Source organism: Aotus nancymaae, unplaced genomic scaffold (genome assembly GCF_030222135.1).
Source record: "Aotus nancymaae isolate 86718 unplaced genomic scaffold, 86718_ANA_hifiasm-v0.15.2.pri h1tg000076l, whole genome shotgun sequence".
NCBI lineage: Eukaryota > Metazoa > Chordata > Mammalia > Primates > Aotidae > Aotus > Aotus nancymaae.
Genome location: NW_026988491.1, coordinates 10259909 through 10785917, shown reverse-complemented (window position 1 = coordinate 10785917; position 526009 = coordinate 10259909). Strand labels below are relative to the sequence as shown.

General features: G+C 42.0%; 6 protein-coding genes, 1 long non-coding RNA gene and 1 pseudogene across 43 annotated transcripts in view; 4 read left to right on the top strand and 4 right to left on the bottom strand.

The window, feature by feature from the left end:
• Nucleotides 1-30587: 30587 nt before the first annotated feature.
• Nucleotides 30588-43395, bottom strand: LOC105733771 (apolipoprotein L2-like). Of its 2 annotated transcripts, XM_012476390.3 has the most exons (4): nucleotides 43241-43395; nucleotides 38129-38217; nucleotides 34297-34423; nucleotides 30588-32402 (listed from the first exon to the last, which is right to left on the bottom strand). In XM_012476390.3, exons 2-4 carry the CDS (start codon nucleotides 38214-38216, stop codon nucleotides 31523-31525), a joined length of 1095 nt encoding a protein of 364 aa, XP_012331813.2. In that variant the 5' UTR covers nucleotide 38217; nucleotides 43241-43395; the 3' UTR covers nucleotides 30588-31522. The 2 variants fall into 2 exon arrangements, with proteins under 2 accessions (XP_012331813.2, XP_012331814.2); XM_012476391.3 differs by lacking the exon at nucleotides 34297-34423.
• A 10310-nt stretch (nucleotides 43396-53705) lies between these two features.
• APOL3 (apolipoprotein L3) lies at nucleotides 53706-61491 on the top strand. Its single transcript, XM_064367993.1, is given in 4 exon segments — nucleotides 53706-53986; nucleotides 56549-56595; nucleotides 57456-57582; nucleotides 59840-61491. Coding segments are annotated over 4 exon segments (1041 nt in total). The 5' UTR covers nucleotides 53706-53942; the 3' UTR covers nucleotides 60663-61491.
• Nucleotides 61492-125615: 64124 nt separating this feature from the next.
• Nucleotides 125616-415880, top strand: RBFOX2 (RNA binding fox-1 homolog 2). 34 transcript variants are annotated; one of them, XM_064367958.1, is made up of 15 exons: nucleotides 126017-126202; nucleotides 213341-213391; nucleotides 353045-353269; nucleotides 373609-373752; nucleotides 376175-376228; nucleotides 386604-386696; nucleotides 389472-389532; nucleotides 393237-393290; nucleotides 393412-393504; nucleotides 394666-394798; nucleotides 398515-398554; nucleotides 404023-404099; nucleotides 408059-408147; nucleotides 408623-408695; nucleotides 410352-412206. In XM_064367958.1, the coding sequence occupies exons 1-15, from the start codon at nucleotides 126017-126019 to the stop codon at nucleotides 410404-410406; spliced, it is 1428 nt and encodes a 475-aa protein (XP_064224028.1). In that variant the 3' UTR covers nucleotides 410407-412206. The 34 variants fall into 34 exon arrangements, with proteins under 34 accessions (XP_064224036.1, XP_064224035.1, XP_064224044.1 ...); XM_064367960.1 differs by lacking the exon at nucleotides 404023-404099 and adding an exon at nucleotides 403826-403857; XM_064367956.1 differs by having other exon boundaries at nucleotides 393412-393506; nucleotides 394656-394798.
• LOC135271239 (uncharacterized) lies at nucleotides 372521-446362 on the bottom strand. Its single transcript, XR_010339352.1, has 7 exons — nucleotides 444886-446362; nucleotides 402651-402717; nucleotides 388646-388788; nucleotides 383689-383730; nucleotides 379399-379581; nucleotides 374427-374600; nucleotides 372521-372635 (listed from the first exon to the last, which is right to left on the bottom strand). It is a non-coding gene; the product is annotated as an uncharacterized LOC135271239 (long non-coding RNA).
• LOC135271238 (adapter SH3BGRL-like) lies at nucleotides 429776-432416 on the bottom strand. Its single transcript, XM_064367994.1, has one exon. It carries the CDS (start codon nucleotides 431449-431451, stop codon nucleotides 431107-431109), a length of 345 nt encoding a protein of 114 aa, XP_064224064.1. The 5' UTR covers nucleotides 431452-432416; the 3' UTR covers nucleotides 429776-431106.
• Nucleotides 446363-446461: 99 nt separating the features above from the next.
• On the bottom strand, nucleotides 446462-463000 carry APOL6 (apolipoprotein L6). The gene is given in 7 exon segments (XM_064367991.1): nucleotides 446462-449392; nucleotides 449394-449991; nucleotides 449994-450097; nucleotides 452530-452638; nucleotides 454353-454502; nucleotides 457198-457306; nucleotides 462439-463000. Coding segments are annotated over 6 exon segments (1299 nt in total). The 5' UTR covers nucleotides 457262-457306; nucleotides 462439-463000; the 3' UTR covers nucleotides 446462-449118.
• Nucleotides 463001-478154: 15154 nt separating this feature from the next.
• Nucleotides 478155-479233, top strand: LOC135268105 (myb/SANT-like DNA-binding domain-containing protein 2; annotated as a pseudogene).
• A 37796-nt stretch (nucleotides 479234-517029) lies between these two features.
• Nucleotides 517030-526009, top strand: part of MB (myoglobin) — a 17175-nt gene continuing 8195 nt past the window's right edge. The window contains exons 1-2 of one of the 3 annotated variants that reach the window (XM_012434301.2): nucleotides 517030-517083; nucleotides 521935-522037. In XM_012434301.2, the coding sequence (XP_012289724.1) occupies nucleotides 521943-522037 (95 nt within the window). In that variant the 5' untranslated portion in view covers nucleotides 517030-517083; nucleotides 521935-521942. Of the gene's footprint in view, nucleotides 517084-517353; nucleotides 517592-521698; nucleotides 521839-521934; nucleotides 522038-526009 lie in introns of those variants that run through there. The other 2 variants (XM_064367953.1, XM_012434300.2) reach the window with 2 other exon arrangements.

Here is a 526009-nt window from a genome sequence, read left to right as displayed (position 1 = left end):
TTCTAGGTCAGGTTCCAGCTCCACCACTTCCTGTGACACTGGGCAAAGGGCTTTGCCTCTGTGCTTATTTCTCGCCATGGCTCACGTTTCAGGGGTCGGCTTTGGTGGCCTGAGGTTTGAGTGCCCTTCTGCTTTCTCCTGGGCACAAGGGTAGTTCATCTGCACCGCTGACTCAGAATAGTTTAAAAATCTGACCGGGCACAGTGGCTCATGCTTTAATCCCAGCACTTTGGGAAGCTGAGGCAGGTGGATAATCTGAGGTCAGGAGTTTATGACCAGCCTGGTGGCCAACATGGTTAAAACCCTTCTCTGCTAAAAATGTAAATTAGCCAGGCGTGGCAGATGCCTGCAATTCCAGCTACGAGGGAGGCTGAGGCAGGAGAATTGCTTGAGCCCAGGAGGCTGAAGTTGCAGTGAACCAACATCGTACCATTGCACTCCAGCCTGGACGACAAGTGAAACTGAAATAAAGAAATAACTGCCACCCACAGATATTTTTGAAAGAAAAAAGTATTTTCTCCCTTTCTCGTAGTAAATGATGAAATTCCAAGTCTTTCTCACTGCCTTTCCTTTCGAACCATGTTTAGAAGAGCGTAGTGTGACAAGTTCTAAGCAAATATTTGTTATCACCTAACTTGTCAGTGGATTTAGGTGCTATCTGCTCATTGTCTCCACTGAGCGAGACACCCTGTTGGAGGGAGAATGGCCTTGGTGGGAGCACCTTTCAGTTAACTTCCATCTCCAGATTACTCAAGCAGACAGCACACGAGACGCTATTTTTTGGCGAGGTGTGGTGGCTCACGCCTGTAATCTCAGCACTTTGGGAGGCCAAGGCGGGGATCACCTTAGGTCGGGAGATTGAGACTACCCTGACCAACATGGCAAAACCCCATCTCTACTAAAAATACAAAATTAGCTGGGCATGGTGGTGCATGCCTGTAATCCCAGCTGCTCAGGAGGCTGAGGCAGGAGAATTGCTTGAACCCAAGAGGCAGAGAGGTTGCGGTGAGCTGAGATCATGCCATTGCACTCCAGCTTGGGCAAAAAGAATAAAACTTTGTCTCAAAAAAAAAAAAAAAAAAAAAATGTTTTTCTCCTAATATGCTGTTTCCATTATCACACATCGGCTCCCTTGTAAGTATCAGGTCATGTCCACTATCCCTTGGTACATATATATATGTATTTGCTTTTAGACCATTTCTTTGGTTTTAATAAATAAATAAAGCTAGTTCTATTGAAATGCAAAAATAAAATAAAAAGTGGGCTGGGTGCGGTGGCCCACGCCTGTAATCCTAGCCCTTTGGGAGCCTGAGGCAGGCAGATCACAAGGTCAGGAGTTCGAGACCAGCCTGACCAAAGTGGTGAAACCCCATTTCTACTAAAAATACAAAAAAACTAGCCTGTGGTGGCACACGCCTATAATCCCAGCTACTCAGGTGGCTGAGGCAGGATAATCGCTTGAACCCAGGAGGCAGAGGTTGCAGCGAGCTGAGATTGTGCCACTGCATTCCAGCCTGGGGGACAGAGTGAGACTCCGTCTCAAAAAAAATAAATAAATAAATAGTGGACACTATCTGAGGTCAGCTTAAGGAGGCGACCGACTTTTGGCAAAACAGCTGCATGCATATTCCCTGGCCCTTAGCTTCATATGTGCCACCCTGCCCTGTCACCCTGGACAAGTAACTCCCTCTCTGGCCAGCTTCCTTGTCTGCTAAGTACACTGGATCTTTGCTGCTAGATGGCGGTCCTCGCACCGGCAGCGCTGGCTCCATGTGAGAACTTCCTAGAAAGGATCTCAGACCCCACCCCCAACCCTGACTCAGACTCCACTTTAACAAGATCTGCAGATGATCTTCACAGCATTTTATCAGAATCTTCCCCCCACCACCAAGACAGAGACTCACTCTGTTGCCCAGGCTGGAATGCAGTGGTGCTATCTCAGCTCACTGCAACCTCCGCCTCCCAGGTTCAAGCAATTCTCCCGTCTCAACCTCCCGAGTAGCTGGGATTACAGGCACACGCCACCACACCCAACTGCTTTTTTTTTGTTGTATTTTTAGTAGAGACGGGGTTTCACCATGTTGGTCAGGCTGATCTCAAACTTCTGACCTCAGGTGATCCACCCACCTCGGCCTCCCAAAGAGCTGGGACTACAGGCATGAATCACAGCACCCGGCTAGAAGGGGAGGTTTTTTACCTCACCACCAGATGCCACCTTAACAATAAAATTAATTACAGATATGCCTCACAATCTGACTATTCTTATCTACACCTAGAAACCAAAGAGACATGGATAAATTTGAGATACCCCTCATTATCTGAAACTCAGAAAATACGTGTATTTGGATTAACACTTTACTGTCTGAACTTACTATATCCAAAATCTTTCCATCCAAATTCAGGAGCTCAACAGATTCAACAGCACGGAATGCTCACGTGAAGCGTTTGCTGTCGCAGTGAGAAATCTTTAATCTACTGGAGCTTTCATGCTGCCTTTGTCTAGGAATGACTACTACAAAGCAGAGCAGCACACTGGTCTCACAGAGCTTTAAAAACTCTCTACGTCAGACTTGTCAAGTTCTTTCAAAATATAAAATGAGAAAATACCCCACCACATTCGGAAAACATCTCTAATCCAAAGAAAGAAAGTGGGATGGAGTGGACCTGCGATCCCACAAATCTATCATTGAGTAAAATCAGGAGCTGAGCCAACTTCACTTTGCAGCCCACAGGAAGCCATCAGGAGTGCTCAGCAAGGAAAGCTGGACTAACTGGCACCTCAGAAAAAGACAAGACATACGAAATCAATAGTTCATTCTTGAGGATATCAGAGGCAGTTAATTGACTAAGCACCACTTACAGACATTGTAAAGCTAGAATCGTTATTACTAGAATTATTTCCTACAAGAAAAGTGTGAGGTGACACAAAACAGTTCAAAGAGCATTTCCTGAGGTTACAGTCACTTGGGTAAACTAACAATAAAGATTTAAGACCTGCAGCATGACCGTTCATGCTTATGTTGTTCAAAGCAGTTTACATTCAAGTTGCAAGATAGATCACAAGCATTTCTCTCTACTGCTATGCTCTTCAGGCCAAAGACCGATTTGATTTCAAAAATGAAAAAGACTAGGAGGAAAGAATTCTGAGTTTTAATTACCTCCAGCTTCTTTGAATAAAGTAATCATCAGCATGAGAAAACGTTTTAAACTCTGACCCCAGGATTCTTCATATGTTAAATGGCAGAAAATGACAAACACCTTCAAAGAATGTGAGGTATTAACTAATTGTGAAAGCAAAATCTTGCCACCCTAAAGAAATCTTAATTTCAGTACTTTCTTTTTTGATAGAGTTTTGCTCTGTCATCCAGGCTGGAGTACAGAGGCACAATCTCAGCTCACGGCAACCTCTGCCTTCTGGGTTCAAGTGATTCCCCTGCCTCAGCCTCCCTAGTAGCTGGGACTACAGGCCTAGCTAATTTTTCGTACTTTTAGTAGAAACTAGGTTTCACCATGTTGGCCAGGCTGGTCTCGAACTCTTGACTTCAGGTGATCCGCCCGCTGTGGCCTCCCAAAGTGCTGGGATTACAGGCATGAGCCACTGCACTCAGCCTCATTAATTTCATAAAATAAATAAACAAAATACATTAATCTAGTGGAAACAGATGTGCTACTAAAGAACTATCTTTGAAGTAATCATTTTAAGATGTCGCCGACCTATCAATTCTATGGTCTCAGGTATGGCAACATTGAAAAATCTCCATCCCTTGGTTGAGATTCCATTCACCATTCATTCACACAACCGATTATGAGTGCCCTTACTGTGTACATGATATATGCTAGGTGCTATAACAAAATTTAAAATCTCGTTGTCCTGCAGATGCTTACGTTGCCCTCGAGGATGTTACACTACAATGACATGAAGCACATTGCATTATCAATGATAAAACCTGCTGTGAGTTCAGACAAAGAGCAAGCACTTCCGAAAGGAAGCAATGTCTGAACCATAAGCCTGAAAGCTGGATCAGGTTCCAGTGAAGTCAGAAACATTAAGCCTTCCAGAGTGAAGAAACAGTTCGAATGCAGAAAGATAAACATTCTTTCTCCACTTAATGTTAAGTACAGAAAATTAAGAGTACCAAATAAATCTAATCAAATTTGAGAAAAAGAAATATTTTGTAATTCTCTAGAAATAATTTTTTCTTATCTACACAATTGTTAAAAAACTAAAAAAAAATTTTGTGTGTGTCTCACTCTGTCAGCCAGGTTGGAGTGCAATGGTGCGATTACAGGCATGAGCCACGGCACCCAGCCAATTTTTTTTTTTTGGAGACAAAGTCTCACTCTGCCAACCCAGGTTGGAGTGCAGTGGCACAATCTCATCTTACTGCAACCTCCACCTCTTGGTTTCAGGCGATTCTCCTGCCTCAGCTTCCAGAGTAGCTGGGGCTACAGCTACTCTGTGCACCACCACACCCAGCTAATTTTTGTATTTTTAGTAAAGATTGGATTTCACTATGTTGGCCAGGCTGTTCTCGAGCTCCTGACCGCCTTGGCCTCCTAAAGTGCTGGGACTATAGACTTGAGCAACTGCGCCCGGCTGACATTAACATTTTTAGCAACCATCTGAGGTGATTTTGGTTGCACGTGGGTTAGAGGGCCAGAATTCTTGGAACACTGTCGAGTACAACACCAGACATATAAAACAGTAATAAATACTTACTGTGAAGAATATTAAGTGCACTGACTTGACATCTATTAATCTGATGTTGCCATTCACTAAAAGCACTTCATAAATAACCAGACTTCAAAACTCAGGATTGCCAGTTGAGTAACTACAGTAAACTATAGAGTATTTCAAAATAGCTAGTGGAGAATAACTCAAATGTACCTAGCATAAAGATAAATGTTTAAGGTGATAGATATTCCAATTACTCAGATTTAATTACTACACATTATGTGTATGCATCATGTACACTGAAAACGTGCATCTATTATGTACCAGTTTTTTAAAATCGTGATTAGCTAGAACAAAGAAAGCAGTGTTTATCTTTACCTCCTTTCTGAAATCTCCTTTGTGTGATCCTGTGCTATCCAACCAATCAGCTTTTATACCATCAAAATAACTCTGGACCCTGGATTTCGGTGATTCATATTGCCAAATAGCAGCTGATGCAAATGCACAGGCTGTAAACTATATAAAATTAGAAATATTAAAAAATTTAAAAGGGAAATAGATCTGTACATATTTCTAAGGACAATACTTCATTTTCATCGCTTTTGATAAACCAGCAGAAGGAAGACCTGGCACAGTGAAATCTAGTAAGTGAAAAGGATTTTTTTTTTTTTTTTTTTGAGAGGGAGTTTTGCTCGTCTTCCAGGCTGGAGTGCAATGGTGCAATCTCGGTACACTGCAACCCCCGCCTCCCGGGTTCAAGCAATTCTCCTGCCTCGGCCTCCAAGTAGCTGGGATTACAGGCACCTGCCACCACGCCTAGCTAACTTTGTATTTTTAGTAAAGATGGGGTTTTGCCATGTTGGCCAGGTTGGTCTCGAAATCCTGAACTCAGGTGATCCACCTGCCTCGGCCTCCCAAAGTGCTGGGATTAGAGGCGTGAGCCACCATGCCCTGCCGAAAAGGACATTTTATTGTTTCTCATTTTATTAAGTTCACAGTATGCTGGGGCCTGTTTCCAGCTATAAATCCTCAAACAAAACTGAAAACACCAACTTAGCACCACTTGAAATGCTGTACCAAATGAGGCCCATAAGTTTATTCTCTAAGGCTTACACAGTGAGCCAGATTCTAAAAGCAAGTGTTCAATTCAGACTCTATAATCAGAACTCATGAGCCCAGCTCCCTTTGATCCCCCTCCACCTGTCCTTACTTTAAGGGATCCCAAATGGGACAAAGTATTTTAACACTGCATTTGTAGCAAGGTCGGTAACTCCTAGCGAAGTGTGCTCTTACCCCAACAGTAAAAAATAATGGTTTTATGAGAGTCCTTATAGGATAGGGAGAAGGATAAAAGGCTGTTTCTTCCACAGAAGGAATCAAAGCACTTCTCTTATATGCTTCACCACTTGTCCCTGTGTCTAATCTTCGAGGTTCAACCTTCCTGGGTGCTTTTCTGAATCTGCATTTTTGCTGAATAAAGAAGTTAAATCTATGGGGCAAAAATAGATTAGAAACACAGTGGCGTCTTGCAAACAGCACCTTCTGTGACCCTCCACCTGGCCTGCATCACCACCGTCTCGGTCCTGCGACCCTCCACCTGGCCTGCATCATCACCATCTCGGTCCTGCGACCCTCCACTTGGCCTGCATCACCACCATCTCGGTCCTGTGACCCTCCACCTGGCCTGCATCATCATCATCTCGGTCCTGTGACCCTCCACCTGGCCTGCATCACCACCATCTCGGTCCTGTGACCCTCCACCTGGCCTGCATCATCACCATCTCGGTCCTGCGACCCTCCACCTGGCCTGCATCATCACCATCTCGGTCCTGTGACCCTTTACCTGGCCTGCATCATCATCATCTCGGTCCTGCGACCCTCCACCTGGCCTGCATCATCATCATCTCGGTCCTGCGACCCTCCACTTGGCCTGCATCATCACCATCTCGGTCCTGTGACCCTTTACCTGGCCTGCATCACCACCATCTCAGTCTCTTCTCACTCTACAGTCCAAAAGCAGCCAGGACTCCTACTCTCGAATTCTAAGTCACAAAATTCAACCTTTCTGGAAAAGCTGACACACAGACTACAGCAACTTCAGAGGATACTACCTTGGGCTCTTAATTTGTATCAGTCAACAAAATAATTTGTATCTATCCTCCACACAGAAGAAATGAGAAAACCTGGTAAAAAGCTAGAGAACCCTAAATTATTATTTTCTTTGAGACAGAGTCTCCCTCCATCACCTAGGCTGGAGTACGATGACTCCCTCCATTTCCCAGTGGTATAATCACGGCTCATTGCAGCCTCCATGTCTCAGTCTCAAGCGATCCTCCTGCCTCAGCCTCCCAAGCAGTTGGGACTACAAGCGTGAGCTACCACACTGTTAGAATTTTTGTACCTTTTGTAGAGATGGGGTTCTGCCATGTTGCCCAAGCCGATCTCGAACTCTTGGGCTCAAGCAAACCTCCTGCCATGGCTTCCCAAAGTGCCATGACTATAGCATGAGCCACAGTGCCACACTAGTTGTCACTTTTTTTTTTTTTTTCTGAGATGGAGCCTCGCTCTGTCACCCAGGCTGGAGTGCAGTGGTGCAATCTCAGCTCACTGCAACCTCCACCTCCAGGGTTCAAGCAATTCTCCTGCCTCAGCCTCTCGAGTAGCTGGGGCTACAGGTGCTTGCCCCCATGCCCAGCTAATTTTTGTATTTTTACTAGAGATGGAGTTTCACCACATTGGCCAGGCTGGTCTCGAACTCCTGACCTCATGATCCGCCCACCTCGGCCTCCCTAAGTACTGGGATTACAGGCCTGAACCACAGCGCCCAGCTGCCAGTTTCAATCAGCACAGAATGACTTCTGTTTTTTTTGTTTAAAGTTTGGTCAATTTCTGAAACAAATATATGTATTGTCCTTGAAGACATTCCAAATTCAAATAATTATTTCCTTTTATAAGTGTTGATCATTATAAATTAATACACTCCTCCCACCTCTCCCCTTCTTTATTTCACTGTTTTGGAGACATCCGCCAAATGTATTTGTTAGTTCTTACCTCAACAGTAAAAAAAAAAAAAAATCTTTGTTGTTTGAGTCCTTACAGCTTGACCTCCTCAAAACATCTGACACTACTGATCATGCCTCGCAGTCCTAGCTTCTGTAACAGCATTTCCTATTCTTCAACTTCGCCTTTAACTCCCAGGGTCTTCCCCTTTTCCTCTACCCTAGTTCCTCCTCTACCCAATTCAAACTCAACCCGTATACATTCTTGAAACATTCTTCCTCTTTTGTAAAACTGTAACTTTCCCAGGTCACAAAGTAAAGATCCCTTCCTGTTTGCACCCTACATTATCTCTTAGTATTATTATTTTGAGATAGAGTCTTAGTTTGTCACCCAGGATAGAGTATAATGACACAATCTTAGCCCACTGCAACCTCTGCCTCCCAGGTTCAAGCGATTCTCTGGCCTCAGCCTCCTTAGTAGCTGGGATTACTGGCACCCACCACCACGCCCAGCTGATTTTTGTATTTTTAGTAGAGATAGGGTTTCACCATGTTGGCCAGGCTGGTCTCAAACTCCTGACCTCAGGTGATCCGCCCACCTCAGCCTCCCAAAGTGCTGGGATTACAGGGATGAGCCACCATGCCCGGCTATCCCTTATTATAAGGGATAATAATGTACATATTATTATATAAGGGATACTATATCCCTTCTAGAAGGGATGTGTTCAGGGATAACATTATATATAATGCATAATATTCAGTGAGGAATATCATGACATATTATCCCTACTAGCCTCAAAGCTCCTCAAAAGCAGAGATCGGACACGTCTTTTGTCTTTGTATCCCAGCCCCTAAAACAAGCACACATTTGGTTGAATTTTGTGTGGCCTGAATGACTTCTAAGCAGGTAAATGATTCAAATTTGTTTCTTTAGTCCTAACCTCAACTTTCTACTCTGGTATTTCCAACTGTGTATTGAATACTGCTATTTGGATATGCTCCCCATTACTTTAAAACCAATATATTCAAAATAGAACTAATTCATTCTCCTCTACAAACACCTCCATCTCTGACATACTCTTTCAGTAGGACCACAGTTTTCTCAGTTACTGAGGTTAAAAATCTAGGCTGGGCATGGCGACTCACACCTGTAATCCCAGCACTTTGGGAGGCTGAGGAAGGCAGATCACTGAAGATGAGGAGTTCGAGACCAGCCTGGCCAACATTGGGAAACCCCATCTCTACTAAAAATACAAAAATTAGCTGGGTGTGATGGTGTGCACCTGTAATCCCAGCTACTCTCGAGGCTGAGGCATGAGATTCTCTTGAACCCGGGAGGTGGAGGTTGTAATGAGCCAAGATGACACCACTGCACTCCAGCCTGGGCAACAGAGACCCTGTCTCAAAAAAATATATATCTAGAAGTCATTTTGGAGTTCTCTTTCCTTTATTCTTATCCAATTAAAAGCCAACTCTATCCAAAATACTTCTAAAATTCCTGGTCTAGTCCCTTAGCTCATGGCCCCTTAACTTTAAAACGTTAACCTGCTGGCCGGGCACGGTGGCTCACGCCTGTAATCCCAGCACTTTGGGAGGCCGAGGCGGGTGGATCACGAGGTCAAGAGATCGAGACCATCCTGGTCAACATGGTGAAACGCCGTCTCTACTAATACAAAAAATTAGCTGGGCATGGTGGCGCGTGCCTGTAATCCCAGCTACTCAGGAGGCTGAGGCAAGAGAATTGCCTGAACCCAGGAGGCGGAGGTTGCGGTGAGCCGAGATCGCGCCATTGCACTCCAGCCTGGGTAACAAGCGAAACTCCCGTCTCAAAAAAAAAAACAAACAAACAACAACAAAAAAAAACTTTAACGTGCTGCATATTTTTCTTGCCCGACACTCCTTTTCCTCAACATTCACTAGTTCCTCAAATGTCCTCTTAGCCAAAAATCTCTTCCTAATTCCAATGCCACTCCTTAGCTCCTCCCTTCTGGCCTGGAATACGCCACCGTTTCCCAGCAGACCTCCTTGCCTCCAGTATTGCCCCACTCCAAGCGCACCCTTCACACTGTATTAAGCACAAGTGTGACGTCCCCCTGCTATCACCCCATCAGAGTCAGCACACAGCCTTAAACCTGACCCCTTCCTCTTGCCTGTCTCCCCCTCTGCCACGTCAAACCCTCTCTGTAGCCGTGATACCGACTTTCTCGCAGCTCCTGTGATCTCCCTTGCTCTCTTACCTCTGACAATGCTACTCATATTTTGGTATATACGTCCCTTTGTTTAACTTGTTTGGGCCCCTCAGATCTCAGTTAAAATATCTTCTCCTCCGGGAAGTCTGCCCTAGCTGCCCCAGGCTGGGAACTTCTCTCCTTTGCACTTCTAGAGTTCCAAAGCAACTTTTTAAAACTTATCTCCATGATTGCCCGCACCTCCGTTACAGTTTATTATATCTCTACCACGAAGTCTAGTCCCTAATAAAAGGTCAATAATTATCGGTTAGAATAAAAAGATCAAAAAATGATTGTTTTATTTTGAATAACTCAAAGTACGGTGGTGTGATAAATAGGGTGGTGCTATTCTCAAAGGAAGCCGGGACTATTCAGTAAGACGAGGAAAACCGGGAGCCTCAGAACAAGCAACTGAAGGTAAGAGACGAACAATTCCATCCGGGGTACTGCTCGAAACGCTTGCAGTCACGGCGGCTTTATTCCTCTAGCTAAAAACTGAAACTTACGTTTCCATTAACCGGAGAAATTCTGTGGTATGTTCATATAGTGGAATATTACACTTGGCCAAAAAAAAGGAAAGAAACTAAGAAAGAACTAATTATCCATCATGGATAACTCTCAAAAACACTGTTGAGCAAAAGAAGCCAAACACAAAAGAATACGTAATATGTGATTCTGTGACTTCCACTGCTAAGATGTTGACAGACACATCTGTTGTGATAAATACCAGAAAAATGATTGCCTGGAATGGGTGGGGCTTGGCTGGAAAGCAGCAAGAGGAAAGTTCTGGGATGATGGCACTCTTTATCTTGATTTAGGTGATAGTCACACAGGTGTATACATTTGTCAGAATACACTGGCTGTATATTCAATACTTACACGTTTTACTCTATGTAAATTATATCTCAATAAAGTATTGTAAAGATGCTCCTATGATGTCCAGGCGGAGTATCTTACTAGGCATTTTGGACACGAATGAGACTCAGAACAACGGTATAGCTCCCACCACTATGACTTGCCTAGAATGCCCTTTCTCTCCAACACTGAGACCACTCTTCAATTCAACTCAGAAATCACATAGTGAGGAAAGTGATGATAAAGTAATTTGACATGAGATTTTAAATTCAGAATTTATACTTCCAAATAAGTGATATGCTTTTCAAAGAAATGTATTACAGAAAAAGCAGAAAAGGTTTGAATAAGTTCATCTATTTTGGAAAGTTATGAACTTATTCAACCAATGGTCCTGTTGCTCTAAATGGCTCTTAACTCCCTTCAGAGCCTGTGACCAGTCTTATAAATTAGCTTTAAATTAGCGATTTAACAGCCTTTAGCAAATCCCATTAAATAGCTAATTCCAAATCTATTTCCAACCCTTTCCTTGCTTGCTTTTTCTGTAATAGGAAATATCTTCACTTTTCCAGCCTCCCCGATAGCTAGTGGTAACCATGTCACACAGAATTGTGGCCAAATGAGACTTAAGAATTTTTCAAAGTCCTCTTGGAAAGGTTTTGCTTACCTGATAAAAATGGTCACATCACTCACGTCAAGCACACCCCCTTCTTTCCACCTTAAATAAGGATGCAATGCCTAGAGATGGGCAGTCTTCTCAAATGCCAAGAGAAAGGCCAACGGCTTCAGACACTAACCTTGGCATTTTTGAGCCACTGAGCAAAGACAGCAGCCACTTACCTCCCATCATTCTAAATTTGATAAATAACTCTCCCTCTTACTAAAACCACCAGTTTATTTACAGCCAACTATATTCCTGGTATAATTTTTAAAGTGGCAGATGTTAACTTTGCAATTAGATTTAATTTTTTTTTTGTTTTTTGAGACGGAGTCTTACTGGTGTCGCCCAGGCTGGAGTGCAATGGCGTGATCTCGGCTCACTGCAACCTCCACCTCCCAGGTTTAAGCAATTCTCCTGCTTCAGCGGGAGAGATCCGCCCACCTCGACCTCCCAAAGTGCTGACATCACAGGCATGCCACCGTGCCCAGCCATTTTTTTTTTTTTTTTTTTTTTTTTGAGACGGAGTTTCGCTTTTGTTACCGAGGCTAGAGTGCAACGGCGCGATCTCGGCTCACCGCAACCTCTGCCTCATGGGTTCAGGCAATTCTCCTGCCTCAGCCTCCTGAGTAGCTGGGATTACAGGCACGCGCCACCATGCCCACCTAATTTTTTGTATTTTTAGTTGACACTGGGTTTCACCATGTTGACCAGGATGGTCTCAATCTCTTGACCTCGTGATCCACCCGCCTCGGCCTCCCAAAGTGCTGGGATTACAGGCGTGAGCCACCGCGCCCGGCCCTGATTTTTTATTAAAGATACCAAAGTAACTTGGAGATAGGTCTAGTTAGTAAAGTGGCAATTAATCAAAACAAGTAATGCCACTTGGGCCAAAACAAAGGCGTATCATAAAGTAATAGGAATATATTTACCATAAAGATGACAAGTTGCCAGTCAGACACGGTAATCCCAGCACTTCGGGGGCTTAGACAGGAGGATCACGAGAGACCAGGAGTTCGAGACCAGCCTGGTCAATGTGGTGAAACTTGTCTACACTAAAAATACAAAAATTAGCTGAGCGTGATGCCACCTGTAATCCCAGCTACTCGGGAAGCTGAGGCAGGAGAACATTTGAACCCAGGAGATGGAGGTTACAGTGAGCCAAGATAGCACCACTGTACTCCAGCCTGGGCAACAGGGCAAGACTCCTATCTCAATCAATCAATCAATCAATGATGGCAAGTCGTAACCCAGTATTGTTGATTCCTAGCATTTGTCACGTACTAGACCAAGAAATACAAAGGATGAGCATCTTTGACATTTCCAACAGCTTAATAGTACTCAATCGATTCAAACGAAAGTTAATTCCACCTGTCACCAATTCACTTGTAATTTTGATGCACAAGTTTAAAAACGAATATAAACACATGAGGTTGGGAATCTGGACTTGCCTAAAATATTTACCACGAGGATCTCACCAGAAATGTGTGTCAGGCTGAGTACATTACACAAGCTGGCCCCAGGGTTAAGTTCAGAGCTTATCAGATGCAGCACACATATGCTGAATACACTCCCCACACAGGCACACCTCGATTTACTGTGCTTCACAGATACCCCCAGTTTGTTACACACATTGAAGGTTCATGGCAATCATACATCTAGCATGTCTTCTGGCACCATTTCTCCAATAGCATGTGCTCACTTGGTGGCTTGGTGTCACCTTTTGGTATTTCTTACAACACTTCCAATTTTTTCCTATCTGTTATGGTGATTTGTGATCAGTGACCTTTGATGTCACCCCTGAAATTGTTCTGGGATGCCACGAACCATGACCATATGAGACACTGAACTCAATGCTGTGTAGGTTCCGACTGCTCCCCCAACCGGCCAGCGCCCATCTTTCCCTCTCTGGGCCTCCCTGTTCCTTGAAACATGACAATTTTAAACTGGGTCAATTAATAACCCTCAATCGCTTCTAAGTGTTCAAGTAAAAGGAACAGTCACGTCTCTCACTTGAAATCACTACATTTTTTTTTTTTTTTTTTTTTTGAGACAGAGCCTTGCTCTATCACCCAAGTTGGCTGGAGTGCAGTGCCACAATCTCGGCTCACTGCAACCTCCGCCTCCCGGGTTTAAGCAATTCTCCTGCCTCAGCCTCCCAAGTAGCTCGGACTACAGGCGCCTGCCACCACACCCAGCTAATTTTTGTATTTTTTCTTTTTTAGTAGAGATGGGATTTCACCATGTTGGCCAGGCTGGTCTTGAACTCCTGACCTCAGGTGATCCGCCCACCTCGGCCTCCCAAAGTCCTGGGATTACAGGCATGAGCCACCACACCCAGCCAACTAGAAATAATTAAGCTTAATGAAGAAGGCATGTCAAAAGCTGAGATGGGCCAGAAGCTAAGCCTCTGTCACAAATAGTCAAGTTGTAAATGCAAAGAAACAATTCTTGCTGGGCATGGCGGCTCACACCTGCAACCCTAGCACTTCGGGAAGCTGAGGCAGGAAGATCGCTTGAGTTCAGGAGTTTGAAACCAACCTGGGCACCATAGTGAGATCCTGTCTCTACAAAAAATTAGCCAAGAGTGGTGGCTTGCACCTATAAAACTAGCTACTTGGGAGGCTGAGGTGGAAAGATGGCTTGGGCGCAGGAGGTGAATGTTGCAGTGAGCTACACTCCAAACTGCATTCCAACCTGGGTGACAGAACTAGACCCTGTCTTAACAATAGCAAAACTATTGAAGGAAATTTAAAGTGTTACTCCTGAGAACAGATAGAAGGCCAGGTGCCGTGGCTCATGCCTGTAATCCTAGCACTTTGGGAGGCCCAGACAGGCAGATCACCTGAGGTCAGGAGTTGGAGATCAGTCTGGCCCACAATGTGAAAATCCGTCCCTATTAAAAATATAAAAATTAGCTGGGTGTGGTGGTGGGTGCCTGTAATCCCAGCTACTGGGGAGGCTAAGGCAGGAGAATCGCTTGAACCTGGGAGGCAGAGGCTGCAGTGAGCCAAGATTGTGCCAATGCACTCCAGCCTGGGCGACAGAGCAAGACTCCATCTCTTTCCCCTAACCCCCTCTCCGCCCTCGGAAAATATAAAATAAATAGTAAGAAAGCAAAACAGCCATACTGCTGACATGGAGAAAATTACAGTAGGCTGAATAGAAGATCAAACCAGCCACAACATTCCCTTAAGCCACAGCCAATCCAGAGCAAGACTAACTCTGTTCCATTCTGTAAAAGCTGAGATAAGTGAGGAAGCTTCAGGAAAACAGTTCGAAGCTAGCAGAGGCCGATTCATGAGGGTTAAGGAAAACAGCTGTCTCTATAACATAAGTGCAACCCGAAGCAGCAAGTGCCAATGTAGAAACCACAGCCGCTTATCACCAAGATCCTAAGAGGAAGGTGGCTCCAGCAAACGGATTTGCAACGGAGATGAAACAGCCTGCTATTGGAAGAAGAGGCCATCTAGAACGTTCATTGCTAGAGTGTAGGCAACGCCTGGCTTCAAAGGACAGTCTGACTTTAAGAGGCACTAATGCCGTTGGTGACTAAGTTGAAGCCAATGCTCATTTACCATTCTGAGAATCCTAGAGCCCTTAAAAATGACGCTCAATGACTCTGCCCGTTCTCTTGAAACAAAGCCTAGAAGTCAGCACAGGACATCTGTTTACAGCATGATTCACCAAATATTTAATTTTACTTTATTTTATTTTTGAGATGGAGTCTCGCTCTGTCCCGCAGCCTGGAGTGTAGTGGCACGATCTCAGCTCCCTGCAACCTCCACCTCCCGGGTGAAGTGATCCTCCTTCACTGGAGAATGTAGCTGGAATTACAGGCACCCGCCACCACGCCTGGCTAATTTTTGTATTTTTAGTAGAGACGGGGTCTCCCCGCGTTGGTCAGGCTGATTTAAACTCCTGACCTCAGGTGATCTGCCCACCTCGGCCTCCCAAAGTGCTGGGATTACAGGTGTGAGACACCATGCCCAAATATTTTAAGCCCAATGTTGAGACTAAATGCTGAGAAAAAAAAGATTCCGTTAAAAATATTACTGTTCGTTGAAGCGTGTCTGGTCATCCGAGCTCAGATGCACAGGTACAAGATGAGTGTTGTTTTCATGTCTAACACACCATCCATTCTGCATCCATATGAATCAGGGAGTAATTTCACTTTCAAGTCTTATTATTTAAGAAATGCGTTTTGTTTTTCTCCTAATATATTTTGTAAGGCAACAGCGACAGAGAGTGATTCTTCTAACGGATCTGGGCAAGGTAAATTGAAAAGATTTACCATTCCGGGAACATTCATGATTCATGAGAGGAAGTCAAAATATCATCATTAACAGGAGTTTAGGAGAAGTTGATTACAACACTCAAGTACGACTTTGGGGGGCTCAAGACTTCAGCAGAGTAAGTAACTACAAATGTGGTAGAAATAGAGAACAAAAGGCTGGGCGAGATAGCTCACACCTGGAATCCCTATACCTTGGGAGGCTGAGGTGGTGGGGGAGGGATCACCTGAGGTCAGGGGTTCGAGACCAGACTGGCCAATACAGTGAAACCCCATCTCTACTAAAAATATAAAAAAATTAACCAGATCTGGTGGTGGGTGCCTATAATCCCACCTGCTTATGAGGTTGAGGCAAGAGAATCACTTGAATCAGGGAGAAAGAGGTGGCAGTGAGCCGAGGCTGCAGTGAGGCAAGGTTGAGCCACTGCCCTCCAGCCTGGGCAACAGGGGTGAAACTCCACCTCAAAAAAGAAAGAAAGAAAGAAAAGAGAAAGAAGAAAGAAAAGAAAGAAAGAGAAAGAAAGAAAGAAATAGCAAAGTAACTAGAATTAGAAGTGGAGCCTGAAGATGTGACTGAATTGCTAAACCTCATTATAAACCTTGAACAGGTGAGAAGTTACTTCTTACAGATAAGCAAAGAAAGTTTCCTGAGATGGAATCTATTGCTGGTGAAGACGCTGTGAACACTGGTGAAATGACAAATGATTTAGATTACATAAACGTAGTTGATACAGCAGCAGCACAGTTGGAGAGGATTCACTCCTACTTCAAAAGAAGTTCTGCTGTGGATAAAATGCTATCCATCACATGCTACTGAGAAGTCTTTTGTGAAAGGAGTCAATCAATGTGGCAAACTTCATGTTGTTTTAAGAAACCGCCCCGGCCCCAGCACCTGCCCCCCAACCTTCAGTAACCACCGCTCTGATCAGTCAGCACCATCCACAGAGGCAAGACCCTCCACCAGCAAAAAGATTGCAACTCACTGAAGGCTCAGATGATCATTAGAATTTTTTAGTAATAAAGCATTTTTAAATTATCTCCATTGTCTTTAGGCATAGTGCTATTACCTACTTAACAGACTGGAGTATAAACATCACTTTTATACACACTGGAAAGTCAAAGAACTTGTGTGACCTGCTTCCCTGCGGTGGCGTGGAACCAAACACACACTATGTGTGAGGTACGCCTGGACCGGGAGTTACATGCGGACACACAGAGCTTGTTGGATAGAATGAGATACTCTGTCTTGGCTCACTGAACTTATTAGCTCAGGTGCATTTACATGCTGCAAGGATTAGAAAGTCAAAACTATTTCCCAGGCCTCCTTGTAGTTCGGGTTCCAGGTGTGATCAGGGGTGCTAATCACGTATACTGGTATTGGTATCACACTGGAATTCAGAATGGAGTCTGTGAAGAGGTGAGGCGCCAATTTTGCTAGCGGGAATAGCGGAGGCAGTACAGACCGTTCTTTGATTAGCAGATCCTGATCGAACGGCAGCTCTCCCAGTTGTCTCACTTATTACTGCATAACAAGCCACTCTAAGAGGCACTGGCTTAAAACCGTTATTACTTTTTTTTTTTTTTGAGACAGAGTCTCACTCTGTCACCCAGACTGGAGTGCAGTGGCACAATCTCGGCTCACTGCAACCTCTGCCTTCCGAGAACAAGCAATTCTGTGTCAGCCTCCCGAATAGCTGGGTCTACAGGCGCACAACACCACACCCGGCTCATGTTTGTATTTTCAGTAGAGACAAGGTTTCACCGTATTGGTCAGGCTGGTCTCGAACTCCTGAGCTCAAGTGATCCACCCACCTCGACCTCCCAAAGATTACAGGTGTCAGCCACCGTGCCCAGCCCTTTTCTTTTTTTAAAAAAGATGGGGGTCTTGCTATGATGACCAGGCTAGTCTCGAACTCCTAGCTTCAAGTGATCCTCCCATCTCAGCCTCCCAAAGTGCTAGGATTATAGACATAAGCCACCATGCCCCGCCTAAGACTGTAATTCCTGATTTCTCATGATTCTCTAGCTTAGCTGTCCTCAACTCACAACTAACCAATTCCACTGGTCTCCCCTGGATCACTCCACACAGCCAGTACTGTTGACCGCTTAACAGAGCTGGAGCGTCTAAGATGGCCTCGCTCCTACCTGGAGCCTCAGTGCTGGTTGTCTGCTGGCTCGTCCTCCACCTGGTCCTTGGTATTCAGTAGTCTAGCAGGCGCTTCTGCCACGACAGAGGGAGTGTTCCAAGTGGGCAAAGGCAAAAGCTACGGGGTCTTCTGAGGCCGACTCTGGACCCTGCATGGTATTACTTCCACCACCTGCTCCCGGTCAAACCAAGCCACAAGTGCAACCCAGCTCCAAGGAATAGGGAAAGGTCGACTCCTACGCCGGGTGAGAAAAACTACAAAGTACTGTGGCCACGGTTGTGTATCTGCCACACTAGACGTGGCGGAGGCAGCCATGCTTCCCAGTCCAGAGCAGTCATCCTCAATTCTGGCTCTACATTAGAATCACCCCGTGAGCTCTTAAAAATCTGCACCGTGGCTCCACCCCGTCTCAATCACATTAGAGTCTCTAGGAGGGGGCCCAAGGCCTCGGTAGTTGTAAGACCTCCCCAGGTGATTCTCATGTGCCGCCAGAGTTGAGATCTATTACTATCACGGGTTTGGGGAAACTTCAGTCTACATACAAATCACCTGGCAACCTCATTAAAAGCAGATTCTAATTTAGTAGGTCTCAGAAGAAAAGAAAGAAAAGAAAAAAAAGAAAGAAAGAGAAAGAAAGAAAGAAAGAAATATCAAGATAACTAGAATTAGAAGTGGAGCCTGAAGATGTGACTGAATTGCTAAACCTCATTATAAACCTTAAACAGTTGAGAAGTTACTTCTTACAGATAAGCAAAGAAAGTTTCCTGAGATGGAATCTATTGCTGGTGAAGACGCTGTGAACACTGGTGAAATGGCAACAAACGATTTAGATTACATAAACGTAGTTGATTAGGCAGCAGCACAGTTGGAGAGGATTCACTCCTACTTCGAAAGAAGTTCTGCTGTGGATACAAAATACAAAAATACAAAAAAAAAAGGTGGTGCGTGCCTGTAGTCCCAGCTACTGCGGAGGCTGAGGCAGGGGAATTGCCTGGTGACACAGTGAGATTCTGTCTCAAAAAGAAAAGAAAAAAAAAGATATATCTATATATATAATAAATACACAGAGAGAGGGAGAGAGAGACTATCATCTCAATATAAATTTTGACGCAAACAACAAGCTTTTTAAAAATGTAAAATGGTAAGTGTTACAATTCACCTCTTTTCTTCCCTTGGATAGTCATACAATTAGCAAATTATGCAGGTTTCCACTTTCAGGACTCAAAGCTTGGTAATAGTAAAGTTTGCAAAGAGCCCAAATCAGAATTTTTTTTTTTCCTGTTTGTGTAAAAGGCCAGACAAGATATTTCGGTCTCTGTGGACTAGTGAAATGTGTCACATATTACTACTTTTGTTTTACAATCCTTTAAAACTGTATTCTTGGCTGGTGGGCTGCCTTGGGCCTGCAGTTTTCAGACCCTAATATCACCACCCAGAGTACTTGTAAAATGCAAATTCCTGGTCCCACTTCAGGCCTACTATTAATACATCAAATGACATGGATTGGGTCATTCTTGTTAATTTCAGAGCCATAAGAAGTCAGCATACAGCTAATAAAGGTTATATATAAGGTGACTGATTCTATTACTTTTAAGAGCTTATTTCCAGAGGCAAATGCTCTATTTCAGGTGTATATTCTCATGTAATGTCTATTTTTCTATGCAACCACAAAAATGTCATTTTCAAACTTTCTATATAAATGGCAGGCTTTTCAAACATTAAATCTGAATCTTTAATATTTCATGTGTTTCTTGTTCACTGTCGTTTCAAATGATCTTCATGCCCAATTTTTTTTTTTTTTTAGAGATGGGGTTTCACCATATTGGCCAATCTGGTCTCGAACTCCTGACCTCAAGTGATCCACCCACCTCAGCCTCCCAAAGTGCTGGGATTACAGGCGTGAGCCACCACACCCAGCTAATTTTTACTGGAGGCTCATGAGTTTTCTTTTGCTTCCCCTTCCTAAAACCAGTACAGCGATGTGCACATAAATCTTAAATGTTTAACACAGTTTCTGTTGCTTCCTAATACATGTACAGTATTTATTTATTTATTTTAGATGGAGTCTCACTCTGTTGCTCAAGTTGGAGTGCAGTGGCACAATCTCGGCTCAGTGCAACCTCCACCTCCCCCATTCAAGTGATTCTCCTGCCTCAACCTCCCAAGTAGCTGGGATTACAGGCGCCTGCCACCACAACCGGCTAATTTTTTGTATTTTTAGTAGAGACGGAGTTTTGCCATGCTGGCCAGGGTGGTCTTGAACTCCTGACCTCAGGTGATCCACCTGCCTCGGCCTCCCAAAGTGCTAGGATTACAGACGTGAGAGGCACCGCGCCCGGCCAGTAGTAATCTTTTCTTCCCCCTTAAACCACATAATCTCAGATGGGATTACCACCTCCTTCTGTCCTCATTTTCTACCTCCTCAGGAGTTTAAGATTAGTGCCTGACAGATCTGTTACAGTGTATGAACATACAGTGTTTGTAAGGTTTTTACAAGTTCCTGATAAAATTCACCTGGAATGCTTGTAGGATACAGGTTCTTTTACTCCGCCACCCCTCTCCTGATTGTGATTTGGTAGGACTGGGGTGAGGCCTGGGATATAAAATGCCATACAAACTCTCTAGGTGATTCTTGAGATCAGGCAATGGCTCTACCACATTAGGGCCTCCATTATTTACCATTGGCTATCCCACGTGTGATAAACACTTTTTTTTCTTTTTCTTTTTTTGAGATGGAGTTTTGCTCTTGTTGCCCACGCTGGAGTGCAATGGCACCATCTCCGCTCACCGCAACCTCTACCTCCGAGGTTCAAGGGATTCTCCTGCCTCAGCCTCCTGAATAGTTGGGATTACAGGCAAGCACAATCACGCCTGCTAATTTTGTATTTTTAGTAGAGACGGGGTTTCTCCACGTTGGTCAGGCTGGTCTCGAACTCCTGACCTCAGGTGATCCGCCTGCCTCGGCCTCCCAAAGTTCTGGGACTACAGGTGTGAGCCACCACACCCGGCTTTAATGTTTCTTATTACCAGGAATCAGGTGGGTCAAGGCACCCATGTAACCAAGTCAGAAACTGGTAGGAGTGAAGCTCTGAACAAAAGAGGAAAATTTTCAAAGACAAATGCACATCAGATTCTTCAACAGTTGAGGGATTTCTCTCTCCTCTCTCAAATAAGAAATGAATTACCATAATGCAAAAATCAGCAAATACTGATAGACCTTACGCTTCACTCTTCTACTCGGAAGGTTCGGTAGTTTTCTTTGCAAATCAACCGGAAACCAAGTCTTCCACTGTCTCCATTCAACAGAAAAGCCTGTCCTACCACTTTGCAAGACACAAAGTGATACCCTCCCGCCCCCTTCGTCCTCCGTTAGCTCACTAGAAGCTAAAGAAGGCAAACGGTTTAATGGAACACAGCCTTTATAATCAGATGGAAAGAGAAGCTCCGTCATTCTACCAGCTGCTTCACTTCAGAAACTGGCTCAACAGAAGTCAGTTCCCGTCACGTCCTTCCCAACGGGAAAAGAGAAAGCGCATGTTCAAGGAGGGCCGGGCAAGGGCGGCGCGGCGAGGAGGAGGACTTGACAGAGCCAGAGAGGAGAGAGCGGGGCAACCAAAGTCATCCACAGAACTCTTTTGCAAAACTGATACTTTGTACCCAGTAAACAGTAACTCCTCATTCTCCCTCCCGCAGCCCCTGACAACCACCACTCTGCTCCCTATCTTTATAAATTTCACCATCCTAAGAACCTCACATGAAGGGAATCGATCATACAGCATGAGTCATTTCATGATGGGCTTATTTCACGTAGCAGACTGTCCTTAAAGTTCATTCCTGTTGTAGCATGGGTCAGAATTCCCTTCCTCTTTAAGTCTGAATAATGTTCCCTGTGTGTACATGTCACATTTTGCTTATCCATTCATCTGTTGATAAGACACCTGGGTTGCTTCCACCTTTTGGCTATGGTGAACAATGCTGCAATGAGCATGGCTGTATGGACATCTCATCAGGACCCTGTTTTCATTCTGTTGGGTATATTCCCAGAAGTCGAATTGCGGGATCTTGTGGTAATTCTGCCTTTAAGTTTTCAATGAACTGCCCTATAGTTTTCCAAGCAGCTAAGTGCTATTATTTTATTTATTTATTTATTTGAGACAGAATCTTGCTCTGTCATCCAGGCTGGAGTACAGTGGCATGATCTTGGCTCACTGCAACCTCTGTCTCCTGGGTTCAAACGATTCTCCTGCTTCAGCCTCCTAAGTAGCTGGGACTTATAGGTGCCTGCAACCATGTCTGGCTAATTTTTGTATTTTTAGTAGAGGTGGGGTTTCACCATATTGGCCAGGCTGGTCTCGAACTCGTGACTTTAGGTGATCCACCCTCCTCAGCCTCCCAGAGTGCTGGGATTACAGGCATGAGTCACCTCACCCAGCCAAGGTGCTGTTATTTTTAAGGTCATGCTTTGGCACCACAATGACTCCAGACAAGAGTCTCTTTTGTCTCCCGGCTGCTAGAAGGAAGAGGACAGAAGTTGGTGGTGTCCCTTGGAGCATGCTCCAGAGATCCTGGTGCTGTGGTGCTCACAGCCCCCTCCCCACCCTCCACTCCTTATTTCTCCTGTTTGGGATCCAGCAAGCTAGAGGCGACTCCCTCTCCTTGGGCTAAAGCTTATTTGCAGCACCCTCAGTACTTAGCAGAGAGGCTTTCAACCTCAAATCCTGCATCTAAATCAGTTACTCAATTACCTATTTCAAATCTTTGAATCCAAAAATGACTCTTAAATCCCTAAGTGTGTCCAGTTCTCTTAAATGTGATATGTGCATCAAAATGAAATGCACATTTGTCTTGACTTCAGCAGGAAAATATTATGGGTTTGATTGTATTTGTCTTTTTTTTTTTTTTTTTAGACAGAGTCTTGCTCTATCACCAGGATGGAGTGCAGTGGCAGGATCTCGGCTCACTGCAATCTCCATCTCCAAGGTTCAAGCGATTCTCCTGCCTCAGCCTCCCGAGTAGCTGGGATTACAGGCATGTGCCACCACACCCAGCTAATTTTTTATTTTTATTTTTATTTTTTGTATTTTTAGTAGAGACAGAGTTTCACCATGTTCGCCTGGATCTCCTGACTTCATGATCCTCCCCCCTCAGCCTCTCAAAGTGCTGGGATCACAGGCGCAAACCACCGTGCCCGGCCGAATTTATCATTTTTATACCCACTTCTAAATCTTCCTAGAGCTGACACATGTTACTCAGGGCCCAATTCTTCCATCTGAGGAAAGACTAAAAGGATTGTCCATGAGATGCTGCTGGTGGCCGGGCTGTGAGTGGCCAGGACTAGTGGCTGCTCTCTCAGCTTCCCATGGGGTCACCAGGGGCTGTGAGCATGCAACCCAATTCCCTTTCCCTGCACTTTGCAGTCCTAGGCTGCTTGTCTCTGCTAGCCACTGATGCCTTCAGAAGCCCACATTGTCAAATGCCCAGCTTGAAGCTCGTCACCTCCTTCCAGGGTCCCTAGAAAAAGGGAGCACAACAGGGCACTGGGATTCCTGTCCTGGAGCACACAGAAAATGTCATCGTGCATGACCTGGCCGAGCACACCTCTCCGTTGACAGGGCAGGGCGGGGTGGTGGCCGAGAGCCTTTGGCTGCCGACACTTACAGCATCCACTAGGTGGTGCTGGTGATGTCATCGTACGTCCTCCAAAGCAATTTCAGGGTTCATTTCCCTATGGAGTTGGATTTGTCTTCTCAATGGCTAAAACTGCTTCTAGACCCAAGATTTTGGCCCAGCCCCCTCCTCTGGAGCTGCAGACATCCCGGGTGTCTTTTCCTGTGGTGTTGATGTGTGAAGCTGAGCACTACTCATAGTCACTAGATCCTTGGAATTCCAAATGCAGTGGTCTCTGCTCACATCCCTGGAGTTAAGAGACACCTGATTCTCACCTGGATTTGAGTCTGCGGTCCCCTTTCTTGTTGCTCCAAGGAGACGACGTTCAGATAATAAAGGGAAATTGGCATAACGGGTATGCAGTAATTGATGGAGAGACTCTTAAAGAAACAGAATCAGGAACACTACCTAATAGTTGGTCTGCACAAGCTTGTGAGCTACTTGTGCTCAGCCAAGCTTTAAAGTGCTTACATAACCAAGAGGGAACCATCTATACTGACTCTAAGCACGCCTTTGGAGTAGCTAATACATTTAGAAAAAATTTGAGCCGAACAGGGTCTTGTTACTAGTAAAGGCCAGAACCTGGCTCATGAAACCTTAATTGTTCATGTCTTAATCTCCAACTTCCAGAGGAAATAGCAATTGTACATGTATCAGGACATCAAAGAGACTTCTTTCAAAGTCAAGGAAATAATCTTGCAGATCAGGTAGCTAAACAAGCTGCTGTTTCTTCGGAAACGCCTATCTTTTGTTTAACCCCTTGCCATCCTTCTCTTACAGTAGCTCCCCTTTTCTCTCCCATTGAAAAAGAAAAAAATGAATAAAAATAGGAGCTAAAGAAAATTTAGAAGGTAAATGGGTATTGCCAGACCAAAGAGAAATGTTGTCTAAGCCTCTCACGAGGGAAATCCTCTCTGAACTACATCAAAAAACCCACTGGGGGCCTCAAGCTATGTGTGATGCAGTTCTCAGAGTTTACGGGTGTATTGGAATTTATATCCTGGCAAAACAGGTCACAGAGAGTTGTTTAATATGTGAAAAAAAATATAAGGAAGTCTTAAGGAAATCACCCCTTGGGGGGAAAAATCCAGGGTAAGACTATTTCAAAGTGTTCAAACTGATTATACTGAGATACCCTCAATCAGTTAACTAAAATATTTATTACTAATAGTAAATCACTTTACTCATTGGGTAGAGGACACTCCCTTTCCAAATGGAACTGCTTGTGATGTAAGGCATTAATTAAAAATATCATACCCAGGTTCGGGTTAATAGAAAATATTGATTCAGACAATGGAACCCATTTTACTGCACATCATTAAAAAGCTGACTCAGGTGTTAGATATAAAATGGGAATATCATATCCCTTGGGATCCATCTTCCTCAGGAAGAGTAGAAAGGAGGAACCAAACTCTCAAAGTTACCTAACTAAATTACTCCTAGAGACCCGGTTACCCTGGACTAAATGCCTTCCCATTGCTCTGTTGCAAATCAGAACAGCCCCTCACAAGGATGTTGGCCTATCCCCTTGTGAGATATTGTATGGGCTGCCCTATTTATATTCCACCACTATGTCCCTACATTTGAAACAAAAGATCAGTTTCTCAGAAATTATATACTTGGTATCTCTTCCACCTTTTCTTCTCTTAAAACCAGAGGTCTTCTAGCACAAGTACCACCTCTGGAGTTCCTCATACACCAGCACCAGTTTGGACACCACTTGAGAGGGACCCTATCTTGTGCTCTGGACCACTGAGACTGCAGTCCACACAGCAGAAATAGGATGGATGCATCACAGCCGAGTTAAGAAGGCATCATTGCCTCCGGAGTCATGGCCTATCGTTCCAGGGAACAGTCCTACCAAACTAAAGCTAAGAAAAATCTAAACCTCCTGTATTTACTCTACTATTCTGTAACCTTGCCCCATCCAACTGTTAGCCATCTTATCATTAACGTAACCAGATCAAGTTCACCCCAAAGTGTTGCTTTTGATGCTGTGTCGTGCCCTGTGGTAATTTACAGAACCAAAGGCAGCTTACCGCTTCCGAGAAATATCTCTGTCCCTCTTTGATTTCCTCAAATTGGAAGGATATATTAAATTCTCGCATGGATAATAATCCTGAGAAGAGTAGTTGTGTTAACTGGTGGAAATGGGATTCTTGTCCTTCCCGAACAGATTCCCTCTGTTACACTTGGTCCAGTGTCCTATGGAATACCAAAGGTCCCGGTTGGACTGCTCCCACAAGTCTTGCCAGTCCTTAAAACCATTTATCCATTTCACTAAAGGAGTCGCTCCTCCCAATTGTCAATATAACCAATGTAATCCCGTATAGCTTACTATCACTATTGCCACATCCTGAGACTTCTCCTTCATTAGGTCATGTTTATGGTATAGGGGCTGACATCTCAGGAAAGGATCCTAGAGGATTATTTGAAATATGAAATATGTTTTGTTGCCGGGGGCAGTGGCTCACGCCTGTAATCCCAACACTTTGGGAGGCTAAGGAGGGCGGATCACAAGGTCAGGAGTTCAAGACCAGCCTGACCAACATGGTGAAACCCCCGTCTCTACTAAAAATACAAAAATTAGCTGGGTGTGGAGGCGTGCACCTGTAATCCCAGCTACTCAGGAGGCTGAGGCAGGAGAATCGCTTGAAGCCGGGAGGTGGAGGTGCAGCGAGCCGAGATTGCGCCACTGCACTCCAGCCTGGGAGACAGAGCAAGACTCCATCAAAAATAAAAAAATAAAAATAAATAAAGAATACGTTTTGTTGCTCCTTCATCCCCTCCATCCCATCATCCTCAGACTATTCCCCCTATACGCAAAAACAAGACCAAAATAGATATGGTAGAGGTAAAAATTTAAGGCAAACTTAAATTGAAACAATTGAAGCAATTGATACAGGGTACCAGGATGCAAATGCCTGGCTGGAATGGGTTAAATATTCCATCTGCACTGTAAACAAAAGCAATTATTACACTTGTGTGCATGGTAGACCAGAGGCCCCGATTGTCCCCTTTTCATTCAGATAGTCCTCTAGGAGATCAGATATAGACTGTATGATAGCTTTTTTTCCCAAGGCCACACAGCCTGGGGTAATAAATTGTGCCAGACTCTCTCCCTGCTATTTCCTGAAGTCCAGCACCCTGTGGGTCAGCCCCTAAGGGCCATCCAGCCTCCATCATCCAAGGCCAAGTTTGCCTCGTGTCTGACGGGGGAAACTTGGCATTCCTTGGAAACCTAATGGAATGCAGTAGGAAAAAGCATTTTCAAGAGCTTACCCATCAGTCTGCCCTTATCCATCCTCGAACAGATGTTTGGTGGTATTGTGTTGGACTTTTTTTTTTTATTTTATTTTAAAGACGGGGTTTCACCATGTTGGTCAGGCTGGTCTTGAACTCCTGACCTCAGGTGATCCACCCGCCTTGGCCTCCAAAGTGCTTGGATTACAGGCGTGAGCCACCACGCCCGGCCTTTGTGTTGGACTTTCATGAGACACTCTGTAACTGGAGTGGTACCTGCACTCTAATTCAATTGGCTATCCCTTTCGTCCTGGTGTTTCATCCACCAAAGAAAGTAACAGCTAAGCGCCATAGCACAAGAAGGGCACCTCGTAAGTCTTTTGATCCTAATGTTTACATAGATGCCATTGGGGTGCCAGATAAATTCAAAGCTCAAAGTCAAATAGCTGCAGGGTTTGAATCATGGTCTGGGATACTATTAATAAAAATGTAGACTGGATAAATTATATTTACTACAACCAGCAACAATTTGTTAGCTACACAGGAGGTGCAATTAAAGGAATAGTAGAGCAATTAGGACCTACCAGTCAAATGGCTTGGGAAAATAAAATAGCATTAGACATAATATTAGCAGAAAAAGGTGGAGTCTGTGTCATGATTAAAGCTCAATGTTTTACTTTTATCCCTGGTAATACTGTCCCCGACAGAACTATAACAAAGTCACTACAAAGGCTTACTGCTTTGTCCAATGAGCTAGCTAAAAATTCTGGAGTAAATAATCCTTTCACTAGCCTGACAGAAAAGTGGCTCAGCAAGTGGAAAGAAATCATAACCTTAATCTTCACCTCACTTGTCCTTATAGTCAGTGTGCTTATTCTTGTAGGATGCTGTATTATACCCTGTATCTGAGGCCTTACACAAAAACTTAGGGAAACTGCTGTCACCTAGACCTTTTTCAATTCTCCCCCACCTTATTCAGATAAGCTCTTACTTCTAGACCAAGTGGAATGGCAAAGTCAAGACATGTTAAAAAGGTTTAAGGAAGAAAAATTAAAAACAAGAGGGGAAAATTGATAGCTACAGTGAAATTCTTCCTCAAGTAAAGCATATGTCTCCCTGTTCTTTGATTTTTAAAAGGCCTAATCCACTTGTTCCCTATCTGCCAGGGCATGCCTGGACATGCCCAGGCATGTCTTAGCTTGTAGAATACACTCCTTTCCTTATTTGGATATGTTATTGCTTTCCTAGCCTTTTCCCAAGACACACAAGCCACTTCCTCCCTTCCTTTGATCTCCATTGCTTTTATCTATTTAGGAAAGTTTTAAGCTTTTAACCAATCGAGTTTAGTTTAGAATGTGTGGTCCAGCTCCAGCCAATGGAGACTGGACACAGTGGTAGAAGCCTCAGGTATTAGGGATAAAAAGCCTTCCTCTCCTTTGTTTGGCGTGCTCTCATGGCGATCAGGCTCACAAGCAGCACTCTTCTGCAGAAGTAAAATTGCCTTGCTGAGAACTTCTTTGAGTGTTCATTTCCTTTGCGACTCCAAACTTTTACTTCCAACATACCTGATTCTAGATCTACTCCTATGTAGGAGGAAGGCAAGTCCACTGGCAGGATTACCTGTGGGGTGACTGAATGGGAACCCCCTACAGTGTCAGAATACAAAGATATTATTTCTGGGGCTTTTTGATTGAGTCATGAACTCTGATTTTTTATTGGTGTAGACTCAAGGCTGCCTTGAATCCTGGATGGATCATGGGGCTGGTGAACTTCTCCCCACTCTGAGGCTCTGCCTAGCCTCACTCTTCTTGGCTGGATATCCTCTTGGCATTGCTGTGGATTGCAGCTCCCCTCACCTGTCTCTATTCAGTTGTCACTTCTTCAGCCAGTTCTGTCTTCCAAATATCTGTTGAAACTTCTGATCTTCTGTTGGTCTCGTTCAAGTTTATATTGGCAGCAGAGAGGGTACAGAGGCAGTGTGTGGGTTGTGGAGTCCATATGATCAGGTTGGAACCCAGTCTTTAGCCATTAATAGATTTCTGACTTTGGCCAAGTCACCAAACATCTGTTTCAATTTCCTTATCTGTTGATGGTGATACATATGATACACACTTCAAAGGTTCTTGAAAGAGTACAGTGAGTGTTTTCTAACATGTTAGAGCAGTTAGTGGTGCAAAGTCAAGTCCACACATGTTCACCACTATTAGCATTAGTGGCTGTACTAGTCCATTCTCACACTACTGCAAAGAAATACCTCAGACAGGGTAATTTATAAAGAAAAGAAGCTTAATTGGCTCACAGTTCTGCAGGCTGTACAGGAAGCACAGCAGCATCAACTTCTGGGGAGGCCTCAGGGAACTTCCAAACATAGCAGAAGGTGAAGGGAACTTTAGGAGAAGACCCTGGAAGAAGGCTCATGACAAAAAAGGCAGGCACCCAGAGCCCAGGGGAGCCTCCATTAGCACCACAAAGGCTCAACCATCAGTCAGTGTTGATTGAAGCCAAGTCTCCAGAACACAAGATAGGGAGAGCCAGGTGAACATGAGATACCATCTTGTCCAGCCTTCCTTCTCAGCTGATGAGGAAACTGAGGCTCAGACAGGTGGGTCTCATGACCACAAGCAGGGTTGAACTCCTGGACACACCTCAAGATTCCTTGACCTGTTCCTGGCATCATGTTTCACTTTTTGTTTCTTCCCAAATTAAACTCTTTCCAACACAGCATTTCAAGTTCCCTTAGAACTTCTTCAGTCTATCAGCGTCCCTTGGCCTGAAGGAGCTCCGGCCCCTGGCCAAGGTGTCCCCCGCTCTGCTGTCATCACCACCACCATGATCAACGTTATGAGAAAAACTTGAGACCGTAACAACCCACAAAGCTTGGAAGCTGTGAGACCACAAAATGACTCGAACAAGTCCAGCTTGGCAAGTGGGTGAGTTTATTAGGACTTACACACAGGGCACTCCTGGGGGGCAGCAGGACAGCTCTAGAGATCTGCGCTTCCTCCCAATGCTCAACTGCTCTTATGCTAATTTTCTGGTTGTTTACTTACTGGGTATGAGTGATGAGTCTACTTTCATTGGTTGGTTCTAAGATACTCTCTGGGAAGTTTGGGTTCTGACGGACAGCTGCTTCTCAGCTGGGCACCACGGCCATGGATCACCACCTGCCCTTCAGGGTTCAAGCAGGGGACATGCACCCTTTAGTAACCTGGAGGGGACCCATCACACGGCAACCACCACTGCCACCACCGTCAAGAAGCCACTGCCTGACTGAGATACGCCCCAAGGAGGACAAGGCGGAGTGGGTGCTGGAAAGACAGAGTGAGAGACCACCAGGGAAAGACTTCATTCTCGGAAGGACATCAAACCAGGGTGCGGGTCGACAGTGGAGCCGCTGTTTCTTCTTCTGTATCCAATACTTCTAACTTTTTTCTTTCTCTATTCTCAGCTTTCTTTTCCTGACCTTCTCATTGCTGGTTCCTGCACGCCTCCCTCTATTCCTCCCCGCAGCACATTCTTCAGTCTAAAGTAAACGGCTTCTTCCCATTCCCCACACTTTCCAGTCCTCTCTCTTCCCTTATTCCAGGCTCCAGCATTCCTGCCTTCTCCTTGGTGCACTTGCCATCTGCATTAACCCCTTTCCTGCTGTGTTCAGCTACAGGAATGCCAAAGTCCCTAACGCTCGGTTCCTGTTGGGGTCCGTGAGATCAGCACGTCTGCCAGGGATCTCTTGACCAGCAAGAGGGTCCTAATACCTGGAAGAGAGAGTGCGCGGAAGAAAAGAGAGATAGAGAAAGAAATGGGTCTGGAGGTCTGATAAAAGCTATGCTCAGATCAGCGATTTATTCTTTGTGCAGTTGCTTATATACGTTTTTTCATACAGTGTCTGACGTAGGTCCCATTACAAAAGTTTTATCAGGAGGGAACAGAAAATTACAAAGTAAGTATGGGAGGGGGTAGCATACAGGTTAAGCTAAAGATCACTAAACCCAAAACAAACAAGATCCTAATCCTATTAAGATTCTTATCCTCTTATCAATGACTACAGTTACGGTAAATAACATCAAGGCCAGCGATAATTTGAGGGGGTAGCATTTTTCTAGTAACATGTGAGTGATCATGGGATTTAGTGAATGCAGGTAAACAGAGTCATAAAACCAGCCCAGAATGGGAACTTCAAGAGACAATAGTCTCATAGATAGTCACGCAGGCCTCACCCAGACATGCCATTAGCTCAGTGGATCAAGAATAGGCTTCTGCAAACTCAGGCCTCTATCACTTCCTTCTTTTTTCCTCAGCTCGACTGCCCTCAGCGTGGGGAGAATATGTCCGGGCTCTAACTCCGTCATGGCGGAGACACGGAGGGGTCTCTACGCTGGTGGAGCGATCTCCATAGGTTCCATCAAATTTACCTCGTTCTCTTTATCCATCTAATAAAATGTTTGTATTTTGGCCAGGTGCCTTGGCTCATTTGGGAGGCTGCGGTGGGCGGATCATGAGGTCAAGAGATCGAGACCATCCAGGTCAACATGGTGAAACCCTGTCTTTACCAAAAATACAAAAATTATCTGGACCTGGTGGTGGACACCTGTAGTCCCAGGCACTTGGGAGACTGAGGCAGAAGACTCACTTGAACCAAGAAGGCAAAGGCTGCAGTGAGCCAAGATCACACCACTGCACTCCAGCTTGGGTGACACAGTGAGACTTCAAAAAAAGGAAACAAGTTTGCACTTTGTGCTGGCCTGTGCCTGCTCTGGGGTCACTGTTCTTGGCCCGCCTGCAGAAACTCATACCACTTGGTCAGTGTGTTTAGCTTCTCCTCCAGCTCCTGAGCCTGCTTATTTAGCTCCTCAGCTAACTCTGACTCCGCCCCCTCACGCAAGTGCTTTGCCTCGTACACAAGTTGGAACACATCCAGCACAAGCAGGATGCCTCCACTGGCCGCACCCGCAATCATGGTTCCTCTGCTCAGTGCCAGGGCGGGCCTTTCAGCAACCCTCTCCACCAGTTCCTCGATTTCAGCTGAGGTTCGCCCAATGACCTGCGGGGGAGGGGCAGATGGTGCTGATTGAAAGTTGGCTCTGGCTTGTCTGATGGCACGGATGTCCTTTCCAATGCCTTCTATGAGTTGGTAAGCATTGTCAACCATAGAAAGCAAGTTGGGTGTGTTCTCACTCATGAACTCCTTCATCACCTTTAGGACATCAGTGTTGCTTTTCTTGATCAGGTCTTGGGCTTCGGATTCTGCCCGCAACTTCTTTGCATATTCCAGGGCACTGCTGATAGTCCCGGTCCCAGAGGCTGCTAGTCCCAACCCCATCCCAGCTTCCAACAATAAAAAGCCAGCTCCGTCTGTGATGATTGCCAGACCCAGGCCGGCAAGGAACGTGAGGTCGGAGATAGCACCGACAAAGCTGGAGAGCACATTGGCGATGGTGGTGCCTCTGTGGACACCCTGAACCCCGTCTGCAAGGGCACGGAGCTTCCTTATGTGATCCTCAAGCTCCTTTTTCAACGGAGGAAAGAATTTCAAAAAAAACTCCCCATACTGCTGGTCTTTATGGTCCCACTTTTCGTCCTTCACCAGCATGTATTTTGTAATCTTGTACAGAGCTTCACGGAGCTCATGTTCCTGATGCCTGCACAAGAAAACATTAAACGATTAAGAAATGCAGTTTCCCTATCTGTGAAATGAGCTCGATGAGATCTCTATCCTGTGTAAATTGCAGAGCTTTCACTATCAATCAAATGGAAACAAATTTTACAAATGGAAAGAACTCTCTTTCAAACTCAAACACGTTTTGTTCATCATAGACACTCCTCAGTACGCATTCAATATGCAAATAAATAACCTAAAGGCATCTCAGGTGCTCTTTCATGGTAGGTGTTTGATAAAGATGCCTCCTCACTCAAGGGCAGCTCATCACCATCCCTGCCACAGTGTTTGGAGAGGGGAAACTGCAGATGAAGCAAGGACAGTGAGAGTGGGACAAACACACCTTATTCCCAGGATGGCAGCAAAGGGCAGCATGAACTTTCCCAAAGAGAGCTCTTTCCTTTGTCCTCAGCCCCTGGGAAGTGATCTCCAGGCCCCTGGAATGTCCTGCCTGGTAGGAATGTCTTTCTTTGCCTGGTGATTTGGCCATGGGACAGAACAGCAATGTGATGGATGATGGGGTTTGGGGCTATTTGGTGTCTTTCCTGACTTCCAGAGGACCTGGAGACTAAAGGGTTAGACCTCACGGAGGGACTGGAGACTCCGTGTCAGCCATGAGGGCAGCTTGTGATCCAGCCAAAGCAACTACTCTGGACACTAAGGCATGGGTTGAGAAAGGCTTTCTCCTTGACCAAACTCCAGCTGGGCTCTTCTAAGCCTCTTCTCCATGAGGCACCGGCCTTGGCCTTCCATGCCCACCCAATGCTTCCTGGGCCTGCATGGTCTCGGCTCTGCAAGACTCACTCCAAGTCGGTTTAGGGACGGTCCTCCCCCGTTGCTGTCTGATCACCCTCTGCCATCTGACCATGCTCCTCACCCCCAACTTTGATGGGTGAGTGTCTGACCTGCCTTTAGGGAGAATCCTGTCAGGCCAGTTTAGCACCAGCCCCCACTCTGGTGTCTCCTGTCAGTCCTGTTCCATCTGTCGTCCCTCACTCTGGTGTAGGCTGTGACTCCACCTCTGTCTTCACTGTATTCCGAGCTGGGCTCAGTCTCCCTCCCCTCTGACAACAATCCTGAATAAAGGCTTCCTTCCTGATTCAATGTGATTCACAGGAATTTTTTCTTAAGTGGGTGAGTTTCCCTGGTTGGCAGCACCCCGTGGGTTTGACCCCACATCAACAAGGTAAAACAGAATCCTGAGGACAATGGAGCTTCACACCAAAACCCTCCCAGACTCTGCCCTGTGTGTCTCTCTTCCTTAGGCTGATTTTAATCTGTCTTCTTTCCCTGTGATAAATCACAATCGTGCAATGGCAGTTTTCAGTGAGTTATGTGAGTCTTTCTAGTCAATTATAAAATCTAAGGATGATTTCAGGAATCCCCATTAATTTGCAGGTGGTGTGAAAGGTAAGCGTGCCTTCAGACACTGCAGCCTGGCTACCTCTGAGTACTTTGAACTTAAGCAAAAACCTGGTTTCTTTCCACAAAGCTTGCTAGACGTCAGCTGTTTTCCACCAAGCTGTGCACTTACTATGTGTCAGTCATTATGCTAAGCGCTTACATGTATGATCTTATTTTTCTCACAATAAAACTCCATGGATGAAGAAAGGCTGAGAGTGATAAAGTAACTCATAAAGCTCCCATCACCAGCAGATGGCAGAAATGACCCTGTCCCTGTGGGCTTCCTTTCCCCTCAGCCTGAGGCTACTCATTGCCAGCGAAGGACACAGAGCTCCCAGACTACTAAGAAGGTCATCCTCAAGCCCAGCAGAGGGGGCTGCCTGAAGGAGGTGTGCCTGTCAGGGAAAACTACCCCAGGGGAGATCGGGGAACATCACCGGGGCACCCCACAGATGTAACCCCATAGTGATTACCCAGGCAGTTGAGCAGCAGCCACGAATACCTCCCAGGCTTTATCGTCAGTCAGCAGGAGGAGCAGATAAGATGGGTTCACTTTGTCCTGAAAATACTTGCAGGCATCCTCAATAAACCTGCTAGTCTCTAGTCAGAAAGAAAACAGGATAATGTTGAAAGCAATTGTGGAAGAGCGTAACAGCCACTGCGTAAAAAGTGGTTACACGGTAATTTTCCTGGACAGCTGTGAGGTGGGATATGTTGGATGGAGTCGTCAGTGCTGTAGATGGAATTGTGCGCCTTCAAAATTCACATACTGAAGCCCTAAACTCGGGTGACTATATTTGGAGATCAGGCCTTTAAAGAAGCAATGGAGACTGAATGAGATCACAAGGGTAGGGCTCTAATCCTAGTAGAGGGCTAGCGTCCTATTGTAAGAAGAGAAAAGGACACAAGAAGGCCAGGTGAGCACACAGCACAAAGGCAGCCTCCACAAGCCAGCAAGAGTGCCCTTCCCAGACACCAACCCTGCTGGCACCGTCACCTTGGACTTCTTGCCTCTGGAACTGGGAGAAAATTAAAGCCAGGCGTTGAAGTCACCCAGCCTGTGGTATTCTGCTATAACAGCCTGAGAACACTGAAATGCCAGGGGAGTGCCACAGTGCTTTAGGGAGGAATGAATCCTGTTCAGTTCGGACGCAATAAAAAGTGAGCCTCCAGGCCAAGGAAGTGGAAACATTCCACTGATCACTTCCATCTGCCGCATGCCTGTTTGGTGTCAAGCACTTTACACCAGTATCTTCAAAATATGAGTTTTAACACATCATTGGGGTATGAAGTTTGTTTATTGGTTCAAGAGCAACGTTTTAAAAAGAAAATCGAATGAAAATATCAGTGTGCCGAGCATAGCAGGGGTGAGTGTGGTTTATGTGAGTTATTTCAAGTATGTAAGCCTTAACGTAAATTCCTTGTTTCAACAGCGAAACAAGCAAATATTCACATTCAATGGGATCAATAATTGTATTTCTACAAAGAACTCAAGGCAGTACAGAGCAGGATTACTGCCGAAGTCAGCTGCCCCAAAAATGTGTGCTCTGCAGGGATATGGAAATTATGGAATGGCAGATAAGGGACTGGGGACCAGTATGTACATGTGTGTGCACTGAGACATGATGTAAAATTGTTTCCTGCTGTGGATGCACAAGAGGCCTCATTCTTAATTCACAGAAGAAGAAAGTAAAATCCAGACAGCGAGAGTCACTGCCCAAAACCCGCAAGCAGGAAGCTCAGGATCTGACTCCAAGGCCAACGTTTCCGTGACACTGCTTCGAAATGCCTCTGACTGTGGCATTCTCCCCTATAGCTTACCTGTGGTGCTATTTAAAGTTTGTTCAAAAATAATGTCTCAAACTTCACAGCATTGAGTACAACTACCACGCAAAGGAGATTTCTCCTGCTGGTCGTGGGTGCTCTCAGATGGGCAGTGGAGGGGGTTCTTCCATGGGTCACGGGGGCGGGACCCTCAGCACGGATTCTTGTGGCCCCTCCATGTTGCCTCTGTACCCTGCAGGCTGGTGTAAGGAGACATGACTCCACACTGACCCCCGTGAACCCAGCTGGGCCCGTTTTTAAACCACAGATCATCTCGTTTTGGAGGGAGCGTTTTCCTCAGCCCCCCGGGACAGCCCTTCCTAAGGATTCCTGGGTCAGCTGGGAGGTCCTGGCTTCTAATCTTCCCTGTCCTCCCCTCGTCTTGGACAGGACTCAGCACAGCCCAGTTTGCTGTCCAGGGCGGCTCCCCAGCAGATCTGACTTGGTTGCCAAGGCAACTCTGTGAGGAGAGGAAGCCTTCCTGAGGAAATGGGCCTTAGGGAAATGAACGCAGCGCTGACTTGGCTGGGCCAGGGCTTGTCCTGTTTTTTCTTTTTCCTTCTTCACCAAAAGGCAGAGGGAAACCCAGGGTTGGAAGGAGGGAACCCCAAGCATTAAGTTTGTGTTTTATTGATGGGGTGCGGTAGTGGCTATAAAAGCAAAATAAAAGTAAAAACCAGGCCTGAAACATTCCTGAGCAAACAAAACCAACCAGGCCTTCAGAATGGCTGTAACTCCCCTTCAGCTGCAAGCTGTGGAACCTCACTGGGTCATGTGAGATGGGTGCTTGTTAGACACAAACAGAACTTAACCTCGGCCAGTCACGAGCAGCCAGCTGACAGGGCCATGCTGAGATGGGATAGTGGGAGGTCACAGAAGAAACAGGAACTCCAGGCAGCAGGTTCACATGAGGGACACAGAAGGAGCTGCTGAAACCAGCTGCAGGGAATGGGGAGGGGACGGGCCCACGGGGCCCTGACAAACGCATGTGGCCAGTCCGGCTAAGACCAGTAAGATCTACCTCGGCGCTGGGTCTGGCCCACGTTTTGCCCCACACCCAACCATATCCTCCTTGTCTCACTAAACCCAAGCCACCCACGCCACGGCAGTTCCGTGTTTGCTACAGAACTGCGTGGCCCCCCAGTTCCAAGAAATCCCCGCCTCTTCCCAGAAATCCTCCTGCTGACTCCGCCCCTTAATTTAGTAAACCCACAAAGACAGAAACCCCAAGCCCACTGGGCCCGACTGGCCCTTCCGAGTCCGCCCGCACTCCCACCCCTGAGCCTGCACTGCCGCTTTGCAATAAAAGCCGTTTCGCTTTTGCTTTCACTCAAATTTCCTCTCTCAGCGGTGTCAGAAACCTGGACCAGGCTAAGGTCCGGTCTCACCTGCTCTCAGAGACCTCCCTGAACCCACCGGCTCTGACATGACCGGGAGTTTTCCAGCGAGGTCAATCACAACAGGCAGTTTTGTAACTGGAACCGATCGCACTTCCATATTCACCCGATAAACACTTGTCTCCGACACTTTCTCATCATAACATCAAACCTCCTCCAGTGTGGCTTTCTCAAGTCATGAATTCCTGCTTATTCCAATCAATGTGATTGTGCCTCAGATGTTTCTTTGACAAGGGGTTTTTGAGATCATGGGAATGAGGCCCTGCCTGAGGCAGTCATCCCTGCTGAGCAGCCGCTTGTGATGAGCAGTGCAGGGCGGGTGCCCCAACACAGCTTAGGGGAGGGGGTGGCTTCCATCTGAAATCAACAGGAGACAGGTAGAGGGGATGGGGGAGGCCCTACCGTGTGGCAGGCTCTGGCTGGGCCAGGTACCCGTGTAATATTTGATCCTCATGACAACATGGGGAAATAGTATCGTGGTGGTGCAGGTGAGGGGGAGTAAAGAGCTCCAGGCCACACAGAGGGGACATGGCCAAGGGCAGAATGGGGTCCAGTTCAGCCGGGTGCTAGGTCACTCTTCCCACAGGGGCACTCAGAGCAGAGGGGCTGGTGGAGGCCAGGAGCTGCAGGGAGGGGACCTGCCTTTGCTGGAAACACCCCAGGGTCAGCCAGAAGCAGAGCAGGAGGTGAGAGGTCAGGGCTGCTGGTCAACCTCCTCTTCCATCCCTCCCCTCCTCCTGGCCCCTGCCCTCCCCTCCTTCTGGCCCCTGCCCTCCCCTCACTACCCAACCCTGCTGTTTCTACTTCCCCAAGGTCGTCCTGCCCCACTTGAGTCATTTGCTAGCTGCCAGGGCAGGGAGAAAGTGGGCACCTGAGCCTGTTCCCCCTCAGGAGAGGTTAGGAGGCAGATGTCCCCATGGACCCCTGGGTTGGGGAACCCCACGTGGCCTCTCTTGGGGTTCGGGGCAAACTCATCAATGTCCTTTTTCACCTGGGTTACTCTGGGGCTCACTCAGCTCTGGAGGTGCCACCCCTTATTTTAGGTGTGAGTAGGAAGCAGCCAGGGAAGAGGATTCCAGCCTACCTGACTTTACCCATTCAAGAAACCTGGCATGGACAGAATTGCCTGGGAGCTCTTCAGCCGCTCTCTCGCCTGGAAGGTTCTGCTGCATCCTTGAGGAGGAGAAAACAATTGTGAGATCAAATGTGAGCCACCTGTGGACAGAGGGAGGCTTAAGCAGCTGGGCTCTGCAGATCCCTCTGGGGTGGCAGCAAATGACAAGGCCAACCCAACCCAGATGGTTTCTCCGTCACCTGGCCCCCATCATCTGCCATTTACAGACACTGACCTCGCTCCAGCTCCCTCTGCCCTCACTCCCACACCAAGGCAAAGGCAGCTTGTCCAGCTGGACTATGAGGAGAAGGTAATCAGAGGACGGGCAGCTATCTGACAATTACAGAAACTACAGAGTCTATACACAGAAAGAGAGATGGAAAGGAACGTTGTGACAGTGACCTGGGCCTGGGCACGTGTGTGATAACTAATGGATGACAGCCAGTGTGTGCTGAGTGTCTGTGGTGCGCAGGGCGTCTTCCACGTGTCTCATTAGATGTCACACACAGGCCAGGAGGTGGGGGCAGCTTTCCCACTTGAACACAGAGGAATCCACAAAAGTTAGGGAACTTGCCGGCGTTTTCACAACAGTGCTAGAGCCAGGACTCCTGCTTCAATCCCATGTCTTCAGTGACTCTGCTCTACTCCCTTAAATAATCCATACGGAGTCATGTATTCGTGCTCATTGTAAATGACGCCTCACTGCAAATCCATGTCTCGCAGCTGTGCCTAACTCTTCATCTTGGTGAATTCACTGGTGCTGCAGTGGACAGCCGGGGCCCCTGTTGCTTCTCTAAGATCCTTCGTCCCACAAAGGCCTGGATCCTGCCAGATGCCGGCCCAGCCCCTGCTGTGGCTGCTGCGCCCTCCTGGTGCTGCCCTGTTCCCTCTACTCTTCCCCCAGCTGATGGACCTCACAGTGTATCTAATTCTTCATATCAATTTCGCTACAAAGAACATCCTCTTTCCCATGAAACTTTGCCCACATCTGAGATGATTTCCTTAAGATATTTGTAGGAGGAGAGTGACTAGGTCAGAGGCTATCAACATCTCAGAAGGTTTTACACCTAGAGCCACACTGTATGCAAATTGTGCCAGTTCACACTCAGACTGGCAGTCTATGGAGATGCCCATTCATTCAGTCTTACTAGCTCTCGGCAGTCTCTTCTTCAGGACGAAAAATATATACACAAGACATACATATGAGAACTAAATATACTTGTTACCAATACAAATTAGGACAAAATTTAAAGCACAAAGGTAGCAGTTGGGATGGGAAGCATTAAATGAAGGAGAAGGAGGATGAATATTGTCATTTTTTAAAGAGCAGGGTCAGGAAACACTGGGTACAACTGAGCGTATAGGAAAGTTGTAAGTAAATTGTTTACAGCTAGAATGTTGCTCATGGAAGACATCAAACTGGTGAGACAATGTCAGAAAAAGGTGGAGAGGAGAGGTAGAGGCAGTGTACACACAGGATGAAAGTGACTACTAATGATACTGTGAGTAATAACACTGACACCGCTTCAGCCCGTCACAGCTGGGGCGGCTCCAAGCACTACCATTTTCCTTTCCTCACCTGTGTCTCTGCTCACTCCCTGGCACAGCCAGTTCCAGCAGCTGGTCATTGCAGCCTTTATTTTAACGACACAATGACACAGTCGTTCCCAGGGCCTCCTGACGGAGTTCCATCCTCCAGCATTCACACAAAAGCCCCCTCCTCAAAAGCCAATGGCCTCCCTCTTTTTCTTTTCTGCCTTTGTCTCAAAGTTCAGGCACTCAGATGTCTGTCTTCTGAGGCCCCCATGCAGCAACTGTAAAAGGGGGAGCCAGTCCTGGGCAACAGGTCACCAGGGGAGTATGCTGAGGGGTGTCTGGGCGCTCGTTGCTGTAAGGGACAGGGGTGATAGGAGTTCAAGAGCAGCCTGACCAACATGGTGAAACCTCGTCTCTACTAAAAATAAGAGATTAATGGGGTGTGATGCTGGGCACCTGTAATCCCAGCTAGTCGGGAGGCTGAGGCAGAAGAATTAGTTAAACCCAGAAGGAGGTTGTAGTGAGCTGAAGTCCCGTCATTGCACTACAGCCTAGCAACAGAGCAAGACTCTGTCTCAAAAAAAAAAAAAATATATATATATATATATATAATACATACAGCCAGTACATCTTAGGCTGTATACCTACCTTATTTCTTTCAGTTCACGCATCTAACCCCACAGAGTAGTATCTTGATTGCCATATTACACGTGAGCACATTGAGGCAATGAGGCTATATGACTTGCCTAAGGTCACAAAGCTAGTAAGTGGCAGGGTCAGGTTTTGAAATGTACTTCCTGCCCCAGCAGGCAGAGATGCTGTTTTATGCTCAGTAAATTAGGTAGTTTGTTTAATTAAGACGACACACAGATTTTGTTATTCTAAATATTTTTGGAACATGATGCTTAGGAGGAAGCTGTCAAGACACAGATTTTTTTTTTTTTTTCCTTTGCTTTGGGTTTCTCTTTCTCCCCCTCCAAGAGAAGGGTAGGGCCAGGCTCGGAGGAAAACAACAGCCAGCCCCTCAGCTCCTTTTGAAATAAAGATGTCAAGCTGGTAAGGGGTGTCTTAAGTACTTTACTGAAGGATTAGCTAGAAGAGGAAGTCAAGGAAGCACAGCCAGCCTGGTTTCTAGCAATACCCTACCAGGCTACACAACAATGCTGCATTTTTTGAGTATGTTTTTCTTCTTTTAAAGAGCTAACACATCCTTGTTTTGTTTTTTCTGGAGCAAGAGCGGGCAAAAGACAGGCTGTGATTAACATGCGTCCTTCATCCTACAAGAGAGAAGCTGTCCCATCTCCAACCCCTTAGGTTAAAAAGTTTAAAAATAAAAGCAAGAAAGCCAGGGCCCTGATCCTCCCTCTCCTCTACCCTCCCGGACCTTTCAGATGAGCAGCCCCACAGAATGCTGCTCTTCTCTCCAGGGCTGGAGAACTCCCCAAACAGAGTCTGCCAACGCCCGGCTCTCCAGACACCTGGATCTGCCCACCTATACTGCCAGGGCTTGCTGAGCGTGAAGAATGAAGCTCTTTGGTGTCTCCCCACAGTCATGGAGGGCACAGTGGCTCTTAAATTGAGAAATCGCTCCATGTTTTTAATTATCCCCCAATTACCCACTAAGAGGCTCCTCACTTTCTAACACCGCGTGCTTGCCTCAGTTTGCCAAACCTGCAATGTGCTGCTCCCTCAAAGCAACTTCCTCCTTGTCCCAGAGAAGTGGCCCCTCTCAGCCTTGAAATTCCTCGAGTACATCACAGGCTGCCTTTGTATTTCACTCGTTCTGCCACTTTCCCCTTGAGGACTGTAAACTCCCCAAGGGCAGAGGCAGGGCCCCGGGATTTCACAGGGCAGTCTGGTTCCCTTCTCCCAATCCCCATGACTCACGGTACCTTTCCGGGGTCCCTGTCATCTCCACCTCACGATAGACTCATCTACAGATTTGTCTCAGTTCTCTTCTAAGTGCCCATGGGCACGGGCCAGGTCTTACTCAACCTCCCACCCCCCACCACCTGGCAGAGTCCCTGGCACAGAAAGGCCAGTTAAATATTTGCTCAATTACACATCTGTGTCCCCTTCCCCCCACACAGCAGCCTTGTATATAAACTGACTATTATTAATTGAGTGATTGTCTCAACAGGCCTCCCTCCTTACCCAAAAAGGGACTCCTAAGCCATCAGGTGAGGTGATCAGCCCTGGCCCAGACAGTGGAGTTAGAATGGCCACAGTGTTGCCCCGCGTGGAGAGGGAGCTAAGGCTCTCTTCCCTTTCCACAGTTACTCAACAGTTACTTTGAAATCCTGTTAAGCCCAGAAAAGGGCGCAGTGAACCGAGAAGTGGCTGGGCCTCTCAGCTGCCCGGTGGAGAGAGCCGCCAGTCTCCAAGACCTGGGGCTTCCCAAGGAGTCTTCTCCCCACACCAGCTGGGTGGGGCTGCGCGCTCACCCTGCCCACCCCTCCACCTCAGGACAGCCGGCAAGCTAGTGCTGGGGGTGCTCCATGTCAGTTTGAAACAGCGGGGCTTCCCAGGAGGAATAGGGGTGCCGCGGTCCTGTGTCCTGGGCGTGGCCCCAGAACAGGATGGGGTGAGGACCCCAGCACAGGGAAGCGGGTGCGGGGAGTGGAGAATCGAAAACTCCGATCTGGCTCAAACACGAAACAAGCAATCGCTCAGGCCTGGTGGTAACCGCAGGGCCAGCTGCCCCCGCGCCCCGCCCGGGCGGGACGGCCCCCGGGTGTGGTGGAATCAGGTGCACGCCCGGGAGGCCCCGACGGCTGCCGCATTCCGGGCCTTCCTCCCGGGGGGAACAGACGTCGGAGGTCGAGGGCTGGAGCCGGGGCTGGGGTGGCCCTTCCTGCCTCGAGCCAGGATCCCCGCCGGGTCCCCCTTGTCCGGGCAGCCCCCGCACCTTCCCCCGGGCCCTCCCCGGCCGGCCCGACCGCAGCGGGCGAATGAGGAAGTCGGCCGCGGAGGCGGAAACCCGGCCGGGTGCAAGGTCTGCGGCGGGACGGGCCGACTCTGACTCAGGAGGACGCCCTGACAGCTGCCAAACGGTGCCCGCTGCCCGTTACCTCCGTGCCTCCGACGCCGGGAACTTCCACGGGAGCGGCTGCCCCGGGCTCCCAACCCGTGCGGCTGCGTCCCGGGGGCCGCGGCTACAGAGCGGGTTAAAAAGTTTGCCCGAGTCGGGCCTGGGCGAGGCGAGGCGAGGGAGGGGCGCGTGCCCCAGCGGCAGGGGGAGGTCGGCTCCGGTGCCCAGTCCCGGGAACGCGCCGGGGGGCACGGAGGGGCGCCGGGGAGTGCCGGGTCCCGGGGCTGCCCCTGCACCCCGAGGCCTCGCAGCCGGCGGCGCCCTCCCCGAGCGCCCGCGCGGGGGTCCCGGTGCCCCTGGGCAGGATGCGGTGCCAGGCCCCGGTCGCCGGCGTTCGCGCCCGCCCACGAGGGTGGCGGGCCGCACCGAGGCCAAGAACCACAAGTCTACCCGGCGGCCGCGGGTCTCGCCCCCGCCCGCCTGCCCGGGGCGGGACCGCGGTGGGGCTCGCTCACCTGAACCTGGATCTTCCCGGGAAACAGGCGCTGCTTCTCCTGAGACGACTTTCTCGAGAGCTCGGGCGGCGGCAGGGTGGGGCAAGCGCACGAGGCGGGAGCTGCAGCAGGTCAGCCTCGCTCAGACTTCCGTGCCCTGCCCAGGAACCGCGGTGATCTGCGCGCCTCACCGCAGCCAGCTCGGCTCCTCGCCGCCTTCCCGCCCCGCCCTCGCAGCCGCGGGCCCATTCCCAGCAGGGAGCCGGCTCCGAGGCGGAGCCTGGGGAACTATCCCGCCCCACTTCCTGCTTCACCCACTGCAGACCGCGTCTGGTCTTGATGGGCAGACATGTTGGCCTGTGGGAACGGGGGGTGGGCGGAGCCTCTGCGGCCAGAGGGGTGGAGATTCATCCTCCTCTTTCGCCCCCACCTTCGTCCGCTCCACCTTCCCCCGCGCTTCCTAGGCGGGAGCTCCGCCCCCCGAGGCGTGTCCAACGGACAGCCAGGTTCTAGGACAAGGATTGACACAGGGGGAATCCAATCAGCAGGCGGCGACTCGGGGCGCGGAGGGCTCCGGGCCGGGATTTTGGTGCCTTGCCTGGGCCGAGCGAGGCCCGGCAGGAGGCGACTGGGAAGGTCTGGAACTCTGACACCCCGCCCCGCGAGCTGTGCTCTGAGACTCATGTCGTCCCACCAGAAGGACAGATATTAAGTACCATATATGGAAAAGGTGGTATTTTACATAATTATGATGCCTTTGGGGGGGCATGGACTCAGCCCTGGATTCCTTTGTGGGCGTCCTGGGTTCGATTCCTGACCCTGCCTCTTTGGAGTCCCCACGCTGCTGCCTTTCAGCCCCCAAACCTGGAATAATACCCTTCCGAGCCTCTCTTCACTCCGTGTCATTAACTCGCATACATCCTCTCAAGTACTTATTAGAAACTGCACTTGTTTCTTACTGTCCACTACAAGAGGGGACAAATGTTTTCATTTTTAAATGAAAAATCTTCTGATCCATTTGGAATTTATTTTTGGAGAAAGAAGCCTAACATAATTTTTGTAATAGCCACTTGTCCAAATACTGTTTTCTACAGTGATTTTAGTTGGCACCTTCACCTTTGAACTATTTTATACTTGAAGCTGTTTCTGACTTGGATACATTTATCTTTCTGTGTGCACCTGTGCCAGTCCCACAATGCTTTAATGATGATAGCTTTATAATACATTCTATATCTATGAGGGCAAATTTCTCATCATTACTCTTTCTTACTGGAATGGTCTTTCAAATTAACTTTAGAAAAAAACTATGTTCTACAGGCAAAAGAAAGCTGGGATAAAAAAGATTTTGCAACTGCGTGACAAAGAATTACTATCAGCAATATATAAAGATCTCTTCCCAGTTCATAAGAAAAACCTCAAAGACTCCAAAATAAAAATGGCCAAAAACAAACAGGTGACTTTAAAGAAGAATTATAAATGGCCAATAATTATTTTTAAAAAGTCATCAGTGCAACAGCTGGGGCTGCAAAAAAGAAAAATAAAATTTAAAAAAAAGTCATCAGAAATGCAAACAAAACAACATAGAATGCCATTTTTCACCTATTTCATTCAAAAAATTAAAAAGAATAAAAATGCCCAATATTGATCAGGTTTATAGATACAGATGAGAAAGTATATTGATCAATTCTGTCTGAGAATTCATCCAAAAAGTCATTAGAAAAGTACACAGATATTAACTTTAAAGTTTTTTACAACATTGTTTACAGTCACTAAATGTTAGAAATAAATGTAAGATATATTAGACGATTGAATACATTGTGATACATTGTGATATATTTGTATGTCAAAAAGTACAAAAAAAGTCATTAACATTTTTATGTAGATTGTATTTTTTTTTTTTTTTTTTTTGAGACAGAGTTTCACTCTTGTTACCCAGTCTGAGGTGCAATGGCACAATCTCAGCTCACCACAACCTCCGCCTCCTAGGTTCAAGCAATTCTCCTGCCTCAGCCTCCCGAGTAGCTGGGACTACAGGCGCGTGCCACCATGCCCAGCTAATTTTTGTATTTTTAGTAGAGACGGGGTTTCACCTTGTTGACCAGGATGGTCTCGATCTCTTGACCTCGTGATCCACCTGCCTCGGCCTCCCAAAGTGCTGGGATTATAGGCATGAGCGACCGCGCCTGGCCAATTGTATTTGTTGATTGAAAATATACTAAGTGGCCAGATGCAGTGGCTCATGCCTGTAGTCCCAGAACTTTGGGAGGCTGAGGTGGGAGGATTGCTTGAGCCCAGTAGTTCAAGACCAGCTTGGGTAACACAGCAAAATCCCATCTCTACAAAAAAATACAAAAATTAGATGGGCATAGTGGCACATATCTGTATTCCCAGCTATCTGGGAGGCTTAGTCTGGTGTGTGCCACGTCCAATGCTGCACAAGGATTCAAGGACCTACGAGGGAACGGCGGGGGATAAGAAAAGACACAGGCACAGACATAGAGAAAGCTGGGCCAGCCGGTCTGGGAGGTGAAGGATGTTGGTCTCTCTGGCCCCAGCCTGTCTCAGAGTACTTTATTTTGTATGTTCACAAAGCACATAGCAGAGGGAGGGTGCAGTTACTTAGAACAGCCTGTGGTTATTATTCTCATACTTCAGTTAACATACTTCAGCTAAAAACTATCTTGCAGCAAGGTCAGTGAAAGCTGGTTATCTCTCTCTAGATCTGTCTGTTCTTCTCTGAGACATACACATCCTCCTACTGTGGTTTCACTTCCCTGAAGTTCAACCAAAGTTCACAGCAGCCTTGCTGCTGATCCCCTCAGAGGGGGTGGGCTACTCTGGCTCCCTACAGCATAGGTGGGAGAATCGCTTGAGCCTGGGAGATAGAGGCTGCAGTGAGCCTTGATCACACCACTGCACTCCAGCCTAAGCAGTGAAGTGAGACCCTGTCTCAGAAAAGAAAAGAAAAAAGAAAATCTACTAAATGAAGAAGAGCAAATTAGAAAATGCTCTTACAACATGATTTGTCCTGGTGCAGTCACTCATGTTTGTAATGCCCGCACTTTGGGAGGCCAAAGCAGGTGGATTGCTTGAGCTCAGGAGTTGGGAAAAAAACAAAACAAAACAAAAACACTTCGTTGGGCATGGTAGTGCTTGCCTGCAGTCCTAGCTACTCAGGAGGCTGAGGTGGGAGGATTGCTTGAGGCCAGGAGTTTGAGGCTGCCATGAGCTGTGAGCATGCCACTGCACTCCAGCCTGGGCAACAGAGCAAGACCCTGTTTCTGGAAAAAAAAAATAAGAAGAAGAGGGGCTGGATGTGGTGGCCCATGCCTGTAATCCCAGCACTTTGAGAGGCCAAGCGGGCAGATCACCTGAGGTCAGGAATTCGAGAGCAGTCTGGCAAACATGGTGAAACCTCGTCTCTACTAAAAATACAAAAATTAACTGGGCATGGTGGGTGCGTCTGTAGTCCTAGCTAATGGGGAGGCTGAAGCAGGAGAATTGCTTGAACCCAGGAGGCAGAGGTTGCAGTGAGCCGAGATCACACCATTGCACTCCAGCCTGGGTGACAAGAATGAGACTCCGTCTAAAAAAAAAAAATAATAATAATAATAAATAAAAAGACTCATTTCGATGTCACCACTTCTAAAACATCTTTCCTAACTCTCAAGGCCAGTTAGAAGCTCCTCCTCTGTACTCCAGTCTCTTGTATCCATTCTCTCACTGTACTTACACACTGAGCTTTAATCATTCATTTACTTTGTGCTTTTCCTGCCCAGGCTGGAAGCTGCCTGAGGACAGTCAGGGACTGAGCCCTATTTGTCTCTCTGGGCCTAGAACTAGCACAAGGCTTGGCATACAATGGCCTTTAGTGAATGCTTGAGCAGGACTCAGAGAGCCTGTTTCCTTACCTGCAAAATAAGTGTAATTACAGATATGTAGACCAATGGAATGGAACAGAGGCCTCAGAAGTAACACCACACATCTATAACCATCTGATCTTCAACAAATCTTACAAAAATAAGCAATGGGGAAAGGATTCCCTATTCAATAAATGGTGTTGGGAAAACTGGCTAGCCATATGCAGAAAGCTGAAACTGGATCCCTTCCTTACACCTTATACAAAAATTAACTGAAGATGGATTAAAGACTTAAATGTAAGACCTAAAACCATCAAAACCCTGGAAAAAAAAAAACCTAGGCAATACCATTCAGGGCATACGCAATAAACATTGTGTATGGCATGGGCAAAAACTTCATGACTAAAATACCAAATCAATGGCAACAAAAGCCAAAATTGACATATGGGATCTAATTAAACTAAGGAGCTTCTGCACAGCAAAAGAACTATCATCAGAGTGAACAGGTAACCTACAGAATGGAAGAAAATTTTTTCAATCCATCTATCTGACAAAGGGCTAATATCCAGAATCTACAAAGAACTTAAACAAGTTTATAAGAAAAAAACAAACGACCCCATCAAAAAGTGGGCAAAGGATACAAACAGACTTTTCTTAGCAGAAGACATTTATGCAGCCAACAAACGTGAAAAAAAGCTCACCATCACTGGTCATTAGAGAAATGCAAATCAAAACCACACTGAGATATCGTCTCATGCCAGTTAGAATGGTGATCATTAAAAAGTCAGGAGACAACAGATGCTGGAGAGGATATAGAGAAACAGGAACGCTTTTACACTGTTGGTAGGAGTGTAAATTAGTTCCACCATTGTGGAAGATAGTGTGGCGATTCCTCAAGGATCCTGAACTAGAAATACCATTTGACCCAGCAATCCCATTACTGAGTGTATACCCAAAGGATTATAAATCATTCTATTATAAAGACACAGCACATGTATGTTTATTGCAGCACTGTTCACAATAACGAAGACTTGGAACCAACCCAAATGCCTATCAATGATAGAATGGATAAAGAAAATGTGGCACATATACACCATGGAATACTATGCAGCCATAGAACAGGATGAGTTCATGTCCTTTGAAGAGACATGAATGCAGCTGGAAACCATCATTCTCAGAAAACTAACACAAGAACAAAAACCAAACACCGCATGTTCTCACTCATAAGTGGGAGTTAACAATAAGAACACATGAACAGAGGGAGGGAACCATCACACACTGTGGCCTGTTGGGGGGTGAGGGGCTAGGAGAGGAATAGCATTAAGAGAAATACCTAATGTAGATGATGGGTTGATGGGTGCAACAAATGACCATGGCACATGTATGCCTATGTAAAAAACCTGGACACGCCTCACATGTAATCCAGAACTTAAAGTAAAATAATAATAATAATAAAAGAAGTGAAACAGTTATTACAACTGATACCACAGAAATGCAAAAGATCGTTCAAAGCTACTGTGAACACCTTTATGCACACAAACTAGAAAACCTAGGGGAGACGGATAAATTTCTGGAAATATACAACCCTTCTATATTAAATCAGGAAGAAATAGAAACTCTGCACAGACCAAAAACAAGTAACTAGACTGAAACAGTAATTTTAAAACATTGTCAACAAAAAAAGTCCAGGACTAGATGGATTCACAGCTGAATTCTATCAGATATTCAAAGAAGAATTGGTACCAATCTTACTGAAACTATTCCAGAAGATAAAGAGAGAATCCTCCCTAAACCATTCTGTGAAGCCAGTATCACCCTAATACCAAAATCAGAAAATGACATAACAACAACAACAAAACTACACACCAACTTCCTTCATGAACATAGATGCAAAAATTCTCAATAAAATACTAGCTAAGTGAATCTAACTGCATATCAAAAAGACAGTATATCATGATCAAGTGGGTTTTATACCAGGGATGTAGGATTAGTTTAATATATGTAAATCAATAAATGTGATACATCACACAAACAGAATTAAAAACAAAAATTATATGATCATCTCAACAGAAACAGAAAAAGCACTTGACAAAACCCAGCATCCCTTTATGATTAAAACCCTCAGCACAATCAGCACAGAAGGACATACCTTAAGGTAATAAAAGCCATCTATGACAAGCCTTCAGTTATACTGAACAGGAAAAAGTTGAAAGCATTTCCCCTGAAACCTGGAACAAGACAAGGATGCTCACTTTCACCTCTTCTATTCAACATAGTACTAGAAGTCCTAGCCAGAGCAGGCAAGATAAATAAATAAAGAGCAACCAAATCAGTCAAGAGGAAGTCAAATTGTCACTGTTTGTGGATGATATAATCATATACCTAGAAAATCCTGAAGACTCATCCAAAAAAGCTCCTAGATCTGATAAATGAATTTAGTAATATTTCAGGATACAAAATCAATGTACACAAATCAGCAGCACTGCTGAAAATCCAACAACAATCAAGCTGAAAATCAAAAAGAACACTCAATCCCTTTTGGAACAACTGCAAAAAAAAAAAAAAAAAAAAAAAAAACACTTAGGAATACACCTAACCAAGGAGGTGAAAGATCTCTACAAGGAAAAGTACAAAACACTGCTGAAAGAAATCATAAATGACACAAACAAATGGAAACGTGACCCATGCTCATGGATTGGTAGAATCAACATTGTGAAAATGACCATACTGTCAAAAGCAATCTACAGATTCAATGCGATTCCCATCAAGATATGTTATTATTTTTCACAAAACTAGAAAAAACAATCCTAAAATTCATAGGGAATCAAAAAAGAGCCCGAATAGCCAAAGCAAGACTTTGCAAAAAGAACAAATCTGGAAGTATTGTATTACCCAACTTACAACAAGGTTATACTTGTAAACTATATTATAAGACTATAGTTACCAAACAGTATGGTATTGGTATAAAAAATAGCACACAGACCAAGGAAACAGAATAGAGAACCCAGAAATAAGGCCAAATGCTTACAGTTAACTAGCCTTTGACAAAGCGAAGAAAAACATATAGTGGGAAAAGGATACCCTATTCAACAAATGGTGCTGAGATGTTTGGCAAGGTACATGTAGAAGGATGAAACTAGCCTCATACAAAAATCAACTCAAAATGGATCAAAGACTTAAATCTAAAACCTAAAACCATAAAAATTCTAGAAAATAACATTGGAAAAAACTCTTCCAGACCCTGGCTTAGGCAAAGAGTTCATGACCAAGAACTCAAACACAAATGCAACAAAAACAAAAATAAAGAGCTGGAACCTAATTAAACTAAAAAGCTTCGGCATAGCAAAATAAATAATGAGCAGAGTAAGCAGACAACCCACGGAGTGGGAGAAAATATTTGCAAACCATGCATTTGACAAAGGACTAATATCCAGAATCTACAAGAAACTCAAAAAAATCAGCAAGAAAAAGAATAAATAATCTCACCAAAAAGTGGACAAAGGGCATGAATAGACAATTCTCAAAAGAAGATATACAAAAAGAAATGGCCAACAAACATATGAAAAAATGCTCAGTATCACTAATTATCAGAGAAATGCAAATTAAAACCGCAATGTTACCACCTTACTCCTGCCAGAATGACCATAGTTTTTTAAAAAAAAAAAAGATGTTGATGTGAATGTGGTGAATAGGGAAAATGTTTACACTGGTGGTGAGAACAGAAACTAGTACAACCACTATGGAAAACAGTATGGCAACTCCTTAAAGAACTAAAAGTAGAATACCATTTGATCCAGCAATCCCACTACTGGGTATCTACCCAGAGGAAAAAAGTTATTATATGAAAAATATACTTGCACATGTATGTTTATAGCAGCATAATTTGCAACTGAAAAAATATGGAACCAGCCTAAATGCTCATCACCCAACAAGTGGATAAAGAAAATGTTATAAATCCCAGCACTTTGGGAGGCCAAGGCGGGTGGATCACGAGGTCAAGAGATCGAGACCATCCTGGTCAACATGGTGAAACCCCATCTCTACTAAAAATACAAAAAAAATTAGCTGGGCATGGTGGCGCGTGCCTGTAATCTCAGCTACTCAGGAGGCTGAGGCAGGAGAATTGCCTGAACCCAGGAGGCGGAGGTTGTGGTGAGCCGAGATCGCGCCATTGCACTCCAGCCTGGGTAACAAGAGCGAAACTCCGTCTCAAAAAAAAAAAAAAAAAAGAAAATGTTATATATGTCATGGAATATTACTCAGCCATAAAAAGGAAGGAAATAATGGCATCTGTAGCAACCTGAATAAAGTCAGAGATGGTTATTCTAAGTGAAGTAACTCAGGAATGAAAAACCAAATATTGTATGTACTCACTTATTAGTAGGAGCTAAGCTATGAAGATGCAAAGGTATAAAAAGGATACAATGGGCTGGGTGCGGTGGCTCACACCTGTGATCCCAGCACTATAGGATGCCAAGGCGGGTGGATCACTTGAGGTCAGGAGTTCAAGACCAGCCTGTCCAACATGGCGAAAACCCATCTCTACTAAAAATACAAAAAATTAACTGGGCGTGGTGGCGCAAACCTGTAATCCCAGCTACTTAGAGGCTAAGGTGGGAAAATGGCTTGAGCCCAGGGATTTGAAGCTGCAGTGAGCTATGATTGTGCCACTGCACTCCAGCCTGGGCTACAGAGCAAGACCCTGTTTTGAAAATATAACAAAAAATAACCCCAATGGCATTACAATAAATATGTAATAAGTATCCACTCGGCATGTGTGAGAGACTGTGCTAATGCTGATGGCATGTGTGGGACTAGGGCAGGCATCAGGGGAGGGTGGGGATACGGGAGGATGGGGAGTAATCTGGAGGGTCCCACAATCCGTCAGTGGCTGATCTTTCTTGAGCTTACAGAGGCTAGGCAACTGGATTAGGTAAGACAGGAAAACGGTGGCAGAGCCTGTATTTGCACCCAGGCTTAAGTCTGACTGCTCTTTCCCTCCCCCTGTGCCCTTAAACTGCAGAGAGGGAGGGCAAAGTAGCTCAGTCGGGTTCAAAAAGCTCCCAGGGCTCAGCTCTGGTTCTGACTGCCTGAGACATGGCCAGGTGATACAGCAGCCCCCTAACCTAGGGTGTGAGACAGGTGGGTCGGACCAGAGGGACTTGAATGTCTGGTCTGGGGCTGCTCCTCTAAGTGCAGCAGCAAGGAGGGTGAACCTGGACTGAAGGTGGTGCAGGGGAGCAGTGTGTTTGCTGTGCTTGATCACCAGCTGCTGGGAAGTTGAGACTTTCACTTTCTCTTTTGAATTCCTGGGTTTATCTGGGAGGCTGGAGGACCTGTCTGGTTATTAGACAGAGGCACAGCTAGAGTTGGGATCCACACAGCTCAAAACATCTGGATCTTGCTCAGTCTCTGTCAGGGGAAGATTCCTTGGTAAATTGGGGACAGTTGACCTCCCCCCGCATCTCCTTATTCTCACAGCAGCTCTGTAAGAGAAGGATCATTCAGCTTTTGTAGATGAGCTCAGAGAAGTTAGGTAACTGGTTCAGATCAGTCAGAAAAGCAGTAGCAGAGCTTGGCTTTTTACCTGGGCTTGAGTGTGACTGCTCCCTCCCTACTGCTGTGCCCCTAAACTGTAGTGGGGGAACGAAGGAGGAGCTGAGATGGGTTCACAAATCGCCCTGAGTTCAGCTCTGTTTTTGACTGCTGAGACACAGCCGGGCGGCCCCATAAGGAAGGTGGGTGTTGGGAGTGCCCATCTCTTTGGGAAATTTGAGGAACCAAAGAAGGTGGAGGAGGGGAGATGACCCGGAGCCTAGCCTTTCCATGTGACCTGGCCACACCCAGGCTGACCCCAGGGTGCTGCTGCTGAGGCCCAATGGGGCAACAGATTTCTTTTGAGATACAAGGAACCCAGAGGTCATCTCACCCACCCTGAGTCTGAGCACCAACTTGTGCCAGGCTCTTTGGCAAAACTGAGGCCTGGGAGGGGAGTGACTTGCCTAGGGTCCCGTGTCAGGAGGCTGAGCAGGTAGATCATAGGACTCCACGTCTCTAGCCCTCACCTCTGTCACTCTGTTCAGACCTCTGGGGTGATGGAGAATAAACAGGCTGTGCCGTGTCTCTAATGGGACACATGGCTGAGACAGCGGAGTGAGAAGGGTACATTGCAGAATGGTGCTAGTGGCATGATGCCAGCTTTGCAGTCATGAGATTCAAAAGCCATGCTGTGGAACTCTGAGTATAACATAGGAGTGTGAGCTTAGATCTCTGTTTCTAGAAGCAGAATCAAACCAGGAAACTTTGGATTATTAAAATCACAGATTTTTGCTTCAATATCAGAGTCACAAGGCCAGATGGTCACCTCCCTCCCAGCCCAAGTTTTTCCCCTCTCAAAATCCTGATAGAGCTGCCAAAAGTACACGAAATTGGGGGGGTAATTTCTGTGAAATCTGAGTCCTGGTTTCATTTGTTCTTCACCAACAAGAGATGCCCATCAAGGTGGAAAGCACCGTGGCTGGCTTGTAATCCTAGTGCTGCGGGAGGCGGGGGCGGGAGGATCACGTGAAGTCAGGTGTTCAAGACAGCCTGGGCAACACAGGAGATGATGTCTCTATGAAATTAAAAATGAACAAATTAGCCCAGCGTGGTGACGTCTAGTCCCAGCTACTCAGAAGGTGGAAGGAGGATCACTTGAGCCCAGGAGCTCTAGGCTGCAATGAGCTATGATGGCACAAGGCACTCGAGCCTGGGTGACAGAGCAAAACCGTTGGTCCAAAATGAAATGAAAATGGTGATTTCTCAGGAGGAGCACACCGTCTCAATCCCTCTTTTCCCGCCCAAGGAGGAAGCCCCACAGCGACATGGACGGAGCTGCTTTGCAGAGAATCTTTGTCCTCTGCATCTGGTGAGCTTGGCTCAGAGGACTGAGGCGGGAGGGAGGGCTCCCTGTCTGGGCTGCACAGTTGGGCAGGGCGTGGGCTGGACCAGGCACCATCTGGGCTTCTTCCAGGAACCAAAGTTTCTTCCGAGAATTGACCAACTGGCAGACTCACCCAGGGAAAACCCGCTGTGTCCTAGTCGAGACTCAGACAGACCCAGCCTCAATATTCAGCAGAAGCCCCAGATGAGGGTCTCAGCCAGGCCAACAATGACCAGGGAGGATAGGATCCCGGGTGCAGCTCCTCACAAGTCTGGGGCGTGTCCAAGGCCCCAGCTGTCTCTGCCCTCCTGCTCCTCTGCTCTCTCCTGGTCCTCCTGGCTCATGGTGTTGAGACGGCTGCCCTGGCCTAGAGGGTCACACAGAGAACAAACAGGAGGAAGGGGAAGAAAAGCCCCTCTCCTAAAGGACCCAGACACCCCTCAGCATACTCCCCTGGTGACCTGCTGCCCAGGACTGGCTCCCCCTTTTACCCTTGCTGCATGGGGGCCTCAGAAGACAGACATCTGAGTGCCTGAACTTTGAGACAAAGGCAGAAAAGGAAAAGAGGGAGGCCATTGGCTTTTGAGGAGGGGGCTTTTGTGTGAATGCTGGAGGATGGAACTCCGTCAGGAGGCCCTGGGAACGACTGTGTCATTGTGTCGTTAAAATAAAGGCTGCAATGACCAGCTGCTGGAACTGGCTGTGCCAGGGAGAGAGCAGAGACACAGGTGAGGAAAGGAAAATGGTAGTGCTTGGAGCCGCCCCAGCTGTGACGGGCTGAAGCGGTGTCAGTGTTATTACTCACAGTATCATTAGTAGTCACTTTCATCCTGTGTGTACGCTGCCTCTACCTCTCCTCTCCACCTTTTTCTGACATTGTCTCACCAGTTTGATGTCTTCCATGAGCAACATTCTAGCTGTAAACAATTTACTTACAACTTTCCTATACGCTCAGTTGTACCCAGTGTTTCCTGACCCTGCTCTTTAAAAAATGACAATATGAATCCTCCTTCTCCTTCATTTAATGCTTCCCATCCCAAGTGCTACCTTTGTGCTTTAAATTTTGTCCTAATTTGTATTGGTAACAAGTATATTTAGTTCTCATATGTATGTCTTGTGTATATATTTTTCGTCCTGAAGAAGAGACTGCCGAGAGCTAGTAAGACTGAATGAATGGGCATCTCCATAGACTGCCAGTCTGAGTGTGAACTGGCACAATTTGCATACAGTGTGGCTCTAGGTGTAAAACCTTCTGAGGGGCAGGCACGGGCTCATGCCTGTAATCCCAGCACTTTGGGAGGCCGAGGCAGGTGGATCACGAGGTCAAGAGATCGAGACCATCCTGGTCAACATGGTAAAACCCCGTCTCGACTAAAAATACAAAAAATTAGCTGGGCACGGTGGTGCGTGCCTGTAATCCCAGCTACTCAGGAGGCTGAGGTAGGAGAATTGCCTGAACCCAGGAGGCGGAGGTTGCGGTGAGCCGAGATCGCGCCATTGCACTCCAGCCTGGGTAACGAGAGCGAAACTCCGTCTCAAAAAAAAACCTTCTGAGATGTTGATAGCCTCTGACCTAGTCACTCTCCTCCTACAAATATCTTAAGGAAATCATCTCAGATGTGGGCAAAGTTTCATGGGAAAGAGGATGTTCTTTGTAGCCAAATTGATATGAAGAATTAGATACACCATGAGGTCCATCAGCTGGGGGAGCAGTAGAGGGAACAGGGCAGCACCAGGAGGGCGCAGCAGCCACAGCAGGGGCTGGGCCGGCATCTGGCAGGATCCAGGCCTTTGTGGGACGAAGGATCTTAGAGAAGCAACAGGGGCCCCGGCTGTCCACTGCAGCACCAGTGAATTCACCAAGATGAAGAGTTAGGCACAGCTGCAAGACATGGATTTGCAGTGAGGCGTCATTTACAATGAGCACGAATACATGACTCCGTATGGATTATTTAAGGGAGTAGAGCAGAGTCACTGAAGACATGGGATTGAAGCAGGAGTCCTGGCTCTAGCACTGTTGTGAAAACACCGGCAAGTTCCCTAACTTTTGTGGATTCCTCTGTGTTCAAGTGGGAAAGCTGCCCCCACCTCCTGGCCTGTGTGTGACATCTAATGAGACACGTGGAAGACGCCCTGCGCACCACAGACACTCAGCACACACTGGCTGTCATCCATTAGTTATCACACACGTGCCCAGGCCCAGGTCACTGTCACAACGTTCCTTTCCATCTCTCTTTCTGTGTATAGACTCTGTAGTTTCTGTAATTGTCAGATAGCTGCCCGTCCTCTGATTACCTTCTCCTCATACCCCAACTGGACAAGCTGACTTTGCCTTGGTGTGGGAGTGAGGGCAGAGGGAGCTGGAGCGAGGTCAGTGTCTGTAAATAGCAGATGATGGGGGCCAGGTGACGGAGAAACCATCTGGGTTGGGTTGGCCTTGGCATTTTTTATCACCCCAGAGGGATCTGCAGAGCCCAGCTGCTCAAGCCTCTCTCTGTCCACAGGTGGCTCACATTTGATCTCACAATTTGTTTTCTCCTCCTCAAGGGTGCAGCAAAACCTTCCAGGCTGGACAGTGGCTGAAGAGCTCCAAGGTAAGCCTCTCAGTGACCTCGTTGCTGGCATCATAGACTCAGGTAGGTTCACCTCCTCTTCCCTGGCTGGTTCCTACTCACACCTAGAATGAAAGGTGGTGCCTCCAGAGCTGAGTGAGCCCCAGAGGAACCCAGATGAAGAAGGAGGCCGACGAGTCTGCCCCAAGCCCCAAGAGAGCCCAGCTGAAATAGATGGGCTCCTCCCCAAAGCACCATGGCATTTCCCTGGTAAATTACTTTTCTCAGGCTGCCCTAGTAAAATGCCACAGGCTGGATGGCTTCAACAACCGACTTATTTTCTCAAAGTTCTGGAGGCGAGAAGTCCAAGGTGAAGGTGTCACAAGGGTTGGTGTCTGGAAAGGACGCTGTTTCTGGCTTGCAGAAGCTGCCTCAGTGCTGTGTCCTCACATGGTCTTCCCCATGTGTGTGTTTGCCTGTGGGTGTGTGTCTGTGTGTGTGTGTGAGAGAGAGAGAGAGAGAGAAAGAAAGAGAGAGAAAGGGAAGGAATGAGGGAGAGAGGGCTAGAGGGCAAGACAGAGAGGCAGAAAGAGAGAGAGAGAAAGAGAGAGAGTAGAGAGATCTTCTGTCTCTTTTTTTCTTTTAATTGGACACCAGCCCTACAGGATTAGGGTCCGACCCATATGACCTCCTTTAAGTTAATGACTTCCCAAAGGCTCAATGTCCAAATACAATCACTCAGTAGAAGAATTTGGGGGGGATACATTTCAGTCTATAGCACTGATCAAAAATACCTCATGTGACAGCTGGTCAGGAGGATTAACACTAAAGCACCTTGTACTCAATGCCATTTATGCTGTAGCAAACTTCCTTCTAATATTATCTGTTTTGCTTCCAACTAGAAATTAGATACTTTACTGAAAACATCACCGAATTCTTCCAGAAGGTAGTTAATCCAGTGCATCTGGAAATCCTGCAGACTGACAGTGAAGCCTGACAGAGATTTGTGGCTGTGGTTGGATTGCCCAGGTAACTTTCAGGGGGTTACCTCTGTGGGGTGCCCTGGCGATGACACCCAGATCTCCCCTGGGCTAGTTTGCTGTTTCAGGCACACCTCCTCCAGGCAGCCCCCTCTGCTGAGCCTGAGGTTATCCCTCTCAGTAGTCCAGGAGGAATATTTCCTCCAAGTCCTTCACTGGCAGTGAGTGGCCTCAGGCTGAGGGGAGAGGAAGCCCATAAGGGCAGGGTCATTTCTGCCATCTACTGGTGATGGGAGCTTTGCAAGTTACTTGACTACTTTCTACCTTTCTTCATCCATTGAGCTTTATTGTGAGAAAAATAAGGTAAAGTGCTTAGCATGATGACTGACACATAGTAGGTGCTCAGGAGACTCACAAGTCCCCAACCAAAAAGAAAAACACTTTCTCTACCATCTGGTCCAAATTTGGGTCTTTTCAGCATTAGTGACTGACAGAGATGATTTTGAAAGTCTCATGAGTCCTCAAGAGGGTCCATGAAATTGCACATGGCCTTGGCATGCACACAGGTGAAGCTGTCACTTGCCAAGGCATTAGTTTGGCTGGTGACATGTGAGAGGGAGTCCCTGCAGTGTGGAGGTGCCAGGTCAGGAGGCAGTAAGGTGGCTTGAGAGTGCGTGTGGAGCCAGGATTCACAGCCAGGTCTTTTACTTTTCAGTCAAAAAGGACATTGACTGGACCCAGTGGCCTTCAGTCGAAAGGTCAAAGGGCATGAAGCATTGGAAGAGAGAACACACCAGGCAAAGTGATGCCTCCGAGTCTGAGGTTTTGTTTGAATTCTTAAGTACTCACATTTAGCCAAAATGCAACGTCTGAGCACACCCTTACTTCTGACACCAGTTGCAAACTTGAGGGGCTTTCTTAAGCCCACCTCAGGCTGGATAATTCACTACAAGGACTCACATAACTTACTGAAAACTGTTATTGCACGATTGTGGTTTATCACAGGGAAAGAACACAGATTAAAATCAGTCTAAGCAAGAGACACACAGGGTGGAGTCTGGGAGGGTTTCAGGTGTGAAGCTTCCACTGTCCCCAGGACGCTGTTTTCTCCCGTGTCAGTGTGGGTCAAAACACGTGGGGTGCTGCCAACCAGGGAAGCTGACCCAGTTAAGGAAAAGTTCCTGTGAATCACATTAAATCAGGAAGGAAGCCTTTATCAGGATTGTTTTTACAGAAGAGGGAGACTGAGTGCGGCCTTGAATACAGTAAAGACAGAGGGGGAGTCACAGCCAACACCAGGGTGAGGGGCGGGAGATGAAACCTGACTGACAGGAGACAGCAGAGTCGGGGGTTTGTCCTAAACTGGCCTGAGAGGATTCTCCCTAAAGGCAGGACAGACACTCACCCATCCAATGAGCGGGTGAAGGCCGTGATCAGATAGCAAGGGTGCTCAGACAGCAACGGGGGAGGACCCTCCCTAAACTGAGTTGGGGGAATCTCCGGAGAATCTTGCTGGGGTGGTGCAGGCCCAGCATGGGCGTGGAAGGCCAAAGTCGGTGCTTAGAGGAGAAGAGGCTCAGAACAGCCCGACTGGAGTTTGGACAAAGAGAAAGCCTTTCTCAACCCGTGCCTCAATGCAGAGCTCTTCCTGGGTCTGGAGCACAAACTGGCCTCGTGGCTGACACGGAGTCTCCAGCCCGTCTCCGAGGCCTCACTTCCTTAGTCTCCACTTCTTCTGATGGTCAGGAGAGAAACCCAGGATCCCCAAACTCCCATCATCCGTCACATCGCTATACTGTCCTGAAGCCAAACGAGGGAATTAAAGGTGTTCCTACCAGGCAGGACATTCCAGGGCCCCAGAGACCACTTCCCAGGGGCACAGGACAAAGGCAAGACTGCTCTTCTGATGAAGTTAATTTCTCACTGTTCTGTGATACTCTGAATGAAGGTCTTTTTGCTCCCATCCCACTTCTCTTTGTTTTTCTACAACATTTCCCCTCTCCACACACTCTGGTAGTGACGGCGTTGACCTCCCTCGCGTGGGGAGCTGTCTTTATCCAATACCTACCACTAAGGTGCATCTGAAGATGACTGTAACTTATTTCTTCCCATACTGAGTAAGTACTGTGGCGTATCTATGATGTACAAAACATGTTTAGCCTTGAAAAAATTATTTACATGTTAAAACTTTATTTCCATTTGACTTCTAGTAACAGTTCTGTGATTTATGTAGAATGGATCTTATTAAGCTCATTTTACAGATAAGTAAGCTGCCTTTCCTAATCATCTGTCCTTTATTGGTACAGAGATGAGGCAAATGCTCTCTATGAAGCTCTGAAGAAGCTTACAACACATGAGGTTATTGACGACGAAGACAAGTGGCAAAAAGACCGGCAGTTTAGAGAGTGGTTTTTGAAAAATTGTCCTCAACTCCGCAGGGATATTCGGGGGTCCATAAGGGAGCTTTATGCCCTTGCAGATAGGATTGAAAAGGTCCACAGAGACTCCACCATCTCCAATGTGGTGTCCTCCGCCGCTGGCACTGCCTCTGGCATCATGTCCATTCTCGGCCTTGTTTTGGCACCATTTACAGGAGGGACGAGTCTGGCCCTCACTGCAGCTGGGGCAGGGCTGGGAACACTGTCTATTGTGGCTGGGGTCATCACCAGGGCCGTGGAGCACTCACACACATCATCAGCACAAGCTGAAGCCAGCAGGCTGTCTGCGACCAGCATTGACAAACTGGAAGAATTTAGTGAAGTTATGCATGAAATGACACCCAACTTGCGTTCCCGCGTTATTGATTTTTACAAAGCCACAGAAGTTATTGGGAAGCAGGTCCGTGCCATGAGGGGAGCCAGAGCCGGTGCCCAATACCCTGAGCAAACCTCAGCTGAAAATGGTTTTGAGTTAGTCTTAACAAGTGGACGCACCAACTGGCTGGCGGGCAGAGGAAGCCAGATGGTAAATGCGGCCCCTACAAGCATCCTGCTTGTGCTGGATGTGGTCAACCTTGTGTACGAGTCAAAGCACTTGCTTGAGGGGGCAAATTCACGGTCAGCGGATTTGCTGAGGCAGTGGGCTCAGATGCTAGAGGTGAATCTAAAGGTGCTCTCTCAGAACTGTTAGCATCTGAACCTATAACGTAGTGGGGAACTCCAGAGCAGCGCAGCCACAGGGGAGAGGAGCTGAACACAGGCCGGGACAAAATGCACACATTTTATTAGAGGGATAAAGAGGATAAGGCAAAATTGATGGAACCGAGCGTTAGGGACTTTGGCGTTTCTGTAGCTGAGCACAACAGGGAGGGGTTAATGCAGATGGCAAGTGTGCCAAGGAGAAGGCAGGAATGCCGGAGCCTGGAATAAAGGAAGAGAGTGGACTGGAAAGCATGGGGAATGGGAAGAAACAGTTTGCTTTAGGCTAAAGAATATATTGGGGGAGGAATAGAGGGGAGGCGTGCAGGAACAACCAATGAGGAGGCCAGGAAGAGAAAGAGCTGAAAATGCAGCAAGCCAAAATGCAGACCCGCCCATTTGTTTGATGTTTTTCTAAGAATGAAGTCTTTCCCCGGTGATGGGCTCCCACCCTGTCTCTCCGGCATCCACTCCTCCTTGTCCTTCCGGGGGCGTGTCTCAGTTTGACAGTGGCTTCTTGATGGTGGTGGTTGTAGTGTGACGGGTCCCCTTTTAGGTTATTTAAGGGTGTATGTCCCCTGCTTGAACCCTGAAAGCCAGGTAATGAGCCATGGCCATGGTCCCCAGCTGAGGACCAGGTACCTCTGAGAATCCAAACATCCTGGAGAACATGAGAAACAACCAAGAAAAAGTGGCTCATACGCGGTAGGCAAAGAGCCAGAAAGTCAACTGAAAAGCAGTTTGGAGACTGAAGGCGGAATGGATCTCTAGAGTTGTCCTGCTGAGCACCCCGCGTGGACGTCCTAATAAACTCACCTACTGGCCAAGCTGGACTTGTTCGAGTCATTCCTCAGTCTCACGGCTCCTTTCCCACTTTGGGGGCAAGTTACCGTCTCAAATTTTTGTCCTAACAGTGGTAAAGCTGATGGTGGTGATGTCAGCAACAGTGGGAGGATTTGACATGTGCTTGGTTCTGCTTGAGAACAGGGTACGCTAAGGGACCAACGACATTCCAGTGAAACTCCAAATGCTGTATTCGAAAGGTAGTTGATTTGTGAAGGAAAATAAAAGCAAAACCAGATGCCAGCAACAAGTCAAGTAACTTTGTGGTGCATTGAAAAGATAACCCAGCCTGCAGTCAAGAGATCCTGCCTCTCTGAGCCTCCGTTTTCTCATCAGCTGGGAAAGGGGGCAGGATGAGATGATATCTCAGGTCCACCTGGCTCTCCCCTCTTGTGTTCTGAGATTTGGGTTTAAGCAACACTGACTGATGCCTGTACCTTTGTGGTGCTGATGGAGGCTCCCCTGGGCTCTGGGTGCCTGACTTCTTTCCTCATGATCCTTTTTCCAGGGTCTCAGGGAGCTAGGTCTCCATGGCCCCTTCTGCTTCCTCTCCTGGCCGGTCGTTCTTCCAAGACCCCAGTGCCCAGTGTCCCCTGAGGCACTCAGAAAAAGCTTGTAGGGCTTGGACTGAGCATATGCGTGGTTCCCATCCAGCAGCCAGGGCCTGGGACTGACATGGGTCACATGCGGATACTAAAATCAGAGGAACCTGTGTGTAGGTTAAGACAAAGTCCACGACACATAAAGGGACAGAGACAGCCAGACAGCAAACACCCTCATTCAGTCTGCAAACATCCTTATCCAGTGTGCCCTCTCATCTTGCCCAGACTCCTGCAAGAGCTTCCAGAATGGTATTCCCTGTTGCACAGCTTTGGCCGCTATCCCAGCCCATCCTCCACCCTGGGCCAGGTTGGCCCTTAAGAACATAGATTTCTTCAACACCTGCTTCCAATTCTTCAGTGGCTTCCCATTACTTTTAGCACAAAAGCCCAGGGCCTTCATGTTGCCTAACTGTGGCCTGGGGTCCCCGCAAGGGAGAGCCGTAGGCAAGGCTCACATGCAGAGAATATGTTTGGGAAGTGATTCTAGCAGCAGGACTTGGGGTCTGGGAGGAGTGATACAGAGAAGAATGAAAGACAGGTGCCTGGGGAAGCGTTTGATAGGGTGATTGGAGACCTCCTGACGAGGCTTCAAGGAGCATCCTCAGAATTTTCCCCTACAGGGAGGGGAGGGGGAGGCCTCTAACCACTGCTCCTGTTCTTGATGGGCTTGCTCCAGCGGGCATTAATTATCTGTATTTCCATGTATAGAACCTGTGGACACCTTGGCTGGAGCCCAGAGCAGGGGCGAGAGATACAAGACACACAAAATCACGGCAGAACCTCTCCTAAGTGACTCATAAAGTGCCTCCAGGGCCTACCTAGTTTTTTTGTGTGTAGCATGGAGCAGACGGCTTGCCTCAGTCCCTGTAACTCCCCGTCAGCCGAGGTTCCCCTGACATTCAGTTGATTCACCCATTTCTTCCTGAAGAAGTCAACAGAGCCACAGCCACTGACTTGCCTAACTCGGGAACAATGTGTGTCATTTGTCAACTATTCATCAGTTCTTGGATAATTCACATTTTTTCATCCATTTCACTGAAGATTTCCAGCACTGAGCAATTTACTTCTTTAGTGATCCACCAACCATTTGCCCCTGACACTTATAGTGAAAATGCCACCATGTTTTCTGCATTTGATGCAATTCCACTCTACTGCGAGTATCTGTTGCAAGCGACAGAAACAGAGTCTAGTTGTCTTAAGCAAAGTTGAAGATTTCATTGGATGTAACCCAGGGCGGGTCAGAGGATGGAAGGAAAAACATTTTGTTTTTCCCTGACATCCAGGGCTCTAGACAAGGCTTAGGCTGACTAACTGGCTGCTTCCACATGGGATCCTGAATCCCGAGCAGGTGAGGCAAACCCCAGGGTGCTTAGAACCCATTCTCAGTGAGAGCAGCAGGACCGCCCCGGAGGGGAATGGTGATGGGCGCGGCACAGTCCTGCACTGGCAGAGATGACGTCCGCAGGTGGTGGGCAGCGCTGTGGCCGCGTCACTCCTGACAAAGCAGGGCTCTTGTGCTTGCTGCCTTGGACACCATGTTGCTGTCTTAGTGTCTATTAATTTTCTAAGCCAATCTCCAGACTCCTGGGCAGGTGGGGTTCTTCTGATATCATTCCAGTGAATTTCATGTTGTTTCCTGCCCTAAAAAACCAGAGTTGGTACCTCTGCTTGATCAAGAAGCCTGGTTGATACAGACTGAGAGCGGCAGGCTGCGTTTATTTGCTTCATTAACAGGAACACCTCAGGAATTGCAGCTTCCACTGATGAGCTTCCTACTTTGTTCTGCTGTTGGAAAACAAACAGTAGTTTCCCTGCTGAGAACTGGTCATGCTAGAGAGGGGAACAGGTGAGTCACAGGAATCACTGCTTGTGATCCCTTTAAACTCTGATTCAAGCAATTCTCCTGCCTCAGCCTCCAAGTAACTGGGATTACAGGGGTGTGCCACGATGCCCAGCTGATTTTTGTGTTTTTTTGTAGAGACGGGGTTTCACCATGTTGGCCAGGCTGGTCTCGAACTCTGACCTCAGGTGATCCACCTGCCTCAGCCTCCCTAAGTGCTGGGATTACAGGCGTAAACCACCGTGCCCGGCCATGGGAAGAGAATTTCTTTTGAGATACAAGAAGCCCAGAAATTGTTTCAACCACCTTGCCTCTGAGCACCTCCTCTTTCCTGCGGGGAAACTGAGGCTCTGGAAGAGGAATGACTTGCCCAGGGTCCCGTGATGGGAGACTGAGCAGGTGAATCGCAGGACTCCGCCTCTCTGGCCCTCTGTTCAGGCCTGTGGGGTGATAGGAGAAAGAAAGACACTATGCTGTGTGTCCTGAATGGGAAAGATGGCCATTCAGGGGCTTGCGTGTGGGCTGGGTTGGTGGGAAGGGTACATTGCAGAATGGTATCTGCAGCATGATCCCAGCTTTGCAATCAGAAGATTGAAAGCCAAACTGTAGGGCACATGTTCTCAGGATCTCCTGGAGCTACATCATGGGGAAAAAAATAGAAAATAAAGTTTTTTAAAATGTAAAAGAGAAAAAGTGTGAGCTTAGACCTCTGTTTGTCCAAGCAGGAGACAAACCAGGCTGCCACCAGTGGTTAGGAACAATGCTGGGGATGGAATAGAATCCCATTTCTTACTTCAGAAACTTTGCGATTGGCCGGGCGCGGTGGCTCACGGCTGTAATCCCAGCACTTAGGGAAGCCGAGGCAAGAGGACTGCCTGAGCCCAGGAGTTTGAGACCAGCTTGGGCAACATGGTGAAACCCCATCTCTACAAAAAATACAAAAAATTAGCCGGGTATGGTGGCCCATGCCTGTGGTTCCAGCTACTTGGGAAGCTAAGGTGGGAGGCTCCCTTGAACCCAAGGAAGTCGAGGCTACAGTGAGCCGTGATCACGCCACTGTACTCTAGCCTCAGTGACAGAGTGAGGACTGAGACTCTGTCTCAAAGAGAGAGAGAGAGAAGAAAAGAAAGAAAGGGAAGAAAGGGAAGGGAAGGAAGGAAGGACAAAGGGAAGGAAGGAAGGGAGGGAGGGAGGGAAGGAGAGAAGGAAGGAAGGGAGGAAGAGAGGGAAAGGAGGGAGAGAGAGGGAGGGAGGGAAGAAACTTTGAAATTATTAAATCACATTTTTTTCCTTAAATCTCAGAGTGGGAATGTCTGGAGTTGGCCTCCACTCTGCTTACTAAGAGCTGTATGTCCCTAGGTAAGTCACTTTCTGTCTCTGGGCCTCAGATTTTTCGCCTGATAGATGGGCTTAGCGTCTCCTCCCCTGATGATCCCCAGGGTTACAGGCAGCCAATGAGGTCTGAGTAGTGGAGAGACACACTCTCAGTAGTAGTGGCGGTGGCAGGGAGCTAGGATTGCAAACCCAGAGGCCTGCAGAGGCCAGGCAGGGACTGGGGTGAACTGGAAACACAAGCAGCCTACTTGGATCCAGCCAGGATGGCTAATGATAGAAGTGGGAGTCTTGGCCAGGCATGGTGGCTCAAGCCTGGAATCCTACTGCTTTGGGAGGCTGAGGTGGGCAGATCATGAGGTCAGGAGCCAATACAGTGAAACCCTGTCTCTACTAAAATACAAAAATTAGCAGGGCATGGTGACGCGTACCTGTTGTCCCAGCTACTTGGAAGGCTGAGGCAAGAGAATCACCTGACCCAGGAGGTGGAGGTCGCAGTGAGCCGAGATTGTACCACTGCACTCCAGCCTGGACAACAGAGCAAGACTCTGTCTCAAAAAAAAAAAAAAAAAAAAAGGCTGCTTTTACACGCCTGTAATCCCAGCACTTTGGGAAGCTGAGGTGGGTGGATCACAAGGTCAGGAGTTCAAGACCAGCGTGGCCAAGATGGTGAAACACTGTCTCTACTAAAAAATACAAAAACAATTAGCCGGGTATGGTGGCACATACCTGTAATCCCAGCTACTCAGGAGGCTGAGGTAGAGAATTGCTTGAACCCGGGAAGTGGAGGTTGCAGTGAGCCAAGATCACACCACTGTGCTCCAGCCTAGGGTATAGAGCAAGAGTCCATCTCAAAACAAACAAACAAAAAAAAAGTAGAGATCTCATGTTGCCCACCTCATGTTTAAAAAGATCCTATAGATTATTTGATGTGAAATTTCCTGAAATGTAAATGTTGGTAAATAAAGTATTTAAACGATACATATGCAAACACACACTTGCACACACACACACCTTACACATAATGGCTGGTCAGATTTAGTGCATAGCCAGCCAGCTGGTTTTCTGCTTTGGAATTATAGGCTGCTAATTTTTTTTTTCGAGACAGGGTCTTGCTTTGTCACCCAGGCTGGAGTGCAGTGGTGTGAACACAGCTCACTGCAGCCGTGACCTCCTGGGCCCAAGCGATCCTCCCACACCAGCCCTGCTAGTAACTGGGACGACTGGCATGTACCACTGTGCCTTGCTAATTTTTGTATTTTTTGTAGACACAGGGTTTTACCATGTTGCCCAGGCTGATCTCAAACTCCTGAGCTCAGGCGGTCCACCTGCCTTGGCCTCCCAAAGTGCCGGGATTACAGGTGTGAGCCACCTTGCTCTGCCGAATTGCATTTTATTATACCAAATGCAGTTTCTTTTGCCTTCTGTATCTTGTCAAAACCTGGGTGGTATTCCCCCAGTAAGAGTGAATCCCAGTTTACCTACTACATATGCCTGTATGCTTACACTTTCACTGAATTTCCTTACTTTTTAAAAATAACATTAGGAACAAAATTGGGCTGATGACCAGTTCTTGGGGCACTAGGGGCCTCTTGGGTAGCTATCATGCTTGAACATTTCTTGGGGGTGCCTTCTCCAGCCTCCAGTGAGCACTAGGTCTGCACTGGCAAGGAGATGGCCACTCTCCTGGGCACAAGGAAGATGTGAGTCCTCCACGGTAAACAAAGAAGGAAGTCGATGCTCCCTTTCCTGTATCTGCTTATTGGGATAAACAAGAAACCCACAGAGGTTTTCTCACCAAGGCCAGCATGTTTGATAGGCCTTCATCTCTCCTCGGAGGATCACAAAGCGTGTGTGAGTAGCTTCTCAGTGGGGAGGCATCGATGCTCACAGGGTTCTGAAATCTCTGTTTGCTGTTTGGAAATGCTCTTGAACCATGAGTGTTCCTCTTTCCAGATCTGGCAGCATCGCCCACCTATCCAGCAAGAAGGGGAGATATCTCATAGCAGGGAGGCTTGACTAAGTCTTAGGAGTCGAGGGAGTGACATTTCAGCTAAGACTTTTTTTTTTTTTGAGACAGAATCTCGCTCTGTCGCCCAGGCTGGTGTGCAGTGGCTTGCCATCTTGGCTCACTGCAACCTCCACCTCCCAGATACAAGCAATTGTGTTGCCTCAACCTCCCCAGTAGCTGGGAGTACAGGAACTTGCCACCACATCCAGCTAATTTTTGTATTTTTAGTAGAGACAGGGTTTCACCATGTTGGCCAGACTGGCCCTGAACTCCTGACCTCAAGTGATGCACCTGCCTCAGCCTCCCAGAGTGTTGGGATTACAGGCATGAACCACGTGCCCAGCCTCGGCTAAGTCTTCAAGGTCGGCCAAGGGATGAAGAAGTTTGGGGAGAAGAGTGGTGATGAGGGGATCCCAGCTGCAGCCCAGCACATTCAAAGGCCTGTGGCTGGGAGGGAGGTCTAGAAAATAACTAAGTTCTAGAATCTGAAAGAAGGCCAGCATGGGTCAGAATGGAAACTGGCCAGACCCCAGTGTCAGCCGCTCAAGCTCCCCTAGCCAGGCCTCCTGCTGAATCCTGAGGACTGCAGCAGAAAAAAGGGCGCATTGCGAGCCCTGCGTGTTGCGGGCAGCCTTGGCAGGGCCAGGAGGTGGCACTGTCGGCACACACATCGTGCTGGTAGCGCTGCGCAGCCGCAGTCCCGGACCTGGGAGGACAGGCAGGCAGAGCTGCTGCTTCTGACATCAGCAGTTACAGAGGCACAAAGCCTGAGCAGGGGAGTAAATGGCTGCACTAGGAAGGAGCCAAGGAGGCCAAATTGAGAATGCTTCGAATTAGTGAATAGGTCCAGGAATCCAGCAGAGCCGAAGGGGTGGAGCTAGGGAGATACAGGTGACAGTTTTGCTCATAAAGTGGAGTGCCAGGAAAACACAGCATCTGGCTGGGCGCGGTGGCTCACGCCCGTAATTCCAGCACTTTGGGAGGCCAAGGCGGGCGGATCACTTGAGGTTGGGAGTTCGAGACCACCCTGGCCAACATGGTGAAACCTGGTCTCTACTAAAATACAGAAATTAGCCGGGTGCAGTGGCGCGCGACTGTAATCCCAGCTACTCGGGAGGCTGAGACAGGCAAATCGCATGAACCTGGGAGGCGAGTCAGCCGAGATCATGCCACTGCACTCCAGTCTGGGTGACAGAGCAAGACTCCGTCTCAAAAAAAACAAACAGGAACAAAACAAAAAATAGTGTCTGCCAGGCGCAGTGGGTAGCTCACACCTGTAATCCCAGCGCTTTAGGAGGCCGAGGCGGGTGGATCACAAGGTCAGGAGTTTGAGACCAGCCTGGCCAATATGGTGAAACCCCATCTCTGATAAAAAATACAAAAGTTGGGCTGGGCGCGGTGGCTCACGCCTGTAATCCCAGCACTTTGGGAGGCCAAGGCGGGTGGATCACAAGGTCAAGAGATCGAGACCATCCTGGTGAATATGGTGAAACCCCGTCTCTACTAAAAATACAAAAAATTAGCTGGGCATGGTGGCGCGTGCCTGTAATCCCAGCTACTCTGGAGGCTGAGGCAGGAGAATTGCCTGAACCCAGGAGGCAGAAGTTGCGGTGAGCCGAGATCGCGCCATTGCACTCCAGCCTGGGTAACAAGAGTGAAACTCTGTCTCGGAAAAAAAAAAAAAAATACAAAAGTTAGCCGCCTGTTGTCCCAGCTACTCTGGAGACTGAGGCCGGATAATTGCTTGAACCCGGGAGGGGGAGGTTGCAGTGAGCCAAGATCACACCATTGCACTCCAGCCTGGGCGACAGAGCAAGACTGTCTCAAAAAAAAAACAAAAAAAAAACAAAAAAACAAAAAACAAAAAAAAAGTGTCCAGGCAGCTTCACCGTCCATATGGAAAGCCTGTGACTGCCACCTTCTAACGAGACTAGCTTGTTTGCCTGCAGAACAGAATGGCCCAGGGTCTGTCTGGGTCTGGGTCCACATAAGAAAGGCACCCGCCTCAGCCCTGCACATTGACCTAAGAATGGCTCTCCATACCAGGTACCCCTGGCTCCTCCCCATTCCCCTCTGGCTCCTCCCCATTCCCCTCTGGCTCCACCCTTCCTCCCACCTCCATGCTGAACCTCCCTCCCTCTGCTCTGGACAGTGGTTTTCGAAAGCACTGTGGTTGTCACTGGGGCTGTTGGCCACATTTGTCCGGCTTTCTCCCTTTCCAGATGCACGGTGGGATTATTCCTCTTGGTCTCCTTATGGTTGGGTGAGAATATGTAGCCAGCTCTGGACAAAAGATTTTTGAATGGAAATAATATGTGTCATTTCTAAGCCATAGCATCGAATGCTGATATAAGACCCTTTTCGGCTGGGCTCAGTGGCTTAGGCCTGTAATCCCAGCACTTTGGGTGGCCGAGGTTGGCGATCATCTGAGGTCGAGACCAGCCTGACCAACATGGAAAAACCTGTCTCTACTAAAAATACAAAATTAGCCGGGCATGGTGGCACATGCCTGTAATCCCAACTACTCGGGAGGCTGAGTCAGGAGAATCGCTTGAACCTGGGAGGTGGAGGTTGCAGTGAGCCGAGATGGTGCCGTGGCACTCCAGCCTGGGCAACAAGAGTGAAACTCCGCCTCAAAAAAAAAAAAAAAAAAAAATGACCCTTTTTCTCTACTGTGGCAACCAGCAATCTTCCAGAAACTGGTTGCTCCATGATCCTGAGTCCAGGAGGAAAGACAACGGGAATAGAGCTACACCTGCCCCATGAAGGACACATAGTGTGAGCAAGAAGAAACCTTTGTTTTTGTGAACCACTGAGATGGGGGGCTTGGTTGTTTTTCGTTTGAGACGGAGTTTCGCTCTTGTTGCTCAGGCTGGAGTACAATGGCCTGATCTCAGCTCACTGCAATCTCCACCTCCTGGGTTCAAGCGATTCTCCTGCCTCAGCCTCCCAAGTAGCTGGGATTACGAGTGTGTGCCACCATACCCGGCTGATTTTTTTGTATTTTTGGTAAAGACAGGGTTTCACCATGTTGGTCAGGCTGGTTTGAACTCCTGAGTTCAAGTGATCCACCTGCCTTGACCTCCCTAAGCGATAGGATTACAGGCATGAGCCACTACACCCAAGCTGGGGGCTTGTTTTTTACTGCAGCATAGCCTAGACTATCCGGGCTGATATAAGCAAAGCTCCTAGGAATCGGGGAGCGTTTGTAGAGCACTATGAAAGGTACAGAACTTTAATTCCTTAGATAAACTAGAATTGTTACTAACAATGAGTATCACTTACTGACCAGGTGTGGTGGCTCACAACTGTAATCCCAGCACTTTGGGAGGCCAAGGCAAACTCCTAAGGTCAGGAGTTTGAGACCAGCGTGGCCAACATGGTGAAACCCCATCTCTACTAAAAATACAAAAAGTAGCCTTGAGTGGTGGTGCATACCCATAATCCCAGCTACTCAGGAGCCCGAGGCAAGAGAATCATTTCAACCTGGGAGGTGGAGGTTGCAGTGACCTGAGATCATGCCACTGCACTCCAACTTCAGTGACAGAGTAAGACTCCAGCTCACAAAAAAAAAAATCAATGAGCATCACTTATTGGGCACCTACTATGTGTCAGGTATTATACTAGGTATACTAGGTTTATTGGCGAGTGTTTTCTCATTAACCCCCATCCTAGCACTGCGATTTGGCAATACTGGCCTATTCAGTGTAATTAGTCTCAGGCAGTGAAACTCAGGGAGACGGACTAAAGGTCATGACCATAGCCCGTAAGTGGTGGAATTAAGATTCAAATGTAGGGTTCCCTGTCCCCCAAACTCTCACTCTTTCCAACCCTAAGCTGTTATCATATTGTTGTACCGGAGCGAGCATAGAAAGTCAACACCAAGACAAAAGTATGCCAAATTGCAGGGTCATTTATTGCCAGGGGCCACGGAGGACTCGCGTCTCTCTAACCTGTGGCCCCGAAAAGAGGGTGTCAAGATTTTTTATGCCCGTAAACCACCTCCTGGGTGGAGGTGGGGGCGAGGGGCTTTGGACATTCCGAGGGCCAGTGGGCTTTGGACATTCTGTAAACCACCTCCTGGGCGGGGATGAGGACGAGGGGCTTCAGACATTCCGATTGTTACTTAAGTGGTTCACAGAAGTCAAAATAAGCGTTAGTTTACACATTGCCTGGGTATGGTGGAAATTACAGACCTTAGTTACTTATTACAAGCCGCAGGGGCCAAGATGGCGGGGGTTTGGACTGCTTGCCCGTCACATCAGGGTTACAGAGAGCAGTTTCAACAGAAAGCCGAGGTATGGTTGAGGCATGCAGTTTTGTGGGGCTTTTACCATGTCACAATATAAAAAGCAGGACTAGGCATACCAAGCGGGGGGGAAACCAAACATTTTAAAAACATTAACACCTGCACTTTTCCTAAATTGAATGGGAAAGATGATCCCGATAGACCAAACAAAGACACGTGCTCTCCGATGTGATGTTGGACAAGGGAATCTTCCTTCATTTTCTCCTCTGATGAGCCTCTCTACTAGATAAGCAGCAGCAGGAACCAAAGGTTTAAGAAACATGTAAAGACGTCATTTTGTCTGTCACTTAGCATTTTATATTTTCCAAGACAGACTCTGTTCTGTCACCCAAGCTGGAGTGCAGTGGCACCATCTCAGCTTACTGCAACCTCCACCTCCTGGGTTCAAGCAATTCTCCTGCCTCAGCCTCCCAAGTAGCTGGGATTACAGGCACCCGCCACCTGTAAAGGCTAATTTTTGTATTTTTAGTAGAGACCGAGTTTCACCACGTTGGCCAGGATGGTCTCGAACTTGTTAGATATCGCGAACCCCAAGTTTCTCTTCAAAGAATCAGTATGTCCATATGTTCAGCTCTCTTATTCTTTAATTCTCTATTTTAAAGCTTAACTTCCTTGTAGTTTCAGTTCTAACCAGTAGTTCACATCTGCTCCCCTGGTCCTCTGCCCTGCCCTGACTCACCCCAATCACCTGGTTTGACACCCACTTACCTGTTCTGACCTGCCTATAACCATCCTTCCGGCCAAACTACCCACCCCACCTCGGCTCATACCACTGCTCCCTTTAAAATAGCCAATCAGAATTAGACTAGACTGTGCGGTCTAACCCTAGCGAATAGGGGAACAACCCAGCAGTAGGGGAGACCTCCGTCAGGCATAAGTACCCCTTCCCCTCCTTGTCCAGGCGTGCGCTCACCATTGTTCCATCTGTGAGCCACACGCTTCTATAGAAGCAAATTGCCTTGCTGAGGAAATTTATATTCAAGTGCTACTTCTTTTGCGGCATCAAAAATTCTACTTCTAACAAACTCCTGACCTTGTGATCCACCCACCTTGCCCTCCCAAAGTGCTGAAATTATAAGCGTGAGCCACCGAATCCTGCCTGTCACTTAACATTTTTATGAACAAGCTGGAAGACAACCTGCATTAATGCATCTGTGCAATGGAATGAATGGCTCAAGATCTCACCACCCCAGGGTGACTTTGGGGAAGTAAGATCCAGGCAGCCCACTGTCACATGCTGTCCTGCCTGCCTCAGGCCTCCTGTCTTTCTCTCCCTTCTGACCTGCAAACTAACCTTGAGGACTCATGTCAGCTGTCACTGCACTGGAAGCCCTCCATGATAGCTAATATTGAGTGTCAACTTGATTGGACTGAAGCATGCAAAGTATTGATCCTGGGTGTGTCTGTGAGGCTGTGGCCAAAGGAGATGAACATTTGAATCAGTGGACTGGGAGAGGCAGACCCACCCTCAGTCTGGGTGGGCACCATCTGAGCAGCTGCCAGCACAGCTAGAATCAAGCAGGCAGAAGACGTTGGAAGGACTGAACTTGCTGAGCCTTCACTCCCTTGCACAGCTTTTCTCCCGTGCTGGGTGCTTCCTGCCCTTGAACGTCAGACTCCAAGTTCTTTGGCTTTTGGACTCTTGGACTTATACCAGTGGTTTGCCAGGGGCTCTCAGGCCTTGGCCACAGACTAAAAGCTGTGACTAAAAGTCCGCTTCCTACTTTAAAGGTTTGGGGACTCAGGCTGGCTTCCTTGCTCCTCAACTTGCGAACAGCCTATTGAGCGACCTCCCCTTGTGGTGGTGTGAGTCAATACTCTTTAATAAACTCCCCTTCATGTATACCTCTGTCCTTAGTTCTGTCCCTCTAGAGAACCCTGACTAATACAACCTCCCTTTCCTGCCAGGCTGGGCTCCCCCCTGCCTCATTCTCTTGCCCTGTTGCCCAGGCTAGAGTACAGTGGCACCATCACAGCTCACCACAGCCTCGACCTCCCAGGCTAAAGTGATTCTCCTGCCTCAGCCTCTGGAGTAGCTAGGATTACAGGTATACGCCACCATGCCCAGCTAAATTTTTTAGTTTTTTGTAGAGATGGGGGTCTTGCTATGTTGGCCAGGCTGGTCTTGAACTCCTGGCTTCAATCGATCCTCCCACCTTGGTCTCCCAAAGCTCTGGGATTACAAGCATGAGCCACCACACCTGGCCTCACTCTATTTTTTAAATTAACATTTTTGTTTGCATTTATACAAAGTAATCCAGAGAGTTCCCATGTACCCTTCACTCAGTTTCCATCAATGGTAACATCTCGCAAAAATGCTAAATGTCGGCATATAAATTAAGCATTTAAATGTCATATATGCAAACATACAAAGATTTAATACACAGCAGGCCAGTTTTCTCCTTTGGGGTTATAGGCTGCTAATTGTATTTTTTTTTTTTTTTTTGAGACAGAGTTTCGCTCTTTTTACCCAGGCTGGAGTGCAATGGCACAATCTCGGCTCACCGCAACCTCTGCCTCCTGGGTTCAGGCAATTCTCCTGCCTCAGCCTCCTGAGTAGCTGGGATTACAGGCACACGCCACCGTGTCCAGATAATTTTTTTTGTATTTTTAGTAGAGACAGGGTTTCACCATGTTGACCAGGATGGTCTCGATCTCTTGACCTCGTGATCCACCCGCCTCGGCCTCCCAAAGTGCTGGGATTACAGGCGTGAGCCACCGCGCCCGGCCGCTAATTGTATTTTATTGGACCAAATGCAGCTTTAGCCTCTTTAGTATCATAGCCAGGACATTGACATTGATATAATCAAGATATAGAATATTTCCATCACTACGAGGCTCCCTGTTGCCCTTTTATAGCCACACCCACTTCTCTCCCACCCCAATCCCTACTTAAGCCTTGGCAATTGCTAATCTGTTCTGTAATCAGATCCATTTAAGAATGTTATATAAATGGAATCAGCTGGTCCAAAGGTGGTGCATTATCTTGATTGAAGATTCACAGAGCGGGTCAAACTCCTTGTTCCACTCTTCCCCTCTTCTCATGACTACACTTGACAAGTCTTAAAAATAAATACTTTGCCAGGCAAGGTGGCTCACACCTGTAATCCCAGCACTTTGGGAGTCCGGGGTGGGTCGATCATCTGAGGTCAGAAGTTCAAGACCATCCTGTCCAACATGATAAAACCCCATCTCTACTAAAAATATAAAAAATTAGCTGAGCTTGGTGGTGCACCCCTGAAGTCCCAGCTACTTGGGAGGCTGAGGCAGGAGAATCACTTGAATCCAGGAGGCGGAGGTTGCAGTAAGACGAGATCACACCAATGCACTCCAGCCTGGAAGACAAAGCAAGACTCTGTCTCAAAATAAATAAATGGACTCATAGAGTGTGTAATTCTTGGGCATTGCCTGTTTGCAGTCTGCATAATTCTCTGGAGAGTCATTCAGGTTACTGTGTGGGTCAACAGTGCTCATTCCTTGCTGCTGCTGAATTGTATTCCACGATGTGGACGTGCCACAGTCTGCTTAACCATTCACCTGTTTAAGGCCTCATTCATTGTTTAATCGCCAGGGCCTTGTAGACAGTTACTGGACTTGCGTGCAAAGCCCGTCCTGAAGAGCAACACTACTTGTGATTAGGAGTGTCTGCTCCGAAGTTTGACTCCTGACTCCAGAACTTACTGTTCACATGGGGTTGAGTAATCTACTTAACCTCTGTCTGCCTCAGTTTTCTCATCTGTAAAATTTAGTTAATTCTCATAACAAGTCTGTAAGTGTCCATCTTACAGACTTGTCATGAAATTAACTAAATCTGCATGTTATGTGTTTAACCCAAAGTCTGGCTTATGGTAAAAACTCAATTACAGTTAAGTAATAACAACAATTAACAACAATATAATAACAGTACTTAGTAATAAACATTCACTGAACTGAATCGAAAACCAAATGAGAACATTCAAATTTGCAAAATGTTCAAATCAGGGGGTTGTGGCACATTGTAAAAGGAATAATTTGGCCAAGTGTGGTGGCCAACGCCTGTAATCCCAGCACTTTGGGAGGCAGAGGAGGGCAGATCACTTGAGGTCAGGAGATCGAGATCATCCTGATTAACATGGTAAAACCCCGCCTCTACTAAAAATACAAAACTTAGGCAGGTGTGGTGGTGGGTGCCTGTAGTCCCAGCTACTTGGAAGGCTGAGGTAGGAGAATCACTTTTTCTATAGTCTTCACACATTTCTCTCTAAATAACAAGCTTCTCCAGACTCATTGAAGTAGAAATATTTGAGGCCAGGCGTGGTAGCTGATGCCTGCGATCCCAGCACTTTGGGAGGCCGAGGCAGGTGGATCATTTGAGGTCAGTAGTTTGAGACCAGCCTGACCAACATGGTGAAACCCCGTCTCTACTAAAAATACAAAAATATTAGCTGGGCGTGGTGGCAGGTGCCTGTAATCCCAGCTACTTGGGAGGCTGAGGCAGGAGAATCACCTGAACCCAGGAGGTGGAGATTGCAGTGAGCCAAGATGGCGCTATTGTGCTCCAGCCTGGGCAACAGAGCAAGACTCACTCAAAAAAAAAAAAAAAAAGAAAAGAAAAGAAAAGAAATTAAAATAGTTGAACAAAACTGAATCGAACTCACTGGTGATACTGTGCCCACTCAAATATGGTCTGCAGCCTCACTCTGGAACAGTGGTGATTTGATTCACTCAAACAATATTGACTGAGCTTCTAGTGTAGGTATGCTAGGCGTGGGTCTAGGTGCCAGGGATGTAGTAGGGAAGAAATAGACAAGCCCCTGCCCTCATGGCAGGTAACAACACAAAAGAGGAAGCTTACTCTGTCTTCTGATTAAAAAGTGGTAGAAACGCCTCACGTAGAAAGAAGGAAAGTTCTGATGTCAGAAGCAGGGAGCCATGCCGTGGGTCACCTTGAGAGAACGTGGACGTGCGCTCTGCTTTAGATTGTTTTTGTTTTTGTTTTTGTTTTGAGACAGAATCTTGCTCTATCCCCTCAGGCTGGAGTGCAGTGGCACGATCTCAGCTCACTGCAACCTTTGCCTCCCAGGTTCAAGCAATTCTCCTGCCTCAGCCTCCCGAGTAGCTGGGATTACAGGTGCCTGCCACCACACCCGGCTAATTTTTATATTTTTAGTAGAGATGGGGTTTCGCCATGTTGGCCAGGCTGGTCTCGAACTCCTGACCTCAGGTGATCTGCCTGCCTTGGCCTCCCAGTGTGCTTTAGATTTAAAGATAGAATTGGTTCTCATCTCCTGACTCGACAGGTGTGGGTGTACTTGCAGGTACTTGATGAACCACCTGGTCCTCTCCCTACCCCGCAACCTACACACTCCTTGAATCCCCCCGGTATGTTGACGTGAGCCCGGACAGGCTTTCCTGCAGTCACAAAGGGTATCTGGGACCTGGGCCCCGAGCAGCTCCTATTGGAAGTGATAACTTGAAGAATCCAGCTTTGCTTTTGTCCTTCCCTCTAGGGCCCACCTCTACCTGAGCCCAGTGACTGGTCAGGGAGCTACAGTCCGGCTGAAAAGCCACAGTTCCTCTGGGAGACACTAACTGGACCATGACCTTGGCCTCATTAGCTTGGTGCTCTCCACCTGAGCTGCCTGGATTGGGGCCAGCCAGGAAAATTAGCTCAGGTCCACAGGCCCCTGGGAGAGGTATCAGGCAAAAATAGATCAGAAAGAGGCAGAGAATTCTTGTGCAGGAGGGCCTGTGGAGGTCATCAGCTCCGGCATTGGCCCAGCTCTACAGATGGAGGCTGAGGCCAAGGAGGGGAAGGGGCCTGGCCAAGGTCATGCGGCAGTTTGTGCAGAGCTAGGATGAGAATAAGGGTCCCCCAGTTCCCAAAGCCACATTCTTTGCTTGCCTGTGCTCCCATCAGGCTGTGGTCAGCGAGGAACAGAAGCATCCAATGAACAATAAGAATCGCAGATAATAAAACAATTCATCATGGGCTATGCAGTGTTCCTGGTTTTTTTGTTTTTGTTTTCATTTTTGTTTTTTTGAGATGGAGTCTCGCTCTGTAACCCAGGCTGGAGTGCAATGGCACAATGGCTCACTGCAACCTCTGCCTCCCATGTCCCGGTTCAAGCAATTCTTCTGCCTCAGCCTCCCGAGTAGCTGGGACTATAGGCATGTGCCACCACACCCAGCTAATTTTTGTATTTTTAGTAGAGACAGGGTTTCGACATGTTGGCCAGGCTGGTCTTGAACTCCTGACCTTGTGATCTGTGTGCCTCAGCCTCCCAAAGTGCTAGGATTACAGGCGTAAGCAACCACGCCTGGCCTGTTTTATTTTTTATTTATTTATTTTTTTTAGATGAAGTCTCCCTCCGTCACCCAGGCTGAAATACAGTGACACGGTCTCAGCTCACTGCAACCTCTGCCTCCCGGGCTCAAGCGATTCTCCTGCCTCAGCCTCCTGAGTAGCTGGGATTACAGGCATGCACCACCATGTCTGGCTAATTTTTGTATGTTTAGTAGAGACAGGGTTTCACCATGTTGGCCAGGCTGGTCTCGAACTCCTGAGCTCAGGTAATCCACCCACCTCTGCCTCCCAAAGTGCTGGGATTACAGGAGTGAGCCACTACACCTGGCCCCTGTTTTTTTTTTTTTTTTTAAGCATGTGAAGAAGAAGAAGAAGAAAAAAAGGACTATAACACAGAAAACTGCTTTGACTTTTTAAATATATAAAAATAATACATTGGGAGACAGTGTCATGTAGCAGCTAAAAGTAGGGACTCCAGACCTCCACTGCCTGAGTTTGAATCCCAGCTCCACCTCTTGCTTGTCACATGTCTTTAAGCAAGTTACATAACCTTTCTGTGCCTCGCTTCTCTCCCCTGTAAAATGGGGCTCACGGTACAGCCTGCTGAGTGGTGGTGTCAGGCAGAGCTGATCCAAAAAAAAGAGAGACTCACACCTGCCTTCCCAGCCAGCTCGGACACAGAGGAGATGAGGGGCAGCAGAACACAGACCCGAGGAGTTACCGTGAAGCCCAAATGGTCCCCCCGGGATCTCACTCCCTACAGGAGGATTATCCTTCCTCTTACAAAGGGGCACAAAACACCTGCATATTCACTGGGTGTCTGTGGAAGATACAATGAATTGATAAGTCATTGCCTCTGGAAAGGGAAACCGGGGGATGAAGAAGGAAGGCTAGAGGATTTTTTTTTTTTTGAGATGGAGTCTCTGCCTCCCGGGCTGGGATGCAATGGCACCATCTCAGCTCACTATAACCTCCACCTCCCAGATTCAAGCGATTCTCCTGCCTCAGCCACCCGAGTGGCTGGAATTACAGGCGCACACCACAATTTGTTTTTCATTTTATACACTTAATTTTATTTACTTATTTATTGAGATGGAGTTTCCCTCCTGTTGTCCAGGCCAGAATGCAATGGTGCAATCGCAGCTCACTGCAACCTCCACCCACTGGGTTCAAGCGATTCTCCTGCCTCAGTCTCCCGAGTAGCTAAGATTACAGGCACACACCACCACACCTGGCTAATTTTTGTATTTTTTAGTAGAGATGGGGTTTTACCGTATTAGTCAGGCTGGTCTCGAACTGCTGACCTCAGATGATTCACCCACCTCGGCCTCCCAAAGTGCTGCGATTACAGGCATAAGCCACCATGCCAGGCCCATTTTATACACCTTAGATTTTTATTACTTGACAAAAAATATATATATTTTTTCAATTGACCTAACCAAGGTCACTTAGTACCAAAAGTCAAAGACAGGACTCAAACGTAGATCTGCAACCACAGTGCCTGCGCTCTACCTCACATCACAAAAGATTACATAAATCCACAGTTTTAACCCAAATCGATCCACCTGGGCACAGCCGAGACATAAAAGAAGTAGCTGCGATCCAAGGGAAGAAACAGACGCACCTGCAGCACAGCAGTGGCGTTCTCGGGAGCCCGCTGGGATTTGAGCTGCTTTCAAAAGGCAGCAAAATCTATAAGGCCAGAGCACGGCCAGAATCCTCAAAGAGACTCCCTGAGTCAGCGAGATGAGCACAGTCCCTGGGGCAAATGACCTGGGCTTGTTGTATAAACCAGACCTTGTTGACCACTAAACTTGACCTTTTTGAGGTCTCCCTGACCTTCGATTTCTTCATTGGGAAAATGAGAAAGGCAATCTGTCCTATTCTACGGGTTGGCATTGCCATGTGTCTAGCAAACTCCCCAAAGGTGAACTGTCAATCATAGGAAGTCCTTTGGACCCCCAGCCAGCTTGCTGGGGGATGATGGCAGGTGGCTGGCTCTCTCTATCCTGCCAGGTGAGATCAGGCTGTGTGTGTGGACTCTCACATATGGTCAAGTGCTGACCTTGGGAAAACTTTGAAATGGCTGAGCAGGGGGCAGGTGCCCTCTGGGGTCCCTCCCAGCTCTGGCATTCTAGGGTTCAGACACACTTGTGGGTGGCGTATTCACCTGTAAATTCCTCTTATCAAAGTTGTCTTCAGCCTGGACAAGGTGGCTCACGCCTGTAATCTCAGCACTTTGGGAGGCCAAGGCAGGTGGATCATTTGAGGTCAGGAGTTCAAGACCAGCCTGGCCAACATGGTGAAACCCCATCTCTCCTAAAACTACAAAAATTAGCCAGGCATAGTGGCACACGCCTGTAATCACAGGTACTTGGGAGGTTGAGGCAGGAGAATCGCTTGAACCCGGGAGGCAGAGGTTACAGTGAGCCGAGATTGTGCCACTGCACTCCAGCCTGGGCAACAGAGTGAGATTCTGTCTCAAAAAAAAAAAAAAAAAAAAGGGCTGGGTGCGGTGACTCATGCCTGTAATCCCAGCACTTTGGGAGGCCAAGGTCAAGAGTTCAAGACCAGCCTGACCAACATGGTGAAAGCCCGTCTCTACTAAAAATACAAAAATTCGCTGGGCATGGTAGCATGCACCTGTAGTCCCAGCTACTTGGGAGTCTGAGGCAGAAGTATTGCTTGAACCTGGCAAGCAGAGGTTGCAGTGGGTAGAGATGGCACCACTGCACTCCGGCCTGGGTGACAGAGCAAAAAAAAATAAAAAAAAAGTTGTCTTCAAAGCATGCCCAGTGAGAGGAAGGAAAATGGCACTGGCTTGGCGACCCCAGAGCTGGGTAGGGGTGTCTAGTACAGCTATTACCTCCAGCCCCACCTCTGCTTCCCACTTCCCACTGGAGTCTGTGAAATTGGGGTTGGCCTCCTTTGGGTCTGTTTCAGGAATGTTGGTAACTGGAGATTCCTAACAGCAAACCTGGCTCCAAAAACACACCCCCAAGCAGAAGAATTCCAGGCCAAGGCAATTTCCCAGCCTGGCAGGAAGCTGCCTGCCTGGGCAGAGGTGGGAGGGCAGTTTGGACCCAAAGAAGGTCCACAGCCTGCCGGCCGACACACGTGGTCCCGACCCCAATCTGCCTCCCGCTGGGCCCATCCTCCTTCCCTCCCATCCATCTCTTTTCTCTGGACCCCAGCCACTGGGGGAGGAATAAGAGAGGGTGGTCTTCTGTCCACTTAACCCTTCCCTCCCTCCTCCTCCAGGGTCCCAGCCCTCCTCTCTGCCCACAGCAGTCCCAGGCTCCTCGTCCCAAGCTTCTGCTTCCTGCCACCAAGAGTTAGTAAACAGCTGCCCTGTCCCCCCAACCACCCTGCACGGTAACTCTTATTAAGGCTCCCCAGTTAATAACAAGGGGGACCTAAAGAAGGAAAATCCAGGCCGGGCGCGGTGGCTCACGCCTGTAATCCCAGCACTTTGGGAGACCGAGGTGGGTGGATCACGAGGTCAAGAGATCGAGACCATCCTGGCCAACATGGTGAAACCCCGTCTCTACTAAAAAATACAAAAGTTAGCTGGGTGTGGTGGCGCACACCTGTAGTCCCAGCTACTCAAGAGACTGAAGCAGGAGAATCACTTGAAGTCGGGAGATGGAGGTTGCAGTGAGCCAAGATTACGCCACTGCACTCCAGCCTGGGTGACAGAGCAAGCCTCTGTCTCAAAAAAAAGAAAAAATCTCATGAAATAGAGTGGGAAGCACCCATGTGTCATGGGAAGTGCGTTCTCCAGTCTCCTGTCTTGCTTTCCTGCTCCTCCCCTCTTGCCCAGTCTCATTCCAAACCTGCATGGTTTGGAGGGAGTGGGCACTGCATGGCAATGGTGCCTGGACTTGGCTGGGTGGGGGACGAAATCCTTCCCCTGTTAAACCCTAGCCATAAATACCACTGGTCTCTTTCCAAAAGACAAACAAGTATATTAATAGAAATTGCATATATTGTCACTGCAGAGAATTGCTTAACAAATATTGCTTGGGCCAGGAGCAGTGTAATCCCAGCACCTTTGGGAGGCCAAAGCAGGTGGATGACTTGAGGTCAGGAGTTTAAGACCAGCCTGGCCAACATGGTGAAACCCCATCTATACTAAAAATACAAAAATTAGCCTGGCACGGTGGCTCACGCCTGTAATCCCAGCACTTTGGGAGGCCGAGGCGGGCAGATTACAAGGTCAGGAGATTGAGACCATCCTGGCTAACAGGGTGAAACCTTGTCTCTACTAAAAATAAAAAAAATTAGCCTGGCATAGTGGTACCTGCTTGTAGTCCCAGCTACTCAGGAGGCTGAGGTAGGAGAATCGCTTGAACCTGGGAGGTAGAGGTTGTAGTGAGCCGAGACTGCACACTTCGCTTCAGCCTGGGCAACAGAGGGAGACTTCATCTCAAAAAAAATTATAAATAACTGGGTATGGTGGGGGGCGCCTATAATCCTAGCTACCCTGGAGGCTGAGGCAGGAGAATCACTTGAACCCAGAAGGCAGAGGTTGCAGCAAGCCATCACGTCATTGCACTCCAGCCTGGGTGAGAGAGTAAGTCTCTGTCTCAAAAAAAAAAAAAAAAATCACACACAAATATTGCTTAAACACTGACTAGCATTTTGTACCTCCACTTAGAACCTTCTGTGCTATTTATTCATGCCTGGAGTCAGGTAGCTTCCATGTTCAAGTGCCTGCTCTGCCATTTCTTGGCTGTGTGACCTCAAGCAAGTCACTTAACCTCTCTGAGCATCAGACTTCTCATCTGTAAAATATAAAAAAACAATGATTCCCTTCAATCCTCTCTCAAAGCATTGCTGTCAGGGCCAACTGAAATGTAAAATGAATGTGCAGACATGCTTTGTAAACTCCACCATGTTGTATGTCTCATATTCGTGCTCCATTGTGTACCCCAATTTTCAAACTAGTTTTCACTTGTTGTCTGCCATTAGCGCTAGTCCTAATTCTCCAGTTCTTCTCTGTTCTTCTTCACACTGTCCTCTGAATCTGTCCTACTCATTTTCTTTTTCTTTTCTTTTTTTTTTTTTTTGAGACAGAGTTTTGCTCTTGTCGTCCGGGCTGGAGTGCAGTGGTGTGATCTCAGCTCACTCCAACCTCTGCCTCCCAGGTTCAACTGATTTCCCTGCCTCAGCCTCCTGAGTAGCTGGGACTACAGGCGCGCACCACCACACCCGGCTAATTTTTTGTATTCTTAGTAAAGGCGGGGTTTCACCACATTGGCCAGGATGGTCTCGATCTCCTGACCTCATGATTCGCCCACCTCAGCCTCCGAAAGTGCTGGGATTACAGGCGTGAACCACCGCGCCAGGCTTGTCCTGCTCATTTTTAATCTCTGGGCTTTTACTGGTTGACCAGAGGTGAGACATGATGCTTCAGAAAGGCAGTACAGTTAAAAACAAGAGCAAGACTGTCTGGGTCAGAACCGCTCACCTGCTGTGAGTCCTTGAGTTACTTCCCTTCTCTGTGCCTTGGTTTCCTCATCTGAAAAATGGGAGGAATAATTGTTCTGCTCCCATAGGACTGCCATGAGAAGCAAATTCATTAATCCACATGAATGGCTTAGAAAACTGCCCAGCTTACGTGAGCTCCTGATGAACCTTCCACCTTCTTGGCTCCTGGTTTTGATTATAGTGATCAGAAGAAGGAGCACAGGGAGCAGCTGGAAAAGCCACAGAGCTCAACGTCTGCAGCATAGGAAAGAGCTGAGGGGTGGGAGAAGGGAAAAACAGAGCTGGGAAGAGGGGAAAGGGGAGGAGGAGAGGAGAAAAGTGATGGGTTGAGCTTTGGGACGGTGTTGAGAGTGATTCAGATGGGAAAAAAGAACACGGCAGCAGCAGGGATGCCACACTATGGGAAATGAGAGAGATTGATTTCTTTAAAGCTCAGTGAATATTTATTGATGATGTATGATAGGGTCCTTGTTATTGAACATTTCTAATCTAGGCAGGAAGACAATGCAGATACATGAATAGGGAAGCTGCAATACAAGAGGGAGATGTTTGCTGTATCAGTAAAGTGATCTCTCCAGGTGGTGTGTGATTAAATGTCAAATCGGCAGAACAGGAAAAAGGAGAATCCACCAGGGCAGCCTCTGTGGGACCCCGTGAGAGACACCAGCACGTGGAGTTATGAGTCAAGCAGAGTCCTGGGGGAGGGTCGGGACTCGGATCCCTGCTTTTTGTCCTACAAGTCTTGCTCTTGAATTCATTTTTCATTTTGATTGAAAGGGACTGTGGGTCTAGGCCCTCACATGTCTAGAAATGTCTTCATTTTCCACTCTCATACATAATTTTCAGTGAGGCATAGAATTTTAAGTTCCAAATATTTTCCAGACAAATAAAAGATGTTTTCATTGTTTTTTAGCATTCAGTGTAGCTAATGCAATTTTTGGCCCCATGAAAATTCATTTATTTGTAGGTGACCTGCTTTTTCACCTTCAAAAACCTCTAAGACTTTCTCTTACCTTTGGTGTTCATCAATTTCATAGGATGAGTTGTTCATTCATAGCCCATTCGATTTGAAGATTTGTGTTTTTCTTCAGCTTGGGGAGATTTTCTTCTATAACTTCTTGGATTATTTATGTTATTTTTAGACAGGCGTTGAAATCTCTGGATCTATCATCCATGTCACTTAACTTTTCTTTCATGTTTTCCATATTTTGCTAACTCTTTCTCCATCCGTGTTCCTTATGTTTTTCAGTCCATTGCCTGATTTCTTTTTCATAGCTGACTCTTGCTTTCGTAGCTGACTGACTGGCTTAGCTTGGGTTCTCCAATAAGCAAATCCCTAAAAGCAATATGAGTGCACGTGGGAGATGAGTACATCTGGGAGATGATACCAGGAGCCTTCTGTAAGGGAGTAAGGAAGTAAGATGGAGAAGGGAAGGCAGCCAATGAAGGATGTGTTGTCAAGTCATTCTCCATGGTTCATCACGCTAGGAACTCTGGAAGCCAGTGTACAACACCTATCTCATGGTCGTTCCACCCGGGGGGTCAGGGAACTGGGGTATTCCTACCAGATCCCACTGGTCATTGGTTGAGGGCTGCTTCCGGGATAGAGGATGCTAATTCCTCAGCACTTCAGCCATGCCACACTAATTGGCCCTAGATAACAAGAGGACAAGGAGGGGGAATACCTCAGGGAAAGAAATGCAGGTACTGGCCATTGGAATCAGCTCACTGTGAACCAAAATAGAGAGAGCAAGGGGACATGGGCAGGGTGTCTATTACGTCTTATTTCATGGATGCTCTATGATCTTGTATTCCTGGGCACACTGGACAACGCTTATGAAACTCCTATTTCCTTAAATGCTAGTGCAGCTTCTGTAGAGCTTGGAGCTTTTCTTTTTTTTGTTTTTGAGATGGAGTCTTGCTCTGTCTCCCAGGCTGGAGTGCAGTGGTGCGATCTCGGCTCACTACTACATCTGTCTCCTGGATTCAAGTGATTCTCCTGCCTCAGCCTCCCAAGTAGCTGGCATTACAGGTGCCCACAACCATGCCTGGCTAAGTTTTTTGTATTTTTAGTAGAGATGGTGTTTCACCATGTTAGCCAAGCTGGTCTCGAATGCCTGACCTTATGATTGGCTCACCTCGGCCTCCCAAAGTGCTGGGATTACAGGCGTGAGCCACCGCACCTGGCCAGTTTTTTTTTTTTTTTTTTTTTAATGGTTTTGCTTTTATTGTCTTGAGGGAAGTTTGTCGCATGACTGGGGCCAGTGATGGTGAAAAGAAAAACTGTGGGAATATGATACAGAAGCTGTCTTTTGAGATGAGGGGGCCTTCCATTATTCCTGGGTTCCACCAGCTGCCTAGGACACTGTCCCATATTGTCCTGTATCTTGCTTTTCCCACCCAAGTCCAAGACAACACAGCTCTGGTCTGGGGCCAATTACCATTGCTGTTTGCTGCTTGCTGCTTGGCAAAATGGGTAAAGGAAAGGGTTAACCTGTCTTGTTCTAAATGTCGCTACTCAACCACCCCCATGATAACTTCAAAGTCTCATCTTGCTCTTCAGATTCATTGCCTCTAAGTTGGGAAGCTCCCAGAAAAATTCCTGTTATTCACGGCTGTCCCCTTCTGTGCATGTTTTGAGCTGTGTGTGTGTGTGTGTGTGTGTGTGTGTGTGTGTGTCTAAAAATTGATTCTTCAACAAATTGAGGCTTTCCTTTTTTTTTTTTTTAAGAGACAGGGTTTCTCACCATGTTGGCCAGGCTGGGCTTGAACTCCTGACCTCATGATACAACCGCCTTGGCCTCCCAAAGTGCTGGGATTACAGACATGAGCCACCGCGCCCGGCCCCAGATTGAGGCTTTCCGTCCTTCAGAGATTCTTCAACATTAGTGGTTCACTAACATCTCCAGTTTTCCAGCCCTGTTATGAGTCTGTATTTTAAAGTATTTCTTTTCTGTCATTGCTAGGGATGGGAAATAAAAGTAGTGGTAAAAGTGGCCAGGCACCATGGCAAACGCCTGTAATCCCAGCATTTTGGGAGGCCGAGGCAGACAAATGACAAGGCAGACAAATAGATTGAAACCATCCTGGATAACCCAGTGAAACCCCATCTCTACTAAAAATATTAAAAAATTAGCCAAGTGTGGTGGCGCGTGCCTGTAGTCCAGGTTCTCGGGAGGCTGAGGCAGGAAAATCACTTGAACCCAGGAGGTGGAGGTTGCAGTGAACTGAGATCGTGCCACTGCACTCCAGCCTCGGCGACAGAGCGAGACTGTGCCTCAAAAAAAACCAAAAAACAAAAAACAAAAGAAAGTAGTAATAAAAGCAGGTGCTCAGTCTACTATCTCCATCCCACCCCCAAGAAAGACAATTTAAGGAAGTGTTGCTGAGTATTACGAATTTAACCCCAATCACAACTGCCCACCCTGTCTAGAAAGATAGCACAGGAAAGATCTGGATGTGAGATTTGTATTTTCTTCGAATATGTCAATGAGATGCATTGTAGCAGGTCATATTTATAAACAATGGATACCAATATCTACCATTTAATCTACGTCTTCTCTCTGCTTGAGTCAGGGAAGATATTTATGACTGCCTCGTGGCGGAAGAAAAACTGTGACTTCTGAGGCTTCTGACTTCTGGGTTATAAAAATGCTATGTATTTCCACCTTGCTCTCTTGGGACACTCACAGAGCCACCATGTTCCGAGGAAGCCCAAATTTACCCATGTGAAGAGATACATAGAGAGGCCGTGTGCAGCCTAGCTGACCTCCCACTTGGCGGGGTGCAGTGGCTCATGCCTGTAATCCCAGTACTTTGGGAGGCTGAGGTGGGTGGATCACCTCCTAGCCAAGAGTTCGAGACCAGCCTGGCTAACATGATGAAACCCGATCTCTGCTAAAAACACAAAAATTAGCTGGGTGTGGTGGCACATGCCTGTAATCCCAGCTACTCAGCATTCTAGTTCTCTGGGGACACGTGACATGGTATGGTGAAAATAGAGGTGGAAATCTAGTTCTGACATCAAAAATGTCTAATCCCAGCTCTACCACTTACTAGCTGTACGATCTTGGGCAAGTTGGCTCATCAACAGAATTGTTGAGAAGATTAAATGGGATAATGTGTGCTACCTCTATCCCTCCAACAATCACAGATTATCAACAATCATAGGCAGTCAACAAATATTTATTCAACATGGTTGTGACCATCTAGTGCTGTTTCACACTCTACCCTAAAACTCAGTGGCTTGAAGCAACAATCACCATATATTTTATTCCTGAAATTATGATTTTGGGAGGGCCTCATGGGGCAGCACATCTCTGCTCCGTGCAGCGTCAGCTGCGGTGGCCTAACTGGAACTGGAATATTCACTTTTAGGATGGTTTACTCACATGACTGGTGAGTTGAGGTAGGCTGTTGGCTGGGACTATCTACTAGGAACCTCAGTTCCTCGCCATGTGGACTTCTCCTCAAGGATACTTGAGTTTCCTTCTGGCAAGGAAGCTTAGTTTCAAGATTGAATGTTCCAAGAAACCAAAAATGGAAACAGATGGTCTCTTAAGACCTGGACCTTGAAACCATACAGCATCACTTACGCTGTATTCCATTAACCAAAGCAGTCACAAGGCCCATCTGTATTAGTCTGTTCTTACGCTGCTAATAAAGACACACTTGGCCCAGCACAGTGTCTCACGCCTGTAATCCCAGCACTTTGGGAGGCTGAGGTGGGTGGATCACTTGAGGTCAGGAGTTCCAGACCAGCCTGGCCAACATGGTGAAACCCCGTCTCTACTAAAAATACAATAAATTAGCTGGGTGTGGTGGTGAGCACCTGTAATCCCAGCTACTTGGGAGGCTGAGGCAGGAGAATTGCTTGAACCCAGAAGGCGGAGGTTGCTGTGAGCTGAGATCACGCCGCTGCACTCCAGCCAGGGTGACAGAGCATGACTCTGTCCCAAAAAACAAAAAGAAAAAAACCCACAAAAACGAAGATAAACAAATGGCCAATAAGCACATGAAAAGATGCTCAATATACTTAGTCATTAAGGAAGTGCAAATCAAAACCACAATGAGATATCACTTCCCATCCACTAGGATGACTATAATCCAAAAACCAGAAAATAATCAGTACTGGTGAGATGTGGAGAGACTGAAACCCTTGCATAGTATTGGTTGGAATGCTAAATGGTGGTTGCTATGGAAATCAGTAACTGTTTTGGGCCTGGCGCAGTGGCTCACGCCAGTAATCCTACCACTTTGAAAGGCCGAGGTAGAAGGAGGTAGGAGGATCACTTGAGGCCAGACTGGGCAACATGACGAAACCCTGTCTCTAAAAAATAAAATAAATCAATAAATATGTATATATATGTATATAAAATTAGCTGGGCGTGGTAGCATGCACCTATAGTCCCAATTACTTAGGAGGCTGAGGTGGGAGAGCTGCTTGAGTCCAAGAGGTCGAGTCTACAGTGAGCTGTGATCATACCACTGCACTCTAGCCTGGGCTACAGAGCTAGACCTTGTATCTAAATAAATAAATAAATAAATAAAATTTAAAAATAAAGGAATGGGCTGGGCACAGTGGCTCATGCCTATAATCCCAGCATTTTGGGAGGCCGAGGCAGGTGGATCACCTGAGGTCAGGAGTTCGAGACCAGTCTGGCCAACATGGTAAAACCTCATCTCTGCTGAAACTACAAAAGATCAGCTGCACGTGGTTGCACATGCCTGTAGTCCCAGCTACTCGGGAAGCTGAGGCCAAAGACTCGCTTGAACCCGGGAGGTGGAGGTTGCAGTGAGTGGAGATCACACCCCACTGCGCACCAGCCCGGGAGACAGTGTGAGACTCCGTCTCAAAAAAATGAAAATAATACAAGTAAAGCACAATACCCGCCACCCATGTTCTCTTACTGTAAGGACTATAGCCATCCTAGTGGATGTGAAGCGAGTCCCACTATGGTTCTGATTTCCCTTCTCCTTGATGACTAATTATGGTGAGCGTCTTTTGTACTTGAAGGTATTGTTTGCTTATTGGCCATTTGTTTATCTTCTTTAGATATTCAAGACCTTTGCTTACTTTATTTTATTTTGAAAGAGAGTCTTGCTCTTGTTGCCCAGGCTAGAATGCAATGGCATGATCTGGGCTCACTGCAACCTCCATCTCCTAGGTTCAAGTGATTCTCCCGTCTCAGCCTCCGAGTAGCTGGGATTACATTTGCCCGCCACCACGCCTGGCTCAATTTTGTATTTTTAGTAGAGACAGAGTTTTGCCACGTTGGCTAGGCTGATCTCAAACTCCTGACCTCAGGTGATCCACCCACTTTGGCCCCTCAAAGTGCTGGGATTACAGGTATGAGCCACTGTGCCTGGGCTGCCTTTGCCCATTTTTAAATTCTTTTTTTTTTTTTTCGAGATGAAGTCTTTCTCTGTCACCCAGGCTGGAGTACAGTGGCGTGATCTCGGCTCACTGCAACCTCCACCTCCCGGGTTCAAGCGATTCTTCTGCTTCAGCCTCCTGAGTAGCTAGGACTACAGGCACGTGCCACCATGCCAGGCTAATTTTTTGTATTTTAGTAGAGACGGGGTTTCACCATGTTAGCCAGGATGGTCTTGATCTCCTCTCCTCGTGATCCGCCTGCCTTGGCCTCCCAAAGTTCTGGGATTACAGGGGTTAGCCACGCCGGCCCTTAAATTGATCTGTTTTCTACTTGTTGCAATAAGAGCTCTTTATATGTTCTGGATACAAAACCCTAATCAGATATATTATCTGATTATTTGCAGATATTTTGTAGCAACTATTGCTGCTTTTACTGTGGTTTGGTCAGTGTTACTGTGGCTCTGTCCTTCTGGTGCACCCAGAAATAGATGTAGGCTGTTAAAATGACTTGTGAATCTTAGCCCATGAACTTGATAGTGCAAAAAAATGTGACTTTCTTCATTTTCCAATATCTAAACTAAATTTCTTTATTGATTCTCCATTCCTGTTGATGATGGAAATGTAATCTTAGTCAATTTGGGATTTTCCCACTGTCCTCAGGGTGGGACAGATAGCCATTGGAGGGACTCACAAGGGACTCAGATTGAGCTAAATCCTAGGAGAGGTGTCATAAATGCCCCCTCGGGCACCTGCCTGTTATTTGGTCATTGCATCAGTCAGGGTTCGACTACAGAAATTAAAGACACAGAACCAATAGGAGATATATGATATATATATATGACTTTTATATTCTCTCTCCCTCTCTCTCTATATGTATATATATATGGGGGGGCAGGGTGAGGGTGGGGGTGTGATTATTGCAAGGAATCGGTTTATACTCACGGGGCTGGCTAGGCAATCCTAAATTTGTAGGGCTGAATGTTAGGAAGGCTGGAACTCTCCAGCACAAGCTGAAACTGCTGTCGGCTGGCAGAATTTCTTCCTCTTCAAGGGCACCTCAGTTCTACTCATAAAGTCTTTCAGACCCACCCAGATTATCTGGGATAATCTCCCTTACTTAAAGTAAACTAATTATAGACCAATCACATCTACAAAATACCTTCAAGCAACATCTAGATTAGTGTTTGAGGCTAGGCATGGTGGCAGATCACTTGAGCCCAGGGGCTTGAGGCCAGCCTGTGCAACATGGCAAAACTCCATCTCTACAAAAATATAGCTAGGATTTGTTTATTTAATTATTTTTTTAAATAAAAGGAAAAAATAAAAAATAAAAGGAAAAACTAGATTAGTGTTTGATCAAATACCAGGAGACCATAGTGTAGCCAAGTTGACACATAAAACTGACACAAAACAGACCATAGTCAATTTGCAATCTCTGATGTGCCCCACTCCACACCCCCACCACCTCACCAACAAGCACAGTGCGGGGGTGGGGAGGAGCATAGGGACCACCACTGGGTGGCTTGTGTTTTTGTTTTGTTTTGTTTTGTTTGTTTTTGAGACAGAGTCTCGTTCTATCGCTCAGGCTGAAGTGCAGTGGCGTGATTTCGGCTCACTGCCACTTCTGCCTCCCGGTTCCAGTGATTCTCCTCCCTCAGCCTCCCGAGTAGCTGAGATTACAGGCGCCCACCATGACTAATTTTAGTATTTTTAGTAGAGACAGGGTTTCACCATGATGGCCAGGCTGGTCTCGAACTCCCGACCTCAGGTGATCCACCTGCCTCGATCTCCCTAAATGCTGGGATTAAAGGTGTGAGCCACTGCACCCGGCCACATGGCCTAAGTTTCTATTCTCCTCTGCCATCCCTAGCGGGGAGACATCACCAAGTTACCTAACTAACCTCTTTTTGCCTCAGTTTCCTTACTGTGCAACGGGATAATCATAGTCTCCACTTCATATAGTTGTTGTGAGGAACAAATCAGCAAGAAAAGAGAAAAAGTGCTTAGAACGGTGGCTGGCAGGGCACAGTCGAGCAATATTCTCTCTCATCCTGCTCCCGCTCCACTCTGGATGCAGGAGTCTTCCGAGGTCATTGAGATCTCTGCTCTCAGATCTCCACCTGTAAGGGAGGCTGTGTAATTTTCCTGACCCCCTGCGCATCGCTAGGCAAGCAGGGTGGCCTGGAGAAGAGCCCACGCGCAGCACGTGGGCTGCAGACCCCAAAGTCGCCCTCGCCATGCGCGCGCGCGCCCCCTAGAGGAAACCTGCAGTGAAGGAAAAACTAGGATCATTGGGGAGGACCCTGGCAGCTTTGCTGGCGGCCAGAGAGTCGCATAAAGGTAAGACGTTTTCTTGTCCCTCTCACTTCAAACGATACCTTTAACAGGCACGTCCTGGGCTCCCACAGCGCTCATCCAGAGGGAGGCGCGCAACGGCCTTCACACCCAGCGGGGACGGCGCCAGGAGGGCGGCCTCCAGGGGGCGCCACCGAGCTGCTGCTCCGGCCGCTGGAGAGCAGGAGGCGGCGGGACTCAGGCCCGTGTCCGCGTCCTTGGGCGTTCTTGAAAAGCCCTAGGAAAACACTGATTTCCTGCCATGAAATGGGCGGAGACCTCGAGAGTTTGCAATCCGGGATATTGCTAGGGCTGCGACTCCATTTGCGCGGCCAGCCGGAGGGACACCAGTCACGTGACCGGGTCCTGCCTGTAGGCCCCGCCGTGAGCTCCTCCGAGCCAGGCTTCTTTCTGCGCCTCCCTCGCCTGATTCCCGGACAAGCCTGTCTTTAGATTTGGTGGTACCTGTCTCCCTTCTCCCTGAGGCAGCAGAGGGAGCTTTAATTAGCCTCAGTGCTCCCTGATTGGAAAGCAGTCCGATGGTGAAAGTCACTGCTGTCAAATTATCTGGGGATCCTGGCCTGGCCTCTCTGCTGATGTGGCATGATATTTGCCGCAGTGGTTGACGCTGGCCACAGCAGGCTGGAGGGAAAGTAAAGGATCAGTACAAAAAAATTCACAAATCTCGTGAGGGTTTGCGAATTCTTGCCCCTTTATTAATTTCCCAGCCAGGGTTTCTGGACCAAGCTGATGCCCTCAGGCTCTGAAATCCTGCCTCAGAGGTGAAGAGGCAGCTCCTGTCCCCTGCCCCTGCAGGCCTCTCTCTGAGTTCACTGAAACTTCATGCACCTAGGCTCCCTGCAAGCTGGAAGAGAAGCAGGCGAGGGTCAGGGGAGGAGCTTGAGTTTTGAAAACAAGCAGACGTGAGACCAGGCCTGGAATCTTGTTCCTGCTAATATGGGGAACGCTGGATAAATTCTTAAGTTCTGTAAGCCTCAGATTCCTCATCTATAAGATGGGCGTCATAATTCCTACTTCTCAGGATTAAAGAAAATATGTGAGAAGTGCCTAGCACAGAACCTAGCGTGCAACCAATAGCTAATAAATACGTGTTGAAGAAATGAATTAGCTAACTAATTCAAGTAACGGAATATTCTGAGTAATCAATGAATATTCAAGTAATCAATAAATATTCTAAGTAGGTAGAATCTCAAGCTGACAGATCCATAGAACTGGAAGCATCTTAGAGTTCATGGTCCAACCCCTTTATACTAGATGTTTAGGGAGCTCCCAAATCCAAGTATCATGGCAGAGTGGTTAAGAATGTGGACTAGGCCGGGCGCAGTGGCTCACACCTGTAATCCCAGCACTTTGAGAGGTGGAGGTGGGCGGATCTCCCTTAAGTTCAGGAGTTGGAGACCATCCTGGCCGACATGGCAAAATCCCGTCTCTAATAAAAATACAAAAATTAGCCGGGCATGGTGGTGCATGCCTGTAGTCTCAGCTGCCCAAGAGGCTGACGCAGAAGAATTGCTTGAACCCGGGAGGTGGAGGTTGCACTGAGCCGAGATCGTGCCACTGCACTCCAGCCTGGCTACAGAGCGAGACTCTGTCTCAAAAAAAGAAAAAAGAAAAAGAAAAGATGGGGCTAACAGGACTGGCTGCTGGATTTAATGCCTCCAAGGTTTTTGGCCTAAGCAACTGGAAGAATGGAGTTGCTATATATGTATTTATTTGTAAGATGAGGAAGACTCTAGGAATAAGTTTAGATTGAGGGAAATCAAGAATCTGTTTTGGGACACATTAAGCTTGAGGCCCATTAGACAGGATAGCCAAGACTACAAGGAATTTAAATGAAACTGATACTGCTATGGGGAGGAGCAACGACTGGGTGAGTGTGGGCGGATAGCCAACGTGTTCTGTCATTTCTACTTATAGAATGTTCCTTGCAAAAATCCTCTCCTCTCCCATCCTCATTACCACTTCCATTCTTTTTTTTTTTTTCTGGAGACAAGGTCTTGCTCTGACACCTAGGCTAGAGTTCAGTGACATGATTTTGGCTCACGAGCAGCCTCAACCTCCCGGCCTTAAGTAATCCTCCCAACTCAGCCTCCCGAGTAGCTGGGACTACAGGTGTGTACCACCATGTCAGGCCAATTTTTGTATCTTTTGTAGAGATAGGGTTTCGCCATGATGCCCAGGCTGGTCTTGAACTTCTGTGGGCTCAAGCAATCCTCCTTCCTCTGCCTCCTGAAGTGTTGGGATTACAGGCATGAGCCACTGCATCCAGCCCAGTTCCATTTTTATGTCTCACTCTCTGACTGGGGCACCTGCCTGCAACCTAGTTCCACTCTGGCCTTGCTTCCATACTGCCTTTAGAAGGATCTTTCTAGAATAAAATCCCTCCTCTCGTTCAAATCTGGCACTGAATTTTCTTTCATCGTAGCTCATTGTAGCAAAGGTTTTCAAACTTTTTGGTCTCAGGACCCCATTACAGCTATAAAAGTTACTGAAGAGCAGGTGCAGTGGCTCACGCCTGTAATTCCAGCACTTTGGGAGGCCAAGGCAGGTGGATCACTTGAGGTCAGGAGTTCGAGACCAGCCTGGCCAACAGGATGAAACCCCGTCTCTACTAAAAATACAAAAATTAGCCAGGCATGGTGGCGAGCACCTGTAGTCCCAGCTACTTTGGAGGTTGAAGCAGGAGAATTGCTTGGACCCCGGAGGCAAAGGTTGCAGTGAGCTGAGATTGTGCTACTGCACTCCAGCCTGGGTGATATAACAAGACTCCATCTCAAAATAAATAAATAAATAAAATAAAATAGTAAGCCCATTACATGTAAATATTTTTGTGAAAAATAGCTAAATCTTCCAAGACAAAAATAATTAGTGAGCAACATGGCTTTGTTTTACAGCTTTGCAAATCTTTTTGTTGCTTGGCTTTAACAGAAAACATCTCAGTTTTCATCTTTGCTTCTGCAGACCATCTTGCAATTTATTGTTTTGGTTGAAGTTTATGAGAAGATTGGACCTCACACAAATATGTACTTGGGGTAAAATGAGGACTCGTTTTTTTTTTTTGAGACAGAGTCTTGCTCTGTTGCCCAGGCTGGAGTGCAATAGCGCAATCTCGGCTCACTGCAACCTCCACCTCCCAGGTTCAAGCAATTCTCTGCCTCAGCCTCCCGAGTAGCTGGGATTACAGGCACCTGCCACTGCACCCAGCTAATTTTGGTATTTTTTAGTAGAGACAGGGTTTCACCTGTTGACTAGGTGGGTCTTGGACTCCTGACCTCGTGATCCACCTGCCTCGGCCTCCCAAAGTGCTGGGATTACAGGCATGAGCCACCGCACCCGGACAAATGAGGACTATTTTTATAGACTTTCAGATAATTGTCTTCTTTAATTCTACACCAAAACTCAACTTGTGATCGTTCAAGTGATAATTCCTTAAAGGTTAGTTGCAATGTGGGATAAGATTTCAATATACAAAGACTTTTCTTACTCTGTTACATTAAAATCCATTGATCTAGCTTGCGTTTTTAATAGATATTTCATCCATGGATGATTTGACAGTATCATACATTGATCTTGTGGAAGATATTGATTCACTAACTTAAGCACAGCTTCCAAACATTGATATATTTCATTAGACTGTTGAATGTTGAGAAATTTTATTAGTTGAAAAATCTCATTAATGTTACCAAATGTTACCACTGATTTTTTTTTCTTTTTTCTTTTTTTTTTTTGAGACAGAGTCTCACTCTGTTGCCTAGGCTGGAGTGCAGTGGTGTGATATCAGCTCACTGTAAACTCCACCTCCAGAGTTCAAGTGATTCTCCTGCCTCAGCCTCCCAGGTAGCTGGGACTACAGGCACACACCACCATGCCCTGCTAATTTTTGTATTTTTAGTAGAGATAGGGTTTCACCATGTTGGCCAGGATGGTCTCGATCTCTTGACCTTGTGATCTGCCTGCCTTGGCCTCCCAAATCACTGGGATTATAGGCATTAGCCACCGTGTCCAGCCTCTTTTTCTTTTTTAAGAGTCAGTCTCGCTCGTGTCCTCCAGGCAAGAGCAATGATCATGCAGTAGCTTGACCTCGGCTCACTGCAGCCTCCACCTCTCGGGTTCAAGGGATTCTCCTGCCTCAGCCTCCGAAGTAGCTGGGGTTACAGGCACCCACCACCACATCTGGCTAAGTTTTGTACTTTTAGTGGAGACAGGGTTTTACCATGTTGGCCAGGCTGGTCTTGAACTCCTGACCTCAAGGGATCTGCCCACCTTGGCCTCCCAAAGTGCTGAGATTCAGGCCTGAGCCACCAAGCCCAACCCAAAACTCAATTTCATTTGAAACAACAGAAAGTTTCTGCACATCAACAGTGTGCAAATTTGATGCCTAAAACAGAGACTGTCAAAGAATCTTGAAATGTCTAGGCAGGAAGTTTAGGCCAAGAAGTCAACTAGTGTATCCCTCTGATGATGTTATTTTGTGGGTTTTTTGTTTGCTTGGTTGCTTGTGAGGCAGAGTCTTATGCAGTGGTGGGATCTCGGCTCTCTGAAACCTCCACCTGCTGGATTCAAGGATTCTCCTGCTTCAGCCTCCTGAGTAGCTGAAATTATAGGCACTTGCCACCACACCGGGCTAATTTTTGTATTTTTAGTAGAGACGAGGTTTCCCCATGTTGGCCAGGCTGGTCTCAAACTCCTGATCTCAAGTGATCCACCCGCCTCAGCCTCCCAAAGTGCTGGGATTACAAGTGTGAGTCACTGCACCCGGCCCAGCTCAATATTGCTCTGGCACCATCATTACAAATGTCAACAAAGTTAAAAGAGCAAATAATGTGTTAGGATTATTGCAAAAATGATTTTGACCTCTTGGACTTCTTGAGAGGATTTGGAGATCACACTTTGAGAAATGATGCCTTACAGGCGCCAGACTTCTTGGTGTGGCCCAGATAGCTCTCCATGACCTGCCCCTGCCAACCTCTCCAGCCCGTTCTCTCAGACCATTCCATCTCTACTGAAGCCCATGCTTCAGCTGGGAAGAACAGACTCATTCTACAGAGAAAGAGACCTGGCTCTAGAACCGGAACCAAGCTGCCCAGTTGCTCAAGAAGTGACATTCTTTTTAAATTTTTATTTATTTATTTATTTATTTATTTATTTTGAGACAGAGTTTCACTCCTGTTGCTCAGGCTGGAGTGCAGTGGCGCAATCTCAGCTCACCGCAACCTCTGCCTCCCAGGTTCAGGCAATTCTCCTGCCTCAGCCTCCCGAGTAGCTGGGATTACAGGCATGCACCACCATGCCTGGCTAATTTTTTTTGTATTTTTAGTAGAGAAGGGGTTTCTCCATGTTGGTCATGCTGGTCTTGAACTCCGACCTCAGGTGATCCGCCCGCCTCGGCCTCCCAAAGTGCTGGGATTACAGGCATGAGCCACCGCAGCCAGCAAGAAGTGACATTCTTTCATGCTTCCAACCTCTGGGTGATATGGTGTGGCCCTTTGTCCCCACCTGAATCTCATCTTGTAGCTCCCACAATTGCCGTGTGTTGTGGGAGGAACCCAGTGAGAGACGATTGAATCACGGGAGTGGGTCTTTCCTGTGCTGTTCTTGTGATAGTGAATGGGTCTGAAGTGATCTGATTGTTTTAAAAAACAGGAATTTCTCTGCATAAGCTGTTTTTTTTTTTGTTTTTTGTTTTGCCTGCTGCCATTCATGTAAGCGGTGACTTGCTTCTCCTTGCTGTCCGCCATGATTGTGAAGCTTCCCCAGCCAGTGGAACTGTAAGTCATTAAACTTCTTTCTTCCCTTCCTCTTTCCTTCCTTCCTTCTTCTTTCTTTCTTCCTTCCTTTTTTTGTTTTGAGACAGAGTTTCACTCTTGTTGCCCAGGCTGGAATACAATGGGCGATTTCGGCTCACCGCAACCTCCTCTCCCAGGTTCAAGTGATTCTCTTGCCTCAGCCTCCCAAGTAGCTGGGATTATATGCATGCGCCACCATGCCCAGCTGGTTTTGTATTTTTTAGTAGAGACGGGGTTTCACCTTGTTGGCCAGGCTGGTTTGGAACTCCTGACCTCAGGTGATCCACCTGCCTCGGCCTCCCAAAGTACTGGAATTACAAATGTGAGTCACCGCACCCAGCCACCTCTTTCTTTTGTAAATTGTCCGGTCTCTGGTATGTCTTTATCAGCAGCGTGAAAACGGACTAGTACACTAGGCCTTGGCTTGAGCTGCTCACTCTGCCCAGAACTCCCTTTCCCTTCTGGTGAGCTCCTATTCAGTCACCAAAATCTAGTTCAAATATAACTTCTCCTGTGAAGCCTCCCCTTTCCCTTCAGTATACATTTATAGTATTTTGTACAACCTTCATTTATAAAACTTAATACAGGCTGGGAGTGGTGGCTCACGCCTGTAATCTCAGCACTTTGAGAGGCCAAGGCGGGCAGATCACAGGGTCAAGAGTTCAAGACCAGCCTGACCAACGTGGTGAAACCCCTTCTCTACTAAAAATACAAGAATTAGCTGGGCATAGTGGCGCACACCTGTAATTCCAGATACTCAGGAGGCTGAAGCAGGGGAATCACTTGAATCTGGGAGGCAGAGGTTGCAGTGAGCCGAGATTGTGCTCCTGCACTCCAGACTGGGCAACGGAGCAAGACTCCGTCTCAAAAAAAAAAAAAACCACAAAAACGTAATATATTGTAGAGTTCTGTGGTCTGAATGCATATATTGAGACTTAGTCACCAGTGTGGTAGTATGAAGCGGTGGTGTCTTTAGGAGGGGATTAAGTCACGAGGTCGGAGCTCTCACAAATGGTATTAGTGACCTCATAAAAGAAGTTCAAGGCTAGGTACAGTGGCTTATGCCTGTAATCCTAACAATGGGAGGCTAAGTGGGGAGGATCACTTGAGCCCAGGAGTTTGAAACCAGCCTGGGCAACATAACGAGACCCTGTCTCTTAAAAAAATAATAATAATTTAATAAAAAAATTTTTAGCCTAAATTTTTAAAAAATTTATTTCCAGAAAGCTGCCTTCCCCTTCCCCCATGTGAGGATGTAGCCACAAGGTACCATCTATGGAGCAGGGAACAAGCCCTTACCAGACACCGAAACTGCCAGTGCCTCTGTCTTGGACTTCCCAGCCTACAGAACTATGAGAAATGAGTTTCTATTATTTATAAATTATGCAGTCTAAGGAATTTTGTGATAGCAGCCAGACAGACTAAGACATTCCGGTTCATAGGGCCTTACCAACAACTCAGAAATCCCCAAACTGAAAACTGGACCTCATTTATTAATGTATTCAGTTTTCAAGCTTGTCCTAAATGGATGTGAGGTTATTTATCATCTTTTCTAAAAAAATCTTATTTAGGCTGGGTGGGGTGGCTTATGCCTATAATCTCAGCACTTTGGGAAGCGAGGCGGTGTATCACGAGGTCAGGAGTTCGAGATCAGCCTGGCCAAGATGGTGAAACCCCATCTCTACTAAGAATACAAAAATTAGCCAAGCCTGGTGGCACGCACTTGTAATCCCAGCTACTCGGGAGCACGCACTTGTAATCCCAGCTACTCTGGAGGCTGAGGCAGGAGAATAGCTTGAACCCGGGAGGCGGAGGTTGCAGTGAGCCAAGATCATGCCATTGCACTCCAATCTGGGCGACAGAGTGAGACTCTGTCTCAAAAAAAAAAATCTAATTTAGTGTGAATATCCATACATTGCAGCAATATTGTGTTTGATACTAAGGTGTTGCTTTGGTCTCCCTGGAGTGCCATGAGAATCATGATATATGTATGCCCCATATTACCTTTCTAAAATCTGATAAATTCTGCAATCCAAAACCTATATGACTCCCAAGGATTTGGGTGAGGAATTGTGGGCTTGTATGCTATTCCCTTGACTATGTTCACCTCTTCTGCTTAGCTGATATCTGTTAGGAGGGTACCATGCCCTAAACACATCTGTATCCCAGATTCCAGCAGAGTGCCTGGTGTGTGGTCACATGCCGCAAAGTCTGTGGCATAAGTTGAGCTTATGAATTCCCATAACTCTATGGGAAAGTCCCACACCAAATTTTAAGGAGCAGATTGGATTTTGGAATTGCAGGGTAGAGTTCAGGTTACAATGACAGATTGCACATATGCATCTAATTTTGCTGCCTCCTGAAACCTCACTAGAACTTCTGGAAGAGGAATTCTTTTTTTAAAAAGACATAAACCCACAATGTTGAGAAAAGCAGGATGGGAAAGCACGGCCACAAGAGGGGAGGGACGGGGGTCACTGGTTGTCAAGGCCTGGGAAAGCCTGACAAGCAAGTCCCAGGCAGCCGTGGGAAGGCTGAGCATGGATGCGACTGACACGGCAGACTCTGGCAAAGACAGAGGGCGCTGGGTCGCTCTGCGAGTGAAGGGGGTGGGGATGGTGCTAAAATAAGAAGAACTGGTCGCAGGAGCTATTTAGGAAGTTCTTAGATCCCTAGGTCCCCTCCCACCACACACCCCCCCATGCCCCCACAGTGGAAGTCTGGAGGATTATTTTCAGAGAGGGTAAAACAGAGCTGCTCTGAATCAGGGGACGCCAGGCATATTGAGGACATGAGTATTGCTCTGAAAAACCAGGGATAAAGAAGTCAAATGGGCCGGGCACGGTGGCTCATGACTGTAATCCCAGCAACTTGGGAGACCGAGGCGGGCAAATCACTTGAGGTCAGAAGTTCGAGACCAGCCTGGCTAACATGGTAAAACCCCGACTCTACTAAAAATACAAAAATTAGCTGGACGGTGGTGGCATACTCCTGTAATCCCAGCTACTCGGGAGGCTGAGGCAGAAAAATCACTTGAACCTGAGAGGCAGAGGTTGCAGTGAGCGGAGATGGTGCCTGCACTCCAGCCTGGGCGACAGAGTGAGACTGGCCAGGCACGATGTCTCACACCTGTAATCCCAGCATTTTGGGAGGCTGAGGTGGGCGGATCACGAGGTTAAGAGATAGAGACCATCCTGGGCAACATGGTGAAACCTGATCTCTACTAAAAATACAAAAATTAGCCAGGTGTGGTGGCTGCACCTGTTGTTCCAGCTACTCGGGAGGCTGAGGCAGGAGAATCGCTTGAACCCAGGAGTTGGAGGTTGCAGTGTGCTGAGATTGCGCCACTGCACTCCCCTGGTGACAGAGCCAGATTCCGTCTCAAAAAAAAAAAAGTAGTCGAATGTATCTTAATGGCGAATGTGGCCTTCCAGGTCTGCCACTCTGCTTGTTCCCTGGGACCCTGACAATCGAACTCTTTTTTTAAAAAAAAAAAAAACGGGTTTCACCATGTTGGTCAGGCTGGTCTTGAACTCCCGACCTCAGGTGATCCGCCTGCCTTGGCCTCCAAAGTTCTTGGATTACAGGCGTGAGCCACCGTGCCCGGCCTGACAATCGAACTCTTATCACCACTCACCCCACCCCAGAAAGAGGACTGGAAGATGACTGGCTTAAAGGAAAAACAAAAACACTGGACTGGGTTTTCCAGCAAATGGCCACCCCCCGGACCACCCTGCCGTGAAGTTTGAGTGGATGGTGCCTGGTGCTCAAGCTTCCAACTCACTTTGGTGGCTTTTCATCGAGAAGAGAGCTAAGAAATACCTCACATTGAAGGAAAACCTTGAACATGGAAGAGAGACCAAAATAGATAAGATCAGACAGGATGAAAGCAACCAGGAAGAAACAGACACCATGGACCGGGCACGGTGGCTCACACTTGTAATCCCAGCACTTTGGGAGGCTTGAGGTGGGTGGATCACCTGAGGTCAGCAGTTCGAGACCAGCCTGGCCAACATGGTGAAACCCATCTCTACTAAACATACAAAAATTAGCCGGGCTTGGTGGTGTGTGCCTGTAATCCCAGCTACTTGGGAGGCTGAGATAGGAGAATCACTTGAGCCTGGGAGGTAGAGGTTGCAGTGAGCCGAGATCACACCACTGCACTCCAGCCTGGCCAACAGAGCGAAACTCCATCTCAAAACAAAAAAAAAAAAAAAGGAAAAAGAAAAAGAAAGAAACAGACACCAAACACCATGCCTGAAGTTAAAAAAAAATCATTTTGTCTTCAGGGAGATAACACATTCCTGCATCCCAAAACTGGAACAAAAACAGGGTTCCATTTGATAACATTCAAAGATTTAAAAAGGGCTTAGAAATCAAAGATAGGATCATTGAAATTTTTAAAACTCAATAACAGAATTGGGAGATCAAGTTGAGGAATGATTAAAAAAATTAGAGCAAGGGCCAGGTATGTTGGCTTGCACCTATCATCTCAGCACTTTGGGAGGCTGAGGTGAGAGGGCCACTTGAGCTCAGGAGTTCAAGACCAGCTTGGGCAACATAAAAAAGCCCTGTCTCTATAAAAACAATAATAATAATTTTAAGTTAGCCAAGCATGGATGTATCTGCAGTCCTGGCTACTTGGGAATCTGAGACAGGAAAATCACTTGAGCCCGGGAGTTCGAGGCTGCAGTAAGATGATGTCACCACCACTCCAGCCTGGGTGACAGAGCAAAAAGCAAAAGAAAGAAGAGAAATGAGAGAAAAAAGGACAAAGAGACTGAAAATAGGAAAGAAGGCTGGGTGCAGAGGCTCACGCCTGTAATCCTAACATCTTGGGAGGCCAAGGTGGGAGAATGACTTGAGCCGAGGAGTTCAAGACTAGCCTGGGCAACATAGTGAGATCCTGTCTCAAAAGAAAAGGAAAGGGGAGGGGAGGGGAGGGGAGGGGAGGACAGGGAGGGAAGGGAAGGGAGAAGAAGGGAAGAGAAGAGAGAAGGGAAAGGAAGGGAGAAGAGAAGGAAGGGAGAAGGGAAGGGGAGGGAATCCAGTCTGGGAGATCCAACATCAGAATACTAAGGATTCTAGAAGAAGAGAACAGAGAAAATGGGGAGGAAATCATTAATGATCAACTTAAGAAAATCTGCAGAATGCAAATTTCCACACTGAAGGAGCCTCACAAGTGCCAAGCAAGATGGATGAAAATAGACCCACGTTAAGGTACGTCACTGAAATTTCAGAATGCTGAGGGGAAAAAGGAAGATTCTATAAACTTCTAAAGAAGAAAAAACAGAATCAGAATAGCTTCAGCCTTCTCATAGCAACACTGAGGGCCAGATGATGACCCAGTGCTGTCAAAGGTCAGAATGAAAATGATCTGTAATCTATAATGTAAAATTCTATTCTCAGTGCAGGTATTAACCAGGTATGAATATTTGAAAACGTTTAGACATAAAAACTTCCAAACATCTAAGATCTCAAGATACCTTCCCAGGCAGGTTTTTGTCAGCAAGCTAAAGGAGGAGTAGCTCCACTGAAACAGAGTACAGGTTAGGGAATGGGAAGATGTGGGTTCAGTAAGCCGGAGATCTATCACCTGACGAGTGACAGTCATACCCTAGACAGTGTGGAGGGAGGGCAACCAGTCCAACCAGTCCCCAGGAAGTCCTATGACTCAGCAGATAGACAGACATGTTTGGGTGTTACCACCAAGATCCTAGCTCGAGTTTGAGGAAGAAAATGCTCAGAGATGGCTGTGCGCGGGGACTCATGCCTGTAATCCCAGGACTTTGGGAAGCCGAGGTGGGCGGATCACCTGAGGTCGGGAGTTCCAGCCTGACCAACATGGAGAAACCCCATCTCTACCAAAAATACAAAATTAACTGGGCGTGGTGGTGGGTGCCTTGTAATCCCAGCTACTCGGGAGGCTGAGGCAGGCGAATGGCTTGAACCCAGGAGGTGGAGGTTACAGTGAGCCGAGATTGTGCCACTGCACTCCAGCCTGGGCAACAAGAGTGAAACTCTGGCTGAAAAAAAGAAAGAAAGAAAGAAAAAAGCAAAGAAAAGAAAATGCTCAGAAATGTGGAGTTCTAATTGTTGTCCAGGTCTGACCTGCCTTTACCAGGTGCTAGTAGTTTCTGTTCTCCCTGCAGGCATTTCAGCTCTGTGTCAGTCTTCAGCTTTGGCCTGCTCCGGAGACCTGAAGATAGGCCAAAACAAACTAACCGAAAAAAGGAGCAGGCTCCTCCCCTTGACTGTTTTTCTGCCACACTGCAGTTCATGGCTCACCCTGCAGCACTTTCAGATGCTCCCATATGCACAGACTTCCCTGGAAGCCCCTCTTGCAGACAGCTGGAGCCAGACCATGATCCACACTTTCTGCTTGTTTTTCCTGGGAAACCTCATCTAGTACTAGCAATATCGCCTTTTCCTTACTACGGTTTGAACTTGCTTCTTGGTTTTTTAAAACTAAACAAGATATAGATACACATGTAGATGGTAAAATTGCCCAGGAGTGCAAGGGAATGAGGAGTGCAAGGGAATGTTTAACTAAAAAAAAGGGGCCTGGTGCAGTGACTCGCACCTGTAATCCCAGCACTCTGAGAGGCTGAGATGGGAGGATCACTTGAGGCCAGGAGTTCAAGGCCAGCCTGGGCAATATAGCAAGACTCTTTCTCTATAAAAATATAAATTAGCTTTTTTTTTTTTTTGAGACAGAGCTGGAGTGCCATGGCACAATCTTGGTTCACTGAAACCTCTGCCTCCCAGGTTCACGCAATTCTCCTGCCTCAGCCTTCCTAGTAGCTGGGACTAGGGCACCCACCACCACACTTGGATAATTTTTTTATGTTTGTTTTTTGTTTTTGAAACCAAGTTTCACCCTGGTTTCCCAGGCTGGAGGTATGATGGCATGATATCAGCTCAATCTCTGCCTCCTGGGTTCCCTTGATTTTCCTGCCTCAGCCTCCCAAGTAGCTGGGATTACAGGCACTTACCATCATGCCAAGCTAATTTTTGTATTTTTAGTAGAGATGGGGTTTCACCATGTTGTCCAGGCTGGTCTTGAACTCCTGACCTCAGGTGATCTGCCTGCCTTGGCCTCCCAATGTGCTGGGATTACAGGCATGAGCCACTGTGCCCGGCCAGTGAATTAATTTTTAAAACCTGAATGTGGTTACCCTTCTGGAAACCGAAAGTGATGCTATCTTGGAGGGCTCATAGTAGAATTTTTAAGTGCTGGAAATATTTTTATTTTTATTTTTGTATAGAGACAGGGTCTCCAGGAGGCTGAGGCAGGAGAATCACTTGAGCCCTGGAAGCAGCAGTTGTAGTAAGGGGAGATGGCACCACTGCACTGCAGCCTGGGTGACAGAGCGAGACTCTGTCTCAGAAAAAACAAAAAAAAGTCTAGGCATAGTGGCTCATGCCTGTAATCCCAGCAGTTTGGGAGACCGAGGCAGGCGGATCACCTGAGGTCGGGAGTTCAAGACCAGCTTGACCAACATGGAGAAACCCCATCTCTACTAAAAATACAAAATTAGCCGGGTGTGGTGGTGCATGCCTGTAATCCCAGCTACTTGGAAGGCTGAGGGAGGAGAATCGCTTGAACTCAGGAGGTGGAGGTTGTGGTAGGCTGAGATCCCGCCGTTGCACTCCAGCCTAGGCAACAAGAGTGAAACTCCATCTCAAAGAGAGAGAGAGAGAAAGAGAGAGAGAGAAAAAGAGAGAGAGAGAGAAAGAGAGGGGGCCTCCTTATGTTCCCCACGCTGGTCTCGAATTCCTGACCTCAGGTGATCCGCCTGCCTTAGCCTCCCCAAGTACTGGGATTACAGGTGTGAGCCACCACACCCCTTTTATTTCTTATTTATGTTTTAATTTGTAGCATGGGGTCTTGCTTTGTTGCCCAGGCTGGTCTCGACTTCCTGGTCTATCGATTCTTATACACTTAAGATTCAATTCACAATAAAAACCTTTAAATTTAGGATAAATGAGGGGATTTTAAGTGACAACTCAGAGATTTTTTTTTTTTTGAGACAGAGTTTGGCTCTTGTTGCCCAGGCTGAAGTGCAGTGGCACGACCTTGGCTCACTGCAACCTCCACCTCCCAAGTTCAAGCGATTCTCCTGACTTAGCCTCCCAAGTAGCTGGGATTACAGGCACCCACCACCATGCCTGTCTAATTTTCATATTTTTAGTAGAGACAGGGTTTCACCATATTGGCCAGGCTGGTCTCAAACTCCAGACTTCAGGTGATCCGCCCACCTCGGCCTCCTAAAGTGCTGGGATTACAGGTGTGAGCCACCATGCTGGGCCAGATATTTGATTTATAGGTTTATTTCTCTTATCACTCTGTTTAATACTGCTAGCTACTCCTCCCCACATCACTCACACCTATCCCAGGCCCTTTCAATTCCTCTTACTCTGCTCTAACTTTTCTTTTTTAAAAATAGTTCTTATTAGCTTCTATCCCCTAGAATAGTGGATCTCAACATTTTTGGTTTAAAAATATTATGCTATTAAATATTATTGAAGACTTCAAAATAACTTGTTATAATGGGTTATATCTATTCATATTTAACATATTTGAAATTAAAGCAGAGAAAAATATCAAAAAAACATAATGACCTGCAACCTCTGCCTCCTGGGTTCAAGCAACTGTCCTGCCTCAGCCTCCCAAGTAGCTGGGACTGCAGGCACACGCCACCACGCCCAGCTAATTTTTGTATTTTTAGTAGAGACAGGGTTTCACCATGTTGGCCAGGCTGCTCTTGAACTTATAAACTCAGGTGAACCACCACCTCAGCCTCCTAAAGTGCTGGGATTACAGGCTTGAGCCACCGCACCTGGCCAGGCACAGGTTCTATAAGCTGTTGAACATCGAGTCACCTTTGGAACGCTCCATTGTACACCCAGGAAAGAATGACAGTCAAAAAAGTAAATAACAGCTTTTTTTTTTTTTTTTTTACCTTGAGGCTCCCCTGAAAGGACCCAGGGGCACCCAGATAATACTGAGAAACATTGTTTAAAACAATACCCAGCATGGAGTAGGCACTGCTCAACGCACACGTACTTGGTGTCTGTTACACAGAAAGCCTTTTGCTAGGTGCTATTGGTGATACAAAAATAGGACAGAGCCAATTCCTCTCCTTGACTCACATACCCCAGATTTCCTTGCTGGGATTCTGGTAGTAGAATATTTGTATCCAACCCAATTCTCTGTTTCTAGAGAAGCCCTTTCAGGGTAGCAGTCCTGGTGTTAGTCCAAGAGTCTATAGCCAGACTCCAACGGGTCTGGAGGCTTATAACATACTTGGGCGTTCCTTTGAAGACTAGTCGCTGCCTTGGAAATGGTGAAAGATGAGTACATATGGCTCCCATCTGAGCAGAGCCAAAGAAAGCAGTGGATGGAAGAGAGATGGCCTCCCAGAATATGTGTCCTTGGGTAGGTCACTTTCCCAATCAGTTTCCTCCTCTGCTAATTGGGGTTGCACAAGTAGAGTCTAGTCTAGTACACCGGGCAGGCTGCAGTGAGCCGAGATCGCACCATTGCACTCCAGCCTGGGCAACAGAGGGAGACTCCGTCTCAAAGCAAAAAAAAAAAGAAAAAAGAAAAAGAAAAAGCATATTGTGGTAGTACTCTCAGCTGTCATTCATTCAACGAATATTAATGTCAGTGCAACATATCTAGAGTCTAAGTGCTTAGTCGTGAGTCCTCTGTCTGATTCGTGTATGAACCCAGCTGAGCCACCTGTGGAAATTAGCCTGTTGCAGAGACATTTGAGCTCCTTCCCAGAAAGCCCCAGGGCCACTGGAGTCATTTAGGGTAGTGAGGCAATAAAAAAACAAACTAAAACCCATCACCTGATATAAAAAAGAAAACTAAGCCTACCTTCCATTTCATCTGGAATCTGATCTTGGCTAAGCCAAATGATGACACTAAGTCACAGATGGACTCCAGCGAGAAAAGCTGATCTGATTCATTGTCATTTGTTTGGTTTATTCATTCATTTAACAAATATTCTTTTTCTTTTCTTTTTTGTTTTATTTGAGACGGAGTCCCCCTCTATTGCCCAGACTGGAGTACAATGGTGCGATCTCGGCTCACTGCAGCCTTTGCCTCCCGGTGTACATACACGCAGCCAGCAAGCATATGAACAAAGCTCAGTACCACCGATCATTAGAGAAATGCGAATCAAACCCGCAATGAGATACCATCTCACACCAGGCAGAATGGCTAATATTAAAAAGTCAAAAAATAACAGATGCTGGCGAGGCTGCAGAGAAGAAGGAATACTTATACATTGTGGGAGAGTCAATTTATCTATTGCCATAATCATGCACTTACCCTGCCTGGCCCCTGTAAGCATCTGAATTTGCCACCCTTGGTGTTCAGTTGAAAGGGAGGCTATACATGTTAATAAGTAAGGATGTGGCCAGTCGCCGCAGCTCATGCCTGCAATCCCAGCACTTTGGGAGGCCAAGGAGGGCGGATCACCTGAGGTCAGAAGTTTGAGACCAGCCTGGCCAAGATGGTGAAACCCCCTCTCCACTAAAAATACAAAAATTAGCTGAGTGTGGTGGCAGGTGCCTGTAATCCTAGCTACTTGGGAGGCTGAGGCAGGGAGAATCACTTGAACCCTGGAGGTGAAGGTTGCAGTGAGCCAAGATTGCGCCATTGCACTCCCGCTTGGGTGACAGAGGGAGACTCTGTATCAAAAAAGAAAAAAAAAGTAAGAATGTGTTTAGTACTTCACTGGAACTGTTGAAAAGTTCTAAGGGGGCAATGAGGAGGGTAGGGGGTTTCATGACACACTTACTGCATGTCCCAAACATTCCATTCCTAAACTGGGGGTGGTGAGATGGGGATGGAGAGAATGAGGGAGAGATTCCAGCCGGCACAGAGCCCCCAGTCTAGGAGGGAGGCAGAGAGCAAAAATAGAGTGTAGAATTCCAGTACAATGCTTGTAAGGCATACTACAGTGCCACAGTAGGGTCTTCTAAAAAAATTATTATTTAATTTAATTAATTTATTTATTTTTGAGATGGAGTCTCACTCTGTCACCCAAGCTGGAGTGTGCGCAATCTTGGCTCACTGCAACCTCCGTCTCCCAGGTTCAAGCAATTCTCATGCTTCAGCCTCCCAAGTAACCGGGACTACAGGTGTGTGCCACTACACCCAGCTAATTTTTGTATTTTTATTAGAGGTAGGGTTTCTCCACGTTGACTAGGCTGGTCTTAAACTCCTGACCCCAAATGATCTGCCCACCTCGGCCTCCCAAAGTGCTGGGATTACAGATGTGAGCCACTGCGCACAACTAATTATTTTATTTTTATTTTTTGAGATGGGGTCTTGCTTTGTCACTCAGGCTAGAGTGCAGTGTTGCAAACATGGCTCAGAGCAGCCTCGACCTCCCTGGGCTAGAGCAATCCTCCCTCCTTGGCCTCCCAAGTAGCTGGGGCTACAGGTACATGCCACCATGCCTGACTATTTCATATATTTTGTAGAGATGGGGTTTCACTATGTTGCCCAGGCTGGTCTCGAAATCCTGGGTAAGCGATTCCCCTGCCTCAGCCTTCCAAAGTACTGGGATTACAGACCTGAGCCACCGCGCCTGGCTTGTCTAACATTTCTGTTGCTCATTTTTCCTCTTTCCTCACTAGAACATACATTTTAGGAGAGTAGGGATCTGGTCTGTCATCTTCATGGTCACATTCCCAGTCCCTGGAACATTCCTGCCAATAGGAGCCACTCAGCGTTTGTTGAATGTGAGTGAACTATGCATGAAGCATGCTGATGGATACCAAGGGACAGTTGAGAACTTTCTAAATTACAGGCTAGGAAGAAAGGGCTCCCGAGACATCCAAGATGGAAACTGGCTAACACCAGCTGCGATGGCCACAAAGCCAAGGTATTGACGAGAAGCCAGAAGCCTCTCCGTGAGCATGGGTGGAGCCAGCACTGGGTGTCAGAGGCTCAGTAGCCAGAGATATCAATGTTATGTTTAAGAGTAACTGGCACTCACACTGCCTATTTTGTGCTGTAAGGATGAGTAGGCAGAAGAAGAATTGCTCAACAGAGTAAACAGACAACCTACAGAATGGGAGAAAATTTTTGCAATCTATCCATCTGATGAAGGTCTAGTATCTGGCATCCACAAGGAACTTAAACAAATTTACAAGAAAAAAAAATCCCATTAAAAGGCGGGCAAAGGGACATAAACAGACACTTTTCAAAACAAGACGTACATGAGCCAGGAGCAGTGGCTCAAATGTGTAATTCCAGCCCTTTGGGAAGCTGAGGGGGTGGATCACTTGAGGCCAGGAGTTCAAGACCAGCCTGGCCAACATGTGAAACCCCATCTCAACCAATGATGCCAAAAAAATTAGCTGGACACGATGGCACGCACCTGTAGTCCAAGCTACTCAGGAGGCTGGAGCAGGAGAATCGCTTGAACCCAGGAGGCAGAGGTTACAGTGAGCTGAGATTCTGCCACTGCACTCCAGCCTAGGCAACAAAGCAAGATTCAGTTTCGAAAAAATGAAAAAGGTGGGACACGGTGGCTCATGCATGTAATCTCAGCACTTTGGGAGGCTGAGATGTGGATCACCTGAGGTCAGGAGTTCGAGACCAGCCTGGCCAACATGGTGAAACCCTATCTCTAAGAAAAATACAAAAATTAGCCAGGTGTGGTGATGAGCACCTGTAATCCCAACTACTTGGGAGGTTAGGGCAGGAGAATCACTTGAACCTGGGAGACAGAGGTTGCAGTGAGCCGAGATTGAGCCACTACACTCCAGCCTGGTTAACAAGAGTGAAACTCCACCTCAAAAAAAAAAAAAAAGAAAAAAGAAAGAAAAAGGAAAAGACATACACGCAGCCAGCAAGCAGATGAGAAAAGCGCAACATCACTGATCATTAGAGAAATGCAGAGACACCATCTCACACCAGGCAGAATGGCTAATATTAAAAAGTCATAAAATAACAGATGCTGGCAAAGCCTCAGAGGAAAAGGAATCCTCATACACTGTGGGAGTGTAAATTCATTCAACCATTGTGGAAAACAACGTGGTGATTCCTCAAAGGCCTAAAAACAGAAATACCATTCAACCCTACAATCCCATTACTGGATACATACCCAAAGAAATAGACATCATACTATCATAAAGATACAGGCCTGTGTATGTTCATTGCAGCACTAGTCACAATAGCAAAGATATGGAATCAACCTAAATGCCCATCAGTGGTAGATTGGATAAAGAAAATGTGGTATATATACACCATGGAATAGTATGCAGGCATAAAAAAGAATGAGATTATGTCCTTTGCAGGAACATGGATGGAGCTGGAGGCCATTATCCTTAGCAAACTAACACAGAAACAGAAAACCAAATACCACATGTTTTCACTTATAAGTTGGAGCTAAGTGATGAGAACACATGGACACGTAGAGGGGAACAACAGACACTGAAGTTTATCAGAGGGTAGAGAGTGGCAGGAGCGAGAGGATCAGGAAAAGTCACTGACGGGTACTGGGCTTAATACCTGGGTGATGAAAGACTCCATACAGCAAACCACCATGACACAAGTTTACTATATATACAAACCTGCACATGTACCTCTGAACTGAAAAGGTTTTTTAAAAAGAAAAATAGATCTTTAAAAAATTATTTATTTATTTTTAAAATGACAAATAAAAATTTGTCAGTTTTTAGATATATTTATGATATACAATGTGATGTTTTCATATATGTATACATTGTGGAATAATTAAACACATTATACACTCATCACCTCATATACTTATTTTTGTGGTGTGAACATTTTAAATCTACTCTTCAGGTATATAATTTCTAAGTACATAATACGTTAGTGGCCAGGTGTGGTGGCTCATGCCTGGAATCCCAGCACTTTGGGAGGCCAAGGTGGACAGATCACCTGAGGTCAGGAGCTCAAGAGTAGCCCAGCCAACATGGTGAAACCCCGTCTCTACTAAAAATACAAAAATTGCTGGGTGTGGTGGCATGGGCCTTGTAATCCCAGCTACTCAGGAGGCTGAGGCAGGAGAATGGCTTGAACCCAGGAGGTGGAGGTTATAGTGAGCTGAGATTGCGCCACTGCACTCCAGCCTGGGTAACAGAGCGAGACTCTGTCTCAAAAACAAAACAAAACAAAAACATTAGTATAACTATAGTCACCATGTTGTGCAATACATCTTCAGAACTTATTCCTCCTGTCTAACAGAAACTTTCTACCCTTTGACTAGCGACTCCCATTCCCTTCTCCCCCACCAGTCTCTGGAAACCACCATTCTTCACTCTGCTTCTCTGAATTCAACATTTTTAGATTCCATATAAAGCGAGATCAGGCGCTGCTTGTCTTCCTGTGCCTGGCTTATTCTATTTAGTGTAATGCTCATTCATGACAGGATTTCCTTTTTTTTTTAAAGGCTGAATAGTATTCCATTGTGTATACACCCCACAGGTTTGTTTTTTTAAAATCCATTGCTCAGGAAATAGGACTTTGAGAGGAGAAACTTCCATTCCTGTTTTAGCTGGGTTCCTTCAAAACAGAGCCTGACCCAGGGATTTGGGTGCAGTGGTTTATTTAGGAGGTGATCCCAGGTTGCTCAGTGAGGCAGTGGGGAAAGAAGATAGAGAAATAAGAAAAGAGAGGAAAAGGGACATTAATGGTCAAGTTACCATTGTGGACAAACAGCGCTCATTCCCACTGAGTCCTCTGAGAGGCTGTGTCTCTCAAAGCTGTCCTACCACCAGGTGTGGTGGCTCATGCCTATGAGCACTTTGGGAGGCTGAGGCGGGCAATCGTCTGAGGTCAGGAGTTCGAGACCAGTATGATCAATGTGACGAAACCCTGTCTCTATACTAAAAATACAAAAAAGAAAAAAAAAGTAGCCAGGTGTGGTGGCACATGCCTGTAATCCCAGCTACCTGGGAGGCTGAGCAGGAGAATTGCTTGAACCTGAAAGGCAGAGGTTGCAGTGAGCCGAGATTGTGCTATTGCATTCCAGCCTGGGCAACAAGAGTGAAACTCTTCGGAGGATAAAGTGTCCTCACCCCGTTGAGGGCAGGTTTGGCCAGGTCACTTGCTTTAGCCAACAGAATGAGAGCGGAATACCAGTGTGACCCTTGTATCTTCTATTGTGTCTCCTTCTCTTCCCTCTGCCACAGACCAGCAGTGACCATTAGCCTCGGTCCCAGAGTGAAGACAGTATATAGCCAATCAATAATGGATGGGTGAACAAGAAACTTTGTTCTCATTCTTTTTTCTTTTCTTTTTATTGAGACAGAGTCTTGCTCTGTTGCGTAGGCTAGAGTGCAGTGGTACCATCTTGGCTCACTGTAACATCTACCTCCTGAGTTCAGGCTTTTCTCCTTCCTCAGCCTCCTGAGTAGCTGGAATTACAGGTGCACGCCAACGTGCCCAGCTAATTTTTTTTTTTTAGATGGAGTTTTGCTCTTGTTGCCCAGGCTAGAGTGCAATGGTACAATCTTGGCTCACTGCAACCTCTGCCTCCCAGGTTCCAGCAATTCTCCTGCCTCAGCCTCCCGAGTAGCTGGGATTACAAACTAATTTTTTTTTTTTTTTTTTGAGACAAGAGTCTCACACTGTCACCCGGGCTGGAGTGCAGTGGTGCAGTCTCGGCTCACTGCAACTTCCGCCTCCCAGGTTCAAGTGATTCTTCTGCCTCAGCCTCCCAAGTAGCTGGGATTACAGTCACCCATCACCATGCCAGGCTAATTTTTGTAGTTTTAGCAGAGACAGGGTTTCACCATGTTGGCCAGGCTGATCTCCAATGCCTGACCTTGTGATCCCCCCACCTCGAACTGCCAAAGTGCTGGGATTACAGGTGTGAGCCACTGCGCCCAGCCTAGTTTTTGTATTTTTGGTAAAGACAGGGTTTCACCATGTTGGTCAGGCTGGTCTCGAATTCCTCGCCTCAAGTGATCCACCCCCACTTGGCTTCCCAAAGTGCTGGGATTACAGGCATGAGCCACCGCGCCTGGCCTGTTTTGTTCTTTCTGGTTGTAAGTCACTGACAATTTGGGGCTGTTTATTCATGCTGCGTATCTTAGCCAAAGCTGACTGATGGAGTGATTTCTGGAAATGGCTTGGCTCAACTCCTTCCTGACCCTTTCCTTAAATTTGCCTGACCACTGAGAAGGAGACTTCTGGTTTGCTTTTTGTCATATGGTTAGGTCTCCCCAACCATGCTAAATTGTGAGTCAATTAAGCCTGTTTCCTTTATAAATTACCCAGTCTCAGGCATTTCTTCACAGCAGAGTGAGAACAAACTAATACAGTAACTCTGTTTGGGGCAGCTTGTGGTTTTTCAGCTATGCCATGACTTGGTCTTTGAGTCTGTCTAATGCAAGAGTGAAGGTTCATAGTCAAGGTTCATTTTTCCATCAGAGCACATCCATTCATAGCACAGCCTAGGCTGTGCGCCCAGTTTAGCTGCATAAACTCAAACCTAGTGTTTCTTGGTAATAAATCAAACATTTTTATTTCCTCTCTCTGTCTCCTGTGTCTGTCTCTAAATTTGTTCCTGACCTGATGGGGAAGAGAAGTATTATTCATTGAGCTCCTTCAAAACCCAAAAACCTTTCTGCATGATTCCAGTCTTAGCAATTGAAATGGTTTGGCTGTGTCCCCACCCAAATCTCATCTTGAATTGTAGTTCCCATAATCCCCACGTGTTGTGGGAGGGCCCTGGTAAGAGGTAACTGAATCATGGGAGCAGTTTCCCCATGCTGTTCTCGTGGTAGTGAGTCTTACGAGTTTACTTTGAGATGGATTCTCATTCTGTTGCCCAGGCTGGAGTGCGGTGGTGTGCTCTCAACTCACTGGAAACTCCATCTCCCAGGGTCAAGTGATTCTTCTGCCTCAGCCTCTCCAGTAGCTGGGATTTTAGGCACCTGCCACAGCACTCAGCTAATTTTTTTTTCTTTTTTGAGACAGAGTCTTACTCTGTCATCCAGGCTAGAGTGCAGTGGTTACATCTTGGCTAACTGCAACCTCTGTCTCCTGGGTTCAATCAATTATCCTGTCTCAGCCTCCCAAGTAGGCTAAAAGTATAGGCACACACCACCAAGCCTGGCTAATTTTTGTATTTTTAGTAGAGATGAGGTTTCACTATATTGGTCAGGCTAGTCTTGAACTCCTGACCTCAGGTCAGCCATCTGCCTTGGTCTCCCAAAGAGCTAGGACTACAGGCATTAGCCACCACACCTTGTTCCACAGCAAATTCTCTTGCTGGCATTCATTCTGTCTTCTGCCACCCTGTGAAGAGATGCCTCCCACCATGATTATAACTTTCCTGACCAACACTCGGCTAATTTTTGTATTTTTAGTGGAGACAGGGTTTCACTATACTGGCCAGGCTGGTCTTGAACTCCTGACTTTAAGTGATCCACCTGCCTCAGCCTCCCAAAGTGTTAAGATCATAGGCATGAGCTGCCATACCCAGTGGTCTGATGGTTTTATAAGGGTTTTTTTCTCCCCTTTGCTCTGTACTTCTCCTTCCTGGTGCCATGTGAAGAAGGACATATTTGCTTCCTCTTCCATCGTGATTGTAAGTTTCCTCAGGTCTCCCCAGCCAGGCTAAATTGTGAGTCAATTAAATCTGTTTCCTTTATAAATTACCCAGTCTCAGGTATTTCTTCATAGCAGTGTGAGAACAAACTAATACAGTAAATTGGTACCTTAGACAGTGGGGTGCTGCTATAAAGAAACCTGAAAATGTGGAAGCAACTTTGGAACTTGGTAACAGAGTTGAAACAGTTTGGAGGGCTCAGAAGAAGACAGGAAAATGTGGGAAAGTTTGGAACTTCCTAGAGACTTGGTGGGCTCACAAGACAGGAATATGTGGAAAGGTTTGGAACTTCCTAGAGACTTGTTGAATGGCTTTGACCAAAATGCTGATAGTGATATGGACAATAAAGTCCAGGCTGAGGTGGTCTCAGATGGAGATGAGGAACTTGTTGAGAACTGGAGTAAATGTCACTCTTGCTATGCAAAGAGACTGGTGGCATTTCGCCCCTGCCCTAGAGATCTGTGGATCTTTGAACTTGAGAGAGATGAGTCAGGATATCTGGTGAAAGAAATTTCTAAGTGGCAAAGCTTTCAAGAAGAAGAACAGCATAAAAGTTTGGAACTATGTCCCTGCATTCACAGAAGGATGTAGTGCAAACATTGTCATTGCCACAAATATTAACATATGTTCTTCCTCTCCTCATTCTCCCAGGTATCTTCCCTCGTTCTCACCCTCAGGAATAAAAAATTATGGTGGAAATGCAAAGAGAAAGAAGAGTCAGAACACAGCTTTTGAATTTCAATATAGGTTTTCAAATGTGTGGCTAGAGAGAAAAGTCTCTGTGTTTCAAAAGCTTCATCTTTTATACTCCAAAAGTTTGAATCCTACATGATTCTGGACATGAAGTCTATGTTCTACAAAATCTAGAGGGTCAAAAGAAGCAGAATCTGCCAGGATGGGTGTGGCAGCCCCACCTAGGAGAGGCAAAGCGGCTGGGGCTGAGGAGAGAGAGGAGGTGAACCAGAGCCTGGTATGGGTCTCTGGAGGATCCTTGTCACCTGCCTCTTTCCAGATGGAGCTTCAGGGAGCAAAGAGGGAGAAACAGAGCCCAGGGGGTCGCTGTGGCATCTGGAAGGAGTGGAGACCTGTGCCTCGCTTCTTGTCACAGGCCCTGGAGGCGGTGGCTTTTGCAGTGTTTCCCCTCCCAGCGTGGGATGCCTTTTCTGTGTCTACACCGCAGGGGCCAGAGACAGCCTCTTGGAGATTCCCAAGGCCTCCAGAGCAGTGGGAACAGCCAGGGTTTTCCATGTCCTTGACAAAGGCAATGTCAGTGGCTCAACAACAAGAATCATATGGGACAGCTGGGTGGAGCCCAGCCTGGATCAATACTGACAGCAGGACAGGGACCCAGAGGAAGATACCTGAGCAGGTGCCAGCAGGGACAAGAAAGACAGTGAAGACCTCATGCCTCAACAAAACAGAAATCCAGCAGCTTATACTCCCAATGGAAAGCAGGATGAAGAAAGTTAACTTCCAGTTCAGAGAAAAAAATGGTCGGCTTTTTTGTCCCCTCTTCCCTATGAGATTTGTATCTCCCCAAATCAAAACACCCTAAAAAGTTCTGAAAGGCAGGGTGAGGCACTGGAAGGAAGTGGACATGGAGTGAGGGGACAAGAGTTGCTTTGTCACTGACCATCTTGTGTGACCTTGAGCTGGTCGTTTCACCTCTCTGGTTCTCAGTTTTCTCATCTGTAAAATAAGATGTAATACTACCTGCTTCTCTGGCTGCTTGTGAGGATTAAATGCAAAAAAAAAAAAATTTTTCAAAAAACAAAACAAAAAAAAAACCCCGCTTAGTTCTGCACCTGGTAGTTGTTATGGGCTCAGCAAATATCTGAACCTTCCCTGCCTTTCCCTTTCAATTGTTGCCCATTTAGAAACACCGTAATTCTTTGCAGGAAAGATGGATACATGAGGTTATTTATACCAGTGAAAACAAAATGAAACAAAGCCTTCTTCCACTCTGTGAAGAAGCAATAAAAACCTCAAGGCACAAAACAGACAATGAAAACGACTTGAGAGCAGGGGTGGGGGCGGTGGACAGGGTGAGGGCGGTGACTGCACTAAATGAAAAACAACAACTCAATACCCTGCTATCATCCTTCATCAAACTACAGAAATAGAAACCAGACAAACACATTATGTGAAGGGCAAAAGGGCTGGCAAGGTTCTGGCCTATAGGAAAAACCCTGGTTCAATAATCCCACGAACAGAGGGAGGTAGGGAAGGGAGGTCAAAGTCAATAGCAGGGTTTTTTTTTTTAATCATTTGTCAGAACGCTGGTTTTACAGTCCTAATGAGGCTTAAACATCACACGCTCCTTTTTGGCTGAATTCAGTTTCTCATTAGACTCTGTATCTGCTCCCAGATCAGCCAGGCACATGCCAGGAGTTGCTTCCACTTCCTTTGGCCAGTGAATTATCAAGGGTATTTCTGCCTGTTTATTTTTTTTTTTTTTTTTTTCTTTTGGTTAAAGAAAGCTTTGGAGTCGAAATGGTCTCTTCTATTTATATCTCCTCTCCTCTCTCTGATTAGAGAGGTGATCAGTTTTGGGGAAAGACCTGGGCTCTGTCTTTCTTCAGAGTAGTGCCTGGTTAAGATAGTATTATCTACTCTGGGTCTTTTCTGTTTTTCCAGAGAAAATCTCAGGCCGGCAGCTGTGTTTTTTAATATCTTCAGGAGCCTTGGAATAGATACGCTTTATGTCAAGCTCAGTGCTAGCTGCTAGGAACGCAGAAACCAAAAAAAGGAATTAAGAAAGTGCTCATGTTCTCAAAGAACGCAAAGAGATTTACACCACCAGCTTGTAGGTAACCAGAGTACTGTGTTAACTGCAACTGGCTCTTGAATAGATGTTTCCCTAAGATCTCTTATCTCTTAAAGACCTCACAATAGCTCTGTGGCTAGGTACTCTGGCTCCATTTCCACAGATGGACAGCCTACTTACCGCTCCCAGTCTTTGTTCCATTGAAGACCACAGTGGACTCCAGTCCTGGTCCTTTGACGCCAAGCCCTGTGCTGAGTTTCCTCTTGGTAGCAACCCAGCGGGCAGTGCCAAACTCTTCCAAGCCCATGGAAGGGCACACAAGAATTTACAGGAAACACAAGAATTTACCACCTTTTATCAGATAGCATACCCTGGGAAATTCCTCCTTATTTTGAAAGACCCAGGTCAAATGTAACACTCTGGATGAAACTTGTTCTGTCTCCCCCAGGCAGAGGGAGTTACATCTTTCTGTAATACCCCTATTGCTTTTGGCACATATAATAATCCTATTAATAAAGATAGTCGGTGCAATAACAGTAGTAAAAAGGTCTAAGTTAACACTTACTGTGTTTGTGAACCCGGTGTCATGCTAAGAGTTTGACATGCATTATTTTCATGGTCAAAAGAATGTCAGGGGAGATAGTATTATTGTGTTTGGTTTATAGATTCTGTCAGTTAGGAGTTAAGTTTGGCTGCATGTTGAAACCTGTCTGCAGTGGCTTAACCAAATGGGCACTTATTTTTCTCAAATAACAATAAATTAGTATAGACAGGCTCGGGCTTATATGGTGGGTCTACTATATATATATATATATATATTTTTTTTTTTTTTTGAGAGAGTCTTACTCTGTCACCCAGGCTACAGTGCAGTGGTGTGGTCTTGGCTTACTGCAACCTCTGCCTCCTGAGTTCAAGTGATCCTTATGCTTTAGCCTCCCAAGTAGCTGGGACTACAGTCACGAGCCACTACACCGGCTAATTTTTGTATATTTAGTAGAGATGGGGTTTCGCCATGTTGCCCAGGCTGGTCTCAAACTCCTGACCTTAGGTGATCTGCCCACCTTGGCCTCCCAAAGGGCTGGGATTACAGGTATGAGCCCCACGTCTTGGCTGTCATACTGTTCTTAGCATGTGGCTTTTGCTATTTTGAAGACAAGATGTCTGCCGTTTTTCCAGTCTGTGTTCCAGGCAGGAGAAAGGGTGAAGGGCAAAGGGCAAAGGACAAAAGGCAAAGAGCCTTTTCTTCTTGTGGTTTTGGTTTGGTCTTCTTCTTTTTTTTTTTTTTTTTGAGACAGAGTTTCATTCTTGTTGCCCAGACTGGAATGTAGTGGTGCAATCTTCGCTCACTGCAACCTCTGCCTGTTGGGTTCAAGTGATTCTCCTGCTTAGCTTCCCAAGTAGTTGGGATACAGGCATATGTCATTATACCCAGATAATTCTTTGTATTTAGTAGAGATGGGGTTTCACCATGTTGGTTAGACTGGTCCCGAACTCCTAACCTCAGGTGATCTACCTGCCTCAGCCTCCCAAAATGCTGGGATTATAGGCGTGAGCCACCACACCCAGTGGTTTTGTCTTATTAACTGGGAAGGAATGCTAGCTTCCACCCACATTTCATTGGCCAGGATGGTGTTATGTGGCCACCCTTAGCTTCCAGGGAACCAGAGAATTCTTGTTTCTTTTCTTTTCTATTGCTGAGCAGATTTCTGTCCTGAACAAAATGTCCTGTCTGCTATGATGGAGTAAGAGAAGAATAAGTATTGGGTTGGCAACTACCAGTGCCTGCCACATAAATGAAGAAACCAGGCCTCAGAGATGCTAAGGGTCTTGTCCAAAATCAGATATATGGCAAGGTCAGACTCAGACCCATGTCTGTTTGACAGAGTCTGTGTTCTTGATCACTGTGAGCGCTGACTTCCTTATCATAGTGCATTGCAATTGTCTTTGTATTTGTTCATCGCTTCCTCCCTAGATTGTGAGCTCATTGGGACTAAGAATAATTTTTTTTTTATCTCAGTATTCCAGACACCCGCCCATAGTTTGTTGACTGAATAAGTGAATAAATGTTAGGACTGCAGTAGTTTCTGCAGCTAAAAATTCTTTCTAGGAAAATATTCTCTTTTTTTGAGACAGAGTCTTGCTCTGTCGCCAGGCTGGAGTGCAGTGGCACAATCTCAGCTCACTACAACCTCTGCCTCCTGGGTTCAAGCTATTCTCCTGCCTTAGCCTCAGGAGTAACTGGGATTACAGGTGCATGCCAGCATGCCCAGCTAATTTTTGTATTTTTAGTACAGATGGGGTTTTGGCCAGGCTGGTCTTGAACTCCTGACCTCAGGTCATTTGCCCGCCTCAGCCTCCCAAAGTGCTGGGATTACAGGCATGAACCACTGGCCGAAAATATTCCTTAATGTCCTCTTGCTCTGTAATGTTTCATAACTACCTGTTTCCAAACAAGTGGCTGCAGATGTATAGAAAAGAAATGATCCTGGTCTTTGTGCTGCCATGGATGCATTTTGCCTCTTCTATGATTTGTAGGCGTTTAATTCTCCACTTTCTCCCTAAATTCATAATACTTGTTTACAGGGCAAGGTCCAATTTCTCTTTGTTCTGTCGGTTCATTCAGATATTCCTGTACTGCATTGCTCTATTTCTTAGGGACTTGAGCACTACTTGAATAACAATAATTTGAGTCACAGGCAGCTCTGGTCTCAAATCTCATTTCTTGCTGGGTCATGGGGCAGCCCAGGAAGGATCTAACATCATTTAGGTTTAAGTGATTTCAGTATTTTGGCAAGGTAAGTACTGAAGGGAGAATTTCTTTTGTTTTTTTTTTTTTTTTCTTTTGGAGACAGAGTCTTGCTCTGTAGCCCAGGGGCTGGAATGCAGTGGCGTGATCTTGGCTTACTGCAACCTCCGCCTCCCAGGTTCAAGTGATTCTACTGCCTCAGCCTCCTGAGTAGCTGGAATTACAGGCATCTGCCACCATGCCTGGCTAATTTTTTTGTATTTTTTGGTAGAGATGGGGTTTCACTATTTTGCCTAGTCTGGTCTTGAACTCCTGGCCTCAAGTGATCTTCCTGCCTCGGCCTCCTAAAGTGCTGGGATTACAGGTGTGAGCCACCGTGCCCAGTTGGGAAAGGAGAATTCTTATGCTATCAGTTCAATAAATAAAAATTTCAGAAAACCAACTGCTAAAGTTCCTAGGTTAAAGAAGAGAAACAAAAACAAAAAAACACTGTTGTTTCATAGGCCACCAGGAAATATCCTGGTTATCCTTCAAAGCCATACTTTCTGGTTGAACAGGATCAGGTTACGGGGTACTGCCAACTGGAAACCCCTGACTTAGGTTGGGGCTGTCTAATTCAGCACAAAAACAAGCTTGCAAGCACTTGGACTTTCACCTTGGTGGTCCAAATAATAATATTAAGAGATGTTTCTGGGCTAGGTGTGGTGGCTCATGCCTGTAATGCCAGCACTTTAGGAGGCTGAGGCAGGAGAATCACATGAGGCCAAGAGTTTGGGACCAGCCTGGCCAATATGGCGAAACCCCATCTCTACTGAAAATACAAAAATTAGCTGGGCATGGTGGTGAGCACCTGTAGTCTCAGCTACTTGAGAGGCTGAGGCAAGAGAATCGCTTGATCCCGGCAGGTGGAGGTTGCAGTGAGCTAAGATTAGGCCACTGGACTCCATCCTGGGAGACAGTGAGAACCTGTTTTAGAAAAAAGAAAAAAAGACTTTTAGGCTTCTCTTTCCAAGGCTCCTAGTTAACAGCTTACTATCGCTATATCACTAACCAAATTAGATGATGAATAATTACCACCTATTAAGCAGTTACTACTATATGTTAGGCACTATGCTAGGTGTTTAATTTTGTCCCATTTAAACCTTTGAACAGCACTGTGACTATTATTATTGTTATCCTACAAATGAGAAATGGAAGCCTTAGTGAAATAAAATAATTTGCCCAGCATAGTGGTTGCACCAAGGGGTTACTCAGGTGCTTTGTCTGCCCCATGTGAATCTCTAGCAGCCCCACTCAAGCCATCTTATAGAATAAAAAATAACCCAATGATAATGATATTCTTTGATCTTGACAATGAATGTTTTTTCACTCTCATTTAAAATGTGAATAAAGGCCAGGCTTGGTAGCTCATGCCTGTAATCCCAGTACTTTGGGAGGCCAAGGAGGGGGGCACATCACTTGAGGTCAGGAGTTTGAGACCAGCCTGACCAACATGGTGAAACCTTGTCTCTACTAAAAATAAAAAAATTAGCTGGGCGTGATGGTGGGCACCTGTAATCCCAGCTACTTAGAAGGTTGAGGCACAAGAATCACTTGAACCCCGATAGGTGGAGGTTGCAGTGAGCTGAGATCTTGCCACTACACTCCAATGTGGGTGACAAGGCAAGACTCCATCTGAAAAAAAAGTGAATAAAATGATAATGGTAGTAATAATAATAGCTGGCCAGGCATGGTGGCTCACGCCTGTAATCCTAGCACTTTGGGAGGCCGAGGCAGGTGGATTTTCCGAGCTCAGGAGTTCGAGATTAGCCTAGGCAACACAGTGAAACCCCATCTCTACTAAAATACAAAAAAATTAGCCAGGCATGGCAGCACGTGCCTCTAATCCCAGCTACTCGGGAGAGAGGCTGAGATAGGAGAGTTGTTTGAACCTGGAGGCAGAGGTTACAGTAAGCCAAGATCTCACCACTGCACTCCAACCTGGGCACAGAGACTCCATCTCAAAAAAAAAAATAATAATAATAATAGCTAATATTTATGGAGTGCTTATCTTAAATCATTCTTTCGATGTTCTAAACACGTGATAACATTGCATTCTTACAATAATCTTTATAGGAAGGTGTTGTTATCCTAATTTGCAGATGAAGAAATTGAGACACAGAGAGGGTAAGCAGTTGTCATAAGGCATCATGACTTGTAGGTGGCAGAGCTAAAACTTGGCCATTTTTATTTATTTATAACACAGCCTAACTAATACAAGCAATATGCTCACTACAACAACTCACCTTCAAGGCAAGTCCTCCAGACTTCCCTTCTAATTAGTCTATAATCCCTCAACACCTTTTATATAGAAATTCTTAGTCCTGGCCGGGTGCAGTGGCTCACGCCTGTAATCCCAGCACTTTGGGAGGCTGAGGTGGGTGGATCACGAGGTCAGGAGATTGAGGCCATCCTGGCCAACGGGTGGATCACGAGGTCAGGAGATTGAGGCCATCCTGGCCAACATGGTGAAACCCTGTCTCCACTAAAATACAAAAAATTAGCAGGGTGTTGTGGTGCGCCTGTAGTCCCAGCTACTTGGGAGGCTTTGGCAGGAGAATCGCTTGAACCCAGGAGGCGGAGGTTGCAGTGAGTGGAGATCGTACCACTGCACTCCAGCCTGGCGACAGAGCAAGACTTGTCTCTTAAAAAAAATTTTTAGTCACCACTGGTCCCAAATTACATGGGCAGGAGGTGGTGAAGCCTGGGTTCTCATTTGGCATCTGGGTTGGTCTGACTGTAAAGCAGGGATATTTACTGCTATACTGTTTCAGCCCTAGCCAGGTTAAACCCAATTTCAAAGGCCAAATCACAGGTTGGAAATGACCTTGGAAATCATCTAACCCAGCGTTTCTCAACCTCTGCACTATTGACATTTGGGGCTGGATAACTCTCCTGGAGGGACCGTCTTGTGCATGATGATAGGATGTCAAACAACATTCCTGGCTTCTACCCACTAGATGCTGGCAGCATCTCCCAGTTGTAACAATCAAAAATGCCTTCAGTTGGCTGGGCTCGGTGGCTCACTCCAGTAGCTCACTCCTGTAATCCCAGCACTTTGGGAGACTGAGGCAGGCGGATCACTTGAGGGCAGGAGTTCGAGACCAGCCTGGCCAACATGGTGAAACCCTGACTCTACAACAAATACAAAAATTAGTTGGGCAAGGTGGCGCGCACCTGTAATCCCAGCTACTGGGGAGGCGGAGGCAGGAGAACCGCTTGAACTCAGGGTGTGGAAGTTGCAGTGAGCCGAGGTCACCACTGCACTGCAGCCTGGGCGACAGAGGGAGACTCCGTCTCAAAAAAAAAAAAAAAAAACAACAACAAAAAAGGCTTCAGTCACTGACAAATGTGGCAGCGGAGGTGGTGGAATGGCAAAATTCCTCCTTAGTTAAAAGCCACTGATCCAAACCATCTAATTTTACAAATGATAGAGCTTAGGTCCAAAGAGATGAAGCAACTAGTTTAAGCTAGTTAGCAAAGCCAAAATTAGAATCCAGGTCATTCACGCAATATCCTTTTATTCCTATAATGTACAGGGCATGATGTGGAACCCACAGAAAGTCAATGCGGTCCTTGTCCTCACAGTCTGGTAGGGCAGAGAATCTATTGCACAGATATCTTTATGTGCACTAAGTTAGTAAGTCATAAAGTGCTTCTCAGGTAGCAAAGTGTAGAGAAAGAGAATATGTTCTGGTGTTCTGAACTACGGATCTGCCACTTTTTTGCTGCAGGATTTAACTACGGTTCAGTTTCATCATCAATGACATGGAGATCATGGTATCTACCTATATCACCAGTTTGATAACGGGTCTGTGGATACATCGTGCAAACCGTAAAGCTCTTGCAAACATCGGGTATTATCACTAAGTTCATTAGGAATGTGATAGTTATGATTAGAGTAAAAGCTCTCAAAACCGGGGTGAGATATAGAGGGGTGGTTTCATTCCTCGACCTTCGAACTCGAGACCTTTCTTCTTCTGCGGGCGGGGAAGCAGGCAAATAGCCCGGCTCTCACAGAGTGCCTATTTCTTCCCCGAGAACCAAGGTGCTCAGGTGGGTAAACTCAGGCCACAACTCTGCAAAACTAGTCCCGCAAGCAGGAGCCGCTCCCTGGCCCTCGGGTCTCTCAAGCCCCGCCTGCTCCATGCTACGGCCCCGCCCAGAAGGAGAGAGACCCCGCCCGCTCCGCGCTGGCAGACACTCCAGCTGCTCTGAGCCTCCAGGACAATCCCGGGCCCGTGCCGGAGATTCCCGAGCTTCCCCGATCGCTTTCCAGCCTCCCTCCGGCAGCTGATGTGGAGGCGGCGGAGATTGCCGAGGGGGGTGGCCCCGCCCCCTCAGCGGGCCGCCACCGCTCCCCTCACCACAGACTCCCGCGCGGGCTGGAGTCCTACATCCCGGTCCCTCCCTCCCTCTTTCTCTCTCCCCGCCTTCCCGGTGCTGCCACAGTGGCGGGTCGGAGGATCCCGGCCAGTCAGCTCGTTCCTGCCTCGCGCCCCTCCTCCCCACAAATAAACAGCCCTCCCCACGTCTTCGGAGCCCGGACCGCCCCCTTCCTTCCTCGGACGGCGTGTTGTGAGGGAGAGTGTGAGCCAGCGCGGCCGGCGGGCGAACTCTGGGAGTGCGAGAGGCGGGGCGGCGCGGCGGGCCGGGCCGGGTGTTGCGTGTGCGTGCGAGGGCGCAAGCGAGTGCCCGTCGCGACCCGCCAGTGGCCCCGCGCCGACAAGCCGGCGGGCGGGCGGCCGGGCTAGCAAGCCGCCAGGCGAGGAGCGGCGGGCGCGAGCCGCAGAGGGGCGCGGAGTCCGCCCGCGCGCACGCACGCACGCACGCGGGGGGCGGGGGCAGGCGCGCGCCCGCCTGTCGCGACAGTCGGGGGCGAGGCCCAGGGGGAGGTGGCCTGTCGCGGGTCGCCCGGCTCCCGGAGGCGAGGGGGGCGCGGGCGGATGGCGGAGGGCGCCCAGCCACAGCAGCCGCCTCAGCTAGGGCCCGGCGCCGCCGCCCGGGGCATGAAGCGGGAGTCGGAGCTGGAGCTGCCGGTACCCGGAGCGGGAGGAGACGGAGCCGAGCCCGGCCTGAGCAAGAGGCCGCGCACTGAGGAGGCGGCGGCCGACGGCGGCGGCGGGATGCAGGTGACTGCGCGGGACGAGGCGCCCAGTTATCGCACGGGCGCGGAGTGGGGCCGTGAGGGGCGGCCCCGGGCTACCTGGCTTGGAGAGAGGGAGGGCCTCCGGGGGTCCTGGGTTGGAGGTGGAATGGGGGGCCGGTCGGGGCCTGGTTGGAAGGTGGGGCGAGGTCGGGCTAGGAACGAAGGTTGCAGGAGGATCCCGGTGTGCCCGAGAGGGTCCTGATTGCTGAGGGGCGAGGAGGCGCGACGAGCGGATAGGTTTTTGGGGGAAATCGAACATGGTTGAGATGGATTCCATTTCTTCAAATCCTTCCTTACTGCCTTGGGATGGAGTGGAAGCCGGGATATCCTGGGTCCTCTGGACTGAGTCGAGGAAAAGGGGACCTGGTGGGAAACCTCCCAAGAAGAGGGAGTACCTTTTGGCAGCCCTGGCACACGCTGGGATGGGGAAGGGAAGTGGCGTTTGAAGGAGAGGAGTGAAAAGCAAGAAAACTCGAGAGAGCCCTAAGGAGATGTGGCTGGGATTGTGGGTTAAATCAGTTACACAGTGAAGTGTGAGAAGTACAAGGAGTTTGGAAGTGTTGTGGGAACACGGTGGTGCTCAGTCTCATTAACTTTGTGGAGCATACTAATGAGTCTGAAGGGAGACACCAGACATGTCCCTCCTGTACTTTGCCAACTGGATCCTCCATCGCCAGGACACAAAATAGCTCTTTAATGTCCTGGGTAATAAAAAAAATTTTTAGGGCTATTAGAAGACTGGATTCTCAATTGTGGTTTCAAAGATAAAGCTGGTTAATTTGGGTAGGGAATGGGAAAGGTATTGATCATTTCAGCCGACTTTATAGTTTTGAGGAAGAGCTTGAAATCTTTGTAGGTTTTAGGGTTTGGTCTCTGTTCAGAAAATACTGCGATGAAATGGTGAGGCTCATCAGCAGTTGCGCAGACATGTACCTAGTTCCCTCAGTCATAGGATGTTTGAGGTAGGACTAGACATCATCCTTTCCAGGGGTTCTTAACCTGGACAGGCTTGGAAGGTTCTTAGGATAGTCGATGTGCACTTTTCGGTGGAGGAGAGTCGATAGTTTTCATCTTTGTTTTTTTGGGGAGGGAATTCCAGTCCCAGCTTGTTTTAACCACCTTATTTTATAGATGGGGAATCAGAAGTCCAGAGAAGATGAGTGACTTGGGTAAGGCCGCCCAGTTAGCTGATAGTAAAAGGAGAACTGGAAGCCTGGTCTTCTAATTCCTATTCCTGTGCTCTCTCCATTACACCACTCTTGGAAATCTCTGCAGTGCTAAAAGACTTCCTGTGCTCTGCTCCCTGCTTTTCAAGCCTCTGCCTGACTTCCTGTGTTAGGGAGCTGTATTTAAGCCTAGCGTGTTTGGTGTGTGCTTCTTGCTCTCCTTTGTAGAGTTTACCCTGTTACTTCTGTTGGTTTGGGTAAAGTGACCGTCTTGGTGTTTGTTTTTGAATTCTTTTGTTTCGTTTGCCTGCTTTTATTTTCCATTAGAACTGTCAGGCAGAGGGACTGTGAGAAGTGAAAGCTCAGGACCATGGAAAAAGAGACAGGAATGTGGGAGACTTCAGGTGAGGTGAGCTAACCATTGGATGGTAAGGAGGGAAGACTGGATGTAGGTGCTGGTGAGCAGGTTCTCCTTCGTGTGTATATATATATTTATCTATGTCTGTATGTATTCATTTATCATTTCTGTCAATCATAGTTAATAGTGAGACCCCCATCCCTTTCCCTCCTTTACTCTTGGGGCCTGTTATCTGCTGCCTTCAAATTGGCTAAAGAGAGTGATATTTGGAAATGGAGCAGTGTTTAGGGACTTCGTGGGGGTGTGCAGAGGAAAGAGTGGATTAGGTCCTTGGGGTACAAATTGGCAACTGATGTATCCCTCAGAGAATCCTTTTTTCATTCTGTGTATTTGTGGGTGTTCTTTATTTTCTTTCTCTACATTCCCCCTCTTTTTTTTTTATTGAGACAGAGTTTCGCTTTTGTTGCCCAGGCTGGAGTGTAATGGCAGGATCTCAGCTCACTGCAACCTCCACCTCTGGGTTCAAGTGATTCTCCTACCTCAGCCTCCCAAGTAGCTGGGATTACAGGCGCAGCTAATTTTTTGTATTTTTAGTAGAGACAGTGTTTCACTAGGTTGGCCAGGCTGGTCTCGAACTCCTGACCTCAGGTGATCCACCTGCCTCAGCCTCCAAAAGTGCTGGAATTATAGGCGTGAACCACTGCACCCGGCCTTCTATATATTCTCATTGTAGTTTCATTCCCCTATGTTATATAAGTATTCAAATCATTATTAATTTAGCCCTTGCCTTCAACTAGCTGAATGGTTCTGAAGAAATCTCTCATTCTGAGGCCTCTTGTTTTCCTTAGTTGTAAAATAAACTATGTGTACAGATGATTTCTAAGTTAACTTCTAAAAGATGTAAGCCCAGTTCACTGTCCTTAAGGTACATGCAATCTATGTTAGGAGACAAATGGGTGAAAGGTTTTTTTAAAGAAGTGTACATTTTTAAGGAAGTGTGAGTATTAAATGAATATATTTAATGTTTATTCATTGAGCTAACATTTAGTGAGCAGCTGCTACATGCCAGTCACTGTTTTAACCCTAAGAGATATAATAGTGAACAACAACAACAAAACCCCTTGCTCTCGTGGAACTCATATTGAATGGGAAGAGACATCTAATAAATCAACAACTATAACTGTGTGGTGATAAGGGCTGAAAAGAAAAATAGAGCATGGAAAGGGAGAGGTGGAAAGGGAGAGAATGAAGATGAAGACCTCTGATAGATGGCTTATGAATGAAGTGCGGGAATGGGCCATTCAGTTGCTTTTGGAAAGAGGGTTCAGGTAGAAGGAGGTGAGGGTACAGAGGCATTGAGAAAGAAGATTGCTTTGTTTGGTAACAGGAGACCAATGTATTAATAGCTGGAGCAGAATGAGCAGGGGCAGGGAGTCTTAGGAGATAGTATCAGCGGTGTAGAAATACCTATAGGCCCCATGTAAATACACACTTTAAAAATCTTAGTATAGGGCCAGGCTTGGTGGCTCAGCCCTGTAATCTCAGCACTTTGGGAGGCTGAGGCAGGTGAATCACAGAGTGTGAGACCAGCCTGACCAACATGGTGAAATCCCATCTCCACTAAAAATACAAAAATTAGCCAGGTGTGGTGGCATGTGCCTGTAATCCCAGCTGCTCAGGAGGCTGAGGCAGGAGAATCCCTTGAACTCAGGAGGCGGAGGTTGCAGTGAGCCAGGATCCTGCCACTGAACTTCAGCCTGGGTGACAGCGAGACTCCGTCTCAAAACAAACAAACAAACAAATAAACAAAAATCTTAGTGTATCCAGTGTTTTGGGTATGTGGTTTGATTTAAAGTACATGTTTTTTCTTTTTCTTTTTTTTTTTTTTTTTTTGAGATGGAGTCTCACTGTTACCCAGGCTGGAGTACAGTGGTGCGATCTCAGCTCACTGCAACCTCTGCCTCCTGGGTTCAAGCAATTCTTGTGTCTCAGCCTCCTGAGTAGCTGGGATTACAGGTGTGTGCTACCACACCCTGCTAATTTTTGTATTTATAGTAGAGACAAGGTTTCACCATGTTGGCCAGGCTGGTGTCGAACTCCTGATCTCAGGTAATTTGCCCACTTTGGTATCCCAAAGTGCTGAGATTATAGGCATGAGCCACCACGCCCGGCCTGTTTTCTTAACATGTTTTCTAGCTCCTTCTGTGAAGCCTTCCCTGACAGCTTAGTTCACTGCATTCAGATTCTACTCTTTGCCTCCTGGTATATTAATGCTTAATTGTGTGTCATCTTTTATTGTCCCTTAATTGTTTTGTTATTCTTGTTTCACTACTAAGATTGCAAGCTTCTAAAAGATAGAAACTATGTTTCCTTTGTATTTATCCTTTGTAATACCTAACAGTTTTGGGTAGGTGGTAAGAGCTTAATGCCTATTAAATTGAAATTGAAATTTACCTTTTACAAATAGTTAAGTGTTAAAAAAATTATGAAATTCCAGAGTGAGAGTATCATCACAGAATTTTTTAGACCCTTCGAATGTCTAAAGATTAACCCCATTTTTGTAGAATAGGGTCATTTACTGGGGTCATTCCCAAGACTGCTTACCAAATGGAGCTGTAGTGCTGAGCTTCAGATTCCAAAAGTGAACCCTGTTAAGTTCTAGCACTGAACTTTTGGAGTAAATCATCACTTCCCAAAATGGAGTTTAGGAAACTCCAGAGAGTCTGTGATGCTGTTATTATAATTGTTAGGCTCAGAAGGAACCCTGGGAGAAAGAGAGAAAGTGTCAGTGCTTTCAAGGACAGTATATAGAATCTTGATGTGAGTGAAAGAGGAGTCAGTGCAGCCCTGGAAATAGTATAGAAATAGAGAAACCTGAACCACAGAGTAGGAGAGAAGTGACAAACTCAACTGGAAAGTTGATGAACAGTTTGAGAAATGTAAAGAGAGTACTTAGAAATACTGTACTCAAACTTGGGGGGAAGTAAATTGAGTTACATATAGGGCTATTAGAGCTACATTTCACTTTAAGTCTAATATGTATGAAATTTAGGCTGTATGAAGCGTACTGGGGGAACGAATTCTTTTGGTCAGCTTTTCTAGTGAACAATTTGATTAACAAAAATTTTGTTTTTGTGCGGTTTTCTAAGTTTAGCTGCTGTATAAGGTAAGGTATACCTTATTATAACTTTCAGCAAAATTCTTTATGTCAGTGAATTGTTGATATGGTATAATTATTATATGGCTGAGTAACCACTTCTCACCATAGAATCATAAATCCAGTTTAGCCAAGTGGGTTCAGCAGTTATTCCTATTAGCAGCTGACTCTAGTAGTAAGATGACTTTCAGGTTTCAGGGAAGGGGTTCCAGATAGCCTGTAGTTGCTTTGTAGATGCTGTATTTATTGAAGTAGTTTATTTTTCCATTTGCTTTTTTATGGCTTATTTCCTCATAGGTGGATATCTCTTTGTACCTTCGTTTGGGTATTTGGTGCTGAAACTAAGCCTGGTGCTACCATTTGAGAAGAGTTATTAAAATAATGTGCTTTCTTTTTTCTTTACAAGTAATTTCATGTATTTCACTGAAATTACTGAATTTTTCATCTCTCCTTGTCCTACTTCTTGGGCTGCCACAGCAAAATACTATAGACTAGCTGGCTTAAACAACAGACGTTTATTTCTTGCAGTTCTGGAGGCTGGGAAGTCCAATATCAAGGTGCCAGCAGATTTTGTGTCTAGTGAGGACCCACCTCTTGGCTTGTGGATAGCTGCCTTCTTGCTGTGGGCTCACATGGGCCTTTCCTCAGTGTGTGCTCTTGAGGAGGGAGAGTCAGTGGTCTCTTCCCCTTCTTTTTTTTTTTTTTTTGAGACGGAGTTTTGCTCTTGTTACCCAGGCTGGAGTGCAATGGTGCGATCTCGGCTAACCGCAACCTCCGCCTCCTGGGTTCAGGCAATTCTCCTGCCTCAGCCTCCCGAGTAGCTGGGATTACAGGCACGCGCCACCATGCCCAGCTAATTTTTTGTATTTTTAGTAGAGACGGGGTTTCACCATGTTGACCAGGATGGTCTCGATCTCTTGACCTTGTGATCCACCCGCCTCGGCCTCCCAAAGTGCTGGCATTACAGGCTTGAGCCACCGCCCCCGGCCTCTTCCCCTTCTTATAAGGGCACTAATTTTATCGTATGGGTCCCACCCTCATGGCCCAATCTAAACCTAATTCTAGAGGCCTCACCTCCAAATGCCATTACATTGTGGTTAGGGCTTCAACATAGGAAATTTGAAGGGACACAGACATTAAACCCATAACACTTCCAGAGTGGTCAATATTGTAGATGGAGAAACTGAGGCACAGTCATGTAAAAATTGATGGTTTTTTTCCTCAGGTCTCACAAGGAAGTCTGCAAATGTAAAACTGGAAATGTATTTGAGAAGGAGAAAGTCAGATCCGATTTCAAAATAGAATTATTCTTCAGGGTGACTCGAGATTAGCCTGAGTTGAATTTGTCTCCCAACTCCTTCCCATTTTCTAGCTACTGTCATTTTTTTTCACTATCACACTGACATGTGAATACAACAGAAGCTAACTAGAAATTTAACTTTCATTTTGTTATAAAGCAGACTGGTGCAGACAGGCCTCAAGATTATAGGACTGTGGAGAAATTCAGTTCTGCTACTTCTTATAAACAAAAATGTTACTAGTGAATCTCTAGTTTAACATCTCTCAGGCCTTCAGTTTCATGTCAGGCTTTAAATAATTTGTAGAAAAAGACAGTCATTTTTGTAAGCAGATTTCTTTGAATTTTTGTTGATATACATTTGGTGTAAAGCATAGAAGACATCTTTATTCTGGGGCAAATGTGCACTTCCTTCAAAGACAGGAGGGAAGAGCCACAGACATGATTGGAAGGAAATGGCAGTAATTGGAACATGAGCAGACAGATGGAGTGAGGGATGGTGAGTGCATTTGGTGTTTTAGGTGGCCCCTAGGAGTATTGAGTTTCTTATTCTTCCCTACAACCCCAATACAAGCAGGCAACTTACATGGCTAAGGTTTCATTATCTAATCCATCACAGATCAGCTTGAATAAACCCATTGGCTGATGCTGATCTAGTTAGGAAAGTAGTGCAAAGCTGCTTGAGCCAGGATTGGGACAAATCGGATCAGAACTGCCATGTGAATCCTGGATGCATTTCTGTAATTTGGGTGGGCAAAGTAGTCTGGGAAATCATTTACTCAAGAGAATGAGCAGTCAGCCATGAGTTTTTTCATATATTGTCTTAGAGACTCTTGAGGGGAAAGTATGTGGAGGATTTGATACATTTCTCTAGAGTATAGCCAGATTGCTTTGATTGTTTGAGTGTGAACATTTTTTGGTCACTGATGCTCAGAAGTGACCTTTTTTTAGTAGCATTTGGAGATACCATAATTTTTTTTTTTTTTTTTTTTTAATAGAAATGGTGTTCACTATACTAGCCAGGCTGGTCTTGAACTCCTGATCTTGTGATCCATCCACCTTGGCCTCCCAAAGTGCTGGGATTACAGGTGTGAGCCACTGCGCCTGGCTTTTTTTTTTTTAATTGTGATTGTTTAATTGTGACTTTTGTGAGTGGTCCCTTAATCTGAGACCATAGCGGATGTGTCCCTTCTTTGTTTTAAAAGAGGAGATATTTTTATTGCCAAACTTAATATGTAATTGTATTTGTTATCCATATATACTTGAAATATGATGTAGTAAAGAAACACCATTTAGAGTTTCTCATATTGGATCTGAATCCTGGCTTCTCCACTTACCAAATGAAAGACCTATTCAGCATTTCTCAGCTCCTGCTCACACATCCGTGAACTGGGAGAATTAACATATACTCTTATAAACTGCTATCATGAGTAACTGAGATTCTTTAAAGTGTTTATCAAGGAACCCAGCACTGCATGTTTATTTCTTCCTTTTCTTATATCCTGCTATGCAGCACTCACTAAGTTCTTGCTTACTGTTTAATCTGTATGGAGTGGTTAACATGCTTCTGATTGATTAAGTGCCAGAGTTGGGAACTACTAGAGATGAGCAGTGTGTTAAAGGGGAAATCTCATTTGCTCATCATCCATGGTGGAGGAGCGGAATGAATCTGGTTATTGTGGTCTCTCTTGTCAGAGGGAGGGCAAACAATTCTTTGCTAAGGAGTAAAAGGACTGCTGCAGTATCACAGTGTCTACATTGGGGACATAGGTTTCCTAGAACCCGTGGGATCTCTGCTGGGAGGGTGGGTGACAGATTCACTGTTTGTTTTAGTGGTACGTGGAATACAGGAACAGTGAAAATGCTGTGTTTCAAATTTTATAGGTTTTGTTAAATATGCTGGTTCAAAAGTGGCACTTTTTGTTCTTATTTTGTCTATGGAAATTGAGCTGGGATGCCTTTGTGTTGTTTCTCATTGTCTCTTTTCAGTCTCTTCAAACCCACTCTCCAGACTGCTAACACAGTGATCTATCTAAAAGAGCCAATCTGGCCGGGCGCAGTGGCTCATGCCTGTAATCCCAGCACTCTGGGAGGCCGAGGTGGGCAGATGACTTGAGTTCAGAAGTTCGAGACCAGCCTGGCCAATATGGTGAAACTCTGCCTTTACTAAAAATATAAAAATTAGCTGGGCGTGGTGGCGCATGCCTGTAATCCCAGTTACTTGGGAGGCTGAGTCAGGAAAATTGCTTGAACCCAGGAGGTGGAGGTTGCAGTGAGTGGAGATCGTGCCACTGCACTCCAGCCTGGATGACAGAGTGAGACTCTGTCTCCAAAATAAAATAGCCAATTTGTTACTCCTCGCTTAAAGATTATCGACTGTTCTCTTGTTTGGGCTGACTTCTGCATAACTTTCAAGCTCTACCTCTTTCTACACTCCCAAGTCCATGTCTAGGGGCTTAAAGTTTTCTGAGCAAATCGTGCCACCCAGGTTAATGAATACTTCTGTGCTTTTGTTTCTTTTCCTTCTACCCAAAGTTCCTGCTTCATCTCTTCTATCCCACATTCGTAAGGCTCAATTTTCAATAATGAGTTTGGATATTGATTCCTCCTGGATGCCTTTTGTGACTACTTTCATGTCTCTCACTCTCCTGCTGTCTTCCAAAACATCATGTCCATAGCTCTGTTAAAGGACTTTTTAGATTGATACTTGATTGAATGCCTGCCCCACCACACTTACCCAGACTGGAAGATCCTTAGGAGGCTGTAGGATTTAGCACCATGCCTGGGCCCAAGTAGTGAAGAAACTGTCCATTTTTGTTAAATTGAACTTTGTCTTCCTGCTTCTCAGTTGGGGCCTGCAGATGGCTTTAATTGTTTATCCAAATTTTCCCTGGGGGGTCTGGCCCTTGGTCTGCTTTCCATCCCCTGTGAAGACTGCATGTTGTGTGATATGTGAATGTTACCTGATCTTTTCATGGATATCAGGGTTAAAGGTGAGAGAGAGGTCTCTGAAAACAGAAGCTGGAGTAGAATTTAACTGCTGAATGTGTTGGGTAGGCATAGCAACCTGATATTTAGTTTCCTGTGTTCAGATACTAATTGAGTGCACGTGTGTATGTATAAAAAGCTCCTTTGTGTTAGTGTGGTTAAGGAGAAAAGAGGAGCAACACAAGTGAGAGGGGCAATTAGAGCCAACCTGTTTCAGTTCACTGGAGCAGGCTGTTGATTTACCTTTTTACAGTGCTGCTGCAGGTTTCTGGAGTATAGTAGTTTGCATATATTACCACGATTTGGGGTGAGAACTATTTGATCAACTAGGGACTTTAACCTTTCCCTTCTCAACCAGTGAATTTCGTCAGATACTATAACTTGTTTTTTGTTTGTTTTGTTTTTGTTTTTTTGAGACGGAGTCTCGCCCTGTCGCCCAGGCTGGAATGCAATGGTGCGATCTCTGCTCACTGCAACCTCCGCCTCCTGGGTTCAAACGATTCTCCTGCCTCACCCTCCTGAGTAGTTGCGATTACAGGCATGTGCCACCACGCCCAGCTAATTTTTGTATTTTTATTAGAGACAGGGTTTCACCATGTTGGCCAGGCTGGTCACGAACTCCTGACCTCGTGATCTGCCTGCCTCCCAAAGTTCTGGAACCGTGCCCAGCCTCGTAGCTTGTTTTCATGGATCTGGGGAAAATACCAAGCGGAGACACTTCACAATACATGGTATTTTTCACATCACTCATATTGGATGTGTTTGAAAATAAGGAAGTTTGGTATTGTTCTTTTAAATCTCAGTTTTGGAGATAGATTTATAGAAGTATTTTGTAAGAATTCTCTCTGGCCCTTGTTCTCCCCTCCCGCTTTACTTTCAGCTTCTGGTTTGGGGTCCTGTATAATCCTTGTCTGTTCTAGCCAGTTTAGTAGGGGCCTCTTTAGCTGTAAATGATTATACTTTATAGTGCCTCTGGCATTTTTTATTCTAAATGAATAAAGGTAATTCTGAGAAGGGAATGAGAGACAGCAGACTATATCACTGCCTTCTGATGTGTCCTGCACTTACGTGGCATCTAGAAATTTCTGCCAGAAATTCAAGGCACAGGACACATGATAAATACCACGTATGAAGTAGATGACATTCTTGAATTATCAAATGATAATGATTGAATAACTGCTTAAAAGCCTGTTTTCCCAAGGGTGGAAAACAGCTTTTGAGGTTTAGACTTCCACATGGGTGTGTTCAACCATAAGACTTGAGTTGTTTTAGGGACGTAGGTTCCTAGACAACACCTTGGTATGTGGGTTTTTCCCATGTATAGGCTGGTTCCTTGGTTTCTCCTTTGTTGAAGAGGAGAGATTTTGCACTGGGTATTGGGTATTTTATTCCAGGCATGTGGTTTTTGAGGAGACATACTGTTTATTTGTTTATTTATTCTGGCTTCATTGATTTTTTTCAGATTCTAATTGGAAATACCACAAGCAAAGCATGATTTGTTATGAGGGATGGGCGGTGTGACTGTGGGACTCTCCTAGCTCTGGGGATTGGGGTGGAGGCAGAAGCTACACTTGTAAAACTAGGGGAACTACAGACAGGGCCTGGAGAGTGGTAGTGTCCAAATGTGGCCTGCAGCTATTACTTGAGTTGGAATACTTTTGGACAGAAGCTCATGGGAATTTCTTTCAGTTGATTTTTTTTTTTTTTTTTTTTAAGAATCTTTTCCCTGTACAAATTGGCAGTTGTTTGAAGGAGTGGGCCATTAATTGCTGTCAGCCAGAATGATTTTCAAAGCAGATCTATATGGATTTCATTTAGGGGTTACTTTCAGGGATATGTGGCTTGTTCTGAGACAGGAGGACGTTGGTTCCATTTTCCTGGAAGTTGTTGGGACTCCTGGATGGGCCTGCTCTATTTATCTTGGGCCATTAGGCAAGTGGAAAAGCAGCTACATAGTTATCCCTGTTGCATGGAGTTTAGTTTCATAGTTCATCCTCTCTTGGGGATTTTTATACAGTCATACTTAACAGCCTAAAGTTTGTTTGCCCCGTTTCTTTTTTTTCCTTCTTCAGTTCAGTGGTCCACAAAAATTCTTGGGAGGGTGGGTAATAATTTCGGCTGGAGAGCAGGAATTGTAGATCTTTTTTTAGGGCCCACCTCTCCCCCACCTCTCATTCAGCTTCTCCCTCATCTGCAAAAGCATCTGCAAATGAGGTCGCTATCCTCTAGTCAGACTGGCTTGTCCCCTAATTCATCTGAATATGTGGCTTTGACAGCTTTCACCTGCTGTTTCTTAGTTTCTAGCGGATGAGGTAGTAGGATTGTGTGATTTCAGAGTGAAAACTGGCAAAATTGAAAGATGTTTTGTGGTGGTTCTCAACATCCACAAAGCTTAATTCATTGGTTTGCACCTCATACAAGCTTCCAGGAACATGGTCACTGTTAGTGGCTGGCACAGTGGGTTTGAGGCTTTGTTGGAACTTCAGGAAGTCTCCCCTTTGGCAAAGCTTACAGGGAGTTGATAGTACTTGTTCTGCAAATCTGAGCCTGGTCTTATGCTATGCACACCTTGTTTAAAATAATGCAGAGTACTATTATACAGCTATTGCTTAAGCAGGCCATTTCATATATATCTGTATTTGTTATATACTTACATAAGATTTTACTGTATGTTTTGTGTTATATTTGAACTTGAAGTCATAGTCTTACTCATGACTCTTATTAAGCTGATAGTAAATTGGCAAATTTTGATACCATCCAAGACTTTGTGGTAATGCTGGTTATATTCAAAAAGTCTGTATTTGGGTTTAGAAACTAATTTTTCTGTTAGCTAGCTCCTCTTCATTCCCAGGTGCTGTTCACTACTTATTATAGACCTCTTCTGTTTCTCTACTTTGTTAAAAGTCTTTAGTTGCTTGTGCTACTGAATAGATTTTTTGCTGCAGCATTTTAGCTTTGAGCTGGCTGTATTGTACAGTGTTGGAGATCAGTTGGTTAACTTTGGCATTTCTTACCTTCAGACTTCAGCATTAAAGTGTGTTAAGTGCATGTAGCAGCCCTTCAGAAAGGTGCTTATCAGGGACTCTTAGTGATTTTTGTCAGCTGTATAAAAATGCTGTAATTAATAGATAACCTGTATCTGTGTGTGCATGCACTGTTTTCTTTTATGCTTACTCTGCATTTCTCTCTTTAGGAGTAGCTTGCTTTTCAATCCTGGGGAGCCTATTTTAAGAATCCCTTATTTGACTTTCTTGAGTTTGATGTATGTATCATTTACCCCATCTGGATTTTAGCTTTACTATGATTTATTTTTTGCAGTATTAGAGGCAAGTAGTAAATACTTTGGTTTAGCAGTATCTCAGAGCTTAAACCTGAAAAATTTGATTCAGCATTCTAAGATAGGAAATTATTTAATTTTCGCTGTGTTGTATGGATTACTCTTTGAGAAATGATAATAGGTATCATCCTGCCCATGCCCCAGCCCCTACCCAAAAAAGTTACATAACTTTGGACATTAGAATTGAACATATTTAAAAAAAAAACCTATCACACTGTACTTTTCATAAGCAGATGCTGTGATGCTGAGATATTATGTAGCATTTTCCAAACTGACTTTTCCAAACCAGGATTTACACCCAGGTTCTCTACCTGTAAGTTAATTCCTAACTCTAAATTCATGAATATGTATGTAGTGAAATGTCTCACTCTCATTTATGCTTCCTATCTGTCCCTATCCCCTTTACCAAACAAGTAACCACTATTATTAGTTTGTTATCCCTCCTCCTCTCTCTTTAACACAAACAGTAGCATACTTTATATGTTCTTTTTTGTTCCTTGCTTTTTTCCATTTACTGTATCAGAGGCTAATATTTCAAATGTAATAGGGTCTATTAAAGTTTTCATTTGTGTGTTTGTGTGTGTGTTGCTTAGTGAAGGTTTTACCACTCTGAGATTTTAAAAAGTAGAATGGACTTGCAGACAGACAAACCTGAGGTGATGCACCAGCATTTCCACTTCACAGCTGTGGGATCTTTGTTAAGTTACTTAACCTATCTAAGCCTCAGCTTTCTTTGTAAAATATGTTATAGGGTTAGTATAAAAATAAAAAGGAGATACTGTATGTAATGTGCTTAGTTCAGGGCCTGACACATAGTAAGTATTCTATTACATAATAGCCATTTTTATTATTATGACTCAGTCCTATTTTCTTATTCTTGTCCCCAAGTGCTTTTTGAATTCTTCTTAAAGGCAGGAGCAATTTTTTTTCTTTTAGAGGGTCTCACTCTGTCACCCAGTTTGGAGTGCAGTGGCACTATCATAGTTCACTGCAACCTTGAACTCCTAAGCTCAAGCAGTCATCTACCTCACCCTCCCAAGTAGCTGAGACCATAGGCATATGCCACCATACCCAGCTAAGGAAAAATCTCTTAATTTTTGTAGCCTTGTGCCCAGGATATAATATAATAAGAACTGAGTAAATGTTTGTTGAAAAAGATAGATCAACTTTTATACAATCTATTTTTAAAAATCTTCTTAATAATTTGTGTTGCTTTTTCTATAGTCATCCTCCAGATTTGAAGCATGGTGACTAAAATTGCACTTGATACTCAACAATTAAATTTATGTTGTTATTGGCCGGGCGCGGTGGCTCACGCCTGTAATCCCAGCACTTTGGGAGGCCAAGGCAGGTGATCACGAGGCCAAGAGATCAAGACCATCCTGGCAAACATGGTGAAATCCCGTCTGTACTAAAAACACAAAAATTAGCTGAGTGTGATGGCACGTGCTTGTAATCCCAGCTACTTGGGAGGCTGAGGCAGGAGAATGGCTTGAACCCTTTTAGGTGGAGATTGCAGTGAGCCAAGATCGAGCCACTGCACTCCAGCCTGGTAACAGAGTGAGACTCCATCTCGAAAAAAAAAAAAAAAAAAAAAGTAGCACCCTAGCCTGGTAACAGAGCGAGACTCCATCTCAAAAAAAAAAAAAAAAAAGTATTTTATTATTTTTAAGAGATATTCTTATTCAGTCACTCACTCAGGCTAGAGTGCAGTAGGATCATAGCTTAGTGCAGCCTTGAACAACTCAAGTGATTCTCCCACCTCAGCCTTCTGAGTAGCTGCACCCAGCTTCCATGTTACACTTTATAAAATGCATTTTACAGTTTATAAAATGCTTTCGTGCAGGCCCTTACTTATTCTCTACAACAACCCTGAAAGATAGGTGATGAGTATTCCCATGTTTCAGCTGAAAATATACCTCTTTAAGCCTCATGACTGGGACGTGGCAAAGCTGATGCTCTTACGCAGCTCTTCAGGCTCTTTATCCAGTGCCTTTTCATGATGCTTAAGACTGAAACAGTATGACTGATGAGGAATGGAGTGAATATGGACTTCATTGGTTTGGCATGCCAAATATTTAATATGGAAAACATTTTACCTGTTACCTGGCAGCTGACTAATGTAGAACTGGGATAATTTGTTGTGGTATGCATGATAATTTGTTGTTGTTTGTTGGTTGTTTTTTTTTTTTACCTCAAAGTTAATTCCATTTCTAATTTTATTGTTAATTGAACAATAGATCGACAGCAGATCAATCAATGGATTGATAATGGTTGGTAGTAGAAAATCAACAGAGCTATCTCTTTGCTCTGTACAGGGGAGCTTCTTCCTTCAGTCTTCTCTCTTCACTTCTTGCCTATTAAACTCTCCACTCCTTAAAACCAAAAAAAAAAAAAAATCAGAGCTGAAGGCCTCTAGAAATTATCTGGACAAGCCCTCTGTGTTAGTCATGGAAAATAGTCAGTATACTCAGTTTTATGGACAACATATCTCAGGCTGAGAGAGAATATGTGATAGCAAACAGTAAACTCAAACTTTGGCTTTAAGGCTCAGTAGAACCTTTCATTTCTTAGTCTTCTTGGTGTGATTTTTCTGACAGTTTCTTGTATGGAGTATTTTCTTCTTCCTTTTACATTTTCTTAATGCATATATATTCACATGGTTAATGATTCAAAATATGCAAAGCGTAGAAGAGTCAAAAATCTCTGCTTTCTCCTAGCTGCCCATTTTATTTTTTTGAAAGTAACTAGTATTATTCATTATGTGCATATCCTTCCAGAGATAGTGCCTACATAATATATTTTTTAAAAACTTTATTGATAGTATTAGTTTGCCTACTATTTTGCACTTTGCTTTGCTTTTCTATTTGAAAATCATTTCGTATCAATTTGTAGATTTTTCTTCTATTCATTAGCTTTCTGGACTGGTTAGTACAGGACCTCAATATAGTATGATTCTGCATTTTAATGGAATCATGAAATCACAGGTTAGGAGACCTAATCTACATCTCTATTCTTTCACATGAATACCCTACAAATACCTGATGGTGATACCTTTTAGAGATGTCTGAGTGAAAGGTTGGTATCCTCATCTCTCTATGTGCCCCAGTCAGCTGTCCCTGGTCTCTTTGCCACTGGTAGAGCACATTGTGGGTGAGATATTGTATATGTCATTGAGTTACTAATTATACTCAGGATCTGCCATGAGTCATTGTACGTGGAATCTAACTGCAGTGTGATTTTTATTCATGATAACATCTTGTATACCAGATGTTTCCCAAATGCCTAGGTTTATCCTGATTGAATGCCACTGATTTCAAGATGCTGTTCAGTGAACCAAGTTTTGTGTTGAATTGTGAGAAAGGAAGGTTTAGTTTCTAATAGGTGTTCCCATCTCAGCAGCCATAATTGCCGCTGGCTACCCTTAACCCCTTGTCTGTGGAAAGTCCTAGGATTGAGTGAATGCTCTTCTTCCCTGGGCTGTGGCCTCTCCGTGACTCAGACTTGATGGGAAGTAAGTAGATTTGGTTCAACAAATAGAGAATATAAACACACACACACGTGTGTGTGTATACTGAACAGTGTGTTTGTGTATACTGAACAGTTATTGGATTCTGATTCAGATGTTGAATTAATGATATCAAGCGTAGGCTTGACTCCAGTTAACCTTTATAGACTTCTGTATTTAAAGATTTGAAATAAATTTGCTTTTTAGAGTTGGCTTCTGCAATAGCCCTTTTTCTCCATGAAAATATTATAGAAGAGGTAGTGTTCTAGCTGTTTAGAGAATGAGAATGAGGTCAGTAGGGTTGTGTCTCACTCTCTAGGTGAATGTTGACCTCTACTCATTTCTGATCTCACCATACAGTCTTTGTGGTCCCAAGGCTCTGCAGTAGATGAATTAGGCCCGCTGTCTCTGTGGCCTGAGTCGCACAGGTTGGTGTTCCTTCCCCAAGTAGTGAATGGAAGCAGGCAGGGCACCAGATGCTGTGTTGTTTCCTCTATTGCTTTTTCCTTCACACGCGGTATAAGGTTTCCAGGCATTTGTGCAACTTGATAGCAGAAAGCGCCTGTCCTAGCAGTCCAGAGATGGGTTGGCAGGTGGCTCGGGTTACTCCCGTATTCCTGATAAGAGCCATCGATCTGGGCTGGTGGCTGCTGAGGAGTGGGAGCTATACTGCCTGCATTTTGCCCAGCAGGAATGATGTGGGTCTCAGTAGTGTTTTAGGACTCCAAGAATGAAACCAAGGCAATTTGGGAGGTCTGGCCAGCATCTCTAGGGCAGCAGCACACATTGAGATGTAGATTTTACCTTAGAAGAGAAGGGTTTTAGGGAATGGTGGCACACAAGAGTGAAAGAAGTACCAGCATAGGAAAGGTGAAGTGTGGACCTGAGAAATGGAAATGGTATTTTCTTATCCCACCTGGTAACCTAAAATGCAGTTGAAGAATTTATCAAGTCTTACATTGCTAGGCACAGTGACTTAAATTTGCCGGGGACAGTGGATATGTACATAGATAATTTTAATACACTGTGATAATTGCTTGGATGGAAGTATTCACAGAGTGTATGTGAAAGTGTAGTGGCAGGTGGCTCTGTGGTAACATATACTCTGTGAATACCTCTGTCTGAGAAGTTATCTTTAATATTTTAATACAGTACACTGTATTAACATACACTGTATTAAAGTACACTGTATTAAAATATTGGATCATGAAGGCCCTTTTTGTCTGGGCACAGTGGCTCATGCCTGTAATCCCAGCACTTTGGGAGGTCAAAGTGGGTGGGTCACTTGAGCCCAGGAGTGCGAGACTAGCCTGGGCAACATGGTGAAACCCTGCCTCTACAAACAAAACAAAACAAAACAAAAAAAACCCAACATGGGTATAGTGGTGTGTGCCGTTAGTCCCAGCTACTTGGTAGGCCGAGGTGGGAGGACTGCTTGAACCCAAGAGGCAGATGCTGCAGTGAGCCATGATTGCACCACTGTACTCCAGGCTGGGCAACAGAGCGAAACCCTGTCTCCAATAAAAAAGGAAGGCCCTTTCTGGTAGCAGAAATTCTCTCTCTAGTCTTACTTAGCTGTGTGTCCTTTAGGCAAGTTACTTAACCCCTCTGTGCTTCGGTTTTTTATTTGTAAAATGTAGATGATAAATGAGGTTGTTGTATTAAATAAGTCATTACAGTTTTGTGTGTTATCTGTTGTTATGGTGGTTGTTATAGCACAAAGAACAGGCACCAGAGACCATGGCAAACACATGATGACTGGAGGGCTGCGGAGTTCAGTATTTATTGTATTCACTGGAAGACTTTTAGTATTAAGTATGCTGGGTACATACAGAAGCAAATGCGTGAGATATTAACTGTGTGACTGTGTAAAATATATGATGAGAGTCAATGTTTTCGAAGCTGTGTAAAAAGAACATTGATGTGAGACGTTTCAGTATCCTATGGCAGTTTCAGAGAAGGAATCTGCCTTCCGTCCGTCCGTCCGTCCGTCCGTCCTTCCTTCCTTCCTTCCTTCCTTCCTTCCTTCCGGAGGCCCTTCAGCTTTCTTGGCATTTTGAAGATAGATTGTGTATTTTACTTTAAGGTAGGACAATACTTAACTATTTCAGACAGGTATGAATCTTTCCTTTTTTTTTTTCCTTTGAGGTAGTGCCTCACTCTGTGGCCCAGGCTGGAGTACAGTGGTGTAATCTCACTGCACCCTCCTTCTCCCATGTCCAAGTGATTCTCGTACCTCAGCCTCCTGAGTAGCTGGGATTACAGGTGTGTGCCACCATGCCCACCTATTTTTTTCTTTTTTAGTAGAGATGGGGCTTCATTGTGTTAGCCAGGCTAGGTCTTGAACTCCTGGCCTCAAGTCATCCACCTGCCAAAGTGCTGAGATTACAAGTGTGAGCCACTGCTCTTGGCCCCTATTTTTTGTTAAACCTTGGCTCCTATTTTTTGTTAAACCTCTAGGAGAAACCATTTTAGATCAGAATCAATCCATTCATCCATCCTTTCTTCCTTCTCTCTGTTCCTTTTTCTCTAAAAGGGAAAAAGTGCTAACATTTTAAACACTTTCGTTATTTATATTAAATGTAATCCTCTCTTACTGTGTAAGAGCCCTTGCCCTTCTTTTGCTTGGAGACAAAATTTGATTTAACAAAATTTGAATGTTTACCACATGTTAAGCACTACTAGATGCTGGGGTTAGTTATAGAGTTAATGGAGTGTTCTTAGGAAACTTGAGTTTTAGGAGAGGTTTATAGAACAGCTGTAAAATTAGAATAAAAATTTGATAACAATGTATTGATAAGGGTGTAAGTAGAGAAACAGGAACTCATATTGCTTGCAGTGGTGAAAAGTCACATAACTTCCATGAAGAACTATTTATCAATGTCTTATTAAAATGTAAAATGCACATACTCCTTGACTCAACAGTTCCACTTCTAGGAATTTATCCAACAGATACTCTTGCATCTATGTGTAAGAATATGCATTATAGCATTATTTGAAATAGTAGAAGGTTGAAGAAACAAAAATGCTCTTTGACAAGAAATCTGCTAACTAAAATAAGGTACCGGTGATTGGATTATCCTGCCACTTCAGGAATATATCCGTAAAAGGGTAGGTGTAGTAGTATAGTCTTTGTTCATTAAGAAAAAAAAGAGAAAGCAGAAAAGAACAAAGAAAATCTGTATTTGGTTATGTTGTATACATATAGTTGTGCTCACTTCCAGCGGACAATCTTATTTTCTTTTTCTCATCTGTCTGCATCCTCCAAGAAACTTTCCCTCTGTTTGGAACCACAGGTTGAGTGCCTCCTAAAAACAACTTGAAACTTATGTTTTGTTTTATTATATTTGAGTTTACATGAAGCACTTTCTACCATGCGGGCATTTTGTTCTTCATAGCATGGAATGCTGTAACAACATTGTTTTGCCTATTAGAGGCTTTCAAAAAATTTTATCAACATTTAAGTGCTTAGTTTCTACAGTATACTAGGGCTGGCAGCAGGTAAGCAGGTGATATTATTTTCACATATCCTACATATTTGCACATTTTGGTTGCTCGTTCTGTTAATTAAGGAGAGAATTTCTCCTTTGAAGCTGAAATGTTTTATGCTTTAAATCCACTCAAAGACAAATTATTCTGGAAAGCTTGAGCTAAACCTGGTCAGATGCTTCTGAGTTATGAGAGAGGGATTGAAATAAACTTTTTCAGCTAAAAATAATTTTGCTCACAAGTTACCAAAAATGGCTGACTAGAAATGCTTTTAAGATACTTGTTTAAGCTACCATAAGCTAAAGGTCAAGAAAAAAGTTTAGAACACATTATGAGAAACGATTGGCTCTATTTTGCTAAAGCCTTTGCCAAACCTCTTATTCTGTAATTACCTCATGAGACAAAAGCTGTTGAAAGTGATATGTCTTAGATTCATTGGGGACCTAGAGAATCTTTCAGTGGAACACATATGCTGCCTATCTCTTCTGACAATGAATTTGTACCTCTGGAAGGCCCTAGGTTTAGGTGAAAATTGGACACTTAATTCTAAAGCTGTTATACAATTGCCTATGCCAATTAATTATTTAAAGTCCTTATCTTCTGTTGCAGAGCAGTTTTTGATCTCAGAATATTTGTCAGACCCCACAGAGTGCCAAGTGACGGGTGTTTAGCATGTGGAGTTGTCGTCAGTGTTCTGTCATTTTGTGTTGGTTTTTTTTTGTTGTTCTGTCATTTTGTTAAGTTACTTCTTTGCATCTCACTGAATTGTAGAATTAAGAATCACTCACATTTGTGAGCAGCACCTTCTATTTGCAGTGTGATCATTTATCATTGGAGTTTATATTTTATACTTTCTTCTAAACCCTCAGTATGCTTTAAAGATTATCCAGAGGATTCCTTTGCAGCAGCAGTGTATGCCACTGATTGGTGGTAGTAGCCTTGAGAAACTAGAGAGGCATGTTGACTTTCCTTAAGGTTGCTTAGTATTGTAGAATAAAATCTTGAATTAGGATGAAATTCAGAGAGCTGTTTTCCCCTGTAAACGTTATTCTTTTGAATACAGCCAGTACTAAGCCAGGATGTGTTTTCTTCCTAAATTTAACGCCTATATATTGAGCATCTAATATGTATGGGGTTATGAGAAGAGAAGTTGAATGGGCTTATGTTAGAGGAACTCAGCCTTTCTCCAGTTAGAGAATGGGAGTCTGCAGGCAGAGGTGGTATTGACCCTTTGAGGAGAGAGAGAAGTTTTAGAAGTAGCTGCTATTCCTGTGTAATAAGGATTCGTCAAGACGTGGGATGAAAGGATTGTTAAGTCTCAGTGAAGTGCCAGCTGGGCTTGAGTTGATCCTGATAGTACTTAAATTTTTTTTTTTTTTTTGAGACAGAGTTTTGCTCTTGTTGCCTGGGCTGGAGTGCAATGGCATGATCTCGGCTCACTGCAACCTCCACCACTCAAGTTCAAGTGATTCTCCTGCCTCAGCCTCCCAAGTAGCTGGGATTATAGGCTCCTGCCACCATGCCCAGCTAATTTTTATATTTTTAGTAGAGATGGGGTTTCACTGTATTGGCCAGGCTGGTCTCAAACTCCTGATGTCAGGTGATCCATCTGTCTCAGCCTTACAGGCGTGAGCCACTGCACCTGGCTGTTTCTTGACTCGTATCAGACAGTACTCAGAAGTCCATGAGTGTAGCTGAGTGCACATTACCTAGGGCCAAGTGTCGGTAAACTGGGTTGAACTGATTCAGGTGGAATAAGGGGGTGGGAGAATACAAAGGACAGGAGGAGCTTTTCATACGAGTTTGAGATCTTGACGTTGGAAGAGTTTGGGGTAGCAATGAAGTGTAAGGATCCAGTGGTTGAGTTTGGTTTAGGTAGAGCCCCCTGGAAATAAGTAGGTTGAAGAACTTGGAGTCTAGGTTTTGAGAGTGTTGTCACCTTGAGTGTTGAAATGATCTAGGTCTAAGCACTGAAATCACTGGGCAAATTGAGAGAAAGTCATGGAGGCTGGGGAAGTGGAAAGAATGAGGTATAAGTGGTTAACTCAGTGACTCTCAACTGGGGGTAATTTTGTCCCCTCAGTGGACATTGGCAATTTCTGGAGACATTTTTGAGTTTTATAATCGTGGAGGACTCGCTGGCATCAGGAGGGTGGAAGCCAGGGTTGTTATTTTAACACCCTCAGATGCACAAGATAGTCCCCTACAATGAAGAATTATCTGGCACAAAATGTCAGTAATGCTGAGGTTGAGAAACTCTGCAGTAACTTTAAAAGAGCAATTGTGAAGTAAAGGGAATGGTTGTTGAATGTGACTGTTTCTCTCCCCTTCTACTCTGCTTTGTAGAGCTCTACACATCCATTTGTTCTTTCATTTAATGACCATTTATGGAGCTCCATTTATGTGCAAAGGCACCATGCTAGATAGTCATTAGGAGTATAAAATTAATTAGGCATCACCTCTTTCTTAAAGTTTATTTTTCTTTTTTTCCCCCTTAGTGGGGGAAACTTTTGTTCTGATTAAAGTTTATTTTTAACTGTGAACTAATATGCAAGTATATTCTTAGAAATAAAAAGCCAAAAACTCAAATGTATAAGGCCAGTGGCCACTTTGACTGCCACCTCCAATCTCTGTTCTTTCCCTAGAGGTACCCAGGGCTGTCAGTTTAATACGTGTAGCTGGACATTTGAAGGTTGCTTCCCCACATCTAGTTTTTTTCCCCCTCTTTTATGCCATGCTAAGAAGTTTAATTTTGAAAATATGTCCTAGGCTGCAAGTTTCTTACAATAGGGACCAGGTTTTTGGTTTTTCTTTTTGAATTATTGTAATACATGGTACACAGTTGTCACTCAATAAATGTTGCTGAATATTGAATGAAATGAATCAATAAATGAATGAGGAGCAAAAATAATGCCAACTCCTAGTAATGGCCTTCAGGCTTTGGAAAGCTGCAAAGTATGTTTATGGGAAGAATGAGTTGATGTCAGGATGTGAAAGAAGAAAAGAGTGAAGAAAAATTCAAAGTTGTAGGAACAGAGAAGGGGGTGCCAGCAGGCCCAGTTAATAAGCTGTCAGAAGACAAAGTTGAAGTTTGAGAAGGAACAGAGATCTTCATTGTGTAGGGATTCAAGGAGTGTCTTTTGAAGAAAGGAGAATCTTTTGAAGAAAGTAATTGCAACTTAGTAATTGAAAAAACTTACTAATAGTAGGAGCTATTTAGAACTAGAAGAGTCCTGCTGGGTGTGGTGGCTCATGCCTGTAATCCCAGCACTTCGGGAGGCCAAGGTGGGGGAGTCATCTGAGGTCAGAAGTTCGAGACCAGCCTGGCCAACATGGTAAAATCCCATCTTTACAAACATACAAAAAAAATTAGCTGGGTGTAGTGGTGCATGTCTGTAGGCCCAGCTACTTAGGAGACTGAGACAGGAGGATCACTTGAAACTGGGAGGCAGAGGTTGCAGTTAGCTGAGATTGTACCACTGCACTCCAGCCTGGGTGATGGAGCGAGACTCCATCTCAAGAACTAGAAGAGTCCTGAAGTTCTTTTTGGAGTGTTGGTGTGATAGAAGCATTAGTAGTTTCTTTTATGTTCTGGAGAAATTCTGTGCACATAAATATTTATAGATATATACCTCGTTTATATACCAAAAGATTCTTCGTTATTTTTCACTGAAGAAAATGTCTTAGAGAACATTTTGTTTATTTTGTTACTCAACCTAATTCTTTTAAATGACTACATAGTATTACATAGTAAGGTTTTTTGTTTTTTTTCAATCATGATTTGTTTAAGTATGTTCTGTTGCTCGACATTTAGGTCATTTCCAGACTTTTGCTATTAGAAACAACACTGCTTGTATATATATTGCTGTGCGCATAAGGTAAGTACAAGAGGACAGATTTTGAGAAGTGGAATTGTGTTTTCTAAGGGTCTGCACATTTAAACTTTTGATAGGTATTGCTGAGTATTAGAGGGACATTTTTCTATTATGTTGCCATACTTTGATTTCTCACAAGCTGAAGTAAAAATGGTATCTTGATCCTGGCTTTTTAATTTGTTGTTGTTGTTGTTTTTCTTTTTCTTCTTTTTGTTTTTGAGACAGTCTTGCTCTTGTCCAGGCTGGAGTGCAGTGGCGCGATCTTGGCTCACTGCAACCTCTGCCTCCCGGGTTCAAGCGATTCTCCTGCCTCAGCCTCCCAAGTAGCTGGAATTATAGGTGCCCACCGTCATGCCTGGCTAATTTTTGTATTTTTCGTAGAGACGGGGTTTCACCATGTTGACCAGGCTGGTCTTGAACTCCTGACCTCAGGTGATTCACCCACCTCGGCCTCCCAAAGTGCTGGGATTACAGGCGTGAGCCACCACCTCTGGTCTGGCCTGTTTTTCTTTTTTTTTAGATAGGGTCTTGCTCTGTTGTCCAGGCTGGAATGCAGTGGTATGATCATAGCTTACTATAACCTTGAATTCCTGGACTCAAGCCATCCTCCTGCATTGGCCTCCTGAGTAGCTAGGACTAAGGCATGCACTACCATGCCTGGCTAATTTTTTTATTATTTTTTTGTAGAAACAGGGTCTTGCTATTTTGCCCATGGTGATCTCAAACTTCTGGCCTTAAAGTGATTCCCTCTACCTCAACTTCCCAAAGTACTTGGATTACAGGTATGAGCTCCTATGCCTGGCCTAATTTGCATTTTTTTTAGTTTAAGGGGATCTTTTAAGAAACGTTTCTGCAAATCATTTATTTTTCTTTTGTCATAAACTCAGGTTTGTTTTTTTCTTATTGTTATGTAGGAACTTTTTATAAATTAAGGAAAGTCGTGTTTGTCATTCATGTTGCAGTTTTCCATTCAACTTGTCACTTGTCTTTTGTATTTGTGGTGTATGTATGTGCACATATATATACATATATATGATGTGTGTATATGCGTGTGTGTGTATGTGTTGGGGCCAGAGAAAAATATTTGGATGTAATTAAATATATAAAGTATTTATTTTAAAACTCTTGGATCTTATTTTTTTCTGAGAAGGACCTTCTTTACTCTGAGGTTTAAAAATAGCTTTCTGTGCTTTCCTTTAGTACCTTAATGGAAAACCTTGGTTTTAGTTTTGATTCTATCATTTATTCGTTTTCTTACTCTGTGCAAATCATGTAATCTGTCAGAACCTCAATTTCCTAAACTGAAAGGGTTAGGTCAGGATGATCGATACCATTGTAAAGAACTTTCAGTTCTAAAATTTCTTCTTTGCTTTTGAGTAGGATTTAACTTTTGTGTTCTGTGCAGGTATGGAGTTAGAGACAGGTTAAGGGAAAGATGTCAAGAGGCAGGCAAAAACACAAAATATCAGGACTGTGAACAAATGAACAAACAAGCAAGAGCCCAGAGAGCATAGAGGAAAAACAAAAGAAAACAGACAGAAGGTAGATACTGAGAACTCAAGTGGGATGCTTTTTTCCTATGACAGGAGATAAAAAACGTTAACGGGTACCTTGTTCATTTACCCTCCCACCCTTCCTCTCTTTTTTTTCTTTCTTTATTCCATCCCTCCCTGATTTCCTTCCAGTTTTTCTTTTTCTTAGAATAAAGTCAAGTGTAATACAAAGGTTGTGAATTAGCACATATCATAAAATGCAAAAGTTAAAGCTTCAAGGTCTTATTCATGTTGCACATATATAGTATTTAAAGCCAAGTACTTTGAACTCCTTGGATACAGAGCGTGTTGGAATTGCTATTATATTGATATATTGTCGAGTAATCCCTTTGAGGTCTGAAACTATGTTTAAACATAGTGTATTTTAGCACTGTTATAAGAAATACAACTTTTGGTCCAGGCATGGTGGCTCAAGATCCCAGCCCTTTGTCAGGCCAAGGTGGGCGGATCACCTCAGGTCAGGAGTTTGAGACCAGCCTGGCCAACATGGCGAAACCTCGTCTCTACTAAAAATACAAAAATTAGCCAGGTGTGGTGGTGGGCACCTGTAATCCTAGCTGCCTGGGTGGCTGAGGCAGGAGAATCACTTGAACCTGTAGGCGGAGGTTGCAATGAGCCGAGATCGCGCCACTACACTCCAGTCTGGGCAATGAGAGCGAGACTCCATCTCAAAAAAAAAAAAAGAAAGAACTGTAACTTATGTATTTCTTAGTTTTGGATATCAAATATGTAAAGTTAATGATGCATTCCTGTATGTTTTATATTTCATGTCTAAGACGAAAGTTCTCCCCATAAATTATGCTTTCAAGAAAATCTAGTTTATAGTTTATGTCTTTGGATACATGTCCTCTGTGAAACCTTGAGATAGGATTTTTAACTTCTTTCCTGTCTTCCTCTGTCTGCTGAGCATGGACAGTAGTACCTATGCAACAATGTGTGTAGTTAACCAAAATTCCCTTTTTTTCTTCGTGAACATGTGCTATCTTTCTGTTTGTTTATGTCTTCTTCAGTTTCTTTGATCAACATTTTGTAGTTTTTAGTGTATAGATCTTTCATTCCCTAACCAAAATTCTTATATGAGAAGTCCCTGTAAGGTATAATCGTGAATTATTTTCATCACTTACTTTTTTTTTTTTTAGAGACAGTCTTGCACTGTTGCCAGACAGAGTCTTGCTCTATTGCAATGGCATTATCATAGCTCATTTTAATCTCCAACTCTTGGGCCCCAGCGATCCTCCCACTTCAGCCTTCTGAGTAGGTAGGGCAACAGGTGTACCACTATGCCTGGCTAGTTCTAAAAAAATTTTTTTTGTAGCGACAGGGCCTTGCTATGTTACCCAGGCTGGTCTTGAACTCCTGGCCTCAAGCAGTCCTCCTGCCTTGGCTTCCCAAAGTGCTGGGATTACATGTCATCACGTATTTTTTAAGATTTAATTTATATGTTGCCATTAGACCCTAATTATTATTTTTTTCTTGTTATCTTGGTTGGAGAAAAAAAAAAATCCCATGGTTACTACCCTGAGCACATTTGAGTTGAATACATTCTGACCTTTTAGCTCATGGTAATCTCCTTTCACAGACCCCTTTTTACGTTTTCAACCCCATGGATACTCCAGAGCTGGCCTGAGACATTCTCATCTGTTGGCTTCCTCTAGTTGCCCTTGAATACAGATGCCTAGACTTATTAAAATCATTGCTGGTTACCATGGCAGTGGCTGCCACTGTGGCTATTTGGAAAGGAAGTTATTGTGGTCATCAGAAATACTGAAGAAGAAGAGGATGAAAGTACAAGTGGCTTTGGTGGCTTAGCTGTGTTACTGATAGACTTGGCTCTTGTGGCAAGGTGCAGAGGCTCTAGATGTCATCTTCTCATAAGATTTGATCAAACACTTTTTTTCTTCCTGTCTTCTGGAGGATGGCTCACCTTCATTGCTTTCTAACTTTGTGCATTGTAGGTTGAATCACTGTCTGACTCCTGCACTGATTTTATATGAAATATAACCTAATCAAGAAGTATTGTTGGATGTTCTTCTCTTTGTGAGGTAGTGTGGGCAGGAAATGTAAGATCTAGGGGATGGTCTGTAAGGGCTTTTGATTGCATTGGTTAGATGATACACAAACTCAGCCAAAATTAAATAAGTTTAACTTAATGGTATAAAATGGGGTATAGGGTCATACCCCATTTGCCATTGTATTGGTGGGAAAGATAAGACTATATATAGTATAATTGTACCAGAATTTAGTATAAAATTCTAGATTTGCTATACACTTGGAAAAGAGAAGCATAAAGGAGAAAAGAGGGAGATGCAAAATGTTAGCTAAGGCAACTGAAAACCTTTTTCTGACTTTTACGTTCTTTTTTTTTTTGTTTTATTCTGTTCCGTTCTATTCTATTGTATTCCATTCTAATTTTTTTTTTTTTTTAAAAGATGGGGTTTCTCCGTGATGGCCAGGCTGGTCTTGAACTCCCGACCTCAGGTGATCCACCCACCTTGGCCTCCCAAAGTGCTAGGATTACAGGCGTGAGCCACCACGTCTGGCTGACTTTTACATTCTTTTTAACAAAGATGTCGTTCTTTTATTTTTTTGAGACAGGATCGCACCCTGTCACCCAGACTGGAGTGTGGTGGTGCGATCACGGCTTACTGCAGCCTTGACTTCTCAGGCTTAAGTGATCTTCCTACCTAAGCCTCCTGAGTGGCTGGGACTACAGGTGTACCACTATGCCTTGGTAATTTTTTTTTTTTTTTTTTTTTTTTTTTTAGACATAAGGCACTGTAGCCTAGGCATTATGTGGCCCAGGCTGATTCAAACCCCTGGGCTCTAGTGATCCTCCTGCCTCAGCCTCCCAGAGTGCTAGGATTATAGATGTGAGCCACTGCACCCGACAGTTATTTTAATCTTAAGCTTGGGAGGCCAAGGGAAATGTTCCTTTGGCTCTGGGAGCTGACTCAGACTTTCCTCTATACTCCCTCCCCATCTCAGTTCCCTCCACTCTTTGCAGGATCTCCAGTGGCTCTCTTTGGCAATTAGTTGCAAGAGGTCTTACATATATAGATATGAGATGGAATGTAAATACAGTATTTAAAAATTATTTGTGGAAGAAATAATCGAAGTTCTGTAGTGACGGGACAATACTAGTGAGCAGAGAATGTATAGAGGGATTTTGAACCTTTGTATCTTACTTTAGGAACAGTGTTACTGATGGCAGTTGGGCAGCTGAGAGAGTTAAAGGAGCTTTTTGTTGGCATTTAAATATCTCTAGACTTCTGAAGGCAGCAATTCTTCTATTCTCATGCATGGTTTGGCTGGTGAATTTTAACGTATAGACTGCTTCTACTGTCTGAAAGGACTGTAGAATCCAAGACCGACCACCCAGGAATACCTGTTAATCAAAACCATTTGAGGTATAAGCCCAGGGATTTTGAAGGGTGGATGTCTGGGTGTGTTGAGACCAGGTAGAGGAGAATGCTCATTAGTTCTCTAAGTCTTATATTACCAGAGCCCATTAGATCAATATTAGTTTGTATCAGATGCCAGTAAATCCCTATTCTTCCCTTACCTATCAAACTCTGAGAAGTTCTTTTATAGGAAAGGTACCTGTTCTTCATTTTACCACAGTATCTGGACCTGTGGTGTCAGCTACCATTTTCTTCAGGACCTCAGGATTGATGTGTAGAGATCTCCATCCTTTTGGCTGGTTGGAAAGAGGATTAGACTTCCTAAGGCTGGTTGCCCTCTATTTGTGCAAATAAACACTCTTCTGACATTTCTTTCTTAATCAACAACATGTTGATAATATCATTATCACATAAGGAACCATAGAGCAACCTCTATTTCCTTGGGGCTATTTTTTTGCTAGATCTCAGCAGCCTATTTCCTGGTGACTTTTTTTCTCTTTTTAAGAGTTTTATTCAAGTCAAAGGTGTCTTGCCTTTACAGTAGTCTTTACAGCTTTTTTTTTGAGACAGAGTCTTGCTCTGTCACCTGGGCTGGAGTGTTGTGGCATGATCTCGGCTCACTGCAACCTTCACCTCCCAGACTTAAGTGATTCTCATGCCTCAGCCCTCTGAGTAGCTGGGATTACAGGCGCACACCACCATGCCTAGCTAATTTTTGTGTTTTTAGTAAGAGACAGGGTTTCACCATGTTGGCTAGGCTTGTCTTGAACTCCTGGCTTCAAGTGACCCAACCATCTTGACCTCCCAAAGTACTGGGATTACATACATGAGCCACCATGCCCAGCCCTATAGATATTTTAAAAATAATTATTTCCTCACCTGTTGGATTCTTGTTTATGCTGTATTGTGGGAGACATATGGGTGAGGGGAGTGGCATCACCATAATAGATTGGATAATAGTCTCAGGGATTCTTTATTGGTGAATCAATTATTGTTTCCTTTGTTAGAAGAAGAATCTTGAGTAAGAAGGGAGAAGAAACGTTTCATTTGGGAGAGAAAATAAAAACCAGCTTTTCTTAGGCCAGAATGGGATCATGTGTAATAAACTATGAATTCATCCTCTTTTTCCTCCTTCCCTCCTAGTTGCAGATGATCTCACAACAGCTGTTTCCAGCTGTCTTCTGGATTTTGCCCAGGCCCCCTGGGATGGCTGCAGTGACTCACACAGCCGGGCTTTTTTCCATAATTGTCTGAATCTAACTCCTCAAGAAGGAGGAGGCGGAGGAGGAAAAGGGTGACTTGGTTGCATTGGAATAGAGTTTCTTGTTGGTATATTAGTCTATTGTCACACTGCTATAAAGAACTACCTGAGACTGGGTAATTTATGAAGAAAAGAGGTTTAATTGACTCACACAGTTCCAAAGCCTTAACAGGAAGCATGACTGGGAGGCCTCAGGAAACTTAAAATCATGGCAGAAGGTGAAGGAGAGCAAGCACATCTCACCATTGTGGAGCAGGAGAGAGAGAGTATGTGAAGGAGGAGGTGCCACACGCTTTTAAAGGATCATATGAGAACTCACTCTTCCTGAGAATATCAAGGGGGCAGTCTGCCCCCATGATTCAGTTACCTCCCACCAGGCCCCTCCGCTGACACTTGGGGATTAGAATTTGAGATGAGATTTTGTGGGAGACACAGAGCCCAAACCGTATCAGTTAGGATCACTGTCTCCTGGCAGGCCCTGGTTTGGTTTGTTCTCCTTTAAAGCTGTGATCCTAGGAGATAACATTGCTGGCGGAGAGGAGGCAAATGTGTTAACTGGGGAAGGTTTTTGTTTTTGGAGAAAGGCAAATGTTCTTTCACTCAGCGTTTTTTCCCCTTTATTTCCTTCCAAACCTTCTTCTGCAGAACAAACTACATCTTTCCATTTCAAATGGATGTAGGACTGTGTATGAGATGAATGGATGACTGAATGCTGAGGGGAATATCAGTAAAAGGTAGATGATATTCCCTATACTCTGATAATTGGTTTTGATGTTTTCTAGGAAGAATTAGTTTCATTTTAAATATGGCTACTATAAAATTTTGAATTACATAATGGTGTATATTTCTAGCTCTCATATTTCTGTTAGCTTGCTTAAACTGGAAGAGGAAGTTACTGCAATACTGGTGTGCTTCTCTTGGGTAGCCCTTGTTTTTGGAACCTTGGAGAGACCTTTTATGATGTTTTGTTTTTTTGTTTTTTGAGACAGTGTCTTTTTCTGTCACCCAGGCTGGAATGCAGTGGCACGATCTCAGCTCATTGCAACCTTTGCCTCCTGGGTTCAAGTGATTCTCCTGCCTCAGCCTCCTAACTGGGATTATGGGCGTCCACCACAATGCCTGGCTAAATTTTTTATTTTTAGTAGAGACAGGGTTTTACCATGTTGGCTAGGCTGGTCTTAAACTGTGATCTGCCTGCCTTGGCCTCCCATAATGGCAGTTTGGGATTCATCACTCAGTGCATTACTGCATACCCTCCCTGTTAGTTATTTCTTGCTATGTAACAAATTAGCCCTACACTTACTGGCTTAAAACAACAAACACTTATTATGTCATAGTTTCTGCAGGTCAGAAATTTGGGACAACTTAGCTGTGTAGTTCTGTCCCAGGATCTCTCACGAGGTTTCAAGTCAAGCTCTTGACTGGGCTGTATTCATCTGAAGGCTTGACTGAGATAGGAGGATCTGCTTAAATTTTTGCTTTATACTATCTGTTAGAAGAAAGTCCAACACCTCTCAAGGGGAGGAAAAGCAGGATCTACCTTTTGAATGGAGTAGTATCAAATAATTTGTGAGCATATTTTAAAACCTTTATATCCACGTATATTTTTCTGCTATTTTCCCCTGTTAACATACCTATATTTTAATAACTGCCTCTGATGATGGTCAGAGTCCAGTGGCTAAAGTTCATTTTAACCTCAACTGCTATTTCAATATTACTTAGAACAATTCGATTCATTTTGATGATGCAAACTCTGACCTATAATCAAAATGGTCCTTTTGAGGGGCAAAGATGAATTTAGCTTTGCTTGGGCTTTAAATGCCTGTATTTGCATAGGTTTATGTCTGTTCTGTCTTATGTGTTCCTTCGAAGTGGAATAAAGCTGTTTGGACATTACATGGTAAATATGTTAAAACCAGTAATGTATTATGTTTTCGTATGTTATATTTCGCTCGAGAGTCAGAGCACTTAAAAACCATTCTATATCTCATTCTGCCTCTGAGAGGTTTGAAAGTAAAGGTATCCTGTTTTCTATCTCCGAGGAGGGAAATGGATGGGAGTTCATTTACATATGAGGCTGAGTGGAAGATATGAGGGAATTTCAGAATTGTAAGGCAGAGACATAACATAGATGTTTCCAGAAATGGGTTCATTCTTACTAACCACCATCTTGTAGCTGTTTTGTTTTTGGCTTAGCTTCAAACTTCTGAAGTTTGTACTGAAGCAAAAGGCAAGACTTACTGGAAAAACGACCCAGGAGACATGATCAGTAAAGGTAAATTTCTGTCTGCTCTGGGTCAAAATGGAGCTTTAGTATAAGGAAACTAGGTATCGTAGTGGGAAGTGGTTGGGTTATGCGAGGATTCAAGAATCAGGAGAGCAAGTATTCAGTTAAAACCATTTGATTTCTTTTTTATTTTCTGGTTTCTTAGTATGCTTTAATCAGGTATTTCTTAAGGAATTTAAAATTATCTCAAGTTTGAGAAGTCTGAAGGGCTAGATGAATGGATTGTTAGAAAGTTTGTTGCCTTGGACACAGAACTAAAGAACTCTTGAATCTAGATACTGTTATCTTTTATATTCTTGTCATCTTTGTAATTAGTTTAATACTTAAATGTCATTTTGAATTGTTGCATGTGTGTGTGTGTGTGTGTGTGTGTGTGTGTTTAATCTATTGTCTCTAAGCAGACTTAATTTTCTTGAGGACCATGCCTTTTATTTCTTTGTGTTCTCCCTGCTAATATTGATACTTTGAGTTGTATATTTCAGAGGATATGTCTTAAGCATATTGGCAAACATGTGGTAAGTTAAGAGTCAAGTGGAGCTCAGTGGTTAAAAGTTTAGGGTTTAGAGTCCTACTGACTTTGCTGTTAATAGATTTATTACCTTGGGCAAGTTTCTCAATTTCTGTGAGGCTCAGCTCCTTCATCTGTAAAATATTAATAATAGTTTCCACCTCACAGAGTTGTGAGAACTAATGATATATTGCAAATGAAGCACTTAACAACAGGAGTGGTTACATTAGGTTTGTAAAAAATTAATTTTTGATTTGTTAATTTTTATTTTTGATTAGAGGTATCCAATTTCTTGAATCTTGAGGCCTCATTATTTAGTGGTTTATCAGTCATTATTGGAGGTGCCAGAAACCTGAATCCAGTTCTCGTTCTTGTCACCCTGAGTCGGTCCACATCATAAATGACTTCATTCAGAGAGTTTTCTTGTCTGCTTTGGCAAAATAGGTATTTCAGGCGTTGGTTTCTTCCTTCCAGAGTCTCAGAGTTCTCTCTCCAGTGACCAGAGCTGCCATACTTTTCAGTGGTAGGTGACATGGCATTTGGATAACTCTGTTCTCCTCTGCTTTTCAGACTGTGACTCTTAAAAGCTCAGTTAAAAGGTGCAAGTCCTCCTGCCTCCCTTGAATTTTCTATTAAGGAATTCTTTGGACTAATTTTTTTTCCCTTTTAAAGAAACCTTGCAGTAGCCAAATAGATCATTCTTTCGACTCTGAACTCCTTGGTTAGCATGCAGAATGTAAGTACCTGTGGCCATCTGTATATTCCTCTGTTGTCAGGCCTAACTGACTTCATACTTTTTCTCTTTCATCCTGATCTCCCAGTGGCTCCTTCCCTCATAGGCTCTCCCATTTTTTCCTGTCGCATAGTAAGCAAACTTCCTTTGTCTTCAGCCTCTTAACTGCATGCTATTTTTACTCCTTCCTCTTAACTAAATTTGTTTTCTTTCTTAGGACATTGCAGCCCTTCTAATGGGTTTAAAAAAAAATGTAGACATGGGGTCTTGCTATGTTGCCCAGGCTGGTCTAGAACTCCTGCACTACAGTGATCCCCCTGCCTCAGCCTCCCAAGCATCTGGGACTACAGGTGTGCATCACCATGCTTGGCTTAGTGGGTGTTTCAGTGTTTCTAGTTCTCCTGTATTAGGGAGATTAGTGTTCTGTTGTCCTCTCTCTCTCCCCTCTCCAATCCCTACATATAATCTTATACCCTTGGGTGAAATTCCCTGTTCTTTAAAAGCTCATGTAATCTGGCTAATCTAACCTCTTCCCTTAAGCAGTGCTGTCATTTATTGTTTGTTTTGTCCCTCCTTCATTGAAAAAACAAACAAAAACTTGTGGCTCTTGGATTGTGGGCTTTCTTCTTAAGTGTTGCTATTCAGAGACTCCAGTGTCAGTGTGGAAGACTGAGCCAGCACCTTAGCTTGTCTTATGTCTGATTCTTTAATTAATCTGCTTCATTGCCTTTCTTCTCTTTCACCAACTATTCTAAGGCCACATCCTGGGGTTAGTCAATTTAGAACTGCTTAATTTCTGAAAATTTAAAGGCAAATGTCTCATTTTCTCCTTAAGACTCTTCCAGTTCTCTCATTTAGTTATCCCCACTGCCTCTTTTCTCCAGTGTCATTGAGAAAGCCAATCCATTGGCCCTTTCTGTATTCTCTCCCTTTTTGCTAACTCCCCTGTCTTTGCTCCCTTCCCTGTCTTGTTTAGACTTTGTCGTCTTCCTCTTAAACAGCTCGTTGGCCAGTATTCTCTCCTTATTTTCATTATGTTTTTCCTACTTGGCAAAACTCAGTACAGCTGTCCGCCTTCCTAATATCGAGCCTTTCCTAAACCCTTGACTCCTGCCTGGTAGTATTTTTTTTTTCTGAGACAGAGCCTCACTCTGTCATCCAGGCTGTAATACAGTGGCATGATCTCTGCCCACTGCAACCTCTACCTCCTGAGTTCAAGTGATCTTCATGCCTCAGCTTCCTGAGTAGCTGGAATTACAGGTGCCCGCCACCACGACTGGCTAATGTTTTGTATTTTCAGTAGAGTCGGGGTTTCATCGTGTTGGCCAGGCTGGTTGGTCTTGAAGTCCTGACCTCCAGTGATCCACCCACCTTGGCCTCCCAAAGTGCTGGGATTATAGGCATGAGTCACCGCCCCTGGCCAGTATTTCTGTTTTTAAGTGGCTTCTTGGGGATTTGTCTCAGTGGCTGTTTAAACAGCCCTCATTGTCCTACATTTCCTTTCCTTTTGCTTCCCTCCACTTGATCTTGCCTCTTAATTTATAGAAGCCCTCAGATTGGAACTCTTTTACCTTTGTGCCACCAAACTTTGCATGCCACTTTTCATCCTTTCTGTAGTGAGTTCTATTTGGATCTTTTTCCAAGATTTAAAATCTGCCCTTATATCTTTTTTCATCAACTTTAAACAAAATAAATAAATAAAATCTAGCACATTTAATCATCTTTACCCTCCAGCTGCTTTTCACTCTCCTTGTTTCTACAAGCCACCTTCTTAAAATTGTTGTCTGTACCCTTTGAGCCCATTGCAGTTCTGGTTTTCTCCTTAACCTCAGCATTGAAATTCTTTTCTCCAGAATCACCATTAACCCCCTTGTGACTACATCCAATGAATATTCCTTTCTTTCCTCTATTTCCTTGGAATGCCTCTCTTCCCCTGGCTTCTTGTATCATGGTTTTTAGAATTGCCCCCTCTGTCTGCCAGTGAATTTTTGTTATCCCTTCCTCAGCCCACCACTTAAAAGTTGGTGCTTGAATGGATTCTGCTCTAGGCCTTTTTCTTTCTTTTTTTTTTTGTTATGTATATTTCTCCTTGGGCAGGCTCATCTATTGCTAAGACTTTGTTTATCATCTATATGCTGACAGCTTCCAAATTTCTCTAGTGTAGATCTCTTTCCTGCAGTTAAGATGTCTGGATCCACCTGCTCAGTGTGCATCTGTGCTTGGATACCCCATAGTTAAGTGCAAACACAGCATCTAAAACTTATTCCTCCTTATCTGGTCTTTTTTTTTTTGTTGTTGTTGTTGTATTTTTAGTAGAGATAGGGTTTTGCCATGTTGGCCAGGCTGGTCTTGAACTCCTGACTTAAGGTGATCTGCCCACCTTGGCCTCCCAAAATGCTGGGATTACAGGCATGAGCCACCATGCCCAGCCCTTATCTGCTCTTTCTGCAAAAGTCTGCCCCTGTGTAACTCAGCAACCAGTCCACTATTTACATAGCTGCTGAAGCTACTGTTATAGCCTCTTAAATGGTCCTTCTGCCTTTAATTTTGTCCCTCCCATCCCATATCATTGGGTTGCAGTAATTTTTTTTAGAGCGATCCTTCTGAAACAAATTTGATCATCTCACTGCCCTTTAGTCCCATTAAAAGCCATTGGTGGTCTGGCTCCTACCTCATCTCCCAACCCTTGACCTGCTCTTGCATACACCCTGCAGCTTCACTTTGTTCCCTCTATAACATGTCTCCTTCCACCTTTCATGGCACTAACCCTCATCTTTGAGATCTTGGTTTATTGGTCTCAATAAACCTTTGGGAATCTTTTACTGGATTTCTAAGATAGAGTTAGGAACTCTCCTGACTGCTTTCATAGCACCTTGTGCTTTTCTCTATTTAGGATTTATTTGACTATATTATAAGAGCCTATTTACTTTGAGTTCCTGCCAAACTCTAAGTTCCTTGAGGGTCGGGACTCTTTTAAAAATCTTTATTTTTTCTTTTTAAATTCCCCTTATGTAGCATAGTACCCGATTTATAGTAAGCTCACTATTTTTTGCCAGTTAATGGTTATATAGATTATAGGATTTTAGAACTGAAAGAACCTTGTCTATATGGAATATAGATCCTAGATTTTCAGGATGAATGATTGCTGTGTGGTTCTTTTGCTAGAGATAATCATTTCAAACAAAGTCATATTCAAAGGCCAAGGTGGCCCCCCTTTAGTGTTTTACCTCTGGCTTTCACTGGTTAAGTAGCTTTAGTTTGTCTCAATTGCTTAGTTAGACCAGTGTTTCTTAATCTTGGCTGCCCATTAGCATCATCTGGGGAGATTTAAGAAAAATACTTTTGCCCCATACTCACCAAATAATTTACAGAATAAGTTTTATTATTCTTCTGGGAAGTTTGTCATCCATTTTCCAACATTAGAGTTTATCAACAGTGGCTTTATTGTTTTTTGACAAAAGAAAAGGCATATCACACTTTATATTATCTCATTTTTAGATGCACCAGTCAGTAACCATTTGGCAATTGGGGGCCCCCATCTGTGACCATTTGGAGCTTGCCTTATGAACCCTTGAATCCTGATCTGTGACATAGAATGTGAGCAGAAAGTTCCATCTGGTGTGGTTGCTGTCTCCTCTCATAGGTTCTTTGGTTTGAGTCACTGCTGTTGTATCACATGCTTCTTTATGACAGGCTGACAGATTAATTCCTTAGAGGCTGGCCTGCTGTAAATAGGAAAATTTGGTTATTATCACTAGAAGGAGCAGGTTATTTAATTACTATTCAATTTCAGTGCAGTTTATTCTTTGCTTTTAGGGCTGAAATATCTCCTGTTCAGCCATTTGAATTTTGAAAAGTTAGTTGCTTTTGGTACCTTTGAAGAATCAGATTAATTTTTAAAATGGTTTTAAAATATATGAGCTCATGCTAAGTGCATTTGTTTGTGGTAGTAATTGCTTTCTAAAATCTGTTTTCTGCTACTCAACTAGTATAATATTTAGAACCTGGTCACTGTGTCTTTATATAGCCTTAGAAGGAATTGAAAAGAACAGCCCAAATTTGTTCTTTTCCCTTGATTTTTGTGCAAACACAATTTTGGTACTGTGGCATTCAGAAGTTAATGCATTCTTGGTGTGTTGTTTATAAGTAATATTTTACAAATGTAAGACTGAAATAATTATTTGCATCAGTGAGTATCATAGCTTTTAGAGATTTAAATGCTGTATTATCACAAATATTTTATTCTTGTCATTAAAAAAAAATGTGAGATAAAACACCAAACCTGTCATAAAGACACGTGAAAACAGGTTGGACTCTTTACGTTTTTTTTTTCTTCCCTAGATCATTTATGTAACAGCCTAAAAAAAAAAAATCTTTATACAAAACTCTGTTTTCCAGCAAAATAAGAGTTTATGGTGACTGATTAACACTTGGTATAGAGCTGGATCTATTTTCAGAATAGGCTGGCATCTAAAAATCATGAGGAACTTAGGTTAAGCAGTTGATGAATAGTCCATAAGTCCATAGTCATCATTGCTAGCTTGAAGATAGTTGTGTTGATAACTGTCTTTAACACTGGGGTGAGGGGGTAAGGGTTGGGAAGATGTCTATACATTTAGCTCTTCTGGCTGATACTTCTTTCTGCCCTTTCCATTCTCATTTACTTTGGGTTTGTTAGTCCAGTGGAGGCCTTCTTAAAGAGGGTGGGCATAAATAAAATATGCATGTTCTTTTTCCTTTGCTGATGACAGTATGAAAACATTGTCTGCTTTCAAGTTTGGTCTTTTATGATGAATTGGCTCTCAGAAGAATAACTTGACTTCTATTCTAGGTGCAAGTTTTTCATTTCTTCCTTCTCCCACCTTCACAGCAGGCACACTGAGCTTTCCATTCAGACAATGAGCTCGTGTTGCCTTTTAGCCCAGGGAGCTCAGCTCACAAACCGTGGGTCTCAGTTTGTGCTTGACAGGACTTTGTTAAGTGAATCAGGGATTCTGAATTATTCATTCTCCTTCCTCATCCTGCTGTTCATATCAAATTCCTGCTGTGTCTTTGGGGCATCTTGCCAGTCTTCAGCATAATTGATTTCCTCGCTTTGTGCTATGTGGGGTGTCTATGTCTGTGTGTGTGCACATGGGTTGTGCCTCTATTTAAGCATTCCTGATTGCCTGTAATTGGGATATTTATTAAGCTCGTGTGGGCAGAAGCACAACAGTTCAGCCCCAGATGACTAAAAATACAGTGGACTGGCTGCTTTTGTAATTGGAAGGAGAGGTTAGAATTGGTCTTTTCATTATCCAGGCTGCATTTTGGATTTTCTTTCCAAGTAACAAGGATTTGCTGTCTGATGAATTATGAGGAAGACTTTCCTGATTGATTGATTGATTGATGGATGGAGTCTTGCTTTGTTGCCCAGGCTGGCCTTGAACTTCTGGCCTGCAGTGATCCTCCCACCTTCTGTGATCTGATTGGAACACTTGGGAAGAAGACTGCCTTTTTCTCTTTCTATTCTCTAATCCTGTTGTCTCTTCTTAAGTGTTTTTTTTTTTTGAGAAGGTATTTTGTTTACAGCCATAGACTGTTAGGAAGGACCTAAAGATTATCTAGTCAAGAGGTTGCAAACTATAGGCCTTCGGTGTGGCTCCCACACGTGGAGTTTTGTTTGAATAACACAGTATTTTAAAGGCCTTTGGATTTGATGTTTAAACATTGGGAAAGCTCACATGAAACCTAGATTTCTGGCTTCACTTGGAAGCACGGGGCCCACATTCCTACATCTGACAATCTGCAGGAGCTAAATAGTGGTTGTTCCCTTTTGGAATGGCCTGTTTGCTTCGGTATTGCAGTGTCTACCTGTGCACTTCACTCTTTACCTCTGGTGAGTGTTACAGTTCCTGTCTAATCCAGTCCACCTATTTTACAGAAGAGAGGAAGAGATTTGCTGAAAACCTAGTAGTTAGTTGGAACAACTTAGGGTTTGTGTCTCTGGACTTTTAGTTGATTATGATTATTTCTACTAGTATTTTAGTTGTCTTTTTTTAACCCTTTTTTTGTTGTTCATTCAAAATATTCATTGTCTACCAAGAGTCAATTCTGAGAGTGTGAAAAGAAATATGATAAAGTCTCCTTTCTTGATTTGGTCTTGAGGGACCAAATGAGTCTACTTTGGATTAGTCACCACCCACCATTACTCTGTCACATTATGTTGTCCTCTTTTCTTCTCAGACAGAATTTTAAAAATTTGTCTCCTTGTTTACTGGCTGTCTTCCCAAATACTTGAGTATAAGCACTGTGAAGCCAGTGACTACGTCTCGTTTGATGTTGTATCTCCATTGCCTGTCACTTAGTGAATTCTCAGTATTTCTTGAATGAATGACTAAAGGAGGCATTTGAACTGGGCTTTGACAGATGAATAGGACATAGATAGTGGGGTGAGCAGAGTCATGGAGGCACGAAAATACAGAGCATATTCTTGTGCTTCTTTCGGGTTGTGTTTGTTCATGTGCCACAAAAAGCTATTTTTGATACAGAAAGACCATCTGGATTTGAAAGACTCTAGATCTTTTGTTTAAAAAAAAGTTGAGAAACTAAATGTGTTTCTCAGTCAACTTCAGCTTTTTCCCCTCTATAGTCTTTTAGCCAGATGCTGGGCATTTATTATCCTTAATGATTTATAGAGCTCTACCAACATATTTACCACAGTTTTATTATATAACAGATGTAAAACAAGGGTATGGTTCCAGTGTGCCTTCAGTCTAACAACACACTCTGCTTTGGTGCAAAGCAGTCTAATGTTTTGCAAGTCCAGAACAACTGGCTGTACGTAGTTATTTTTAGAGTATATAATAGATGAAGTGGTGAGTTTCTGAGGGCATAGGGCAGAGGTTCTCAGTCTTAGCTAACTGTGCGTTAGAATCACCTGGGAAGCTTTTAAACATTTCAGTGCTTAGGCCATACGCTACCCAGACCAATTAAATCAGGAACTCTGGGGGCAGGACCCAGGAATCAGGTTTGTTTTTTTAAACTTCTTCAGATGATGCTAGTATGCAGTCAAGATTGAGAACCATTGGCTTAGGGGGACACAAACAAGGGAAGGAGACAGATTTTTGTAGTTTGTTGTAAGTTGTTAAGGTATAAGGAGGGATCCCCAAGAGGTCGATCATTAAGAAGATTAGTCAATTGAAGGTAATTATTTAAAAAAGTATCTGACTGGAAGAGGAGGGATACTTTTAGGAAATCAGTTTAAAAATGTATGACTTTTAGAGCAGTTGAACATAAAGAGATTGGAAATCTTACAGATGGTGTCAGAGATAAACAGAGTGTGCCTGGTTGTTGAGGAGGAAGAGGGCTTGGATTCCAAATTATCCATAGACTCTAGCTTTCTAGTCACATGTCATGAGAAAACATTGTTTTTGAAGTAAAATGGTCATGTGTCATAGTAAAACAGCCAAGTGCTGAACACTGTTGGACACTGGAGACAAATTAGATACAGGTCTTGCCATCCAGGATTTGATGATCTAGGAAATTTTTTTTGTGTAACTATAGTTAAGCAGTTACAAACATCTCTGGGTCATTCTCCATTTGCAAAATGTAGGGATATGATGAGGTTGTTTCTCAGATTGCTTTTAGCTCTCACATCATACGACAGTGATTCAAAGTAAAATCTAATAAAAATCAGCATCTCCCCAAAGTAATCATTATACTTTTCTTCAATAGAAAAAAAAAACTAGGTAAAAATATGACCAAAGGGTTTAAATGGAGACAATCTCAGAATCTTATTACATCCCTTTCCCGTCTTACTTTTCTATCAGGTTCTGTTCGATTTTGACAAGTATAGTTAGTAAGGAAGGTTCAAGAGCAGATGCCCCTGGTAGGGGGCCGGCAATTGCTGGTGGATCAGAGCTAAAGAAGAGCTGGTAAAAGCTTCTGGTTGCAGAGCTGAGGGCAAATGGGGCAGTGCATTTCTAAACTATGTTTTTGAGATCTTCCATGGTTTCCAGCACCTTGTTGAAAAGTTGGTAACTACATTCATCACTCAGGTGAAGTCTACCATAATTAGGAAAAAATTGCTTATTTTGCCAGCAGCCCTCAGGATAAACTTGGGAGAACTGGGGAGATTTGTCTTCCTGAGGATTCTTGGATTTTGTAGTGCAGTTGTTTTCTTTGCTGCCTTGTAGGGGAGGAAAGGAAGAGGCTAAGGGGAGAAGGTGGGCAAAACAGCTGTCAAAGGAAGAGGAGTCCTGAAAAGCTATTTGTTTTGGGAGTTGGAGTTGTGGTAGTTTTGTAGGCCACACTCTCTTGTTGCTGTTTTGCTTCTGGGGACATAAAACTAATAAGTGGGATTAGTGGGTTTTTTTTTTTTTAAAGATACTCTTAGCTTGTTAGAGTTAGAACAGCTTTTGTTCTAAAACTCTGTTTCAGAGACTATTAAAGGATGATTTTTCTTATGTAATTGTTGCACTCAACATGTTCCATTGTAGGTACTGTGGCATGGTTTCTATTCAGATATCCTGGACCCTCAGACCTCAAATTACTGTTCAACCATTTTCTTTTCTGCTACCCACTTCCCTGTTCATTTAGCAGTTCTTGTAATCACCCAGCATCTTTATTTAGCACCCATATGTCCTGTACCAGGCTGGCTGTTGAGGATGTGGAGGGAGGCAGAGAGAGAGAGACAGTCCATGACCTCAGGGGCTCCCAGTATAGTGTGGAGACTGGTACCAATTAGACCTATAATGTGATAAGTGCATTTTGAGAGAATTGAATAAATGGGGACATGGTGGGAGGAGGGTCTAAACTAGCTGAGACTGGTGGAAGTCAGGGAAAGGTACCTGGGGGATGTAACAAGAGCTATGTTTCTGTGTTTTAGACAGTAAAAAGAATAGGGATATACTGGTTTAATGGGTAGAACACAGACTGGGGGAATTAGCACTCTTCCTTTTCGATTTTTTCTGTTCAAAAGTACAGCAGCTTTCTTTGCTTCTTGCTCCTAGCATCAGATTATTCCCCTGGAATTATGTGGGCTGGAGAAGAATAGAAAGGAATTTGCCCACCTGCATGGAGAGAGAGGGAGGCAGTAGGGATGTGGGTGTTTAAAAGCCCTTGGCATGATTGGCTATAAGTACAGATGGCTATTTGTGTTACCATTATTGTAGCTGTTGTGCCTACATTCTCTTTGGTGTGCCTCTCTACAGGGATAATTGTGGGGTCCTAACTTATAAGTCTTCCTGCTGCCGGATAAAATAGATGCTGATGTGTTGTGCATTACAGGGTATACAGTGAATTTTGTGTGGGCTTTTTACTGCTGCCTTAATCTTTTGGGGCCTCAAACCTAAGGGGAAAATGTTTAATTTTTTGTATGCAAATTCACATTGGTGAAAACCAGTAAAACCATAAAAATGGTAATATTCAATTTTACTAAGGGATTGACCTCCAAATGAAGCTAAAATTAACTTTGGTGAATGCTTGGAGTTTTAAATTTTTAATTCTAATTTTTTATTTTTTTGAGACAGAATCTTACTCTGTCACCCAGGCTGAAGTGCAGTGGTGTGATCTCGGCTCACTGCTTTCTCCAGCTCCTGGGTTCAAGGGATTCTCATGCCTCGGCCTCCTGAGTAGCTGGGACTACAGGTGTGCACCACTTCACCTGGCTAATTTTTGTATTTTTTGGTAGAGACAAGGTTCCCATGTTGGCCAGGCTGGTCTTGAACTCCTGGCCTCAAGTGATCTGCCCACCTTGGCCTCCCAAAGTGCTGGGATTACAGGTGTGAACCACCAAGCCTGGCTAAATGTTTGGATTTTTAAAAGTGTTAAATACCAAGGTCTGAGTATCTAGGGAAAAGGTGATTTGTTTGTGAAATCCAAGGAACTGGTAATCTATGTATAACTCGGAGGGAAATAGAACAGAAAGAGGATTGGTTTTACAGTTAATCTGCAATTTTTTTTTGTCGTGGGACCTTGTTCAATCTACCTAACTGTTCTCAAGCCTTGGTTTTTTCATTAGTAAAATGAAGATAATAATGACTATCATAAAGTTGTTTTGATGATTGAATGTTTATTATTTCACTACTAAAAGCCTTTCACAGGCTTCTTTCTTAGTATTTATGTCCCTGCAGAATGGAATCACTTGCTATCTTTTTCTCCTCGATGCCTTTATACCATTTTACTTGTATCACTTTTTAACTCTCTACTGAGAAAATTCTCGATAAAGTAAAACACATAACATAAATGCACAAGCGTGCAAAGTCAGGTTGCTCCTTAGCTCTCAGCAAATGGTATTTTCTTTTTCAAGGAAGCCTTTCCTGACCCTGATCCCATTCCAATCTGGAAGGTTTCCTTCGTTTTAATTTATCTGTCCCCCTTGCTAAACTATAAGTTCTCTGAGGGCAGAGATTGTCATATTTACTATTGGGTCTGACTCTTTGTTGTCTAGTAAATGGTGTATGGTCTGTAAGCAAGCTACTTGCAAAAACTCAGGACAATACCAAGAGACATAGGCCCCCCCCCCAATTGATTTATAACCAGAAGAAAACCACTTAATTTGCACATAATTGATGGTAAAGCCTGGTTACTTTGTGGGTAAATTTGGCTTTGAAAGTAAACCTGATGCTTTGTGCTTTGGTAGAGATTTAACTTTTGCTCTCTTTCATACACAAGAGTTGTTCCTTTGCTCTGAGTAGAAAATCATTAGAAAACCAGGGTAGGACTTTTGGCTATAATCCAGTTTAGTAATTGGGCCAGCTAGTCCTAATCACTACTTTTTAGGAAATGATCTCTTTAAACAAAACATGGAACATCTCTGAGGATGAAAACCTAAGGCGAGGAGTAGTTGGAGACCCCTCAAATATACTCATATAGATTCCCTCCATTCTTTTTCCTGTTTATGAGTATTCTATCCTTGGAGAGGTGTATGTGTGTGTTGATCACATAGGACCTTTTGCCTACATGACGCAAGTATATTCCATTGTGGCCATTGGTCTATTTGTTCTATACATCTCAAATGTTAACTTCTAAGAGGTTATAACGAATTTGTGGTGGAGTAAAGGCCCAACATTCCCTGTACAAATAAAGGCAAACCATAGCACCAATAATGCTTTACTAGTTTATAAGTAAAGGCTATTTCTGTTAAGCCTGAATTCCTTGAGGTCAAGGATGGTCTGATTGATTTTCCATCCTCAGTGATGAGTAAAGATATTGTTGGCACATACTTTGTTACGTGGTGATTACCGTTTGTCAAATGAGGTAGCATGGTGTCATAGAAGAGTAAAGGCTCCAGAGTTTGGCAGACCTGAGTTAGTATGACTCTGACACTTGTTGAACCTCGTTTTAACCTTTCTGAGCTTTAGGATCAGCTTTTGTTGTGAGAATCAAATACATTGTACTCTTAAATTCCTGGCAGTGGATGGCAATTAGTTTTTCTCCCTTGATTCTTTATTTTGAAATAATTTCACAATTAGAGAAAAGTTATCAGAGCAGCCAACAACCCCCAGAACACCCCAGACTCCTAGATTTTCTTCACTTGGATTCCCCAGTTGTTAATATTTTGCTGCATCTGCTTCATTGCCCACTCTGTATGTTTGTGTGTGGGGTTTGTGTATACATGCATACCATTCTTCATTGTTCCTTTTCTGAACTTTTTTGAGAACAAGCTGCAAATGTGATATTCCTTCACTCTCTAACACTTCAGTATGTATTCCCCAAAATAAGACTTTCCTCTGTAACTAACATAGCTCTCTAGATCAGGAAATCAATATTAGTACAACGTGACTGTCCATCCACAGACTCCATTAACATTTTGTCAGCTGTCCCAGCAATGTCTTTCTCCTTTTTGGTCTAGTATCTCGTCTAGGAATATGCGTTGCATTTAGTTGCATGTCACCTCAGACCTCTTCAGCCTGCAGCAGTTCCTCAGTCTTTACCTTTCTTTCATGTCCTTGACATTTTGAAGAGTCTAGATCTGGGTCCATCTGTTTCTTCATGACAGCAGTAATATCATTTTTGGCAGGAATACCACTGAAATGATGCCATGCTCTTCTCGTTGCATCAGATCTGGAGGCAAATGCTGTCCCCCCACCCCACCGTCAGTAATATTGTTAACCTTAAACAGCTGGTTAGGCTGATGTCTGCCAGGTTTCTCCACATCAGATTCATCATTTTTCCTTTTGTAATTGATTATTGTCTTGTGGAAAGGTGAAATTATACTACTATCCTGTTCCTCAACAGATCTATACCTAACAGCCTTAGCACTATTGACTACTCTTTCCTGAACCAACAAGTTTTATTCTGTCAAATGCTGGTCCTCTATTTCTGTGTCTGCCTGTATTTGTTAGATGTCATTCTATTATAAAGAATTTCCCTTTTTCATTTGTTTATTTCTATCAGATGGACTCATGGATTGCTATTTTATTCAGTGGGCTGTAGTCCGTTTCTATAATTACTATGCTCTTCAAGCTTGAGGGAGCTTGAAAGTTTAGCCAATTGGACCTGCTTTATGCTGGTGTCTTTGTTCTTTTGATCTGTCCCCATCATTCATGGGACATTTCCTTATCTTCTGACATGGGAAGGTTTTCCAAATTTAATTTTTTTCTTTCTTTCTTTTTTTTTTTCTTTTTTTGAGATGGAGTTTTGCTCTTGTTACTCCAGGCTGGAGTGCAATGGCGCAATCTCAGCTCACTGCAACCTCCGCCTCCTGGGTTCAAGCAATTCTCCTGCCTCAGCCTCCCAAGTAGCTGGGACTACAGGCACGCACCACCATGCCCAGCTAATTTTTGTATTTTTAGTAGAGACGGGGTTTCACCACGTTGACCCGGATGGTCTCGATCTCTTGACCTCGTGATCCGCCCGCCTCAGCCTCCCAAAGTGCTGGGATTATAGGCGTGAGCCACCGCGCCCGGCCTTCCAAGTTTATTTTGTACTTTTTCTACCAAAGCCCTGAAATCAGCCATTTCTAAGAACCTCTGTTTTTTTTTTTTTTTAGTGGAAGATAGTAATTAGAAACCCAATATCTGGGTGGTGTGTATGCATGTTGCTACTAGAGTGTCATTGCCAATAGGCTGTCCCAGCAAACAGCTAGAAATTGTATGTGTGTATATATATACGTACATAAACACATACATACCAGGTATACATCTATATTTCCGTATCTCTGTATGCTACCTGTGTATGTATACATGCATGATGTTTGTGTGTGTGTTATGTGAGTTCACAGTGATAACTCCATCAAATGCAGCCAACCTCTTTCCATGTTTGTAAATACATTCTCTAGTAGGGAAAAACTTGGCTCCCCTTATCCTCGATATGTTTACTATTTGCTTAGTGTAGCCAGTTTCCCAACCACAATGGCTGTCTCCACCACCTCTGTACCCCACTCCTCAGGGTCTGGAATCCTTAGTCAATGGGCCCCTTTGGCTCATTCTTCCCTGTGGCTTCCCAGCCTCCCTAGAGTTTCCCAGCTTTACCCATGGTCCTCCAGTGCCCCCTGACCCCCAGCCACTCTTGTCTTTGGCCTCTGGGCCTGCTGGCCTGTGCATCCTTGATTCCTCAGCTCCTCACCCACCTGGTCCTCAGCTGCTGTGCTCAACTCCTCTGTGATGGAAGGGGGATGGGGCTATTTCTTTTTTTTTGAGGGGGGATTTTATACGTATGCGCTCGCATGTGTGTGTGTGTGTGTGTGTGTGTTTGTATATAGTTTAGGTATAATTTACTTGTGTGTATGTGTATTTGTATACAGTTTAGGTATAATTTATGTGCAGTAAAATTCATCCTTTTAAGGTTACATTTCTGTGAATTTTGACAAACGTAATATAGTCATGTAACCACTACCACAATCAAGATATAGAGTGCGTCACGTCCATTACCATAGAAAGTTCCCTCAGGCTCGTTCATAGTCAGTCCTTTCTTCCTATCCCCTGCCACTGTCATCACTGATCAGATTTCTGTTCCTGTGATTTTGCCATTTCTAAAATGTTATATAAATGGAATCATGTATTATATAACTTTTTGAGTATGGCTTCTTTCACTTAGTGTAATTCTTTTGAGATTCATCTGGGCTGTTTTAGGTATTAGTAATTCATTCCTTTTTATTGTTGAGTAGATTCATTTCTCTTGGGTAAATACCTAAGGGTGGGATTGCTGGGTCAAGTGAGTGTATATTTAACTTTATGAGAAACTGTTTCCCAAAGTGGCTGTACCACTTTGGATTCCCATCAGCAGTGAACATATCTACATTCTTTCTACTCTTTGGTATTGTCAGTTCTTTTTTAAAAAAATGAGAGTCCTTCTGTTAGGTATATAGTAGTATCTCTTCATGGCTTCAGTTTATATTTTCCTAAATATTAATGATGTTTAGTAGCTTTCATTTGCACATTTGTCTTCCATATCTCTTTGATGGTGGGTCTGTTTAAATGTTATGCTAATATTTTTTCAATTTAGTGGTTCATTTTCTTTTTTTTTTCCCCCTTTGATTTAGAGTCTTACTTGGTTGCCCAGGCTGGAGTGCAGTAGCACGATCTGGGCTCCCTGGAACCTCTGCCACCTGGGTTCAAGTGATTCTCCTGCCTCAGCCTCCTGAGTAGCTGGGATTACAGGCACATGCCACTGTGGCTGGCTAATTTTTTTTTTTTTAGACGGAGTCTTGCTCTGTCACCCAGGCTGGAGTGCAGTGGCAAGATCTCGGCTTACTGCAACCTCTGCCTCCCAGGTTCAAGTGATTCTCCTGCCTCAGCCTCCCAAGTAGCTGGGATTATAGGTACCTGCCACCACACCTGGCTAATATTTGTGTTTTTAGGAGAGATGGGGTTACACCTTGTTGGCCAGGCTGGTCTCGAACTCCTGAGCTGAGGTGTTCCACCCACCTGGGCCTCCCAACGTGCTGGGATTACAGGCGTGAGCCACTGCGCCTGGCTGGGTGGTTCATTTTCTTACTGAGTTCATTTTGAAGTTCTTTATATATGTAGCAAATCCTTTTTTAGATACACCTTTGCAAGTATTTTCATTCATTCTTTTATTACTTTTATATATGTGGCTTGTTTTGTATGTAAAAATGTTGGATTTAATTCTTGGGAGCTTTCCTTTTAGCCCTTATTCTTTGAATACACAAGGGAAATATTCGTGAAAGGATGGATCTAGATGTTGAGGGAGGTGGAGATCTTGGAGGATCAGGTGGAATTGTCTCTCCCCAGTGACTGGAGGTACTTGTTGAGAAAAGGAAGGAAGGACTGAGGGAAAAAATAAGGGGTGGTGGTGGTGGTCAGAGTTTTTGGTTGGAGGATTTGGTATAGTAAATTCAGGGGTGGGATAATGGCTACTAGAATTATCTAAAATAGAAAGATAAGGAGTCAGGGATTTATCATGAAATGTGTTAAAAGTTGGACCTAGATAAAATCAAACAGGGAGCTGAAAACAATGTTAGCAACCATGGTGTTCAGCCTTTTTCATTTGATAGGTAGGAGAGAGCCTTAAGAGAGAGGATGCGATTTATTGAAGATTATATGGGTCATGAAGTGGCAGAGTTAGGACTTAAATTCAGATCTTTAAGAACAGTAGTGAAGGAGGAAAATACATTTAGGGGTAGAAGCAGGAGGTGGAGGAAAAACTAGAATTCTAATGGCATATATTTTTGTTATTCTTTATATCCTTCACATAATTTATAAATATTCTTGTATCTACTCAATATTTAGTTAAATAACAAGTCTGGAATGACAGCAGAATTAGTGATTGAACTGGTAATAGTTTGATCAGAAATCAAATTGGACTATATCTTGGGTCAAACAGGAGACACTAGATAATCAAGTGGGAACTCATTTTTTGCACAACATAAAAGTTTGATATTTTTTTTTTTGTTCCTGAAATCAAAAGGGAAAAGATACTAAAGACAATAAAAGATCATAGATCTGAATTTTGCTGGTTACAATTAGCTATGAAAATACTAACTCCCAAGGTTAGGATTTACTGGGATTAGAATTGCCTTTGAAAAGGAAATATCTAGAAAACGTGATAGTAATAGTTCATTGGATTCCTAGTTTAAATCGGGCACTGTGTTAGGCTCCTTGGCATTACATTTTCTTAATCTTAACTTTGCAAAATATTTGGTGACATTATGTTCCTATTTTATATATGCCGAAATTAAGAGATTTCAGGGATTCAGAGAAATTAAATGATATGCCTAAGGTCATATGACTAGTTAAAGTGATTGAGCTGTGTTCAACTCTAGGGTTGTGTGGTGTCAGAGCTTGTTCTCCTTTCATTTTAACAGTGCTTATTAAAGTGTCGTATATAGACTGATACTAGTTCGCAGTTTATTACCAATTCATACAACATAGGTGCAGAGATTGATTGTATGCACTAAGAAACTTCTATAGCAATTTGACAGAATACTTTTATGAATGTTAAATCTAATAATAAACAGGGGCTTGTATTTTATAATTCTTGTTTTTTAAAATTTCATTTTTCTAATAATTCATTTTACTGCACTTTACAAAAATATGATTCCCTGATGGAGTGGAAACTTAACAGAAAAGGTTGCTCCTCACAGTTTGAGAAGTTCTGTCTACTGTACTGCCTCTGTGCTGTCGAGAGACTCACATGAAGATGAAGTTTACTTTAGCATTTCTACTGAGTTTTGAATGGCTGGCGAGAGAGGGTCAGAGAAAAGGGAAGAGGCAGTAGGGAAAAGATGAGGCTCCAGGGGAGGAATCTTTGAGAGGACTTTGCCCTTAAGTGGTAGCAGTAAGATGGGGGGGCTGGGGGATCCCTTGCCTCATTTGGTTGAAAGTAGTGTAGAATTATGGCGTCTTTTTGTAGATCTCTAGCCTGTTTTTTATTAACACCTAGTGGCAATGCTGGTGTTATAGAGGAGAACAAATGTAGGAAAAGGAATTTACAGAAATAAAGCAACTGGATGTAGGAGTTCAGAAAATCTAAAAATTCCTTTTCTGTCCTTAGAAATACCGACACACAAACACTCGCCTTCAAGTGTTTTCCCTTTAAGGAAAAGGCGGCAATTCTTTGGCAGGGCCAAGAGTTTTGATTGGCCCCTTCTACTACTGTTTGCCATGAAGAATCCTGACCAGTCCAGTTTTATTTAGAGCTGGTTTGGGAGTCAGCCGAGCTGCTAAGTTCTCTGTACCTAATTTGAAGTATATTAATGTTTCATGAGTGGACTGGATCTCTCATAGGCACCTCCTACAGTTCAGCTTTTCACGTTCCAGTAGGAAATGTGACCCTGCTGTTTCGGGAACCCCACCTCATATAGTCTTACTTCTCTCTGAATGTGTTTGAAGTCTTAGCAGTGTAGAGAGGGGAAGTTTAATACACTGAAGAGAATACATTTTTAGGGAGCCTGCCCACTGTGGGGTTGGTCCCCTATGCTGTGGCCAAGGAAAATGAACCCACTCATCCTTTGGGTTACTTAGCATTTGAGATTAAGGCCTCAGCCCATATAGGAGTAATTTCCTATTCTTCTGGATGTGAAGTGGTAAAACAGGCCCTTTAAGAACTAGACCATTTTTAGTTGAGGCGAAAACATTGATCACTTTGGCTCCAGTTGAGAGCAGATACTGTGTGTATGTACTTCTTGGCAAAAACCTTGTATGTGGTTCATAGCAATTCCTGCCATTCTGGTTGTGTCTGAGGGCTGACAACAGACAGTTGTAATCTCAAACCTTTTACTTGCTGGACTGGTTCTTAATCCCTAGAATCCAGCCTAAGATCAAGAATTGGTTCCTAATTGCCATAGGTATAAAGGTGGCACTCCTATTGAGGAAGTTTTCAGTGTTCCAGCTCTGGTGGTCGCCAGTGTGGGTTTGGGGGATGGTTTATGTAGGTCTGTTTCCCCTCTATGTATATAAACTTTTCGTTAAACAGTTACTGACTCCTGTTAAGTTTAGACAGTTTATAGTGCCAGCCTTTAAATTTCATGGCAAAATATAATTTTCAGATTTATTAGAACAGTTTAACAAAAGGAAGAAAATAAGAGAAAGAGCTTTAAAAAGGTGTAGACTGTCAAGGAAGGTTTATGGAGGAAGCATCAGTTAGAGGACTCTCACGGTACTTTATAATTACCTCCATCATTATAGTGTTGGACTAAAATTGTCTTTGAACATCTCTCTATGTTGCCTGTAGATTATAAACTTCCTGAGGATAGGGCAGTTTCTATTCTTTTTTTGTATTTGAATCTGGCCTTCTTGATCGATTTGGTAAATATTTATTGAGATCAATTAAAATAAGATGCTTTGAAACTGAGTACAAAGGACAAGTTACATTAAGGTAGATTATTAGTGAATTTGATTCCGTGGGTCTTGGTGCTGTACTTCTTTGGTCAGTTTGCTGGGCTGAGATGGCTAGGCTTGTATTTTTCTTAAGCATTTTAATGGCCTGTCTTGGTTATGATGTCTCTAAGCTCTATGAGGACAGGGAATATGGCTCATAGAAGAAGGTGCCAACTGGCAGGCTCTGTCCATTCCCTCCACCCACACACAACTCCTTTGTATACAGCCTTTGGTGGGTAATAACATTTCTTTAAAGTGATGATTCCCGGGTGAAACTGGAGGCCAGTTTTGTGTGTACGCCTACATTTTATTAGGTGTATGGGATTTGAGGAATTTGTGGTACTGAAAAGAATCTGCTTTGCCCCGTTTTACTGGTGAAAAATAGAGACCTAGGAAGGATAAATAATTTATTCCAAGCCATATGGTTAATTAGTGGCCATCAAAACTATTGTCCAGGTCTCCTGAGTCTTAATGCTAGACATTTACCACAGTACCGGGGAAGTCCCACCCTTTCTTTTTTTGAGAAAGCATCAGTAAAAATCAATTTTACAGAAACAAATATAGGCGATTTAACTTAGGATTGTGAATGGAAAGATATTTTTCCTTTTGAATGCTAGGAGAACTATGCCAGAGGTTCTTTTTTTTCCTACTTTTTGCATGATTTAGAAGATAGAACAAATGCAAACAGTTTCCTAAAGGATATGCTTCATTTACATCTTTAAAAAAAAGTAGGCCACTTTGAATTTCTAAAAATAACATTTAAAAAGCCCCTAAAAAGGGATTTCAGTTGCACAGAGACTATACTTTTTGGGGCGTTTCTGGGCTGAAGGGAGGATGCTAGCGCTCTGGATACTTTATGTTCTTATATGACTTGTCTTGTTAGTGGTGACCCCAGAAGGGGAGTTGGAAAAATATGTTCTGAAGGGTGATTTGGAAGGAAGGGATGATTTGGAAGGGATGAGAAGGTTGCTGGCAGAAAAACTGAGCTAAGGGGTTTTAGAGAGTGGTGTTTTTTTTTTTTTAAGAAAAAAAAAGAAAAAAGAAAAAGAATGGCTGCTAGGAACTTGGTCCTAACTAATTCCAGATGGGCCTGCTACAGTACAAAGGTTTTCAGTGTGTTTGGCATGGAACTGACCAAGAGGGCCCCCTCAGCACTTCCTGTGCAGCTCTGCAATTGTACTCACCTAATCAGAAACAGCCCTTACTGCTGGAGCTCAAGAGCAAACCTCTCATGTTCTCTTTGTGCCTCATTCTGTGAACTGCTGCCTTTGCCTGCCCTGTTTACCTCCCTCTCCTAGTCTCTTTTCCTTTCTAATATCTTCTACATTTGTTTTCAGGGAATGTTAAAAGGAGGGGAGATAAGTAGATATAAACATAAACGTATGTATTTTTTTTTGTGTGTGGGATGGGAGCAGAGAAGACAGGGAGGAAGGAATGACCAAATTAAATGCAGATGCTGAATATTTAGGAAAGGAATTTTTTTCTGGATCTGGGAGGCATTTGCTAGAAGCAGGTATTGGGAACATGAGAATATGAATGAGACTTGGAAAAACAAGCCACTCTTTATTTTTCATTTTTTTGAATCCTGCGTACTTGTCTGAATGGTTCAAAATATAACATTGCATGGGGATGGTTTAATGACATTGTAAACTGAGTACCATTGGCCCTGTCTGGTTGTGTGCCGAAGGGTGATTTTGACAGTGAGTTTAAACTCAAAGGAAGTAGGAAGGTGTTTTGCGCTCAGATCCCATGTAGTATTGTTGCCAAGGGAGCATACCTGGTGTGCTCTGACGTGGGCTTGAGTTTGGCCGGTTTCCCAGCTACTGCAGTATATCAGGCACTCTGCATAGCTTAAAAGAGGATTTTTTTGGGAATATTCAGCTGCGCGGCACTATGAATTGTTCTTTTGTGCCCTCTAGATTCCACCAGGGATATATACTTTATATATATATATATATGTACACACACACACACACACACACACACACACTCTCTCTCTCTCTCTCTCTCTTAAGTTTTTATTTTGCTTCTGTTTTGGCTGCCTTGTTAGACTGAGGGTATGTTTGGTATCGACTGTTAGTTTTTTGAATCTAGCTGATGATTACAGAAACTCTGCCATCCCAGGGGTCCATTTAGGTCTTTGCAATTTTATTCTAATCCACTTAGCTGTTGTATTGATGTTGTTGCGTAAATGTGAGCTTATTAGGATAGACTGTAAAAATATACTATGTAGGCATAAAACTCTTAGCAGCATTGCTTTGTTGTCTTGACCTCTTCATACTTTTAGTGTCCCTTTTGTCCTCTTGTAAGCACCATGATCACATTTCTTCTTCTTCTCTTTTTTTTTTTTTTTTTTTTTTTTTAAGATAGGGTCTCTCTCTGTTGCCCAGGCTGGAGTACAGTGGTGCAATCATGGCTCACTGCAGTCTCCAGCTCTTGGGCTCAAGCGATCCTTCTACCTCAGTGTCCAAAGTAGCTGGGACTACAGGTACTTGCCAGCATGGCTGGCTAATTGAGGAGGTTTTTTTGAGGAGGTTTTTTTTTTTTTTTTTTCCCAGATGGTGTCTCAGCTGTATTGCCCAGGCTGGTCCTGTGCTCCTGACCTCAAGTAGTGCTCCTGCCTCGGCCTCCCAAAGTGCTGAGATTTCAGGCACGAGCCACTATGCCCAGCCACATTTTTTCTTGAGCCAAATGTAGAGTATATCCTCTGATGAAAAATTTTAGTGCTGTTTCTAGGTAGTGGGGCTGTCTGGGAGATAGAGTTTGGATGCTGAAATATTTGACTTTCTGGGATATTTTTGATGCTAGTAGGAATAATGTGTCAGAGTATTTGAAATTGGGATAGCATAAGACAAGTCACGTGGTCACCCTTATTATGAGTGAGTCTTAGCAATGTATACTGCAGCCGATGGAGAATTACGTTCTCAATTCACCAGTAGGATCTTTCTCACCATGATTTTTTAAAATCCCCCATTGGAATAGGTGTAAGGAAGAGAAGGCAGCTAAGATGTCCCTTGTTTGTTTTTCAAGTGACTCTTATTTGCCAGGTACCAGACTCATCTCATTTAATTTATTAGAACTTTAGGATAAATGACCTCAAATCCATATGCAGATGAGAAAACTGCACATGCCCAATGTCACACAGCTAGTTATTTATCAGACAGACAAGTTCAACCCATTGTATTCTGGGTCTAAAGGTGATATTCTTCCATACTCCAAGTTTTATGTAAGTCCCAAACTTTTCTCAGAAAGAAACTCCTTTCTAAGGGTAATGTAGTGGTTAGAAAGATTAAAAAAAAAATCACTTTAAACTTATTTTTATTATCACTTTAAACTTATTTTTATTGTCCTCCTTGTCCCATTTTAGGCATACTGACTTCCTGCCTCTGATATATAAAAAGCTGATATGGGAGAGAGGAAGGAGGCAAACCATTTTGTCATGTTTATAGAGAGACCTCAAGGCTCTAAAATCTGCTTTTTTTTTTTTTTTGGGAGACAAAGTCTCCATCTGTTGCCCAGGTTGGAATGCAGTGGCATGATCTTGGCTCACTGCAACCTCCACCTCCTAAGTTAAGTGATTCTCGTGCCTCAGCCTCCCAAGTAGCTGAGACTACAGAGGTGTGAGTCACCATGCTTGACTAATTTTTGTGTTTTTAGTAGAGATGGGGTTTTACCATGTTGCCAGGCTGGTCTCAAACTCCTGATCTCAAGTGATCCACCTGCCTTGGCCTCCCAAAGTGCTAGGATTATAGGTGTGAGCCACTGTGCCCGGCCATAAAAGCTGCTTTTTTAAATTGAAATCTTTATTGAGGGTAATTGTAGATTGTTATGCAGTTGTACAAAAGCTGCTTTTAAAATAGCAGAAAGGTAGAAGTTCTAATCTAGAGGCAGACTGGTACTTCTCCTTATCTTCTAGGGCAGTGTGGAAGGAGAGTGTATGAGGGGCTCTTGAGACCCCACTTCACTTTGCAGCTCTCTGCTGTCTCTGGGGTGTGCACTTGTCAAGTACTCTTAAGTGCTGTGTGCAAGAGGCACCCATTTGCAGTACTGAATTCAGGCTGTACCATGAAATCTTGTTGATTTGCTTGAACAGAGACAGTGTTCAAAATGTAGGGATAGATCACGGGTGGAGACAGTAGTGGACCTTGGAGGAAAATTGTCGGAATTGATGGGGTGAATCAACACGATGTCTTTAGTTGGGATCACTCTGAAGACTCCTTACAATGTTTCTTATTTAACACTCATCATTTGTCACTAAATATTTATTTATTTACTTGGTATAATGTCTTTTTTCCCAGTTTGACTAAGCTTCATGAGAGAAAGGACTATGTCTGTTTTCCATACTGTAGTCATGGCGCCTAGCCCTGTGGGACCATAGTAGGTATACATATTATAAAAATTTGTTGAACAAATGAATGCCATGGAAACTATGGTTCCCATTGAAGAATTTAATTCATAGGTCAAGCCTTTGCCTTTTGTTTTCCATCAGAGGAGTGACTTTGAAAATTTTCCTGATAAAAGAGTTTTAGTTCCATAAGCTTTTTCTTGTTTACTACCTTAGCTTAAGATCTTCTCTTAAGCTGCCCAATAGATTCTTGCTTTATTTCAGAAAATGTGCTTAAGACCTAGAAGCCCAGTCTATGAAACATCTGGTTTACCTTGACCTCTAAAGTTAGCAGACTGCTTCTTTTCCCTCATGTTCTCTTTTTAAGAGAGGCACATAGTTCTATTTTGAAGCTTATTATGGAATAGAAGAATAAAGAAAGTTTGATGACTCTGTTTACTTTAAAAACTTGTTGCTCATCTAAATTGGTTGAATGATTATTCTTTCCCCCAACTAACCCTTTCAACTTTTTAATCCTGAATTGACCTTCTCTAAATTTATCTTTCATAAAAAGAGGCTGTAAATATATTTGATCTCTAACTCACTGGGACTGTTTTTTAAGTTCGGCTTTTGGCTTTTTTTTTTTTTTCCTTTTTTTGGTAACCTTTCTCTCTAAGACCAGGAAAAAAGTGATAAGTAATGTGGACAAGAAAATTGGAAACCACTTAAGAAAAAGTTTAGGGTTGTGTGGGTGTGTGAAAGCATATGTGTATACATATACATGTTTTTCCGTCCTGCCCCACTGTTCTCTAGCTAGAATGACCTAGATTTTTTTTTATTCTGGGAAAAATTGTATTATTTCTGGATTCAGCTGTTTAGTTGGACTAGAAGATGCGGGACTTATAACTTCATTTTTAAGATCTTTCTTATACTCTCAAGTGGTAAATGGTGTGGGATTTAGATGTGTATATTCACGCAACAGTAGCAGTAATAAGGAAATGCCTTTGTCCTCTTGTTTCTTTGTTGAAGTTAAAATCAGCTTGGATAGCTGAGGATGGTGGAGGGTTATTATCTTTGGGCTCCAGTGTCAAAATTCTCAGTTTTATTTAAACATTCAACACAATTTGAGTGTCATGCTATTTAGCTAAAGTTAGTATTCACTTAGGTTAGGGAACATCTCTTATCATTTTCATCTCTTGTATCGCCTAACACAGTTCGAGGCATTTGATAAAAGCTTGATGAGTTTAATTTAATATAATCTTGCTTAATTCATAGATTGAGTTGTTTGACATATTAGGTGGAAGAAAACTTCATTGTGTATTTTTTTTTTTGGTAGGGTTTTTTTTTTTTCTTTTGAAACAGGGTCTTGCTCTGTTGCCTAGGCTAGAGTGCAGTGGCACAGTTGCGGCTCACTGCAACCTCCATCTCCTGGGTTCAAGAGATTCTCATACTTCAGTCTCCCAAGTAGCTGGGATTACAGGCACGCACCACAACGCCTGGCTAATTTTTATATTTTTAGAAGAGACAGGGTTTGACCAGGTTGGCCAGGCTGGTCTCGAACTCTCGGCTTCAAGAGATCTGCCCGTCTCGGCCTCCCAAAGTGCTGGGATTGCAGGTGTGAGCCACTGCGCTCGGCCTCATGGTGCATTTTATATACACATATATGATGTGCCCGTAAATCTTAAAAATATACATTTTAAAATTATTTTTTAATTCTTTTGTAGAGACAGGATTTTACTTTGGTGCCCAGGGTGATCTTGAACTCCTGGGCCCAAGTGATACTCCTGTCTCAGCCTCCCAAAGTGCTAGGATTATAGGAAAGTACATATTTTAAATGCTACTTTGTGAAAGTTTCTAGAAGAAAACACAGGAGAATGGCCAGGCGCGGTGGCTCACGCCTGTAATCCCAGCACTTCAGGAGGCAGAGGCGGGTGGATCATAAGGTCAGGAGTTCAAGACCAGCCTGGCCAATATGGTGAAACCCCATCTCTAAAAATAAAAAAAAAAATAATAAAACATAGGAGAATATCTTCATGATATTCTTTACTTGAACTGGGTATAAATATTGACTATAAAGGAAAAAAAATGATAATTTGGCAAACTACAGAGTAGGAGAAGATATTTATAGTATAGGAATCTGGCTAGTCCCTAGAATATCTAAATAACAACTACAAACCAATATATAAAAGAAGTTCTTTTAATGAATCTTTTGAACAACCCCGTAGCAAAATAAGCAATATATTTGAATAGTTACTTCACAAAAGATGATCTCCAAATGTTTCAAAAAATGGTCAGCATTGTTAATCATCAGGGTAAAGCAAATAACCACAATAAAATATTATTACACTACCTCCAGAATAAAATGAAAAAAGGCAGACATTACTGAGCATTAGTGAGGATGTTCAGCATCTAGAACCTTCATGTACTGTTAGTAGGAATGTATATTGGTACAACTTGGGAAAACTGACAGTTGGAAGTATCTTCCAAAGCTCAACATAAGTGTACCCTATAACCAGCTGTTCCACTTCTAGGCATACCCAACCAAAATGTGTACATGTGTGCACTGAAAGACCTATGCAAGAATGTTGGCAGCATTTTTAGTAATAGCCCCAAGCTGGAAATAGGACAGAAGCCTTTCAATATTACTGAAATATTTTCCAATAAATTATGATATATTTATAAGATGGAATACACTCAACAAATGGATCAATTTTACAAATATAATGTGGAGTGAAAGAAGCCAACAAAAAAGAGTGCATAATGTGTGATTCCATTTATATAAAGTTCAAAACAGGCAGAGTGGATTTATGGTGTTAAATAAAGTTGTTGTGGGCTGGTGAGAGTGACTTTGCAAAGGCACAGCATGGGCTTTTATAGTGCTGGTACTGTCTCATTTCTTGGCCTAGGTGTTAGTTACATGGGTGTGGGGGTCACTTTGTGAATATTCATTGAGTTATGCACTTAGGGTTTTTGCCTATTTCTGTATATATGATCGCTTCAGTAGAACATTTACTTTCTTCTACTTGTGTTCTGTGATTGCTACAGCTGATAGCTTTCCCTTCATACACATACTGATCCTTTTCCTGTCAAACTTGTAGGATGTGAGTGTGCACATACATTTTTGTGTTTATGTGTTGGGGTGTTATGTGGGGATGAAGGTGCTTTTTAAAGTTAATCTAAATGTGCTTGTCAAATTCAAATATTCAACACACTGAGTTTCAAACAGCCGTAGGAAAGGAGAATTGATGAATAAGCTTCATTGACCACTTTTTAAACTAATTCTCTGAGAAGAATAAAGAAATTTTCATTCTACCTCACAGGGCAGCAAATTTAGATTTGCTCTGCAGACAAAAGAACTTCTTCATTGAGGATCTCAGCCACCAAAAGCTTCATTTTCAGAAGAATGTGCCTCCTTTTGGCCTTTATTCTTATCATGGAGACTATGAGGAGAACAGATTTCCATGATATTAATTTTTTTCCCTGCTTTACTCTGTGGAAATCTAACTCAAAGTAAGACATTTTAGGAAAACCTAATTTGGGTTAGGTAGAAAATCTGAAAGATATTGCCTTGCCCTCTTAGCTGGTGATAGCTCTCAATTCTCAACCTGGCTTTAGTAAAATTCTTGAAAGTTTAAGTTTGTTATGTTGTCTTATGACCATACCTTTGTAAATCTCTGTTCTCCTTCCCTGGAATGCTCTTACTTTCCTCATTTACATAAATGAACTCCTGCTCATTCTCCATGGCATCTTCTAGAGGTAGCCTTTCCTTCTGTATACTGTCACTGTACCTGTATATCTTTGCTATACTGAATATCACACATAGCTCTATTTATTTGTCCTTTGGTGCCAGCCTTTTGAAATTATCGACTAGTATGTGGTAGGTATTGAGTAAGTATTGAAAGAAAGAATGGATGATTGGGCATATTATTTGAAAGACAATAACTATTTTCTAAAGAATAAAATCCAATGATAATATTTGACATTAGTAGATACATTTTTTTCCCAGAAAAGTTGATTATTTGCCTTAATTTCGGAGTAAAACCAAGGGTAGGTGTATGTTTATAACAAGGTGTATGTTGTGGCCGTAGGAGGAGAGAGTGATACTAACTGGTTCACATGGGTATCAGACACATGACCTTGGCCTCTTTAGCATGGTTCTCTAATCAGCTGATTTAATTTTAGTGGAATCCCTGGAGAATCTCTGGTTCTATATGTAAGATGTAGAAATCATAAATCTGATGTATAGATCCTGACTGCATTTGGTTTTGTGGATTAAAGCCAACAAATGAGACTGTGTAGGTATTATGACATTATGACTGGGCCAATGTAGGCATTATGACAGTGATAATTTTTTTCATCTCAAATATTATGAAATTAATTCCAGAATGTTATCTGAAGTTTTGTCATTTCATTTCAGCATGTAATTTCTCAAGCCAATTTTAATTTAAAAAGATCTGAGTAGAATCATTGCCATTTGTCCAGAAGTTTAGAATGATAGGATTAAAATAATATATTAATAAGTATTGAGTGCCTACTTAGAGTTTAATACTGTTGGTAATACATAAAAGGGTGACTTTGACCTTGATGTCAGGTATCCTATATTTTATTGATGGCATAAAAGAACACAGATCTAAAATGATTTCTAGATGTTTTTTCCAACCCTCACTGTCTGAAAATAGGAAGCTACGTGGAAAAATGCATAGGCTTTGGAATCCAAACAGATCTGGGTTAGAATCCTGGCTTTTTTTTTTAAAAAAAAATGAAATAATGAATTATATAACCATGGTCACCTTGACATCACTGGAACTCTGTTTCTGTGTGTTTGCAAAGTGGAATAAGAATGTATACCTGGCTGAGCATGGTGACTCATGCCTGTAATCCCAGCACTGGGAGGCCAAGGCGGGCGAATTACCTGAGGTCAGAAGTTCAAGACTAGCCTGACCAACATGGTGAAACCCCCATTTCTACTAAAAATACAAAAATTAGCCAAGTGTGGTGGCGGTCGCCTGTAATCCCAGCTCCTTGGGAGGCTGAGGCAGGAGAATTGCTTGAACCCTGGAGGTGGAGGTTGCAGGGAGCCGAGATCGCACCACTGCGCTCCAGCCTAGGCAACAGAGCAAGACTCCATTTCAGAAAACCAACCAACCGAACAAAACCCCTCAAAAACAAAAAAGAATGTATACCAGTTGGTGTTTTTGTGTTTGAGAAATAGCGATGACACATATGAAATTCCTAGCACATAATAAGTGTTCTTAATGCACGTTTGAGTGAAAGAGTAGATAAATGGAGCTTTGTTTTGCAGCATTCCACTTAGTCTAGGCCATTGCTGATAGATTTCTTCATAATAAGTCAAGTTTAATAGTTGATTTGATGGGCAATCTCAGAAACTGCTTTAGTCTTTCCGTTGTAGAATAAGGTGACTGTTTTTAAAAGTGTTAAGGTCCTTTCAAATAGTGCTTATCATACTTAGCCTGTGGAACCATGGTGTCCATAGGAATGCTTTTACACAGGAATGGCTTGTTAAGAGTCAACAAGGAGCGAAATAATAAAACAGGTATCTCAGAGATGGGCTAATCATATTGCCCCCTACCCTGCACTGCAATGTGAGTTTCAGTTGTTAGCATATACTGCATCATTTGCTGTTTTCCACAGCAGTTGTAAAGCTTTTTGTAGATGCCTGTGTGTTAACTAGAGGCATCTGACTCTTTTCACATCTCTAATTGTTCTAAATTATTTAAGTTTCTTTGGGGCAGATGACTCTTATTATACTTATTCTCCTTTCGTGTCTTTTTTTTTTTTTTTTTTTTTTTAGCTGGAGTATTGGTTCCCTGGAGCTGAGTCTCTGCCTTGCACACTGAAAATATAATTTTCCTGGATGTGTCTTATCTATTCCTTTTCTCCCTTTGTACTACAAGGCTCTGACCTGCTTGGAGCCCTTACTACATGGTCACGATTGATGCTTTGTCCTTTGGAGTCATATAGGATATAATGATGTGTTGATTCAGTGCTCAGCTATCAAATATGGCTCTGAGAAGGAATTACTTCCCTAGAATGCGAAGTGGGAATCTGAGCCAGAGAGTAAAGTTCTGGTCCATATTGAGTCATCTTTAGGAAGAGTGAGGAGTAACAATTTCAAAATTAGAGTTTGGATTAAGCAAAGAAAATACTAGTCACAAATTGGCTGGTGTATGAGGTGACTAGAGCTGGATTTTTACCAGAAGTAGAAACCTTTGTAGGAAACCTTTGTAAGAACTGCCTGTGGGTCAAGAAGTTGTGTATATTTTATGGTGTATCTATGATTATGAAAGGGTAATTTTCTAAAAGTTTATGTTTGTTCTTTGGGGATTATTAACATATATTAATATCCACAGGAATTTTACTACTAATGATGTCATCTTACTCTTGATTCAGTCCCCTTTGGCACAGGGACCTAAACTAATTTACATTAATTTTGTTAGTAATTCTTATAATATCCCTGTGTGGGAGCTGCTTTTTTAGATGAGGTATGTGAGGATTTGTTTAAGTTTATATAGTAGGTCAGTTCCTTGGATGGAAAATTGGACTCAGGATTTGTGCTTTCCAGGCTTAGTGTGTTTGATCACTGAAGTATGCAGTCTTTCTACCTAATTCCGCTCCCCGTCATATCAAGCAGATAGCAGAATTCTATCTTTTAAGAGGTTAAAGACTTTTCTGCATTTAGGCACGGAGTTCCCAGTCCTTGACTTAGGATGGAAGGAAACAGCAGAACACTGTGACACTGTGATGTTCAGCTGAAATGGCCCAACCATTTTGTTTTTTTTCATAGTTTTTTGTTTTCTGTTTAAAAATTCTCCTTTGGGAGGAGGTGAATGTGAGAATTTTCTCTCTGCCAACCTTATATGTGAGGTAGGTGGCTTGGTTGTTGTTAATGCTCAGCAAATACCACTACTTGCTTTTGGGTTGGGGGCCAGAGAAGAGGAGGTGAAGCAGCCAATACTGGGTGGGGTTAAGGGGAGGGTACAATGTTGGAAGGAGGACATTTCTCTGTGTTTTCTTAGTCATAGGACTCTGAATCCCAAGTAGCTAAATTTAGCTGAGGTTCCTGTTGAAAGCATCGTCTTTTTGGGGCGGGTGGTGTGGGGAGAACGGAAAACCTTTTTGTGTATCCTGCTCCATGAAGCCAATAGGGAAGCAGGAGGAGGTGAGGTTGCCATGGAGATGGTAGCTGTGTGCAAGGGGAGAGCAGCAGGGTTTAGAATTCCAGGAAGGAAGAGAGAGTGATGTCATCAGATTCCATGGACCAGCCCAGGAACCCCTGTGAGGTTGGTGGGGAGTTGGGTGTGTGGGGGGTGGTGGAGTGGGAGTTTGTGCAGGGGAATTGTGGCTTCAGTAAGGTGTGGGGAGTCCAGTTCAAGCAGAGAGGTTGGTTGTGTGGGATTGTGCTGATCTACATTAATGCCTGATTTAAAAAAAAAATCTGGAAATCATTCTGAATTTGCAGAATATTTTCTTTGTTGAAAAAAGACGTTTATTTAACAAAAGAGCTCATCTAGATGTAGAAATGTATTATCTTTTTATAGTTGTATCCCTGCAGTATTTGTGTGTGCCTTTATCCCTTGTATGTGAGGGTATTTGTGTGCATATTTTAGTATATACTTGCCTTTGTACAATACCTTTTATGGTGCTGCATGCAGTTAAATGCTTCATTAATGCCTGCTTAGGGTATTTATTTTTATATGGACGGGTGTATATAAATAAAAAACACACTTAAAAAATAATCTGAAAAGGAAAAAGCAGTTGCTTTTTCAGCAGAAAGGAAAACTGCATGCTTCAAGACAGTTGTTCTGAACATATGCATGTTTGTGCTGATAGTGAAGGGCAAATGTGTTTCTTTTGGTATGACTAAGAGGCTGATTTTTTTTAAAAGCAAATATAACAGAACCTGTATATCCAAATGAGAATTGCCCTTCAAAATAGTCACCTTGGCTGGTGATAAAACCATTGCGCAAAACATAAAGAACTCTCATTCAGAATTGGCTTCAGAGATCGGCTTTAGAGATGAGTGATGAGGAAAACATTTTCAATACCTAATACTGAAATTTTTATTTAAAAAAATACCTACCTAGGTTTTTGAAAGACCCTAGGTTTCTTTGAATTGGCTTTTCCTGATTTTGTGTTGTCAAAAAGTCAAACCTGTGCCCAAATGGTGAGCTTTTAGCCCATTTAAAGATACTTAAATTCATAGGTTTAGACTCTGAAGGCATTTTCATTTTCAGATCAAGGGCTCTTGAAATAGTTTAGCAATGGCAATGTTTTGAATGATGGTAGCATCTGAGGAATAAGAACATAGCCTTCCTCGGGCGACATCTTCTGAGGCGACCCATTAAGATTTGTTTGTTCAAGTGTGTCTGTTAAAATCAGTGATACTACCATTGGATGATGTGGGAAGCAGCATTAGATGGTGTGTCTGAGGGCACAGACTCTTTGGAATCGGATTGATAAAGTATGAACCCCTGTTCTGCAATTCACTAACTGACCTTGGACAAGTTAGTCTCTTGGTGCATTGGCTTCCTCATGTATAAAATGGGAATGATAGTGCTGTAAGTACCAACCTTACAGTATGGTTTGAGGATTAAGTAAGCTCATATGTAAAGCTCTTAGACATTTGGTGTGTTCTCAGTCAGTGCTTGCTGTGGTTATTGTCATGATAATTCTGTATTTCTTTGAATTACAGAATTCTGAGGTAGAATGTGCCTGAAGATAGTATAGTCCAATAGTCTGTGTTCTGTACAGTCGGCCCATCGTATCTGTGGGGTCCACGTTCATGGATTCAGCCAACCACAGATTGAAAATAATTCAGAAAAAAAATAACAATGCAACATTAAAATAATACAAATAAAAATACGAAATAACTGTTTACCTGGCATTTACACTGTATTAGGTATTGTAAGTAATCTAGAGATGATTTAAAGTATCTGGGAGGATATGCATAGGTTATATGCAAATACTCTGCTATTATATATTAGGGACTTTAGCATCCGTGGATTTTGGTGTCTGAGAGGGATCCTCAAAACGGTCCCCAGTGGACATCAAGGGATGACTGTATTGAAGTCAACCTGGGCCTCATTCCAGACACCAGGAGGGAAATCTGTAGTTTTTAAATGATTCCCAGGTGATTCAGATGATCAGTCGTGGTGAAACCCGGTCTCTACTAAAAATACAAAAATTAGCTGGGCGTGGTGGCGGTCACCTGTAATCCCAGCTACTCGGGAGGCTGAGGCAGGAGAATCACTTGAATCTGGGAGGCAGAGGTTGCAGTGAGCTGAGATTTCGCCATTGCACTCCAGCCTGGGCGACAAGAGTGAAACTCCATCTCAAAAAACAGATTGGGAACCGTTGAGTATAATCTGTTTAGAATAAGGCCCCAGCACTAGAAGCTTCATTTCCTGGGAAATGCAGGAATCCCAGACGCCATAGACCTACTGAGTCAGAATTTACATTTTAACAAGATACCTAGTGACCTATCTGCATGCCAACATTTGAGAAGCACTGCTTTTCTTCTATGTATGGGAATAATTGAGTGATAACCACAGGTTAAAGATGAATTATCTCTCAATTTTTCCCATTGCTGGAAGGGAAACAGTCTGGCTAAGCCAGTGTGTAGATAATCATACACTTACCCTTTCTATTTTTTGGCCTAGGGATAAATGCATTTCTGGACTAAACTGCTGTGTAGCATGTAACGGAAAGAACAGTTATAATTATGGCTCTGGCTCTACTGTTTACTAGCCATTTGGCCTTGATCCAGTCATTTAGTCTCTCTGAGTCTCACTCTCCTCACCTGATAATGGAAATAATACCTAGAAATAATATATATAAATTATCTAGTACAGTGCCTGCATGCGTTAATAGCTTTTCCTTTCCCCTTGTCTTCAACCTTTTGTTAATAAATCTGTAGAGTAGTTCTAGTCCCTTAGACAGGCCACCAGTTGAGTCTCAGTACCATCCCATCTCTGTGGGTTCCTTGCCTCTTGCCCTTCTCTCTCAGCTATCTTGAGTATTTAATTGTACTTGCAGAAAACTAAGCGTTACAAAAAAATTACAGTTTTCTCTACCTCTTTCTGCAAAATGCTTTTTACTTAATGGAGACTATTATCTAAGAGGACTAGAAGATGAAGAACTAAAGGAGTTGAATAATTGAGCTGATATAGGAATCCAAGTATAATGAGATATGATAGAGGCAGCTCTTTAATGATCATTTGTTTAAAAAAATGAAGTTCCTGGTTTTTAAAGCTTGGCGTCAAGAAAAAAAAATCCTCGGTAGGTTTGAAGTTGTATGAAGTCTATTAGATTGATTCTAAGCAAGAATTAACTTGGTAATAATCAGAAGATCACTGAATTGATAAGTACTGAGCATTATCTTCTTTCTGACCAGGGAATTAATGTAATAAAAGGAAGTTCAGGGACTTACACTCAGGACAGTAGAAGTAGGTGGCAAAGAGTCTAGGTCAGAGAGTTGGCAGTTGTATCCAGCAGGGCAGTGGAAGCAACAGCAGCAGGAGGAAATAGAAAGGTCCAATTTTGCTTAGTCCAGTTTTACTCAGATCTTAATGGACTGAGGGATAAGCAGGATTGTGAACTCAAAGCCTATAATAAAAATTGTTATGATAATAGTTTTTCTCTATGGAGTAGGTGCACTTTTAGGTGCTTTGTATATATTATGCCTAAACTTAACATCTTTGCAAGGTATAGACATGATCACATATATTTTATAGACCAGAAAATAAAATTGAGGCCCAGAAAGGTGAGTAACTTGTCCTAAGTTGTTCTTCTAATAAACAACAGAGGTGGTTTAACATCATGTTCAGTAGCAGTGTGAATGAAGAGACTGTTATAAAACTATATCGAAATAATACATATCGTGGTGTGTGCCTGTAATCCCAGCTACTCAGGAGGCTGAGGCAGGAGAATTGCCTGAACCCAGGAGGCGGAGGTTGCGGTGAGCCGAGATTGTGCCATTGCACTCCAGCCTGGGTAACAAGAGCGAAACTCCGTCTCAAAAAAAAAAAGAAATAATGCATATCAGTTAAATTAAAATTTATTAAAATTTATTTTGTTTATATTGACTTTTTTTGGGCACAGTTGTTAATTTAGACTGTGATAGTCAACTCAGAGGGACTTAGGCCATCTCAAAGGGACTTTTTTGAATATTGCACAATGATCCTTTGAAATGTATTTCTTTTATACTCTGAGTCTAATTAAGAGGTGCCTTTTGTTTTTTTTTTAATGCCAAAACTTGTGAATTCTTCAGTTTAGCGAAACACCAGTTTGAATTGAAATATCTCAACACAAACTAATTTGTTAGTGGTTATCAGTTGACATATTTAGTCATAATGAGTATACACATAATTGTGTCTGTTAGTCTGTTACTCTATTCAGATCCAGATGTAGATAATTATCAATGATTGCACAAAGTGAATTTTATATATTTAGATTTCTAAGTTATGGTTGGAAGAACTCCAAATTAGAGGACTTGGGTTTCAGGCCTGTTTTTGTTGTTTACTACCTGTGAGAACTTGGACATGTCACTTAAAACTCAGTGAATCTGAACTTGCGTTTCCCTTATCAATCAAAAGAGAATAATGTTATCTACTTAACAGAATTGTGATGAGTAGGAGTATGTGACACCAATTTCTGCTTCTTACTAGCTCTGTAACCATGAGAAAGACATTTGAAACCTTGTGTTACATTGGTTTTCCTATCTGTAAGATCAGTCTGTACTGTGTGAGTGTGGTTGCAAGGTAAAGAGGGTACAAGTAAAGTAGCTGAATAAGAATTAGATGATCTCTGTGGGTCCCCTCATAATCAATCTGTAGTCTTATACTTCTCAGAACTGCCTGTGTGTCGGTATGTGGTGAAGTGTTACAACTAAGATACTGTTTTTTTTTTCTTTCTTTCTTTTTTCCCTTTTATTTAGCCCACACAGCCAGATTGGAAAGACAAAGATATTGTTTCTTATTATCATTCTTGTTCTTTAACAGGGCTACCGCATTAAGGAACAGGCACTGTGTGAGCCATGTTGCATGTATTACCTCAATCCTTGTTAACGATCTTATGAGGTAGTGTTCTTATTTAAAAATTGAAGAATTTGAGGCTGAGAGATGAATTAGCTTTCTGTGGCCATAGAGTTAGTAGGTTACCAGAGACATAGATCAGTGTGATTCTAATGACTGTACTTTCCCCATACCTCACTACACATGCTGTTATGGTAGGCCAAAACTAGGACATGGGCTTATTATGCCACAAACTGCGTTTATGAAAAGAATATAATGAGTCTAACTAATTATATTCTTGACCACCAAACACTTGCAGTTAAAGAAGGGGAAAAAGCCAGTTACACTTCAGAGTCTTCTTGCTGAAATAGTAAAAAATATTACTGATACCAATCCTCCATCCTCGATTATGGATCTTTTTAATAATCTCTGTGACAAAATGGGTAATACAAATAAAGCACTTCGGCTGCATACTAAGTATGACAGTTACCTAAAGGAAGACTGCTTCTGTGATTGAGTTGCTAGCTGAACTTTTTTCATGGAAGTTTTTTCATGGGATGCTATTTTTACTTGAAAGAACAAACTGATAGACTACGGTATTCAGACATTTTATTAAAAATGAATGAAGCGGCCAGGCTCAGTGGCTCACACCTGTAATCTCAGCACTTTGGGAGGCCAAGGTGGGTGAATCACTGGAGTTCAGTTCGAGACCAGCCTGGCCAACATGGTGAAACCCTGTCTCTACTAAAATTACAAAAATTAGCTGGGCTTGGTGGCATGTACCTGCAGTCCCAGCTACCTGGGAGGCTGAGGTGGGAGAATTGCTTGAACCCAGGAGGTGGAAGTTGCAGTAAGTTGAGATTGTGTCATTGTACTCTAGCTTGGGCCGCAGAGCAAGGCCCTGTGGGAAGGAAAAAAAAAGGAATGAAGCAGGCCCATCATTTTAAGGAAAACTGATACTATTTGTTGCCAATGAAAAAATTTGAGCTTTCAAGCAAAAGCTAGAGTTTTGGAAAACTTGTATCCTGGACTATGAGCTTGATAGCTCTGGTTCTTAAAAGAGTTTTCTGATGATATTGGTGATGATATTAGTGAATGTGAATTTTTCAATGTTATATAATGAGATGTGTCAATAGTTAGAAGATCTTTATCACTTAGTGAACTTGTATTTTATAAATGAATAATACATAATGTTACAAAATCATGCATAGGCAAAAAAATACATTTAAAGTACAAGACAGACCAATGAATTTTTATATTAATAGTATGGAAAAATTCACTGGTAAGATTTCACATGCCACATTGCAGCTAACCTTTGGTACAGTATTAAAGAAGAATATTTAGAGATAGGTGAAAAGACTATTAAAATTCTTTTGCCTTTTCAAGATACATATCAGTGGAATGCCAAATTTCTTTCTTATACTTCAAAATAATACTGAAACAGATTGAATACAGAAGCAGGTATGCGAATCCAGCCATCTTCTATTACAGGGGTCTCCAACCCCCAGGCCACAGTCTGGTTACTGGCTTGTGACCTGTTAGGAACCAGGCTGCACAGCAGGAGGTAAGCAGCCAGCACTACTGCCTGAGCTCCATCTCCTATCAGATCAGTGGCGGCATTAGATTCTCATAAGAGCACGAACCCTATTGTGAACTGCACATGCAAGGATCTAGGTTGCCTGTTGCATCTAATGCCTGATGACCTGGGGTGGAACAGTTTCATCTTGAAACCATCCCCACCCCCGCCCCACCCCCGGAGGAAAAATGGTCTTCCATGAAACTAGTTCCTATGCCAAAGAGATTGGTGATCACTGTTCTATTAAGTTCGATGTTAAAGATGTTTGTAGAAATGTAAAATAATGACACTCTTCTCACTAGTTTAGTTTGCAAACTAAACCATTTTCATAAAATATTTTTTAAGTTAATGGTTTATTATTGGTACTTTTAAATGAACGAACATATTTTAAAAATTATTCAGTTTTAGTTTCTAATAGGCAAATCTCAGTAGTTATAACCCACATAAACAAAAGCTCTTTGGAATCTGGTAATTTTTAAAAGTGTTAAGGTATTCTGAAATCAAAACAGTTTGAGAATTGCAGCTCTAATTCTCTAATCTTTTTTTTCAGTAGTAGTTGAGATCTCCTAAATTGGTTCTATAAGTCATGAATAGATCTTGAGTCACAGTTTGAAAGAGAGTGGACTAGAGTTAGAGGATTGCATTGTGAAGGGAGGTGGGATTTTGCTGAATTTTGCTTAAGTTGATGTGCGAGAATGTGCCAAGGTATGAAGTAAATTCAGTAAAGTTTCTATCTGGAAATTAGCTATTTGTGGTCATCCTCCAAACCCCATGAAAATCTTACCTACTGTGAGTTCTCCTCTTTGTAATTTCTTCATGCCTTTCTCACATGATTATCAACCATGTACAGTTGTTCTCTCTGGGCCTTATATTTATATTTTATTACATGGTTCATATTGTATTTGTTTACATACCTTTCTCCCTTACTAGACTGAGTTCTTTGAGAAAAGAATCTCTAACTTATTTTTCTTTGCATTCCTACGAAGTTCCGGACACATAAATGTCCTTCAGTAAATGTTTGCTGAAGGAATAAATGAGAAGAAAAAGAGAATAACCAAGTGAGGCAAGGCTTGGGATATTCGGAACCTAATCATATAAGCAATGGAGAGCCATTAGTATGGAAGTGATAGGAGTGCTGTTTTAGGTAGTTACCCCTGGCCCTGGTAAGAAAGCTGGGCAGGGGTGGATGGTGGCCAGCTCTTAGCCGAGACTGTTGTTGCGGTAATTTAAGCTTGAGGTGATCCAGGACTCTATTAAGATGAGTGCTTTGCCATAGGTGATAAGGCATGCATCCTGAATCCTGAGGAGTATTTAAAAAAACAGAAACAATACCATCCATACTGTCTGACATTTGTTGTGTACTTATGCTGAATTCTGTGTTAAGGGTTTTATGTATATTGTTTCATTTAATCTTCACAGCATCTCTGAAGGTAGGTATTGTTAGCTCCATTTTTTTTATAGTTAAGTAAAAATAATACATGTTCATTTGTTGAACAGTTAGAAAATACAGATAAGAAACCAGCTCCCCCCACAAAGACGTGTATCACTCATAAATCCAAATTCAACACCCAAGACATATAACCACTATACACATTTTGGGATATATCCTTCCAGACTTAAAAAAGTATATATATATGTGTGTGTTATATATGCCTGAATGTGAGGAAACCATGAATATAAGGCTTTATGCTGTTTTTCCATTGAAAGGAAGGGCTAACCTCTTAAGCTTTTAGGGATGTTGGGGAAATAGGCAAATATCTACTTAAAATATTTATGTAATATAGAAACATTTTATCTTTTTGAAAAAAAAAGTGTATATGCGCTACTGCATCAGTATCTGTATTGTTGCTTAGAACCACTTTGAATCTTCAGTTTTCCAGAGTACATATTGAGATATAGCACTTTTTTGAATCTATATTTATTTCAGTCACTGATGATTTTATCTCAAGGTATAAGTACTTATTCAGATAACAACAGGAAGTTTCTTTGTTTGTACTAAAGTGTATACTGCACTGCTTTTCAAAGAAATTTTAATGGAAGTGAAATTCATGTAACATAAAGTTATCCTTTTAAAAAAGTGAACAATTTGGTGGTATTTAGTATGTTCACAGTGCTGTACAACCACTACCTCCATGTAGCTCACATCACCCTAAAAAGAACCCCATATCCATTAAGCAATCATCTTCTCTTTCCCCTTCCCTCAAGCTACTGGCAACCACCAATCTGCTTTCTCTTTTGATGAATTTGCCTATTCTGGAGATTTTATATAAATGGAGTCATACAGTATATGACCTTTTGTGTCTGGCTTCTTTCACTTAGTACTGTATGCTTTCAGTGTTAATCCATGTTGTAGCATATATCAGTACTTCATTCCTTTTTATAACTGAGTGACATTCCTTTGTGTGTATATACTACAGTTCCTTTATCTGTTTATCCCTTGATGGACGTTTGGGTTTCCATCTTTTGGCTATTGTGAGTAGTGTTGCCATGAACATCTGTGTACAGTATTAGTTTGAGGACTTGTTTTCCAGTTCTTTTGGGTATATACCTAGGAGTGGAATTGCTCAGTCATATGGTAGCTCTATATTTAACTTTTTGAAGAACTGCCAAACTCTTCTTCATAGCAGCTGCTCCATTTTATATTCCCACCAGCAATGTACAAGCGTTTGTCAATTTATTTTTAATGAGGAACACAATAAGACAGGGAAAGTAAAGAGAAAGTATGTGTAGCCTTTGAGTCTATTAGAGCTTTGTATCTCAGATTTTGCCTGATGGACTTATTAAATATTTATTTAGCATCACTTCAGCACTAAGAATGAAATTTAGCTCAGGGAAATGAATCTAATCTATTTTAAGTGGTGAACAGACTAAGAAGTGATGATCAGAGGAATGAAGGAATGGAAATTTAAATAGACTAAAGTTCTTGAGGGCAAAGGCCTCATTCATGTTTGTGTCTTCAGCATTTAAGAAAGTACTTGCTCAAGCCTGTAATCCCAGCACTTTGGGAGGCCGAGGCGGGTGGATCACGAGGTCAAGAGATCGAGACCATCCTGGTCAACATGATGAAACCCCGTCTCTACTAATACAAAAAATTAGCTGGGCACGGTGGCGCGTGTCTGTAATCCCAGCTACTCAGGAGGCTGAGGCAGGAGAATTGCCTGAACCCAGGAGGCGGAGGTTGCGGTGAGCCGAGATCGCGCCATTGCACTCCAGCCTGGGTATCAAGAGCGAAACTCTGTCTCAAAAAAAAAAAAAAAGAAAGTACTTGGTGTATTATAGGTTGTTTTGGGGTTCCCCAAGACTGCCCTACATCCAGTGAATTACCTAGGACTTCAGAACTCAGCATGTGGTCATACTTATATACTAGTAAGGCTATAAAGCAATGTCAGCAAAGAAAAAAGGTGCATGGGATTAAGTCCAGAGGAAACTTACTCAAGCTTCCAAAAGTCCTTTCCTAGTGGAGTCACAGGACATGCTTGATTCCTTCAGCAGTAAGTTGTGACAGTGTTGTCTACCAGGGAAGCTTGTTACAGACTTGTGCTGAGATTTTTTGGCTAGGGATAGTGGTAGAGGGGGCTGTTCACATAGGCACCCTAACACCCCTAGCACATATCAAATTCCAGACTCCCAAAAGGAAAGCAGGCATTAACAGGTAAGAGCCACCCTGATCAGTACTGGGAATAGAACCCTTGTGAAATCTTAAGTTCCAGATACCAGCTAAGGCCAACCTTGCAAGCTGCTTTCTCTGAGGATAGCAGTCAGACCTGCTATGCTAATTCTTTTTGCACATAGATGTTCAGTTTCTTTAAAAAATGTGGTGTTAGGTCTGTGAAGAAAAACGCCACAGTAGAAAGCCAGCAGGGACTTTAATGTAAGACAGACCTGATTTATAATATTGTGGGAAAATTGTATTGTTTTTCTGAGCCTCAGTTTCCTTACTATGAAATGATAAATCATAGGGTTTTAGTGAGACCTAAAAGTGATAATGTTTATAAAAAAACACTAAGCATAATGTCTGTCTTATATATAGTAAGTAGCTGTTAACATTTTGTTTCAGCTCACTTGCATCAGTCCAGGTCCAGTCAGGAGAGAGAGACTACACGGTACTTTGGACAGGAGATTTAATATAAAGAATTATTTACCATAAGAGAAGATTGAAGTAAGGAGAAATTGACTCGTTGGAAGAAAATTCTAAGTAACAGCAGATATCTGCCATATCTATAACAGCAGATACAATGTAATAATATGACTGATGTATGATAAAATAGAATTAGTATAGTAGCAGCTAAGCAGCTACCCCTGGGACTGAGATATTATACCCAAAGAGCCATCTCCCTCAATACCACCAAACACTCCCTGGCCGAGAGACTGAAATACTAGAGACCTTGTTGGAGAAGGCATGACTTTGATTCTCAGAATGGCAGAGAAGTAAGTCCCTATGGACTTACACCAGCAGAACTTGCTGGAAACTTGTCCTTTTGAAGTTGCCAAAAACCACCCTCTAGGATACTTGGGGAAAGTGCTTTAGAAGAAGTTGCCTCGCCAGAGGCATTTGCCATATGAGAGCATGAAGAGAGTTACTGAGGGAAGCTACTAGCTGCTGACTGCTATGCATTGTAGGAGCTAGGGTGGAGGGAAACTGCTTATCCTGTAGGAGCCTGCTAGGCAAGCCCAGTGGGACCTGTGAGGCAAATGCTTCCCTCCTACAATGTATCTCCTGTGTCCTCTACTGACAAAGCTTGACATCATGCATGCTGGCAAAGGAAACATAATTAAAGGACCCAGGTTCATTTTCACACAGCAGGTAAAAGGGGTAAATTTGGAACTGATAATCAATTAATTGATAACCAGCATACAGATGGAATGGATGTTTAATTCTAAATCCTCAGAAAACAGGAAGAAGATGGCAAATTGGCAGAGATCTAAGGAACTTCAAAAATAAGACATATGCCAAAAAAAAGAAGTTAGACCTTAGATCATTATCAAAATTAACTCAAAATGGATCAAAGATGTGAACATAAGAGCTAAAACTGTGAAACTCTTAGAAGAAAACCTACAGTAAATCCTCATGACCTTGGATTTGGTAGTGGATTCTTAGATATGACTCCAAAATCACAGGCAACAAAAGAAAACACAGATAAATTAGACTTCATCAACATTAAAAACTTTTATGCGTCAAAGACACTATTAATGAGTGAAAAGGCAACCCACTAATGGAAGAAAATATTTGCAAATAATATATCCGATAAGGGATTAATATCCAAAATATATAAAGAACTTTTACAATTCAACAACAAAAAAGCAAATGGCCCAATTGAAAAATGGGCAGGGGACATGAATACACATTTCTCCAAAGAAGATATACAGATGTCCAATAAGCACACGAAAAGATGATAAGCACATGAAAAGATGCTTAACATCACTAATTTTAAGGAAATAGAAATGAAAACACTGAGATAACACTTCACACTCATTAGGATGAAAATACGTACAAGTAACAAGTGTAAGTAAGAGTATGGAGAGATTGGAACTCTCCTGCTTTGCCAATGGAAATTTAAAATGGTTCAGTGCTGTGGAAAACAGTATGGCAGTCCCTTAAAAAGTTAAATATTGTCATTGTACAAACATCATAGACTTACCAGTGATCCAGCAGTTCTCCTTCTGAATATTTACACAAAAGCATTGAAAGCAGAGACTTGAATAGATATTTGTACACCCATATTCATAGCAGCTTTATTCACAATCATTAAAAGATGGAGGCAACCCAAGTGTTCATTGACAGTTAAATGGATAAACAAAACGTGATGTTTACATACCACTGTATTGTAGGCTACAATACAGTGGTATGCACATAAAATCGTGTTTTCATGTAATTTTAACACAATAATATTATTTGGACTTAGAAGGAAATTCCGACACATACTACAATATGGATGAACCATAAAGATATTATGGTAAGTGAAATAAGTGCAGTGAGCTGCGATTGTGCCACGGCACAGTCAAACAAATATTGTTTGATTCTACTCATGAAGTACTTAAAATAGTCACATTCATGGAGACACAAAGTAGAATGCTGCTTGGCAGTGGATGAAAGTGGAGAGGAATGGGGAGTTAGTGTTTATTGGGTGCAGTGTTTCAGTTAAGGAAGATCAGAAAGTTCTGGAGATGAATGGTGGTGGTTGCATAACAATATAAGTATACATAATGCTATAGAAGTATATACTGAAAAATGGCTAAAATGGTAACTTTATGTATATTTAACCACAATTTAAAAAAAGATAAAAGGAAATTGCTAAAGATGATCTTAAACCTCAGTACTAGAAAAGATAGGTGTAACGGGGAACTTTATTTTTTTAAATTTTATTAAAAAAAAATTTTTTTTTTTTTTTGAGACAGTCTCATTCTATTGCCCAGGCCAGAGTGCCATGGTACAGTCTCAGCTCACTGCAGCCTTCAACTCCTTGACTCAAGCAACCCTCCCACTTCAACCTATTAAGTAACTGGGGCCACAGGTGTGCGCCACCACACCTGGCAAATTTTTATTATTTTTTATAGATGCAGGATCTCCTTGTGTTGCCCAGGCTGGTCTCAACCTCTTGCACTCAAGCAGTCTTCCCCACTTGGCTTCTTAAAGTGCTGAGATTGCAGGAGTGAGTCACTGTGCCTGGCCAAAATTTTATTCTTACTTACGTACTTCAAAATATAATTTTGTCATTATGATTGAATTTTATTTTTTTTAAAAAAGGCAAGAACAAAGTAGATTTGTAAAGGAAATTTAAAGAACTGAGGGTGTTAGCCAAACAGGAATTGATGACACCAGAGTGGACTATCTAGCTGTATGAAGCATACGTAGTCATACCTGGGCTGTATGATGTGGCCTTTTGTTCTGAGGCTGCATACCTGTACAGCTTGTGACTGTACTGAATACTTTAGGCAGTTGTAACACAATGTATCTAAACATATCTAAACATGGAAAAGGTACAGCAAAAATACAGTATAAAAGATATAGGGCACTTATCACGAATGCAGCATGTAGGACTGGAAGTTGCTGTGGATGAGTCAGTGAGTGGTGAGTAAATGTGAAGGTCTAGGGCATGACTGTACACTACTGTTGACTTTATGAACACTATACACTTAGGGTACACTACGTTTATAAAAAATTATTTTTCTTTAACAAATTCGCCTTAGCTTACTGTAGCTTTTTTACTTTGTAAACTTTTAAACATTTTTTAACATTTTGATTCTTTTGTAATAACACTTAGCTTAAAATGCAAACATATACAACTATACAAGAATATTTTCTTTATGTCCTTTTTCTATAAGGTTTTTTTACTAAGATTTTAAATTTTTTTTTACACTTTTTAAACTTTGTGGTTGAAAGCTAAGACACAAAACCACACATTAGCTTCGGCCTCCACAGGGACAGGATCATCAGTATGCTTTCCACCTCCACATCTTTCCCACTAGAAGGAGATCAGGGCCAGCAACACACATGGAGCTGTCATTTTCTGTGATAACAATTCCGTGTGCTGAAACACCTCTGGAAGGACCTCCCTGAGGCTATTTTACAGTTAACTTTTTTTTTAAATAAGTGAAGTACAGTCTAAAATAATGAAAAAAGTATGGTATAATAAATACATAAACCAGTAAAATAGCCATTTATTATCATTATCAAGCATTGTGCACTGTACGTTATTGTATGTGCTAGACTTATACGACTGGCAGCACAGTAGGCTTGTTTACACCACATCGCACAAACACGAGTAATGTTTTGTGCTATGGCAGTTATGATGCCACTATGATAGGAGTTTTTGAGCTTCATTATAATCTTTTTTTTTTTTTTTGACAGAGTTTTGCTCTGTTGCCCAGGCTGGAGTACAGTGGCACTATCTGGGCTCATTGCAACCTCTCTGCCTCCTGGGTTCAAGCAGTTCTCATGCCTCAGCCTTCCAATTAGTTGGTATTACAGGCATGCACCACCATACCTGGCTAATTTTTGTATTTTTAGTAGAGACAGGGTTTTGCCATGTTGGCCAGGCTGGTCTTTAATTCCTGATCTCAGGTGATCTTCTCACCTTAGCCTCCCAAAGTGTTGGGATTACAGGTGTGAGCCACTGTACCTGACCAGCTTCATTATAATCTTATGGGACTACCATTGTTTATGCAATCTGTTGTTGACCAAAGTATTGTCATGTGGCCTTGACCGTATATGTCACAAAAGGCAACGTTTCTTTGGGTCACCTTAGAAGTATTCTCATTCTTTCCTTGAATACTAGAATCAGTTTATAATATCACTAGTTTTTGAATACCTTACAGTGAGGCAGAATGGCCTTTTGGCACAGATTCCTAAAGAACTGATGTAGAGTAAGCAAAGAAAATTAAAGGTTCGTTAATTTGAAAATGTGCAATGTGCTGCTTTGTGGAATTTATTCCCATAGACTATATAATTTCTCTCAAGTTGTTTGCAGTGGATAGATATGGGAGTTGGGAATGAATTCTTTTTGAGCTTCTCCTGTATGTTAAATATTGTGCCAGAAAAGCTTCACCCAGTTATCTCATTTAATATCACAACTTTTTGTGGTGGATATTATCTGTTACGCTGTTGAGAAAATTTTGGCTCAGAGATATTAAGGATTTTGACTTGGAGTCACATAGTTAGAAAGTGACCCAGCCAGAATTTGAATCTATATCTCCGACTCCCAAGGTTCAGTTCAACCTTTCTATTGCATGATGAAAGGAGTGACATATATATATATATATAAAATATAACTAGTAGAGTCTGAGGTGAGTAGTTTATATGATTTGAGAGTCAGGAGTTCTAAATTCTGGGTTCTCTTTCTTCTGTATCTACACAAGGTACTTCTCTAAGTCTCAGCTTCCTCACCTGTAAAGAAAAAGAGTTTGATTGGTTATTTCTTAGATACCTGTGACTACTATTGAAGAAATTTTAGTTTGTTTCAAAGTTGATCTTTGAGAACCCAGTAAATCCCTGTGTCGGATTTTACCATAAAACATACTACATATATCAGGTCGAATTAATTTTTAAAAAGTGGGGGTAGGGCCGGACGTGGTGGTTTACACCTGTAATCCCAGCACTTTGGGAGGCTGAGACGGGCAGATCACCTGAGGGCAGGAGTTTGAGACCAGCCTTGCCAACATGGTGAAACCCTGTCTGTACTAAAAATACAAAAAAATTAGCCGGGCATAATGGCGGCACCTGTAATCCCAGGTACTTGGGAGGCTGAGACATGAGAATGACTGGAGCCCAGGAGACAGAGTTTACAGTTAGCCGAGATTGCGCCACTGCACTCCAGCCTGGGTGACAGAGTGAGACTGTTGCAAAAAAAAAAAAAAAAAAAAAAAAAAAAAAAAAAGGAAAGGAAAGTGAGGATAAATGTGGAGGGAGTAGTGAATGTAACAAAGAACTGTCATTGATTGTCTTAATGGGGAGGTGGTTGAGTTTTATTGTAGTGAAGGCTTAGTTTACTAGTTAACAGTTGGGCCTCAGCTGGTCTCGGTGGCTCACGCCTGTAATCCCAGCACTTTGGGAGGCTTAGGTGGACGGATCACCTGAGGTCAGGAGTTGGAGACCAGCCTGACCAACATGGAGAAACCCCATGTCTACTAAAAATACAAAATTAACTGAGCGTGTGGCACATGCCTGTAATCACAGCTACTCTGGAGGCTGAGGCAGGAGAATTGCTTGAACCCTGGAGGCAGAGGTTGCAGTGAGCCAATATCACACCATTACACTCCAGACTGGGCAACAAGAGCAAAACTCCGTCTCAAAAAACAAACAAACACAGTTGGGCCTCATGTTGGGGCCATGTTGTTACATACTATCAGAGTCATATCTCTTATAAGTCTTCATCTTATCTCTAGGTATTTTGACCTCTTACGGTTTGGAAGCAGAATGATGCCCTGTGGTGGCTTAGCAATTTCTCTTCTTGAGGCCGGGCACAGTGGCTCATTCCTATAATCTCAGCATTTTGGGAAGCCAAGGCAGGAGGATCACTTGAGGCCAAGAGTTTGAGACCAGTCTGTGCAACATAGTGAGACCTTGTCTCTACAAAAAATAAAATTAGCCATGTGTGGTGGCACATGCCTATAGTCCCAGCTACTCAGGAGGCTGAGGTAGGAGGATCGCTTGAGCCTGTGAGGTTGAGGCTTCAGTGAACCATGTTTGTGCCACTGCCCTCTAGTCCAGCCTCAGTGACAGAGTAAGACCCTGAGAAAAAAATTGTGTGTATGTGTGATACATTTGTTGATTTGTTTCAAGGATTTGTTGCAGGGATTAGTTTTTGCATGTAATAGCATAGGGAATCTGTTCCTGTGGTATTCCTTTTAGGTCCCAATTCAAAAATAGGCTTAATACTTGAAAAACAATTAGCTTGGTGCAAATAACATAGAGAAACATCCTGAGCAACTTGATTTGCTTTTTTTTTTAGTCAGTGTGGTCTGTTTCCTTTTGTTATTAAATACGTGCAAGGTGATGTGAAATTCATTTTCAGCTGGGGAGTAAGTCAATGGAAAATCTGAGCTTGTACCCATTACCCAAGTTATGTTTGTAGAAGAGAGCTTCATTTTTTTGCTTTCCCTTGCTTTTGTCTCTCTAAATTGCAGAGTGGTAAGAATTCATTTTGTTGCATTTTTATTCTTTCCCTTCCATTTTGTGAAACTGGTTTGATTTTGTTAGACACAAAAGAAAGGCAGTGGGGTGGTTTTGTGGTCTTGTTTTGTTGTTGTTGTTTTTCTTGAGACAGGGTCTCACTCTGTTACCCAGGCTGGAGTGCTTTGGCATGATCTCAGCTCACTGCAACCTCCACCTCTCAGGTTGAAGCGATTCTTGTACCTCACTCTCCTGAGCAGCTGGGACCACAGGCTTGCACCACCACAACTGGCTAATTTTTGTTATTTTTGGTAGAGACCAGGTTTCACCGTATTGGCCAGACTGGTCTCAAACTCCTGACCTTAAGTGATCCTCCCTCCTCAGCCTCCCAAAGTATTGGGATAACAGGCATGAGCCACCGCACCTGGCCTCAAATTTGTTTATTTCCTTGCCTGGTTTAACTTTGTTGTGAGTTTCCAGTTTTCTGCACTCAGCTCCTAGCCAACTCTCAGCAATGATAGAAGCCAGGGAGAAATACTTTGGCAGCATTATATCTTTCTTAAGCTTCTCAGACAACTTCATTTTGGTTAGTGTTTTATTGATCATTACTTAGGATTTATGGCTAGTATATCACATGTATAATTTTGTATGGAAAGCAGAGCATTTGAGCTACAGTATTGTTCTCTTAGTACCTCTCTTAACTGTATTTTTTAAATGCTGCAAAAAATTGTACCCTTTTTCCCTTCTGTGTGATGTATTCTGGGTAATTTCACGAGTTTTTTTTTTTGTAATTTTGCAAGTATTCTGGGAAAATATATTGACTAATCATTGAGAAATGATATTGATAATTTCCAGAAAGCATTTAGAAAAATGGCTGTAAAAATCACTCTTTTCAGTATGTATCAATTCAACAGAGTACTGGAGGTCTTGTTCTAATAGTAGGTTTGAAGTTATCACTCACCTCTATCCACCCCCACCACACTTTTAAAAAGATCTTCTGAAGTCCAGTAGTTAATTTTAATAGACTTTAGTTATGGTATCAGTCACATTGTCTTGTAATTTTTATAACTCTCTAAACTCCTCAAGGGCAAGGAAACCAGCACTATGTTTCTCAAAGCGGTTGTTCAATCCACTCTTACTGAATAAATGAAGGATTCTTTTACTTAAAGAGATTTTGCAGATGTAGGTGCATATAGGAGCTTCTAAGCAGTCAAAGAAGAATATAAAAGTCAGATGCTATTTTTCTTGCGGTGTATCACTTCTCTCAGTATCCACTGTACATGCACAGTTCATTGGCAGTAGGGTTTTTTTGATAGTTACTTAAGGATTTTTCTGTTGTACTTTCACATGTCCACTAACCAGAAGCTTCTAAACGGTTTTAATTGCTGACCTTGATAAAGAATCTTGTGGTTGGTGTTTTATTTCTTACGTATTTCTTTTTAATTTTGTGCAGTCTCTGTGCCAAGACAGAGTCAGTTTCATTTTTATCTTACTAGGCCAATAATGCTTGCTTATAGACATACGCTATTAAAGCCTTTTCTTTTTGGACTAACACATCTAATTTCCGTCTCTTCTGTTCCAATAGCTTTCCTTGTAATTCCATCTCTGCTTTAAATGCCAGTTATTGTTTTTATACTGATTAAAAACTCAGACTTGTATATCATTAGATAATCATAATCATCCCTGATCAGACCAGGAAAAGCTTTCTTACTATTATGTTGGCACAAGAGTAATTGCAGTTTTTGCCATTGCTTTAATTTTACACCAGCCTGGTCGTTGTCATGAAGTAGTAGAAGTATTGGGTATAGAATTAAGACCTAAGTCTGAAGGCATCTCAGCCACTGTCATTAGTTATTTGATTATGAGCAAATCACTTAAACTGTCTGAAATTCAGTTTTGTCATCTGTAAAATGACATTTATAAAACTTGTTTTATGCGTTGTGAGGACTAAGTGAGATATATAGTTGGTCTTATACGTTTTATATATATATATATATCTATAGTTTGAGACGGAGTTTCGCTCTTGTTACCCAGGCTGGAGTGCAATGGCGCGATCTTGGCTCACTGCAACCTCCGCCTCCTGGATTCAGGCAATTCTCCTGCCTCAGCCTCCCGAGTAGCTGGGACTACAGGCGCACGCCACCATGCCCAGCTATTTTTTTTTGTATTTTTAGTAGAGACGGGGTTTCACCATATTGACCAGGATGGTCTCAATCTCTTGACCTCGTGATCCACCCGCCTCGGCCTCCCAAAGTGCTGGGATTACAGGTGTGAGCCGCTGCGCCCGGCGGTCTTATACGTTATAAAGCATTAAGAAACTGACAACAGCTTTATTCTAAGTCATATGTGAATTTTACAAAATGCAAAATTTAATAAAACATGCCCTTTCAACCTTCCAGGAATCTAATTCTTCTGTGTAGAGGTAACCATGATTAGAAGTTTGTTTATATCTCCTTTTTCTTTTCTATGCATTTACTTACTTTTTTTTAAGAGATAGGGTCTTGCTGTATTGCCCAGGCTAGTCTCAAACTCCAGGGTTTGAACGATCCTCCTGCTTGAGCCTTCTGTGTAGCTAGTCATTTCTGCCTGAGCCTTCTGTTCTGCTGTCATTTAGTATGACCTGAGATCATTCATAAAGATTTTACCTTATTTTAAAAACCTTCAGGTGGGATGTTGAAATTGTGCAACCAGTAATTGATAACACTGTTACCTTGTTATTAATGGAAACAGGTTTTTTTTTCTAGTTTTTCACTGTCACAAACAACACTGTTTTGAAAATCTTTGCACATGCTTCTTCTTTGTCTAGATAGAGATGTGAAGTTACAAGAAGGTGGTATACGCATTCAATATTTTGATAGTAGTGTCAAATTACTTTCCATAACAGGATCCCAATATGCTTATATTCCTACTGTTAGGTGTCAGAGTACCCATTTACTCATCTTTTTGCCTATTTATGGTGTTTTCATTTTTGCCAATCTCATAAGTGAAACATGGTATCTTAAATCTAAAAGAATGTTCATAGGCAGCATGGTTTGTGAGCACAAAAACCATAACTGAAAACAATTTAATTATTCATTAACAGGAAAATAGCACAGATAAGTAATTTATTTGACATGTTTATAGTTTATAAGAGAATACTAAATGGCAATCAAAGTTAATAAAATATAGTTATGTGCACTAGTAGAGATGAATCTTACATAGTATTGAGCAAAAATGCCAAATTATAAAGAGAATACCTATAATAGGATCCATGTCTGTAAAATTCAATCATGCAAAATCAATGCATTTGTAAGAGACAGATATAAACAAGGAGGGCTGGAGAGTTCCAAATAGCCTTATCTAAGAGGTAGGAAATAAAGAAGAGTAACGCTTTGCTATGGCAGGTGGAGGAGTAAATCCATTTCCTCTGACACATCTCTGTGTAACCTATTACGACCATGTTTGCTATCGAAGTTTTTGACAATACTGGCTTATACAAATGTGATCTTTTCCTTATAAAAAGTTTTTTGCATTGTTGAACCCATGATTTCATGGAATATTGTTCAGATGTGGGATGTCCTCTGGGAGTGATGAATTTCTGTTAATATGCTTTTGAGGTTTTTGATTACTTTCTTAATCATATAATTAATCCCTTTCTCAATTATGAAGTGTTTGTTTTAAGGGGATAATATGGAATGATTAGTAGAGATGAGAACTTGGAAAAATGGAAAGAACAGGGGCTTTGTAGTCCAGCAGACACAGGTTGGCAGTTTGACTTTCCCACTCAATATCTATTACTTATTGGGTCAGTTACTTACCTTCTCTGAGTTAGTTTCCCCAATGATAGGAAATATATTTTTGTATACTGCTATATTATCTCATTCTCTTTGTCTCTATCTCTTCCTCTTCCCTTCCATCCTAGAACTATGCTGATTAGGTGCTCAATATCTGGTGGTTATCATCATCATTTATCATCATCATTGTTAAAATTTGTAGGGAATGGTGTTGGAGTAAATTTATAGAATTCAGAATAAACAAAAGGCACTTGTGCATTTCAGAAGGAGCCCCGTTCTTTTGTTAAAATCTAAACTGCATGTCTCCCCTATAAAAATCAGTATGAAAAATAGTCAATATTACCTATAACTATTATTTTTAAGTAACAAATTTAATGAGATATAATCACAGACCATAAATCTCGCCTTTTTGAAGTGCTTTCAGTGTTTCAGTGGTTTTTAGTATAATAATGGAGGTGTACATCCATCACTAATATCTAATTCCAGAACATTTTCTCCACCCAAATAAACCTGGTTGCCGTTAGCAGTCACTGCTCATTTCTTCCCACTAGTCCCTTAAACCGCTCATCTATTTTGTGTCTCTATGAATATGCCTGTTCTTGACATTTTATATGAATAGAATTATGTAATTTGTGGCTTTTTGTCTGTTTTCAAGCATGATGTTTTCAGTATTCATCTGTATTGTATCTGTACTTTATTTTTAAAATTACTGAATAATATTCCACTATGGATGTACCATACCATACTTCATTTATCCATTCATCAATTGATGGACATTTGGTTTTTTTTTTGGTGTTTGGTTATTATGAAATAATGCTGCTATGAACATTCATGTACAATATTTTATGTGGGCATTTGTTTTCAGTTTTCTTAGTTATATACCCAGGTGTGGAATAGCTGGGTCATATAACTATATTTAATATTTTGAAGGACTATTCAACTGTTTCCAGAGCAGCTGTACCATTTTACATTTCCACCCTCAATGTGGAAGAATTCTGATGTCTCCACATCCTTGACAATACTTACTGTTGTCTGGCTTTTTGATTATAGATTCTGATGAGTATGAGTTTTATGTCCATGTGATTTTGATTTGCATAACGACTTATGATATTGAGCATCTCTTCATATACTTATTGACCATTTACATATCTCTTTTGGAGAACTGTCTGTTTAGATCTTTTGCCAGTTTTTAAGTTATTTGTGCTTTTGTTTTATATATTTGGGATGCACATTTCTTATCAAACATATGACTTGCAAATATTTTCTCCCATTCTGTGGGTTATCTTTTTATTGACTTGATGGTACCCTTTGAAGCACAAAACATAATTTCAATGCTTCTTAAAGTGCTGGTATTGCAGGTTTAAGTCACTGCACCTAATTTTTTTTTTTTAATTTTTTTTTAGAGATGTGGTCTTGCTCCGTTGTTCCAGGCTAGGGTGCAGTGGTGTGATCATAGCTTACTGAGGCCTCAAACTCCCAGGCTCAGGCAATCTTCCTGTCTCAGCCTCCTGAATAGCTAGGACTGCAGGTGTGTGCCACCATACCGAGCTATTTTTGGAAAATTTTTTGTAGAGATGCGATTTCACCATGGTACCCAGGGTGGTCTTAAACTCCTGGTCTCAAGCAGTTCTCCTGCCTTGGCCTCCCAAAGTGCTGAGATTACAGGCATGAACCACTGCACTCAGCCAAAAGTTTTAAATTTTGATGAAGTCTAATTTATTTGTTTTCCTTTGTCAGTTGTGCTTTTGGTGTCACATTGAAGAAACTGTTGTCTAATCAAAGGGCATGAAGATTTACTCCTATCTTTTTTAAGAGTTTTATGGTTTTAGATATGCTCTATTTTGAGTTAATTTTGTTTATAGTGTGGGGTAGTGTTCCAACTTCATTCTTTTACATGTGGATCCATTGACTTTCTTGGCATTCTTTTCAAAAATCAGCTAGCCATAACTGTAAGGGTGTGTTTCTGGCCTCTCAGTTGTATTCTGTGGGTTTATCTCTATCCTTATGCCAATATTACACTCTCTTGATTGTTGTTGCTTTGTAGTAAACTTTCGCATTAGGAAGTGTGAATTCTTCGACTTTTTTCTTCTTTTGCCAGATTGTTTTGGTACCCATAATTTTTTTAAAAGGCAGTTATCCTCAGTGTCTAGTGTGCTTTCTTCGAGGAGACTATAAATATTAAAATGTCCAAAACAGGAATATAGGAATAGATAAAGAGAACTTGGATTGTCTGGGATTGCATCAGTGACTGAATTCCTACACATTTTATGGTTATTTATCTTGATTTATTTATTTAAGCATTCTTTTGGGTGTCTGCATGTGTTAGATACTGTGCTATATCTCAGGGAAACCATGGTGAACAAGACACAGGGTCTCTGCAGTGAGCTTAAGTTGTCTTCTGGCTTTCATGCTTTTGACTATCAAATATCTGAATATAGTCAACCTACCAATTAGTGGAAAGTTTACTCTATTGTCATGTTCAAAAGTCCTATCAATGAAAATTTCTTTTACGCTGTTCTGCTAGTAGGAATAGAAGTACAAATGAATGGAAGAAGAGGATGAATGTTTAAGTAGCAATGTTGAGCGCTTTGACAATTACAAAAGCACTGTATGTTTTCATTTACTCTTTTGTGTGCACATGTATCTTCCCTCATTTAAAGGTTCCCTTGAAAGCAAGGGGCTTATTTTTATTCAACTTTTTTACTCCATCAGTCAACTAACAGTGCTTGGAAATTTTTAATACTAGTGTATATTAACTGAATGATTGAATGGGTCGAGTAAGCTGGAAATGAGTGCTCATGTTATATGACCTTATACTAAATTAGGGTTTGCATAGCTTTTATTAGCTATCGTCTTTGCCCTCAAGGATCTTGATTTAGTGGTTTACAGTGAAGATGAGACAGATACTCCACATGATATACCTTTAAAAAAAAGATTAATTGGAATAATAAATAACATAAAAAGTAAACTGCATAAATAAGCTAAATAAATATTAAATGTTACAAGGAGTCACTTGAGTCCATAGGATGATATAGAGTAGTAGAGGAAGTCTTGAACAGAGGTTGAATTTCATCCAGATTTCAAAGAACTGAGGGGATAAAACAAATAGAAAAGTGAAAACTGAGGGGAAACAGGTTGATAGAGATGACAAAACTTTTCTGGGTCAAGAGGCAGTTCTCAGCAGGGTTGGTACTTGTCCCCTTTCTATCCAGGTACATTTAGAAATAAACCACATGGTTAACCTAGTATTTAGGGGTGCTATGGCTTACCATGAGTTGGGACTGGGAATGCTGAGGTCCTACATTGTATGATGAAGTTAGGAATTACTCTGACCCCAGTCTCAGTAGCACCCTGCCTAAGATATACTGGGAAGGAAACACATTTAGCTGCATAAGGAGGAAAATAATTTTTATGAATAGTGTTCCTAAGCAAATACTGTTTTTGTTTTTGCCATTGTAGAGGCTTAACGAGGAGATATATACACTTAGGTAGGGTGGAATACAGCTAATGGAACATTTTAGGAACCAGGGCAGGAATTTGTATTTGATCAGTTTGGATGATTTTGATTATTCTTAATATTTCTTTCCTCTCATAGTTTGGTATTTTTCTTGTCTTTCTCATAGAACGAGCCTCTGACTCCAGGTTATCATGGATTCCCAGCGCGGGACAGCCAGGTTGGTATCTGTTGTTTGTAACTCAGATGCTGTATGTGTGTGGTGTGTTCATCAAAGGGTTGCTATGATAGAGGGCATTTCCTGAAATTACTTATTTTGAGAGGGAATGTGGCTGGTTTCAGCAATGAATTTACTTTTACACATGTAAATTAAGCGTAGTTTTAAATTCTGTAAGTATTATGTTATTAAAATTGTGGATATTATAAGAGAAAATAATCACTCAAGCACAGTCATGATTGCTTTTGTATTTTCTTTCTAGGCTACATAATTTTTTGACCTGGTTTTCTTGATGCCTCATAATTCTGAATGCTGGAGTTGTCTCTTTATTACCTGTCAGTTAGCCCCAGTGCCTGCACAGATTTTTTGAGTCCTTGTAATGATCTGTAGCAAGAAAATTCCATTCTCCTCCCTGGAGGAATTCAGCCTTATGGTTTTAATCAGGGAAGGAAGGCTTGCTTGAGAAAGTGAAGTTTCTGCTGCCTTTCTTTGTTAGATGGGAGGATGACTGGAAAAGCTCAGGCCCTATTATGGGTCAGAGCAGAACTGCTTCCTGTAAAGAACCACACCCTCAGTATGGTTTAGGCAAGTGTATAAATGCCTTCCCTATCTTTTTGGTGTTTGAAGACTTGAGCACATGACCTTAAAGAAGAGTTAGGATAGAAGAATGGGTAACACTTCCTCTTCGAGAAATGGTGTGGCTTAAATCACCTCGCCTCTGAAAGAAATTTGTCTCCTTGCTGTTTGGGGATATTAACATTCTTCAGGAGATTTGAAAGGGTAGCTCCTAGAAATATCTTTGAATGCCATTATTCCTTGCAGGGTTGTTAAAAAAAAGTTACCATTGTTATACTTGCCCAAGGGATATGAGTTATAGTGCTAAATGAAAGAGTTCATAGTGTCCTTTCCAGAAGTTCATTGAATCTCATCAGAGCTCCTGAAGCCGATCTTAAAAAACAGGATGGTCAGCTGGGTGCGATGGCTCATGCCTGTAATCCCAGCACTTTGGGAGGCCAAGGTGGGTGGATCACGAGGTCAGGAGTTCGAGACCAGCCTGACCAACATAGTGAAACCCTGTCTCTACTAAAAGTACAAAAATTGGCTAGCTGTGGTGGCACACACCTGTAATCCCAGCTACTCAGGAGACTGAGGCAGGAGAATTGCTTTTGAACCCAGGAAGTGGAGGTTGCAGTGAGTTGAGACCGTGCCACTGCAGTCCAGCCTGAGTGACAGAGCGAGACTCGGTCTCAAAAAAAACATAGGATGGCCGATAATCAATATAATCAATAGTCACTTGTTTGGAGGCCTTTCAGATTTGAGAGTATGCTTCCAATTCTTACACTTTTGGTGCTGAGTTGATGTCAGACTGGCCCCAGATAGGGCATGAAAGGAAGTGTTGTTATCTCTGTGTTCATCTCCCATTGAGCTCATCACTGTTAAAATTGAAGATGGAAGCTTTTGGTAATAGATAGGGCCATTTACCCCAAATCTAAAGAGAATATAATGATTTATTTATTTTTCTTTCTGGTTTATGTCTGTCCTAGAGCTTCTATAAGCTGGGAAACTTATGCCCTTTGATAGTACTTTTAGGTCTTAGTCATGTATCAGAAAAAAATTCTCATACCTGGAGATCTCCCACAGAGATTCTGATTGGGTGGATGTAAGATTGGGCTTACCCATTCAAATATTTATAAACCCCAAAGGTGATTCTGCTATGTATGCAGTTGAGAACTACAGTCCTATGGGTTGCTTTAAAAACAGTGGCAGTTTCTGTTTTCATCCTGTACTTTTCACCTAGGACATGTAATAAAGGGGTCATGGTTAGTCTCTTAATCTAGGCTTGCAAACTAATGCAGTTATTTTATTTTTATAAAATATTGCTTATTCTGGATCTAGGAAGGTAAACTAATTGATGTAAAGTATGGAAATAGACTTACGGAGTTTAAAAGACTGAAAGGGTACTGTATAATGCCGTGTTCTTCCTGTGTGGATTACAGATCAATAAGGAGCTAAGCAAAAGGAGTTAATAGGAATTTATTAAAGCCTAAAAAAGTAGTCTCTTTGATTGTACCTACTTAGTTTTCTTCTTTCTTTTGCAGCAGGGGCCCACTTCTGTAACCTGCACATTCATTACTAATGCTATCTCTGCTGCAGGCCTGTTGCAGACCCTTTGCCATGGTTTAAAGCTGCTAATTTACTTTGAGGCACATTCTAATGGTGACAGGCTTATTTTAGTTTATTTTCTTGGGCTTTATTTTGTACTGTGGTTGGATCTTTGATTTAGAGATCTTAGAGTAGTGCAAATAGGCAAATATTGAATAGCTGCTTGTTGTACTTGATGAATACAGAATCCAAATGAGTGCTGCTAATTAATGCGCCTAACCTTGTGAACTCTCACTTTGTGCTTTGAGATTTGGGAGGCATTTATCAGCATGAAACGCTGGTCGCTGAACAGTCTGAGCTGGCGGAAATAGAACTTGTGATCTTTATATCTCCTCAGCATGGTTTTAGCTCAGCAAATCAAGGAACTGGGGAATGGGGTTACGGTGAATTTTAATTGTGACTTTATTTACTTTCCCTTTGTTGTTACTGGTTTGTTTGTTTGTTTGGTTTGTTTTTTGAAACAGAGTCTTGCTCTGCCACCCAGACTGGAGTGCAGTGGTATGAACATGGCTCACTGCAGCCTTATAACCTCCTGGGCTCAAGTGATCCTCCCGCCTCAGCCTCCTCAGTAGCTGGGACTACAGGTGTGTGCCACCACACCTGGCCTGTTTGCTTTCCTTATTCTTTAGCTGTTCCTTTCTTAAATAGGTAAGAACCATCCACAGACAAGATTTTTATCAGTGGTTGAATGGTGATTTTAAAAGAGGTAACTCTTTTGATTTTTGTGGAGCACTTTCATCAGTTATTTCTCATCTTATTCTCCCAACCACCCCTTTTGAAGTAGATGAGACAAATATTTCCTTTGGAAAGATAAGGAAATTGAAGAACACAGATGTAAGTGACTTATCCAAGGCAACAACTGAAGTAAGTAGCTGAATAATCTGTGAATGTGCCCATTCACTCACTCACATTATTTTATTTACCATGTTGGGGCTTCATAGACTTGTTCAAGCTCAATCATAGATGTAGAAGTCCATGACTCCTGATTAAAGATTATTACTAGTAAGTTTGTTAGCACCAAGTGTACCAGCATTTCACTTTTTAAGTGACTCTTTTATCATGTTATATATAGTCCCAATAGCACATTTGAATTAGAAATCTGAAGGAAAGAGAAGGGAAAACCACCAGCCACCTCTTGCATTTTTATGCAAGGTAACCTCAGCCTTCTTTCCTGATCTATTAAGAAGCTTTATGGGATGACAATCCATTGCTTTTATAAAGCACTCTAAGCATTTCACTATACCTGCTAATGTGGTTTCTCTATGGAAGTGGAGGAGACAAACATCGTTCCAGTTTTACCTAAGTGAAAACTAGTTCAGAAAAGTGAGAGATTTTATCTAAGGCCATGCAGGGCCAAGTGCAGTGGCTTACATCTATAATCCCAATACTTTGGAAGGCCAAGGCGGGAGGATTGTTTGAGCTCAGGAGTTGGAGACCAGCCTGGGCAACATAGCAAGACCTTGTCTCTACTAAAAATAAAAACAAATCAACCAGATGTGGTGGTGTGTGCCTGCAGTCCCAGCTACTTGGGAGGCTGAAGTGGGAGGATTGCTTGAGCCTATGAGATTGAGGCTGCAGTGAGCTATGATTGTGCCACTGCACTCCAGCCTGGGTGACAGAGCAAGACCCTGTCTGAAAAATAAATGAATAAATAAACTTTTAAGACCAGGCAGGATTTTAGATTGATGATACAATGTAGTAGCTTAGATTCCTAGTTGACTGTTTCTTTGTCATTTATGTGCATGTGCTTAGGAGTGTTCCCAGGCTTTGATTAAGGCTAGAATGTTTTTTTTTTTTTTTTTTTTTTTTTTTTTTTTTTTTTTTTTTTTGAGACGGAGTTTCGCTCTTGTTACCCAGGCTGGAGTGCAATGGCGCTATCTCGGCTCACCGCAACCTCCGCCTCCTGGGTTCAGGCAATTCTCCTGCCTCAGCCTCCTGAGTAGCTGGGATTACAGGCACGCGCCACCATGCCCAGCTAATTTTTTGTATTTTTAGTAGAGACGGGGTTTCACCATGTTGACCAGGATGGTCTCGATCTCTTGACCTCGTGATCCACCCGCCTCGGCCTCCCAAAGTGCTGGGATTACAGGCGTGAGCCACCGCGCCCGGCCAAGGCTAGAATGTTTTATGGCTTTGCAGTATTTTTAAAGTAGGAGAATACTTGTATACATCAGCTCTAGGGTTTTTATATAAGAAGAGCTTAAGAGCAGCAATCTGATTAGAAGAGGGCTTTGTTCTGTACAGCAAGCTTACTGTTTTTGCTAAGATTGTTTATATGGGATGGCCCTTAGGGGTTTCCTGGAAAGTGATGGGGGTCCTAAGGCTAGCCCCTCACTCTTTCTTGGTGCAACAACTTTATGTCTGCTATAAATAAGGTGACCATATAAACTTTAGCATTCAAGTTTGGGCACTTTTGAGAATAAAAAGTGATGCCAATAATTAGTTTCAAACAGTTCCAGGTAAACTGGGATGTATGGGCATCCTTCTATAATTAAAGAAGTACAGTCAGTGTTTTCTTAACCAATGTGATCAGAACTAGTAGGCCATGGGTTAATCTAAACAATTTGTTGAAGTGGGGAAATATTTTAAATTTTAAAATAAAAATTAAAAGTGGGCCGGGCGCGGTGGCTCAAGCCTGTAATCCCAGCACTTTGGGAGGCCAAGGTGGGTGGATCACAAGGTCAAGAGATCAAGACCATCCTGGTCAACATGGTGAAACCCCGTCTCTACTAAAAATACAAAAAATTAGCTGGGCATAGTGGCGCGTGCCTGTAATCCCAGATACTCTGGAGGCTGAGGCAGGAGAATTGCCTGAACCTAGGAGGCGGAGGTTACAGTGAGCCGAGATCGTGCCATTGCACTCCAGCCTGGGTAACAAGAGCGAAACTCCATCTCAAAAAAAAAAAAAAAATTAAAAGTGCTTAGGGGTGAATAGGAGAGAGTTGTTTACTAGTTTTAGGTGGTCTAAGAGTGCTAAAAGCTTTCCTTCATTAGACTTAGGAACTGGAGAACATTAGTTAATTTAACCAATTTTAATTGATTAAAAGAGCTTATACTTTAATCAACCATAGGGAAGACTTACTTTTGTTTCATCAATTTTGTATCTCCTTAGTGGCTGCTTGGCTAAATTTTGTTTTCTGGTTTTAGAGTCAACTTAGTTTGGGGGATGGGTAGGGAAGAGGATTAGAGCAGATGCACACAAACTAGAGATAATTTGTTTTGCTTCATTGGGGTGGTCTAACCAAGTAAGGGATGTTTAGCAGTGGGGATACTTGGAAAATTAAGTGTTGAAAATAGTACTGATAGTAGTATCTCAGTGTAGTCCTCTTTTCTTAGAACCCTAAATTGTGGCACATTGCATTGTTGAAAGCTTGAACTGTATGGGAGTGAAACATTACCCTTAACATTTGAGATTAAAGAGAGTACAGAATCCTGCTTGGTTTCAGGTTCAGGGTCACCTACAGGACTGGGAATATTAGTAAATAATAAAAACCTATATCAGTTGGGCACAGTGGCTCATGCCTATAATCCTAGTATTTTGGGAGGCTGAGGTGGTCAGATTGCCTGAGCTCAGGAGTTCGACATCAGCCTGGGCAACATGGTGAAACCTTGTCTCTGCTAAAAATACAAAAAATTAGCCGGGTGTGGTGGTGTGTGCCTGTAGTCCCAGCTACTTCAGAGGCTGAGGCAGGAGAATCACTTGAACCTTGGAGGTGGAGATTGCAGTGAGCCAAGATCGCACCACTGCACTCAAGCCTAGGAGACAGAGCGAGACTCCAGCTCAAAAAAAAAAAGAATTTATCTGGGTATGGTGGCACGCTTCTGTAATCCTAACTACTCTACTCAGGAGGCTGAGGCAGGAGAATTGCTGGAACCCAGGAGGTGGAGGCTGCAGTGAGCCAAGATCATGCCACTGCACTCCAACCTGGGCAACAGAGCAACACTCTATCTCAACAACAACAACAAAAAAACAAAAAAACCCTAATGTTTACACCTGTGGTTATAAACTGTTTTATTTCTTCCTGATGAATAAGAACACCTTTTCATTATTTTTCCTGTCCTGTGTATATCAGTTTCGATCTTCACAATAGTTCAGTCAGGTAGGTTGGGCTTTATTATCCCTGTTTTTTTTTTTTTTTTTTTTTTTTTGAGACGGAGTTTCGCTCTCGTTACCCAGGCTGGAGTGCAATGGCGCGATCTCGGCTCACCGCAACCTCCGCCTCCTGGGTTCAGGCAATTCTCCTGCCTCAGCTTCCTGAGTAGCTGGGATTACAGGCACGCGCCACCATGCCCAGCTAATTTTTTTGTATTAGTAGAGACGGGGTTTCACAATGTTGACCAGGATGGTCTCGATCTCTTGACCTCGTGATCCACCCGCCTCGGCCTCCCAAAGTGCTGGGATTACAGGCTTGAGCCACCGCGCCCGGCCTATTATCCCTGTTTTATAGCTAAGAACACCAAAGCACAGAGACTGTCAAATCAGTCTCCCAGTCTTACTTACATAGGTGGTAAGTGAAGAATTGGACTTGAATCCCGATTTTCAGCCTCCGTGTCTTGTATTTACCTTTTGTATTTTTCTGTCAGTGTCTCTCTGAATATGAATGTTCTTTTGCTGATGTGACAAGATAGATATTCTGAAATCTTTGGCGAATATAGCAGCATGAAGTCTTCATATGACTTGAAAGTCCCTTGAATAACTTATTTCTGTCAAGTTTTCTTTCTGTCTTGTTTGTTAAAATAGCTTATGATCTAAAATTTATCTGTTCGTATTTTAAATAAAAAGAAAAAAAGTCATGTTGTCATTCTTTGATTTTTTTTTTTTTTTTTTTTGAGACAGTCGCCCAGGCTGGAGTGCAGTGGCACGATCTTGGCTCACTGCAACATCTGTCTCCTGGGTTCAAGTGATTTTTCTGCCTCAGCCTCCTAAGTAGCTGGGATTACAGACACGTGCCACCAAGCCTGGCTAATTTTTCTGTTTTTAGTAGAGGTGGGGTTTCACCATGTTGACCAGGCTGGTCTCAAACTCCTGACCTCAGTGCTCCGCTCACCTCGGCCTCTCAAAGTGCCAGAATTACAGATGTGAGCCACCATGCCAGGCCCATTCTTAAAAAATGCTTGTCAGTGACTTCTCAAAATTATAATTTTTTCTTCAATTTTCTAAAATTCTGTTGAAAGACACAATGTGGTTATGTTCCATTGATTAGCAGAAACAAGTGGGAACATCAAAGGAGATGCGTAAGTTGACAAATATAACATAGACTAAACAGATTTACATTCAGAGTGGCAGCTTTACTTTTAATATAGAGGATAAATTTTAAATGACCTAAGAGTTTTTTTCTTAAAAAGTATTTTCCTTCCTCAAGAATTTTTTTCTTTTTTCTAACCAGTTTTTTTCCATGGGTAGAAAATGAACTTTATTTTAGTCAAATTTTTACAATGAACTTTCAATGCTTTTAGTTATTTTTATTGGGAACCATGGACAACTGCAAATGCATCTTCTATAGTACTCATTTGGCTTGGCTGAAGAAATGATGACTACTTTTCTTCCTTCAGGGATAGTGGTGGAATGGAGGATATGGTAAGGGTGTTCAGATTCTTGCTTAGTGCTTTTGACCTTAAAAAAAGACCGTGATCCTAAGGAAGCAGTAGCTTTTATGTCATGACCCAGTACACACACATATGTATATGTTGACTATAACTTAGAATTAGTCTTGCCAAATGCTGCTTATCTTTACCATGTTCTGAGTACTGGGGTATATACTGTCCCATTCAAAAAATTATCGATTGTGACCAATGATTGACCAAAATTGATCTCTGCTGGATTTTTCCTGGACCCATTATTGGATTGCAACCTGTTTGAAAAACATTATTCTAATACTTACTGTCCTTAAAAATACAACCTTAAAGAAACCCCATACCTTTATTTTTTGAGACGGGATCTCACTTTGTCACCTAGACTGGAGTGCAGTGGCGCAGTCTCTGCTCATTGCAACCTTTGTCTCCCAGGCTCAAGCGATCCTCCCACCTCAGCCTCCTGAGTAGCTGGTACCACAGGTGTGCACCTCCATGTCCAGCTAATTTTTGTATTTTTGGTAGAGATGGGCTTTCACCATGTTGCCCAGGTTGGTCTTGAACTCCTGAGTTCAGGTGATCCACACGCCTCAACCTCCCAAAGTGGTGGGATTACAGGTGTAAGCCTCTGTGCCTGGACACAAGAAACCCCATACCTCTTAGCAGTCACTCCCCTACTTTCCATCTCTCCACTGGCCAAGCTTTAAGGCCCCACAGCTGGAGACTGCATTAAAATTACTGGTTCAGAAGTTAAATGTTACTGCTTCTGTATCTACAATCTATAATAATTTTCTTTCTGATCCTCTTTTTTTCTTAACCAAACATGCTTTTGCTTTGCTCTTAAATTACAGGAGGTGAGAAATTGCTTCTTTTCTTACTATTAGGTTGTCTAGAACCTCACTTTTAGCCTTTGTGCAAAGCTTTTTCAAACGGTTGCTTCTCTCCAACATCTGACCTCAAGTCACCTATCAGTAGTTTAGGTCCTTCTGTGGTGTTTGTTGTCCTTAACACCCTCTAGTGGATGAAGGTCTGGTATATGCTCTATAGTGTCTAGCGTTCTTGTAGCACCTTTCTTGATCCATGTAATCAGCTTTACTATTGCATTTTTAGATCATTTCATTTTGCAAACTGTTCAAAATCTTTTCACTCCTGGGAAGGACCATTTTATTTCTTCTGCTGCTCACTGCCGTGCTAAATAATATGCTTATTCTGCTGTTTCTTGATTTGTCCGATTTTTGGCACTATTCTTTGGCTTCCTACTGTTGAAGATGATAAATTAGCGGTATTATTTTATTTTATTTTTATTTTTTGAGACAGTCTCGCTCTGTTGCCCAGGCTGGAATGCAGTGGTGTAATCTTGGCTCACTGCAACCTCTGCCTCCTGGGTTCAAGTGAGTCTCATGCCTCAGCCTCCCAAGTAGCTGGAATTACAGGTCCATGCCACCAAACCCGACTAATTTTTGTATTTTTAGTAGAAACAGGGTTTCTCCATGTTGGCCAGGCTGATCTGGAACTACTGACCTTAAGGAATCTGCCTGCTTTAACCTCCCAAAGTGCTGGCATTACAGGCATGAGCCACCGCACCTGGCCAGAAATTAGCAGTTTTATAGACCCCCTCTTTCCTTCTAATAAAGCCATTTTTTTAGTCAAATCAATATTTGATTTATGAATACATAATAATTTTATTATGACTATTTAAATATTTTATATCCAAACAAAATGTTATTACTTTCTCTTACATATTTGTTTCCCCTGGAGTTACTAAATATATAGAAGAAATAAATATAAATATGTATTTGGCAATTGCTTTTTAGAAAGCTGTATGGCCGGACACAGTGTCTCATGCCTGTAATCCCAGGATTTTGGGAGGCTGAGGCAGGTGGATTACTTGAGGCCAGGAGTTTGAAACCAGCCTAGTTAATCCATTGAAACCCCATTTCTACTAGAAATACTAAAATAAAATAATAAGAGAAATGAGGTCGCCAATGCTGGAGTGTGGTGGTGCAATTGTAGTTTAATTTAGCTTTGAACTCCTGCCTCAAGTGATCCTCCTGTCTCAGCCTCCCTGTGTAGCTGGTATTACAGGCTTGAGACACCATGCCCAGCCTCATGCATAACATTTAAAGAAACTGCAGACTATTTTCCAAAGTGGCTTGGTTTTATCTAACTTCTTTTGTTACAGTGAGTATATGGTAATAGCCCATTGTGGTTTAATTTGCATTTCCCTAATAGGTAGGTAGGTACTTTTTCGTGTGCTTATTATTGGCCACTCATGTTTGCTTTGGTGAGATGTCTATTCAGGTCTTTTGCCCACTTTTTATTTGGTTTTTCTTCTTACTGAATTCTAAGGATTCTTTATATATTCTGGGTACATATTCTTTGTCAGATTTACAATTTGCAAATATTTGTTCTCAGGAGATTTTGTAATACATATCTTCTTCCTTCTCCAATAAAAGAAAACAGAATTGTGTTTTCATTCATGTTTGCTAAGTTTGGATAAATTCTGAATAACTGTTTTATGAAAACAACTATGAAAACAGGCATTTGCCTCTCTGCTGAGGCCTGGTGGTTTCTTCAGGGAAGATTTGCAGGTTTGTAGTGGCTTCATGCTTGGCTACAGCCTTCTCTAGATGCTTGGTGGCAAGCATGTTTGGGCAAGAAAGCTCTTCATGTAATGAAGAGAAATTGTGCTGCTTTCTGCATGTCTTAAGGGATATGGCAGAGTGAGGATCAGCTAGGTTCATTGGCTTTTATTTTTTTAAACCGTAGCTTCTATGTAAAGCTGTTGTATGGTAAGTTCTCTGTAGACAGATAGACACCCTGCCCCCATCCCCTCACAGACACCCCCCCCCCCACCACCCTCCTTGGCTTTAGGTTTAAATATCAATCCTGCTATTGCAGGCTAAATGACTTTAGGCAAGTTTTTGTTTAAAATAGGCGTAATTCTTACTTGGAAAGGTTGTTACAGGATTAGAGATAACATATGTAAATTTCTTGGCATGTAATAGGGCTAGTAAATCATTTTTCTCATTTTATGGAAAAGAGGCTTTAAGGAAGCTTTACAAGGCAGTGATTAGTTCTCACACTCTTGATTTACGTTTATTTTCTCATTTTCCTTTTGATTCTTACTCTTTCAAATGAATCATATCTGTAGATTTGAAATTTCTAGCTCAGGAATCTAGCTGTGGGACATCTCCAAGAAAGAGAGGTCTTTGTGAAGGACATGAAATCTGTGTAAGTTTATTTACCTGATTCATGGGTCTTGGCAGCATACATATAAAGAGAGAATCATTTTTGGGACTTCTGTAACTTGACTAGAATTTTGTAAATACTGAGCCAGACATTCAAGGCTCACTGCAATTTGCTTCTCATTTTTTCCAGCCCTGTTTTTCATTATTACCCTATTCATATATTTCTTCTGCTTTGTATGTCACTTCACAGTCCTTCAAATATCTGTCTTGGGCATTTATTTCTTCCTAATGCTTTTTGTTTGAAATGTTTCTCCTTTACCAGCAGAATCCTAAGTATCCTTTGAGATCCCTGGTCACAACTTTATCTCCCTTATGAAATCTTTCCAGTTGCCTCTGATTGTTCGAATTTGTTTAACATGTCTGTATGGACATATGGACATTTCCATAAGGTTTGGATCCAAGTGAGTTTGGGAAATACTGTGAGGACTATGAGGAAGTCACTTAACTTCTCTAGGACATAGTTTTCTGTGAAAGTGAGGATACCATAGGATGTTTGAAAAGATTAAAGTCTTAAAAATGTCCTAGGTCAAGAATGACTTATTGCCTGATGTTGCAAAAATAGGTTGCACTATCCTCTGCTTTTGGCTTTCCAGGTAATCTAGAAAGTCTCTTCTCATCTTCTCATCTCTGGACCCAAGTTTCTTCTTTTTGCTTTAGGGACACTTTGTAGATAATGGGTTTTGTTTTTGTGGTTCTTGGGAGTGTCATGCTTCTTTGAGCATTCTCTCACCTCCTAAATTCTTTAGGGCTACTGTGGATCTGTGGACAGATGAATGACTTAGGCCAGAAGTATTAAAAATGTGGCTGGCTTTTATTCTCATCCCTTTGCGGTACCTGGTTTGTTACATCCTGCCGTTTATGCCACAGTTTGACTTTTCCCTTTAGTTTTGCCTTTTTTTGCTTAGTTTAGGGTTGCTGGGATTGTAAAGCTGTGATTGTTGGTCCACTTATGACCCAGTTGCTTATTTTGTTAATGGATGGATCATAATTTCACTGGTTGGCTTTTCAGTAGATTGACCTGTTATTTTGTATTTAGGCAATTGATTTGTATTGTAAGGAGAAGCTTAATGTGGCCATCAAAAAGAATTATCTGACTAAAGATTATTAATCAGTAGGGCCATTTACAAAGGAAAATTATAGAATTTCCATTATTAGCAATTTTCAAAATTGAGAAATTCATTTGACTAGGCTTGCTTAGGGCAGTTAAGTAGTTAGTAGGCATATTCTTGCTGTAGCGGTTAGTACTACCAAGCAATCAATGGTCTTTTTATAATCAATTCTGGCTACCATTTTGTGAGTTACATTTAAGAAGCTTGACATATTTTTTCAGTCCTTTGTTCTTCAACAGACAGTCACTGGGAGATGATTTAGAATGAAACCACCTAATTAAGTATAAGGTAAGACAAAAGGCCTCATAGTTGGTGGACAATATAGTTAGGGGTTTGGGTTACAGATTAAATATTTTAAATTTCTTAGTAGCATTAACTGCATACAATTATATTGAGCTCATCTAGGGTTGATTAGAGAGACAGGAATACAACAGGTAACTTAAGATCTTGTGTTACAGACTTTGGTACCCCAGAAAATACTCTCAGGAAGTACTATGCAATCATGCATTTAAACAGAAGCACAGCTCTGATCTTACTGGAGTCTTATTACTCAGCTTAGCTTTTATCTGCTGAATATTCTTTAGTGTGATATCCTAAACCTTCTGTGATCTGTCCCCAGTGTTTTCCCTTCTGTTTTGTGTCAGGTACTTTGTTCAAGTCACACTGTGGGGTGGGGTAGTGTAGCTTTGGAATTAGATGTGGGTTTGAATTCAAATTCCTTTGCTTACAGTATTTCCCATGTCCCATGTTTAAATACAGTCCATCCTTTAAGTCTCACATCAAATGTTACCTTCTCCCTGAAGTTTTGGCTAGTGCACTTCTTTTCGAGCTGACTCAATGTCCCAGAGCACATGCTTTCTACTTTGCTTTTTGTGTTTTTCTGGATACAGGATATCTCTGTGTTCCCCAGGCTGGAGTGCAGTGGCACAGCCTCGAACTCCTGGGCTGAAGTGATCCTCCCTCCTCAGCCTCCCAAGTAGCTGGAACTACAGGCATGCATGTGCTACCACGCCTCGCTAATTTTTTTTATGTTTTATTTTTAGTAAAGATGGAGTCTTGCTATGTTGCCCAGGCTGGTTTTGAATTCTTGAGCTCAAGCAATCCTCTTGCCTCAGCCTAACCAAAGTGCTGGGATTGCAGGCATGAGCCACTGTGCCTGGCCTTCTACTTTGTTTGTTTGTTTTTTTTTCTTTTTTAACATGAAGTCTTGTTCTGTTGCCCAGGCTGGAGTGTAGGGGCTGGATCTTGGCGCTCACTTCAAACTCTGCCTCCCAAGTTCAAGTGATTCTTCTGCCTCAGCCTCTTGAGTAGCTGAGATTACAAGTATGTGCCACTATGCCCAGCTTATTTTATATTTTTAGTAGAGACGGTGTTTCACCATGTTGGCCAGTTTGAGTTGGTCTCAAACTCCTGACCTCAAGTGATCTGCCCACCTCGGCCTCCGAAAGTGCTAGGTTTACAGGCGTGAGCCACTGTGCCTGGCCTGGCCTTCTACTTTGTAATAGCACTTTATCACTGCCTATTGTGTTATGTTGAAAAGGTTTGACAGCATATACAATTCTGTAAGAACAAGAGTTCTGTCTTGCTTCTTGGTTTTCTGGAATACTTTGCACAGAGTATGTGCCCAGTATGAATTTGGGAAAGTGTGGTAAAGGGATAAATTAAATAAACTCAAAACAGTGTTGTTGAAATACAGAGACTACTCCATTTGGATTTTCTCTTATGGACAAAGGGGGAAAAAATGGTCAGACTTTCACTAGGTTTTTATTGCCTTTGCCTTGCCAGAGTGATATGAAAAATTAATACTTAAGAAGCTAGATATCTGATGTTCAGCAAGAGTGCCTCTTACAAGTTTAATGGGTTTGGTCAAGTGGATATTAAATGTAAATCTGTCATTTTGTGGAGCCATAGAAGACTCTTAAGACACTCAATAAATACACTTACTGAATTAGTAGAACTTTTCCCATGTAGCTCCTATTACTGCATTACGATCTTTGTTCCTTTAGCATGTCTTTAGCCTATGTTCTCACAAGCTTCGTGGTGTCATGTGGCTCACAGGATGATCTAAGATAAAGATGCTTTTAGCTCTTTAATTCTGGTATTATATTATTGATACAGGGAATCCATACATTATCTTAATTTCAAAGCAACACTCGGCATGTGGGGTGTGTCCTAATGAAAAGAGGGCTAACAGGTGGAATACTGACTATGTGCTAGACACTATATAAAGCAAGTATTTTTAAAATCCCATTTGTAGGTGAGGAAATCAAGGCTCAAAGGGATTAAGTCATTGTCCAAGGTTATATAGTTGTTAATGAGTGAATCTGGGTTTTAAATGTAAATGTGTTAGATTCCAAGGTTTATATTTGCACTGGGTACTTATTTTATTTGAATGATATTATTACTTTATTTACATTTTACTTGCATGCTTACAGGTATTGCTGTAATACCTGTAATGGGTGTTGCTTTCAAATCCATTCTCGTTTGATCTTGGTGAAACCCCAGTGAGTCTTCATTTGGGTGTGGGGGAAAGGTTTTAGTCTTCATTGGCAGATGAGGAAATTAAGATTTCCAGTTTCGTGAGAGATTTCCCAAAGGGTGGTAATAAGTGGCATAAAATTGGGTTTTTTAAAAAAATCAACTCCATGGCCACAATTTATTAAAAAGGCAAATGTAATGGTCCTCCTAGAAAAGATTTGGAAGTTAGCCAGGTGTGGTAGTATGCACCTGTAGTCTTAGCTACTCTGGAGGCTGAGGCAAGAGAATGGCCTGAGCCAGGAGTTCGGGGCTTTAGTGAGCTGATGATGCCAGTGCACTCCAACCTGGGCAACAAAAGAAGACCCTGTCTCTAAAAAAAATAGGGACATGTCAGAAGTTGGGGGAAAAGAAGAAAAGAAAAAGATCTGAAAGGCCTAGAGCCCTGCCCTCTTTGTTTCCCTTTTTGGATAAGGCTCTGCTGACTGGAAAACCACTAAGGAATGATCAAAGAACCCTGGTATCAGACAGACCTGAGTTCAAATTCCAGTTTGGACTAATACTTCTCTTAGGTTTAGTTTCTCATTTGTAATATGGGATGCTTTTATAGGATTGTTGATAAGTATTAGCCGAAAACGTGCCAGAAATCTAGCACAGTACCTTCAGCTTCTGTGGAGGCAAGAGGAGTGTGTTAGGTGGTGTAGGCTGGCCACTCACCCTGTGCAGGACTCACACTAAATGTTGTAGGGAGCTCACTGCTGAGACAAAGGCATAGGACCTCAAACCCAGCACTTCATACCTGATTGAAGCTTCAGGTGTCACATTTATCAGTAGTTTAGAACAGGAATGGGCAAACTTTCTGTAAAGCATCCGAGAGTGTCTGGGCCATATGGTCTCTGTTAGAGCTACTCAGGAACTCTGCCACCATGGCAGGGAAGCAGCCTTAGAGGATAGTAAACAAATGAGTGTGGCTGTATTCTAATAAAACTCTGTTTGTGGGTAACGAAATTTTAATGTCATATAATTTTTATTTGTCATGAAATTTCATTTTTCTTTTGATTTTTCTTTTAGTCAGTACAAGATGTAAAGGCTGTCTTAGCTGGTAGTCTGTGTGTGGGTTCTACAAAAACAAGTGGCCCACGGACCATAGTCCTGATTTAGACATGTCAATTTTTTTTTCTTTTGAAATGGAGTCTTATCTCAGTCACCCAGGCTAGAGGGCAGTGGTGCAATTTTGGCTCACTGCAAACCTGCCTCCTGGGTTCAAGCAGCTCTTCTGCCTCAGACTCCTGAGTAGCTGGTATACAGGCATGTGCTACCACGCCTGGCTGATTTTTGTATTTTAGTAGAGATGGGGTTCCACCATATTGGCAAAGCTGGTCTTGAACTCCTGACCTTCAGTGATCTGCCAGCCTTGGCCTCTCAATGTGCTAGAATTACAGGTGTGATCCATCGCACTCAGCATAGACATATCTTGTTGATAGTAAATGTAGCTTTTGACCCTATGAAAATATAATTTATTTAAATAAATTATTAAAGTATTGGCATTAGAAAAGGCTTAATTTTAACTATAGAAAAAGGTATAATTTTTCCCTCTCTCCCCATGAATTGTCACAGGTTCATCAATTTCTTTACCCTCCTATGGAAGTCATTAAGATGCAGTTAACCTTTTCTTGGTGATGGCTAAATGAAAACGTTTTCTGAATAAAGACTATATAGCATATTGGAAAGGCCATGAGTTGTGAGGGAGTCAGGAAACTTGGCTTTGTCACTAATTTTATGACTTTGTATATGTCACTTTACCTCCCTGGGTTCTTTAGTTTCCTCATACAAATGAGGAATTTGGAGAGGATGTTAATAGAAATCTTTTACAACTCTAAAACTCTCTCATTCTACTTTTAGTTGTTTTAATTGGAATAGTAGTATGAAACAGTTTTTATCTATAGAAACTCTTAAGAACTTCATCAGTATTTTTAATACCAACAGAGTTTCACATTGTGTTTGACACTACTTACAAAATCAGTTTATTCCCTGTGCTAATGCAATTGTGATTTAAATTTCACATATCATTATGCTAAATGCTGTTCACTTTTTGTTCCACAGTCCTGAAATAATTAACCTGTTTGGAGATAAGCTGCAGATACAAACACACAGAGAAGGAGACTTAGGAAAGCTGGAGGAAGGAAAGGTCTGCCTTGCCTACACATGGGTTTAGAAAATTTTCTGACCGGAAACCATGCCTCAAGTCTGTCTGAGTCACACTAGGACTCTTGGCCCTAGGGTGGGAGGAGAAAAGGGAGGGAAGGAAGTGGTTATGTCAGTTTTTGTCAACAGAGGGCACCCAGAGCAAAGCAAGTGCTCTGTGATACTACAGAATCTGCCCTTCTGCCCCAGGTGAATTTACCAGACAGGCACAGAACTTCTTGCAGTGATTCTCTTGTCTGTCTCTTGCATTTTGTTTGATCTGTGTCTGCATTCTCATATTTTCTACCATGCTGGAACCAGAATATTCTAAATGCAGTGTTAATGATTGTTATTTACAGACTGCCTTAAGTGGGAAACCAATTCCCTCAGTGTCCTAGGGTGAATTATCCCATGTTGTAAAGTTGGGCTTTTGGATAATGTGCAGTATTAGCTTCTAATTTAATTCAGTATCCAGTGAGCACATATTCCTGAAATACTATTGATGTGAAAGAGCACTTAATACCTGTATAAAATGTTGTAAGAAGACTTTGTAAGTCTTACTGCCTAGAGCAGTGTCCTCAAAATGTGGCTTTAAACCCAGCAGCATCAACATCACCTGGGAACTTATTTGTACATGGTCTCTGCCTCTTCCCCAGACCTACTGAATCAGAAACTCTGAGAATGGGGTCCAGCAATCTGTTTTTAACATGCTCTGGTGATTCTCATACACACTCAACTTGAGAACCACTGCCATAGGGTAAAGGAGTGGAAGAGTTAAGGGCACTGGTATTTATGGAAGACCACATGCCAAGTACTTGACTAGGAGATTCCTCTTCATTTTCCAGATGAGAACACCAAGCCTAAAAGCATTAAGTGATTTGCCAAAGTCGTACGTATAATAAGTGATAGAATAGGGATTTGAACCCTGGTTTTTCTGACTCTTGAGCCATACTATAGTGGCTGGTAAGAAAATGCTAAGAGGCATTGCACTCTTTAATTCTTTTTTAAAAGTCCTTAAAATATATTTTTTAAAAGTTACATGCATTCATCAAAGAAAATTTAGAATATACAGCAGATCAAAAGAATAAACTAAAATTTGCCTTAATGTGTTTAACTTTAGGCTGGGCGCGGTGGCTCACGCCTGTAATTGCAGCACTTTGGGAGACTGAGGTGGGTGGATCACAAGGTCAGGAGTTCGAGACCAGCCTGACCAACATGGTGAAACCCTGTCTCTACTTAAAATACAAAAATTAGTTGGGTGTGGTGGCACATGCCTGTAATCCTAGCTACTCAAGAGGCCGAGGCAGGAGAATCATTTTAACCTGAGAGGTGGAGGTGAGCTGAGATCGCAGCACTGCACTCCAGCCTGGGCGACAGACGGAGACTGCCTCTCAAAAAAGAAAAATTCTTCACTAGATGTCATAGTGTGTAAACTTTTGTAAAATGCCTCCAATTCAGCCCTACTTTATTATGAACATCTTTTCATACCATTAACTATGTCTGCAGGATTATTTCGTGACTGCCTAGTAGTCCCTTGTAAGGTTGTAAGGTTTTGTTTTGTTTTGTTTTGTTTAAAGAAAGAAAAAAAAAAGAATAAAAGAGAGAAAAAAAGAGGAAGATAAAGAGGGAGAGAGAACAGGAATCTTGTTCTATTGCCCAGGCTAGAATGCAGTCTAAAAATGGGTATTAAAAACCTCTTTTATGCCAATAATTGTGCTTAACAATGGAGACAGGAAGGAATAAGGGAAGAAAATAACAAGCAGCCAACCAATATTTCATTTAAACCTGTGAAATGCTATGCAATTGCTGAGGAGTGATTTACTTCCAATTATGTAGTCGCTTTTAGAATAGGTGTGATGTGATACTGAGAAAAATGTATGTTTTGCGGATTTAGGGTGGAGAGTTCTGTAAATATTTGTTAAATTTACTTGTTCCAGGTCTGAGTTCAAGTCCTGGATATCCTTGTTAACTTTCTATCTCGTTGATCTGTCTAATATTGACAATGTAATATTAAAGTCTCCCACTATTATTGTGTGGGAGTCTAAGTCATTTTGTAAGTCATTAAGAACTTGCCTTATGTATCTGGGTGCTCGTATATTAGGTGCGTATATATTTAGGATCGTTAGCTCTTCTTGTTGCATTAATCCTTTTACCATTATGTAATGTCCTTCTTTGTTTCTTTTGGTCTTTGTTGCTTTAAAGTCTATTTTATCAGAGTCGAGAATTGCAACTCCTGTTTTTATTTATTTATTTATTTATTTTTTGCTCTCCATTTGGTTGATAAATCTTCCTCCATCCCTTTGTTTTGAGTCTTTGTGTATCCTTGCATGTGAGATGGGTCTGGATACAGCATACCGATGGGTTTTGGCTTTTTATCGAATTTGCCTGTCTAAGTCTTTTCTTTGGGGCATTTAGTCCATTTAAATTTAGGATTAATACTGATTTATGTGAGTTTAACACTGCCATTTAATAATACTGGCTGGCTGTTTTGCCCATTAATTGATATAGATTCTTCATTATGGTGATGCTCTTTACCTTTTGGTATGTTTTTGGAATCGCTGATACTGGTTGTTCCTTTCTATGTGTAGTACTTCTTTCAGAAGCTCTTATAAAGCAGGCCTGGTGGTGATGAAATCTCTGAGTACTTGCTTGTTCGCAAAAAATATTAGTTTTCCTTCACTTATGAAGCTTAGTTTGGCTGGATATGAAATTCTGGGTTGAAAGTTCTTTTGTTTAAGGATGTTGAATATTGGCCCCCACTCTCTTCTGGCTTGTAGGGTTTCTGCAGATAAAACTGCTGTGAGTCTGATAGGCTTCCCTTTGTGGGTAACCTGACCTTTCTCTCTGGCTGCCCTTAGTATTTTCTCCTTCATTTCAACCCTGGTGAATCTAACGATTATGTGCCTTGGGGTTGCTCTTCTTGAGGAATATCTTTGTGGTGTTCTCTGTATTACCTGGAGTTGAGTATTGTCCTGCCTTGCTAGGTTGGGAAAGTTTTCCTGGATAATATCCTGAAAAATATTTTCCAGCTTGGATTCATTCTCTTCGTCGCATTCAGGTACACCTATCAAACGTAGATTAGGTCTTTTCACATAGTCTCATATTTCTTGGAGACTTTGTTCATTCCTTTTTATCCTTTTTCCTCTAATCTTGTCTTCTCGTTTTATTTCATTAAATTGGTCTTCGACCTCTGATATCCTTTCTTCTGCTTGATCAATTCGACTGTTAAGACTTGTGCATACTTTGCGAAGTTCTCGTACTATGTTTCTCAGCTCCATTAATTCACTTATATTCCTCTCTAAATTGTTTATTCTCGTTAGCATTTCGTCAAACCTTTTTTCAAGGTTCTTAGTTTCTTTGCATTGGGATAGAACATGTTCTTTTAGCTCACAGAGGTTTCTTATTAACCACCTTCTGAAGCCTGATTCTGTCAGTTCATCACAGTCGTTCTCCATCAGGCCTTGTTCCCTTGCTGATGAGTAACTGCGATCCCCTGTAGGAGAAGCATTCTGATTTTGGATGTTCTCAGCCTTTTTGCGCTGGTTTCTTCCCATCTTTGTGGATTTATCCACCTATTGTCTTTGTAATTGCCGTCTTTCAAATTGGGTCTCTGAGTGGACGTCCAACTTGTTGGTAATGAAGTTTTTTCTGTTTCTTAGTTTTCCCTCGGCGGACGCCCCTCCCCGACAGAGCTGGACCTTCCCGGGTTCAGCTGTAGTTGCTGTGAAACTCAATCCTCAGCGCTTCTAATTGTTTTTTTTTTTTGGTGGTGGGACCAGCTGATCCTGATCGCCTGGCTCCCTGTCTTAGAGCTGCTGCTGCTGCTTTTTTGTTGTTGTTGTTGTTGAACGGTTGAGTCTTTCCCAGATATTCTAGTCGCCCGCTGAAAAGGCGCCAGAATCTGTGTAATTTCCCCTGCGGCGACCCACTGCGCCGGGTGAAACAGCGCCATTGAGATTCGTGGCACTTTTCTGCCTGGGAATCTCCCGGTCTGGCTTCCCGCTGCAGTCTCCTTTCCAATCAGCTGAATGGGAGACTCTGCCTTCCCGGAGCTCCAAACGCCAACTAAAAGGGCGCCCAGTCTCGCATACTCCATAGCGAGAACCGCCACGCGGGGGCACCAGCAAAACAGCCGCGCCGGCTAAAAGAGTCGTACTGGCGACCCATGGGGCTCCTCCACTGGGAATCACTTGGTCCGTGGGCAACAATAATTTGTCTGGAAGTGTGGTGTCTACTTGCTCTCTGCGCCTTCACTGGGAGCTACAATCCTGAGCTGTTGCTAATCGGCCATCTTGGATCTCTTTCCCTGTTTTGTTTTGTTTTTAATCATAATTCTTTCTAAAGTCTTAGGTTGTTTTGATTTCATGATATGCTTTTAGAAAGAATAGGATACTGAATGCTTTGGTTATCTGGGTAAACAATTTATCCAGAGTGGCTTAAAGTATAATAATTAAGGTGATAAGCAGATTTTGGTTGAGAACAGGATGTGGAACTGGAAGGGCAGTTCTAAACATGTTTGAGGTTAAAGTGAGCCCAGAAATAAGAAAACAAATTGAAGTTAAAAGGCCAGAATTATCAATAGACTGGAATCTGTGAGTTAGATGGGTTAGAACAAATAGGAATACGATTGTGAACAATTTGGTGGTGCCAACAACCTGCTTTTAGTGTTGGCTTTTTGACATAGAGGCTGAGCTGCTGAATGGCAGTATGAGAAAAATTGGGCGTAAGAATTCCATTAATAGCAGTTATTATTTTTTGAGGGCCTTCATGACCAGGCATCATATTAATCATTTACATGCATTTCTCCATTTAATTTTTATAATAACCACATGCATTAGATACACTAGTTTTCCTTTTTAAAGAAGTGGAAACTGACAGTGAGATTTAAAATAACTTGACCAAATACTTTGATTGGAACCAAATTTGTTAAAACTCCCAAACCTGTGCTTTTATGCTGTCATTTATCTTCATTCTTTTTTCATGGTGTGGCAGGTCTTTAGCCACTATTCTGTGTGTGTATGTATATTATTTTACTATCTGAGCTGGGGCAGAAGGAAACTAGGGTGTGTAAGGAAAGACACTAAAGTCAAGATAGAGCAGAAGTGGAATATCAGCTGAGTTGTTTTCGTAGGAAAGGTGTAAGCCTGAGCTAGGTAGTATAGTGAGCAGAGGATGGGAATAGCAAAGTGACTCGTTGATAGGAAGGAACAGGCAGGCATTTGGAAATGAGGGATGGGTAGAAGAATCTGGGAAGTTTTCTCATTGCAATTTCTTTCCTAAAGGAAGCTATATACTCTCCTAGGGCATTTAAAAATAGCTTTATCGAGATATAATTCACATACTATACAATTCACCCATTTAAAGTATGTGCCTTTTAGCATGTTTACAGTCATTTAACCGTCACCACCATCAGTTTTAGGACATTTTCATTATTCTACAAGAAACCCCATTCCCCTTAGTTATCACTTTTTTTTTTTTGTTGAGATAGAGTCTCACTCTGTCACCCAGGCTGCAGTGCAGTGGTGCGATCTCAGCTCACTGCAACCTCCGCCTCCCAGGTTCAAGCTATCCTCCTGCCTCAGCCTCCCGAGTAGCTAGGACTACAGGCGCACACTGCCACACCTGGCTAATTTTTTTATTTTTAGTAGAGACAGAGTTGTACCATATTGGCAAGGCTGGTCTTGAACTCCTGACCTCAAGTGATCTACCCGCCTCAGCTTCTGAGTTTTCTGGGATTACAGGCGTGAGCCACTGCTCCCAGCCAATCATCACTTCTTAATTCCTCTATGCCCGCTACTTCCCAAGCCCTATGCAACCACTGGTCTCTACTTTCTGTCTCTACAGATTTGCCTATTCTGTATACAGTTTATATAAATAGACTCAATACAATATGTGGTCCCTTGTGTCTGGCTTCTTTCACTTAGCATAATGTTTTCACATAGTAGCATAATCCATGTTATAGCAGTATTTCATTTTTTAATTGCTAAATAATATTTCATTATGTGGATATACCACATCTTATTTACTTTTTTTTTTTTTATGGTGGGAAAACATGTTTTTATGTTGGGAAAAAGGTGAAGAGAATGAGACAATAAATAAGGATTATTTTCCTTAATTTAAAATGGGAGGAATAGGTGACTACTATGAAAACCAAACCTATCAGGCTTTCTTGAGGAATTGCAACTAAAGGCCTAGGTGATAGGACAGTTGGCATCTGCTGCTTCATGAATTGTTTGTAGCAGAGCAGCAGCTCTTTTGACCCGAACACGTGCAGTATTCAGGGAGCTCATTGTGTAAATCTTGTGTGTTGGCCAGCGCCATTGCCCCCTTACAATACCTCATGGGGAACTAGAGAGGCCTTTGCTGATCTAATCTGGGTACATTTCCCTCAGTTACTGCAGCTCTGGGTCCCCAGAGAGTCCTCTCTAAAAAGCTGCCAGTTTGTTGAGTGCTGGCATTTGTATGATTATTTCTGACTATATGATTTGTCCAGTGGAGATGACACTCATTTTTGAGGTCCTGACCTATTAAGCAGAAATAGCAACCATCATTCCTGTGCTTTTGGAATGAATGCTGACTCTAAGGCCCCCCCGTATGTCTTTCTCAGCTGTAGAGTTTGGAGGGCTCCTTTAGCAAGTAAACAGTGTACCCTTCTGGGTGCTGGGTCACTTTACTGTTCTGTTAATTCCTGTTGCTTGCTTTCTTGATTTAATCTCCAAGGAACAGAGATACCTTCATAAAATGAGTGGTATGGGTCAGGACATAAGTCTTTTTAATTTGTACACCAGAAATGTTGTGGATGGCTTTGTACTTTGCCAGAACTTTCAGTCTAGTTTAGAGAGTGAACTGTGATCACTTCTCTTGATACCCTGGCCCTTTGGCATGTCAGCCTAACTCTGAAGCAAGAACTCTGGGTAGAGGATGTCAGCTGGGCCCTCAGTTCCTGAGCCATTAATCATATCACCCCTGTTTTACATTTTGGGAAATTGATTTCCAGAGAAGTTAGATGACTTATCAAAGCCATAGTCTTATTTTCTTATAGCTCTTGCTAGCGGCAAAACTGAGTCTGTGATATTGAGCCTTCGTTCTCAGTTAAGTGTTTTTTTCCCAGGACAGTGCTGTTTCCTGATGGACATGTACTGTCATGACCAAGGAGTGGCCAAGCCCTGCTGTACTCCATCAACAGTGCAGGCTTTAAGGTGTATATGAGAGTTTGACAGATTGCAATTGTGATGATGAAAATTTATAAGAGAGAGCAAGAGCACTGGTTTGTGAGTTTGCATGCCATTGACTCACAGAACCCAGCCCCTTATGGTTCCCCTTCCCTCAGCCTCCCGCACAGTGCACTGTGTCCACTGAATATCTTCTTTACTGCATGATTATAATTCCTTGAGAGCCCCATGTTTATTTGCTTAAAAAAAAAAAAAATACTGTTACACTGACCTAACAAGCAGTCATCTTGTAGTTCCTTCCTGAAAATGTTTGATCATGGTTGTCAGCTCTATGCCTGGTATGATTTTTGCCTAGTGTAGTGTGAAGAGAAAACATAAAAATCCTTCCCTCACTATGCATTTTCACTGTTCCTTCTCCTCATTCTTAGTGTATAGAACCCCGGAATGGGCCTTGCTTTCTGACATTTTCCTGCCCCATGACCCTAATTGCTGGCATTTGGGTCTGGCATTTGTAAGATCTAAACCCAGCCCCTTCACAGTGGAACACTTAAGCTGGGTAGTATTTCCATACTGAGACCCTTTTCTGTACTTTCTCTTCCTCCCCTTCTTTTTTGTTGTGTCTTTTCCTACCCACATGAGCTCCTTTACAGGGAGAGGTTGTATCTTTCACTCCTTTCCCCTGTCACCTAGCAGCTGCTCAATATAGTCATTAAATAATTTTTGACATTCTCATGCTGTTTACCACTCTATGATGGGATGGGTAAGGTGCAGGAATGCTAATAAGGTTGTCAGATGGCCGTGTTATTCCTTTATAGAAGTTGTTTTGTGGTCCTTAATAATAACTTATAGTAGCAGCTACTATGTACCGAATGCTTGCTATGCATCAACTACCATGCTGATGCACAAATGCATATACCATCCACTTTTCAATACCCTTTTTTTTTAAAAAAAGTTTCAGATGGCATCTCTTTCTGTCACCTGGGCTAGAGTGCAGTGGCGTGATCTTGGCTTGCTGCAACCTCTGCCTCCCGGGCTCAAGTGATCCTCCTGCTTCAGCCTCCCGAGTAGCTGGGATTACAGGCATGAACTACCATTCCTGGATAATTTTTGTATTTTTAGTAGAGATAGTGTTTCATCATGATGGTCAGGCTGGTCTCGAACTTCTGACCTCAGGTGATCCACCTGCCTTAGCCTCCCAAAATGCTGGGATTACAGGTGTGAGCCACCATGCCTGGCCCACTCCTCATTACTATTAACAACCACTCTCCTGGCTGGGCGGTGTGGCTCATGCCTGTAATCCTATCCCTTTGGGAGGCTGAGAGTTTAAGACTGGCTTGGCCAACATGGCGAAACCCCGTCTCTACTAAAAATACAAAAATTAGCCGGGTGTGGTGGCCCATGCCTGCAATCCCAACTACTCAGGAAGCTGAGGCGTGAGGGGATTGCTTGAATCCCAGAGGCAGAGGTTTCAGTGAGCTGACACTGCACCCCAACCTGAGCGACAGAGTGAGACCCTGTCACAAACAAATACCCATTCTTTCTATAAGGTGGATGGGAGAAGCCATATTTTACCAATGAAGAAACTGGGCCTTAGAGAAATGTAAGTCATAGAGCTGGAAAGTGGTAGAACAGGGATTTAAATCTAGGTTGGCTTGATACCGAAGCCTATGTTTTTAATAACCATACTGAACCTCCGTGAGTAGTTAATTTGCTGAGCATTACTGTGAAAGAGAGCTAAGTCACTTAGGTTCCCTAGGATTTATAAATGAGACATCTGTGTTAGCACAGGGCATTAGTAACATGATTTAGATTAAATTTGGCTTTGGGATTAAAGAATAGAGACAAAGAGGTGACATAAGGAGCCTCTGCCACTTACTTCCTGGAGCTGATTTGCTTGTGCTCAGTATTGAGGAATCATTGCTCTATGAGTGAGTATAGAGTGGGTTTCAGGTCATTTGTAGTCTACACAGTTTCTGAGAGATGATCTGTCCCACAGTTTCACATTGTTTTCAATTCCAGGGTGGGCCTGGGAGAGGGTATGGCTTCGTCTTGGTTTCTGGGACTATTAAGGTGAACTGGAGCTGATTCCTGTACTGACTCAGGTTGTAAAAGGACTTAAGGTTTTAGTCATTCTGCAGGAGGTTTTCTCTTTGGTTTAACTTTAGTTCTTTATCTCTCACCCTGGTTTACATAACTGGGACTTTAAAATTTCCTTGTCTAAGGAGGCCAAGGCAAGCAGATCACGAGGTCAGGAATTTGAGACCAGCCTGACCAACATGGTGACACCTCTCTCTACTAAAAATACAAGAATTAGCTGGGCATGGTGGTGTGCGCCTGAAATCCCAGCTACTCAGGAGACAAGAGTCGCTTGAACCCGGGAGGCAGAGATTGCAGTAAGCGGAGATCATGCCACTGCACTCCAGCCTGCGTGACAGAGCGAGACTCAGTCTCAAAAAAAAAAAAAAATTAAATTAAATTAAATTTTGTTGTGGCTGTAAGAACAAAGGGAATGCACTTTTCAGCAGCTCCTTACTGACTAGTCATGTGGAGTCCCTGTAGTGTACTCGGGGAGAGCGGCTGCCTCTCTGATTCTCTGCATAAAACAGAAGTATTTTGTATATAGCTTTGAAATGGGAGAGAGAAACTTCTGAAGAAAAAAACAGTTGTTTGGGGTAATAAGATTTTGAGGAGGCAGACCCTTCCTGCATTCCCCCCTGGGGAAAAAATCTAGCTAGAATTGAAGGGCATTGCCTCAACTAATTTAGTTAAGTGGCCCCATCCTGGATTAATAACTTGGGCGGACTTCCCAATGGATTTGGCAGGGTATTGGGTTTCTCTCTCCCCAAACCCTCCCTTCTCTCTGCCCTGCACATGTGTGCTAACATAATTACAGAGAGTTACAAGAGGATGGGGCTTCTGTTAAAGGATGTGGCTCAGAGGAGAGAATGTGATTGTGTAGTCCTGTCATGTTTCCAAAATGGCAGCGTTTGAGTGAAATGGTAGGATAGAAGCAAGCAGGCTGGTTTCTCTCTGTAATGGCAAGCGGGGAGGAGGGTTGGTGGCGGTGTCGATTTCAAGCACCTAGAGCACACGAGCATTGGGTACTAATTTTGTGCTAGAGAAATATTAAACTGTCCTTTTGCATTTATTTGTCCAGGTTGCATTACTAAGGATCTAGTCATTACAAAACAACCTTTTTGATTGAGGTCAAAAATTATAGTTTTTCAAGTTTGGTGGTCAAATGTTCAGAAATATTTCACAGATCTAGTTGAAAACCTGAGCAGAGCTCTTGCTGTTGTTTACCCGTGGGGATCGGGTGACATTCTTCTCCCTTTTCCTCTTCCCCACCCCTTTGGGAACCAACCAATCACATAGAGGAATGGATTTCAGTGCCTAAGGAGTCAGCCAATTCCGGAGCCTTAACTGAGACTGAATGTTTAACTCTTAGGTATCTGAATCACAGGGAGTGGCGGACCTTGCAGTTAGCTTGTTTTCTTGTTTGCATCTACTCTCAGAGCCCATCCCTAAGGGATTGTTCCTGATGAGGCAAGGTGCATTGCATTGAACTTGCAGAAACTGGTTTTTAGCCCCAGGTCTGCCAGTAACTAGTATTGTAACCTTGGAAAAGTTATTTTCTCTTTTTGGACTTGATTCTCTTTAGGCACAATGATAGAAAAAGGGAAAGGAGAAAATGGGCATGTATGGTATATCGCTATATATTCCAGTGGTGTTTTATCACTAGCCTGAGGTTTGGTGAAAAGCATTTAACTTGTATTGAGTGCCTATTCTGAAGCAGCTTGTTATTTATTTGTTACTTTATTTAATTCTTATGACTCTGCAGGGCAAATGCTGTTAACCCAATTTTATAGATGAGAAAAGTGTAGGCTAGAGAGGCTGTCCAACTTGCCCAAGGTCACTTAGCTAGGAAGGCTCATCTGGCTCTAATGCCCAGACTCTTCCATTCCACTAGGCTGGCTAAAAAGGCCCTAGAAGTCCTGACAGCATTTTTACTTTATATTCGGTCCTTCACAGCCAGGACCGAACCTTACTGTCTCCTCTTTAACAGCCCTGCTACCAGGGCAGATAAATGACTTAGGCATTCCTCTATCACCTGAAAGTAGCAGAAGAAGACGGTGCAGCAGTCAATTTTCTCCTTCTTCCGTAAAGAAATTCCCATCCTTTATAGACAGCTCTGCCCACCCCTTCGTCATCCCCGTTTTCTCAGACAAGCAGATATATATTTTTTTCTCTTTCCCTTTGGCTTGTGATTGTCAGGTAAGTATCCCTGGTTTAAGGAAGGAAAAGAATTTTGATAAGGTTAAAAAAAAAATCTTTACCCATAGCTTTTCTATGACATAGATACTACAATATTGGGTTTACCCTTACCTGGAATGTCAGTGATATCTACATTTGTATCTCTGTATCTATAGATATAGAGATCATATATGTTTCTATGATCTCTATATCTATAAATCTACATATATAGATATATAGATTATAGAAATATATCTATAGATATATAGATTTATAAATATAGAGATCATAGAAACATATAGATCCATATCTATAAATTATATAGATTTATAGATATGGATCTATATAGCTATAGATTTATGAATATCATAGAAATTCCAGGTAGGAGTAAACCATATGTATGTATGTGTGTGTGTGTATATATAAACACACATAGAGGTAGGAGTAAACCATATGTGTGTGATATATACATACACACACACGATTTACTCCTACCTCTATATATACACACACACAGAGACACATATAATATCACTATAATGATATATATATATATATATATAATAGAAATAACAGGATACACACACACACACACACACACACACAGACACACACACAGTTAGATGCTCCCTTAAGGAGCTTTATTTTTTGCTTGTATCCTAGCCATCTTATTTAATACCTAATCTTACCCAACAGAACACTTTGTGTTTCTCTTCATGCAGATTTTACTTTTTAAAAATAGAGACAGGGTCTCACTATGTTGCCCAAGCTGGTCTTGAACTCCTGGGCTCAAGCAATCTTCCTTCCTGCCTACGCCTCCCAAAGTGTGGGATTGTAGGTGTCAGCCATTGCAGCTGGCTAGGGTTTACTCTTAAATTCACAGAGAAAGTAACTTTTTAAAGGTGAGCTCTTATTGATATTTTATTGTTTCCAATTTTTAAAAAATTACAGTAGAAGCCTAAAAATGTCAGATTGCCAATAAATCATTTTTTGTCATTTGTTATAGCCTAAGAAAAATGACAGTAGACAAAACCATTAAGTGAAATTTATTAAGGGGGCATTGGCCTAGGTGTTTTATGTACATTATTTCTAATTTTTTTTTTTTTGAGACGGAGTTTTGCTCTTGTTGCCCAGGCTGGTGTGCAATGGCGCAATCTCGGCTCACCACAACCTCTGCCTCCTGGGTTCAGGCAATTCTCCTGCCTCAGCCTCCTGAGTAGCTGGGACTACAGGCGTGCGCCACCATGCCCAGCTAATTTTTTTGTATTTTTAGTAGAGACGTGGTTTCACCATGTTGACCAGGATGGTCTTGATCTCTTGACCTCGTGATCCACCCGCCTTGGCCTCGCAAAGTGCTGGGATTACAGGCGTGAGCCACCGCGCCCGGCCTTATTTCTAATTTTTATCTTAATTCTGCATTTGTAGATGACAAAACAGGTTAAGAGGAGTTAAAGTACTTGCTCAAGGTCACTGCTAATGAATGATGATTTGGCAATTTGTAGGTCTGTTTCACTTTCAAACCTAACTTCGTTCTTCAGTGCCATGCTGCCTCTGGGGTATGATCTTGAGAGTTTTATTTGATCATCCATGCTTATGCGTCAGCTCAGATCACCCCAGAAAAACCATATGTCTTCTTTTAAAATGGGAAATACATTTTATATGATAATTTAATAACTAAAAAAAAAATTAAGAGAAGTATTTCCTGGTGTTTGCCAACTTTTGCAATCAGGCAACTTTTACTGGTGTTTATTTCATATTATTTTTGTTAAACTTTAGATCCATACCTTGTTGTAAGTGAAAATGATAAATAGGTACTCATCCTCAGGTATTGGAGAGTTAGGCGATTTCACTGTGAATTGGGGTGAACAGGAAGAGGTAAGCCTTAAAGGATAAGTAAGATATAGGTAGATGGAAAAGGTGGAAGAATTTTCTTGGGGTGAGGAAATGTTATTGTTTGCTCCATCACTTGGCACATCCTGTGTTCATTATCTCTTTTAGCTCCTGAGAATGGTGATGGGAATCTAATGAAAGATGGGTTGGCATTAATTAATGCTCATACTTCTCTCTTCCTCTGTTCAGGTATTGCTTGTGATTTAGCTCTATATAAGCCCACATAATGTTGGGCTTTCTTAGTGGTGTGCTCTGAGAGATTCATATAAGAGAAGTATGCACAGTACACTGTTTCTGCCATCCAGATCACCTCAGCAAATATTTTCATAATGTTTATTATGTGCCTGTTATATGTCAGTCAGTTGGAATGACACTGGTGATGCTGAGATGAGTAAGATGTGTCATTGTCCACTAGGTGTTTACAGTTGAGTAGAATTTACAGTCTCATTCAGGATACAAGACCTACAAACATGGAATTAACAAAAAGGAAGTGTATATTTAAGATTAAAAAAAATGAGTAAACCAACGACAGCAAATGTTACTGGGATTCAGAGATGAAAGGGGTTAGGATTTGCTGGAGCAGTAAAAACAGGGCGCATTAAAAATTTTATCCAGAGTATGGAGTGGGGAAGGGCTGGGGTAAGATGGGATATGGGTAATGCCACTGCTGCTAGTGAAAGGAAATTGAAAATGGCTCATTGCATTAGAGTAAGGTACTTACATCTTGTAGAATTGTTGATGGAGTCATAGGCGAGATTGGGAAGGGGAGATTCCACCGATTAGCATTTTAAGTGAGGAGTGTAAAAATACCAGTAGCTAATGTAAACAACACCAGTAATAATAACTTAATCCCTGAGATCATAATTTTTAGGAAAAATTTCTTATATTTATTTATATTTTGGCTCCCTTGATTAGAGAATGTAGTATCCTCTATATTAAAATACCTTTACTCTTGTTGGGGTTTTAAAAGTTGGAAAACATTAAGATAAATCGGACACCGATTAAGACACCAATAGCCCTTATTGCCATGTCCATTTTCCATATGCATTGATTACTGTGTAGCAGTATTCCTGATGATTATTGAATATTTATGAGGCTCTCTCCCAAAAAAGCCCACCAAGTTAAGAACTCCTGTCTTTCATTTTTTAAGTTCCTGAAATCTACCTAAAACTCTTCTGTAGGAGATGGCTTTTTAAAAAGGAGATTCTTTCCTTCTCCCTTCTCCCAGCCCATAGTAGCTTAATTTAAGTACCTGTGGAGATAAAGATAAATGTGGGAAACTTCAGGATGAAAGGAACATTGTTAGAGACCAGAGAAGTCACAGGAGGTCATATCAGGCCTAAAGTGGAAACTATGTTACAACCTAAGCAAGGAGCAACTGATAGGTCTATAAATAGGGTTTTATCTCCTCCTAGAAAAGTGTTGGCATGGTTGTAGCTTTCCATGTGGGGTGGGGTGGGTGGGGGGACTATTATATTTACTAAAAATAAATGGTTTCAGAAATAATTAAAATAATTCCCACTGAACTCATTTATGTTATTAAAAGTAAAGTCATTGCCTGAAAATAAGTTTATAGACTTTGGCATGTACTAACTTTTAGGAACACTTTGATGTTGCAACCATTGCTTAGATAAGGGATAGAATGGTCTAGCCCAGTGGATTTGTATAGATTACCTTCTCAGAAAATAATGTTATTTCAGCTTTTTCTGCTAGTTCAAAAAACCCTCAAACTCCTTCACATGCATTCAGACTCAAGTTGGCATTACAAGTGAATCACCCAGGGAAGTGGAAGTAGTTCTAATTCTCCAGAAATCTCACACAGTAAAACAGCTTGCATTTGGCTGTTCAGAACAGAAAGGTATACAAATGGGCAATGGTGTCTCTTCCATTGCTATTTCTTTTGGGAAACAAAAACCCTTAAGCTTTCTGAGTCTGTTTGTCACACTTCTGTTATCCTGATTGTAGCCCTTTAAATTGTGGAGCACATTCTTGGCATCTGTCTGCCTGTCAGCTGGCCAATCTCTGACACCCCTGTATAGCTTGTTTTCTTCCTATGAGTATATGTGAAATTTAAAAAAAAAAAAAAAAAAAAAAAAAAAAAAAGGCATCTATTAATTTAAGTATTCTGTTAGAAGTCTGCGAAAATCTCAAATTTGGCAAACAGTAAAATTGCTTAAAGCGTGTTTCTCAAAGTTAATTTGACCATAGATAACTTTCCAAAATATAATGAATTGAACAACACAGCACCAGTATGACTCATGTACAATGTGTGTGTGTGTGTATTAAAGTCACCAGAAGTAGTGTCAAAGATGAGTTAATGGCTTCAAGAAGTGACTTCATTGGCTTTTTTTCAAACTTTAAACACATTCTGGGGAAGATAAATCATTTTTAGGTAAAAAATTAAAGAGATTCAGGTATATTTTGCTTAAAGAGCAAAAACCCATTACTTTGTTGAAATTAAGTAAATATTTATAATATGATTATCATCCAAATAGACTCCATTTGTATTGTTTATGCCTTTATGTACAGGTTAAAAATTATCTTCCTTTTCAGCCTAGAAAGAAAGTAAGACTGGGCATGGTGGCTCACGCCTATAATTCCAACACTTTGGGATGCCAAGGTGGGCAGATCACCTGAGGTCAGGAGTTTGAGACCAGCCTGGCCAACATGGCAAAACCCGTCTCTACTAAAAATACAAAAAAATTAGCCAGATTTGTGGCTTGTGCCTGTAATCTCAACTACTCAGGAGGCTGAGGCGGGACAATCGCTTAGAATCCGGGTGGCGGAGGTTGCAGTGAGCTGAGATTGTGCCATTGCACTCCAACAGGGGGACTCACACATTATCCTTATTCCTTAAAGACATTGTGCTTTTAATGATAGATTGTTGCATACTAAGTGTAAGGTCTGTTCTCGCTGAGTTTAAGATGAAGAAACTGAGGCCAGCACGAAAAAATCCAATGCGAAGGAATCTATTCAGGCTCCTGGGTGAGGTTTTGCGGTCCCACAGGAGGGGCCGGAGAAGTCGCTCGGACTCCTCTGAGATGTGGGGTTTTATAGGGAGTGGAGGCATTTGATTGGTTTTGCCCAAGGTGAGTGGGGCCCAGATGGGACAAAATGACGGGGAGTGGGGCCCGGATGGGACAAAATGGTATCGGGTAGGTTCTGGTGGGGCTTTTTTCGGGCTCCCGGTGGGGGGACAGGGGTGTGTGTCCAAGCTCCCGGTGAGGGAAGGGGGTGTGTCCCAGCTCCCAGTGAGGCAGGGGGGTTGTGCATCCATGCTCCCGGCGAGGCAACCGGCCTTACACTAAATAGAAACTATATTTCTATTTAGTATTTTTCTTTTCAATGAAGAAAAATATTGCTAGCAGTACTTTTAAACTTGTTGTACTACCTTTTGACAACTTGTGAAATCCTAGAACAGGGTTATATATTTTATATGTATCTTATTTCCTAATTACTTGAAGCCTTTTACAACTGTTGTTGTTTTTCTCCCCTTACAACCTCTCAACTCCCTTCTTTCCCCCATACTTTAAAGAAGGAAACTGAAATTCCTGATGTAATTTATATTTTTCATATGTATATATGTATGTATGTTTAAGAGACTGGGTTTTGCTGTGTTGCTTAGTCTAGTCTCAAACTCCTGGTCCCAAGTGATGCTCTCTTGGCCTCTTGAGTAGCTGCAACTAGAAGCATGAGCCACTGCACCAAGCCTGATATAATGATTTTCTGAAAGACAGCAAGATCAGAAATTTGGTAAAAGAGACTTGACAAGTTGACTGAATTCCTTGAGCCCCAAACCCAAGTTTCTACCTATGTAATAGCTTTCATCTGATCTTCTTTGTTTTATTACTCATATTTACCAGTGGGCTATTGTGGTGGTAATTGTAATGATGACGATAGTATATAATGCTCTGTTTATGAATAGTTTAACATATAGATGTTGAACTATCCACAACTTAGAATGGTTTGACTTAACAGTTTTCTGGCTTTACAATGGTACAAAAGCAATACACATTCAGTAGAAACCAACATTCATTCAGTAGAAACCATCCGAGCATCCATTTTTTCACTTTTGTTACAATATTTAGTAAATTACATGACATATTCAACACTTTAGGCATCGCATTAAATGATTTTGCTCAACTGTAACCTAATGTAAGTGTTCTGAGAATGTTTAAGGTAGGCTAGGCTAAGCTATGATGTTTGGTAGGTTAGATGTGTTAAATGCATTTTTGACTTACTGTATTTTCAACTGACGAGTTTATAAGGACAAAATCACATTTGCAAGTTGAAGAACGTTTGTTCTCTATTTGAGTTTGACATGTCTGTAATTTGACATGACATGTCTGTAATGTAGGCATTATTGACTCCATTTTTCAGATGAAGAAACTGAGAGTATACATATTTGACTTTTTCTCATTATGAATTCAAGAATGATTAAGTTAAAATTTTATTTCTATCATTTTAATGTGGAATAGTTATGGATAGTTGATCAGAGTGATACACCAATTGACTTTTTGGCCTAAACTTCCTGCCTAGACATTTCAAGATTCAACAGTCTCTGCTTTAGTCATCAAATTTGCACACTGTTGATGTGCATAAAGCTTTCTGTTGTTTCAAGTGAAATTGAGTTTTGGGCCAGGCACGGTGGCTCACACCTGTAATCCCAGCATTTTGGGAGGTTGAGGCAGGCGGATCCCTTGAGGTCAGAAGTTCAAGATCAGCCTGGCCAACATGGCAAAAAACCCGCCTCCACTAAATATACAAAAATTAGCTGGACATGGTGATGGGTGCTTGTAATCCCAGCTACTTGGGAGGCTGAGCAAAAGAATCACTTGAATCTGGGAGGTGAAGGTTGCCGTGAACCTAGATCATGACACTGCACTCCACCCTGGGCGACAGAGCAAGAGTCTGTCTTTTAAAAAAAAAAGAAAGAAAAAGAAATTGAGTTTTGATTTTTATTGTTGAAAACATTTAGGATTAAATTTAGCATATAACAGTCTCCTCCTCCCAACAAAGAAACAAAGAGTCTTAAACAAGAGAGAGATTCATTTGTCTTTCATAAAAAAGAAGTCTGGAATTAGGCAGTCCAGGGTGATATGGTGCTTTGTGGTTACTACAGATCTAGGATCCTTACTGCTGTTTGCTTCTCTGTCTGTAGGATGGGCCTAGATGATTGCTATCCTCCAGCCATCATTTTCCCCTTTCCACAAAGCAGTTTGAGAGGAATAAAAGAGGGGTGTTACCCCTCCTCCAGCTTAAGAAAACTTCCAGGAAGTTCCATGTAACATTTTTGCTTATATCTCATTGGTCAGAATTAGTCTTAGGGCCATACCTAACTGTAGTGGAGGATGGAAGATGCAGTCCTTTTCTGGGGAGAGTGTGTATAGTAATGTGCTAAAATGAAAACTGGGGTTTTGCTACTAAGGAAGAAGGGAAGAGAGGATATTGGGAAGCCACTAGCATTCTCAGTTCCAGGGCCTATCAGAGTGACCCAACCTTATCTCCCACATGGTAGAGAAGACCATTCTGCAGCTTTCCTGGGATATTTTCAACTAGTCTTTGCCATGTTTTCCAACAAGATGTTTTTTTCTTGAAATGTATATACCTTTATGCAAAGATTTTTTTTAAAAGCTAAATAATACAAGATAATGACAAAGATCATTGCAGTTTCCATTTTAAGTTCAACTTTGAGTTTTCTTCCAAAATTGATTATAGTTTGTTGGAAATGGAAATTCAAATGGTACAGAATGAGTTTTGTTCTCTGTTTTTGGGTTTTTATTTTTTTTTTGGAGACTGTGTCTCATTCTGTCACCCAGGTGCAGTGGCATGATCTCAGCTCATTGCAGCCTCCACCTTGTAGGTTCAAGCAGTTCTTGTGACTCAACCACCCGAGTAGCTAGGCTTACAGGTGTGTGCCACCCCACCCAGCTAATTTTTGTATTTTTAGTAGAGTTGGGGTTTCATTCTGTTGACCAGGCTGGCCTCCTGACCTGAAGAGATCTGCCTACTTTGGCCTCCCAAAGTGCTGGGATTGCAGACATGAGCCACCATGCCAGGCCATAGAAAGAGGTTTTAAGTAAGAATAAAGTATCTGTGAAATGTATCTGATCATTGGTAAAGGAAAAAGTGTGATTTTTTTTCTTTAGTTTTTTTGAAGCCTGGGTAAGTCATTAGATTACACATTTTTGGGGAATAGAGGACTCACTTTTATAAAATGTAAGATTATTGTTTTTTGAATAAATAACATTTATATAAGTTAATTTTTAAAAAGTACAAAATGGTCATATTGTGAAAAGTTGTTCTCCCATTGCTGTCTTGAGTCCCCAGTGTCTTTCTGCTGTAGGCAGTTGAGTGTTTTTTACTTCTTATATGTAATTCCTCCTTTTCCTCCCATTTTAAAAACCACTGGTTTAAAAGCCATTGCTAAGGCTTTCTTTTTTCACTTAATGATATATGCAGTATGCATGCCTTAATGATAAGGACATGTTCTGAGAAATGTGTCATTAGGTGACTTCATTGTGAAAACATCATAGAAAGTACTTAAACAAACCTAGATGTATACCTAACTATATGTCATATGGTACAGCCTAATGCCTTTAGGCTACAAACCAGTACAGCATGTTACTATACTGAATACTGTAGGCAATTGCAACACGGTGGCAAGTATTTGTATGTTTAAACATATCTAAGCATGGAAAAGGCACAGTAAAAATACGATATTATAATCCTACGGAACCACCGTGGCGTATGTGGTCCATCATTGACTGAAACATTGTTATGCAGTGCATGACTCTATTAGAATATTTCATAATGGTGTTTTAAGAGCTTCCTCATCCCCCTTTCCAAGGCTCTACTGTTCAGTGTTTCACTGTATGGATAAGCCATAATTCATTAAACAGAAAAGTCTTTTTTTTTTTTTTTAAACAGAAAAATGTTGTCTTAACTTTCATATCTATACCTGCTCTGTAAACAGCCTTCATTCATATTAATGGAACTGAACTCCTAAATGTGACTGTGCAGAATATTTCTCTTCTTGATGGTTGAATATCCTAACTAGCTGAGAGGATTTTCCCTTCTTTAAGGACCAAGATGTTTAAGATTCAGTCATTTTGGAAACAATCCTTCTAAATTGTGTTGTGTAACCATAAAATATATTTCTTCTTAACAGTAAAATAGTGAGCATTTTAAAATGGTTTTAACATAATTATCAACATCAGTTATTTTTAGGAATATAAAAGACTAATATTTTAGGAGCTTTTGCTGGTTTTGCCTTACTAAGTGAAACCATTTTGACACATATCATCTATCTATTTTGCCTGCTTTTTAGATTTTTTTTCTCTTCAACTTTCTTGTTTCCTATGTTGGCTGCCTCTAACATAGTGTTCCTTTTTCCTCTGGTATTTATTCCCCACTGCTTCCCAGTTCCCTGTCTTAATTTGCTTTGTAAATTTTTGGTGGACAATCAGCCAGATAACCAGGACAGAAATATTTCTAAAATAAAAATAAATAGATTCAGAGAGAAGGCCTGCTGGAGTTTTCCTCCAGTTGAAAATTTTGGAATGAATGTTTTGGAATTCTGGATACTTAGAGGGCCTTTTTGCTTCCTGGTTATTACCATGTTCTAGGACAGCTCTGTCTAATGGAACTTTCTGTGATGATAGAAATGTTCTTTGTCTGCCCTATCTGTTCTGATAGTCACTATCCTCATGTAGTTCTTGAGCATTTGACATGTGGCTAGTATTAACTAAACTTTTAATTTTAATTAAATTCAGACCACATGTGACAACTGGCTGTATGTTAGATGACATAGTTCTAGACTGTAATTAACTAACTTAAATATAGCAAGCTTGATTAGAGTAGACCTTGAACTAGTATGCTATTATTTTATAGTGCTGAGAAGAATAAATTTTTAGTTTTGAAAGGGACACAATTTGTAATGTAGATTATCAGATTAGGTTAAAGTAAATTATTAAATTGGAACTGCCTTTTCATATTGACATTACAGTTATTTCAAAGCATAGCATTCTAAAGCCATTGATACCAGCATTTATTTATGGTTTGTATCTGTGGCAAAGCTGTGAGTCCTTTTGGTAAATAGGGTGAAATTAGTAGCACTCTAACTTTATTTATAGGACTTGGTTAGACAGTTGCCTGAGTGCCAGAAACTCCTACAAAAAACTTTGACCTTCCCTAACAAAAACTCAAAGGATAAAATGTTCCATAGTAGAAGATCTCAATTGTATCTGACATACACAAAACATTACTTTCTAATGGAGCAATCTGTGACAAACAAACAAAGAAATGCATAAATAATTAAAGATTTTGCTAACTGCTAGGAATAAAACAAATAGGGCACATTAACAGAGAGTATGGACTTGTGGGGAAAAACCTCCAACTAGATAGAGTAGTCTGGAGAGTTTTATTTGAGGAAGTGATATTTAAGCTGATATCTAAAAGATAAGAAGGAGCCAGGCTTGCAAAGAATGAAGGTAGAATGAGGAGGGATTTCAAAAAGAGGGAATGAAGGGGTGTGCAGGAGAGGAATTGACACAAGATGAGTGTCTTTAGAACAGTGATTGAGCGGAGATATGATATGAAGTGAGATTGGAGAGGTGGGTACCTAGCAGGTCACATAAGGCCTTAAAGACCATCATAAGGAGTTTGGAAAGAAAAGAAAATGTAATGTGATGCCATAGAAGCAGGAGAGTGATATGATTTGGTGTTTGTTTCACAAAGTTTCTCTGGCTACTGTGTGATGAGTATTTTGGAAGGGAGCAACAATTGAAGTAGCGGGGAACTAGTGTGATACTCAGGAAAGAGATGATGGTGGTTTGGGTTAAGGTGGTGGCAGTGGAGATCAAGTGAAGTCACACACACAACTTGCTGTAGGCTGATGTGAGGGATGAGGGGTGAGGGAAGGGTTTCTGGCTTTCTTAATTGTCAGGTAGTGCCAGGGGTTTCAAGGGTGGTGATGGTGGAGAATTAAAGACCCAGTTTTGGGCATGTTGAATTTGACATGCTTGTGTGACAGCTGAATAGTCATACTGGAGCATGGGACGAGGTCTCTGCTAAGGATATAACGTGATAGTTATTAACATGTTGATGATATTTGAAGTGATAGGAATGGATGAGACAACTCAGAGAGAGAAGATGACTCAGGATGAACTCCAAAGAACACTGCCCTTTTAGAGAATTGCCAAAGGAGAAGCTATAAAGAAATACTGAAACAGCCGGGCGCAGTGGCTCATGCCTGTAATCCCAGCACTTTGGGAGGCCGAGGTGGGTGGATCACGAGGTCAAGAAATCAAGACCATCCTGGTCAACATGGTGAAACCCCGTCTCTACTAAAAATACAAAAAATTAGCTGGGCATGGTGGCGCGTGCCTGTAATCCCAGCTACTCAGGAGGCTGAGGCAGGAGAATTGCCTGAACCCAGGAGGCGGAGGTTGCGGTGAGCCAAGATCGCGCCATTGCACTCCAGCCTGGGTAACAAGAGCAAAACTCCGCCTCAAAAAAAAAAAAAAAAAAAGAAATACTGAAACAGAATAACCGGTGATGCATGAAAAAACAACAACAAAAAAAGCGACATTGTAATATATCAGAAGCTAGAAGAAGAGAATGTTTAAGTAGGTTGTCAGCTTTGTTGAATCCTGCTAAGAGGTCAGCTGAAAGTGGAAGTAGTAGACCTTGATAAGTTGATTTAAAGGAGTGGAGGGCTTGTAAACTTTGTTTTGAGTAGATTGAAGAAATTGAGGGGTGAAGAAATGGAGACGGGTATAGACAACAACTTTTTCAAGATTATTTACCCTGAAGTGGGTGAGCAGGGAAATAGCAGGTAGCTGGAGGAAGATGAGGAGTCAAAGGAGAATTGAAAAAATTAGGGTTCATTTAGGCATTTACTTATTATAAGACATTAGATTTAGTGATAAGAGATTGTCTGAATGCTTCTCATTTAAAATGACATATTTAGATAGAAAATTAGCTAAGAGGTTGTGTGTAGTGGCTTATGGCTGTAATCCCAGCATTTTGGGAGGCTGGGGCATTATTGCTTGAAGCCAGGAGTTCAAGACTAGTCTGGGCAACATAGCAAGACCTACCTCTTCTCTACAATTTTTTTTTATTAGCTGAGCATGGTGGCATGTGCTTGTAGTTCCAGCCACTTGGGAGGCTGAAGTGGGAGAATAGTTTGCCCCCAGGAGGTCAAGGCTGCAGTGAATCATGATCGTGCCACTGCACTCCAGCCTGGGTGACAGAGTGAGATCCTGTCTCAAAACCAACAGTTAAAAAAATAAAAGAAGAAAATTAGCTGATAGTGAGTAGTGAAGAGCAAATGAAGGAGGTTTGAGGAGAAGCAAGAATAGTCATTTTGGGGAGTAGGAAAGTTTACAAGCGCAGCTTTGGTAGGATTACTTGGCATCATTGAGTGTCCATTTGAGGTTTGTGATCATAAATATATAGTGAGGTCAGTCAGCTTGGTTATGTAATTTTTCTCCAGCAACATTCAGCTGATTGGGCATAGGTACTAGAAAATGCAGATAATTGCATTTAACCAGGATTGGAGTTTTGTCAGGTGGCAGTGATGGAGAGGACAAATGTTGAGGGTATTTGCAAGGGAGAGATTATAATTATGGAACACGGCATCAAAGTTGGACAAAGGAGGTGCAGAACCAGAGTAGGTAGATAATGAAAAAGTGGTTGAGATGGGAGGACTTCATGAAGTCAAAAATTGTAGTGGAGGAGATACTAGAGCAAGTTAGTTAGAAGTAAGGGAAGTTATTTGAGAGTATGATTGAAACAATAAAGAAAGATCTCTTAGGATAGTGCAGTTTTCTTGTTCATTCGTTTGTCCTTTCCTTTCCTTTCCTCTTTCCCCTTTCCCCTCTCCCCTCTCCCCTCTTTCTTTCCTTTCTTTCTTTCGACAGAGTCTCACTCTGTTGCCCAGGCTGGATTGCAGTGATGCAGTCTCAACTCACTGCAACCTCTGCCTCCAGGATTCAAGTGATTCTCCTGCCTCAGCCTTCTGAGTAGCTGAGACTACAGGTGCACCACCATACCCAGCTAATTTTTTGTTTGTTTGCTTGCTTTTTAGAGGCGGGGTTCACCATGTTGGCTAGGCTGGTCTTGAATTCCTGACCTCAAGTGATCCGCCTGCCTCAGCCTCCCAAAGTGCTGGGATTACAGGTGTGAGCCACTGTGCCTGGCCAAGATAATGCAGTTTTCGGTTTTGGGGATAGTAGCTCTGGGTTTCCTAATAGACTGGGAGTAAGAGCTCTTAGAAATCACCTGTTTCCCTTTTCTAAGAGGCTAGCTTTGAGATGGACCCCTTTCTCCTTGTATATATCTGGAGCTTGTTTTAGACATCATAGAAAGTAACCACCGTTCACACAAGTTTCTGGGTCTATTCTCTTAATGATATCAATAATAGCAGTGTTTTGGCCAGTGCACAGCCATTGGAAACTTATGTACAGTATGTGTACACCAACTCCCAAACCCTATTATTTGTCGTTTGTTGTTGTTTTTCACTTTTTTCTTGAGATAAGAGTCTCACTATGTTGCCCAGGCTGATCTCAAACTTCTGAGCTCAAAGAAACCCTCCCGCCTCAGCCTCCTGAGAAGCTAGGATTATAGGCTGACAACACCACATCTGGCTTCATTTGTTATTTAAAGTCTTGGTAATGGGCAGAGATAGAGTGCAAGGTTATATCCAAGGTAAGTTTTTCAGTGATTTTTTTCCAGTCTTGATTCAGTTTCCTCAGTGAATAAGTATGTTTTAGTGAAAACGATCTCAGAGTCTTAAAAACTAGTATTGAACTTTTGTCCCTTTATTCACTAGCTGTGAGACCATGACTGTATTATGTAACCACTTTGGCCCTAAATTTCCTTTGATCTGTGAAAAAGATAATAGGGCCTGTCTTACAGAGATATTGTGAAGATGCAGTGTGATAATGTATGCATAGTTGTGGTACATAATATGCTCTGAGTAAATAGTAGTTGCTGGTGGTTTTACATTGAAATCAGCAAGTAGGAGAGGAATGTTCCCTCTTTTGTCTTCCACAGTGATTTACATTCCCTAACTGGAAAGTGGCAACCATATCTACCCCTTCTCCCATGAGTCACTGCTGCTACATGTGGCCACTGCCTCCATCTAGACCGGCTTTTCAGATTTCAGTGTGCCTGAGAATTACTTGGGGCTTTTGTTATAATTTGATTTTGAGTTTGTACGTCTAGGGTGGGGCCTGAGATTCTTCAAATCTAAGGAGCTCCCAGTTGATGCTCATTCTGCCGATGCTGGTCCCTGTCACATTTGAGTAGCAGAATTCTATTAGAGATTGCCCTGTGGGAATCCCTGCTGTTTTAAGCTGAGAGTAAGTGAGAGAAAAAGAGCCTCATTCTTTCAAATTTTTGTTTTTAAGTCAGATTCATAGACAATACTCATACATCTCATTTCTCTAGCTTAGTGTTGTTATGGTGAGTCTGCATTGTCTCTACCAGTCCAGAAAATGATAGGAATATAAATTATGTATAGAGGGTTGCCTCAGATGTCATTTGAAAAATTTTCAGTGCCTGATTTCTCAGGTACATTTTTGAAAAATTGTGCTGGCTCCCCAGGTATACCTACTTCTCCCCACTGTCCTCTAATAACCACAGAGAAACTCATATAAAACAAGTAGCCTCCCATCCTGGCCAACATGGCGAAACCCCTTCTTTACTAAAAAACACAAAAAATAGCTTGATGTGGTGATACGCACCTGTAATCCCAGCTTCTTGGGAGGCTGAGGCAGGAGAATCGCTTGAACCCAGGAGTTAGAGGTTGCAGTGAGCAGAGATCATGCCACTGCACTCCAGGCTGGGCCACAGAGCAAGACTCCATCTCAAAAACAAACAAACAACAACAACAACAAAAACAAGTAGCCTCTTGAATTATTGGAGTCAGAGGCAGAGAATCTAAAATGTGGCTCCACATCCTTTCTGCCCACCATACTCTTCACCTTGCAAAATCTAGCATTTTTGAAAAGTAGGAATTCAGGATGCAAGGTTAGAATTATTGACAATACCTATATTGCTGTCCCAGATAATCTGATTTTTCTTTCTCAGAAGCAAGCATGCCAGAAACTTCCTCCGTGGGCCCTCCTCAGAAGGCTTTCTTCAATGCTCAAATTGATGGATTTTCTCCTCTGAATTAATAGATAGGCTGATAAGCTTCAGAGTAAAGTCACACAGTCTGATAACATACTCTCCTGATAGAATGAAATATGTATGCATTTTAATCTCCGTGTATAAGATTCTGATTCGTTTTAGAGTCTCTTTATAGTGTGGAGTTTTTACACCTTTTTGTCCCTTAATGTGGATTGTACATAGCTATAAAGCATAACTTTACTTATTTGACTTTGATAATTGGAAAGAAATCTTTTTTTCTCCTACCACTTTGTTTCCCTTTCTTTTCTTTCTTTCTTTCTTTTTTTTTTTTTTTTTAAGGTAGAAAAATGTGAACATGCAGGAGCATGAATAAAAAAGATAGCTTAGCTTCCCTGTGGGTTTTTGGTTTTTGTATGTATTCATAAAGGAAACATACCAGAAGAGTTGGTGGACCAGACTGACCACCTAATTTTAAAGATTATGATCAGAAAAGGAACGGATGCGTTTATAGTAGGAATTTACAAGCTCTTCCTTTAGTTCCAAATAAGTTTATAATGGTTCCATCTGTAGGAATTTTAGAGCTAGTTTCAGAGTTTTTGTGACATATTTAAACTTTTCTTACTTTATTTTGAGGGTTTCTTTTCTTGGTATTTTTCTCCTGCTTTGCTGCAGGGTATGTCTTTTATCTTTATCCTATCCCAAACTTGATTAAACGATAACACTATAAAGTGACAATATGAAGATCCAAAATTTCATTGTATTTATTTTATTGATACTTGGTTAAGAATGAATGACTGCCGGCTGGGCATAGTGGCTTATGCCTGTAATCCCACACTTTGGGAGGCCCAGGCAGGTGGATTGCTTGAGGTCAGGAGTTAGAGACCAACCTGGGCAACATAGTGAAACCCCGTCTCTACCAAAAATACAAAAAAAATTAGCGAGGCATGGTGGTGTGCACCTGTGGTCCCAGCTACTCTAGAGGCTGAGGTGGGAGGATCGCTTGAGGCAGAGGTTGCGATAAGCCAAGATCACACCACTGAACTCCAGCCTGGGCTACAGAATGAGACCCTGTCTCAAAAAAAAAAAAAAAGAATGAATGAGAGTCAGTAATAGTAAGACTCTTCAAAGAGTTTGAAAAACTAATCTCTTATCACTGTAATTGTAATATAGTTATTTAGAGTATAGTATAGGGATCTGACTTAAGATTTAGGGCAGGAGCTGTGAAACTAGAGAGGAAAGTGGTGTATAAAAACTGATTATGGACATATAAAAGAGTCTAAGTAACAGTTTATGGAAAGTCAAGATTTATTTTCCTTTTTTATTTTGAAAACAGGCTCAGTTTCAGACTTAGAAGTTCTTACTCCTCTTTTTTACTAGAAATGTGGTAATCTTGCCTTCAGAAGAAGCAGAGAGGTTCTATGTAAAGAAAAATAAAAGGTTTGGGTGAGGCCAAGATGAATACCTGCTCCACCTCTCCAAGTTTAAATGAAGTGGGAGTTTAAAGTGGGAGGAGAGAAAAGGCTCTTCCGTGGAAAGCATGTGTCTAGTGTGGAAGTAAAGGAAAAGTGATTCTATTTCTACCCTAAGAGAAAGAAACCCCACTATGGCAGGTAATTAAGCCCAGAGCACATATAGTGGGAAATATTAGGTAGGGAGAGTCAAAGTACCTGCATGGGGCCTACCTTGAGTGTGAGACTTGTAGACCTTACTTGGAGATTTTATAAAGAGAAAGGAGCTGTTTCAACATGTCTTGAGGGGGACTCAAAACCCTGAGGCAGCTGGAAGGTGGTTTTTGTTTGCTTTTTATTTTGTTTTGTTTTTTCTTTAATGAGTGGAAGGAGTGGAATATTCCTCAAAACATATTACCCTTTGAGAATGTTTAGTGCACCTACTGTGTGCCAGGTACTTACGCAAAAGACTCCATGGCCAAAAATAGATGGGCCAAGACAAGATGTTAGATCTCCACCCTGGAAGATGTGGAAAGGAGATATGATTGGAGTAGTAGCCTGCAGAGGTGGTCAATGTCATATTACAAACAACAGGCCCCAGAGAAAGGACCTCATTCACCACTGGGGTGTGCTTTTGGGTTTGAACATGGAGAAATGGGTCAGGGAATCAGGGACCAAGCATGGGCATTGGTATTAGCATTAGAATATGGGGAATAATTCTATTGTTTTCTGAATAAAAACCATAGGATAGGTTATTTGATACTTGTTCACCACTGGGTGTAATGAATGAAACTTGCCTGGCATATAGGAGGCACTTAATAAATGTTTGAACTGAACTAAAATTAGAAATTAGAAATCCTGGTGGTCATCAGGAACATGGCAGATGGTTTACATAGTTACATCGTTACAGCACCTCCGAAAGGAGTATTACACCTATTTTTTGGTTGAGGAAACAGAAGCCTGGACAGGTTGGAAAATTTCCCCAGGCCATCACGATAGTCTTCTAGATCTAGAATTTAAAGCCAGGCCGTGTACCTTAGCCTGTCTGTGTGGTTAGTAAAGTATGTGTATCATGCTAGGAGCTCATGATCCACTTGACTCCTTCAGAAGCTAGGCTATGTTCATCTGAACTAGGGCAATAGTAATAAAAAAGATGAAAAGCATATTCAGTTTTATATCTAAGTTTTCCTGTGTTTTAAAATCTTGTAATATTGAGAATTATTGGTGGTAAAATGACAAAGAATAGTAGTGTCAAGCAGACATTGTGTGAAAGGAATGTGGGCTCGAGCAGGTTCTGTGTGCGTGCTTGGCTTCTGCAAGAGGCTCCAGAATTGGAGCATAGGGGAAGCTTGGCTCACTCGCCTTGATATTAGAGGGCAGAGTTTTTTGATTGTTTCACTCATGTTTAAAGAACTCATCTTAAACTAATTTATATCTAGCACTAGAAACTGGTGCTGGTGGTTTATTACTGACCCCACCCATCCCTGTCTTTTGCAATAATCTTTGTGAGTGGTGATTGTGTTTCTAGAAGTAGAATTACAGAGAGAGATTCCCTGAAGGCAAATACAGAGAGAGCGTGATGTACACTCTAGTTCAGAAACTCAGGACTGGGAACTCCCAGAGAGAGAGAGAGGGAGAGAGAGAGAGAGAGAGAGAGAGAGAGAGAGAGAGAGAGGAAGGGAGAGGGAGGGACGGAGGGAGGGTGAGAGGGGAGGAGAGAGAACAACAGAACAGTCAGTTGGAGAGGAGGGGGGAGGAGACCAGTCTTTTTTTAAGGATTTTTTAACTCAAGTGATTTTGGGGGGTTTCTCCCCACCTTGAACCCTTGCTCCCCCGCCCCCCCCGCCCCAGTTCTGGCATCTTCTTTCCTACGGTTCACTGAAGTGCCTTTTTGCAGTCCAGGATCAACTGACCGCTGAGTTTGAGCAGCCCGATCTGACATGATGTACCTCTGGGTGAGTACAGAGTGCTGTGGGTGAGGGTTTGCACTTGCACATATAAGGAGTGGAAAGCTGCGAGGTTCTGCTCTTGCACAAATGGCCTCCCCACAGAACACAGACTGCCACATCCCCTTCTGTTCCAAGGTGTTAGGTTTTTAAAACCTAGCAGTGATTTCTGACATTGTTTTTTTCCCTCCCCCTATGTTGTTTATCTTCTCAGACTTAGGCGCAAGGGCTGAACTCCCTGCACAGTACCATCCCCTGGGCATGGTGGGTTTGGAGAAGGCAAGTGGGGCAGGTGAAGTGAGCTGGTTGCTTCAGGAACTGCAGTCTTCTTGGTGGGTCAGGATCAACTTGTGTTTTGTTTTGGGGGTACTGACCTTGATAAGCCATGTCTTTACATATTGAGAGCCAGTAGGTGGCATGATTATTAATTAGGAATAAGCTTTCATAAGTTTTTATCTAATAATTTTTATTTCACAACATTCTTGTGAAGTAGGTCACTCACTACTGTTATTAAAATTGTATGAGGAAAGTAATTAAGTCACAAAGAGTGACTTGCCCATAGTTAGAAATCAAGTCTAGAGCAGTTAGAATAGTAATTAATAATCAGATGTTATAAAACATTTTATATTTACCAGGAATGTAGAAGCTTCTATTATTGTAATTTACCGTTAATTGTAGCATTGTAGTTTAGGATGGAGGAAAAGTTCCTGGGACTGGAGAAGTTTGTAAATTATGAAATGTGATAACTTTTAGAGGAATGTCAGGGGAAATAATACAGAATCCACCCCCCTGCCCTTGCCTGCAATTTTTAGTTGTTAAGACAAGAACATCTTATAGTTCGTTACAAAGATGGCAGTATGTCTCTTGAGCAAACAGCTGTTGTGTGTTGCTAAGGGAGCTTACTAGACGTGATGCCGTTGTCTACTAGTCAGCTTTTTGAAAGTTTCCCTTTGCCCTTTGCCCTTCAGCCCAGATGTCTGGAATTGCAGGAACCTACTTGGCTAACGCAGGCTAAATTTATAAATATCAGAAGGGAAATTTTAACTGAGTTTGCTGCGATGGAACTTGTTCACAGAAGATGTATATGTATATGTATATGTGTGTGTGTGTGTGTGTGTGTGTGTTGGGAGGGGCTGCTTTTCCTGCTTCTCCTGCTTCTCCCTTCATGTTTGAATATGACCTTGAAATATTATTTTCTCTCCTCTATTGATTTTTTTTTGTAGTATTTGTAAGAGCTCAGAACTTTTCTGACACACTAATGTGATTTAATAGTGTGAATTAATAGTTTTTGCCTCCCTGTAAACTAGTCATTTGTGCAGGCTCTTTGCAGCCTTGTGGTTGGGATTGATCAGCTTTGTTGACCCAAACGATGAACCGTTCTGTCTTTTTATTTGTTTGGAAGAGGAGTTATGAAAGGAAGCCAGTTGAATTAATCTCATTTTCACTCACTTATGTTTGATGAAAGCAGACAGTGACAGTCTCCTTAGTTATTTCCTTTGTGCTCTTGTTACAGTTATTTGTGTATTTATCTCAATTCTTTTTACTTACTAACCCCAGAACAGAGCTTCCCTACCATTGCCACATGCCAGATTGAGATAAAAATATGCCAAGATTACTATACCCCACAACCCTTGGAGCAGCCAGCTGGGCTCGGGAGTCCCCTGGTCACTTTGATCATGTGCACCCTAATTTGTTTATCACTTTGTGCTATAAATGGTATTTCCTGTGTGTGCCATGACACCTGAAGGTTTGGATAGCACTGCCTAGAGGGCAAAAAGCAGGTCAGCTCTCTCTCTTATTAATTGTATCATCTAGCCCAGTGCCCCACACCTTTGTTTACTTCATTGAGGATGTGCAGAAGGAGCTATAGCTGAATAATACCCAGATACGTAGAAGAAAACCTAGGTGGTCAAGCATTTAGTGGGAGGCACAGAGGAGCTGCTGTGGACTAGAAATAAGAGATGGGAGTTTTAGTGTAGGTTTAGCCAGTACCAAGCCATGTGACTTTCGGCAGTCATTTAACTGTTCTGAGAGTCAGTTTCCACATCCATAAGATAATTGAACTGAACCTTTTCTGATTCTGAAATTCTGTGAAGTGAAATTTTATGTAGCAGTAGATGTGCCTGAAAGATGCCCAGTTCTGCAAGGATGTTTAGGTCCAGGTAAACAGAGAAAACTGTCATACATACATATATCACTTTCATTGCATGTTTGGTTTGGTACCAGTAATGGATCAGAGGCATTCTTTCTGAGTATTCTAGAAAAATTACTGAACTATGTTCAGTTGTCAGTACCTCTGAATTGATGCAGATGGACATTTTTAGAACCTGTAGAATTGAAGAGTAAGAGTTATAACTTATCCAGGGATTTTCATTTGTGTAGTTAGATGCAGCTCATTAATTTGCTCCTGTGTGTCTAGAACTCTGAGATAGAATGCTACCTCTCTCTATGCTTCTTTGGCAGATTTTCTCCCCGCTTTCTTGTTGAGTCATCCTCTTTTTTAGTGAATTAGGTAATGTCAGTCGGCTGCATGAGGTGGTGAAGAGAATACAGGTTTCAGAAACTTGACTAGGTCTAAATCCCACCTCTGCCATTTCCAAATGTATGACTGTTAACAAGTTACTTAACCTTGCTGAACCTTAGTTTCACTTGTCATTATAGGGAAAATAGTTGCACTCAGGATTTTTGTAAAGACTTAAGATAATCTATGAAACATACTTAACATAATGAGGTGGCACACAATAGTTACTCAGTAAATAACTAGTACAAGCCAACTTTTTGCTTCGAACATTTGCATAGGCCGACTACTCACCACCCCAAAGTGTTTTTTCTATCATGTTGAGGGTATCTTTGAATTCATATAGGGAGAACTTTTATAAACACAAACTAGTTTTCTCTAAAATATTTTCCCTCTTAATTCGTATGTTAAGTACTCATGGCTTGGGAGCCCTTGTTAAGGTTGCCTCCTGATGGAGAAAATCCCCATTGTTTGTTGTAAACTTTTTTTTTTTTTTTTGAGGTGTACGGTACCAGTAAGCATTCATTATGTCATTTATTCTCCATCTCTCATCATCATCATCAAAAACAGGGAGAGAAAGAGACAGACAGACAGACAGATATGATTCCTTTATTGAGGGAACTTACTTGTTTAATGATTATATAATTTATATCCAATAAACATAATTATAGACCACTTAACTTAAATTACCAGAAGACAGGATGTGTTCTCCCTGTCTGAGCCGTATTAGCTGGACAGGCACCAAGCACTCTCTTACTCATACTCTGTATGGATTAACTTCTGGATTTTATTTTGAACTGTTGTTTTGTCATAGATCAATTCTGTCTTCTTAATAAATCAGTTCAGCCAACATTAAATGAATGCCCATAACGGGTAGAGCCAGCTGTTGCAAATACAAAGATGATTAAAGGTTAAAGACATAATGTGCCCTTAACAAATTTATAGCACCATGGTAGAGAATGTGTGTACACAGGTAGTAATGATTTTTGTATGCTATTCAATTAAGAAGGTGCTTTTATGTGTTAGTTCATCCTCACGACATTGTTAAGGACTAAATATCATTATTTCTGTTGTCAAGTGAGGAAAGCGACCATGAGAAGTACATGACAAGCAGTAAATGGTAGACCTGGAAACTCAATCTCATCTTTTAAAAACTATGACTCTTAGGCCGGGCACGGTGGCTCATGCCTATAATCCCAGCACTTTGGGAGGTTGAGGTGGGTGGATCACCTGAGGTCGGGAGTTTGAAACTAGCCTGACAAGCATGGAGAAACCCCATCTCTACTAAAAATACAAAATTAGCTGGATGTGGTGGCGCAGGCCTGTAATCCCAGCTACTCTTGAAGCAGAAGACGCTCTTGAACCTGGGAGGCAGAGGTTGCAGTGAGCCAAGATTCCACCATTGCACTCCAGCCTGGGCAGCAAGAGCAAAATTCCATCTCAAAAAACAAACAAACAAACAAACAAACATAAAAGACGATGGCTTATATTTCATTTTACACTGTCTTCTTTTGGGAGAAGCTGTTGTTTTTGTTTTTGTTTTTCTTTTTTTAAACATTTCATTTAGTCCTCAGTGCACCTGGAAGTTAGCTATTATCTTCATTCTACAGATGAGAAAGCAGATATTTCAGTAACTTGCTAAAGTCATACAATTTACAATTGTCAGAGTTAGAATTTGAATTGTGGTTTGTCCATCCCTAAAACTTGCCGTACTACAATTAACCTTCTATTTGTTCATTGGTTTCCAGTTTGTCAGTATAGTAATCCCCCATATCCATGGCTTCATTTTCTGTAGGTCTAGTTACCCAAGGTTAATCACAGTCCAAAAGTGTTATGATATTTTGAGAGAGAGAAAGAAACCACATTTGTGTAACTTTTATTGTAGTATAATTATTCAATTTTATTATTAGTTACCACTAATCTCTTACTATGCCTAATTTGCAAATTAAACTTTATCATATGTATAGTGTAGATGTATAGGAAAAAACATAGTATATATAGAATTCAGTACTACCCAAAGTTTCAGGCATCTGCTTGGGGGTCTTGGAACATATTTCCCACAGATGAGGGGGCACTACCTGTACTACTGTTAAGTATGGCACAAGGCTAGACTAGAGAAATGAAAATAAGGAAACCTGAATTCTCTTTTCATCACCCTTAGTTACTTGAGACAATTACTTAATTGTGTATACCTTGATTTTTCAGGTTATGAAAAAGATATATTCTTAGGAACATTCATGGAATATCTTAGAAAAATACATATCAGTCATTTTAGAAATGAAGTAGTAACTTATGGCTTTATCATAAAACTTGGAAATCACAGACTATAAGTCAAAAGATACAGTTTTGGGTTTTGGTTGTGCCATTTGTCAGTGTATCTGAGCTTGTTTCCTAATCTTTAAAATGGGACCAAGAGATTATTGAGATAATCTGTGAGAGTTTCCTGGAAATTCATTTGTGTGAAGCAAAAATAAGGTAATAACAATGCCTTATTATTCAGGTTTCATGTTAGTCATTTAGTGCTTTTTAATCACTATTTTGCCACTCTAATTCGTCTACACAATTAGAGAACTAGACTTAATAGTAAATTGAGTTACCACAAAATGTAGACAATGGCTCAGTTCAGTTAACATTTAAGATCAGATACTGTGATAGGTATTTGACCGTGAAAAGCCATTAAAAGATTGTAAGTAGGATTGGGAGTAGGGTGAAGTAACATTTATAATTAGATTTGTTTTTTAAGAAGATACCTACACAGATTAGAGGAGAGTAAAAGTGCAGAGAGAAGTTAGGTGATTGTCTGTAAGAGTCTCAGTGACAGGGAATGTCATGATAGAATGGGCTAGAGGGAAGCGGAACTGTATAAGAGATTCAGAAGGGGAAATTGACAGGATGTTATAATTTGGAAGAGGACCAGGTGTTTTTTGTAGGAGGGAAGATGAAAGGGATCATGGGTTTGGTTTTGGATTTGGTACTTTGGGTAACTTTGAGACGTTCAAGAGGAAATATTGTTTACATGACCACCTAGGTCTGGAAATAGAAGAAAAGGTAGAGGGTTTCCTCTATTCTGAGAAATCTGCATGCCCTTGGCAGGTCTCATAATGGCTTAAAATGATAATGGTCTAGGAAGGATGTAGAGCCAGGAGAGAAGTTAATGCCTGGAGAAAAATGAATTTTCCTTTCCCTCCCCTCCCCTCCCTTCTCCTCCCCTTCCCTCCCCTCCCCTCCCCTCCCTTCTCCTCCCCTCCCTTCTCCTCCCCTTCCCTCCCCTCCCCTCCCCTCCCTTCTCCTCCCCTCCCCTCCCCTCTTGCCTCCCCTCCCGCCTCTCCTCCCATCCGCCCTCCTGCCTCTCCTCTTGTCTCCCCTCCCCTCTCCTCTTGCCTCCCATCCCTTCCCCCCTTGCCTCCCATCCCTTCCCCTCCCCCCTTCCCCTCCCCTCTTGCCTTCCCTCCCCTCTTGCCTCCCCTCCTTTTCTTCTTGAGACAGTCTTGCTCTTGTTGCTTAGGCTGCAGCACGGTGGCATTATCTTGGCTCACTGCAACCTTTGACTCCCGGGTTCAAGCGATTCTCCTGCCTCAGTCTCCTGAGTAGCTGGGATTACAGGTGCCTGCCACCATGACCTGCCTAAGTTTTGTATTTTTAATAGAGATGGGGGGGTTTCACCATGTTGGCCAGGCTGGTGTTGAATTCCTGACCTGAAGAGATCTGCCCGCCTTGGCCTCTCAAAGTGCTGGGATTACAGGCCTTAGCCACTGTGCCCAGCCAAAATTTTCAAAGGAAGCAGGAAACTAGGTTTTAGAGACCTTATTCTTAAGGAGGAAAACCAGGACCTTAGGAAATCAAGGTAAGAGATTGTGGCAAAAAAAAATGAAAAATGTCCTTCGGTTTAGCAATATGGAGGTCATTGGTGACTTTAACAAGGGTATTTTGGTGGAATGATGAGGGCAAATGAGTAGAGCCAGTTGAGGAGTTCATTGGGGAGTCAAGGAAATAAATATAGAAATAATGAGTATAGACAATTGGAAAAGTTTGCCTCTGAAGGAATGTAGAGGGCAGCTGGAAGGGATGTGGGATAAGAAGCTTTGTTTCATTTTAAATAAGAGACATTTGATCATGTTTAAAAGTTAGTTGAACAAATTGAAAAGAAGAGGAGGGATAATTACTCTTATGCTTTGAGAAGATGGAGTTGACTTCAGGAGTAGGGAGCACTTTCCTATTTAATAGCAGGCAAAGCAGAAGAACTGACAGGAGTTTAAAGACATCTTTACAGAGGCAGAGATAGGTAAGTATAGTGAGTAAGGGGTAGAAAGGGTCATTGACTTTCCAAAAATGAATAGATTGGTGAAACAGTATATATTTGTGGTGAACCATATGTAATTCTTGTATGCATGGGATGAGTGAAATAGTGGTAGATGAGAATTAAAAAGAATAGAGGCCAGATTATCCAGAGTTTAATATATATATTTTTTGCTTATTTGTTCCAGTAAGGAACCACTGATGGATTTTAAGCAGGATCAGGTGTGATCACATTTGTATATTATTAGGTTGATGATTTCCCAAGGAGTGGGGCAAGAACAATGAAGGCAAAGTCCTTTCCCGTAAACAGTTTGTATTTTTTAACTGGGGAGAGAGCAAACAAGGTAGTTTCAGGACTAAGTGCCGTGGACAAGACAAGGTAATATGACCCTGAATGTTTTAGCTAAGATGAAAAAAGCCAGGTGCGATGATTCATGCCTGTAATCCTAGCACTTTGGGAGGTCGAGGCAGGTGGATCACCTGAAGTTAGGAGTTTGAGACCAGCCTGGCTAAGATGATAAAACCCATCTCTACTAAAAATACGAAAATTAGCCGGACATGGTCGCGGACGCCTGTAATCCCAGCTACCTGGGAGGCTGAGGCAGGAGAATTGCTTGAACCTGGGAGGCAGAGGTTGTGGTGAGCCGAGATCGCACCACTGCACTCCAGCCTGGGCGACAGAGCGAGACTCAAAAAAAAAGAAAAAGAAAAAGAAAGAGGCTTGAATAAGAAGCACAATCTTGTCAGGATGTGGAAGGAAAGCATTATGAGCAGAAGCAGTAGCAAAGACAGAGTTCTTAGATGAGAATGAGTTTGATTTATTCAAAGGGCAGAAAGAAGGAAGGTGGAAGGGTGGTGTGGTTGATTGCAGAGAGCAAAAAGAATGTAGGAAGATAAGGCTGGAGGGAAGGTAAAGGCCAGATCACTCCTTATGATGGAGATTTGAATCTTGTTCCAGTGAAAATAGGAAGGTATTGGGAGGTTTAAAGCAGGGCAGTGACTTGCTTTAGGAATAGTGGTAAGGGAGGTCTGGATGCTATTGCTATAATCTAAGCAAGAGGTGATGGCTTAGAGGGCAACTTGATAGGACTACCAAGGATCCCTGGGGTTTGCTTGAGGAATTAGGGGCCGGCAGGGGTGCAATTATTTCCTTAGAACTGTACAGAAAAAAGCCAAAAAAAAAATTATGGTTTGGGCTTGTTACATTTGGACACGTTTGAGATGTCTTTTAGGCCAAGTAGAATTCAGTGGTCATTTGATAGGAATCTGGAGCTCAGAAGAGAGATGTGAGTTGGGTGTGTAAGGTTGAGATTCATTAGTGTATATTTAAAGCCTGGGGAAGAAATGTAACTAGAAAATGGAGCTAATATCATAGCCTGGAGTTATTTTAGTAGAAGTCTGAAGAATATTGAAAATAATTTGGTGGGGTAAGTGTGTGACATCACAGATTCTAGAAAAGTTCTGCTGAATTTTGATAATTTAAAACTAAATAATTGGTCGTTGGCTTTGGTAGGATGTTGGTCGTTGGTAAATTTGGTAAGAACTATTGGAATGATAGGAACAAAAAGCCAGTTGGAATGGATTGACTTGTTAATTGGCAGCTGAAGATATTGAGATAATTAACATAATATAGGTTCAAAGAAGGGTTTTTTAAAATTTGTTTTTATTTATTAAAAAGAGTTTTTTAAGAGATGGGGTATTGTTGTGTTGCCCAGGCTAGAGTGCAGTCTATTTACAGGTGTGATCACAGTGCACTGTAGACTTGAACTGCTGGCCTCAAGCGATCCTCCTGCCTCAGCCTCTCAAGTAGCTGGGACTACAGGTGCATGCCACCATGCCCAGCTTCAAAGGATTTTTAAAGGATAGGTGTAAGACATGTTTTATGTCACTGGCAAAGATCAAAGTTGAGTGGAAGAAATAATGTTTGGGTCATGGAGGTGGATCTCTCATGGATAGATTAATCCCCTCCTGGGAGGTGGTGGGTGAGTTCTTACACTATTAGTTCCTGCAAGAGCTGGCTGTTTAAGAGCCTGGCAGCTGCCCCCTCCCCTACCCCATTCTCTTGCTTTCTCTCTCACCTTGTGCTCTCTGCAAACGTTGGCTCCCCCTTCCCTTTCTGCCTTGAGTGGAAGCAGCCAGAGGCCCTCACCAGATGCAGGTGCCAGTGTCACACTTCTTGCACAACCCGCAGAACTGTGAGCTAAATAAACCTCTTTTCTTTATAAATTACACAGCCTCAGGTATTCCTTTATAGCAACATTAAATGGACTAAGACAATATCCTAAAGCAATGGGCTATATTGTATAGCCCAGGTATGTAGTAGACTATACCATCTAGGTTTGTGTAAGCACACTTTGATGTTCTCACACAATGAAATTGTTCAGTGATGCATTTCTTAGAACATATTCCTGTTAAGTGACACATGACTACTATATTGCAGATTTGAGGAGTCAAGCAAGGTATGAACTAGTAATCTCAAAAAATGGAGGATAAATTTACTACAGAGATGAAGTAGGCTTAAGATCATAAATTTGACATCTGGTAGCAAGTCAGTTGTGTGATTTTTATTCAGCAATCTTCTGTTATTTAGATGCAGGAGAGGAATAAGTACATAGTTGGAGCTACCAAATGAGTTAGACTAAGGGAAAAGAGGGCAAGGAAATGAAGATTTTTTGGGGAGGATTTTTTGGAGAGACTCTGTATTGTATGGGGCCATAGGATCTAAACTGGCTTAGAAGGGCAGTAGAACATAAGAAGGAATAAAAGTGGAAAAGTGGTAGGATCAGCTTGGAAACTAGAGATCTTAAGGAGGCTGGTAAGAATTGCCACAGGGGTCAAACTACTGTTGTAAGCAAACGCTTGATGGTGTGATAATAAGAATACTTAAAATTTTTGTAGGTGATGATTGTATTAGAATATGATGCTAGGTGAATGGCTTAGGTGAAGTGGTAGAAAAATATAGTTGGTGCTAAAGACTTCAAATAAAGGCCAAAATGTTGAATCTTTGTGACTGTCAAAGTTATCAGAGTGATAAGACTAACAATGGAAATGAAATCAGGGAGCCTTATTCTAAGAGGAGGTCAGCAGGTGATAGGTGCAGTTTGCCTGGAGGGAAGAGAAGTGGTTTGGAAACCGTATTGGGAAGGAAGGAAGAGGATGCCTGGAAGGTCCAACACTATATGATAATGGGGAACAAGGCAGATGTTTGCTCCTGCTGAGGTATGTGATGAATAAGAGAAAAGCTTTTACTGTAGATGCAGCGCTATTCTCAGGGGCAGTCAGGTTTTCTTGAGAGCAAAAGAGTAAAGAGACTATCACACAGGAGAGGGCGAGTATTTGGAGGAGTTTGCTGAGAATAGCTCATGACTTCCAGGGTGTGGGAGGGCAAGGAAGAGCAGGAGATGGGATCAGAAAAAGCATAGAGAATAGTCACTATTGTTAATATAATGGATTCATTGTTAATAATATAGATTCAGGTATGAGGTACAAGTGCCTCGAGGTCAGAGTTTGACAGTGAGGATAAAAATTTTAAGTAGTTAGAGAGGAAAGTCTTATGCATGAATGCTAGAAGATGGTAAGCTTCAGTTATTTAGGAAAGCTGCATTTACTATTTGTTTTAGTAGGACATTTAATGTTAAAAAGCTATCTCTTTTTGGTCATGTTTCAAACCAGAATATGGAATTTTGTTGTTGTAAAATGTATAAATTAAGGACTAATTTGGAACCAAGTAAGTAAATATACATTGTAGATTTTAAATTGTTCATTTGGAGAAGTAGAAAATCAGCGTGGTCAAAGCACAAATATTGACAAGGGGGAGAGGGAGGATTAAACACCCAAGATATATCCTCTGGTTCTTTCCCCAACAACAGCAAAAATATATTTTAGGAGTTGTCTTACTCCACTAACTCCCCTTTCCCCTTCTTGGTTCTGGAAATCTGTACAGTCATGTACTGCATAAAGATACTTCAGTTAACTATGAACCACATCGTTCATCAATGCAGTTGAACCCATCTGTCAATGAGGTTCAATCTTATGGTGGTCCCATAAGAGTGTATAAATAACAATTGTATTTTGACTGTCCCTTTTCTGTGTTTAGATACATAAATACTATTGTGTTATGATTGCCCACAGTATTCAGTAGTCACATGCTGTACATGTTTGTAGCCTAAGAGCAATAGGTCATCCATACCATATAGCCTAGGTGTGTAGTAGGCTGGGCCATCTAAGTTTATGTGTAAGTACACTCTGTAATGTTCTCACAACTATGAAATCACCTACCACACATTTCACAGGATGTATTCCTGGCATTAAGCAGCACCTGACTATATTGCTTTTAAAAGTTGTAATCTAGTTAAAAGCGTTGCATTCCTGTTTAGAATTAATACCTTTTTCTTAATAGGAGAGCTTCGTGCTCTTCTTCACAACTTTTTTCTTTTTAGCATCCTTCACTATTATTAAATAAGAGAACATATGTTACTTGTAATTGAAGGCCAGCATAGAATAGACATTCCACTGATATCGGTTGAAAAGTTAATTGGATATTCTAAGTATAATGAACTGTGTGTAGCAAAGTGTTCATCTAAAATGCTGGGTTTGGGTTTTACTTAACTCAAATCTGTAAGCTCTGTACTGTCTTAATTGCGTATTAACTTGTATGATGTTTTACTTGCTCATTTAAATATAGACCATTAATTCAGGGGTTAAATAAATCAAGACCTCGCTTTCATTTTCTAAAATAACTGTCACATTATTTTTCCTGAATGTGAGATGAACCCTTTAAGGGTTTTAGTTTTAGCAAGATTCTTGTATCCATGAAAATCAGAAAACTGACTGTGGTTTCATTGTGTTTCACATCATATGCTAGTTACATTTCTGTCCCTGGCCTAGTCATTAACCTACTATGTGACTAGACACATGATCTTTATGCTCTTGTGGTCTCATCTGTAAAATGGGCATGATTATTTCCCTGTAGAATTGTTAAGTATTATTTCTCATATAAATTGACATCTAAATAAAAATATTCTTAATGATTTATTTATTCTGCTTCTTGTACAATGCTTGAAATTGCCAATTAGGTAAAAAGCATTATTTTTTTTTTTGGCAAGATGGGACTGAAAGTCTCACTGAACAGTATAGTAGATGCCAAAGGCCAGGTGGGGGTGGGGACTCAGAGCACGTGTTTGGGAAGATCAGTTGTTACTGTGTCTATGTTCTCCTCTGCTATATTTCAGTATTTTTTAGATATTTATTTTTATTTATTGTTTTATTTTGTTAAGGTTATTAAAAATAAGTTTACTGGATTCATTGAAAATCAATCATTTTTGCATTTTGCTCAACAAGTTGCTCTAATATTGGATGTTTGCAGATAATATTCAAACTGGAGAAATTTTCTATTGTTAAAGACAGTTGGGATTGGAAGGGATAAGAAAACAAATTCCTGAGTGCCTCCTATGATGTGAGGCACTGGGTCAGGTGCTTTCATTACTATTGTCTTGTTTCATCTTACAATGAGGAAGGAAGATTAAAATGCTCAGTCTTGCTTCAGAGTCGGTGCTCTTAACCAATGTGTTGTAATTCATTCAGCTAGTTTGTGATTACATCTAAGATGGTCCTTAGTGATCCCCACCTCCTGATATTCATGCCCTTGTGTATTCTCTTCCCCTTATAGGCTGGACCTAGTGACTCACTTTGAATGCATAGAGTATGGAAAAGGTGGTGAGATGTCACTTCCAAGATTTGGTTACAAAGAGATTGTGGCTTTTATCTTGGGTACTTACCCTCTCTACCTTTCTCTCAGAGCCCCTACACTGTTAAGTAGCCCTGTGGGAAGGCCCATGAGCCAGTGATGTTCAGGCTTAATAGCTAGTGGCCTGCCAACAGCCAGGTGAGTGAGTTTGGTGCTAGATCTTCTATAGTCAAGCCTTAATGACTGCAGCCCCAGCCAACACCTTGACTGCAGCCTTGTGAGAGACCCTGAACCAGAAGTACTTAGCTTACCCAGTTGGATTTCTGATCCACATAAACTGAGCTAATAAATGTTGTTTTAAGCTACTATGATTGAAAATGAATTGTTTCATAGAAATAGATAACTAGGCCGGGTGTGGTGGCTCACATCTGTAATTCCAGCACTTTGGGAGGTTGAGGCAGGTGGATGGCTTGAGCCCAGGAGTTTGAGACCAGCCTGGGCAACATAGCAAAACCCCATCTCTACTAAAAATACAAAAATTAGCCAGGTGAGGTGCTGCGTGCCTATAGTCCAGCTACTTGGGAGGCTGAGGTGGGTGGATCACCTGAGTCTGGGAGGTCTAAGCTTCAATGAGCTGAGATCATGCCGCTGCACTCCAGCCTGAGCAAGAGGAGCTAGACCCTGTATCAGAGAGAGAGAGAGAGAGAACACTACAGATTTTGTACCAATAGTGGGGGTGCTTTTTAGTGCAAATCTAAAATGTGGGAGTGACTTTGAAACAGGGCAGTGGACTTTTGAGGAGAATGTTAGTATAAGATTAGAGTACCTTGAACACATTGTAAAATATGGGATTTTGAGGTGATTGTCGCGAGGGCTTACAGGAGATAAACTGGAAGAAAGGGAATCCTTGTTATGTAGTGGCAGAAAGTTTAGCAACACTGTCATTTGTACTTAATGGGAACCAGAAAGTGTGCTTAATGAACTGCGAGATCTAGCTAAGTAAAATTCTAAGCAAAACATTGCAGATGCCTTCTGGTTCCTTCTTGCTGCTTAAAGTATGAGGGGAAAGAAAGAAATTGAGGGAAGCACTGTTAAAAAAGGAGTTTTGAAGGCCGGGCGCGGTGGCTCAAGCCTGTAATCCCAGCACTTTGGGAGGCCGAGGCGGGTGGATCATGAGGTCAAGAGATCGAGACCATCCTGGTCAACATGGTGAAACCCCGTCTCTACTAAAAATACAAAAAATTAGCTGGGCATAGTGGTGCGTGCCTGTAATCCCAGCTACTCAGGAGGCTGAGGCAGGAGAATTGCCTGAACCCAGGAGGTGGAGGTTGCGGTGAGCCGAGATCGCGCCATTGCACTCCAGCCTGGGTAACAAGAGCGAAACTCTGTCTCGGAAAAAAAAAAAAAAAAAAAAAAAGGAGTTTTGAAAATTCTCAGCCTTTCTGGGTGGCAAAGGGTGATAAAATTAAGACACGGCAAAGATCAGTTCAAGGGCCACTGCAAGGAGAATGGTGGTCTAAAGATAAAGCAGAGGGTGTGCTTTAAAACCTTTTGTTAAGACCTGAGAATGTAGTGCCTAGGGTACTCTTCAGTCACACTAAAGACTTCTGTCAGACAATAGGGCTTCTAGCCTTCTTAGCAGGAGCCCTAGGTAGAGATAGAGAAGAGTTTGTCTTGGAGAGATCTATGGGGATAGCTTTTGTTTATTGTGGTGAGATTTGCAGGAAATCTACGGTCTGGAAAAGAAACAGTTCAAAATGAAAAAAGGTTGTTGAACACCCCTGTCATTCTGCTGGCAGGAAGCAAGCTGAGAAAGTGCTCCGCAGCTAACACATGCCACCTTTCATAAAAAGGGAAAGATGACTCAGAGGTTGGAAGCAGGAGCCTAGAGATGGAGGCAAAAGTCATGGAGAATTATTTTCCCAGTGTTGAGACCTAATCAAGGAACTTTCAACTGTTGCCCTGCTGGATTTCAGAGTCACTATGGATCATTGACTCCTTTGTGCCACCTAATTCCCTGCCTCCCTTTTGTAGAAAAAGTTATGCCATTTAGTGATTGCAAAGATTTTAGAAAACAGAAACCCAGAGGGCAAGTGAGAAAGGAACCCTAATACCATGCCACCTAGGCTCCCAGAGTGCCATGCTTCTTTTGGCTTTGTTTACAGGTCATAAGTACCAGATGATATGTGCAAAACTGAAGCGATCAGGAGAGGATTTCCCATCCCCATATGTACCCACTTTCTCTCATCAGTATCTAGAAACTGTCCCCTCACCTAAGAAGCATTTGCCTTCCTATGTAAAGTGAATCCTCCAGTTGTATTCTAGGTCCTATCTCTGCTGTCTGTTTAGGACATGGATCCAGCAATTCTCTCCCCTCTCTCTAGGATCATCAAGATTTCTACCTTTATTGGATTAATCTTGTCAGCATACAGTTAAGCTGTTCTTTCACTTATTTAAAAATAATACTCTTGACCTCACTTTGCCAGCAACTGCTGAATTTCTTTTCCTTTAAAGCAAAACTCAGTAGAGTTGTTTGTATTTGATTGTATCAGTTTTCCTCTCAAACCTATGCAGCCAGGTTTTTATTGCAACCACACCACTGAAAGGGCTGTTGTCCAAGTTGCCAGTGAGTTCCATGCTACTAAATCTAGGGGTCTGGTCTCAGCCCTCATCTTACTTGACCTATATATTGTTATCATTGATCACTTCCTTCTCTGATTCACTTTCTCGGATACTTGACTTCCCAGACATCATACTTTACTGATTTTCTTCCCACCTCGTTGGAAGTTTGTACTGAGTTTTAAAGTTGTAATATTTTGAGCCAAATCCTTTGACCTCTTTTCTTGATTGTCTTGCATCTACTCTCATGACTTTAGTTCTCAGCTAACCAGGAAAGTAGTTAAAACCATTTACCAGCTGGGGCCAATGGACCCTTTCCTTTTTTTTTCTTTCTTAAACATATATTAAGTTTTCTTGTGGTGGGTGCCTGTAATCCCAGCTACTCGGGAGGCAGAGGCACAAGAATCGTTTGAACCCAGGAGGCAGGGGTTGCAGTGAGCTGAGATCTCGCCCCTGCACTCCAGCCTGGAGACAGGGTGAGACTCTGTCTCAAAAAAAAAAAAAAAGGTAAGAAGAATAGATGGATAGTGAAAAAACAATTGCATTTGAAATTTTTAAAAAATTTCTTTTCTCTCTCTTTCTTTTCTTTTTCTTTCTTTCCTTCCTTCTTTTCTTTTCTTTTCTCTTTTCTTTTCTTTCTTTTCTTCTCTCATTTTTTGTGACAAGAATCTCACTCTGTTGCCCAGGCTGGAGTGCAGTGGTGTGATCATGGCTCCTTGGAGCCTCAGTCTCCTGGATTGAAGCTCTCCTCCCTCTTTAGCCTCTGGGACTACAGGGGTGTGCCACCACACCTGGCTCGTTTTTGTATTTATATTTATTTATTTTTTTGTAGAAACAGGTCTGTGGTTCTGTTGCCCAGGCTGGTCTTGAATACCTGACCTCCAGTGATCTTACCACCTCAAGCTTCCAAAGTGCTGAGATTGCAGGGTTGAGCCACCATGCCTAGCCAGAGTTTCATGTAACTAATTAGATATTACCCCTGTGGTAACGATCAATCACATTTGAATGCTATCTATGTTTTTTAGTAATTTTTATAATACCTCATGATTTTTGTTCTTTTTGCCCCTCCCTCCCTTGGCTGGGAATAGTTTGAAAAGTTTCTGAAAAGTCAGAATGTTTCAAGATGCAGGAGAAATAAAGATTTTCTAAAATTTCACGGTGAATCTTAGATTTATAAAAGAGTCCAAGGAACCCATATATTATTACAAGATAAAATAGTTTATTTTTTAAGTAACATTTTTGTTTTTCTGTTTTCTTTTTGTAATACCTCTAAGAAAGAAAAGTTGTAAAGTATAAATTCTTACAAGTAGAACTGAACTGCTCAAAAGGAAAAGTTGGGCCCAGTGTACTGTGATGGTATACCAGGTGTTAAATTCTGTTGGTATATTATTGACTCTGAAATGTTTACCTCTAGTTAGACCTCTCTCTAGAAGCTCATATCTAACTGCCTACTTGACATTTCCATCTATAATATCATAGTTACCTAAAACTTGAAGTGTCCAAAGCTGAACTCCTGGCTTTTACTTGCCTTCCTCTGCCCTCGGACCTGCTAAACCCACAGTTTTCTTCTCAGATAATGACATCTTTCTGTTACCCTTGGGCCAAAAAATCCTTAGTCATCCTGGACTCTTCTTTCTCCCTCACTCCAGTCCTGTTAATTAGCAAATCCTTTAGGTTCTGCCTTTCAAAAGTAACCTAAATTCAATCCATTTTTACTAGCTGTACTTCTTTTTCTTGTTTTTTTTTTTTTTTTGAGATGGAGTTTTGCTCTTGTTGCTCAGGCTGGAGTGCAGTGGCGTGATCTCAGCTTACTGCAGCCTCCACCTTCTGGGTTCAAGCAATTCTCCTGCCTCAGCCTCTCTGGTAGCTGGGATTACAGGAATGCACCACCACACCTGGCTAATTTTGTATTTTTAGTAGAAATGAGGTTTCTCCATGTTGGTCAGGCTGGTCTTGAACTGCCGACCTCAGGTGATCCACACCTACCTTGGTTTCCCAAAGTGCTGAGATTATAGGCGTGAGCCACCATGCCCCGCCTTTTTTAGACAGAATCTCTCTCTGTTGCCCAGGCTGCAGTGCAATGGCATGCTCTTGCTCACTGCAACCTCCGCCTCTCGGGTTCAAGCAATTCTTGCGCATTGGCCACCTGAGTAGTTGGGATTACAGGTATGCACCACCATGCCTAGCTAATTTTTGTATTTTTAGTAGAGATGGGGTTTCACCATGTTGGTCAGTCTTGTTTTGCATTCCTGGTCTCAAGTGATCCACCCACCTCGGCCTCCCAAAGTGCTGGAATTACAGACATGAGCCACCGCACCCGGCCTCCTAGCTCTACTTCTTCTGTCCTGGTTTTGTATTCCATTCCCTCTTGCCCAGATTTTTATAGTAGTCTGCTACCTGGTCTCCCAATCTCCACCAGTGACACTGAAGAATTTATTCTAATCACAGCATCTGATGTAATCCTTTGAACATTTAAATTTCATCATGCACAAAATCCACTGATGTGTTTCACTCAGAAAAAAGCCAGAGTCCCTATAAGGCTCCAGTCAAGCCTGCTTCTAGGTACCTGTTTGACTTTCATCTCCTCCTGTTCACATTTCTCACTCTTCTTCAGCTACTTAGGCCTTTTTGCCATTCCTCAAATTTGCCAGGCACTTTGTACAGCTGTCCCATGGTATTCATGGGGCCGGGGGGATTGGTTCCAGGACTTCTTAAAGATACTCAAATCTGCAGATGCTCAAGTCTCTGATACAAAATAGTGTGGCATTTGTATATAACCTACACATATTCTCCTGCATACTTTAAATTATCTTTGGATTATTTATAATACCTAATGAAGTGTAAATTCTGTGTAAACAGCTGTTATATTGTTTCCAGAACACCATTCACCATTCATAGTAACGATGAAAAAAAGACCTACATATTCAGTACAGACTATTCTCCGCCCCTTCCCCCAAATATTTCCCATCCATGGTTGGTTGAATCCAGGGATGCAGAACCCACAAATATGGAGGGCTTACTATATTTGTTTCTTCTGCCTCTAATGTTTTTCTCCAGATATACTCATGTCTTCCTTCTGGCCTTCAAAGTTTTGCTCAAATGTTACCTATTCAATAAGTCCTTTTGAAAGCCATTCTATTTTAAATTTTCAATAGCATTGATCTTCTAAATATTATAAAAACAGGCCATGCATGGTGGTTTACCCCTATAATCCCAGGACTTTGGGAGGCCAAGGTGGAAGGAGGTCCTTGAGGCCAGGAGTTCGAGACCAGCCTGGGCAACATAATGGGACCCCATCTCTACAAAAGCAAGTTTAAAAATTAGTTGGGCATGGTGGCACACACCTGTAGTCCTAGCTACTCAGGAGGTGGCATGCATCTGTAGTCCTGGCTACTTGGAGGCTGAGCAAAACGATTGCGTGAGCCTAGGAGGTCAAAACTGCAATGAGCTGTGATAGTGCCACTCACTCCATCCTGGGCGACAGAGTGCGACCCTGTATCTTTATTTAATTTATTTTTATTTTATTTTATTTATTTAGATGGAATTTTACTGTTGTTGCCCAAGTTGTAGTACAATGGCATGATCTTGGCTCACTGCAACTTTTGCCTCCCAGGTTCAAGTGATTCTCCTGCTTTAGGCTTCCGAGTAGCTGGGTTTACAGGTGTGCACCTCCACGCCTGGCTAACTTTTTGTATTTTTAGTAGAGACAGGGTTTCCCCATGTTGGCCAGGCTGGTCTCGAACTCCTGACCTCAGGTGATCCTCCCGCCTTGCCCTCCCATAGTGCTGGGATTACAGGTGTGAACAACTGCACCTGGCCTGAGACCCTGTATCGTTAAAAACAAAACAAGTTCTGTGTGTGTGTGTGTGTGTGTGTGTGTGTGTGTGTGTGTAGTATATATATATGTATGTGAAATAGTCTTTTTTTTTTTCCTCACCTGTCTCCTCCTGTAGAGATTTTTGTCTGGTTTATTCACTGCTGTGTCTTCAGCGTCTAGAATAATGAATGGTGCTCAATAAATATTTGTCAAATAGGTACCAAATTCCGGAGTTTTTTTTTTTTAACCTGTTATTTTTTTCAGTATGAGGAATACTCAGTAACTATAGAATTTATAGTGGTAGAACTCTAGTTGACGTCAGCCATTCTCTCACATCACAGGAACCAGTGCTTTGTACTATTGAGGCAGTAGTGCTTTAATGGCGCAGGCTTTGGAAACAAATTAACTGGGTCCAAATCTGGTTCTGATGCGTTCTGTCTGAATGACATTGGATAAATTACCATGCTTTCTCATCTATAAAATGAGAACAACATAATATCTATCACAGAGGGTTGTTTTGAGCCGTGTAAAGCTCTCAGAACAGTTCCTGGTGCATAGTATATGTTCAATATGTTGTTATTGTTTTTGTTCCAGACCCATCCAAGCTGTTCTGAGCCCGTTGTACTCTGAGTGGCAATACTGATAACCGATTTAGGGTGTCCTCCTTATCACCAAGTCTCTTTCTCCTTTAAAAATACCATGGGTATGTTAGGTCCTCTTTTCTACCCTTCACCTCCATCTCTCTCTTTTACTGCTTAATCTTTATTTATACTACCAACATTCTTTTATATATCCAGATTTTCCCTCTCTTTTCCTTTTTTTCTCTCCTTTTAGCAAGTATTTATTAAGCATTACTTTTTCCTTCCCCATTCTGTTTTAAATCTTGCTGTTTCTTTTTCATTGTCTTCATGTCTTTGTTTCATTATCAAATAAAAAATTACCTAACTTGTGGTTGATTGATTAGAATTACATTTGTATCAGGGAAAATGGAAATCAGATGTTGAAATAAAGTTGAAATTATTTTTTTAAAAGTTACACCAGTGACTAAAACCCTTGAAAGTCCCACTCTTTCCTCTAAATCTCTACAGAAGTCTCTGCTTTCTTAGTGATTAAATTTGTCTTCTACCAACCAACATGCAAGATGATTTGGGGGAAAAATATCTCTTATTTAATTATATTGGCATTTTTTTTTGTAATTTTCTGCTATTTTAGCTATCTGGTTTTTTGTTTATTTTTATTTCAGATTGATAGTAGTTCAGGTACATTACTGGTACAGTGAGCTCAAACATTTTCCCCATGATTACTAGGCTCTTGTGATCTGGTCTAGAAACACAGCCACCATTTATAAATATCTCTCTCTCTCTCTCTCTCTCTCTCTCTCTCTCTCTCTCTCTCTGTCTCTCTGTGTGTGTGTGTGTGTGTGTGTGTGTGTGTCTGTTTGTTTCTTTTAAGGGGGAAATGTGATCAGAGTTCTAAAAACCTGAAATCAAAATGCATTTTTAGAATGTAACTTATTTTGTAAATTTTAGATAGATTATATCATGGCTCTAATATCCTTTTTAGAGCAGAGGAAGTGAACCCATTTAGGCATCCATTTAAAGGAGTTTTATTTTGAGGCTTTAAGGATCTTTTATCTGTAAGATGAGCTGTGGTGTACTGCCTATTATATATTACCTAATAAATGTTACAAGGAGAACAGTACCATTTTTGCTCTCTTTTCTTGGTATAATCTTTTTTTTTTTTTTTTTCTGGTCACACTTCTGCAAGAAAGACCATTAAAATGCTACTTAATGTAATCCCAGTTACTTAGGAAGCTGAGGCAGGAGAATAGCTTGAGCCTGGGAGGCAGAGGTTGCAGTGAGCCGAGATCATACCACTGCACCCCAGCCTGGGTGACAGAGTGAGACTCCATCTCAAAAAAAAAAAAAAAAATCAAAAAGCTACTTAAAAGTTCTCCCACCCCTATAAGTTCTGGGTTCTTCTTATTTCTTTTTCTATTATGTATTTAGCCGATTCTTTCATCAGTTATTAAGGCCATGCTATTTGCCAGCAATTTGGGTAATGAACAGTACCATAAGACACAATGAAAAGTACTAGGTTTGTACTTTTATTTAACTGATGATTTGTATTTTTTCAGTAATGTTCATTTTCCTTTGAATTCTTAAGATTTACCTCTTTGACTTAAGAAGTAAACTAAATTTTAACTACAGCTTTCAAAATTTACATTAAAATTGGGCAATAAAGCTTTTTTTTTTTTACAATTTCACAAAACAAAATATAGTAGCTTTCCTAAAATTTGTTAGTAAAAATTTTATCTTTGTTTTACCAATAAAATGTAAAATTTAATATGTGTTGGCTAAACTTCTAGGGGGATAAGGAAGGGCTAGGAGAATAGGCAGAATGGAAAAGGGTAGTCGGGACTTGTCCAGATTCCTACGTGGTAGTCTGTGTCTTTACGGTATGGGCTACAAGACACACACACACACACTCTCTCTCTCTCTCTCTCTCTCTGTCACACACACACACACACACACACACACACGTTATTCACAGTTGATGGTGCATTGTTTGGGGAATGGGTAAAGGATATGTTACTTTTGTAAGTATGGAATTGATTCTGACCACTCATTCATTAAATGAAAGTTTGAGTTTCTATTACCTGTAGGTACCTTTAGGGAAACTTTAGAAATGTAACCTGAAATTTTGCTTAAACTACACCTAGCCAGAGGCTCAGTGGCCCCCTTTTCATTCTTTAACAGAAAAGTAAAATGGGAGTGAGTACAAATCACCAGTAAACAAAAGTAATATTTATATTTTAGGTTTGTTAAATCGTTAAGTATAAACTATTGAATAGTTAATTATAAACTGTTTAATAAACCTAAAATAGAAATATTACCTCAGTTCCTCTTTACTTTTCTGTTTCTTTTCCTTTTGAATGCCAGAAGAATTTAATGCTTGTTATCTTAATCTGGTAGGGCTTCTATAACAAATGACCACAGTCTGGGTGGCTTAAACAACAGAAAATTGACCTTGGAAGTCCAAGGCCAAGGACCCAGCAAGGTAGGTTTCATTCTGAAGCCTCTTCTCATGGCAGGTGCATGGCTGCCATCTAGTCTTGTGCTCACACAACCTCTTCTTTGTGCTTAGGGATAGAGGAGTGTGGAGGGGAGCAAGCTCTCTGGTGTCTCTTATAAGGATAATGATCTTATTGGATCAGCACTGCTCTGCCATCACCCCTACCTTATTTAACTTTAATTATTTCCTTAAAAGCCCCATCTCCTAATACAGCTACAGGCGTGGGGTGGGGGCGGAGGACAGTGAGTTAGGGCCTCAACATAGGAATTTGGAATTGGGGGAACACAAACACCTGGTCCATAACACTTGTCCTTTTAATTCATAAAAAAAATTGAGTATTTACTGTGTGTTAATCACCTTGGTGGACCTGCTACTATGTAACTGTGCAAACTCAAGGAAATTACCTAACCTCATCAGGCCACAATCCATTTATCAGTAAAACAGAGATGTTGAACCCATTAATAGCTATGATTGCATTCCAGCTTTTAATTGCTATTAGTTTTATGTTCATTTCCTTCCCTTATTTTCCTTTTTCCCTAAGATTTTCTTCTCTCCCTAAAATAGTTAGGATTGTTTATGTCAGATTTCCTCTCTGTTTTTGCCCATCTTTCTTTCTTCTTTTTTTTGCTCTCGAGATGGAGTCTCATTCTGTTGCCCAGGCTGGAGTGCAGTGGTGGGATCTCAGCTCACTGCAACCTCCCCTTCCTGGGTTCAAGCAATTTTCCTGCCTCAGCCTCCTGAGTAGCTGGGATTACAGGCACGCGCCACCACGCCTGACTAATTTTTGTATTTTTAATAGAGACAGGGTTTTTCCATGTTGGTCAGGCTGGTCTCGCATGCCTAACCTCAGGTGATCCACCCGCCTCGGCCTCCCAAAGTGTTGGGATTACAGGCGTGAGCTACTGTGCCTGCCCCCCATCTTTCTTTTTCTCTCATTTTGTTCCTTTATGTTTTTTATGTCTCATGTTATATTTTCTGCCTCCATCCACCCCTTTCCTGAATTGGACATATTTTTGACAACTTGTATGTTTACTAGATTTATTAGCTCTTTTAAAGTTTAGGAGGAAGATGGATTTTTTTTTTTCCTCTCAATGTGCTGAAAACCTTTTTTATTTTTTTTTGAGACAGAGTCTTGCTCTGTTGCCTAGGCTGGAGTGCAGTGGTGCGATCTCGGCTCACTGCAACCTTCGACTCCCAAATTCAAGCAATTCTCTGCCTCAGCCTCCTGAGTAGCTGGGATTACAGGCGCCCACCACCAAGCCCAGCTAATTTTTGTGTTTTTAGTAGAAATGAGGTTTCACTGTGTTGGCCACGCTGGTCTTGAACTCCTGACCTCTTGATCCACCTGCCTTGGCCTCCCAAAGTGTTGGGATTACAGATGTGAGCCACCACACTTGGCCTTTCTGAAACCTTTAAGTCAAACTTACTCTAGGTAAATTGCTTTTTACGTTTTACATTGATTTGTATGTGCTTTATATTTATTGCATGTTTGGTTTCTTTTCCTGTAGTCTATTGCCTTTCGCTAGGCAGGTTTCCTCAGAGCATTATTTCTTAGCATTTAGTTTGAGGAGGCTAGTGTTACTGTTTTTTATGTATACCTTTACTAAAGCATCTTAATTCATTATTAGCAGTTAATAAGTATGAATCGATGAGATGACAATCATGTATTTTTTACTTTTCAGGGAAAGAAAGACCTTGTGCTTTCCCTTCTAATTTCTCCCTTTTGATCTGTGACATTTGGAAGTAGTTGTGGCCAGGCGCCGTGGCTGGCTCACTCCTGTAATCCCAGCACTCTGGGAGGTGGGCAGAGCACTTGCAGCCACAAATTCAAGACCAACCTGGGGTAATATGGAGAAACCTCACCTCTACTACAGATGACAAAAAAATGAGCTGAGCATGGTGGCACACGTCTGTAATCCCAGCTACATGAGAGGCTGAGGCACGAGAACCATTTCAACCAGGGAGGCAGAAGTTGCAGTGAGCCAAGATCCTGCCACTGCACTCCAACCTAGGCGACAAAGTGAGACTTTTATCTAGTTGTTCTGCAGTCTCAGTGGCAGTAGCTTTTCTTCTTTTGTGATTATCAACTGAAGTTGTCTTCACAGGATGTGAAAAATTTGGGGTGACATGGATGCGAGATTGTGTTGGTGCTAACATTTGCATGACTGGTTGAGAAAGTTTGTCAGAAATATTGTCACTAAGACTGTTGTAGGAACTATGCTATGAGTGGGGTGAAGTCTTGCCCTAGCATTAGTATAAATCCTTAGCCTGGTGGGCATAGTCTTAAGAAACAACCCATTCAGGGTCAGGCATGGTGGCCTGTAATCTCAGCACTTTGGGAGGCTGGTGGATCACTTAAGGCCAGGAGTTCAAGACCAGCCTGGCCAACATGACGAGACCCTGTTTCTACAAAAAAAAATACAAAAATCAGCTTGGCATGGCAGTGCATGCCTGTAATCCCAGATACTTGGGAGGCTGAGGCATGAGAATTGCTTGAACCCGCGAGGCAGAAGTTGCAGTGAGCCAAGATCACGCCACTGCACTTCAGCCTAGGCGACAGAGGAAGACTGTGTCTCAAAAACAAAAAGAAACAACCAATTCAGTATCACGTTTTGCAGTTTAAAGCTGTTTCTTTTATAATTAAAAATCTATAATCCCTTCAGTGTGGTAATGGGTATTGAGATAATGGTGGTGATAATTATAAAGTTGCGGATTATCAGCTACTGATTTTTTAATGCCTACTATTTGCCAGGCTTAATTCTGATATACGGGAGGGTGTCAGGGAAGTCCTGGGTAGAGAAAGGTGGCCCCTGGCTAGGGCTCCACCCCTACAGACCTAAGTGAGCATAGGCACTCCTGCTTTTACACCCAAATGTTGCATTTTCCAAGACCACCCTGGCCTGTCATGTCCCCTTATCCTGAGCCTGTGAAAACCGGAGACCCTAGCAGGCAGACACAGGCAGCCAGACGTCAAGAGAAGCACATCAGCGGAAGAAGACACAAGAAACTGGATGGCGAGAGGACGTCAAGGGAGCATGCCAGCAGAAGAGCACATGAATAGACACAGGCATGCTGGCAGGCCATTGACTGGCAGGACAAGGCTGAGTTTGGCTGGGGCAGTTGTGGGAGAATGGGGGCCACTGAGCAGGTGAACTCCAGGGGAAAACCATCTCCCTTCTGGCTTCCACATCGGTGGAAAAATACTTCCACTCAATAAAACTTTGCATTCATTCTCCCAGTCCATGTGTGATCCAATTCTTCCAGTACACCAAGGCAAGAACCCTGGATACAGAAAGCCCTCTGTCCTTGTGACAAGGTAGACACAAGCCGCCTATATATGGCAAACACCCTATAACACATGCCTACTGGGGCTTCAGGAGCTGTAAACATTCACCCCTAGACACTGCCATAGGGTAGGAGCCCCGCAGCCTTCTTATCTGTATGCTGCCCTAGAGGTTTGAGTAGTGGGGCACTGAAGAAGCGAGCCACACCCCTATCACATGCCCTGCAAGGGGGCAAGGGAACCTTTCCAGTTTCAATACCAAGCATTTTACAGTCATTAACATGTCAAATTCTAAGAGCAACCTCAGTAATGGACATGCCATTCTAGCTCTGTAAACTCTTCAAAGGCAGCACTTAGTATAGTGCTGGACACTTGTCAGGATTTGAAGTAGATGTTGAACTGATTTGAACTCTAGCAGCATCTTGCTTAAAATTGTCATTCTCTGCCTACCCTTTCCCTGCCCAGCTGTGGATACAAACGTTTTACAAATTCTAGTCTCTCTGCTCTGAATTAGAGAGTTTAATCTGACCTTATCTTAAGGAGCTTTCCTCCCTAGTAGTTAGCTGTGTCTTCAAATAACTTGATGCCTCATTACCCATGTGCCGGGGATTAAACATTACCCTTATTAGATTGGCTAGTCTACTCACTTGGTCCTCTTGCCTTGGTGCATGGGGGCGCTCTAGTTTTTCTTGGAACCTGAGCCAACTCTGAACTCAATTCAGTTAACAAAGGACTCCCTCAGCCATTTTTTGCCAGTGCTTTTTCTGAACTTATTGGATTCCAATTCCTTTTTTCTTGCTTTGAGTTTGATGGTTTTCCTTTCTATGTGGCTGGGAAAAGTGAAACCATGCCTTGTCATCTTACACCAAAGCCCTTGAATAAGAACAGGCCAGATTAAGCTAGTCTGATATATTCCTAAGACCTGACCATTTGGATCTTGACTTCCATCTGTAGCACAACAGTCTTCCCAGTTTCTACCTTGACCAGACTTATTTTAGTTTCATAATTTCTTTGCCCAGGACTTCGCCATTTCCCTGTATTTCCATTGTTGCATAGTGAGGTCATACAGTCTGAAGCTCTTCTGAAGTGTTGTTCAGAATGCCTTTCCTTCTGCCTCGGACCTTCAGAGCTTCCTAGTTTTCTTTTTTTTTTTTTTTTTTTTTTTTTTGAGACGGAGTCTCGCTCTTGTTGCCCAGGCTGGAGTGCAATGGCGCGATCTCGGCTCACCGCAACCTCCGCCTCCTGGGTTCAGGCAATTCTCCTGCCTCAGCCTCCTGAGTAGCTGGGATTACAGGCACGCGCCACCGTGCCCAGCTAATTTTTTTGTATTAATAGAGACGGGGTTTCACAATGTTGACCAGGATGGTCTCGATCTCTCGACCTCGTGATCCACCCGCCTCGGCCTCCCAAAGTGCTGGGATTACAGGCTTGAGCCACCGCGCCCGGCCCCTAGTTTTCTTTACTCCCTTCTCTCACCTTCACATTTCTTTTGTTCCCCTTTCCTCCAACCATTGAATACACATTAATTGGGAAAACGCAGTTATATAATATTTTAGAGTGTAGGTCTTGGAAACATGTTTATGCACTGTCAAGGTTCAGTTTCCCTTCATCTGTCTCTCCCCAGGTAATTAGCACAAATGAAAATAGTGACCTTTTAGAATATCTTTCAGGGGAGTTCGCCAACATACCAACCCAGGATACTGCTGAGTAGGAGCCAGCTGGCATGAAGAAGCAAGAACAAGAGTAAACCTTTAAAGTGGGCAGTTTCAAAAATGTAGAACTAAATGGAAGCCAGAAAAATAAGGGAGTGGGGATGTGGTGCTGATTCTAATGTGGCAAAGATTTTAAAATAATACAAAGGCAATCCAGAATACATTGAGAGCCCCAGTGAGTTGTTTTGTTTAAATTTCATGTTCTGTGTAGTCATGTTTCTCAATGGACAAATGGTAAGTGGACCAAATGACATTTTTTACTTATCCCTGAGTAAAAAGTCAAAGGAATTTAGTTCATTAGACTGCTGCTTGTTGTCTCCAAGCAGATCCTGAAAGTTCGAATGACTGGGAGTCAGAACCTAAAAATAAAATACACTCCACTGTTTTGACAGGAAATTGAGACCTGTTTTTATCAGCCACTTACCCAGAAAGCATATTTTCTGTCAAGGCAAATCTATATTGTCTGCATGTATTCTTGCAGTATAGTTGATGTTCGTAATGTGATCCAGATATTTCAATATATGTCTGTGTATTTTATTGATTCTCACATATGACTGTTTTTATTTATTTTTTATTTTTGAGACATGCTAGCCTCTGTCACCCAGGCTAGCATGCAGTGGCACGATCTTGGCTCACTGAAACCTCTGCCTCCCAGGTTCAAGCGATTCTCCTGCCTCAGCCTCCTGAGTAGCTGGGATTATAGGCACCTGGCACCATGCCCGGCTGATTTTTCTATTTTTAGTAGAGACGGGGTTTCATTGTGTTGGCCAGGTTGGTCTTGAACTCCTGACCTCATGATCCACCTGCCTCAGCCTCCCAAAGTGCTGGAATTATAAGTGTGAGCCACCACACCCGGCCATGACTGTTTTTCAACAGAAACTCCAGCATCTCCTGCCTTCCAATTTTTGTTTCTCTAATGACACAGCAGTGGCTGGAAACCCCTTTTCTGTTAACCTTTTTCTTTTGCATATAGTCTACTACTTTGAAGCTTTTGAAAGGGCCTTGCCACAAAAGTCCGTATTTACATTCTGTATTTTTAGAGCCATGATCTCAATCAGAAATGAGAGAGATATGTAAATCAGAATTCAGTGTTAGAGACTGTATAGTTTAAAAAGTCTAAACCTCTAACTCATAACAAACATTTCAGAAAGTAGGTTGTATGTGCTATTCCGGGTTGATGGAAGTTTCAGAAAATAAAAGTAAATATGATAAAACAAGTGAAACCATGCCTCGTCATCTTAAACCAAAGCCCTTGGTGTAAAATGATAAAACAAAGGTTATGGTTAAAAAACACAGGTTTAGATTCTCTAATTTTCTCAAAGTGACTAAAAGAATTTCCACTTTGGTAAGTCTGCAGTAAAAGTATGTCATTAGAGCTCATTCAGACTAAAAGACATGTGAAATGACTTGAGGAAAATTTGGACATGACCATAGGGGCAATATATTCTTGACCCAGGATTTTCTCTTGAAGACTTGAACCAGATTAGCTTAAACAACTTTTTAAAGAAAAAACAACAGGCTCATACCTATAATCTCAGCACTTTGAAAGGCCGAAGTGGGAAGATTGCTTCAGGCTGGAGTTCCAGACCAGCTTGGACAACATATTGAGACCCTGTCTCTACAATTTTTTTTTTTTAAATTAGCTAGGCATTGGCTGGGTGTGGTGGCTTATGCTTGTAATCCCAGCACTTTGAGAGGCTGAGGTGGGCGGATCACTTGAGGTCAGGAATTCGAGACCAGCCTGACCAATATGGTGAAACCCTGACTTTATTAAAAATACAAAAATTAGCCAGTCATGGTGGCGGATGACTGTAATCCCAGCTACTTGGGAGGCTGAGGCAGAGAATCACTTGAACCCAGGAAGCAGAGGTTGCAGGGAGCTGAGATCACACCACAACAAACAATAAAACTCCACAAAAATCTTTCTTAATGGACAACCCCCCTTAGTAAGACAGTTGGAATGTGTTAGAGCTGGAGTGTTTTCTTATCAGTTGGTTCCTACCTTGAAAGAATCAGTGGGGTGGGGTAGGCCAGGAGTTGGATCTCTGGCCTAGCCCTTAGTAGAAAAGGGGTTTGGGGTTTTTGTGAAAGGAGATGAGGGTTAGAAATGAAGGTAAAGCCCTTTAACCAAAGGAAAACATTCAAAAGAGGATTAGAAAGCAGATTTGGGGGAAATACCTAAACTAGAAGTAATTATTGTTTGCTAAGGAAAGATAGGTGTGTTTAAATGGAACAACACCTTAAAGAAGGAATTGTCTCATGACCTTGTTAATTGTCTGTCATGTTGTTTCTTAATCTTTATTTTGAGCCTTGAACATTATTGAGAATTTAATGAAAGCTCTGGACAAGGTCCCCAAAACAGTGTACATATTTACAACATTTTACAACACAGTTTTCAGGAGATCATGGGCCACATGAAGCTCAACCATGTTAAGAATACATTAACTAGGCTGGGCGCAGTGGCTCACGCCTGCAATCCCAGCAGTTTGGAGGCAGAGTCAGGCAGATCATGAGGTCAGGAGTTCGAGACCAGCCTGGACAGCATGGTGAAACCCCATCTTTACTAAAAATACAAAAACAGCTGAGTATGGTGGCGTGTACCTGTCCCAGCTATTGGGAGACTGGGGCAGGAGAATTGCTTGAAACCAAGAGGTGGAGCTTACAGTGAGCCGAGATTACGCCACCGCATTCCAACCTGGGTGACAGAGCAAGAATCTGTCTCAAAACAAACAAACAAAAAAATACATTAACTAGTACCCATACTTCATGGAAACTTGGTACCACAGGAAGTATTTGGAGGCTAAAAGATGAATCGATTAGTGTTGTTTGACATGGATGAAGAATGGATTAAATTCAAGGCAAAAACATAGTGTGCTTTAGAGCTGTACTCTGTGTTAGATGATAATAAAATCTGGATTTTAAAGAACTTAATTTCTTTTCAAGTCTCTTTATTCAGCGTGTTTTGAAAATTGAAGATTATTGATACGGCCATTGTATGAGACATGTTACTTAATCGACTGGACAGAGATCCTCGAAAATCAACTGCATTCCAGGCTTTGTCATTCACTGTGACTCTGGACATGTCACTTATCCTGTTGTATTAAAGGATACTGCTAGCAAACCGAATTGTAGGGTATCAAAAGCAACAAATGAAAATTGCTTCAAGTCACATAACTTCCACACTAAAATCACAGGTAATGTAGAATTGCAAGACAGGGAATCAAGACCAGAGAAGCTACTGTGAAATTAGATGTTTCAGTATACAGTAGCCTGTGGTTAAGGAAAAAATAGCAGGCTGGATCCAGGCAGTCTATTGGAGTGAGGGCTGAATGTGTAAGAAAAACTAGAGCCAGAGTGGGCTTATTCACTGGGACTGAGTAAAAACTGAAAGGAAAAGTCAGGCAATGTTGAAGACCCATGGACCAGAGTGTAGAATTCAAGAAGACCGTCTAGACAGGTGAATTTTGATGTGGAGGCAAATACTCCAGGCAGTGTTTCAGGAAATGATTCTTGGGTAAGAGGCCTGAGCACTAAAGGGTCAAGGTGTCTCCTACATAGTTTGGGACACCATTTATTCTTTCATTTATTTTATTTTATTCAGCAAACATTCTATGTACCAAACACTGCTGTAAGTGATAGGGACACAAAGCAGGCCTGATTTGGATGCTGAATCCTGACATTACTTTATCACAAAACAACTTTTATACGTTCCTGGTGAAGGTAGTAACGAATCCCTTAACTCAGTAGCCCCATAACTTGCCACAGAATGTGAATGAGACAGCTTGTTTTGAATGAAAGAAAAGAGAGAGAAGGATAATTCCTGATAACAGATAAAACAGTATTCCTTCCTGCCCTCACAAAATATTTTAGAACTTAGGGATTGGTATTCCTAAATTCTTTTGTTGTGGATAGTAAATAATATACTTGTTGATGCTGTTTTATAAGAAGCATGGTTTTGATGATCTCTTTCTTAGTAATCATGTATATATTATCATACACAGTTTTTTTTTTTTTTAATTTTTGTTTTTAGAGACAGTCTTACTCTGTTACACAGGCTGGAGTGCAGTGGCTGACGATCAACCTTGAACTCCTGGACTCACATGATCGTCCTGCCGCAGCCTCCAGAGTAGCTGGTACTACAGGCACATGCTACCACACTTGGCTTGTTTTTAATTTTTTTTTTTTTTTTTTTTTTTTTTAAATAGAGACATGGTCTCACTGTGTTTCCCAGGCTGATCTTGAACTCCTGGGCTGAAGCAATCCTCCCACCTTGGCCTCCCAAATTGGTAGGATTACAGGCATCAGCCCCTGTGCCTGCCTATTATCTTATTTTAAAAAGATTATTCCAAAAGTATCTGCGATAGATCCTTTCTCACTTTTGCTGTTTAAATGGGAAGTAACAAGCACTGTGAACCCACATTTTCTATGAAGGTTTTACATATTAGTATGGGTTCTTAATTGATTTGAGTCAGAATTTCTATCCTAATTTTTTTTCTTTTTTCTTTTTTTTGAGACAGAGTTTTTTGCTCTTGTTGCCCAGGCTGGAGTGCAGTGACACAATCTCAGCTCACTGCAACCTCTGCCTCCCAGGTTCAAACGATTCTCCTGCCTCAGCCTCCTGAGTAGCTGGGATTACAGGCATGCGCCACCAAACCTGGCTAATTTTATATTTTTAGTAGAGATGGGGTTTCTTAATGTTGGTCAGGCTGGTCTCAAACACCTGACCTCAGGTGATACCCCCGCCTCGGCCTCCCAAAGTGTTGGGATTACAAGCGTGAGCCACCGTGACCCCCTCCCTTCTTTTTAAAGTTCCAATAGTTTATACAGGTAATATATAACTGGTTTTTATATTTATTTATTTTTGAAACAACATCTCATTCCCGTCACTCACGTCCCATTTCTCAGGCTGGAGTGCAATGGTGCCATCATGGCTCACTGCAGCCGCAACTTTCTGGGCTCAGGTGATTCTTCTGCCTCAATCTGCCAAGTAGCTGGGACTACAGGCACACACCACCTCACCCAACTAACTTTTTGTATTTTTAGTAGAGATAGGGTTTTGCCATGTTGCCCAGGCTGGTCTTGAACTCCTGGGCTCAAAGTATCCTGCCACCTTAGCCTCACAAAGTGCTGACATTACAGGTGTGAGCCACTGTGCCTGGCAAAACTGGTTCTCAAAAAGTGGTGTGGTGTGTTGTCTTGGATATTACGTTGGTAAAATAATCATATCTAAAAGTGTTTATGTCTTTTGTTTGATAATCATATTTTTTTTTTTTTGGCTAAGAGGATTCAAGAGAACTTCCTCTGGAGGTAAAAGAAAAAAAAAATTGTAAAACTGATGGTCAACTGGAAGGTGGGAGCCCTAATTTTTTCTTCATAAAATAGTTTTCAAAGAATGCTAATTTTAAAAAACTAATCCAATTTATTTGTAGCAGGCCCATCTCTTTAAGTTCTAGTAACCCTTACCAAGGCAACAATATTTAGTTAGTATATTTAAGAAACATGAATAACAAGTAAAAAAGGCTATTACGAGGTGATTTCTGCATATTGATTTTGTCCTATGATGTGAGCAATTGTGGGTCTAGTAAACACAGGGAATACATTATAAAGCCCATACAATGATTTGGTAACTCCAAAGGAAGAAATACATGATATAATAATTACAAACATTAGGCATCATCACTTTATGGCATTCTGGGTGACATCAAAATATAAAACTGCTGGCAGATGTACTCAGATTATTCTTGATTTCAGTGCCAAGTAGATTTTTTTTTCATTAAACTTTGTTTTGAGATAATTGTAGATTCATGCAAATGTTTAAAGCGTGGTATTTGATGGAGTTTTGACATAGGCAAACACCTGTGACATACTCACAGGCAAGGTAATGAATGTATCTGTTAGCCTTAAAAGGCTTTTTTGTCTTATCATTTTGCCACATTTGCTTTACTATTCTCTTTTTTCCTGAACCATTTGAAAGTACATTTTAAGAGTGTGTGTGTGTGTATAAAATCCCTTCAGTCTTAGATAATTTCATATTTATTTTCTAAGAATAAAGGTGTTTTCTTACATAACCACAATGCAGTTATGAGATCAAGACATCTGACATAGATACTGCTACACATTCTATAGCATTCCAAGGGCTCTCTACTTCTGTAATATTTCTTAGACAGGGATGTTGAGACTCCTGATTAGAGCCTGGCCAGGGTAGAAAGAAGTAAAGGCTCCCCACTTGGCCTTTTGAGTGAGAGTGAGGTGGCGTTTGACTGGATTAAAGCAGCCTACATGTTTTCTGTCTCGCTAGGCTGCCCCTTTTCTTGTTCTTTGGTTGAGAGGAGCCTTTCACTGGGGGCTTTTTTTGTTAATGCCTGTTGGTGTTTCCAGGTCCTTTCACTGCAAGTTTGGGATATATGAGTCAAAAAGAAAACCCAAGGAACTCACCACTCTGTCTAGTTTTCTGTCTTCTTTCAGCCTTTGAGGAGTCATCTTATGTTTAATATATGAAATGTCTAGAGGTTTAAACTGTACTTAGTGGGAGGAATAGGGAAAAGTATGTGTATTCCATCTTCCTGGAAGCAGAAGTCTATAGTTTTATGTTAATTGAATAGTAGTATGTCTGTCAAAGAGAAATGTGTGAATTAATGCATAAATATAAGTATTCCAAGAGAAGTAAATGTGTTAGAAATTATGAATACAAATATGAGTTTGAAAATTGATATGTTTTCCAAAACAAATGGCATATATATTATGTTTCAAATTGCCATTCTATGTTTATTTTAGGAATTAAAATTCTAAGAATCTTAAGACTACAAAGGCATTTAGGAAATACATTTTTAATTATGCAGTTTGAATAAACCTTCATGTTGTCTTTTCCGGTATACCCCCACAAGTCTTTTGTTGTTGTTCACTTTTGATTGATGGCAGGCTTTAAAAACTTACCCCTAAACCAACCTTTTTAGAAATTTTACTTAAAATATACTCTTTTTCTAGTTATTAAAATGTAATTACCAATCTGTAGCATATATAGTTCCAGCTGAATTTCTGTCTCTTCTGATTTATCCCCAGTGCATACCCATCTTAGACACACTGGCTACAGTTTCATAGCCGTTATTTGGCATGTTGTTGCTTATTGTGTTAACAGTTTTAATTTTTTCCCCTGATTTGCCATTATTCATGGCATGACTGCCTTTTTTTAGCTAAAGAACAACACAACAGTCCTTTATCTGAAACTCTTGAAGCCAGATATGTATTATAATTTGGAATCTTTTGGATTTTAGAAAGAATGTGCCATACATGTATCCTATATTACGCTATTTGGGTAAGAGGTCACACCTTGTAATCATATTTATCTATTTGCAGCTAAATGTTTTTGAATATTCACATCATAATATCCTTATATCCACATTGGTTTAGGTCACATTTGTCACTAAGTGAATCCCTTTGCTATCATCATCCAAAAAAAAAAAAGATAGGGGAAGGGAAAAGGATGGTGAAGAAAGAAACTTAGTTTTCCAGGCTTTTTGAATGCTGAAATTAAAGATAACGGGTTTTTGGACCTGTGTAGGTAGGGCAATCACCAAGCCTAATCAGAGTAAAAGCCCCTATTTTTAGTCCTGAACTCTCTAGTGTTTAACTGATGAGGTGGTGCTATAGGCCTGGTTTTGCCAACTGTGATTATTTTCAATATGAAAACAAAAGCGGCTATTGATTTAATCCTGTTACATGGTGTTGATCTTAAAAAATCACTGGATTCATACTAGGATTTGGGGTTTAATCCTGTAAGGATCACACCAACTTTCATCTTATTTATCCTAAATCCCTCTTTAATCTTATTAATCATGCCAGGCTTTTTTTTTTTTCCAAGAGCCAGGGTATCCATCCATCCATCCATCCATCCATCCATCCATGTGTGTAGTATATATTCATACCGTTATTTTTCCAAAGTTACCTGTCTTTCTATCCTTCTTTCTTTGAAAGAGAAGATCAGTTTTCTCACAGAGAGCCAAAGAGCCATGCATAGTTCTGCAGAGTAGCATTAGTATTGCAAGGATGACATCAGTTCTGTATTCTTAAACTTAAGATTAAAGTAGGTCTTGGCAGGGCCTCCTGAGAGGGAATCTAGTCTTAGCCTTGGATTTCCTGAGAAGGCATATGGCACTCTTCTGAAAGTGAGATGTTATTTGAGTTTAGAAGCTCTTAGTCAAAAAATAATAGATGAATTAATTGCAGTTGAGACACTGCTTTCTTATAGTGGAACAAAAAGTCAGTTCTTAGCTTTTGACCTTTGCCCTGAACTTGTGCTGTGTGCATTAGGAAAAGAAAATACACATTTGGCCTTTAAGTCACTGGTTCTACTTTGCAGAATATAACTGATTCAGACCTCGTGCTCTGTTTCTTTCTTTTTTCAAAGGGTAATTGTCAGTGATCATCCTCTCCAAGCAATCAAAGTGATATATCTTAAGTATAAGTTATTACTTTTCTTATTTCTACTTTTGGGGGTACGAAGTTTTGGAATTAGATCAAAAGTTTTATTGATTGATTCAGCAACCAGTAAACCTGTGCCAAATGTTCCCCCTTGAGGCTTCACATGATTATTTTCCCTCTAGTTATTGAGTGATGATTCTCATCGTTGTTTTCAACTATAGTTTGCCAACATTATACAATTTTGATGTAGACTGAGTAACTAATGTAAATTCCTTAAATTGTTACATTATGGTGGTTTCATGTCATGGGGAAAAACCATGGTAGACACGATGAACCTGTCTATGTTTATTTCACTTATGACTTAATTATTCAAAGATTCCTAGATATAAAAAGTGTGGCAAAACTTTGTATTATAAGTTAAACTGAAACTGGCTTTAGTTTTTGATATTTTATGTTTAGCTGTACTTCATTTTTTCCAAGTTAAATGGGTAAAAAGTTTTTTATGCCTGTGTGTTTATGAATGTTTCCTTTGCATATTAATTTAAAAGGAAATTACAGGAATTTGTTTGCAAAACGAGAGATGAATCATTGTTAATGAAAATTGTGTAATGCTGACACTGTGATCCGAGAAGCAGAAGAAGTTGTTACCAGGATCTAATTGTGTAAATGGGAAAAATTTAGGGTTAAGGAACTCACTTTAGGTGATGGAGTAATTGTATATAAGCATGCTTTGCCAGAAGTGAGGAGGGGCAACTTTGATTTCTAATCTGCTTTGGGGGAAGTTCCATATCAGAGCAGCACAGAAACATTCAGTGAAGCAGCTCCTTTATCATAAAGGGGATTTTAATTTAAAAATGTTCTTGCATCATGAGCAGAGTAAACGACAGCCAGCTATACTGGGCATTTATCTCCTTCAAACCACATTACCAGTAATTGCTGCATTAAATCAAAGTCAGAAGAGATTACAGGTCTGAATGGATCAAGGGACTAGTGCTAACCCAAGGATTCCCACAACTGCTGCATTGCTGCTCTCAGAGCCCTGTTTCTGTCCCCAGTAGGTAGGATAGTCAGGTGCAGCTGTCAGATGCCTGGCAGTTCATCTGTAAGGCATGAGAATAGTGAACACAATCCAAGCAGAGGGACAGTTACATTCTCAAGATGCCATGGCCTCCTTTTTGGGCTAGCTTTTTATTTTGAACACAAGATAATTCCTTCTTATTGTTTTTCAGTACTATTAAAGAGAGAACATGTTACCTGCTTTGTGCTTGAAGAGATTTGCTTTGGCATAAAAATCACTTCAGTGTTCTCTTCTCCTTTATTTATTGATAATCCCTTGTTTGTCAGGCATGGTCTTCTCACTTGATTTATGTTTATGTAATACAGAAATACATTTATGTAATGCAGAAATGTATTACTCTGTGCTAGGTATGTGTAGTTGCTCTCCCCTGCCCCCAGCTGCCTTTTCTCTGCCTAACACAATTACAAAGTTCTTTATATGCTTTCTGCCTCCTGTTGAGGCCACTTATTCCTCAGATATAGATTTAGCTTCATAATTCAGATAATTCTCAATCTCTTTTAAATGTCCTTCAGTTATCAGAGATGATGACGACGACAGCAATGACGCCGATAACAGCAGCTATAATTTAATAACCACTATATGCCAGGCCTATTCCTGTATCAACTTTTTTAGTCATCACAACAGCCCCATGACATAGGTACTATTATTATCTTCTTTTTCCAGATGAAGAACTTGAGGCAGAGAAGTGTTAAATAACTTTTCTCAAATTACACAGCCAAGAAGTTAGAAGAAGTTATGGACCTAAGATTTGAATCAAGTAGCCTGGCTTTAACAGAGCCCTGAACTCTTACCAACGTGTGATGTTGCCTTTGTACACCAACCAGGCACTCTGCTAGGTGTTAGGGATACTTTAAGGAAGAAGGTAGACTATGTAGAACCTGCCCTCTTAAAGTGGGAGAGACAGAAATGATATGTATGACAAAGTGAAGAGGATGTGTGCAAGTGCTAAAGGGGGTATCTAGCAGGGGGGTAATCTAGACTGATCGGAAGTAATTTGCCACCAGTCTTCCTTTTCAGAAGACCTTTTTTGTAGTGTTTTAGGGAAGACTGATGCCTTTCCCCTATCTCCCTTTATCATTCCCCCTCCTCCAAATAAAATAACTAACCTTCAAAAATTCATTGCATTAGAAGTGGGACAAGAATTCTTTATTTTAATTTTTAACAACTCGGTGGAGGTATAATTGATATACAGTAAACTGCACCTATATAAAATTAGTTTGTTAGGTTTTGGCATATATATATACCCATGATATCACCCAAACCAAGATAATTAACATATTAATCATCTCCATAAGTTTTCTCATGCCCCTTTGTAATCCTCCCAACGTGCCCTCACCTCTTCAGCACATCTCCAAGCAGTCACTTAACTGCTTTCTGTCACTATTGATTAGTTGGCATTTTCTAGTATTTTATAAAAATGGGCTCATACAATAAATACTGTTTTGCCTGGCTTCTTTTACTCAGCATAAGTATTTTGAGATGTATCCATGTTATTGAAGATACTGATGGTTCATTCATTTTTATTGCGCTAAGTAGTGTTAATTGTGGATATACCACAGTTTGTTTATCACTGTCACTTACCTGTTGATGGATATTGTTTCCAGTTTTAGGCTATGATAAATAAATCTTACATGAGTATTCATATACAAGTGTTTATATTTTTTTTCTGTTGGGTAAATAGAATAGATGGATCATATGGTAGGCGTGTGTTTGAATTTATAAGAACTTGCTAAACTGTTTCCATATTGGTTATACCATTTTGATGCCACCAGCAGTATATGAGACTTTCGGTTCCTCCATAGCCTTGCCAAAGCTTGGTCCTGTCAGTCTTTTTAATAGGTATGTAGTGATATCATTATGGTTCTAATTTCCTAGTGAATAATGATATTGAGCATCTTTCCATGTGCTTGTTTACCATCTCTTATTTACCATCTTCTTTTAATCAAGTGTTCAGGTTTTTTTGCCCATTTTTTTAAAAACTTGGGTTGTTTTGTTTCTTATGGTTGAGCTTTGAGAGTTCTTATATACTCTGAATACAAGTCCTTTAGCAGATATATACTTGGCAAATATTTTATCTCAGTCATGGCTTGTCTTTTTATTCTCCTCACAGTGTCTTTTGGTAAGACGACGTTTTAAATGAAGTCCAGTTTATTGTTCTTTTATGGGTTGTGTTTTTATTGTTACAGCTTAGAAATCTTTGCCTAATCCAAGGTCACAGAAGTTTTCTCCTAGAAGTTTTATAGTTTTATCTTTTACATTTTTAGGTGTGTGGTCCATTTTGAGTTAAATTTTATGTATGGAAAGAAGTATAAATCTCAGTTTATTTTCATTATGTGTGGATATCCAGTTGTTTCAGCACCATTTGTTGAAAAGACTGTTATTTCTCCACTGAATTCCCTTTGCACCTGTGGATCTATTTCTGGACTTTCTATTCTGTTTCACTGATGTATTTTTTCTGTCTTGACACCAGTACCATACAGTCTTACAGGGATGTGAGTATTACAGGATCTAGTAGACTTCAGAAGAAATGATAAGTATCACAAAACTTCAGGTATAGCATTTGATTTCAGTACAGGCCTAGAGAAAAGAGTCATAATCTTTAAAAACCCTTTATTTGAATAGTGGAATGAAGTGGAGAGATACACTGTGTTCATAGTCCAAAAGACTCAATACTCTTGGATGTTAATTCTCCCCAAAGTGATCTATAGATTCAGTGTAATCTCAATCAGAATCCTAGCCAGATATTTTTAGAAATTGACAAGCTGATTCTAAAACTCATATGGAAATGCCAAAGTCCTAGAATAGCCAAAACAACTTTGAAGAAGGAAAACAAAGTCGAAGGATTAACACAGCCTGATTTGAAGCCTGCAGAAAGACAGTGTGGCGTTGGTGTCAGTATTGAGGTTTACATCTTCATGTTATGCAATGAAATTGTGTCAGTTAGGTTTTGCTGTGTAACAAACTTTCCCAAAACTTAATAGCTTTACAAAGTATTAATCATTTATTTGCTCACAATTCTGCGGGTCAGGAGTTTGGGTGATTGGTTTAGTCTGGACCACATTGGCTGAGCCTCAATGGTCTATATGACCTCACTCTCATGTCTGGCAGTTGGCAGGTTAGTTGATCTGGGGCCTCAGCTGGAGCAGTTCATCTGTATTCCACTTGCTGTCTCATCCTTCACACTTCTTCACACAGTAGTGTCAGGGTTCCAGAGAGTAGCAAGAGAGGAGAAGCCCCAGTGAACAGACACCTGTCAAGCCTCTGCCTGTGTCATTTTGCTAATATCCCCAGGACCAATGTGAGTCACAAGGCTAAGACCAAATTCAAGGGGTAGAAGAAAAAAATTCCACTTCTTGATGGAGGATTTGTGAAATATGATGACCATTTTTTGTAGTTCATCAAAAAGATGTTGAGTTAGTTGAGGTAAAATTTTTTATGGAGAGAAAAAAGTTTTGTTATATAAGATAATGTATGTGAAATTATTTTTAGGCATATTTCCCTAACACTATTAGAATATTTAAAATTATTTCCTGCTCCAAAAGTTTTACATCTTGCCCTTAACCTTTATATATTGTCTTCGTGAATTTAAAGAGAATAACCAATGGCTGGGCACAGTGGCTTACGTCTGTTATCCCAGCACTTTGGGAGGCTGAGGTGGGCAGATCACTTGAGGTTAGGAGTTCAAGACCAGCTTGGCCAATATGGTGAGACCCTGTTTCTACTTAAAAAAAAACAAAAAAGGTAATAATTATTGTCCTATCATTTACTGATTTATAAAAAACACTTTTGGCCGGGCGTGGTGGCTCACGCCTGTAATCCAAGCACTTTGGAGGCCAAGGTGGGCGGATCACCTGAGGTCGTGAGTTTAAGACCAGCCTGACCAACATGGTGAAACCCTGTCTTTTAAAAAAAAAAAAACAGTTTTAACAAAACTAATTTCTTGCCTCTAGTTTTTATGCCATGCCTCTCATTCCAAAATAGAATCATGCATTTCAGCCATACCATGGTTTACTCTGTTATTACCTATACTTCCTTTCTGTACCATGTGTCATGCAAAGGAGTGTTTCTGTACTTAACTGTGATTTGCTGTTTTCTGGTAGGTATAATGTAAAGATTTCTATTGGTGTAGAAAGTCTTACAATTTTCATACTACTTTAGAATCAACAGAACTCTCTTACATGGATATTTTTAAATAGGCTTTTGACTTTTTTTGGATATACTGACCTGCCTGCCTTTCTGAAAGTATGGCTTCATGTATGCCATGCTGTTTTATGCACTTGAAAAGTTGTTCCCCTGCCTCAAGGCTCCCCACCATCCCCCCATCCATCTGGAAAACTCTTACTAGTTTTTTAAAGTACATTTTAAACATTAATTGCTTGTGAAATATTTCTCGGTTGTCTTTTACATGGTGGTGGTGGTGGCTGTAGTAGCAGTTGCTGCTTTATTTTCTCCCAAGTGATATTGGAATAAGCATGGCATTTATCAAATGCTATTTTTGTGTTTATTATTTTCTACTTTTTCTGCCCTATATTTTCAGCTCTTAAATAGCTTTTGCTGTTTGTAGACCTTCGTGCAGTGTTGAAGATACCATGATTGAATGAACATTGACTGATTTAATTTAAGGATAGTCTGTACGTGGTGATTCATTCAGTTACCTCTGATTTGTAGTTTGAAGTTATTGCAGACCTTCTCTTTTCATACACTGATGAGTCTATACTGTGTAATACGTTTTAGCTTAAATTTTTTTTTTTTTTTGAGACACAGTCTCACTATTTCACCCATGCTGGAGTGCAGTGGCGTGATCTCGGCTCACTGCCCTATCTGCCTCCCTGGTTCAAGCGATTCTTCTGCCTTAGCCTCCCAAGTAGCTGGTATTACAGGTGCCTGCCACCACACCCAGTTATTTTTTGTATTTTTAATAGAGACGGGGTTTCACAATGTTGGCCAGGCTGGTCTCAAACTCCTGACCTCAAATGATCCACCCGCCTAGGCCTCCTGACGTGCTGGGATTACAGGCGTAAGCCACCTCACCCAGCCTTTAGCTTAATTCTTTGCGAGAAATATGAAAATGAATGGACAGGTTCTATCCTTAAAGAATTCATCTAGTAGATAAAATAAGTATGTCTTAAAAACAAATAGAAAGTGCCATGTAAGTTCAGAGGAAAGAGAAATTACTTCTGGTTGGAAGCAGGAAGAGCATTGCGGAGCAGATGACATTTCAGGTAGCATTTTAAGATTTGGGCATTTTGAAATGGGTAAGAAAATATGATCAAAGGCATAGAGACCAAAACAAAATAAAAACTCTCCTTGATAGAGGCAACTGTGGGTAGTTAAATGTATCAGCAATTAGTTTCATACTTCATTGCCACTTGGAAAGTATGCCAATAGAAAGTTTGTTAAAATTTATATGCAGGCATTATGTCTATTTTTCATTCTGACCCTGAGTTTATCAGATTTGCTACCATTCTTTTTACCCATATTAGTAAAACAATGCTCTGAAAACTGTTTAACTCCTGTTGGCTCAATTCAGTCATTTATTTCCAAATTCTCATTTTCTTTAACCTTTCTAGATTTCTACTTGGCATTGTTATATATTCACCTCCGGTATCAATTTATGAAATACCTTCCCTAGTATAAAGGATGTGAGATCGAAGAAAAGAAACAGATGTCCTCTGTATCCCTGGCTTTTGTGAATAGTACACGATTATACTTAATCTTTTTATCCTCTGTTTCTATTTCTGCCTTCTTGAAGTGAGTATTCCTCAAGGTTCTATTTTCAGCCTTTGCCTTCTATCTATCTGTGTCTCCCCTCCACCCCTCATTTTTCTTTTTTCTCTACTTTTCTTTTTTTGGAGTACATGACTGATGTTTAATAAATGTTGAGGACTATATCAGTGTAGGGAGAAGGAATCTCAACTCCATTATGGCCATGGCTGTTTCTCTTTTTTCTCCTCTTTGATCTTCATCTCTAACCCTGACCTCTCCTCTTGCTGTACTTCCAACCCCAAGTACCTGTTAAGACATTCTCTACCATTACTTCAAACCAGTTTGTGCTTCATATTTCTCTGTATTAGCAGTGTTATTCTTAGTTGGCTAGTCAGCTAGAGTTAGAACCTTTCTCTTATTCCCTACATGTGGACAGTCTCCAGTTACTGTGGATGTTGTCTTTGTCATGTCTTATATATCTATACCTTCTTTATTTTTACTGCAAATCATGTATTTTTTGCATTAATCATCTGTAGCCTGTTGTAATGGTAGCTGATAATTGTCTCCCCACCTTCAGGTTGTTCCCTTTTTTGTTCTTACCTGCAGACACCAGAGCCATTTTCACAAAACATTATTTATGTAGTACTCTTTTCCTCTTGATTTTTTTTTTTTTTTTTGAGATGAAGTCTCACTCTCTCACCAGGCTGGAGTGCAATGGCATGATCTTGCCTCACTGCAACCTCCATCTCCTGGGTTCAAGCAATTCTCCTGCCTCGGCCTCCCCAGTAGCTGGGACTACAGGCATGTGCCACCATGCCCAGCTAATTTTTGTATTTTTAGTAGAGACGGGGTTTCACCATATTGGCCAGGATGTTCTTGATCTCTTGGACTCGTGATCCACTCGCCTTAGTCTCCCAAAGTGCTGGGATTACAGGCATGGCCACCATACCTGGCCTGAAATCTTTAAAGATCTGATCTGAAATACATAGCAGGATGTCCTGGTTCCTGCATAATGAACCTACTTGCTTTTCTTGTCATTTGCCACAGTCCACCCGTAGTCAAGTAAACTGGTCACACGATCCCTAAGTCAGTCAGTCTTGCATATTTCTAATGAAATATTTTGCCTACATACCCATCCCCGGTCCCATCCTCATCCTTCCAGCTCAAGCCCTAACTCTTTTTTTGTTTTCCCTCCTGGCCTCTAGAACTGACCTCTTTTTGAAGTTGTCTTACCTTAGTGCACAGGGTAATATATAATCTTTGGAACCTTGTAAAAATACTGCTAGTAAAACCAAATTTATACCAGAAGGAGAAATCTCTGCAATCTTTGCTAAAGGATTCTACCCTGAGGCATAGCTAATATCCTTGAACATTTGGCAGGATTGTGGCATAGGCAAAAGGGAAAGAAAACAGCAATGAAAGAATAGGAGAGGAGGACAAGAATCTTAAATATTTTCTGGTTAATTTGATTGACTGGACTTAACCAGTGCTTGGTAAGTCTTGAGATCGCAAGGGTTGTAGTCGATGTACAGATAACACTACAGCATCACCAGCCACGTCCTCTGGCAGCAAAACTTAAACTCTCTAAATCTCATGATCATTTCTAAATATCTCACTCTTGGATGCCAGATCTGTTTCTAGGTCTAGATTTTGAATAACCACGTCTCTAAGTCTAGGTCCATTTCTCCCTGATACCATTAATTTCTGTTCAACAGACATTCTTAGTATACTAAGTGTTGAAACTCTTTTTTTTTTTTTTTTTTGAGAGAGAGGTTCTCACTCTGTCACCTAGGCTGGAGTTCAGTAGCACAAGCTCAGTGCAACCTCCACCTCCTAGGCTTAAGCAATTTTCCCACCTCAGTCTTCCGAGTACCTGGGACTATAGGCATGTGCCACCAGGCCTGGGTAATTTTTTTTTTTTTTAATATGTTGTAGAAATGGAGCCTTGCCATGTTGTCCTGGCTGGTCTTGAACTCTTCAACTTAGGCAGTCCGCCTGCCTGTGCCTCCCAGTGCGCTGGGATTACAAGCATGACCCACTGTGCCCGACCCAAGTCTTAAAACTTATGTTGAAAAATGAACTGGGGCTGGGCATGGTGCCTCACACCCATAATCCCAGCACTTTCGGAGGCTGAGGCAGGTGGATCACCTGAGCGCAGGAGTTCAAGACCAGCCTGGGCAAAATGGCAAAGCTCCATCTTTACAAAAAATAGAAAAAATTAGCCAGGTGCCATGGCACACAGCTGTAGTTCCAGCTACTTGGGAGGCTGAGGTGGGAGGATCCTTGAACCTGGAAGTCAGAGGTTGCAGTGAGCTGAGATTGTGCCACAGCACTCCAACCTTGGTGACAGAGTAAGACCCTTGTCTCAAAAAATAAAAAAAGTGGATTAGTATTGCATGTCTCTACTAAAGAGATGTATGGAAATATACATAAAGGACTATTTTCTGAATTCATGTTTCTTATTGATCAGGACACATAAACTTTAATACTATAAAAGCATCTATAATATTGCAGAGTATAAACTTTAAAATGGAATAGATTGGCATCATCGGCCAATAACTCTAGAGTTTATTGTGGGAAATCAGTCCTTTTATTTCTAGAATTTTTGAGTAAATATAATATTATTTAAAATTTTAAGGAAATACCCAGTCTGTTCTGATGAGGAGAATCACTTAGGAGTAAATTCTGAGTTGAAAATGTTTTCATTTTTTGTTTCTGTTTTTAAAATCATTTTGATAAATGGGAAAAATATTGAAACAATGCTGAGTTACTGATCCATCCATGTAATTTGTTTCTGTTAATAACTGAGGCTACATTATTCTGAAGAAAGACCATATCAAGAAAGGAGAGAGAAACCCTTCAAATGTATAATTTGATTTTTTTGTATTATGTTTTGTCTTACAGGTAAAAGATTCACTTTTTTGCCATCAGTATTATTTCGAATTTTGGGTTGACTAAGTCTTCAAATTATAACAATTTAAAAATGTTACAGAAAGAAATGGTTAAAAGGCAAGATAAAATATAAGAGTTATAATTCAAATATGAAATTATTTTGACATTTTTCTGAAGAGCTGATTATTTAAGTTAGACCTGGGCATGGTTTTGGCAGAACCTAGGTGAGATATCTTAATCATATATCTAAAGATTAAAATTGTTTTGTTGTCCATATCCTCTAGTTGTTTTTTTTCCCCACCAATAGACAGGATCTTGCTGTGTCACCCAGGCAAGGGTACAGTGGCATGATCATAATTCACTGGAACCTTGACTTCCTAGGCTGATGTGATTTTCTCACCTCCAGCCTCCCAAGTAGGTGGGAGTGCAGGCACATGCTGTGTGCCACCATACCCAGCTAATGTTTGTTTGTTTATTTGTTTTTTTTTCCTGGTATAGACAAGGTCTTACTATGTTGACCAGGCTGATCTTGAACTCCAGGCCTTAAGTGATCCTCCTGACTCGGGTTCCCAGAGTGCTGGTAATACAGGCATGAGCCACCACTTCCAGCCTATATCCTCTAGTATTAAGTGAAAGTTTATAGTTATGATATTATGTTAGGTAAAGCAAATGCAGTCGTATTATCATTTTTATTTATTTATTTTTTGAGACAGAGTTTTGCTCTTGTTGCCCAAGCTGGAGTGTAGTGATGCGATCTCGGCTCACTGTAACCTCCGCCTCCCAAGCTTAAGCAATTCTCCTGCCTCAGCCTCCCAAGTAGCTGGGATTACAGTCATGCACCACCTTGCCCGGCTGATTTTTCATATTTTTAGCTGAGACAGGGTTTCACCACATTGGTCAGGCTGATCTCAAATTCCTGACCCCATGTGATCCACCTGCTTTAGCCTCCCAAAGGGCTGGGATTACAGGCGTGAGCCACCATGCTTGGCTTAGTCATATAAATTAGAGACCAAGAGAATATTAGTAATTTTTAAAGTACTTGTATTGAAAGTAAAATCTATTTTGGTTCCTTTAAACTTAAATTATAGGAGCAGTTAATGCTAATTTAAGTGTATTTGAACAATTAGAAATTTATCCCTAAATTAGTAAGTGAAAACCAGCCACCTCCCCATTCCCCATTCTACCCCCTGGAGGTGCTAGTTTGTCTTAATGCCTAAAAAATAATATATACATATGCATATGTATATATGGGCTGACATATATGTATATATACATATATAGTGTGTGTAAATATGTATATTATATAAAATGTGTATGTATGGCATATAATGGTATGTTATACATATAGCATATATTGGTGTGTATGTCAACCAATATGTTACATATATGTGTATATATACATGTCTAACTTATATGTGACTTAATAAAGCTTAATTACATAAATTTTTTAGATTTTTAAAAATTTTATTTGCAGCACTGCTTTTCAAAGTCTAATTCCATACATAATTTATTGATTGATGTACACATGGATACATGCATGCATACCCCTATATAATTTCATTTAAAAATATGGAACTATAACACATTATTAAAAAACGTAATATTTTTCTTTTTCTTTCTTTTTTTTTTTCTTTGGGACAGAGGCTCACTTTGTTGCCCAGGCTGGAGTGCAGTGGTACAATCTCGGCTCACTGCATCCTCTGCCTCCCAGGTTCAAGCAATTCTGCCACCTTAGCCTCCTGAGTAGCTGGGATTACAGGGACCCACCACCACACCTGGCTAATTTTTGTATTCTTAGTAGAGATGGAGTTTTGCCATGTTGGCCTGGCTAGTCTCGAACTCCTGACCTTAGGTGATTTGCTCACCTTGGCCTCCCAAAGTGCTGGGATTACAGATGTGAGCCACTGTGCCCGGTATTTTTTTTTCATTTAATAATACATCAGTCATATCTTTTCATTTTGTATGTATAGTCTAGAAGAATTTAAATCTCTCTGGAAACTGACGAGGCCTTCAGTACCATTTGGAGATCACTTTCAGGCTTAAATTTTATCGGTTGTTTTAGAATTTGAATTACAGTCTTTCTTCTTAAATACAACAGCACCTGGGAATTTTGTCTTCTATAATTAAGTCACCAAATATTGAACTGGGTTAACTCTTGAAGTTTAAGTTAGTCAGCCATAGTTCATTATTACGGCCCTTTATGATTTATAAGACATAGCATTTTCCGGTCTTCATATCAAGAAGAATCTTGGAAGATTTTATAGTGATTTTAGATACTAGTTCATAAGTGTATATGTGGCTAATCCTGCTGTACTGCTATATATGAAATGGCAAAATGGCCAGGCACGGTGGCTCACACCTGTAATCCCAGCACTTTGGGAGGCTGAGGCAGGCAGATAACCTGAGGTCTGGAGTTCGAGACCAGTTTGACCAACATGGAGAAACCCTGTCTCTACCTTGAAATACAAAATTAGTCAGGCATGGTGGCAGATGCCTGTAATTCCAGCTACTCATGAGGCTGAAGCAGGAGAATCGCTTGAACCTGGGAGGCGGAGGTTGCAGTGAGCCCAGATCACACCATTACACTCCAGCCTGGGCAACAAGAGCAAAACTCCATCAAACAAACAAACAAACAAATAAATAAATAGAAATGGCAAAAGAGTATCGGGAAGAAGAAAGAAAGATTAATAATTATTTGATTTGATTAGAAGAAGAAATTTAGCATAAGATTTTATTGCAGAAACATTCTTTTTTTGTGTGTCACTATGTTGCCCAGGCTAGATTTGAACTCCTAGCCCAAGTGATCCTCCCTAGTAGCTGGGACTACAGGCACATGCCACTGCACCCAATCTTTTGTTATTTCTTAATTATCATTTAAATACCTATACAGGAGACTGTTAAAATAATATATAGTCCTCTCGTATCTGTGGGAAATTGGTTCCAGGATACACCCTCTCAAACCCCTGCAGATACTAGAATTTGCAGATGCCCAAGTTTCTTATATAAAATGGTGTAGTATTTGCATATAACCTATGTTCATCCTCTTGTAGATTTTAAATTATCTCTTAATTACTTATAATTCCTAAAACAATGTAAATGCTGTATAAATAATTCTTATAACTGTATTGTCTTTAAAATTTGTATTATATTTTTGTTATTGTACAGTATTGGTTTTTTTTATTGCTTTTTTCACAAATATTTTGTCTGTGGTTGGTTGAATCCACAAATGTATAACCTAAGGATAAGGAGGGATGACTGTATATTACAGTCCCGTAAAGTGTGCCAAAGCACATCTGAAATGTTACGAGTCTTTGATGATCTCTGTTAAGAATCGACAGAGTCAGGTTTTATAGTTCTAATGGTGAGAGAGACTATAAAACTGTTTATTAAGAGCAACTCTTTTTTGGGGGGATGGATTCTTGCTCTGTTGCCCAGGCTGGAGTGCAGTGGCCTCATCTCAGCTCATTGCAGCCCCTACCTCCTAGGTTCAAGCAATTTTCCTGCCTTAGCTTCCCAAGTAGCTGGGATTATATGGCACATGCCACCACACCTGGCTAATTTTTATATTTTTAGTAGAGACAGGGTTTTGCCATGTTGGCCAGGCTGGTCTTGAACTCCTGACCTCAAGTGATCCACTCGCCTCAGCCTCCCAAAGTGCTGGGATTACAGGTGTGAGCCACCCCACCTGGCCAAAAGTAATTTTTTTAAAAAAATATTTTTCCATGTATGAGAAGTTGCTTACAATATTTAATTTTGTGCTGTAGCATTGTTTTGCTTTTTGGGTTTACTAATGTCTTTATTGCTCCCGTAAACTGTAAATTCATTGACAACAGAACTATGTCTATTCATTTCTCCAGGACTTAGTATAATATTTTGTATGCAATAGATGTTCAATAAATGTTTTATTATACTAAATAGATTTATTCTTGTTTTTCATATGTAATGCACATAGAATGAATACCAGTAATTTGAAGATAATCTAGTATAGTGGTCTCCTAATCTGTTAGAACTGAATTCAGGTAAACGTTTAACCAAGAATACCATCTTTAGATGTGCTGAAGCCATTTTGACTCTTAAAAATAAGTTCCTTCTGAACAATCCTAAAATAAATTGCAGTGACCATAAAAGGAGAAAAATTACACTGATGGGGTGGGGAGCGTGGAGGGCATGGTAATACTTAAATTCTCACAGGTACCCTCACAGTTGCATTTAATCCTCGTGGTTTAATTATCCAAAAGCATGTTACAATATTACTGGCTCTCCAAGATTAAGGGGGTTCTAGCCCTAAAACTTATTTAGAATTATTTATCATTTTGAACTTTTGAATGCTTGTCCCAAATAGAAGATTTCTTAGAATCGATAGTTAGGATTGGTTTGTCTCTTAATAAACATTTACTTTCTCTTTCTGCTCACTCTGTGTCCATTTTCTAAGAATTACTTAGCAGTTCTCTGATTTTAGATGGGCCATTTAGGCTCTGAAAGCCAACTCTTTAACCTGCTGTACTTTGTCAGACAAACCTAACACCTGTTCATGTTTGTTACTGCTTTTAATATCTGTTATAGAAATATGTAAAAAAAAGAAAAAAAAGAAATATGTGTACACATGTGTGTTTGTATATAATGGTAGGGTGGGTATAGCAGCTTCCTAAAAGGAGAAAAGCAACTGGCTTTTCTGAAAAGACCTTTCCACCCCCACCTTTTTGCAGACAGCCGGAGTTAATCCTTCCAAGTTTGACTGGAACAGCTGAGCGAGTGTACCCTGCATATCTGGAGGCCTCCAGTGGACTCATGTTGCCTCAGAGTTGGGGGCCACCTTCTTCTTTTCTAGTGTGGATCCTGCCAGCTGTCCTAGCCTCTGTTAAAGCACAGTGAGGGAGGTGTTAAATGATACAAAAACATACAGTGCCATGAAAGGGATCCCTTTACTGCATGTATCAGTGTGACTTTTTTCTCCCATTCCTTTCTGTGGCAGAAGGGTTTTATACTGTTAATCCTAACACCTGTCTCTGCCGGAGACAGTGAGAAGGGTGTGTGAGAGTGTGTGTGTAGAGTGTGTGTGTGTGTGTGTGTGTGTGTGTGTGAGAGAGAGAGAGAGAGAAAGAAAGAGAGAATGCGCTTGCGTGCGCACGGGTACATGCTCCCCGCCCAAGAAAGAATAAAGAAGTAATACCAGTCCCATCTGCCTTTCCGTGCCTGGATTGAGACTGTTCTCTGACGCACTTAAAGCCTGGAACATATATACTATTTTGGCTCCTGGATACCTTATACTTCCTACCGTGTTTGTATGCCAGTGTGAGGAGCCTGTGTTCCCTTCCCTGGCTGTCATTCTCTGCCTCTTGAGTTTCTGGTTGAGTTGTCAATTTAAAACCAACAGCAAAAGCAAATCTTTAGTGTAGTTTTCAGTCTGTAACTATTAACTCAAAGCTTTTTGCTTTTTCCTGAACATCTCTTTGGTGTGTTGTCAAATTCTGTTGGGCTGGAGGCCTGGTCTGAACCAAGCTCCGACTTCATCAGCTGAGCCAGCATACCTATCTGCGTAGACTGGAGGTCAGCAAAGGATTTTTTTGGTGCTACTTAATTCCTTTGGACAGGACAGCCAGCTCAAACAAGGCAAAAACTTAGACACTTTTTGTACTGTCCTTATCTGAAGATTTTTTTCCCCTTTTGCTATGTATGGTGTATATTGTATGGATTATCAATATCCTGTTGTCCAGGTAAGCTAAGGGTTATAATTTCTAGATACTGTTTGATTGATGTGAAGCTTTATGGTGGAATTAGATGCCTACAGGCTTTCTGTCTTTTGAGGGGTACCATTCAGAGCCTAGCTTTCCCAATGCTTTTTGCTAATTTGTGTAGCAAGAGGTTTGAATTTATAGTATTGACAGCCAGACAGAGGTGGTTGGCATTCAACCCTAGAAGTTCGGAAACTTTGGAGAGATTCGCGTGCGTGTGTGTGTGTGTGTGTGTGTGTGTGTGTGTGTATGTGTATGTGTGTGTAGGGTGGGCTAGGCAATGTAAATGTAACATAACAAAACCGTCATATTATAATAAACTTTAGGCTTTGTTTTGAGCAGATGAGAGACACAGATGGCAATTTCCAAATGTTGCTATATTTTCCAAAAAGATAATATATAAAGTAGAGGGTGTCTTTCCCCACTAAGACTATTTCAGACTATTTTTAGTCTAACATGTTAGATTATTTTTAGTCTGACATTTTAGACTATTTTGTGATGGGATTAGTAACATCTTATTTGTTAAGTTGTTGAAATCTAGAATCAGAAAATGTTAGGTCATTACCAAGCATATTTCTGAATATCTTAGAGTAAGAAAAATTGAAGTTAGGAGTCCTGGATTCTGATTCCAGCTATAGCGTTAACCACTACCATGTTCATGCTCAAATAACTTCATTTTTCTTGACTTTAGTTTTCTTGTATATAAAATGAAGGAGTTGGGCCAGATGATCTCTCAGCTATCATGACTATTTGAAATATTGTGATGGAAACTTAGAATAAGAAAATAGAAACAGTTAATACAGTTAATTCTGAATTAAAGATACTGCTTGGCCTGTCAGTTTGTTGTAGTTTGTGTTTTCATGTTTCTTTAATTATTATTTTTCTTTCAAATGGCCATTTCCCTAACAAGTACCTAAGTTGCAGGTTAGACAGGAATGCATAGAGTTAAAAGCAATAGTGAACTAACTAATACATCTTAGTAGGTATTTGGGGCCTAAAGGCTAAACTAAGCTATTTTGGATTGGGCCTATTGGGTAAGCTCTCTGGAGTAAACACACAGCTTTCATTCAAGTCTAAAGCTATCAGTATTGCAATCATATGGCAGTGGCTGTGGTTATGCTTCTCTTTAACTATATTCTAATACATTGGTCTATATGTTTTATATTAATGATATAACTTTCTATTGTTTTAGATTATTCAAATTAAGAATATTTTATATTTACATAATGAGGTTTTGATATATTTGTGGATTTCACTTATCTATGAACTGTATATCTACTGACATAAAACAATAGCTTGGTCTTTGTAACACCTTAAAGCTGGAAGTGTTATGAGACTAGGTTAGAACCAAATCTTTTTGTGAGTAAATATTGATGTGCTTTCAATGAGAAACATCTGTGAACAGTAAATTTCTGAACCACCGCTAGTAAAGTATGGGAATTATAATAACTATAAGTAAAATTCCTTGAGGAAAAAGTTGAAAAAGTAAAAATGTTTCCCAGGTGAATTGAGGTATTAGAGATATATGAAAAAATAATTATAATATGTAATTGTATTTTTTGAGAAAGGAAATTGACCTCCCCCTTACCCAATTATGGGGTGGATTAAAGAGTTTCTGTTTAGAAATTGTGATGTGACTTGATAAAAGTTTTTTGCAGCAAAGTTATAATCAAAATTCATGATAAGATGAATTTTCCACCCCCCAATTTTTTTGTTATTAATATTTAGTATTGATAAATGTAGTGCACAGTATTTGAAACTACACTTTCCTGGCTTTACTCCATTTAGTAGGTTTAATCTATCTGAAATTAAAGTCTTTTAGAAATGGAGGTGATAGGATGTTAAAATTTAAGGGTTTACTCTCCATTCTACCACATAAGAAAGCTAATGGAATTGAAAAAGCAATTTTAAATTGAAGGACCCAGAGCTATTTTAAGATCTTATTTATTACTTTTTTAAGGTAACAGTTTTTTTCAGTGCATTTATAAATGAGTAGTGGATGGTTGGTTGCTACCCAGACTTAACTGTGGTTATAAAATCTATTTTTTAGCTTCTGTTATATATTCTTATGCTTAAAGCCAAGCTTTTCATTGCATAATGCTTGCAGTTTTATACTAATGCATTATGTAGTTGGACGTTACGGAGGACGTGACTGAATAGTATTTTTTTTTTAATGAAAGGTTTTACATCTATTTCTAATTATTTCTAAAATTGCTAGTTTTGAGTTAATGAAACAAAGTGAGTTATCTTCAACAGAACGTTAGAAAATATTTTAGGTACTTGACCTTTCATTGCTCTTATTGTTAAAATCATGCCTGTTTTAAGAGTGTGCCATTGAAAATGATTATTTTATTAGTTAGAATTTTTGTAGAACCCAATCTGGCCAAATTAGATTAAAATCAGGCAGCATAAGGAGATACGGTACGGGCTTGTGATTTAAGGGACAATGAATGTAGTCTCCCTGCCCAGACAAATCTATTTAAGAAACTGTTCCTGAAATTATTCTTATAGATAGTTTTTCTGATTAAACATTTACTGCCTCTGACCAGATGGTTAAAATGTAACTTGTTGTAAGTTAAGGGCATTTTCTTTTATCACAGGTTTTCCTTAGACACTTTTACTTAACCTGTCATCCAAGTGGCAAATGGGGCAATAGGAGGAAGAGGAAGCAGGGTCTTAAAGTATTGGAGGTATAGCTAAATTTCCTGATTTGAGGGTTTAGGGTAGCCAAGGACACTTAAGGATATTAGGCATCTGGAAGATTGAGAGACAGAAACTAACCTATCTAAAGGACACCTTTTTTTGAAACGGAGTTTCTCTCTTGTCACCCAGGCTGGAGTGCAATGGCGTTAGCTCACTTCAACCTCCTCCTAGGTGTGTACCACCACGCCTATAATCCGCCCCCCCAAAAAAAAGCTAATTTTTTTTTTTTTTTTGTATTTTTAGTAGAAACAGGGTTTCACCATCGTGGCCAGGCTGGCCTCAAACTCCCAACCTCAGGTGATCCACCACCTCGGCCTCCCAAAGTGCTGGGATTAGAGGCATGAGCTACCATTCCTGGCCTAAAGGACACTTTTGATACTGTGGTATGCCCAGGTCTGCAAAATGCTGTAGAGTGAATTAGCCCATAGGGTGTCCAGTTCTTCATGGGAAGTTGACCTTGATGTTAAGCAATACACACACACAATATAAATTTATTTACGTATGTAGTTTATATAATTATATTAACCTGCAAGTTTATATAATTTATATAAATTGAATTTATTTTCTCATTCTGAATTAGTTTATTGTGTACCAACTTTTTTTTGAGTACCTACTATGTGCCAGATATTATGCCAGGCACAGGGATATTAGTGTTGAACAAGACAGCAAAGTTTGCTGTAATTTAATAGTAGAGACATGGCATATTCATGGCATATTGTTGGAGAAACAGCACTCTTCGGTTTTCACAGATTAATCGTGTATTATCTTCTTGACAACCCAGTTATTGCTAAATTTGTTTACATCCCATTCATTTTCATATTTGTCTGAGAATCTTTTCCTTAATCTCTCATAGAATACAGTGTACACATAATTTCAGTTGTATGTATGACCCTAGTTATCTGGGGTTTGGGATTTCTTAAAGATATGAGTAAGTTACCCAAAGACAGATAGTAATTTGTGAATTAAATTTTCTGATTTGCCGGACCTCACTGATGTCTTAGTTTATGTTATTTGTGGTTTTGTGCTAAATATTTGACTTTGAGGGGACAGGAAATAAATGAGGATTGTTTTTAATAAGCCTGTAAGAGCTGAAGCAGTTGATTTCAAATTATACCCTCACCTCTTTTTTTTTTTTTTTTTTTTTTTTTATTGAATGAGTTCTATATAACTGAACTCTGCCTAAACTAGAGAAATAAAGTTAGGGAAATAATAGTTGGCTGTAATTTGACTTCATTTATGTCAAGGGGATGTTGGGGCAAGGGATATTAGAGTGGTATTGTGTTAGAGGTGTTTCTGGGAAGGTATTTAATATCTGTTAGGTGTAAATTGTTATTTACACTTGGTTAGGGTTATTGTGTGGGGGCATGCTGTGAAGAGCCTTTATACCAACAAGTTTTTATTACCACAGGAAATGCTCTCCCTTTAATGTGCCTTTCACTTGGGTGTCAGAGGAAGCCTGGGAAAGTTGGAGCAAGCCCTGCCTTCTAGACAGGGACTCTTGGATCTGTTTTTATAGTAGTATTGGTATGTGGGTGGACGGTAGAGAAGTTGAGTCACTTCTATATAAAATTGTGAAGAGCAAGAACACCTAAAGTTTTTTTTTTTTTTTTTTTTTAATGAGTGGGTATTACTTTGTCTAGAATCTGAACTATTCTAATAAAATTGAAAATGAAGGCTTTCTCCCACTGTCTTTATACATCTTCCTTTCAGCTTCAGATTTCTGAAAGATACTGAAGATAAAACTGAAGTAAGGCGGGGTGTGGTGGCTTACACCTGTAATCCCAGCACTTTGGGAGGCCGAGGAAGGTGGATCACCTGAGGTCAGGCATTCGAGACCAGCCTGGCCAACATGGTGAAACTCTGTCTTTACTAAAAATGTGAAAAAACTAGCCGGGCATGGTGGTGTGTGCCTTCATCCCAGCTATTTGGGAGACGGAGACAGGAGAATCGCTTGAACCTGGGAGGTGGAGGTTGCAGTGAGCCAAGGTCGCACCACTGTACTGCAGCCTGGGCAACAGAGTGAGAGTCCTTCTCAAAACAACAACAACAACAACAACAACAACAAAAATCTGAAGTAAATTTATAAATTTGAAGATATTTCCAAGTGCATTCTTGGAAGAAAGAATGCTTTTATAATATTTTTATAACTACATAGGTGCTCCTCATTCTGGTGTATCCATGTGTTAATAAATAAATGGCTAGAGTAATAGAAATCAAGGCATTATTGTTTGATTTCAACAAATACTCATTTACTGTGTATTCAGATCTGGGTTAAGAACTGGAAATATGGTCTAAAACATGATTTCTACCCTCAGACTGCTCATAGTCTAGTCATAGTTATGCCAGTAACTCCAGTAGTTACGTACCACGGATTAGGTGCTAAGGTAAAGTATGCTCACAGATAAGGGGTACCTAAACTAGATGCGGGAACAGGTAGGGTCAGGAAAGGCTTTCTGGAGTAGGGGATTTCTGAAGTAAGCCTTGAAGGATAAATTAGTCATATAATCGGCCATATTCAAGGGAAGAAAAACAGAAACATGGTGTTCAGAAGAGATGTGTGGGCTCAAAATAGAAATGTGGGAGCTGTCAGAGTAAATTTGTGGTAACTGAAGTGATGGAATGAGTTGGAACACCTGGAGCAAGTGTGGTCAGCAGTGTTAACTTCTTTGAGTTTTGGACCCTTTTGAGAATCTGATAAATACTACAGATCTTCTCTGCATGTAAATGCATGTAACAAAAATTTCCACTGGGGTGCCTATGTTAGGAACCATGCACTTTGGGTTAAGAACCTCTTGGTGTGCAGTAAAAAGAGATCTGAGGATGACACCTTGCAAGTAACAACAACAATTGAGAAGCTGGTAGAGGAAGAAGAGTAAGATGGGGATGGGGGTTAACAGGGAAAGAGAAAAGTCAAGAAAGACTGATACCATTTTAAGCTAAGAGTGAGTTTCCCAAAGAAGGGAATGCCAAATGCCACAGATAAATCAAAGAATACATAAAATGTCCTTTGAATCTGGCCATTATTTGGAGGTCTCTGGTGACTTCAGTAAGGTAAATTTCTTTTTTTTTTCTTTTTTTTTTTTTTTATGAGACAGTGTCTTGCTCTGTCACCCAGGCTGGAATGCAGTGGCATGATCTCAGTTTACTGCAACCTCTGCCTCCCAGGTTCAAGTGATTCTCCTGCCTCAACCTCTCAAGTAGCTGGGATTTCAGGCGTCCACTGTCATGCCCAGCTAATTTTTGTATTTTTAGTAGAGATGGGATTTCGCCATGTTAGCCAGACTGGTCTCGAACTCCTGACCTCAGGTGATCTGCCCACCTCAGCCTCCCAAAGTGCTGGGATTACAGGCGTGAGCCACCATGCCCAGCTAAGGTAAATTTCAATTGAATAGTATGGAGGAAAGGAAGCTGGGGTTCTGGAGATTAGACGAAACATTGAGGAAACAATCAAAGAATTGAGACTACAAGGAGAAGTGCCTCTTTCCTTCATTTGTTTATTTAATAAATATTTTTTGAGCACTTACCATGTCCCAGGCACTGTGCCATGTAGATAGGCAGGTCCTCCTTCATTAGCTGACATCTCACTGTGCCCACCCTGTTCCAAAGCTTTCCAGCTTCTGCCTGTTCCTCTCCTCCCAAACACACATACAGGAAATGTCCTAAAATGATTTTCTCCTTGGTACATTACCAGGCACATTCAGCCACCAGGGGACTCCAGTTTTGCTGGGTCAGACCCAGGCTGCTCAATTGCTCTTCTCTCTCTCTCAGACACCAGGGAGCAAATTGTCCTCTATAATGCCAGGGACACACTTCAGAATATCATTGTGCCAGTCAGACCTCACTATGAGCCTGTCATTCAGTGAGTTTATAAAAATCATTGTAACTTTTTTTTAGCTTGTACCAATTATTTCTTGTAATAAATTGTTAAGCCTGTTCGCATTGTAAAATACTGGTTCTAAATATAGAAAAGTAGCATAAATCCCTGGCCTGAGGAAACCTTTATTCTAGTCTTAGACTTTTTGCATATAGGAACTCCTCATTTGCCCTTTTCTTTAAAAACAAAATTAAAAGAACGCCTTGGGGCCTTGTCTCTTTCCAGGATGTATAGAGGCTGCAGTCATACCTAAGTGTCAAGATAGCTGCTGCTTTTCTAAGGATAAGTTATGGGTTGGGGGGTAGTCTGTCTTCTTGGTGCCCCTGGCTTTTTGTTAAGAACAGTGTAATGAACGAGGGGATTCAGAGATTGATATATAGTGATTCTGAGGTTTATTTCAATTAATATAGAACTGAAAACACAATTATACCATGAATATGATTTAGATTTTTTCCAAAAATACACTGGGTTGCTGTTGCTTCCAGTTAAACTCACCTGCCCATTTTCTACTTACTCACTTTAAGAAAATTTGACTGCTGGCCGGGCGCGGTGGCTCACGCCTGTAATCCCAGCACTTTGGGAGGCCGAGGCGGGTGGATCACGAGGTCAAGAGATCGAGACCATCCTGGTCAACGTAGTGAAACCCCATCTCTACTAAAAATACAAAAAATTAGCTGGGCACGGTAGCGCGTGCCTGTAATCCCAGTTTCTCAGGAGGCTGAGGCAGGAGAATTGCCTGAACCCAGGAGGCGGAGGTTGCGGTGAGCAGAGATCGCGCCATTGCACTCCAGCCTGGGTAACAAGAGCGAAACTCCATCTCAAAAAAAAAAAAAAAAGAAAAGAAAATTTGACTGCTTTTTATCTCCTTCTGATTGGCTTTTCAGTTACAAATTCAGAGTACTATATATTCTGTCTTCTAAAAAGTGTTAAATAAGAACAGGCCTAGCACTGATTTATATTACTTTACTCAGTGTTTTTCCTTATATTTGTATATCTCATTCTTTTTTAAATTATGATTATGGATTATACCACAAGTATACAGATATCTGTAAAATGTACGTAAGAGAGCCTGACATACTACGTTAAATCAGTTTTTCCAGGTTCCACAGATGGTCTTGTAGTTCCTGTGTTCTTTTCAGCATTGTTAAAATGATTATTAATTTAATGATGTTATATTGGCAGTGTGCCAGCCAAGAGTGTTAAATAACACTTTTTTTTTTTTAATTTAAAAAATTTTAAAATTTATTTCACAATAGAGAAAGGGCTTTCAACCACATTGCCCTGGCTGGTCTCGAACTTCTGGGCTCAAGAAATCTTCCTGCCGTTTTTAACCTCCAAAAATGCTGGGATTATAGGTGTGAGACACCGCGCCTGGCCAATACAGAGCATTTTTAAAAGCCTGGTTCTGCATGTTGCCAAACAATTTTTATGGAGACAGCAACAAACTATGTATTCTCAGTGTGACTTGCTGTTTTGAATTTTGATTTCTATAGATGTTTATTTTAAATAGCTTGTGATGTTAGCTGTGGGCCTGTAAAAAATAAAAATAGATAAAAATGGGAAACAATTTTAGAATTAATCTTTTTAACCTTTGGGTAGCCTTTTAGAGGTTATAGCCTAAAAATATATCGCATAACTAAAATATCTCATAAATCCTTTAGAATGGTATCCTATTTATTAGAATGCTTTAAAAAATTAGAGAATCTTAATTTTACAACTGATAAAAATCATAAACTCATCATTTACATAAATTATTTTATTTGAATGTTTACTATAAAATAGGGAAATTATGAAATTTATATTCAGAGGTTAAAGATCTTTTCAAGATCACTAGTAAAGGGCAGAATTAGACCAACCTCTAGACTGAACCACATCTTTGATGCAGTTTTTAATTATATTATTTTAATAAGAGAACTTTAAAGAAACTCTTATTGTCAGTATTCTCCTAAACCTGTATTTACAGCCCTCCATAACAATTACTATTTACAATAATGACACAAATTTCCAGGGCACATAAAAGAAAGGATTTATATTTTTCAATCAAGGCTGAATGAAACATAGAAGGCTGGAGAAAACAAAGAGTGAATTTTCAGTTCACCAGAATTTTTATTGAAGCTGGAAGCCTTAAGCAAATTTGTATGCACCTTTGTGTATATCTTAAGTTTCTTAAGCAGTCATATTTGTAGACACGTTTTTCAGAGTCTCCAGGTTTTTTTACAGTAGGAAAAAAACCCACTTAAATTACCTCTCATTACCTCTCTCCTCTCTTATAGTCCTTTGCTCTCACAAGGCTAATTTGGTCTTCCAGGACAAGCACGTTCTTGCATATTCCTATTCCTTGAAAAACCTTCCAGTTAGTGGTCATCTAATAGCTTTTCACTTCTTCACATCTTTCTTGTTAAATTCACTGCATCTATAAACTGTACATCAGTACAAATGTTTTATTAATATTAAAAATAATTTTGTTTCATTTCTCATTTATTAGACTTTCATGGCTGGAATCTCTTAAATCTGTATTAACTATAGTAAGCTGCTATGACTGCTTCTAGTGCTATATAATTAATTCCATCATCGCATCCTTAAAATATGCCAGCACGTGGCGCTTGCCCCTCCCTCTCCCTCCCTCCTTCTCCCTTCTTAGACACATACACACACACACACGCACACACACACGTACACGCACACACACACACACACGTACACGCACACACGCGTGCGCACAGCGCACACCAAACTGCCATTCTCCAGCAGGCCTGCTTCTGGAGTTGGGAGATGTCAGCCTGCTGGGAGGGAGTGGGGGGAGGAGGAAGAGGTGGGGCTCTACTCTGATTAATTACCTTAGGCATTCAGGGGTGGGGCTTCCTTCAGCCATCTGCCTGAGATATGGGAGGGAGCTGGAGAAAGAAGGAGGGGGAGAGACTGGCAGAGAGGAAGAGAAAAGAAAGGAAGAAACATTAGAAAGAAAAAGGAAGGAAAACGGTATAAAGGAAGATCAATTACCCACCCTTAAATAGCTAGATTGGGGGGGAGGGGGGTGGAAAAGAAAACTGTGGAGGTGTGCCCCTGCACGGCTGCTTTGAAGGGTTTATCATCTATTCGTTTGGTTTATGGAGAAAAAGAAAATGGTAACTCAGGTAAGATTTGTGCTTCCTCGGTATGTCTCTTCTCTGGGATCTAAATGAAGGTTTGAGGGTGGAGTATAGTAAGAAGAGTTTTAATTATTATTATCTTCTTAGAGCTGCCCAGATTTATTGTTATCAGCTAAAAGTCTGTGTCTGTGGAGTCCGTTTATGTGTGTGTTATATATCCATATCCTTCTTTCTTCCCCCCCTCTCAGCTCCATAGCAGATTCCTGTTTCCTGTACTGTGCAGCTGTAGCTCAGGAAAGACCCTGTGGGGATTTGTCTACCTCTTTGTCTTGGTTCTGAGAAAAGGGAGGGAGAGAAAGACTGCAGAGGTAGGAAGAGATTCTTGTAGACTGCCAAAAAGAGGGGAGCGGGATTCCTTTTAAGAATTGCAGAAGAATTTGTGTTATAGGGAAATCTGATTCCTTATTCACTGTGGTTTCTCAGGATTGGCTATGGAATTGTAGTTTTGCTGTTACTCTAAACTCCTTATTAAAAATGGTTAGGAAAGAATGTTTCATTTTCACGTCTTTGTTACTGACAAAGAAGATTTTCAGTGGGAGCATCCAGGTGTAACAGAGGCAGGTAGAGCCCTCCTTGACAGGAGAACAAATCTGAAGGTATAAATCACAATCACACAGGCTTTAAAATACATTTGAAGGAGAGGGAGTAGGAAATGGAAGATATCTCTCCTCCCTCTCTCCCCTTTCATTCTGTCCTCTTCTCTCTCTTCCACTCACTCTGTCCCCAAGCCCCCTCCAAACCCCTTTTCTCCCTCCTCCTCCTTTTCCCCTCTTTCTCCCTGCCTCTCTTTGGTTATGCCAGGCAATATCTAATCTGCATTTTAGCAAGTCATTCCTGACAAATGGAAAGGTGAATGCTCTTCCACAGTTCTCCCTGGCAAGGCAATTTTTCTTGTTAGCATCCGTCTGTATGCCCCATTACCCTTTTTCCTTTATGTATAGGTTGAGAGGAAATGATGAGCCTCCACTTTATCGACGAGAAATCATTTATGCTGTAGAATATTCAGGTCCTTTAGTCTCAGACTTAAGATTAGTTTCACTCCAGGTTTCTATGCTCTGTGGGGAAATTTCATCACTGGACAGTGCTTTCCTTTTAAGGAGGTTGCCCTTTTTTGTATTCTCTCTTCTCTTCCTCTCCCAGTCACCACCAGGAGGGTGAGAGAGCCAGCCAGCTATCAGGATAGAGGCATCATTTTAGGGGCTGGAATCCTGTTTAGTTATATAATGCCCTGCAGTGCTGTTTGGAAGGAGGGAAACCTGTAGGGAGATTTTCCCATTGTGACCCAGAGGAAAGGGAAGTTTCAAATACATCTTTTCAAAGTAATTTTTCACCAAATCTAAGTTTAGAAATTTTCAACAAACTCCTCCTTCTTTTAGAAAAGTGGAGAAGCTTTTGAAATATTTATCTTCCTTGTCTTATCCCCTCATCATCAGTCTAATTACTTCTTTTGAAATACTGCTTTTTTTTTTTTTAATTTATGTAAAAGAGAAATCCTATTTCTGGGTTCTCTTTGTTCTTGAGAGATGATACTTGCTTAACCTTGTAGCCCTCATTCAGTTTTTATTAACTGGCACTATTAGAGGATAACAGCTCTCTTCTTAGCAATTACTGAAGGCTTTTCAGTGACTTGACTTTTTGTTATATATGTTTTTTAACCAGTAAAAGAATTATCTAAAATGGAAATTTTTATAATGAGTTTTCTGTTGCCTCTTGGAACATTTCCCCTTAATTTCTAGAGGAGCTGGTAAGTGTGGTGTGTGTGAGCATTAAGTTAGAGTGCACATGCTTATGCACACTTAATATTGTGGTTGTAATAATTAGTATTTAAGGAAACTATAATTTTAGGAATGAAGTAGAAGAAATAAATGTAAACGGAAAGAGATTCTGGGTGCTTAATAATTCTAATAATAAAATCACTATGTTTTATCAGGATGTGCTAAATATTGAAGAAAATTTATGAGTTTTTGCCCATCCTGAAATTATACAACTGGAAAGGATAGCATATCAAGTACGTGAATTTTCAGTATTCCAGCCTATTTGTTTTGTTGTGTCTTTCTGTGTTACTGTAATGTACATAGTTGTTAGTAATCTTTTCATTTGTCCTGTGGTTGTGTTGTGCCGTGCATGCGTGTGTGTGTGTTTGGGTGTGTGTGTTTGAGCCAGTCATCCAATCCTAACAATTGAAAATGGACTGTCACATAAGCTTTCTCAATATTGAGTGTCTATACTGGTTAGGACTGGGTTATCAAAGTTAAATGGTTTATTATAATACAAGAGGGATGTATGGGTATGTTTTCACTGTTTTGCTACCTCAGTTCTTTGCATCTTCAGATCATACCATTTCTGTAGTTCCCAGTTTCCATCTCCCAGTTGTTGGAAAAGGGATTTCGGTGGATGACTTTTTCATCATACAGTATTAGATCCTTGTCAGTATCTGCACAGTATATGTGCTTTATTGTTACATATGCTCTAGTTTTATAGGGCCTGTTTTTGTTTTAATTGGTAAACTCTTCTGTCGTTTATAGTAAGTAATCAGTGCTCTGCTAAGAAGCAAATGGCAATTTAATCACAAAATTTTAATAAAGCAGACAGACATGCTTATGTGATACTTAAAAAATTAATTTTATGCGCTGTTCATGTATATGTTCTAGGAGTATTTCACTGAGATCTCTTATTTTTAAGTAAATCATTGCATCTCACATTTATGAAAATAGCAATCTGGAATATGAAGGAAAGATAAATCATTCTTGTACTATGTGTAAAATTCGAAAAATAAAATTGCAAATGACTTCAACACTAATTAGTAAAGAATAAATGTTTAGCCAAACTCAAACTCAGTTACACTATCTGTTGTTGAAAGGGAAAGTGTACTAGGCAGAGAGAAAGATTTTACAATGTGGATGTGAAAGAAAATTTTTGTGCTCTACTATGGTATAAGACTGCCAGTTTCCATGGAACACAAAGCCCTCCCTTTCTTGGACAGCACAGTGCTTTGCTGGCATTTTCTTCAAAATCTGTTTTCCATCAGGACCAAGAGGAGGGAAGGTGTTAGGAATAAGGGAGGTTGGAAAGGGGGTTGCTGTTCCTTTAAATAGTGCAGTGAGTCCATGTGGCAGCAGGCTGCTCCAGAGTGTATTCTTTTGTAATGAATCACCAGTTCCATTGTCTGCTATCTCCCCTCTTTGTAGCTGGAAGGCTGAAATCTTTCACCTGAGCTGCTGCCAGTTGCTCTTCTGTTCCTGGGTGGTTAGGAGAAGGGAAGAGGGAGAGTATTTTATGCTTTATTAAATACAGATAAGAGAGCAGGTATGTTTTGCTTTGTTTCGTTTTCTCTTTTCCTCTGTTTTTGTCTGTCTGGTTTTTAAAAGGAGTTGGAGTAGGGGATCTGTTCTGTGATTTTGCTAAGCATATCCCATTTTCTCTGAATTCTGAAAGTCCTCATATCATTTAGTCTCCATTTTGTGGCATTGCTTTAAAGTGATTCCATTTGGTTGCCTGCCAGTCATGCTCTCTTGCCACTCGAACCTCATCCCACCCCTCATCCACGGAGCTGCAGCCACACTGTTTGTTTTGGCACACTTTCCACTTTCTATGGGCTTTGCAGGATTTGGGGGAGTTGAAGGATAGGCGGGGATTGTGGACTGGAGACTAGATTTATGTTCCTTTAAAATGAAAAAAAAAAAAAGCCTCACTTTTTCCAGAGATTTGGTTTCCTTCTGAATTCTTCTACATTGCTCCATATCTTCAGTTATAACCATTTCCTTGCCAAGGCCAAGATTGACTCTTGAAAAAGATTGCTTTTCTAAAAATTACTTAGCTTTCTTGAAAAGATACCCAGAATTTCATAAATGAAGCTATGATGAAATCCCAGCAATCTTGACTCACTAAATTTGTTTTTTTCCATCTTAGTCAACCCCAATCACACACATTTTTTTTCTTTCTTTTTTTGCCCCTCTATTTTTTTCCTTTATCTTTCTCCTTAGTTTTGCAATTGAATCCAGGTAAACTTAATATTTGACAACCTACTACTGAAATTTGTATTGCTACAGAAGACATGTTCACATTAAAAGGCAATGACATTCTTCATTCCTCTCAGGGATAAGGCATAAGCTCAAATTCCCAGTTTTGTTCCTCCAGTTTTCTGTTCTTGAGAAATTCCAAACTCTCATCTACACAGATTGCCATATGCAAACAATTTTATCTCTCAAATTTGAACTTTTCATCAGGTAATTCCATACCTAGGGATTGTTTCTTGGACATCGGTTTATGATAGATTGTTTCTGTTTCTGGGAGTAAGTCATACCACTAGATGATACAGCCCCCTTTACCCACCTTGGTCTTCTTCGGGTATACCATTCCCTCTTTGGGATCTAACATTATTGATATCCCGCATGTTCCCTTCTGAAGTCATAATTCCTCACTCTTTTTTTCCCAACATTTCCAAACCACTGTCAAATCTTTTTTAAACATTTCCTCCCAACACTTTGTAGATGAAGTCTGCCAGACACAAGTAGAATGCTCCCCTGCAGCAAATACTTTGCTCTTTTGATTGTAGCATCTTTATTAGTGGACTCTAGTGTTCAGCCTCTTCTAGGCAGTCAGAGATGCTGCATTCTGCCATCACGATGTATTGTGTCTATTTCCTAGAGTCTGAAATGTTTTTCTATTACTATTAGATTAAATTCAGGAAACGTAATTCATGAGAGGTCATTGTGCCAGAGTGAATCATTTGAAATGCAAGTCTGATTTTGTCATTCCTGTGCTTATACCTTACAGTTGCTCCCCTTCAGTCTCTAAATAAAATCATTTGGCCTTACAAAGGTCTCTAAGACCCTGCATGATCAGGAACCTGACTGTCTCTCCAGCCTCATCTCCTGCCATCCTTTTCTTTCTGTATTTCATTCCAGGCCTCTTTGCTGTTGTCTTAACACACCTGATACCCTCCTACTCAGGACCTTCTGCTTTTCTCCCTGCCCAAAATGCTCATCCCACTGGTACCCATATGGCTTGTTCTACTCTTGAATATTACTTCTCAAGGGAAAGCTCTCCGTTAACTTTCCTATCTAAACCAGCACTCCCTTATCACTCCTACCTTCATTCAGCTTTTTCTTCACTTGTCAGTGATTTTAGTTCTTATCATTGATTTTTATATGTTTGTTTGTTGTCTGTCTCCTCCTCTGACCCCAAACATAAGTTCCCTGAGATCAGGAACTTCGTCAGCAGTCTGTTATATTCCCATTGTGTAGAACAGTGCCTGGCACATAGTCATCATAAAAATAGCTAATCTTTATATATGCTTATGATATATTAATATCAGATACTAATACTCTTCTAAGCACTTTACCCTCATTAACTCATTGAATCCTCTCAGCAACCCTTTATTATCTCCATTATACAAAAGATGAAACTAGGCATATGATGGTTAAGTAAATTTCCCAAGTTCAGACAGCTACTAAGAGGTGTTATGGGGAATCATATCCAGACATACTGGCTTAGAAATTGATATTCTTAACCACTGTACTCTAATGCCCCTTGTAGGTATTGGGTATTCAGTAAATATTTGTTGCATGTGTGAATAAATTAATTTAGTTGAGACACTGATTCATTTCTGAAATTTCCATCTCTGACCTAAGACTTTGATAAAACACTCGGAGTAATAGAATTCATTGTTGAATAAAATGACTTCATTATTATAATATATAATAAAATATACATTATTTTATGATAAAAATATTAATATTATTTAATAATACTAAATAATGGCAGAGTACATATTGTGCATTAAGCACTGTCTTAAGTGCTTTACATATATTAGGGCATTTATTCTACTCAGCAGCCTTATATTCTTACTCAGCAGTACTATTAATGTTCATGTTGTAGAAATTAGGAAACCTAAGGAGTTTGGCTCCAGCATTTCTGTTCTTAACCACCACTAATAATGACCATCATTAAAATAAGTTTTTGTTTTTGCATACCTACTTTGTACCAGTCAATTTTACATAACGTATCACATTTACAAACATAATTATTCATATTATGTATCACTTGTCAGTCATCCTTGAGGTAGGTGAGGTTTTTTCCATTTTTTGCATGAGACTTTGAGATTCTGGAGGTCAGGCAACCTGGTGACTCTGGAAATAGACAGAGATAGGTTTCAAACTGGAGATCTATTTAGTGCCAAATTCACATGCTCTTCCATGAAACTGTGAGCCTCGTAGATAAATAGTTCCATTGTTGGCCATTGAAAAGTAGAAAAGTTTTCTTTATGAGCTGAAATCTGTTTTCATTATTATCTTCTCACTCCTCCTCACTTTCTCATCTGGAGTTACATTGAGTGGTTTCATGTCTTCTACATAAAAACCAAATATTTGAAGATACTACTGAATGTTCCCTTTAATCTTCTGTTGCCTTTGCTTATTTTTCCTCCTTCCTTGAATTATTCCTCATAGATGTGAAAACATACAGTTTCCAGAATGATTACTGACTGTCCTGGACTAATTGCATTAATTTTTATGAATAATGTATTATTTATGTCTAATTACTAAGTAAAAATAGCAATTATGATTACTTTTGAAGTTTTATTGATACATAATTATACATATTTATGGGGTACATATGATATTTTGATACATGCCTACAATGTGTAATGATCAAATTGGTAATTAGAATACCCATCACCTCAAATATTTGTCATTTCTTTGTATAGAGAGAACATTTCAGATCTCCCCTTCGAGCTATTTTGAAATATCCAATGAATTATTGTTAACTACAGTCACCCTACTGTGCTGTTGAACATTAGAACTTCTTTTTTGTTGTTGAGACTGAGTCTCACTCTGTCGCCCAGACTGGAGTGCAGTGGCACGGTCTTGGCTCACTGCAGCCTCCACCTCCTGGGTTCAAGTGATTTTCCTGCCTCAGCCTCCCAAGTAACTGGGACTACAGATGTTTGCCACCACACCCAGCTAATTTTTGGAATTTTTGTAGAAATGGGGTTTCACCATGTTGGCCACACTGGTCTCGAACTCCTGACCTCAGGTGATCCACCTACCTCAGCCTCCTAAAGTGCTGGGATTACAAGCATGAGCCATCATGCCCAACTGGCTTTAATCAGTTTTTATAGTTCATTAAACGTAGTGTTGCTGGCAATTTATAACTTCAAAAATGAAGGGATATTACCTTGAACTCCTAAACAGAATAAATAGAATATTTTTTTCTCTCCACTGTAAAGCATGCTGTCAGCTGATTGGCAAGAATCTACCAGTCTTTTAATCTCTGACTCTTGCCCTGATCACTCAAAGGTTGCTGTCATTCAGTAATGGAAGTCAGTAATTATTTTATGAAATTATAAATGAATGCTTTTATGTCCACAAATGATACAACTATATTCTTTTTCCTAATGCTAATTATGATTTCTTGTAAGAAGTTTTTAAGAGACAAACTGGGACTTAAATGAAGGAGATTGGGTTTTGAAAAGACTCTTGACTTAGAGGAAAGATCCACAAACTTTTTCTGTAAAGGGCCAAATAGTAAACACTTTTGGCTTTGTAAGCCATGTTGTTTCTATCACAACTACCCAGCTTTGCTGATGAAGCATTGAAGAAGCTATAGACAATAAGTAAACAAATGGTTGGTTGTAGCTGTGTTCCAGTAAAACTATTTATGGACATGGAAATTTAAATTCCATGTAATGTTTATGGGTCACAAAATGTGATTCTAACTGTTTAAAAATGTAAAACCGTGCTTAGCTTGCAGGTTATACAAAAGTAGCTGGAGGGCTGGCTTTGAATCCTGAGCTATAGTTTGCTGATCCCATTCTTAGAAGGATACAGGACCTCACAATTTCATTTATAGTATAGGTAAGGTTTTCCCATATAGCTTCATGACAGAAACAAAGTTTTGAGTGGTTCTGGCAGGTCATCTTGAATCCCTGTTATAATAGAATGAATCCCCTGATTTGCTCTCTCATTTCCCCAGCCCCAGAAAATATGAAGGTTTTTCTCCTTCCTTTACTTCCTTTCTCCCTCCATATGCCATATTTTATACCTCTTGCTTTACATATATATTTTCATGTTTGTTTGTTTGTTTTTTTTGCACCACTAATTAGCTGTGAACCACCATAAGCCACAATTTTTTTTTTTTTTTTTTTAAAGAGAAAGAGAGAATAGGAAGGAGGAAAAAGGAAGAGAAAGAGAGAGAGAGAATGGGGAGGAGGGAGAAGGAAAAAAAAGAGGGAGAGAGAATGGGAGTATTGCTTTCTTGCCCAGGCTAGAATGCAATTTAGTAATGGGTATTGAAAACCTCTTTTATACTGATAATTATACTTAATGATGTAGTCAGGAAGGAATAAGGGAAGAAGATAACAAACAAACAGCCAACCAATATTTAATTTAAACCTATGAAATGCTATGCGATTACTGAGGAGTGATTTACTTCCAATTATATAGTCACCTTTGGAATAGGTGTGAGGTGGTAATGTATGTTTTGTGTATTTGAAGTGGAGAGTTCTATAAATGTTTATTAAGTTTACTTGTTCCGGGTCTGAGTTCAAGTTCTGAATATCCTTGTTAATTTTCTATCTCGTTGATCTATAGAATCGTTAGCTCTTCTTGTTGCATTGATCCTTTTGCCATTATGTAATGTCATTCCTCGCCTCTTTTGATCTTTGTTGCTTTAAAGTCTACTTTATCAGAGGCGAGAATTGCATCTCCTGCTTTTTGTTTATTAGTTTATTTTTACTCTCTGTTTGATTGGTAAATCTTCCTCCTTCTCTCTGAGTCTTTGTGTATTGTTGCATGTAAGATGGGCCCGGATGCAGCATACCGATGGGTTTTGGCTTTTTATCCAATTAAAATATATATAAGTTTAATACCGGCGTTTGATGCTAGCTGGCTGTTTTGCCCATTAGTTGATGTAAATTTTTTATTGTGTTAAAGTTCTTTGCTTTTTGATATATTTTTGGAAAGGCTGATATTGGTTGTTCCTTTATATGTATAGTGCTTCTTTCAGAAGCTCTTGTAAAGCAGGCCTGGTGGTGGTGAACTCTCTAAGTACTTGTTTGTTCGCAAAAGATTTAATTTTTCCTTCGCTCATAAAGCTTAGTTTGGCTGGATAGGAAATTCTGGGTTGAAAGTTCTTTTCTTTAAGGATGTTAAATATTGGTCCCCACTCTTTTCTGGCTTGTAGGGTTTCTGCTGAGAGATCTGCTGTAAGTCTGATAGGTTTCCCTTTATGGGTAACCTGACCTTTCTCTCTGGCTGCCCTTAGTATTTTCTCCTTCATTTCAACCCTAATAAATCTGGCGATTATGTGCCTTGGGGTTGGTCTTCTTGAAGAATATCTTTGTGGTGTTCTCTGTATTACCTGGAGTTGAATATTACCCTGCCTTGCCAGGTTGGGAAAATTTTCCTGAATGATATCCTGAAGAGTATTTTCCAACTTGGATTCATTCTCTTTATCACATTCAGGTACACCTATCAAACGTAAATTAGGTCTTTTCACATAGTCCCATATTTCCTGGTGACTTTGCTCATTCCTTTTCATCCTTTTTTCTGCATTCTTGTCTTCTCGTTTCATTTCACTGAGCTGGTCCTCGACTTCTGATATCCTTCCTTCTGCTTGATCAATTCGACTGTTTAAACTTGTGCATGCTTCGCGAAGTTCTCGTGCTGTGTTTTTCAGCTCCATCAATTCACTTATATTCTTCTCTAAATTGTCCATTCTCGTTAACATTTCGTCAAACCTTTTTTCAAGGTTCTTAGTTTCTTTGCATTGGGTTAGAACAAGTTCTTTTAATTCACAGAAGTTTCTTATCACCCACGTTTTGAAACCTGCTTCTGTTATTGGAACACACGTGTAATCTATTAAGCCTTGTTCTGTTACTGATGAGGAATTGCAATCCCCTGTAGAGGGAGAGGCATTCTGATTTTGAGTATTCTCTACCTTTTTACGCTGGTTTCTTCCCTTCATTATATATTTGTCCGTCTGTCGTCTTTATAATTACCGACTTTCTAACTGGGTCTCTGACGTCCAACTTGTTGATTCCCTGCGCCGAAATCTGAGCAATCCACTGAGCCGGCCAAAACAGCGGTGTTAAGATTGATGGTGCTTTTCTGCCCGGGAATCTCCGGACTCTGCACCAAGAACTGGCGTGCTAAGGCGCCAGCAAAACCGCCACGCCGGCCACAAGAGTCGCCCTGGCGACCCGTGGAGCTCCTCCACTGGGAATCTCCTGGTCCGTGAGCAACTAATATTCGTCTGAAAGTGTGGCGTCCTCTCGTTCTTTGCGCTTTCACTGGGAGGTACGTGCCCAAGCTGCTAATCATCAGCCATCTTGGATCTCTCTCATGTTTTTTAAAAATATATTTTGCATGTAGTTATATGCTATATAACAACATGTGGGTCAACGACAGACTGCATACACAGCAGTGGTCCCATAAGATTATAATACTGTATTTTTACTATCCCTTTGCTATATTTAGATACACAAATACTTAGGTTTGTGTTATGTTTGCCTACAGTATTCAGTATAGTCACATGCTGTATAAGTTTGTAGTCTAGGAGCAATAGGCTATTCCATATATTTTAGGTGTATAGTAGGCATTACCATCTAAATTTGTGTAAGTACACTGTGTGATGTTCACACAAAGACAAGCTTGCCTAAGGACACATTTCTCAGAACATACTCCTGTCATCAAGTGACACATGACTGTTATTTATTACTTTGGGCCAGAATGCATTTTTTCCCACATTTAATCTTTAAATTTGTCTTTAAAGATTCAGCTTAGACTACTTTAGAAATTTTCCTGTCTCACAGAGTTGTCCCTCTGTGCTTCATTAGCGTTCTATATGCATTGTTCTTTTAGCTTATACTGTACTGTAATTGTGAGTATATTTCTGTTTTTTTCCGTCAGACTGTAATTCTTTCAGGATTGGAACTATATTACCAATGTTTATTAACATAACTGGTTCAGTGTTAGCATCCAGCAAATATTTCTTGAGTTAATTAATGACTTTTAACTTGCTAATTCATTGATAGTGTCCTCTTTTGAAATGTAGAATGGGAGAGTTAAAATGAGTAGTCACTTATAACCTAATGCTTATTATTTAAATCAGTTAATACTTAACACATGTGTAGTTTGAGAAATAGATGCTTTACATGGCTAGAAAAGTGGGAGGACTTTGGAATAAACAGTTATTTGAGGGACACAGGAAACTCTTGTATTATAGATGATCTAGTGGAAGTGGAAGCCTGTGTGTATCCAAAAGATAGCATGATGGTAAATGGCATAGGAGCTCTAGCATCCTGGGAAGTCAGGCAAGAAGGAAGAAGGGCATGACTCCTGCAAATGGGGAAAGGGCACGACAGAGAAAGATAAGTGAAAGGTGACAATGAAATCTTAGGGATTGGCAACCCATGGCAAGTATACCAAATATGGTATATTGAGTGTAGTTGTCTTCCTCTCTCCTTTGCCTTCCACTCAAGATGGCCAAGAGTTAGATTCTTTACATACTACTTTGGAAAACTTGTCAACGCAGATATATAGCACATCCTAATCAACCATTCTATGTCATTTTCAAGGCTCACTGTTCTTTATTTAAGTCTTTTTTTCTTCCCCTCTCTCTGTTTCCTTTTGGATAATTTCTGTGTGGTAACATCAAGTGCGCTTACCTTTTTTTTTTCCCCCTGCAATATCTAGTTTGTCATTAATTCAATCCAGTGTGTGTGTTTTTTTTCAATCTCAGATTATAGTTTTCATCTCTAGAATTTTTATGGGGGTCTTTTTCATACCTCTCATGTCTCTTCTTAGCATGTTCATTTTTTTTTCTTTTTGTATCTTTTTTTTTTTTTTTTGGAGACAGAGTTTCGCTCTTGTTACCCAGGCTGGAGTGCAATGGCGCGATCTCGGCTCACCGCAACCTCCGTCTCCTGGGTTCAGGCAATTCTCCTGCCTCAGCCTCCTGAGTAGCTGGGATTACAGGCACGCGCCACCATGCCCAGCTAATTTTCTGTATTAGTAGAGACGGGGTTTCACCATGTTGACCAGGATGGTCTCGATCTCTTGACCTCGTGATCCACCCGCCTCGGCCTCCCAAAGTGCTGGGATTACAGGCTTGAGCCACCGCGCCCAGCTTTCTTTTTGTATCTTGAACATATGGAACACAGATATTTTAATGTCTTTTTCTGCTAATCCTAACATATATATTAGTTCTGGATGAGTTGTGATTGATTTATTTTTCTCAGAATTATGTGTTGTCTTTTTACTGCTTCTTTGCTTGCCTGGTAATTTTTGATTGGATGCCAGACGAATTTTATCTTGTTGGATGCTGGATAATTTTTTATTTCTGTAAATATTCTTGAGCTTTATCGATGGCACAACTAAGTTCCTTAGAAAAAGTTTGATCCTGGCTAGGTGCAGTGGCTCACGCCTGTAATCCCAGCACTTTGGGAGACCAAGGCAGATGGATCACAAGATCAGGAGTTCAAGACCAGCCTGGCTAACATGGTGAAACCCCGTCTCTACTAAAAATACACACACACACAGACACAAATTAGCCAGGCATGGTGACATATCCCTGTAATCTCAGCTACTCAGGAGGCTGAGGCAGGAGAATTCTTGAACCCTGGAGGAAGAGGTTGTAGTGAGCCAGACCGCGCCAGTGCACTCCAGCATGGGCAACAGAGCAAGACTCCATCTCAGAAAAAAGAAAAAGTTTGATCCTTTCAGTTCTTGGTTTTTTTTTTTTTGAGACGGAGTTTCGCTCTTGATACCCAGGCTGGAGCGCAATGGCGCGATCTCGGCTCACCGCAATCTCCGCCTCCTGGGTTCAGGCAATTCTCCTGCCTCAGCCTCCTGAGTAGCTGGGATTACAGGCACGCGCCACCGTGCCCAGCTAATTTTTTTTTTTTGTATTAGTAGAGACGGGGTTTCACCATGTTGACCAGGTTGGTCTCGATCTCTTGACCTCGTGATCCACCCGCCTCGGCCTCCCAAAGTGCTGGGATTACAGGCTTGAGCCACCGCGCCCGGCCCTCAGTTCTTGTTTTTAAAGCCTTGTTAGAGAGCACTAGAGCTGTGTTTAGTCTCTGGTTAAATTTCCTGACTACTGAAGAGAGACTCTTTTTAAGACTCTAAGTGATGCTCCTTAAATCATTAGGTCTTCCACTCTGGCTGTTAAGAACAGGTTTATTCTTGGCACCATGTGAGCTCCTACCACTGTTCCCTGTATTTTTTTCAGGTGGTTCATTCCCCAGCCTCTGGAAGTTTAACACGTAGATGTGGCAGTCATCACTCAACTGAGTACTTGAGTACTTTAGAGCTCTCTTTCTCTCCAACTTTCTCCAGTACAATGGTTCAATGTTAGCATCCAGCAAATATTTCGAGTTAATTAATGATTTTTAACTTGCTAATTCATTGATATTATCCTCTTTTGAAATGTAGAATGGGAGAGTTAAATTGTATAGCCACTTATAACCTAATGCTTATTAATGTCCCATGTGTTGTCTTGGCTTCTCCAGACTTCCAGGTCTATCTTCTCAATTCATGGAACCCACCAGGCTCTGCCTGGGTCCCTCCTTCTCTGACACAGCCTGGAAACTTTATCCATGTGATAAGTTGGGGCAGTTGTAAAGCTCAACTTGCTTGTTTCATGTCTCAGGAATCTCTTTCCTTCCTTGCCTACTAGACAATGTCTTGAGTGCTGTTGTTTCATTTATTTATTTATTTTAGTAGTTTGAGGCAGAAAGATAAATCTGTTTTTGTTGTTGTTTTTTGAGACAGAGTCTAGCTCTGTCAGCTAGGCTGGAGTGCAGTGGTGCAGTCTTGGCTTACTGTAGCCTCTGTCTCCCAGGCTTAAACAATTCTCCTGCCTCAGCCCCCCAGGTAGCTGGGATTACAGGCATGTGCCACTATGCCCGGCTAATTTTTGTATTTTTAGCAGAGATGGGGTTTCACCATGTTGACCTGGCTGGTCTTGGACTCCTGACCTCAGGTGATCCACCTGCCTTGGCCTCCCAAAGTGCTGGGATTACAGGTGTGAGCCACCATGCCCAGCCCAAGTATGTTCTTCATTTATGATTAAAACTCAGTTGAGGCCGGGCGCGGTGGCTCAAGCCTGTAATCCCAGCACTTTGGGAGGCCGAGGCGGGTGGATCACGAGGTCAAGAGATCGAGACCATCCTGGTCAACATGGTGAAACCCCGTCTCTACTAATACAAAAAATTAGCTGGGCATGGTGGCGCGTGCCTGTAATCCCAGCTACTCAGGAGGCTGAGGCAGGAGAATTGCCTGAACCCAGGAGGCGGAGGTTGCGGTGAGCCGAGATCGCGCCATTGCACTCCAGCCTGGGTAACGAGCGAAACTCCGTCTCAAAAAAAAAAAAAAAAAAAAAAACTCAGTTGAACAGTTCATTTCAAGGAGTATTAGGGAAGAATGCATAAGATGTGTAAGTAATTATAATATAAGGTGGAATATGGTAAATTACATGAAAATGATGTCAGTAAAGTGTTGTTAGAAGCTAATGTGAGGAAAGAATTTGAGAAGTTTGGCAGAAATGGAAGGGGTGAGAAGAATGGCTATGGCATTGTTTTGTGTGTATTTGTATGTGAGTTATACAAGACATTATCTAAAACTAGAATCAAATTCTTTACTATTGAGTGAGGTTTAGTGATAGGATAGTTTCAGAGAGTCTAGGACTGATATAAGTAATGGTTTAAAAAAAAGACCTTCAGTCATTGCTGAAATATCATTATTATTTAAAATGATAACCAGATTATCTACAGATTTCAATGAGAATGCATTGTGGAACCAAAGAAGTAAATGGCACTGTTTAGAGCTTTCTTAACTTCAGTTGAAATGGTCACTTGACTTGTTGTTTCCTAACATAACATAGAGCAACTGTGACCAAAAGCTTACTAAGTAAGGTAATCCCCCTATCCATGGTCTGCCTTTTCGTGGTTTCAATTACCCGTGATCAACCATAGTCTGAAAATATGAAGGTACAGTATTTTCAGAGAGAGCGAGAAAGAGACCATATTCACATAACTTTTATTACAGTATATTACAATTGTTCTATGTTACTATTAGTATTGTCATTAATCTCTTACTGTGCCTGATTTATAAGTTAAACTTTCTCATAGTTATGTATGTATAGGAAAAAAACATTATATGAGGGTTCAGTGCTATCTGCAGTATTAGGAATCCACTGAGAGTCTTGGAGCGTATGCCCTGTGGGTAAAGGAGGCTACTGTATATGCTTTAAAGTTTTCTCTCCTGAGGAACCAGGGGGCATTTTTGAAAAACAGGAAATGTAGGGGGTAGGAGGTTTGTTTAATTTTACTTAGCCTATATTTTATATAAAATCTTTAGTAAGACGAATGTGATTTTCCCCTCATATTTGTATTGATGTGACTGTGCATATGAAAAAGAACATGGAGAACTTCAAGATTATAACTCAGCTGTTAGCATTTATATTTTAGACTATTCTTTCTAAATTTTCTTATTCTTTCACAATAATAGTGGTAATTATTATGTCTCTTTTTTTATCCAAAAGCGAAAAATTTTTTATATATGATCTTAATTTTTTTTTTAGGCGGAGTCTCGCTCTGTTGCCCAGGCTGGAGTGCAATGGTGAGATCTTGGCTCACTGCAACCTCTGCCTCCCAGGTTCAGGTGGTTCTTCTGCCTCAGCCTCCCTACACCTATGCCCGCCACCATATTCAGTTAATTTTTGAATTTTTGGTAGAGACAGGGTTTCATCATGTTGGATAGGCTGGTCTTGAACTCCTGACCTCAGATGATCTCCCCACCTCAGCCTCCCAAAGTGCTAGGATTACAGGTGTGAGCCTCTGTGCCCAGCCAATCTTAGTTAATTCTTACAGGTACTCTGTTAGGTAATGATCCTTATTTTCATTTTGCAGATGAAAAACTGGAGGCCTTGAGATGTTATGTGGCTTATCCAAGGTCACACAAATAGTACATTCATTGCAGAGCCTAAATTTTAACCCATGTTTATCTTTCTAAAATTTATGCTATTTCTGGCCCCGCCCCCATTTTGATGACAGGTATTACATTAAGTATAATATAAAGAATACAGACCTTACTATATAACTTTTTCTGGGTTTTTTTTTTTTTTACTTGGCCAAAATTTATTTCAAGTCCTGAACACATTCAGTTAAATTTTTCTTTACGTAAACTCTACCTCTCCCACTAAATCTCTGTAACCCACCTTTGGCCAAACCCTTGAGAAATGCCTACTAATTGTCTTGGAGTCTTAGGTTCCTCTAGGGTAAGTACAGAATTAATTTGGCTATTTGATACGCTTTGGCTTCCTGAAATTTTATCTTATTAATAGCATAGAGGTTTTACAGTTTAATTGCTTAGTATTTCATATTGAGAACATATGTGCATGGTAAGAGAGAAACTAATGGCTCTTTAAAGTAGCTGTTAGCTCTTTTGGTCAGGGGAACAGTTAAACTACTTAATGACATTTTGTTGACTGACTCTAATACTGAAGAAAACACTTAGTTACACATGGTAATGTAAGTAACCTACCCCCTAGTTATACATGGTAATATAAGTAACCTTCCCTCCTGTCTTACCTCCCTCCCTTAAGGACTCTTTATTGTAGAATTATAGATTCTTAGAGCTAGATTGAATTTTATCTTACAAATCAGGATACAAATTCAGAGAGGGAGTTGTCCAAGGTCATATAGAAGGTAATGGCAGAACTGGAGCTAGATCACACTTGTCCATAGTTTGTCTGGGGCTCCAACATCCTTTAAGAAGTTAAGACTTTTAACAAAAGATGTTCAGTCAGCAGCTAAAATACCAGGTCTTTATGCTCTTCAATCCTGAAAGGAAAAATCTTAAAATGAGTAAAAAGTTAGTTGAATATCTTGGGCAGCCGTTCTTTGCTGGAAAATAATAATAATAATAATTATAATTATTATTATTATTATTTGAGACAGAGTCTCACTCTGTTGCCCAGACTGGATTGCAGTGGCATGATCCCAGCTCATTGCAACCTCTACCTCCTGGGTTCAAACAGATCTCCTGTCTCAGCCTCCTGAGTAGCTGGGACTACAGACACATGGTGGCAAATTTTTGTGTTTTTAGTAGAGGCAGGGTTTTGCCACATTGGTCAGGCTGGTCTCAAACTCCTGACCTCAAGTGATCCACCTGCCTCGGTCTCTTAAAGTGCTGGGATTACAGGCATGAGCCACTGCCTCCAGCCTGGAAAATTATTCTTGAATGAAGCTGGATAGGGTAGTTGATTTAATTGATAATGATAAAATAATAATAATAATGAAGTTTCAGGTGTGGATGATTATAAGAGAGGAAATAGATATGCCCGTTATTGTTTTTTTAAGTATGCTTGAAGATTATTTGTTTGTTTAGCATTGACTTCACTTTCATAGGAAACATGGAGTGAAAACTATGAACATTTTCATTACTAAACAACTATTAAAGTATAGATGGCTTCTTTTTGGTCCTTTTAGTAGCTGGTTTCAGGCATCCCTATTTCTGTCTTCTGAGGCCACCTTTCTTAAGTTGAAATAGGTTTCCCTGTTCAGTAATTACAGTCTTTATAATAGCATTTTTGATGACTTCTTCTAACATAGGACTCCAGTTTCTTCTCTAGGCTTGCCTCATCGTGATGAAGGATTCAGTGTTGCAATCACTGGTTTACATTTCATTGCCATTCCTGACTGAACGATCAGAGTCCATGGCATGCCTTATTGATCCATTTGCTAGAGATCAGTGGGGTAACGAGAATTATTTTCTACTTTAGACCACATTCTGATCTTGACCACCATTGCATTCATGAAGAAGGAGGGAGGTGGAAAATTAGGCATTCTAACTGGTAAATACCTGATTTTTTTCCTTTTGTTTCTGAGAATAGTTAGACCCTTGCAAATCTTTTCTGTTTGTAGGGATTTAGAATAATGTTTAGCACATAGTGCTTGGTATATTTGTAGATGGCACTAGGACTGTGACTTATATAGCACATACTTCTTTTTCTTTTTCTTTTCTTTCTTTCTTTTTTTTTTTTTTTTTGAGATGGAGTCTTGCCTTGTCACTCAGGCTGGAGTGCAGTAGCATGATCTCGGCTCACTGCAACCTCTACCTCCCTAGTTCAAGTGATTCTCCTGCCTCAGCCTCCCAAAGTGCTGGGATTACAGATGTGAGCCACCGTGCCCAGCCACATATTTAGTTTTGATTCTTCTCTGAGTTGCTTTGCTTCCTGTAATTTAAATGTGTCTAATTTATTAAAGCATAAGTACACAGGCAGCTTCAAAAATTGTAGTAAACACTTTTTTTTCCTTTTAATCTTCTCTAATTTGCTTTTAATAAATCTTAGAATTGTTAAAGGTTTCTGAAAAAAAAAAAGACATAAATGTTTAATAGTTATTTAACCTTTGTCAAATCTATACAGGAAACTGGAATTACAGAACTTATTTATGGTTGAAATCTTGTTTTGCGGAAAACAAATCATGACTTCCGGATCAAGATGATAGATAGATGCTTTCATTTGCCTCACATCTCTTACAAGACTCCACTGAAATAACAATATAGAAGTTAAAAAAAATAAATCAGCAGTAGCAAATAGAAAGGGTGAAATGTGGCAACACTAATAAGAGAGTTATTAAATTTCTGGAAAAGCTAAAGCAAATGAGGACCAACTGATGGATGAAATGGGGAATAAGCCAGATGCCTGTCAGTGAATACAAGGAAGTTGCTTGCTAATGGTGTGGAAGCTAGTCAGCCCAGGGGGAACCCATGGGAGCTCTCTGAGCAAAAATGAAAAAGAGACAGAAAACAGAAGAATTCAGTGTTTATTTAGGGGGGTAACTCAGTTACCTGGCATTGCCAGAGCCTTTCCAACCCCTTCCAATGGCAGTAGTCGGCAAGTACTATGCCACCCCCTTTCTCTAGCATTAACAAAGGAAAAACAAGGCTGGGGGTCGTGGCTTATTCCTACAATCCTGGCACTTTGGGAGGCCAAGACGGGCAGATACCTGAAGTCAGGAGTTCGAGACTAGCCTGGCCAATACGGTGAAACTTCATCTCTACTAAAAATACAGAATTAGCCGGGGGTGGTGGTGGCCATATGTAATCCCAGCTATTTGGGAGGCTGAGGCAGGAGAATTGCTTGAACCCAGGAAGCAGAGGCTGCAGTGAGCCAAGATCATACCACTGTACTCCAGCCTGGGTGACAGAGCGAGACTTCCTCTCAAAACAAAAACAAAAAACAATGGAAAAACGAAACATAAAACAGTGTTTCTCTCCAAAGAAGTTGATCAGAATGTTTGGGAGAATTTAATTTTGTGTGTGTTTTAGATACTGGCACCCCTTCCTTTGGTCTCATATGTAGTAGGGAAATGAAGGGGGAGGGCATTCTGCACTTTGCTAGTGGCTTACACTAAAACAAAGCCTGCCAGTGACATGCTCTTCTCTATCTTATACTGAGTTCTCATTGCAATTTTAATTCCAAGGAGAGATCTAATCAGAAAGCAGATTCACAGAGGAAACCTATACTAGCTAACAAGTCCTTTTACCTGGGTTACTAGCGCATGAGGATCATTAGGCGTCTGAGAGGAACTTTTAGCATGAAAGAGAACAAAAGGAAAACCTGAACCTAGGGGCAACAGAAAATGCAGGAAACAGTAGAGAAGTTTAAAGAAGTCTACTAACTAAAATACTCAGATTCTGGAAGATACTAACATTTATAAAATCAGTACTAGGTGTAATGAAAAACAATTAGAGAATGCAAAAGGAGATTTAGAACATTATTGTCAATGGAAAGCACACAGTAGAGGGACAGCCAAATAGAATTGGAGATACTCCCAAAAAGTAGAGGTTTAAGACACCAAAATGGAAAATACAAGACACAAGTCATAGACTGTCTTTAGCTATTGTTCGCTGGAAAACTGAGTCTGAAACAAACCCTTACCCACTAACACTTTTTTGGGGAGTACTGTCTCGGGAAAGCAGGAGGGAAAGGAGAGTGACACAAGGCAGAAAGGCTGGCCCAGGCTTTGTAATAGGCCTTGCTGATTGCTTGGTTTTACTGGAAGTCTTCAGGAAGGTTGTGTAGAGCTATTGCTTTTCTGTCCTTTCTGTCCCAAAAAGATGTGAAGAGGTATTTATGGTTTCCTCCCATTTCCTGCTCCTCCCCCTTTTGGTCAAAGTTTGCCATTCAAACAGTTAACTCACTTCACCCCTTCCTTGAGTGGCCTCAGGTTGGGAGGCCAGGTCCTGCAGTCGTTAGGCAGATCAGGTCTGTACTGAGCACGTGTTGCCAAAGCTTGGGGGTGGTCAGAGGAGTCAGTAATCCCTAATGGCAGCCTTTGGCCTGAGAACCTCTGCCTTTTAAAGAACTATTAAAAGAGGGTCCATCCTCAAAGGACTAACAGAGGGAAGAATAGGATACTACTGCCTTTTTTTTTTTTTTTTGAAACGGAGTCTCTGTCACACAGACTGGAGTATGTGGCACGATCTTGGCTCATTGAAACCTCCACCTCCCAGGTTAAAACAATTCTCCTGCCTCAGCTTCCCAAGTAGCTGGGATTACAGGCGCCTGCCTCTACACCTGGCTAATTTTTATATTTTTAGTAGAGACAGGGTTTCACCATGTTGGCCAGGATGGTCTCGAACTGACCTCAGGTGATCCACCTGCCTCTGCCTCCCAAAGTGCTGGGATTATGCCTGACATGTTGGCTCATGCCTGGCCAGGATACTGCTGCTTTTCATCATAAGCTCTTCTTACCTATTTGATTTGCTATCATGTGTATGTATTAATTTGATAAAGGTAAAAAATAAAATTTAAAAAGGAAAAATTAGTTACCAAAAACGCTCTGGAAATAACTATCAAGGATGTTTTAGAATGCATTCAGAAAACAGAATGAACTTCAAATATTAAAAAATACAATCTGATTATTATTACTATTATTATTATTTTTGAGACAGAGTCTCACTCTGTTGCCCAGGCTGGAGTGCAGTGGTGTGAGCTCTGCTCACTGCAACCTCCGCCTCCTGGGTTCAAGCGATTCTCCTGCCTCAGCCTCTCAAGTAGCTGGGATTACAGGTGCCTGCCACTGCGCCTGGCTTTTTTGTATTTTTAGCAGAGATAGGGTTTTACCATCTTGGGCAGGCTGGTCTTGAACTCCTGACCTCATGATCCACCTCAGCCTCCCAAAGTGCTGGGATTACAGGTGTGAGCCACTGCACCTGACCTGGATCTAAATTAGTTTATATCAGGAACATCTTGGACTGCTAGAACTGATCCTTTGTTCTTTCCCACTTCTTCCTGCTCACTCCTTGTTAGCATACAGTACCCTGGAGTTGAAATCTAATAGTCTTCTTCTCTCTCATACTCCTTGCCAGGTTCTGCCAATTCTGCCTTTGGATTGTCTTAGCTCAGTCCCCTAGTCTATATCTCTCTATGCCTGTTGTATATAGTTCATAGCTTTAGTATAAGTCTCTGCAAAGTTTGTGGTATCCTTCTAATGGATATCCTTATCTTCCCTACTTCATATCACCTTTGTTTCCCAATGCTGAGTGTTGGTCTCTTCCTGTACCACCATATATCATTTTTGTCATAACAGAAGTTTGTGGTTGCTTATATATCTACTAGGTTAAAACATCTTTTATTTCTTTAACAAATACTTATTGAGAACTTTTAAGGTAGTCACTGGGATACAAAGATGAATTAGACCTGGACAATTACCTGCCCTCAAAGAGTTCATGTTCATACGTATGTAAGCAAATAATTGTAGTAACATGTAAGTACCACAATAGCTTTAAGTTTTAGGTTGGGGAGGGTAGGAAGAAGAAATGATTTTTTCCCCTTATTTGAGTGAATTAGAAACCCCTAGAGAGGAGTAGATTTCTGAATACATATTACAGATTGTGTATGTATTAGCCAGATGAGTAGAAAGGAGAAAAGCTTTCTAAGCAGAACGAATACTAGGTGCAAAGAAACTGGAAGGTGAAACAGCACATGGTGTTTTCCAGCATTTGACACACATTAGATTACCACCTGCTCCAAACCCTCCTCATCTCAGGTTAATTATCAGGGTCACCTCCCAACAGGACTCCCTGCCTTTGTCTTTACCGAGTGGTGCATTTACAACCTAATTCCAATCACGCCACTTCTCTGCTCAAAACTCTTAGTGGAGTGAAGTGTAAAAGCTAAAATCCCTGCAGTGGCTGTAAGCTTTACAGGATTTCCACCAACATTTCTCTTTCCCCACTTCTACCTTTCTTCCTTCATCTCCTACCACTCTGTTCCATGCTTGTTCCAGTCCGATCCCATAGGCCTCCAAGGCCTCCATGTTCCTAGTTCTTAGAATAAGCTGCATGTATTTTTGTCTATGGGACTTTGCATTTGTGTTCCCTTTTTCTGGAGTCTTCTTCCATCCAGATACACAAATGGCTTGTTGCCTTAATTTCTAAAAAAGTATAATAAATATTACTTTCCTTGAAAATAGAAATTCTGTATCCCTCTAGCCCAATCTCTGATACCCTCCTCTTATTTTTTCTCTGTAGCACACCATCTCTTTATTGTTTTGCTTGCCAGTTTATTATTTGTCTCTTTCTACTAGAATGTAAACTCCATAAGGGCAGGGACTTTGTCTTTCTAATCACTGTTGTTTCCTCAGCAGCTAGAACGGAGTATCTAACACATGGTAGGTACTCAAATATTTTATGGCAAGAGTTGAAGCTGAATAGATGAAGTGTGCAAGGGGCATGACTTCCATGCTAAGGCATTTGGACTTGAGACTGTAAATATTGAGAGTCTAGGATTTTAAGAAGATAAATTAACAATATCAGATTTAGGTTTTATTTTAGAAAGATCATTCTGGCAGCTGCTTGGAGAATTGATTAGGTTGAGGTTAAGTTAAAACAGAGCTATTTATTTAAAAAAAAATTCTTTGGATAGCCTAGGTGAGAGCAGTGACTCATATTTCTTTTCATTTCCCATAGTACATAATGTGGACTCTCACATGTAGTCTTATATGTATCTTAATAGAATGATTATTTATATTGTGATAAGGTCCCAGGTAGAGTTGGTAAAGCTATTGAGAGAATGGTTCCTATCTTTTTATAGACTTATACTGCAGAAGCAGATATTCAATCCCCTGGTTAGTACAATCAGCAGGTATTTTCTAAAGGTCACCTGCTGTGTGCTCATCATCACTTCATTTGGTGAGGAAGCTATGATGAAGAAGTTTATGATTCAGTCTCTGGCTGATTTAGAGACTTGTTAACTGATTAGAGAATATTTAAGCCACCATGTAACCATGGTCTTAGACAAAATGTGTTTTGTTCTGGGAAAGGGATAGAGAAAAATTTTTCTCTGTTACTATATGTATATCATGTGAATTTTCTGTTTTAAAGAGGCAGACTACAATAGAATGCATAACAAAATCTATAAAGCATAATGAAATATTTTGTAATTCAGAAGACATTCTAATACCTTGCCAGTGTTTTATTTGAAACCTGAGTTAAAACTATTTCTTTGTTTTGTTTTTTTTCTTAGAGACATGATCTCTCTCTGTCACTCAGGATAGAGTACAGTGGTGTGATCTAGTCTCACTGTAGCCTCAAGCTCCTGGGCTCAAGTGGTCTTTTCACCTCAGCCTCCTGAGTCCTGAGTAGCTAGCACTACAGGTGCATGCCACCACACCTGACTATTTAAAAGAAAAAAAAATTTTTTTAGAGGTAGGGTCTTGCTATGTTGCCCAGGCTGGTCTTGAATTCCTGGCCTCAAGCAGTCCTCCCATCTCAGCCTCCCAAAGTGCTGGGATTGCAGGTGTGAGCCACCACACCTGGCTGTGACTATTTTTAAGGCTATTCCATTTTGGCATATAGAAGATGCAAACTTAATTGTCCATTATGACAAAATAAATAAATTAATTTAAATTGTAGTGAAAAGTTTGGTTTAGAAAAAGAATAATTTTTCATGGATTGTGTAAATCACCAATTACATTGGATAGAATAGACATTTAACTATTAATTGTATGTAAGGGTCTTCCATTTCCAAGGAAGCAGGTAGCTGAACCAGAGTAGTTCTTGCTGTCTGTTGATGCCAGTGGAAGACATGATTCATGAATGTTTGAGGTTCTAAATACTGCTTTAAGGAGAAATAGAAGAAAGAGCTTTTAAGAGATCAGAGATATTAAGAGCATTACAGGGTTTGTCACTTTTCACCTAATAGACTATTGGTTTGAATGACTTTGTTCTGAAATATTTATTTTCCTGTTTAAATATTCAGTGTTGGAGTACATTGCTGTGAGATGGCAAAACTCAGCCTCAAGGGAAAGACCGGACTGGCTTTTCCCTCTGAGTAATTCAGAAGAGAGGGGTGTGTGTATGTGTGTGTGTGTGTGTATTTGTGTGTGTGTGTGTAAGACAAGTGATTTGGAGGCAAGTTTTACAATTCTTGTTGGCTAAGCCTATAACTGCCCTTAGATTTACATATACCAGCTTCTGTCATTTATTGTTATTCTAAGCAAGGATGTATATTGTATTACCTGGTTTTTAAAAAATTTATTTTATTGTCTGTTTATAAGAGCTCAAGATTGTACTGGTCTTGTTCCTGAATTCCATCTCCCCTTTATATGGCTGTAGCACACTCATCCTTTGTTCCTGATTCTTTAGTTATACCCATGCTAAAAGAAGGATCCATTGTGAAGCCTCATTTCAGTAGATTTGCATTTTAGAAAATAATTAGTGTTTGTTCTCTCAGATGTAGGTTCCATATAAGAAGGTAACTCTCTACTTTTAGGAAACTTAGATTTATAGCCACTGTTACCTTCTTCTCATAATCTATGCCTTTTTTCTTTTCAGACAAAGTCTTACTCTGTTGTTCAGGCTGGAGTGCAGTGGTATGATCTTGGCTCAGTGCAACCTCTGCCTCCCATGTTCAAGCAATTTTCATACTTCAGCCTCCTAAGTAGCTGGGATTGCAGGCGTGTGCCATCACACCTGGCTAATTTTGTATTTTTAGTAGAGACATTGTTTTACCATGTTGGCCAGACTGGTCTTGAACTCCCGACCTCATGTAATTCGCATGTCTCGGCCTCCCAAGCTGCTAGGATTACCTTGGGAGCTAGAACTGACTCTGTTCTGCTAAAGGTGTAGATGGTTCAGGACGTTTTCTGGAAGCATGCTGCAACCATAGTTCTCTTTCATTTTGCCAGCCAAAGCCTCTAAATCAATGTTCTCAGAGTGTGGGACCCAAACCACCTGTACCAGTAAGTACCAGGGCCCCGCTCCAATCCACCGAATCCTAATCTATGGGGAATGGATCTTGACATGTGCATTTTTAAATATGTTCCCTGAATGGATGTTATATACAATAAAATATGGGCATCTTTGCTTTCAAGGAAGAAGGTAAAAGATGAGTTGATAGGTGTGAGGGAGCTGGGTATTATGGAAATAGTTTCTTACTGCATCTTACTGTTGAGACTGCAACAGAAATAGCTGTGTCTGAACTCCTTACCCAAAATTAGACAACATTTTCTCTTAATACTTCGGTGGTGATTGGTTTTTTTATTACTGTAATCCTTATTATATAATTTGAATCTTTTTCCATGAGCTTCACTGGGATCTTGGACATTCAGTAAGTTTCAAACAACCAAGTGAAAAGCGAACCCTTAGAATTCAACCTGAATGTAAATATTTGGAGACTTCATTGTATAGATTTTTCCTGTCAACTTCAAATTTACCTACAAGTTGTCTAACATCTTAGGACTCTGAGTGTAGTTTAAATGTATTGTAAAAGAGAAAATGTATTACTTTTATCTAACTTGCCAGAAATGTATTCAGGATTATTAGACACTAACACTTTTTTTCTGTTCTGGCTACTCAAAACTGTGAAACTTTTTTGAGATGAGAAAAGCAAAACAGTCCTACCCTATAGCTCTTCCTCTGGGTTATGGTAGTTTAAAGAAGAAGTTAAGAACAGTTCAATAGCTTGGCTGTCTTTAGACTTAAAAAAAAAAAAACAAAAAAGAAAACAGAGTATCTTAGATAGTGAAGGAAGGAGATTTGGGGGAAGCACTGTTAAATTTAATTATTTATGTAAGTTAAGAATCTGGAGTAATTTTGCTTTAAGTCTAGCAAATGAGCATTGTTTTGTGTTTGTTTATCCATTTTATTCATCTGGATTTTCTTTGTCTGTTCTACAGAGTTAATTTTTTTTAAAAGATTGGTCTCAGATGGTTTTAAATTCAGTGTTGTCTTCTTATCTTTCTGAGATAATGGTTGTATAACTGTTATTTTCCTCTTGTCACAAACAGTTGGTCAGAAGCCACTGCTCTTAGTACCAGATCTGAGAAGAATGATAGGGCTTTGCCTAGGCACTCTTTTTTTTTTTTTTTTTGAGACGGAGTTTCGCTCTTGTTACCCAGGCTGGAGTGCAATGGCGTGATCTCGGCTCACCGCAACCTCCGCCTCCTGGGTTGAGTAGCTGGGATTACAGGCATACGCCACCATGCCCAGATAATTTTTTGTATTTTTAGTAGAGACAGGGTTTCACCATGTTGACCAGGATGGTCTCTATCTCTTGACCTCGTGATCCACCTGCCTCGGCCTCCCAAAGTGCTGGGATTACAGGCGTGAGCCACCGTGCCCGGCGGCACTCTTTTTTTAAACAAAGGCAAGTAGAGCTTGAAATCTGAGCCTATCTAAACAAATCCCAATGGATCAAAATGATATCATTTATAAAAATACTTAAAAGCAGAACATTTTATTTATATTATAATCCTAGAAAATCAATTTCCATTTATAAACAGCACTCGAAAAATTATTAGTAACATTGTCAGTGGTGATAAACTGGTGAGAATGTGTACTACCTAAATAAGTGATTCTTTTTATGATGGTATGAATAAAATTAATATTGATCTATTTGTGTGCATGATCCCTTCTGACCATATATGTGGTATGGGAATTGAGAAGCTTTTAGGATTTGCAGCCTGTTGATTAGAAGCAGTGCAATAGTAGGTTTTGTGTGTAAGATGACCAAACTGAGAAAATCAGAATGAAGTTGAGAAATAATTGAGAAGATATAAACAAAAATACATCCTTCTCTCTCAAAGATTACATACACTTTATCCTAGAAATATGAAGACAGTTATATTTTGGGCTATTTCTGTGTTCTCTTATGATACTTTGCATAGCTTTTAAATAGTATTCAGAAAATATGCTAAAGAATCATTAACAAAACAGTTTCACTTGCTCTCTCAATTTTCACAACCACATCTGAAGTAAGCAACCTATCTGGTACGAGATATAATTGGGATTTAAACTCAAGTCTGCCTTTTAGGTTCATGCTTTCTTCTATTTTACTACATTCCATGTAAACTTGGGAGAAAGCACATGGTTTGACCTAGAAAAAACATTGGAAGTCACCTCTCTCTAGGTGATGATTGAACCTCTGAGATTGCTGTGGGTAAGGTAATAGACCTTTGAATGGATTCCTGTTTGATGACTGTGATACTATAGTTGTCTGTCCATAGCCACAGGTTCTGCATCTGTGCATTCAGCTAGCTGTGGATTGAAAAATTAGGGAGGAAAATCGGATGACTGTGTGACTGTGTCTGTACTAAATACTTACAGACTTTTTTTCTTTTTAGGAGACAGGGTCTCCCTTAGCCCATGTTGGTCTCAATCTCCTTAGCTCAAGGGATCCCCCCGCCTTGGCTTCCCAAAGCATTGGGATTACTGATGTGAGCCACTGTGCCTGGCCAGACTTTTTTTTTTTCTTGATACTTTCTTCTTTTCTTTATTTTTTCGAGACAGGGTCCCACTCTGTCACCCAGGCTGGAATGCGGTGCTGTAATCATAGCTCGCTGCAGCCTCTATCTCCCAAGCTCAAGTAATCCTCTTATCTCAGCCTCCTGAGCAACTGGGACTACAGGCACGTGCTACCAGGCCCAGCTAATTTTTAAAAAATTTTTGTAGAGACAGGATTCCACTGTGTTGCCTAAGCTGATCTCAAACTCCTGGGCTCAAGTGATCCTCCCTCCTCAGCTTCCCAAAGACCTAGGATTACAGGATGAGCCACCATGCAGGCCCTTGTCATTATTTTCTAAACACTACAGCATAACAACTATTTATGTAACATTTACATTATACTAGGTATTATAAGTTATCTAGAGATGATTTAAAGTATACAAGAGGATGTGCGTAAGTAGATTATATGCAAATACTATGCCATTTTATATAAAGGACTTGAGTATCCAAGGATTTTGGCATCTGTGGTGGGTGGGGGCTAGGATGTTCCTGGAACCAATTACCTGCAGATGTGAAGGGACAACTGTATATTTGAATTTAGAATAAAAGCATTTAGCATATTTCACATTGTACACCTTAAGACTGTATATAATATGTATCGCCTCTGTAACTATCTGTGGTTTAAAGGAGAAAGACGTCATTCTCAACTCAGAAATTAAGTTACATCTGATTTTCACTCACAGCAGGTCAATAACTCTTAAAGCCTGTGTTTGTAAGGCAAAAGGAAATGAAGTGCCTAAAGCATAAGCACATAAATGTTGATTCTTTTCTTTCCTAATGCTTCACCCCTTCTGCCTTCCCATCCCTACATCCAGTTTGATATCAACCCAGGATATCAACATTTGTTTCATTGTATGTTATCCCTTGTTATGCTCTCTACTCTAGCCCAGCAAAGCAGTTTGCTGTAATGTGCACACACGTGACTATCTCAGTCTTCCTCTGTTTCATGAATGTTTAACACTTCATATTTATTATGTACCATGTGGGATTCTACATTGTACAGGACAGTCTCCACCCATCATAATGAACCTTTTAATCTAATAGGAGAGTTAAAACACATATTTAGATTTGTTGAGTATGAGGCTTTATATTTAAATGTCTTGTACAGGATGCAAGCTAGATACTATAAGAATATAGGAAAGGAAAGAATTACTACTAACTGGAAATAGAAGAAAGTTTATAGATTGCTAGGTTAGGGAAAAGAGCTATTCTGTCTAGCCTTGTGGACTAAAGAGAAAGCTAATAATTTCTTTTCTCAGGTGAGCTTAGCCTCTGGTATTAGAAACAAAACATTTTATATAAGTTTAGAGGTAAATTCATACCCAGAAATAATCATGTGAACTATTACCTCATAGTTTGCTGAGGGCTGTTTTCTGAACATACAACTGTGGAATATGGCCTGGAAATTTAATAGAAATCTGAAACCATTTAATGTTTTTAATAATACATACTTGGGGAAATATTCAGATATTGCAGGATATGTGAGAGAAAATGTTAAATCACTCCTATCTCAATTTCATTACCTTAGTATATAAACAATTGTTAATTTTTAACAAAAAATTTAAAAGAAATTTCTATAACAAAATAATTCACTAAGAATTTCTTCTTGACCTCCTAACAGAGGTTACATTTCTCCTCTAGGAAAACAGAGCCTGTGCCTAGCTTGCATTTCTGTGAAACGCCTAGTGCCTAGGCTGCAAGTGGATCATAGGAAATGTTTTTACCTTTCTCTCCATCTTCCACTGCTAATTGATGTGTTTATTCAGTTTCAGCCCTGTTGAGAATACCCCTTTGGGAGAATTCACACTGTGTACTTGTGTGCCAGAGTCTCATTCCCAGCAGGCTGGGGTGGAGAATGGAGGCTGGAGTAAAATGAGGAGGCTGAGAGGAGTACTGTCAGAGCACGAGAAAGTCCCCTTGGCCTTGTTAATCCTAACTTGAACTGTGTCTTTTAGCCTTTATCAATTATTTAGTAGAACTTTCTTATGGATTCCTGTAAGATATATTTATGCCTGATGTGGCCATAAGACCTTTGGTGCTCTTACTGTATTTGATTCACCAGTCCACCTGAATTCCAATTCAGTTATTTTTCTTACCTGTCTTCGGGCTGGTACATCCAGTGAGGGCTTCTGAAGCAGTGTGTTTCATATGGCTAGATAGATACAGAGAGACAGAGGATTGAATAATTTGAAGGAGAAGAGTGATAACTATTTTATATCTCTGTTCAGATGTCCAGAATAGCTAAAAAGAAATCATATATACTATCCTAACCTAGAAATAAGGAAAAGAAGTTATATAGTGATGGGTGACAAAGAGACTTTTTCCAAAAAAATTTTATGGGCTCAAAAATTTAACGTTTTCATAGCACATTTTCTTTTCTTTTTTTTTTTTTTTTTTTTTTTGAGACAGAGTTGCGCTCTTGTCACCCAGGCTAGAGTGCAATGGCGCAATCTCGGCTCACCGCAACCTCCGCCTCCTGGGTTCAGGCAATTCTCCTGCCTCAGCCTCCTGAGTAGCTGGGATTACAGGCACGCGCCACCATGCCCAGCTGATTTTTTTGTATTTTTAGTAGAGACGGGGTTTCACCATATTGACCAGGATGGTCTCGATCTCTTGACCTCGTGATCCACCCGCCTCGGCCTCCCAAAATGCTGGGATTACAGGCGTGAGCCACCGCGCCCAGCCCAGCACATTTTCTAAGAACTAAAGAGAGCGCCTTTTTTTTTCTGTTTTTTTGAGATGGCGAGTCTTACTCTTGTCTGGGCTTGAGTACAGTGGCAGCAATGTCAGTTCACTGCATTTGCAGAAGACTGCAAAATGTCAGTCCTCCTGAGTTCAAGCGATTCTCCTGCCTCAGCCTCCCAGATACCTCGGATTAAAGGCATTTCCCTCCATGCTTGGCTAGTTTTTATATTTTTAATAGAGATGGAGTTTCACCATGTTGGCCAGCCCACCTCAGCCTCAGAAGGTGCTGGAATTACAGACCCAGACTTTTTTCTTTTCCTAAGAGACAGGGTCTTTCTGTTATCCACGCTAGAGTGCAGTGGTCCAATCATGGCTCAATGCAGCCTCCAGCTTTTGGGCTCAAGCAATCCTCCTGTCTCAGCCTCACAAGTAGCTGGGACTACAGACACTTGCCACCATGCCCAGCTAATGTTTTAAAGTTTTTCTGGAGACAGGGTCGCTCTGTATTGCCCAGGCTGGTCTTGAACTCCTGGCCACAGCCAGTCTTTCCATCTCAGCCTCCCAAAGTGCTGGGATTACAGGGTATGAGTCATTATGTCCAATAGCAGGAACATTTTTAGGTAAAGCAGTTTTTTTAATTTTTATTTCTGTGTTATAGAATCTCCGTTCCTGCCACTAGTTTGCAAGGGCTTCCATAACAAAGTATTACATAACAATATAGAAACATATTTTCTCACCATTCTGGAGGCTAGAAGTGCAAGATCAGGGTGTAAGCAGGGTTGGTTTCTAATGTCTTTTTCATTGACTTGTAGATGGCCGTGCTCTGTGTCTTCGCTTGGACCTTCTTTTGTATGTGTCTGTATCCACTTTCCCTTTTCTTATGAGGACACTACTCCAATTGGATTAAGGCCCACCCTCATGACATCACTTTAACTTATTTACGTTTTTAAAGACCCTGTCTATAAAAACAATGACATTTTGAGGTAGTGAGGGTTAGAACCTCAACATATGAGTTGGGGAGAAGCACAACTCAGCCTATGACTCTGTCCCTTCCTACTAATAACTGTAATCAGTTCATCACTTTTTATCTAGACTATTGTAGTCCCCCACCCCCAATTCTCTGCCTTTTTGCTTTCATCACTTTTAGATAAAGCAGTTTTTATTACCAAGTAGAAATGATTCTTGGACAGTGGAGACAGCTGCATTTTGAAGTTGTTTAACTTTTCAATGGAAGAGAGTTATGAATTTTTGTTTCTAGGTAGATCATTACCATTCTCTTAAGGGTAACACAGTAATTCAATGTTTCAGAATATTGGCTTCCCTTTATTGAGTATCTGTTTTTTGTCATTCTCTTTAATAGTAAAAACAATATATTGTGTAGGTTTTATTACAAAAGTAATACACACTTATTGAGGGGCACAAGGAAACTTTTGGGGGTTTTGGATATATGTGTTGACTATCTTGATTGTGACGATTTTATGAGAATATAAGTACATATATCAAAACTTACTAAATTGTATACTATAAACAAATAAGTGCTGTTTATTATATGATGGTTATATCACAATAAAACAGCTTAATTTTTTTTGCCGATTTGATGACGAAAAATTGGACTTCCTTCCTGTTTTTTTGAGACCGTTGCCCAGGCTGGAGTGCAATGGCGGGATCTCAACTCACCACAACCACCGCCACGCCACCTGGGTTCAAGCGGTTCTCCTGCCTCAGCCTCCCAAGTAGCTGGGATTACAGGCATGCGCTACCACACCCGGCTAATTTTGTATTTTTAGTAGAGATGGGGTTTTTCCATGTTGGTCAGGCTGTTCAAACTCCCGACCTCAGGTGATCCGCCCACCTTGGCCTCCCAAACTACTGGGATTACAGGCGTGAGCCACCGCACCCAGCCTGTGCAGTGAGAGAATGTTCGGATAATTCCATATACTCACTTTAAAACTAGTTAGGTAAGAAGGATTCAGAGTCACTTTTTGTTTTTCTCGTTGTTTGTTTTAGGGTAACCAGGAGCCAACAACAACTCCTGACGCGATGGTTCAGCCTTTTACTACCATCCCATTTCCACCACCTCCGCAGAATGGAATTCCCACAGAATATGGGGTGCCACACACTCAAGACTATGCCGGCCAGACTGGTGAGCATGACCTGACACTCTATGGAAGTACGCAAGCCCACGGGGAGCAGAGCAGCAACTCACCCAGCACACAAAATGGATCTCTTACGGTATGTGAACTATGAGGTGAAAAACAGAAGCATGCGTCGCAATCATAGAGAAATTTTTACCTTAATTATACAACTAGAAAACTCTCTACATTAATTTAGCATTTACACCTGTTCTCATTTACACCTCTCAGCAGCATTGTATACATTATCCTTTCTCCTCCTAGAAATACTTAGTCTTTTGGCTTTTCGTGCTGTCCCAATTTTCCCGCCAAGCACTGGCTCTTCTGCTGCTGCCTCTTTCTCTGTTCAGCTCCTGGAACCCCTTTTCTTCTTATTTTACATCCTTTCTCTACATAATTATACTACCAAGCTCAGTTGCTCAGGAAAAACCTAGGTATATTCTTTATTTCTTTCATCTTCACATCTAATTGACTAGCAAGCCTTGATAACCATAACTCTAAAACTACTTCACCTTCTCTACATCTTACTACTCTTCCACCAGATTGTTTGTGTTTGAATCTTAGTATGGCCCCTACTAAACTGTTTGACCTTGGACCACTTATTTAATCTTTCTTTGCCCTTGGCTCACTCTAAAATGAAGATAATATTACCTACCTGAAGAGGCTGTTAGGAAATTTAAAAGAATTTATCATCATCACCATCCTATTCCAAACCTCATCACTTATTTCCAGTATTACTGTTGCCTAACTTGTCTATCCTTCACTGTAGCACTAAGATAGTTGTGGTTTTTTTAATGCAAATTTTGCTGATTTCCTACTTAACTCTTAATAGTTCTCTAATGCAATTAGAATAAAATTCAAACTCTGTACTTGGTTTACTAGTCTCAAGCCCCAGCTTATCTCTTTGACCTCACTTTTTACTACTAACTTGCTAAAGTAAAGGAAATGTCATAAATTAATAATAGATGTGTATCTCATATCAACATAAGGAAAATTGTATTGTCTCTTGCTTTGTCACCCAGGCTGGAGTGCAGTGGCATGAACATAGCTCACTGCAACCTCAGTCTCCTGGGCTCAAGTGATTCTCCTGCCTCAGCCTCCCGTGTAGCTGGAACTACAAGCATACACCACCACACCCAACTCATTTTTTCTTTTTTAGAGACAAGTTCTTCTTTTGTTGCTCAGGCTTATGTTGGACTCCTGTCATGCAATTCTCCTACCATGGTCTCCACAAGTGCTGGGATTAGAGGCATGAGCCACAACGCCCAGCCTTGTGTGGCATATTTCTAAAGATTGAAATGTTCTATAATCTGCACAGAAAGATCTAGCTCTGTTGTTTATGGTTTTTTTCACCATTTTCAGTGATCTTCATATCTTCCTATAGGTCTAAGTTATTATCCAGTGTCATTTGCTTTCAGTCCAAAGGACTTCTTTTAGTATTTTCTTTAGAGTAGACCAGCTGGAAACAAATAGTCTGTTTTTGTTTATATGGAAATGTTGTTTTTTTGTGTGTTCAGTTTTGAATGATAGTTTTGTTAGCTATAGAATTCTTGGTTGACAGTTTCTTCCTCCATACCCCGTTCTTTAAATATGTCATCCTGTGGACCACTTGCATGGGAGTCAGCTAATTCTGATGAAAAGTCAGCTGTTAATCCTGTTGTTGGTCCTCCTGTAGGTAATGAGTTGTTTTTCTCTTGATGATTTCAAGATTTTCTGTTTGTCTTGCTTTAAGCAGTTTCTCTATGATGTGTCTAGGAGTGGATCTCTTTGTTTTTATCATACTTGGGTTTTCTTGAGATTTTGAAATCTATATTCATCAAATTTGGGATGTTTTTGACTATAATTTCTTCAAACATATTTTTTCCTTTCTTCTCTTTTCTTGGGCCTCTCATTACACATAAATTTTTTTCCCCCAAGATGAAGTCTTGCTCTGTTGCCCAGGCTGGAGTGTAGTGGCACAATCTCAGCTCACTGTAACCTCTGCCTCCCAGGTTCAAGCAGTTCTCCTGCCTCAGCCTCTCAAGTAGCTGGGATTACAGGCATGTGCCACCACACTTGGCTCATTTTTGTATTTTTAGCAGAGATGGGGTTTCACCATGTTGGCCAGGCTGGTCTCAAACTCCTGACCTCATGATTTGCCTGCCTTGGCCTCCGAAAGTGCTGGTATTACAGGCATGAGCCACTGCGCCTAGCTAACACATAAATTGAAACACTTGGTGTTCTCCCATAGGGTTTTTTGTTTCTTTAAAAAATTCAATCTGAACCTAAACATAATCTGAAGTTCTATTCATTTTTCTTTGATCTTTTTTCCTTCTGTTCTTTAGATTGGATAATTTCAGGTGATCTCTTTTTCAGTTGACTCTTTTTCAGTTCACTCCTTCTTTGTTCTGCCATTTGGAATCTGCTGTTGAGGCCATCTAGTTAATTTTTTATTTCAGTTATTACATTTTTCAACTCTGGAATTTCCATTTATATTTTTCTACTGAAATTTCTTCTCATATCTTTTTATTTTTATTTTATTTTTTAATTTTAATTTTATTTTTATTTTTATTTTTTTTTGAGATAGGGTCTCACTTTGTCACCTAGGCTGGAGGACAGTGGTGCAATCTCAGCTCACTGCAACCTTGACCTCCTGGGCACAAGTGATCCTCCCACCTCAGCCTCCTGAGTAGCTGGTACTACAGGCACATGCAACCATACCCAGCTAACTTTTGTATTTTTTGTAAAGACGGGGTCTCACTGTGTTGCTCAGGCTGGTCTTGAACTCCTGGGCTCAAGCAGTTCTCTTGCCTCAGCATCCCAAAGTGCTGAGATTATAGGTGTGAACCACCGTGTCCCGCCTTAATTTTAAAAGTATGTTTGTATTTACTGTTTTGAAGTTGTCTGCTAAATCCAATATCTGGGCCTTAGTCTGTTTCTAGTTACTGCTTGTTTTCTTGAATCTGGGTCACTTTTCTCTTTCTCTGCGTGTCTTGTAATTTTTTAATGAAAATTGGACATCTTAGTAATGTATTGTAGTGACTGTGGGGTGTTATTTATTTTTCTGAGTCTGTGTGTATGTTTTAAATAACTTGCCCATACTTAAACTATGGAATCTGACTCCCACACAGTATGTGGCCACTGATGTTTCTGCTTAGTGATTTTCATTTGTTACTTTATTTTTTTAGCCTGGCTAGGAGTCACTTGTGTCTTCCTAGCTTAATGACTAGCCTGTGACTAGTGTAGAGGTTGTGCCCAAACACCTGAAGCTTGTAGAGTTTTCACCCTCTGATGATCCAGGTGGATTGGGAAGTGCACTCAAAGCTCAGCCAGTTCTCCAGCCTGCCTTGGGTTCTCTTTCTGTTGAGATTTCTCATGTCTTCCTTCCTCATTCATGTAGTTTCACAACCCCCCAGGGATGTGAGGAGAGCATATCTGGCCCTTTTATGACTCTTTTCTTTCCAGGATCTCCCCTTCAGATATCCAGCTGGTCTTCCACTGCACCCTAATCAGACCACAACCTCAAGCTAGAAGAATGTCTTCTCCCAGTTAGGTTCCCACCAGGTTGGCCCCTGTTAGCTGACAAAGCTGTGGATTTTCTACCACTCCTTCAATCTCCTGCTTGTCCCAAGTCAGGTCTGCCCTCTCTGGCAGTGAAAATTGCTGGTAAGGTCCCAGCCTTCCCCTGATAAAACTAAGTTTTAAGGCATTAAGTTTGTGTCTGGATGTCTTGCCCCTAAACTTAAGCAATTTCTCAGGACATTCCACTATTTATTGTCTGTCTGCCTTGGATTGATTTTCAGAATCTTGAAATAGCCTGTTTTTGACAATTTTGTCCAACTTTCTTACTGTCATTTTCTTTTGAGGAAACAATTCATTGATCTGTTCTTGCCATCATAGCCAGAAGTCTCTTCCCTGAATCCTTGCATGGCATTTTATAATTACTTACTACATGTCTCCTCATCATTGCCCATTTCTATTTTCCTTTATTGCTACTATTTCCATTTGTTTCAGCTCTCCGATTGTATATTTCTAATGACAGTGATTAAGTGCAAGCTCTGTTCCTTAATGTAAGGTATATATAGTTAAGACTTTTGTTCCTCCATTTATACCTGAAACTGTTCACCATGTAATCTTGCATGTCAACCAGTTTGAGTTCCAAAGAGATATTGAATTAAGAATAGAAATCTATATGTATAGATTGTAAATTTATTGCTGCCAAAAACAGCTGAGGAAGAACTTTGAGTTGTGCCTGTGAACAGAGATAGCACAAGTTCTATAATTTCAGGAAGTTAGTAACAATAAAATGAGAAATTTTTAGGATGTTCTAGTTGAAAGATGCTTCTTTTTTAAAAAAAAGATACATTTTATTTTATTTATTTTATTTTTGAGACAGGCTGGAGTGCAGTGGCGTGATCTCAGCTCACTGCAACCTCCGCCTCCTGAGTTCAAGCGATTCTCCTGCCTCAGCCTCCCAAGCAGCTGGGATTATAGGCATCTGCCACCATGCCTGGCTAACTTTTATATTTTTTTTTTTTTTTTTTTTTTTTTGAGACGGAGTTTCGCTCTTGTTTCCCAGGCTGGAGCGCAATGGCGCGATCTCGGCTCACCGCAATCTCCGCCTCCTGGATTCAGGCAATTCTCCTGCCTCAGCCTCCTGAGTAGCTGGGATTACAGGCACGCGCCACCATGCCCAGCTAATTTTTTGTATTAGTAGAGACGGGGTTTCACCATGTTGACCAGGATGGTCTCGATCTCTTGACCTCGTGATCCACCCGCCTCGGCCTCCCAAAGTGCTGGGATTACAGGCTTAACTTTTATATTTTTAGTAGAGACGGGGTTTCACCATGTTGGCCAGGCTGGTCTCGAATGCCTGACCTCAAGTGATCCACTCACCTCAGCCTCCCAAAGTGCTGGGATTACAGGCGTGAGTCACTGTGCCTGGCCCAAAGTGTATACTTTAAATGTGAGGGTGAATTTACTGCTCTTAAGCCATTTATTTACCTTTGGAGAGAGTGTATGTGTGTATGTGTTGTATATAGAGAGAGTTTGAACAGTTGAGCAGTACATCATAAAACCTAGATTTGACAATATTTAGATTATTTGATTGAACTTTTACTGTCTTCTTATATGTCTCTTAAAATGGTCTATCTAATTTTATTACTCATCAGTTAAAAACAATGGTCTAGTAATTCATGTGGCCCATTAAATCCAAAAGTTAGATAGGAAGTGTTGTTATTTACAGATTTATTATTGATATCTTAAATTTATATCTCACTTTTCAGTTTAAAAATTGCTTTCACAAACAGTATTTTATTGTGGTTTATAAAATATCCCTTTGGGGTATATTAGGGCTTTTACAGTTAAGGAATTCTAAGTCCTTGATATTCGCACTACCACTCTGACTCCTCATATTCAACTTAGTGAAAGAAGATTGTGTGCTGTGTGTATTCACTTGTCCTCTTCACAAGCACTTAGCATCTTTTTCCACTCAGCCCAAGTCTCATCTCTGCTCAGAGGTCTTCCTGGACTTTTCTAGGCAAAGCCAAATTTGTGTGTCCTTCATTTAGACTCAAGTAGAACCCTAAGCTGACCACTGTTTATATAACATATAAATTGTGATTTTTTTAAATCACTTTTGTCTTCCTAAGTTGTAAGCTTTTAAAGAAAAAGGCAGTTTTTGTTCATTTTTGCATTCCCTGACTTATCACAATGCCTGACACTTAATAGATACTCAGTAAATGCTTCTTCTTGGGGAAAAAAAATAAAACTAGGTACAAGTGTACTATGGCAGTTCTGAGGAGAAAGAAGGTGAGGCTTCTTTGAGAATACAGCATTGATCTGGGCCTTGTATTAATGGTAATTAGAATTCAAGTAAGCATAGATGGTAGTGCAAAGAGTTAAGTATGTCAGTTCTCAATACAAAGTTGAAGTGATGAGAAAGATGAGAAAGATCAAAATGTCTCTGGATAAAGCATAGATTTCTACTTGACTGAAGCTTTAGGTGTTTGGCGGAGACTAGTGGGAAATAAAGTGTAAAAAGGGTCAGTTGAGTACAAATTTGGAAGAGTATTTGAATGCCAGGCTAAGAAATGTGGACTTTATTGAAGATTTTGCATGAGTAAATGAAGTGAGCAGAGTTGTGCTCAGAGAAGATTGATCTGTCACAGCAAATGCAGGATAAATAGAGGAGCAGACAGATGGTTAGGAAACAGTCTTAAGTGGTTATGTAGTGAGGGGGATGAATTCAGGGGACATTATGAAGGTAGAGCATAGAGGATTTGACAGCTGATTGGATGAGTAAAACAAGAGGTAGAACAAAGACTGCGCCATCCTTATTGTAATAATTGTCTTGAATAAACCATTTTACCTCCCAAGTTCAGTTTCCTCATCTTTCAAATGAAGTTTATAATCGACCTGACTATACAGGATTGTGGTGAGAATAAATTAAGAAATCCTTTGAAAATTACCTGTTTAAATAGTTCCTTAATTACCTTTTTTTTTCAGGGGGAAGGGGATCTTTGAGGTAGGGTCTCACTCTGTCACCCAGGCTGGAGTGCAGTGGTGTGGTCTCAGCTCACTACAGCCTCTGCCTCCCAGGCTCAGGCAATCCTCCTGCCTCAGCTCCCCTGAGTGGCTGGAACCACAGGTGTGCACCACCACACTTGGCAAATTTTTGTTTTATTGTTTGTAGAGACGGGTCTCCCTGTGTTGCTGAGGCTGGTCTTGAACTCCTGGCCTTAAGCAGTCCTCTCACCTCACCGTCCCAGAGTGCTGGGATTACAGACATGAGCCACCACATCCAGCCAAAGTAATTATTTTTAACCATCATAAGTCTTTTAAAATCAGTTGTCCCTATTTGTACTATTTGTGCTTTTTGTTACTGTGAGCGACAGCTTCATTTCAGATTTCGTTTATGTTGGATAGTCTTACCTTGTTGGAGAGAACAAAAAGAACTTACACAAAAATGAGAACTGAGCATTAAAATCTGAAATTTTTATTTTTAAAACATGTTTTAGAAATCTATTTTAACCTTGAGTTAGAAGCTTCTGCTCTTAAGCTGAGAGCTAATTTTGATAGTCAGTTGGTCCCCTACTGTGCATTAGTAAAAGAGGTAGCAGTTAGCAGTCTACCACCTGGGCCTACCTGCAGAGAAAAAAAGGATCTCAGTTCCTGTATCTTTGGGTTACTTTTCTAAATGGCAGCAGGTATCAATAGCCAAAGAATTTGAAGTAGACAAGCTTTAGTGAACACTCTTCAGATGTGAGGTTTACATTTGTGTACATATTCTAACTACCTTTTGGATTATATTTTTCTTGAGGGCAGGAAATAATATTTTCTCTGTTTTTATCACCTCTACTGGTATATTATGGATACAAACACTTATTAGTGCTTTCTAATGGTGGGGGAGGCTTATAGTTGTTCTAAAGGTGTTAGGCATGACACTATTAAAAACACTGAGTTAATACATCAGTTTAGGTAACAGAATTTATTTCTCCAGTGTTCTTCCTTATGATGTAAATACTTTCTTCTTAGTTTGATACAATTAGAATCATTTACTTAGGAGACAAAGCATGTTATTGAGTCTTTCAGTTAAATATAAGGTTTTCCTAACTGGATAATTAGGAAAATAAAATACATTTATTTCCCCTTACACACTCTTTAAAACATAATTTAGAGCTACCCTATTTTAAATCAAAGTATCAGTCCTTAAATAATTTTTTTAAATACATATATGGGGCAATAACTACTTAGTAATAACAACAAAACTAATATATTTGAGTGCTTACTCTGTACCAGATATTGTTTGAAGCACTTTTTATGTGTTAATTCTATTGAATTATCACAGCCACCATGTAAAATAGGTATCATTATTACTCTTCTTTTACAGATGAAGAAATTGTGGCTTATAGAGATTCAAGATTACTTGTCCAAGATCACACAACTAATAAATGTCATTGTGAGGATTTCAATACAGGTTATCTGGCTCCAACAGCCTGAATTTTTTCCCATAAATTATATTGAACAACTTTTATATATATTTGTCATGTGCACATGACTGTGCTAGGCACTAGGTGTTCTTAAAAAGGTAAAATAAAGCCCCTGCCCTCATTGAACCTATAGAAGTTCAAGTAGAAAAGCAAAGTAAAGGCCAGGCACAGTGCCTGTAATCCCAGCACTTTGGGAGGCTGAGGCAGGAGGTCAGGAGTTCAAGACCAGCCTGACCAACATGGAGAAACCCCACCTCTACTAAAAATACAGAATTAGCCGGGCATGGTGGCAGATGCCTGTAATACCAGCTATTTAGGAGGCTGAAGCAGGAGAATCACTTGAACCCAGAAGGAGGAAGTTACGGTAAGCCGAGATTATGCCATTGCACTCCAGCTTGGGTGACAAGAGCGAAACTCTGTCTCAAAAAAAAAAGAAAGAAAAACAAAGTACAGGTAAGTGCTAGAGGGAGAGAGAGTAATGAAGCGAGTTCATTAAGAGATGCTTTTAGAAGGTAGATACTATTTCCCCTAAACAGTGAACTCATAGCCTGCAGTGAAGTAGAGGACATTACAGACAGGAGCAGTACTCTACAGCAGTAGTTTTCCTGTATGGTCCACAGATCACTGGCAGTTTCTTAAACTATTCAGAGTCTGGGTGGAGGAGAGGGCTATGAAATCAATGCAAGGCATTATTTTCATAGTAATATCAATACATTCTCACTGTTTTCACTACATTGGCTTTGACAGTCATTACAAAAGCAATGGTGGGCAACATTGCTAGCACCTTAGCATGAATCAAGGCCATGGCACCAAACTGTACTGCTGGCAGTCATTATATTCTTCACTATCACAAACTCACAGGAAAAAAAAAATCATGTTCACTTAAGAATGTCCTTGATGAAGCAGTAAAAAGTATTAATTTTATTAATTTCCCACCATTGGGTACATTATCTTTTTCATATTCTACATGGCAAAGTGAAAAGTATTCATAAAGCACTATGGTACATATCAAAATATTTTCATTGTCTCAAGGAAAAGTACTGTGTGATTGAGTTGCAAGTTGAACTAGCTGCTTTTTTTCATTGAGCACCATTTTTTTTCTTGTAAGAACAACTAACGGACAAACAATTATATTCAGATTTGGGTATCTGGCAAACATTTTTTTGAAAATGAAGTGGGCCTGTCACTTCAGGGAAAAAACTGACACTATTTGTTTCCATTGGTAAAATGTAAGCTCACCTGGCAAAAATTAGAATTTTGAAAAATTTGTATCCTTCACTGTGAGCTTGACAATTTCTCAGTACTTAAAGATTTTCTGATGAGATCAGTGATGATAGTAACAAATGTGGTCTTGTATAATGACATGTGCTGACATTTGAAGGTGCCTTGCAGATTAGTGACCCACTAAAACATAGCCAAGAAGTTATAGCCCTTAACAATGGGATCATTTGCCCAAATGAGTATTTCTAGAACATAGTGGGAAAAAATTAGGCCCCAGTCTATCATACCTTGCATTGTTGGGCCATATTACCTTCAGCCCACAGTGTAGATATCATTAGCATGTTCTATTTCTAGGCTAGACATAGAGGTCTTGAACTAGAGGAATTTATTCATCCAGCCATCCACTTTTCCAAGAGTGGCTTTTATTTTTCCCTCAAAGTAATAAAAGGCAGAATACATTGAGCCTACATAAAATAGATATATCCTGTATCAGTTTACCCTTAAAAATAATTACATCTGTCCTTCAGCTCCAATATTTTGATGCCTATGAGTAGTTTGACAGTTTCCAAGCTGGAACAGGTTTCACCATGTTGGTCAGGCTGGTCTCGAACTCGTGACCTCAGGTGATCCACCCACTTTGGCCTCCCAAAGTGTTAGGATTACAGGCCTGAGCCACCATGCCTGGCCTACTTTTTTCTTTTTTTTTTTTTTTTTTTTTTTTTTTTTGAGACGGAGTTTCGCTCTTGATACCCAGGCTGGAGCGCAATGGCGCGATCTCGGCTCACCGCAATCTCCGCCTCCTGGGTTCAGGCAATTCTCCTGCCTCAGCCTCCTGAGTAGCTGGGATTACAGGCACGCGCCACCGCGCCCAGCTAATTTTTTGTATTAGTAGAGACGGGGTTTCACCATGTTGACCAGGATGGTCTCGATCTCTTGACCTCGTGATCCACCCGCCTCGGCCTCCCAAAGTACTTTTTTCTTTTTTAACACTTACAACTCCCTTCCCTTCCCCCTTCCCTTTTCCCCCTTCTCCCTTCCCCCTTTCCCCTTCCCCCTTCTCCCTTCCCTCTTCCCTCTTCCCTTCCCTTCCCCCTTCCCTTTCCTTCCCTCTTCCCTTCCCCCTTCCCTTCCCTCTTCCTTTCTTTCTTTCTTAGACGGGGTCTCACCCTGTCGCCCAGGCAGGAGTGCAGTGGCATGATCATAGCTCACTACACCCTTTACCTCTCAGGCTCAATTGATCCTCCCACTTCAGCCTCCCAAGTAGCTGGAATTCCTGATGTGCACCACTACACCTGGCTAATTTTTGTATTTTTAGTAGAGATGAGGGTTCACCATGTTGGCCAGGCTGGTCTTGAACTCCTGACCTCAGGTGGTCCGCCTGCCTCAGTCTCCCAAAGTGCTGGGATTACAGATGTGAGCCACTACACCCAGCCTATAGTCTCTTATCCACAATTCTAAAAGTTCTGAAAGTTATATTTTTCATAAGTTTACAACACAGCCTATTTCTGGCATTTATAGATTTTGCTAAAGAAGTATCACTGCCTCAGATCTCATTGTATGTGGGTGGGATGAGGGGTGGGTGTTACATTATGGGTTATATTCTTTATTACCTTTCTAAAGTTCTAAAAATTCTGATATGGATTTGGCCCCAAAGATTTCAGATAAGAGATTAAGGACCTATATCCCAGAAAAATGGAGCCAAAAGGCAGAGATGGGAAATGCAAGAGAATAGATAAGAAAATTAGAGGACCAGTCCAGAAGATCCAGTAATAAAGCTTCCAGAAAGAAAGATAAATGTGTAGAGTGGTAATCATCACCAGATAACTCAAGAAAACTTTCCAGGACTGAGGACATTAATTTCCTACTTGAAAGAGACTACAGAATTCTCCATAAAATAGATAAAAATGAAATAAGTCCACACTGAGGTATATCACTATGGATACTGTTTTAGAACATTGGGCATATTTGGATAGTCCTACAAGCTACAAGAGAGAAAAAAGTCACAAGGAGATGGGAATCATGCCTTCAGATTTCTCAGCTAGAAGGCTACAAGCTAGAAGGCAGTTGAGAGTCATCTTCTGAAGGGATTTTTTTTTTCCAACCTAGAATTCTGTGACCAGCCAAACTATCATTAAAGTAGGATGGTTAGCTAGGTATTTTCAGACATTAATCAGATTCTCAAAAAATGTACTGTGCTAAACTGAATTTTCTTTTTCACTTTTTTTCTCTGTTAGCCTCAAAGAGATGAGAGTAAGAAATGAAGACTTCTATGGGGGAAAGAGGAAAAATAAATATTGAAGAAAATGGATAATTCATAAGTAAAAGTATTTCTGAATTCATTAAGAGATTCCTTAGTATCTGTCTCAGAGTAGTATGTGTTTAATGTTAATCTGATAGACTTGGAAAGTTAATCTTATCACTCAGAATTCCCTTTAGATTATGACAGAACATTTGTTCACAATGTATAGTTAAAATATTTCCATTGTTTCATAGAGGAGTCAGAAAAATGAATCTATTTCCTAGTTATAAATATTTTAAAAGTTAGAACTCATTAAAAAAAAAAAAGAAAAAACGTTTGTAGTCCTTATTTCTAGGATGAGATTTTGAGACTTAAAAATCTAATTTGCTATTAAACGTAATTGGCACCAGCCTCCTGTGTATGTAGTGTTGACGGCTAGCTCAGCTGCACCAGGAAAGATGAGTTGTTTGAAGGGTAGATGTATAGGCTTTAGCTGTGTGATTGCATCAGGCCAGCACTGCTGCCAGTCCTCGCTGTAAACTGTTGGTGAATGGATTCCATCCAGCCTCTTCTGTTTTATCCCTTGCCCAGTGGATACATTAGGTCGGATAATGACCACAAAAGGGAAAACCACAACTTGGAAGCGTTGTTTATATGGTCAGTAAAGGTGCTCAGCAGCTAACAATAGAAAATAATGCAAACCAGTGCTGTTTACAGAATGAGATTTTTCTTGGATCAGATTAACTGTCCACTTTCCACAAAGATAAGACTTAAAAACTTTTATTTCCTTTTTTCTCTCTGATTTGTATATTTCAGCAATTAGTAGTCTATATTGGGATAAACTTAAAATGAGGATGTCAGGTGTGAGATATGATCTCATTTAAGTACATTAATATAGCATGACCAGTATTTTCTATTTCTATTTCTACTCTGTACAGAAAAATCACTTTTACGTCCCCGCATCAATTTAGTAGTTCTTTGGCTTTTTTCCTAATTAAATGTCAGCCTACCTTTGCTGGTTTTATTTTCTCTCCCTTGCCTTTCCCTTTCTCCGCATAGCCTGACCTATTTGTCTTTTGTCAAGGTATAGAACCCAGGAGGCACAGTGGCTCATGCCTGTAATTCCAGCACTTTGAGAGGCTGAGGTAGGCAGATCGCTTGAGCTCAGCAGTTCAAGACCAGCCTGGGCAACGTGGCAAAACCCCGTCTCTACAAAAAATATAAAAATTAGCCATGCATGATGGCTCGCACCTGTTGTCCCAGCTACTTGAGAGGCTAAGGCAGGAGGATCAGTTGCACCCAGAAGGTAGAGGTTGCAGTGAGCTGAGATTGCCACACTGCACTCCAGCCTGGGCGACAGAGGGAGACCCCTTCTGGGGAAAAAAAAAATGGTATAGAACCCATGTTACCTCTTAGTGCACCCTTCCCTGCCTCTTACCCCTGCCTGTCTCCACTCTGGGAGACTCTTGCTACATCAGATGAGAGTCCTAAGAAGATAAGAGAGGATGGGATTCATATGGGTTCTTGCTTCTAATGAGAAGAAGAGAGGATGGGTATGGTGCTAGAAAAAAAATGATTTCACATATGAAATTGGGCTGCCTAGTTTTGAATTCCTAGTCTGCTGCTTACTGTGTGACCTTGGGAAACTAACTGAACATCTCTGCACTTAGCTTCTTCCTCTTTCAGTTGGAGATAATGCTAGTACCTGTTGAATAGAGTTACTGTGAGGGTTAAAGAAAATAATACATGTAAAGTACAGTATAATGGTTAAAAACATGCACTCTGGAGGCAGACTACCTGGGTTCAAATCCTTGCTTCATTACTTAAGTTAAACACTCTTTCTGTTCATCAGACTCCTCATCTGAAATATGAGAAGAAAAAGTAGTACCTACTATTTGCTTACTTAAAAAAAAAAAAAAGTACCTACTGTGTAGAATTGTTGAAATAATTACATTCATTAAAATATGTAAAGTAGTTCAGTGTTTGGCAACAAGTGAACTATTAAATATTATTAAAAGGTTTAGATCAGGGTCTGGCACTCAATAAATGGTTGTTATTTTATAGAGATTCCCACTTTTTTTTTTTTTTTTTTTTTTTGAGACGGAGTTTCGCAATCTTGTTACCCAGGCTGGAGTGCAATGGCGCGATCTCGGCTCACCGCAATCTCCGCCTCCTGGGTTCAGGCAATTCTCCTGCCTCAGCCTCCTGAGTAGCTGGGATTGCAGGCATGCGCCACCATGCCCAGCTAATTTTTTTGTGTGTTAGTAGAGACGGGGTTTCACCATGTTGACCAGGATGGTCTCAATCTCTTGACCTCGTGATCCACCCACCTCGGCCTCCCAAAGTGCTGGGATTACAGGCTTGAGCCACCGTGCCCGGCCGAGATTCCCACTTTTTAACCAAACTGTATAAGTGGAAAGAAGAAAAGATCTGGCCGGGCGCGGTAGCTCACGTCTGTAATCCCAGCACTTTGGGAGGCTGAGGAAGGTGGATCATGAGGTCAGGAGTTCAAGACTCAGCCTGGCCAAGATGGTGAAACCCTGTCTCTACTAAAAATTCAGAAAGTAGCTGGGTGTGGTGGCAGGCACCTGTAATCCCAGCTACTTGGGAGACTAAGGCAGAGAATTGCTTGAACCCAGGAGGCAGAGGTTGCAGTGAGCCTATATCACAACACTGCACTCCAGCCTGGGCAACAGAGTATACTCCATCTCAAAAAAAAAAAAGAGATCTGAGGTTTAAAGAAAGGAAAGCAAGTTTGAAAAGGTATTTGTAGAAAGTGGGAACACTAGCTTACTGAAGAAACTTGGTAAGATTGTTGGACCCTTTTTGGTTTGGTGACCAGGCATCTATTTTTTTCTTTAGTAGTTGAGTGATCTTCTTCCAGCATCAGGTACCTGCCTAGGTTCAAGCTTAGATAAAATTGATGGTTGGAGTCATTCAGGGTTGCAATTTTTATAGGCGGATTCAACCAAGGAGATTGAAACTACTGGTTTTAAAACCTAAATTTGATAGAAAGGCAAATAAACACCTACAGGTGAGGACTCAGAGATAGGAAATTGCAAAGTCAATGTTTGTTGCTTCCAGTGAGGTCAAACAGTTGTTATGGTAGGGATTTTTAAGCAAACAGAAAAGTTAATAATGTCTGTTCAAAAATGGGTGTTTGAACTAGCCATTTTGGTGGTAATGACACTAAGAAGTTAAAAATCTGTGTTAAAAATCTGAGAGCTAGACTACAGCACATAGAAAGATAATTGTTTGCAATACATTTATCATAGGGCTCATATCCAAAATTTATAAAGAACTTCTACAAATCATAAGCAAAAAAAGTCAACCTAATTAGAAAATGGACAAAGAATTTGCAGACATTTCACGAAACAGGATATCAAAATGTCCAATAAACTTATGAAAAAATGACCAATTTCATTAATCATAGAGAAATACAAATTAAAAGTACAATATAATTCCACTAACCAGAAGAGTTAAAATGAAAATAATACTGAGAAAAGTAGAACTTAGCTGGATGGGATTGCTCACACCTGTAATCTTAGCACTTTGGGAGGCCAAGACTGGCAGATCACTTCAGATCAGGAGTTGCAGATCAACATGGTCAACATGGCAAAACCCCATCTCTACAAAAATTAGCTGGGCATGATGGCATATGCCTGTAATCCAAGCTACTTGGGAGTTAGAGGCACAATAATCTCTTGAACCTGGGAGGCAGAGGTTGCAAGTGAGCTGAGATCGCACCACTGCACTCCAGCCTGGCCAACAGAGCAAGACTCTGTCTCCAAAAAAAAAAAAAAAAAACAAGTATGATGGTAGTATAAGTTACTACAACCACGTTGGAAAAAATGTCAGTACTACTAAGGCTGAGCAGACACATATTCTTGCCCAGCAGATCCACTCATATATATATGTGTGTGTATGCATGTTTATATATATATATATATATCTGTTGGATATATATAACTATATCTGAAATACATGCTTGTATGTACCAAAAGACATGCAAACAAGAATGTTCACAGGAATATTAATATTAATATCCAAAACTATAAGCAGCTCAAAATCTGTTGTTTATACAATGGACTAAGAATGAATAAATTACAACAATGTATGTGTGCATGTTACATAAATGTAATATATGAAAGAAGCCAGACACAAAAGAGTACATATTATATGATTCCATGTTTCTAATTAAGTTTACAAATGGCAAAACTAATCTAGAGAGTTAGAAGTCAGAATCATCATGACCTTTGCCAAGGGAACAGTAACTGGAGTGGGCCGCTAGGGTGCTCTTGGAATCCAGTTTCTTGATCTAATTTGATGGTTACATGGGCGTACTTTCTTTGTGAATATTCAGCTCTATGCTTGTAATTTATGTATTTTTATCTATGCATGTTAAACTTTAGTTTAAAAATTGCCTAAGATGAGAAGTCTTGAGAATTTGGGAAATAATGATAAGTCACTTTTCCTACATGTCAAATCAACATAGAATTACAGATTTCATATTTAAAAAAAAGGTGGGGGGTGTTCACTACACGCTGCAAAATTAACCAGTCTTGCCTCTGATCTTAAATTGTGTCTTCAGAGAAGCAAAGAACCATCAAGAGCAACAGATAAGCACTTCAGGCAGCATACTTTGAAGTAATCATTAGTTTTCATTTATCTTGCCACTTCACATACGCTATGACAGATAACATGGGCTGCATATAAAGTTATATATAAAGGTGTAATTTGGAGTTTGTGGAATCAGTCTTTTTAACTTTCCTCAGAGTGATACATTGTCATCTTGCAGACCAGCTCTGGTGGTTTTAAAGTTTGATTGAAGATAAAGTTTTATGTGATCCCACTCTGAGATGTAAGAGACAAGTTTGAAGGTACTTGAATGAGCATTAGTTGTAATTGATGCTTGTTGCTTTGACTGCATGTTGGTTTGCTTGATGCTGTTTTAGTAACTTAGTGAGTTTCATCTTTAAATGGAATTTGTTTTGTTTAGTCTGCATTGTGCCAAGATTGATGATTGAAAACCTTACCGTTTCACAGAACATTGCTTCATAGCTTTTCCCTTTTCTGCTATTTTTATATCACATGAATCATTGCACATTTAAGCCATCTGCAAGGCCTGAATGGAATGAGATAAAAAGCTGCCATCACTTAAATTGACACTTGAAAAGCTGGTATTCATTTGGAGTTTATTCCTGATTATCCTTTATATTTTAAAGTTTCAAACTTCATTTCAAGATGGTTGCTAACATCTCTGAGCCAAAAGTATCTCTGATTCACAGCTTCTTTTAGCCTGAAAGTCAAAGGGAGGGGATTCATCCTGTCAGCTAGAAGAATCTGTTGGGGACTCACTTCTGTCTCATTTGAGAGAATAAGAACAGTAAGTTCCACTCCTGTTTTAAAAGTATGTTGGTTTAATCATCTCAGCAAGCCATCTGGTTTGGCATGCACTTAATAAGGAATAGTAAAAACACAAGGTTCTTCAACTGCCAGATTAATACTTCAAAATCGCATGCTTAGAATGTGTCACATCTGTGAGATATTTCTCAAAAATTTTCTCAATGTAACTTTCTTGAGAACTTAGTGAAAAAAAGTTAGATAAATGCATGCCTGGGATGTTGCAAAAGAGATACATGATTAAAAATGCATATTCAGCTAGGCTGATAGTGTGTACCTGTAGTCCCAGCTATTTGGAAGGCTGAGGTGGGAGGATCACTTGAACCCAAGAGGTTGAGGCTGCAGTGAGCTATGATCGCGCTATTAAACTCCAGCCCAGGTGACAGAGTAAGATACCATCTCAATTTTTTTAAAAAAGAAAATAAAAATAAATAAATGCATGTCCACCATTTGCAAGAGGCCCAGAGTGGGATTGTGGCCCCTGCTGAGCGGGTCACCGCCTCTGCCAGGGTCCTCGGATTCCTCTGCCACCCTGGTCTGGGAGCCTGCCTCGCCACAGCGGCTGGCAGCACAGCGATCTGTGGGCAGTGGGCGAGGCCCCCGGGGGCCGCCGCGATGGCCCTCAAGATGGTGAAGGGCATCATCGACCACATGTTTGACAAGAACCCACAGGACTTGGTCTGCAGCATCCGCAACCACAAGGAGGACGAGACTGAAGAAGAATGGAGATAGTGGCCACCAGGTGTCTGTCTTCGTTGAAAACAGACATGCAGCCCTTGGGCAGTGGAATCCTTAGAAAGTCTCCTACATGAGCGACTGCCTGCCTGCATCCCTGCATGGACAGCAAGGCTGGCCTGAAGGAGAGCAGCCATCTGACACCACACTGGTCCCAATACCAGAGGTTGTGTTGGGCATGAGTTGCCAGGATGGCAGGAAAGTTAAGGAATTTACTTGCAGGTACCAAGTCACCCTCAACTCCTGTCCCTCTCCCTAGGAACCTGAGTTCTTGCCTTATTTTTACACTTTTCTAGAAGTGGTGTGGCTTTGCCTGCCTCTGGCTTAATGAGGTCATTTTTGTTCATCTCCATCCCTTTCCCCTTGGTTTTCATCATCTCGGAAGCTCTCCCTAACTGCTTTGGTTACAATGTTTAACTAACTTATGTACTCTTCAGATTCCTTTTGAGTTGAAGGCATAGCTGTTTGGCCTGGATTTTGTTTTACTGAGTGTGGTTCACCAGATTGGGAATGTGGTTTGTTCCTGAGAGGACTTTTTCTGCACAGGCAGGATCTCCCAGCGCCTGTCCCTGCCCCCTTCAGCGCCTGTCACTGAGCAGCCTGTTTTGGGATCCTGAGGACCCACCACAGGGTCTGTCCAGTGGAGGACCATGCACTCTAGTCCGGGGTGTGGTTTTCAGGGGGGTGTCCCTGTCTTCACTGGGAAGCCCCTGAGCCTGGGTTTTTTCCTTTGGAATTGGTGTGAGTTGATAGTGCCTTCCTTACAGTCATGGGCCCATTCAAGCGGGTATTGGTGATGGAAACGTTTTTTAGAATAGCCCAGGGCCATCCTTGAAAGTCCCAGGCTTCCTCGTGGGCCCTGCCATTGGCCAGTCAGCCATTCCATGTAGGACACGCGGTGTCTGGGGTCCCTGGCTTTCTCATCAGAAGACCATCTTTATGTCCTGGAGGGTCGTTACTCAGGAGTTCACTTCTGATTCCAGGTGTTCTCTGCAGCTGCTGGAGTCTCCTGATTGGAGAGCAGCAAATGAATGTTCAATGACAGTTCTAGTGGTCCCCTCTCGGTGCCCCCTCAAACTCATTTTTAAAAAGCAGCTATCCTAGCCAGTCGTGGTGGCTCATGCCTGTAATCCCCACACTTTGGAAAACTGAGGGTGGATCATGAGGTCAGGAGTTAAAAAACCAGCCTGACCAAGATGGTGAAACCCCATCTGTACTAAAAATACAAAAAATTAGCTGGGCGTGGTGGTGGGTGCCTGTAATTCCAGCTACTTGGGAAGTGGAGGCAGAGAATTGCTTAAACCCGGGAGGTTGAGGTTGCAGTGAGCCGAGATTCTGCCACTGAACTCCAGCCTGGGTACCAGAACAAGACTCCATCTCAAAAAAAAAAAAAAAAAAGGCAGCTACCCTGTAGACCACAGGGACCACATGTTGTAGATTTTTCTTCCCACCCACTGCAGGCAGAATGGAGACTCTTGACAGTGTGCTTTTTCTGCAGCAGTATAGTTTCCAAAAAAAGTTTCCATTTCATAATAGATTTTCGCTTAAAACTTGAGTGTGGCATCATGGAAACAAGGCTTAGCAATGACTTTGAAAGCCACATGGAAAGGCAGTGTGATTGAGTGGAAATTGCATGAAGTTTGGGAAATCTGAGTCCAAGTGCTCTGACTGACTTATATCGGTGGCCCATGGGAAGCCCCCTGTTCTGTCTCCTTCAGTGTAACATGGGGACATGGGGATGAGTTGCCTCCCTCCTTGCTGAATGATGCTGAGGATACTGTAGCAAAACGTGGTTTTCGGAAGTACCTGAGCGCTTGAAGAGGTTGTTTAGTTCACTGTTTTCCAGTCCTCAGGCTGTGACCTCTTAGTGGGTTATAAATTCAATTTACTGGCTTATGCTAGGTAAGAAAAACGAAAACAAACTAGAAAATACCAGAGTGTAGGCACATAATAGTAACTGTCCTGTCTTGAAGCATTGATTTCTGCATGTGATTCTTGTGTGCGTGTGTAAGCATATTGGGTTACCATGCACAACCCATTGAAATGAGTCCAAAAAGTAAAAAAAAAAAAAGAAATTAAAAAAATAAATAAACGCATACCCACACTCATCCACAGCTCTTTAACTGTGGATATGTACAAATCTTGCATTTTTTTGTTGAGTAGCAGATTAGTCAAGGTCTCTCAAAGCCTTTTCCAACAGTTAGATTCTCTAAATACACTTTGCTCTGGGCTACAGAAGGATGATTTCCCCTGTACTAAAGTAAGCTGGAATTGCATAATCTAGGGAGGAGAGCTTCTTCAGTTGTTGCTGGGTTTGTCCTCTCCATAAATAATAATATAATACTTTAGCAACATAGTAATAATACTAGAGTGAATAGAGGGAATGAAATATAAGAATTTTCCCTTACTTCATTTCTTTGAGAGAGCCTGAGATAATAGACCAAAAAATTCAGTGACCTCCATAACTAAGTACAACAGATTCTCCATTTTCAAAACAGAAATATCTTAGAAATAGAAAGTTCTACTAAGAGTCTAAGAATAAAGGAACTTTTTTTTGTATCTAGATGAATTATCCTAATGTATCTCCATGTCATCTTGGGCAAGTCACTTAGTACTTCTGTGTTTATTATCTCCCATTTTACTAGCATACTATAAATACTCAAAACACCAAAGGTTTGTTTGTAGACAATAGCATTAAGAACATTAGTAACATCTTTGTGGTGGTGGTGGTGTTTTCTTTGAAGGGACAACTGTAATTTTTGCTTAAACATACCCTGTTTGGAGATGGTTACTGTGGGGGGATAACTTTAATTATTTTAAAGTAATTGTGTTTATTTTTCATACATTATTGTTTATTTCTTTGCTTAGCAGACAGAAGGTGGAGCACAGACAGATGGCCAGCAGTCACAGACACAAAGTAGTGAAAATTCAGAGAGTAAATCTACCCCAAAACGGCTGCATGTCTCTAATATTCCTTTCCGCTTCCGGGACCCTGACCTCCGGCAGATGTTTGGGGTAAGTCTCTGAAGTCTTTTTATGGATTTTACAATTAAAGTAGATTTTAATCCCCCAGATGTATTAGTCATTATTACTTTAGGATTAAACTACAAATAGATTGAGAAAGATCCTGAGGTAAATCAGTTTTTTTTTTTTTTTTTTTTTTTAGCTCCATTAGGATAGCTGCCTAGTACTTTATTAGAAAAGCAAATCTTCTTTAAGCCTTGGTTGTGGCCGCTTCATGGTGAAAAGACACTGGGGCAAAATTCAGTCATTTATAGCTGACTACCTGGATGTGTTTTCCACACTAAAGAGAACACCAGAGTTGAGATTTAATGATGTTCTTGAAGTACTTGAAGAGCTTTTACACAGAAAATGGTAACCACATATTTTCCATTTCTTCAGAGAAGAGAACAACAGAAAATAAAGGGCAGCATAAAAGACTTGGGTTACACAGAAGAAACTTCTAGGGACCATGAGTTATTAGGCTCTCTACTGAATTAGCAGAGCTAATATAGAATCTTAGTCTCTGAAGGTCTGTGAGAATAGAGTACATTCTCATCTGTCAGAGGTGTGTTTTCTCTTGAGTCAGAAAAATAGTGTCCATTGCAGATCTGCCTTAGTGATTTATTGAAATGTATTATGCCCTTCTCATAAGGCATAAAGTACAAAAGAAGTAATTTTTTCCTTACCAGAGATGAATAGTTGCTTTATTTTCTTCCACATTGTGACTCTGTTACTTAGAAGAACAGTAGCATTGGTAAAGAGCGGGTATTCCATGCTCCATTTCATTAGCTTCATAAACTTGACAGATAGCTTCTTTTAGCCTCATTTTCCTTAACCATAAAAGAAATGTGATCCTTACTCTAGAAGGATATTATAAGAATGCATTAGAAAATATAAAACAAACTCCAAAGCACCATACAAATCTTAGTTTTATAGGATAAGCATAAATGCCCTTCCATCCAAAATAAGACATTTTCCGTTTTTCATGATTTTTTTAATTAAACCAAATCAGTATGTCTTACTGTAGAAAACTTGGGTTATTAATACAAGTTTTTTGATAAAGATAGTAATGATTCAGTCCAATGGAACAGCATGATTTCTGTTTTACTCTATTTTTCAGTTTTTTTCACATTTCCCAAAGTCAGGTTTGAAATCCAAGTGAAGTAGATAATCATGTATGACTCCAATACTCAGAGGGAAATATGAGCCAAAAAGATATCTGGAAGTTTTCTGCATATACGTTCAATTCATTTCATCCAAGCATTGATTAAAACAGTTTTGTCTTTGTTTATATATACTTTCCCCCTAAATAATTACTGTATTTCTTGTAACCCCTACACAGCTATTTAGCTACCTAACGATAGAGTTTAGGCTTTGTGTCTTTAGTTTTTGTTTCCTTTTTTGAATGTTAAAATATTTAAAGAATTAATAAAGAGAGCTGTTGTTTAAAATATTCTTGATGTTTATTGTCGAAATATTTAAATGGTGACTAGCATGTAGCCTATGGAAGTGGTAGCATAGATACATATTGACTTGGATAATTGTTCATAATCTATTGCTAAGTTAAGAAATAAAAGCAGTATATGCTTTGGGAGGCTGAGGTGGGCGGATCACATGAAGTCAGAAGTTTGAGACCAGCCTGGCCAACATGGTGAAACCCCATCTGTACTAAAAATACAAAAATTAACTGGCTGTGGTGGCGGGCACCTGTAATCCCAGCTACTTGGGAGGCTGAGCCAGGAGAATAGCTTGAACCCAGGAGGTAGAGGTTACAGTGAGCCAAGATTGCACCACTGCACTCCAGTCTGGGTGACAGAACAAGACTCCATCTTTTTTTTTTTAAATTAGTATATAGAATATATCTGATGTCAATTGTTACTTATCTCTACATGCCTGAGGGAAAGCCTGGAATGCTGTGTACTAAAACATTATGATGGTAGGATTGCAGATGATCTTTATTTTCTGTTTTCCCTTTTCCTTTTAGTTTTTATTTACTGCTTTTTATATAGTGAATATACTTTGCTTGTATAAAAACAGGAGGGGAACAGCTTCCTATAGTATATTATTCTACTTACTAGACTTTTTAAATTTGAGACTGTTTCAAAAAATAAGAGATGTAGTTAGGAAAATTCCAACTTCTTGTCCACATGAAGTATCTAATGGGCTAACACTGTAAATATCTCTGAACAACACGCTTCCACACGTAGAGGTGGATAATTGCTTGAGTGAGTGAAGTGAGAAAAGGAGAAACTGTCAATTCAGTGATGAGGAAAAATCAGAACCTGGTATTGGAACTTACCAACAAATACAAACATAGAAGTTAAATAAGTAGTTAACAGAAGAAGAAAAATAAGCTATTCCCATTTCAGAAGAGAACAAAATATGTGGATAAAAACCTGACCGTAAGTAAGTGTTTTTATTTTTATCCCTGCAGCAGTTTGGCAAAATCCTAGATGTGGAAATAATCTTTAATGAACGAGGCTCTAAGGTAAGCTCCATTTCAATATCAAGTGTGCTTGATTTCTTTTTGAGTTTTGTGTTCTTTTAAATAGCAAGTATTCAGAAAACATAAGCTGTTTTCAAGCCTGCATAAAAGTATCCTAAGTATCCACCTTGGGTTAGATTATCTCTAAAAATAAGCTACCACGTGGCCAAACTTTATTCTGATACTTATTTGGGGGTCGGGGAGGTGATGAAGTAGGAAGCCAGAGAAGCTTGAGGGGAGAGTGGGACATAAGGAACACAGGATGTAGATGACAGTTCTTTATGAGCCTTAACTTTGGCCTCTGCTTTCTCTGTTTAAAGGAAGAGCGCAACGACTAAAAAAGGTGAAAGTCTATGAGAATTCTATTCTGAATTCTCTCAGAACAATTCAGCCAAAATTCAACTTCAAAACAGCATACTTAGAACAAATTTAATGTTTTGATTATTCAGTTAGCGTGCAGTCTCTTTTGAAAATTGTGACAAGACTTAAACACAGTGAGCAATAACTGAGGAATTCACTATGAACTGATTTCCTCCTTTAAATTCTACCCACATAGGCAGTCCTCAGGCTGTAGAGACACCTAAATCACACATACAGTGAGTTAGATTTTTTTGCATCAGAATGAAAGTAGTAAGTGTGTACTTTTATGTGTGTATTAAATACGTTCTATCTAAGAACTGAAATTTTTAATTAAAATTTATTTCCCCTATTAGGCTGGGCACTGTGGCTAATGCCTGTAATCCCAGCACTTTGGGAGGCCAAGGTCGGGGGATCACCTGAGGTCAGGAGTTCAAGACCAGCCTGGCCAACATGGTGAAACCCCGTCTCTACTGAGAATACAGAAATTAGCCTGGCATGGTGGCATATGCTTGTAATCCCAGCTACTTGGGAGGCTGAGGCAGGAGAATAACTTGAACCCAGGAGGCAGATGTTACAGTGAACCGAGATCGCCTCACTGCACGCCGGCCCGGGTGACAGAGCAAGACTGTTTCAAAACAAACAAAAAATCATTTCCCCTATTTACTATTTTAAATTCCCAATCTATATGAATTAGAATTTCCATGCATTAAAAGAAACAGCAGTGTTTTTAGGAACAAGGGAATGGCAAAGTCTTACAGTGGTGTTGTGAAGAAAATGAAAAATTTGATGAATTGAATTTGTGGACGTTTTACTTGAGAGTTTTCTCACTGCCCATTACGTGCAATACATTCTACCGAAACCATTAGCTATAGCCAAGCCTATAAATATTTACCTTTCTGTTGCTACTTTCATTTGTTAGGTGAGAGCAATTTTTTAGTTAATTTTCATTTGGTCATCTCTACTGAATTTTGAAAATAGCTTTTGGCTTTGGTTAAATCTCTTAAACATGTAATTTGAGGGAAAGCTAAATAAAGCCAATAAATGAGCCAATATTTACCTCTCCAATTTCATACTCCCAATTCACCGTATTTTGGGAATTGATAACAGAGTAGTATATACCTCCTGCCCCCATGTGTACACATAAAAATGTATGTGCTGTTTTAATGCTACTTATTATTATTCCCTTCCTTTGTAGAATATATCAACACTAAAAGTGTTTAATTCTGACTATAACAATTATTTGTTAATTATTAAAGAGGTAATTATACTCTAAGTTCCAGTTTTCAGTTAAAACAAAAACGATTAATATGCCTATACAGAACTTTCTCCAGCACTAGGTAAGTATTTTTTAAAGTGAAGTCTATTCAGACTGCAACCAGTAAAACTATGCTTGTAATTTTTCTCACAGTGGATTTCTGTTCCTTTGTTGCATTGTTTGTGTTTATTTTGTGTGATCCTTTTTGCTACAAGGTGGGAAAATGACAGTGGTTTAGAGATAAGAAGCACATGAGTGTAAAATAAATATGTGGAGATTATTGACCACTCTGGAAACTACTATCTGAAGTAGTAGTTTTAAATATTTTAAGTTGTAAATGTATGCACTTAAAATATTCTTAACTAGAGTCTAACAACTAGAAGACCAATGTAGTTTCATCAGGCATTAAGGACTTGCTCCTTACCAAGAAAATAATTTGTTTGAATTATTGTGAAGCAAAGGAAATTGATCTTTCTTAAGGCTTCTTTCATTGGCTTTAAGGATTTGGGTGCTACCTTTTTTTTTTATTTTGGCAGGGTCTCGCTGTATTGCCCCGGCTAGAGTGCAGTGGTGCAGTCTTGGCTCACTGCAGCCTCCATCTCCTGGGTTCAAGCGATTCTTGTGCCTCAGCCTCCCGAGTAGCTGGGATTACAGGCACACACCACCATACCTGGCTAGTTTTTTGTATTTTTAGTATAGGCAGGGTTTCACCATGTTGGCCAGGCAGGTCTCAAAACTCCTGGTCTCAAGTGATCTGCTTGCTTTGGCCTCCCAAAGTGCTGGGATTACAGGTGTGAGCCACTGCATCCTGGCTCCACATTTTTTTAAATTTACCTGATCCAATTACTTCTCCCATGTAATTTTCATTTGAAAGTAATGACATAAGCTTTCTCTTTGGGAAATCTAAAAGCATAGGCTGCTTCTGTCAGCTTGATTCTGTGTCCTCACTGCCCCATTTTTCTTTGGGCTGCTAAAGGGTGCACAGACTATGTACTAATTGGTAAATGTTTTAAAAACAAAGCACAGAATTAAGAATTGCCCTGAATCTGCCTTCAAGGACTGATACAAAACCTTGTTTTCTGTCCTTCCAAGCTTTCTTAACTGCTTCCTAAAGTTCTTTCCTGGAATGGGTGCCCTTGGAATTGTTCTGAGGCTCCTAATAGAGATTTATTTTGGAATCAAACACATAGATGCCTCCTCTGGGAACTACCTAAGATAAATTAATGAGCACTTTTCATTTTATGAATTAAGTTTAGTTTCTTATTCCTTTTATACGTTTGGGATTGACTGTAAAATTACAGCATATTTTGAAAAGAACCAGAGAAAAGGAGGCTTTATATAGTTTTATTGTTTAAGAGTTGCTCTAACTTTTAAACAGAGTGCCTTTCTGTACAGAAATTAGCTTTATTGAATTTTTTTAGAAAAACTAAAATAACTCTAAGATAGCAATACTTACATGTAAAACAGTGTTTAATCAAATTGTTCCAAAACAAAAAGCAACTCTTTACCATATCTTATTTTGTATAGTAAGACTGTCACCCAGGGTTATAGAACATACCCATTTGAAAACATAAGTAAACAGTGTTCCACTGCCATGCTCACGCCCTCCTTATTTGCCAGTATTCTTCTTTTTCCAGCTTGCCTTCAGAGCAGAATTACTCTATAGTAGTTTTTTCTTTGTTGTTGACCTTTTTTTTCCCCTTTTTTCTTCTTTTACCTTCATATTCTAGATTTGGCTTACCTAGATTATAGAATGAATATGTATCATATTCATGTACATGCATGCATACATATATATTTTAATTATTTCATGTGAATTTTAGTCTTTTTACTCCCTAATCTTTTGTAAAATTATAGAATCACCTGTATCTAAGTTTCTGAAATATAGACTAGCCTTTTGAAAATGTACTATTAAGATATATGATGGAAAATGGTACTCCTGCTAAAAAATTAACTAATTTATTCAAATAGAATCTAGGAAATTATTATATGAGTTAATATAGCTTTATTAATTCTCCATATTTCACTGGTAATGACAGATTATTAATGCAAATAATAATGCCTAGAGTGACCTTATATCCTGGCTTATCTAGGATAGCCCCAATTTATACCTATTATCTTAGCATAATTATTAATAAATGACCCCTTTCTCCCTCAGAGTGTACCAGTTTGAATGATAAACTATTGTTTACTCTCCTTATATATCCTTTGAATATCAGCTTAAAAAGCACTCTTTCAAAAGAAAAACATGATGCTTAATTAAAAGTATAAAGAAAAAAATACATAGTTTATTAAAGAGAAATGTTCACTACTGATTCTCATGTATCCTTCTAGTCTATTTTCTCATATAGAATCTTAAAACATAACCTAAAATGGTCACTTAGTTCAACCCCCTGTATTCTTGACCTTGCATTCTCTGCTAGAAATTTTCAGTGATTAAGAACTTGTTGTTTTCGAAGTATTCCTTTGTGGATCAGACTTTCTACCATCGTATTCACCATCATTTAGCCACATAATAATTTTTGGTGATAATTATCAAGCTTATCAAATAAAGAAATACACAGATTGTAACATTTACATTTTCTATAAATTTTTGCCAGAATACTTTGGTATATCATCTCTTGAAGGGGTATATATTAAAATGTTGAATATGTTGAAGCTGTTCAGCTCTTCAGATAGTGCTAATTATTAAGCCCACTAAAAGACTACAAACATTATACAGCCCAGCAATAAGTATTGAGATTTCTAGCAATTTTTTTTCTTTTTTTAAAATTGATAGATATTAGATGTACATATTTTCAGGGTATATGTGATAATCTAATACATTCATATAATTAGAGTGATTGGAATGGCCATCACCTTAAAAATTTATCTTTACTCTAGGAACATTCTAGTTATTCTAGCAAATGTCTGCTTAACATGTTCTCATTACTTCTCAGGTAGATTTCTGGAATAATGGAGATCTAGGTTTAGGTTGGGCTTAAGTTTAGGCTGTAGTTAGAGGAGATAAAACTTCTATTTCCATTCCTTAGACACAAGTAATTTGCTGTAATGTTTTCCCTATTACCATGGCCTTTAATTTCATGCAAAGGGAAATTATTTATTTCTTTCAAAACATTATTAAATTACTTTTTTGGGAGTCACACTAAGTAGGCCTTTGTGACTTTCAGTAAAACTTGGTAGGTAATGTCGAAGTGAAATGGTTTTTTTTAATCATATTTAAAACTGAATTAACAGTGCATGTGTTTCTGAAGGGCTTTTTTTGTTTGTTTTGTTACCATTTGATGGGCTTTATTTTTATTTTTATTTTTTATTTATTTTTTAATTTCTGTGTTCTGGCCATACCCAGGAGATCCGTCTGCTTTTGATTTCTCCCTTAAAAGTTACATGGTAAATTTTCTTTCTCATTCTTCTGAGATCGAAAAATTAAAAAATTATACAAATTTTAATAATATTTTTACAATGTTCATTCTATTGCTTGTTATTTATTGCAGTCTGAGGCCAGACTAAAAAGGTGACAGTTACTTGGCTCTTGTATGTCCTCAATGATAAATGGATGTCAAGGCAGGCTATGAAATTGCTGTCACATTTTGTAGAAGTTTTAACTAAAACCATACACCTCATAAATATACCATTCTTCAATTTCCAGAAGTCAGCTAAGATATCTGGCAAATCATTAATGTAACACTGGTGTGTTTAAATGTTAATATAGAAGGACTTTGAGGACTGAGAACTTAGAGGAGTATGAAGTATAGAGACCTGCATTGCACAGTACAGTGGTCACATTTAGCACTTGAAATGTGGAGAGTTTAAACTGAGGTGTGCCTGTAAGGGTAAAAATGGACACCAGATTTCAGAATTCACACAAAAAAAGAATATTAAGCATCTCACTAATAATGTTTTAATATTGATACCATATTGAAATGTTAATAATATATTGGATTAAGTAAAATACATTGTCAAAATTAATTTCACCTGTTTGTACTTTTTAAATGTGGTTATTAGAAAATTTTAAACTATACATGTGGCTTATATTTCTGTCTATAGTGGTGGTGTAGACAAACATGTCAAAATCATTTTTTAATTAAAAATTAAAGTTTAGTTTTTTAAAACCTGGTTTTATTATTAGGAATATAGATAACAAAAATTCTCCATCTGCTTACATAGCTGAAATACTTCCTCTTGTTCAGAATTTGAGATTAAATTTATTATAGATTATATAGTCTATTTGTTATGTATATTATAACTGTGTAGACAGGTTCAGTGTTTGATAGGTTGTATGATCATTTGGAAGCTGTTCTAAGGAAAATATTTTAGATTTATACATAATTTTACTAACTTGTTTTTCCAAAGCAAGAGATCAGAATGACCAACTTCATGTGAGTTAGAGTTCTAAGAGTGAATTGACAGAATATGAGTTCATGTAAACAAACTTTTCTGCTGATGACTTTTAAACCTGGATAATCTGTGAACATCTTTAGCAGTTTCTGGTACCTTTTCTAAAATGCTAAATTTTATTGAAGAATTAGTATATTCTAAAAATGTTTTAAGATTTGAGTTCATGTTGGCTGGGCATGGTAGTTCACCCCTGTATCCCAGCACTTTGGGAGGCTCAGGTGAACTCCTCACCTGAGGTCAGGAGTTCAAGACCAGCCTGGCCAACATGGCGAAACCTCATCTCTACTAAAAATACAAAAATTAGTGGAGTGTGATGGCATGCACCTATAGTCCCAGCTGCTGGGGAGGCTGGGGCAGGGGAATCACTTGAACTCAGTAGGTGGAGGTTGCAGTGAACTGAGATCGTGCCATTGCACTCCAGCCTGGGCCAGAGTGAGACTCTGTCTCAGGAGGAAAAAAAAAAAAAAGATTTGAGTTTATGCTATTGAAACTAAATTGTGAATGTGACAAGGAAGTACAAAGTTTGGGTTGATGAAAAATCACCTGTTTAAAGTTTAAACGTGAGAGAAAAGTATTTAAGAACAGTACTTTAAAAAATTTTAGTCATACCTCTCACCTTCCTAATCATGGACTTTAATTCTGAAGTATGTATTAATTCCCTATGACTTCTGAACAAATTACCACAAATTGGGTGGCTGAAAGCCACACATTTATTATCTTGCAGTTCTGGAGGTCAGAAGTCCAAAATGAGTCTCAGAAGGCTAAAATCAAGGTGTTATGTATGTTCCTTCAGGAGGCTCTAAGGGATCATCTGTTTTCTTACCTTTTCTAACTTCTAGAGGCTGCCCACATTTCTTGGACTGTAGCTCCCTTGTGTCTTCAGAGCTAGCAGTGGCCAGTCAAGTCTTTGTCAGGCTGCTTTACTCTGATTCTGTCTCTCCTTTGTCTGCTTTTCACTTAATAAGCACAGTACAGTGGCCACGTTGGGCCACTGTATTACATTGGCCCCAACTGGATAATCCAAGATAATCTCTCTATCTCAAGATCATTAACTTAATCACATCTGCAAAATCCCTTTTGCCATGTAAGGTAGCATATTCACTGGCTCTGGGGATTAGGACGTGGACAACTTTGGGAAGCCATTATTCTGCCTATTGCAAGGTCTGTTTATCTTCAAAGCAAAGAAAGAAATCCTCTTACCTTTATGTTGCATATTAAAGAGTCCCAAAGCATCAACAAGGCCTTCTTCCTCCTATCACCCCAGGGAAAAGATGCTTATAAAGATTGCTTTATTTTTATATTTTTGGTATCTTTATTATCATTTCCTTTGGTGTATAAGCACCTTTCTTTATAAAACACTTTTAAAACATTTGGGAGGGATAACATGGGGAGAAATGCCAGATATAGGTGATGGGGAGGAAGGCAGCAAACCACATTGCCATGTATGTACCTGTGCAACAATCCTGCATGTTCTTCACATGTACCCCAAAACCTAAAATGCAATAAAATATAAAAAAAAAAGAAAGTGAAATTTTGTTCCAGAATGTTAAAGTCATTATTGAGAAAATCCTGTACAAGTAGACATTAATGTTAAACGTTGTCATTTGCTGACTCTAAAATTTCAATGCTCGTCATACCACCTTCCATTCTTTTGGATGCAGTTACTGTGTCACTAATGTTCTTTCAACACGTTCAAGAAAAGAAAGTTATAGAAGATACTTAGCAATTAGATTTGGAAAAAAAAATGAAGGATTTTTGGGCTAGTATAGTTTAGTAAATAGAATACTGAACTGAGATTTGAAAAGGCTTAGGCTTTTCTCACCATTATCTGTATATCCTTGGGTACTTAATCTCAGTTTGGCTTAGTTTCTTTACCTTCAAAATGAAGCCAACATATCTATTATTTTTATTTCATGGTTGTATTTAAGAAGACAAACAAGTATGTATATTTGTATGTGGGTGTGTAGATACAGATAGTCATAATGCTACTATCAAAAACCTAGGTCTTGGTTTTCATACAACTTAATAGTAATCCAGCTATTAATTTACAATGTATTGATTTAACCTAAGTCATAAAATATATGACTGTGAGGATCAGTTTGAATACAGCCAAAAGTGCTTTTAAAGTATGATATTAAAACTCATCATTCTCTGTGACCTTTCTTTAAAAGTTTGACTTTCCTACTGGGGGACTCACCAGGATTAGAGGACTGGCAGCTTATCTTCAGCAGGTGCTAGTGTAGATGACAAATGGTATAACTAATTATTAATGTGCCCTTTTATACCTTGTGGTATCAAAGTGGCTATAAATGTTGATACCAAAATTTCATTTATGAAAATATGTTTCGGTTGATATTTTCAACAAATTACACATTCTATAGGTGAGTATTAACTGAGATTACCAGTAGTATTTCATCCCAAGCAACATACGTTTTAAATTTTCTGTCAGCTTAGCATTGTGCTTTCAAGAGTATTTGTGATGTCCAAATTGTGGGTAGAGATCACCCATTGGAATTCTCCAAAATGCCACCCACCCACATAATCAGTTAGAATGCTGAGTTATCAGATCCTTCAGAACAATAGAGTTGCTTTTATAAAATCTTACTGAGCAATGCACATTGTTTGCCATGTCAGTTAAGAACATGTTTTATATAGAGAGAAGTGTGCTCATGTTATTAAACAGCTAGGCGGAACTTCAGTTAAAATTAAAGGGTTCTGGGCCGGGCGCGGTGGCTCATGCCTGTAATCCCAGCACTTTAGGAGGCTGAGGCGGGTGGATCACGAGGTCAAGAGACCGAGACCATCCTGGTCAACATGGCGAAACCCCGTCTCTACTAAAAATACAAAAAATTAGCTGGGCATGGTGACGCATGCCTGTAATCCCAGCTACTCAGGAGGCTGAGGCAGGAGAATTGCCTAAACCCAGGAGGCGGAGGTTGCGGTGAGCCGAGATCACGCCATTGCACTCCAGCCTGGGTAACAAGAGCAAAACTCAGTCCCCAAAAAAAAAAAAAAAAAAAATTAAAGGGTTCTGGGTTATCCTACAGTGGAATATTTAAAAAATGCTAGCAGGACAATGAAGTTATTGGCAAATGAAGACTTTGCAGAAAATCCTAATACTTTACTACTTTGCAGATATAAATAGCATGGAAATTATTTGTAAAATTATAGCTGCAAAGTAGAACGATAAGAACAAAGCCCCTAGAATGAAGTTAATATGATGTTTTATGAAAGTCATATAAGTGTATCGTAAATGCTACTTGTGTTAAAATTGGTAGTACATGAACAAAGGAGTGAAGTCAGCCAACTCCCGGTCTCCTGATTTGTCTATTTAATGAATTAAAGTTTCACTCCATTTTTGTAGTATCTTGCAAGGAACAAGTAAATTAATCCTAACTCATTGTACCAGCTGCATTGCTGTTTTCTGATATTCTTTTTCTACAAATATTCTTTTTCTGTGAACTGATGTCACTAATGTAGATCTCATTCCCATTGCCCATTGTCCATTGATTGTTTCTTTTTTCTTTATAGATAGAAAATTACTACTACATTTAATAGCAGACATAAATATCAATAAATGTATAATTTAGGCAAATTTGGGTTAGCAGTTTTCTGAAATTCAGTTGAACATATTTTTACACTAAGTGCCAATCTGGTCATTTAAAATGGGCATTGAAGAAAAGTTATAATTGACCACTGTTTAGTGATGTTTTTATTTGCTTAGAAGAACATAAATGCTCTCCTCTTCCACACCCAGTACATACAGAATTATACACTGACTATATCCTAAATGATCCTGTTCCCAAAGAAATTAATAGTGATAGACGCAACAGCAACAAGGGGCTAAAATGATTAGACCTACTTTAAAAAAATATCATTATGCAATGTTGAACCTGAATATCAGATTTCATGTAGCAGTTACTGGGAAATAATAGATTTGGGATGTCAGAGAGTCGATTTAATTAAGTGTTTTTTAATATTACATAAAGGGGCATGCGCATTAAATTAATAACATGAATTGAGAGAGAAAGGTAGGACATTAAAAAATCTTCAGATTCTTGGTTGAGTAGTTTGACCCGAGTAACTCTGTACCTTAATTTTGGTCTGGCCTCATATGCTTTATGTTTTATTTTATTATTGTTACATTGCTGTTAATTATTATTATTATTACAGTTCTTTATTCTTTTATTGGATTTAATTTCCCTTTACAAATATGCATGTACCAAAAATGTGACTTTGGGAGACTATTGCTGAGTTATTGCTGATGTCAGTTTCACACTATGATATTTTTTCTCTATTTACCAAGAGATCAGTATTTCAATGTAACGATGTGCATGTTTTCCCCCCTTCTCCCGCTGCATGCAGGGATTCGGGTTCGTAACTTTCGAGAATAGTGCTGATGCAGACAGGGCCAGGGAGAAATTACACGGCACCGTGGTAGAGGGCCGTAAAATCGAGGTGCATGTCTTTAATAATTCAATTTCTGGTTTATATTTTTATTTCTCTTTTTTCGTATTGCCTCACTTATTTCACATTTGGAACCCTGTCTTGTGTGTGCGCGTGCACATGTATGTGTGTTTGTATCTCTGTCTTCTTCACCTTCTTGCACTAAAATGTATAAAAGTAACACTTCTGTCTGCCTCCCTCCTCATTTATTGGTTGTTTGGGGGTTTTAATTTTGACTTTGTGTGTGTGTTTTTCATTTATGTTTTTCCTCCAAAATATTCATCCTTCTGCTCTCTTGATTTTTTTCCTTTGCTTCAGTTTGCAAGACTCTGAATTCCTGTGATCAGGCCTAAGCAAAACTAATGTTTAAATTGTTAAAAAAAAAAAAAAAACTATCCAATTTATAACACTGTGTTCTATAATGAATCAAGGGGCCAGCCAATATCCTCTCTCTCGGGAGGCCAGTTTGCCTCTATGTGCGCATGATAAGCACGGAATAGAAGATTCTAGAGATTGCGGGGAGGGAGGAAAAAATCCAAAACTCATGTAGCTTTTAAATATATCTAATACCAAGAATTTTGATAGCTAAATTTTTATGGATAAAATTCTTAAACAGAGGGTTTGATGGCTGGCTGGCGAATGTACTGTGATTATGACTAAGTCTACCACCTGGTATTCACCAGCCCTTTTTGTTAACACATCGAAGGTTAACTGGCTCCTTTCCCCTTTCCCAATTTTTAAAAGTATTAAATGTAAAAGCCACCATTTTGAGTAAGATGTCTGCATATTTTGCTTTTTTTCCCCTCCTTTCCAATGGTTTAGCATTTAGGGCCCTTCACTTGACTCACTCTTTCCATGGTAACTATACACAATGCTGGCGATGGTGCCCGTTGGCGGTAAGTGAAACAAAAGCACTAGAGAAGAAGCTTTTAAAAATGTAATTACAAAACAATTAAATAAGAAAGAAAAAGTCCATCTGCCATCTCACATTAACACTACAAAATGTGATTTGACTTGTTGTTCCTCTTCCTTTTCCTTTCCCCCTTTTATTTTCAATGCTGTTGAGTAATGCCGCCTGGATTTTGGATGTACATATTGTTTTGTAGCAGTCTGAGCTGTTTGATTACTGACTTCATGGTGATTTTTTTCCCCTTGCACATCTTACTCAGAGTTACTGAACTCCAGTTTGGCTGGTTTTATTAATGCACTTCCTGCCCCTACTTCCTTCCCTACTTTTCCTGTTTCCCAAACCCCTGTTTGTAGCTCTGACTGTTCTTTCTTTCCCCGTTACACCCTTCCTGACTTTCTCTTTTCTTTTTCCCTACCTTACTCTCTTTTTCCAAATCCTTGCTCCTGTCCTTTTCTCGATTCTCCTTTCCCATCCCTTCAGTTACACGCAGCTCTTGGTCCCTTTTTCGCTGACTGGTGGTTTCTGATTGGTTCTGGCCATTTTTCCGTTTAAGTGCTTGGTTGCTTTCTGCTCCAGCAGCTGGTTTCAGCTCTTGCTCCATTCTAATCCTTGTCTGTGAGAACCTTGCTTTTCACTTTCTCCCTTCTTTCCAAAATTGATTGTTTTTTCTTTCTTTTATTTGTGTGTGTGTGTTTTTTAACTGCATGCTCTCAGTCTCATCATTGTTGTATCCCATTCTTTCTTTTTAAATGTGAAATGTTTATATTATTTGGTGGGTAAAACTAGAGTAAATGGAGTTTCAAGCTCTTTCCTCGTATAGGGGGAGTGTCACTGTACAGATCTTAAAAGACATAAGAAGAGGTTTTTTTTAGTTCTAATTCTACTTAAAATTGGTCTTTTCATAACCCAAATTTATTACCATACAAATTGAACACAATATAAATTTGAAGAGGCAAAAATAAGACATTTACATTTTATGATTCTTTTTTCAATTGGCATGTTGTATGACCTGACAACACAGTATAAGTCAAGTTCTATGGTGCGGCTTTACCCTGCTTGCAAGAGCTTTGAGACTGGTTCTGTCACTGGACTGCAGTATGCTGGCATCTGAGTTCCATTCATCTTTTCTTCAGCAGCACCGTCTTTGTAACACCTGCTTACTCTGGCACTGAGGATGCTTTCAAATATGCAGTTCTGTAATGAGGGTAGAGAGTACCATAAAACAAAATAAACACTTTATTTTCTCAATTCTTTGAAGTGCCTACTTTAAAGACTTTCTTAAAAGCTTTGTTCTTAAATTGATAGACCATGTAGTCTAGAAATGTAGTCTTCAGAATGGTCCTGAAGGCTATCAACACATGGGAATCTTAGGTTTCTATATGTGTTTGCTAACCTCAGACAGTAAAATTCTCGGACAAACATATTAAAAATGCTGAACATTAGGACAGGTGAAATCAGATTTATTTTATCACCTTTCCATCAATCTATTTAATGACACATGTGGCAAGCCTGTTTTAATTAACAAACTTCAAAGTGAATTGCTAATATTGTTGTTTCCTATTTACTTTTTTCCATATTTTCCTTAGTACAGAGATTTCTCTGTTTGAAAGGTGTCCAAAGATCTTGCAAATGTATTTTCTTTGGAGTACTGATATTTGGAAACCAAGAAACTCATTTTACTCTTGTTAGCCTCATTTAATAAGCACTTGAATTAAAATACTATATATTAATATTTTATATTGCTATGTTAATTATGTAAATCAGTGCTCTCAGAAATTTAAATTTTAAACTAAGTACTGTGTTATTGGATGTGCAACTTTATATTCCCTAATGTGATCCACTTCCTCCCTGCCCTTTTTTCTCCTTGTTATTTTTAGGTGAATAATGCTACAGCACGTGTAATGACCAATAAGAAGATGGTCACGCCATATGCAAATGGTAAGAAATTATAAATCATCTTCAAAATAGTGTTTATTCTTGTGTAAATATATGAAGTTTTTTATAAAATTCTAAGAATCCCTTTATTTCAGTCTTAAGACAGTTTAATTTGTGTTGAAGTAGTCTCTTTACCTAGGAGAGTATTTTATGTTTACAAAATAACATTGTCATTATAATTGAACTAAGTTTTTTAGTTATTAAGGTGTTATGTTCTAAGTAAAGTTCATCTTTTACACAGTGCAGACATGCTATCTAGTTGCCTATTAACCCAAATTGGATCTCACCTGAGCACCTTCTTTTTCAGTTGCAATAGTTCTTTATAATGTTAGACTTGTCCATAATTCCCCGGGATGCCCACTGACTCTCACTTTTACTACTGACTCTCATTCATCTGAGCATAAGTGGAATAAGTTAGTGGGTTATTTTAATCACTTTATAATTATGGACCCATTGCTCTCCTTAGGCCTAGAGGTAACAGCCATGAGTATGGTTATGTGTGCATCATTTTCTATTTCATGATTATGTATCATAAAGTAAGCTTTATAAGTGTTTCTCATTGAGAAGGAATTTTCTATGAATTGTTACATCATTGCCAAATTTAATCTAGACTCGTGGTCTCTGAATAAAATGGAATATAAATTTAGTCTGTAGCCCAGTGGTGGTTTTGCAGACTGTGCTCTGCAGAGCCAGTTTGAGGGAGAAAAAGGAAACCAAAGGGATTGAATCCTAAGGTCTCAGCTATACTTTATAGTCTGAGCAATTTAGGGTTCTTCATAAGATTTTATTAGTATCTAGAAAAAAGGGGGGAGTTTCTGCTATTTTTTAAAAAAAGTTTACACTTACTGCTAGAGTGTGGCTATATGTGCCAATAATGTCTTAAATCAAGGAGAAAAGTATTAGTATTAACTGTATCCCATAGTCTTCAATAAATACATTTAGTCCAGCTTTTCACATAGATCATGCATATTTATCAGCATAGTTTGCATTTTTCCTACCCCTTTTATAAATATGCTACCACTGCCTCCCACTTTATCTCTTGTTTTCTTTTCACTGCTCTTACAAAAACAAGTCTCTACAATTTTGATAGAAACTCAAAGTAAACAAAATAGAAAGGAGAGGCAAAGAATGTCAAATTTTCTGTACATCTAGGGAAAATACTGTGGTAGAAAGACCCTCTGACTGGAATTCAGAAAACAGAAATTCTGCTTCTAGGTTTGACTCTATTTACTCTGTGACAGTAGACCAGTTTTGTTTTTTTTTTTAACCTAATTCTGTTTTCATATTTATAAATTGAGACTATATATTTTTGGCACCAGGGTTTTTTTTGTTTTGTTTTGTCTTTGGTTTTTGTTTGTTTTTATTTTTTTTTTTTTTAGAAATTATTGCAACTCATCCCTCCTAGCTTATTATTAGAAAACGAGACCCAGAAAAGTATAGTATTGACCTAAGGTTGCAGGTGTGATATCTATTTTACCTTCCTCTTTGGGTTTGTGAAGGTCAAAGGACATCTGTGAAAATACATTGTAAATTGTCTAAAACTAGATATACTCAAAGTATTACTAACAACATATCAATATATATTTATTATATGAATTTTTGCTTTTGTTTTTGTTTTGAGGCAGAGTCTTACCCAGGCTGGAGTACAATGGCACAATCTCTGCTCACTGCAACCTCCACTTTCTGGGTTCAAGTGATTCTCGTGCCTCAGCCTCCTGAGCAGCTGGGATTACAGGTGTGCACCACCACATCCAGCTAATTTTTGTATTTTTAGTAGAGATAATGTTTTGCCATGTTGGCCAGGCTGGTCTCAAACTCCTAGACTCAAGTGATCTGCCTGCCTCAGGCTCCCAAAGTGCTGGGATTACAGGCTTGAGCCACAGTGCCACCCAATTCTGTGGATTTAAAGTGAATGCTCAGGAAATAGTGCCATTGGTAGGAAAGAAAAGTTATTTTTTAAAATATTATTCTAAATTAGCATTCAGGCCTAGTAGTCAAGAAACCTGCTGCTGCTACTGTGTTAAAAGTCCTGAGAAGAATGTGCTGGGTTCCTCCTAATGAATTCTCAGTGAGCAGTCTCATTTGGGTTGGTTGGAATCTCTTAATTTGTGCAGGAATGTTGCACAGTATTAGTGTAATTTGATATTGCAGAATATTCGCTCTTACAATTCAAGTAGGATTTGAACCTAGATTTTGCCAAAATTTTATGTAGAATATTGAAAAGACATTGCATTTTATGAGCACATAAAATGATGAATAGGAAATTGGATTGGATCAGACTGAATGAGTTTTCACTTGAGTAATGTCTTTGCTTATAGTCATTTAAATCTGGTACTGTCAATAATTCTAATGAAAAGGCCAATTCTGGCTAGGCACAGTGGCTCACGCCTGTAATCCCCAGCACTTTGGGAGGCCGAGGTGGGTGGATCACCTGAGGTCAGGAGTTTGAGACCATCCTGGCCAACATGGTGAAACCCCATCTCTTCTAAAAGTAAAAACTAGCTGAGCATGGTGGCGCATGCCTGTAGTCCCAGCTACTCGGGAGACTGAGGCACAAGAATCACTTGAACCCAGGAGGCAGAGGTTGTGGTGAGCTGAAATTGTGCCAGCACATTCTAGTCTGGGCAACAGAGCAAGACTCTGTCTCTGAAAAAAAAAGAGAGAGAGAGAGAGAAGGCCAATTCTGGCCTTTTTTTCCTTTCATTTGTGTATTTATAGACTAGTAGCGTGGCACAATGCTAGGGACTTATAAAAGAAAACAAATGAGTCAGAAAAATAATATAGAATATTTTTGCTTATTATATGTAAAATTCAATTAATAGTTATTAAAGTTTTCATGTGGAATTCTACCTTTATTCACTCTCAGTAGGCAGTAATATATTATTTATTTTTTAAAAATACTTGCCATATTCCTATAAATATAAAAAAGGGAAAGAAGAAATAAAGTTGACATTAAACATAATGTTATTTGGAAACTCTTAATATTTATAAATATTTAAGCTAACGTTCCACAGCATTCTGGTGTTTTTCTAACTAAAAAGTCTGATTAACTTAAAGGTGATTATCAACATTAAAACCTCAGAAAACATGCATAGAAATTGAGAACGTACCTCGAATTTTATTATTTCCTGTCTTTCATTTTTTAGTTGGTGAATGCCAATAAAATCTCAATAGTAAATCTCAGTGAAAGTGAATTTCAGTTTACCCGGGATACCAGCATTGTATAATTGAACATGGAGTCAAAGCTCTACGTTAAATTTTAGTTCCCCCCAAGGATACCTTTATTAAACAACTAGAGTAATCAACAGGGTTAGGAAAGTGCATCACAGTGTGGTACAGAGTAACATATAGTCTGTCTTCTTTCTTTTTTCTGAATGAAGAATAGGTAATCTGGGGTAATTCTGTGAGAACACTGTACCAAACTCTAGGATTTATTTATATTTATTTTTTCTCCTCTCATTCCCTCTCCATGGTCCTCCCTCCCAACATCATGACTCCTGCCAAGCCCCCACACCCAGCCCCTCATTATCTCTTCACTGTGTGCTAGTTCTACTATTGTTACTCTCTCATATAAACCCCAAGCTGGAAATCTAAAGAGAAGTTGGTAATAGGCAACCCCAGCCATGGCTGAAGCCAGCTTGCCATGCATTGATCATTCCTTTCCTCAAGTAGTCTTAAATGCTCACTTTCCTTTTTGTGTGTTTCAGGTTGGAAATTAAGCCCAGTAGTTGGAGCTGTATATGGTCCGGAGTTATATGCAGGTAGTATTTAAGTTAATGTTTCCATTTGTGCTATTTGGTTGTAATAGCATCTGTTGTTTTTCAATTTGCTATTCCTTTTTTAATCTTTTTGCGTTTTTAAATTTTTTTTTAATGCAATCAGCATCCAGCTTTCAAGCAGATGTATCTCTAGGCAATGATGCAGCAGTGCCCCTATCAGGAAGAGGGGGTATCAACACTTACATTCCTTTAATCAGTAAGTAGCCTATGTTGGTCTGGCATGGATTTTGAGTGTTGTGAATGAACCGTCATGTGCTGGTTTTTTTGTTTGTTCGTTTGCTTTTTTCCTAGTACAATACATAACTGAAATGAAAATTTCTTGAGAGGAATATTAAATACTATCCCAGTGCCCTGTCCTGCTTAACCTGTGCTAGAATTTTCCTGACCAAATATTAAGATTGCCACAAAGCAAAAACAGTTGCAATAGGTAGAGGGGGTAAGGGCATATGAAGAATATTTTAGTCTGTACTTGATGATAAAGAAAACAGAAGAAGCAATTCTGTGTAGAGTATATTATACATTTCCTCTGCATCAGCCACAGGTTCTCCAGCAGAGGATCACTTAGAAATACCTCCAGTATTATTGATTATTCTCAGCTCTCATGATCTCTCTGAAGTCATTTTGACCTGAGCCATTTTACTCCAGCAAGAGGTATAATAAAACAGGATTCAGTGGACATGGAATCAGTGTCTCTGCATGCTTTCCAGAGGACGGCACACTTAAAATAGGCTCTTAGAAATTGTCTGCCTCTTTAAAGGACAGGGGAGGAGTGGTTTCCCTCACCTTACATTTGTGGATTAAAATGTTTTAGATAAAAGAATGAAATTGACTAATGAAATGAAATGTCTAAAGACTATTGTGTGCTTTGGAGGTTGTTACCATGTAAAAATACAAAAATAATGTTCTTTTTTAGTAATAATTATTATGTGCACATACTAACATTTGGAAGCAAGGTTAATAATAACTGACCGGTTGAAGAGTTTATGTCAATCTGATTTAGACTGCCCACAGTAATTAAAAGTCTCTTGTTATGGCAGTCATTCCCAGAGCTTCTTGACCTGTTTCTCACTTGCCTTGTAAAGCCGAAATTGAGAAGAACGGGGAATGCTCACTCAAGATTTGTGATGAATGAGGCATGGAATCTTTTGCTTTTGCACGTTGGGTCTCTCTTTCCATTTCTTGCCCACTGAGAGACCCAGGGTAGGAGTTTATTTAATGCATGCCACCTTTTCAAGAAAGATGTGGTTCATATCTTTTCATCTTTTCTATAATTGGTTCATAGAAAGTTGTGACTGTATACCTGTATTCAATAGGAATGCAAGTTGAAATTTCTGTCGTATTTTGGGTCTCCCTTTAGTTCCTGGCTTCCCTTACCCTACTGCAGCCACCACGGCAGCCGCTTTCAGAGGAGCCCATTTGAGGGGCAGAGGGCGGACAGTATATGGTGCAGTCCGAGCGGTGCCTCCAACAGCCATCCCCGCCTATCCAGGGTAAGCGTTAGATTCCAAAATCAGTATGTTTCTAAAATAAACAGTTGAACCAAAAAAGAATACCATGGCCCTCTCATAACTTCTGGGATGTTGCCGTGTTACATAGTAGACATTTAGTGAATATTTGCAAATTAACAGATTTGATGACAGGAACCAAAATATACCATCATCAGAATGTAACAAAATGTCAATTCATTATATAAGTCTTCATTTTGGCCACCTTAAGCCCTCATGTTAATGGCTTAAGACAGTAGCCAGAACCGTCTTGTGTTTACTAGCAGTGTGTTGGCATGAAGTTCACTCAACAGCGCACGAATATGGATTAACATTACTGCAGAGAACCAAAAGAGGAGCTCGAGATTGTAGTACAAGCCTGCATCTGCTGTGTTCACCCCCTTATCACCACCCCATGTTGGGGCGGAGGCTGTCACATATGTCCTCCCCTTTGGTTTCACTGCCCGGGTGGTGAGCAGCAGAACTAGTTACCCACAATGGATTTGCTTTCTTTGTAGGAAACGGATTAAAAGAGGTTAATTCTAAGATGAACCAAGTCCAATTGAATCAAGGGAGAGAGGGAGAAGTAGGAAGAGTTAAACTGCAGTTGGCTTCTGAATGATGGTAAAACGACGACTGTAGCTGAGCATCCTTCACCATTTGATTTTTTTATGGAGGGTGTCTCATGCAGTGGAATGATTCCATAGCAACAAATAAATCCTTTGTTACTGAATGGGGAAAAGGAGTGAAGATGGCAGGTTTTGTTTTTAGTGGTTTCTCAGTGTCAGCCTAAAATGCAAATTTTTATGAAGAGTGGTCTTTCAGAAGTCAGTTGTACCAAGGACTTCCTCATCACAGATGCGACATTTCTCTCTATCTTTTCTCTGCCTATGACAGATTTTTTTTTTTTTTTTGGTATTCTTGTGGAGGAATAAGTAGCAGCAGAGAAGTTTATTGGCTGCTACTTAGTTAAAATATAAAGGGAAGGAGCCTCCTTTGTATGTCCTTTTCTGACAGCAAAATTGGCTTAGCCTTGAGATGTACTAATTTAGCATTCATTCATTGATTAATAGACCAAATGGATGTACCATTAGAATTCTCTGTTCCACAGAGTTAAAACATTTTTATTAGACACAGTATGTTGAAGTAGGCAGGCTCCAAAAGACACTGGAAGGGAACTGCTTCAGAAATTTACTTCTGTATGGAGTTTGTAGACATTTAAATCACATGCATTCCATCATCTCCATCTTATGCCATTAGTTACTTTTATTTTAATCCTTTTTTCTCTCAACTTGACCTTTGACCTTCAACCTCTGACATCTCTTTAAAGAAGTGAATATGCAGTTATTATTTTATTAAGAAATATTCAAATGAAACATTAAACCGAACTTTTGGAAGCTTTACACGCTAGGAAAATTGTTTGTGAAATGTCTTCCATTGTAATCCAAGAGAGTTTGTTGTCATATTTGCAAAGAGAGTCTACTCACCAGAAACATGGGACTTCTTTATTTTGCAGCATTGCTGAATTACTTTATAAAGTGGTTGAATTAAGTCCTGTTCAATATAGTCATTTCAGTATATTGGCCAAACTTGAGAACCCATTCTCTACCAAGTCTGTGTCAGATATATATTTACTCAAAGACATTTTATCTTTATGTCTAATCATGTCAACTTCTGTGCATTACATTGAACACTAATTTCCCATGTTTTCTTTTTATTAACTAAAGCACCTGTTTACATGGAAGATGGCAAGGAATAAGTCCAGTATTTCATGGGAATGGCCAGAATTGCTTTTCAGCTTAGTAAACTAATTTCGTCATTAATCATTATGTTCTAGCCTCCTTGTGGCATTTGATACAGGGAATATTGGAATTCTTCTAGAATTTAGATGAATATTCCCAGTAAGTGATTTGACTTAGGGTAAATATATTCGTGTTTTTAATGCCAGCACTTCTTTATAGAAGGCATGTTTGTAAATCTTTGCCTATATCCCCTTACTAAGATCTTTGAAGTGTAATTAATCACCACTTGGTCTCAATGCTTTCCATTTTATCAGCCTTCTCATTTTGAGCAAGTCTTTTTTTCACTAAAATGCAATTAGGAGGCATATTACTTTCTAATATCAGACTATGAAAACGGAAGGGACTTAGCAAAATAAACATCAGAGATGAGTCTGATTTGCCTGTTGTGTGATACAAGGGCATAGCGTATTTGGGGCGTTCCAAAATGTGACCACACTATCCTGTAAATATAACCAAATGTCATTGGAAATAGAATTAAGAAACATTCTAGTTACCTATAAGAAACAAGTTATTTCATATTCAAGTTAAAAACATGATTTGATGACTTTACTTGCCAGCTTGTTTATTGTAACACAGAAGGTAGTGGTGAAAATTTCCGGCTTGTTTAGTTAACAATCAATAAACAGATTATCTAAATTAGAACAACCTGATCTTGACTTAACAAATATGAAGAAGAAAGTTTTCTCTTTTGTCTCTACTGCTCTTCCATGTCTTTTGTTCCCAAAATAATGTTTTGGGGAAAGTCTGTGTGCACAAAAATACCTCAAAAGTTTGGAAATCTATGTTAAGAATATAGTGTTGCTTAGGTTTTTTTTTTTTTTTTTTTTAAAAGCCATGGATTGTCTGTTTGCTACAAATTCATTATCTAAACAGGAAAATAAACCCTTCTATTCTTAACCAGCTACCTTCTCAGTTTTATTCTTTTAAATAAGATAGGATGATCTTTGGTCAAGCCCAGAACTTCAGTTATCAATTGTATTTTTCAGAATTCCATGAATACTCTTATAGTCAAAAAAGAACCCTTAAAATCTTCCAGTTACTCCTTCCCACTCTGGATTATATTGTTACTATCTGGGATCCCCACTGCACCTTTCAATTCTTGGACCTTGGACCAATCACCTTAACCTTTAGCTCATTATCTCTGCTTGTGAAAGCAATGCATTGTGGGTATTTTTGGTTGTGTTTTTTTTTTAATTACATTTCTCTGTTTACTTTGGTCAGAATTGATTGACTTGTTTTTCTGAGGTGTTGCATTGGTTCTTAAAATGCTGAATAATAATACTTTGCATGCTTGTGTGATCAGCCAAATCTTATCGCATGTCTAATGTGCAGGGTAAAAAGCAGGTGATGTATGGATATCAGAAAAACATTTACATATTATTACAATACTGAAAACAAAATACTTAAACATAATTTTAAAACATACTTTGCATACAGGCCCTGTTCTAGTAGAATTCTTTGGGTTCAGTTTTTTCATGTTAAACCCTTCTTCATCCCTACCCTACTTTGTAAGCTCTTTAAAAGGAAACTTCCTCCTAGGGCAAGCTTTTTAAAAAAAAAAAAAAAAAAATACTCCACATACAAAAAGTTGTTTCCAAGCCAGCAGATTTTAGATAGGTATAATAGGTTCTTTTAGGAATGTTTTTTACTATGTTAGTCTTACTTTAATTACCGAATATCCAGATTGCATATTCCAGTTTTGCACAGCTTTCCCTCTCCTCGCATGTCCTGGAGCTGTGTAACATTTGTGTGCATTTTCACATTTTTCTCACCAACTTGCTGAGGCCCCAAGCCCGGGTTATGTATTCATACATCACCTGCCTGTGTAGAGCGCATGTGCATGCTGCCGTCCTCAATAACCGGAATGTGTTTCTGTTCTTTTGTTTTTTTTGTTTTTGTTTTTGTGTGGATTTTCTGCAGTGTGGTTTACCAGGACGGATTTTACGGTGCTGACCTCTATGTAAGTACACACACTGGGGCCTTCTCGACCCCATCCCCTGACAAGCCAGCCTTTTTTTTCTGTTTCTTTGGTTTGGTTTGTTTTTTTTTCCTTTTAATTTATTTAATTTTTATTTTCTTTTTCCTTGTGGATATATATATATAAATATTTATATATTTAAGAATGCAAGCATGCTTCTCTGCCACTGCGCTTGCCCCTGGGTGCAAAAACTAAGCCTTTGGGTTTCCTGATCATTGCTAGTGTCAGTCTACTGGACATATTCTTTTCCCTTCCCTATACCCCACAGATGTTCTGTGGATCATTAATTTACTTGTGAGATGATCAGCAGGTTTAAAGTCTTTTATTATTGTCGTGTCATTTGCATACAAAAATAACAGGACTAGCTTAGCCTTAAACCAGCTCTTTCCTTTTTCTGCTTTTCTTCTCATTTCACATCCCTCTTTAGATCATTAGAGCTTTGATTTATGTAGAGGTTAATAAGCTTTCTGATCTGTACATTTTCCTCTTTTACATACTTGGAGAGAACATGTCCTTATGATAGTGAAATAAGGAACCGATGCCAGCGAAGAGTGTGTAGTAATGAGAAAACGCCAGACATTTAGTTCTTAAGAGCCACTGGGGGAGATGAGTAGCATAATCAGCAACCCAGACTCTTCTTACAGCCATTTGACTATCATAGATTTGCTGATTCTACTAGCAATATTAATATATAACCCATTATTTAAACTGTCTAGCTATCACTAAAGTTCCATGATTGTCACGTTATTTGAAATGTGGACAAAGTAATTGACAAAGTCGAAGTTTTTGAGTTTTAAAGTCTTTTATTATGACCTCTTCAGATGGACTTTTTCTGAATGCAAGCTTGATCTAATCACTCAAGTCATCAGGAGAGAATTTTTGTAAGAAAAACTTGTCAGCATGAAATGATTCTGTGGGGATGGATTAAAATTGTCTAGAAATGCTTTCTCCACCCTTACTTTCCAAAATCAGTAAGAGAACCTTTTTAGTGAACTGTTTTCACAGTCTACCAGTTGATTCTCAAGCAACCTAAAAAAGTTAATGCACTTGCAGAATGCACTCAGAGGTTTTGTGTTTTGCAGGAAGTAGAGATGGAATAATACAGTTCTTCGAGGTACAGGTGACTTACCCATACTACTTAGTGTAGGCCTATAAAGGTATGCCTTAATTTAATAACTCCTTGAGGGAACCTTAGCCATGATTTGGTCCAAGCTTCATGTATAGATATATTTCTCAGAGGCTTACCCAGAATTACGTAAATTATTAATACAGTCAGGCCTAAAAACCAGCTAATCCGTATTTCATTACCTCTCTTTGTACTTTAATTAAAATCCACCTCTTTCCTCAAAATATTTTCAACAAGTAATGAAAGATACCTTTTTTCCTACATTCACAGTGAAGCTTGAGAACTGCGGAATCTATCCTGCTTTTATACCAGATTATACATTTCTAAGTACACATACTTACATACAATGTTAGCATGTACATTCTCCCATGTACATTAGTGTCCATATTCTCATGAAACTCATCTTTATGTTATTTAACTTGTTTTCTTGAAATCTGGTCTATTAGAGCAAGATTTTCCATTTGAATTATTTCTTAAATCAAGTTTTTTCCTCTAATATCTTTCTTATTTGGAGATTTTTTTTCTTAAATACAACCTGTTTATATTTTATTAAGACTTGCCTACTTTGGCCAGGCATGGTGGCTCACGTGTGTAATCCCAGCAATTTGGGCGGCCGAGGCAGGCAGTTGAGGTCAGGAGTTCTAGACCAGCCTGGCCAACATGGTAAAACCCCATCTCTACTAAAAATACAAAAATTAGCCAGGTGTGGTGGCATATACTTGTAGTTTCAGCTGCTTGGACCAAGGCAGGAGAATCACTTGAACCGTGGAGGCAGAGGTTGCAGTGAGCCGAGACTGCACCACTGCACTCCAGCCTGGGAAACAGAGCTAGACTCCGTCTCAGAAAAAAAGAGTTGTCCACTTCAACCTTGTTAAGTCAGCCAAGCAATTTTTTTAAATAGTTCTCTCATTTCCTTACTTTACAATGTAAGATTTTATTGAGACATGATTTTTCTGTACCTGTTAATGAAATACTCTTGTTTTTTTTTTTTTTTTAACTCTACTAACTGGATTACCTTACTGAGCTAAACACAAGTAATTGAGTGTTTCTTGCTAAAGTAATTTTTTTGGACCAGTGTCCCCTTGTTAATGAAAGTAATTAAGAGTAATGTTATTATTTCTTAATTCCTATCTTAAAGCAGAGTTATTTAGAGAAAAAAGTTGGTCACTAGTGCTGAAATAATATCCACGCCTAAACATGAAAAGCAAGAATACATTATGAGGTAACTACTGAGTTAGGCCTAATATAAGTTGCTTTTAAACCTGTGTGTTCTCTATTCCACATGTGAGGGAGCAAAGGATACTTCTTCAGAAACACACAAACAACAAAAAGCTATTATTTTGCCTTGAGTTTGTTCTGCTTCTCTCCTTAAACTTTCCCATCTGTGGAAATCTGTCAGTATACATTTAGTTCTTCCTCTGAAAGGCATATTAGAAACAGAAGGAATAGAGAGTTTAGCATAAAAAGTGCACCAAATCGGAGCTTGAAGAGAAGACACGAGGGAGAAGATTTTAAATTGCTGTTTTTGCTTAAGTAAAATTAATTTAGGCTATTAATTTTGCAAGGTTTTTGTAATCCCTTTCACTGTTCCATCCTTAGACAGTGATTCCTGCTAGCCATTTTCTTTCTGTTTCTTTTATGGCACTTTCCTCTCTGGAGAACTGATCTAGCAATTGTGTTCCTAGTTTGTAAAGAGACCTACCGTGATAGGATCTGGGAGTGTGGCGGCTAGATTATGTATCCACCACTCCCTCTTCCTTTCTGATCAATAGAAAAGGCATAGTTCACCCTAATTCACTTTTTAAATGGGATAACAAACTGCTCCTAATTCACCTCCTGTGAAAAGCATGCTTGCATCCAAAGGAAAGAAAAGGCTGGTGGGCCCCTTAGCGGGCTTTTTGTATGATTGTTTTCCTTCCACAGCTGTGTTTTTTGAACTGCTCTTCCTGTGTTCTGTTATAGAATAGTCTTACAGGAACCAATCATTAGCGCTAAAATACCTCAGGTAGGAGTGCCAGTGTGACCTGCCAATCAATCAGATTGTGGATTGCAGTGAAAAAATTGAATTATACTAACCATTCCAGCTCCACGTTAGAGATGGGAACAGAGGCTTTTTTGGACAATCAAGACTTGTGAGCGTGTGATCTAAGCCCTGCTACCTCAGCAGTGCACACAGTCACATTCCGTACATAATGGCACTTCCTCCAAAATTAAGTGCTCCTCTCCTCTTGACACATATCCCAGCCAGGTGTGTAATATGCACTGTCCCATCACTGCCACCTCTTTTAATTTGTCAGTCACATTTACCTGTGTTAAACTGTTTTTTTATATTTATATCTTAGCAGTTGGGGACATTTTCTTACGACTATAAATTTAGAAAAGAGAAAAAAGAGGAAGTTGAACTGTACAAATAGGATTTCTGAATCCCACTTTGGGCCCTGTAGTGAAGTATCAGTAGTAATTAGGCTGTGCTGCTACGTAAGTTTAAAGCTGCCTTAAAAATCTAGACTTATGGGACTCAAAAATTGAGACATGCATTTCCCTGCCCTCTTCTCCTTTCACCTGAGAAGATCAGTGAGTTTGGATAATAGTACACTTGTTAGAAAGATTGCTGATAGCTGGATGCTAGGAGAGAGAAAATAGTCGATGGTTTTTCACAATTCAGTTTATTTATGTGACTACCTAGCAAGATTTTGGAAATATTTGGAGAGATGTGGAATAGTAATGTTTGAAAGGTTTGATTTATTGAAAATCGTCTCTCGTCTACCGTAGAAATAATAGGAATATATCAAGTTGATCATAGCAGTTTTTTCCCTTAACCCCAGTTTTAAATAATAATAAGATAAAATTTAAATACTTTAAAATTTTTTCATAAGTACTTTTCAAAGGAGATAGACCTCAGTCAAAAGCAGTGACAGTATCACCATTATTGTAAGTTTCTGTGTTACTCACATTTCATCAGTGATGCCATTTTGCCACAGAATAACTGTGTCTCCTGGAACCATGTTTCTCAGCAGGGCTGGGGAGGTGTTGAGGAAAAAGAGGGAGTTAGAATCATCCAAGGATAAATAAAGTGATTCCTGGGGGCCCAGCATTAAACATCCACGCTAGATGGAATAGATCTCTGCTCTGCTGTAGTGATTTTAAGCATCACACCTGCCATTCCTTACCCCCCATCCCCCAACCCTCCTGCTCTATTGATCTATACACTACATGTAGGTAACAAGCTTTCATTTTGTCTGCTGGTCTTGAAAAACACACTCTCCTCCTCAGTGTCACAATGTCATTGTCTTCTGGGTAGAAAGAAGGTGTCTTGACATCACATGCTCACCAAAGTCCTGTTTTAATGTAAACCTTAAACAAAAATTAAATTAAAGGCTAGGTTAAAATCAAGACAAAGCAAAAGTCTTACCAGTGTGAGATTAAACTAATAAATATGCAGATAAAGGTCAGATATAGGAGGGGATTCTATTCTATTCTGTTTTGTTCTAGATTAAAAGACAGCTACAGAACTGTGCCAAAAGATCATGTGGTCAACGTGGCAACATCGTAAAGTTAATTAGATGATAAGATTGGTTCAGAGCAGAGTAGAAACTTCCTAGGAGATGACATTGAGCCGTGAAAAACTGAGACTTTAACAACTGCAGAAAACACTGTGGAAATGATCTTAAAGTCAACTTTTCAGAGGCATTTTCCTTTGAAGAAACTGGAAGTGGAACTCAGAGATATATTACAGATAGGTGAAAAAATACAGTTCCTAAACACAGGAAATATTTTAGAAGAATGCTATGGATTAGAATATATGATTGTTGACAGAGGGCGAGCATACATGTGAGTGCTGTGGGTCAGGACTGTATTATATTGCCAGTGTCAGGCAGGTTGAATAGGGGAGTGATGGAGCATTGGACGGCCCCACTGGGGACACCAGGAGTCGTTCAGAATGAATTGCAAAGGAATAAGAATAATTCTTTTTAAAGGGGCATGTGTGTATTTGAATCGAGCTTAGCCAAGCCAAATTTATCCAGCTATCAGAGTTCCAAAAAACTGTCCGTGTGTGCCCTCCTACATTAGGGTGTGCTGTGGCCATGCTAATCCCCATTTTTTGTTTTATTTCAAATCACACACAGATAGAATCTGCAAACTGCTTCAGATCAAACAGGTCTGATTGTGTGTAAATACATATGTCCTTTTTAATTTTTATTATTAATGGTTGCTTCAGTTTTGCATCAGTGCATGGTTAAAAGCAATACACATCAGCTATTTCATGACTTCATATCTCCAAATGAATTATTTCTCCTCTTTTTTTGTTTGTTTGTTTGTGCAGTCAGCTGAAGAAATGTTAACATCTCACTCTAAATCTCTCAGTGGAGTCTCTGTTCCCTTCTCTGATATAACAGATGGGTTACTGCTTGTTATAATTATTAACATTGTGGTGTGGGCCAGGGCTAGGGTGGGCAAGATTTACTATTTCTTTGGGCTGGGGAGGGGCCAGTCGTTAGGGTATGGAATGTTAACTCAAGTGGTGACTGACTGTTTCCGTAATACCAGGTCGTTGTGGCTGCACGCTCTAGTAATTGAGGCTGTGTACTTCACCGAGCTTGTGGTAGAGCCTAGGGCAAACCGCTGTCCCAAGAGAATGCTGGGATAGATAGAGTTAGCCAATACGAGTCTGAACGTGGTGATTTTGCTGGTTGTTTTAGCTCCAGATGTTGGCATGCTTAGTTTTTAATGTGATTAATAAATGTGGCGCCATATCCCTCCCCACGCCTGAACCCTGTCTTTCCTACCTCCTTCCCACCCTTGTTCTTTTTGAAAAACTTAAGAAACAGTAATGAAAACCTTGGTGTTTCAAACTGCAGTTTGTTCTCATGTTTTATAAAAGTCTTTAGATTTGCTAGGAAGAGTGAAAGTTGAAAAAACGGTTTCTCAGCCTGAAATTTCTATGCACTTTGAAATCTAGAATAGAAATAAATATATCTGAATTTTTTGTCTTACATTTTACAATATGTTTTGTTGAATAACTAAAGCAGAAGCAGAAATACTTTCGAGTAAGAGTGTGTATGTGTGTGCGTGTGCGCACGTGTTTGTGTGTGTGTATGTGAGAGAGAGAGAGAGAGAGAGAAAGGGGGAATACATCCATGATACACAATTAATTTTTCTACTTTTGGAGTAGTCGTTAGTGAATTACCAAGTTAGTTTAGTAGGATATTGCCTATTTGTCCTAAAATAGTCCTCCATTTAAAGGTTTCTCTGTAATGCCATTATTATAATTAGGAGAATAATCATGTTGAAGTCATCTGCTTTAAAAAAAACTATTAATGTGTTTTTTTCTTAATACTGATATTCTTCTCAAGCCCTTTGTTTTCAATAAAATATTTGCAACCCTGTTCTGTTTTCTTCAACTTGAAAAGCAGAAAACTTCATAAAATTTAAACTTGAAAGTCAGAGTTCAGTTATAAAAGAAGGAAACCACTACAGATAGAGTCTCTCCGTCTCCTTCTGGATTGGAAGGAGGATTCTTTTCCATAGTCTGACCCATTTGAATTATTTTAGTTAGCAATAACATTACTCCTAAACCACTGAGGTTCTGATGGCTTCCTGTAGGCCTAGGAAAATGAGGGGAAATTGGTTCTGTCAGCAACCTCACTTAGAACCTCTTTTTTCCAGGATGAGTAGAATACAGCTCAAAGCTATGATGCGATAGAGTACTCAAAGATTGTACCTCCAGTACTTCACTCAGATTTCCTGGGAGTCAGGTGTGAAAACTACCCTTGACTGAGTACTTTTGAACCTCAGTATCCCTTTGCAAGAATTTATACCTCTGCCATATGGCATAAGACTTCAGTTTTTAATTTTTTTACTTAGGTAAACATGAATTAGGCTTTCACTGCTTTTATTGCCTTAACTTTTAAAATTTTTTAATGTTACTTTGATGTTTGGAGTAATACTAAAGAGTACAATGCTGAATTACCCTTGTTTGCAAAGAAGTTTTACTAAATAGCCCTGCTATAAAGTTACACTAGCAAACAAATTCTAAATGAATGGAACCATCTCTAGTTATAATGAAAAATTACTAGGGTTTATTTTAGTGTTAAAATTCCAGCTGTAATTAACATTTGCTTTGTTTAACAAATGCTTTTACTTCTTCATTTCCTGTTTTAGATGCTTAAAAAAAAAGAAGTAAGGTAAAGACATACTTTAGTTAATTAAATTATGTTGTGGCCAGGATGTCTGGCTTTGCCCAGATCTGTCTAGCTTGTCCATTTCCATAGACCTGGCTAGAATTCCAAGGAACCATGTTGACCAGAAACAGCCCCCAAGGGTGCTTTTCTGCCATGTTCCCATTCATTACCATTTCATTGTCAGTGTTTGGTAATATTAATTAGAGTCTTCATATATCTGTAGAAGAATTTTTTTTTTTTTTTTTTTTTTTTTTTTTTTTTTTTTTTTCTGAGACGGAGTTTCGCTCGTTACCCAGGCTGGAGTGCAATGGCGCAATCTTGGCTCACTGCAACCTCCGCCTCCTGGGTTCAAGCAATTCTCCTGCCTCAGCCTCCTGAGTAGCTGGGACTACAGGCACGCGCCACCATGCCCAGCTAATTTTTGTATTTTTAGTAGAGACGGGGTTTCACCTTGTTGACCAGGCTGGTCTCGATCTCTTGACCTCGTGATCCACCCGCCTCGGCCTCCCAAAGTGCTGGGATTATAGGCATGAGCCACCGCACCTGGCCTAGGGATTTTTTAAAGTACATTTGAAACCATCCTGACTTCAAGCAGTGTAAACTTGAAGAGCAGGAATAAGTGTCCTCTCACAGTGCAGTTTCTTCATTTAGAGAAAGCACAAATTAGAAAGAAGCAAAAGCCTACAGAAGCTCATAAGAAATTATAGGTATTTCTAAAATAAGGTGTAACAGAAATAAAAGCAGCAAGCTAGGACCTGCCATGTAAGTAAGATGGCTAAGAACAGGGGTCCCATTATCTCAATCCCAAGAAATGATGCAGAAGTAAATTCGAAATTTCTTTTGTAGATTTAGAAAAAATCAAAAATTTGAAAAACTAGAAAGTAGAAAGTGCAGGGCAAAAACCTTCAGGTGTTTATGAGAAATAGGCACGTTTTATCCACAGAAATAAAATGTTTATGCCTTTGTTCACTGCTGAACTCATGTCCAGTTGGGTCAATTGAACTTAGTTGTTTTTGATAGTGAAAGGCCATAATAAAAATTTGCATCTGAATTAGGTTTAGGTAAAATAGATGAATTCTAGAAGGGTAAAGAAACTTAATAAAAAATAGAGTTTGCCACTTTTAAAAATATCCTGTCTCATGTGGCAAGCATTTGTTGTGATTGTCTCTGAAATACTTTCTGAAAGAGTGTATGATTCACCTTGATAGTGAAAACCTTTTGTGTATTTGGGTTGTCTAAACTGAGGTGAAATAGAAGGATGTGATGGTTTTGATGGTTAGAAATTCTTTAGGACTGAGATAGTTGGACCATTGGAAGAAAAGCTCAAAGTCTACTGTTAGATTAGTATGTAAGAATCTCAAAACCTTTTAGGGAGGGAAATGCAGTTTAAATGCTAGAAGCAGGGCTCCTGATCTATTTGAATTCAGCCACAGAATCCTCAGAAATTTGTAACCGATTTGCTCAAGTATGAAGTGTAGATCTGAGTTGGCAGACTTTCTGTAAAGGGCCAGGTGGTAAATATTTTTGGCTTCTTGGGACATTGGTCTCTGTTAGAAGTACTTTCAAAAACAGGTGGCAAGCTGCATTGGCTCACAGACCAAAGTTTGCTGACCCCTGATCTACATTGTTTTTCCTTCTAAATATGACCTGATTATCTTAGCTTCTTGGCAGACATGCTAGGCCGGATGGAGCAGAGGTTTCTGTTATATGCTGTAGACTGTTACTAATGAATCAATCCGAGAACACGTTAGAGAATCTGAAGTCAGCACATGGAGATTTAATGTGTTTTAAATTTATAATTTACATTTCTTGTCAGAGTTCTCCCAATTTGCTGTAAATGTTTTCACCTTTGAAAGTTCCAACAAAGTCTGTGAAGTAAGACAGATCCAAAATGATATCTTCATTTCTGGTATTTAACAGGTACTACCAAAGTTTATTTTTAATACTATCACAAATTGGAAAGCAAATCCTTGCATATCACAGGGCTTAATTTTTTATTGGAGGAATAATAACATGCAGACTGATGCAGTTTGAAACATTTTCTTCCCATGTGTGTGTCTGTGTTTGTGTCAGTCCCTGCGTCTACGTGTATGTACGTCTGTGTGTGGGCGGGTGTGTGTTTCTCTGTACACCTGGGGGGAGAGGTATCTGTAAAGTCAGTTCTCTTTTCTCCTGTAGGGTGGATATGCAGCCTACAGATATGCACAGCCTGCTACTGCAACCGCAGCCACCGCTGCTGCAGCCGCTGCCGCAGCTTACAGCGACGGGTATGTACAGAGACAGAGGTGAGCTCTGGGATGCATGAGAGCTGTTCCATCCCAAAATGTCACCCATTTTCCTCCCTTTACTGTTTCCACAGCAGCTCTTAGCACATTGGGCATCTTGCCAGCCTGGGCTTTCTGCAGACCTCTTGATGGCCTCTGTCATGCTTAAAGCACAAGGCATGACTCTATCCTCTGCTCCCTCTTTCTTGTTCTCATCTCTAATTTGGCTTTGACTCCAGTCTCTCTCTTCCTCATCTCAAACTCCTTTGTTTTCCATTTTATAGAAGTACTTAAGAATTTTTCAGTTATTGTATTTGGGAGTAGAAATAGAAAGGTTTTTTTCTGTTCCTCATAATTCCAGTTTCTTTGTGATAATCCAAGACCAAAGTAGCTCACAAGTCTTTAGCACAGTAATCTCTTTAATTTTTTTAGATCACACACTTTTCTTTATCTGTCTGATTGTGTTTCTTCTTTCCAGTTATGGCAGGGTGTACACAGCCGACCCCTACCATGCCCTTGCCCCTGCCGCTAGCTATGGAGTTGGCGCTGTGGTAAGTATATACACCATTGTTTTATAAAACCATTTTATTCCTTCTTTTACCCATAGACTAGAAAAGGGAGGTAGTAAATTCAGCCTTTCATCCACTGTCAGGGTATTAAAGCCACGCAGATCTACCTGGAAGTTTCATGTCACCCCTTTGTTTGTGTGTTATTATAATGTGAGCCACATGGTCTTGTTAAGGGCAGCAGAAAGGAATGATCAGTGACAGTGTGTCCCGAGTAGTGGCATCATTTGTTAGAGAAATTGGGGTACTGGTGAATGTTTTCTGTTGGTTCAAATGTTGAGTGCATACCTGTGGCATAATTTCATTGATAGGTGTTGGCAAAGGAGCATGGGGCATAAGGCTCTCTAGTTTTCACAGTAAGCTTTTCAAAAACTTAAGTTTAAAATACAAATCTAAAAGTTGTCCCTGCTATTCCTAAATCTTCTGGTAGGTAGTACTAGAAATTGCCAAGTGAATGCTTTGTGAGCATATTTTATTGATTATTATCAATTATTGATTATTGATAACAATTGTGGCAAAATATGGTGTTTTTGAGAGAGGTATCAAAGAAGTCCATAGAAGTAGCATAATTTCTTCTGACCAACATCCTGACTGCAGTATTACTATGTTGGCTTGGGTGCCTCCGGTTTCAGTGATTAGGGTTCACAGGCTGCAACAAAGACAAGCCATTCCACAGTGACACCTCCTCACGCCAGGCTTGCTCTCTAATCCAAAATGCAACTGGGCAACTACCTCTGAACATGGGCAGAGTTGTTTGAAAAGGAGACAGAATGAAGTGTAAAATGTAAGACCTACAGGAATATGAGAAAGGCACTTCTCACACCAGATTTCTACTGATGAAGATTTGTGGAAGAAAGTAATAGGGGGTCCTGAGTGAATATATGTTTTTAAGTGAAGTAGAGCATTACATTATAAAGGCAGTGGTGGAAGTTCTTGAGGTTTTCTTTTGTCCTAAAATAATGTAAGTCCTATGCTAAAAGAATGGCCTGAGAATGATACATTCCTGGGAAACTTCTAACTAAAAGAGATAGCCGTTAGATAAAGTCATATATATATATAGATATAAATGTGAATGTGTCAAGAAATAGCCTAGTTGGTGTGCTTTGTAGATGATAGAGGAAATAGACTTTATTAAAGATTGGATCAGGTTTAGATGCAGCACCATCTTAAACATGGGCTGTGACCACACATGGCAGAGATCGTGTCAGAAGTAACGTGCACTGCCTATGAGTCATGTGTGAGAACGAGAAACTGATGATCTGTTTTCCATCAGGATTATAAGGATGCGTGAAGGTAAAAAAAAAAAAACCTATGCTTTTAAAAATCAAACTCTTTCCAGAACTAGTTTTCAACTGTGTATTGTTTCCCTTCTGTGCTAATTCATGTAAATCATGAAATAAAATGTTATCATACTCTCCTTGAGAGTATCAGGTCAGCAATAAATGTGTTGGGCCCTGGTTTGAGCACCTTAGAGGCAGAAGTTAGTGTCCTGACTTCACTGCACAAGGCAATGCTTGATGAGTTGCTTTGAGGCTTCAGAGGAGGTTGTGTTTGCAGATCCCTTCTCTGGACATTTTTTTTTCACTTTAAATGGTTCTCTCGTCAACCTTTTAATTATTGTTATGTTTTTGATTACTACAGGCGAGTTTATACCGAGGTGGCTACAGCCGATTTGCCCCCTACTGAAGTGACGTGAGACCCCTGCAAATGGGACAGCCCCCCAGTTCATGAGGCCTGGCTATTGCAATATTTACTAGTAGAGGAACTCTATAGCAAGATGAAGAGGAAAAACAAACAAACAAAAAAACACACAAAAAAAGAAAGAATACTTTTTTATACCTCACTATGTTCTTTGAATATGTATTTTTCCTTTAAACTTCTGCCTTTAATTCTTTTGTTCCAAAGATTGTGCATTTTTTTCTTTTTTCTTTTTTTTTAAACTGTGGTAAAAAAAAAAAAAATAATGCATTTCCATGTCTGTATGTCCGTGCTTAGCTTATTCTATCAATCACGGAAGAGGCAGTCAAAGAGGAAGGAGAGACATTAGGAGCTGATAAATGCATCTGATCAGAAATCAGCAGACAGAATTACCAAAGCATATCTGGTGCTGAATGGCTGGGGGACAGCAGAAGTGGAAGAGATATTTCTACAACAGGATATTCTTCTAGTCTTCTGAGTTTCTCGTCTTTGACAGGCAATTCTGGTTGGCCGTGACTGGAATCCACATGCTGATAGATAGGAATTTGTGCTTATAAAGCAGGAGAATTAAAAAGACGCTTTCCTCTCCTCTTCCCTCCTGTCTTCTCCATTCTTTTTACAATCATCTTACAGAACAGCCTGAGACGGTTGACATAGTTTTTGGAATTATAGTATTGATATTTCCAAACGTGCTCTCAGACTGTGGATAATAAACACCTCATTAGGAAACCAATCTCAGAATGAACTCTGGAGTATGAAAAAGATCATTTATTTTTGTTCTGTAACCTCCATTCCTTCTGAGCTGCTTCTCCTTTAATTGAACCACAGCTTAGCTCATCTATTCTTTTATTAATACCCTGCTCTCATGTCCATAAGATTCAGGAATTTAGGACCCAGGGACAGAAAAATGAATAAGCCAGTGACCAGATTTCCCCCAGATGTCTGGGCACAGCTTGAAGATTAGAAGTACAAATTGTTCACAGCCATTAAAAAGGGTGTGGAAGAGAAAAGGAATATTAGAAGATCTGGCATTTCTTTCTTTCTTTCTTTTTTTGCCTCAGAAAGTACAAAGTTTAAAAATAGAATAAAAAATCTGCTGGGGAAAGGTGGAGTACCAGGTCCTAGGTCAGCAGTCCCTGGAAGTTTTGGTGATTAGGACATGTAAGGGCAGGCAGAGGCACTTTGTACTTGCTCCAAAGCCATAGGAATTTTCATCTTCCAGAGCCTTTATGAGTCACTTCCCTATCCACAGTCTTGAGCCCTGTGGCTATCCTGCCAAGCTTCTCACTGTCCTCCAAAGACACCCGGCTGAGCACCTGGACCACTTTATATACATTAACACTACAGGACATAAAATGTGGAGCCCCTGAGATTGCTGCCCTCCCATGTTGGAATGAGGGTCTGAAATGGCAAGGGTCTTCTATATTGCCAGAAAGAGTCATACAGTGGCAGCGGCAGTGAGTCACTGCCATTGCTGTCTGGCTATCATTTTCTATATTATTAAGGTAGGAGAGAAAGTGTTTCTCTTCTAGCTATTAGATATAACTGATAAAAGCAAGTGTCCTACAGCATTTCCAAAATGAAGGCATTAGGAAATAGAAAAACACGGTCTTTTTGGCTCCCTGGTCTATTCACATTGGTACTAGGGTGACCTTTCACCCAAGGGATAGCTGCTAAAGGGAGTAATTCAGAGACATGGAGCTTCTGGTTTGTTATGGGTTTGCTTTTGGTTTGTTTTATAACTCCTGCCTCCACACATGTTCTTGACTGATAACTGACTCATGCCCCTGAATTAAAATGACTGACCTATGACAGCATCAAGCATTCTTTGGAAACAGAGTGATGTATCTGAGAGGGCATTGGCCTGTCGTGTATAATACACACATTTTCCCCCTTAAGAATCCTGTTTTGCCTCATAACTGGGAGAGAGGCTGTGCCTGAAACTAGGGGCGACGTCAAGGAATCTAGAGGCCTCGATGCAATTATTACTGATTCTGGGAGGAATACAGAGAATAAGGGGACACCAACTGCCCGGTCCATTGGCCATTTTTAAGGGTCTCCCTACCCCAAGCCAAAGTTTGGTTTGTTGCTGTTAAGACAATTTTTGTTGTATGTATATAAATATTTTAGTTAGAGGAGGGGGGAAGGGGATGCAGGGCTTTCACAGTTCTAGGGAATGGGGACAGGGAGGATTTTGCTTTTGCTTTGAGGGAGAACTTTAGCTGACTAAAAGAACAGAACTTTGGGGTCATGATCAAAAAGGGACCATTCCCAAAAGATGGCAAGCCACTTACTCAGTGGAGACTAGGCCAAATTCTAAATGGTTGTATCCATAGCAGGGGAGAATAGGAGAATGAGTTTAAGAGTTTCTTTCTTCTTTTTTCCTAGAAAGAGGTAAGGATGATGGGAAAGGTAGAGAAGGCAGCTCCCACGGACCTTTTAAGAGAGGCGGAATCTTGAGCTTGAGGCACCTTTAGTGCATCTCAGTTCAGCTGGTTCTGGCTGAGGCCTCCGAAGGCAAGCACTGGGCTTTCCAGTGGTTTCTGCTGCATTTCCAGGGATGGTGTTTAACACCGCTTCCTCCAGCTCCCTTTTCTAAGACTAAATGCAGTTCTGCTTTTTATAAAAGGGTCTTTGGTTTTAAGTGTCAACACTGAAAATTGGGGCTCTTATAAGCATCTAGACTTCACAGTGTCAAGCTCCTGGTCACCTTTTGAATTTTGAGACTCCATACAGTCAACTTCACCAGAGGCAGGTTCCTCAAAGCAGCAGTGCTTGTCTGTTCCTGACTCTGGTTCTCACTTTATTAAGAAAGAGAGTCAGAGGGGTCTGGCATTTCATGAGTTTGTTAGAGGATGCTGGCTGATAATTCCAGAAAACTTAATGCTGAATCACAGTACGTGCATGATTCTTTTTCAGCTTACTGTAGTTCATGACCTGGACTTTCTATACTCTTGGAAGCTGGGCTCCTAAAGGAGGCCTCTAATGAAAACTTTTATCTTCGCGTCCCTCTTTTAGCCCAGAGAGCTGCCCATAGGCATTTTCCAGAATTCGTTATGTCACTTAGTTCAATTTCCATTAACTCAGATCAGCCATCGTGATTCACCATTTGTCAGGCTCTCAGGTTTAACAAAACCTATCACCATCATCCTCCGACAGCCACAGTCTGAATTGAGCCAAGATTTTTTTTTTCCTTGACAAAGAAGTGGACTGGTGCACAACTGTTAGTTTGAGGGGAGCTAGTGGACATCTAGCCAATAGAAATCACCAATAACAGCTTTTCCTCAAATGTGTGACTCCTCAGGGGCTGAACTGCTCTTAGTTTAGAATTGTGCTTTACTAGAGAACAAGCAGATCAGTGGGTTAGTCACTGTCATCCTGTAACTAGTTATACAGCTTCCAGACATGAGGGAGACATCACACAGGGATGGAAGCAACCCCAAGGATATGCGAGAAGGGCATGATGAACACCCTTCCCTCCGGCGGGAGAGCAAGGCCAACCAAGGACAGACTAGAAAGCACTTAGATGTTTAAGGAGGGAAAAGGGGAAACTTTGATGAGCTTTCCCCTTTTGCCAAGTTCAGCCAGTTCTCTGCTGCTTGCAACCCTCTAGCACAGTAACATTTGCAGAATTGCAGATTTTTTCCCCCAGATACTAGGAGGAAAGGGACTTTGGGTGGGGGGTGGGGAAGGGGTCGTGGTGTTTTAAAAGCATAAGTTACCTGTTTGCACTGTTTTAAGATAGGAAAAAAATAGTGGGCAAGGTGAACATCAGACGTAAATTTGTGTGTTTTTATTTTGTCATGCTCTTGAAAATGTTTGACCATTTGTAATATACACAGTGAAACTTGATTCTCTGTTGCATAAAACAGTATATTTTTTTGGAAATGTTGCTGTCCAAAAGCCTCTTCCCTCCCTTTGCTTTTCCTGTGTACTTCCTTCACACTTGCTTTACTGATCAGCCAGGCAATAGCCATCCAAGAGCTAGAGCAGGAAACAGGGCCCTTTCCAAGTAGGCTCTGGGTGTCCTAAGCCAGCGTGTGCCCTCTGGTTTAGTCAGAGCAGTAGAGTCCCTGGCACCTTTCTTTGCAAATAAGGCTTACAGACCAGACTGCAGCAAATGATCAGATTCCTCAATCAGATGCACTAGGAGTGAGGAGCCCAGGAATGGAACGGATTCCTGAAATATTGCAGTTGGCTGTAGTAGCTGAGTTCTTATCCTTGTTACCGAAACTGTAGCCAGTTACAGTTTACTCAGGAAAACGGTAGATCAATTCAGCCATGGTAGTGCTGGTTGGCAGGGATTGGTAACGGAGAGAACGGCTCATCAGCCAAAACTCAAGCCTTGCCTTTTAGGAGACCACCAGCAGAGGGACTTGGTCCTCCTTGTCTGGTAGTTGTGTACATGCCGGTGACTTGAGGACTCCACTCACACTGGCGAGCAAGAAGGGAACAGTGATTCTCTTTTCTCTCCCCACCCCCTGCCCTTTGTTACCAACACCAGTTTCCCAGGGGGTACATGAGTTTTTGAATTTTTAAAAAATGTTTTTTGGTTTGGTTTTTCCAGGGACTGATAAGTGCTTTAAGCAATGTCTATACCCCATCAAGACTCCCAGCTTAGTCATTTTCTTGTTTTTCTGTTCACAGTATTTGTGTGTGCGCTTGTTTTGGCAGCTCATTTTGGCTGTATTATATATCGAGTGATGAATTGATTCTCTTTTTTTCCCTAAGGGGTATGAATTGTTTTTCTTGTGTTATATTCTGCTTGTGAATAGCTGGAGCAAACCTGGGGCTGACACACGTAAGCTAGGGCTGCAAAGTGAGAAGAGAGCTGGTGGAGTGTACTTGTCCCTGACAGGCTGACCTACCTGAGTCTCTGAGCTTTTCAGTCCAAATCTTTGCAAGGCTCAAAATGCCACAGAACCTCTCCTCTTCTCCCCACTCCATGGCAGGGACCGGACCATCCCTACATGCAACATGCTGTTCCTCAGCCCCTCCCATTGCCATGGCAAAACAGGTACCTTCGGGGCATGGGGCATTACATGGGATGCTTATGTAGTCGACCACCTAGCCTTCTCTCTCCCCTCCCGACCTCCCCCAGAATCACTTCCTAGGACACCCGAGCTGCTTGCCCAGGGTCCTGTTTCCCTGCTAACTCCAGAGAAGCATCCCAGGGCTTTGTGACAGTCTCGAATTCCCTTCCCTTCTCGTTAAGAATCATATTGTATAGTAGCTTTCAGACCATACAGTATTCATTGGGTTACTCCTATTATTATCAAGTAGCTGGAATTGTGAAGGTCGGAGTAGTTAGATCTTTAGCTTTTATTCCTTATTTTTTTGTATTACTCTCCATGTGTATAAATTATTGATCATGTTGCTGGCTTTTATAAACTCTAAGCGAAGGAGGAGCACTGCCTCAGCCTTTGCATATGGTAATGAAGCACTGTTTTTAAATAAAAGAGAGAAACACTATTCTTTGGCCTGTGTGTTTTGATCCTTGTTCCGTTGCCTCTGCCTGAGGCTCCAGAGATACAACTTGGATTTGCCTTCTTAAGACCGAGGAAAAAACGAGAAGGAAAACTGCCAGGCGTCCTAAGGTGAGACTTTCTAAATGGTGATCAGCCAGAAGATGAAGGAGGCCAGCAGCTGGGCTTGTGTCAGCTGCTCTCAGCTTCCCCAGCTGCTGAACTCCAGTCTGTCCGAAAGCTGATTTTGTGCTTCTACTTTTGAAATCTTCCAGCTTCACTTCCTCACCGTCCACCCTCCCCTAGACTCAGCTGCTGCCTTTACTGTACCTCAGACACTGTCCTTGGTTCCCCGGCTCTCTTGCTGCCACCCAGGCTCCCTTGCTTTTTGTTCAGCCATAGAAAATATGTCTTGCCTAGCCCTTTCCTTCCTTTTTCTTTTTATTCCCCCTTAAGACAGGGTCTCACTGCTCTGCCCAGGCTGGAGTGCAGTGGTATGATCACAGCTCACTGTAGCCTCAAACTCCTGGACTCAAGCGATCCTCCCACCTCAGCCTCCCAAGAAGCTGGAACTACAGGCATGCGCCACCACACCCAACTGTTCTTTAAATTTTTTGTAGAGATGGGGCTTCACCATGTTGCCCAGGCTGGTCTCAAACTCCTGGCCTCAAGTGATCCTTCCACCTCAGCCTCCCAAAGTGCTGGCGTTACAGGCGTGAGCCAACACTCCTGACCTCTTTCCTTTCTTACCTGTGCTTTTCACCCATCCCTTGCTGCATTTGGTTTCTGAGCCAATAATTCCCAAATCTCTGAAATTCTCCATAATCCATACATCTCTAACTCCCTTCACTTCACCATATGAGCTCATCATGCTTCCTATTTCACAGAGAATATGGAGCCTGTCAGACACGCTCGCTCTCAATGAATTTTTGCTACTGTATCTATAAACCTACTTGGATTTCACCCAGAGTGGCTTTCCCCTTCTCTCTCACTCTAATAGGGGCATTCTTCACATCACCATGAACCCCACACCTGTGATCTGCATCCCAGCCTTTCCCACCTGCTCAGTGCACCGCTTCAGTTTCCTCCCTTGCCTGGTTAACCTCTTCCTCTCAGTAGTCCCTTTGGCACTTAAGCATGCTTAAATTTTAAAAAGTTAAAAAGAAAAATGGAAAATCTCAAGTTGTTCCTTGAACTTTTTTTATTGTTTTTTTTAATTTGATTTTTTTTTTTTTTTTTTTAGACAGCGCCTCACTCTGTCGCCTGGGCTCCAGTGTAGTGGTGCTATCTTGACTCACTGCAACCTCCACCTCCCAGGTTCAAGCAATTCTGCCTCAGCCTCCCGAGTAGCCAGGGTTATGGGTATGTGCCACCAAGCCCGGCTAATTTTTGTACTTTTAGTAGAGACAGGGTTTCATGCCAGGCTGGCCTCAAACTCCTGACCTCAAGGATTCACCTGTCTTGGCCTCCCAAAGGGCTGGAATTATAGGCGTAAGCCACCCGCCCGGACCTAAGTTACTTTTTTTGTGGCAAACTTCTGGAATCAGTTTCAGCTGGCCCACTCCAGTAACTTGGTCTTCACCTTGTGGCTGCCTGCTTCTACCTCCACTACCTGGAAGCAGCCCCTGAAGATGACAGGTAACAGATGCTGCTCAGTCCACTCGCTTGACTGTCTAGTGTTCCCAAGGCTCTTTCCCTTGTGTGTTGGACTGTGACAGGCCAAAGTGGGTGAGTACCTCACCACCACTGCCCACTCCAAGCTGGCATGTCCTTGCCCAGTCTCGTCTCATCCCCTAAACTGCTCTCCTTGCCCCCACCTTTCCTCCTACAGCACTCCGTCACCAAAGCTTGCTCAGTCAAATTGTGACGTGCTTTTGTGCAAACTCCTTTGGCGTCCCATCCCGTAGCCAGTTCCAAGTCCTTATTTTGGTCTACAAGGCCCTGTACAATGCGCTCCCCGGGAGTTTATTTGGTGTCTGTCTTTCTGTACTGAAATGTAAGCATCTGGAGGTCAAACACTGTTCTGTTGGCTGCTGGATCTCCAGAGCCTGGCACTTAGTAAGCATTTAGTGTGTGTTTGTTGAGTTACTTCTTTCCATTTTGGATGTAAGTGATGCGGTTTTCAGCCCTGCCTTTTTCCACATTGCCACCCCAGTAACAACAGTGGATATGTGCAGAGCGCTATTGGTGGCACTTGCCCATTTTCGCATCTTTCATCTTTCCAGCAGTTCTGTGAGGATAGTGCCCCCTGAGGCGCTCCTCTCTGCAGCTCCTGCTTCTGCGCTTCCTGCTGGGTTTGACAAGCATGCAAAGCCTGGATTATCCCTTCCCCAGGCCATTTCTGGGGGTTGTTTGCAGCAAGGAAACCTGTATCCCCCCTAGGACAAAGCAAGCTTGTTTACTACCTGTTATAAAAGAGGTGGATCCCCTAAGCTCAGTGCTCCTCAACTGCAGTGCACACCTACTGCCTGCAGGCCCGTGGGACTAGGGGGTTCATGGAACTGTTCCATATGCTGCTGCTCATGCTGCCTGCTTCACCGTGAGTAATAACGTCCTTTGCCTCTCACCGAGTCTTGTGTCTTCCACCAATATCCATGAAACAGTAACAGGCTAATGCATCAGTTTCTAAGGAGGGAGAAACCAAAGCCCAAACCTGACAATTCTGTACATGTCTCTTCCCGCCACCAGACTGAGCTTCCAGTGGGCAAAGGACCAGATTAATCATGTCCGGCTTCCCAGCGCCTCACTGAGGCACCTGCTAGAGCTCCCATCACATAAACCATACTGATAGTTCCACAAAGAGGCACAGATTCAAACGCACAGCCAGGGATATGATAAGCACAAGCAGAGTGTGCCTCTGAGAATGAAACCACACATAGTTCCCCGAGACTTTATTTAAAACACAGGATGAATTTACAAAAATGTTCAGATGAATCAAAAGATGGCCCTGGCCTCAGTTCCATTTCTGTGCCTCTGTTGAGGACGAGGAGTGTTCAGAGTAGCCTCCCCTCCATTCTCCCAAGCAGCCAGTGGCCCCTGTGATGACAACCAATGATGTGGTGTTTTTTTGGCGGTGGCGGGGAGGGTGTTGAAAAGAAAACTGGATTGCAAGGAGCAGCAGCCAAGTTTCTCCCTGAGCCATAGAAAGCTGTGTGCTCTCAGTCAAATCCCTGCCCATCTGCTCCACAGCTTTCCCATCTGTAGGACGTCAGGACAGATAAGCTATTCCATGGGACCCTTCCCAAGGCAGAAGTGCTGATTCTGCATTGTTGATAACAGAACTTGTCTCTCCCGGTGGAAATCAAACTGAAACAAATTCTCACTCAGTCCCAGGCATGGGGCTGATCCAGTCGTGCACTCCCATCTGAGCACTCCACCTTCCTGTGGGAACACAGTTCTCGTAAAATGCCTGTGCATTCACTAAGTCCGATCAGAAACTGCACAGGAGCAATTGTGACCAAGTGGTCACAAAAGCTGGCACCACACAGCAGTATGTCAGGAAAATGGTGCCTCCATTTTTGAGGCTACCCGACCCAGTTCTAGATCATATATTGGAGGTTCTCAATGAAGGAGTGAATCGGAACCCCATTTACACAGCCAGGCTGCAAGCCCGAAGGTTCCAACTCTTTCAGTCCAGGTGGGGTCTGAGCATCTGGATTTTGTGAAGAGGCCAGACGTGGTCCTAATATGCACCCTGGCTGGAGTGCCCCACTACAGCATTTTTGTTCTTGTCATCTTCTCAGAGTGCCAAGAGACAGAGAACAGAAGAGCTTTTTATTTATTTATTTATTTTTGAGACTCAGTTTTGCTCTTGTTGCCCAGGATGGAGTACAATGGCACGATCTTGGCTCACTGCAACCTTCGCCTCCTGGGTTCAAGTGATTCTCCTGCCTCAGCCCCCCAAGTAGCTGGGATTACAGGTGTGCGCCACCACACCTGGCTTTTTTTTTTTTTTTTAACTAGAGGAGGAGTTTCACCATGTTAGTCAGGCTAGTCTGAAACTCCTGACCTCAAGTGACTGGCATTACAAGTGTGAGTCACGATTCCCAGCCGAAAAGCTTGTTTTTAAAACGGCTGAGATAGATGTCTCTATAAAGGTAACACCAAGTGTTACCACATGGTGCCGGATGGTGATGGTCTACAGTAAGGGGAGAGGGTGTCGGGGAACACTTTGTGCTTTCCACTCAAATTTACTCTAAAACATGAAGTCCGTTAATTTTATTTGTTTATTTATTTTTTGAGACAGAGTCTCACTCCGTCACCAGGCGCCAGGCTGGAGTGCAATGGCGCGACCTCGGCTCACTGCAACCTCTGCCTCCTGGGTTCAAGCAATTCTCCTGCCTCAGCCTCCCCAGTAGCTGGGACTACAGGCACGTGCCACCACACCCAGCTAATTTTTTTTTTTTTTTTTTTTGTATTTTTAGTAGAGATGGGGTTTCACCATGTTGGCCAGGATGGTCTCGATCTCTTGACCTCATGATCTGCCTGCCTCGGTCTCCCAAAGTGCTGGGATTACAGGCACGAGCCACCGCATCCAGCCAAGTCTATTAATCTTAAAGCCCGTTGATTTAAATACAGGGAAGAGGCAGCCCCAGGATATGATGGAGTCAATGGAAATATTCAAGGATCATGGTTCTGTGCCTCTCAGCCAGCTCTCTCTTCCTAGACACCCCTAGACACCTCAGATGAGCTCCTGCTCCAACTCTGTGGAAGACTTCTGTTGTCTGTGGGCAAAATTCTAAACTTCTTCGCCAGGCATTGAAGGCACCTTCCCGTCCTGGCTCAAACCATCTCTTCAGGCTTAGAATCACTAATGAATGAGGGGCCCTAACTGAAAGGGACCTCAGAGACCATCCCCACCAGATTGTAAGTCTCACAAGGTCAGGGGCCTTCCTTGTCTATTTGCCACAAGGACTTAGGACATGGCCAAGGTCTGAAGGGCAGGGACCTACACGCAGATCTGGCTTGAGGCAGGTGTGCATGCCCTGGTCCAGCCACCAGCCATTGAATTCCACCTTTTTTTTTTTTGAGATGGAGTCTCGCTCTGTTGCCCAGGCTGGAGTGCAGTGGTGCCATCTTAGCTCACTGCAACCTCTGCCTCCTGGGTTCAAGCAGTTCTCCTGCCTCAGCCTCCCGAGTAGCTGGGATTACTGGTGCCCACCACCACCTCTGGCTAATATTTGTATTTTTAGTAGAAACAGGGTTTCAGCATGTTGGCCAGGCTGATCTCAAACTCCTGACCTCAAGTGATCTGCCCGCCTCAGCCTCCCAAAGTGCTGGGATTACACGTGTGAGCCACCACGCCTGGCCAGAAATCCCCTTTCTTTTCTCCCACACAGGCTGTCCTTTCACCCCATTTTCCCTCAAGACCATTTCTCTGACCACTTCCGGCACGTTCCGGCCCCATCGCCTCGCTTCCCTCTGAGCTCTCTGCAGCGTGACTTTACTCTTGCCATACTTGGCTCTGTGCTGCATTATTTTGAATTCTCTGAGGCTGGGACTATTTTTGTATTCAGCTCTCCGTCTTCAGTACCAGAGCCCTGGAGCTGCCAGGCATCCCTCAGTGTCCGTGGGACCTGCCAGGCCTGCTGTGGGTGCGAGGACTAGGATGGATCCGAGCAGAGCCTCGTGTGGTTCTTACCACATGCTAGCGTGACTGTAGATCTGCTCGCTCCACAGAAGACAGCTCACGAACCCAGAAAAGGTGAGGGATGTGCCTGAGAAAGCACCTCTAGAGGGTCTGCTCCTCCCTCTGAGAATACCGAGAGCAGCTCAGTCGTAGAGACCCCCACCCAGGTGGCGCTGAAGGAATGAAGAAACGGACACAAAGCTAGAACAGCAAAATGGGACTATCAGAGGGCTAACAGCCTTCTGAGCCGACAGCCTCAGGGGCTGACAGCATTCTGGGCTGAGAGCCTCGAGCAGACCCTGACCCATGTATTTATCCTCTCTGAACAGGTGATTATTATTAACAAACAGCTGTTCTGTGTTTTCTCATAGAACAAAAATAAACCAGGCATTTTTATGGTGCCTACTTACCAGTGATCAAAGGCAAACTAGTGTTCTCCCCGAGGGAGCCACGGGGGCAGGGTCACATATCCCGTGGAACTAGTTTCACTGGTGTATGATGTACACATACTGCCTACTACTTTAGAACACCCTGAGCAGCTTTCTGCTTGGGGGGCCAGCTCGGTTTTCCTCACCGTCGCTCTCAGCAAACAGTATAGTCCATCATACACTCAGCATGAGAAAGCTGTATCCTTTTAGGAAGTAAAGCATGGGCTCCAGAGCCCAGCTGTCTAAACTTGAAATCTGACTCTGCCACTTCCTGGATGTGCGTCCTTGCAGGAGTTGCTTAGCGTGCCTCAGCGTTTCCCTCTGTCAAATGGAGAGAGTATTAGTCTCTACTTGAGAGGGTTGATGTAAGGATTTTAAAAGTCCATATATGTAAAATGCTTAGAAATGCATGGCACATAGTATTCACTCAGAAAATGTCTTATTATTAACTGTGTGATCCACAAGTGCTCTGGACAACTGTCCAAGGCTCCAAAGACAGGGCAATGACACGGGTTCTGAGCCTTACGTCCCAACATCCCCTTGACCTCCCAGTTCTAATTGGTCAGGTCCTATCACAGGCCCCGTTTAATGAAAATCTGTTGAATGAACAATGAGTGAATGAATTTTTGAGCTTTCACATCTTCTGCAAAGGCTTATGTGGCCCTTTCCCAGGTTTCAGGCTGTGACCCTGCTACCCCATCATTCCATTAAAGATCAATCTTGAAATTCTCCTTTATTTTTTGGTAGCAGTTTTCTTGTTTCAGTTTTTACATCTAGGAATTTAATTTCTCTACATAGAAGAGTCTAGAAAATGGAAACTGTTTTTCAAATACAAATCCTTTCCCAACTCATCTGAAGTGTTATTTTTACCACGCAATGCCACATTCACGTCATTCAACATGTATTTCCAGCACACCTGCTATGTGCCAAGCACTGCTGGGCACTGGGGATACTGGGATGGACAAGAGCGACACAGTGGCTCAGCTGTCACCAGCCAGACTGATAAACTGGCTCATCTGGTCTTGTGGCCTCTACCTAGGAACCAGCTCAGAGCAAGAAGGTGACTTAGACTTCCTATGATTTCATCTCCAATCCAAGCAATCAGCCCTCCTCACTTCCTGGACCCTTGTCCACCAAATTATTCTTCCCTGCCAGAGCCTGCAGGCCACAGGAAAGGCAGACTGGGAGCACCACCCCGCCCCCCCGCCCAAACACACAAATATAGGATTTCAAGAATTTACAGTCAGTGCCTTGAGAGAAGAGAATGGGATACTGGGAAAACAGGGCACCTAGTTAATGTGAGGGGTGTGGGGCAAGTCCTCTCTTTGAAGAAAGGACAGGTGTAGTTATGTATTGATGTGTCCGTTTGTTTAGCATCCCTCGCTCCCCACCCCATAGTAAGCTTTTTGAAGAGCAAGACCACATCTGTGTTACTCACTGCCTTCCTACTTCCGGCTAACAACATGGGATCCAGTTCCTGCTCCAGCTTCTTAGCAAGTGTCCCCAGTTCCTCTGCTGTCTCTGTCCTTGCCCCATCCTCCGGGTGCTTCCAGTTCTGCAGGAAGCTTCTCAGATGTTGGTGATGGCAGCTGCTGCCCCCAACCATCCGAGCTGCTGAGAGCATGAGACTGCCTCCTGCTGTCACAGGTGCTAGGGCCAAACCCGGGATGTTCACGACCCCAGAAACAGCCCCTGAAGAGCTGGCCAGCAGGCTGGTCTTGGTGAGCCACTTGTGAGTTGTGCCAACTTGGTCCGCAAGGGTGTTAAGTTCTTTGATATTCTGTTCTAGCTCGAACTTGTGCAAATGAAAATATGAAAGAAACAGTTCCTCCTCCGACAGATTTCCATCTGGCATGGGATGTTCATCACACCGCATCAGCTCTTCAGGCAGAACGTAGGACAGCATATCAGCCTCATCACTGTGGCCAGTTGACATCAAATTATTCATTTTCCAACTCTGGCACAGCTTCCCCAGTGAGGCTAAAAACATCTGGGTAATCCGAGGACTAAAATGCGTACAGGAGGCAGAGCCCTGGGAATCAAGGTACAAGGTCGAAACCACTTTTGCAACAATTCTAACGGGGGATCTTCTGGCAAGGAAAGGGACCTGACCTGACTGACTCCATCTTGCTTCTAACCTCCATGCTGTTCTTGTTCGTTCCTGGGCAGAGGCTGAACTAACTTTGGGAGGGACTTAGTTTATAGTTTAACTTTGAAACAAAGATGCTAACAGCCCTTTCTTGAAACAAACCCCGTTCTTGCCTAGGGACCAGACTGCCTTTATAGAATTAAAAAATTAGTCACAAGATTAGAAATTAGTTTAGGAGTTATTCAGCCAGAGGCCACAAGATTCTAAACTGCCCCAATTGCTCCTAGAGATAACATCACTATTGTAAAGCCTAACATGAATGCTCCAGATATTTTTCAGACCTTGCACTCAATGGCTCAGCATCCAGACTGATAAACTGGCTCATCTGGTCTTGTGGCCTCTACCCAGGAACCGGCTCAGCACAAGAGGGTAACTTCGACTTCCTCTGATTTCATCTCCAACATGAGCAATCAATACCCCTCACTCCCTGGACCTCTATCCGCCAAATGATCCTTTAAAAAAAACCCAGTCCTCGAATTTTTAAAGAAACTGATTTGAGTAATAATAAGACTCCAGACTCCCGTTCAGCCAGCTCTGTGTGAATTAAACTCTTTATTGCTATTCCCCTGTCTTGATAAATCAACTCTATCTTGGCAGAGGGCAAAATAAACCCATTGGGTGGTTACAATGTAGGCAGCAGACAGACAGACAGAAGGTCCACTCTGGCCTGGAGCCCTGAGTGGAGGTGGCCATGTGTTTTTAGCAGGAGCACAGTTTGAACTACCCCTATGCAGGCCTAGAGTGGTGGCTTACTATTCTATCCATCCATGAACAGCTGTCTCCTAAATGCATGTGGACACCAGGCCAGGCACAGTAGCTCATGCCAGCACTTTGGGAGGCCAAGGCGGGTGGATCACCTGAGATCAGGAGTTCGAGACCAGCCTGGCCAACATGGTGAAACCCTGTCTCTACCCAAAATACAAAAATTAGCCAGGCATGATGGTGCACACCAGTAGTCCCAGCTACTCAGGAGGCTGAGACAGGAGAATCGCTTGAACCCGGGAGGCAGAGGTTGTAGTGAGCCGAGATCATGCTGTTGAACTGGGAGGTGGAGGTTGCAGTGAGATCAGAGATCACGACGCTGCAACCCAGCCTGAATAATAGAGTGAGACCCTGTCTCAAATAAAAAAATTCCCGTATCTTCATCATATGCCGGAGTTTGAAATCTATGTTATCCGGAGTGTGCACTCTGGCCGTGTGAGTCATGCTTGTGGTTGGAGAACCGGGCAGTTCTGCAGGAGCAGGTCATGCGATATTCTGCTTCTGCACATTTATATTGCCAGACTCAAGATACCCACACATGATTCTATCATTGACATTCTAAGTGAATTCTTGAAAAGTCCCCATTCGTTGCTTATCATTTTCCCTCTACAGACAACATCATATGTGGGGAAGGGCTTTCCACGTAGGCCTATCGGGGTCTGAATCCTGTATCGCTGGGCAGGGTTCCACCTCTAAGCCTCAGCTTCTCCATCTGTGAAATGGAGCTAACCCTACCTGCCTTCGTGATACCTTATAATCCTCACTAATAACCTTCCATATAAAAGTCCTAGGATCTATGTAAGTGCTTTGCAATATTAGTTTTCTTCCAGCTTCTCATTCTTATTTTTTTGAGACAGGGTCTCACTCTCGCTCTATCACCCAGGCTGGAGTGCAGTGGTATGATCTTGGTTCACAGCAGCCTCAACCTCCCGAACTCAAGTGATCCTCCTGCCTCAGCCTCCTGGGTAGCTGGGACCACAGGCGTGCACCACCATACTCAGCTGATTTTTGTATTTTTTTTTTTGGTAGAGATAGGGTTTCGCCACACTACCCAGGCTGATCTCGAACTCCTAGGCTCAAGCAATCCTCCACCTTGGCCTACCCTAGTGCTGGATTTACAGGTGTGAGCCATTGCACCTGGCCAAGTTTCTCATTCTTGAAAGGTAGGTTTTTACAGCCCCAAAGCAATTTTCATAACAAGTCTACCTCTGTAAATTTAAGAACACGTGTTAAGAAAAACAATATAGTTTCCAGTTACGAAATCAATAAGCAAGGTAACTGTCCTTGGGGTTGTGGGATGTCCATGAACGTTACAGAAAGATTTGGAGGGGCCATGGACAGTCTGGCTGGGAGCTTTGAAGAAGAAAGTCTTGGAAGGCAATAGATTGTAAATTTGTCCGAGAGACCCAGGGCCCAACCCAAAAGTCCAATCCTCCTCACGGCCGCTGTTTTTCCCGAGTCAAAGCCTGAGAAAGGTCATTAGCACCAAGACCCAACTCTGTGTCAGACAAAAATACATCTTGCCCTGGGCCTTGCTCAGGCCAGGCCAGAAGAGCACGGGTGACTCAGAAAACTCCATTTATCTACCTCTACATCCAACACAAGTAAGATCCCTGCACAGGCGTTTTGAGAAGTCCTCGGTCTTGTTCCCACTGCTCCACCTGCTGAAGTGAACTCACTCGTGCTTCTATGGCCTCTGTATCTGTTTTCTGAGAAGCTAAGAGGGCATCGTGTGCCTGTTTTCTCTGCAGTCTCTCCACATCTGTGGTCATCATGGAATGCAGGGAGAAAAGCCAGAAAGACCCGGAAGATTTTCCATAGGCTTTGAGAGATGGGCCCCACAGCCAATCCAATGCTGGACCCTCTCCGGGTTGAGGGCAAGGGGTTGTTCTCCATGACTGCCGGGCAGTGGATCATGGGAGCCCAACTGCTCTACGAGGTGGCTGTTCCTGGGACACCTGTGAGCAGCCACAGTGCAGTGGAAGGACTCGTTGGTGCTGCCACCCAGGGCCCAGTGGATGGTGAAGTGGCCTCCATGGTGGGCCTAGGATACACACAGACAAGAATAGCAAGGTGGACACTGGGGGCAGCCCGTGTGCAGCTGTGCTCACCATCTGGCGCCACCGCCTTGGCAGGGCCAAGCACCCAAGCAGAGGCTCGCTACAGCCAGACACGGGGCCGCGCCCCTGGCTACCCAAGCTGCAAAGCCTCGGTTCTGGAAAGGACGGTCCACTTGCTCACGCTCAGCTTCACAATGGGAAAAGATGCCTCAGCAATTTGAGGGCTAAATGAGTTGACACAGGTAAACTACAATGTAATTGTGTGATGGCATCTGTCTTGTTTTGGTCATGGTTGCTGTTTTATTGCCAATTCTGAGCCTTTCTCCTGAACCCTGCCTCTTCCACTGGGGTTTCACAGAAGGAAATCGCACGCTGGGAACTTGCACTGTCAGCATCATTCAGCCACCACTTGCTCATGTGTCCATAACCCCGTGTGGTGCAATGCCCTTCATCACTTCCATCAGCTCGTTTTTATGTCTAAAAGATGGGGTCTCGCTCTGTTGCCCAGGCTGGAATGCAGTGATGAGATCGTGGCAAGCCATCCTCCTGCCTCAGCCTCCCCCAAAGCTGGAACTACAGGTGAGCACCACCACGCCCTCCATCAACTCTTCGTGCTGCTCTAGGCCATGTGGCTTCACCTCCACTTCCTCCAACCTCAAACACGTGACCTCTCTGCAATCCAGTGCACACTGTAGTAAGAAGGAGCCTTTACCACCTTAATTTATTAGAATCTTCAAGCCTGGGCTGTCTCTGAGCTGCCATTCTATAAAATGAGCCAACAGTGGCCTGGAGTTGTTTATTTCTTCACTACAGATTCACATCTGTTAGCTCAAAAGCCCACTGCTGCCAAATTGAAATTTGTACAAATCCAGTTATTTTAAAAATAGTCCCAACAATCAAACTGTTAGCCATTTAGAGCCTGCCTGCTTTGCATACCCTGTGAAAACTCACAGGACAGGTGTTACTTATGGATGAGCCGGAGCCTCGAAATTCTAAGGCCCCCAAGCTGCTGCCACCCTTGGGAGCTCTCCGACCCAGAGACCCTGCGAGACACCACTAGACACATTAGCCTCTCTTCCCTCCCCTTCTCCGCCAGAGCTCCCTTCCCTTCCTCCCTTCCCTTTGCATGGTGCCCGCCTAGCCATGAACCTCTATAGCACAAATATTTAAAGTCATTTAATAAAATCCAAATAAAACGTCCATTAAGCTAGAAATACAAGCAGTAACTATCACATCAAAGCCAACTACCAGAAACCAACAGCAAAATCATACTTTGTCAAAAATAAAGTCCGATGCAATTTAAGAATTTTTAAGGTTTATTGTGCATGCAAAAGAATCACTTGTGAACTAGGAGACCTCTAACTGAGCACAGCAAGAGGAGACCCAGCAGTTACAAGGCGTGAATGAGGAGGCGTGTTCATCTCTAGCGTGCAAACAGAGCTGTGCAAGCCTATTTGTACTGACTTAATGTTTTCAGGTTGGCAAGGAAGAAAAGCTTAATTTTTATGTGTGGTCAGAAACAGCATTTGAGGGGAAATCAGGATCAACTCAGGTTCAGGTACATGACCATGGCTAGTTGGCCCATGGCTTTCATTTTTTTTTTTTTTTTAAGACAGGGTCTTCTTGCTCTGTTGCACAGGCTGGAGTGCAGTGGCGTGATCTCAGCTCATTGCAACCTCCGCCTCCTGGGTTACAGTGAATCTCATGCCTCAGCCTCCCAAGTAGCTGGGATTACAGGCGCACACCAACACACAAGGCTAATTTTTAAATATTTTTTCTAGAGACGGCATTTTGCCATATTGGCCAGGCTGGTCTTGAACTCCTGGGCTCAAGTGACCCACCTGCCTTGGCCTCCCAAAGTGCTGGGATTGCAGGTGTGAGCCACTGCGCCAGGTCGTCTGTTTTCCTTTTTCTTTTTAACAGTTGCCCACTTTGGGTCCTTCTCTCAGTCGGACTCAGGGTGTGACCCACTGCTTAGCACTACACTCGGCTTCCACATGGCCTCTGAAGATCATGAAGCAGGGTTTCAGTCGGTTTTTTGTTTTGACAATTCCAATTGAAGCAGTTTTTGTTGCTCCATCCTCCTGAGAGAATCAACACACAGGGGACGTCATCAGTAGGACTAGTGAGAGGGTCATGCCAAGAGACTGGAAAATATCCTGAAACCAAGGTCCCCAAGAGCCAAGATTTAATCTCTTGATTGAAATAGATCAGTTGATGGTGTTTCCCACATCTAGTGGAGTACCTGGACTTGATCCTTACATCTCTAAAGGGCCAAGATTTGGGCGTCTATTGACATAAAAATAGCAGGTTTTTTTCTTCTCCTGATGCAGCAGTTTCAATCTGATGGCTTTTCCTGTTTTGCAGCTTGGACGTCTCTGGTGATATCATCAGGTTTCTGGTGACCTTTCTGTGCGGCCAACACAGCATCAGACACCAAGGTCGTCCAGGTATAAACTGTCGCAGCAGTTTCTCTGAAGTCTCTATCAAGTCATCCAGCTTCCTTTTGCAGGGCTGTAGGACTAAGAACAACCCCAGTTTAATGGGTCCAGCAGTGTGATGTAAAAGTTGTCAGATACCTGTGCTTGAGGCTTTTTTTACGAATCTCTTGCAACTTTGTATCATAGCAGTTTGCCAGCACTTCCAGGAAAGCAGCAGAGTGAACAGTAACTGCCTGAGAATGACGGAATGAAAAGACCGTGTTAAAGAGCTCATGAGAGTTCCTCTGAATTTTCATAGGAAAACTGCGTTAATCATATGATACATAACATTTTAAGATAACAACTAGAACGATAAATGATAACATTTGTAGAAAGTAAAAAGTTTTTAAGTTTCTTTTTCTTATTAAAAAAATGTTAGAAATGATAGTCTCTTTTTTTTTGTTTGTTTCTAACAGTACTGAGTTTATTTTAAAGCATAACATCAAGTTTGAATTTCATGAAACAAAGCCATCTCTTCATTATACGTTGATTTTGGCAAAAAGTAAGACTAGCATACAATAGTTATATATGAAAAAGTAGTTTAAAGTAAGAGGTGTTTGCTTTTAGTGATAAAGTAGTATGAAACTAAAGTACTATATAAATCTTCTGTGCTCGTTATTTAGGCCATGTTTCCTGTCCTTTTTGAAGTCTTCAGACTTAACATTTTAAAAGTTGCCCTTTTTATTTGATACTTCTACTTTTTGCTGGAATAGAAGCATAGAAAAGATTCTCACTGCTTAGGCTAATATACTCATATAATACATCGCTAAACTGAAATAAGAAGGTAAGATATCTTAGGAATAATAGCATTTATGATTGCAAGTTTTTTTAAAGGGGAAAAACTACTAAGATTTGTTTTAGCAAAAACTCAAGGGAAACCAATATTGGGAAATAATCGCCAACCTATTTTATACGAGTTATTTAAAAATCTAATCTCTTTGCTAGAGAATGCCGTTTTAAGCTTACTTGGCATCCCACTTCCATGATATACGTATGCATTATTTCACTGAGACGATCAACTTGGAAATATCGTTCTATCATAGCTGTTAAACAAGGAACTTGTCCACTGAATGAATCTATTGTTTTTTTTATGTGTAGAAAGATATCTATTTTGATCACTGCAATATGCAATAAAGGCTACATTTAGAAGCTTGGAAAATCTGTGGTTCAATACGTAAAAGTTTCATCTACAAAAGAATGGGAATGTTATAATTACCATAGGAAATTACAATGTTTAACATATCACAAACATTACCTGCAAGTATTTTTTAATCACAATAATATAGCATCAAAAAGGTACATATTCTTGTTCACTAAGATTAATGAGGCAACGTAGGAGTAAGAGACAGGTTATTTTCCTCTCCCCTCCCTGCCTTTTAACATAGAGCCAGAGATACACTTAAGCTGCCATAAAAATGGCAAAAAAGGAGGGAAGGGTGTTTTCTCTGTAAAAATCATTGGTGTACACAGGATGTTTTGGCAGGTAACAACACTATGTGTATGATGTCTACTTATTAAAATAATTTTATGTTAATATCCCATTCTCCTCACCATAATGCTCAAATTTTAATTTTGTATTCATTTTGAATGTTTGCATGTGAAAACACCAACTAATCTATTATTTCAACATTAAGCCTATTTATTTGGAAGCAAAGCTAATTCCGCTATTTTATAAAAGCAGTGGAGACTCATTTATCAGGATGCTTAAAGCACAGTGCTTAAGGTTCATACTTGCTGCTTTGCTTGCACTTCTGCTTCCTTTGAACCAGGTGGGGCTGTCAGGCCTAAGAAAGCATACACTGCATTATTTTCTCTGGCTTCAAAGAAGGCATCATAGTCCCCTCGGTACTGGCTTTCATTGAAAATCTGAGGTGGCAGGGGGTACCCTGTGGCTGGTCGACTATTTTCAGGTACGTTTTCTCTCATCCACTTCCGATTCTCTTCATTGGCTGCAATATCTTTTTCTTCAAATCCTATTTTGTTGGCTTCTAGGAAACCAAGCACATCCTGCTGTTTCTTCTTAATCGCCGTAGAGCCAGAGGAAGATGCGATATATACACGGATCACCATCCTGGGAACAGCGGCTGCGGTTGTTTGGGTCCTGAAAAGGGCTGTGGAGCAGCTGCAGCAATCGATAGTCTCTTTTAAAGACTAAGTTTCTTCAAAGCCTTCTTGCCTTTTGCGAGTAACTCTGTCAGCTCCCTATCCTATGCAGCTGTTCGATATAAAAGAACAAGTTCATTTTTTTAAATCATTTTAAGCATTTTTATTTACACGAAACTCTACAGTGCCCAGTTCAGTGGCAAGTTCTTTAGCCTTTGCTTTTTCGAGGCTTGGCGATGCGAGCCACAGACTTGGGACCCAGGATGTTGCCTCCCCAGTGACGGTGGATCTCATCATATCTCTCACTGTAATTTGTCCTGATAGCTTCCACCAGCTTGGCCAAAGCGCCTTTGTCTTCCGCATTAACCTGGGTGAAGGCGACGGTGGTGCAGGTCCTCCCCAGTCTTGCCTTCCCCTTGGTAATACAGTAAGGGACTCCCGTTTTCCGACACAGGGCAGGCAAGAAGCCAGCCAGCTCGATGGAATCCGTGTCGTGTGCAGTCACCACCAGCTGAGCTTTCTTCTCCTCTACCAAGGTGGTGACAGTGTTAACTCCTGCTCGAAGGACAGGTGGTCTCTTAGCGGGGACGTCCCCTTTGTCAGCAGCTTTATTCTCTGCTTCTTCTCTTGCTGTGTCTCTGGCCGATACTTCTGGGCCAGCTTAAGCAGCTCAATAGCTGTTTGGCGGTCCAGCACCTGGGTGAACTGCTTAATGGCAGGAGGCACTTTCAGCCACTTATAAAGGATGGCTCTCTGCCGCTGCACCCTGATACAGCGGGGCCGTTTCACAAAGCGGGTGAGGTCTCTTTTCAGTTGGATGCCCTGTCCAATGCCAAAATTCTTTGGCCTTTTCTCAAACAGGGGATTCACCACTTTCTTGGCCTCCTGCTTCTTCACGACAGCAGGGGCTGGAGCCCCTTCTTCCCCTTGGCCTTCTTTCCTTTCGGCATCTTGGGTGGCGGGAAGAGGGAGAAAGAATAAGTTCATTTATTGACGTACCAAGGTCTTTCCTGGGAAAGAAACCCACGTGGAGGAAAGCAGATATGAAGAGACGGGAGTCCTAGGCCAGGCGCCGTGGCTCACTCACACCTGTAATCCCAGCAGTTTGGGAGGTCAAGGTGGGCAGATCACCTGAGGTCAGGAATTTGAGACTTGCCTGGCCAACATGGCAGAACCCAGTCTCTACTGAAAATACAAAAATTAGCCGGGCGTGGTGGCAGTTACCTGTAATCCTGCTACTTGGGAGGCTGAGGTAGGAATCACTTGAACCTGGGAGGTGGAGGTTGCAATGAGCTGAGATCACGCCACTGCACTTTAGCCTGAGCAACAGAGTGAGACTCTGTCCGAAAAAAAAGAAAGAGTCCTAGTATATAGTTGAGCACCTAGAACCAACCCTACCTGAAGCAGGGCCATCACTGGACTTTTCAGTTATATGAGCCAATTCATTCCGGAACCAATCAGCATTCCTAGCTGCAAACAAAAATGAACCCAAACCCTTAATCAGAAAAGCAGTGTATGACAGAATATTAGGTAACTCTGAAGCTCTCTAGGAGAGAAGGAGGAATGGTCTATATACAAGCTGTGTCCAGAAGCAACATACTCAGGAACAGCACCCACAATCACATTGAAAAGCGGTTTAGTGGGAAGCGCCGCTAAGCACAGACGGCTCTGACTGCGGCACCATTGTCACCAACGTGACTGATGCTGGATACATGACTAGAACCTCTTATACTGTTGGCTCTGGAAACAGGATGTAACTGCTGCCATTATCCCCAGAATAGATTCTGGAGGGAGCTCATGATTTGAAGTCTAATATGAGTGCATCTGTTTGGCTGCATCTCTGCATCAAGAGAGGCTGGTAATGAGTATCTGATTTCTGTAGTCAGAGGCTAACGCCACGTCCCACCAAGAGCTATAGAGCAGACAGCGCCCCCAAATGGAGGGAAAGTGTTTACTGGGCAAAAAGAATAACCAATGTCTACAAAGCCTTTGACTACCCAACATCAGCGAGTGTGAGCGCGCATACACACACACACACACACACACACAAACACACACACTCTCTCTCTTAAATAAACTAAACAAGGTAACAGAAAATAATATTTATAAACCCCGCACACACAAATACTCTGCTTTCAAAAGGGGATCAGGCGCATCAGTACTGCATCCAACTCCAAGTCAGCTTTCAGTTCCAGTCCAGGGCAGAGCACCTGTGTCTTCATTCTAGCTTCTTGGAGGCTGAGAAGGTGCATTTACTGATCAAGTGCTAGGTGGGCTGTGATGTTTTACAAATGTCCACCAGAGTCGATGACAGTTTCTCTCCTCCTCTCCTTCCTTTGTGTCATTCCTTCTCTCCTCTCTCCCCCTCATTCCTTCTCTCCTCTCTCCCTCATTCCTTCTGTCTCATTCCTTCTCTCTCTCATTCCTTCTCTTTCTCTCATCGCTCCTCTCTCTCATTCTCATTCTCTCTTTCATTCCTTCTCTCTCTCTCTCACTTTCTCTCTCATCTCTTCTCCAATCTGCATATAAGTGGACCCATACAGTTCAAAGTCATGTTGTTCAAGGCTGAACTGTAATTGCACATGTAGAAAATAAAAAAATAATCTACAGGTAAGCCATTAGAATTCATGATAAATATAGTGGGGTCCCTGGATACAAGGTCAAAATGCAGAAACGCATTGTATTCTTCATACTAAGAGACACACAATACAATGAAATAAATAATTTATGACATTAGAACACATCAAATACCTAAGAATATATTTAGCAAACAATTTTCAAGACACTGAAACTACAAAGCATTGTCAAAATAAGTGAAAGACCTAGGCCGGGCATGGTGGCTCACGCCTGTAATCCCAGCACCCTGGGAGGCCGAGACAGGCAGATTAGTTGAGATCAGGAGTTCGAGGCCAGCCTGGCCAACATGGTGATACCCCGTCCATACTAAAAATACAAAAATTAGCCAGGTGGTGTGGTGATACATGCCTGTAATCCCAGCTACTCGGGAGGCCGAGGCTGGAGAATCGCTTGAACCCAAGAGATGAAGGTTGAAGTGAGCCGAGATCATGCCACTGCCCTCCAGCCTGGGTGACAGAGTCAGACTCTGTCTCAGAAAAGAAAGAAAGAAAAGTGAAAGACCTAAATGACTGGAGAGATACTACAAACTGAAAAATTCAATTTTGTCAGAAATTCAATTATTTAAAAATTGATCTATAGATTTAATAAAATACTAGCAAATATTGTTATTGAAATTGACAAGTTGATTCTAAAATTTTTATGGAAATCAAAATGACCTAGAGTAACAAAAACAATCTTGATAAAGAGGAGGTTGGAAAACTTACATGACCAGATCTCAAGATTTCATTGTAAAGCCACAGTAATTAAAAGTATGATATTACACAAGGCCAGACAAATAGACCAATGGAACAAAACAGAGAATCCAGAAACAAACTGTATGTAAGTTCTGTTGGTCTAGTTGTCTAACTGTGCGTTTGTACCATGACCTCATTTACAAGAAGGGCACCCTGCAATGCAGTAGGGAAAGGATGGTCTTTGCCACAAATGTTAATGGTCAATTAGATATTCATATGGGGAAAAAAGTGATTTTTTTTTTGAGACAAGGTCTCCCAGGCTGTCTCCCAGGCTGAAGTGCAGTGGCATGATCTTGGCTCACTGTTATGTCTGCCTCCCAGGTTCAAGTGATTCTCCTGCCTCAGCCTCCCGAGTAGCTGGGATTACAGGCACCTGCCACCATGCCTGGCTAATTTTTGTATTTTTAGTAGAGATGGGGTTTCACCATGTTGGCCAGGCTGGTCTCGAACTCCTGGCCTCATGTGATCCACCCATCTTGGCCTCCCAAAGTGTTGGAATTACAGGCATGAGCCACTGCACCCAGTCAAAGAAAGTGAATCTTGATTCCTTCCTCACATCATACATAAAAATCAATTCCTGATGATGACAGGTTTAAAGGTTAAAATGAAACAATAAAACTTGTAGAAAAAAATCAGGAGGATATGTTCACTATCGTGGGATATGCAAATGTTATATACAATATTAAAAGCACTGATAGAGGAAAAAATGTATAACTTGGACTTTACTAACATTAAGAAATTTTGTACTTTAAAATACACCAGTAAGAGTACACTCATATTTATGGCAACATTATTTACAATACCAAAAGGAAGAAGCACCCCAAGTGTCAATGTGGTAGAGGAAGGAGACAGCCAAATGCCGAGGCAGATAGGGAAGGGTCCCCAAACCTCCAACCCACCCTAGGTTACACAGATGTAATCACCAGATGTTTACACCAGATGTTTTGTGCAGGTAAGGGAATCTGCACAGGAGGCTTGCCTGGGCACACCTAGGCATACTGCAGGCCCACATGCCCTGGGGGAATGGGGTGGAGCTTCCAGGAATTCACACCTTATGCAGGGGAGGAGCCTGGCCTCTTCAGCTCGTGTGTGGCTGCCCCAGTATTCAATTGGTGAAGTGGAAACCCGCTTGCAGAGCTCCTCTATTTGCTGAGAGTTTTCCTTTCACTCGATAAATTCTGCCCTCCTCACCTTTCAATGTGTCTGCATCCCTAATTTTTCTTGGTTGTGAGACAAAAACCTGGATTTAGCTGAACTGAGGAGCAAAAATCCTGCATCAATGCATGAATAGATAAACAAACTGTGATACAACAAAGATTGGTGCAAAAGTAATTGCCGTTTTCATTTAATTTTTAACTTTTAATTGAAAAAAACTGCAATTACCTTTGCACCAAACTAATATATACACCCAACATTAGCCTTCAGAAGGAAGGACATTCTGCCATATGCTACAACCTGGATGACCCTTGAAGACATTATGCTAAGGGAAATAAGCCACACTGGGTGCGGTGGCTCATGCCTATAATCCCAGCACTTTGAGAGGCTGAGGCAGGTGGATCACTTGAGGTCAGGAATTTGAGACCAGCCTGGCCAACATGGCAAAACCCCATCTTTACTGAAAATACAAAAATCAGCTGGGCGTGGTGGCATGCACCTGTATTCCCAGATATTCAGGAGGCTGAGGAGTATTGCTTGAATCTGGGAGGCAGAGGTTGCAGTGAGTCAAGATCATGCCACTGCACTCCAGCCTGGGTGACAGAGTGAGATTCTGTCTCAAAAAAAAAAAAAAGGAAGAAGTCAGTCGCAAAAAGCAAATACTGTATATTTTGTTCATACGTGGTATTTAGAGTATTCAAATTCATAGGAACAGAAAGTAGAATGATGATTGCCAGTATGTAGGGGAAGGGGGAATTAGGTGTTACTGTTTAATAGGTGCAGAGTTTTGCAAGATGAAAAAAGTTCTGGCCGGGCGTGGTGGCTCATGCCTGTAATCCAAGCAGTCTGGAGGCCAAGGCGGGCAGATCACCTGAGGTCGGGAGTTCAAGACCAGCCTGACCAACATGGTGAAGCCCCATCTTTAAAAAAAAGTTCTGAAGATAGATGGTAGGGATGGTTGCACAACTGTGTGAATGCACTTAATGCCACTGAACTGTACACTTAGCAATGGTTAAAATGGTAAATTTCATGTTATATGTATTGTACCAAAAATTTAAAAGTATGTATACCAGTAAGAAGGTATCTATCCGTAAGAGACTGTCAGTTTAGGGACCGTCTTGAAATTGTTAGTGCCTCAAGCCACAGCCTGAGAGAAGATATTTATGATAAATATATCTGACAAAAGACTTAAATATATAAAAAAATTAAAAATCCTTCAATCAACAAGAAAAATAACAGAAGACAAAGGGGCAAAAGCCTTGGACAGACATTTCACAAAAAAAGGAGATTAAAGGGGCCTACGCACATGGATACTCAACATTATATGTCATCAAAGAAATATACATTCAAATCACAATCACAAAGATATCACTACATGCTCAGCAAACTGGCGAAAATTTTTTAGTGACAATACCAATAGTTGGTGAGGGTGTGGAAAAACTGGAACTCAATAACGCATTATTAGTGGGAATGAAAACAGAAAAACACTCTGACGCCGGGCACGGTGGCTCACGCCTGTAATCCCAGCACTTTGGGAGGCCGAGGCGGGTGGATCATGAGGCCAAGAGATCGAGACCATCCTGGCCGACATGGTGAAACCCCGTCTCTACTAAAAATACAAAAAATTAGCCGGACGTGGTCGCACACGCCTGTAATCCCAGCTATTTGGGAGGCTGAGACAGGAGAATCACTTGAACCCGGGAGACGGAGGTTGCGGTGAGCCGAGAATGTGCCATTGCACTCCAGCCTGGGCAATAAAAACAAAACTCTGTTTCAAAAAAAAAGGAAAAAAAAGGATAAATACTCTGGATGTATTTAGTAAAACTAAACAAATGTACACTCTACAGCCTGTGGTTCTTCTACTTGCTATATGTCCAAGAGAAGCAAATGTGTAAACCTACTAAAACATACCGTATGTGTTTGTTCTAATGCTGCTAATAGACACATACTCAAGACTAGGTAATTTATAAAGGAAAGAGGTTTACTGGACTAACAGTTCCACGTGCATGGGATGGGGAGGCCTCACAATCATGGTGGAAGATGAAGAAAGATCAGAGGGGCTTCTTACATGGCAGCAGAAGAAGAGAGGCTGAGACAAAGTGATTGCTTGAGCCCAGGAGTTCGAGACCAGCCTGGGCAATGTGGCGAGACCCCCTATCTCAAAAAAAAAGCCAAGGTAAGATTGGGAACCCAGCTCAGCTTCACCCAGACTTCTCGCCTACAGAACTGTGAGACAATAAATGTGTGTTGTTTTAAGCCATGACATTTTTGGTAACTTATTGCAGCATCCATAGAAAACAAATACAGTGAGTACGGACTGGACAGGAATAAAAGGGAGCTCTCTGGGGTGCTAGAAATATTCCATATCTTCATCAAGTGCTAGTTACATGGTGGATAAGTATGTAAAAATTAATTAAGTGGTACACTTCGTATTTTAAAACCTAAGTTAAAATAGAAAATGAGTAAGCAATTGATCATCCTTATATTGTGAAGTTTGAGCTGGGCACAGTGGCTCACGCCTGTAATCCCAGCACTTTGGGAGGATGAGGCGGGTGGATCATGAGGTCAGGGGTTCAAGACCAGCCTGACCAACATGGTGAAACTCCATCTCTACTAAAAATACAAAAATTAGCCAGACGTGGTGGTGGGCACCTGTAATCCCAGTTACTCGGGAGGCTGAGGCAGGAGAATTGCTTGAACCCAGGAGATGGAGGTTGCAGTGAGTCAATATCACACCACTGCACTTCAGCCTGGGTGACAGAGCAAGACTCAGTCTCAAAAAAAAAAAAAAAAAAAATCTTTTTGGGATTTTCTTTGTAGATTACTGCTTAATATATTTTTATAAATGATCCCAAAGCATTTGAAAGAAATTTATTCTCTGCTTGTTAGGAGCAAATGTATGGGTGTAAATTAAGGTTTTAAACTGCATTATATAGGAGGAAACACTTTGCTTTTCCTTGTTTCTATGTGGTGGAACTTTCATGAGAGCAAAGCTCCCAGCCCCCCGCGGGGAGGGGGAGAAATGAATCTGTTAATCTTTGAAGGAGTGGGGCCATGCATACCTTAGCCCTTTCTTCTCAACTTTCCTTAGGATCTACCTACCCACAAGAGAGCACGAATTTTGTTCTGCTGCTCCAAGCAGGTGTCAGAGAGACAAGTCCTATTGGAGAGACCCACAGCTGTCCAGGGAGCCTGCTCCAGGGATGGAAAATCCATCCAGTGGAGGGGTGAAATGTTCATAAGCCCATGTGGCTGAGAGAGAAGGAACCTCATTCTCTAACAGCTTCAGTAATTAAGGTGCTATTTCCAGCTCCATCTGCCTAATTCATGTGTCTATTTCTGGGTGGTTGTATGGGGCCCGAAACTTTGAAAAGTGTGCAAAGAGTGCAATTTAAGGGGCAAAATAATACCCAGAAATTGTGCGCCTGAGCCTAAATTCCAGACTTTGGCTTTGGATTACAAACGTCATGCGGGGTCATGTCCTTGGCACTCACGAAGCTGGGTGGCCTGGTTTTCAAGAGTGGCTGCTGAAAATAGCACCGGGTTTTTTTTGTTTGTTTGCTTGCTTTACCGGAATAGCTCTTGGCTGATGCCAGCCCCTGTGGCCTTAACGAACAGGTGCAGCTGAGACAATGAATCAATTATAGGAATGAAAATTTCTGTTTACAAATCTTTTAGGTATTGGTTGCTGGGGCCCAAGAAGTTTTTTTCTTTTTTTCTGCTTTTAGAGTTTCTCAGCCAGGGCTGTGTACTAGGCACCTTTAAACTGCAACATGAGCTGGGCGTGGTGGCTCACGCCTGTAATCTCAGCACTTTGGGAGGCCGAGGCAGACCGATCACCTGAGGTTGGGACTTTGAGACCAGCCTGACCAACATGGAGAAATCCGGTCTCTACTAAAAATACAAAATTAGCCAGGCGTGGTGGTGCATGGCTGTAATGCCAGCTACTTGGGAGGGTGAGGCAGGAGAATCACTTGAACCTGGGAGGCGGAGGTTGTGGTGAGCGAAGATCTTGCCATTGCACTCCAGCCTCGGCAATAAGAGCAAAACTCTATTTCAAAAACAAACAAAAAAACAAAACAAAAATCTGCAACATGAGTGGTGTTTCACATTGGCTGTAGGGAACTGCTGTGGAGAAGGACCACCTTTAAATTGTTAGTGCCTCTTAACCGAGGAGGTGAAAGACTTGTATACTGAAAACTACACAGTGCTGCTAAACGAAATTAAAGAAGACATTAATAAATGGAAAGACATCCTGTGTTCATGGATTGAAAGACAATATTGTTTAGACGTTAATACCACTCAAAGAGACCAACAGATTCATTGTAAGCTGTATCAAAATTCCAACAACGTTTTTTGCAGAAATAGAAAAATTCATCCTAAAATTTATATGGACTCTCGAGGGATCCTAAATAGCCATAACAATATTGAAAAAGAACAAAAGAGGAGGGCTCAGCAGGGCTCGGTGGCTCACACCTGTAATCCCAGCACTCTGGGAGGCCGAGGCAGGTGGATCACTTGTGGTCAGGAGTTCAAAACCAGCCTGGACAACATGGTGAAACCCTGTCTCTACTAAAAATATAAAAATTAGCCAGGTGTGGTGGCGGGTGCCTATAATCCCAGCTACTCAAGAGGCTGAGGCAGGAGAATCGCTTAAACCCTGGAGGCGGAAGTTAAAGTGAGCCGAGATCATGTCATTACACTCTATACTGGGTGACAGAGTGGGACTCTGTCTCAAAAAAAAAAAAAAAGAAAAAAAGAAATTAAAAAAAAACACCCGTGGAAAACTAAAGCATTGAACTGTAGAAAACACTGCAGAGGCCTCAAAAATATGCCTCAGAAAAGAGTCAAACTCTGTAAAATATTTGAAGAGATTTATTCTGGGCCAAATATGAGTGACCATGGCCCGTGGCACAGCCCTCAGAAGATCCTGAGAACATGTGCCCAAGGTGGTTAGGGTGACGCTTGGTTTTATACATTTTAGGGAGACGTGAGACATGAATCAAATACATTTAAGATATGTATTACCCTGGGCCAGAAAGCTGGGACAACTTGTTGGGGAGGTGGGCGCTTCCAGGTTATAGGGCTATAGGTAGATTAAAAAATGTTCTGATTGGCAATTGGTTGGAAGAGTTATTAACAACACAAAGGAATGTCTTGGTTATGATTAAGAGATTGGGAAGACCAAAGTTTTATCGTGCAGGTGAAGTCTACAGGTAGCAGGCTTCCAAAGAATAGATTGTAAATGTTTCTTTTTTCTTTTTTTTTTTTTTTCAGATGGAGTTTCACTCTTGTTGCCCAGGTTGGAGTGCAATGGCACAATCTTGGCTCACCACAACCTCCACGTCCTGGGTTCAAGCGATTCTCCTGCTTCAGCCTCCCGAGTAGCTGGGATTACAGGCATGCGCCACCATGCACCTGGCTAATTTTGTATTCTTAGTAGAGATGTGTTTCCCCATGTTTGTCAGGCTGGTCTCAAACTCCCAACCTCAGGTGATCCGCCTGCCTTGGCCTCCCAAAGTGCTGGGATCACAGGCATGAGCCGGTTTTCCCAAGGGACTTTTATTGGCCCTACAAGTCAAGTTGGATTCCTTGTAGGAAAGAACACTATTCCAGTCAAAGCCTTGGTAAAATAACCAGTTTTTCCAATTGTGCACTGTTACACAAGAAAATAGATTCTAATTGCACTTATGCAAATAACAATACTGCCATAAGTTAAGAATACTCACAACTAGTTTTCAAATTCTGGAGAAATCAGGTAGAGAGAAACACATATGCTTCAAATTTTGTTCACAGAAGTATACTTTACTCAATTGTTAAAAAGCTGTAAATAGCTCAAAAGAAAAGTTTCCTTGTCTCTGAAAAACCATACAAAGGATCAGCAACATTTTAAGCAAAGTAAAAAAAAAAAACAAAAAAAAAAACCGATTACTTCGGACTTCTATGTTTAATCTATGCAGTTAACTTCTGTTATGTTTGATAGCTATAAACATTTCAGGTCTCCATGAGAGTTCTGAAAGTTTTTTCTGTCTATTCTGATGTCATATTTTCCAAAGTTATCAGAACCCTGCACTCAAGAACACCTGTTAAGAGTTTCATAGTTGATTATAAACCATCTTTTAAAGAGAATTAAGACAACAATTGTTTGTGGATGACAAAACATTTTAGGACAGCCACAGTCAAAAATATGATTTGACAAAGATATTTGGTTACCTCTGTGGCATACAATGATTTTATGTAACAATTATAATTATTAATAACATATCTAAGTTGTATCACAATTATAGGAGATTTAAAAAATAATTTTGGAACACATACCAGTAACATTTATACAAATATGCCCCAAAGAAAGCCAAACACCATTTCATATTTGATAATGCTCCCCGTATCACTTTTATACCAAATATGCCAAATGTCACACAGTTGCATTAGTGCATTACTGATGTCAAACCCAATTCTTAATAAAACCTTATTTAAGCTTTTTAACCTTGAAAAAATTCTTTATTTTTCTAACTTTACTTACGTCTTTTTTTTTTTTATTTTTCTGGTTCCTTTTACCTTGTTTTATACATAACTTTTAAAATAAGCTTTTAATTAGGCAAATCTCATTCACCTTTTTCTTTTCTTTTCTTTTCTTTTTTTTTTGAGACGGAGTTTCGCTCTTGTTACCCAGGCTGGAGTGCAATGGCGCTATCTCGGCTCACTGCAACCTCCGCCTCCTGGGTTCAGGCAATTCTCCTGCCTCAGCCTCCTGAGTAGCTGGGATTACAGGCACGCGCCACCGTGCCCAGCTAATTTTTTTTGTATTAGTAGAGACGGGGTTTCACCATGTTGACCAGGATGGTCTCGATCTCTTGACCTCGTGATCCACCCGCCTCGGCCTCCCAAAGTGCTGGGATTACAGGCTTTTGAGCCACCGCGCCCGGCCACCTTTTTCTTTTTTTAAAAAAAGGGCAAACTTTTTTTTAAGCAAGACTGTTTTCCTACAAGATATATTTATTAAAAACTACCCAAACAATGAATTCTCTATTATTTAATTTAATGTGACTTTATATTCTAAATTATGACCAGTTTGTCTGTATTTATCCCATTACATAATTATTTCATTTTAATTGTTTATCTAGATTATTATGAAAACTCTGATAGTCATGATTTAAAGTTATGAAACCGCTATTGCAAAATTACAACTGAGACAGTGAAAAATGATTTAACCTAACTGACTCCACCTTGCTCTTAACCTCCAAGCCCTCCTTGTTCATCCCTGGGCAAAGGCCAAAGGAATTTTGGGAGGAACCTAGTTTATAGTTTAGCTTTGAAACAATGTCAACAACAGTCCTTTTCCAAAACAAACCTCCTTATTGTCTGTGGACTAACTGCCTAAGGCCATAGGATTAGAAGTTATGGTAATCTTACTAAATTCAAGGTGCAGCTATTTTCATGAAACCCACATCAATTTATTAAAAATTATACAAGCAAAGATAATTCTGTTTTGGGCTGGGTTTGTAGTTTTGTAATCCCTGTGCCAAATGTTGACACCTTATGGCATTTGTCAGGGATGAGTATAAAATTGCTTGATAAATATAATGCAAACAAAAAAGTATGCCAGAAATTCTTAAGGCATTTCTAATATTACTTTACCAATAATTTTAAAGCTAGTTTATTTATTAAAGATTTCACTTGTTACATAAACTTGAAAAGCATTTGACTAATCTTTTCTGATTTAAGCATTTTTATTTTTCTTTAAGCCAATTAGAGCTCTTTTATGTATTTTTAGTACTAAAACATCGTGTACACAACACATAGATACATATAAGGACATATTAGGCATGCCAATAAAGTACATTTATAGATTTATAAAGCCCCTCCCCTTTTTTCCCTCTTAGACTTCCAGATTCTTGATAACCTGTTTTACAACATTAGGCAGGTGTCAGCTAAATAGCCTTAAATTTGCACATTAAAGGAAACAACCCAGGTGAAAATCAAATAGCCAAATTTACATTATAAGGTACAGAGAGAAAAAGTCTGGTGTTGTTAGAGGGAGATACTTTTATTTTTCTTTGAGCCAAATTAAACATAAAATTAAACTACATTCTTCCTTAACCCAAGAGTAGCCTCTGTTGCAATAACGATGTTAGTCAAAAAATCTGGTGAAAACATAATTCAGTCAACTGAGAAGTAAAAGAAAAAAAAAAAACTTGCTACAAAAAAAAGACAAGGTCTTAGGAGAGAAGAACGAACAAAAAACAAAAACATGAAGGCCTTTCAAACACAAACACGCACGAAAACATCTTGGCTGTTAGAGTTTTAATTAAGCAGACTTTTAACCATTGAGCTCCTTAAAAAACTTCGTAAAAAATCTTGTTACCATATCTTAGCTGGACAAAATGTTGCCATTTCAGCATTTGCTCTTTCAGCCGTTGGTCTTTCAGTTTGGTCTGGCTAGCAAAAGGTGGCCTTGTTATGCAGATAAAACCCCTATAGTAATTAACATTAAAAATCTTTTCTTTTCTTTTTTTTTTTTTTTGAGACGGAGTTTCGCTCTCGTTACCCAGGCTGGAGTGCAATGGCGCGATCTCGGCTCACCGCACCTCCGCCTCCTGGGTTCAGGCAATTCTCCTGCCTCAGTCTTTTTTTTAAAGCTGGCTGTTTTCCTCCCACTTCAGAGGCCTCGTTCCCCGTAATTTAGGGTTCCCTTTCGGATTTGACCCAGACAGAAACAAACAACAAAACAGTTAAGCGAAACTAACAAGAATCACACAATGTATACAATTTCTGAGCTAAGTGTAAGCAGAAATTAACACCAGCTGGTTGTTAAGTGCTAAATTTAGTCATTTAAAAAGAATTTGCAAGACAGAATCCCAAAACAGTTTCTTACCTAGTTTGGGTGTAGGGTCCGAAAGAGATGGGCCTCAGGCTGTAGACTGCCCTCTACCATCCTAGAAGCAGGGAAAAAAAAAAAAACACCCACTGGAAGCCAGTTCAAACTCCATTAAAATCACCTGTCTTCCATCATCATAGAAGCAGGAAAACTTGCCTTCCTTGTTGGGAGCAAGTAAAACTCCAAAAAAAGAGGAGTTGTACAGCAAAATAAACTTAAACTTCAGAGCTCTACCAGATTTTAAGAGATCAGGGATTTTCTGGAGGGAATCCTCTCAGACTTCAACAAATTGTCCTATTGGTTTGAGTCATAAAGTTAGCTCATGCTGGCACCAAGCACTGATAGATTTGTCAAGGGTCGGGGCATCTCCACTCAGAATCCATTCATGGTTTCCAAAATTCGATCCCAGAAAATACGAGACAGGTGTCAATTAATTTAGAAAGTTTATTTTGCCAAGGTTGAGGACACACCTGTGACACTGCCTCAGGAAGTCCCGATGACATGTGGCCAAGGTGGTGGGGGCATAGGTGTTTTTTTTTTGTTTTTTTTTTTTTAAGATGGGGATTTCTCCATGATGGCCAGGCTGGTCTTGAACTCCTGACCTCAGATGATCCACCCACCTCGGCCTCCCAAAGTCATAGTTTGGTTTTATACATTTTAGGGAGACATAAGGCATCAATAATATATGTAAAAAGTACATTGGTTCAGTCTGGAAAGGCGGGACAACCTGAAGTGATGATAAGAAGACTGGAAGCCAGGAAGGGAGCTTCTAGGTCACCTGCAGGTGAGACACAAAGGGTGGCATTCTTTGGAGTTTCTGATTAGCCTTTCCAAAGGCGGCAATCACATATGTATCTGTCTCAGTGAGCAGAGGGATAACTTTGAATAGATTGGGAGGCAGGTTTGCCCTAAGCACTTTCCAGCTTGAATTTTCCTTAGTTATTCTGGAGCCCCAAGATATTTTCCTTTCATAGTTGACAGCCCCAACGTGATAGTGTTTGGGGCTCAGAAAAAGATACCCTAAAATAGGGTGCTTTGGCATGCCAGGTGCTTTGAATAAAGGAGACTGAAGGGCCTCAGAAATAAGAGAACCAAGGTGTCTCTGATCCACTCCTGTCCACTTCCCTTCCCTTCCAAAGCACAAGGGAGGGGCTTGCTTTGAAGTTCTCTTATTTGATTAAGGGAAGTTTCTCCAGAAGGAAGGCGATTGTCCTGGACACCCTTTACTAGAATCTACATCAATCAGAGAAGATTAACTCATATTGCAGAACAGGAAAATAATTAAAAGTTGCTCAAGACACCACACCTAGATAGATTTTTCTTTGCTTGTTCTTTCAACTATAGTTATATGTCCAATAACAATGTTTTGGTCAACTGCATATACAATTATGGTTTGATAAGTTTATAGTGAACTTGAAAAATTCCTATTGCCTAATATACTGAAGGAAGAATTTTTTTGTTTTTTTGAGATGGAGTCTCGCTCTGTCGCTAGGCTGGAGTGCAGTGGCATGATCTCGGCTCACTGCAACCTCTGCCTCCCAGGTTCAAGTGATTCTCCTGCCTCAGCCTCCTGAGTAGCTGGGACTACCGGTGTGTGCCACCACGCCCAGTTGATTTTTGTATTTTTAGTATAGACGGGGTTTCACCACGTTGGCCAGGATGGTCATGATCTCTTGACCTCGTGATCTGCCCGCCTTGGCCTCCCAAAGCGCTAGGATTACAGGTGTGAGCCACCACGCCCAGCCAGAAAGTTTTTAAAAATGTATTTAGGGTACCTTAAGTGTGCTGTGTTTATAAAGCCTATGGTAATATACAATAATGTCCTAGGCCTTCACATTCACTCACCACTCGCTGACTCTTCTGGAACAACTTTCAGCCCCGCAAGCTCCATTCATAGTAAGTGAGAGAGAGCCAATTCTTATCTTTTGTGCCATATTTTTACTTTCCTATCTCTGTTTACATGTGTTTAGATACACAAATACTTCCCTTTGTGTTGCAATTGCTTGCAGCATTCAGTAGTCACATGCTGTACAGGTGTGTAGGCTGGGAGCAGTAGGCTTTCCCATATAGCCTAGGCGTGGAGCAGACTATGCCATCTAGGTGTGTATAAGTACACTCTGCGATAATCGCACAACAATGCAATTGCCTGATGACAAGTTTCTCAGAATGTAACCTCATCACCAAGAGATACATGACTGTAAGGCCGGGTGTGGTGGCTCACGCCTGTAATCCAAGCACTTTGGAGGCCAAGGCGGGCAGATCACCTGAGGTCGGGAGTTCAAGACCAGCCTGACCAACATGGTGAAACCCCGTCTTTAAAAGATAAAATAAAAAATAAAAAAGAGATACATGACTGTATTCTTCTTCTTCCTCCTCCTCCTCCTTCTTCTTCCTCTTGTTCTTCGATGATATCTCGCTCTGTGACCCAGGCTGGAGTGCAGTGACATGATCTTGGCTCACTGCAACCTTTACGTCCTGGGTTCAAGTGATTCTCCTGCCTCAGCCTCCCAAGTAGATGGGATTATAAGTGCCCTGCCACCACACCTGGCTGATTTTTGTATTTATAGTAGTGACAGGGTTTGTCATGTTGGCCAGGCTGGTCTCAAACTCCTGACCTCAAGTGATCTACCTGCCTTGGCCTCCCAAAGTGCTGGGATTACAGGCATGAGCCCCTGAGCCCGGCCAATGACTATATTCTTCTAAGGGCTGTTACCTGAGAGACTTTATCTGTGTAATAAGACAAACTTTGCTCACCACACACTTCCTTCCCCTACCCCCTCCCAAGGCTTGTGTCACTACCTCCCCACCTCCCCATCAGCAGCCCCTTTTCCTGTAGCTTGGGGTGCTATTTAAGCTTCTGCCATGTGGCTCACATTAAAAAAATTATAAGGCTTTTCTCCTGTTAATCTGTCTATTGTCAGCTTGTTTTATAGATTCAAATTCTTAAACCTTCAAGGTCTAGAAAGGAAGTTCCTTCTACCCCTCCAACAGTATAAAGAAGAAGAGCCTTTTGGTAGGTGATAGAGTCATGAGGACTCTGCCTTTAGGCCATAGAATTAGTGCCTTTATAAAAGAGGCCCAAGGGGACTTGTTTGCCCTTTCTGCCATGTGAGGACGCAGCCAGACGGTGCCATCTGTGAAGCAGAGAGTGAGCCTTCACCAGATAAGAATCTGCTGGTGCCTTGATCTTGGACTTCCCAGCCTCCAGAACTGTGGGCAGTACATCTCTGTTGTTTGTGAATTACCCAGTCTAAGGTATTTTGTTATAGCAGCACAAACAGACTAAGACACTTGGCAAGTGACATAACCTCCCTGGCTTAGTCATCTTTGGTGGCTATCACAAAATAGTAACAAACTACTGTTGGGTTGCTTACACCACGAAATGTATTGTTTCACAGTTCTAGAGGCTGGAAGCCCCAGATTGCACAGCTGACTCATTTACTTCCTGGTGAGGGCTCTCTTCTGCCTTGCAGATGGCCGCCTTCTTGCTGTGCCCTCAGATAGCCCTTCTTCAGCGCGGCTGTCAGCAGGGGTGGAGAGGCCCTCTTGTGTTTCCTCCTCCTCTTATAAGGAGGTCAATTCCATCGCATTAGGACCTCACGCTGATGGCCTCATTTAACCCTAATTACCTCCCAAAGGCTCCATCTCTAAATGCAGGCACATTTTGGTTTAGAACTTCAACATATGAATTAGAAGGAGAAGACAATTTAGTTCCTAACTGCCCCTGTGGTTCAGTGTCCTCTTTGTTAAAACTGGGAAGACTCGGCTGGGGACAGTGGCTCACGCCTGTAATCCCAGCACTTTGGGAGGCCAAGGTCGGTGGATCACTTAAGTTCAGGAATTCAAGACCAACTGGGCCAACATGGTGAAACGCTGTCTCTACTAAAAATGAAAAAAAAAAAAGAAGAAGCAGGGCATGGTGGTGTGTGCCTGTAATCCCTGCTACTTGGGAGGCTGAGGCAGGAGAACTGCTTGCATTCAGGAGGCAGAGGTTGCAGTGAGCTGAGATTACGCCACTGCACTCCAGCCTGGGTGACAGAGACCCTGTCTCAAAGCAAACAAACAAACAAACTGGGAAGACCCTTTGCCCAGCACATGGGCCTTAAGAAGTGTTGAGGGAGAAACAGAAGGCAGGCCCACGTGTGTCCAGGACAGGCACCTCATCTCCAAGATGTACTTGATACTGTTTGGACCTCCAAGGCCATTGTATACCCATGTCCTGAGGAGCATTCATGTAAACATGACAGACACACAGACACACACACACAGACACGCACATATCCACACACGCTCCCTTAACCCCTTCCAGTAAGCCTTGGTTTCACAGGTCCCCATTAAAGCCTTCCCCACCCCTCTGGCCCTTGACCTCACTTTTTGCTGCAAGCTCTGGTAGAGCTCGGTGAGTTCTGTGAGGTTCCTCTCCAGCTCCGAGGCCTTGGCGCTCAACTCTTCCACGAACCTTGTCCTTGCTCCTTCCTTCAGGTGCTTCCATTCTTTTGAGAGCGGCCAAGTCAAGGCCAAGGGAGAAGGCGGCCATCGTAACTCCTAGCATGCGAGCATTTTTGGTCATTGCCAGCGTTGTCCCTGCAAAGGCCTTTTGCGCCTGTGCGGTGCTCTGGGAGGAGACTTTGCCAGTGGTCAGAAGATGCTTGGAGGCATTGGCCAAGCGTGGGTTGGCTCTGACTTTCTGAAATGCACGGACGTTTTGTGTGGCTTTCATGTTGTTGTTAACGTTACGGATAATCTCTATTATTAGCATAGCGACCCTGACATAGTCTGCTTTCTCTTCCTCAGCTTCCCTGTCCTCCTGGTCATGGGTGGGCAGTATGTCTTCAGCCTGAGCTTGGGCTTTTTTATTTTGGGAGCGCTCCAGCATACCGCTCACAGTGCTGGTGACCGTAGCTGCTGTTGCCAAACCTTGACCAGCGGCGGAGAGTAGCAGGCTTCCTCCTCCTGTTGCTGGGGCAAGGGCTAAACCCAGGAGGCTCACCACCCCAGAGACGACAGCAGTGGAGCCGGCCACCAACTTAGTCTTGGTGAGTTTCTTGTGGGTTTTGTCAATATCCTCTGCGAGGGCATGGAGCTTGTCAATGTTACCTTTAGATCTTCTCTCATTCTGGGAAATTCTCTCAAAAATATTTTTTCTTTGGGGGACAGATCTCCATCTTGCAGCTCCACATCTTCACACAGAAAAGCGTCATCCTCGTCCCTGAGGAAAAGTGAAATAAAGATTTTGCTTCAGTTTCCCAGCTGGGAAAATCCATGTGGCTCTTGGATATTCTCGCCACTCTCGACTTTGAATGCTCCCTGTACCTCCCTCCAAAATCCCCTGAAAAGTTTCAGCCTTTGCTGAAAGCTACTGGTTCCATGGAGGAAAAAACACACAAGAGGGGCACGTGGAGGGACAAATGTGAGTCACCCCAGCCTTGGCCAAGGAATGGGGAAGGCAGATTAGTCCTGAGGCATGTTTTCAGCCTGGTTCACAGAAAGCAGGGCACTGCCGCAGAGGAGGGCCGTAAGGAAATGTTAAAACCCTCAAGATAAGAAACTTGGGAACGCCGGGCTTGGTGGCTCACGCCTGTAATCCCAGCACTTTGGGAGGGTGAGACGGGCAGATCACGAGGTCAAGAGATCGAGACCATCCTGGTCAACATGGTGAAACCCCGTCTCTACTATAAATACAAAAATTAGCTGGGTGTGGTGGCGTGCGCCTGTTGTCCCAGTTACTTGGGAGGCTGAGGCAAGAGAATTGCTTGAACTCGGGAGGCGGAGGTTGCAGTGAGCTGAGATCGCGCCACTGCACTCCAGCCTGGCGCCTGGTGACGGAACGAGACTCTGTCTCAAAAAAAAAAAAAAAGAAAGAAAGAAAAAGAAACTTGGGAACAATGGCCGGAGAAACCCGGGAAAGTAGGAGAAAGAGAAGACAAGGTGGTGGGCAGGGGATGAGAGTCCCAGATGTGTAGAAGTGAGCAGGAGACTGGAGGGGGCCGTATTGCGTCATGCATCCTCCACTCTGATGACCTTGAATTTGGCTACTATGGGGTGTACCTTTGCTTCCATCAGAAGCTGCACGTTGAGAGTTGAGATAGATTATTATTCATGTCCTGAATGCTCTCATTGCTCTTGGTCAGCTTTACTTGACCCTTCAAGCAGATGGGATTGGTCCTTCATGGAAGAAGTTTGGGACAAAGAGACCCAGGCCCCTCTTCCTCCAACATTTCACAGGACGAAGTAGGAAGGGACCTTTGCCAGCCCAGTTGGCTTTGATCTTCAAGGGAGAGCTGCATCACGGTGAGAGCAAAGCCTACCACTTGGGGCATTTTCTCATGCAAGGTACCACTTGTGCATTTCCTTCAGGGCGAGCCCAGGGGGCCTGGTGATCACAGATGCCCTGGCCCAAAGGAGAACATCAGAACTGGAGGGAGCCCCGGAGAGGATCTGGGCCGTCTCCTTTACGGTTCAGTGCGGTCCTCAAGCCCAGGGAGAAAAGAGGACGCTCCCAAAGCAACATGCAAGGTAAAGATGAAGCTTTGCGTGGGCTCTGAGACCTAAACTCGGCGCTTTCTGCCCTTCCTTTCACCTGTCAGTTGATGTCAAGGCTTCCTTGTTGACGTATATGTCTGTCCATAAATGTATTTATCTTTTAAATCTCTGTCTCCACACCCACACACACAAGTCCTCAATGGGAAAGATTAGAAACAAAATATACCATTGAGAATATGTTTTAAGTGTTGATGAATTAGTAAATTTGGGCCCAGTTATCCATTAACCCACAGATGTGAATCAGTTAACAGAGCAGAAGGTCACCAGGGCTTGCAGTGGGGAAGGGGTGGGATGAAGGCAAGGGGGGTGGCCCTGACGAAGAACCCTAGACTTAAAAGATGCCATAGTTTAGCCCCCCTTATCTCTCTGTTTCCTCAAGGAGTGCTGGACAAAAGGAAACAGCCAATAGATATGCAGCTGCCAAGATCAACAACACCACTGTGTATTAACTGTAAAGTTTGGGTTTTAGCCTGGTTGATAACTAACAGAAGCTTGACTTTGTGTGTTTCTTAATTAAACCAAGCATCTCACACGTGGCCATCTCTGCCCCAGTACATCCTGTATCCTCTGGTGATGCCTACCGGCACTGGATAACATTCAGTCCAGTTCCATGAGATACTACACGTAGAGTTCCCCGAATTCACTCAGCAAATATTTGTTACTTGCACACGTTCTGCAGGTGGCTGGCGGGGCCACTTCTGCTGACTTACAGATAATTGGGCTTAAATTCATTAACCTGTTAACACCAAAGGACTTCCTCCCTTGGTGGTGTATGAGCTGAATAAATGGAGTTCCTGCCTCCAAGAGATTTACAGAGATGAGGCCCCAGAGTGGAGCAATTTCTGTCTTTGGAGTCCTACTGCTCAACGCCGTGCACCTGACTCCATGTTGACTTGCTCTCAAAAATATTTACTCTAGCTCGGTCAAGTATTTTTCCCTAGGGGAACATATTTTCATAAGCATAATGGAGACCAGTGGGAAGATAAGGCCCACTTTGCAGCTAATGCTATCAGAGCACGTGTATTCCTTGCTGTGAGGATGCCGGCAGCGTTTCAACAGAACCAGCCCTCTCCCTGGGGACCACGCTCTTTGGGTTACCTTTGCAAACCAACACCAGCCTCGCCTTCTTGCTCGCATTCTTTCTCTGCCTGGTTGTCCAGCAGCCTCTGTGGCGCCAAATCCGTGTCCTCAGGAGTCAAATGATTTTCTGGACAGGAATGCGGAAAACAACGTTACTGCACATACGATGAAACCTTGTGAAATTCAGGTGTGGAGGGACTTTGGATTATGCGGCATCAAAATAACAACCACATAGCACGCTAAATATTTGCAAACGATTATTTTAAAATTGTATGTTGAGGTGTAGCTTACATATAATAAATGCATGCAGGGAAATACTCAGTTCAATACATTTTGACATCTATATTGGAGGGTAGCAGCGTACACACCCCAAAATATGTCACTTTGGCATAAGGATTACTTTGAGCCAAAGGCAATCGAGAATAAGTGTGTCCAAGAAAAGTTCCCCACCCTCTCCCTATTTGCATAAAAGCAGGACATAAATTTACAAAGGTAAAAGTGTCCCTCATCTCCTCACTACCAGGAAGGATAGCGTCATCGCCAAAGATGACATCGATTTGCCTTCCCACAAGTTGTTGGCCCTGGAGACTCAAAATCCTTTTCCATTGTCTTGCTACTTCTCTAAAAATTTACTCTTTATTGTTGAAGGTGTTTTGAAGCTGGAATTCAAAGCTACCCCTCTGGGCATTATTTAATCCCTGGACCTCTCCCATGTACATATGAAATAGACATGTTAATAAACATCTGCTTGGTTTTCTCTTTTAATCTGTCTTGGGTTACTGGAGTCTGTTCCAGCTAAGAACTTATGAGGGTTGAGAAAAAAATTACTTTTCCTCCCATGCGTAGCCAAGGGCTGGTAACAACCCAAATACATCAATCAACAGAAGAATAAATAAACAAATTATAGCATAGTTATATAGTTAAATACTATATAGCAATAACAATTTTTTTTTTTTTTTTTTTTTTTGAGACGGAGTTTCGCTCTTGATACCCAGGCTGGAGTGCAATGGCGCGATCTCGGCTCACCGCAACCTCCGCCTCCTGGGTTCAGGCAATTCTCCTGCCTCAGCCTCCTGAGTAGCTGGGATTACAGGCACGCGCCACCGTGCCCAGCTAATTTTTTGTATTAGTAGAGACGGGGTTTCACCATGTCGACCAGGATGGTCTCGATCTCTTGACCTCGTGATCCACCCGCCTCGGAGCAATAACAATTTTTAAAATGACTGATACCCAAACAACGTGGAATAATTTCGCAGACATTATTACTGAGTAAAAGAAATCAAACAAATGGTTCCATTTATATAAAGTTCAATAATATGCAAATGAATTGGTTATAGAAATCAGAATCATGGTTTCCCTTGGGTGGGATGATTATCGACTGGGAGGAAGAAGAACAAAGAAATCTCCTGTTCTCTATCTTGACCTGGGTGAGTGATTTCTTGGATGGATATTGTAAGAGAGGAAAAAATAATTATCCCTCTACCCTTCTAAGTTCTCAGCTAGGGCTTCTGTAACCCAAGACATATTAATAAGAGAAAAACAGAAGTTGATTAATATGTACCTCTCAGGTGTATGTGGGAAACACCTAGAAAATAAGTAATTCTCAAAGAAGTGGCTTAGAACCCCCTGCCTGTAGAGCCACCTTCAACAAAGAACAATGCAATTTTAGAGAAGTGACAAGATGAAGAAAAAAGATCTTGAGGGCCACCAAACTGTGGGTAGACGAATAAATGGGAAATGAATGATAGAGACTAGTCAGGTTTCTTTCTAGTCTATCATTGATGGGCATTTGGGTTGGTTCCAAGTCTTTGCTATTGTAAACAGTGCCTCAGTGAACATACCTGTGCATGTGTCTTTGTAATAGAATGATTTAAAATCCTTTGGGTATACGCCCAGTAATGGGATTGCTGGGTCAAATGGTATTTCTATTTCTAGATCCTTGAGGAATCGCCACACTGTCTTCCACACTGATCTGCACGTGTACCCTAGAACTTAAAGAATAATAATAAAAGAAAAAGAGACTAGTCAGTAAAGTTTGTTGTGCAGCTTCCTCTGGCCCATAAGGGTCTAAAGTTGTTCTCAGTGGTTAACCTTTATTCTCCTAAACAGAAAGACCTTTGTAAATTTAGATCCTGCCTTTAGGCAAATAGAGAGAGGACAGAGAGACTTCCTGCATCTGTTTCTTCTTAATTGCCTTCACCTCAAGAATCCCCATGCCAAAAAGGCATATCTGGGGGTAGTGTATTCTGTTTTCTCTCAGCAGTTATGAACACATGGACTATCATGATTAAAGGATCATTTTCACCATACAAAACAGTAATTTACAAGGCCCCTTTGTACAAATTATATTTCCAAGAACGTAATATGTGTGATACTGTGATTTACGAGTATAATTATATATGCGTGTGTGTGTGCACGTGTGTGTGTGTTGTGTGTGTGTGTGGTTCTCATCCGCATTTCTGGCACAGGGCTCCTGAAAACCTTGGAATTTCCTGAGTGATGAGAGCAATAAAAGTGAAAAGAACATCTGTTGTTAATCATTTTAGCCACACCCGAGCTTATGTTAATGAGGTGACTTCAGAAAGCCTCCAAAGATCAGGGGACTGGTTGTCTGGGGAACCAACCATGTGATTTGAGGGTTGGAACCTTCAGCTCTACCCCTTGAGTTCCAGGAGAGGAGAGAGACTGGAGATTGAGTTAACCACCAATGGCCCATAGTTAACTTTAATCAGTCATGCCTGTGTAATGAAGCCTCCATAGAAACCCAAAAGCACAGGGTTCAGAGAGCTTCCGGGCTGATGAACACATGGAGGTACCTGGAGGGTGGTGTGCCCAGAGAGGGCATGGAAGCTCCCTGCCCCTTCCCCCATATCTTGTCCTGTGGGTCAATTCCATCTGGCCGTTCTTGGGTTGTATCATTTATAATAAACTGGTCATTGCAAATAAATGTTTCCCTGAGTTTTGCAAGCTGTTCTAGTAAATTGCTGAAACTGACAAGGGGTTCGTGGGAATCTTCCATTTATCACCGAGTTGAACAAGAGTTGTGGGTAACCTGGGGACCCACCACTTACAATTGGTGTCTGAAGTAGAGGCAGTCTTATGGGACTGAGCCCTTTACCTGTGGGATCTAAATGGTATCTCTAAGGAGATAGTGTCAGAATTGAGTTAAACTGTAGGACACCAAGTTTGTTCTTATCAAGAAGTGGAGAACTGGTTGGTGTGGGGGAAAAGACTCGCATGTTTTGGTGACCAGAAGACGTAAATTGGTGTGAGTATTGTGAGTAACAGTAGAGTTCAGTCTCCTCTCTTCGCCTCTCTCACACACTTTCTTGCCCTTCTGCCTTCTGCCATGGGATGACGCAGCAAGAAGGCCCTTGCCAGATGCTGGCACCCTGATATCGAACTTTCTAGCCTCCAGAACTGTGCGAAATAAATATCTTTTTTTTTTTTTTTTGAGATGGAGTTTCGCTCTTGTTCCCCAGGCTGCAGTGCAATGGCACGATCTCGGCTCACCGCAACCTCCGCCTCCTGGGTTCAAGCAATTCTCCTGCCTCCGTCTCCCGAGTAGCTGGGACTACAGGCGCGTGCCACCATGCCCAGCTAATTTTTGTATTTTTAGTAGAGACGAGGTTGCACCATATTGACCAGGATGGTCTCGATCTCTTGACCTTGTGATCCACCCGTCTCGGCCTCCCAAAGTGCTGGGATTATAGGCGTGAGCCACCGCGCCTGGCCGAATATCTTTTATTTATAAATTCCCCAGTTTGTGGCATTCTGTTATAACAGCACAAAACAGACTAAGATAGAATAAAAGAGTCCCCCAGTCCCTCTATCTACAAGGATTTTAGGAGCTCTATCAGGAACTGGGGCCAGGGACCAGTTTATATATATATACAGTTTTAAATATATATATAATTTGTATTATTTATTACTTTTATTATTTCACGAATCTCAAGAGAGGAAGCAGGGAGACCAGTTGGGAAGCTATTACAGTAGCTGGAGCGAGAGGTGATGACAGCTTGGACCAGGTTGGTAGGGGTGAGGACAGCAGCTAGAGTTGCAAGAATCCACAAGTTTTACCAGCACACGTGAGAGGCGAGAGAGCAGATTCAAGGATGACATCATGTTTGGGGCCTTAAACAACTGTTACAATGAAGATCCCATTTACTGTGGTGGGAAGGGTTGAAGGTTTTTTTGGCAGGATGTGTGTTTGTCATGGGGTGTGACAGAGTTCAGCAGAGAGGGGGTTAAGTTCGAGAAACCTGTTAGGCATCCCTTGCCTGCCCAGTGATATGACATTGAGTCTTTTTCTGGCTGGAGATCAAACTTGGGAGCTGTCAGTGCAGAAAGTAGTTGAAGTCATGACTTGGATGAGAAGCCCAGGGAAAGAGTAATAATAGCAGAGACAAAGGGCAGACCAAGGACTGGGCCCTGAGCACTCCAACAGCGGGCGCTGAGCAAAGAGAGGAGGACGAACAAGAGACGGAACACAGGAGCAGCTGGGGAAGCGCCCAGAGAACTAACAGAGAATGGCATTTTGGAATCCAAGGTGAAACATTTGAATGTGATTGACAGTCTTTGTGTCTCCTTGTATTTTTCAACATTCTGAATCTTGCTTTCCATCTTTCTCTTACAAAGATTCTGCTTAACTGCCAGTGACAATGGCTGGAATGGAAGAAAACATACCTTGGTCTGGTGGAGATGTCTCTGCTTTTGTGGTGTTCAAAGGCACGTCTCTGATCCTTGTCATATTCAGAATGGCAGGTGTTCTGGCTGGGAAGAGACGCTGTACCACCTTTCCAGAGGAGAAAACAGGCCTTCTCATGAGTATGGAGATAGTATGGGAAAGTCAATCCAAAGCCCCTTTCTATCACTTACCTGTTACGGGATTTCAAGATGTTTAAGACACCATTGTACGTTTCCCTTCTCAGATAAGAGAAATAGTTTGAGATAATGAGAAGTAACCTATAGATAAGTAAAATAGCTAGTAAAATGCCTAGCTCAATAAATGTTCAGGAGCAGCTAGTTTCTGCATTTTTCATAATGATAGATAGGATAAAAATACGGTCTTACAAGGAAAGGACCCTCACATTGGCTCAGAAAGCAAACTCCAAGTGCATTGGCTGTTGCTTAGAGATACATCTGAAACAGTGACTCAAAAAAAGGTGGAACTAAAAGATCGGGCAAAATCGTAGAGGCAGGGGAAGTGGCTGTGGCCGTCAGAGGGACCCATGTGACAGAACTGTTCTGTGTCTTGATTGGTGGTAGTCACACACGTCTACATGTGAGAATATTGCGGAAAACTCAATAATAGGTCTATGGGATCTCTCTGTATTATTTATTATAACTGCATATAAATCTATACTTATTTTAAAATAGAAACTTTTTAAAAAGGGGGCAGGCAGGCTAGGCATGGTGGCTCACGCCTGTAATCCCAGTACTTTGGGAGGCCAAGGTGGGTGGATCACGAGGTCAGGAGATCAAGACCATCCTGGCCAACATGGTGAAACCCCATCTCTACTAAAAATACAAAAAAAATTAGCTAGGCATGGCGGCACACGCTTGTAGTCCCAGCTACTCGGGAGGCTGAGGCAGGAGAATTGCTTGAACCCAGGAGGCAGAGATTGCAGTGAGCCAAGATTGTGCCACTGCACTCCAGCCTGGGCAACAGAGGGAGACTCCATCTCAAAAAAAAAAAAGGGGGCAGGCAAATACAAAAAATAAGTACTGCAACATTATTAATAGTAAAAAAACAAAAAAACTGAAAACCACCTAGATTTCCACTTAAAGTGGACTGATTAAATAAACTATGGTTTACCAAACACTGATATCTTATGCAGCCATTAAACCAAAGGAGGCAAATCCACATGAACAGACGTGGAAGGTTCTCCCATATGCATTGGCAAATTAAAAGGCTGGGTCCATTTGTACACATAAAAGATATATGTGACTGTATAGGCAAGCATCTAGGCCAGGTGCGGTGCTTTATGCCTTTTATTTTTTTATTGAGACAGAGTCTTGCTCTATCGCCCAGGCTGGAGTGCAGTGGTACTATCTCAGCTCACTGTAACCCCTGCCTCCCGAGTTCAAGCAATTCTCCTGCCTCAGCCTCCCTGGTAGCTGGGATTACAGGCACCTGCCACCACACATGGCTAATTTTTTTGTATTTTTAGTAGAAACAGGGTTTCACCATGTTGGCCAGGCTGGTTTCGAACTCCTGACCTCAAGTGATCTGCCCACCTCGGCCTCCCAAAGTGTTAGGATTACAGGCATGAGCCACCATGCCCTTCTAGTTTATGCCTTTAATCCCAGTACTTTGAGAGGCTGAGGTGGAAGGAAAGTAGCCAAATGCGGTGGTTTGCATCTGTAATCCCAGCTACTCGGGAGCCTGAGGCAGGAGGATCACTTGACCTCAGAAGTTGGAGACCAGCCTGGCCAACGTGGTGAAACCCCGTCTCTACTAAAAATACAAAAAAAGTTGGGTAACATAGTGAGAGCTTGTCCCCTTCCACAGAAAAAAAAAATCTACTGGCAGCGATCGGTGGCGAGTGTAAGGGTCAGGAATCAGTGGAAGCTTGCTTTTCTCTGTGCCCCTTCATACTTTTTGTATCAATATTTTTTGCCATGTGGCTATCTATGATACGTTAAACGATTAAAAAAAACCAGATTTCCCGTGAGGTGGGTCGAATAGTGTGCCCCCCACCCCGCCCAGCCAAATTCCTGTCTACTTAGAACCTTAGAACATGACTTTTTTTGGAAATAGGGTCTTTGTAGTTAAAATTAGTGAAGGATCTCTGGATGAAATTATCTTGGATTTAGGGTGGACCCGAAATCCAATTACTGGTGTCTTTATAAGAAGAGGAGGTGACAGAGACAGCAAAGGAGGCTGTGCGCAGACAGAGGCGGAGATGAGAGTTGTATTGTCAGAAGCCACCGGAGGCTGCGAAAGGCACAGGGGGCCTCCCTGAGCCTGCAGCGGAAGCGTGCCCTGCTGCCACTGTGATTTCTGACTTCCAGCCTCCAGAACCATGAGACGCTAAATGTCTGTGGTTTGCTGTTTGAGGCCACCTGGTGTGTGGTGCTTTCTGACTGCAGCCCTGGGGAAGCCAATGTATTCCTTTGCATCTGTTCCCTACATTTGGTACTTGGCCCAGCACTTACGGCAGAAATGCTATTTCCTAGATATGGCTTCTCCCTCAGCTTATCCTCCCTTCCCTCATCCTCTCCCCTTCTACTCTTTGTTTTGTTTTGTTTTGTTTTTTGACAGAGTTTTGCTCTTGTTGCCCAGGCTGGAGTGCAATGGCACGATCTCGGCTCATGCAACCTCTGCCTCCCGTGTTCAAGCAATTCTCCTGCCTCAGCCTCCTGAATAGCTGAGATTACAGGTGTGTGCCACCATGCCCAGTTAATTTTTTTGTATTATTAGTAGAGACGGGATTTCACCATGTTGGCCAGGCTAGTCTCGAACTCCTGACCTCAGGTGGTCCACCTGCCAATCCCAAAGTGCTGGGATTATAGGCATGAGCTACCACACCAAGCCTCCCTTTCCACTTCTAAAAAGTTAGAAAAAAATCCTCCCTTACATACTCTGAAGGGACACAATTCTTTTTTTTAAATTATTTTTTGAGATGGAGTTTCACTCTTGTTTCCCAGGCTGAAGTGCAATGGTGAAATCTCAGCTCACTGCAACCTCTGCCTCCTGCATGCAAGCAATTCTCCTGCCTCAGCCTCCCAAGTACCTGGGATTACAGGCACATGCTAACACACCCAGCTAATTTTTGTATTTTTAGTAGAGATGGGGTTTCACCATGTTGGCCAGGCTGGTCTCGAACTCCTGACCTCATGATCCGCCCGCCTTGGCCTCCCAAAGTGCTGGGATTATAGGCGTGAGCCACCACACCCAGCCTGGGACACAAATTCTTATAGCTTTTCGTTTTCTAATTGTTTAAATAAATACAAGTTTACGGTAGAAAACTTATAAATAAATTATAAAATCCACCTGTACGCTCACCACACAGAAATAACAACTAGTGACACTTTATTTTACAAACAAAAAAATTTAGATGCATGCTGTTCATGTAGTTTGTGTGAATTCTTGTCACTTAACATTGTATAATAGTAGTTCCCCAGGTGATATACAGAGGCCGTGTCACATTTCATCATATGAATGTATCATTACACATTTAGTAATTGTCTCACTGTTGAACCTTTGGGCTGTTTTCAGTTATTTTAAAATTTTGGATTCATAATTTTTGGTTAAAGTCCTTATGTAGATGTGTGTCTACGTGTTCGGTTATTTCTTCGGGGTAGGCTACGAGGAAGAAGGAATGCATCAAAGACAAAAACGTTCTCCGCTCTCTGGAATGTGAGGCTAGGTTTGGTCTGGGGGCTTGGTACCTTTAATGGGTTACTTTCGCCAGACATACATCTACCTGCTTTACACAGTGACCCTGTGAGATTGATGCTAAGATTATGCCCATTTTACAGATATGCAAACTGAGACATAGGGAAGCCAGTGTCACAGTAAGCGGGAGAGCCCAGGTGACTCCAGCCACTCTGAGTCTGGAGACGTTGGTTCCCATCATGGCGCGTTTGCTCCCCAAGGGCGTTGCTGATATGTGGAGACATTTTTGATGGTCTCAAAACCCCTACCCTCAATGGGAGGAGGTACTGCTTTTGCTATGTAGTGGGCAGAGGTCAGAGATGCCGCCAAGCACCCTACAGTGCACAGAACAGCCCCCATAACCAAGGGTCACCCGGTCCAACACGTCAAGGGTGCTGGGGTGAGCGTGATCTGGAACCCCATTTTTTTACCAGCATCCCCCGATACCTCCCCATTTTTTCACATTAGTCCTATGGGATGAAGGGCAAAGGTGACAGCAGGAAACTTGTCTGAGCAGGTCCCATCTTCTCCCCTCTGGCCTGCTCTCGGTGGCTGTGAGATGAGCGTTTTAATTGGGAGAGGATTTGAGACATTAATTTCATTTGAAAGCTTATAGGATATTGATGACAAGCTTTCCTTACCTGCCTTCCCCCACAAAACCAACTTCTAAGTAAGAAAAGTCTGCTTACTTTGAAAACACAGCTGCAAGATAATCTCCCTAATCCTTTTTTTTTTTTTCTTTTTTGAGACAGAGTCTCACACTGTTGCCCGGGCTGGAGTGCAGTGGTGTGATCACTGCTCACTGCAACCTTGACTTCCCGGGCTCAAGTGATCCTCCCCCTGCAGCCTGCCGAGTAACTGGAACTACCGGTATGCACTGCCACACTCAGCTAATATTTTATTTTTTATAGAGAAAGAGTCTCACTATGTTGCCCATGCTGGTCTCAAACTCTTGGGCTCAAGCAATCCACTTGCCTTGGCCTCCCAAAGTGCTGGGATTACAGGCATGAGCCACTGCGCCTGGCTTAATCTCCCTAATATGTATCACAAACTCCCTCACTCTCTTCCCTAAACGACTTCCCATAAACCTACAATCTAGAAAACATTGTAGGTTGGCTTTGCAGTTTCTAGACAACTCACACGGCACCTTTTTTCTTGTGAGACGACACCCCTAAACCACTCTTATACTGAATTTCTAGGGAAACCCCTGTGGCCGATGTAGCCACCTGCTATCTAAGGGCCAGGTGACCTCTGCCTAAGCCCTCGGATCCCCAGCAGTGGAGGGGCAAATGCAGCTTTTTTATTCACATCACATGCTTTATCAGGTTTTGATTTAACTCCCAAATGGCTGTAAGGGAGAGAAACTGACCGGGTTTAACACAGAAGTTGACCCTCGGACTCTCCCCAAGTTCTGGCTGGAATTTGAACCCCCAGCTGCCCTGACAGCAATTCTTTTTCCTGAGCCTAGAGCCAACCCCTTGGAGACTTTGCCCTTCGGGGACCGAAGCAGCAGCCTCCTCCTCCCCCGTCGTCTGCCGTCTCACCTTCTCTCCACGGAGCTCTCCCGTTGGTGGCCTCGGGTCCCGAGGGAGGGGAAGATCCCGAAACTCTGTCCTTGCCTCTCCAAGGTCCCTGGTCCGGCAGGGGGCTGTGAGCGAATGGGCTGCAGAAAGACAGAGGAAGAATAGGGTGGCTTTTGAACAGGAATTGATTGCAAAACTGCTTTCGGGTTAAGTGGTGCAGGAAAGAAAAAGCAAAGCTCCGGGGCTCTTCCAGGAAATCCTGGCTTTTGAAAAACAGCTCGGCACTTTCAGTTTCCTTTTTGTGTGTTTCTCTAATTAGATGCACAACGAGGTGAAAGAGCAGAATCAAAGTCAGAAGGCCTGAGTCTCTCGTCTCTGTCCTGGCTGTGTCACAGGGCGGACCTATACGGGGTATGAAAATAGCTCCTGTGGATTAGCGCTACCGTCAGGAGCCCATGAGCGAGTGATGGGGTGCCGGAGCTATCGTCACTGATGGTTCTGAAACCACTTTTCTCCATGGCATCTTACCTGACGCCGACGGAGATGGCAGCCCCATGAGGTGCACGGCATTAAAGGGCTAATAACTCTGAAATGCAAAATCCTCTGAAAACGGAAACTTTATTTTCTTTTTATGTATTTATTTTTTCAAAGTGAAGTCTTGCTCCGTTGCCCAGGCCGGAGTGCAATGGCACAATCTCAGCTCACCGCAATCTCCACCTCCTGGGTCCAAGCTATTCCCCTGTCTCAGCCTCCCTAGCAGCTGAGATTACAGGTGCCCACCACGACGCCCAGCTGATTTTTGTGTTTTTAGTAGAGATGGGATTTTACCATGTTGGCCAGACCGACCTCGAACTCCTGACCTCAAGTGATCTACACACCTCGGCCTTCCAAAGTGCTGGGATTACAGACGTGAGCCTCCGCACCAGGCCTGAAAATGGAAACTTTTAAAAAACTAATTCATTCATTTAGTGGCAAAACCTGACCTGATCTGGCATGAATTCACGTATGGTTTTTATGTCTCCTGCTTAATTTACCCATCATTACCCATTACCTTTCTAAAAATCCCCCAGATCAGGAACTCTGACATGCACCTGCCCCAAGGATCAGAGATACAGGATTGTGCTATTCCGTCTCCCATTCTAATGAAGAGGAAGCCCAGGCTTCTACAAGTTGTGAGTTGTTCGTGATTACACAGCTAAGAACCAGTCCTAGGTTCTGTGTTTGTAAGAATGAGCCCACAGTGTAGTTACAGGCTGAGATCTGTGTGTCTTTCTAGCATTTGTGTCAAACTGTGATCAGAAGCCACGTGGTTTGCTTATATTGATATGCCCGGAAGTCCCGAGTCACCACCCCTACCTGAGGCCACACAGGGAGCTGTTGCTTTGGAGAAGGTATGGCTCACCTAGCCAGCCCTGGCTTTGTGGCGACAGAGGCCACCTCCTGTCACTGGACCCCACGAGCAAGAATGAGGGGCTAAGGGCTGCTGCGTTGGGGCTTGTAGAGGCCTGTCTGGTATCCCAGACTCCACCACCCACCCCTGCTCCTGGCCTCCCACACTTGGGGAACTCTCTAAACAGACTCTGACCTTGAGGAGGACTTGGCTGCCTGGCTGGGGCCGCTGAGCCATCCCAGTCCTGCCTGCTGTTTTCCCTGGCAACTGACCCAGTTGTTGTGGTCACTGCTCTTTCCTGGGAGTCTCAGGGACCAGCCCAGCCATTGGACGAGGGGGAGTGTTTATCACCAGGGTTCTTGTGAAACATTCACCCCAGGGGATGCCGTGTGAGAAAAATGTTCTGTAGCCAAATGCAGGAAGTACTGCTTATATAGAGGGGCAGAAAACACCCACGCTATATAGCTCAGAGGAACAAAAGTGGGGAGTCGCTGCACTTCCTAGAGCCCACTTCCGTTCCCTCAAGGGACCCAAGACCTGCTGGAAAGAAACAAATTTGCCTGCAGGTCCCTCAGTCTCTTGTGATTTAACACACACTCTTGGGCTGGGCACGGTGGCTCATGCCTGTAATCCCAGCACTTTGGGAGGCCGAGATCAGGAGTTCGAGACCAGCCTGACCAACACAGTGAAACCCCATCTCTACTAAAATTACAAAAATTAGCAGAGTGTAGTGGTGGGCACCTGTAGTCCCAGCTACTCGGGAGGCTGAGGCAGGAGAATCGTTTGAACCCGGGAGGCAGAGGTGGCAGTGAGCCGAGATTGTGCCACTGCCCTCCAGCCTGGGTGACAGAAGGAGACTCCGTCTCAAAACAAAAACAAACAAAACGAAAAAACACACTCTTGGGTAAAGTCTGTCATTTGGGGGTGAATGTTCAGGAAATTCAAGTTTGAATTTTCTATCAGGGCTATTTATGTTTTCTTAAAAGTTGCCTCCCATTGATGCTGAGGTGAGGCAAGATCACACCACTGCACTCCAGCCTGGGTGACAGAGCAAGACCCTGTCTCAAAAAGAAAAAACATTGCTTGCCTTCTAGATGGCATCTGGGGCTGGGGGCTTGTGCTGGCCCTCTGGAGTTCCGCTGACCCACCCAGAGGGTCCTTTGTGGCCCTCCCAGCAGGCATGGCTGGCTCCCAGACGCCGAGTTCCGGTTTGCCGTGGCGCCTCTCTCGAGGAGCTGCAGGTTTTCTGTGCTGCAGTCACAACCAACCCACCCTGGGCTCAGGCTGTCCACCTCCCAGAAAGCTCACCAGGCCTCAGCCCAGTGGCCCCTGGCACAGGCAGAGACCATCTGTCCTGGGAGATGGGGAAAGGCCTTGAAGCACACTTTGACCCTGAGATTCTTGGATTCCAGAAATTTCTTTTCTCCTCTCTGGCTACAGCATTTAGGGAGAGTGAGCAAACACTGTCCTGAGAGTGCAATTTGCCAAATGTAGCAAAGGTTCCATCGTGGGCTTCGTTGCTTTGCCTGGAAGCAGTTTCAGGAAACTGGGAGCCCAGGTCAGAGCAGAGCAGGGAAGCAGCCGTTATAAGGGGAGAGCAAAGCACTGAAGTTGACCCCAGGACCACCAAGGGCCAGGCCTGGCATGGCCACACTCTTGTGCTTGGCCCACAGCAACTCCTAACCTCACCCACTTCCGTTCCATCTCATTCCCGGGCGGGCTTCTTATGAGGAAGTTTTCTTTTGTTTTCTTTTTCTTTTTTGAGACAGAGTCTCACCATGTTGCCCAGGCTGGAGTGCAGTGGTGCCATCTTGGCTCACTGCAACCTCCTCCTCCTGATTTCAAGTGATTCTCCTGCCTCAGTCTCCCAAGTAGCTGGGATTACAGGCATGTACTAACACACCCAGCTAATTTTTGTATTTTTAGTAGAGATGAGGTTTTGCCATGTTGGCCAGGCTGGTCTTGAACTCCAGACCTCAGGTGATCCACCCACCTCGGCCTCCCAAAGTGCTGGGATGACAGGCGTGAACTACCGAGCCTGGCGGAATGAGTTATGTTGGCAATGGTAAAGGTTGATGAACGTACCAGGTACTCTGGCCATCACTACCATTTTTATATACACAGGACTCTTCTTTCATGGGAGATTTGAGAGACTCTTGAGGAGATGTCCCTTTCTTTCTATCCTGAATTAAAAATGAAGATGTCTGCCATCCTGGGTTGGAGGGATGGGAACTTTCATGTGCAGAATGTTACATGTGGAATGTGTGCTGGGAATATTTCACTCATGGTCTCATTTCATCCATATGCTTTTTTTTTTTTTTTTGACAGAGTCTTGCTCTGTCACCCAGGCTGGAGTGCAGTGACAGTGGCTTGATCTTGGCTCACTGCAACCTCAGCCTCCTGGGTTCAAGCAATTCTTCTGTCTCAGCCTCCTGAGTAGGTGGGACTACAGCACTCACCACTACAGCTAAGTTTTGTATTTTTAGTAGAGGCAGGGTTTCACCATATTGGTCAAGACATAATTTCCGTGAAACAATACTTATACCCTTATTATGTATGATATTAGGTATATTATATATGATATTGTGTATGATATTATGTATGATATTAGGTATATTATATATGATATTGTGTATGATATTATGTATGATATTATGTATATTATATATGATATTGTATATGATATTATGTATGATATTATGTATGATATTAGGTATATTATATATGATATTGTGTATGATATTATGTATGATATTGTGTATGATATTGTGTATGATATCATACCTAATAAGGGCATAAGCATTGTTTCATGGAAATTATGTCCATATAATGACGCACACACTTTCTGTGTGTGTGTGTGTGTGTGTGTGTGTGTTCTGGATTGTACTGTGAAATGGGTCACAGATAGAATGTTTAAGAGCTACTGACCTGCTCACAGAATCAAAGGAAAATCTACAGGGTTTCAGGCAGCTACAGGTTCAGGGACCAGGAGCCCCACTGTAACTCTCTCTCTCCCTCTTTCTTTCCTCTCTCTCTCTCCCAGCCTCATTCTGTCCCACTGCAGTGAACCTGCAGTGAACAGGCTTTTTCCATAACAGAGAGAAGAGAATTTCAAGTCTATTCCAGTTCATGTCCTTCTAGTTCCTGGATTGGAGATGCAAGAGCATTTTCCCCACCAGATCCAGTAAGAAAATTCTTTGGAAAGATCTCCCTAGGTTATCCTGTGTTCCATGCCCCACTGGTCTCTGTGGCTGGAGGCATTTGGTTCTCTGATTCCCCAATCTGGGTTACATTCCCTCTCCCACAGCAAAAGCAGTATTCTAGTATCCAGAAAGTCCTCACTGAGCCATGAGGTTGCAGGGAGGTAAAAAGGGGACCCAATAAATAGGGTGCTCTTCTGTACAAGTCAGCTGGCGAATGACCTCTCTCGGAGAAGAGTTGTCAGGTATTAAAGGGCTGGCTACCTGTGATGTGGCCCAGAGACCCCTGATAGTGTTTTGTGAAGTGGCATGTTCCCTGCAGCTGGTCCTCCAAGGTAGGGGCCTCTGGTGCCCTGAGTACCCTGGCTTAGCAGTCACTCTGCTCCAGCAAAAGAATCCATTTTTGGATGTCCCATAACCTCTCTAGGCTTGGGCTGTCCCGTGCATCACCCCACATCCCTCACAGAGAATGGGCCCCTTCTGGCAGTTGCCCACTGTGGCCATCAGGACTCCTTCTCTTCTGGGCTGCAGATGGTGTCATGTCCCCCAAAGGCTTTGTGTCTACACATAGGGAACTGCTGGACATGCTCCAGGAAGCCTTGCTGTGGCCGAGGATGAAAGTCCACAGGCTACTGAGGAGCAGCAGATCTAGTTCTGCTGACCTGTGGCTATGGGCATGCTGCTTCCCCTGCAAGGCAAAAGGGCATTTTGGCTCTAGCTGACTGGCCAGGGAGCCTCTGTGACCTCATGATGCTCTGGAAGGGAGCGTCATCCAGCAGGAGGAGCCTCAGCCTTCAAGAATGAGTGTGGGACAGGACAGCCTCCCCTTGAAACACCAGGGTCCCACCCTCTCTAAGCCTTCATTCTCACATCTGCAAAACAAGGGGATCTCCTGGGATGAGTCAGGGTCCTTTTCTTGGCTGTGGTCCTATGACCTGCAGAATCTGATATTGCGTGATTCTTGCTGAGATGCTATGACTCAAAGAGTATTTTGCAATTCTGTTGCTTTGGATCCGAGCCTTCTTCTCTCGCCAACCCCGTGGCTGTGTTTTTTTAGACTGGCCCTTGCACCCAATGAAGGCCAATCACAAAAAATATACTTTGGTGTTGACGTAGGATTTTTTCGTGGTCATTTGGCAAGCCGGAGACCTCTGGCCAGTGATGCCCCACCCAGGCCTCTCTTGACCATGCTACCTGCTGCACAAGATGGCCCACCCACTTGGCCCACCCCCTTGGCCCACTCTGCCTGAGTCTGGCTTGTGAACCAGTTCCCAAGTTCTTGCCCTGCACCCAAGAAAGGTGAGGATATGCCAACAGTTGAAAAGTGAGCAAGGTGGGGAGTTTTATTGAGTGATGAAACAGCCTTCAGTGCAGAGGGGACGTGAGGGTGGTCCCCCTACAAAAAGGTGGGAAAGTCCCTCCATTGTGGCTGAGTCTGGGGCTTTTATGGGCTTAGAATGGGGAGGGGCAGGCTGTAGGCAGTATTGGAAAAGGCAACATTTGTTGGTTAAAAAGCATTATTCAGCAAGAATCAATTGGTAAACGGTGGGCAAACAGGAAGAGAAGTTCTCACTCCGGGTTGTGGGTTTCATCCAGGACCAGCAGTCGGGTCTTTCAGCCTTTGGGCTGTGTTTTGGCTTGAAGGCAGGGTTTCACCGGGGACCTGTCTCTGTCTGCTGGGCATTTGGCTGCCTCCTGTCACTCTCAGTGTCTCCCTCACTCTCATCCTGGCCCCCTGCCTTATCTAAGGGACTTAGCTTCAGTGGCAATGAGCTTAAGCTCTCCCACCTCTGTACCCTTTGCTAGGTGACATCAGAGTTGGACCCACATCTTTTTCATCTTTTCTCCTTGGCAGTTAGCACCTAGCACAGTGAACCTTTGTTGACTCCAAGCAACCTAAATTTCACAGCTCATAGTACGTCTGGTTAAAATCTAATGAGTTGGAGAAAATCGCATGCAACAGAATCCCAGAGAAGGTGGGAGCTTGCAGAGGGGGCTTGGCAGGTAAACTGACCAGCCATCCCTGAGCAAAGCAGGTAGGACAGAACATGAACTCCAGTCCTCAGGGGAAGCATTTTGGGGGCAAGAGGGCAAACCATAGAACCTGGCAATGGAGGAGTTTGGAGCCAGGCAAAGGCCAGATGGACCAGAAAGGACCAGCAAGGTGTGGGACTAGGGCGTAAGCAACAGAGCGAATGGGGTTTTATTTGGCTGTTGCTGCCTGACATCCAGTCAGGATGATCTCCCTAGGGCCCTGGGATGCTGCCAGCTCCTTCTGACTGTGGGCCTGGATTCTCTAATGTGGCCCTGAAGAAGGGCTGGTGACGGCCACATCTGGGCTGCCAGGATGTCCCACACTGTTCTGGATTTAAGTCTGTAGATTCTTTTTCTTTAAGGCTCTAAAATTCTTAAAACTTACATTCCAAAATCCCATGGGAAAGAAGGCAAGTATTTGGCTTGACACAGAGCTACTCAAATTCCTATCTTATCTTGTGCTGTGCAGAGCTCAAGGGTTGCTGCTTGGGGCCAGGCAAATTTGCAGAGAGGCCAGGAAGTTTTCTGAATTAGGAGGGAAGAAGTCCCCTCGCTCCGTCCCTGTAGATGAACCTTTGTTGCAAGGAGGCTTGCATCGATAGTCCCCACAAGCAACTTGTCCCCGAAAGATCTATGCCACTGACCTGCGCTCAGAGTGCCACGGAGCGGGGAGCACACATGAGAAGAAGGGGCCTCACAGGCATCTGTCCTTGGCCACAGCTGTTATGGGCTGATCTTAGGTTATCTTATTAAGGCAAGGCCATACCTCTTTTGTTTCCCATTTCCGACCAGCACTGAATACAGATGACGACGTCAGACTGGAACTGGTCTCTCCGCCTCTTTCTCTTAGAAGTTTTTCAAACCAGTATCCACATGGCCTGTAGTCATTCACTAAGGTGTGGATGGGAATTCCGATTTGCACAGAAAAGCAAAGCCCTGGGACTCAAAGGCACTGGCGTGATACCTGGGAAGAAGAGGGAATCTTCTAGCAGGGATGAGCTGAGGGCTGGGAGTCCTATGAACTTGATTGTGGAGACGCTTGCCTTTATTTATAGCTTAGGCTCATGGTGAATAGTGCAACAGCAGTACTATCTCTGCTGAGCTTACTATGTGCTCTGTGATCATTGCTTTATGTGCTCAGGTTAACCTTTTTTTTTTTTTTTTTGAGACAGTCTTGCTCTGTCATCCAGGCTGGAGTGCAATGGTGCAATCTCACCTCACTGCAACCTCTGCCTCCCGGGTTTAAGCAGTTCTCCGCCTCAGCCTCCCAAGTAGCAGGGATTATAGGCACCTGCCACCACACTCTGCTAATTTTTTGTATTTTTAGTGCAGATGGGGTTTTATCATCTTGGCCAGGCTGGTCTTGAACTCCTGACCTCATAATCCACCCGCCTCAGCCTCCCAAAGAGCTGGGGTTACAGGCATGAGCCACTGCGCCCAGCCACATTAATCCTTTTAATAATTCTATAAGGTCAGTCTGCCATTGTCCTGTTTTAACAATGAGAGGAGTGAGACTTGGAGAAGAAAAATGTGCCCAAGACTCAACGCTCAGCAAATGTCAGAGCTGGGGCCTGGAAGACTGGGTTTGAGGCCTGGAAGACTGGGTTTGAGGCCAGAATCCTAGCCATTTTGCTCTGCAGCCTCGAAGAGCCCAGGATTTAGAGTCAGAATTAATCCGTTTAAATTCTATGCAGTGTTCTCTGGTTCTCACCAAAGGGAGCAGGAACCATCTCCAGAGAAGACAGTGACCCAGAGGGCAGGGGGACCTCGGTCCTCTCCCCATCCTCATTGTGTCTAGGGCTGACTCTGGCCTCTGCAGAGCAGTGGACGAGAGCAGCGACTCTGTGACCACGGTGTGACATGGCCTATTCACCAGAGTGAGGCCAGCACGCCAGCCAGGTCCCCAGGCACTGAGCCAACCAGGAAGGGAAACTCTCTCCCATGATGACATTTTCGGCTACTCTTGAGCCCAGACAGCCTCCAGATGTTTTTTCACTAAACACGTTCCCTGACAGTCTCGGAAACCCAGGGCAGTGTGGGGCTGGAGGCGGAGCGCTGGCCCAGGGTCAGGAGAACAGGGCAGTTCCTTAGCTGCCCGATTGCACCGTGGATCCTGAGCAAATCCATTCTGCTCTGAGCCTGCATTTTTCCCATCCACAGTGGGTTGGAGAGTCACTCCAAGGAATTTGTGCGTATTCCTTTGTTCCTTGTACTCTCGTGGCAAGATGGCTAGTGAGAGTACCCTTCCTGTAGTCCAGGAGTTAAAAACTGCATTGCTGAGAGATCCTTTGTCTCAGTGCTAATTTTTCACTGTGCACGAGTGTACAAAGAACAAAATGCACAACCCAGCTGGTAGCAAACCTGGAGAGAGGGTTGATCGTTAAGCATAAGGGTGGTGCTGGGTAGCCCGTTGTCCTTAGAGCCCACCCAGCCCACACCACCCCAACACACATAGTTCAAAGCTCAGGAGACCCATGAGTGAATGCAGGGATCCCGCCCCTGACTCACTCCTCTGTCTCTTCCTCCCACTCTTCCTTCATCCCAGGACCTGAAGGGCTTTCTGTCCCTTCCTTGAGGGTCTGCAGGGACTCTCCCCAACCTCATATCCTGCTCTTTCCAAGAGATTTGTCCTCCTGACTCTCCTTGAGCCATAATGTTGGAATAGTGGCCAGGGTGTGAGGCAGGGTGGAAGGGAGTGGGGAGGCAGGAGGTGGAGGTGAGGAGGTAGGATGTGGGAATGAGGAGGTGGGGGTGGGGTGGGGAGGTGGGGGTGGAGGTGGGGGTGAGGAGGTGGGGTGGGGATGCAGGTGAGGAGGCGAGGGGTGGGAGTTGGGGGTGGGGGTGGGAGGTTGGGGGTGGGAGTAGAGGATGGGAGAGGTGAGGTGAGGGGTGGGAGTAGAGGGGGGAGTGGGAGGTGGGTGGGGGTGGGGAGGTGGGGGGCTGGGAGTGGGGGTGGGGAGGTGGGGGTTGGGAATGGGAAGGCAATTTAAAATACATTATTGAAATTGTAAAAATCATGATCCAGTTCACAATGACAATTGTGAGCAGGGCTGCAAAGGCGCCGTGAAGGTCCAGAGAGCCAGTAAGGGGATGGGGCTGATCCTGGGGGTGATGGAGGCTGCTCTGCAGGAAGAGTTGGCATGTCCAGGACAACTGGGCCCTGGAGGCCGGAGGGCAGCTCACGGAGATCTGGGCCAAACCAGCTCCACGTGCTCCTGTTGCCAGAGTTGGAAGCCTGGAGTGCTGCCCCACAGCGCACAGAGCGGTTCCGGAGACCTCACAGAGCACCAGCTCCCCGCTCTCCAAACTAGGAAGGCCAAAGATCCCCCAGCGAGGCAAATCCCGGCTGCCATATAAGCCACAAAACTGTTTTTTGGCTTTCCCTGAGGGGTCGTGGTGACTAATTTTAACTGACCCTGATGATTCATCCAGGATGCCTGGGAACCCCCACCCCACCCTGACCCGCAACCACAGCCACTCCTCAGGGCCTGCTGAGAGCTGCCAAAATTCTTCAAGTTCAGAGTCATTCCCATGTGCTCCAAGCCCTCATTCCAGCTGCTTCCATGACCCATCGCTTCACAAAACTTCTGACCCAGCCAAACTGGTCTTCTCTGGGTTTTCTGAACATTCCAGGTGCATTCCTGCTTCCCCAACTTTGCTCTTACCACCTTTCATGCCTCTATTGTGCCATCAGCCTGCTCCCCAGCCCCTGGCACCTGCACCTCCCTGCAGCGCCTGTGTATTTGATCAGTGGTGATGCAACACTCACGTGAAAAAGAATGACCTTGTGGGAAGTAGAAAAGTTCCTTTTTAAAGTTTCCTTTCTTGTTAAAGAATAAATGTGCTAATAACTTTGTGAAGCCCTGTCCTATACAGCTGTTAGACATGCCATGCTTACAGGCACGTAGTGTATTCTATGTCCTTGTACCTTAACCAAGATACCTGTGCTGGACATGCTCACAGACATGTCCCAGCTCCCCATGGCCTTTACCCGTTTATGAAAGTTTTGAGTTGTTAGCCAATCAGGTTTTAGTTTAGATTCTGAGGTCTGGCTCCAGCCAACAGAGATCAGACACAGCAGTAAGGACCATCCCAAATGCGTAAGGGATAAATTTATGTGTTTTCCTTTGTTCATTGTACTTCATATAAATTCTTCATATAAATATTATATTCCCGGCCGGGCGCGGTGGCTCAAGCCTGTAATCCCAGCACTTTGGGAGGCCGAGGCGGGTGGATCACGAGGTCAAGAGATCGAGACCATCCTGGTCAACATGGTGAAACCCCGTCTCTACTAATACAAAAAAAATTAGCTGGGCATGGTGGCTCGTGCCTGTAATCCCAGTTACCCAGGAGGCTGAGGCAGGAGAATTGCCTGAACCCAGGAGGCGGAGGTTGCGGTGAGCCGAGATTGTGCCATTGCACTCCAGCCTGGGTAATGAGAGCGAAACTCCGTCTCAAAAAAAAAAAAAATTATATTCCCAGCTTCCCTTTCTCATCTTTCCACTAGATGATTATTATTATCTTGGGTCATGACCGGGAAGGCAATGCTGTACAGTCACGAAATTTCATTTCCTCTTGGGCACACAGAGATACCTCATTCCCTCCAAGTAAGTGGTGCCCATGGCTGTGATCTGGCTGATGGAATTTGGGGTAGAAGCAATGAGCACCACTTTCAGACATATCCCTAAAACCCCTTACAGCATCTTCCACCCTCATTTCTTTTTTTTTTTGTTTTTTTTTTTTTGAGACAGAGTTTCGCTCTTGTTGCCCAGGCTGGAGTGTAATGGCATGACCTTGGCTCATTGCAACCTCAGCCTCCCCAGTTCAAGCGATTCTCCTGCCTCAGCCTCCCGAGTAGCTGGGATTACAGGCATGCACCACCATGCCAGGCTAAATTTTGTATTTTTAGTAGAGACAGGGTTTCACCATATTGGCCAGGCTGGTCTCAAACTCCTGACCTCATGTGATCCACCCACCTGGCCTCCCGAGGTGCTGGGAGGCCCGCCCACCCTCATTTCTTTCTCCAGTGGTTTGCCTGCTGGATACAGAGGGATGGGGGTCTTGGAAGACCTTGGGGAGGGAGCCTGAGTGCCTGAATCACTGGGTGTAGGAGAGCCCTCTTCTCACCTTGCATTGGACTGGGAGGTAAATGAGAACTAAGACTTCTGAGCCATGGTTAAAGACTCATCATGAGATTTGGGGGCTGTTTGTTACAGCAGCTAGCATGCTAACTAACACACCAGTGTAGGCAGCCATATTTGTATTTCTGCCCTCACCCACGCCTGGTACATAAGAAGCCCTTAGTCGTCCTCAGCATCTCCCATGAGGCTTCCTCATGAAAAATTCAATTATCAATTTTTCAGATACTTATGAAACAGGTCAGGATCACTGGTCTTGTCTAAGGTATCATCTGAGCTCATCATCTATTAAGCAAGAGAATTAAGGAGGACAGACACAAACGGTGAGGTTGGAGTGAAAGTTTAACAAGCAAAAGAAGAAAGCTCTCCACAGCAGAGAGGGGAGCCTGAGTGAGCTACCATTTTTACAGCTGAATTCAAAAGCTTTTATCAGAAGCTCCTCTTGTCAATGTAGCTGTTTGGGTAACTATCTGAAAAGCCATCTGCACAAGTCCTTCTTGTTTATGTAGTTGTGAATATGTCTTTAGGCAAGTACAAAGCACTGCTTCTCTTGTTTGTACAACTGTGTGTTTGTTTTAGGTAAGCTCCCCTCCTTCCTGTGCAAGTTCCCATGGATCCCACCATGTACATGTCTGAAAAGGGGAAGAAACTTTTCTCTGGGAGCCCACCAATTACGCAAAGAACAAAAAGCTTCTGTACTGGACCCTGCCTGCTTAGCAGTGCAGGTGCAGCCTGAGTTTTCCCAAGGCTGCTCTATTGTTGCCTGTAGCTGTGATTTTTCAAGCAGGCTGCTTCCTGGAAGACCAGTCTTAACTGTTTACCTAATTGATTTTACCTTTTCTTCTCCCTCACTTATTGGACATGATTAAAAAGAAAACCCTGAGAATTCTGTACTGTTACTTCAGAGCTCCAAAGTTTATTTTCATCTAAGATTAATACATATGTCGGGATTAATATATATTCATATGTATATGTATTCATACTTAAACACATAAGTGCAATACACATATGCGCAAGTATACATATGCTCCAAATTGTAAAACTAAAATTTCATGAAGAATGTAAGTGATGCCTCCACGTTTAAAATTAAAAAGTGATGGCTATTATTAATTATGCAGGTAAACAGAAGTGGGGATCATATATACAGTCTAGGTCTAGCACTAGGAAAGATCATATATAGAGTAGAGAATAAAATGAGAATGGAAACATAAATATATTGACTTGAGATCATCATAGATAGGACGATGTATAAAAGTATATAATTAATCAAAAATCACACTTACACACACACACTCATACAGACGCATATTCTAATGCTGGCAAGTGTCAGCAGCTATATTTTCCTATTGAAATATTTTCCTGAAGATATTTTTAAAGAGTGTTTCACAGAGCACCAAACGAAGGAAGAGATGAATACTGTTGGAGACTTTGAGCTATAACAGAAAGAGCTGATGCTGAAGAACACATGAAATTAACTAGAAATCTAGCTGTTACCCTTACTCCATATACAATATGGCACAATTTATTACATTTCTTTATATGTATTCTTTCTTCTTTTGGAATTACAATATTTACACTGGGTTTACTGAGTAATTAAAAGCATTAAAAATTTGTTAAATTGTCTACTTAATATATATTGATTAAATCTGAATTTATTAGTAATTTCTACCATGTGTCTGCCATGGGCAACAAAACACAGGAAAGGCATGGTTCCTGCCACAAAACAGTGTGGAATTCATGGCTATTGACCATATGAATTAATGTCAGTTTATTCCCAGTCATAAGTCTTAATGTATTTTAATTAAATCAAATAAGTTATGCAATTAATTCCCATTACATTTTGAAAAACAAGAACCGAATTTCAAATATTTTAAAAAAGTTGTTGTAGTCCATACCTTCTCCATTTCTTTCTTACATGGTATATCCAGAACCTTCTATTTTCTTAAGGGCCAAAATAATTTTTGAAAATCCAGTGTTCAAAATGTGTATTTTGCATTGTTATTATTTAAGTTTCAAAGTAGGCTCTCATGACGAAGAATGTCTCCTGATTTCTGAATTTCTCCCGCCAGCTTTGATTTAGCTTACGTGACTCAATTTTATGGCATCGCAATGTGGAGTTGAAATCACTTTCAAAGTCATATGTAACTTATTCTAACAAAATCTGTCATTCATCATCATTTTAAGTCTCTCTTGAGTAAACTGCAATTTGTACCAAGTTGTACAATATAGTTTGGGGATGTGTCATATTGTCTAGAGGAAGCTAAAACCAAGACTGCCAAATTCTTTTCAATTAGGACTTGGTGTAGGATTTCAGTTGCTGTAAAGCCCATAAAATAGAAGCTGGAGTTGACTTGAGATAGATATGAGAATTATTACTTCAGGTTGTATGCCTCATAGACTGAATCTTTCATAGCTTCATTCAATTATATAAACTTTGCATGGAACTGTGATATTCTAAGTTTATTTAATACCATAGGGCTTTATCTACAGTAAAAATAGAAAAAAGATAACAGAATTCACAGTTTGATCAGTGACTTCAAAATACATTATATGGATTTTAGGTTATTTAATTTTTCTTTTACTATATTTATGTAAATATAGAATTTTTATTTTTATTCATTATTTTGTTTTACATTATAAACACTACGTATATAAGACTGCTGCTTCCAGTTTTTATGAATTAAGATGTGATAGTTCAGAGTAGAACATTATTCACTAATAATTATCAGAAGAACTTAATATATAATGAAAAATATTATATATTTTCAAACAATGAATAGCTTTATAAGGATCAAGAATGAGAAATGTTAAGGACTCAGAGAAGAGGTACTCTTAAAAGATGAGTTAAATAGGTACCTTTTCCTTGGGGTCTTTCTGACACTGTGATTATGCAAAGGACTGAGAATGCACAATTTGTCTCAGTAGAGGGCTTTTACTGAGGAAGGAGATAGGGCCTTCGAAGAGGTGATTCAGTTAAAATGAGGCCAATAAAGCCTATCTCTAACCCAATATGAGTGATGTCCTTATAAGAAGAGAGAGAAAGACAAAAAGGCCAGGTGTGCACAGAGCAACCACCATGTCACCATGTGTAGAAGTACCAAGAGGGCAACCATGTGTAAGCCAAGGAGACAGGCCAGGAACAGATTCATTCTCTATATGGCTCTCAGAGGAAACCAACCCTGCCGGCACCTTGACCTTGGGCTTCTAGTCAGCAGAAGTGTAAGAAAATCAGTTTCTGGGGTTTAGGTCACAAATATATACCCAACACACACACGCAACACATAAAATACAATAAGATAAAGCTATAACAGATGTTAGAGGAAATTCATGACAAAAGTGCATTTAATAAATAAATTTAATAAATAAATAAATACTCTAAGACTTTTATCTCAAAATCTAGAGCAAGTCCAGCAAATCATATGTAATAAGAGTAGGAAATAAGAAACTATAAATAAGAGACCAGAACAAATAAGATAGGATTATGTATAGTGAAAAATTTAACTAAATCGAAAAATTGATAATCCCTTATCAAGACTAATTTTTAAAAAGTAAACAGAAAAAAAAAAATCACCAGGCTCAGGAATTAGAAAGGAACATTTTAGCAGATCTGCTAAACTAAATAACACAATAATGGCATTATAAACAATTTTATGCCAGAAACCGTGACAACGTAGATATAATAAATTCTTAAAAGCAATAATTGAAACTTATTGAACTTGGAAAGGAATAATAATCCAATAGAAAAAAAAAAAGGAAAGAAAACCAAACATAAAACAGAATACAGTACATCTCCAAAAGTCTTAGAAAATTAAAATCCTAGTTACAAGTGATTTTTTCACACATGGATAAAAATAACACCAAGAATACATGAACATTTTAGGAGAGGAAAAAAAAAGTCACTCGACTGTGTTTATGAGACTAGCATTAACTTCACATAAAAGCCAGACAAGGTTGTCATCTCCTTTTCCCCTGGTGATGGGAGTGCAGGGCTGTCGCCTTCCAGGGCAGGTCGTGGACGCCAGCAGAGAGGAACATGTTTATAGCAGTGTGGGGGATGAGCGGCTGATGGAGACGCGGTACCAGCAGCTGGAGGGAGGCAGCACAGTGGTCGGCAGCAAGGACACCCTGGCCAGCCATATAGGAGCGCGTGTCCAGGGCCCTGGCAGAGCTGGTCTAGGAGCGGACCCTGTCTCAAGCGCTGGGAGCGCATCAAGCTGGTTCCTTGCTCAGAACTGAATGTTGTGCTCCAGCTGTGGCCTCACTGGTGCTGAATAGTGAGGAAGAGCCACCTTCATAGGTTACGTGTGATTCCTCTGCTTATACAACCCGATACCAGATTTACTTACTTTGACCCTTTGCAGTTGTTACAATCGGTGAAAGAACAAGGCGTTGGGAAAAGAAAAGAGCAGTTACACATTTGAACAGTTGGAACAGGTGTTTGGTCAGGAAGGATGGGATGCTCAGTCCTGCCAGCCTGTACCTGTTAACAGCAGTAGCTTGTTTCAGGAGCTGGAGTAGAGATCACTATTAGCGAAGCGAGGTACTTGGAGCTGCCCACGGAAGTTGGTTATCCATTGCCCAGCCAACCTGTGGGAATGTTGCTCAGTATGTATGGCCTGGAGGTATTCCTACGAGCCCAGGCCTTTATGCTATTGACTATGAAGAATGTATTGAGAGGCCCCTCTCACCACACATGGAGCAGTGTTCCGTGGACCTGGAAAAAGAGGGCCGAGTTTGACCTGGAAACCCCTTCAGCACAACCTCATTACAGGTGAAAATAGAACCCACCCTAATTATCTTTCGTTACGTCAGAATTGCTGAGGTCAGGACTCTGCAGCAGTGCTTATTTTGATATTTCCAAGTGAATACCAAACCTTCAGCAAATATTGGGTTGGTGTTAATCAGATTTTCTCTAGAACTGTATTAGGGATCCTGGAGTTTCCCCCAAATTCATCTCCATCAAATTTGTGGAAGTAGAGAGAGATTTGTTAAATCACAGGGTTTTACTCCTGGGTCTAAAATGTTACCAAATCTTGCTAATTCTTAGACATTGACATCAATCAAAGCCTCATCTGCAGACCTGAGAGAAGGCAATAATCAAAATGAACTGCTTTTGTGCAGCAGGGGTCCAGAAATTAAAACTATTCAATTCCTCTAGGCCTAAGCACTATTTCAGAAGAGGTGGGTATGTGAGATTTTAAGGTCTGATTTTGAGGGATAAAATTAATTCAGTTTTTCTGTAAGTTAAACATTGATATCAAAAGCGCGCTAATGCAAGGCCAACATCTGGGACCCTGTGTCAAAAAAAAATAGGATTTTCTTGGAGCATTAATATGCTCCTTAATAAAAAATTATAAATGCTTTTCAAAAATTTTACCTTATGGTCAAACTAATTAAAATTAAATAACTTTGTTTATGAAGTTTTATTAAAATTAACCTTAACATTAATAATATGACTTACAAAGGTAAAATTTTGTAAACAAAAATTTTACATAATATTAATAAAAATAATTTTGAAAATTCTATTTACCTTTTAAATAAATTGCAAAATCAAAGGAAGAGGAAAGTGACAGATTTAGTTGACATCTTTTTTTTTTTTTTTTGAGATAGTCTCACCCTGTCACCCAGGCTGGAGTGCAATGGCACAATCTGGGCTCACTGCAACCTCTGCCTTCCAGGTTCCAATGATTCTCCTGCCTCAGCCTCCCGAGTAGCTGGGATTGTAGGCACCAGCCACCACGCCCAGCTAATTTTTGTATCTTTAGTAGAGATAGGGTTTCACCATGTTGGCCAGGCTGGTCTCGAACTCTTGACCTTGTGATCTGCCCATCTCAACCTCCCAAAGTGCTGGGATTACAGGTGTGAGCCATCATGCCTGGACCACGCTGTCTTTACTAAGACATATTGTTTGAGAAACAGTATTTTATCAGACAGAAAGATTTTCATTTAAAAAAAAAATTTTAATTATCATTTTGATCAAATGAAAGACTATTTTATAGCGATCTGTGATCCTATTTTGTGATATCAAGTGTGATATTTGAAAAACATTGACAAACTTTCCAAAAGCAAACTTTCAAGTTCTAATTTTAGCTTTTTTTCCTGAACATAAATTTTTTTGGATATTGGGTCCCCTGAAGTCCAAGAGAGACATATTAGGCTTATTTAATATTAAAAAAATTGTCAAACATAACATGTTAAAATGTATTTGTTATATTTACACAAATCTTAATATATATTCCAAAATTATATGAGATTTCTAAAATTCTAACATGTCTTATATATGCTGGCAGTAATGATTATAATTTAATAAATAACTATATGCCTAAGAATAACCAAATTTCCTTTTCAGCTGTTTCTTTAACTATGGCTGTGCTAAGACTTCTGTCAGTGAAAATCTGTTTACTTTTATAACAAGACACAGATAGAAGAACTGTTTATTTTCCAGGACTTTGGCTGAAATGGCATATTTTCAGGTATGAGAATACTGCTTTGAAAAATTAAGATTTATTTTATAGAGCCAATGAAAATGCCTAAGGAGGAATAGCCTTGTATCTTGTCTATGCAGTCCATTTGTGGAGATCCTGGCCTGTGATAAGTAGACATGATCACTTTCCGACAGGCCCAGGAGCCTCAAGTTGCTTCAAGGCCTCAAGTGAAAAGAAGTTCACGTAATTCATGTAGATAATCTATAGGTGCTGATGGATCCTTGGCTGGGCTCCAGAGGCCTTTAGAAGTCCAGTCCGAAATTCCTTGTGAGAGGTTTCATCAAAGCCAATTTAGAAGAGCCTGTATGGACATTGGTTCCTGCTATACTTTGTGTAAGCAATTAGGCCCGATATAGTGAGACTGAAGCCTATTTTACACTTAGGTTAGTCCTGCTACAATTTGTCCTTGAGAAAAGTGAGGGACTAGAAAAAAATTGTGTCTCAGAAAAGAAACTATGATAGTAAATTAATCTTTAATTCTTGGGTGGTCAAGTGGTCATTCGTGGTATGGCGTTGCCCAAAACACCCCTCCTCAGTGTAAAACAGCCAAAAAAAAAAAAAAAATTAATTAATGACCACATTCCCATGATTGAGTAATTAGTAATTAGAAAGTGGAAGGACTGAAACCAGCCGCGTTGTCTCATATAACTAGTGTTCATAGTTTCTTCTAAAGAAACATAGAAATTAACTCTGTCAGTCTTAAAATTTGAGAAAGTTACCTTTGTATTATCTGGGGAAACCAACCATCAGCCCTTGCAGGCAGTATCAAGGAACTAAAACTCACCCGATCACTGCTTCTGGACAATGAGATGCCAAACTTCTTACCCATCATGATTGCCTGACCAACTACCTGCTTCCTATTCACCAATTCCTCTCCTTACCCCTCTCTACTTCTTGTTATCCTACACATGGTAACATTTCTTTCATGCTGAATAAAGCCCTAATTTTAGTGGATTGAGGGATTAATTTGATGCTAATCTCCCATGTCACTGGCTGTTACACACAAATTAAGTCTTCTTCCCTGATGATACTCATTGTTAAACAGCGAATGACTTTCTGTGCAGCAAGCAACAGGATGTAGGCCAAACTCCTGGTTTATCAGTAACAGTTTCCATGGTCTGGAAGGAGGAAGAATAGGGAGATAGTGTTTAGTGGGTATAGAATTTCACTTGCAGAAGATGAAACATGTCTGAAGATGTTGGTAATGGTTGCATACCTCTAAATGATATACTTAATGTCACTGATTTATACAATTGTAAACGGTTAAAATGGTTAATTTATGTTATATTCAGCCAGATATACACAATGACTTTGCTTTGCTCTGCAATTAGGTTGCAAACTCCTTTGGACATTCAACAGTCATACATTATCTGGTCCCTGCCTACTTCTCTAAGCTAACTTCACAATTCTGTGTTTCTTTCTTTTTTTATTTGATTCTCTTTGTTTTTCATCCTGTGGGATTTCTTTGTCTCATGGTCTTGAAACTGCAACTTGTTATCCTCTCAAGCCCCATTTTCCTGGGTATTCTTTTAGTTGACTAATTATCAACTTTTTAGCTTCAGCTATAATATCATTTATACAGGCAGACCATGCTGATTAACAACCTCTCACATTTTCATGCACAGACCACTCTCCCACCTCTCTTTGTCACACATACACACACACACATACACACACACACACACACACCCCCAGTATATGTGTCTACTGCAGTATATATCCACTACAGTGTTTATCACAATACAAACCAGTATTCATTTATTTGCCTTTTTCTGATTTTTTTTTTCTTTCTTTATTTGAATATAGTAGCATTGAGCCCTGGAACATTGTTTCTCTCATTTAATGCAATATACTTACACTTAAAACTAGGCTGTCACCTAAGTATATTTCAAAAAATGTATGTTAAGTTACTAACATCATTTGCTCCAGGTTTTTATTATATGTCATATTCACATCAGTTTGTTTAGCAGTCTTTACCATGTTCATTTCTCTGTTCTTCAAACAGAAAGATAATTAACTCATGTTTTAAATGGAACAAATTTGGCAATTCTGATATCAGAATTATGATCACAACTAATGTGCCTCAGGGATCACGTGCATTTTGTACATCTATGCTTATATAGATGAAGACAACAGTAAGGATTGAACAGTGGAGAATTAAAGAGTAAATAATTTCTGTGAAGGTATTTCTTGCTATTACAAGTACTCTGCTCACCAAATAAAACAGGTCTATATATATGTATATAAAAAATATATTATATATATATATTATATATATGTGGCAAATACATATATTTATATGTGTGGCAAAAATGGCAATGGAAAAATAAATACATTTCAAAATGTTTTCAAGCATGTCAACAAAATTTATTTTAAATACATAATATACAGAAAATACATTAAAACATGATTTTTGTAATACATGGCATTTGCCAAACTTTTTATCAATGTTACCAACATAATAACTACTAAGATATCAAATATAAAAATAAAAATGATTACAGCAACTTATTCTATTTACAAAAACAGCACTTGGATATTGTCAAGTATGTTGTCATTTTAAAAAAATATTGTTATATGACAGCTATCTTATGAGTGAATTTTTAATGAATCAATTAGTAAACAATGTTAAATTATTTGAGAAATGGGCCATTTCTTCATCTTAGAAAGTTCTCCGTCATTTTTCTGTAATACATCTCAACTCATTTTTGTTCTAAAAATATTTCAAAAGAAATACAATTTTGCCTGTTTACTATATTACTGAAGTTTATGAAGCTTCTTCTAACTGCTTGTGATTAATCAGACTCCATTAAATGCTAAAAACGTAATTTTAACACTATGTCATTTCCTTTATAGTTATTCAGTATTATAATGTCACTTTAAGAAATGTCTTCTGATTTTGCTTCTTGCAGGGAAAAAAACTTCATAATTCCTTCTTATTGATCTATGTAAGATTTATAAAGCAGCTGTCTATCATGTCTGGCAGATCATATAAAGGCTTAAATATCTTTTCTGCTGATATAGCAAAGAGTGGTGAAGATTCATTGAGATTCTAATGAATACAGAGATTTTTTAAAAGAATAATGCAAACTCATAACTAATAAGACTTGTGAACATTTATGTCTTGAATTTTAAAAAGTATAATATTTTAAAAATGGATATCATAGTAAAAGAATAGTTTCTATCTTTAGTGCATCCCTCAGTAAACATGAAGATATGTTAAAAAATAAGAATATGAAATGAAGATTTCACAATAAATATTACATTTAGAAATCTATATATATTCACACATATTCACTCATATAATGAGATGTCATAGCTGGTATTTTATAATTTAGAAATGTAGGCTGTTGACCATCAATCAGATGGCTCAAACTCACACCAAACAAATAATTATGGTTTGCAAAGTGGCATTAAGGAAAGTTTTGGAGAGAGCAGTTGGCTTCTATGTGATATAAGGTTTTTGCTATCCAGGTTGTCTCAAGGCTGTTGAAATTGCATTCATGAAATCACTAAGAGTTTGGAGCATATGCTTTGCCTTTGGAGAACATCACAGAATGTCCTCTCTAAGGCAATAGTTGCTTTGAGTTCAATCTGCCCTCTTGAGGGTTTGGGGACATAGTTGACCCATAAGGGATAGAGAGTCAGCTCAGGGCCATTTGAAAGTGAGTCTAAGAGAACCACAGGGAAAGGCAAGATACTTCAACAGTGGGAGTCTGTAAGTAGGGGATTATGGTAATGCCAGGAATGGGTGAACATTCATTGACAACATCACAGGAATTGTGATGGGGGAAGAGACAGCGTAAAAATCTCTGAAGAGTATCTCAAAAAGTTCATGAAAGTGTCAGCTTTGTATAGCTGCCAGTGCAGAGATTATAGAGCATCTAGTTTACATCACCATCTATCACATACAAAGAAAGAATATTCCTGCTCCCCTATTCAGCTCTTCTTCCACCATTAACACTAGCTGTGTAGCAAAATAATACATGTTAAGTGTATTAAGTGTATCTACTCATGTTAAGTGGCAAGCCCTATTCTTGATTTAGGAATTAAAAGTTTCCAGTCAAAAGTGTTAATTCATATTTCAATCCCAAATTCAAAAATAATACTCTTTCTGGATTGTCAGGCCACTTGTATAGAATGACAGAAAAAATTACCATCTGCTGCCTCTCTACAGCTCCTAGCTGCAGTTTGATCTACTTTCTGAGCAAGCCTAGCTAAGGGCGAATCCGAGAGAATTCTACAGCTAAGCATCTATGGCAGCTGATAGTCTGAAATCTGAGGAGTTGAATGTGCAGATTGTGAATAAGGGATTTGGGAAGGACATAAAAGAGCCCACTATACAAGTCATTCTAAAACTTAAGCTTACATTAGAATCCCCTCACGGGTGATTGACAACATGGATTGCAGGACCTCAGAGAATGTAATTTAGTAAACCTAAGCTGGGGCAGGTAAATTTGCAATTCCAAGTAATGCAGTCTCGGTACTACATTAGAATTGCTGCGCACAGGGAGTCATAGATAAGAAATTCACTCAAATTTTCGTAAGAAATGAGTTATATAGACAAGAATCAAATCAAGCTCTCTAACCCAATCCCACACTTAATGCTCTATACCTAATTACTTGCCAATAATGTCACTTAAGTATATAGTAGATTATAAATAAAGTAGATATTAGATTAAAAATTCTGTTATATGCTGGAGGTTTTAATTATACATATATTTATATATAAAATTTCATCATAAATTAAATTTTGATAAACCTTTTGCACATATAATATAAAATTTTCTGACAAAAACTGTACAACTGTGTAATTCTAGGAGTAATTTTGTTATTACATCTTACATCTGATAAACATTTTGAAGAAAAATGTAAATAATCTTTTCAAATCTACGTAATAAATTGTATAGTTGACCATCAACTTTGGAAGTTGTTTTATTATGATTTATTCACTAGCATTTTAATGCTTTTTCCATATATCTATGTGTGTGTGTGTGTGTGTGTATTTGACAATTTCTTCATTTTAACTCACAAGACTTTGTATTCTGGAAATTGATTTTTTTCTGAAGAGTGATAAACCCACACACATTAGTCATATATGTGTATCTGCAATAGTGTATATGAAGAGAGAAGGATTCGTTAATTCAGGATAACTCAGTTGAAAATAAAGGCTACAAAAGCAAAATTTTTAGAGGTTAGATCTAGAAAAGAAGCGTGTGCCTTGCCAAATCGCATTGAACGAATTAACTTTTTACCTTTTCTTGCTGAGAATTTTGACTTGATGGAGAGACTATAAATATAGTATTCCATGATTAGAATAGAAATATTTGGAAAAATTCACATACATTGTGGAATCTTGACCCTTCAGATGCTAAGCAACAATCATTTATCAGCCCATGAATAATGGTCTTTCTAAGTTTTGTAATTGCTTTCATTTTATTTACTGGGCTATTTATGAGTTTTATTTCATTAAATATAGTACACCATTGCTATTAATGTGTGTTTAAAAATAAACAAATAAATCAAGGATAAAAAAGCTCTTCTCATCCTAGAATCTTTTTAAATGCTCCACAGCATCAATGTGTTATTCTTGGTCTGTGATGTACACATCTTTACATAAATATGTTTTTTAACATAATGCTCAATAAGCTGTCTGCTATCTTCTATTTATCCATTTTTGCTTATTTAACTTAATGTTATTTCACTTTTTAATAAGGTTCTACTTGTTTGCTTCAGTTATGTTAAGATAGTGGACTATAACACAACCTATTCAAAAATGAGTTACAAATTCAATTTAAATATCCAACTAATATCAAGTTTTACTGACAGTTCACTGAGTTTAATTCACTATGTATACATAGTTACTAATCTGCCATCAAATTTTATAAAAACAGTTCTGACAAGTCTGCACATTCATAGCAATTTAATAGAGCGATATGGAGTGTAAATGAATTAGAAAATAATGCATTAGAAGCTCCACATATCTAAATTAGGATGGATACATTAATACTTTTATTGGTAACTGTCAGCATTTTTAACTAGGTAATTACCTGTATGATTATGTTTTTACATAAACCAGAATGCTACCAAATTTAAAATGAAGACAAAGTATATTGAGTAAATCTAAGCATGAATACAAATACAACCAATAATCTTAGGAATATTAATTTTCAGTGGATTTTGACATTAAACATGTTTCAAATATTAAAACACATATTTCCCAGCACACTATGACTTTTACAATTTTATAAAATCAAATTTATTGTCTTTACTTTGAATGTTCTTGAATTCTTTTGATTCTTTAAATACCCTGTCTCTAGGTGTGGTGACTCATGCATGTAATCCTAGCATTTCAGGAGGCAAAGGCAGGAGGATCACATGAGGCCAGCAGTTCAAGGCCAGCCTGGGCAACAGAGTGAAACCCCATCTCTAAAAAAATTTAAAAAATAAGAATTAAAAAAGCTAGGCATGATGGCATGTGCTTGTATTCCTAGCTACTTGAGAGGCTGAGATGGGAGGATTGCTTAAGCCTAGGAGTTTGTTGCTACATTCAGCTATGATAGTGAACTACACAGCAGCCTGGATGACAGAGTACAATCAGTCTCTAAGAAATATACAAATAAATAAAAGATAAAAAAGCTCTTCTCAGTCTAGACTCTTTTTAAATGCTCCACGGTATCATTGTGTTATTCTTGGTCTGTGGTATACACTTCTTTACATTAATATGTTTGTTCAAACATAATGTTCAACCAAGCAATCTGCTTTCTTTTATTTATCCACCTTTTGATAATTTCACTTAAATATAACATTTTGATTTCATAGTATTTTATCCATTTTAGTTAATATTTTATAAGGCCATAATATTTTAATTGATCACATATTAAAAATATATGTGTCAGGCACCGTTCTAGGCACTGAGGAAGAAACAACTTCTTGCTCCCAATAACTGTGCATTCTTGAAGACAAAAACTTAATAAAGAGAAAATACCAGTGGTTAAACATGTAGTTAATTTAGATAATGTAGTAAATGATACCCTGATTTAGAAGGTCATGTACTGTCTTTGAGAACATTACAAAAACACTTTAGCCAATCAGGAAATTGATTTAGTGAGTCCTGACCAACATTTTAAAATGTAGATTAAAATAGTGAACTATGGTATACAATAGAATGGCAGGATATAAGATACAAGGGAAAAATCAGGTGCTATATCCACGGGGTAAATGTTCTGAGAGTTTGTTTTTTGTGATAAGTATTATGAAACTGCATATGTATGTCTGTGTGTATTTGCTTGATTGTATACTATATCATGATAGAAAATGCTTTCCTTACCATTGGTCCAGGGGAAGAAATAAAAACACTGAGTTATTGTAAATACCCTTTTATATAAATAGGTTTGATACATAACAGTTATTTAGCAATTTCTATATATTATATTCATTTCTAGGTATTCCTTATTTAATCCTTGCAACAATAACATTATATTGTCTTAATATTATGTTCTTTTTACAGAGAAGGAATTTAAAGCACTGTGCCTCACTCAGGCCAAGCTCCAACATCTCCAGTGACTTTCTGATCATGTTTGATTTCTCCTCCACCAGGTTACTTTCATCATCTTTCTTCAAACACTTCAGGGTCTCCAGTAAACTTTGTAAAATGGAATTGTGCTCATTCTTCAAAGCCTCCAGCCCCTGAATTACTTGCTTTGTCTTAGAAATAATTTCATCCTGCGTAAGCTTCTCCAACTTGTCTTCCTTGATGTACACCATTGTGGACATGCTGTCATACATTCGTCCAGCTCCTGAGGCCCGCGCTGTCAGCACCAGGAGCGCCGCCGGGCGCGTGCGCGGAGCAGCAACTGCGCGCCGAGCCCGCCTCGGCCGCCTGAGGCGCGGAGCAGCCGTCACTAGCGAGGGGCGCCGGCGCAGCCGCCCCGCAGCATTCTCGGCCGCCCGCGCACTGTCCCTTCGGTTGCCAAGCGCAGCCCCGCCGCTCCTCCTCGCAGCTGCAGCCCCGCCGACCCAGCCCGTCCCGCTCGACCGCCTGCGCCGCTCCAGCCGCCCTGGAATACATTTTCAAATGCTAGAAGACACATTACATGTAATGGAATGGACTGCCTGGCATAGCTCCAGAGTTCAGAGATAAGACAAACTGGTGGGATTTTTTTTATTTTTGCTTAAAATAAGGATGAATTTTTTTTATTACAATGTTTTTAAAAAATGAGTTGGCTTCAGTATTATTGTCCAGCCATTGTGGAGGACACTCATGTTCCCTTGACCGGAGTCCTTCTCTTATCATGACTACCTTTCATTTTTTATCAAAATATTGGTGAAAATGGGATCTACTCCTTCTCTAACTACACAACTCTATCTACATTTGACTTACTCGTGGAGTAAACAATGAACCTAATCTCTGCTAGTGTTTTAAGCAAACACTAAGCGAGAGCCAACCACAATTCATTCAGTGAGTTTTAACTTTTAACAAGCCGATAGATCCCCCCGCCCCCCGCCCCGACACGACCAGCCCACCGAAACACTTTCACTGTGAATAACAATAACAAGAGTCCTTCTGTGATAGTAGGAATTAAATTATTTTAAATTAATTCATTTAGCACCCACAAGTGCTAAATTGCTCTTGTTGGTGCTGATATTCCCAAAGTATTTAGGAAGCAAGTGTGCAGCAAAAAGGAACAAAGTCAGGTATACACAGCATAGATGGACATCAACTGCCTTAAAGCAAATACTTTGAAGATTAGTTCTTTCCTGCTCATCTCATTCTTTGATTCCTTTGGCTCTACCTCTAACATTCCATGTTACGAAGCTAGTTTAAGTTGCTTTTCTGTGTTTTTCTTCCAAAGGCTGTTATTTAAAATAATTTTTCATAAGAGAACTAGAGTAATAGTTCTCAGTCATAATATGTGACATAGAAGGAGCCTATGTAAGGAAGAATTGGACCTTCGAAGGACATTATTACTTTGTAACAAAACTTTTATTTCTATGAGTTTTATTCATGATTAAATCCCATCAAATAGTTCTAAATATAAAAGCACATTCTTAATTTTAAATATGGCTGCAATCCTTAGTAAAATATTTTTCTGCCATAGTTAACAATACTCTTCATGCTTATGTATACATTTTATATTTTCTTAAAATTACAGTTTTCAAATTACTTTGAGATAGGACAGTCTCGACTTGCAGTCATGTAGTAAAATTATGTCTTGTGTCAGTTTGCTGAGAATGATGGTTTCTAGCTTTATCCATGTCCCTGCAAAGTACATGAACCATCCTTTATACACATGGACACAGGAAGGGAAACATTACACAATGGGGCCTGTTGGGGGTGGGGGTCTAGAGGAGGAATAGCAGGGGATGGGGGGATTGAGGAGTGATAGCATTAAGAGAAATACCTGATGTAGATGACGGGGTGATGAATGCAGCAAACCACTATAGCACATGTATACCTGTGTAACAAAACTGCACGTTCTGCACATGTATCCCAGAACTTAAAGTATAATTTAAAAAAAAAAAGGAAAAAAAGAAAATATACATATACCTGCAATAAAAATTTATATCTTAATTAATTTGCAGACACCTTGAAATATTATACTTGTACATACATGGTTTTTAGAAATTATGTTCAATTTCTAATATTTAAAGGCATGAGTTCCATGAACATATAGAAACATATGTGCATAAATATAATTTTAAGAGCTACACAATCAAGAGTATACTTATATTTAAAACAGGTGCATAATGATCAACATTGGGCTGCAGCTGAATCTCGAATCTCTCCAAGGTGTCCAACAGTTTCTAAACATATGACAGGTAAGTACAGATGCTTTGGCAACAGATGTCACTGATGAGCACCCAATGACAAAGTGACTCATGCCCTTGAATTTCAATAAGGTAGAGCTATGTTAGAGAAGGATCTGCTGGACCATAGGCCCACACCATGACCAGCAGTGTGTAGAGCCTAGCTCTCCCATTCCCAGGAGGCTCAGTAAGCAGGGCCCATTGTATCTGTTGACCTTTCTGTCTGTGAGTTCCATGACAGAGTTTGAAATTTAGAGGAAGAGATTATGTAACCTTTTTTCTGCTTGAAAGCAGTAAACATTTAATTTATTTTTTAATTTGTACAAGTAAATGGGTGTGAAAGAAAAATAAACGTTGTGCCCCCAAATCACAAGCTAAATGGAAGAGTCAAGTCAGGAAGTGCTTAGGGCCAATCTGCCTTCCATTCTATTCGAAGTCACCCCTCTGCTTGCTGACATAGATGCATACATGATTGCCTCCTTTGGAAAGACTAATCAGAAACTCAAAAGAATGCAACCATTTCTGTCTCACCTATCTGTGATCCCCTTCCTGCTTCAAGTCTTCCTGCCTTTGCTTCAAGTTGTCCCACCTTTCCAGACCAAACCAATGTACTTCTTACTAGGCTGTGGCCTGACAACCTTGGGCACATGTCATTAGGACTTCCTGAGGCTGTGTCACGGGTGCGTCCTCAACCTTGGCAAAATAAACTTTCTCAAATAACTGAGATCTGTCTCAGATTTTCTGGGTTCTCATTTTGGTAAACACGAAGGGATTCTGAATGGAGATGCCCCTGACCTTTGGCAAATCTCCTATTAGTGCTTGGTCTGATGTCGCAAAATTTGGCTGAGATATAAAGTTTATTTTGCTGTACGACTCCTCTTTTTTTTTTTTGGAGTTTTACTTCCTTCCAACAAGGAAGGCAAGGTTTTCCTGCTTCCATGATGATGGAAGGCAGGTAACTCCTTTATGGAGGCTGAGCTCCCTTCCAACAGGGAAGATGAGTTTTCTTTTTCTGGCTTCTAGCATGATAGAGAGTAGTCTACAGCCTAAGACCCGTCAGTAGGTAAGAAACCGGTTTGGGATTCTGTCTTGTAAATTCTTTTTAAATGATTAAACTTAGCATTAACAATCAGCTGGTGTTAATTTCTGCTTACCCTTAGAGTGCTCAGAAATCAAATAATTTTTGTGATCATTGTTAGTTTAGCAGCATTTAGTCTGAGCTGAAATACTGTAATAAGATTAAATTTTTTTTCTTTTTTTTTAAATTGTACTTTAGGTTCTGGGGTACATGTGCAGATCATACAGGATTGTTGCATAGGTACACACATGGCAATGTGGTTTGCTGCCTCCATCCCCCCGTCACCTACATCTGGCATTTCTCCCTGTGTTATCCCTCCCCAACCTCCCCACCCCCACCACCGCTGTCCCTCCCTGGCCCCCCACCAACAGACCCTAGTGTATGATGCTCCCCTCCCTGAGAAGCTCAATGGTTAAAAGTCAGCTTATGTAAAAGATTAACATCTAAGGGGTGTGTGTGTGTGTGTGTGTGCGCACGCGCATTTGTGCATGTTTGTATTTGAAAGGCCTTCATGTTTTGGAGGTTTTTTTTGTATGACTGTTTTTCTCTCCTAAGACCTTGTCTTTTGTCGTTTTTGAGCAAAAGTTTTGTTTTTTTTTCTTTTTCTTCTTGGTTGACTGAATTTTGTTTTCACCTGATTTTTTGACTAAAATAGTTATTGCAGCAGAGGCTACTCCTGGGTTTTTAAACCATTATATAACTTAGTTTAAATTATCAGTAATTATGTTAATTGTTATGTTAAAGTTGTTGTGTGCCACAGAGGTATATATTTCAATATGAGAGTATTGTGTTTCCACTTAAGAAAATAATGTCAATTCTAATTGAATATGACTGGCTGAACTTTAAACATTTTAAAAGGCATGTGATTTGTAATGAATTCTATTATCAGCATATTAGTCTGCAAGAGCTACCATAACAAATTACTACAGATTATATGGTTTATAAAACAGATATATATATATATTTTATCATAGTTCCCAATGCTGAAAGTCTAAGATCAAGGTGTCAACACATTTGACTTACCCTGAGGCCTCTCTGCTTGGCCTACAGATGGCCACCTTCTTTCTGTATTCTCATGTGTCACATTTCTAGTGTTTCTCCCTCTCCCTATAAGGACACTAGTCATATTGAAGTAAAGCCCCAACTTTATGACTTCATTTAACCTTAATTGTCTCTTTAAAGGTTCTATGGCCAAATAGAGTCACATTACAAATTAGGACTCCAACATACAAATTTGAGGGAGGGGCGCAATTCAGTTCATAACAATCAGTTTCTGAAAAAATATAGGGTAAGATATCACTCACATTTTTGCATAGAACAATAAACTTTAAATAATAAATTGAAATTGAATATTTAAATTGCATCAAGGTTATTAAAAAGGTGAAATATTAAAAACCTTTTCTGCTTTAGATTAAGTTGCATTGTGGTTACAATGAATTTATTTAATGTTATAACCTGTCACTTTAAAATTACCAAGTTTCTTATTTTCTATTTTTCTATAATTTTATTCATTTAATTCGGATCCTTAAGTTTATTAATAGCATTGGCCAAAGGAATCTTTTGATTATTTAATTATTTGTATGTGATGTGATCTCCTAATAACCATCTCTTATTTTAAGTGTTACATTTTTTATGTATGTGTTGGCTGTTAGCTAATATTTTAATTTGATTATCAGATAACTGCATTTCAATTTTTATATGATTTCTATCACATTGTTGCTTTTCATTTGCTATTTTCTACCTTTATGTTTAATTGCCTCCCTATGCTTTAAGTCCCCTATGCTTTCTAAGATTGTAAATGTCTTTGCTGTTTTTCATTGCTAAACCTTGAAATTTATGAGATTATCTTTTTAAATGAAATTAACAAAAGTAAGGACAGGCGAGGTGGCTCACACCAGTAATCCCAGCACTTTGGGAGGCCTTGGTGGGTGGATCATGAGGTGAAAAGATTGAGACCATCCTGGCCAACATACTGAAACCCTGTCTCTACTAAAATACAAAAAATTAGCTGGGCGTGGTGGTGCACGCCTGTAGTCCCAGCTACTCAGGAGGCTGAGGCAGGAGAATCGCTTGAACCTAGGAGGCAGAGATTGCAGTGAGCCGAGATCATGCCACTGCACTCCAGCCTGGCAAAAGAGCAAGACTCAGTCTCAAATAATAATAATAATAATAAATTAATTAACAAAAGTATTTAATACTGTTACTCTTACTCTGTGTTGAGCTTTAGCTATCTCCCAGTAGGATTATTATGTAATGTTTTAATTATATATACATGTGTGTGCATGTTTAATCTAGATATTCTTAAATGTATTAGTTCCATGAAGGATTAATATCATTTTCAAAACTATCATGTAATTGTTATTTTTTTGTAACACTCTTTATATATGGTTATATTTTTGACATTTTATTTTAGTGTAATATAATCACATAGGCTTGTCTGCAATATTTCAGCATGTTTATAGTTTGTCAAAACTGTGCCTAATGAGACTACCTGAGATCTACACTTATCTCTTTTCCATGAACACTTGAAATAATTATTGATTTTATATTTTGAGGGGTGTGTGTTTTATTTATTTATTTCTTTTATTCGAATTTTACTTTTTTCCTCTATGGAAATTAAGCTGATGTGGGTTGAGGCCAGTTCAATTCCTATTTAAGCTGTAGAACTGATATATTTACTTTCCTTTCTCCCATCTCTGTTAGCTCACCCTCGGCACACCTTTTTCTCTTCTAAATTAATAATTAAATATCTTTTTCCAATTTGTACCTACACCTGAAAAAAGAAAGGAAAAAACTGAATTGCACAGGATAAATTTCTAGCTAAAAATAATGAATTAAATTGAATGAACTTTCATATACAATGTCTTCACCCTTCTGATGCTAGTTAAATTACTGCTGCAGAACATTGTGCTAAATTTGCATGCAATTTTTACATTCCTGGATGTATATTAAAAAAAAAAAACTAATAATTTACTGTTTCTCCTAATCCTTGGCACAGGTTAGAAGGAACTTGTTCTCTCTTCATGGGTAGGGCAGCAGTGAAAAAAGTAAAGAGGGGAAATCTGTTGTACTGATACTCATTTTCAGATCTATATATAGTTCAAAGATAATGACTCTTATTTTGTGGACATATTTAGGTTATTATGCTGACAAACTCAAAACTAATGAGCCCTTTTTAATCAAAAACAATGTTCAAGTTTTGGTTTCCGTCTAACATTTTCTATATACATTGACCTCTGTTGCGGTTAGCATATCCTTTGTAGAACCAATTTAATACATGTTGATTTTTGTTTTTCTGATTGGAATAAGGATTCTAGATTGAAGAAGCAGCATTTTTGTCTCCTTGCTTATTTAAATAAAACTTTTCACAGAACCCATTAACTGAGATGTTTAACAGTGTCATTTACAGAAGCTTTGTGATAAGCATGAAAATACTTGCAAAGAACTACTTTTATGTAGTGAATAGCTGATAGAGGCAGAAGACAGCCAAATGGTTAGGCAAATAAGGAAAAGTCCCGGAAGAATTTCCAACCCTTCCTCAAAATCTTTACACCAGGTGATTTTTGCAGATAGGGGAACCTGCCCAGGGGTCTTGTTTGGGCATTCCCCACATGCACTGGGTGAATGGGGTGTAGCCACCAGGAATTCACACTTTATGTGTGGGAAGAGCCTTGCCTCTTCGACTAATGTGTTGTGGCCCAGCATTTAATTTTGTGAGGAAGTAACCTGAGTGCAGGATCTCTCTCTTTGTCGAGAGATTTCCTTTCACTTAATATATTCCACCCTCTTCACTCTTCAGTATGTCAGCATGCCTAATTATTCCTGGTCATGGATTTAGCTGAACTGAGGAACAAAAAATCCTGCATCATAGTGATCTGTAAAACATTTTGTTGTAACTGCCCAAGGGTTTCACCTTGCCTGCAGCCTAGACAGAGCCAATAAATCAATATAGAGGAATTGCAATAGAGAAAGAGTAATGGATGCAGAGCCAGCCGTATGGGAAGACAAAGTTTTATTATTACTCAAATCAGTCTCCCCAAGCATTCAGGAAGCAGAGTTTCTAAGGGTAACTTGATGGGTGGGGAGAAGCCATTGAGCCAGGAGTGCTCATTGGTCAAGAATGAAATAATGAGAAGTTGAAGCTATCTTCTTGTGCAGAGTCAGTTCCTGGGTGGGAGCCACAAGATCAGATGAGCCAGTTTGTTGATCTGCATGGTGCCAGCTGATCCTTCAAGTGCAGGGTCTGCAAAACATCTCAAGCAGTGATATTAGGAGCAGTTTAGAGAGGGTCAGAATCTTGTAGTCTCCAACTGCATGAGTCCTAAACCATAATTTCTAATCTTGTGGCTACTGTTAGATCTACAAAGGCAATCTAGTCCCCAGACAAGAAGGAGGTCTGCTTGGGAAAGGGTTGTTACCGTCTTTGTTTAAACTATAAACTAGTAAGTTTACCCTATACCTAAAGTTAGTTCAGCCTATGCCCATGAATGAACAAGGACAGCTTGGAAGTTGGGAGCAAGATAGAGTCAGTTAAGTTAGGTCTCTTTCACTGTCTCAATTATAATTTTGCAAAGGCAGTTCCCTTGTTTCAGATAAGCAACCTAGTTAAGAGAAAAATAGACACTTAATAAATATTAGTATTTTTACTTTAACTGTGTCACAGAGTACTTAATACGTTGTTCATATATTTTTATAACTAGAAAACTGAAAAATTTACCAAAAATATACAACTCGTCAATTTATTAAAAGGTATTGAAAAAAATGCCTTTGCAAAATTATGACAATAAGAGAATTCTGACATGGCTGACTCCATCTTGCTTGTAGTCTCATAGACTGGTTATCTTTGCTTATTCCTGGGCATGGGCCAAGCAATCTTTGGGAGAAATTTATTATATAGTTTGAATGATAATAGCCATTCCCAAGAACTAAACTGCTCTTGGAAAACCAACGAAAGGTCACCAAGTTAGAAGAATAAGAAGGACATGAATTCTGCTAAGATGTAGGTGTAGCTAAATAATTAACCAACCATGAACTGGCCATCACAAGATTTGCAACTTCCATAATTACTCCTGTAGATGACATTACTATTGTAGAGCTGATGCTTGGCCTTTTGAGATATCTTCTTAGATTTTTGAATTTCTGACAATCCAAAGGACCAACCCAAACTTGTCAACTTGTCCTGTGGCCTCCACCGGGGAACTGACTTAGTGCATGAGAACACCTCAGACTCACTATGATTTCATCTCCAGCCTGACATATCGGCACTCCTCATACCTTCTCCCACTGCTGACTAAACTATGTTTGAAAAACCCCTAACCTCCCAGCCTTCAATGAGATTGATTTAAGTAAAAACTCCATCTCTTGCATGTTGTGGCCAGCCTTGCATCAACTAAACTGTCTTTAATTCAATGCCATTATCTCATCAGATTGATTTTGTCTGTGCAGTGGGCAGGAAAAATCCATCAGGTTACAGTAGGACTCCATGATATCCTTATTTCACATTGCATGCCTGTAACAAAACATCTCATGCACTCCATAAATCGAGACACTTGCTATGTACCCCCACTTTTTTTTTTGAGATAGAATCTTGCTTTTTTGCCGAGGCTGGAATGCAGTGGCGCAATCTCAGCTCACCACAACCTCCGCCTCCCGGGTCGAAGCAATTCTCCTGCCTCAGCCTCCCGAGTAGCTGGGATTACTGGCATGTGCCACCACGCCCAGCTAACTTTTGTAGTTTTAGTAGAAACGAGGTTTCACCACGTTGGCCTGGATGTCTCCATCTCTTGACCTTGTGATCCGCCCAAAGTACTGGGATTACAGCCGTGAGCCACCGTTCCCCACCATACCCACACACATTTTAAAAAATTTTAAAATATTTTAAAAAGAGCTTTGAAAACATTATGTTAATATTTGTTTGATTATCCAACACAAAATGATACCAGCCCTCCCCATTATTTCAATATCTTTTAAATTATTCCATTGTTTCACATTTTATATTAGATTGTAGAAATAGGTTAACATTTGTGCTCATTTTTGCCTTTTAGCTGGCTTCTTTTTTAATGTTTCTGGAGTTGGTATAGTGAATAAAAATTACTTTGATATCCTGTCAAAATGCTTATTGATGTTGGACCTAATTATTAAAAAAAATCGTCAAAGGTTCTTTTAAAATTAACGTAAGCATCTGGTAGAATATAAACTTCACAGAAAATTAAAGTTGTGGAGTTATCTTTTAGATGTGGAACCAGGATAAATAAGAATCATTATCAGTTTAAACATATTAAGATTTTTCAAACATGAATACATTTTAATGTTCAAAATTAATTGCTTCAAACTTCTGGAGCAAAGAGGGAAATTGAAAAGATAAGATTCAGACACATACTTAATGCAAAGTTACCATGTACCTTTTAAAGTCTTCATCTTAAATGGATTCCAACATAACTTTCCTCAAAGAAAAAAATCAGATTGACTTTACTCAGAAGGTCTGTGCGTTTGAATTTAGTTGTTTGGAGCAATATGCTGCCATATTTCTTGATTAGCAAGATCTAGAGAGGGTGACAGAAAAGAATGATGTGATTAAGAGAATGAAAAAATGTAAAATAACATACTCTGATAATAATTGTTAGTAAAATGATAAATATTTTTAAATGATGTAAAATATGGCATGAAGGATAGGTAATACAAATGAGTAATAATTAACTTATGAAATCTTGAATAATGCTGGCTGGGAAAGGTGGCTCGTGCCTGTAATCCCAGCATTTTGGGAGGCAGAGACAGAGGTATTACATGAGGCCAGGTGTTAAGAGATCAGCTTGGACCACATGGCGGAACCCTGTCTCTACAGAAAATACAATAATTAGCTGGGCATGGGGGCATATGCTTGTAGTCCAGGCTTCTCAGGAGGCTGAGGTGGCAGGATCACCTGAGCCTGGGCAGGTCTAGGCTGCAGTGAGCTGTGATTGTGTCACAACACTCCAGCCTGGGCAACAGAGTGAAACAAAACAGAACCTTGAATACGTAGCATTGTGTATGGAATCATACTTGCTAATAATGTTTCATAAGAAAGCACAATATTCAAATTGGAATAATCATGAATATTATTTGAATATTATAATGAGGGTCAATATTATATAATTTCTCTGTCAATTATAAGCATAGTAATTTTAAGAGATGCATGTTTGAATGTCCCAATATGTACTTCACACCCACACCCAACCATATATATAATCTCCTCTGGCTAAATACCTACTTTGACTTTTTGTAAAAAACTGAGGTTCTTATAAATTGTCATAAAATGCTACTAAGTTTTAAAATTTATTTTCCATGATTGTAATTGCTGCATAGATTAATACTTTCAGATAAAAATGTTGACTCTTCATAAGAAAACCTTTTTTTGAATTCATTTTAAATTTGCATCAGTAAATTTTACAAATATCACGGCTAAGAAATTGGAGTGTTAAAATCACTTATACTGTCAAATAGAAATTTTATCAGAATTTATGACTTTCAAATGAATGACTAATATTTTTTAAAAATCACCAAGTTAAACAATGGAATTTATGATATCTGATCTACCTTTTAAACTGTTTATAAATATTATAAAATACTGATTTTGTCTTGTAATAATTTGTAATTTTATTCTGTTCTATAACTAAATGTATAAATGTATGCTCCAAGATTTTCAGTACAATCTTAAATAGAATAATAGCTATGTTTTAAAACTTTTCTTAAGTCAAAATAAATGTCTTTTATGCTTGAACAGTAACCATGATCCTTTTATAGATTTTTGCTACATATTTTAATCATAAAATAAAATTAACATAAAATAAAATAAATTTAAATAAAATTAAAATTAAATTAAACAGGAGAATTAAAATTAAATTAAAAAGGAGAAAATTAATTTTATCCTTTCTAAAAATAATTGGGACAAGTTTAGGTTAGAATAGTTTCTTTCTTGGCCGGGTGTGGTGGCTCACGCCTGTATTCCTAGCACTTTGGAAGGCTGAGGCATGCAGATCACTTGAAGTCAGGAGTTCAAAAGCAGGCTGGCCATCATGGTGAAACCCCAACTCCACTAAAAACAGGAAAAAAAAAAAAAAATAGGTAGGCGTGGTGGTAGGCACCTGTAATCCCAACAGCTCTGGAGGCTGAGGCAGGAGAATCACCTGAATCTGGGAGGTGGAGGTTGCAGTGAACCAAGATCACACCACTTCACTCCAGCCTGGGTAACAAAGCAAGACTCCGTCTCAAGAAAAAAAAAAAATACAGTTTCCTTCTTGAATGGAGGAATTAACATTTATAACCTTGAAAGCTGGTTATGTAAACTAAATCACTGACTGAATGTTTCTAACTTTTATATACAAGTTGCGTTTTCTGTTTGCTAAAGTTACTATGAGAAATTAGTGTATTTTTTATGGCAATTAACATTAAAATATATGAGTGTGACATTGTTCCCAATGCTTCCTTGTTGTCTTGTGATTCTCTACTGAAACTGTTTATGGCAAGTCAACCCCCCACGCTCTACCTCCGATTCTCACTTTGACTCATGTATTTACGGCTGTCTCCCCTTTTTTAACTTTCTTGCAAGTTTTTCCCCATTCATTATTTTCAAATTATCTTTTTGAAAAAAAATTCTATTTTTTTTACTTCTCAATCTTAGAATTTGCTGTCATTTTTTAATTTTTATTTTTACTACCGCTTTATGGTTAGAGCCTATTTTGTTTGGTTTTCCTACCTAGCTTAAGTGTTTTTAATGTTTGCCCTTTTTCTTCCTTACTTTTGCTTTCCTTCTCTTTATTTTTACCTGTATCTGTAGATCTGCTTTAGAAGGTATCTTCTAAAGAAGAATGAAGTGTAATATTTTCTGTTCAATTTCAATCTTTATTATAAAAAGACATTTAGTCCAATTATGTTGATTGTGATTGCTTATATATGTGTACATTTCTACCACTTAAATATGTGCTTTTTATTATTCTGCCTTCTACTAAATTGATTCCATTTTTAAAATTTGCAGTCCTAAAGTCCATTTTTATTCTTTAATGACACATTTAATAATTTAACATGTATACTTAACCTACTGCACATTTAACAAATATATTTACTCTCCTTCCAAACAACACAAGGAAAATAAAGGACTTTCTCACCCACCCCACCTCCCCTTGGACCCAGTTTATTGGCTTGCATTGCCCAGTAACTTAATCTGGTCCTGTTGAGTATCATCATAATTTAGAACTTTTTTGTGTGTGTTTTATATATTATCAACTAATGTCTTCATTTATTTAGAGGCTAGCTTCTTCCTTTGTTAAACATTCTATATTGAATCTTACATATTCATTCTGAGAAACTTTTTTTCATTTTGAAATTATTCACTGACTTTTAGTGAACATCTTACAGTTCCAAATAACTTTTTAATATTTTTTTCTTCTGAAAATGTTTCTGTTTTGCCCTAATTCAAAATTTTTACCTGCCTGTTGTCCTTTGCCTCACTAATGTGTAACTCTTTTATAGGAGTAGTAAATACTATACAATTATTATATTTGATGGGTACATTATTAAATTGATTAGCTCCTTAAAATAATGGAAATGGATTAAAATTAATTGTTTTATAGAATAAATCATCATGACAATAATTAAGACATCTCAAATGAGGTTATATTATTTTCTGAATAGCCACCATCAAGAAAAACAAGTGAAATGCAAAACCTGCACTTCACTTTCAAACCCAACACATTGACATAACAGTTTCAGTGAAACAATATCCATTGCATTAATGCTGCTAGTTCAAGTTTTTTGGCATGGTGATTTTGTTTGTACTAAGTCTTTTTCATTGGTTTGTTTTATATGTAGATAAGGAGGCCTAAACATTAAAGTTATTATTCTGTGACTGCTATGGTGTGAATGTGACCCCCAAAATTCATAATTTTGGAATCATGATCCCCAGTGCAGTGGTGTGAGATGGAATATAATGGGAGTTGCTTGAGTGGTGGGAGAGCTGTCCTTATGAATAAATTAATGCCATCATCTAGGAAGTGGGTTCCTTATTGTGGGAGTGCATTCCTTATTAAAGGACAAGTTCCTGCCCCTCCTCACTCTGTCTTTGCCCTCTCCCTTCTGCCATGAAATGATGCTGCCAGAAGGTGCTTGCCAGATGCCAGCTTCTAGATCTAGGACTTCCCAGTGCAGAAGTGTGAGAAAATAAATTTCTGACCTTTATAAATTGCCTAGTTTCAGGTTCAGGTATTCTATTATACCAGCACAAAATGGATTAAGACAGTGACTGGGTCAGGTGCAGTGGCTCACGCCAGTAGTCCTAACACTTTGGGAGGCCAAGGAGGGCAGATCACAAGGTCAGGAGATCGAGACCAGACTTGCCAACATGGTGAAACCCTATCTCTACTAAAAATACAAAATTAGCTTGGCATACTGGCAAGTGCCTGTAACCCCAGCTGCTCAGGAGGCTGAGGCAGAAGAATCACTTGAATCAAGGAGTCAGAGGTTGCAGGAAGCCGACATAGCGTCACTGCACTCCAGCCTAGCAACAGAATGAGACGTCATCACATTGTATAAAAATAGTACCTTGGTAATTTTTAATATCGTTATATACAGAAAATGTTAAATAGTTATGCAATCAATAGTTAAAGCAACTACTTATCAACATAATTGGTTTTTGGCCCACTGAAAACTATACAAAGGATCTGATCCCTATAATAATCTTGAAATCATTTCAAATTGATTTAATCATTGAAGAGTCCTAGTAAAACACAAAAATAAATGAAACTTATGCTATGTAAAATGAACAACGCTTCTTTTTGACCAGCTCAGTGTATTGGGAAACCAGAACGAAATAAATAAAGGCATGAAATGGCTACTGTGAGACTAGAAGAAAGTGACTGGGGCACTGAAACTGAAAGAAGCTGCACAGAAATTAAGTTATGAGCCAGAACATAAAGAATTGAAGCAAGTGTTTGATACAGACAAGGAAGAAAGTACATTTAGGCCAAAAGAATCATCACAGTTAAGGTCAGGAGAGGGTTTGAGGTATTGAAAATGAGAATAGGGATTCTCGCATGAACTGAACATATAGAGACTGGGACAGTGGGTAGAGAAGAGTCTGGAACAGTTTCAACAGCCTTATATGCATCAGGATGTGTTGCATGCAACCAGTCATGTAGACCACTTTGAAAGAGTAGTGAAATCGACAGGCTGAAAAAAGAAGGCTGTCCTTGGCACAGAGCTGAAACATTTCCAAATGAGCTCTCTGCTGGCAACAGAGATCATACACTTGGTTTGCCATTGAGCATCCCTGCAGAATAATTATTATGGAAACCATTAGTATGGTCATTTAGTTCCTCAATGGAATCAAAGCCTGTCACTGGGTTTGATATCACTATGGCTGTGTGACAGCAAGGAGATAAACTACACTGAAATGTCATTAGAAGGTGACTGGGTTAAAGAGACAAGACTGGAGAAACAACACAGTGACATGTGTATGTGCATGCACACACATGGAACACACACATACACGCACACACACAAGGCCACCCAGACACACAGTTTACCAACCTAAGCCTAACAAGAGAGGGCAGCCCACATAGGTTCATTCCTCCCCTGAGTAAATCCAAAGGTCCTTCAGACAACATCAGAAGTAAGGAATCAATTAGAAGCCCTCCTCCCCAAAATAGACAGATGTAAGAGAAGCATTGTCCTTTCCCAGCAAATGTGAGACTATTTTCCAGTAAATGTCTTTGTCTATGTAGGACTGACACTACCCTTTACTTCCCAGAGAAAGCTTGTCAGATGGTGGTAGTGGTATTATTATCTTTCTGGATAAGAAATTTCTTAGAATAATAAAATCCCATCAATGTAGGTTTTTAATTAGAAATTTAACTTACTGTAACCCTTAAACTTTTTAGCTGTAGGTTTTAGTTTGCCCCTGCTATCTTACTATGTACCTTTATGGAACTCACTGTCTATAAGAGTAGAAGACTAGATGTGTGACAAACTCAAGGTCACATATAGAGTGTTTGGGAACAGACAAATATTTCTTGCTGGGTTCTAACTGTATATACAATTTAATTATAAGTGTATTATAATATTCATTAATGACATGAGTCATAGTGATTTATCATTAAAGATTTAGCAAAATAAATACAGAAGAGACACTAGTATAATTGTTTATTATTCAATCAGTCCCTGTACCTTTCCCATTGGGTGTTCGGTAGGTTGCCGGCCTTAGGGCTGCCACAAGAGCTCGGGTTTGGAGGCCTACCTTCTGCCGTAAGTGGGCCTGTCAGGTGGCCTCAGCCTTATCCTCTCGGCCATTAAAGACCTTAAATGCCATGTTTACCAGGTCTCATATGAGAGTCTGGGGGCCCGCCTCGGCTTTCTTAAGTTTCCTCCTTATATCGGCCACCGACTGGGAAATTAAGTGAGTGGCTAGGACTGTAGGCTCTGCTAAGGAGGCCGGATCCAGCTGGGTATGGAGGATCATAGCATTAGTCAGGCGGTCAAGGAAGGCGGCTGGGTTTTCATCGGGTCCCTGAGTTATTTCCCTTAACCTATCGTAATTGACTACCTTTTGGGCTGCGCTTTGCATGCCCGCCAGGAGGCACTGTAGCATCTGGTCTCGGCGGCGGCAGCCATCCCAACCGTCCTGATAATCCCAGTTAGGGTCGGCCTCGGGGACTGCTGCCGCGCCTACTGGCATCTGGTTGTTAGTCAGATGTACCTGATTAGTGTGTTCCCGGGCTGCTGTAAAAATCCGGTCACGCTCATCTGGGGTAAGGGTGGAGGATAGGATTATAAATGTGTCATGCCAGGTTAAATCATATGCCTGAGTAAGGTAGCGGATTTCTTTGGTGTAAGCAGTAGGATTGGTGGAGAAAGATCCTAGGCGTTTCTCAATGGCTGACAGATCAGAGAGGGAGAAGGGAACGTGCACTCGGACAATACCCTCTGCTCCGGCCACCTCGCGAGGGGGCAAAGGAGGGAGGCTTCGTCGCTAGGAGCGCTGCGTGGGCGGATGTGTGCACTAACGGGAGAGGCTAGGTTGGAATTAGGAGATGGAGGACGGGGGGGATTGTTGCACCTTCATTATCACCCTTATCATTACTACTGTCATTACTGCAAACTTTATCATCACTACCTTCAGCATTATCACCATTACCATAACCTTCATTATGATCACTACTACTTTCACCATCATCACTATCGCCTCCATCATCACCTACGACATACTACCGCTACCTTCATCAGCATTACTACTTTCATTACTACCACCGTTATTAACAGTCATCTTTATCTCGAGGGCCTGAGTCGGTTAGTTAAGGTGGCCTTATTCGGTAGGTCCATTGGGGAGGCGACGTGCCTCGAGGGTGGCTGAATCTGTAACTACTGCATAGGCCGCTTTTTGTCGTCCCTCAGCTGTCACTATTGAACTCCCATTAACAAAAAGGCAAGGTCTGGGCTAGAGAGAGAAAGGTTAGAGGCCCTCCCGAGGTGTAACAAATGCATCCATTAGCTTAGGACAGGAATGGGCGGGGGAGGGGGAATGGGATGGAAGAGGAAACAAAGTAGCCAAGTTGAGTAGAGAAGTGAGAGGAAAGCTGACTGAAGGATTTTTAAAGAGAAAGTAAGACTCAGAGTGTAGAGCAATGGTAAAGAAGGCATTTTCTTCTTTTCTTTATGGAAAGCCCTAGTTTGGGTAGGTTTTGGGCTAGGCATCTTAATGATGACTTGGGGTCTAAGCGGGACTTCTGGTTCCCCATAGTTGGCTTTTGTGGGGCAGTCGAAGGTGAGGAAGGGATAGGAACAGTACTACACCCAACACAGGCAGAAGAGTTCCTTTCCCGGAGGAGGTGGCTGAGAAAACTTACAGGCTATAATGATTACAACAAGGAAGAAAATAAAAAGAGACAGGGCTAGGGCTATCTGCCACATGGCAAAATTAGAGGTTACAATAAAGACAGTACCACATACAAGACTGACAGACAAAGAGTGGGTGCCCCCCAAATGGGAGACCAGTCTGATGCCTTCCCGGCCACGTTCCCGTGGAACGGCGGGTTGAGGCCCACACAAGCCCCGTAGCTGTCAGGCCATGGGACTACACACAAACTCACTCACTCACTCACTCACTCGCACCGGAATTAGGAAGAAAGGGAGAAAAATAGAGTTAAAGTAGAAAGCGGGAGAAAGTAGTTAAAAATAGAAAGCTGCCGCCATCTTAAGGGTGCGGTCCAGCCGCCATCTTAAGGGTGTGGTGCAGCCGCAATCTTAGGTGGAAGAGAAAGCTAAGAGTGTGAAGCGGCCGCCATCTCAAGGGCGTGGTACGGCCACCATTTTGAGAGGGAGAAAGAGAGAAAGCTGAGAGAGACAGAAAAAGAAAGAAGCCGAAAATACAGTTTTTTTTTTTTTTAAATAAACGGGAGCCTTTTATGCCAAATGGGCTAATTTAAAACAACAAATTTGGTATGAGCCGGGGGTAATGGGCCTTCTGAATACCCACACCTTAATCGCTGCTGCGGGGGTGGTCGGAAGAGCGGCTAAGCGTCCCAGGCCATGATTACCAAGCACCGACAGCGAGAGGGTTCAGGAAAGTGGGGATGTCTCCCTCCAAATCCTGACCCTGACCTTGTGCTCCCCGGTCCGGCGTTGAGTGGAGGAATCAGTTTCCCCCAGGAGGGGTCTTACAACTCCTCCTGGGTATCGGCACCACTTGTAAGCTTTGTTCTTGGGTTCTTGCCACGTTTGAAATAAAGAAACTGAGGCCAGCACAAAGATAATCCAATGCGAAGGAATTTATTCAGGCTCCCGGGTGAGGTTCTGTGGTCCAGACAGGAGGGGCCGGAGAAGTCACGCGGACTCCTCTCAGGCACGGGGTTTTATAGGGAGTGGAGGTGTTTGATTGGCTGTGCCCAAGGTGAGTGGGACAAAATGGAGGGGAGTGGGACCCGGATGGAACAAAATGGAGGGGAGTGGGGCCCAGATAGGACAAAATAGTAGGCAGGGAGAGGGGCCCAGATAGGACAAAGTAGTAGGCAGGAAGACAAAATGGCAGGCACAGGGTGGGGCCTGCAGAAGACAAAATGACAGGCACAGAGTGGGGCCTGCAGAAGACAAAATGGTAGGTAGGGAGTGGGGCCTGGATGGGACAAAATGGTATCAGGTAGGTTCTGATGGGGCTTTTTTCCCAGACTCCTGGAGAGGGGGAGGGGGCGTGTCCGAGCCCCCGGAGAGGGGGAGGGGGTGTGTCCGAGCCCCCGGAGAGGGGAAGGGGTGTGTCTGAGCCCCCGGAGAGGCAACCAGCCCTGCTCTGTCACCAGCCCCATTGAGATGTCATAAGAGCCCAGCTGCCCAGTGCCCCACCCGGACACAGACTAGTGGGTGACTCAGGACTACCCTCTCCATTTCTGACCATTGTATTGGTCTGTGCACAACTTTCCTAACATGGGAAATGTACTAAGTGTATTTTGTTCCTGGGTACACCGCAGGCTCCAGCAGCAGTGGCAACTGCAAGGGTCACCTCCAGTCCACACAAACTCTTCAGCCGGCCAGGTTCACCCCGCAGTTCCTGCGCGTCTGCCTGCCCCACCATGGTCACCTAACGTCCATGAAGACTCTTCAACTCGCCAGGTTCACCCCGCAGTTCCTGCGCGTGCGCCTGCCCCGGGAGCGCTAAACTCTCATCGCTTCGCCTTGTCCCCCGAGCCGGGTCTTCGACTTTGCATAGTAGTCAGCTGCAAGACCCTGAGCTCCAGCAACCAACAGTGGGACCCTCCTCCCCGGGTCTGGAGGCCCCCATCGAGCAAGAAACCTGTGCTGCCTCCACACAACTTTGCAGGCAGCAGAAACACCGTGGGGAAAGCGCCGGGCCAGACCCCAAAGGCGGAGGTGGGGGCGGTGGAAGAAGAGCTGGAAGAAGCGATGGAAGTGGATGATGAGGTAGAGACCCAGGGGCAGGAGGAGGAGAAAGGGGGCCCCTGTAGCAGTGGGGGAGCAGCATCTATCTCGAGGCCCCTGGAGACTCAGGGAAACCTCGCTTCCGTCGACTGCAGTCCCAGGGCCTTAAAGGGAAATGTCCATAGCAGGAGCCTGACAGAAATGAACAGGGCTGACAAGGCCCAGGTGCCTGTGAGTTTCCACTCCAAGGGCCATGGAGTGCCCAGCACACACAGCCCTGCAGGAGGCGTCCTTCCCTTTGGGAAGCCTGACCCAGTGTGGGGATCACTCCAGTGTAGAGACCCCTAAGTGTCTCCGCCATAATGGAGTTTGAGCCCAGACACGTTTTTCCCCCCTGGAAGCAGTTGAGCTGAGGGAAAGAAGGAACTGAAAGGAGTTTGATATTGCAAAAGTCTATTTCTGGTTCACTGACCTAATATTATGGCTGGGTGAAGGCTGTGTGGTTTTATTAGACATTGTGTTTCTTGAAGTTTTTGTACTGGGCTAGTTTTATCACTTTGTTTACCAAGTATTCACTGAAGCTTGTGATTATTCTCATGCCATTTGAAATTGTTGTCCTCAAGATTTATCGCTTGCTTTGACAGTTGTAAAATGTTATCTTATTCCCGTAAGTAGAAAAGGTCATCTGTTTGTTTTATGATTTTTTGGATCAATCTTTATGTACTAGTTTTATCTTGATCCCCAGGCTTGCAATGTTCTGTTCCCCTTTGTTGTAATGATTTGATGTCAGCCATTGTGGGCTGAAAAGTATCTAATGAGACCCTGTGCACGAAATAAACTGCTGACTGGGGCACTGCCTCCTCAGCCCTCCAGACCCCATCTTTCTGACATTCTTTTCTTCCGCACACTCTCTCTTCCAGGTATCAGGGCCCTGTTCCAACGCGAGAGACCCCAACAACCCAGCTCCAGCGGCCTCTCAGGGGCTGGGGAAAGACCACCTCCGCGGCTCCTCGGATTCCCCCATGGAATGGGAGGACACCCAGCCCAAGGATGCTGCCCCTCTTCCAGTAAGCAGCTGTTCCCTACCCACAGCTGGCAGCCAAAGTCTCCGACTGGTCCCTCCCCAGGAATGGAGGTGGGGGAGAGCTGAGGGGCCCCTACCCGCTAAACGTCCCCGCCGATCCCCGGAAGGATTCAGAGACACCGCAGGCAGACGTACAAGATCAACATCCAGGAGACTGAAAAAGCGACATGGGAGAATAAAGATGTGATAAACTGCAGTGCCAGCCAGCCTGCCGTGATCTCTCCCCACCCTGCCCCAGTGACTCCCCACCCTGCCCCAATGTCTCCCCACCCTGTCCCAGGCCACCTAAATGTCACCTTGACCTCAAAAAGCGGTGGGATTCCAGGCATGAGTCAGCATGCCAGGCTAATTCATGTGTAATCTCACATGCATTCAACACAAGCACTGTAATTTGAGGTGCCAATCACCAGAGAAATTTGATTGAAAATGTGTATGGCTACAACTTTGATTTGGACATTTCTCTCCAACTAGTGTGAATAAAAATGTGCTTTTGATTGCATTGATTCCTCTGATTAGAGTACTACAAATTATGCCAAACTCATCCTAAATTTCTTGTTCAGTTTCCTTTACACGGTGAGGTCTGGATTACCCTGACTTTCCTTAATTTACAAATTCAACTTGTATTTCAACTAGCTAGCATGGATGCCTTGCCCTCCTCCTATGCAACGGATATATTCTGGAATCAACATTAAACTGCATAGCAAGTTCGCATTCTCTGGGTTTTCTTTTTTTTTTTTTTTTGGTGTTTTGAGATGGAGTTTCACTCTGTCTAGAGTTTTCCTTTACGTAGTGTTTTTACTTGACTAAACACAAAAATAAAATTTGTTTCCATAGTTCAAAATTCAGTGCATAAGATTAATTAATATGTAGAAATTGGAGAGAAAAATTTGAAAGATATGACCATTTTTTTCTGTTTTCAACTTGAGCAAGGTTTCTAAAGGATAGGGTCTAATTTATTAACAGTGTAAGTGAATAAAATTGGTTGAATAGTTTTATTGGAATTAAAAGGATAATAGGAGAGTCTTTCACCTTTAACTACTTGGCTGATAGATCTCTTATTTACAGTGCAGATAGTTAAAACCAGGGGCAATCGACATGCTTTGCATGCACGGTTTAGTAAAGGAATATTTAGTAGCTTCCCTTTATCATTCTTTTCCCACATCTGTAGAGTTTACGGATCCTGGACCACTGCAGGCTTTAGCCTTCTGCAGGGAATTGATCTGATAAGATTCAGTGCTGCTAATGTCTGAATTCTTACACAGAAAGAAAAAAACTCAAATCCCCTTTTATTTTTCAGGATACCTCTTTTATTTTCTCTGTAGAATCAAAATAATATTCGTTTCTCCAGGGAGAGAGAGTGACAGAAAATTGATAACATATTCTGTGAATAGCTGAAAAAGGAGAAGAAATACATTCTCATTGACTATTCAAAGTCTCATTGTTAGAGGAGTTTGGATCAGTAAATTGTAGTGAGTCTGATAAACGTTTTTAATTCTCTGAATAATGAGGCAACACATATCTGTATTATGTCCCTTATCGTTTGTTGTAAATTACCTAGAACATGAACTACCATGAGGTCTTCTTTTTAATGTATTTTGTTAAAATTATAGGCATAAATATAACAAATTAAGTCACTTCAAGAGATTGTAAGCCATTCTTAATTACTACGTACAATAATACTACAAATCCTTAATGTATATTTTTTGGATAACATATATCTCCACTATGAAAGTCTACTGAGTCTGTGGTAAGAAAAAGCTGATCGATAATTATATGTGTATACTCAGATCTTCGAAGCTTATACTTAGAACAACTTCTACCAAAATATAACTCATGTAAAACAGAATAGTGCCAGAATGGATTTTTTTAAATTATAAAATAAAAGCTTCCCACACATTGACATAATTATGTTTTCAGTTTAGTTTTTTCTTAAGTGTATATCATTGTGGTAAATTAAAAAGACAATGTCATTTACCATGTTATGAGAATGTTCTTATATGACTATGGTTGGATAAAATACAGTGGTGGTTTCAAAGCCCACTGACAGCAAAGTGATCTCTAGAGGGAAAAGATTTTTCGTTATTTCCTTGCTTAAGGAAGCATCTCAAAATTTAGTGGTTTCAACATTAACAATTTAGTCCTTGCACAGTTATATCAGTAAATATCAGTTGTTCTTTGTCTCCTCTATTTCATGCATTTGAAAATAAATTAATAAAATTGATTAAGTTGAAACTTTTGGCCTCAAATGCACATGAACAAAAGATCACTTGATTCTTGGGTCTGGGACAGGTCAGCTGATAGCTGTGGGGTTTGTCCAGATGTATATATTTGCTATCAACCGATGGGTCATCTTGCATCCAGACAATCAAGGGTATCCTCATTCACATGTGTGGCTCTCACAGGCTATTTAGAGTGAAAGAGACACCTGGGTTTTGTTATTTCTTTTGTCATTCAGCAAACTACTCTGAATTTCTTCAAATACTGATTGCACGTTTACAAAAGCTGCAAGAGAAGTCTATTCCAATATACAAGCACTTATCAAGTCTTTACTTGTGTTACATTTACTAAAAAGTCACACTCCCAAAGAAAGTCACGTGACGGTTTCAGGTTCAAGAAATGGAAAATGTCCTACCTTCATAGAAAAGGAAGAATTTATGAGCATTTGGTATTCAATCATAATTCTCCTCTGGCTGCAATTTGTTTACATTTCTGTCACATGAAAAATGTGCTCACTCTTACTCCAGGGATCCAGAATGTTTCATGTAATTCTCCTCTTAGGGTTAAAATACAAAATTCTAGTTAGGTATAACGGTTCACACCTGTAATCCCGGCAATTTTGGAGGCCAAGGTGGTAGGATCCCTTGAGACCAAGAGTGTGAGACCAGGCTGGGCAATATGGGGAGACCCTATCTACACACACACACACACACACACACACACACACGTACACACAAATAGCAAGGCATGGTGATATACACCTGCAGTCCCAGCTACTTGGGAGGCTAATGAGGGAGGATTGCTTGAGGCCAGGTCAATGTTGTAGTGACCTATGATGGCACCACTGCACTCCACCCTGGGCAAGAGAGCAAACCCCTGTTTCAGGGGGCAAAAAAGAAAAGTGATCTAAAATGTCTAGAAGGCACTTGGATGCACTTCCTCTGATCTAAAGGGTCAAGTTACCCATACCCTTCCCCCAAATACATCCAATATTAATGTCATGCTAGATAGTTTCATTACATGCATGTAAAATCCTATAAAGTTAGAGGGGGTGATGGTTTTGCCAGCCGTTTTACTACAAAATAATCACCCTTTTTTTTTCTAACTTCACATAATAGTTTTTCCCTGAAGCTGGGGTTTGATTGTTTTTCAAGGCAATGGGAGAGGTGTTCGGATGAGGATGGGCGGTGCCTGGAGAGAGACCATGTGTGTGGCTGCAGGATGCTGAGGTGGGAAGAGGGAGGGAGAGGACCTGGCCTGGGGGCTGCCCAGACAGGCCCCTGTGCTCCCCAGCTTCCCTTAAGGAGTAAGGTCTCCTCACCCAGATGCTGCCACCCAGAAGTAACCACACCCATGCCCTGTCTACCCCCCTGGTGCAGCCTACAGGGTTGACCGAGGAGGGCACCTCCCCTTCCTGGTGAAGGGGACCTGATGGAGCTGGTGCTGGCTGGCCTGGAAGGAGGGGGACAAACCTGGTGACGGCTCCCTGCCACCACCTCACCAGAGGACAGCTCACACCTCCACAGGGGTCAGAAGAAACGAGCTCCCTGGGGATACATGTGTATCCCTACAATTGCACATGTCCCTTGAACACTCGATGCTACGTGTCCCAAAGGAAACTTGTCTCCACCCACCCCAGCCCCTCTTCCTCCTGGGTACCCGCCTTAGTAAATGGCACCACCATCTGCCAGCTTGCTCAGCCAGAAACTCAACTCTGGGCAGAAGATGATGGGCACTCTGGTTAAATGACTCTCCCCAGCCTCCAAGTCCAACCTGCAGGGAAGCCCTGAAAATCCTGTCTCCTTCTGCCCTGCCTCTCCCTCAGCTCCGAGCCCAGCGCCACTCAGTACAGGGTGCCCTAACAGGCTTTCAAATGTCTGCCTTCCTCCCACCACTTTGGGAGGCTGAGATGGGTGGATCACCTGAGGTCAGGAGTTTGAGACCAGCCTTACCAACATGGCAAAACCCCATCTCTACTAAAAATTTTTTTAAAAGTAGCCAAGTGTGGAGGTGGGCACCTGTAATCCCAGCTACTAGGGAGGCTGAGGCAGGAGAATTGCTTGAAACCCGAAAGGCGGAGGTTGCAGTGAGCTGAGATCACGTCACTATACTCCAGCCTGGGTGACAGATCGAGACTCTGTCTCAAAAAAAAAAAAAAAAAAAAATCAGGACAGTGGTTGTCTCTGGCAGGTGAATTGCGGGCAGAATTGACTGGGGACGGGGTGCAGGAACTTGGGGTGATAACAATGTTTTATAATTTGATACAGTTCGAGCTACACAAGTGTATTCAGTTGTCAAATCTCAGGAAATGTATACTTAAGATGTGCAATTAAATGGAAATTTTACATCTTACAGCAAAAGCAAGAATGCAAACAAATATTAAACTCTTGTTCATGTCACATATTGTGGAGTTTTTGCAGGGAAGCGGATAGATGTCTGCAATTTAAAATGCCACAAAATAAGAAGAATAGATGGATGCGTAGAGGGATAGATAAACGTGATTCAATCCATTTAGTAAAATGCCAGTGGTAGGGTTTAGGTGGTGTTCGATGTGAAATTCTTTCCACTTTGCTGCATGTATAAAAACATTTATAAGGGCCGGGCGCGGTGGCTCAAGCCTGTAATCCCAGCACTTTGGGAGGCCGAGGTGGGTGGATCATGAGGTCAAGAGATCGAGACCATCCTGGTCAACATGGTGAAACCCCGTCTCTTCTAAAAATACAAGAAAAAAAAAAAAATTACCTGGGCATGGTGGTGCGTGCCTGTAATCCCAGCTACTCAGGAGGCTGAGACAGGAGAATTGCCTGAACCCAGGAGGCGGAGGTTGCGGTGAGCCGAGATTGTGCCATTGCACTCCAGCCTGGGTAACAAGAGAGAAAAGCAGTCTCAAAAAAAACAAAAACAAAAAAAAACAAAAAAACAAAACAAAAAAACCCCGTTTATAATAAAATGTTAGGGAGAATTGTCTCCTGGCTCTAGACGTGTTCCCTCCATCATGTTAATGACATCCGCAATTAGTGCGATATTTCTAGGGCAGCAAATGAGACCATGGCTCTCCCTTGCTCGGAAACCCTTCCGTGGCTCTCCCTGGGGACACGCCCACCTGTCTGTGGCTCCCGTGGCTCCCATGGCTCCGTCTGTTTACTTGTCAAATCGTCACTCTCCCCCTCACATTTTCCACCACAGAAACACCAAAATATGTGTATGCCCAGCATAGCCTGCTATTTGATGTCTCCTATGATAGAAATCGCTCGTTTTCATCTCACCTACATTCCTCACTTCTTTCTAAGTAATAGAAATTCCAATTTTCATCTTGTGATATGGCCATGTAGAAATAAAGACTACATATTCCAGCCTCCTCTGCAGTGAGGTATGGCCGTCGGGATGCACAGTTAGACGAAGTATTAATTACAACTTCTGGAAGGTGTTCTTTAAGATAGGGGCAGAACCTTCTTCACCCCTTTCTCCTTCCTGTGGATTGGAATGAGGGCACGATGGCTGGAGCTCAAGCAGACATCTTGGATCAGGAGGTGAAGGCTGTATGTGTAACACGGCAGAGCACTAAGGTAGGTTGAAGCTGGTTCCCTGACACTGGAATGTGCTATGTCAGGTCTGAATCACCTGGACTTCTACATGAAAGAGAAGTTAATACTCTGTTGTTGAAGCCATGTTATTTTGAGTTTTCTGCTACTAACAACCAAACCTAGTCCTAACATAACCAACTCCAAGTCCTTGAATGCTTTGATGCTTGTTCTCGGAATGTCTTTTCCTCACTCTGCTCCTAACAGACTCTTACCGATCCTTCAAAACCTTGCTCGGACATCACCTTCTCAGTAACATATTCCTTGGTGGAATTAACATTTCACTCCTCCATGATTTCTCTGTACCTTATATCACAGTGTGCAATTATTGAACACTTACTGTGTATCAGGCACCATGCAGAGTGCTCCCTCTTTTAATCCTCACAATGATATTTAAGATAGATTATTCCTTTCAAAGTCTCCGCTTTATAGATAACAAAAACGTAGACCTTGGAAAGTTATGGCATTCTTCATGGATCACAAGAGTAGTACATGGGACGGCCAACCACCAATTCCAGAAGGTTCATTCCAAAGCCTTTAGCCTTATGCTGAATGGTCTCTATTACTGCCCTGATCAGAAAGTGCTGACAACATTAGGTCACACATCCCTCCCTGCTACTGCCTCTCAAAGCTGAGAGGCCACATAGTGTCACCTTGGCCCCCCAGGGCCCAGCGCACAGCCTGGCATACACCAGGTAAGCATGAGTGCTGTGGAACGCGACTGTCCGTTCTCAGCTCCCAAGTCCTTGCCTTGGTCCTTGTGCTTGGAATATCCCTTCCTCACTTTGCTCCTAACAAACTCCTATTGATCCTTCAAAACTCTGCTCAGGCATCACCTGAGTCTGGCACCTAAGACTATTCCCAAGTACGTGTCACCTCCCACTGCCCCCCTTGCCCCACGCATCTCCAGCAGGCTTTGCAGCACCGTTTGGTACCTCTGCTTAGACTACTCTGCAGAACACTCCCTCATACATTCACATGCAGCCCAACCGTCATCTCTGCACAAACTCCTATTGAGCCCTCAAAGGCCTTCACCTAGCAGGCCTGGGCGCTGCCTTCTCAACTTTAATTTGACTGGTTTCTTTTTCTTCTTCTTCTTCTTTTTTTTTTTTTTACCACTGTGTATCCACCACACTCAGTGATCCTTTTTCTTAATTTTATTTATTATTTATTTATTATTATTATTATTTTGAGACGGAGTCTTACTCTGTCACCCAGGCTGGAGTGCAGTGGTGTGATCTCGGCTCACTGCAACCTCTGTCTCCTGGGTTCCAGCGATTCTCCAGCCTCAGTCTCCCAAGTAGCTGAGACTACAGGCATGCACCACCACACCTCACTAATTTTTGTATTTTTAGTAGAGACAGGGTTTTGCCATGTTGGCCAGGCTGGCCTCGAACTTCTGACCTTGAATGATTCTCCCTCCTTGGCCTCCCAAAGTGCTGGAATTACAGGCATGAGCCACCTTGCCTGGACAGTGCTCCTTATTTTAGTCCTCACAGTGACATTTGAGGTAAGTTATTCTTTCCAAAATTTCATTTACAGACAAAAAATGCGTAGCCCTTTGAAAGTAATGCCACTTGTCTTGGATCACAATATTAAAAGATCACATTCGTCTTCTGATAATCTGGCGAGCCATCCATGGTCTTCTAGGCAAGGCGCCACGAATATAGAGACAGAAAAAGACCCCCTCCCAGCTGGCTGGGAAGAGAGACTGAGAAATGGAGAGCACAGATGGAAGCCGCGGGCCAGAGGTGCCGGCTTTTCTCCTTGTTGCCACTAGATGGCAGTAGGGACCCCATTGTCAGCCCCTGGGGCAAGGTCACACTGACTGCCTTGGCCGCCAGCAAGCCAAGACCCTGGATGGACTCAATACAAAAATAAACAATACAAGAGCATGTTGGCCTGGTCCTTTGCTAGGTGCTGTAGAGCAGGTGAGAGAGTGAAGGGGAAGGACCCCACATTAGACCAGGTCTTAGCCATGAAGCAGAGAATCTGAAGCCAGACTGCCTGGGTTCCAATCCTGGGCTTGGCATTTCCTAGCTGTGTGACTTTGGGCAAGTTACTTAACCTCTCTGGGCCTCAAGTGTAAAGTGAAGCTTGTAAAAGTGTCTCCTGCAGAAGAAAGGGCTGCTGGGAAGAGCGCCACCCCTGGCGTGCGGTAAGTACACGTGTGGTTTTTATCTTCCTGCTTCTGAGGTCCTCGCAGGGTAGAAATGGGGAGAAGCCAGTCCAGACGGGTGCACCCCAAAGCAAGAGAGATGAGAAGGCTGCACCCGTGCTGGAGCCAGAGTGGGGAAGAGGCGCATCTGCTGGGAAGCGAGGGGAGCGGGGTTCGGGGGGAGTCCCAGCTGGAAAGCTGTTCCTATGTAATGAGCCTTGAAGAAAGGGGAGGACGGGTGTGCGTGGGGTTGGGTGGCTGCGGAGGTAGGACTGGGCTCTGTCCAGATGACAGGTGGATGGCGGGGCTGGAGGAGCCACTCTGAGCCTCCGAGGCTGGGCAGGGTGAAGGGACGAGGCAGGCCAGTGTCCCGGGCCACACCTGTTGACTGGGGGATTAGGATACTGTGTTCTTGCCAGCCCTCTTCCAATAAGCCCCTCTGGGCCTGCAGGGAGAGGAGGAGCCTTGCCATGTAAACTGTATTTTTAGTTCCCTGTGCCTCTCTCCGGCTGCTATAAGACACCTCTCCCCACCCCCAGCCCTGGCCGCTTGGCTGGAGGCTCTGTGAGGACAGCTGGGGAGAGAAGGGAAGTTGTGGTCAGTATGACGGTGCTAAGGGACTGGAGAGGAGCAGCCTGGGGGGCGGGTTCTGGGGTCTGGAGCAAGCTTTGGGGTCCTGCTGGCCCATCAAGGGCCTTGAGCAGGTCCTGCAACCCTCAGGCCCCAGCTCTGCTCTGAGTCCTGGTCTGGCGCCGGTCCAGGAGGGTAGACTCTGCCAGGGAGCACAAGCTAAGCTGGGGGTGGGGTGGGAGGGCCTGCTGGCAGAAGGGAGGCCCTGCCCAGCCTGGCCTGCAAAGGCTGGTTCCCAGAAGGAGGAGGAAGGGAGTGGTGGAGACCGCGAGGACTCCCGGCTTTGAGGAGCCAGAGTTCTCCTTCTTGCCACATCTTAGCTCCCCCCCGGTGGAGTCTTAATCCCAGATTTACCGAAGGGAATTGTCAGCTGTCCAAGGGCTAGCAAATTCCCAGGTCACTTAGATTGCGTTTTCTGGCCATAAAAGTAAGGGAGCCAGGTGCACAGCTGCCTGGGGGACTCTGGCCTATGCAGGTGGGTGCTGGACGACCCTTGCTACAGCGTTCTCTTTGTGTGCATGTGACTAGAGGTGAGAGTGGCTGGAGACTAAAGATCGCAGAGACTGTCTTTCTCCAGCCCGAGGCCCCCGCCTCACCTTGCCTGGGGAGGGTGCTCAGTGAAAGTCTTGGGATGTTCAGTCTGGACAAGAAAGGTCTTAGATGAGCCTGCTGCTTCTCTTGTGAGACAGACTCGGCTGGGCCTCTCTATTCCCAAGGAGCCAGCGGAGCCACCATGAGGGAGTGACTGTGACATGGAGGCATCTTTTGGTTCCACACGAAAAAGAATTTTTAAAGCTTTAGGTAGTGAGCTCACCATTCCCAGGAGTATTCAAGCAGATACCAGACGATTATCTGCAGGGAAAACTACATTCAGTGGGAAATTGGACAAAATATCGTGGAAGGCCTCTTTTAGGCACAAGATGCTACGGCCCTATAATTCTAGACTTCTCTGCCTCTAGCTCTCTATGAGTCTAGAATCTAGAACCCCAGTTTTTCAGGTGGTGAAAAGTTGAAGATTTTGACACTCTAGAATTTTAATTCTGGGATCTCAAGACTCCAGAACTGGGAGCACAGAGGATGATTCTGCAAGCCTCAGTTTTGGATTCAAAGGATTATGTGATAGAAAAGGGAAAAACAGGAGGCCTGACTTGGTGGGATCCAGTTTTCCCCATTGGGTGTCAGACTAACGTGCCCTGCATATGTGTGTGTGCGCGCGTGTGTGTGTGTAGCATGAGTGTGTAAGGCTGCAGAAAGTTTCGCATACAAAGGCAGCCTGGTTTTCCTATAATGCATCTGCAGCTTCTCTGCGCGGGCCATAATGAAGGCTGCCACAGGGATAATAATAGCCCCCAAACAGAGCTGGTGGCTCCAGGTAGCCATGGCAACTGCGAAGTAACGCTGCTCTGTTGTAGAGATGTGTAAGTACAAACAGATGTCGGTGCCTTCCCATTAGCTTAAATGGTAAAACTTAAAAGGTCCATCTACTTCAAAGCTACAGGTTTCCATGAGCACGCTGGTTCATGGGAGCGCCTGCCAAGCAGATGATAGTTTCATATTAAACACTTCAGCGTCAGTAACGGGTTGATGAGATTTTAAATGCTCAGGCTGTCCCCAGACAACTCAGGAGGCCAGAGATAGGAGAAGAGCTGGGATTCGAGTAGTCATTCGGGGTGTTCTGAGACTCTCAGGAGGGCACCGGGCATTTGAAAACCGCACTCTGCATCTCAATCACCAGGAGTTTCGAATGTGTCCCCCGAGCCTTCCCCAGCGCACAGGGCAGGTGGCCCTGGGTCAGGTGTGGCATGGCTCAGTGCCATCACCTTCTTTCTGCCCTCCCCTCTAGCATCCTGGGCTCACCCCCAGCGAGTGACCAGCAGTAAGAGTCAAAGCTTCCGAGGGTCTGAGACTGGGGCAGGCACTCTCAAAGTTGCCTTTCCTTCTGAGGCTGGGCCTGGCAGACTGGGGCCTCAGTACTCGGCTGTTGCATGAATGAATGAACAAAGGAACAAACAGATGAATGGCTGAATGAATGAATGACAGCCCCTTTGACACCTCCATGGCATTTTTAGCTACTCATTTTGTTACTGCTTCTTCCACTGCTAAAGAGATGGGCTCTCGGGGGTCGGCTGGCCTAGCATTCGGGGTTGACCTCTGGAATGGTCACCACGGAAGGGGACACCAGATGTGCAGCCAGTGCCTCTGACCCTTTTGGTCGTTAGGAGTCAGCTGCCTCAGTACACAGGACTCATTGAAAAGAGACACAGGGCTCCTACAGGGAGTGGAGGCTCATGGTGATCCTAGAACCATCACAGGCCAGGCTTCAGAGACCCGCACAGAAGGCGTTCTCACGGAGTTGCACTGGGCAGCTCTAAGTTTGGGGATTCTTTGAATCTGACTCTTTTTCTAGCTACATTTCCTACCTGTCCGATTCTTACTAGACATCCCTGTTCACGTTCTGAAGACGGGATCTAATTGGCAAAGCTAGCAGACGTTGACTATTCAGGAAGTCCGTGGCTCCTGACGTCGGCTTTCTCAGCTTGGTTGTGACTGGCAGCAGGTCTGGGGGAGAATCGAGTGCCCAGAACTTGACTGGCTACACCTGCGCCTCAGCAGGGGCGGGGCAGGGCAGTTATCTTTAAAAAGCTGTGTAGGTGGGGCAGTCCTTACTCACACATCCAGTGCAGACCCAGGACGGACCAAACACTGGCTTCTCCTTTCTGAATCTCGCCTCCCACAGCTATAAGGTGGGGTGGTGCTCGCAACCTCCTAGAGGTGTTGTAAAAACTAGATGTCATCTTGCCAGGGAGGTACTTTGTAAAGTCCCGTGCAGATGGAAGGAAGGGCCCGTGACTACCTTGAACATAGCACTCAGTAAACTGTACAGTATTTTCATTCCTCTTAGTTATCTCCCTAAAGAGACTCTGAGTTTCTTGGACACAGGAATGTGTGTGTGTGTGTGTGTGTGTGTGTGTGTGTGTGTGTGTGTTTAAAGATGGGGTTTCACCATGATGGCTAGGCTGGTCTTGAACTCCCGACCTCAGGTGATCCACCCACCTCAGCCTCCCAAAGTGCTAGGATTACAGGCATGAGCCACCACTCCCAGCAGGAATGTGTTTTATTTGATTTTGTTGTCCTCAGCATGTAGCAGTGTCTGACACACAGATGGGTGGATGGATGGATGGATGAACAGATGGATAGATGGAGGGATAGGTGGTTGTGAATGGATTAAATGAATAGATAGATAAATGGAGGGAGGGATGATGAATGGAGGGATAATGAGTGGATGAATGAAAGGTTGGGTGGATGGATAGATGGATGGATGGAGGGAGGATGGATGGATGAATGAGTTGATGGATGGATGGATGGATGATGGATGGATGAACAGATGGATAGGTGGAGGGATTGGTGGATGACGGATGGATAGATGGAAGGAGAGAGGGTTAATGAATGGATGAATGAGGGAATGGGTGGACGAATGAGCTGATGGATGGATGGGTGGAGGATAGATGGATGGATAGATGAACAGATGGGTAGATGGAGGGATTGGTGGTGATGCATGGGTGGGTGGATGGATAGATGAGTGAATGGATGGATAGACAAAGACGCTGGATGGATGAAAGGATGAATAGATGAATGGATAGATGGATGAATAAGTGGATGGATGGAAGGAGGGATGGATGGAAGATAAGGCTAATCATCCTCCACTCACTTTCTTTGCAAGACCATCCACCTGTTTACTCAACAAACATTTATGCAGTTCAAACTTGGCACAGAGCACTATGTGAGGCCCAAGAGCTACAGGGATGAAGAAAATGGAGCTCCTGAAATAAAATAAGGGAGACTGGCTTCCAGGGTTCAAATCCCAGCTCTGCCAGCAACTAGCCGTGCATCTGTGATGTTTCCCTACTTCCTCTCAATTAATGGAGATAATGTCAGTACATATCACATAGGGAGGTCTCGGGGGATTAAATGAGTTACCAAATGCCAAGTGTATGGGACAGGGCCTGGCACCCAGCAAAGTCTCTGTGAGTGCTGGCTGCTGTTATCCTAATAGAGAAGCTGGCATGAAAACCAAGAAATAGGACTCCCCTTGGGAAGCAATGCAACAGGAACCCACACAAAGGAAAGGAGGAAGCAATTAGTTGTGTCTCAAAGGAGTATGGCAAGAAAAAGTTTTCAGATGGAAACCTTTGGGCAGGATCACGAAGCCAGGAGTTCTTTAAGAGATGGTGGACTTGCCCAGGGCCAGCTGGCTATAAGCACAAAAGCATCTAGTTCCTTTCTGTCACTTCTGGCGGGGTGAGGGGTCTCTGGCAAAGGGGCAGACGGTGCGTGAGAGGCTGTGAAGGGCCAGGACTGTCCTGGGGCCAGCCGGGGTGCCTGGTGGTCAAGCTTAGAAACATGACAGGTCCTCTTGGGAGGGCTGACCGCAGGGAGCGTTGGGTTTCAGGCTGCTGGCATCGGCCTCAGTGGTGCCCTTGCTGTCTGCTCTGAGAGTCCAGACGGTGCCCAACCTCCTCCTCTTCTTTCAACACACACAACCACCCCATCCCCCTGTGGCCTGAGCTGTCCTGCCTCGCCACAATGGCACCCGCCCCAAAATAACTTCCCATGTGAGGGCTAGAGAAAGGAAAAGATTAGACCCCTCCCTGGATGAGAAAGAGGAGGGCAGGGGAGGGGAAGACTGAGCCATCGAGTGATCTTTGTCAAGCACCCCGGAAGGTATAAAAACGCCCTTGGGGCCAGGCGGCCTCAAACCCCAGCTGTTGGGGCCAGGACACCCAGTGAGCCCACACCTGCTCTTTCTGTCTTCTTCAGACTGCACCATGGGGCTCAGCGACGGGGAATGGCAGTTGGTGCTGAACGTCTGGGGGAAAGTGGAGGCTGACGTCCCAAGCCATGGGCAGGAAGTCCTCATCAGGTAAAAGGAAGAGATTCCACTGCCCCTGCCACCCACACCCTAAGATCAAGGGTGGAAAGTGTGCACCGGGGTAGACCTGTCGGCTGCATTAGCTGAGGGTGTTAATACCCTCACTTGCTTTTTCTTCACTTTAAAGTGTCAGGGATTGGACTCAGGAGAGGGAAAAGGATCCATTTCAGGCTGATGCCAGCAGCTGGAGGAGGCCTGGGAATCAAACCTTGGATGCTCAGAGTCCACCAGGAAGAATTTTAGAATTATAGACGGTCAGAGTTAACAAGGGCTCTGAGAGATTGTGTCCAGCTACCTCTCTTACAGGATGGGGACAAAAAGAGACTGAGAAGGGGAGGACATTTTCAGAGTCACAGCCTGTGAAATGCTGTTAAAGTGTCAAGTCTAAGAGATGGCCTTCACGGGGAGACACATCTGGTTCTAGATTGGACTCTGCCACTGAGCAGCTGGGTGGCCTTTGGGAGGGTGCTGAACCTCTCGGAGCCTCAATGTCCTCTCCTGTACCGCGAGGGGGATAGCCTGGTATCTATGTCCTAGAGGAGAAGTGACAAGGAAATAAGATGATGCACGCGAGACGCCTGGCGTAGTTCCTGGCATATACCGAGTGCTAGAAATGTTAGCAGCTATTACAGATGAAGGCCAGACTAGGGACCTTTCAAAGCATTGCAATTAGAGAACAGAAGATAGAGGCTCATTAGTGGCCTTTGGCGTTGGGTGTGTCTCCAATTTGGGAGCTTGGAATGATGTGGTCTCCGAGTATATCCTGCCTTTTACTGCAGGGGATTTCGGAATACACCCACGAAAACAAAAATCTGAGTTCTGTGAATAGAGGGTGGCTGCGGTTTGTACGTAGACTCTCATCTTCCCGTTGCCTTCCATCCCAAATGGGGCTACGCTCTTCTCTTTTCTTCTCTGGGTCCCTTCCCTCATGTTCTGGGCTGGTTCCGTCAAAAGTCTGATGGGTTATGAATCACCATTTCTCCTGGGAGGACGCGGGCTCGGGGTTTGCCGGAAGTGATCGATTGTCTTTGGTGCTTTAATTCGCAGATTCGTTTCTCCTTATTGGTGAGCCAGCGCCTGCTTTCCTCTTCCACTCAGTTTTCCTTTGGGTCTCTTTTGGGCTTTCCCCATTTGCAGCTTCTGTCTGCCTCCGGAGCGTGGCTGGTCCTGGAAGCTCCGTTATCTAAAATTTGAGCCCTTAGTGTCTTTGCTAGAAACTCTTGAGGAAGGACGGCTGAGTATTCTGTTGACTATAATGGCATTGTGGTGTGTTCATTATGTCTTTCTTCTCCTGTGCCTGTCAGCTGGCTGTAACAGGCCCTGTTGGATTGCACAAAATGCTCCTCCCACCAACACACACACACACACACACACACACAAATTGACATCAACTCCTGGGCCACCGATTTGCCGTGTGACCTTGGAAAAGTCTCTCCATCTCTGGGTCTTCTTTCTTTGTTGGTTGAGTGAAGGGATTGTCTTCCATGGTCTCTGAGATCTCATCCCACTGTCATGTCCTAGAATGCTCTGAGTCCACGATCCTCCTTTACTTTTGGAGAGGAGACAGGACAGTCGGGCATGGAGGTAGGAGACCAGAGTTTGCAGAGCAGAGGTCTTTCCAAGGTGATTTGGGAGCTGCCATTCCTAAGGCAGTGACTTGGACGTCTTGAAGAAGACTCAGGTTGTTGCATCATCAGGGAGATTCAGGGAGGCTTGCCAGGGGCCAGGGGCCAGGGATAAGACATGATGCCTAGAACTGCCGGCCCCTGGAAGGTCCCAGAGGCCTGGTGCCCTGTCACGTCTTATGCTGTGGGGCATGCAGAGACCGCGCCAGCTGGTTCTGCCTTCTCAGTGTTTGAGGAACAGGAAGGATGGCCTCCCAGCGGGCAGGGTGGAGAGGGCTCATGCCCAGAGCTGCAAATAACCCCCACAGGAGTTGGCATCTTGGCTCTGTTCTGGATACTGACTCTGGACTTTCTTCCTGACCTTGAGAGGTTATGTCTCCAGTCTTCTGATTGTAAAAGAGGGCAAATTCCGTTAAGCCCAATCTGTAAAACACGGAGGGCTTTGCTACAAGTAACATGAACATAAAGTTCTAGAACACAGAAGCTGGAAGGTCACTTGAAGATTCTGGCTCCAGGCGCGGGAGCTTCAGAAGAGAGGGGCTGCCGCGTGGGCTCCACACTCCTGTTTTTCCTTCCTTTACTCAAACCTTTTTTGTTTTATTTACTTTGGCATCGTGTTTTGGAGCAAAGGATTTCAAGGCCATAACATGTCTGAAAATCACCGCTTCTCATTACAGGGAGGAACTGGGCCTGAGAGTCTCCACTGGTTAATGACAGCCACAGACAGGAGTGAAAATTCCTGGGTAACGGTGATGATAGTGATGACGGTAGAGATGAGGAGGAGGAGAAAGACAGCCACCATGTACTCAGTACATACTGATTGCTGGGCTCTGTGTTAAGTGTTTCTTTCACTCATTGAAGCCTGACAGCAACCTTATGAGGTAGATGTTATTATGATCACCACATTTAACAGAGAGGTTAAGAAACTTACCTAAAGTCACTCAGCAAGTAAGAGAGGAGCTGGAGGCTGGGTGCAGTAGCTCACCCCTGTAATCTCAGGACTTTGGGAGGCCGAGGTGGGCGGATCATATGAGGTCAGGAGTTCGAGACCAGCCTGACCAACATGGAGAAACCCCATCTCTACTAAAAAAAAAAAATACAAAATTAGCTGGGTGTGGTGGTACATGCCTGTTAATCCCAGCTACTTGGGAGGCTGAGGCAGGAGAATCGCTTGAACCTGGGAGGCGGAGGTTGCAGTGAGCCGAGATGGCCCCATTATACTCCAGCCTGGGCAACAAGAACAAAACTCCATCTCAGAAAAAAAAGAAAAAAAAATAGAGAGAGGAGCTGGAATTCAAATTCTAGCAGCTTGGATCCAGAGTCCTTGCTCTTTGCTTTTTGAGACCGAGTCTTGCTGGGATTACAGGTGCGCACCACCACGCCCAGCTAATTTTTGTATTTTTAGTACAGACTGGGTTTCACCCTGTTGGCCAGGCTGGTCTCTAATTCCTGACCTCAGGTGATCTGCCCGCCTTGGCCTCCCAGTGTGCTGGGATTACAGGCGTGAGCCGACGCACCAGGCTCAGAATGTTTGCTCTTGACTGCTGTGCTATTCTGCCCATGACCTTGCCACAGTCAAGGCGGGCTGCCATGCACAGTCTGGTTCTTTTACTCTAGCAGAGCAGGGGTGGTTTTCATGGATCTGAGCATGTGCTCCATGTTTCCTGTGGGTGTCTGATTGGGCCTCAGTTCAGAGAACAGCAGGAAAATGACCTCCCTTCTCTCTGACTTGGCCTGAAGATGTGTCTGATGAACCAAGCTCACCGACAGCAGGGTTGAAGCTGGATACACAGGCAAACGGGGCTTTCTGAAATACTAGAGGAAATGCCCTCTGTCCGTTTCCACGGGGTGAGGGGCTTCCATCTGCTCATTTTCTGGGTGGCTGTTATCAGGCACATAATCCAGGGGAAGGGCCTTCTGTGGCTGCCTGTAGGGGGCGCTCCTAGCTGCAAGGCCTGGGTCCACGGGAGGCAGGCAGCTGTGTATGCTGGAATAATCTGGCGGGCACAAATTAGCCCAATTCTCCTCTGCTGTTTAAAGTAAATATGGGGCAGGGTGTAGTGTCTTGGCCTGTAATCCCAGCACTTTGGGAGGCAGAGTGGGAGGATCACTTGAGTCCAGGAGTTCAAGACCAGCCTGGGCCACAGAGTGAGACCCCCTTCTCTACAAAAAAATAAACAAAATTAGCCGGGCATGGTGGTGTGTGCCTGTAGTCCCAGCTACTCGGGAGGCTGAGGTAGGAGGTTTGTGCCCAGGAGATCGAGGCTGTAGTGAGCCAAGATCACGCCACTGTACTCCAGCCTGGGCAACAGAGCAATACCCTGTCCCCCCAAAAATA

What these genes read in the sequence shown, in the direction of transcription:
- LOC105733771 (XM_012476390.3), bottom strand. Translation starts at nt 38,216, where the DNA reads ATGCAGCAGAACCTTCCAGGCGAGAGAGCGGCTGAAGAGCTCCCAGGC. An exon ending in TCTTGAATGGGTAAAGTCAG is followed by an intron (nt 34,424 to 38,128) that starts GTAGGCTGGAAT and finishes CTTTCTGACTAG; the next exon opens with AGACTAGCAGGTTTATTGAG. An exon ending in GCTGCTGCTCAACTGCCTGG is followed by an intron (nt 32,403 to 34,296) that starts GTAATCACTATG and finishes TTTCTTGTGCAG; the next exon opens with GCATCAGGAACATGAGCTCC.
- RBFOX2 (XM_064367955.1), top strand. Translation starts at nt 126,017, where the DNA reads ATGGCGGAGGGCGCCCAGCCACAGCAGCCGCCTCAGCTAGGGCCCGGC. An exon ending in TTAATGAACGAGGCTCTAAG is followed by an intron (nt 376,229 to 386,603) that starts GTAAGCTCCATT and finishes CGCTGCATGCAG; the next exon opens with GGATTCGGGTTCGTAACTTT. An exon ending in CTTACATTCCTTTAATCAGT is followed by an intron (nt 393,507 to 394,655) that starts AAGTAGCCTATG and finishes CGTATTTTGGGT; the next exon opens with CTCCCTTTAGTTCCTGGCTT.
- LOC135271238 (XM_064367994.1), bottom strand. Translation starts at nt 431,451, where the DNA reads ATGGTGATCCGTGTATATATCGCATCTTCCTCTGGCTCTACGGCGATT.